This window comes from Diorhabda carinulata, chromosome X (genome assembly GCF_026250575.1).
Source record: "Diorhabda carinulata isolate Delta chromosome X, icDioCari1.1, whole genome shotgun sequence".
Lineage (NCBI taxonomy): Eukaryota > Metazoa > Arthropoda > Insecta > Coleoptera > Chrysomelidae > Diorhabda > Diorhabda carinulata.
The window spans coordinates 31,992,131-32,568,846 of NC_079472.1; the positions used below are offsets into that span (position 1 = coordinate 31,992,131).

The window sequence follows — 576,716 nt, forward strand, 5'->3', positions numbered from 1 at the left end:
TCTGTAGAAAAGGTTGACGTAACCAGTGTTCTTGCGAATAAGAGAAAGAAAGTAAATGAGCAGAATAGCATTCACAACAACATGTGATAGCAGTCTTGCTGCTCTAAGCTATTATCACTGTTTTAAAGAGCAGCGATAGCAGTTTACCGCTCTGTTCCGCGAACAGCATTACCGAACGCAACTATTATTTGTATTCTAATGTCATTTTCATGAGATGTTATCACGTAGTAATTAACTACCAATAATTGCAAAATTGACTTTGTACAATTATTTGTACTTAAAACAAAGGGTAATAAAGCAAAATAAAGAAAAACAAATAATGATAATTTTTTATTTCAACTACCAATAATTGAAGTACTGATTTCTAGGTATTCTCAAATTATTCGACTTTTTCCTTCTTTTAAAATCCTTATAATTTTTTCCATTATAAACTAAATACAACTCTGTAGTTTGGTATTCGAGATATAAAACTCTGATTGCTTGATCTATTAATTTGGCACATTGTTGAAAAATAAGTTTAAAATTTGAATTATAATTATTGAAATGAGCATCAAAATCGTTGTTATTCAAAAATTCAACTGCTATATTGATATTCAACCAATACCTACAACATAAACACAAAATACATAGAGTGTGATATTTCCTCTATATAGAAGGATTTTTAGAAGAAACTGAAAGGGAAGAAGTTTCCCGGGCTGGATTATTACCTAAAGAAACCGTTACCGCGAATAAAATATTTAGATACCAGTAAAAACAATCTACAAATCAATATTACCCTCTAATGGAATGGATTTAGTGGATATAATACATGGAGTGTGATATCTTTTCTAAATAAAAGGGTTTTTAGAGAAAAAACAAAGGGAAGAAATTCCCTGGACTGAATCATTACCAAAAGGAACCATTATAACCCAAAAAAGTATTGGGATCCCAGTAAAAACAATTACAAATGACTTGTACAGGATATCACCATTTAATTGAGCAGATTTTTGGAAGTTAGTTAGATATTTGTCTTGAAGTAATAGACGAATAGAATGAGTTTTAAAGTGTTATAATTGAACAATATCCTTACCTTTCATACGGGAAACAATGCACTTTATAATCAGATTTTATATCATCACTTTCTGTCTCCAAATTCAAAATTTCTTCCACGTTGAGTTCCTTCAACCGAAGAAAATTTTTTTGGAATTTATAATAGTTATAGTTATTATATTCTTCTTGTGCAATTTCTGCAATTACATCATCTGGAGTATCTTCCGCGATTTCATTTTTCTTCTTGGTTAGTTTCGGAACGATTTCTGTAAGAACAAGTTCTACAGGAGTGCCTATGAATGATTTTATAGCTATGTGCCTAGTTTCAAACTTTTTTAATACCCATTTATCATTCATACCACCATTTTTATATTGTATATCTTTATTTAATTTTTCTAAGTAAGGTAGCGGTCTTAGCAAGAAATCAAGACTACAGTCTTGAAAATTCTTCTCTAAAATACCTGAAAATTCAATGAAAATTAATAAAAAAAAAATTTTTTTCAATGAATAAAACTTACAATTATCAATTTCACCATCTTCTGTTCCTCTTAATAACCTAAGAATAACTTCAGTGTGTGTTGTTAAAGGATACAAACTAGATGGAAAGTGTATGTGAGGGATGGAATTATAATCTAATCTTTCTATAGTAGTTAATAAATCTTTGTATCCCTTCATATCTACAACTAACTTCCTATTTTCTGCTATATTTATATTGTGACTTTTCCTGTACTGCACGTATAAATCACTATCCATTCCCCCTTCGTTTTCTTTTATAAACGAAGGGAAATGTCTCTCGGCTAAAATCAATTTTCTGTAATTTATGAATTCCAACCATTCCATTATATCAAACATTTTCAAATGTTTCCATTTTCTGTTGGCAGCTTTTGCGTAATTTGATAAACTTATTTCTGAAATTCCATCCAATCCATACAGAAGTTTTAAAACGAATATTATAATAGACATGACTCTTCCTTCGTAATTCGGAATGATATTTTTATGCGGTTTGAATTTTGGTGGATTTTCAGCTATTATATTTTCTACTGCCACTGATATTTCAACTAAAAACAAGTTTATGTTTGGAAAATGTCCAAACCAAATAATTTTACTCCTTCCATAGGTTGAAGATACTTTTTTATCTTATAATTACTAATGAAATTTCATGTACCATTTATAATAAAAAATTTTAAGAACAAAATGCATCTTTGCTACGAAAATTTCTATGAAACACCATCCTCAACCCTATCTGGAACCAATCCAGTTAAAAAAAAGATTCTTTAGGACCTTTACCATCCTTCCCTTTCTAGCAAGAACTCTTATACTAATCCTGGAAGACACAGCAACTGGAAACAGTGTGGAGGAAGCTAATCACTTTGATTTTTGAAAAACATTTGAACACTTGAACTAACAACATTTATTTGCTGAGATTTTGGAAAATATATGAATGAGAATTAAATTTGTGAAGAACAGTTAAAAATTCCAACTCCCAAACAAGTCTTTAATCTTTTATATCAATTGAAATATCTCATTTATCCACACAATTCATTAACTTACCTGGTAGATTCATTTCTTGACAATATCTTCGACTCAAAGCAACCAAATCAGGGACACATATATATTTCTGAACATTTAAAAATTTCGCTAACCTTCCGGCAGTTTGCCTGAATATTTCGCTATTATATAAATGAGTTACAGGATTGTCTTTTATGTTTAAATTTTTATTAGAATAATCCTCAGGAAAGAGAGAAGCGTAACTATTCAAGCTCAAATGACCTTCTCTCAAATATCTCAACAAATCGCCCAATTGCATGGGGTCCTTGTTGATAAGTAGAGCGAGGTATAGAATACCATATATCTTCTTTGGAGATAAATTATGGACGCTACTTCTATGCGCATAGGAGAGTAATTTATTTATACGATGGCATTTGAGATTCATATCCAAATCTTTCTGGTGAACCTCTAAATGATCTTCCGATAATGATTTTCTCAGTTCTTTTACTACATATTTGTTAAAAACAATTTCCTCACATTCTGAAGACTTTTCAGAATTATCTTTGAGACTAGTTAAAGTTTCATTTTGTAAAGAACTACCATCTGTTTTTGATTTTATTGTATGTTCTCTGTATTCTGCTTCAGCTAAAGCTTTCTAAAATTATATAAAATTACAGCTAATTTGATAAATATACTTTAAACATATTCAGGTACCTTTTTCCTAGTTCTTTCTCTTCTGGTTGTTGACTCTGTTAAACCAGTTTGTTGGGATGAGGAAGAACTTCTTCTTCTTCTTTTTTTCTTTATTCCATATACTATATGAAGATCCCTAAATAGTTGCAAATAAAAATAAACTATTCCAAGTTAAAAGAAGATAACTTTGACCAAAAGTATGATGCTCATACATAATAAGAAAGATAATCTGGAGGAGCACAAATATATTGATTCATTTGAACTGTGGTGCTACTAGAGATTGTTTAGAATTCCCTGAACTGCAAAGAGACTTAATCAGTTAATACTTGCAGAGTTAAGTATAACCGCCAGCCTATCATCATTATACATGAAGAAAGTTGCAATATTTGGACAAGTAGTTAGAAGATGAAATGAGAATATATAAGGTTTATAATGATGGTCTGATCAAATTAAACAAGTCACAGACCAACCTCTTTACATATCGTTACACCAGATTTAAGATCGAGAAATATAGAAGATTTATTAGAAATCAAAAAACATGTTTGTCAAAGTTTCTAAAAGACGGAAAACTTGTTTAAAGTAAAGTAAAGTATCTCAAATTTTCTTTATTATACTTACTTTTTCATACGAACCAAAGGAAATTTTGGTTTTTCATCTACTTCTAAATTCAATACTTCCAATTTCTGTAAATAACGCATCCATAAACATTTTACAACGTTTTTAATAGATCTATCGACACCCAAATTAACCAATTCTTCTGTTACCATCAACATGATAACATTGTAACACTCCCAACTTGTTACATTTTTGGTTTCCTCATCCTTACTAGTTTCTGATTTAACTTTTCTTGTGGTTTTCACATTTATACGTGCATCCTCTTCTTGAAAAGCATGTTCCTTAATTTCTTGACTTTGTGTTTGGCACTCGTTACAAAAATAAAATCCAGATTCTTTCGTAAATTGTGTTCCACCACATACAACACACTCCATTATAAACACAAGTTCGTTCCTTAAGAATGTCTCGATAGCATATTCAACTTGATCTTGTTTAAATGAATGTCGGAAACACGTGTGTACTCCGTTATAAACAAACTCTTTTATAGGCCATTTTTGACGTTAGCTCTATTTGACTTTGGTGGTGATGTTAATTGTCAACACAGATCATTTACATTTAAATAGGCGGTTTGTTAATATCACATTAATTATAAAATAAATATTGAAAAAATGAAAAAAATTCTCTCTGTTTCTAAACTTGAGTGCTGCATAATTTGTAGCCTTGGTGAAAGCATACAGTTTGAAATAAATATTATGCATAGAGTGGCGTAAAATTCAATTCAACACGGATTCTCGGGAATTTTTAGTTGCATTATGGCAAAATTTACTGTACTTCCACTAAATAAGTTTAGAATTTTAAAATAAAGTGGCTTGTTTCGTCGGTATTGTGTGAATTGTTGTCATCCACTCTGATCCATTAATATTTCACTGGCGAAATGGGCGCGAAGTTATTTATAACATCCTACTACCGCTTTCAAAGAAGTGTTCGCATATTATGTTTTTTCGGGAGTTAACATAGACATAGGTCACATTCAGCGGACGAAACCGTTGTGCAGCCCTAGTGAATCATTCAGTGATACATCATAATCTACAAATTCAACACGTTTGTAGCGCTTTTAATTTGTGTTAGGTAGCGGTAGCGAAATTGTTAAATCGACCGTGTTCTGTAATCAAACGTCAAGTTGTACCCTTTCTTAGAAAAAAAAGCAATAAAAGCGACTAAAATAGCTTGTGATTTAAAAATATACCTGTCATAAAGTAACAAGACACGGAAAACAAAAAACACTTAACACGAACGTTCAACATGTTCCCGATAGGTAGTAGTATAGAGCATACCAGAGTGCTTATACTCTAAGTATGTTCTGTGGGTAGCGCTACGTCCGCTGAATCCGACCATTGTATTACTATGTCTATGGAAGTTAATCACCTTTATGTTTATACTTTGTCTATGATCATGCAAGCATCTTCATATGTTAGTGGGGGGTTAACAATTCATGACGTTCCGTTCGTGTTAAGAAGAGTAATTACATATTTTAAATTAAAATGTAATTAAACCGAGTATTTGACTGGATGGTTTATAAAGAATCTCTCTCTAAAGAAAATGACTGATAAAATTAAAAAAGATGTTGGTATTCACCCTTTAACTGACGACCCTACAGCAGCATGGAAAGTAATTTCAAAACAACAAAAACTTCTTAAATTGAACGTTAAATTACCGACGAAACCGGTTGAAAATGACAAAATTAGATTTGTTTGTATGAGTGATACACATTCCCTTATTAGGAACATTATATATGATATACCAGATGGTGATATTTTTATCCATGCTGGAGATTTCACGAAGTGTGGACAAAAAGAAGAAGTTATACAATTTAATGAATGGTTAGGTAATAATTAGATTTTTTTATAATGCAATTGTATTATTAGTTAATTTTTAAGGATCTTTACCCCATAGATATAAAATAGTGATAGCTGGTAATCATGAACTTAGTTTTGATAAAAAATTTAAGAGCGAATTTAAGTTAAATAATAGGGAAAAGCGTCATAATCATACGGAAAAAGATGAAATAAAAAATTACGGAAATACTAAAGATGATATTCTTGATTCTGTAAATACTCAAAATATTCAAGAGTATCTTACAAATTGTATTTACTTAGAAGACTGCGGTGTTGAACTTTATGGGATTAAATTGTACGGTTCACCATGGTAATGTTATTTTATTTATTCACAGTATTTTTTATTTGAAAAAAAATGGTTGTTTTAATGTATCAGATATATTCACAGGCAACCGGAATTTGGGAACTGGGCGTTTAACTTAAAGAGAGGAGAAGAGTGTCTTTCAAAATGGAAAAACATCCCCGATGATATTGATATTTTAATAACGCACACTCCTCCCTTAGGCCACGGTGATTTGGTATGTTCAGGTATTAGAGCAGGGTGTGTCGAATTATTAAATACAGTACAACAGAGGGTTCAACCTAAGTATCATGTTTTTGGACATATTCACGAAGGTGATTTATAAATAACAACTTTTTGTAACAAAATCACTGGTTTTGTTTAATAATTTTTTAGGATATGGAGTTACTTCTGATGGGAAAATTATTTATATAAATGCTTCGACATGTGATATTAATTATATACCCAAAAATTTGCCAATTGTTTTTGATGTGCCACTCAAAAAAGGCTTTGAGAAACAATAATTTTGATTAATTTATTGGTTTTTGTACTTTATTTTATAATAAATGTTTTAAACATTTTGAGAATTATATCAAAATAGTATTTTTATCCTCAGCCTCTAATAGAACTAAAGTTTGGAAAAAGTATTGGGAATATTTTTTCATAAATAAAAGAAATTGAAAACAATTATATTTATTTAGTTCACAAATCCACATTTGAATTACTTAAAATTTGAGGCCAAAAAATTACTAAACAATTTAATCTGGTCAAGGTAATGGCCATGGTAATCCTGAGAAATCTACAGGTCCCCCTAAACCAGCATCAGCTTCTAATAAGCTCATAATGACAGCCATAGCTGCTTCGTCGTTACCATCTACAGACGACGAAGGATTTACTCTCTCCGTTCTAGTATTGTCATCTTCAATCATATCTATAATACCTTCATCTGTTGCTGCTCCTAAAACTTTATCATGTACTTACACATTAAAATTGTGTGAACTAAGAAGGAATATTTCAATATTAATACCGATAACATTGTAGTGAAATGTAGAAGAAAATCAAAGATAAATAGTAAGAACCAATAATAAATGGAATGGATAAGACAAAAATCGAAGGATGTAAGGATATTTAACCAGATAAGATTTAACTTTCATTTTTTATTTCATCCTCTATCTGGTCATTCCTTTATCTTCCTTTTTCCCTCATATATCTACATACATCACAATCCTGGCTATTCGTTGTTGGTTTATTTCCATCTTCTTCTTCTTTAACCGGCGCTACCGTCCTTTGAGAACCAGGGTCTTCTCAACAATCGACTACCAATCCTTCTGTCTTAAGCTTGGTGCCTCCAACGTCGAACTCCTAGCTGGATCAAGTCTGCCTCAACGTTTTTCAAGAAAAATACAAAAAGCTTTTTTTGTAGATAATTTCAAAACAAACAATTTTTATAATGACCTCTATTGACATTCTATTCGAGAAATAGAGATATTGGCGAAAAACTGATTTTTGTGACCTTTTGACCTTTGTAACGTTTTTAGTTGGCACTATATCAATATAGATTTATCACATATTCGTAACACCGTTATAATAAAAGTATATACAGAAATTTAGCTCTAAGAATTTTTTTCAAAGATTTGAGATTTAAAGTGACTGGACTAAAATCGAAAATAACCTCAAATAAAAAGAAATACGAAAAACTGAACATGTGGTGTTAAAATAAATTGAAGAAACCTAGTAAATAAAAAATCACATTTTTTTTCATACCTGGATCGTTTGCTACACTAGATACCGACAAATTTCTTATATCATAAAATTTCGAATCCGAAAAATCCCCTATTGCATTTTGATTTTGCTCCTCTGCACTCGTAAGACTTGGTGAAACACGAGCCTACAAAGTAGTATTACAGTTGAAGGGACAAACTGTAGAATAAAATATTTAGTCACCTCTCCGGTTAAAATCGGTAAAGTAAATGAGGATTCCGGTACCGGACTGTTGCTGCAAGAAGAATCTCCCCTTCTTTGCGAATCGATTACTTGATCGGCGATTTGTCTACCTATTTTACTGACCTCTATGTGATTATTTATTAGAAGATGCATGTCTTTACCGTTCGCTAGAAACGATAAGAACATGGAAGATACAATATTTTATTATGTTAGTACAAACATAATTAAAAAAAAACATATATAAATATGTATAATCTCATTAGAAACACACTATAGGAATGTTAACGTTACACGCCGCCATTGTTAGGACAGGTTAGGGATCACTTCCCATCGTATATATATTTAGAAATTAGAAATACCTTCTGTCACAAAACACATTACCATCTTATACAACAGTGAACCGATAAAACACTTTTTAAATTACATTAAACTTTGTTAACAAATAAACTATAACAATATGACTTACATGACGTCATGCTATGGTTGTCTATTAGATAAAATGAATCTTGCCAGTGTTGCAAGAATTGAAGTATTTCTTTATATAATTAGCAAACACTCTCATGATTTAAATTTTATTCAAATTAATTAATTTGTTGGGTGAAAATAAAATTTCTTCACTTTCGTTGTGTCGGTCTCTCATCAACGTTATAAAGAAAAAAATGATCAAATAAAGTTGAAAAGAGTGACAACATTGAATGGATCTGTCATTATTGGTGTAATAATCAACTAGTTAATTAATTAATCAAACCACTGTTGCCAAAGCATTTCTTTCAAGTTGAAGGATTTTAAACAAGAACGTAAATTTGCATCATTTTAAAAGAAAAACTATAAACTTAGTAAATATTCTCATGATTTGAATTTCATTAAAATTAATTCTTTTGCTAGGTAAAATGAATATTTTGTCAAATATTTCGTTATTTCGGTCTTCCGTCTTTGTTTTAAACAAAAATAGTGGAATAAAGTTGAAAAGTCTGGCAACATTGAATTGACCTGTTAAAGCAATAACGAATACGATTCATAGAATTTATTACTAAACATTAAATTAAATTTTCGAACGTTCTCAATATATATTTTCAAATTTGCCAATGGTAAATGTGACTAGTGAAAAAATCAATGCAAATATTCAGTTTATCTTTCATAGAGTGTGTTTAAGATTATTTATACAAACAGAAAATCTAAAAAAACTAAACTAGATGAAATTACTCAAAGAATTAATTAATTGTTAATTAGTATAGAATACTTACGTTGAGTTAAAAAATCAATATTTTCTCGTATCCTATCAGTATGACTGGCACTGCTCTCTACAGTCCTAAAGTCAGTACTAACAAAAACAAAATGTTTTAAGATGTATACCACGTCAAATCTCGCAGTACATTTTTCTCCATTATATTTTATGAAAAATTCTAAATACTTTCTATTTAGTCTATTTTTAACCTAGGAGAAACATTTTTGAAAATTTTAAATACACCACTGAATATCACTAATAATCTTTATGGACTGAGAGCAATTATTGGAGAATCTAAGGAATTAACAAGAACAGCTGAGACCAATTTAAAAATGTCCGCAGTGGAGTAAGCAAATGCTTTTACCGTAAGATTATGTGTGAAAATTTATTTGCTTTGTGAAGTTATTTGTTGGTTTTTAAACTGCATTATTTCAATTTTTATGGCGAAATGCTGCTACTTTCACTGAGCGAAATTTACATTACAGTACATTTTCAAATTATTACTCTCAAATATTTTTTTATTTCAATAAAATAATAACAATAAACCACTAGCATAAAAAATACCAAAGCAAACACTGTTTACAATTCACATAAAGTATTACGATCATATGATGTCAAACTGCTGAGAAATGTACATGGTTGCCAAGTTGACTTAACTTATTTCTCCTAGTTTAAAAACAGAGTATAATATATTTTGTTGTATATATAAGTGGTTATTGTATTTTATATAAATAAATCTTAGGAAAATGAGTATATTGACCATATCTCATAAAGAACAAATCAGAAAACAATAAATTTTTGTTTATGTGCAATAAATCTGGCATCATTGCACTCGTATAATTAGCATGAAATGAAAATATGGGGGTTATTCCAAAAGTTTTATACAAGTCTTACATAAATTTATAATGTCATAAAAAATAGTGATAATATTAAAAAAGAATAAATAACTGATATTTTGATAAAAATTTTAGAGTTCATCATCAAGTTTATTAGAATAATTAATTTAAAAAAACGTACTTACAGGATGAGATTATTTTTCGATATAAAATTCTCTATTTCTTTGGTCCACGGGTTTTTGAACGCCTTCCACTCGCTCTGTATCTTAATGAAACCACCGCTTTTCGTTCTAAATCTATACACTTCAGTCGTAACAGAATTGGTACTTTGTAAAGCCACTTTATGATAATCCGCCAAAGACTGAATATCCTCGTGGTGAAAATATTCATACATCGAAGTACCTAGTAGTTCTTGAGGAAGAAATCCCAAAACCAGAGTCGACCTGAAACCATTTCGTTTACCGGAATTTTTTAACTAAACCCCGTATCTACCTTTGGTCGATGAATAAAAACTTTCCGTCTAAAGCATGTCGAGATATGAATTGAATATGTCTAATATTATGCCTTCCTTGACAGTTGGCAGCTACTGTCGATATATGTGGAAGAATTCTTCCAACGGCAACTAAACACGATAAATTACAAGTTTCCCCGTCTCCTTCTTCTTGTTCATCTAAACCAATTTTGGCTGGTGCCCACGATTTTAAGTAACCCGTACATTGAATAACGTTATATTTTTTATCTGGAATAGATTTTTTTTTGAAAACAGAAGTTAAATTATTGTATTTTAACCTGAATTGTATTTTTTCCGTCTATGGTAACCGGTAGTAGTGTCAGCTTCTTCTTTTACTTGTGAAGAAACATTACATTTCATTCTACAAAAAAATGAACGTCGAGCACCGGGGCATAAGCGGGACGCTCCTTGGGGAACGTCTGTTTTGACAGGAAGCATAGCTGGAATAGATTACCACTAGATTGTGAATTAATAATAAATTTTTTTGTCTATTTCAAAATCTTGATCGACTTGGCAACGCTGTGTAAAATTCCTACTCTAACTATGCTTGGTAACAAAGTTGAATTTAAGCTTCAGGTATATACGATTAACTGATTTATAACTGAAAAATGAAAAATTCTTAATTATGATAAATAACTATTTCAGAAATTTCTTCCACTGTTTGTCAAATTACCAATAGTTTCATATTTCCCGCAAAAAACATCTTAACCTTGAAGATATTGTCGTGGGGTGTACAATAAGTTACAGTGTTGCCAAGCTAAATAATTCGAAAGAATATCAAATATGAAATAATGAGACTGTATTCAAAAAACACAGAAATTAAAATATTTTTATATGCTAACACTGCTTCAAATATACACAAGTAGATAAAAAGCGTTGTTGTCGGATTTCTAAAACGTGAGATTGATTAATTTAGTAGCTACTATTTTCAAAGAATTGCTTTATGTTAATGAACAAAATAAAAAAGTCGTGATTTAATACAAAGTATATTACCAAATGAGAAAAAAAGTTAAAAATCACATACTTACTCTTGGCATCGATCAGTCTTTCTCTGGGGTTAATATCAGACGAAGATAACTGTTCTTTAACTTTGGCAACATCTTTTGGGTGTAAAATATCAAAAAGACTTTGGCCTAAAAGATCACCCTATAATAAAATATATCAGATTCTGCGGTCAAAAAGTGTAATATGGAAAACTAGAAAGAGAAAAGTTTGTATTTTCTTTTTCAATTGCGGTAATTACCTGCGAATAATTGAGTACTTTTGACACAGATTCTGAAACGTATAAAATTCTACCTCTATCGCACCCAACTACGAATAAAAAACCATCAGCAGCCTAAAAATTGACGGGAAAACCAATTGAAAACCCCATTATTTTGATAACTCACCTGTAAAATGATGTGTTTTAATTCTTGATCAGATAGTAGTGATGGTTTATAATGACCTTCTGTATAGGAAGGTAGGGCCCCTCTAATAGACTTCAAATGCTGCACAGCCATTCTTAAAACAGTTAGTTTATCCAATTTTCTGGACATCGCGTGACACATCGGAACCATAGAAGAGAGCTCTGTGATGTAAGTGTTCATTTTATCCCTTCTACGTTTCTCAACTTCACTGTGGTTTTGTCTACAAAAACATGTTGTACATTTCCGAATATTTATATATTGAGTACAAAAATTTCGCTTATCTTGGGTTAATTGAAAATAATGCCGTATATTCGCGGTTGATTCATGTTTTCAATTATTTAAATATAAAAATTTGAATTGGGACTTGTCAATTTTTGTTCTGTTAGAGTTTTGTTAAGTCCATCATATCCTAAAATATGGTTATAAGACTTCATTATATGCAACCCAATGTGTATCTTCAGACAACAATATATGCAACCCAATATACGAAGTGTCGTTGACAGGTTTGTGACGGTTATGTATTTTCTTACTTGATGAAAGCGTATTATTGTCTTTGAGTCTTTTTAAACTAGATGAAGGGACGTTTTATTATTTGAAATAAATCGCTTTGTATAGTTTTTTTCTTTTAAAATTCTTGCTAAATTTATATTATATATGAACAGAAATAATTAACATATGACAACATTGTAAATTCTGTCATAATACGGTTGTTTCATGGTCACGATTAGATAAATAAATAAAAGTACATCCGTGTATATAATCGTTGCATTCTTAGTTAAATCTCAATCTGTATACAAAATTAAATGAAATTATTGTTAGAAGTCAATGAACATTGATATATTTATTAAATTACATTCAAATTTAAGTACTAAAATGTAGCTATTAACGGTAGGTTTACAATTAAGAATAAAACTGAAAAATGCAATGTTTAACTGAAACCGAACGAAATTTTTTCCGTTTTTTCAATGTTTTCATGCGAAAAAATTTGTCCTTATCACATGTTTTTAAGATATAGTCCGTTATAAGTAATTCATTCCCAAGCTGATGCCTGACAGTCATTTTTTACAATATATGCGATAACATCTTGCTGACACGTGGTCAATTTTTGAAGAACAGCGAAAATATTAATTTATTTGACAACATTAATGATATTTTTGAATGATGTAAAAAGATTAGTTGAAAATAATTGTTATATTATAGATAAGAACAAACAGTAGTTCAGAAATTTTAATGTTATAATAATATGAATATTCATTATAGCCGCGCTGTTGACAGATTTCCTTGCACTCTCACAAAAATTTGTTATTGGTGTTATTTATTTCAATTAATTACTTTTAATAATTAACTAATTAAATATTTTGGATTTTTTAAATAATATGAGACATATAAAATATAATGCAGGCATAATTTCTAATGGAAATTCAGTTGTTATTGTAATTTGTAGTAAAAAAATTTTACTTTCGTTGATATAACATTGAAAAGTGATTTTAACGTTTATTGACATTTTCAATAATTAACAAACACCGTTTATTTTATTGAAATACGGTATAAATGCATCCAAGGATAAACATGAAAAGAATGCGTGGTGTTTATGGATACCGTTATTTATATCAGACGATTACAACATAATGTAATATTATGTGAAAACATTTTTTTTCAAATGTCACTATTACTGATCTAATATAAAAATAAATAACTGTAATTATTTATGGGTGTTGTTTGTAAAAGAAACATTTTATTGCTATTAGATAATCGTTAATAGATTTTGAGGAAATCGAAATAATATTGAAATTTAAATATTATAGTAATAACTTGTACTAATATTAACTAAAAACAAATTTAGTTATTTTCAATTCTTTAAATTTTAATAAAATACCTTCGTATAGTCTAAAAATGATGTTCTATGATACTGGCTATCTGTCATAGAACAATTGGATATGTTTTGTGCTATATGTACTTTGTTTACAACGTTGCCAATTGATTCAAAATGATCTATCTTTTCCCTTTCCACTTACAAACTAATTCTAGATTAATAACAAATTCACGGAAGATTCTTATTAGTGTATATGATCTTTTCACTTTCAATTTAAATAATATAAAATTGCTAGATTTGAAAGTGGTTTTACTGGGTGGGCAATTAATAAAGGCGGTCGGCTATATCTCAAGAACCAGGGCCGGATTAAGATTTATAAGGCCCCGGGGCTAAAATAATGACGGGGCCTCCTTAAGGAATTCGAAAACCCGGAAAAATTCACAAAATAATATCAATACGTCAGATTTGTAGTATCAACACATCAATAAATACAGAATGATTTCCAAATGATGGGGCTCTCTTGGACCTGGGGCCCGGGGCTATAGCCCCCCCAAGCCGCTAGCTTAATCCGGCCCAGTCAAGAACGGATTATATTACAGCTTAAGGGGAGGAAAAATTATAAAAATGGCGACGAGAAACACGAGGAAATTATTTTCAGAGTTTTAGATCCATCACTAGAGGGCGTATTAGAAAATATGAAAGTTATTCAATTAAGTGACAATTTATATACGATAATCGAAATCTTCAATAAATTCTAGGCAGTATATAAGACGTAGGGGAGAGTGGGAACCTTACTATGAAAAAATGTTTTTAGGCGATTTTTATAAATTTGATGTTGTTTGAAAGAGCTTTTGGCAAGCAATTCAAAATATATAAATTCTAAGCAAATTAATTAGTTTGTAGGGCAATGTGACTGTTAACTTATATTAGTATCAACTGTATAGTTATCATTTATGATAACCAAGTTATCAGCGTAGTATCCAACATGTACTCTGTTTACAACGTTGCCAAATGGTCCTAAAAGTTTTATTTTATTCCCTATCCTACTTACTAACAATAAACATCTGACAACAATGTATAAAAAAGTTTTTTAATAAACATATAAGCAAAACCTCGTAGCTTTATTTCTTCAAAAAACCCACAGATTACGACGTACTATGTAATGGATAATATATTTATTGAAAATTACGTAACGGATGAAGCCCTAGCGGGTTCAAGGTGGTCTGCATTTAAAACTTAACATATTATCTACTTAGATAGTGTGTATCTGTAAAAGTTCTATTCTCTAGGCCATTCGGAAATGTCATGAATGCATTTTTCCATTCACGCCTAGAAAACAGGCGCAGTGTCATTGAAGACAAGTTTAAAGTTAATGAAACAAATTGGAAAATTAGTTTTATACTTTTTCTTCAACTCAATCAATATAAATATATTTGATAATGAAGGATTCTCTATAAAGAAGATATGTTTTAATACCGAGGTCGGCAACAAATTTTCTTAAAGAGAAAAAAAATGCGGCGTCATAATGAAATATTAAAAAATTAGGAAAGGGTTTCGAAAAAACGCTCAAATTCTTCGGAGATCGGGAAGGGTGCGTGGTCGTTTTGTCCGCAGTCCTTGAGAAGGCACTACAGGACGAAATCACAGGGTTTCAGGTCACGTAACCGAGAGGGTTACTTAACGAATCCTCGTCTGCCTATCTAATCCCGCACACTTAACGCATAGTGCGACGAAGCTCCATCCTGTATAAAATGAGGGATGGATCGTTGTCCATTCGCCCACGTAAATCTTGGAGCGTTTCCAGATAACTTTGACCTGTCACGCGACCCTAAAATTCAAAATCAACCTCGTGAAGTGCATGGAAGAGACGCGGACGGTAAATTAGAAAGCGCATTCAGCATTCTCCCGATAGCTGCACTGCAAATTGGTTCGGCTGCCCAACTAACGGCCAGCGGCACTGTTTCCATATTTTCGTTAGTTATCACAGATACAAGTCGTTTAGAACGCGACGCGTCGGTAACAGAGCCCGTTTTTAAGAATTTTGAACATTTTTGAACGTTGTTGAAATTCGGTAAATCTAGTTTCGAAATCCGCGTTCGTACGCAGATACGACGTAACAAAAAACTTTCTTGTATTGGTTATTTATTTTGAAAACGCCCGTTTTATCACGACACAGACACAACTGAGTGAAACACGAAGATGCTTCGTTTGAATCTTTTTCGACAGCGTTGCCAAATTTATGAGCGTCGTGCCGATTTTTCGATAGCTTTGCCTGACTTATGCCGACCTCTATATACAGTGGTATTTTCAAATTGGAACAAATTAAATATAAATGGAAATCTTACTTTTTATTGTCGTCGTTTGATTTGATAGACTTATTATCTTCTCCGCCATCTTCCTTTCCTTCAATATCGTCGCTAAAACGTAAATGAGTTAGAAATTTGAAAATATTTGCAAAATAAATTAGAAACGGCGGATCTCTTCCATTACGTTACTCAATTTACGATTTATCAAACACATATTTTGTACATACTATCTTCTTCTATCAATAAAAATCAAATGCGATAACCTAAAGTCGATTGTCTTCTTCACAAGACTAACTACAAGTGATAGTTTTTTTTTTCAAATTGACAATAGTAATCGTAAAAAGAGACAACGATATAATTGACTTAACGTCAATCACTGATCGTTCTAAAACTTGAATTTGACGTTACCGCGTTTTGAGGTTATGTAAGCTTTATTTAATGTGTTGGTTTTAGAGAATTTTTGAATTGAACGTGTATTTATTGTTAAAAACAATTCTTTTGAGAGCTAAATTGGCTATTTATTACATTTTATAATATCTAAAACATCAATAAGATTACAATGCTTATTTTACAAGGTGTTTTCAACCGATCCAACTACATTAGTAATTTTTATTGTAACAATCTCAGTCAAAGTGAAATACCGAATCAACTTTTGATTAAATTTCGACGATTCTAATTCTCAATTAATGTTAATAATCTAATGTATATTCTAAATGTACGAATAAAATGTTATTTAAAACATTTTTTAATAAAAATTATTTATATATTCCAAGAAAATGGTTCTTCATCTACGAATTCTAGGTTAAGTTACTTTGAAGTGTTTCTGCTTGGATAGAAGTGTAATAAGTAATAATAAAAAGTTTTTTTTAAAATTGGACAAACGATTAAAGCTTAAATTATAGTTATAGACATTTTAATTTCACACAAAAATGTATTTTGGATTGATTCCCTTTCAAAGTAATCTTTACTGGAAATTAATCACCCCAGAATTTTCAAATACCACCGCAAAAAATGTATTTTTATAAATGTGACTATACTTAGACAATAGGTGATGTAGGAAAATAAATTTCAAGTAAATCTTCGAACACTAAACATGCGTAAAGTTCTAAGAAGCCTACAACATTGAACTTGGTAATTTTTTCTTAGAAATCATAACTCGAACACCTGTATAATATCAGAACTCCAACAAGTGTCCTTCTAGTTTCGAAACTTAATTATTGGGCGTTAATCGAATGGGAACGTGACTCATTATCCATCTTAGATGTTTGTTTTCAAGACTAATTGGTTGGTAGTTGTCAAAGAGGCACTAGTGGAGATTCTCCATTTCTATACATACATATTTACGTAGTCATTACGTCATGTTTGAGATCGCTTATTCGGTAATAATCTTGAGTATGTGGAGCTTCAAAAACCATGAATTAGTATTTGACCTATAGGTGGCGTTGGATAGTTCAAACTGCTTTTTATTAATTTAGTAACTTGAGATGAATAAATATTTTACATGACCACTCTGTACTTAAGCCGGCTTAGTGGTGAACAGGTGTTAATAATGATGTCAGTACTGATTAGGTAATTAATTTTTATAAAATTGATAATATTATAGTAAATGGAGAAACAAATTAATAAATATTTTAGGTTATGTCGTATTATTTTCTTTAAAATATTAAGATTTAGAATCAATTTTATTAAATTTTGAAAATGATTGTGTTCTAAAGTGAACTTTGGTATCACATGTAAAATTATAAAAACGCAAATTGACAAATTAGAGTTAGTAAAGTTATTTTAGACGTTTTTTTGGTTTTTTGTTCGATTGTATAATGATTTTTTTTTGTTCGATTGTATAATGATTTTCACAAAGTTTTATCTGTCTTTTGCTTTGTTTTTGTGACTTGATTCCCACTATTTCCAGGTCGTGTTTTCATTAACTATTGACCATAAAAAAGGTATAATTGAGGAAGTTTTAGGTAATTTAGAAAAGTAGGGCGTCAAGGCAAAAGTTTTTACTAATATTTGATTGAAATCGCAGGAAAAGCGTGAAATTGTGGACGCTACAAATTTGACAAAGGAAATAACCAACTTCGTGTTTGTTTTTATGTTCTAAAATACCCCTGAAGAAGCCGTTGGACCTTAACGTTGGTGAGGGGTCCTAGCGTACGCCCCCTTGTCCTTCGTTGCATGAGGAGGGTGATCGATGCAAAGGACAGCTCAGTGCTGATGAATGAATGGTACCTGAATCCTAATTAGTTATCGCGAACAACTCCTGCGAGAAACCTGTCGAAATTCCAAAGTCTTTGCAAGAGCAGAGACCATGACAAATCCTCCTCGTTCCTCTGGAAGCTCTGAGTAAACAACACCACGGAACTCATTACCTCCAAAGCATCGATTTCGAAGCACCATATAACTGGTGTGGAAGGAAGTCCAATCTCCAACACTCCTCTACTCAAGGCTTCCAACCTAGAGGCCTAGGTAAAGCTAAAACCCCTGGTTCTACGCCAATCGATCAACGATTTGGTGCCAAATGCCGTAAAACTGCCCTTGCTGTATAGCCCGGTGTTAACTTCGGCGAACTGCAAGCGATGATCGAATCTGCAGCTGGCTGTAGTCGAGTGGGACAACGCGATATCGGATTCACGGAAGAACAGCTACTGGGCTTCTTAAACGAGGCAACGTGGGTCATCTTGCGATTTCCATCTCGCAGCGGAACCAAGCTACGTATTTCAATAACAAAACAAAGTGATGAACATGTTTGAAACATAATGGAAGAAGAGAACAGGCTACAGAAGAAGCCAGAAGCAAAATGAAACCCACAAAATTGTGGTGATGATGGATATGATGAACAACTGTTATTATTAAAATTCCTATTAACCTTACAAGTTATTTTATATACATATTTGTATTATTTAATCAGATATGGTGTGTGGTTGATATTTCTGGCGAGATTCTTCATGGGATAGGACGACTAAGGGGACTACAGGCAATTGGGACTGATAACACCTCTTCATTCTTTGTAATCCAATATGTTATGAAGTTCCTACTTATTAAGAAACTCTTTGTAATGTTTGCTACTTACTGAAAATATGTTTTTCGTTTTCTGTTATTTGAACTTGATAAAGAGCTACTATCATCTAAAGCAGACGTCGAATTTTGATTTGACTGATATGATAAACTCGATGAGCAGGGGTCACTGAAACAACAAAAAGAAATTTTCTAAATCACATTTACTGAGGTTAAAAGCGATATTTGTATTGATTATTCAATTGTTTTTGATCAAATAATAATATCTATAAACAGAAACATAAAAGTAATGGTTTAGAACTGCTATGACCACCGGAAGAATGTAGTTATGTGTTTTATAGATCGCGAAAAAGCTTTTGACAGAGTGCAACACCATAAACTAGTTCAAATATTCAGGCGACCTGACATAGACAAGATATACGCTGTATTGAAACTAACCAGCTGTAGTTCAGAGTTGAAAACGAACTTTCGAAGGCACAGAAAATACTTGGTGTTAGGCTGAGGTCCTCTCTCCATACATGTTTAACGTTTATTAGGAAAACATCTTTCAAGAAGTCTTCGATTCACAAAAATTAGGCTTCAAAGTAAATGGCATACGGATCAACAATATACGAGATACGGACTGCACAGTTTTGCAGACTCCTGAATATAGTTGGTATACACAGTCGGCTTATGGGAATCAAATTATCAAAAATTGGAGGATAAGAACCGCAGGAAAATGAATTCAGACCACCAGAGACAGGATAAAATGGTCAGAGATGATGGTCAACATCCTTGGATAGCAGAAGAAGATGTTGAATTATTATGTGAAGCTTGAAAACTGGGAAAAGTCAGTAAATCATAAGATTAAAGAAGAAGAGGAAATAGTACAGTATTAATGATGAAATTATCGAGTCACTCATTGTGACCTAAAACGTGAATGTTTGTGCTGGTAGACAACAAGACAAAGTTCCACCGCATTTCACACGTACAGAAATTATTCAAACGAGGTTTGTTCCAATAGAAGGATTGGAAGACGTGGAACGATCCAATGGCCAGCTAGATCCCCTGATTTGATTCCTCTCGATTACTTCTTATAGAGTTATTCAAAATCTAAAGTTTATTTCAATAGGTCTAATAATAAGGCTGATTTAAAAGTTAGGATAACGGAAGAAATTAACAAAATAATTACTGAGGTCATACAAAATGTTGTACGAGAATTTTAAAATTCATTTTAAGTTTTGAATGAAGATAATGGATTGTCTGAATTACTTTTTTTCCTATATAATTGTTTTTTAATGTTTATGATTGAAATAAACAACTAAAATTTTGATTTTTTATTAGATTATTATGGGAAACAAATTTTTCAGATAATCCTCGTATAGTTAAAAAATAAAGAACTTCAACTATCTTTGAATTATGTTTTCCTAATATCTTCATCTAATCAAAATAGTAAAAATCTTCTTCCAAGTCTAAGGAAAAAGCTATTGGAGATGATTAATCGAAATTCACGATATAAAAAATAGAAATAAATAACTTTTAATGTTCATTTAATAAAACATATATAGGGTGAAGCCAAAATATAGCTATTCACAGCTAATATGAGATATAATACTCACTCTATCATACTGGGTAATTCATAATAACTGCGTTGATATGATTGCAATTCCTGTTGCACAATAACCGGTTTAAGTTCTTGCAAAGTGATAAAACTACCATCATCTTCGTCTGTTTCGTGTAAAAAACGCGAATTAGAAACTTCTCGAACTTCGAAATTTCTCGCCACCATTTCAAATTAAAAATTATCAACTATAGCGCGTTTACATAACAATATTTATATTGACACCGTGTATATATCTGTGTGACAACGTAAATACGTTAAATAAAGCGGAGTTCTTGACTAGTACGTGAGACATTGAAATGTACATTAAGTTCTTTTACGTTTGCAATTTATATCGGCAGATTAAAGCGGGTGTTGATTTTGATTTGAATTTTGCAATACGCATGTACTCGTATCTGCTTACGTTTTTTAACCATATTTTTTTGAATTGACGAATGGAAAAAGCTCGAAGGAAGCAAGAAATCTGTGTTAATTTTATTATCATTATTGAGCCACGACGAAAATACTTTTCCTAGTTCTTTTAACTCGAGCGGATTGGTTCTTTTCGTACTTCTCCGAATACCTTGATGATGATGATGTGTTACCGATTTAATGATTTCTGAATATGTTTTGAGAAATATAAATCACTTTTTGGGCAATTTTTATTATGTTTCTAGCTGTCTCAAGTATTTATTTTTATATAATTACAAGTAGCATATTTCTGATGAAAGAAAAGTGAATTAGTTTGATATATTACTGTTTATTCCCACATTTTTGTATTTGAAGTTATGAAACAGCATTATACTTTGCCCTTTTTATAGTTACATCAACTCCAGCGGCTTGTTTCTTTTCAGACTTCTTTTTTGGATCGAAAAACCGGCTTGTTTTGATGATTTACATTTCTAGTAAGTGCCGATGGAATGATTTTTGGAAAAAAATATATATTATAGTCTATTTATCGAAAAAAAAAACATATTCATGCATTATCACGTGTACAGCGCCGCGTTTCGCCCGAGATATTCACGTGCTGCTCACGCACTAATCATTGCTTTAGTTTACTATTTTAATAAATAGACTGTAGAAAATTTTTTGTAATATTAGTAACTCTATCAACTATTGTCTGTCGAAAAAAAAACGGTTTATTTGAGTAATACAAAGTGATTAGAGGCTTTTCTTTCTTTGGTTATGCTTTAATCAAAGTTTCCTTCATGTGTTTCATCGTTTTTATTAATATTTTGATAAACTCTTGAGGTAAACATTACCACTCATCTTCAATAGCCAGCTTTAGGTCTTAACGTGTTACTAGGATCTGATTTTTAGCGTTAACATTTATCATCATATACGTATCACCTTGGATTAAGGCTTTATTAGCCATTCCATATCCGGCATTGCAAGTTATACCACCTGAATATATACTCCGTGCTCTTGGGTAGGTAAACGATGACGAAACTCGGATACAGTCCATGATCTAAATAGTTGTTCTTGTCCTCAATAGATTTTTTTGTATCTATCGATTCCAAGATTATTTTGAGACTGAATCGAAAACTTCTTTGCTAGAATGTTCAATAAATTTGAACACGAACAAATTGATGTCGTGTTTGGCGATTCTCGGGGGCTTTGCATCATTAACAAGCTCCTCCCACTAGTTTACCATTAGTTACAGACATTACTAAATCGATGTTACTAGTCAAGTCAGACAAAACTGGTCAAAAGCTCAGATTTTTAAAACTGGTCAAAATTTGCGATTCTAATTTGGATTTGTAAGAAGTAGCTCATGATTTTTTACATTAAAATTATTGTTTATAAACATAAGGTTGCTTAAAAATCAAAGTTTGATCCCTTTTACGTATATAACCAATACGACCCAATATTCTTTATATCTAAATCTATCTCGGTGCTACACGCAGGCCTTTTATGCATGGAAGTGATTCCTTCCACTGTTCACAGTGTCGTAAGCTTTCTGAAAATCTAAAAAAACTGAGTAAGACAGGTCAGATTCATACCAAATTCTTCGCGTTTGACTCAGTGTGAAAATATGGTCTAAGACTGATCTTCCAGATGTGAACCCGCGTTGGTAGTTTCCGAACAAGCTTTCTCTATATGGTTAGGGCTTTCTTTGGTTCTTCTTCATATTTTTTCATTGCAGTTTCAATATCTTTGGAACACTTGCCTTACTACAGATAGATTTGAATGAGGATGTCTAGCCACGAGTTGACTCAAACCGATATTTCAACATTTCAACTCAATATATGTTTCATAGGCAGTTTTTATCTAATATCAAAACCTAACCTAACCACCGGAGTGGGTTCTGCAATATGAATGCCGTCCTCTCTTACTATCCAATGGACAATCAACTGTACAAAGCTAAAGACGACTTCCTTTTCTCTCCCAAGTCTCTGGATAACTTCCATGATGTAATGCGTTCAGGATCTTTTCAAAATATGTCGATATACCCACATTTCGAAAGATCCCAATCTTTTTAAAGTAGCCTTGGTTGTGGTCCAAGCCTCTACACCAAAGAACAAAGCAACTAAGTTGGAATATCTGAATTCACCACCACCACACCAACTCTCACAATTAGAGTGTCTGACGCGCGTTATTTCCAGTCTTTGAAGACGATAACTTGGTTAAACGAAACGAAACGAATATATTTGGTGGTATTTGAACGCTACTTAAACTCTTTCCATCCATGATATGTATGACTTGACCGTTTATCGTTAAACTCACTGGATGTTGACTTTTGCTAATAATCATATGTTTTGTTTTCTTCGTTCTTCATTTGCTACGTATATTTTTTGCATAATATTTTGCATTTCTTCATTGTTATTTGCTATATTAACTGTATCTAATGTTGTTGATTGCATCTCCGTTGATTTTGATACCATCTGCTTGTTGCTTTTCTAAATATTTCTTCGGAGTTAAGTTTGTTCAAGAAAATTTGTTTATAATAGTAAGGAAAGTTTGGTTAGGGAAATGCGGGTTATTTGAAAATGAAACTTAAGAGGTGTGTTCATTTTTTTGCACGCTATTTTATATAAAGCTGTCATTTCAAATAACAAACCTGTAACATACGCCATGTTTTGAAAAATTCGAACAATTTTCCAATGAAAATATGTCAGATGTTATAATACGCGTAATATCAACTTATTCAAATGAAATTTATTTAAAATTTTGTTATTATGTATGCACATGAAACGGCGATGTTTGTTTTTCAATTTATTGTTGGACCTAACGATTTATTGGAATTAAAGGTCGTTGATAAATATCCCATTGTTCTGTTATACATACAATTACGTCAAAAAATTACCGGAAATTCGAAGAAAATTAGATTTTTCGAAAAATTATCAAAAACTTTTTCATAAAGTGACAAAAAGCCATCTACATTATTGATAACTTGATCAAGAAAAGAAATATGAAAATAAAACGAAATATCGCACTATTTAAATACCAACCAAAGAAATAAAATTATCTTCCAACAGAAACAATTAAAAGAGTCACAATGATTATAAAAAAAATTCCAATAAACCTTTTTTTTGCTAAAACTCATGGAAAATTCTTTTTCTTTGTACCGTGTCCGTAATCGGATAGATACCAATGTTACCAACCAATTATTCGCTCCTGAAGACAACCAATGAAATCAATGAATTTGAAGTCATCTGATAGAAGGCAACCAATCAGTACAACATTATACTGAAAATAGGAAACGGCACACAAAGTTCGGCTGCATTAAGTTCCGAAGAAATAACGAAAATGGTGAAATTAACAATCAAAACAATGGAATGAAAAGGTAAAACCGGATCCGAAGAAGACAAAGATTGTTCCATCTTCAGGCAAGATCATGTCGTCGGTTTTTTGTGGTGTACGTGGAATAATTTTCATTGACTATCAACGACGAACTTACTGCAATATTTGAGCGAAGAAATTAACCCTCCCTTAAGCAATCAAATATCGGTTTCGGTCCCGTTCGACGTTAGTTCAACGGGATAGCTGGATCTGTATAGTCGTTTGGCATATAGAGGCGAGACCGAATCGGAGTTGGATTTTTTCGGGCATTCGCTTGTGAAATTTCTGAAAGGTATGTATTTTATTTGGTAAATTTTGGCACTATTTGGTACTTTATATTAGATTTTGTGTTATTTTTCTGTAAATGGCGTGAAGCTTATGCAGGAAGCATTCGTTGAGTATGAGAGGGAGGATGAAGAGGATTTTGACGACTTTCCTTCAGATTCAGACGAAGATGTCTTGGAGACAAGGCAAGATGATTCAGACACAGAACAAGGAATTTCTGATCAGGAGGATGCAACTGAAGAGGAAGGAACTGTAAACTCATTTGTAGGCAAGGACGGTAAAACGGTTCCGCCGAAAAATATTAGACGGAGGACCGAGAATATAGTAACAAGACTTCCAATTTCAAGGTTATCCACAAGATCATTAAAGCAACCTTTAGAAATATGGAAATATTTCATCAGTGATCCAATGTTGGACATTGTAGTCGAAAGCACAATAGCGCAAAATTATTCAAGAGTGAGTGATGCAAAAATCACTAGCAAAGCTGAAATTCAGACTCTGATATTGAAAGCTAATCATCTAAATACTGGGGTGGAAATTTTCCGTCTAACAATGTCTCTAAACCGCTTTTTACTGGCTGCCTTGCGTTTTGATGATAAAACCACACGACCACAAAGGAAAGAACTTGATAAACTTGCCGCAATAACAGAATATTTTGACGTATTTGTCGAGAATTGTAAAAGTGGTTACAGTATGTCAGAATATGTCACGGTCGACGAAAAGTTGGAGGATTTTCGTGGTCGATGTAGCTTCAGACAGTATATTCCATCAAAACCTAATAAATACGGAATCAAAATTTTTGCTCTTTCAGGCGCCCGGATTTATAACATCGCTAATCTCAAGGTTTATGTAGGAAAGCAACCGCCGGGACCTTTTTGATAAAAGCAATTCTCCGGGAGACATAGTTATGCGAATTTGTGAACCAATATATGGCTCAGGCCGAAATGTAACTTTAGATAATTGGTTTACCAGTCTAAATTTAGTCAACCAATTGCTAGAAAAAAAGCTGACAGTAGTGGGAACTATTAGAAAGAACAAACGCGGGATACCATCTGAATTTGCAAATCCTGTAAAACGTGCGCTGTTTGCTTTCAGGAAAGAATATACTTTAGTGTCCCATATTCCAAAAAAAAAAAAAAAATAAAAATGTTTTATTACTATCTATAGTGTCCACCATGATGATCCCATAGATGAAGAAAGTCAAAAATCTGAAATTATATTATTTTACAATCATACCAAAGGCGGTGTGGATATGGTCGACCAGTTATGCTCCAACTGCATAATTGTGCTCGAAACACACAGAGGTGGCGTTTAGTAATATTCTACTCAAGCCTAAATGTCGCAGGAATTAATTATTTTCTGATATATTGTTCAAATAATCCTTCTGTCGCAATTCGATGGAGATGGTTCGTCTATATTTACTTATATCCGATCGACGGTGCACATACGTAGATTTCTAGGAATTAGGCGGCCATAAGTCGAAATTCCAATAATCGACTAATGACAAACAATTTTTTTCCTGGAATAGTAGACTACCTGACGAACAATAGCCAACCCCACCCACTTGATTGTCGCACTTACTGTACGTGAAAGTTCTTGACGCCCTTTTCGTATATCATTTTCTTCGGTGAATATTTTATGTGTCGTGTCATATTTGCTTGTTTAAGTGATGGCTGCCAATAATACAGGTAAGCCTTTATTAAATTAATATGAAATTGTATTAAATATATTGTCAATAAATGACTTAATGAGCCGTCAATAATACTCTTTTTTAGAAATGTTTTTTCTTTATTTTTCAATTTCAATCGAAAAAAAACTTTACTTCCGCACCTTTCCGAGTTACATTTTTGAATTCATTATATAGTATAAAGTCTTAGAAAGAAAACTGCTTAAAATCAGCTGCTAGTTTTTGCTAGTTTTAAAAATAAACGAGTTTGAAATTTTTGTGACAAAAATAGGACAAAATCGGATTTTACGTTTTTGTGTTAATATTATTTTTTTATTGTTATAGGTTCACCTGGCTGCTCGGGGGTGAAAATGTTGACTCGTAAATACCTCTTCGATAAAATGAACGAGCAACATTCATGATCGATAAATGAAAAAATTAAATATTTAGAAAATTATTTACTCGTGTGTTACGGGGACACAGAAGAACATAAAAATGTGATAAAAAAGAGGTTTTCGTATTTTAAATGTGATTTGATAAAGAGGTGGTCTCGGGCGGGCGCACAGAATACTTGAAAACTTTTTGGCGGTCAATAATTGTTGGTTGGAAGGAACATTTGAGATCTCCGTAGACACGCATCAAAGGCCAGGACGACTTACAAAATCTTTTACCGAATCTAGCGAAAGAACAAAGAGAAGAAAAACTGAAGGAGTCCGCGCATCTTACGACGAAGAAGTAATTGTTCACGCGGCACAAGTAATTTTACAAACAGAAGGAAAAAGAAACGCGTCTACTGTTTTAAAAGACATTACAAATTCTTCTGCGTCTGCCAGTGATTGTAAAAACAGACATTCAAAGTCTAAATAAAGAAATAGAGCCCCTTACTCCTCTGCAAGCACTGACAATGTTTGTTGAAGCCGATTTGACCAGAAGACAGTTGCTCACATTATGAATTATTATTGAAGGCCAAAGAAGATTGCTACCCACCCAAGGAGTCATTACGAGTGACGTCTACCTGCGCTGCGCAGAAGAAAACCTACAATCTTTGTTGGATCACACTGTAACCAGATTATCCCTCTTCTTAGAAGAAGTCTTACTCACACTTGATGCCGTTGAAAGGAACTCGTTACTGTTGCAAATGGGGTTGTGACGGCTCTCAACAAGCCCAGTTTAAACAAAAACTCTCAAACGAAGATGAATCTGATGCTAATATTTTTATAAGCTCATTTGTGCCTCTACGAATTGTTTGTGGTGAGGATAAAAGTAAAATCGTGTGGCAAAATCCAACTCCATCTTCACCTAGATATTGCCGTCCAATAAGATTTAGATTCGTAAAAGAATCTACGGACATCACAAAAGAAGAAATCAATTATGTAAAGAATAGTGTAAACTCATTAAACTTTACGAAAGTTGACCTCAATGGAGAGAATTTTTTTTTCAACATAGTTTTAAAATGACTACGGTTGACGGAAAGGTCTACAATGCAGCTACAGACACCAAATCGACCAGCAGATGTTATATATGTGGAGCTACATCAAAAGATTTTAATGATTTAACAAAAAAAAAATGATGTATGCCCTGAAGCTCTTGAATTTTGCCTTTCTGTATTACATGCAAGAATCCGGATATTCGAAAGTGTGCTACATTTAGCATATAAATCGCCCGTGAAAAAATATCGCGAGAGACGAACCGAAGAAGAAAAAATTCTAGAAAAGCAGAAGAAACTTGATATTCAGCAAATATTTAGAGAGGAGACGGGTCTCTTAGTCGATATGCCAAAAAGTAACTTAAGAAACGATGGATGGAAATACCAGCAGAAGATTCTTCGAGAACCGTGAATTGGCTGCAGAAATCACTGGGATAAGTTATGACTTGATTATTAGATTAAAAGTGATATTAGAAGCCATATCAAGCGGCGGCTATAAGATTGACGTAGCAAAATATGATAAATACGCCATGGAAACTGCGAAACTATATGTTGAGTTATATGGCCGGCATCCTATGACTCCAACGATGCATAAGGTCTTAATTCATGGAGCTTCAATAATAGAAAATTCGTTGTTGTCGATAGGGCAACTTTCGGAAGAAGCTGCTGAGGCCCGCAATAAACATTTCAGGTCTTATCGCCTAAATTTTGCTCGCAAGTTTTCGATGGAAGAATGCAACTTAGATATTTATCATAGGTTACTATTAACATCCGACACATTTATTAGTTCCATGAGAAAGACCAAAAAAACCGCTTCAAAATTATTTTTGCCTGAGACAATGCAGCTATTAATTCCTGCTGAGCCAAACCGACCGATGAAAGCGGCGAAAATTTAAGTCTCCAATGTATGATTGATTATTTTTAGTGATTATCTATTTAGCTTATGTAACTTTAATATTGTATAACGAATGTAAAGATCCTTTTAATAATATAATATATTTACTTACTTATTAGAACAAAATAAACTATGTTTTATTTAATAATACATACCTGAAAGTATTACTAAAACGTAGACAGCTATCCCTCCTTGGGGAAAGCCGTAAGTATGTCGAATGTATTTTCAATATAATATTAAAAAATACTTTGAAATCAACAAATAATTTCGATTTCGATAAGTTATTCCAAACACAGAATTCTTTTTATGTAACTATTTTGTAATATAAATATCACATAAAATTATTTTGGCCGCCTAAATCCTGAAAAACTATCTATGTGCGGTGCAGCAAGTTTCGCGGCCACTAAAGCTTCGCATCAGAGAAATTTGTGGTATTAAAGATAGTCAAGAAGGAACGAGTGCAGAACCACTACCTGAAAGAGGAAGGTGCCACTTTTGCGATAGTAAAAGAAATAGAAAAACCCGCTTTAATTGTGTAAAATGTAAAAAACTCATTTCGAGAAGTTTTCGGAATGAAAATGTAAAATTAGTTGCTGTGTTTTTTCGATCATATATTTTGCACATTGTGATTCAGCTTACATTTATTTAGAATAAGTTTTCAGTTTATTCTTTACCTCTTCTATCTGTATCTGTGTTTTATTTAATAAAGAACAAACATATTTTACTATAATATAATTTTGTTTTAGTACTTCTATATAAAATAAATAGAAAAAGCTATTATATTATTCGTTGAAAAAAAAAACGGTCTATGAGACCGAAACGGGTAACCGATCCCAGATTTTCAAGCATCTAACTAAGAAGAAAATGTTGTTTCATCTTGATAATGCACCAGCTCACACATCCGTTAATGCAATGGCCAAAATTAATGAAATAAAGTTTGTTACCTCACGCACAACTTGACGAATCTTATTATAAAAAAAGTATCGAACTGAGCTGAAGAATTTTTGTGTTTTCCTTGTTGGGCCAGGTACTTTTACGACCATCCTCATCACTTTCAGCCATTTCGACAGGACTCGTTGGCAATTCACGTTTTGATATTCATGCGTAGTCTCCTTGATCTCTTCTAGTTCTGTGAGTGTTTTATTGGTTTCCTCGATTAAAATCTTTCTAACAGATAAGAAAAACTCTAATCCGAGTAGTCCTTGGTCTTCTCTATAGCTGTCTCCAATACAAAACTCAACACTTATTTAAGAAGAGAAATAACGTGCTATCTTGATTCGATTCCGAGGATCTTTTTTTTGGTTTTCATTTGTTTTTGTGTATTTTTTTTTATACTGTCGATGGTTTTTAACCTCGGGTTGTCGGGTTAGCAAAAAGAACACGAGGAAAGGGAAATTTCGATCGTACCTTGTATAACCAATAAACTTCATCCAAGGATTGATATGATAATTTTCTATGGAACGATAATTGTAGCTGTTGGAGATTTCGAATGTTTCTGACATTCATCAGTATTCCTTGCTTTTGTTTTGACGAGGGCTACATAGAAACGCATGGAATGGTTGAATTGTTAACGTCATCGTAAATTTATTAAACAGAACATTATACAATTTGTCAGATTCACGTACATTTTTGAAATGTAACTAAAAAGGTATATAATTCAATCATATTAAAATAAACTCGATTTTTAAGTGGATTAGACTAAAAATGATTTGTTTTCAACCATATTTTTCACAGATTTTGTTATTGTATTGAGTTTGTAATCGAAAAATCTCAAAATAGCAGATGTTTTAAAAGTTGTTTGATCATTTGAACCAAAAAACCATACGAAACTACGTTGCTGTTGAATTATTTAATTAAGGTTATCCACAGGAAAAATATGAAAAAAAAAATACTGTTTTTGAAAACTAAATTTAACTTTGCTTCACTTCCATTCGTTCTAACCTAACCTAACCTAACCTAACCTGAAAAAATGCTTTAAGACATGATGCAAGACAACATGCATCGAAGTGTTTGACCAAATAAGGTGACAACTTCAAAAATTTTGAGGAAAATCAACAAAGCTGTACTGGATGATCGTCGGCTAACAGACATAATAGGCATTTCAAAAATTGCGGTACATCGCATATTAACTGAAAATTTGAAAACAAGATGGTTGTCGCGTTTGCCCACAATGGAACAAAAACAGTGTCATGAAGATGTTTCCATCGAGTGTTTGGTAAAGTTTCACTGAATTTTTGGTCCGACTTAGAGCCATGGATCTATCCCTTCACACCCGAAACAAAAGAACAAACAAAACAGTGGATTGAAAAGGAAAAACCGTCTCCAAGAAAGACAAACACCGTCAATCTCCATGCAAGGTCATGGCGTCGGTTTTTTGGGTTGGCTGGTTCTGGTCGGTACCAAACGATGTTTCCAATGCTTCCAACGTTGGGTGCTGGTATGATTAGACGCATTATGTTGTTGTAGTGAGAATGTCTTACGACGAATGTTATGGAGTCGTTTTTTTTAACCCCAACATTGAAGCGAAGTTGGAACCAATACTTATTGTACAACTACAAGCATTTCTTGTCCTCTTGCATGTGAATACATTGTTCAGTATCATCCAGTTTATTGTGAAATAATTTATATCTTTCGCGTGCTATTTATCACTTTTTGTCACGTTTTCGTTAACGCAAACATTGTACGCATCGTGTAGTATCGCCTTAAGCCGAGCTGCATGCGGTTTGCCGTTGTATTGCAGCAATATCGCACTACGTATTGAAATATCGCGTCGTTTTTATAAGTAAACTAGTTTTAACTTGTTTTTTAAGAGGTTGCCATAATTTGCGTGTTCACAGCTCGTTTTTCAGTGAGAAAATCTATAAGTACTAAAATTTGATTTCAAAACATTCAAATATCCTTAAAAATATTTTCATTCGAAGTTATTGGATTATTTTGTATGATAGATATGAAAAATATTATTGATTGATGTTAAATTGGCACCAGACGTACATCGAATAGTAAAAATTTCTCAAAGCCTTCATGTTTTTAACAAATGAACCGAGTCACTGAAATTTAATCCTCTTAAAACCGACTATACAAACGTTCATTTTTTTACATATTGTTCATTAACAGGTTTAACAGATAAATAGTAACAAGTCAAAGTATAACAAAGAAAAAATGAATGTACACACAGTAACGGATTGTATTACAACTTATGAATTTTATATTATATATAATGAAATTTAGGTCCGCCACTTTTAGGAGGCACAACACTTTTTTAATTTCATAAAAATTTGTCGGATTTAAATTTTGTAATATTATAGATGCACTTCAAAGAGACGTTTACATTTAAAATGACATTTGACAACAGACAATTCGTGTTTGACTAATGTTATCATCGTATAAATATTGACATTGACATCGACATAGACATTGATTGATACCAACTTCACTCAATTGTTTTGCCTTCCCTGAAACTGTCCACTAACACTTAATTATATTATAGAAGATAGTTTTTTATAAATTTTTTCAGGCAATTTTCAAAATTTTTCTCTTGGTAAGAACCATCCTCGTACTTCAAGGAATATAATAAAAAAAAAGAATTAGCGAAATCGGTTGAACTATATTCAACTATGTACAACTATCTATATATACAGTGCTTTTCAGATAAAAGTATCCACCTTTAATAACTTTTGTAATACTGGTATTTAGAAAAAATCCAAAAACACGTAAATTTATGTTGGAAGGGGCAAGCATTATGGCTTATTTAAACTTACTGGAAAAGCCACCCCTCACCCCTAGCAGCATCCCCTTTATTTTTTTAAATTACTTTTCATATTTTTTATGTAAAATTTGGATACTCCTCTTTGAGCTGATTTCAAAAATGTATAATACTTGTAGGTTAAAGTGGTTAGTTTATGAGATAAACAATTTTTCTTTTAAGAGCACAAATTTTACTTATTATTTACTTTCACCTTATTTGCCTGTACTAAAATGGGTTGTACAACAGTTCAAACTCTTTAATCTTTTTAACTGTGCTATTTATTATGAAGTTACAATAAGTGTTCAAAATGAGTACCATTCACTTCCATACAATGGTATAATCTATTTTGAAATGCCTCTCTGACATTGCTTAATACGGCTGGATTTAATTGTCGACATTCATTTTCTATCCTCTCTCGTAAATCATCCAGATATTCTGGTTGGGTAGCATAAACTTTTGTTTTTAAATACCCCCATAAAAAGAAGTCTAGGGGTGTTAAATCCGGTGACCTAGGTGGCCACTCCATCATCTGCCCCCTTCTACCTATCCAACGAGCAGGGAATGTTTCGTTTAAAAATTGTCGGACAGGCATAGCATAGTGTGGGGGAGCTCCGTCTTGTTGAAATACCAGTAAATCTTCGGAAAGGTTATCATCATTTTCTACTATTGTTGTAATACGTGGGTCAACCCCTTCCCTGAGTAACTCAAGATATGATTCACCATTTAAATTTCCGTTGATGAAGAAAGGTCCGACAATGTGGTCACCTAGGATACCACACCAAACGTTTAACTTTTGGGGATGTTGTGTATGGAATTCACGCATAATATGTGGATCACTTTCAGCCCAATACCTACAATTATGCCTACTTACTAAGCCATTTAATGACCATGAGCATTCATCAGAAAAGCAAATATTGTTTAACAATTGTGGATTGTTATTGATAATTTGCGTCATTGATTTGCAAAACTCTAGACGACGATCAAAATCATCTTCATTCAACTCGTGCACCAACTTAACTTTGTATGGGTGGTACTTGAATTTATGTAGAACTCGGAAAACTGTAGAAGATGAAACACCGATCGCTCTACTTGTTGTACAACCCATTTTAGTACAGGCAAATAAGGTGAAAGTAAATAATAAGTAAAATTTGTGCTCTTAAAAGAAAAATTGTTTATCTCATAAACTAAGCACTTTAACCTACAAGTATTATACATTTTTGAAATCAGCTCAAAGAGGAGTATCCAAATTTTACATAAAAAATATGAAAAATAATTTAAAAAAATAAAGGGGATGCTGCTAGGGGTGAGGGGGTGGCTTTTCCAGTAAGTTTAAATAAGCCATAATGCTTGCCCCTTTCAACATAAATTGACGTGTTTCTGGATTTTTTCTAAATACCAGTATTACAAAAGTTATTAAAGGTGGATACTTTTATCTGAAAAGCACTGTATAGTAAACAATCGTGTTTTATATTTGTTTACATAAATTCCTAAGTGTATAATAACTACCTTTTAGATGTTTAACAATATTATGAACGTAATTTTGATTTCTATTAACCTCGCCCTTGCGTAGGTTCAACTTAGTTCATATTGTCTTTTTACGACCTTCGGGGTTAATATCCACCATATCGATATCTTTTTTGTCCTGAGATATCTAATATAACATTGTTTCACTTTTTCCATAAAATTGAATAATTTTCTAATGACAATAAAGCTTATTTATGCGAAACATACCCTTAGCAATTCGTCGTGATATAACCTAATAAGTGGATAGGACATGAAAGTTTATTTATTTGGCCACCCAGATTTCCAGATCTAACTTACTTAGATTTTTATTTGCGGGGCCGAATAAAAGATCTCTTTTTAAAAAATTGGAGCCTAAAATTCTGATTCTGAAGTGTCTCTCGGGGCCATTTTTGTTATAATTTTTTCCCTGCAGCTGTATAATCCTGCATACAAGGAGCGTAGACGTAATCAAATATTGAAACCATCAAAAACTAGTATACAGGATATATCTAATACTTATTTTCTCACCCTGGTATAATTTCTATTTTCCGAGTATTCAATGTCCATCAAAATATGTAATTCGAGAATCACACCTGAGGTCTGGAAAAGTAATAGAAAATATCCACCTATCGATAACGCCTTTTTACGTCTCTCTTAGCTGCATCAGATGTCCAAGCGCCTTGTTAAGATAACGAACTGTTGCCCCTGGCAACTATTTAGGTATGTATGTAATTTTGTCTTATACGACATTCGAAACTACTTTCGTTAACATTAATTAGATATTTTTGCTTATTCCGATTGATAAATATACACAGAACATTTAAAAATTATTTATTTTATAAATATTAATAACGTATTTGAATTTGAAACCAATAGAACAAATAGCAATGATAATATTTGAGGTTATAATTTTTATAATCAAATATATTCCACAGTTTTTGTGTATTTTGGAATGAAAAAATAAATCGAGAGCATATATTCAAATCAAAGATTTTTAAATGAATTGTAAGTCAGTTTGTAAATCGGGAGAATCGTGAAATAATTGTATAAATAGAATTTATCTTGCAGCATATTTTGATGTGGTTCGTGGCTGCGTTGTTTATTGCCTACCTGGTAGGTTTGGGTATGATTTCTTATACCCAATAAAGGGAACGCGGTAGTAAAAAATTGGATGACAGGTGACAGAGATTAATAACGTGTACTAGCATGGTTATAAAGAACGATTTTGTTTTATTTAATTGTTCTAAAACAGATTATATTTTTATAATCTATAATGGTCCACAACCATCATGACTATTTTCAAAAATTATATTTTTATGAATTATTCTTCATTAAAATTAACTTACTCAATATACTCATTCATAAGCATTTAACGTCGATTTTGAATAGATATTTTATTAGATACATATTTGTAGCTGAATGATTAAATTTCGAAGTTATGTTTTTCATAAAAGCTTCCACTACATTTGCAAATAATATTCTCTTTATTACTGGGGATAATTATTTTCAAAACAAAAAAATACGAGAGATGTCCGATAGTTTGACATTTGAATCAGACCGATTGAACGACTATATTGATTTCTTTCTACATAGCTCAGTAGACGGCAGTAAATGTACTAAGAAATATTATTAGAACATTTTTTGTAACCCTTATTTTTGAACTCTGCTTTTCCCAATTAAATAATAGGAAGCTTCGTGAAGTATTACCAACTTAACTTCCCTATCTATTAAGTGATAGTCGCATTTACGTCTAGTTTCTTATTTGATATATTGTTGACTATAAAAATCACTAAGAATGTCGTCATCGTCCAAGGATGGTGGAAGAGAGGTTGTACGATAACGTGGGTACGGAAGTCGAAAAAGGGAATCCACTTGTTAAAAACTATCCGAAATATAAGCATTTGATTTGTGATTAACTCTTGATTTACTCTTGTGCTTGCTTTTTATATAAAAACAATTATTAGCAATTGTAGAAATCAGTAAAACCAAGTAGAAGAAACTGCATTAAAATGAGCGTGATTGTCCACAACCTTGTAGAGTTCTGTGTTTTATGGTTGGATAACCATAATTTAACTGATTCTGTAAAAGATGAGTGACAATTGACATTCGCACCGGATTTTGTTAGTTCTGATTAAAGATCCTTAAGTTAATAAGAGAGTTTAAATAAAATATATTTATACCATATGCTTGTATATTATATATCACACGTCATATTTACGGATCACGTAAAAATTATGTAAGTAAGTGACGACAAGTTTTTGGTAACTTCAAATTACCGACGAAATTTTACCTAATAAGGAAGTGAAAAAACACCTTGTTGCCTGGGATGATGGAATATTCAATGCTTAAAAAGGGGTGTTTATCGTTTTTTTTTTCAAGGAAAAGAAAGCGGATTTACTTACCGTCAGTTTCGATTCCCAAAAATACCACACCAAACTGATTATTACAGTAAATCAACTGTACCAATACAATCTTACCATTGTATAGGCATCATTAAAAGATCCTTTGGTTCATATACACTCGGAGAGAAAATGAATACCCCAAAGATTCCTTTGAATCTATTTTCCTAACGTGGAAGCACGATTCTCCAATTTTAGAAATATTTTGCACAAATATCCACTTGGGACCGCGGAGCACGATCTTTAACTTCTACTCCACGTTCAGAATTATTTAAGGGCTCAATACTTTACAATGCAAAAAAATGCACAATCATTTGCCAGTTGAAATCAGATCTTTTTCCGAATTTCGTTGGTTGTTACTGATTTCTAAAATAAATTACTACCTATTTAAGGATTGCTGTATAGTTAATTTTCACATGTAATTTTGATATTCATTGGAGTTTTCTTGTGCATATTTTGTTTTTGTCCACAAATTGTGAACAGTTTTTTGACAATGGAGCATTTCTCTTTCTTTATGCTTCAATATGCTCCTAAGAACTTGAAGATAAGATGTAATTCTATAACCATCATTTATCCCTTCAGACAAGGTTTTCACTCAAATTGAAATAGTGTCGAAGAGAATAGAGACTCGATCTTGTACCCCATTTTATACGAATAAGAGAGATTTGAATCCTGTCTCAATTTCCCCAGATGGACGGACAAGACAACACAATTGGTAATAACGTTCCATTCAAAGTAGCATTTTCCAAAATAAAAATAATGATTACCAACCCAAATAATGAAGAAAAATTGATAAAACAAAGTTACGTTACCCTTCGAGAAAAAAAATGATGAAGGTGATTAAAAAAACAACAAATGATTTTTCCAAATAATTTTTTTTTGAAATAACATGTTTTAACAGATTGTCCAAGTTTTTTATAAAAAATAAAGAGGAAAAAATATAAATAACTATAAACAAAACATTTTTAATACTTTTAAATGCAACTGGATAATTTTTCTAGTAGTAAGTAAATGCCATAAAATGGGATATTTCGGATGAATTTTCGTTAATATTTCGTTAAATAAATAATAAAAAGTATTTTTAAAGCAATAAAAATCATTTTATACTTACAATAATAACAATAAAACACATAATTTTAATAATATTAGAAGTCTGTTTACACTATACAGGAAGTACACTACTACACAAATCAGTTATTTAAAATACACTCTCTAAAGTGTACTAACTCTAATATATAATATATTCCGAGCTTTCGAATACTTATGTGTTCATTGTCAATGAATTGATTAGTTAAGAATTGTGGTGTGATAAATTTTGTAATATTAATTAACAATTCTCAACTAATTAATTCACAGATGATGAATACATAAGTATTCGAAAGCTTGAAATATATTAGAGTTAGTACACTTTGGTGTTTAATTTTGTCACAATACGAAAACGCTCATAATCTATCTGGCAAAGATTTTTGACAGTATCATTTGAAAATTCTGGTAAAAACTTTTTATAAAACAGGTTTTATACATAATTTTCTTTTGGTAGCCATAAATTTGTTATACATTTTTTCACTTATCCCACTGACTGCGCCAGTTTTACTGTTTTTTACTAAAATTTTGTTTTTTAATAAATATTTTTAAAAATTCAAAGTTTCTAAGAAATTGATGTTAATGTAACTCAATTGATTGTTTTATTTGAAAATCTTGGTAAAAACTTTTTATAACACGGATTTTTCACATAATTTTCTTTGGTAGCCTCAAATTTCTTATATTTATTTCTCTCACTGACTGCGCCAGTTTTACTGTTTGTTTAGTTTTGTTGATACAAAAATTTTTTTCATTAAAATGTAAAAGTTATTCAATAATTATTTGAAAAAATCTATAGTTTCTAAATAACTGATGTTTTTAAGAAAATGTAACTGAATTGATTGTTTTATTTGAAAAACCCGTGAAAAAACTTTTCATAAAAAAGGTTTTTAATATAATTTTCTTTTGGCAACCTTAAATTGCGCATGAATTGTTTTTCCATTCACTTATACCACTGACTGCGCCAGTTTTTTCACTAAAATTTTGTTGATCCCAAAATATATTAATATTTTTGGTCTCTTTTGATTGAAAATTAGATTTTGAAAAGATATTTTTACCTTTCAAATCAGAAGAGACCTAAAATGAGGACGACTTATCAACAAAAACATATAAATATGTATAAGAAGTGAAAAGCTGAAGAAATATGTTGTTGTACAGATCTTGGATAAAACTAACGATACATCGAAACAATATGCTATGAAATATTCATGTCAAAAATATATATTTGTCAAAATAAAATCATAAATTAAAATATTTTCAACCGAAATATCCCGAAAACTACAAAAAATGTATACGAATAATTCAAGTTTGAGCGGATCCGTACGTTCCGGGTGGTGGTCGATAGTACTTCGGATACGCTAATAATTGTATAGAATTAAAAGCATATTTTCTGATACCGATATTCTTGAAAGCGTTTTCTCTACGGCAACCCTCGCTGAAAAAATCATTTCAAAATACCATTTATACATTTTACGATCAAAATTTTCATAACTTTTTGTACAAATCCAAAAATATTAGATATGACTCCATTAATCTGCTATAAACGAAACATTCCGGATATTTTTTATAGTAATCTGTAATTTAAGACCCAACTAAAGTTACCCCATTAAGTATTAAAGGAAAAAATAATAACAGGAGCTCCACTAGGGACTTTGGGTTTAGCAAACCCATCTAAATAAAAAGAGTTAATTGTAGACATATCATCAAGGATTCCCACAATCCTCCTTTCTAGCTATTTTGACACTACCACCCCAGTTATCTACAAAACTACAACCCCTTGATGTATAATAAGTGTTTGGTACTTTCACATCAGCTCAGACTTCCAGTGAAAAGTCATGTGTGTTGGAGAAATACATCCAAAGGTAATGACACCCAAAAAGAAGAAAAGTATGTAATCGTAACAGATACACCAAAATAAAGAAGAAAATGCAATGTAATGGGAATTAAAAAGATGAAGGTAGTGCAGAAGAAGATTACACTGAAGTACAATATGTAGACTGTTCAGAAGAATTTGATAAGTTGACATAACTTTAAGAATTATCAAGTGAACTTAAAGAAGAAGATGTTTTATGACAGATTGAAACGAAGAAGAACCAAAAGGTCTGTTAGGTGATAATAATGACATGAAAAGTGAGCTACCAAGTTTAAAAATTTGTAACAATTTTTTTATGCCATATGTTCCAGATTTAGCATCAAAAGATCCTTACAGGGTGTTGCCATAACCTAAGGTTTTAAGTACAACTAAAAGACAACAGTCGTATTATTATTTTCCAGTTAATTTCCCTGGATTTAATATTCGATGAACAAATTTATCAAGTTATTTAAGGTTTTTTTTATTATTTTGTTTTATTTTTGTTTTTATTTACATCATTAAGTTCTATTTCAACTGTTTCATGGATACCCATGTGCAGTCTCTCAATGGAACCCAGTACCGGGTAACCATGAGACACTTAACAGAGGTGCAGCTTGGAAAAAATGGAAAATGCTCATTATTTTTGAATGTTACATAATGTGAGTATGTGGAAAAATCATATAATAAGTTCATAAATTGCAAAATAAAAAAAAGGTTCTCACTGATCCCCACTTTCCTTTATAGGTGGATCCATTGGGTAGGTTATACTTTTCTGGAGCTTTCCAAAAAGTGTTTTTGAAGAAGATTCGAAATATTTTTCAAAAAATTTTTTTCTCACTTAATAGATCCCATTGACACTTTCTTTGAGTTTGGTACTGTTTCTTGTCTTTAATAAGTTCAACGGTAAAAAATAATTTGTAGAATAGAAACTAATCACTAAAACAGAATATGATATATAAAAAATTACCTCCTTAAACAATCTAAAGCTCTTTGAAATTCGTGTTCGGCCAGATGATACTCGTCTGCTAGAATCTGACATTCTTCTAGGGTAACAGACATCCCTGTCCTATCTTTGGCACTTTTACAACTGGTAAATCGTAAACCTGAAATATTAAAGATTGTTTTTCAATTAATTTGTTGTTTTATCAACATACCATTCAATTTTCTGCAAATTTGCGCTGCTAAATGAAGTATTTCGACATTTTTGGCTTTAGAACTATGTACAGATATTCGAAGATCTTCTATTATGGCACTAACAGGTCTCGATTGAACTGTACCAGTGGAAATTCTACGGGCGTTATCTAAAATCTTTAATTTCTTGTAACGCAAATAATATTCATTCAATCGCTCGAAATTGTCTATATTTGATCGTTCCTGAGCTTTAGTAGCCCCTAAAAAAATTATAAAACAACCCCTGTATAAGTTACTAAACTCCACACAAGTCACAACTCACCCAAACTTTCGGCGACGGTAGCCATTTCGTTGATCCCTATATTGAAAAATACAGGGGTCACGTGAAAAGATACAGTTTGTCTTGACGGTATGAGACTATAAAGGGAATCCGGTACAGGTAGAGATACTACTAGAGAATTTCTTGTTCCTGATACTTTCGGATTTGGATATGGTTCAGTAGCCGGACTAGGACTCCTAACTAAAATATATATATATATATATATATATATATATATATATATATATATATATATATATATATATATATATAAAATTAATAGAGTATTATAATGATCGAAATTTCAATTTAGACCCACCTAAAATGAATAGAACCGTTCTTAGGTCTTCAATAGCCACCGACATATCTCCCCACATATCAATTTCGTTACCATAATAACTCAAAAGTCCTTCGAAATGAGCTAAAGGTCCTAAACCACTCAGCATTGTCACATAATTCGGATCAGGTTTTTGACACCATAGTTTCGACATCAAAGCGGTGACAAGAGAAGTTAACTGCAACATTTATAATATTAATTAAAAAAAATTGTATAAATCATCAATTTTGGTTAGGTTAGGTACTGGTGACGTTACTTGATTGTATAATGACAAAATTATCACTAGTTCTAGATAAAACAGGATATCAGTCAATGAGGGAGTAACAGAAATAATTCGGAACCATGGATTGGACCAGCAATAGATATGGCCGGAACCATGGGTTAGACTCATTGGGTTGTACAAACCATAGATGTGGCAGGAAAAATTATAAACAACCAAACAAGAAAAAATACAAAGTAGTGATAGAGATTATTTTGTGATCCAGAAGCTCCTGAAAAACAAACTAATAACAAGAAGAATGAAATTAATAATATCTAATAAGACCAATCGTGACTTAGGCATCGAATGTTGGTTGATGACATGAAAAATTAGAAAAGTTGAAATGATTTGACAACATTCAAGAAGGGAGGTCAAGCATAAGCCTAAGAAAAACATGAATGTCAAAATATACAGCAGTAGAAAGAGAAGCAGACCCCGTATCAGATCAAGTTCACTAAGACTTACAAACAAACAAATGTGAGAAGATGGGGACCGTCGGTGAAGAACAGACTAGTTTGGAGACTAATTGTCGAGGTGTGTCTGTGGGTCCATATCTATTTGCTGCTTCTCATATATATTAATGTTATTATTTATAAAGTGGAAGTTATATAGATTCAAAGATTATTATATCATTATGTTGTTATATTCTAATGGTACGTGTTTTTTTATTGCATCGAAATGGTTTATTACAGTTTTTAACGACCTTCTCGTTTATCAACCTACAGAACACTATATTGTATAGGTAAATAAGCAACTATTGGTTAAATATGGTTTCAAAAAGTGGTAGATGAAGTGAAAAATTTGTGCTTACGGCTTGCGAGAAACAAACGTCTCTTCTGTATCGCACATTACAGAACCTCTGAGCTATTTTCGGACTTTCTTGTACTCTAAAAACCGAATGAGTGAGTCGCGCCGTTTTTAATAGACCGTCCATTGCTAAACGTAGTTTACGCATACTGGGTCTCAACTCAGCCGCCCAATCGTTGATTTTATTTATATCCAGACCGTCAGTAAATTTGTTACCTAAAAGAATAACAAATAAATATTTTTCTAATGTATATATTTTCATTAAGATAAAATGTTTTTATTTTTATTTACCGTTCTTTACAATTTTATTAACAACTTTTGTAACTGCCTCTGTTTCTTTTTCGATTATAGTGCCTCTTATGGGTTGGTCGACGATAATACTTTTTTTACTGTTTCTAAAGTTCGGTTTTAGTCTTACAGCTGGACTATTACACCTATAACATTCAAAAATTATTATACAGTAGAATCTCTTTAATCGGAATAGAATTATCAGAATATACAAAACATTTTTATTTACATATTACATCAATTAGAAAAAAAAGGCATTTATAGATTTTTATTTAGCAGATAACATTCTAGACTTAGCTGCAAAATCCTCAATTTCTTGATCTACAAAATGTCTATAGGTTAGGTTAGGTTTCTCGATCTACAAAATGACCACAGATTAGGTTAGGTTCTTGATGTACAAAATTTCCACAGGTGAGGTTAGGTTGGGTTGAGTTTTTGATCTATAAAATGTCCACAGGTGTTGAGGTTGCATTTTGCCCTATGTACTGAAATGCAATATCAAACGCGTTCTTGGCATTAGCGTGTGAAATTCGGATATGATTCTATAACTTCCTCATCGATTGCTTGGGTAACTGAAGTGACATTTGGTGGTAAGAAGTCTCCTTTCACTAATTCCTCCTCAGATAGATTATAAAACAGTAATACAACACTAATAGGGAGTGTTTTTTTCTAATTCAAGTCCTTTCCAACAGATGGACCTAATCGTCGTTAAATCAAGATTTGAATAGATTGTAAACCGGCAAAGAAGATAAATTTATTTTTTGGAATGTCCTAGGCTTTTGAGTATTGCGCTTTATTGAAGTTAAAAAATCCTCCTCAAGAGTTACATATAGAAAAATCTAGATTACTTTAAAAATTAAAAGGCTAAAGATCATATTTTGTAAACATTTGTGACAGCATTTATTTTAATATAAAATAGGAATTGTTGTAAACATCTTTTAATGATTTCATATTAATTAGTGTGATTCATTCAAAAAATTATAAAATTGTTTTGTTATTGTGCATAAAGTTTTTTAAAAATAGTTTTTCACAAGAAAAACACTTAACTGGCGCAGTCGCAGTAAGATAGCTACAGCAAACCCAAAAACCCTTAACTGGAAAGTATTCAAATTAAAACTGGAAAATATAAAATCTTACGAAGGAGATATTAACACTATTAACAATGACATAAACACCCATGTTTTGGAGTGTATTCAGGAGAAATTAATTGGAAAGGCAGAGGTCATGGTAGAAAAGAACTAAACAATGTTTTGCCGATAGATAGTAAAAAATTCAAAAATTAACATTTGATATGATTTTTTTTTCAAAATGTTGATTCTTCTGTAAATATTTACGAAAAAATTTATAAAAACTTCGTTTGTTACTTTGCGAAAAAGTTATTAATAATTATATCCAAAAAAGTGGGTTTATGGTAACATTTAAAGTCATAAAACCAAATCAGATATTCAAGTGAGGAATTTTTTCATAAATCTACTAAAAAAATAAATTTTTAAAATAAATTCATTGATATCGGAGCCAAAAAAACGATGTGTATGTAATCTATACACAAGATCTTCGTACCAGACATTGTCAAAAGCTTTATTGATGTTAAAAAATCCTTCAGTAAATCTATTCTCATTTAATCGAGTTGTTTTTGTTGTTATCAGTTCCTATATTTGTAAATATGAATTTTTTCTCAAAATCCAATTTTTTTAGGACTTTTTTTGTGATCCAGCAATATTCTTGAGTAGTATTTTTATCTAAGAGGTGAATATGAGAATTTTTTTTATTTTGAATGTTATCCCAAGCAGGTTTTCATGCTATTTTGTTATATTATAACAATAAACATCTTTCTTTTATTTTGTAAATAATGTTCTAAGGTTGGTTTTTCTTTTCCGGTAATTCTGTTTCCATTTAATCAAGCAGTTTCTGTTGTTATCAATTCTAATATTGATTATCTATTTGTGAATTTGAATTTTTTTCACAAAATTCAACTTTTTTAGGACTTCTTTTGTGATCCAGCAATATTCTTGAGTAGTATTTTTATCTAAGAGGTAAATGTGAGAATTTTTCTAAAGTTGATAATCTATTTGTGAATCTGAGTTTTTTCATAACTTTTTTCGTGATCCAGTCAAGTATTTTCATCTTGGGGTTGAATTTCATAATTTTCTCATTTCCTACTTCTAAAAAAAAAAACAAAGTAACCACTATAGTATAAAATATTCTCACCTTCCGCATAAAAATTTGACTTTGCTAACAAGACACATAACGCTAGCTTCAATATTCAACTGAGTGATATCCCAAGGTTCAGGTTCGTCAGTTGGTTTATAATAATTAGCCGATGGAGAATTACACATAATATTAGTATCGAGAAAAGTACGTCCTGTATCCCTTTCCGAAGTTACTAGTTGTATTGTACTTCCCGCACTTTCTACATCAATTGTACTACTATTTATTTCAGTAGAAGTTTCAATAGAATTCTAAAAAAAAATGTATAGTAAATAAAAGAAAATCAAAATTAGAAACTTCAATACCTCATTTTGGTTGTCTTCGCAATCTGGAAAAAGAACGAAATTAGATTCGTCTGGTGTTTGCATGTCAGAACAAAGTTTTTGAACAACTTCGCTGGTATTTAACGTTGTACAATCAGAATCGTTTTGGTTTTGTACCTGAAATGATAAATATTAAAATAATAATAAACTTTTATCGATAATTACCACCTTCCATATATCTTCATCGTTAATAGGAGTACAAGGTGTAGCAAAATCTTCCAATTCCGGACTTCTCAAATCCAACGTATTAAGTTGTTGCGTTATTCTTTTGAATGGTGATAAAACGTTGGGTCTACCTAAACTATCCAAGCTGGTATCGTCATCGCCCATGCCGGAATCTTCATTCGCTATCAATTTATATTCTTCGATGAAGTTTAATGCTTCTTCCACCAGACCTGAGTCCCATAGACTTAGTAGTATGCGAGTTTTGTTTATCATATCTTCGCATATAGGTAACATACCGTTGGTTTGTTTTTCTTTAGCCAGACGCATCAAGTTCCGCATGGCTTCTACGACTTCTTTTCGTAATTGTTTGATGGCTTGGATGGCGTCGTTCGCCATTGAAATTTTCGTAGTTATTTGACAATTTGTGCCGCTTTTTATAGGAGATTCTTTGAGTTGTTGAACTAATCTGGAAAAACATTTTTTTTTGGTAAACTTTCTAGTATTTCATATCAAGTAAAAATGTATTAAAATTAGTTTACTATTGATTAAAATTATTATTAATGATCAATATAATGTTTTTTTTTTGGATAAATATTTATATTTTGATTTATAAATTTTGAAGTAATGAAATTTTTCCCCTATTTTATGTTAAATTCTTAGAAAAAAGTCCATCAACATATTTGAAAACAAATTTTACCAAGAAACATATATTTCCATTGTTCCCTGAAATAAAACTATACTTGGCAACATAGCAAACTCTGATATTTACATTTTAGTATAATTTCTCAAATATTTCATCTATATTTATAACTGGAAAACCGAAAAAATATCAAAATATTAAAAAATATGTTTCCTATGATTTCTAAAATTATGCTAAATTTGGCAACGTGGCAAAATTTATTTTTCATCAATTTTGTACAATTGTTCAAGATAAACAAATTTCATCAAAATAATAAATATGAAAACGATATTTCCCTTTATCTCTCGAAAAACACAGATTTGGCAACATATTAATCTTCAATATTCATTTTTGGTAATTTGGAACAATTTATCACCTGTATCATGCATATGTTTAGCAAAAAAAAAGAAATTTTATTAAAATAATGAATATGAAGTTTCCATTTATCTCTGAAATAAAGCTAAATTTGGCAGCATGGCAGACATTTAAGTATTTTTTCAGTAATTATTTACTGAAAGTTTAACTATTTCATGCATATGTGTAACAGAAAAAACAAATTTCATCAAAACAGTGATAGAAAGATTTTTCTATTTATCTCTGAAATAAAGCTAAATTTGGCAACACAACAAATTTCAAATTGAGTTTTCGATCATTTTGGGATAATTGGTCACTTTTTTCATGTATATGTAAAATGGGAAAAAGAAATATCATCGAAACAATTAATATGATAAAGTTTATCTCTAAAATAAAGCTTAATTTGGCAGCATAACAAATTTAATTTAATTTAAATTGATTTCTCTGTAATTTTGGGATAATTTATCACCAGCTTCATGGATATGTAAAACAGAAGTAAACAAATTTCATCACAATAATAGATACAATAAAAGATATTTCCATCTATCTTTGAAAAAAAGCTAAATTTGGCAACAAATCAAACTTTTATATATATTTTTAAGAAATGTGGTAAAATTTTCAACTATTTTATAACTGAAGATCAATCAAAATGAAATATGAAAATTATTTAGATCCAAATTAATTATTTCTTGTACTTCCCTTAAATACTATTCGAACCTACAAAAACCTTCATCTTCGTTTATTAATAGTAGAAAAACTAACGGAGTTGCCAAGTTTCAGAACATATATTTTAATTGATTAGTGAAGCAGAAGCTGTGTCCAAAGCTCAACCGGAACAAGCTTTTCATTATTAATAAATATTTCAAAAATTAAAAATATTTACTTAATCAATCCACCATTTTTAGATTTGTGTGAATGCGCTGTAAAAGCACCTACGGTAATCCAATCATAAAAACCCGATTTGTTAAGCGTGTCGTTGTGCACCCACATCCGTTGCAAATGTAAATTAACAGGAGCAAATTCCAAAGTTCTATCGCCCTTTCTACTGCTAGCCTTGAAAAGACTTCCCTTGTGTGCTTGCAGATTTTCTTTAGCTTGAGAATACAACCGCAATAGGTGCAAGTGTCTATCTAACAGTTCTACCTGTCTAGAATGCCAAGGTTCTCTCAGTTCTCCCATACCTGCCACCTCCTGTAGGAGCTCTTTCTCCTGTTGGATCCATATATCGCTGAAAATTTCGCATAAACGCTAAACTACAGTATAATATATTCGAGATACTTACAGTACTTGTCGTGGGAAAGAAAAACTGATCCTACTTTCAGCCATATATTCGTGCACGCAAATATCTCCCCCTAAACCTGAATGAAAACGATAAGTTTGCAAATGTGGTGAAGCGAATATCAATTTTAAATCGGATTGATTGGGAAGTTTCATTTTTACACCCAATCTAGGGGGTAGAGACTGTGATCTACGATGTGCGAATGCCTTAAAATGATAAATTATGCATTAATAAAAAAAATTTTAAAAAATACACTTACCTGTTGGGGATTATGTAACGGCTTCTTACAAGGTGTATGTTCAGTACTACTATTCTTGTCTTCCCTTTCTAAAAACCAAGCATTAATTGTCAGGAATCCTACGGTACTATTAGACCTAGACATAAACGGTATACGAAGTCTTGTAGAGTCTTGTATAACGCTCAAAAGAATACAAGATGACCCTAAAGGTACTGCAGTATCAGATACTCTTTCTCTTACATCGAAAACGGTAAAACGCACTCTTGTATCTCTGGAAAGACCGTCAGATGCCCGGAAGCTCACAGTAGAAAGGAAAATGGGGTTACTACATCTCTATAAAACGAATATTGTTAATCACACATTGTAATAAAAATTAAATACTTGCCTCTATAACCTCGGTTCTGCCATATTGTACCCAGAATTTCGAAGAAGGTATATAAACATCTATGACTAGAGAAGGATTCGGTGGTCTACCATGACCATCACAGAGTAAATTATCACAAGAAAATGACGCTTCACACAATGGTATTTCAGTAACATCTATAATAAACCGATTCAATCATAGTAATTGGAAATTATTTTACTTTTACCTAGAGCATGCGTGTGCTGCATTCGCCAAGTTTGTAAATCGACTATTGGTTTATGATTTTTTCTTCTTTCTATGCACTGTCTTAGAGCGCTCAATTCAGCTCTGATACCTTCGTAACTTGCCTGTTTAATTGCATCTATCCAACTAGATCGTTCAATGTCTGATGTAGAAGCAAGAGCTTGACTAAGTCCCCCATCAAACACTAGAAGCCGAAAAAATTCTATATAAAACCAGGGGGCAAGGAAATAAAACTTTTTACCTAAGTAAAATGGAAAATATCCTTCAATCATAAATGGTGATGCAGACATTGGTGGATCTATCCTAACTTGGCACTGTTCAAGAACAATCACTCCTAATGGTTCAGACCAAGGATCACGGTTTTTGAAATAAAACAAGAGATTTCCTCGAAGTCTGCACCATCTTTCTAAACTTACTGCAAAAGATTAGTGATTCAAATAACCTGAACATTCTGTACATATTTTAATACCTTCAGTTTTTCTAAAAAATCCCTCCTGTTTTTCTCGCAAAAACAGTACTCCTTCTTTCTCAAATTTGGTTGATGGTTGTATAGCTAAAGTGACTAATTCTTGCTTATTGAAACGCATATTGGGAGATAGTTTGAAATAAAAACCCTATAACAATATAATGAGAAAAAGTGACATAATTAAATCAATATATGAAACCGAAATTATATGGAATGTGCCAAGAAGTACCTGGTTTAACAAAGAAAAAACACAAAATTTTGGAAAAAATATATTTATTTTTCAATGTAATTTCCTTTTAACTCCATACACTTTTCCCAGTAACTTTTAATAAGTTCGATTACCCTTTTTATAATAAATCTGGTATAAGAAACTAATCCTAGGGGAGTAAATCTGGCGAATAGGGTGCATGAGGTAGTAATTTAAACAACACTTTCCTGCACATGGAACAGTCTTTGTCTTCTTTGAAGCCGGTTCTCCCTTTTAAATCCATTGTTTTCATGGTTTCATTCTAGACTATTAGACACTAATTGATAGAATAATTTTTGAAAACATATTTTTTTGTTTCTGGGGGTTCACTAAGGTTGAAAGAGACTCTTGAAATGGCTTGCATTGATGGGGCACAAAAGAGACTCTTGAAATGGCTTGCATTGATGGGGCACAAAAGATACTCATACAACCACCAGATCCAAACATCCTTCCTAATTGTACCGACGAGGACCAAGGTGGGATGTTTGATAATCTGAGTAGCCGTCAACTTCAATCTCAATATGTTAATGATATTAGTTACTCATAAATATTCTATTCAGCCACTTTATTTTATAGAAATCTCAGTTATAACGGGTTATAGGTTTTAGTTTACCTTTAGTCTCTGAAGATGATAACTTGGTTATAGAAACGCACGTCAGACAGTAATTGTGAGTGTTGGTGTAGTGGTAGTGTCAACAGTGTGTTTCCAACTTATCTCATACCAGATCAACAGCAATGAAATTGAGAGGAAAATATCACACAAAAATGCCAAAATACTTAAAATTTGTAGTATATTATCAAAAAATCTGTGTCTATAATGCAATTAACAATTCAAATATTTCCCATATGATATTTATGAGATAATACGGGTCAAGGTTGTGAATTACTTATTTTAAGCATATATAATTGCCAGCATGTGAGAAACAATCTCACTATCATTATTTTAGTGGGCATAGCAATATCTACATGAATAGTATTCACAATTTATTTTTAAGTATTTGTTTTTCTTTAACATGATTCTACATTATGTGTAAATAGTTAAAAGCAAACAAAAATGTATTCAAGATTCTACAGTATGAATTTCTGACTAACACATGTTCATAAGTATTAATGTAATTTTTCCTAAATAAGTGATTTGAAGACTTATTTTAGATATACTATTGCAAATTTTACTGTTTGTCTCAATTATATTATATTTTTTTAAATTTTCTATTTATAAGGGCAATTAGATATGGAACTTTACGGCATTTTATAAGCATTACCTAAATGTTTTGCTATTTAACGGGTTTTAAGTAAACAATCTATTGGTGGTGTTCCTAAATAATAAATGGGATCTAGTTTTTAACACATATATAAATGAGTAGAATAATCACTTACTTAATTGTTCACATTCTATTGGCACTATTCACAATTTAAAACAATTATTTAATGTTTACTTTATTTTTAAAATTGTTATAACACATCCATTAAATTTGATATTTTTCGACAGTAAACAATCAGTATATTGTCAACAAAAATGTCAAAAATACGCACATATTGACATTGCCGCCATATTTTTAGATTTTCTATCGCTGTTCTACTCATACCAAATAATCGAGATAGATACCTCTTACATCTGTCTAAAAAAATGATTATTGAAATCTGTATAAGGTATTCCAAATTCCAGTTAGTTAACCTCATTTACGCAATTTTTGTTGATAATAACGTGGGTAGTAGAGTAATATATTAAAATGAATAGTATCGGAGAAGCTTGCAACGACTTAAAAAAAGAGTACGATGCATGTTTTAATACATGGTTTTCGGAACATTTTTTGAGAGGTAGTACTAACGATTCCATGTGTGCCCCCTTATTCAAAGTTTATCAACAATGCGTAAAGGTCAGTTTCTCTAATTGTTTTAAAACTGCATCAAATTATAATTCATTTATTTTTTTTCAGAAAGCAATGAAAGATCAAAAAATAGATCTCCAGGAAGTTAGTGCTGATGTATTAGGTGGAAGTAAAGAAAAGAAAATAGAAAATTCTTAATTTATTTTTATACATAATTGATGAATCTCATTCAAATACCGCATTGTGCATATACGAAGTACCAACTACATATCCACAATAAAGATGAACAAGCTATTTGTTACATTTACACTACTTTTAGAATAAGTAGCAATTGTTCAATAAGACACGAGAATTATGTCGACTGCCAGTGTCTTATATAATTGTTAACACTTCTATTGACCAAAAAATGATTTTAGTGTCAATACAAATAAAATGCAGAGTAGATCTTGTGTTTTATATATTATAAATATGTGAACCAACCTATTGTGAGAAATAAATGAAAGTTTGTATATATGGAGTATTCTTAAATTTTATAAAGAATATTCTAGACCAGGGCTTCGGAAGCTTTTTAGCTGGTGACACCCCTTTTTTAGGCAAAAATCCGCCATGTTATTCAAGCCTAGAATAACTAGTAAACTTCAACTCTTAGACCATTAAAAAATTCATAATTCAAGCATTTTTACAAATGAAGATTCTTTGTTTAAATGATTAATTAAAATAACTTCACACTAACTATGTTTCCATTTGGAGAGAAAATGAATTGTGTTGAATAGGAGATGTAGGGGACCCTTTCACATCATTTGACATGTTAACAATCAGTCTTCTGACAATCTTGTTTGATAGTGGCACTGAATATATATTATACTACCGTTTTGTATAGCATAAAAGAAACAAACTAATTAATTCCTTTTTCAATGTTTTTAGTATGGAGATGCAGTGAGTACCCTCAAAATACCGAGGCCATTTAACTGGAACCATCAAACTGTTGAAAAGGACTCTCATGCAAATTATATACTGAGCTTTACCCTCATTTATCGCAGGGTACTACAACTAATCGAAAGCTTGCAAAGTTTTCGCACCGTAAATCTGCCTCATTCAGCCATCCTCCTTCATCATTAATTTCCAGCAGGAGCTTTCCTTGTTGTGAAAGTGATCTTCAATTCTTCAAAAATCCCAACTTCAGCCAACCATCCAATTGTGGAAAATCTTTAGTTTATGTCAGTAAACTAAGTTTAATACCCCATTATTGTACTGTAAAAGTTCTGATCCCCTATAATTACTATATATCTATACTTTTGGGGGAGGTATTTATCTCTTGGGCTTATTCTGTATTTGACTCTTCTATACTTTTGGTACTTTAAGTCCCTTGTCTCCATTTTATAATCAAAATAAAAACATGAAAGTTTTTATTAAAAATTTTATTTACACTTTATTTAGTCATAATTCTTCATATTCTATCAGTTCTTCTTTAATCTTGGATTTTTTCTTCTTTTTCTTCACTTTAGGTGTATTTGGTATATTCACATCTTGTTCAGATCTACAAGATTAAAATAAATCAAATAGTCATTTGAATTAAAAAATGTAAGGCATGTAATTATACGACTTACATCAATTTACCACGAATATAAGGTAAAACCGATGCCAGATTTATATAGGTTATCTGAAATGTTACATTGTCGCCAATTTTAATAGAATTCTCTGTATTTTCTTCATCTTCTTCCATTTTGATCGGTATGGAAACGTTAAATGCTTCATACACTAGAACACCAATATGATCACGGCTTTTTCTATTTACCATACCATTCATTATTTTTCCTATTTCAGGTTTAAATATATAGAAGTTGGCTTGAATATCGAAGTGTATGAAACAAGAATCTTCATGTATAACTCCTCCATCTGTTAACAATTTTATATTTTGGTAGCCTAAAAGAATACCATTAAACCTAAAAGTGCATGGAAATCATTAAAACACATGTTGCTAATTATGTTTGGAATCTAATTAAATTAATATATGAACAAAAAACTTACGTCTTATTATATTTAGCTATTTTAGAATTCAAGAGTCCTTTAACTGATTCTGTAAAATTATTTAATTGATGTGGATATATAGCTAAATGTTGAATCGTGGTATGTACTTCTACTCCCGAGTTTTCTTGTTTAACTAATTTTTTCAACAGTTTTGTATTGAAAGTAACACGCGCATTTGATGTTTTTTGCATTTTTCTCTTTTAATACCATCAATATATATTAATATAATATAAACATATATATTAACCTAAAATCCATGAAGATATCGAACCAGGGTTCACAAAATATTGACAGATAAACATACAACTTAAGTTCTAAGCAAGGAGATATCCACAGAACTAATTCATGTCGAAGAATAATTTTTTCAAGTAGTTTTTACATGTATTGGATAAAAACGTAAATTTGAAAATTTGCTAGTGGTTCTGAGATAACAGTATTCAAATAATTTGAATATCCTACAATAATAAAATTTAAATTTGAATGTATCTTATAAATTATGTTATTTCAGTAGTTCGGATTTCAGAACCTTGGTCGACGTCAATTTAATTAGAATAAATAACATAGCTTACGATCCATTCTCAGATAACTTTCCAAGCAGTGAAAATATAAAACTTATATCAAAATTTATAAGTGCTTCAAGCATCAAATTAAAATCCTTGAATTTGGTCAGTACTTGTTGTTATACAATCTAAAATTAGGTTGGCTTTCACTTTTTTATGTAAGTTGTCAGTGGATGTATCAAGTAGGTGTGACAGCTACTATAGAATTCTGTTGTACACTAAAAATAAATTGGATATAAAATCACTACTTTTATTTTATTACTATTAATAAAATTAAACAATACTATAAGCAGGTCTACAGTGTAAATAAAACCATAAATAGATAGGAAGTTAGTAGTCACTAAAAAATAGGCCGAATAGATTTGATAGCTGTGGCCTTCCGAACGTTAAAAAGAAGAAGAGGAAATAACATAGACGAGAACAATCGAAATCTAAAATGATCTGTGGTGTATTGAATGTTTGCGGCATCTATCTTATAGACGGTTCGCGTAAATGATTCAAGGTCAAATTGATTTTCAATTCAAAACATTATATTAGTCTAAAAATCGATGTCACGTTGTTGAAAATGAAGCAAAAGTGAATAATTTAAATAATGTCTATAGTGCGTTGGTGTTGTGTTGAGATTTTTAAATCTTTATCTTCATAATAGTATATGAAATTGAAAATAATTACTTGTTTTGAGGTTGTAGTACGAAATTACATTTAAATCTGTAACGATTTTATGTGGTTTCTGAAGTTTGTAGTTGAGATTAATATCCATAGATGGCGTAGAAAAACTAAGCTCGAATTCGTACGCGCTTAATCAGTTTCAAGCGACTACCGTTAGATATTTTCTATAAATTAAGTTAGATCAAATAAAAGTAGACAGTTTTCTTTATTGATGACAGCATTATATATTTACATATCGTAGAATAATTTATTTATTGCACTAAAACGTTTATTCAATGTAAATATCTTCAACCGGATAAGCAGTCTCTATGAACTTTTGGTAGAACCTTTGGAATGCACGACTAAAACAGAAAATTATTTAACAAAAACTATTATATAGAAATACGTTATTATATATAAACAAAGCCATTTATTAACACCCACCCGACCGCTTCAGCTACAGGCCTCGTGGAGTCTTGACCTCTAAAAACGTGGCAAGCGAATCTTTGCAACGTAGGATGTTTGGTTATAAAACCTAAATAGCGATGGTCGCGGGGGTGAAATGCGCAGAATGATACGTTCTTTAACGAATAAAAGTAATCTATACACGGTTCGTTTTGCTAAAACAAAAAATTAATATTTTTAAAACAATATTTTGTAATAATTATCTGTGGAAATTATGAGACATATTAGTGTTTGATTATTACTTGGAAGAGCCTTCTTGCATCGAAATAATGATTACTTTCTTGAAATTTAAATATTTTATTATTGTATAATGAAAAATATGTTTGCTACATTACATATCATTTTCAGCGAAAACTTAGACAAATGACATATGACGTACATCAAAACTCAGATTATTCTCATTTGAGACCGGGTCCTTTAGCATGTTTTGGTCAACTCAGGTTGAAAGTGAGGTTAAGGACATGACGTTGTCAGATCTTGTCATCAAAATAAGCAAATAAGTACGCAATACTAAATTATTGAAAACAGTCATTCAACTAAAAATCGATAAATGTATAAATAAATTACGTACATTTCTTTTTCTTCTATCCACCATCCTAAGGCCCTGATCGGAGACTTCTAAAGTGCAGGGATGAAGTTCCGGTTCATTTCCTGTATTTCCAATAACCCTTCTAACAGCTTGACATACCACAGATGTGCCCTTATGGGCCAGCGTTTCCACGGACCCAATATAACCTACGAAATTACGAATTATAAATGATGGGAATTTCTAATTATACAACGTCGTTCGGGATTAACAGAATTACAAATATATTCAATTTGCAAGCTAAAAATAAGGAATTTTCTTCAACTTCTACTTTTTAGACCTTTTTCTACAAAAAGAAAAACGAAAAAAAAAGAATTTGTATAAATCATTCAGAATCGCTTTCTATTTGATGATACATGTATCTAAAATATACCATAAATTCCATTTTTTTAATCTACTTTCACGTCGGTGAATGTCTTATTGTATCTTATAGTTACATTGTAGGCGACCAGGGAGCCATTGACCAAATAGGCCTTCAGATAGGTCCGTCGTGCCTCACTTGACATTACCAAAGTCCGATGTCCTTTGAGAAGCAGATCAGGCGCGTTGGCTTGAGCAATTTGACGCTCAAAGTGTGTTGGACACTCACAGATGACGTGGTCTGCGATTTTGTCCTCATCTATGCCCCAGCGGCATTTCGGATCGTTCGTGATGCCCACGGTGTGGAGATAGCGTCCTTCGCACCTTTTTAGTTGAAGCAGTTATTTGGTGTGAGATACACAAGGTCCATTTAGGAGTGCATCATACCAGGTGACTTTATCTATCTCTGCGGAGCCTGTCTTGTAATCGCAATGTTAAGAAACGCGACAGCAACACTTTTAGCTACACCAAGGATAAGACCTATCGGTGAGTTCGTCTATCCAATTCTGGCGAGTGAATGCGCTATATCGTTGCCTTTGTTGCCCGAGTGACCGTGCACCCAAACGTACTGGATCTTGCAGCCAGCACTCACCAGATTTTGTAGGACTTTTTGGTCGTTATGGCTTCTATGACAGCTCTGCTATTAAGATTACTGTGTTCCTGTGGCGTAAATTGAGTATCGCACGTCCGCATTCCATTACAGCGAATACTTCGGCTTGGGAAACGGTAGCGTGAAAAAGTCTTGATTATTTTGAGGCTTCCTCCGCAGAAGCCTGCTTTGGTCCTCCTATAACCGTCTGTGTACCATTAATAACTGCTCCAGCTCAGTGATGTGTGCCTCCAAACCCTTATTGTTACAGGTCATATTTGTCATCTGGATACTGTCCATCGAAATGATTGCGACCAGATTTTTGCATGGCCAGTTGATCCAGTCTGTATACTATTCCCATTGCTTCGAATTGTATCGTTAGTTTCAAGGATAGGAGGTCCAGTAGGCACTAGTTGAGGCCGTACACATGGACCCTGTGATACTGAGACACGCGAGGCGATGGACTCTGTCCACTCGCACTCTTGTTATTGTTTTCTCCGTACAGGGCCATCACTCGACGGCTCCGTAAATGAGAAGAAGTTTAACCATTGAGGTATAAATCCAGTGGAGGATCCGATGCGTAACCGAAGGCCTTCTGCATGTCCAGAGGACGCAGTTGGACTTTTTTATTTTGATGTTCACGTGTTTGTATCAGAGCATTTTTGTATCCAGAGTTACTCCGAGATATTTTACGGCTCTATAGTACTCTAAAGAGGAAATCTTGGAGATTTTTATTCATTAACTCGAAATTTTTTATACAAAAGTAAAATTATTTTTCAGTGAATGTCTAACACTTACCTAAAAGATATCGCTCCCTACGGCCATGTTCACAAGAAGAATCCCAATCACTATAATCACAGTCAACAGCATATGCAGATGGGAAAATTCCCATTCTACTCGTCCTCAAGTTGACTCCTAATATTTGAATAATATTTAAAACTAATAATCATCAATTTCCAAAGTTTTTTTTTTCAAATGTGAAGTTAAGACTTGATTAAAGTGGTTAAAAATACAAAAAACGATAAATAAACAGTCAAATACGAGTGTTTTGTGGGTTATAAAAAAAGTATGAAGAGTGAGGACTTTCTACATAATGGAAATATTTTTCTAAGAAGACAGATTGAGTTACTACCCAAAAAACTGCACAAATTTAGTAAAAATTAATCTAAATAGTTTCTAGGTTATAATTTGATGACTGAAAAAGTTTGTAGTCAAGAAAATGTAAGTATGAAAAAGTGTAAAAGTTATTTTTAAAAAAATTCTTACATTTACATGTGAAATTTTTGTTAGGAAAGTAATTCATATAGTTGACAGACAGATATTTCAAAAATTTAAATCATATTTCTACTTTGAAATACAAAAAATAGTTAATCTCGCATATTTTATAAAACATTCATTTTTGAAGTACATATTTGAATATAGTAAGTCCGGATCTGTAGTAAGTCACTTCGAATTGATTGATAGATGTCACTAGTCGCCAATTACGCATACTGTACAGATCGACACCTAATTTACTTATTCTAAAGTTTATGATAACTATGTTGAATAGTGAAATTACTTATTTACCTTCACACCAAAGATCATCAGCTTCTTTCTGTACATAAATTGGATCTCCTATTTCAATTTCTATTTCATCTTCGTGCCTCGGAATGAATTTATGCAGCGCCCTATGCGTCGCTTCTAGCATATCTACATCGTTGTAAGCTACACCCCCAATTACAGAAGGTGAAATACCCAAAATTGGAGACATTGATTTCGGTCCGTCGGTTCCGCTGGGTGAATGTGCAGTGCTGTGGCCGCTATCGGCGTCCGTTAATAATCTAAAATACATATTTGTATTTATATCGATAATATTAACGAAGGTAGTATTACCTGTCCGATTCTGGCGAATCGTCCCATAAATAACCACATTTTAATACTAGGATTGAACTTGGTCCACTGTTGTTACCAGTTAGTTCATCAGCTAGGGATATATCCCTTGATAAATGCAATTGAGCGTTATTATACATTGTAACTACAGATGCTGGAACAAATAAAGGTTTTTATTTCTCCACTGAATAGTACCTATGAATTAATTTATTACAAGAATTTTCGTAAATGTGCACTACTCCCCCCTACGTTATATTAACAGAGCTGCATGCAAACACGTGATCGAATTTGAATATGGCGGTAACGGCAAACATTCTTTTAATCTTTTGAAAGTCAAAAATTATGTTTTTATTGGGAATAACAGATTATACTTCAATACAAGCTTAAGTTTCCTCATTGTATTTCATTATTCGGTGTAAAATTATCATTACATTATAAATAACAATGTTACATAAGGACAGAGAAAACTGGACGAAAAATGGCTGATAAACAGTGTTCTATATTTTGGATATATAAATACTAAATTTTGAACACCTTGAATGTATTAGAAGTTTTATTTCGTTATTCTTATGGATAATACGAGCTTCAAAATAGAAAACTAATATTTTTTATTACCCTGAAACAATATTTTTTATCTAGAAACTTCAAAATTTTCAAATATTCTAAATATTTACCTCTTTATTGTGTGTTGATTACTACTTTCAAACTATAATTAGTTAAAATAGAGGTTAATGCATTTTCCTTTTTTTTTTCATTGCATTGATAAATAATGAAAAACAGGAAGAGTTTCCTTGATAATGCAATATTTATATCACGATATTATATCCAGTAGCCAATTAAGATGGCCATTATTAAGTAAGTCATATATTAAAAACTAGATGGCGTACGCTTAAATTTTTAAATTATATTCTAAAAATAATATATAAGGCATTATAACGATATAAAACTGAAAATTAAATTATTCATGTTGCTATAGGAGTATTTATGAGGATCATGTACGCATTGTATTTCCTCAATGACCATAAAATATGTATTTGTGAATACATTCACGGGAATAAGTATTAGATTCATAAAATGATATCTAGATGGTGTTATAGTATGGTAAAACTTGCTTTTTCATACTATAATTACAGAAAATAAAAGAAAAAGTAAAAATAAATAAAAAGTATAGTGATATGAAAATAGAAATGAGTCTGTCTCACACTGACAAAATAAAAAAAATGCTAACCACACAAATTCTATTTCATCATTTCAAAACAAGATGGCGCATTGTAAACTTTTTTAATTGCTTTCACACTAATTAATGAGAATCAAATTTTTGTTTTCTTTTTTTTGAATTACCTTGAAACAAAAAAATAAGGTTACGTAGATTAAAAATAATTCTAAAGAAATAGTGCTCAATGAATTAGTCATTGAAAATAATTATTAAAGTAGATTCATGTACTCTCTCTGTTGTATATTTCCGAAACAAAACATACAGGGTGATTGATTAGTGTGATAAAGTTCAGTGGCTCTTTTGTCCTTTGAAATATTATAGCCAAATCACAATTAATTGTTAAATGATAACAAAATAAGTATTTCGGTACTTATATAAAATATAGGGTGATTCAATTGAAAAAACCGAGAAAATAATAAAAATTTTTTTCATTCAACCTATATTAGATTTAATTAATATAAAGAAATAAATAACTTTACAGGATTTTAAGTACTATTCGAATGCTTTGGCTGCAACAGATCTTCATTCTTAAATTTATCTTATATTGTACAAGGTCTTAAAATTGTTACGATTTTTATGGAAGATTGGTTTTTTAAATATCCCTTAGAACATATCACAGGGTGTTTCATTTATTTATTTACTTCGATAGATTCGTAACTGAAATGTAAAACTTACACTTTTTATTTTTTGGAATTTCCGGAAGTTTTCTACGTCTTCTTTCACCTTTCCAAGGTAGGGAAGGCGAAGCACCAATAGAAATAGCGTTTTCTTTTTTACTACCAAATGATGAGGGTCCACTATTACTTTCCAAACCATCGTTTATATCACAGTAATTGTCCAAATCGCTCTTGGAAGACGTAGGAGAGTCTTCATCGACCGTGACGTCGTGAACAAGTCTATAATAAACAATTAAAACATAAAAAATCGTATTATTATCATTTGTACGAGTTAACAGTTTTAGAAGTGTTGATTTTTGTAATAAAAAATTTTTGGATAAAAATTTCATGATCTACATCAATTAATATTTTCCCGGTATATCGTATAAAGGTCAACACAAATCCCATGATTATATATTTCGCTTGGAAATACAATTTTTCGAATGATAGTTGTCAAATTTTGAGCTAATTCTCTCAAATAGTTTGTATTCTTTTAAACAATGAAAACAGTATTTAGTTCGCAAACCCACGTAAAAGACCGAAAAAGTTTGGATTGTAAAGTATTATGATAAGACTTAACAAACATTCCAACGACCTGTCAATACTTTTCCAATATGACCTGGGACGTATCAGGCATCCCAATAACCTGGAAAAATTTTACAAATATGGCACCAGACTTATCAGACATCAAGGACCTATCGAAATCTATTTTATATGGCGTGGGACTTATTAAGCACTCTAAAGACCTGTCAATACTTTTCGAATATATCTTGGGACGTATCAGGCATCCCAATAACCCGGGAAAATCTTACTAATATGGCACCAGACTTATCAGACATCAACGATCTATCGAAATCCATTTTATATGGCGTAGGACTAGTAAAGCATTCCATATACCTGTCAATACTTTTCCAATATGACCTGGGACGTATCAGTCATCCCAATAACCTGGTAAAATTTCACAAATATGGCACCAGACTTATCAGACATCAAATACCTATCGAAATCTATTTTATATGGCGTGGGACTTATCAAGCACTCTAAAGACCTGTCAATACTTTTCCAATATGATTTGGGACGAATTAGGCATCCCAATAACCTGGGAAAATCTTACTAATATGGCACCAGACTTATCAGACATCAACGATCTATCGAAATCCATTTTATATGGCGTGGGACTAGTAAAGCATTCCATATACCTGTCAATACTTTTCCAATATGACTTGGGACGAATCAGGCATCCCAATAACCCGGGAAAATCTTACTAATATGGCACCAGACTTATCAGACATCAACGATCTATCGAAATCCATTTTATATGGCGTAGGACTAGTAAAGCATTCCATATACCTGTCAATACTTTTCCAATATGACCTGGGACGTATCAGTCATCCCAATAACCTGGTAAAATTTCACAAATATGGCACCAGACTTATCAGACATCAAATACCTATCGAAATCTATTTTATATGGCGTGGGACTTATCAAGCACTCTAAAGACCTGTCAATACTTTTCCAATATGACTTGGGACGAATTAGGCATCCCAATAACCTGGGAAAATCTTACTAATATGGCACCAGACTTATCAGACATCAACGATCTATCGAAATCCATTTTATATGGCGTGGGACTAGGAAAGCATTCCATATACCTGTCAATACTTTTCCAATATGACTTGGGACGAATCAGGCATCCCAATAACCCGGGAAAATCTTACTAATATGGCACCAGACTTATCAGACATCAACGATCTATCGAAATCCATTTTATATGGCGTGGGACTAGTAAAGCATTCCATATACCTGTCAATACTTTTCCAATATGACTTGGGACGAATCAGGCATCCCAATAACCCGGGAAAATCTTACTAATATGGCACCAGACTTCTCAGACATCAACGATCTATCGAAATCCATTTTATATGGCGTGGGACTAGTAAAGCATTCCATAGACCTGTCAATACTTTTCCAATATGACTTGGGACGAATCAGGCATCCCAATAACCCGGTAAAATCTTACTAATATGGCACCAGACTTATCAGACGTCAACGATCTATCGAAATCCATTTTATATGGCGTGGAACTTATCAAGCACTCTAAAGACCTGTCAATACTTTTCCAATATGACTTGGGACGAATCAGGCATTCCAATGACCCGGGCAAATTTTACAAATATGGCCTGGAACGTATCAGGCATTCCAACAACCTGTGAAAACTTTCCGAATATGGCATCAGACTTATCAGACATCAACGATCTATCGAAATCTATTTTATATGGCGTGGGACTAATCACGCATTCCAAAGACCTGTCAATACTTTTCCAATATTACTTGGGACGTATCAGGCGTCCCAATAACCCGGGAAAATCTTATAAATATGACCTGGGACGTATCAAGCATCCCGTGAAAATTTCGCAAATAGTTATTTCAAAAAATTATCACAAAACTGGATATAAACAGATGTTCCTACTATCTTTAAGTTTTAATCCTTTTTTCTAAAGTTATTTTATCCTAACTCTGTTTATTACGTAAATAAACATTATAATTTATCATTATTTTCATTATTGAATCCTTTTGACAAACGTGTTTCAACTGGGTTATTAAAAATTTGTGCCTCGACTGTAATTTAATGAATTTCAAGCGTAAAAAACATCCTTATTTATAGATTTACAATTAAGATCTATAGATATTTTTTATCATCTTTTGACAATTTTTAACAAACTTTTAATTTTCGTTATTTTCAAATTTCGATTATATTTCTGACAATAACTGTATAAAATCAATTTTAATTGCTATTCTGATAACACGATTGATAAAAATAACCAACGCTTTGAGGTATTATAAAAGAAATTGGACATATAGATTTATATAAACAAATAAAAGGCGAAAAACACTTTTTTTTATAAATTTGCATAAATTCCAAGCATGATAACCGTTCATTCTCAAAGATTTTAGCCCACGACTAAAATCCACAATTTTAATCATATTTTTTCATCATATTATGACCATTTCAAACAAAGTTCGTAATATAAAGTTTACTAAAATGAATATAAACACGTAAAAGATGCAAAACCCAGTAGCTACAAACTACAGACTTACTCACATATCTGCATGGGGTAACTAATAAATTTTACGTGAATATTAAGTGAAAGTTCAGTAAAATTTCAATGAAAATATAAAATATTTATTATTATTGTACTTACGAATAGAATGGTGCAGTTGTTTTAGTGTGCGATGATATTTTCTCGAAACTATGTCTAAATTCTTCGAACTCCGTGTCCGCCATGTTTATTTTCACCCCCTTACTATTGATCTAAATGAAAATACGCCGATTCAACGCGCATCTCTTCTAAACGTATTTCCATTATTACCATTTACTTTGTAGACGTAACGTCCACCATAAATATATTTGAAATAAAAACTCGGATAGGTCATAAATTGATAAAATTTGTTATAATGGAACATTATCTTGACGCCAATAAGTCATTAGAAGAGGTGGGCGACGAAAATAAAATATTTTAAATAACTCTAGGTTGCAACACAGAAAATACCGAAACAACTCAACCGATGGCCCCGAGGATACAACAAATATTTATAATTGGATATGGATTTATTGTTTTTCAAAATATTCTCCATTAAGATCAATAAACTTTTGCATGCGATTGTACCAATCGTCGAAGCATTTTTTCCATTCCGATTGAAGTACCCGCACCAACCGCTACTTTAGGTGTGAAAAAATAGAATTCATTGGGTGCCAAACAGCGGATGACACATCAATTCGATGTTTTGACTATTCAAAAACGTTTTTGTTTAAACTGATGTGTTAGAGCTCGCATTGTCGTGGTGGAGAATGATTCGTCTTCTGCGATTGGTTTCCCTGATTCTTTCGAACACTTCTGGTAAGCAAATGCTTGTGTACTATTCAGAATTGATCTTTTTACGTTATTCTAATGAAACTATGACGACGTTTTCAGTTATTCCGAAAAAACCAGACCACCAAATGGTCATGAAATATCGAGTGGAATTAATGTCCAAGTATGCCTCAAAAAATGTGTCTTTTGACGATCTTGCAATATCAGTTAACGCACAAAATCGATGTTTTCTGGCACAACAGTTGATTTTGGACGACCACCAGTGAAACAAGGTGACTCAAGATGGTGCTTCATCACTAAAAGTCGAAGCGAGTTGATCGGCACATTGCTATTGGTTTAATCCACGTCTTGACCAAGATGAATGTTTCAAGTATATGTAAACAACACGTTCACCATTAAAAATGTTAAACATCAAATCAATGTTGCCATATCTTAAGTAGCAACTCTCGTAATGAAAACAAAGAGGCTGTCATTTTGATCTTCATGTACACGAATTGTCTTCGTTTTCACAAATTGAGACTTGTTTTAAAATGTGTAAAACCAAGAAACTCTCGGTTGAAACTTGCGCATTAATTACAAGTTTTCTCGATCAGGATGGCCTCGAAAAACAAAAACCGCTAAAAATGAACGTATTGAACGTCTGGAACCAAAAGAATTTTCGATATTTCCACTGTTTCAAAAATTATCTATGGTCAAAACTGGATTTTTTATATATTTTCCAAACTATCAACTTTATAAGATTATAAATGTATTTGGCGTGTTTGTGGATAATCTCTTAACCGGTCATTTTTTCGAAAAATTCTCAAAAATGTCATTTTGAGTCAAATACATATATTTTATTTAAATCTACACACTGAGTCTGAATCCGCACCTGCTTACGTTACGTTTCCAGTCCCAATTCAAAGTCACTTCGACGTCTAAAGAGATTGGTAGAGATAGATAATTTAGAAACTGTCGTCATAACTCATTTAAGCGAAAAATCAACATAGATTTTCTCTTATATTAGAGTCATGATACAAGCGATGTAAAATCCATATTAGATTATCCGGTATCTGCACATCCCTTTCAAATTGGTCTATTGTTTTCATTTGCACTCCAAAGCTCTTCAAATACAACTTAATAACAGAAACCGTAGATGGTAGTGAGACAATAAAGTAATTTATCAACGTCTCTATACTATATATTAATGGGTATCTTTATAGATTCTTATAAATAAATATAGATCGCATGGTATTTCGTTAATAGGCTACACAGATCTTCATATCCGTCAAGTTTAGACTACTTTCTCTGGAGGATAGTCACATAACAACTTTACAAAATTTTCCCGATTAACAGAAACGAATTTCGATAAAAAAATATGCCTTGGTCCAAAAATTATGAATCAGAGAACGCTCCTGGTAAGTTGGACTAAACTACAATCACAAACACCAAAGGAATGATTCACATTTGAGGAATTCGCTTGACAATATGGAAGAGGAATTTGATATGAGTCTTCGATTTGTGATATAAACATAAAGCAATTAATATGATATTCATAAAGGGCTGGACTTTACATCAATTATTCGGGAACATACCATACGAGGTCTGGCTATTAAATAACGAGATTACGACCCTAAAGGGTGAGGTAAAAAACGAATAGTGCGTTGGGTAACTAGATATCTTGTCTATGCACGTCCCAAGACACGTTTCAGTCTCAAATCTTCTTATATATTAAAAAAATTGATGATTTCCATTCCGAGTCCGTTCAGGCGTTCTACCCAACCGATTTGCTTAATTTTTTTTTCAATGAAAGGTATTGCTGGACAGATCAGCCATCAACCATCGGATTTCATCTAATTTTCACCATTCTCAAGTTATACTCAAATGCGATTTCCCCCTGAACGTTAATTATGGGAGTTTTCTCATACACACGTTCTATCCTCAATATCTCAGGTTCTATTCAAGATAGAGACTTCGTTTTGGTTTAAAAACACTCGCTGTAACATCTTTCTTTTGAGTTTTTGAACACTTAAATCGGTTGAGTTGGAGAGAAGCTAGGCGCGGACATTCAATGTGGAGTTACGGATTTTTGTAGGTTTTTAGCAATTTTTCCACATTCAAAGATCTATATCTCAGGTTCTAATATAGCTACAGAGTTCGTTCTTTTCTATTATAATGATTTCTGATACTTATTTAATGGATTCGATGCCAGCGAAGCCGTGGGTAAAAGCTAGTTTCTCGTTAAATTGAAAAAAACTCCTACTGAGTGTTATAAATTGTTGCAAGAGGCTTATGGGGATAATTCTCTATCTCGTGACTGTTTCAACTCTGAAAACAGTTACCAAAATCAACCAAATTGTGCGTGTAGATCGTCGAATGAGCATCCGGATGTTTGCCGAGGTTGTAAACGCCGATAAAGAAACGGTTAAAAAAATGTTACACTTGACAAAAGTCTGTACGAAGTTGGTGCCAAAAAACCTGAATTCTGAGCAAAAGCTCTTGGGTCTACGGGTCTGTTCAGATTTCCTTGAAAGATTAGAAAAATATCTGGTTTGAAAAGGATCCGATTTGAGTCGATGGAGGCGGTAAACTAAAAAACTAAAGGCCATCACCAAAGAAGACTTCCAGCACTGCTTAGATCAATGGAAAAAACGTACGGAAAATGGTGTGGCGAGAGGAGGGGAGTTTATTTAAGGGGAGCATTCTAATGTAGAATAATTTTTATAATGAAACCCTTTTTCGTAACCAGTCTCGTTATTTATTATCAAATCAAACTTCCTTCTAATTATAACATTACAATCTGGAATTGTACCATCAATTCCATTTCTTTTTGAATGCCATAAGTTCGACTCTGTAGAGGATTAGAATTGTAAGTAGCTCTTATTTCTCTTTGTTTTTCAAATCGAGGACGAAAATGGTAGAAGAGTAACCGTTTCAGTTTGAGGTAATGTAATTGAAACCCATATTAATTCGCCTTGAATAAACCATGGCCTTTCTATCTCTGCACGTTTCGACATTCAACTCGATATTAACTACTCCACTTTTCCTCACTGCAAATACATCAATGGTTTTTGTTCTTTCATTTCATTGTTTATCTAGAAATAAGTAGACGATTTTTCATTGTTCTTTTTCAATATTCAGCTGTTGAGCTTTATATTTATTATGAATTATTGTTTCCAAATAAAATAACTTTAATATCGGTCAGAATACGGTCCAAGATCTTTATCAGTTAATTCATCAGTTAATTAATCAGTTAAGAGACTTAAAATCAAGAACATTTACAATCATAAACATTTCAAAAGGTCTAAGAATTAAGAAATTAAAGATAACCTTTCACAAAAGCGATAGCGATCTTGATGTTCATTATCCACATATATCTATTATGAAGGACATAATATGAATTATGAATTTGGACAACTGAGAAAAACTACAAAAAACGTCTATTTTTAAAAACATATATTGCCAAAATGGTCAATGTATTAATAAGAAAACTGGTTTATATGTAATAACTTCAGTGTAATCTACGCATATCTTTTAGATTTTGAAAAACCAGATTCTATAAAAGAGATTCAACGCCATAGACTACCAATTAACCTTACCTAAACTATGAAATTCACTCGACGACATAACCTATAAAACTAAATGTCAATCATAATCGAATCAGAACGAATTAAAATTTAATGTCTTTTATTAACCAACCAATCAATATTCAACATGATTCACAACAACCTAGCCTAATCTAACCTATAAAAATTTAACGTCATTCATAATCTAACCATTGAAAATTAGTAACGATTTCTATAACAACCATAAACAATAACCTTAATATTTCTATTAGGCGGCAATTTGAATACTGCTTTTTGAAATCGATGAATTTATATTTTTTAAATATTTGAAACAGTTAACTAAGCAATTTTTATCATTGTTATACTTTTATATTGTACTTGACACAATTTCAGACCCATACGATGATTAGATAAGTATTCGTAAGCTCGAAAATATATTTGAGTTAATACACTTTGGTGCTTAATTTTACCACAATCCTACTACGAAAACTCTCGTAATATAATTGGTAAAGACTTCGTTCCAATTTATACACAAACATATGGACAAATCGTAAAAATAAACTCCCAGGAGCCACGTAGCTCCGCTAGAGACTTCGGCGTTCGAGATTCGCTCGGAATACTAGCTCGTGTAAGACGGACCTTAACAATTTGATCTCAAAACATCTTGCATGGGTTCGTATAAGTAAGAAATAGTAGGGTAGGTAGAAGAACGTAGTTAAGTTGGTTTTTCATAAAACGTGCTACGAGGATTAAGTTAATTACAGAAAGGTGACATGGAATTCCCAAAAGAAGGCAACTGGGTTATGTATCGGGCAGTCAGGGGTCGAAGCATTATTGTCTTATTGAAAAAGGATGAAAAATGTCATGGAGGGCCACGACGTGTTCGCTACAAGTGTAGATCCAAAAATTTGGTAATTGATTTGTAAAGGCTATGGATTATGTCGATGACGTTGCAATTTTTATCCGCGAAAACAATGAAAAATAAGATGCAAACTGCCCTTAATCTCGTTTAGGAATTATGTACGTCCAGAGCTGTATTGCTCACCAAAATCTTTCATAAACTTCTCTAACATTTTTAAATTCTTTACTAGTATCTAGGAAATGAATTTTTGTTGAACTGAATTGAAGAGTGGTTGTGAATTGTCAGACATTAATGAAGCTCATAGAAAACTATTGTTTTTAACATTCTATTTTTATATCTGAGACAGAAACTGTTAAACGCTGATTCTGCCAATAAAAGAAGTTTCTTCCGAGCGTAGCCAGGAGCGTCTTTGCTTTTCTTTTATTTCTAGATATATAATTGAATAGAAGCTTCGTTACACATTGGTTAAACCACAGTTTTACCAAATATTAAGGTCTCATGGCGTCGAATTTCTTCAAAGACAAAGTCAAAATTTATAAAACTTTGTATTGAGTATAACATCATATTCTCCAGAACTCTACAGAACAGAAAAAACCCTTTCGCTGTACAGAAGATGTTAAGCAAAAAAACACCGAATTCTAAAAGTGAATCGATTAGTCTTAATACGAAATCCCGATAGGAAGAATGCAGTAATTCTGTTGAAAAATGTACAATAAGAATCCTTAGTCATGTAGAATATACAGAATAATCTTGTTACGAACTCGTCCACTGACGTAACTCGTGAAGCCGTTCCCGAAATTCTCAAAAAGGCTATTTACATGTTTTTATATACGGCGGCGACTTTTTTATAGAATCAATTTATGGGAAGGTATTTTTGTTTGTCTAAATTCTAGAATTGTATAAATAGGCGCCTGTTTATTGGTGAAAAAGTCCCAAACACATCGGGATATACAAGTTAACGGCGTGTTTAAATAAATTAGTATGTTAAAAACTAGATATGTGTTTAGTGAAAAGTCTTAGTATATAGTTTAGTGGATAGTAATTAGTTTAGTGTCTCTAGTATTAGTGTATAGATAAAGTTGAAAATAGTTTGAATAAATTAGAAAAAAAAAACGTTATAAGATAACAATAAATATTATTATAATCGACAATCCACTGTAACAGACAACATTGTTTCACAAATTATACACAATAATTGTACGTTGAACGTTAATACAAAAAGATTTATAATTATCGGTATATTTATTATACAGGGTATATCCGCCATAAGAGCCGATATAGGGCATCAAAATTTCGAAAAAAATTAATTTCTTTGCAATCATTTAATATGAAAATACCAAATTTGGTAAACTGTGTGAAACTGTGTGAAAATTCAAAGAATTTTTTATCTGGAAGTTGATTTAAAATTTCATACCATGGATAATTCAATTCTAAAGCTGGTCCTAATAAAATCTACAATTTCAGTTTCTTTAAACTAATAATCTTAAAAGTTCAATTGGTAAACTTCGGGATTATTTTGCGTTTTTCCAGTTAAGTCGATTGGACGAAGATTTATTATCAAAACATTCTTTTTGTTGAATCAGTTTGTAGATATATTTGACGAAGCCGTCCCTGTAACCACCCTTCCACAATCATCTATAAATTGTGAAACCGAAGAGGTTATCCGTAAAGTTCGGTGCCGCGTTTCCCAAAACTCGTATCATCCACAATTTTCAAAAAAGAAATTTTTCGAAAAAAAAGTATGAGTTCGGGAAAACCACTACTTGGTTTGTGGTTATACAGAAGCGGGGAAGATTGGAATTATAAGGAAGATAGCCCCATCGCCCTACAAACACAGGTTAGAAAAAAAAAGACATTAGAATATCAATTTTGATTTTTTATTCTAGTATTTTTGAAAATTCAGTAGAAATAATTTGGGTTTAATATTTTGATGCTTGTCTTATTTATTTGAGCAGTTTTTAAACAAAGGGGTGAATTTATACACACGGTGTTTCATACTTACTTAATTTGTTCATACACTGACACTTAATGCATTAATTTATTACTAAACATTCATTTAATTCATTTAAATTTACTGTTTGTTCGACACCACATCCAATTATTTATTGATTCTACGGCTGTTATAAACTCTTTTTATATACATTATCGTCATATTCTAGAATCCTATTTTCTAGAAATATAATTTTCCGTAAACAAACAACAAAGCTTTCTCAGAATGGTCGCTATAATCTATAAACAGCTTATAAAAACAATACAAAGATTTGCCGCTTTATGAAATCTGGAAATTTGTACCCGGCGCATCCACCAAACTTTCTAGATTATCTTAACATTGTAGCTGAGCTTCAAAGTTTAAATCAAAATTGTTTAGATTATAACAGAATTGATTAAATAACAAGAAATCGAAGTAACTAATTTTTTTAATTATAAAATTAGTTGAAAAATCTTCGTCTCGGTTGCAACATATTTTTGTTTTGACCCAAAATCAAAACGATTTATCGATAAAAACATATAAAAAGGTCTAAGATGTAAAAATATTATTTCATTTTGAATAAATTTTAACGATATTAATTTGGATATAAGCAAAAATATAAAAACCAAATAATTATATCAATCATTCTATTTTCAAGGATTTTATTTAATTTGTAGACCCGTCAAAGTGGCGGAGAGGAAGCAAAACCAGAAACAAAAGAAAAAGTTTCCATAATTTTCAGTTTAAAAAATCAAGTAGGTGGTTTGGTTAGAGCTCTTCAATCTTTTCAAGATTTGGGCATAAATGTTCAAAGAATAGAATCAAGACCTTCTCAAACAGATGAGAATCAAGCGGATTTCATGGTTGATATAGAATGTGAACCAAAAAAATTGGAACAAGTACGTTACATTGTTATCCTAGAAAAATGTTTTTTTATATACAGGGTGTCCCACGACGAGTTAAAACTATCTGTAAAATATTTTCAAAGATGGCCGATTTCCGGTTCTACCGGAAGTCGACTGTAACTTTGTTATTTTAAATAGAACTCCCTGTACATTAATACATTTTTGAAATCTACGTAAAATTTTTGTATATTTTTGTCTGAGAACTTTTTTCAAAAAGTTCATACTTTTTGAGTTATTAATTTTTTTGTAAAAAATTTGACCCTTATAAATTATGTTTTTACGAGGATACCCTTAAAGATATGAAAATGGTTTCTGTTCGGTTACTTTTAGCAAGGTTAGACGTATTTGAATCTATGTTGAAAAAATTTTTATTTTATACAGGGTGTGTATAAAAAGTGTCCAAAGTTTAACTTAATAAATATCAAATTTCAAATTTTTTTTAGATAGAACCCCCTGGTTTTTTCTATTTTAATTTAATTTTTAGAGATGCAAGTGTGGTCTAAGTTTTATTTATTCGTTATTAAATGGAGAACGAGCCATTTCAACGATTTTCGAAAGTATCAACAATTTATTACAAAGTCTAAAAATTTACAGAAAACATTAACATCTGAAAACGGTGAGGTTGGAGTATAGGAAAGTATACATAAATTTGCCTTATTTTTTACCCCTGAATGCATTAAAATAAAAAAACCGGGTAGTTCTATTTAAAAAAATAAAGAAATGTGATATTTATGACGTTAAACTTCGAACACTTTTGATACACACCCTGTAGAAAACGAAAGAATTTTCAGCATAGATTCGAATTCGTCTAACCTCGCTAAGAGCAACCGAATCGAAACCTTTTTCATATCTTTAAGGGTATCGTCGTAAAAAAATAATTTATAAGAGTCTGCAACGGTCAAATTTTTTACAAAAAAATTAATAACTCAAAAAGTATGAATTTTTCGAAAAAAAAAAAAATTTAGACAAAAGTTCACTACAATTTCACGTAAATTTCAAAAATGTATTAATATATAGATTGTTCTGTTTAAAATAACAAAGTTTTAGTCGATTTCCGGTAGAGCCGTTGTGGGACACCCTGTATAATATTTCCATAACATTTTGTAGTGGCAATTTTTGAATAAATTGGTCTAGTTCCCTTTTAACTCCGTACAGTACTAAAATCCTAGATCCCAATGCAATTGTAAGCATTTAAATTATAGTAATTATCAGAACTTCTCTGGGACAATATGTCCCTACAGTATTGAAAGGGTTAAAAATTTCTCACAATATATTGTCGATAAGCGTGATTAAAAGACGAAACCCACTAGCTGCACGCCACGACACGCCACTCCACACCACGTGTATGCATGTGTTTTTTCATTCAAATAAATTTAGTCAGCTCACCCCACGTGATACGATTCATTGGGTGTATATTGATTTTTTCACAGTTTTTTTTTTTATTTTATGGACCCAAAATCTTATTTTTCAAGAGTGCAAAAACGCATCGGCGCATTCTTCTAAACGTACTCAAAACTACTGAAAATTTTTCTGTTCAAAATGATAGAATAAATTGACTGTGTCGCCACGTCGAATGTTACAAATTTTTACACAACATTGTACCACGTGAATTGACGTCGCATGACGTGGCGTGGCGTGGCGTGTTGCTAGTTATTGAACTCGCATGCAGAGGTCAAATCCAACAAAGTGAGAACAAATTTTCCAAAGCTTTCGATGATATAACTGCATAAAAGTTGATGTAGATTTTTTTCAGTTGGGTAGATTATTGAAACGAGAAGTGCTGACAATGGTAATCGGAAAATACGGTAGCGAGGAAAGTGAAAATGACTTTCCTCCACCGACTCCTCTTTCAGCGACGGCCAGTTTTGGTGAGTTCGTTTTACTGTCATAAGTTAATTTTTATCGACTAGTCCTCGTCGATTCCACTTCTAGCTATCCATCTTCTAATATCGTTAGTTTTATCGGATTGCGGTTCTTTTCATTGGGATCATAGACGAGAAAAAACCTGTCGCTTTTTCAATCAGAAATCTGTACATCAAATATTTATTTAACGACTTTTTTACATTCTTTTAATGTGATTTTGACCTTTTATCATATATTCAGTTTGAAATAAAAGTAATTATTTATATCATACTTAAATCTAAAATCATTTTTCAAAATAATGACGATATTTATTGTGTCGTTTTCTCGAATAAAGCCATTACAACAAATATTTCTGTGTATATAGCTTCTGTATAACTAATTTTGTTTTTAATAGGTAATAATCATTTTATAGCGACAGCCAAAAACTAATTTTCACATATTACACGAAAATATACGATAGATAGTTTCATAATTAAAAAAAAAATCAAAATACTATTTCATAACTTGGTATTCTTCATGGTATGTTAGACTCGTAACATTTCACAAGCCGTTTAAGAAAACCTCTTCTATCTCTAACCTCTGAGAAAGATCTAACTATACAGCTCTTCCGTCAAATGCTTCTTCTTTCCCGATATTGCTCCTTTCTTCTTCTCTTCTCTTCAGAGCGAAGTTTCTTCTATATCTCAGCGGCGAACGGCCTCATTTTTCCACAATCAATCTCCGTTGACAGTATAGCTTTCTTCTTCTCTAAGTGCAACTTCCCACGAAGCATGCTGAAGTACGTTGAAAGTATTTAGCTATGGATAATACTCTTAATTCAACCAGTTCAAAGGTCATCTATACCTCATGGTGTTCTGTCGTATGGGAAGTTGTAATAAGATGTTAAAGTATACTTAGTGGTTTAATAAACCTTCTGTCATGGTCGCCACATGGTCATACCAATTAATAGCGTTACAAGTCTACTAAATATAGTGTATTATCCATAGCTAATTTAATTAATTGGGCACTAACCCAGAAGCTCAATAGCCAGCATCCATAATACTACTCAGAGGGCAACTGGGTCTTGCACATCTACATCAGGAAGGATAAGCCAAGAATCCACCCGCGGAATAAGTCAGTAGATCCATCTTCCCTTAGTCGAGACATCCCTTCACATTTGCCAACATCTTTTCTAAACTCTGTTTTGTTCAGTGCGTTCAATCTTCACTGGCGGTGAAGGAATCTTCTTTCTTCCGTTGTGATATTATTCAGTAGAAACTGGTGGATTTTGGAGTAATGACCATTAGATTTTGATGCTTTTCTTGCATCTTGAAAAGCTACTAAATAGTCTTTGACGTTGTTAATTCTACAAGCTTTACATTTGCCAACATCTTTTCTAAACTCTGTTTTGTTCAGTGCGTTCAATCTTCTCTGGCGGTGAAGGAATCTTCTTTCTTCCGCTGTGATATTATTCAGTAGAAACTGGTGGATTTTGGAGTAATGACCATTTGATTTTGATGCTTTTCTTGCGTCTTGAAAAGCTACTGAATAGTCTTTGACGTTGTTAATTCTACAAGCTTTACATTTGCCAACATCTTTTCTAAACTCTGTTTTGTTCAGTGCGTTCAATCTTCTCTGGCGGTGAAGGAATCTTCTTTCTTCCGCTGTGATATTATTCAGTAGAAACTGGTGGATTTTGGAGTAATGACCATTAGATTTTGATGCTTTTCTTGCATCTTGAAAAGCTACTGAATAGTCTTTGACGTTGTTAATTCTACAAGCTTTACATTTGCCAACATCTTTTCTAAACTCTGTTTTGCTCAGTGCGTTCAATCTTCTCTGGCGGTGAAGGAATCTTCTTTCTTCCGCTGTGATATTATTCAGTAGAAACTGGTGGATTTTGGAGTAATGACCATTTGATTTTGATGCTTTTCTTGCATCTTGAAAAGCTACTGAATAGTCTTTGACGTTGTTAATTCTACAAGCTTTACATTTGCCAACATCTTTTCTAAACTCTGTTTTGCTCAGTGCGTTCAATCTTCTCTGGCGGTGAAGGAATCTTCTTTCTTCCGCTGTGATATTATTCAGTAGAAACTGGGGGATTTTGGAGTAATGACCATTAGATTTTGATGCTTTTCTTGCATCTTGAAAAGCTACTAAATAGTATTTGACGTTGTTAATTCTACAAGCTTTACATTTGCCCACATCTTTTCTAAACTCTGTTTTGCTCAGTGCGTTTAATCTTCTCCGGCGGTGAAGGAATCGTCTTTCTTCCGCTGGGATATTATTCAGTAGAAACTGGGGGATTTTGGAGTAATGACCATTATATTTTGATGCTTTTCTTGCATCTTGAAAAGCTACTAAATAGTCTTTGACGTTGTTAATTCTACAAGCTTTACATTTGCCCACATCTTTTCTAAACTCTGTTTTGCTCAGTGCGTTTAATCTTCTCCGGCGGTGAAGGAATCGTCTTTCTTCCGCTGGGATATTATTCAGTAGAAACTGGGGGATTTTGGAGTAATGACCATTAGATTTTGATGCTTTGATGCATCTTGAAAAGCTACTAAATAGTATTTGACGTTGTTAATTCTACAAGCTTTACATTTGCCCACATCTTTTCTAAACTCTGTTTTGCTCAGTGCGTTTAATCTTCTCCGGCGGTGAAGGAATCGTCTTTCTTCCGCTGGGATATTATTCAGTAGAAACTGGGGGATTTTGGAGTAATGACCATTATATTTTGATGCTTTTCTTGCATCTTGAAAAGCTACTAAATAGTCTTTGACGTTGTTAATTCTACAAGCTTTACATTTGCCCACATCTTTTCTAAACTCTGTTTTGCTCAGTGCGTTTAATCTTCTCCGGCGGTGAAGGAATCGTCTTTCTTCCGCTGGGATATTATTCAGTAGAAACTGGGGGATTTTGGAGTAATGACCATTATATTTTGATGCTTTTCTTGCATCTTGAAAAGCTACTAAATAGTATTTGACGTTGTTAATTCTACAAGCTTTACATTTGCCCACATCTTTTCTAAACTCTGTTTTGCTCAGTGCGTTTAATCTTCTCCGGCGGTGAAGGAATCGTCTTTCTTCCGCTGGGATATTATTCAGTAGAAACTGGGGGATTTTGGAGTAATGACCATTAGATTTTGATGCTTTGATGCATCTTGAAAAGCTACTAAATAGTATTTGACGTTGTTAATTCTACAAGCTTTACATTTGCCCACATCTTTTCTAAACTCTGTTTTGCTCAGTGCGTTTAATCTTCTCCGGCGGTGAAGGAATCGTCTTTCTTCCGCTGGGATATTATTAAGTAGAAACTGGTGGATTTTGGAGTAATGACCATTAGATTTTGATGCTTTGATGCATCTTGAAAAGCTACTAAATAGTATTTGACGTTGTTAATTCTACAAGCTTTACATTTGCCAACATCTTTTCTAAACTCTGTTTTGTTCAGTGCGTTCAATCTTCTCTGGCGGTGAAGGAATCTTCTTTCTTCCGCTGTGATATTATTCAGTAGAAACTGGTGGATTTTGGAGTAATGACCATTAGATTTTGATGCTTTTCTTGCATCTTGAAAAGCTACTAAATAGTATTTGTCGTTGTTAATTCTACAAGCTGTTTTAACTTAGTTATCTACTCTTTCATTGCATATGAATCAAGAACCTTAGTTCAAATAAGATATTTGTTTAACAACAATTTTCATTATATGTTGTTTCTAAGATTTTGATGACATGCCCTGGTTTCCGAAAAATATTTCCGAGCTGGACAATGCGCAAAATGTTCTTATGTACGGGAGTGAATTGGATGCTGATCATCCCGGATTTAAAGATCCAGTATATCGAAAAAGAAGAGATTATTTTTATAAAATAGCAATGAACTATAAACAGTGAGTAATATTCCAAGTAAATAATGTAGTATTTACAATATTATTAGGGTATAATTCAACACCTTGATAATATTTAAAAAATGTCAATCAACCTGTTTTGATTTTGAAATCAAATATCTGACGTCGAATTTCTTAGTATTGATTTAACACGTTGACTGCCAAGGCACTTTCCAGAATTTTATTTAATCGCATTAAATTATACTGATTTATGTACAAAGTTAGCACTGAAAGGTGTGATTTTTTCATAATAAAAAGTTTTATTTTTTAGTTGATTCACCTCGAGGCGCTAAATTATGAGTAGTTTTGTAATTGGCTGTCAACGTTTCAACAATGTATAATAAAAAAATTTATTTATTCGATTAGACAGTATTTAGTGACCTGAACAACGAAATTTATACATTTGGTTTAATTTTAAACTGAATACAGCAAAATTAAAACAAAATGTTACCTTGGAGCACGACATCTTCCGATTTAAAAAATTGTATAGTTTAACCCTCACAGCTCCGATGACCTTGAAAATTTAGTATGTTGTAGAGATGATCAAGCTGATTAATTCGATGTGAATATATGGAGCGCGGAAATCATATCTTCACATAGTTTTTTATGTTGAAAATTGAATCAATATACTGATTACTTTCCATGTAATATTTCTCAGAAACGGTTTATCCAATCGAGATCACTCACTATCTGAGGAATTCGTGCAAAACTTTGTTTACATTTGTCAATTATATACTATTTGTATGATATATTTCCATATAAATTTGAAGCAATTCATTAGTCACAAAAGGGAAGTCAGAATGATTCCACTGTATAAATTTTTCGAGTTTATTAGCACTCGCGATGAAATTATTGACCTAACTTAACCTAACCTAACATAACATAACATAACCTTACCTAACCTAACTTAACCACACTCTATACAATTTATCTCATTTTTGATGACTTCATGTTCAATTAGAAAATTAATAATTGATTCAATTTTCAACAACCAATTTTAATGATACAAATAAATGTATATTTTCATTTAATAGCGGCGAAAGCATACCCAGGGTCAAATACACACCAGAGGAAATTAAAACATGGTAAGTAATATCTAATAAACTATGTAAACTAAACCGAAGGTCTCCTATTATAAAAAGAAATTTAGTTATTTTTGGTTTAAGAACCAATCAACTGATAGTCAAATCAGTTTTATTAATGAGACAACTTTTGTAATAATCTTTCGTCTTCCGTGGAAAATCTAACCTCAATTTGTCTTACTGGTACACAGAAAAATGAAGGGTTAGTTATAATAAGTTATAGCCATAATGCAATGACAAGAGCCTTGCCTTAAACTGCCTCTTGCGTGAATTTTGGTTTCCAAATATAATTTATACAAAGGAAAGGTTAGTTGTATTATAATCTAGCTTCCGCAATTTAATAATTCGTTCTATATTCATAACAACCTTCAATAAGTTTTAAATTCTTCATCGATCGGTTTCGAATTTTCTTGAATGTCTTAAATATACCCCAATGTGCAACTGGGGCCATTAAATCTTACCCAACAGCTGCACTAGAAGTGATTCTAAATCTCCCACCTTTCCACTTAGTTCTGGAAAACGTAGCCGAGAAAAAATCACCTAGAATATTCAGAAACATGTCTCAGGACGTTGCTTTGAGCTTTAAGAAAAACTTCACTTCGATAATAATCTGTAAAAGCAAGTGGGATACAAGAAATGAACAGAAATGCCATTAAATGATATATCTATGGATCAAAAACAGCAGACGAAACTGGAATAGGAGTGTACGGGCCCAGAACCAAACACTCTGAAAGCCTGAGCAGCGCACCAAGTATTTTTCAAGCAGAAATCTATGCAATTGAAGAACGTGTACAGTTCAATCTGGAGAGAAACTATCGCAAACAAGAGATCATCATCCTGTCCGATATTCAAGCAGCCATTAGAGCCCTAAGATTTTATTGCTCAGAAGAAGAAACCTCTATCTCGAAGTGTTAAACACTAAGAAACTCCAGAGCACTACACCTGAATGCGTATGGAATAAAAGACGTAGATCTCTGGTTATTAAAGCCATCCCAAATTCTAGACTTTTTAAAAGTATTGGAATCAGCTGTAAACACTGGGTTTCTTTGGGTCTCAGTGTATACCAGACCCCAAATCTATACATAAGTACACCCCAAACCAATTAGTATGGATTCCTAGATGCTGTGGATACATTTAATAAAGTTTTTTTAGTATATTTCAACATGCGCACCATTGATGGCCCTAAGCACTTCCTGTCTGTACTCAATTTCAAGCCAGGTACGCTGTAACATGTCGCCTGTGATTGTACTAAAAGCTTGTGTAATGCGGCGCTTCAAGTCCCCACAAGAAGAAGTCGAGGGGTGTTATGTCCGAACACCTTGATGGCCATGGAATTGGGCCATCCCGTCCAATCCATCGGTTGGGTTGAGGTGTTCCCGAACTGCTGTCAACCAGTGTGGTTGTGCACCATCCTGTTGGAAGTAAACAATCGGCTGTAATTCTTCCAACTGAAGAAGAGCAAAGTTTTGAAGCATATCCAGGTACACGTAGCCAGTAACTGTGGTTTCTATGAAGAAGAAAGCACCGATGATTTTGTTGTGCATAAGCCCCCACACCACACATTAACCTTTGGACTGTCTCTTTGGAGCTCGACTACTGCATGTGGGGTTTCAGAACCCCAAATTCGTACGTTGTGGCGGTTTATTGTAACAGACACACGGAACGTGGCCTCATCACTGAAACACACCTTTTTCAAGAAATCTTCATCATGCTCAATACGTTGTTACATGTCTACAGCAAATTCCACACGTTTTGGTCGATCTGTTGATAACAGTGCCTGCAGCAACTGTACAGACGCAGCTGTTTGTGAAGAATCCTGTGGATTGTGGTTGTAGGCATTTGGAGTTGTCTTGAAACCTGACGAATTGACTGGATTGTGCTGTAATGTTTGCCTTATTCACTCCACATTTTCTGGACTTGTGCTGGATCTTCCGGCTCCATATTTTTGCAATACTGATCCGGTGCTAATGAAGCTTGTGTGCCATGGACATATGGAGGGTCTGGATGGTGGGTCTTTTTGGAATTCTGTCTTGAAGTTTCGTTGAACCTGTGCATCTGATTTCGTCTCTATGAACCATGACACGCATTGAGCTTTCTGTTTTGGTGTCCACATCTTCACTTATAACTGTTCAATCTGTTGAAGAAAAAAACTTTATTAGTTGCAGTAATACATGCAAAAGACAGAATATAAATATCTTGTCTATGTTCGAAGTTATGAAGTTATAAAGATAATTTTGGAACACCGTGTATATTTTGTGTTAAATCTATTGGGATTTTGCGGTACTACACAACTACGTATCGGTAAATTGTTACCAGCATACAATCTTTTCTGTAGAGAATAAACTGACAAGTTCTACTCAATTAACCTCTTCAATCAATCAATTAATTTACTGCGGTAAGTCTCTAATGTAAAGTGTTTATTGAGAACTTTCAATTCGGTTAAAATCTAATTGAAAGAAAACAACTTTCGTCATTCAATTTCATTAACGAGTATTGTGAAAATTGACATTATGGTAACGTTATTTTTAGGGGAACGGTTTTTCGCGAACTTAAAATTTTATACGAAAAACACGCATGCAGGGAATATCTCGAAAATTGGCCACAGTTGGTGAAATATTGCGGTTATAGAGAAGATAATATACCGCAATTACAAGACGTTAACGTATTTTTAAAAAGAAAAACTGGTTTTTCACTACGTCCCGTTGGTGGGTATTTGAGCGCTCGAGACTTTTTAGCCGGACTAGCTTTCAGGGTTTTTCATTGTACGCAATATATAAGACACTCCACAGATCCATTTTATACCCCAGAACCGTAAGTACCACATTTATTTCCAGGAAACAATAAATTCGTATCTATATGCTTATTCTAATAATTTTTAGTGATAGTTATTATTAGTTTTATACAGATAATATGAATTCTTGTTTAAATTAAGAGCTCTTCTTTTCAAAGAAAGATAAATACTGCGGAAAACAACTGAGTTGGAATTTCTGGAACCGTTGGTGATATTCATAATGAGCACACTGTTTACCTTCAGACGATAACTTGGTTATCGAAACGCGCGTCAGACAGTGTAATCGTGAGGGGTTGTGTAAACAGTGTGTTCACTACTGAAAAAAAACAAACAAAAAGAATCTAACGAACAATGGGAATCACCAAAACTATAAGATTTACAGCGCAAGGAATTCTAGAAGTTAAAACCTAGCCCTGCAGTCTATATAATTGTTCATAAAAGTTATAGCATCAAAAGGTTAAAAAAGGAAAACCTTTCATATGAAAAGAATTTTGAATATACAACTATCCTGCAGGAAATAAGAGGTTTATTAGCTCAGAACACGTACTATATGATCCCTAAAATTGGGATGGACAATCCAACATAGAGGAAAAAGGAATTTCAAGTTTAAAAAATTGCTCAGTAACAAGAAAATAGTACAAAAATCGGTCTGAATTCAAATTGAACATTCAGAAGACGTACAGACTGAAAACTGAATGTAATATCCTTCAAGCAACAATTTACGCAATATAGAAAGCTACTAGACTGTTGAAGGAAAAAGGCGATTCTAACAAATAGCCAAACAAACTTGAAAACATTAAAAGTAGTAATTAACTAGATTCGTGACACTTAATTAGATAAGCCTTTGCTGCATACCTGGATATTATGAAGTGAAATAAGGATTAGATAAAGTGGAACAAGAGAAGAAGAAGCCGAAGACAGAGTTACTGATGGAATTGTTGAAAGATGCTACTGGTTCAACAATCAATGCCAAATATCAGAATATCAAACTTAAGTGAATAGACTGATATCTAAAGCGATTTAGCCAAAGATTAATGAGGGGGAAACAAAGAAGATGAGACTATTCCAAAGTGTGTAACGTGGAAGAAGAAAAAATCGAGCATCTGCTCTACCTTGACGCAAAAAAAGGGGAAACGATACTATAAATAAGCTAGTTGACAAAATTGGAAAATCAGTTTAAAACTATAGCTTAGCATCTATTTCACCCCAAAAATATATTATTTTAAGAAAAATAGGTTTTGTTACGTTAGTATTTTGAGTTTTTAGAAATGAATTTGAAATTGACCGCGAAAAAGGCCAAGAATGTCATGGTGTCTTGAATAACGTCACACGTCGCGAAACATCTGTGTTTGTTTATTACAGTCAATTGTGTTTTTTTAATAAATAATAAATTCCTCGTATTATAAATATTGCATAGTGCCCCAATGTGAAATTACAACGATAAAAATGCCAAACAAATTATTCATATACGTCCCAAACAATAAAGAAATACGAAGATAGTGATTCAAATCAACTAATTCCACATTTTGATGTAAGTATCAAACAAAACTTGATGTATCTATTTATAAATGTACAAAATCTACCATAATATACCACACATAACAAATAAAATGTTATGACTTAATTAAGTTAAAGTTATTGAAACTTTGTATTCGCTAACCTCAAAATCAGTTAAGTATTTTCATTCCATAGTGGATAAATGCGACTCTCTGACTGGTAACTACTAATTAAATAAGACTTTGTTTGTTGTTCACATATAAGTTTTAATACTGCGGACTTTCGATAAACAAAATTAGGTGTTCATTGCAAAAAATTTATCAAGCATAACGGCGTCAATTTTGGGCAAATTACTGCAGTTTGCTTTGTTAAATCCTGATTCCATGGCAAATTATTTCAAGATTAAATTAAAAACGAACTTTATTAATTTAACAATAATTGCTGAAAACTCTAAATAACCTGGTCACTTTATACGAAAATGACAGCTACAACATAATTCTGATTGATGTCACGTGATAAAACGCTTCATTTTATTGATTTTATTTTCCAAAAATATTATTAATTGTTTTTACTTATTTACTAATTATCATAGTTAATCAATAGAAACTTAGAAACTCAAAGCCATCCGATTTATTCTTAGTAGAAACAAGCCTATTGTCTCGAGAAAATAGTGGAATTAGACATAGAAATAGGAGAAAAGTTCTAGATTGGGAATATTTAAAAATCAATAGTAGTAGATAAATTCTATCAATAATTTCAGTTATTGTTTATATACAGGTACACTTTATGTATCATCATATATCATCATATCATAAATTTAATTTAATGAATGTTTTAATTGGATTACCCGTCATTTTATTATTGTATTAGTGCAGTTAAGGGTTGAAATGTCAAAATCTAGAAAGCACGTTAAAGCCGTACTGGGTACAATTCGCCATCTTCCTGATTTTTAAATCTAGTAACACACAAAAATGATTAAATTTCATTTTATACGGTGGAGGAAATCTCGAAAATAGGTATCTACGTTTTACCATTCACTTTTCAGATAATAAATGTGGTTTCCAAATAAAAACGATATTACAATAGTAAGAATGGGGAAAATAAAGAAAATGCCTTAAAACTTATCGTGCAGGAAATCCAAAAGAAAATAGAAGCCTCGAGATGAAAAGTACATCAACAGAATTCTTATAATTGAGCTGTCAGTGCCTAATATGATGGTTGCCTTTTAAGTTTTTTCAAAATGTGAAACAGAAACGAACAATTTCGAAACAAAGTGTTTTCGTCCTTAAGGGGCATACGCTCAAACATTTTTTCCAATTCGTAGCTGATACTATAAAAACTGGTTTTGAAAGAAACAAGAGGGATTACCAAGGAAAAGTAACAGTGCAGTCATCTACCCGATACATAAAAGAGGGGCTTAGGCATGGCAAAGGTACCACATACCGAGTGTTTACTCTAAAACAATTTACCATAGCTTAATCTACTTTTGCACATGCTCTTCAATGATTTTAAGCAAGCATATGATATAGTTGTTACACCAAAATTGTGTGGAGTAATGAAATACCTTGAAATAACAATGAAGACAAGTTATATTAATGCTACAGGAACTGTTTATGAACAGAAACAGTTAGTACTGTTAACGTTCTCTTCATATCGCAAGTGCTAGCTCCTGTAGGGTTTTTTGAATTGGAGAATCCTCCGGGGATTGCTGGCTTGAGACCAAACCTCTTTCACAGGTTCATATCCTAGGATTTATATCAGTTTGGTTATATAAAAAAACATGTACAGATACATAAAAGATATTTATTTATTTAAGTTTGTTCCCACTTTTTTATACGCCTTCTTCGTAGTTTTTTCAATCATATGGTGACAAGTTCTTTCAGCTCATCTGCATCGTTGTTGACTACCAAAAAAAGATTTTTTAGACCAGGGGTCTCCAAACTACGGCCCGAGGGCCACATACGGCCCGCTAGCGTACTTGAAAACTCCTTTTAGAGAACATATTTTTTATAGCAAATTAAATTTAGTTTACTGAAGTATTCTAATTTTATGTTGAATAATTATTAATATGACATCTACATTGATACGGTCATGGGCTAACTACTCATAACATTGTTGTAGGCTTATTGTTATTCTTTTTGTGATAAGTTGGATAAAGAAACACATAATTGTAATATGTAGTAAAGACATGTATAATATGCAGAAAATTTAACTTCAGTATATAATAACTAACAAATTATTATTAAAATGAATCCAACCAACATTTTATACATTTTAAATAAAAACATAACTTACAACAAACATAGTGAGATATGAAATACTAATGAGATTTATGTAATTGAGATTTTCCACTGACAATAGTTTGTGGTTGTGGACTGATTTTACTTCTACCAATTATTAAAAGAGATTTAAAATGCTCATCAGTTAATTTAGATCTGTAAACATTTTTTGTGTACTTCATTTTGGAGAAGGTACAAATAAGTAGTACCAAAAACAGAAAACAGCCCACGAGCAAATTTATGCAAATTATCAAATTGTGTCAGTGGAAGACTCTTATAAAATTCCAACAAAGATGAGTTTTGATATTTGTTCCTAATTATATCACTGCACTGAAGATCAATCATTTCCATTTGAAGTTCCGGGGCTAGACTTTCAATGTCAGTATCAAAAGGATTCTGAAAAATCTTAATTTGATTCGCACTGGCATCAAAGTCCGAGAAACGAGTATCAAAATTTATTTGCAAAGCACTCAAAGTTTCGATTGCAAATTCGATAAGAAACTCAGTCTCAGTGGTGTTGCTGAATATTTTACATGTTTTAAAATGTGAAAAATATTTACTTCGTAGTTGTGATTGAAACAGTATCAATTTCTTCCGGAATGTTTTGATATTAGTGTATAAATCAGGAAGATGCTGGTTTTCTCTTTGCAATCTCAAATTCAGTTCGTTCATATGTTTTGTCAAATCAACATAGAATGCTAACTTCCACAGCCATGCGTGGTTTTGTAATTCAGTAAGAGGGCGATGCTTTTCATTCAAAAAAATTTCGATCACTGCTCGAAGTTCAAAAAAACGCTGAAGGACTTTCCCACAACTAAGCTAACGTACGGCAGTATGATAAGGTAAGTCATTTTGATAAAATTAACAGTTGATAAGACTGGTTTCAGAACTTCAGACATATCCAAACATTTTCCGCATAAAGACTGTTGATGAATGATACAATGTAAGACTAATGGTTTTGAACCACCGTCATTTTCTACAGCCTTTGACACAAGAGCGACCACTCCTTTATCTTTCCCACTCGTGTTTTTGCCTCCATCAGTTGTAATACATTTCAAGCTTTTTCATCGAAGGTTCTTTTGATTAATGGCCATTTCAACTCCTTTAAAAATATCTGTACCAGTAGTTGTGCCATGAATACCATACATTCATGCACTTTGTAGCTTTTATCTACTCCTCGAATACCTGAGCAGTATCTGACACATCCGTTGACTTATCCAAGGCCAAAGAAAACCACTCAACATGTTAATTTTTGTCGAACAGTTGAGAGGATATATTTTCAGCGATGTTTTCTACCTTTCGAGCCACAGTGAATGCTGACATACTGACAGTTTTTAATAAATTTACCTTTTCAGGGCACATTTCTTCGGCTACTAGAATTATGCATTCTTTGATCATTTCTCCATCGGTGAATGGTTTTCCACGTTCTGCAATTTCAAGAGCCACACGAAAGCTGGCACGAGTTGCAGCCTCTTGTTCAGTTTTGAGTTTTGTAAATGAAGATTGCTGAGATTTCAATCCGCGCTTCATAGCTTCGAATTTTTATGTCCTTAAACTTCCTGTATATTTTGAGTAATTTTGAAAATGTTTTGTTTCATAATGACGTTTAATGTTATACTCTTTGAGAACGGCTATGCTTTCATTGCAAATCAAACATAGCGCCTTGTTACTGGACTCAATTACGAAATACTGAATGTTCCACTGACCTTTGAATTTTCTGCATTCACTATCAATTTTTCGCTTCTTTTCCATACTACTAAATCACACACAACAGCAACAATTCAAATCAAAATACTGTTACAAAGATGTCTTAAACTTAAACACGTTTTAAGGAGGTGCGCACTATTTTATTTCACAACAGTGTCATAGGAACTGACTTGTGGTTGCGCCATCAGCCTTCTTATATATTCCTATTACTGCCATCTAGAAGTGAGTGGAAGACACCAGAACTTTCTCGAACCAACGAAATTATTCTGTACGTGCTATTAGCGTCATCTGTTAGCGATAGAAGGTATTACCTATTTCCGCTTGTGTCCACCAGATGTCGTGTCACGTTACTCCTCCTACGACTAATCTAGAAATTACAGATAATGACAGGAAAATTAATAATATGCAGTGTTGCCGTTTTGCGGACTTTAGTCCGATTTGCAGCCTTTTTTAAACGTTGCGTACTTTTTCGAACTTTTTTTTTTTTTTCATCAGTGGACTATTTCACTTTTTACCACCGGCAACAATGATAATATGGTTTTGGCCCTCGGAACTTACTGGAGTAATCAGTATGGCCCTAAGACTGGAAAGTTTGGAGACCCCTGTTTTAGACGACGCCATCTGAAAGTTGTTCGTTTTGTATTCATTTACATACCGAAAGTTGCGTTTTGAGTGTTCCATGTAATAAAAGTGACAGTTCCGCACTACAAAACACTTTCGGGACGCTCTGGAGTAGACAACTTTAACTTACTTAAATATGACTGTAGCCAATTCAATGTTGACAGTTGACAGTTTCACTTCGATGATTTTTCATATCCTTAAATTTTTAATTTTCTATAATTATTTGTTTTATCCGAAGTTTTGCCCAAATTAATGAATAACAATGAATGATGATGAAAAAGAAAACATCAGCGATGAAGAGTTACTCGAATCCACGCCATCTGATGTATATAATTCTCTATTATTTATTTTCTTTCCTCAGTGTAATTGAAAAAGTTTGCGATGAGAGATGAAAGTCACCAAGAGTAAGAAAGGAAGAATGTTTAAACACGCCCGAGGCAAATTCATGATGTCACAGTATAAGATCGGGCGCAATTTCTTAACGATCTCGCAGTAAACATATTCATCGATTGTTTGTACTCTTAAGATTTGCTTAGATTTGTTTTCGTTGATTGCCGTTTAGTTTCTGGGGTGTCGTAAGATAACGAGAGCATCAGTAACCAAAGACAAGCGTCTACATCGTTCTTCATCATGCACACAGGTCCTTCATTGTGCTATACGATCCTTCTTGTAATCATTGAATCGCTAGTAGCATTTTGTCCTTTCTTATAACAACAGATCTGTTGTGTTTTTAAACACGTTGTTAATTTTCTAGAGATTGTTGTCACGAATTACTTGGTCATATGCCTTTACTTGCAAACCCAAGTTTCGCCCAATTTTCCCAAGAACTAGGATTGGCATCGTTAGGAGCTTGTCAAGAAGACATAGACAAATTAGCAACGGTAAGAATCCAAATACATCAAAGCTAATAAATTAGTGCATCATATTATATTCTTCCAGCTTTACTTCTTTACCGTTGAATTCGGTTTGGCAAAAGAGAATGACGAATTGAAAGTATACGGAGCAGGTCTTTTAAGTTCAGTAGCCGAGTTGAAACATGCGATTGAATCCAAAGATAAAGTAAAACGTTTCGATCCCGAACTTACTTGCCAGCAAGAATGTATAATCACGGATTACCAGCTTGGTTATTGGTACACCGATTCTTTCGAAGAAGCCAAAGAAAAAATGAGGTAAGAAGCATTTTCTTCTAATAATATTGAATATACAGTAGATATATATCTTTAGAACCTTCGCTGAACAAATCAAACGTCCTTTCGGCATCAGATACAACCCTTATACTCAAGCTGTGGAAGTATTGAGTAACGAGAAGAAGATCACGGCCTTGGTATCGGAACTTAGAGGGGATCTTTGTATTGTGAATAGCGCTTTAAAGAAAATAAGCGCTAGAGATTCAACGTTAGACGTTAATCGTATCGCTAACTTGTTGCAAAAGGGTTTAATCGATGAAGAGCAACCGAACGCTACTCAGAATGGAATTGGAGAACGAAAAGAATTAATCGAAAAGAAATGAACAAAGAGATACAAAATGTAAATTACTCTATATAATGTATTACAAATCGGAAAATAAAATACTTGTAGATTTCTGTTATTGATTAAGTATTATATTTATTAAGCTGAACTGCATGTTTTTACCATCACCAACGATCGTAGATGTTTTTCTAAACCTTCTTTCGAATATATCGAAATTACCGTTAATACCGAGGTGTCTTCGGTAGAAATTTTAATGTTTTTTGAAAATTAAATAACTGCGCTTAAGCTACTATTTAGTAAAGGCCCGATATTTCTAAAAACAAATTAGTTTCTAGACACGATTTGTTGATGACGTATGATGATATATTGGATCCTAAAAGTTTCAATAGCAACCATACCATTTAGAGTAACTTTATACGAAAATATTTCAACATTATAGGATGAGTGGATAAATGTCAAACGGGTTTCTTTCCTCCTTGATCGCTTTGCGCATGCTCTGAAACGTAACGTCTGCGCGGGCAGTCAAATGTCAAACGCACCAGGTAGAAACTTTGTACTTGATTTCTTTCTCAACCATCAAACAATTTGCGTTCATATTTACGTGTAAATATGTTTTGTGTTGATAGGTAAATCATTGAAGTAGGTAAGTAAAATGTGTAATATTTACATATACGTATTATATTACTTAAATAAAATATAATTTTTTATAACCTCAAAGTAGGTTATGGAGAGTAATAATAAAGAAGAACTGAAATCTGAATTATTTATTATGAAAAGTAAGAATGAAGAGGAATTGAAGACTGGATTATTTAATTGTCCTGAGTGTTATCGGACGTTCGTTAGCAAGACTAATTTAACTAGCCATTGCAATGAAGTGCATTCTAAAAAGGACATTGATTCACTTACGAATGTATGCCCACTTTGTCAGGAATGTTTTACTCGCTCTAACAATTTAATTAGGCATTTCAACACTAAGCATAAAGGAAAATTTGAGACATGTTTAGAGTAAGTTTAATCATGCAAATATTTATTTTTATCACAAATTGACAAGTTCTGCATATATCCAATAACTCGCTTATTTTAATTCATGCAAATGTTTGTAACTAATTCTTTCTGATTTATAACTAATTTTACTTGTATTTTGTAACTAAATTATTCGGATTTGTAAGTAATTTCTGTTAAATGTTATACGTTCTTTTCAATGTATTACAGATTCCTATGTACATACAAATTCAATATATAATTAATAAATACACATTTTCCAAATCTATTTTCTTTTAAATCTGGAGTTATGTGAAAATATTTAGTATTCGAATATTTTTGTATGTAAATCTTCTTTCAATGGCTATACTACTTTAATGATAATCTAGAAAAATAGTTACGTTAAGGAAAAGTTATTTGTTGGAACAATTTATACAATCTGAAATAAAAAAATAGTAATATACTCAAATATCTTTATTCAATACTTTACATTATAATCCCAAGACTAACAAAGAATATAAATCCAATTTATTGTAAGGGAATGTTGTTAATGTGTTGTAATAATAAAATAGAACAATTGGAATTAATTTTAGAAGAAAAAAAATAGTGAATAAAACAAAAGTCCATCCAAATTTTATCGAAAAAATTTTCTGAACAAATATCAATTTTTTGTGTCAACTTGTAAATGAAACAAAACTAATCACCAACTAATTCAAATACAATTTTCGGAAGTTTCTTGTAATCGAAGGATGTTATTGTTAATTAATATCAAAATCAAACAGAATAATATGCAAGAAATAGATTAGATCAAAGCTCAATTTGAACTTTTTTCGAGTAAATTTCAATTTCATGAAAATGTTTTAAAGTTTGGATGAACATTTTATTGGCATGAAATTAATCCATCAATAATAATATTCTACCAATGAACAAATACTATTTCAAAAGTACCCCCTATGATTCATTCAATAGGTAAATCATATTTGGATGGGGTCTTTGTCTTTTCTTGTGCTTCGTTAACTATTGATATTTCTTTCCAAATGAAACACGGCAAATATATGATACTTCGTTTGCTACTGCTCGTATCGGCTAAAATATCGAGTGTTTACTCATAACAGTGAGGAGGGAGCAACAAATAACCGTTCGGCGTTAATTTCCCATATAAAATACAATATATGCATTTGTCCCAAAAATAGTCATTGCACTTAATCCATAAAAGGAAGAGCAACCCAGAATATATATTTTGTAATGTTCCAAATTCAGATTAAGAGAAAATAAAAAAAGAAGGTGAGGTTGTCCGTACTTAGTGATTCGCCCTCGTAGTTTGTACAGTCCACTTTTGGTTGCCTAATAGTAGGCGATCTATGATTTCAATGCCACTGAAGAATCTCTGTAGACACTCGTGAGATGGCAGGAGAAAAAATGCGTCAAGAACGAACACGCATGTGAAGAAACATTATATTCTTTTTCTTTCATACATATCCGTATTTCATACCGTATTGTTTTGTTTCAAATAATTCACGTTAAATTGAATAAAGTATTTTGTTTCTTCAAACGTCGAATCACAAACCGTACTTTACAGAGGTGTATGTAGAAAAAAATCAGGACGTTGATAGGTCTCACAGTATTGGAAATGTGAAGCTTTAAACTTGTTCTATTTTCAACGTAAATATATGCTTATTTGAAAATTCATTCACACCAAAATAATTAGAGCATTGAGCTGAAATATAGAAAATTTTTTTTGAAGGTTTTAGATGTAAAGCAAAAAACATCAAGAGATTGGTATGCATTACAATATTAGAAACACGAGGCTTCAAATGTGTACAAATATACATAAGCATATTTAAAAATTCATTTAGACTTGTTGAGGTAAAAACAAAAAATGTCTTGAAGTTTCTAAAAAATACTCGAAATGGTTTAAACAGGGTACCAAACATGAACTGAGCCCTTTTTGTACCTCATTCGTTTTTTTTTTCTAGAAAACGAAATGTCAAAGCAAAAACCATAAAGGGAAATTACTTCTTTGCAAATAAAACAAAAAACATTTCAATTCCAAAGTATCTTTTAAATAATCATGGTAGTCAGAATCGTCCGAACTAGAGTCATCATTTAATTGAATTATGAATGCTTGTAAAGAGGGTGATAACCACATACCAATCTTCTTCTTTGATAACATGTTCAACACAGTTTTCAGCAGTTTCCTAAGAGTTTTTTGATTCTATTGTTAGTGTTGATAGTATTAAAGCACATGGTACTTTGCTACGTATATAATATAAATAAAATTGATAATGACGCCATCTGTTATCGAGAACCTGAACCGTACTTTCATTCTCAAACAAATGTTTTATCGATTATTATTCCTGAAGAATTCTATTTGGAACGAATAGAATGTAGAAAAATGTGTATAGAAAGCACTTTATGTACGATATGATAGAGAATATGTCTATTAAATGACATGTAAAAATTTATGAACTATAAAATCCACCATACTTAGAAAAATTCTTTTGCCTATTCTAAAACTCACAAATTGAAACTAATACAACCTAACTTCAAACGTATTTAATATGATATTTTGAAATAAATATTTCGGAATCTACAATCTAAGAACAAATTTTATTTCAAACAATTTTGATTCAAGTTTCTATAAATCTATTTTGATATTGATAAAATATACCGAGTTTAACAATTGAATCATAGAGGGCAACATGTGACACTGTCTAATTTGTTATACAATAAATTACGTATTTATTAATCAAATAAAATTTTCTCCTCAAATGAAGCCTTTTTAATTTGTTAATTAATGAGTTAAAAATAAACTCAATAAATACTGCTTAATAGTTTTCTGTAAGATGACATTTTGATGGACTTATTACGTTCGCAAATAGTTGTGAAGATGGCGTAGCTAACAGACTTTAGTATTCTATACATTCTAAATAATTCATTTATTCACTATTGTATCTAGTTCATAAACGTTTCTAAATTGAATTTTTATCATTCATTTTGGAAAATATTAGGTTAAATAAATAGAAATAAATCTAGTCAAGGTGATACAACAAATTCGAAGGGTGTAAAAAAAAGGACAGTAGCAGACCTCCACCCGCCAAGTTTCGTTTTTTACCTTACAAATTTCTAATGAAATCATATTGTTTCATTAAGGAAAATATTTTATGGTAGTGTGTTGGAAATCTATCCAATAAGCATCCGAAATAAACGTTAGTTCCTTTCAGGGCAATTTAATCGTAATAACATTAATCCGATTGATTAAAACGCCCTTAGGGTGATTATTTAGGTGGACCCTTTAGTTTTCGCTCTGATAAGCATCCCAGACAAAGTTTCTTACAATTGAGTCACGAACTATAATTTGCGAGACAAAACGAACACCTGATATAATGATTCAATATATAAAATCATTAGTAGATAGTTTGAGAAGAACAATTTGATTGTAAATTTTACATTTTGAAATCTTTTTCAGTAGTTGTTAGATTTTTCACCCATTTCCTAACCAGTAAAAACCATAAATATAGACTTTTTAAAAACTCCATGACTACGAATGTAATGCTTGTTTTTACTCTCTTTCGTTAGAAACCTAAAGAGATTAAGAGTTTTTAACATATCAAAGGTCTTCTTTTTGATGTAGGAAAGGAACATTTACGGTATATAAACATATAAGTATTATTCAAGAAGGCTTGTTTAGCTGGAATTTCAATTACTTTACCAAACACAGTAAAAAAAAGGAAGTTAATACCATTTACGATCATACGCACTCCTTTATACTTAATTAAACCTGTTCATTAGTTGATGAGTTTTTATTGTGTATACATCTTTTTATTCTATACTTGGTCGTTATAACTTGATTCTAATGAATAAATGATTTTTCTTTCAATTAAAATGATTTACTAACGAGATACGACTCGGATATAACCTTACATTTTATTTTAATAGAAAATAAAATGTTTATAAATACATCACGCCTAAAGATGGTTTATATATTGTCCTTATTTACAAAACAAACTGAAAAAAAAGTTACAAAATTGTGAATATACAAATAACAGCAAATAGTGGATAATAAAAAATTGACATTAAGACGAAATGATGAAATTATTACCAGCTGTTCAATAATCTCGGTCGTTCAATAAGAGATGGCGTTGTTAGGTTAGACTTTATAAACATCTGTAGTTCGGTCAATTTAATCATATTCTCGGTTCTCAGAATATTTTAGAAAACTTGGTTGTCGTAGATTAATCAATTTTTACTTTTGGAATATGTAATACCAAAATAAACTCAAGTTTCCTTGTAGTAGATCCTCCCAAAAAGTAAGTTTAGTGGGGGAATTATTGACAACAAATTATCGGACCGCTTTTTATAGATAGCAATCTTATATTTACAAAAGATTGAGGTATCAAATAATACTAGAATTTCTTCGTTCGTTTCCGAACGTTAAAAAAAAACTCCAATCTACTTATTAAAACGATATGGTACCAGCGAAATTATGTTGTGAGTATTTCTTTGAATTAATATTTTCTAATAATTAAATGAAGAATGAAGTTTATCGAATGACCCAGGACCAGACTTTATTCCACTAGGTATTTTTTTTGTCATATTCATAGTACAGTATACTCGGATTGTTCGGGAGGGTCTCAATTTGAGAACCTCATTTAAACTAGAACACATATAGTCCAGTCCTCAACGAAAAAAAATGGAATTTGGAATTAATCTTGTCTAACCCTCTTTATCGAAAATGATATATGCACGAAGTGTGTTCCCTGATTTTTATAAAAACGAAGAAATAAATTTTTCACAAGCTGAATATCGCTTGAACGAATAAAATACAGGGTTGCTACTTAAGTTTTAAGATAGACAAATAAACGGTTTTTACCGAAAAGTCGCTTTTTAATATGTTTAAGAATCTTCTATTTAAACTTTATAGCCTATCAAAAAAAAAAACGTTCTAAAGTGTAATTTCAATTTAATTACGATGACACCCATATTAGGTCATAAATATGTCATCCTGCAAAAAATTAGCTCACCAGTGAAATGGCTAATATTAATTTTGGATTTTTTAACCAATTCACCCAGTATATAGATATTTTTATAAAAAGTGTTTTGCTAAATATGTCGATGTTAACCATCAATTAAAAAAGTTAAATTTCTTTTTTAATTTTAAAAGACCGACCGTTGGAATATTAGTCATAACGATTATTTTTTTTTTGAGTTGTCAGACGTTTTGATTTGTTTCTTATGAATATTGTGTTGACGTATCAGTAACGTGATTGAAGACCTCCATCGTTTCTACTTTATTTTTTTCTTGAAAATATTGTTAAAATGATATTATATATATAAATATGGAGTAATAAATAAATCATCCACACCTGGTAATCGTTAACCGTCAAACTAATGTCCTCAAATAGCGACTTCGGGTGAACGAGAGTGTATCATCACAAACCCACTGCACCTTTCTCATAGTCATAGCACACGGCACGCGTTGCGCCCCCGCCCCTGTGCCATGCCCCCCCGTGTATATAGAGCTACTCGGCAACCGCCGCTCAGCCTGCTCTGATCGATAGTGCCTTCGTTCACTCTCTCTCTGTGACTCTGTAACTTCGCGGTAGCTACAGCGCCACAGCCTCCTCATCGCTGGATACTTAACACAGTACGAGTTAAAGAATACGCGTGTAATATTCGTATTTTTTTGGGTTAAATTGTGCCAGGAAACATCGTTTTTTGTTGCTATTTTTGAAACTAAATCTCGTTTCTAAACAGGCTGTTCGTTGGTGAAGAAGTGTCAAGGTAAGATTTTCATAATTTTTTTTTAAAAATATTTGTTTAATTCTACTCATAAAAAAAATTATATTACTAATAAAAAGACGTAATAATTCCAAATTTGAAATAATAATTGAAAATCTATTTATTTATTTTTAATATATTTTATATAAATAACAATTTTAAATGTATTTTTATAAGATAAATTTCAAATTAATCTCTTCAAAAGCAGACAATATTTCCGTTTTGAAAGTTATAAATAAACATGATAGTGTAGTGTCTTTTTTTACAAAAGTTGAATGTACATTTAATATTTTTGTCGTCCTGTTCCTGTTGAAATAAATTGAAAAGTCATTAAGAATCCTTTTTGTGTATTTTGGTAAGATGGCGGCTAAAGTTGTTAAAGTGCTAATTACCTTTTCAGTCCTGGACGATGAGGTAGTGGGATAAAGGTGAAGGAACTTTTAATTTCCTCCAAAAGGGTTGAGGGATATTCATTATTAGAAGTTAATAATTGTTTGATTAATTACAAGTTAAATCAACAGATAACGATAGAGGGTCTTATATTTTATCAATTACTACAATTTAAATATGAGCAGTAAAATCTTAAATATGACGATTTTGCAGTAATAATAATTTTTTTTATAAATCACTGCCACAATATTGTTTTATTGGGAAGAGAAGCGAATTACTTCACAATGAATATTTTTATATTTGGTAATTAAAGCATGACTTGTATCCTCATAAATCTTAAACTTTCACCATTACAACCATAAATTATAAATGAAGTTTATACTTTGAAATCTATATCTAAAGGAGGAAGGTTAAATAAAGTGGAGGCTCGGGAAAAGAGATTTAGAATGGATCACGGTGATATATATTTCTATTTTAATTAAATAAATCGATCATTTAATATGTCTACAGATTGACAGGTTATGTAATTAGTTGAGGTTATGAATCATGTATAACAAACAATGCAAAATAGTCAAAGTAGAGCGTAATTTCCACTATTTTCCGAACTTAATTAATATTAGTTCGGAATATAAACTTTGCAGACGATTTAGCAACTACGAGGATGGTCCAAAAAGTACCTAACCCAACAAAGAAAACACGAACATTTTGCAAAAAAATATATTTATTTTTCAACTCAAGTTTTATTCTCTTTTTATAATAAGAATCGTCAAGCTCTTCAAAATAGTCATTAACAGCCGATATCATCTCTTCATTGTTGGAAAATCTTTGATCACCGAGCAATTTTTTCAATTCTGGGAACAGAAAATAATCCGAGGGGACTAAATATGGCGAATAGAGTGTATATAGAAGTAGCAATTCAAACTTTAATTCATTAATTTTGGCCATTGCAATAACGGATTCCGATCCGCCATTTAAAATAAATATGAAAGACGCCGCCCGAAAAGCGCAGCGCGAATTCGTCGATTTTTTAAATTCAGGGCCGATCTAGGGAAAACTAATTGATTTTTCTTACTTTATCAGTTCTTTAATAGAATTTTCCGATTTTATACCCGACACTATTGCCAATTTGGTAAGAAAAAACAAATACTACAAAAATATTATTACTAATTTCAAACGACACGCGTCCTGCAGCCGCTAAACGAAGATCGGAGTCGTGTAAATGTGGGATCGGACACGTGTGGGAAAGGTATGAACTACACTGTTCAAACTCAGTATCATTTCACTCTTAAACACTCGTCCGATTGTATGATCGTAGTCGGATCGGAAGGATGCATGATAGGTGTGATCCGGCCTTAACAGAAACATCCGGAAGTGAAACAAGGAGTTTAACAAATGCCGAAGAAACAAAACTGGTTATATGGAAAGGAAGATATAGAGGAAAATCTTTGGGATATAAAAAAAATTAATCAAAAAAATGAAGAATCGCTATAAATCCAAATAGAATAAAATGGTTAATGCAAACTAAAAGGATGTGGAAACATAGATATATAGAAAGGATCATTGAAGAAAAGGGATGGAAAAGAAACAATCGTTGGATGCAGTACAGGGAGGGGCAAAAAACTTAATTTCTGATTTAACACTAATTAGTATTCAGATTAAATGTTGGGCTGCACGTATACGTTTTCGGAATTGTCCAAAAGCTACTTTCACCATATTTCGGAATATGTTCTATCTGGGATCTAGCAGACCAACAAATCTTCTTCTTCCAAATCATCTTTCACCAAAATGATTATCCAATCGATCAGTAACTGTGTGTGGAATGAGTAGGTCAGTCGTCGTGTTGAATGCGACCCCCTTTTGGATGAAAAGGATTTCATCATATAATAGCTGGTTCTCGACGAAATCGAAGAAAACATTTTGTTGTATGGTGATAATTTAGAAGAAGCGGATGAATTTGACATTGAAGGTAACGTTCTTGATATTATATACCTAATGGTGTTGTGGGTTAAGGACTCAAAATAAAACTGTCGAGAGTTTTTTAAAATATCAACGTTCCGATCCTTTATTTCACCTCGAGACTTCAACATTCTAGTTACTTCTGTGCCATATTTGTTGCCGATAAATTCGTAAAACCCAGATTATTTTGAGTTGAGTCCCCAATCCACAAAACCATACGAAATTTCATACTAGGAAGAACAGTAATATCAAGAAAGACATCTTCAAATGGGCTTTTCAAATCTATCGTCAACATATGGCACAGAGGTAGCTATTGAAGATTTGATAAAGTTCAAATAAGGGATCGAAACGTTGACTTTTTGAGAAAACTATTAGACAGCCCACAACACCATTCGAAATTTCACTGTGTATAACGTCGAAATTGGGATACAGAGTGTGAAGACGATGATGAAACTGAAGATGAAGAAGACAAGTATTAAGTAAATTTAGGACTTAAATTCAAAGACAAGACGAAAAATTGAGAGATTTTGGGCCAACGACATTGTAAAACTACAGTTGATCGATGATTTTGAGATATAGGGATGTAAATTTTGATTCTAAACAACGCAAATCTAAAACTTACGAGAGGCCAATTCGGCGTTAATATTCTTATTTATGCTATTTATTTTTAAACGTTTGTAAAAAATTTTGTAATCTATTATTATTATTGTTGTTGAAAGATCATTAAATAAATGAGAAATTAGACGCAATCACTTCTCGGTTGTTATTTTCAAAACTGTTTTGGTGAAATATCTGTGATAACCTCACGCTATTAATAAATATAAAAAAAACAATAACGGGAACATTATAAAAAAATAATACTAACATCGCGGGAAAATATTCAATATTTTTTTTTATAAACAACATATATCTGTAATTTGAATTTTAATTTTTAAAGGATTGGGGTAAAACGAATCATGTAAATTCCATGTTTCTATTTCAAAGGCAGTCAACCGGAAGCATAAACATAAATTTCGAAAGCAGGTAGTATGAATATGAAAATTGTGTCTCTAACTCAGAAAGTACACACAGAAAATTAAAATTAGTCAACTATTCACTAAATTATAGTTCTGCACTTTTTATACTCAGTCGAACTATGAAATAAAAAATAATTCTTAATATAAAAATAAGAAATATTATAGTACGGTAAAATTAGTTTGTGTATTTACAAAAATTCGCATCTAGGTTGAAAATTAATTTAGATTAGGAACTCAATGCTAAAAATTCCCCTGCGAACTTAAAAAACATTTTTTCCAAGATTGAATGTGTTAGAAATGATTTTTTTGCAATTAGATGTAGATTGTAGATAATAAAATTATCTGTAAACAATTTCAAAAACTTTTTTTCCTAAAAACTATCTTTCCCGAAATGTTACGAATCTTCTTTCTTCGATAATAGATGTATCGCCTATTTCTTCTTCAATATCTTCCTCATTCTGGTTCTAGATTGTCACTCCAACTCTTTCGTGGTCGACCTCTATTTTGGGGATATACCTTTTGCTTTTTTTACCAATCTGTCGTCTGTCATTCGAAAGTTTTTAAACACCCAACAAATAAAAACAATACGATCGATTTAGATATTCACATTTTGGCATTATCTGTAACAATTTTGACAAATAATCGTAGTCTATTTGGCTCCATTCAAGATGTTCCAAAGATGTGAAGTAGGACACTGCTTTTTGACTTACCCGTCCAACAACTCAAAGGGGTTAAGGTCAAGTGACTGTGACGGCGAAATAATTAATTTCAGTACGTTCTTATTTTTAAATTTTTTCAAATACTCTTCGTGCAGTTTAGAGGAATGATTGGGATCGATATAATGCTGCTTAGGCGCTACTACATTTTTGTTTTATTCTTGCTTTTCGTCTTTAATATTCTTTCTTAAAAATCTCTTCAGTTTTTACCAGGGCTACAGTCGCCTTTCCTCCACAACATCATCAAACCTCCTCTGAACCGAAAGATATCTTCTTGGTCCAAGATTTTTTCTCTATCTAGTAGCGTTTTCCCCGAGACTAGCCTGAGAATTTTCATCCCAGTGCTCTCCAAGAGAAATTTATGGCTTTGATTTTGACGTATACTTCATTAAAAGTCTGAATGTTTCTTCGTTTCTTATCTTAGGTTTTTGTTTCACCATTCTGATGAGATTCCGCGATACCATAACCGGAAGCCATGCGTGGATCTGTTTAAAAAAAATGGCGGAAGTCATTTATTTGTTTTAGTAGCGTTTTCCCCGAGACTAGCCTGAGAATTTTCATCCCAGTGCTCTCCAAGAGAAATTTCTGGCTTTGATTTTGAGGTATACTTCATTAAAAGTCTGAATGTTTCTTCGTTTCTTATCTTAGGTGTTTGTGTCACCATTCTGATGAGATCCCGCGATACCATAACCGGAAGCCAAGCGTGCATCTGTTTAAAAAAATTGCGGAAGTTATTTATTCGTTTTACTAGCGTTTTCCCCGAGACTAGCCTGAGAATTTTCATCCCAGTGCTCTCCAAGAGAAATTTCTGGCTTTGATTTTGATGTATACTTCATTAAAAGTTTGAATGTTTCTTCGTTTCTTATCTTAGGTGTTTGTGTCACCATTCTGATGAGATCCCGCGATACCATAACCGGAAGCCATGCGTGGATCTGTTTAAAAAAATGGCGGAAGTTACTTATTCGTTTTAGTAGCGTTTTCCCCGAGACTAGCCTGAGAATTTTCATCCCAGTGCTCTCCAAGAGAAATTTCTGGCTTTGATTTTGACGTATACTTCATTAAAAGTCTGAATGTTTCTTCGTTTCTTATCTTAGGTTTTTGTTTCACCATTCTGATGAGATTCCGCGATACCATAACCGGAAGCCATGCGTGGATCTGTTTAACAAAAATGGCGGAAGTCATTTATTTGTTTTAGTAGCGTTTTCCCCGACACTAGCCTGAGAATTTTCATCCCAGTGCTCTCCAAGAGAAAGTTCTGGCTTTGATTTTGATGTATACTTCGTTAAAAGTCTGAATGTTTCTTCGTTTCTTATCTTAGGTGTTTGTTTCACCATTCTGATGAGATCCCGCGATACCATAACCGGAAGCCAAGCGTGCATCTGTTTAAAAAAATTGCGGAAGTTATTTATTCGTTTTACTAGCGTTTTCCCCGAGACTAGCCTGAGAATTTTCATCCCAGTGCTCTCCAAGAGAAATTTCTGGCTTTGATTTTGATGTATACTTCATTAAAAGTTTGAATGTTTCTTCGTTTCTTATCTTAGGTGTTTGTGTCACCATTCTGATGAGATCCCGCGATACCATAACCGGAAGCCATGCGTGGATCTGTTTAAAAAAAATGGCGGAAGTCATTTATTTGTTTTAGTAGCGTTTTCCCCGAGACTAGCCTGAGAATTTTCATCCCAGTGCTCTCCAAGAGAAATTTCTGGCTTTGATGTTGACGTATACTTCATTAAAAGTCTGAATGTTTCTTCGTTTCTTATCTTAGGTGTTTGTGTCACCATTCTGATGAGATCCCGCGATACCATAACCGGAAGCCAAGCGTGCATCTGTTTAAAAAAATTGCGGAAGTTATTTATTCGTTTTACTAGCGTTTTCCCCGAGACTAGCCTGAGAATTTTCATCCCAGTGCTCTCCAAGAGAAATTTCTGGCTTTGATTTTGATGTATACTTCATTAAAAGTTTGAATGTTTCTTCGTTTCTTATCTTAGGTTTTTGTTTCACCATTCTGATGAGATTCCGCGATACCATAACCGGAAGCCATGCGTGGATCTGTTTAAAAAAAATGGCGGAAGTCATTTATTTGTTTTAGTAGCGTTTTCCCCGAGACTAGCCTGAGAATTTTCATCCCAGTGCTCTCCAAGAGAAAGTTCTGGCTTTGATTTTGACGTATACTTCATTAAAAGTCTGAATGTTTCTTCGTTTCTTATCTTAGGTGTTTGTTTCACCATTCTGATGAGATCCCGCGATACCATAACCGGAAGCCATGCGTGGATCTGTTTAAAAAAAATGGCGGAAGTCATTTATTTGTTTTAGTAGCGTTTTCCCCGAGACTAGCCTGAGAATTTTCATCCCAGTGCTCTCCAAGAGAAAGTTCTGGCTTTGATTTTGATGTATACTTCGTTAAAAGTCTGAATGTTTCTTCGTTTCTTATCTTAGGTGTTTGTTTCACCATTCTGATGAGATCCCGCGATACCATAACCGGAAGCCATGCGTGGATCTGTTTAAAAAAATGGCGGAAGTTATTTATTCGTTTTAGTAGCGTTTTCCCCGAGACTAGCCTGAGAATTTTCATCCCAGTGCTCTCCAAGAGAAATTTCTGGCTTTGATTTTGACGTATACTTCATTAAAAGTCTGAATGTTTCTTCGTTTCTTATCTTAGGTTTTTGTTTCACCATTCTGATGAGATTCCGCGATACCATAACCGGAAGCCATGCGTGGATCTGTTTAAAAAAAATGGCGGAAGTCATTTATTTGTTTTAGTAGCGTTTTCCCCGACACTAGCCTGAGAATTTTCATCCCAGTGCTCTCCAAGAGAAAGTTCTGGCTTTGATTTTGATGTATACTTCGTTAAAAGTCTGAATGTTTCTTCGTTTCTTATCTTAGGTGTTTGTGTCACCATTCTGATGAGATCCCGCGATACCATAACCGGAAGCCATGCGTGGATCTGTTTAAAAAAATGGCGGAAGTTATTTATTCGTTTTAGTAGCGTTTTCCCCGAGACTAGCCTGAGAATTTTCATCCCAGTGCTCTCCAAGAGAAATTTCTGGCTTTGATTTTGACGTATACTTCATTAAAAGTCTGAATGTTTCTTCGTTTCTTATCTTAGGTGTTTGTGTCACCATTCTGATGAGATCCCGCGATACCATAACCGGAAGCCATGCGTGGATCTGTTTAAAAAAATGGCGGAAGTTATTTATTCGTTTTAGTAGCGTTTTCCCTGAGACTAGCCTGAGAATTTTCATCCCAGTGCTCTCCAAGAGAAATTTCTGGCTTTGATTTTGATGTATACTTCGTTAAAAGTCTGAATGTTTCTTCGTTTCTTATCTTAGGTGTTTGTTTCACCATTCTGATGAGATCCCGCGATACCATAACCGGAAGCCAAGCGTGCATCTGTTTAAAAAAATGGCGGTAGTTATTTATTCGTTTTGTTTTGTATATTATTCGAGCCATTTGATAATTTCACTCGGATTGGGGTTGAGTTGCTTGCGGCGATTCCCAGAAATAATCTCGAATATTTGTCCTGAACAAAACAAACAGCAATCGTCATCTCTTCGTACGTCCCGTTATCGTAGACGATATGATGATGTTCGTTTGTTATTTCCGATTGGTTGCACTACCCTCATTCCTTGTTTACTGATAGCGTCGAATACATAAACGTGCTACAAAAAAATTTGAAAGGGTATTTGTTTCTGTGAGTGGTAAATCCGCTAATTAAATTCCGCCGTACAAATACAGAATAGTATATTGAAATACAAGTAACAGAAGGCTTTTCATTCCAGAAAGAGTTTCAAACGCCGAAGGAACGAATGCTAGAATGGTGTTTTATACTATTTTATCCGTTTAGAATTGTATTTACGTTATTTATTTATAAAAAAAAAATGTTAAAATTATACATTAGGGAAATTACACCGTTATGTATCTCGTGAAATGGTAGCACTGATTCACGTTTGACAGTTGATTTTGGAAACATTATTTGCATTTAAAATTGTGCTTGAGTCAAAAAAACTCATCCTGTAAGCAGGATGTCGATTGAATTTACACTATCAGAATTGCGGGACGTGGCTTTTATCTCTGGTCAAAAACAATTTACGTCTTTAGACAGTGGCACATAATAATTTCAATATATTAAAACATCCAGTCATTTTAAGATTATTTCTCTCCAAGACATTTCTTCAGTGTATGTTTTGTCCATATTTCAAGACTACATTTACTGTCTAAAAACTCATAATTTATTGTAAATAATATTTTAAAATTGGTATAACCTCACATATGACTGAATAATGCATCGTCCAGTCAGCTGTCAAATTAAAACTGATATTCAAGAGTACCAACCTACTACAGGAAATTACCAACAACCTAACCTAACCTTCTCGAATTGAGAAACAGAATTATAGTTAACAGAATGAATCTAGAAATGCTTGGGAACAGTGTAGATGAATGGTCTTCACATTATACACATTGTAGGATTTTATGTAAAACCGTTTTGTTTGAAATGTCAGTTGTAACGTTAAGTTAAATGTCATGAAGGATATAGAACAATAAATCACTCGGTATTTTAAAGGTTTTGGGTAGTAAATCTTCTATATGAGACTTTCCAGATGTTTGAACACTATTATTTGACACCCTCTATACGAAATTCGATATCCTTTACATTATTTCGTACGTCCTAGCATCATCGAATATCAAATATAACGCAATATCGAACTCTGCTTGCTTGTCTTCATTGTGTGGCGTTTTTGAATGTTTCTCCACATCCGGTTTTCGGTATAATATATGAAAGAATTGTATAAAAAAGAAAACGATCGATGATTTTTTTTATTGCTAACAGTTCCCGAGACTCAATGGATTGTTAACACATCTCTCTTCGCTATTTTCCAAGAAAATCTTTTAAAGAAAATCTTAAAGTAGGGTAAGGTAATTTCAATTCTCGGACAGGATATTTCGGATTCTTGAGACATACCTCGAGACGTAACACCTTTCAGCACTACATCGATTTAAAAAAAAAATGATGAATGTACACTCGAGAATAAAAAAATTGACCCAAATCGCGGTCAAAAAATCTGTACCTTTCATTCTATTTGTGATTTTTATGGTTTTATTGAATTATTTTTGTTATAAAGAGAAAATATCAAACGAAAAGGAACGAAAAATGATTATAATTAACAATTAATTCGTCTAAATAATAATTCATTCGATATTAACCTATCATTATTTATCCCCTAGCTCTAACAACAGCTTCCAATCTCTTTTTAAACGCCGTTTTAAAGTCTGATGCAGGAATTCGAGCACGAACTTTTCTCTATAGGATTTAAGTCTGGACTAGGCGCTGGCCAACCCATAGCGGCAATTTTGACGAACGTATGTGGACTAGCATGAATGAAAAATCAACTCGGAGTTTGCTTCCGATTGAAGTGGTCGAAATCCAATCCCCAGTTCGTCAGCAATATTGAAAACTAACAATCCAATATACTGGGATGTAGCCTTTATGACTAAAAATTGAAACAATCTCAATTCTTCTCGGAAAGAAACTATTACATAAGGAATACTGAATACCAAACTGGAGAGATGTACAGAGGGAGAAATGATTGATCAGAAAGAACTGCAAGTACCGGGTCAGCAGTCGAATTGCCACTTTTTTTAGAAGACAAACCCTTAGCCATTCGTCGTGACATACCCTGATAAGTAATTGGACGTGGAAGCTTATTTATTTGGCCACCCAGATATCCAGAACTAACTTTATTTGTGGAGCCGAATAAAAGATTACCCACGACAAGATATGATGTGATTGAAAGAAGACGCCAAGCAATACGAAGTATTTTAATGGCAGAAATTGAAACTTTTATGGAAAGGATGTATATTAGGATAGAACTACTTAAAATTCATATTAAACAATAAAAAAAATAACGGATGGATAGTGCACTTCAGATTTTGATAAGCTATAATAAAGATGGGATAAAATTTGACTTATGACTACCCAGAAACCAAACGGCACTCAGTGTAATGAAGGCACACATCGTCCTTAACGAATGTTATATATAATGACCTCCTGAAAATTCATTTGTAACGTTTTTTTAGGACAAAAACGGGATTTTCAGACAACGCTCCTAGCAACTTTCATCTCTTCTTATATATCTTTAATTGGTGGTCAACACTTTAACTGTGATGATGAGCTGTATGGACAGTTGTAGATTTTGGTACAATAAATATTTTTTCTGCGTATGTACACGTTTTTTTGTTATAACCAAACCGATATTCCAATATCAATTGCAGAAGACAGTTACTTATGCGAGAAAGAATCAATATTTCATAAAAACGCATCGTCAGTCCACGTGGACTCATCATCTCCACTGTTCACGTATGAAAACATCGAATCGTAAATATAAATGCATTTTTATTAGCCGGAGCCGCATATACACAATTTCTTCGAAATATTTTTGCTGGAAAGTCTACGATAAGCATTGATGTGGCTTGGTGAGATTAATTTAATTCATAAATTCCTTTAAATAAATAGAAATACGGCGTTCTTTAGACCATGGGTATCTACGCTCATGGTAGATGAAACAAAATTGTCGGAAAGGGTTTTTATAATCTGCAATTGATACTGAACGAACTATATTTTGTGGACATACCTCGTATTCTGTAAATAATGATTTTTTTTTATTTGTTTGCAACCTGTTAACATATATCATATACGTTCAATAGTCGACGAACATTAGCGAAATTCCTCAATTTAGTTATTTACAAAAACTGTTTAGGAATCTTATGAAACATACCCTTCTCTTGTCCCTCTTGTATCCGTTCGCTCCGATTAACTTCTAAAGCTCGAAAGATAGAACATGAAAGAGAATGCGATTTAGGGAATTTCAAATCATCCATACAGACACTATTGTACTCAAAATAAATCATCTAAATTTTCCGTATACACAAATGAAAATTTCCACTTTATACAATTTACTACCCGTACACTTCTGTTTGATGCTTTTTTTTATGTTTTAGCGTTTATTTATTTTTCATATTATCTCCAGACAGAACAAATACAAAAGGGATATAATTGGAATAGAAATTCCACGACAATCGGGTTGAGATCGGGCGACTGTGACGATCAAATCATTACATTAAATACAGCTGCGAAGAATGTTTGGTATAGTTATAATGCTGGACGATAAATTTCCTGCTATTCGTCCTTAATATTTTTTATAACCTTCTTTCTTCAAAATCCCTTCAATTTGTACCAGATCTTCAGTCGCCTTTCTCCAAACCATCACCAAGCGGCAGTCGTATTTCACAATCCGTACAAACACTTTTCTTTTAGATCCAAAAACCTCAAACTTTAATTCGTCATTCCAAAAGACTCTTCATGAGTCCAATTTTTATGCTCTTTACCCTCCTGCAATCTCTTAATCTTATTTTGACGTCTTGAACGTCGTCCTTCCAAAAACACCAGCTTTCCTGAACGTTTTCTGTCGCGAAAGCTCCTGATGGAAGGTGGATGTTATACTCCACGGTATGTCGAGGGAATCAACTGCAGGACGATTATATGAATTGTTAGATTACATATGGAGAGAGGAAAAGATATCAGAAGTACTAAAAAATGAACGCCTGGTTAGTAAAGCGAAATATATTTTAGAGAAAAACGAATTTGGCAAAATAGTTGCAAAACGCAGGGTATACAAGCAAAGGAGAAACTGAATAATTTCCAATCAATAAAGGAGTAAAACTATCTGGACGCTGTTCAATCTACTGCTAGATAAAATATCACAAAACATAACCCAATAAGAGGTAAAGTAAATTCCGGAACACAAATTTAGTCTTGCCACTTACCGATCGCGGCGCTAGTGTAATAAAAATGTGTCATTACTGTCAAGTGTCAATGTCAATTGTCAAGATGAATAAACATTTCTTTCAAACGCTTTCCTAATGGGAAAGAATTTTGTAAAATTCAATGCTCAACATTAAATTACCACTTACAAATTTCAATAGTAGATATTGTTATAAACTTAATTGAACCGCGCGCGAAGATTAGTTCTGCCACGTATCATCGAGGGCACTGGCATCGAAATTCCGACATGTTGTTCCACAGAATAACAACTAAATTTTCGTTTCTTGTTAGGGTATGTTTTGTGGGTAGTATTAGGAAATATAAATAAAAGAAACTTAGAAACAGCTTGGATCAAATGATAGAATACACAGACGACGTAATCCTAATTACAAAAAAGTATCTCGAAGAATTTTAGATTAAGAATAAATAAAAATTATGAGGTACCGTAAGCAGTTGAAAAAAAAAGAAGAAGAAAAATAATAAGAGATTATGAATTTGAATAAGTAGAATACTCCAAATATCTAGGAGTAACAATAATGGAGAAAGAATATTACAGATAAGGAAGCAACTAATAGAAAATACTGGCAATTTTTAATTGAGTTCCAGCAACTAAATTTCAATGTAGTAATAGTCAGAACATTAGGAAATGATTTATTTCTTCAATTTCTCGCTTCTTAGACCTTTTTTATATAGATAAATTCTCACATTATCTTGATTTTAGGTTTCCTTTAATTGAAATTTCATTTAAAAACAGATAAAATCTTGGAGTTTCAATCTACTTCGGTCTTTATCAAAATATGAAACGATTTATATGTACTTTGTCCTTAGTATGTACAGAACACAAATTTAGTTTTGCCACTTACCAATCGCGGCGCTAGTGTAATAAAAATGTGTAAGTACTGTCAAGTGTCAATGTCAATTGTCAAGATGAATAAACATTTTTCCAAACGCTTTTTTAATGCTAAATAATTTTGTTAAAAACAATGCTAAACATCAAATTACCGCTTGCTTGAAAAAAATTTTCCCGAAAGTGATTTTACAAATTTCAATAGTGTTATAAACTTCCGCCAATAACAACTAAATTTGCGTTTCTTTTTAGGGTATTTTTTGTGGGTAGTACTAAGAAATATAAACAGAAGAAACTTAAGAAACAGCGTGGATTTTAGGTTTCCTTTAATTGAAATTTCGTTTAAAAAGAGATTAAATCTTGAAATTTCGGTCTTTATAAAAATATGAAACGATTTTGTATATGTACACTGTCCTTAGTATGTACAGAATGAAGTTTGTTCTTCGTGAAGGCATATAATTTAACTAAGTAATAAATTTTTCGTGATAGTGGACAAAAAAATCCACTCTAACTAGAAGAAATATTCGTATTCTTTAAAATAACCTCACACTTCAGCTATTTAAAAATAATTAATTACTAGCCACCTCACCCCTTCCGTGTTGGTAATTAAATGATAAAGTAATTAATTATTGATGATCGAATCGGAATTTAATTACAATTTGATTAAATTTTGTAATCAATCAATGCGTGTCGGTGTGGAATATTTTGAGAGGAAAATAATTGTTGTTGAAAATGTGACATTACGGTCCAAAACATTTGGAAATTATATACGAGAGTCGTCAAAAAAGTTTGGACCAGAAGCGCATCAGAATGAATATTTTCGAGTCTCCGTTGATACAGTTTCAGTGGTTTTGCGTCGATTTATAATTATAGATGAACTCTAGATCTGCTACAACACACAACAGGCAGTTTCATCATCGGTAAAAGTGATTAATTGTGATAGTAAATGGGATTGTGTCAATTCGACTATGGTTAACAACATAAAACGGTAACGGTAAAGTATTACGCTTTATTGTTCAATAAGATAACGGGAAAAAATGCAAAGAAGTCACTGCATTTGAAAGTTTTTCCATCAGGACAACACTTCAATGATCAATATGGTTGCCATTCACAAATTGATTGACCATCCATCGTATTTACCAGATCCCGCCCTCAGCTACTTTTCATTTGAATTAAATTGAGAATATAAATATTAAATCTGGTAAATAAACACCTAAAATAAAAAAAAATGGACTTAATCACACTGGAATATGCATAATATGCATGTATTATTTAAAATCTCGATAAAACATTCCAAAATTTATTATGGAGCTTCCTTTATTACATCCAACCACTGTTTTACACCCTAGCATCCATCAGGACACAGATAGTGCATGATGGGAAGCTTGGGGCTGTTACCACATAGAGACACTATTCGGTGGTGATGTGTATAGTCCGGGAGTTAATCAACAAAGTTGATGATGAAGAAATAATTACTTCAATTAATTACTTATGACTGAGAATTTTTAGATGATAGTTATCGTGTTATTATGTATAAAAAATAACATCACTTCATCATCCATCACTGGGTGGTGAAGGCTGAAGCAAAAGTCATCAAATGAATCATCAACATACACGGAGCTGACGATTTTTCTTTGTACAAAGCAGCATCTTTATTATAATGAGACTTTTTCAAAAGTAAATATGTTTGACTTTCTATTAGAAGTATTTAAATAATAATTATTTTACTACGAGGTAGACAACCCTAAACGACAAGCTGCAGTGATTGCCTGTATGTTCGCTACCACCGAATTCCCGGACGTATGTACTTGTGCGGGTAGTTATTTTCCCCTTTACTAATTTCAAGTATATTTTGGACAGGATATGAACTTTCAAGTGTCGCTGACCCCTGGACTATTAGTAGCTGCAGATATTATGAGAATAAGCTCGTGGACTATATAATGAAAAGTTATATTGAATCTGAACTAAGAACGGTTTAAATCCACCCTTGTAAAGGGATTTTTAACGCATTAGCCCTAACCATGTTGATCCAACTGATTTATAAATGATGGTGATGATGGGCATTATAGTATTTACGAGAAAGAATTGTTGATTATTTTGAGGACGGCCTATTTTCGACGCTTTTCGCCCCTGGTGATAAATTCATATAATGTACAATACGTACAAGGTGTCTAATTTAAATCCGGTTCCATCCACCCTGTCTACAGATAAAAAGGAATTTAATGACCTCACTTTGGAGGCTTTCCCAATTTTACATATCCAATCTATTAGATAGATGGTGGAATTATGAAATATTTGATGTCGCGACGCACAACTCATCCAAGCGGAAATGTATTTATTAACTGTCTGGAAAAGCTGTGACGATGAGAATTCGATTTTCTGAAAAAGCATAGCTGTCGTTGATTCCATGAAAAATTACCCGATAAAGTTTACGTATTGAGGCTATTTTTTACTAATTTTCATGGCGGCGCCACATCGAATTAGATAAAACTACTATCAACATATTTATCTTGAATAAAAAACTTTTTAATTCTCTATACGCCGTTCTTCAAAGGAGAAAACAACTACTTTCCTGGCTAATGACTAATTCAATGACTCGCAATTGCAAGGAAACATTTGTAACTACTGACTAGTTTTGACGTTATTACGTCTCATCAGAGTGGTTTAACAAACCTCGTTCGGACTTGAGACCCGTACTGAAGGCAACGACAAAAAGCATCATGTAGTTGAACATTTCCCAGCGAACGCTAACTGGCGCCATCCTCACTTCCAACTGCGAACCATTGGTCAGGTAGAAATCTAGCGTTATATGCGATACTATAGATTCCGATGGTAAATGAGGTGTGTACAATTTTTCAAACTAAACGATTCCTACTATTCAAGCTGTGAAATAATTTCGAAAATATATTTTGCCGTTATTCAAACGAGCAAACAACTACTTTCCTGGCTTATACCTCGACGAATATTGAATTGCATCCCATCTGAAGAGCGTGATGTCAATTTGTCGATATGAACATCTCCAATGGCTCGCTGTTGCAAAGAGGGGTTTGTAACCACTAGTTTCGACGTTATTACGTCTCATCAGAGTGGTTTAACAACCCTCGTTCGGGCTTGACACCCCCCGAACGTTGTAATCTCTGTCGCAAAGAGTGGTTCTGTTTCGAAAAAAGAAATATATGTCAAATTTAACTATTTCTGAAAATATATATTGATATATAGTGAAAAAAAGATCATAAGTGTCACTATCGGCTTTTTGTAATTGTGAGACCCCAACAGGGCTTACAGTCTTTTTCTGGACTATCAGTAGATGGCTAGTAAACATTTTTTATCGCTTTATATTCAAAAACTCCCCGCAGATTGTTGAAAAAATGTGCTACGGTCCCTACGCGTGTTTAATCCGACACTGCTCACCAAACGATACTGTAACAACAAGATGGTTCACTCTGTATAATACACATGATGGATAAGTGTTTTTAAATCTGGGAAGTGGATGAGAGACGAGGATGAAAATTTCCAGATCTTATCGTTTCTCAGGAATTATACTTTGCGTTATTGTCCTGATTCGTATCCTAAAAATAAGAACATCAATTTTCAATCCATCTTTGTAAGCAAAAATGAAAAACACCTCTCTAAACGCGAAAATATTCAATCGTGTAAAACAATTAGAGATATTCAAAATAACAAGTTACCAAATGAAAGTTCTTTCTGTGTACAAAATATCATAGATTAAATTGTTTATTTTCCTGGCTTGTTTCATGGGAATTCCAAGAGTGAAAAAGACATATTTTTCTTCCTAATAAAGTTACAGAGTTTAATATTCTCAGAACGAACTCTTTGCAGCTATCTTCAGCTAAATGTTCCACCAAATTGGTAAAGTTTACACAGATTTTCACTTTTTCGCGCGGTTTGTCTTTGACTCTTTCAAAACACATTCCTCCAGAGTTAATTGGACGAGATAGCGGAGATGGTATTTCAAATATCCTAGAAAAGACTTATATAAAGTAATTGCCACATAAAGGGCGAGGGAAAGTCGAAATTAAATAAGATTAATAGTGTAAATAAGATTCCTAACTAGATTATTGTAAATTTAGAAAATTACTATTGTAATTATTCCCAATAATTGAAAATGCATATTTCTTCATTCCTATTTTCATATTTGAGATATTTGAGAATGTCTTAAGTTTATTTTCGGTTTTTAAAAACGACAATTTGATCGAAAATATGTCTATTTAAACGTCATATTGAAATTATCACAAAAAAGCAAATGTACTCAAACTTATTCAAAAATTTCCCCATTAAAACTACTCCTGTCGAAAACCAATTCCAGAGTATGCATATTTTTAGTTTTTTTTATACTCTCAATAGTATTCAATGCCTACTGCATTAGAAAAAGCCTCCAAAGTTATTGCTTTGATCAAAAATGGACTTGGTCATCGAGCTGTTGCTAGATAATTGGTTATGACCCACGCAGCGTTTCGAAGAAAGTTCCAGCGTTATGAGACGACCTGGAACAGACAGAAGGCGATTTACAACTTCTCGTGATGACCGTTTTATTGTGGCAACAACGACAGCTCCGTGAGCTGCGCGGTATGACTATTAGTCAGTGAACAATAAGACGAAGACTGTCCTGACCCCCAAAACACCTGCAAAACTTACTCCAGCTCATCGGCAAGCACAGGATCGTCTGAAATGGACGTTGAAACAATGAGGTTCTGTTCTGTTCCGAAGAAGGAGAGTGTATCGAAGACCAAGAGAGCGATTTGCAGATTTTTTGAAGAGCGGAGTGCTTAAGGAGATGGTTCCTGCATAATCGGGGAGTGCAATTTCTATAGAAGCACCAACCGACTCTGTGTTCATTCGTAGAAGCGACCGAGTTCACTAAATAAAAGGTTTAACGGATGTTGTATCGAGAAGATTTTAGCAATGCATGTGCTACCTTCCATTAGAGACGAATTTACCTCTATACATGATAATGCAAGGCCACACATCGCCATAATCGTGCAAGATTTACATTGCAGAAGACGGTTTTCGGATTATAGAGTGGCCAGCATACAATCCTGATCTAAATCCGATAGAATATTTTTCAGTTTTGTCTTTCTCAGCATATTTCTGTTGATCTGATGAATAATTTGAAAAAAGTTCACTTTTGGTTATCACATTTGATTTCTATTGATAGAAGAAGATAGTATATAGAAAATTGTAGATTGAGTCACGTGATGGAAGACTTCCACCAATCCAATGTCGTTGCTATAGTAATGATGAACTGCATCCATAATAATTTGGTTACCAGGACATCCGATGACAACAACGTATTTCACTTTCCGTTCTAGGCCGAAAAAGCTATACTTTCTTAAAGAAAAAGCGTCCGGAAAATAGATACTTTCCGGACGGTTGCCGAAAAGATATTTTCCTCTTGTCATTGGTGAAATGTATTCCACTTTTCCAATATAATCAAAACTTATGTAAACGATTGCCTTGTTATACATTCACAAAGTTTGTCTCTCGGAGAAAAAAAAAAGATTTTTCTAAAAGTATAGAAACTTGAAAATTCTGAATATTTCGTGGAATATCTGCACCCTTGTTGGAATATAAATCAATGTGTGAAATTTGAATCTAAAATGTTTTCTACTTTTCGGTGTAATGTAATTCAGGTGGAAAGTTTCGTCTGATGTATGAATTGTTTTAAAACAGCGTATCCTACAAAAGTAACGAAATTCCGAGAAATAATAAACGTTATTCTTGAGGTGATGTTTTTCAAAGGATCTTTTCCAAATATTTTCCAGAAAAAATACGAATTCTAAATAACAATTCCTTTTTTTGGTATTTCCACCACTGACTTTCAAAATAATTTTTATTGACTTGTTGAGGTAGAATCCAGATGATTAGAGCTAGATCATCAGAAACCAACAGTAGTCAGACATCGTAGTCCATAAACTGTAGTAGGATTTAATGTTCACTACATTTTCAAAAACATAATGGATCTGAAAACGATGTAGGGTTCAAATTTTCAAATGATATACATTTTGCAATTCACCGCACGTTTTTAGCTCTCATAATAGAGCTAAGATATAAATTTTCTTTTTGCAACGCACCAATCGCTTGCTTACGTCACCAGCGCCGTTCAAGTTCCGTCCGGCAAGCTACTGCAGCATCCACGCCACGTTGTTTTGTTTTACAAAATCGACGTCGAATTGTTTGCAAAGTAAATGTAAGATATTTTTTAAATTTGAACACTTGACATATCCAGCTGGGATGGGCAAACCCACCAATGGGCCCAGAACCCTTGGTGTGGCCAAAAGCGCTGTCATCACATCTCTCAACAGTCTTCTCGCAAGGCAAGCTCGGATGTACAACTGCTCCAGCTAAACATTCGTGAAATCAGACTAGTGACCAGACACTGCCATATAAGACGTCATCTCCACACCATGGACATCACGGATGATCCAGAATGCCGTTGGTGTATAAAGGAGGAGGAGGAAACTGCAGACCACGTTATCTGTGAGTGTCCTACACTCAAACGGGCGCGGTTTAAACCCCACAACCTGCCTAACGATATAAAAGTGTTCAAGCCGAAACGCCAGATCGGTTTCTCAAAGGACTTTGGTAACGTCAAGTGTGGCACGACGGGTCTATCTGAAGGCGTATGTGCTCAACGTCCTCAACTATGAATTATGAACATGTGGTAACACAAAATGAAGAGGTTCATGAATATAAAATCTTGTTTTTGCCTCATGAAAATGTCATTATATCGATCCGTCTGTTCATCTGGTTTGTCCCGCGGAATTTAACATTAATAAAATCGTTATTTGTGGTAAAATGAGTAGCCATTCAAAAGGAATCTAATCGGGGCAAGAACCCCGGAAAAAACCCTCCATTTTTATCAACGAATCAACTCTTCGTCATGGAAATAGCATTGTCACCAGTAGCATTTGACAAACGGGCCGACTTCTCTCCTACACAATCGGCGCTGATGACGTAATACCTATCTAGAACGTATCTCGGACGGTATAAAATTTATCCAGATTTCTAAGGTTTGTAAGTTTGTTAATATTAATCCTATATACTTGAAATAAACACCATTATTCTTGTAAAATTAGGTTGTACTTATTTTCGTTGAAATGAAATATACTTTTTCAAATTTCCCAAGCCCATTAAAAGATTTTTTTCGGTTATTTTCATTCTAGTACTAATATATTTTAGAAAATCATCACTTAACAAAAAATTGGCGTCACATCTATTGCGGATGTTAGCCGCCTGTTAGGGCTTTGTGGATTCATATTTTGCGGTCAATTACTCCGCTTTGAGTTTCCTTGGTTTACTTTCCACTCTTTTACAGTTTCTTGCCCGCTTCCCTCATTATCCCGTTCTACTCCTTTCTACCATCCACGACTTGTCACCAATTGCAATATCCTGCATTACTTGTTATTTCCAGCGTGCTTTAGATCGACCTCTTCGCAGTTTTATAGCTAGTTTCCACTCTGTTACTTCCTGATCGTTTCTTAGTATATGTTTAAACCATTTAAGCATTTGGAACTTTAAAACTGGCACTACATCACATCGTTCCACCTCGATCTTAATCTCGTATTCATTAGGAATCCATAATCGGTCTTGACAGGTTCCAATATTTTTAGATTTTCTTCGTTTTTCTTCGACAGACACATGGTTTCGGCTCCATATGTAATGACTAGTCCAATTCCTTTTCTGTATATTTTCAACTATGTGTTCGTACTCAACTTTTCACTCCTCGAAAACTTCACATACCTTCAGTACGCTCTGAAATCTGAAATCTTTTATTCTTTGAAATTGGAATCCTCTCAGAATGATCTTGAGTTACATATTGTAGATTACATTCGCACTAACACTAACAATCATCGACGTTTCAACAATTTCCTTGAAGAATTAAAGCTCAAAGATACAACCACGTTTGAATACAGCAGCCAACAATTTAACAATCGTAAATAACGTTGCAGTCTCCATACACAGTATCTAACTCATCTTTTTAATTCTGTTGGCGTATTGCCTTTCAAAAACAAATATTTAATGGCATTTACATGATTGCCAAGCGTCCATTGTATTTCCCAACTTATGTTGTACGTAGACTTTTAGGTTGAGGTCGGAAAACTTTTATAGAACCCTCGTATAAAATGAAAATATCAAAAAATTCGTAAGTTTTATATACAAATAATGGGTTTAATGTCGGAGCAAATTGCCGATAACCCTTCTTTATTAAAAAAATATATAAAGGGATGATAAAGGGAGGTTTCATAATAATGACATTGTTAATCGCCTCGCTTGGTATTATTAGTGACGGAAAAATCTAAAATGGACGAAGAGGATTCCCAATTTTCCGACAAAATATTATTTAACGTACCCGTTTTTATCACAAGAAGAGATATTAAGATTTTCTTCCAATTATATTTGAAATTATTAAAATTTTATAATAAACAACCATACAAAATTTAATTCTCGATTCAAATTATCTTACGAGGTTTGTCCCAAAAGTAACCAGCCTACTTCCACAAGAGATCTAATAACCAGTAAGTCTTGTATGTGCTGTATGATGATGGTCATTATTATTTTGAGGAAATATTCCGAAAATAGTGGATTGTTTCCACCATATTCATTGCTAATTACATACATATTTTCCATCCAACAACGTCTCCTTCATTTAGTCTTCTTGTTGATAATAAGGCGATTCATAATGATGAAAATGACACATTCTTAATCGGCTATTCGGTAGTACCCAACTTAATGTGCGTACGCTAATTACTTCCAGATATATCAACAGTTCTTCTAATATTGAGAAGATATATTCAAGAGGATCTACCACATGTGTTAAAAAATGTTCCAGCCATGGACAATAGACTGATCTGTCTTGGTCTCGAAATATAATCGGTCTGGTTCGAAGGGAGATGCTTTATATCAACTAGATGAAGGATTGCTATAGCGTTTTTGGAGCTGATGTTGAGATTAAAGTATAATGAAAAGTTGTGCTTCAATCTTGGCAAAACTAGCAATTAGAGATGAATACAGGAAAAAGCGAAAAGACCGAAAAAATTCGTGAAGACATTGTTTTGTTCTATCAAGATTGTACTGGATTCAATGATGACCCGAGAGGTCACACCTTAACTGAAGAAAACACAGCAATAATTAATAAAATATGAAGAGAAACAGCTACTATGAAATTTCCTTATATAAAACTAGAAGGACTATATAATTGGTCAGATATAGGTACGTCGTTTGAAGATTTGACTAATTTCTACCTAATGCATGATAGTCATCATTAGCGCAGAGTAGACGATGACGGTTCATAGTTCATTGGTATTGAAGCCGTTGAGCATATATGCCTTCAGATAAGCCCGTCGTGTCCCACAAAGTCCGATATCCTTTGAGAAACCGATCAGGCGCTTTGTCTTGAACCCTTTGATGTTTTGAAGGAAAGTTGTGGGGCTTAAACCGCTCCCGTGTGAGTGCAGGGTACTCAAAGAAAACGTGGTCCGCAGGTTAGTCTTCCTTCGTGCACCAGCGATATTCCGGATCATCCGTGATGTCCACGTTGTGAAGGTGACGTCTTAGATGGCCGTTATCGGTTATTGTCTGATTTCGCGCCTATTTAGCTGGAGCAGTTGATTGGTGAAAGATCAACGGGATCTATCTGTATAGGTATTGGCTTGTCCATCTATTTCTGTTGAGCCCGCCTTGCAAGAGGCGTGATGACAGCACTTTTGGCCACACCAAGATTGGGTTTTGGGCCTATTGGTGAGATCGCCGATCCCAGTGGCGAGTGAGTCGGCTTCGTCGTTGCCTTGTCAATGAATCAACATTGTTGACATAAAATCTCATTTTTAATAAAGCAGTTTTCGAAAGTTAGTTTTTTTTTTCATTACCAATACTTAGGATATTGTTGGTACCTTGCTATTATCAAATATAATCTGTCGATTGATGATGCTGATTCTGATCCAAACCTCTGGCTTGTGTTAAAGCATTAAACAAAGATGACTTGGTGTCTTGGTATCTAAAGTCATCCTCAGCGACTAATACCAATGGGAAAGGTGTTAATTTCTAAGCAAGATATTGTTTCATATCGCCAATTACATCTTTCGAAATGCATATCCGTTAAAATAAAAAGTAAGGTATTGATTTGATTAAGATGGTTTAGAAGATTCACCAGTATGACATTTATTTATTTCTTTTTCTATTCCAGATGAAGTGGTTGGCTCTTTGCGTGTTAGCTATAGTAGTTATAAGTTTGGCTGGAGCTGATGGAGAAGTTTGGGAGGAAGATGATCACGAAGTACTTATCAGAAGCGAAAGGGGAGCAAAGACTCGCGGTAAGCGTAAGTTACTTTCGTTTTTTTTTCTTTTATTAGTTATTTTATTATTTAGTTTAGTTTTTTCAACTTACATTAATTCTGGGATTATATAATTATTAAAAATTTATTTTTTATGCGAAAACGGTCGAAATATATGGTGAACAAACATAACCTCAAAACCTCAGTTGTTTCAGCTACAATGAGGTTCATGTTCTTAAGAAAATAATTACAATTAGAAATTGCGATTTCCAAGAATGACGGGCTAAATAGCAATAGTTTCAACGCTACTATTCCAGACGGAAATTGTTTGAAAAAATTCAGTTCAGTGTAGTTCAAAATATAAATAAAATCCGCTCCAAGTTTAAACAATCTATCTGCCCATTTCAACTCCCTTTGACGTTGGCGATCAGCATGTCAAAACTCTCTCTATCTTGAGCATCTCTTATCCCAGTCCATTCTCTAATATTCTTCAACCAAGACGCTTGTTTCCTTCATCTACGACCTTCAACTTTACTCATCATAATCAACTGGAGGACGTTAAACCGGCAACCACGCATTATGTGTCCCAAATAAGCTATTTACCTGCATTTAATGTTATCCACCAACTCACGAACTGCATTTTCTCTGTTAAGGACTGCATCGTTTGTTTGCTTAGCTGTCCATGGTATGGTAATTGATCAATTCCGTTTCTGGAATTGAAATTTTAAATTATGGTTAGAGAAGAGTGATCTCATTTTAAAAAATGTATGAGCATAAAATATATCAAACAACTTAAAATACCAAATGAATTACGAATCGATTAATATTTCGTATTAATGTATACAGTATGACCCAATTTAGTGATGTAACGTTAACTATAATGTTGTTAAAAGGCAATACAAAGATGTTTATGAGCTTTTTATTATTTTTAATAATTGAATTTAATTATTTCATTGTTATAATGAAAATGAGAGTGTTGCTATGTTGTAAAATCGACGATAACGTTAAATCTCTAAACTGGGTCATCCTGTATATATTATAATTATATTATAATAGACTCTCTTTGTATGCTCTGAGTCATTATTTCCTGTTTAGATTCTCTTCTTCATTTTTATTCTTTGTTTGTTCGTGATTGATTGAAATTTTTAAATTAACCTAACCTAACTTCTTTTCAAACAAACGTAAAACAATTACTTGTGACTTTAGTGACAATAAGTAATTAAAATAAGCAGCTTGAGCTATTACAACCAATATTAAAGGTATTGATCCCTTTGTTAAAAAGTGTTTTTTATTTGTATATGAGGTAAATATAAGTTTTTTGTTATTACTGATTCTATTATCATATTTAACACACTGTATTTATATAGTTACATCATTGATCATTTTTATATTTTGATTTCCGTCCATTTAAAATTTCCTCTGATAATGGTTTTCATAAAATAAACATGGATTTTCACTACGCTACGTTAAAAGGAAACCGTGATACAATCTCAAACAATGGGAATTTAATCCTTCAAGTTATGTGTGTTTTCCGGAAAGTTATGTTTACATTAAAAAAACGTACAAATATTTTCGCAGGTTTTATTCCAAAATATGTTTATTTTGAAGTATTTCATACTCGTTTTTGTGCCTTCGATCTCAAAGACATTTTTAACTCAGATGAAACTGGATTTTTCTGTAAATGTTTACTCGACAAAACCTTATCATTCGAAGGCGATACATTTGAAATATCAAAAAATGTCAATAATCTGCCAGAAACAAATTACATGTCCAACCATAAGGCTTGAATGAGCAATTAGCATAAGAGTATTGCTGATGTTGAACGTCAACTATAATACTAAAATTGACGAAGCTTGGAATCTAGTCATTGAAAGTATTATTGCAAAAGTTTATAAACCCCAAGCGTTTCTAAATACTGTACTACGATTGTTCACAAAAACTTCTAACCATTATACTTTAACATATGTCCAGCAGCCGTGGCTAATATGCTTTCTATTAGTTGACAATATGGTAGTTAAATTATACTGACCTTTACTTGTGTCACAGAAATGTAAAAGCATATTATTTACAATTCTGAGAAATATGAGTTTGACGCAGTTGGCGCCAAAATTAATGAGATTAATTACATTTTCTAATTGATAATTCCATGTTGATATAAATAAGTTATCAATAAGACATTTATAGAAATCTTATTTTTTCCAGCAGTCAATTGATTAATTTTATCTTTATTATGACCCAAAAAACATTAACTACGACAAACGTTGCCAGGCGTCCGAATAAAACCGAACATATGCAGTTTTTTTTGTGTCCCGCATGTTTGGCTTTTTACATTTCGCAAACGAGTGTGACCGAGCGCAAGCGACGAGAGTCGAGTGTCGGTCGTTCACGCAGGCCCAACAGATTACATGTTGACACTGTTGCCAAATTATTTTTATTATGTAACTCAAAGAGAAAAAGTTTTTCTTGTTCTATTGTTTAACTTGAAGAGAAAAAGTTTTTGATTATTTCTTTTTTCAGTTAAGAAAGTCTTATTATTTTTTTGTCGTACCGTATTAATAATAAGACAAAATCCTCAATAATGTAGAGTGTCCGGCTATTAGGTTTGGCAACCTGGCAACCCTAATCACGACTATATACCATAAAATTTAAACAAAAATGTATTTCCTCTAACCCACTAGTTTTTTATTGAACAAAACAACTACAGGGTGTTATAATTCATTACAAAAGAAAATATCTAGATTGTAGGACCCTTACAATAGCTTCGTTCGCGAGCCAATTTAGGATCGCTATAATGCTTAATTAATAACACATTAACACGGAACTGTTACTAAAATTTCAGGAGAGAGACTCACGAAATCAAATCTGAAAGTCTGGATGACTTCCGAATTGATTCGGGATCAGACCCACGAACAAAGCTAACACATTTCACTATTACAAATTCAAGTATTTCCATACGTCTCATCAGCGTATGCTCAAGACCCTTGACACTTTTTATAATGCTCTCATTCTCAATTTAACTTTCAAAGAATACATACGTTAAACAACGAGTTTAACGAATGAACAGTAGATATCCAAACAAAAAAAAATACAACTTAAAACTATTTAAACAAAAAAAAACTATTGAGTAACGCAATGCTAAGCGAAAGTTATGTTACCTCCCAGCGGCCATATTGGTATCATAAACGTCAAAGTTTTGGAATGTCCTTTTCTTAGTGCTCCTATGCCTAATTAAAATGACCAAATTTCTTAAAATTCCCATTTGAAGTAACGCAGTTTTTATGTAAACACAAGTGAGTAAATACGAGTCAATTAATCTCACCTTGTTTACATAAAAAGTAACAACTTCATGACGAATGGGGATTTGAATACATTTCAACACCTCCTTTTTATGCTAATACGTCGTGAAGTTGGCTACGGGTGCGAATTGACAGTCGGTTTAGTGTAGTAGTACATTTTCTTATAAATAATAAAAAGAAAAAAACTTTGTTAGAACACGGTGCAGTTTCATTTTAATAAAACTAAAAACAACGCCATCTCCATAAATAAGAATAAAATCCGTTTCTTGATAATAAAGTCCACCATTATATTTCTCCGCGCTGTTGCCGTGCTAAAACCTAGAATTTCTCATCGGGGAGTATTGCAACAGTTATTATATGGTGGAAGGAAAATTATGAATAATCCTATTAGGGATAGAGTTCAGAAACGGCGTTAACGTAGTAGGGGTTTCGAAAAGTAGCTCAATTTATGATGTACATCGTGCCCGAGGTAATATTTTATCTTAAAAATTAAAGAGCCCAAGGAAATTTCAACGTTGTAATGGGATTTTTATAGTCGAGCGTATATATAACAAGTTATAAGATGCAAATTAGTTCCCATACATTAATTAATAATGTAAAAATGAAAACTAACCTCACAAAAATATCACTGATATGCACCAGCTCCTTCATAAAAAGTCAATATGAAAAGAACTTTTAGGATCATAACAAAATTACAGTTGTGTAGTTTGATATAAAAAAATACGAGATCTTCAGTTTTAAAAATTTTTTTAGATCTGTTTGCGATGACGTCATCGTTATGGTGACACTAGCAATATACATCTCACTCTATATCTTTCTAGTTATTAAAACCTAAATTTGTTATTCTGCTGCATTCCCGCACTCCACACTGGTAACTTCGATCTCTTGTCAATCCAATCACAATAGAGTAAAGAGAGATAGAGAGTGGTATTTCCATATATATTATGTAATACTCCTATATGAACAGTTTCTATAAGTGGAAGGCGTTCCGACTAAGTGAAACAAATAGTTCTGTCTCTCCTCCGGGTGCTTCAGTTAGTTCTGCGCATCTTTTGCGCGCATGAAGCTTGCGCAGTATAGATGAGAAAGAGAGAATATTGTCGACACCGTATCGTAGAAACGTTTCTTCTCATAAAAACTGTCATTATCAGTATTTCATATATGATTTACGATGACGGTAAAGTAACTTAACCTAAGCTAGGATATCACAATTGAAAATCATAGAATCGTATGATGTGCTTTCAAGGTAACGGAGCCTAATCATATCCTAATCCACCAATTAGGTAACACAAAATGTTGCCATATATTAAAATGTTCTTCATATATTTAATATGTATATTAACGAGACAATGATACCCAATATTGAATAAAAAAGTAAACATATATGAATAGTATTAATTCTGAACAAATCTATTTAAACTTACTTTAAAAAATAATAGACATTTTGTTGAGATATACAAACAACGAGACTAAAATGATATGCTGAAAACTAATTCATTAAATCGTGCAACGCCGCCAGCCAAGGCGAAGTTTTTGTATCTCGAGTCGGGATTGTTGGTGTTTTTGTTTCTTTTTTTTTAGGATAGACTCGTAGAAGAACGTTTATTTTTAGAATAGAAAAACTTTCAATTTCTTTTTATATGACATACTGTTGAATATATTGTTAGAATTCTGTCCAATGATTAATTAATTTGATTCTTACTAGTTAAAAAAAAAATAAAAAACAAAACAACTAATTTGAAAAATTCAATCGATGCAATTTGAGTGAGTAAAGACGCAGGTTCGACCAAAAGAAGCAATAGAATGGTCACCATAATCGCCAGACCTAGAACTACGAGAGCTTCAGATAAAAGTTACAATAGCTGAGCGTTTACTTGGAAGATTTTGTTAAAGAATTTACTATTTGAGGTGCCGAAAGCTGCGAGTTCGATATCGCGATCCTAGGAACAAAATAAAAGCAGCGTGATTTGTTTATATTTATATAGAATATTTTTATTATTAATATTGTGTCTATAAATTATCAAAATTTTCATATTTATAGAAAATTTTTTATATTCAACGAGAAATTCGATATCAAATTGATGTATTCGAACGTCATGGTTAAAAACTGAACACAGTTCACCATATCATTTGAATAATTAATATTAGAAGGGGTTGGAATTCATTTAAATCGTTAAAACGGTTAATTGCATTAGAGCTTTATGGCTTTAATTTAACTGATACCGGTGACAACATCAAAAATTCTATTTTGTTAACGCACTGTTATTATTTTTGCATGAATGCGGACAATATAGTGGAATATATAAACCGCACTTAAAAGAATATACATGTACTGTAATTTATGTGAATATTACCCCTACAAGGTGGCGAGTGGAATTATTTTTTCTACGCCCATGTCTGTAAACGTCAACTGTCAACATTCCTTGTAAATGACATTTAACAATAACATGCACCTATGAGATCTCATAACATACATGTGCGTTTTGAGAATAAAACTTAAACTTGGTTTAATTGAATTACAATCAAATTTTTATTTACATAAGTCTTTATTTGGTCTATTTACACAAATTTAGTCAATTAAAAAGCATAAAAACTTTTAGCATTAGCGAGATATATTTAGGATTGAAAGAGTGCCCCTAAATGTAGGCAGCACATTATGCAATTTGTTTAAAAATAGGACACGTTGTCTTAAGTAGCATGTTATGAATAGACGTAGAAAAAGTATGGTACGTTACACGCTGCGCGGCTTCGTGCATCAAATTTTTCACTTTGGGCGCTACCGGCTTACAACTCGTGTAACGTGCTATACTTTTTCTACACCCATTCATAGCAGCATCGGTTATTACTTCATAATTTTCAAACGGTATACGATATCAAGTATTACCCAGAGTACCATCTCTGTGCTACAGAAAGTGTCAATCAAATTATTTAGTTAGAGAGGCGCTACTATCGCATGAGTGATAATTGACTCTTTCTAGAAATTCACAATAATTAATTAACATTCAGCATTATCTCAAAGTAGCTTTTCTTGGTTATATTTACTAAATTATTTTGTACTACGTGAATAGTTTAGATTTTATATACCAATATTTAATTAACGATTCTAGTGATTTAAAATTTTTTAACACTGCATACTTCACCCTATCTAAAATTCTACTCCCAGTAGAAAACATTTGAGAGAGGTCATTCAAATAAAACGGACGGAAGATTGAACTATCATATGATATCTCGTCCGACAGGAGCGCCATTCTGGTTAAAGTTTTGAATTATAATTTACCGTCTACAATCGGGCAGTTTTTAAGCTAAGCTCCCATATGAGAGGGTACTCCTTACCTCTACCCTCCATAAGATTGCCTGTTCGGCCAAAATAAACTGTGTTTGAATTGTCTAGCTTTTGTTAGACTTTTTACATTACGCAAACGAGCGTGGCCGAGCGCAGGCGACGAGAGTCGGTCGCTCACACAGACCGCACTCATTTTACACATTTACCCAAATGTACAGAAGTACTCAAAAGTTTTTAGAATGGAAAATTCATTTTAAACACATATTTTATCGTTCAAAGATGTTTGAGTATTTTTTCAGCGATAGAAAGCAAGACTTTTGCCTACTGAAGTGACTTCAATTCAAATTCAAAGAGAAAAACGAAAATTTTGAACTGGTGATTGCATTCAAAGAGGATATTAGAATCATGTACATTATTGCAGTAAAATATTTACGATCTTGGACAGAAAAGTTATACAAAGACAAAACAATTCACAGAGATGGCTTTAAAAGATGTTCCTGAATGGAATCAAGTTTCCGATACTATAAAGATCCTATTACAATATAACGTCAAAATTGACGATAGCAAATGTTTTGACCAACTGCAAAATCAAAGAAGTTATCGTCTTCAGACACTGAAGGTGAACTAAACTAAAACAGTTTATCTAACTAATTTATGAGAGAAGTCTACGTGAAGATAAAGAATTTGTGGATGATTATAGCTACTTCCAAGGCTGGTTAGGAAGTTATGACTGGCTCTGGCTCAAATTCCTTTTGGTGACCATCTTCATTTACACGAACAGCATCGAGGATGTCTTCATTTGAAACCTCAGCTGTTTTAGCAACTGCTTCATCGACGGTTTTATAATCTTGAAGCTTTTCAGGTTCATAAACGCTGGGAAGTTTTAGTTGTCGAATCCAAACCGCTAAAGGCAAGTTATTATTGTCATCTTCTTTTGCTGATTGGTCCTCCATCTACAAATTCCGTTTGACACTTTGGTCCATTGACTGGAGGACACTTTTGGTGTTTGCTGGTAGAAAAGAAAGTTGCATGTTTTTAAGATCGGATATTGCAAGATGTGCAGTGCAGTTATCTACCAGAAATGAACAATTTTTCCCTTAAGCTCAGAATTCCATTTTCTTCTTCGAAAATTTGACGCGATTTTGTTTTGTTAGAATCAGATGCTGATTGTGGTTGGATTGTTATATTAGTTTTCTTTTCACTGCACCAGTTTCCACTAAAACAGTGATTGTTTCCTTTGATAAATTCTTTCCAACACACTTTTCTGATTTGAATTTTAAAATTTCGTTTGGTGTCACTTTTTCCTATCTTTCTAAATTGTAGTCACAGTGGATTGGAGGGAAAGCACTGTACGTCTAAGAAATCATTCTGCTTTTCACTTTTTTCTATTGCTCTAATCAGAGACACTTCTTCTTCAGCAGTAAGCAATTTAAGTCTGTTGTTTTCACGCACAAGAAAAACAAATTTAACCACTAAATGCGGAAAGAACAACTGATGTAAACAGTCAGACCTATTCTTAAGATGGGGCCACCTTTTTTCGAAATATTTATATCTATTGTTATTATGAAGGTTGTTTTACGAATTTGATATTTATTAAAACCTCAATTCTCGTTTAATTTATTCCCTGATGAAGAATACATAGTTATTCGAGAGCTTTGAATGTATAATAACGCTTTTGTAATTCATTGCAACAATAGTCTGTTGACAAAATTTGGAAATAGATTTTTTACGTTAGTGTTTTGAGTTTTTAGAAATGAATTTTATATTGACCGCGAAAAAGGCCAAGACTGTCATGGCGTCTTGAATGACGTCACACTTCGCGACACAGCTGTGTTTGTTTATTACAGTCAATTGTGCTTTTTAATAAATAATAAATTTCTTGTATTATAAATATTGTATAGTGTCGCAATGTGAAATTACAACGATAAAAACGCCAGACAAATTATTCATACACGTTCCAAACAATAAAGAAATATGAAGAAATTGCTTTAAAATGACAAGAAGCAAGATGCTCTATCAACTAATTCCTCAAATTATTTCTGTGAAGATCATTTTGATGTAAGTATCAAACAAAATTTGATATAAAATGTTATAACTTAATTAAGTTAAAGTTATTGAAACTTTGTATTCGCTAACCTCAAAATCAGTATTTTCATTCCCCAGTGGATAAATGCGATTCCTTCTTCTTTTTTTCTTCTTCTTCACATATAAGTTTTAATACTGCGGACTTCCGATGAATAAAATTAAGTGTCAAGCATAACGGCGTCAATTTTAGTCAAATTACTGCAGTTTGCTCTGTTAAATCCTTATTCCATGGAAAATTATACCTGTCTTTCAAGATTAAACTAAAAACGAACTTTATTAATTTAACAATAATTGCTGAAAACTCGAAATAACCTGGTCACTTTATACAAAAATGACAGCTACAACATGGCGTTTCGCGAGGTGTGACGTCACGCTTTTCTGATTGATGTCACGTGATAAAACGCTTCGTTTTGTCGATTTTATTTTCCAAAATTTTGATTAGTCTCTTATTATTTTTGTAGAAAAGTTGTTTTTTTTATTTACTAATAAAATAGAATATAGAATACTCCGTATAAAAATTAATTCGTTATATTACTGAATTTATTTCGTTTTAAAATTCTGATTCATATTTTGAGAGGATCATTTACGAATACGATGATAACTAGATTTTCTTTATACTTTATCACAATTCTAAGGAAAAAAACATGAAAATTATAGCAAGAAATGAGACTGGCGGCTAGACACCGATTCATTAATTTCACATCTGGCCTTAAATTTAATCAGCGAGAATTCCCACCCACAGAAACAATTATTATAATGATGACTTCGGAGCAAGGCTGTTTTTGGATGAAGTGAATAACTTCGCTAAAACTGCATTTCCGAACAAATTACTAACCTTTCAAGAATGAACTTTTTTGTTGTTCCTTTGTTTCTTAAACGACAGACCGTCGATATTAAACTCTTTACATAAAAGAGGAATTTTACAATGCGAAAGTTCATACAAGAATTTTTAAAAGTTCTTGAATTTTTAATCTCTTCCTTCGTAGTAGTTCACGTCGAAATAAAAAATAATGCGGGTGGTCATTAAATTTTACTTAAAACTTCTTTAGTAAACAAAAGCAATATCATTATAAATAATGCGTAACAACGTTCAATAAACCATGAAAGAAATGAATTCAAGGTGAGTCTTCAGGAAACCAGTTACCTCTGATTCTGATGTTGTTTACACTGACACGCGTTTCGATAACCAAGTTATCGTCTTCAGATACTGAAGGCTTACATCTATGAACCCAGAACCCATAATTGAGTGTTGCTATTACGTCTTTCAACGGTCTGCTTGCAAGACAGGATCTGGGGAGATTGATACAGTAAGACCAGAAACATACTTTCTGTTTTTTACCAAACAACGGGCGATCCGAGTGTCACTAGTAGATGATGGAGATTCAAACAAATGCGCCTGATCAGTTTTCAAAGGACATCGACCTTTGGTAATGTCAAGTGATATCTATGTCTTCTATCCTAGTCTCCTATCGTCTTCATAGACTGAAAGTAAATTCTATCTGTAGCGGCAGCTTACCTTGAGCCAAAAAGGCCAGCTACTGACCGCGACCATGCGATTTGAGTTGATTTTTTTTCTCACGAGTCTAGTTTCTCTCTTTAACTTTATTGTTTTCGTAATTTTGTGCATGTAGAATGCAAGACATGACACTGTTCACTATATTTCTGGTGGAAATGAATTAACGCCGTAAATCTTAAATATAAATTTCGTTGCTTAAACGGTCAACGATGAGTCGAGCTCTAATTGCTACCGGAATTCCAGTAAAACTAAAAATAATCTTGATAAATATCTCTCGCGTGCTTTAGAGTGTTATTCCAGTTTGGAAGTTTGATATAACCAATGAATAAGGAGACTAATTATAGTGGAATGACTTTTAGTACTTAGTATTAACTATTCAGGGACGTAATAAGGTGAGAGACAAAGTTTGACAATATTTTGTTTTAAATTTGGCATTAATTCTACTATTAGATTCATTTCTCCTGTAGAACTACTTAAAAAAACATGACTTTTAGAAATATAACAAGTAGAATGTGATTCGCTGTGACCTGCTTTCAGAGGCGCTACTCAATTGATTATTTAATATTATGAACTCTAAACTCATTAAGTTATCGTTACTATAAATTGTCTGTGTTTAGTATTTCTGTCAGTTTTATATAATTTTATAATTATTGTATAAGAACTAATATATAAAAAAACCTGTAAAATTAATATTTGGTTCATTCAATTTGATATAACTTTAAATTATTAAATCCTCAGTTTGCTAAATAAATTGTTTTTGAAAAACAAGTTATATACAAATATATCGACCAAACTATTTACACAAAAATATGTACAAAACGTAAAATTAAACGAAAAGGGTATCTTGAACGTAGAAGGTAGAGGAATGTAGTTATGTTGATTTTTCATAAAACGTGTATCAAGTTTATAGGAGAGGAAGTTAATTGCATGCTATTAGGACATTCTTAACGTTATATATTTCGCATTTGCGGTTTTCATATCTCGTTTGCATGATTTTTCTTTCCTTAAATTATTTTTTTCGGATACAAAAACAGTCAGTTGTGGCTGGGAGTCAGATCTGGTATGTATAGAGCAGTGACGACTCGTGGTGAAAAATTTTAGTTGTTCTTCTCACTATTTCCCGTTATCGAAGTTCCAAATGTTTCATTCTTGCATTATTAGACATATAAGTAAATAGGGTTGAGATCTAGATACCATACAATAGGTGTGTGTCTCCTATATTAGCATTAATACCGTGTTAACATGGTATGTTTACCTTTCAATTCCTCCGAGCCCACTCAAATTTTGTTTCGTTATGAATAGATCAATATTCATCAAATACCCCTGGTAATATTCACCGTAAATCCCGTCATTTCATAATAGCACATCCTGATCCTTTAAATACAAAATCCCATCGGAATATCGGAATTAGTAGAGACACAATTATTATTTGGACATGATTTAAATACGTTAAATCCACATATTGTCAAAGGGGATAATTGATGTTACGGTTTAAATCAACCACATCAGCATATTGTATAAAACTACAGAATGTTCACTTAACGGACAAGACGAGATTTTCATGATATATTTCATAACCAAGTTATCGTCTTCGGAGATTAAAGACAGAAGGTAATATACTAATTTTCTTTTTCTTAAGATGCTTTATTTCATACGAACCATCACGAATCGATAATTCTCGATCTGAACTAAATATAACATCACTCAATAAGTCATCACTCAATGATATACAGATGTCAATGTCATTGTCAAATCCATATGACGTTTATGAAGTACCAACTGACAAAATTTCATGACATTACGATTGGTCAGAAAAAAGTGACAGCCATTTTGTTACGGCCGTAAAGATATCAGAATGTTTACAATTATGTACGAACATTTGATCATGAAAAAGTTTTTTTCAAAATAGTTTTCGCGTTTACTCACAGTCGATCAAAAAAACAAAGTGTCGTCACTCCGGAATCAAACGATCTATTTTTGTTTCTATTGCTGGGTATCTAAAATGGTTGAAAATTTAATAAGAATCTCCAAACGCATGCGTAAATATATTTCCCAGCTTATATTGATAAGTGCTGACATGTAGAGGTTGAGGTTGGAAACTTTTCAATCAACTTTCATTTGTATAAAATTTAATTTAATTATACTTTCAGATTAGTTATAAAATAAGATTACCTCAATGAGAAATTTGTTGTATTACCAAAATAAAATTACTATAATTAACTTAAGAACGTTGGAATGTTATTTCCTTTCAATACAATTATAACTAAAGCGAATTCTATTTGATTTGTGAGACGTTGACACGTTAAACGATTAAAATCCCTTATAGTCCGGTCAAATTAGACCAAAAAATAAGAGTGAAGCTATATGAATTCCAATCAAGCTGAAAATCAATGAAATTGTTTAAAATGTAATTAAAAATAAGTTCCTCATCATTCCATTGTGTGAAAAAAATGATATTCAATGTCAAAGGTCAAAAAAACGAGTTTTGCGCGATTTTCAGCAAAACGATGAGTTTTATCAAAAAAATACTTTGGACGAAAATTGTAGATCATAAAATTGTCTACAAAAAATGTTTTAATACTTTTTTTTCTACTAGTCATCGTTTCTGAGATATAACGATTCCAAAAATTGTAATCTTTAAAAAATGCAACTCCAACTGAAAAAACTATTTTCTTCTTAAAACCAGGAAAAGCTGAACATCAATCGAACATCTATTCATCAAAAATTTTATTTACTTTTGGAAAGTGTACTATTTTTATATAAAAATTCTCAAAAGTTTGAAAAACAAGATTTAGTTCAATGTGCTGAAGTTTTTAAAAACAATAATTCAACTCGACAAAAAGTTATTATCAACGGCACTCGCTTTCTTCTTTCTATGTATGGAGCTCCTAAAAAACTACCCTGCAGACTGGGGTTGGAGTTGGTCAACAATACGTTAGAACCCATTCAAACTTTACACCCACCACACACAATGTTTTGCAACTGCATAAGGGATGTAGTGCTGAATGTGGTTGCAAAAAGTCTGACTGTTTTGTTCTTTGGTATGTACACCTTGTCAAGGCTTTAATATTCCATACCAACAGTAGAGGATCCGTTTGATTCCAACGAGGCGACAAGAAGAAGAACAATTTGAAAATTACGACTCAGACGATTAAATTTCACAATTTTTTTTAGTTCAAATCATAATATCTCAGAAACAGTGATTTGTAGAAAAAACAGTATTAATGCGTTTTTTGTAGATAATTTTATGATCTACAATTTTTGTCCGAGGTATTTTTATGATAAAATTCACCGTTTTGCTGAAAATCGCGAAAAACTCATTTTTTTGACCTTTGATCTTGAATAACATTTTTTCCACACAAGGGAATGTTGGGGAACTTTGAAATTTTAATTATATTTTAAACAATTTTACTGATTTTCAGCTTGATGGGAATTTATGTTAACTCCGAATGTCTAAATTTACCGGACTATTAATAGTGTTTACGAGCCATCTACCGATATGACTGTTGATTCATTTTTAGGATTGAAGGGATGGTCATGAAAGCATTAGATTGTTTCCTTTCAAAGTATCTCCTAAGGGTTAAATAAACAAAAATAGAAATATAGCTAAAAGGCCATTTCATTTTGATGTTTTAAACGAAAAAAAATTATTGAAAACAAGTTTTTCTTATAAGGTTAAAAATTGAAAAAATACAAGAAAAATTTACTTCTTTACTACCACTTACTAAATGGTAGTAAAATAATGAGTAGGTTGAAAATATTTTTAGGCAAAATTCAAATATCAAATCATATATTTAATGCATTTAGACCCATAATTTGAAAGTGATTCCCTTCCAATCTTTCGTATTTTTTGCTTTTATTTCCTTGTTGAATTCCTCGCTGTTTACATCTTCATTCACTATCTTTTCGTTAGTCTTTCTTTTATCTTCATTCCTCCTTGTTTATGTCCATCATTTTTTCTGTTGTTCTAAAATCTGGTATTCTTTTGGATCTTATTCCATAATTCATCCCTCCTTTTACCCCCTCGTGTCCTCTCGAGTATTTTCCTTTCCCGTATATCCTCTGCTTTGTTAAGAATCCACGTTTCGCCTCCGCAGCTCTTTGTTGTTCTTATTATTGCTTTGTACATGAATTTATTATCGCATTGTTTACTTCCCTTCGTCATCTTTGCTTCTAGATTTCGTTCTTATTCACCGTGATCCTTGATACACATAACTTTGAACTTGTTCTAATGTCATCACTTTCTTATTCAGTTGTATTGAAACATTTCTTGTTGCTTCTTTCCTTTGTGATGTTCTCATTAACATGAGTTTAGTTTATTTTCGTTGACTCGTAGATTTACTGTCTTTGCCGTCTCTATGAAGGCTCTGCAAATTTCCTTAAGCTCGTCCTAATAGAATTAATTTTTTGCATTCGTTTTCTTAATAAGTATCACTTTTAACTTGATAACGTCATCTTTTGATGAAATTGTGAATCACCTTTGTTTCTTGAAGCGCCATCCATTAGTGAAACTTAAAAATTCCCTCTATAACATTATGGTTTAGGATAAAATTTAATTAATTTACGCAGCTTACAAGCTTTGTTTAATTAATTATCTCATGTAATTCTAGTATGCAGTTGTTGGGTAGGTATAAAATTCTTACGTTCATTAAATAGTCATTAAGCTTGGTAATATATAAGACGTTTCAAAAGCCATTACATTAATTAAATGCTCATTAACGAAAGTAGTATACAATATGTTTACTTTACACCGAGCATTACAGACAGTTTATTTAGGCTCAAAAAGATTGTTGTTGGATTTATTTTCGATATCAAAGCTTCTGTTAAAGTTTGTATCCCGAACGTACAGTTTTAATTTCGAAAAAAAAAAAGAAATTAAGAATTCTTTCAACGTGTCGATGTTAATTTATAGGTCAAAGCGACCTAAAGTCTTTATAATACTTAAAGAACAAAACGACAATAGCAACAGAAAACTTCGTGGAACAAATAAAAGTTCTCCGCGTAATTAGAGAGGTTTCCCAGAAACCAAACATTGACGAAATGTTTACCAATAGTTTACAGTTTTAGAAAATTTTCTTATCGTAAAAGATAAAACTCTTCAGACGTAGTTATAAGTAATTTATTTCTAAATTTTCTTACCTACCACACTATTTGGAATTTCCACAAATTAAATATTTGTTTTTGAAAGGCAATACGCCTACGCAAAGGGGGTAGTTAGATACGGAGACGCTGCATCAGCATTTAAGAGCAGAGATGTCAAACTCAATTCTGCAGAGAGTATTAAATTTTGAATTCGTAGGTGGGTCAGATTGAAAATGAAAAAAATAATGGTAATGGAAAAGTTATAGAAGATGGTAGGTAATTATGTTGAGTTCGAGGAACCAGATACCTGACAAGCTCATTGATGTCAGGTATCATATTCGTTGTACTAATTTTAAGAACTGATTAGAGATGTTCATTAGTAAGTCTTGGGCGATGTTTGATCTTTTCAAGACTGAAAATATCTGTTAACATAAATAGAAAAATACAGAGAATGCGTGCTGCATGCTTTTTTAATTCCGGGTAATTATCCAAACTCTAATATTGTTTATAAAATGTAAGAGCGTTTATCTCATTGAATTATTCTTTCAAAATATTGTCCGTTTGAATATCTATAAACTCAATTTGCAAATTTATCATCATCATCATTATCATTATCATTTATTGGGCATTCCATTTCATTTATAGTGAATTCTATTTAATGGGAATTCCATTTCATTTATTGGGAATTTCATTCATTGTGAATTCCATTTATTGGGAATTCCATTTCATTAATTATGAATTCCATTTCATTTATTGGGAATTCCATTTCATTTATTGTGAATTCTATTTATTGGGAATTGCATTTCATTTATAGGGCATTCCATTTCATTTATTGGGAATTCCATTTCATTTATTGGGAATTCCATTTCATTCATTGTGAATTCCATTTATTGGGAATTTCATTCCATTTATTGGGAATTCCATTTCATTCATTGTGAATTCCATTTATTGGGAATTCCATTTCATTCATTGTGAATTCCATTTATTGGGAATTCCATTTCATTCATTGTGAATTCCATTTATTGGGAATTCCATTTCATTTATTGTGAATTCCATTTCATTTATTATGAATTCCATTTCATTAATTATGAATTCCATTTCATTTATTGGGAATTCCATTTCATTTATTGTGAATTCTATTTATTTGGAATTGAATTTCATTTATAGGGCATTCCATTTCATTTATTGGGAATTCCATTTCATTTATTGGGAATTCCATTTCATTCATTGTGAATTCCATTTATTGGGAATTCCATTTCATTCATTGTGAATTCCATTTATTGGGAATTTCATTCCATTTATTGGGAATTCCATTTCATTCATTGTGAATTCCATTTATTGGGAATTCCATTCATTTATTGGGAATTCCATTTCATTTATTGGGAATTCCATTTCATTTATTATGAATTCCATTTCATTAATTATGAATTCCATTTCATTTATTGGGAATTGCATTTCATTTATAGGGCATTCCATTTCATTTATTGGGCATTCCATTTCATTTATTGGGAATTCCATTTCATTTATTGGGAATTCCATTTCATTCATTGTGAATTCCATTTATTGGGAATTCCATTTCATTTATTGTGAATTCTATTTATTGGGAATTGCATTTCATTTATAGGGCATTCCATTTCATTTATTGGGAATTCCATTTCATTTATTGGGAATTCCATTTCATTCATTGTGAATTCCATTTATTGGGAATTCCATTTCATTCATTGTGAATTCCATTTATTGGGAATTCCATTTCATTCATTGTGAATTCCATTTATTGGGAATTCCATTTCATTTATTGTGAATTCCATTTCATTTATTATGAATTCCATTTCATTAATTATGAATTCCATTTCATTTATTGGGAATTCCATTTCATTTATTGTGAATTCTATTTATTTGGAATTGAATTTCATTTATAGGGCATTCCATTTCATTTATTGGGAATTCCATTTCATTTATTGGGAATTCCATTTCATTCATTGTGAATTCCATTTATTGGGAATTCCATTTCATTTATTGGGAATTCCATTTCATTCATTGTGAATTCCATTTATTGGGAATTTCATTCCATTTATTGGGAATTCCATTTCATTCATTGTGAATTCCATTTATTGGGAATTCCATTCATTTATTGGGAATTCCATTTCATTTATTGGGAATTCCATTTCATTTATTATGAATTCCATTTCATTAATTATGAATTCCATTTCATTTATTGGGAATTGCATTTCATTTATAGGGCATTCCATTTCATTTATTGGGCATTCCATTTCATTTATTGGGAATTCCATTTCATTTATTGGGAATTCCATTTCATTCATTGTGAATTCCATTTATTGGGAATTCCATTTCATTTATTATGAATTCCATTTCATTTATTGGGAATTCCATTTCATTTATTGTGAATTCTATTTATTGGGAATTCCATTTCATTTTTTTTTTTGAAAGTCTTCAAAACGATTGTTGAATTCCGTAATCAAATTTTGTAGAAGTTGAGAATACTCATCCAATTTTTTTTGCTTGTTTGTGCCAAATGTTTTTAAATGAGGGAAATGATCCAAAGTTTGATCGTTTACCTGATTTTCCCACAGCCTCTTTTTTGTTTCAAAGGATTGAAAATATGAATACATTTGAGTGACAATCAGATTTTTACCCTGTAATTTTATATTCAGAACAGTCTGTGTTTATTAATATCTACCAAAAAGGCACAATCAATTCACCAGTCATTGTCATAATTAATGCCTTTTTCTAACATGAAAGCTTGAATAGGATTACGAAATGCAAAAAATCTTTCTAAAACTACTCTTCGACTGAGCCAACGAATTTCGGTGAAATAAGAAAATACTTTTCGTCCAAATCTTGTAAAAATTGCACGAACTGTCGATGATTTAGTCCTCTGCTCCTTATATAATTCACAATTTTAATTATAGGTTGCACTTCCTTTCTCCAAGTATCAAATACTCAATTCGTAAAGCTCATTGAAACGTCAAAACCGTTTTAAAGTAAAACAAATCGATCTCGAAGTTGTCTTTTGTACTCGCTCACACGAGTTTAGAAATTTAAAATTTCCTGAAGGGAAATATTCGAAATCTCTCGAGTAAAATGTTTTCTGTTACCGATGTATAAAAATCACATTCTAGTAGCCCGTTAGGACGTTACGCTTTTCGAATATAAACACAACGAAAATACGTTTCTTCGACTTTAAAAATGTTTTGTTAGATGTTATGGAAAAACTAAAAATAGATCTCGATCCCGTTAAGCACGTGGTAAATAAATGTCTTTCCGGAACGTTTCGAATTTTAACCTAAATTAGAAAATTCATTAACGAATATAAGAAACTAAAAATAATATACTATTATAGACTAGATTTATTGTGGTCTATAACTTAATTAGTGCGATTTTTTTCTCAAAATTTGAACGATTATTTAAGAAAAACATTATTCAAAGTATTGCCTATCCGAAGCTATAACCTTTTCCCATGTCTCTGGCAATTTGTGGATCCCATTCCAAAAGAACTGGCAGCCAAGAATGAAACAAGCCAATTTTTGATATCTTGTTCTGATGTAAACCGTTTTCCAGTGAGGGCGCTCTGCATCGACTGGAACAAATGGTAGTCAGAACGGGCAAGGTCTGGGCTATAAGACGGGTGAGGTAAAACTTCCCATCCACTATTTTCCAAATAATTCTCAAACGAAATAGCAACGTGGGGTCGAGCGTTGTTATAACGGAAAATTATTGCCTCGTGTCTGGTCGCATATTCCGGGCGTTTTTCGGGTACTGCTCCCTTCAAACGGATTAATTGTGTCCAGTAGCGTTCTCCATTGATGGTTTCACCCGGATTTAGCAGCTCATAATACAGCACACCCTTCTGATTCCACCAAATAGAGAGCATTACCTTCGCGCCATGGATATTCTGCTTTGTCGTTGAATTGGCTGGTTGGCCAAGTCTCACTTATGATTTCTTGCGCATGAGGTTGTCGTAATGGATCCATTTTTCATCACCAGTAAGAATCCGATGCACAAATGACGTTCCAGCAGCATTTCGGGCATGCAAAACCGCCTTTCGACGTCTCTCGGTTTGAGTTCATGTGGAACCCAATTTCCTTGCTTTTGAATATATCCAGCCGCTTTTAAACGTTTTGAAATGGATGCTTGTATGGTGGATGGTGCTCTTTTTGTATTTGACAACAATCTTCATCGAGTAATGCCTCCAATTATTGATCTTCAAACTTTTTTGGCTGCCCAGGACGTTCATAGTCTTCCAAGCCAAAATCACCATTTTTAAATCGTGCAAACCATTTTTGACACGTTCGCTCAGCTAGAGCATGTTCACCATAAACTTCCACCAAAATACGATGACTTTCGGCCGCATTTTTCTTGATGTTAGAGTAAAGTTATAGACCTAGACGTTAATTTCATAAAATCCTAGAGGTTGATGTTGTATGAACACGTAGAGGTCACAAACGTGATAAAAAAAATTATATTGGGAACCAAGAAGACGACCAAAAAAGACTTAAGACGTTAACGCAAGATCAATAGAATAAATTGTGAAGAAAGAAGATGATCAAGTGCCATGTGGGATAATTCAGTGCACTGAAATCGAAGAGCTTCAAAATTTCGATCGATATTTCCTAGAAATGTATTGGCTCTGTTGGCTTTTCCCAATTGACAGCTGTTAGAAGCAAAAAAATTATCCCCTTGACGCTTGTAGGATGTTTTCATGACATATGGTTATTTCATTGTTTAAAATGTCATAGTATTAGAATAAAAAGGAAGTAATTTGAGCTGGTCGAATGTAGATTTGTCATGAACAATTCATTATCAACCACGAAACTCGCAGCAACAATAATAATTACATTTTGAGGAATACATATGGGCTGGCGACAAACTAATTTCGGTTTTGTAGTATAAAATGATCTTTTGCCATATTTTCTGGTCAAAAAAACTGAACCAGGTACTACTGAAGGTCATCGTTATTAGTAAAAGTATGACAATTCAAAAAATTATACCCTTTACACCTGTAGGATGTTTTAATGTCAATTGTATATGGTTATTTCATTATTTAAAAGGTAGATTTGACGTAAACAAGTCTAAAGAGAACATTATCAACCACAAAACTCGTGGCAACAATCTTTTTTTATTGAAAATATTGAAAATTTGGCTATAAATAAGCACAGGGACAGTAAAATCATGTTTTGCCATATTTCTTTCAGTCTCATGATTCCGCGCTCGTAAATTTTCTGGTCCTTATCAGCAAAGTGCGACTGAAGGTCATCGATGATTCAAAAAATTCCGCAAACTTCGAAATAAATGGTAATCAGATGGTGCCAGATCTGGCCTGTATTAGTACAGTGAACCAAGCAAATCACCAATTTTAAATATCTTCATGGATTAGTTTGAAATTTTGACAGAAGCTCAAAAATGATGCAAGTAACAAACCTGATTTGGTACCAATGTATGCTTCTACCACAGGGGTGAATGCCACCCTTACTCGGGGGTGGAAATTTAAAATTTCAAAATAACACCGGGAATCGATAGAGAATTAAATTTTACGAAGAAAATGTAGAATGAAGTTTTTTATTTAACTCAATAATTTCTGAGTTATTCGCGATTGAAAATTTAAAAAAAACACGTTTTTCAACATTTTTTCACGAATAACTCGAAAAATTACGCATTTTCAGAAAAAAATATTTCTATCAAAATTGAAGTTTATAAAAAAACAAAGAAATTAGTCAGTTTAAATTAAATTTTTTAACTAATATTCAGCCACTTATGAGTCACTGAAAGCGAATTTTTTCTTTTACGTAAATTTATGCAGAGGTTTGAGCTCAAATAATGGAAAAACGATTTATTTTTCATAAAAAATTGTAATAAACATTTTTAAAGTACTTTTTCAGATCTTTAAAATAAGCATTTATAAAATCTTCTAGCATGAAAATTAAGCGAGTTATGACGAAAATAAGTTAAGTAACTCAACTCGAATTTGGAAAAAAAATGTCGGTAAATTTGACACCATATGGGGCAAAATTAAAATTAATCGTACCCCATGTAAAATTATCTTTGTTTAAGCCCTAATAACACGTTCCAAAAGTTTGACTAGTTTGGAACACGTATATTTTGACAAAAGTTGTTTAATATGAAATTTTTTTCTAAAAAAAAAAACGTTATTTTTTCGAAATATCTCAAAAACTATTGGATCAACGGAAGAATTTTTTTGTAACTAAAATTTAACTTTTATTTTACTGAACATTTTGCTTTTTTTTTAAACTCACCTAGCTGTAAAATATCAAAATATTAAGTCATGATAAAATACAATCAACATTCATTATATTTGAACATAACTATAGCCCATTACCGCTTTAATTCATTAGTTTTCAATTTATTGGAGTAAGGGGTGATTTTCACCACTTAAAAATAAAAAGCATACTTTGCGACCGAGTCAGGTTTGCAGAGGAGGGTAAAATGAACTCCAAAGTCCAAATTTTCAAGAAGATCAATGAAGGTCTTTAAAATTTCGAGGTTTCGGTCGATTTTAAGCTTGATGTACTATATAGGGAATTTGGCATCATTTCCCAGCCAAGCTCTAATAGTTTCCAACGAGTTTCCAAAGATGAGGCCTTGCAATTTCATGGTGGAACACTAAGAGCGCTTGTAGACGTCCGTTTTTTTCACCGGACACGGACCGTCAATAAACGGCTATCTTTGTATGCATATATTTTTTTACCGGATGGACGTTACCTGGGACTGCCGTCTTACATCCGGTAGTTAATAGTTTTGATTTGGTAGTCAGGGATTACGGACGTGTCAAATGAATAATAAGAAAAAAGAAACTCTTATTGGCCTACTATTTGTACAAAAGAAACAAAAAGAAAAACGTAAAAGGTCATCGTGGAAAGGGAAAAATATGGTGAAATAAACGGACGTCTACAAACGCTCTAAACCAAGGCTGCTCAACCTTTTGAAGAGTCGGGCCAAACTTAATTACTAAGAAAATAAAATTGATTTATTGTTTATTAGGAACAAATTGTATCTACGGTAATTTGTTTATTCAATCAATATGATTTTTGCCAGTGTTTGTCTTTTAATAATTTACTTAAGTTTGGCGACAAATCCGACGTTGACAGTAACAACAAGTCACAAATATGTTGCTCAGTTAAGGATGTGCGGTATTTATTTTTTACATAATTAAAATCTGAAAAAACCTTTTTGCATACAAATGTTGATCCAAAACTACTTAAAAACTGTAACGCCAGGTCAGTTATTGCTGGAAATACTCCTTTTGGTACCAATTTCCAAAAATCTGCAAAATCTTCTGAAGAATTTTGTGCTCGCGAAGACAATTTATTAGCGAAAAGGTTTTCCAACGTATCATGATTTTGCAGTTCAACAAGTTCTAATTGAATATTGGCAGGATAAGTAACTATTTCAGACGAACTTATTACGAAAGGATTTATAAAAATTTGTACGTTTTGTTTTTTACTCTCGAAATCTTGAAATCTCCTCTCAAATGACTGTGATAAGCATTTAATTTTAGATTGGTATTTAGAGTAATTAACAGAAACAATATTGAGCTTCTCTAAAAGGTCACATTTTGGGCTCCGACTAAGCTCATCACGTTAATGTGTGTTATCGGGGTTCGTTGTAAGATTTTGTTTTGTTTTAGAGGTATAAAAATTTTGTATGCTTTCAATTTCCCAATGGGGCGCCACTCAATTTTTTGAACCTAAATTGAGAAAGATATACAAATAGGTTGAGGTATCTTTAGGAATAAAGCTGCTTGTTGAAAATAAAATACAATGATCTATATTTGAAGTTTGAAATTACAAAAAAACCCAGGTTGAAAAAAATTACCCGCAAAACTCATGAGTTTGTTGGTTTACCGAAAATAATTTTACAGCAAAAAGAACTAATATGAGTGGATCTGACCTTTAGCAACACATAAGGCTCCCTACTTGTCAGCAGAATACAAATAGGACCATATCCGTGGAATGCGGTTAGGAATTAAAGAAGTTCATTCAGTTAATTGTCCCGGACTAGGTAGTTCCACGAGTCAAAGTTTGACTTTAAGTCCAAATTGAGGTCGTCTAAGTTTTAAACCCCAATAAAGGTCCTATGTCCAAAACTAAGTCCCTAATTAAATTAAAAAATGCAATCTGTGAAAAATTTCGCCAATTTATAGACTACTAACAAAAATAATTTATAACTAAATTTTTAAACATTTCCTGAATGCAATAAAAAAGGTTGTATATAATTTGGGGCCTAACCATAAGACAGTGATTAAAACTATTTCTGCTTTTACAAAAAAATATCTCACATTCTTCTTAACGAAGGGAATTTCTTATTAGAAGTCAATTAACAATTTTATATTCCAGAATTTTTGAAATCGGCGGAAGGCTCCTTTAGGCCGGCTAAATCCCGCTTTTCAAAAATCTCTGAAGAAATTAATCTTCACGCTAGCACGGTCGCTGACCCGAAGAACAAAGTAACTACATCTCCAATTGTCAAATTCTCAGTCGGAAATAACACGACTTCCGGAAATATAAAATTTGGGTTGACAGTCAAAATATGAATGAAGTTAGCGGCAGATTTCTTGAGCAAAATCGGGTCACATGTCATGACGACAATCTAGCCAGGTGCAACAATAGCTCAATTTCAAAAACACCAGCTAACAAATCTCTCTTCAAAACAACCTTTCAACGGACTGAACAACCAAAAAACAATATCCGAAAAATTTACAAAATACTGCACGAATAAAAAATAGTTACAGTTATACCAAGTCTGGCAAATTTCGAATAATGCTTGCGTTCTGTAGACCAAAACTTAACCTCAAATAAACCAAACATTCCATTTGTTTAAATTGAAATAATACAACAAAAAGACAAATTAAACTGTGCTAAATAACTTAAATTCCAGGAACCCCGTATGTCACCAACAAGTACATGGGTGATTCCGTTCTAACTGTGATTTTTTGTATTCAAAATTTCAAGATTTTAAAATTTAACTTTTCTAACTTTTTTATGCATATTATTCATCTATTTTACTGTAAAAATAAAACTCTAAGAGGAATTTACTACAACTTCAAAGTATCACGAGCAAGACACAAATGTCGGATTTTGAGTTCCACGGTACTGACTCATTTATCCACGGTACTGACATGGTAACTTAAGATATTAAACAACAAGTGCATCAATTTTCCTCAGTTTGATCATAAACATTAGAATTTATAAGGTAATTAGTTTAAATCATTTGTTACGACAAAAAAAATTAATAATTTATCGGTAAATTCTAGGAATGGACATGACACGGTACTGACATTCAAGTGATGTAGTATAAGTTTTCTTTAAGTGGCAAGTTATATTGTATAAAAATAATGTTTAAATATCTTAAGAATTATTCAATTAACACAAAATTTTTATTAATTGATTATTAATTAATGACTAGTACAAAAAAACAATACAGGACATTGAATATCACAGTTAGAACGGAATCACCCACATACAAAACTGCAAAAGAGATATGAAATATAATATGTAAATATTTTTACTCAAAGATAATATGACAAAATATCTTATAAAGAAAATCATTTACAAAAAGTAGTTGGTGAGCAGGGAAAACGTTACATGTCAACAAAAAATGCGTGAACCCTCAACCAGGATGTATTCTTCAGTAAATCAACTTCGAATGCTAAAGCCCCTTTCTGCTCTAAAAAATTGCGAAAACCTGTTCTCGCAAGTTGAAGAAATGTTTCAACATGCTGCTCCTTGAAAGCCATTGCTCAGCACAATACAGTTGTAACTCTCCATATTCTCTGATTTCTTCTTCAAATAATAGCCCGATTTGACGTCTGTTGAGAGCTTTTGCACGTATGTAATTTACGCAGCGTACTACTGGATCCATATTGTGCGCTGCGGGAGTTTTGAATTTGGTGCGTATTTTTAAATCACACTTGCGCGGACCACTTAAGATTCCCATGTGGCCCGCGGGCCTGGGGTTGAGCCTCCTGGCTCTAAACCTTTCCCATTTGATAATTCTGGCCGTATTTCTTTGATTTCTCTATCCAATTTCATTAATTGTTGATAGTAAACATAAGAATTGATCGTTTGGTTCTTTGGAAGCAGCTCAAGAAACTCAATACCTTTGTAATCTCACTAAACTGACAGTATGAGGTCTTTTTGTTGTTTTTCAGCTTTCGATGTGGTTTTTGCTGGTTTATAGTGTTTGCTCCATGATGATTTACTAACTATGTTACCCATTTTTCATCACCAATGACGATTCTTTTCAAGAAAGTATCGGTTCCATTTTCTTTAAGATGTATATCGCAATTTCTTTCAATTCAATCAAAATATTATTCTTTTTCTTGACAAAAACAGGAAACTACCTAATTTTCCTCTTAAACTTTTAGGAGAAAATTGTGAACAGTCGTATTTCTATTTTTAAATGCGAATCTTACTTTCAGAAGAATGCCGATACGGTAAAGGAGCATGGACGGAATGTGATCCGAAAACGAATCAACGTTCTCGTACGTTGACGCTCAAGAAGGGCAACCAGACAAGTTGCGAACCTACCAAGACGATTCAAAAGAAGTGCAAAAAAGGTAAATAGACACTTTATAATCTAAACGCAATACGAGGCCGATACGAACACTTGCTTTTCGATAAAAAATAATTTTATTTACTCGTTTCAGCTTTTTAACGTATTTATATTAAATTGAATACAATTTTCTTTATTTAAAACTAAATTAAAAAAAAAACAAGTAAAAGAAACGATACGAAAAGCTTACATTCTACTCACTCACCATCTAATAACTGCCATGTGAATACTCAGCGTCTTCAATGGCAGTTTGGCGACTCTTACTGGAGTCTGAATACTAAGCGCGTTTAGGGGCAGTTTGCTTAACCCACGAAACTTAAATCTCGACGATTCAGACCAGCATCCCACAAACTAACCTCGGATTTTAACCTGAGCGGTCCCGTGCGATTTTCGATGGTTGTTGCAGACGCTATTATTGATTTACCTCTCACAATTCAATATCGGCTTATCTGGGTTTCTTCCAGTTAAAGTCGGACAGACTGATGCAGAAATCCTTTAACGGACTTGGGGCACTTACTCTGCTCTTGGTCTTGTTTTCATTGTAGACTGCGCGGTGTACCTGGGCTGCTGGTTCCTCGAGAACTGTCTTTTATTTTCCAAAGACATATTAACACATCTACCGGCATTTCTCTTCTACAAATCCGCTGGACTTACGCGGATTCCGGTTGGGACTTACAACGGCAACCTTTGTTTGACAAAACAGCAAGAGAAAGATTCGTTGGGTAGATTTTAGATGAGATGAGGTATTTTTTATAGAGAGGAAGGTTCATTGGAATTGGCCCTGATATAGGAATTGCTCCTCTGCAGATCTGGGGTTGTGATGATAGGTTAGTGATTGCACTGCTTCAGACTGAAAAAAAAAGTAAAAAAACAGAAGACCAAACGTGTTTTTTTAACAGATTGTTTAATTTTTAAAATTTTTTTGGTTATTATTTGATAAATAGTGGGTGATAGAGAGGCGGGCGGGTATAGCTGCAGCTGCATTATTCCTTATCGTCGCTCATTTGGCTGGTGAACCGATTTCTAGGAAAATCTACTTTGTACCACCTTTTTTATTGCTGCAAGCGCTTCACTTTCCCTGCAAGTGCAGAAGGTGGAATCGCCTACGGTTCTTTGAGTTTCGGAGCGTGGGTGAGAAAACAACCCTTGTAAATAATAATTACTGGACAAAACTATAGAATTTTTGATAGCACTATGACAAGTGATAATTAAATATTAGTAAAATAGTAGAATCTGATTCGTCATCACGTGTTAACTACTCAAATTTGTTAAATGTTTCCCTTGTGTAATAGTTTATCTTTTGAATTCAAAATTTACATGAAATAGCGAAAATCCTCTTCGCATGTTATTGATCGAAATCTTCCACATCCGGAAAACTTATAAAATTCGAATTTTAATATGAATTTAATGAGCCGGAAAGTTGAGGTGGAAAAGCTACTCGCAGATCAAAACTAGATCTGAATTTTAATATTTCAATCTCAACAATGGGGTAGATCAAAGTTTGGAAAAGTTAGAACTGATCTAATTGATTTTATCTTTCGAGTATTATTGGATTTAGACTTTCTAATCTATCACAGATGTCTTTCTTAACGTTGTAAAGTTAAAGCTCACCAGAACTTTTAGGAAAGTAGCGTACAGGAAATTTCGAGATTAAGATCAGAAAGTGAGTTTGAATTTCTATTTTGAAACCGTCTTTTTTTAAGACTTAACTGTTATTTGATGTAAGAAACGGTCTTTTTTAAAAACTAACTGTCATTTTACTTTAGAAACTGATTTTTCCAAAACTTAATCGTCATTTGACTTCAAAAATTGTCTTTTCCAAAAATAAACAGACATTTGTCTTTAGGAACTGTCGTGTTCAAAATTAAATTATAATTTCTATTTTGAAACCGTCTTTTTTTAAGACTTAACTGTTATTTGATGTAAGAAACGGTCTTTTTTAAAAACTAACTGTCATTTTACTTTAGAAACTGATTTTTCCAAAAATAAACTGACATTTATCTTTAGGAACTGTCTTATTCAAAATCTAACTATCAATTTTATTCAGAAACTGTCTTTTTCTAAACTTAACTGTCATTTGATATTAGAAACTGTCTTTTTTAAAAACTAATCCTCATTTCACTTTAGAAACTGATTTTTCCAAAACCTATTCGTCATTTAACTTCGAAAACTGTCTTTTACACAAATAAACAGACATTTGTCTTTAGGAACTGTCTTGTTCAAAATTAAATTATAATTTCTATTTTGAAGCCGTCTTTTTTTAAGACTTAACTGTTATTTGATGTAAGAAACGGTCTTTTTTAAAAACTAACTGTCATTTTACTTTAGAAACTGATTTTTCCAAAACTTAATCGTCATTTGACTTCAAAAATTGTCTTTTCCAAAAATAAACAGACATTTGTCTTTAGGAACTGTCGTGTTCAAAATTAAATTATAATTTCTATTTTGAAACCGTCTTTTTTTAAGACTTAACTGTTATTTGATGTAAGAAACGGTCTTTTTTAAAAACTAACTGTCATTTTACTTTAGAAACTGATTTTTCCAAAAATAAACTGACATTTATCTTTAGGAACTGTCTTATTCAAAATCTAACTATCAATTTTATTCAGAAACTGTCTTTTTCTAAACTTAACTGTCATTTGATATTAGAAACTGTCTTTTTTAAAAACTAATCCTCATTTCACTTTAGAAACTGATTTTTCCAAAACCTATTCGTCATTTAACTTCGAAAACTGTCTTTTACACAAATAAACAGACATTTGTCTTTAGGAACTGTCTTGTTCAAAATTAAATTATAATTTCTATTTTGAAGCCGTCTTTTTTTAAGACTTAACTGTTATTTGATGTAAGAAACGGTCTTTTTTAAAAACTAACTGTCATTTTACTTTAGAAACTGATTTTTCCAAAACTTAATCGTCATTTGACTTCAAAAATTGTCTTTTCCAAAAATAAACAGACATTTGTCTTTAGGAACTGTCGTGTTCAAAATTAAATTATAATTTCTATTTTGAAACCGTCTTTTTTTAAGACTTAACTGTTATTTGATGTAAGAAACGGTCTTTTTTAAAAACTAACTGTCATTTTACTTTAGAAACTGATTTTTCCAAAAATAAACTGACATTTATCTTTAGGAACTGTCTTATTCAAAATCTAACTATCAATTTTATTCAGAAACTGTCTTTTTCTAAACTTAACTGTCATTTGATATTAGAAACTGTCTTTTTTAAAAACTAATCCTCATTTCACTTTGGAAACTGATTTTTCCAAAACCTATTCGTCATTTAACTTCGAAAACTGTCTTTTACACAAATAAACAGACATTTGTCTTTAGGAACTGTCTTGTTCAAAATTAAATTATAATTTCTATTTTGAAGCCGTCTTTTTTTAAGACTTAACTGTTATTTGATGTAAGAAACGGTCTTTTTTAAAAACTAACTGTCATTTTACTTTAGAAACTGATTTTTCCAAAACTTAATCGTCATTTGACTTCAAAAATTGTCTTTTCCAAAAATAAACAGACATTTGTCTTTAGGAACTGTCGTGTTCAAAATTAAATTATAATTTCTATTTTGAAACCGTCTTTTTTTAAGACTTAACTGTTATTTGATGTAAGAAACGGTCTTTTTTAAAAACTAACTGTCATTTTACTTTAGAAACTGATTTTTCCAAAAATAAACTGACATTTATCTTTAGGAACTGTCTTATTCAAAATCTAACTATCAATTTTATTCAGAAACTGTCTTTTTCTAAACTTAACTGTCATTTGATATTAGAAACTGTCTTTTTTAAAAACTAATCCTCATTTCACTTTAGAAACTGATTTTTCCAAAACCTATTCGTCATTTAACTTCGAAAACTGTCTTTTACACAAATAAACAGACATTTGTCTTTAGGAACTGTCTTGTTCAAAATTAAATTATAATTTCTATTTTGAAGCCGTCTTTTTTTAAGACTTAACTGTTATTTGATGTAAGAAACGGTCTTTTTTAAAAACTAACTGTCATTTTACTTTAGAAACTGATTTTTCCAAAACTTAATCGTCATTTGACTTCAAAAATTGTCTTTTCCAAAAATAAACAGACATTTGTCTTTAGGAACTGTCGTGTTCAAAATTAAATTATAATTTCTATTTTGAAACCGTCTTTTTTTAAGACTTAACTGTTATTTAATGTAAGAAACGGTCTTTTTTAAAAACTAACTGTCATTTTACTTTAGAAACTGATTTTTCCAAAAATAAACTGACATTTATCTTTAGGAACTGTCTTATTCAAAATCTAACTATCAATTTTATTCAGAAACTGTCTTTTTCTAAACTTAACTGTCATTTGATATTAGAAACTGTCTTTTTTAAAAACTAATCCTCATTTCACTTTAGAAACTGATTTTTCCAAAACCTATTCGTCATTTAACTTCGAAAACTGTCTTTTACACAAATAAACAGACATTTGTCTTTAGGAACTGTCTTGTGCAAAATTAAATTATAATTTCTATTTTAAAACCGTCTTTTTCTAAACTTAACTGTCACTTGATATTAAAAACTGTCTTTTTTAAAAACTAACCGTCATTTCACTTTAGAAACTGATTTTTCCAAAGCCTAAACGTCATTTGTCTTCAAAAACTGTCGCTTGACTTAAAAACTATATTTTTCAAAATCTAACCATATTGAAGAATGACTTTTTTGTCGAAGGTTTAATTCGTATTTTTGTGATTAATTGTCCTACTACTATGACTAATCCCTTTTCCATATTACTACGGTTGTAACTTTTTTGATGATCGTCCCTCGTAGATACTTATTTACAAATAAATCAATTTCCAAAATAATTTAATGTCTAAATTACGAGATTTCAGACACCAGATGTGTGTGATCTCTAAAAATTTTAACGATCAATTCGTTAAATTTTACCCATATTAATCTTCGCGTATTTTAATAACTCATATCCGTTTTTAAAATAATTTATTACCAGCTTTTTTCACTCCTAACATATCCCGAAAAGCCAGACATAGTTGAAAAGAATCCACAATTCCTTCGTCACGAGGGAATGACAACACAAAACTAGTCTGTGTGTAACAAATGATGATAAAAAAAGTGCACTGCTTTACTTCACATAATCTCCCATTTTCAACTGAAAGGACAGGATTGATCCATCAAGCTCTTCAACACAGAGTCGCTTCAGGTCGTTATACAATGAGGTCCTAGATTAACGAAGCTTTCTCGTTTTTATGGATGTAAATCATTTCTAAAAGTTCTCCATTTCGTGGTTTGTTAATACAGTTTTATTTTTTTTATCATATTGATGACCTTTTAGTCTATTATCTAAACACTGAGATGTCTGCCCTATGTAAACAGCGGCACAATCATTACAAAGCACTTGGTATATAATTTAGTGAAATATTTGGATAATTTATGTCCTTTGTGACTTAATTCGAAAATTATTGGAAAGGTCCTTGTACATATGGTAAGGAAAAATATTTTAATGTTTTTTTCTTAATCGATTAAAGTATCTATTTCTTGATTATGTTGTTTATCATTTTTTCCGGATAATTATTTTCTCTCAATTCAATTTTTGCTTTTTGAATAGCTAAATATCTAAATTCAGGATTTGATAGTTGGTTAGATCCTTTTTGTAATTCAGATTGTGAGAATTCGACCCTGTTTCCAGACAAAGCACAAAGTCTTTTTCGTGTCCTTTCGCTTTTTGAAGTAAGACATGATAACTGAAAGGTCGTTAGGCGTCATAATTAAACGCCAACTGTTAATTATATTGAAGAGTTAATTATGATTATTATAATTATTCTCGAAGACAGAGATGGATTAATACACTAAAGGAACAAACTTAGTAATGATTGTAGTACAATTCACAATGGCTCTCAAATGTTTATTTGAATCAACAAAAGATAAAGGAAGGATTTTGTTGAAGTTATGACACCAAGACGATGGTTTTATACATTTAATTTGATGTTTGTAATGGTTTTATATTACGAAAAATATTATAGTAGTATTTACATTGTTGTCAGATGTTCTGTTTTACTGGAGATCTAATTAATCTCATATTTTGTCGTTATTTGAATCTTGAACACTGATACAATATTGATTGGACTCGCAGCGTTATTCATTTTTATCAAAAAGATTAGTCGCGAATGGGATCTAACCAAAAAAAAAACTGTCTTAAACATACGACTTAGAAACTATCATCATTTTACAAAAATAAAAACATTTTTGTCGAAACTTCATTCTCATATTATTGTACTAATGGGGAAAAAAATCCGTAAAGAAGTTCAGAACATCACTCCAGACCTTTTTCGAGGAGTAATTGCATATTTCCGATTAATTCTTGACGATGTACCGCACCAAAAAGGAAAATTTGTCATATTATGCCATGATTTTTCCAATGTACATGTATTATATCAAAATTTAATCTAATATCCTCACCTGGTAATATCCGAGTTCTCTTTTTTCTCCCATTACTTCATTAAATATGTTTTACGGGTTTAATATTCAACGACTGCTGCTACAACCTGAACGTACTCAAAAGGGGCTGCTATAAGGATATAGTCAATAAATTAAAAAGGATACAATGATCCAACGGAAATATAAGGATAATTAAAAAGATTACTTATCTATATATCATGAAGAAATTTTTACTTTCATATAAATTAATGTTCAAATTATTTTTTTTTCCTTCTTGGGTTACTACAAGACCGTTTACAGCTTGCCCTCTAGCTCCAGAGTCTTCACGTTCTCCAATAACGTATTAGTCCAGTCATTTAAGCTTAAATTAGGTAAGAATCCGGGAATTCGATATACCCAGCTGTAGGTCTGTAAATACTTGTATATTGACACCTTAAAAGTTGTCTTAAAACCTACATGTGGTAGGGTGTACGCAACTATTAAATTTCAATGTCAAAGGTCAAAGTAATCGTTTTTTTGCAATTTTTTTGTAAATATCTCATTTCCTATGGGTTTTTTGTTATTTGTACTTATTATTAATATTGTAGAATACAAAATTCTCTACAAATTTCGTTTTAAAAAATTTTTCATACGGTGAACCGTTTTCGAGATAGAGGGCGGAGAGCGCGCGGTCACAGCATCACTTCAGGTCAAACGGTGCCTCCGATCGAAAAAGCGCCATACATAGTTGATGAACTATCGATAAATCAATGATTATAAATATTTGTCAATTTTTATTAACTATTATATTATATTTTATCATTTGGGGTGTCAATATACAAGTATTTACAGACTTACAGCTGGGTATCTTGAATTCCGAGGTGAACTTACTATAATGACTGGACTATATGTTAAACGTACATAAACAAACATTTTCGGAAAAAAATTGTAGTGCAATGTTGAAACAACGAAGTAATTGTTAACAATTCATTTATTTAGAACTTAAAAAACCATTTTCTTCAATTGCGCGTTGCATCATATTCTGGACGGTGTAATTGTCAATTTCGCGAATTTTTTGAAATGTTCTACGACGGAGCTGTTGCTCATTTTCGGATTCCCAACCCTTATCATCAATATCGCCTCTTCTATAGCGTAGTTACAAGAGGCTAGATCCGTCGAAAATATTATTTCGTCATTGGTATGAAGTGTATAGAAAAAATCAATCAATTTTGGAAAAAATCTTTCAGTATAAATATGTGCAACCATCCCAATTTGTCTTTTGCACATTCTATTTAACTGGGAATTAGTCAAAGTTTTAGGCCCACATTTTTGAAGGTCCTTCTTCAGAACGGATATCTAACTTGTACATCATAACACAAATTGAAATGACATGAAAATTTAAACATTGTAATCTCTGTTATCTATGGCAACTAGAACAAGTTATTTAGAATTGAAAGCAACGAATTTTTTTCGAAAACTTTTCTAATATACCACATCTGGGTTGACTTTACATCCTATCATATATAAACGAGGATATATTGAAAAATTCTTAGCCTACTATATAACCAAACAAAATTTCAATTTCAAAATAGTTTATTACTCAACATATTCTCCTCTTAATTGGACACATTCATTACAGCAACGTCTTTAGACCTTTAAAAAAATGTTTTTTCTTGCTCTGCAAACCAGACCTCCACAGCTTTTATTACCTCCTCGTTGGAAGAAAATTTACGACCTTTTAAACTTTTTTTCAATTAAGGAAAGAGATGATAGTCGGACGGAGTCAAATCTGGTGAATAAGGGGGTTGTTCTAATAATTCAAACCCGAAATCACGAATTTTTTACATGACAACATGAGATTTGGGTGCAGGGGCGTTGTCATACATTTGGATAGCTTTCCGCGTCTTTTCTCTTTAATTTATTTCCCGTAGATTAGTCAATAATGTCGAATAGTAATCTCCAGTTCTACCGTTATCCAAAAAATAAATCATGATTATTCCATGGCAATCCCAAAAAACTGAAGCAAGAACTTTTCCAGCAGATTTTTGGACACGAAACTTCTTAGGTCTTGGAGAACCAGAATGTCGGCATTCCATCGATTGTTGCTTTGATTCTGGATCGTAGAAATGTACCCAAGTCTCATCCATAGTAACAATTCGGTTTAAGAAGTCTTCATCGTTTTCAAATTGAGGACGCTTTTGGTCAACATTCAAACATTTGCAGCAATTTGCAAGGTGTTCGTATGAAATATTCAGTGCTTCAGATATACGTTTTAGCCCAATTCGACGGTCTGATAAAATCATGTCATGAACTGCATCGATATTTTCGAGGACTAACACAGAAACTGGCCTTCCCGTTCGGTCATCATCTTCAATGGAAAATTTACCTCTTTTGAAGCTTGCAGACCAATTTTGCACGGTCGCATACGAAGGACATTGATCACCAAGGGTATTAAGCATATCTTCGTAAATCTGCTTACTTCTTAATCCTTTTAAATACAAGTACTTGATAATGACTCGATACTCCAATTTTTCGATTTTCACAATTTCGGTGGACATCTTTTTTCTTCTAATTTATTGCGTAACTCTGGTTTACTTTTTTGACGTCAAACTTTACACTGACACTTCTAATAAATTATTGTTCGTTGCTAGGCTAACTAGATATCAATACATCCTCCTATAAAAGAAGTTAATTGGCTTAAAATGACCTGGAAACTCTTCCTCACGGAATCTGCATTCGCCATTTTTGCTAGACCCTCAGATGTGGTAATATCCAGTTAGAAAACCAATGAAAAGTTGTAGCATATTCGTATTAAGATCTAGATATTTCTTGGTTTTCTCTGAAAATATTTCAATGGTATTTCTGTCTTGTATTGTAGTTTAGCGATAGTGCTTGTTCTTATCTTGGCTTTTCAACATTTGATGGTACTAGTAAATTTCCTTTCCCAATCTTTCTTCTCTGTTTAATATCATAGTAAAAACTGTTATTTCCATTGTTCGTCATTTATTTAAGTAGTTATAAGCCCAAAAATACTCTTTCCGCGATTTTCTGCAACTTTATCTTTACGAGGAAAAAAATAAAGTTCTTCTCTCACAGAACCTGGATGGAATTTGAATTGCTTCGAGTATATAAATCTTTTTTTAACCAGTTTGTTGTGTCTCGTGTTATAAACATTTCTATTATAGAGTTTTCAGGAAAAAGATTTATCATTTGTTCGAACCATTCTTTAAAAAATCAGCATCCACGTCCTCTTGGTAATCACCGAAACGAGTTGATTCAAAAGTCAATAAATCACCCTTAACACAACCGTTTCGACTGGTGACGTGTCTATCAGTCTGCGCCCCTTTCCTATTGGTGGATTTAAACCAATTCAATTCAAAAGGAATTTTGGAAATGCGCTTTTTCCAGCTAAACCTATTTCTTTCAAAAATCTTATAATACGGCTTTATAATCTTTAATACCCAGGACTGTTGGCCTCTCTAAATATTTTTCTATTGATCTGTACAGTTTATGGTTATAAAAAAAAAAACGAAAACTATTTATTAGAATTAAGTTTGATTACTATCTGGTACATAATAATAGATTATACAGTTCTCCATCCTGCAATTTTCATTAAAAACGCTACTGATACTTGTAACCGAGAAATATGCTTACAAGTTTTGGCAACGACGCGATTTTCTTAGTTCGATAAAAGCAATTTTGATCTCATACAATTTTCATGTTGAGAGCTAGATCACATCTTATATAACCCTTAAGTGTATCTGTGTACTCAGCGACTTCTCTTATTACTTAACAGGTTATCCCTATACCTTATAGAGTATATTAGAATATTTACTTATATTTGAGTATTGCTGAGATGGGTTTTAATATTCAGAGGGTTTCTTAATGTCGTTGAGACATGCATTTACGTCTTAATGCGTATATTTTTTGACGGGGATGCTAAAGAGGTTTTGGAAAAGGTAAAACGTAACCAAAAAAACTCTTTCTTGAAGCGTGAACTTGTATATAAAATGGTTTCGAGTCATGAATGCAAAAAATATACCGAATTCGCAGAATTTCGTTAATGGTAACATTTTGATCTAAACGGTAATGTAGTTTGTAGTTTTCAATAAATAACGAAAATATTTCTCCAACTACCCCTAACTTGTTAGTTTTACATTTCGCGTAGAACGATCATCAAATCTGATACATCGCGAAAAAATTTTTGACGAATTAAAACTATCCGTTTATGGCAAAATACTGAATCATGAAATCTTGAAAATTTCTACGTTTGTGTTTTCGGATACGATCTTTTTCTGGTTCTACCGGAAGTCGACTGTAACTTTGTTATTTTAAATAGAACACCCTGTATGTTAATACATTTTTGAAATCCACGTAAAATTTTAGTACACTTTTGTCTAAAAACTTTTTTCGAAAAATGCATACTTTTTGAGTAATTAATTTTTTTGTAAAAAATTTGAACGTTGCAGACCCTTATAATTTATTTTTTTACGAGGATACCCTTAAAGATATGAAAATGGTTTCTGTTCGGTTGCATTTAGCAAGGTCAGAGGTATTTGATTCTATGTTGAAAAATTTTTCGTTTCATACAGGGTGTGTATAAAAAGTGTTCAAAGTTTAACTTCATAAATATTAAATTTCTTTATTTTTTCAAATAGAACCACCCGGTTTTTTCTAATTTTCTAATCTTCGTTATTAAATTGAGAACGAGCCATTTTAACGATTTCCGAAAATGTCATCAATTGACTAATGACAGTTAAATAAATGACATTTATTACATATTTTACTAAAAGCATACATAAAAAATGAAAAAAAAAAAACAAAAATAATTTAAAACCTCAAATATCTCGGAAACGAATAAAAGTTGGAATTGGATTTTTTGCCCCTGAATGCATTGAAATAGAAAAAAACGGGTGTTTCTATTTAAAAAAATAAAGAAATTTGATATTTATGAAGTTGAACTTTGAACACTTTTTATACACACCCTGTATAAAATGAAAAAATCTTCAACATAGATTCATATACGTGTGACCTTGCTAGAAGAAACTGAACAAAAACCATTTTCATATCTTTAAGGGCACAATCGTAAACAAATAATTTATAAGGAAGTGCAACGATCAAATTTTTTACAAAAAAATTAATAACTCAAAAACTATGAATTTTTCGAATAAAGTTTTTCGACAAAAATATACTAAAATTTTACGTAGATTTCAAAAATGTATTAATATACAGGGTGTTCTATTTAAAATAACAAAGTTACAGTCGACTTCCGGTAGAACCAGAAATCGGCCATCTTTGAAAATATTTTAGTTAAAAAGATCGTATCCGAAAACACAAACGTAGAAATTTTCATGATTTTACTATAAGTATTTTGCCATATACAGATAGTTTTAACTCGTCGTCGTCGTATACTATTTATATTTTTGACGATAATATTGAAAATATAATCGTCCAAAAACAATTCCCAGCACTTTTGTAAGCTTTTAGCACCAGGAAATTTGACGAAAATATTCTGTGGTCGCATCAGTGTTAGTTTCCAAGACGTTTTTGTCCATCGAGTACCGTTATCATCTTCTGCGTCATCAATTTCCTCATCCTCGGTATCGCCTTCTTGCTCAGTATCAGAGTCGAAAGGCCCAATTTAGACGTTATTTTCAGAATCCGTTTCTTCTACATTATGATTAGATGACAAAATGTTTTTATCAATTTCGTCCACAGCCAATCCATTGAGTTTATCAATATCGTCAGGATTATCAACGTCTTCATATTCATATTTGTACTGTTTATTGCATAAAAAATCTAAAACACACCGAAATTCTTGAGTAACGTACACACACTATGACATCCAAACAAATATATCACAAAGAGAAGATCTCCTGAATCTCCCATGGAACTTGGGGTGAGAGGAAGGAGTCCACGCGCGAAACTGCGGCGCGAACGAGGATGAAGACCTGTCGAAATGACAGGGGCTGGTAAAATGTCCTTCGCATCCATACGTGGATTTATCCTAGGGTGGATACTTAGTGGTACGGACTTTCCCACCAGAAATTAGACTATTAGTCCCAAAGCGGATACCAGACGCATTCTCTGAAGATTTGTATAGCAAAAAAACTAACCACCTTTATAAAATTCAGGCAAAGATCTCACAGAAGGTCAGTTTCTGTTGCTCTAATCGCTCAACGCTCCAGATGTAATAATTTTTGTTTAATGAACAATATTAATAATCGTAACATTTTAAATGTGCCCTTATCCAATTTTTCACGTTTCTTCGACAACGTAATGGAAAACGAGTAAATTCGATAAATTGGCATGGGGAAACTGATTTAGTTATTAAAAAATTCGATTGCGCATATAATTCCCTCAAGCAAAAATTTACACAGAGCGAAAATACAAGGGAGATAATACTCTGAAAGGTAAGAGGGTGTAAACTAGGGGTAAAAATCGAGAATTCGGGAAGTATCTGGTTGTCAAGAACGAAATTAAAAATTTCAGTACAACCTAGCGTTAAATTGAAAGGAAACTTTTCATAATACATACAATTTTAAACCGTACTTTCAAAGTAGAGACATAATAATGTTGATTTTTTATATTTCGTCTGTTACAAGTACAGTAGAGCGTCGGTTATCCGAAAGTCAATTATCCGCACGTTCTATTATCCGACTGAATGTCAACTATGGCGGAGTGTGTAGTTCGAGAACTTCTTAGTCGCCTACAGCGCACGCTCGCTTTCTTCTGCCCGCGTATCGTCTACACGGAGCGATCGGAGGTTGAAAAAAAAACGGTACTCGTAAAAGATCAATTAAATAGCGAAATCTTGTATTAGCTCAAGTACATTTATGAAAATTTTAAGAAATGTTTACATTATACTTATTAATAATATCTAAAAACAAAATTCTAAACTTTGTTATTTCCAATTTAATAGAAAAACCGCATAAAATATATTAAAATTCAAATTTCTCCCAACCTATCTCATTTTATAGTCAATATTATGTAAAAAAAGTGTAAAATCAATAACTGACGTTTTTAATTAGAACGCAATTCGGAATACTATAGCAAATAAACTTTTTTTCTTTTTAACTTTGACTTCAGTGAAATATATCATAGATAACGTTCCGTAAAACGAGATCCTGCTACGTAATTTGGCCCCGTTAAAATTCACTCAATTTAGGTATGCTTGTAGAATCCCACTTTATTGCCTCCATATATCATTTTAGACACTTGCATTTTTTTGTTTTCTTTTAAAAATCGACCAGTTTTATGTATCGGGTCGGAATTTATTGACTTATCTAATTGCTATAAAGAAATTACTTCCTCCTGGTTATTTATTATATAAGATTCTATCATTTATAAGTTGTTCACAACATACAGTGTATGGTACTAAACAATAATATACAGGTGAAATTATGAACAATGTGATTCAACAGGTCCGTACTCTTCTCGAAATTTAATTAGTTTTTCGATAAATCAGTTCAATAATGAAGGATTACGATTATTTTCTATCAAACATTATAAATGGTCTGTATTGAGAGAGTTACGAGGAATAGTTTCGACTTCACGTAAAATAACGTATTTCACAATTCAATCAAAATATTATTACTAAATAACGATTATTCCATGAAAAAAAATCCATTTATTCTTTTATAAAATACTTGACAGATTCGATAAAACTAAATCTCGTTGTTCAACTTTTGTAATTTCACCTGAGTAAACCTACCTATTCGTCAAATTAATCTGAATTAGATTTCCCGAGGGTATCAAAAATTGGACTACTGCCGTTTGGAGAATCCCTCGCGTGTTTGTTCGTCTGTTATAAATCAATTTGTAACAATGTTTGCGAAAAAATGATGTTGGCTTAGATACAGTAATTACTTTACAGTGCAGTACAAGATTTTTTCCTACCAAAGAAATAAAAAATCGGAATATAAACACATTAGGCCGTGCCGGATCTGTGCTGTGGACAGTAACGCCGGTCAAATAGTCGAAGTTGATTCGAGGCTTATCGGTTAGTTTGGGTAGTCACTACCGACTACCCGGTAGTGAGATAGATACTCTGGTTTTCAATATAAAATTATATTTGTGTTGATAGACACGTTTCAAATTTAATTAAATGTAAATTCCCATACAAAGGAACATTTCCATATAACTAGAACTACGGATTTATTCTTCAAGAAACATTTTTATTTGTTAGTTTTACATAAAACGCATCAAATGTTCGTATCTTCGAACAACTGTGTTTATATATTCTAAACAGATTATTTATCGAATTATTTTTGGGTTCGCAGCGTGTCGATACGAAAAAGGTACATGGGGTGAATGTAATGCGCAGAGCCAGATGACAAGAAATGACAAATTAAAGCCAAACAGCGATGCATCATGCGAGCAGACCAGACAAATAACGAAAAAGTGTAAAGCAAAAGGTGCCAAGCCAACGAAAGATAAGAAAGGTAAATTAAAACGAATGTAAAAATTATCATGCTTATAAACTAATTTTTAAACTATTGAATTTTAAAAAGAAATCTTCAGTCAAGTACCTCATTATTATATAATATATTCCTATGCGTAAATAATATTTTGGTTTAGTTTATCAATATAATAATATATTTGAATTATATATAAGTTTGTTTTGAATCTTCATTTTTATAGGTAATATTTTTTTCTCGTTGAAAATATTCTAATTGAAATAGTTGATAAAAAGTTTGTTAAATACTTCTTCGATTATATCTTAACCTCACAATATTTCAAATTAATTTAACAATTGAGCGCGCGTTAAGTACGACTTTTACAATGTTGCCAAGTTGGTTTGTGTTGAAAAATTTTATTTTTAAAAACTACGTATAACCTCAGATCTGTCGAACACAGATACTTGTTATCCACGTCGGTTAGTGAACCTATATCATTTCACAGTTTTATCCAGTGATTTATTTATAAAAAATATTAAAAACTGTAAACACAATTACTATGATTTATTATACACATGTGTACTAATATCGTCTCGATAAGTATTTGAAAAACATTTCTTCATACTAGTTCAAATATTTTTGTTTTTTTCAGACTTCGACATAGTTTTTAATTATGTAGAAGTTCAATACTTTTTCATTTATGTGATTGTGGTGTGTTCACTTATTTTTACGGTTACAGAATATCTTAAATTTTTAAACGTCCACGGTATTTATTGATCTTAAGCATACAACGATGAGGAATTCCTGCCCTTATATCCTTTAAATATTTCACGTGAAAAGGTATAATTTCGTAAAAATAAATAAAATATGTTATGATTATCTGAATACGGCTCTGCAAATTAGAGAGTCTTGTAATTTAGCATAAAACCCTTATATTCTCCAAATATTTTACGCGAAGAAAAATAATTAAAATGTGTGGTTTTCTGAATACGGCTCTGTACATCGAGTAGAGTTTTGTAATTCTATCTTTTCTTCAAAATTCGTTCTGTATTTGTGGAAACATAATATTAATGATGTCTTCTATACTCTGTATATTCGTCTTTACCTCTTCGCAAACCGTGAACTCGATATCGATCCTCATCCGTCATCGTTTGTATGTTTATTGGACATTTAAGCTTTAGTATTCTCACAAAATCGAATAAAAGGGTAATTTTACGCCGGGGCTTTTCTTGATTTCTCATCTAAGGATGTAATTCGATACTGGACAATCGTAACGTGACATATTAGACGATCTTTTAACAAAAGACTGGAAAAGTGACCGACAAAATGAAGGAAATTCGAAATAAATTTCTTTTAACAACAGGTTAGGTTAGGTTTTTTATATTGGAAACAAATTCACACACTTAGTTAACAATTTTGCTAGCATTATAAAATAAACTATTTCACTGATTGAATTTCACGATGAGATAATAATATGCGAAAATAAAGGAAGGCCAATGATTTCGATTTCTATAGCGCGGCGATTATAACAAATCAGCTGTAAACTGGTAATCGACTTCCAAACAAAACAGTGTTGCCAACTCAAAAATTTAAAACTAGATATGTATATATACTCGTTAGGATGTTTGTTGAAAATGATTTATTTCTTGTTCCTTATAAATATTTGGATCGTTTATTCTTTCGTTGCGTACTAATCTAATTACGTGGCGGATACTAAAGAATTCAATTCCACCAATCAACGTAAAAACGAAGCCATAAACTAGAATTATTGGTTTCTCGATTGACATTAATTAAGATTGATAGGGACGCACTTCAGTTAGAGTTAGAATCGTTTCTGCGACTTGTTGTATGCAATTTATTGAACACACGAATAAAATTAGTTTAGGAACGTTACGTGCCAACTGGCTGACATCTGATCTATTATTCATTGATGGAATAATTAGATAATAACAAAATCTTTTATTATAAATGTTTATAATATTTAATAAGGGTATCTTCTTCATCATGCACGGTCTCCGTATATCCTTCCATACATTTTTCTATGTTCTTCTGTCGTTGGCAATTACTTTTATTTCCTCAATTCTTTGGATTCTATTTAATCTATCTGGTCAATTATCTTCCTGTTTTCCTTTTTTTTTATTTTCTTATCTCATTTATTATGATATATCAATCGGAATATTTTCATTTTTTCTCCACATATTTCCCATCACTTTCTCCTTATTTCCAATCCAATCTATTATTTCCGAGTTTTTTCCATCCTTCCGGCTAGATTTTCCTCTTTTCATCTGCTTCTGCTTTCTCTTTTATTATATTTTAGGTTATTTTTTTTAATTTTCCTATTTCCGTCTTTCTTTGTCTAAAACCTTCATATATTATCTATTTTTCATCTACTATTTTCTAGTCCTTTATTATTTGCCGTACGGCATTGCTCATCAATATGTCTGTTGATGTGTTGTTTTACTTCATATTTATCACGTAGTCTGTATTTTCTATCTACTAGATTCCATTTCTTTCTAACGTACCATCTTTTTGAGAATTCCAATTTTGTTTTATCCTCGTTTTTTTTTTCTATAATAAATAACAAGGAAAATATTCTGTCAGTACATATTTTTCAACCTTATTTCAGCGCCATTTGCTATGTTAAACAACATAACTTCTAATTCATTACCATGTTTGTCTATTATTTTCTTATAATTTATTATTCTTAAGAAAGATACAATTTTGTCGAGTCCGCTACTGTATACGGTGACGCTTACGAAATAGACTAGAAGGAAAAAAACAAAACAATCGATGCTCAATGTATCGATATATTCACGGGAATATGTGATATTTATTTTAGGTTTGTTCCAATAAATAATAATTCTATTTTACATTTCAAATATACCTATAAATAATTCTTTGTTATACTTTTTAAAGCACCACTGATATAACCCTTTGTATTTCATGTATCGATTATTCGTTAATCGATTATTCAAACTGATTTACGTTAATAATAAACGTCAAAAAATGTAAACAATGTTTTGACGCTATGACATTTCAATTATTTCCAATCTTAGACTATACAATTAATAACTTTGGATATACGTGTAAGGTTATGGTCTAACTCGTACTATTGTTTAATTAACTAGTGTATACTGTTAATTAATAGTAAATTGAGTTGTTATAGCATTGATTTAAATTGAAATATTTTTGTTTCAGCTCCCCGTCGCAACAGGCAGTAAAGAATATTAGAAAATTAGGATAAATAAGTTTAAATATTACTTCATTTAGCGATTCATCAAATCTTCACGCAATATTATCAATCATAGATTCATTACAATAATTTTCTGTAGGAATCTCATGGTAATCAATATGTTCATATACATATATCAACAATATATGTATATTTATTAAAATTTTACAAATAAAGGTTATGACAAAATCAAAATATAAATATTTTTATTATTAATTATACCTTCTAATAGAAATATTGTGATAAGAGTTAAATGGAATTTTTAACGATGTATGAATAAGGTTGTTAGAAACGGCATTACCATATGAAACATTAGCAAAATTGTAAAATACATTATTCATAATACTTGTTCACCATTTTAAGCACTTTGTTTATTCAAAATCTATGAATCTCCTTTTTTTCTTGTCCTTTTACATTTCCAGGGGTGTGATGAGGTTCTAGTTCATTTTGAAATTATTTTTTCCAGTTTATTCTATCATTTATCATATTTCTTAATTTATCTGAAGTTGTTTCTAGTTTTGTCTCCGTTTTCTCTATTTTTACTATACATTGTTTTGGATACGAACAACAGGTGACATGTGGATCACAGTCCTTATCGAATCCGTCTCTTCCAATATCCTTCACCATCTTTATCAATTCCTCTGAGGTTTTTCCTTGTTTTGATTCAAGTTCTTTTATTTTTATTATATTTATTTTCCTTGGAGGCGAACAATAGGCTACTGATGAGGATCCCAGTCCATTTTGTACCCATTTCTTCTAGTATCTCCTATTTTTTCCCATCTTCCTCTATTCCTCTAAGATTTTTCCTTGTTTTGCTTCAAGTTCTTTCTTTTACTATAATTTTTTTCCTTTGAGGCAAAAAACAAGTGACTGATGAGGAACACAGTCCATTTTGTACCTAATTCTTCCAGTATCTTCTATTTCCCGAATTTCTCTAAGGATCTTTCGCGTTTCATTCCTAGTTCCTTTATTTTTACTATACATTTGCTCCTGAGACGAACTACAGGTGACTGATAAGATCCCAGTAACTTTTGAACACATTTCTTGCAGTATCTTCAATCTTTCTATCGTTTTGTCCTTAGCTTCTTTCTTTTCACCATACATTTCTTTCTTGTAGATGACCAACGGGTAAGTGATAAAGATCCCAATCTTATTTTTGCCTTTTTTTTCCAGTATATTCTATATTTTGCCGTTTTCCTCGTTTTTTATCCTATCCATTATTTTTACTATAAATTTCTTCCTTTGTTCCAGTGGTGTCTTCTACCTTGTGCCATTTTTTAAAATTCCTCTGAAGTTCTTTCTTGATTGGAGAAGAAACAACAGGTGATTGATTAGGATCCTTGGAGACGAAAAATTTGGATATGAAATGTCTTTCGAAGCAATAATTATTAAAAAACAGTTCGTCATCAAACTACCCATAAAATTTCGATTAGAATAAAATTGATATGTGTTCTGTTGCCCATATTCAACCCATAAACACAAGTTTTAATAAAGATAAGCACCATGAGAGTTGAAAAATTGACTATTAAATACCAGCACGACTTTCAAAATTTAATAAAGAAATACTATCACTCTGTTGTTATTTGAGAAACATTTCAAGAGATCTTGTGAATAAATAAATACATACTAAGCCATAAAAAAGAAGAATATGTATTTATTAAGTACCTTTAGATCAATTTCTATGAAAACTGATGGAGTTTTATTGTACACTGTCATATTAAAAATATTCCACGTGATAAACATAAATACATAGGTACAATGCACTATAAAAAAGAAGAAAAGATTTCATTGACATAAAATTGCTCTAGATAAATTTCTATGAACACTGGTACTGTGACACTGATAGAATTTTATTATCTTCTACTTTCCCATTCGTTATGAAAAATTAGAATAAGTCAATAGCAACGATTTTTACGATGGGGAAATTAGAGCTGTACAAGCGAATTTAATAGAGGCCACAATTTTATCTGTGTTTTTATATAATAAGTTTTGTATCACATTTTAACGCCGGGACAGAACAACCTTATTAATATAAATTCCATAACCTTTGTATGTAAAACATTAATTGAATAAATAGTAGAACCCTTTGGTAAAAGGCCTAAGGTCCCTAACTGCCATTGACATCTCTCATTCATGTAGTAAGTTTTTATTCCTCATTATCCTATTATAAGGTCACCCAATTCTCTCTTTATCATGTAATATCGATATTTAAAAAAAATATAAATTTAATGGAGACATTTAGAGTACTGATTACCGGAAATTTTACCAATAAAGAATTCTTACTATTATAGGTTATAAATAAAGTTTCCGAAGCTGTACAACTACTGCTTCTGAAGTACATTGAAATTGGCAACGCTTACTAATTATAAACTTTATTGAATGAACAGGGAAAACTAATTTATCATTCAATGGATTTATAATATCAGGTCCGTAGCTAGGCTAGTTTGAACCTAACTTTTATAATCAAAAAAGGATACCACAAATTTAAAACGGTTGTTCGTGGCCTCGCAAGAAGCAATGCGATAAGATAATTTATTTTATAATTTCGAGCCATGTGTTTGAATTTGTACAGTAATTCAAGATGGCGAGTTATGGTTTAGATCAAAAATGGATTTACATCTATTGAAATTTCTCAACTAGAAGCACTTAATACTATTGTTTTTTGAGATAATTCAACTGTCAATTATGTAATATCTCTTCTCATATTTGAATGAAGAAAAAGGCAATTTTATAAACTGGATTATTCACTTATTTCTCTTTTACGACTGACAGAACTGAAAGAAACAATTAGAAAAGATTAAATAAAATTCACAATAAATAAATGAGAAATACTTTATATGTATTTCTTCTCAAGTTAGACACGACATCAACAAATCGCTTATTGGTCGTCCGGTTGTAAAAGTATAGAACGCCGTTCACCTGCTGTTGATTTACCATTTTACAGGACAGGAATATGTATCTGAAATTATTGTTCAAAGTGTTTTTCCAATTAAAGTAAAATACTGCTTGTATGCAGTAGTAAAATATCTACTAACACAATCGAAGCAAATCTGACGAAACGTTTTAAGAACAAAATGTGAAGAAAGTTTAGGAATTTTAAATAAAGTTTTCAAAGAAGTTTATAATGATTTTATTTACAGATTGTTCCAATGTTGACTTTGTATAATATTCTAAAAAATTTGTACTTTCAAAAACCTTGCAGGTAATTTACTTTAATAATTAATAAAAATATTTTTTTACATATTAACGTTAGTACCTTGTGTTATCTTTAAAAGTTGTTATGCGTCGGAAAATATTATATATCAAATTACTTGATGATAAAAATAGTTTTTACTATTTGTAAATACTACAACTTTGATATTATACCAGTTTAAAAAACTTATATATTATTGTAATGTGCGGTCCTGTTCAATAATTTTGTCGATCAGGTACAGATGGCATGCACGGCCGAGCTTTTATTTACGTTATGTCTATCTTTAAAACGAATAGACTTTGGAGTTTAGACCAAACTGCACAAACCTTGTTAAACAGGTTATTGACAAAAGTATACGAAAAATTATTATAATTATTTTAGAATGAAAAATCGATTTAACATAACTAAATGATTTCAAAATCAAAAAGTAAGTACTCCATATTCAATTTACGTTTAAGATTTAAAAAATCTATAATACTTTCTATGGTAAGGACTAAAAATAACATCGAAATAATATTTAATGTACTGAACAATAAAATCTCCATTAAAATTTTGGTAAACTTAAGAAATGTATAGATGTTTGTTGTAGGATACTTGTAGTAATACTGGGAAAAATATACAGTGTGAGTTATTGAAACTTTTAACATATTTTTGTTTGAATCTTCTTGGTGGTATAAATACCTGTTTTTATATTTTTTACTTACTAATTTAAGTATATATGTGGCTGTAAAACTTAATAATATATCACTGTATTTGACACATTCGATTAAAAAATAAAAATGTTTGAAATATCATGACCGAGTTTTATTTCTTATACTACATAATTCTTTAAATTATCTTATCTAATATAAATCCTGTCAAATAACCAAATTAAATAACGTTTTTAGATCCTTCAGTTAATAGTTCTGTGATAAGATTTGACATATTAAAAAAAGAAGAATGCAAGTTAAAGTCAAGAAGCATATAACCTAAGTTTTTAAAATTAAATATGTAAAATGACTTTAATAGGAAATTTTGAAAAAGAGTCAGAAAAAAATGATAATCAACAAAAACAAACAACTTCCTTGCCGTCTGATGCCAGCCAATGGGGCTATGACCTGTATCCAAGTAGAAAATCACGAAGTGAAACAGCGCCAAGTTTCATAGACTACATGAAAGGGAAAGGCAAAGAGAATTTTGAGAAAATTAAGTGTGAAAGAAATGTTTATAAGTGTATTAAAGATAGCCCTATAGTGAAATTAATGATGGGTGCTTTAAAAGCCTCGGGATGTGGTATAGATATTAGGAGGCATATTTCATGTGAAGAATGTGCTCCTACCGTTAGCGGGGGTTATGACCCTATTATGAATCAGGTAATTTACTTCAAGTATTTAATATTTTTTATCTTATAATTAGTTCTAACTCTTAGGTAATTATATGTCAAAATACTGCTAGAAAAGAAGGTATTGTACAAGCAGTATTAACCCATGAAATGATACATATGTTTGATTATTGTAAAAACGATTTGGATTTCAAAAATCTCGAACATTTAGCTTGTACCGAAATACGAGCAGCAAATCTAGCTCATTGTAGTTTTATGTCAGCTCTTTTTGCTGGAGATGCATCTCTATTTTATGTTAAAGAAGCACATCAGAACTGCGTGAAGAACAAAGCTCTGAGTTCGGTTTTGAGCGCAAGAAATGTTTCAAAAGAGGAAGCGATGATAGCTATCAACAAAGTTTTTTCAAAATGTTATTCAGATTTAGAACCCATAGGTAGAAGAATTCGAAGAAATTCTATGGACATGCAAAAAGCTTACGAGGAAGGATATTACTATGGTTATAATTTATGAATTTGAACTGTGATCATTCTGATACCAACAGATGATTTTTGTTATTGTTAGTTGAAATAAAAATACATTTAGACAAATATATATTTTAATTACTCGCCTTATTTCCAACAATTAAAATATAGACATAGTGAATTATGACATCTTCAAAAGTGAAGATTCAATCTTTATAAATAAAAGTAGTAGTTGTATGGAACCAAAAATTGTAATTACTACTATAAAAGGTGCAAAAGTTTGGGAGTAAATGCTGAATTTCAACATATTTTTTTTTAAATCTGTCTTCAAAAACCATAACTTATGGTGTTTAAGCTTGCAAGTAATGTACATTATATTACACTAATGGTATCTTAATCGTTTCTGCCGAATAAAGTGACTTTATCTCAATTTAAACTTATTATATTCACCCAAAGTTTCTTTTGTTACAATTTATTGTAGCTGTAATTTAATCCATTTCTGAGATATGGCAGATAGTCATTAAATGGGAATCTACAAAACATACTTAAGTTCTATTCTTTAGTATACAATGGAAACAAGAACTGAAACATCAATAACTCAAAGAATGATGAGACCTAAACGTTGAGAACAATAAAGGGATTGAGCCTCTGAGATAGAATGAGAAGTTAGGATATTGGAGGAGAACCAAGAACCCAGGAGTTGATGAAATGTATAAAAGGTTGCAGAGATCTTGTCTAAAGAATGCTAGAAAATGGGATGAGGTTCAGCATCTCAAGAAAAATGCTAAATATTAGAAATTAGCAGGACAAAGTCAGTCATATTGAAGAAAAAATGTTTTTTCTTCAAGCGTATAATAATATCTATATTCTTTTACTAGTAAAATAATTAACGCCTCATTATTGTACCAGTAACAAAATAATGAGAAACAATAGCAACATTTTATTATGGGCGTTGGAGCCAAGTAATGTCATTTAATTTGATGTTTGTCAGGTTTGAAAAGTGTATTGTAAAATGTTTCAAGAGGAAGAATTGCAATGTAATATTTCTATGCTTGAAGAAAAAATAGTATATATCATTCGGAGCAAAAGATGTTTCGCCAAGTTTGCATAGCCTCGGCAGTGAAAGAATCTCAACAATAATGATAGCCTTCTACTCCTAGTAGCATAATGTATTATTTTTATAACGTAGATTGGGTAATTAGGAGGTATGTCACTAATAGTCAGAACCCAACTGAGTTTCTGTAATAGAAGAAATATATTTTTGCTATTAAAAAGTTTTTAAACTCCTATTTACAAAACCTCACCTGCAATGGAAGAAACGACATTGGATGTTCATTAAACATAGGGTCAATTCCTAATCGAAGGTAATTATTAATAATTTCTAATTTTATAAAAATGATTAATTAAACGTCAACAAAATGGTTGAATTGACATGTAAGTCGCTTTACTGTCATGTCACCCACAGAACCCAAAAGTGAGTTCTGTCTGCTATTACGACACTTTGCAGAGTGCGGTAATAATTGAAGAAAATATATTTTATTTAGATATTTATAATTTTCCCTGTGTGCCGATTAATAAAAAACTCGGTAAACTTTATATTATATTTAAAATAAAAATGTACAAGTAAGCTATAATATACATATTTATATAAAATCAGCAAAAAGCCCTGATGTCAATTATCAGGTAAAACAAATAAGCAAAAAAAGATAAATGCTAAAATGACATCATAATACCACAATATATTCGATTTTATTAAAAATACAAATCTCTTTGGCAATGTGTTATGTCTTTTTTTCCTAATAAATTCATTTTAGACTACATAAAACAGCATCAATTTGGTATACGACGTTCAAGTTCGTAAATCGCTAGATAAAAGTTAGTTCTTCACCAAACGGTATTTCTGTCTATTCGTTATGACAGCAAATGAAAATGGCAGCCTGTTTTCCACGACGAGAAATATACCGGAAAAACTAATAAGGTACACGCGTTAAAAGTTTTTACATTCTACTTAGCCCGGTGCAATAGTACCAGAACTGTATCTGTTTGGAAAACCTCCGCCAGAAGCGACCCAAAGTTCCGGAAAATCCATACCGAAAAAAAGGTACACACGTAAAACTTTTTTCATATTTTTTTCGGGACCTTAATTAAGAGCAGTAGTGCCAGAAATCGGATTAGTCGGAAAACCCTCGACAGAAGCGATTGAAAGTTCGGAAAATTCATAGGAAAAAAATCGGCCTAAGAGCCTGAGGACGCGGCTTGGAATCGGGCGCGATGTACAAAAATGAAAGGTGATTTTTCTTTAATTGGGGTAGCAATAGACGTGAAAAAAAGGTTTCGAATACTTTTGATTTGATATCTACGTCGAGATTGTTCGAATTTTTCCGAAGATGTTCCATTTCTGGCAGTTATTAGTTGAGGCCTGGAAAACAGCCTGCCAGTTTCATTTGCGGCCAGAACGAATAGCGAGAAATACCGTTTGGTGGAAAACTAACTTTTATCTAGCGGTTTACGAACTTAAACGTCGTGTACTAAATCGATGCTGTTTTATGCCCTTGGACCATTAGTACACGAAACTGCAAATATACAAATGTAATCACGAATAGAATCAGAATTTTTCACCTAGCAGCTTTGTCTCTTCTTTTTAAATGCATATTATATACAAGGTGCGGCAGTTAATTCTACATTTTTGAAATCGTTGTGGATACGTAGAAAGCATTTCATTTGCCCTGAAATAGTCACAAAAACACTGAAAGTTTGTTGTGAAAGCCGAGCGTCGTTTTTGTACTCATTTTGAAGTTAATCAACCAGCGCCTAGTGTAAATTCAATAAATTTTCGGGTGACAAACAACGATCAAACGAGATCTTTTCGAACTCCTGAGAATGTTGAACACTGTAGGAAGAATCCCGCTCTTGGAATTTCCGACAGATTTTGAGGTCAGATTCGCACCATCACCCTTACAAAATTCGAGTGGTTCGGGAATACAGTGTGAGAATGAATATTTTTAATGGGATTTTCCCGAATCGGAAGGATTTCTTGGCATTCCCGTTCACCCGACAACACACCATATGTTTTTTTTTGTATTGGCATTCTTGAAAAGTAAAGTTTACGGAGAAGAAGAACTTTTGGACCAAGAGATTTACCAACTCCTTTTAATGAAGACATTGATTGGCTGTTGGTGACATTGACAATACTGTATCGATATAAGTCGCATTAACTTCAGGTTCAAGTCTATTTGCTGTTAAGAAAAACCCAAAGAGAAAAATAGTGATCAATATGAAGTGTTTGATGATTATGATGCAGATAAAGACTTCCATCTGGATGATGTTTATTTTTTTTTTTCAGTTTGTTACCAACCGAATATTTCACTCAATTTTGTCTTTTATTCCCGAAAAATAAGACACATTAATTTTTTTTTGTCTGTACCAGATCTAATTTCACTTATTTCATCTAAATCCAGAGTGGCATTGGCTGATTTAAATGGAATTTATAACGTTTTCTATAAAAGTGCCCAAGTAACAGCAGCTTGGACTCCCAATCAATAATTTTTTTTCGTAAAAACTAGTTTTTAACTTTGTTTTTTGTGTCAGAAGATGCCCTTAGTCATATCGGTATAACTAATTTTTTTCATACATTCCGAACAGGTCAAAACAAAGTGTGTAAATGATATTTTAAATTAAATTTGATAAATTGTTGCATATCCACAGTTTCGTTGACTTAATTCAAAACGATAAACACACATCTGGATGAAAGAGTTTTATAAAAAATCTCCGATAATTTGTTTGTCTCCTATTGCACTGGACACGTGTATATGTATCTCTAATGGTGGATTTCGGTCAGGGATTCCTAAGCCCTCTTATTCGGATTCTTTCCTATCCCTACACACATGCAATTAACAGAAAATTAGTCGAAAACATAAAAAAAATCTGAGGTTTCGAACACGCACACAAAATCTATTAAGACAACAACTTAAAGAAAGTCGATAAATTTTCAATACTAATAATATTTTTATGTTTCTGTACCAAAGGTTCCTATTTTTGAGCACTAGATGGTGTAGTAGGTTTTTTGTAGTTTCTTTATAATCTTATGAACAGTTCTAACCTCAACAATTATTTATATATGCAATACTGTAGACTATACACACACACGAAAGAACCCCATTAAAAACATTCCAAAACAAACTCTGCAGAGAAATCAAAAACCCAAATAAATAACATAACATCTTATTAAGACGACCTGTGGGTCATCTCATCTGGGTTCTTTGGTCCAAACAGAACATTGGACTCAATCACTTACGATTTTCCAAGGTTCGAATGATCTTCAGACAAGTAAGTAGCTCTTCAAAGTGCTAAATTAAACAGAGGTCCAGCAAATCTTCAAACAACCACAGGCCTGGCTTGGTATTTTTTGATTTCTTGCTGTATCGGACGGAAAGGTGAACTATTGTCGCCAACTGTCCCAGTCCATATGCATTTTGACAATTGTCTTTCTTTTCCAAATATTTAGAGGTCCTGTTTCCACTAGCAGTGTCCTTTTCATGGTTTTCTAAAACTCCGGAGGCTCTTTCATGTTAAGAATGCAAATACTGATGTTCTAGGTTCCCATCTCTATTAATTGCGTCACCTTCGGCTTCATTAAGGCACTGCATCACAGTTTTAATCACCATAACATTTCCTTCTTGAAGGTCCAGTCATTATTTATGATGCAAAAAACTCATACTAACAGAAAGTTGGCGTATGGACAATAACTTAATGATTCCACGGCGTGATCGAGCCTTACGAGGTGTTGGTTTATAAATAGTTTTCAAATCTTCGCACAAATGCCACCTTCACGGTTAGGAGACCAATACAATCTTTCCAAAGCTTTTCTAACTCCTTGATGCGGTGCTTGTAGAATTATTTCTCTATTGCTTCAAAATAGGCTCCAATGTCACCAATTACTTCTTCATTTGAGCATTTTTTTTTCAGATCAGAGAATAGCTAATAGTCACTGGGGGGCCAGATCTGGACTATACCGTGGATGAGGAAGCAATTCGAAGTGTAATTGGTTGCTATCGATTTGTGAATCGATGCATTGTCTTGGTGAAACAACGGTTTTTTTGAATTCAAACGATCCAGCAGCTCTATGTTGTATTCTCTATTGACTGTTTCTTCCTTTTGGAGATAGTCGATGGACAATATTCCATGCGCATCCCAAAATACTGAAGCCATAACCTTCCCGGCTGATTTTCGTGTTTTTGAACGTGGTTCACTGTCTGCATTTCATTCAGATGATGATCGTTTCGATCAATAACAAATGGTTGGGTTAAAATTAGACCAAAAAAAGTTATTTCGTTAAAAGTTATCCAAGTTATAACTTAAAAATTAAGGTTAACTTTGAGTAACAAGTTTTTTGTTAACCAGTGTTTATCGTAATTTGTACTTAACATGGATAAATATAATAATTGTTGTCTTTCTTAGATTTCTGTACGATAAATTGCCCAAAAATAAGTGAAAAATAATTATTTATAATAGAAAATAGAATGGGAATTAAGAAAAGCTTAATTCGGCATGCATGCAGGTAATGACTAAATCCAACTTTAAATAAGCAAATAAAAACCATGCAAAAAACTTAATAATACCTTGTGTGCAGCTAAATGCGTTTATATGAAGCTTTATACAAGCTGCAGACACAAGTACTGAACTCACTGACGTTTTATTTACCAACAAATATACTTCAATAAATTTGTTTCATTTCTCAAAAATTTTATCACAGAATAAACAAAGCATAGTTATTACAATAAAAATTTTAAATAATTCATGTAAAGAAATAGTATTTCTTTAGTTTTAATACGGTTACTTTATTTATCTGTGGGTTGTGATGTCTATGATAGATCTGTCATAGATGTCATTGTCACAAGTGTCAATTTTGATTGACTAGAATAAGATAATAGAGGTTAATTAATGTAGGTCAAGAAATATTGCTTATTTAAGAAAGAGTTGAAGAAATAAACATTATCTAAATGTCGTTTCTTTGTTTTTTAGGTGAGATCTAGTTATGTAATATAAAACGGTTTATTAATATCACTTATGCGGTGCATTTGTTTATATGTTTATTTCAATTAATTTGAAAATAATTCATTTACACGTCATTTTACAAGTTGCTGTCAATTTATTAATACAATGTGCTTCAGATAAACATCACACAGACGAAATAATCAAGGAGGAAGAAGATGGAGACTTAACCTATAATAAAAACGACGATATATCAACAAGATGAAGCGATTCAGAAGATCAAAAATTACAAAGTGCCTGAAGACGATGCGATAGGAGAAGAACTGGATAGAAGATTGTAGGAGAGTTGAAGATTTAATACAATACAAAGTGATGATAGAACTGATTTTGCGAACCTGAAGCTCCTGCAAAACAAATTGATAACAAAAAGAACGAAGTTGAAAATCTATAGGGCTCCAATAAGATCAATCGTAACTTATAACAGTGAATGTTGGGAGATGACATAAGAAGACTGAGAATATTTACAAAAAATGAATTTTGAGAAGATGGGGAACGTTGGTTGAGAGCAGACCAGTTTGGAGGCGAATTGTCCAGAAAACAAGGTGGTTGGGAATAATGTACATTTCTTGAAATGATAGTTTTTCAAAAATAGAGCACTTCTTCATGTAAAGTATATACATGTCCTAGTTATGTCATGAAGATATTCAATTCTGCATTTAGACTTTTACTTTCTTCTTCTTCTCATGCCATTTCTCATTGAAGGTTGGCGACCACGTTTTTAAATGCGTCTCTGTCCCTCGCCACATGAAACAATTCTCCGACGCCGAGATTTGTCCATTCTCTTAATCTCATTCTCATTCTTTTTCCTGCCAATGCCTTTCTTTCCCTCAACTCCTGCATTATGTTTTGTAACAGTAGGTTGTTGGTGATTCTGTCAGGCCAGGGTATCTTCAGGATGCGTCTATGGAGCCACATCTCGAATACCTCAAGTTTTTTGATCATTTGATTCTTCAAGGTCCAAGTTTCCAGCAGTACTGACCACACATAACATCCCATGAATCCTATTTTGATGTGGAGGTTTAGATTTCTTTCAAGCCATTCCAATTTTTTCAACTTTTCCCATTTTTAGGATTTTTATCAATATTTCTGTAAGTGTCAGTAGAGCCAAGGACGAAATAACTACCAGCTGATGGAGAGGTACCTAGATAGGTATACAAACTGTCTTTGAAGTCTTTTCCAGAAATTTATAGCAATAATCATAATAGCAATGCCGGATAAAGAACGATTGGAGCGATTGCCCCAATCGGGTTCCTCATTTTACCATACCATCAAAATGAACAATAAAATAAAAAATTGAATTTTTGAGCAAATATCAACAGAATTTCTAAATAAAAAGCTTCGGCAAATAAAAAAAACATTATGAAGACGAAGATAAACCGATTGAAAACCCAATAAATGTATACAAGATATCACGAAGCACTAAAAGATTGATTTGAACAATTCCAAAATCATAATGAATTAATTTCGTTTCTGGGAAAATTTCAAAAACGTTCAAATGAATTAGAAATTTCTCGATGAGATTCTAAGTTAAAAGAAAATGATGTACCGAAGGTGAAAGAAGCTGATACAGACGGAAAAACAATGAGTTGAAGAAATGGAAGTTTTGAAATCTATTTTTTCCTCAGAATTTTTCGAAAATAAATCAATAACTTTGATATTTCCATCAAGTGTCAATTTGAATATTGTTTTTTAAAAAAAAATGATTGAAATGCCGCAATTCTTCACTAATCAATTCCCGGACAATGAATGTTAAGTATTGGAAAGCTCGGAAATATATTATAGTTAGTACACTTTTGCGTTTAATTTCGCCACAATCGCACTACAAATATTTAATATATAAAAAGGGCCGCGCATTTAGAAAATAATTTAGCTACTACAAATCACATATAGACTGTCTGGTCCTTCGACCATCCCGTAGATTTTTTAAAAGACGAGATATTGCGAGTATGGATGTTAGTTTAGCGGCTTCTTATGATACCACCACGCAGAAGAAGAGGATTATTGTATATGAATCAAAGAATCAAATAAAGGATACTATTGCTGATTTAAATTTTGTGTAAACGAAATTTTGAAAACGTTATTTGATCTTTCTGGAAGTCGAGAAACAACCCTCATGTTTTTTTTTATCTTATAAGCTCAGTTTATTCTGTGATAATATAGAAAATATTTGTACTGCATCAGTAGCAGCGGCGGTCTTGAAGCACAATGATAAAACCTTATCTTTGAATGATATTTTGCAAAAAATGTTCATGGTTACACCATCCCAATAATATATAAAACAATTACTGCCAAAAGTAAAAAAAAATTAGTTTTCTAATGGTGGGAGAAAAGTTTTTTCAAGGAAACTTCAGAACTTCTGGCTTAAAACGGAAAGAAAGTTAAAAAGGTTTTGTTGATATCATTATATGAAAATTATATCACATTCCACACGTGAATGAGTGGCTAAACACATTATTTTATTGGTGCGAGTTGAGTGAACTACCACTAAACTCAAAATTACACTATTTACTCCTTCAAACCAGATACGAACCACCAATCAAAAGACCAGTCAGTGTAATTTCAACTTAGATCGACCGCCCACGATGCAGCTGTTTTGAAACAAAGGTTGCAAACCAGTTGATCTTGTAACAGTTTTCCAATCAAAACAAAACTTAAGCGCACACGGATAAGACTTGTAATCAATACTTTTTCAATGTACGAGGTCTGGCTATTAAATAACGAGACTGCGAGAGAGCACCAGCGCCAAGCTCGGCCTGTGATCGTCGAAAGAGCATCCGAGACTGTAAACGTCGATAAAGAAACGGCTAAAAATATTTTACACGAGGGATTGCACATGACAAAAGTCTGTACGAAATTTGTGCCAAAAAATTTGACTCCTGACCAAAAGCTCTTGCTCTGAAAGGTTAGAAAAAAATTTGGTTTGAAAGGGGCTCGATTTGAGTCGATGGAAGCGGTAAATAAAAAATTGCTAATATCCTAAGGGCCCTCATCAAAGGAGACTTCCAGCACTGCTTCGATCAATGGAAAAAACGTATGGAAAAGTGTGTGACGAGTGGAGGGGAGTATGTTGAATGGGAGCATTCGAATGTAGAATAATTTTTATATTAAAATAATAGCTAGATCTCGTATTCAGACTCAGATGAGGAAGATATTATTGATTATTAGCAATACCGCAGACAATGCATTGGATCCATCCATACCTAGGTAAAAATGTGAACTCTAGACTGTTCGTAGCAGTGCAAGAGCTTTTTATCGAATGTTTTTGTTACCTATTCTCTTCCGGGAAGAACTTTCTTTTGCTCCCGGTATCATAGCAACGACTAGTTTATCGAAATCGAAATATTATCGCGTGAAAATACAGAATTGAAATTTGAAAAATGAACTTGGGCGATTCTAGTGATACTTAGTGAATTAGAAGAAGAAGAAATTGTGAGAAACTCGGAAGAGGAAGGACTAGCTATTTCCACTTTTCCCACAATTTTGATGTTTAGTTCTTGATGATTCATATTGAAAGAAAAACCAAAATAAACATAAGATAATCGAATGAAACAACACCTGCGACCGCGGAATTATGGTCAGGTACAACCGATTGCAAATTAGTTTCAATGGAGTCATTTCCTGTGCAGCTCGCCGCTAATATACGACGTTGCCAAACCGTTGAAAGATCAACTGGTTTGCAAACTTTGTTTCAAAACTGTTGCATCGTGGGCCTTAGTGATTCAATTTGTCATTTACCAGGCCAATATTACATTTTCAACTGTAATATATGATTATGTTTCAATGTAGAGGGATATGAAGGAAGTTTATACTTCACGTTAAAATCAATCGAGATCAGGGTCGATAATTTTTGGAATAAAAAAAAAATAATAGTAGGATGCAACCCATTGAAAAAGAACATAATAAAAATGGAAGGAAAAATAATTTTAAGGCAATCTGATGTCGAGAAAGGAAAGGGGGTGGGTTTTTAAGGGTAACAACGGTTTATCTCAATTTCTGGTAAAACTACAAGTCCTATGGAAAAAAATCAGATGGCAAAGTTGTAGGTAATAGAAAAATTTACAACTTTTGTATTAACAAATTTACACATAACCTCAAAATTTATGTGAAATATTCAATAAACCAAGTTTTTTGTTTTTTTATTTATATCTTTTACGAGAAAATGTTTTTCTTTCACGCAATTTGTTAAAAACGTATCTTTTTATGTCCCAAATACACTGAAATTTATTTGTTTCGAAATATTTATTTTTAAACAATATCGAAAAATTACCCTAATTTCCAATCGAAAATTTTCCCGTGAAAGTTTTTATTCATTGAAATCTCTACTTTCTCACGGTGTAAAAATAATACCATCACCACGGTAAATTTTCCCACAAAAGTCAAAAAAAGTCGTATCCGAAATTTTTGTTTATACAATTTTTTGTTATTTAATAAAATTCCATACTCTAATTACACGAAAAACGTGGTACTCCATGTTACATTGATAAATATAAGTAGAGTCTAAAATTTTAATAAATATCTAAAAATTGTACACGAATAAAGACAATTTTCGGATGCGGTTTTTTTTGCTTTTTCTGAGCAAACTACCATGGTGATGGTAATATTTTTTTAAACTATCAAAAAGTTAAGATTTCAACGAACAAAATCATCACATTTTGTGAAAAAAAAAAATGTTTTTTGTAGAAGATAAAAATAAAAACCAAAAAATTTGTTATTTCAATTTTTCGCAAAAACTTTGAGGTTATGTGAAAAAAGTATGAACACCAATATTGTAGATTTTTTTATTACCTACAACTTTGCTATTCAACTTTTTTTCATAGTACTTTTAGTTTTACTGTAAATCGAGATTATTCATTTTTTACCCTTAAAACCCCACCCCTTCCCCTTCACAAACTCAGATTACCCCAAAATAAATTTTCTTTTCATTTTCATTATAATCTCCTCTTATACGAATGGGTTTCATTCTACTATTATCTCTTTTTCACTTTTTATCATAATTAAAGGCCTGGTCTAATAGTCTTTATTGATTATTGGGATGGTTGGTGTCCCGACGAATGTTAATTAGTAATGGGGGAATATAGGAACGGTAAAAAAAAATATTGAACAAACCTTAGGAGCATTGTTTGATCATCGGGATAGTAAATAATGTGCACAAGAGTAAAACTACACCTAGAAACCAAAATTAATTTAAATAATCGTTTATTTCATAGATAATAATATTTTATCAGCTATGTATATATTTCTTAATTCAAAATTTTCTTCATAACATTTGTCTGCATGTACTTTATCGACATAATTAATTATACAATAGGATTTACATTCCTATAATAGTTAAATGAGAAAAACAACTTTTATTGATATTAATATTTTTTCACAGCCCCTAAACTATAAAAGGATTCATTTTTGAGTTTTTCGTGACATTTTTTAAGATAATTTAACTGAAAAATGCTTTTATTATTCTGAAATATGAGATAAGACAGTGGGTAAGTGATTGCTATTGTTACCGAAGGCATTGTTTAGTATCACTACACTACATCCAAACAAATACACTGTTTGGTCCTATTACTGGACATGAATCAGTGACCTAAGGAAGGTTTAAAATACCAAACAGTGTAATTGTAAATATTCGTGTAGTAATACTAAATAATCTGTATAATTTCTCAACTTTAGTAGTTAGATTTACTTGTACAATAAATTTCAAGAAAAATATTTTTACAGGCAACGAAAAACTCTCTACTGCCTTTTTTTCAATGAGATTTTTTATCAACAACTACCGACTAAAATATGTATATTTACAGGAAAGTTTTTGGCTGTCAGATAAAAAAAAATCAAATATACTTATAAGAAAAAAATTACTTGTCATTAAAATACGTTTTTTCAGCTTTTTCTTTAATTTGAGAAATAATAATAATAAAGCGAACTTTGGTCCCTTGCTTTATCAAGTAATTTTAAATCATATAAATGCTACATTCTGTGAACATTTATTATTCATTATAAAATTGATTAAAAACTGCATATAACAATTTTTTTTTGTAGATATGCAATCGGTATTTGATACATTTGTTCCACAGAATCGGTTAAAAATTAAGAAATTTAAATGTTCTTGGTTCTTGGTAGCAAAGGAGATAAAACCTACCTTACTTGTAACATTAATTAAAATGTAGACTTACATTTCAAGATAGTTATTCCAATAGTTTCTAATCTTTCAGTTGATAACCATAATATATGTTGTACAACAATTTCGTTCTATGTAGAAAAAATTGAATATAAGATGTGCAGATTATGAATTTACGAAAAACTAAGAAGAAACTACAAAAAATCACAAATAGTAAATTATAGATTTATATGTATTGTTCAATTGAATAAGTTGCTCTTCTTTTTTATGTAATTAAAATTACCAACTTCCTAAATTACATTATATAAATACAGGACAGGATATATAGAGGAAAGAAGAATAAACGAAGAACTTACGTAACCTTGTCACAACATAATAAAAGTATGTCGGTAAACAAGTGTAAAATTCTTTTAAATAAATCTTCCTAAAAAGTTATGAAAGGTAATTTTAATGTGACTTTTTTAATTGGCACCAAACATTTATATTTAATATTCGAGTAAAAATGTTTAAAAAGTTTAATTGACCTCGGTCTAACCTAATAAAATCATTTTATAAAAAGAGCTAATTGACTATTATTGAAAATTTTTTTCTTATAAGCATAATCCCTAAAAAGCGTTATATCTTCAATAATGTTAAAATGAATTATTGGAAAACGTTTAACGTAATTATTTTAGCTAAGCTAACCGGTAATGATAATTGTAATTTTTAATTGAGTTTTGATTTTGATTTCTATTGGGAATATTTAACTTCAGCGACCGCCACAAAGTCTAGAAAGTTTATTTATACTTAGAGAATTCCTATCCATCTGGGTTTCTCCGGATTTGTCCTTTGGAAAAAATAGAACCAACAATGAGCATACTGTTGATGCTACCACTACACCAACACTCACAATTACACTGTATGGTGAGCGTTTCCAACCAAAATTATCGTCTTCAGAGGCTGAATGTAAACTAGCTTCAGTCTTAGCAATAGACAAATGCAGAGATTTTGTTCCCATGAGGTTCATTGGTATCCTATACTGATGGATCAAAAATTAAGAAGTAGGGGCAGGAATATGTGACACAGCATCCTAGCTCGCTATTTCAATAGGTTTAGTACATTATACATATTTTCATATACGTAAGAGGCGAAGACATATACTATTCTTACATCGGCACAACTCAACTATCGAAATGCAAAAATATTTATACTATCTGAAGCACCCCTTCAAGTTCTTCGGGAATTAAATAGTTAAAAGGCAACAATAGACACTAACCAATTAGAATAGAAAAAAATCAAGAAACTAATAAGTATGTTTTCCATCACGATATGGTGAACAGAGCTAATTTTTTATAGTGCCTGGATTATAACCAAATAAGAAAAAAACGTGAGTTGAAATGAAACAGGCCGCTGATACAGATGTTTTTGATTACTTTTTGTCAAATTAATTGTTCGTCAATTTGATAATTTTTGACATAAAGATTTGATTAACAAATAAATGAAAAAAAAATGTTTATCAGTAGAAGTGAAACATGTAATAGATTTGGGACAAAATAGCCAAGAAATTTATCGGAAGAAGCTGTCTTTTATTGATAACTTTGGATCTAGAAACTTATAGTTCATTCGTAGTAATTTGCCCGATTGAAAGCAATAATAATAAGAGTGGCTTTTGAAATCTATGTACAGGGAAGATACGTTAAATAATTTAATAATTTGATGATGAAGTATGAAAATAAAAATTAGATGATTATGGTTTATGAAAATTAACTTAATTTTTATTGCTTCCACTAAATTAAAATGCATCCATGCTAAATGAATGGACTATAACATAATTACTTTAGAAATATTTACTCACAACTTTTTTGATATCGGAATTCATATCTGTTTCTAAACTTTGTGATGGCCTTTGTTAAATATTATTCACCCTTATAAATAATTATGGAACTTTGGTGGAAAAATAAAATTATTAAAACAGGGATAATCCTAATATCTAAAAGCAAATAAGATTGCCATAATATTGATACAGACAAAGTTTCGATATTGTTTTAAGTACATCATCAGTATGAATATAGTTTGCAACGAGTTCAAAATAATTTTGAATAACCAGAGAAAAATTGAACTGATAATTTATATTTTCAAATGAACAGATTTTACTTTAGAATATAAATAACTTTAACTAGTGCAAATTAGTTTCTATATACTGATTATTTACAAATGGAAGCCACGTGATGCAATACTGATGATTAGCATTCATATAAATCCACACCATAAATTTTATTATGAGAAAATAAAAGTAACCCATGATTAGTTTTGGGTAGCAAAACACATATTTTTCATTATCATGTCTAGTTAAAGTTATCCCATTTTGTTCTTTTTTAGATTAAGTTGAAAATTTTTTGATTTTAATTGTTTGAGTATCTAATATTATATTATAATCAAAATAATTCAAACAAGCCACAGACCATAATTACCTTTATAAAATATCTCCAATAACCTCACTCTTGAACATACTGTTTACATTCCCACTACACTACACTGTCTGAGCGCAATGTAATTGTGTGTGTCGGTGTAGTGATAGTTTAAACAATGTGTTCAATATGAATATCACCAACGGTTCCAAAAATTCCAACTTAACCTCACTCTTATTATTAAGACTATAAAATGATAAAAGTTCATCACAATTTCCATCATTGGAATGTTCTCGAAAACCCAACGAAAAGCCTGTTGTAGAAAGCGATTTGGCAATCTTAATTACAACTAATATTGGAAATATAAAAGGCTCGTTAACAACTATATATATGACAAGTTGGTTACTTGAAAGTTGAAGGGACAGTAATTGAAAAAGTAAAATTAAAGGGTTGGAACTAAGCTTGAATGGAGTACAGGTATGACAAGAAGTTGATATAAATAAAGTATTTTAAAAAAGTATGGTAGTGATTAGATCTCATTAGTATATGTTTGTTTGTAGTAAGAAAGGGCTTATAGCAGTTACACGAAAGTAACACAACTTGCTAAGATATTGTTCACATATTTAACATTTTTATTGGAGGAATACTGTACAAAAAGTACGATATATAAAAATATCTAAGATTCTAACAAAGAAAATTTGAAGATATTGACAGTTCACACAATTATACAGTGAGTTATAGTAATAATAATCCACTGGAAATATAATAAAAAATTGATATATAACATGAAAGAGTTTAGATGGAAAAATTAATAAAGATATATTTTTGAAATACTGAAATTCTTTAGATAAAGAAGGAATTAATGCTACACAAAGACCGTCCAATTGCTAAAGTACAAGAGAAGCCAAATGCGTTACCAAAAACTGGATCACACATTTATTCCATACTCCAACCATTGATGCAAGGAAAAGACGACCGAAGACTAAAGAGAGAAACTGGCCCGACAGACCTAAAATGAGGTGTGGAGGAGATTTTCTCACCTTGCTATAACGATTAATAAGTCATAAGGTCAAAAAATGAAGATTTTTGGCTTAGATTTAGAAAATCCGTGTTTTTCTAACATTGCGTATTCTAGAGTTGGAAAATCATCAAATTTATTTGTTTATACCCCTCAAGTATCAAACGAAAATATTGTACATCTAATGGCATTACAATAAAATAAGTTTTTGTACAATTTAATAAATACACAAGTTATAGAATTCCAACTTTAATTAAATTAATTAAAGTTCAATTTTTTATTCCCACAGCTTCTACATTTAACTTCGCTCATACTATACACATACTCACACGCTGTCCATTGGAATTTTTGAATTTAAGATGTGTGTACAGGACAACGTCTGTCGGGTCCACTAGTAATCTTATAAAAGCCAATACGAGAAGAAAAGGACAAAAGTCAAGCCTCTTGGGTTCCCAACTTATAAATATGTGCCAAAAAAATTATCAAATTTCTTCAAATTTCCCTAGTTATACGTTATGTGGGAAGTCACTAGGAATATAAAATAATTAAATACTGATATCAAAACACAGGTTCTGAAAGTACAATCAGTATAGTAAGTTTTTTAAACAATTTTATAACAAATATAATTATCAACAATATAAAGTGGGTTTAATTGTTTCTGTATATTAAAAAAAATTAAAACGAAATCTTTGCCAGCTTAGAGTTTTCGTAGTGGGATTGTGGCAAAATTAAACACCAAAGAGTACTAACTCTAATATGTTTCCGAGCTTTCGATCGTCTGGGATTGAAATTATGGTCAAATACAATATAAAAATATGTTTAAATAAAATATACCAACAATAATTAGTCATTTATTGTTATTTTACAAGAAATAACACAATCTAGAACCGCCGAATCCTAACTAATTATACTGAATTTTATTGTTTTATATTCTTTTGAAGAATTACTGAAAGATGGTTTTTTAGTCTTTTCAAAACCTAGATTGGTGGAAATACGTGTGAAGGATAGTACCGAGGACTAATTACCCGTATTCCTTTTTTTACATCTACTCTACACGGATCATCGATGCATATTCCCGATGAAAACAAGGTTAGAGGTGAGGAAATTGTGAGTATCTTTGGTAGTAAAGTTCGTGCTGAAACTAGGTACTCAGTCCTCTATATCTTCGAACCGCAGCTCAAACGGGTCACAACCACAATCCCGAACTTTTTTCTGATAGCTCTTCATTATGAGTCATTTTTTCACTTCATCAAACGCCTTGTTTTATGACTATTCAATAGATGGCGCTCGCGTCGTCCTACCGGTACCTCGTGCACCACAAGGATTGAACTTGACCATAATTTCAGTCCCAGACGATGAATGTATAAGTATTCGAAAACTCGGAATATATTAGGGGTAGTACACTTTGTTGTTTATTTGCCACGTTTCCAATACGAAAATGTTTATATAAAATTATATACAAGTTTACTAAACTAATTGATACTTAATATATAAAGAGTTTATATTTTCGCCCCCATTTTCACGATTATTTTACTTGATTTTAGCTACCAAAGCAATATAAATAAAATGATACCTGAGACAATACGAATATATTCATTGAAATTGTTAGAAAATTGCCTAAATTTTTACCAATAAAAATACCAAAAACCGCGCGCAAATACCAAAAACTATTTTAATTAGCAATAAAAGCAAAATACTAGAAATGTTGATTCATACAAAACGATGGATTTTTATTTTTTTCTTATTACTATTGTAACAGTTAATCTACATTAACCCGCCCATCTCTGATTTCAATTGTAAACTCGACAGTTTAGTTCCGAACGCGTCCTATCTAGAAACTAACCTATAATTTTTAATAAACAGTTAGATAGGCCATAGACTTTACAGAACATGAAAATGACAAATTACATGTTCTTAAATCGTTCGGAGTAATCACCCTGAATAAAAATATAAAATGATTAATAAAAAAAATCGTGCTATTGTTTCTAAAAATAAAATTTCTGTGTTTGAATATTTTTAATTTGCAATATTTTGTTATATAAATCACTGCGAAGACTTCTTCCGAAATTTAATTGAAAAACTATGCACCAAGGGTGTGATAACTTGAGGAATGTTTCTCTTAAGAAAGTGATATCATGATAAAAAACATCAACATAACTTTTTCGATGCGCATACTCTTTGAATATTTATTTTAAGGAACTATATTTGTTATCAATTTCTCTCAACTCGTCTACAACATGAATTGTAAAGCCGGTCCTGTCCGAAGATGTTAATAGAATCTAGAATTTGGTGGACGCGCCGGGTACAAATTTCCAACAAAGCAGCAAATCTTTTAATTGTTTTTATAACCTGTTTACAGTATATTCTGATTATCTTTATAAAATTCATTTCTATAATATTTTTTTTATTTGTTTACAGCAAATAAGAGTTTTTGAACATTCTGGATATTAGTTAGTCGCAGTCAGTCAGTAAATAATCTGATGTCATAGTGAACGTATCATAATAGTAAAAAGTAAACTGCGGATTCAAATTAGTAAATACAGTGGATAATTTAGTGTATAAATAAATAAATAAAGATAGACCGTGTGTATAAATTTACCCCACAGTTGAAAACAGGTTAAATTAAATAAGAAAAACATTACAACAGTGACAGGTGTGGGGTTAATTTACCTTATCTACTTACTTTATTTATTTATACACTGAACTAATCATTATTTACTGAATTATCCACTTAACTATTTACTAATTTATTTAAAATCACAATTTACTTTTTACTATTCATTATGACATCAGATTATTTACTGAGTAACTACGGTTGTTAGAGATTCGTTTATATACACTATTATCACGAATGTTCCAAATATTTAATTTGCTGTAAACAAATAAAAAAGCTTTTTTATAAATTGATTCTATAAAGATAATCATAACATACTGTAAACAAGTTATAAAAACAATACAAAGATTTATCGGTTTCTTGAAAATTTGTATCCGGCGCGTCCACCAAATTATCGTTTCTATTAACATTATAGAACATGACCAGCTTCACGATCCATTTAGTTGACGAGTTCGAAACAATATAATTGAGATGGTTCAGTACTTCAAAAAATAACCGGTAGTTTAACTACATTTTCGTTTAGTATCGATTCATCTTTCGGTATTTATCAACATTTCATTATCAACCTCTAGCCGTTTAATCAAAAGTAATAAAAACTCCACCATCAAACGAAATTAAAAAAAAAAATTCTTCGACAGATAGATAAAAAAAAAAGAATAAACCTCAACACCAAGCATGCCACCAGCACACACGCCTCCCTCAACCCGCGTCCACGTCCCCGTTGAGCAAATTGCGATTGTAAATGGCCTGTCTGTAACTGTACCTATTCACAGTGGGAGAAGGGCGATCCGGTAATGGGGGCGCCACGACGCCACCTCCCGTCTCGTCCAACAAGCAAACAGATGGTCCAATCGCGCCCGCCAGCGTTTCGTCCGCTTCGCCGATAGAGTTTTCCGCCAAACTGACCGTCAGTTCCGGATAATGCGACATCTTTGAACGCAACATCAAACTATAAGTCTTATACCGTTTCAACTGTAAATAAACAATAATTAAATAAATAATTAATATAAACGTGATCGTATCGAACCTCATAAGTTAGATAAGTTTCCTTTTCCTTATAGTTTTGTATGACTTGTGATTTTGATCCTTTTTCTGGTGGAGATTTCCGATGATCATCCAACATAGCTCCCAGTCTCATTACTCTCTCCTCATGATCCGCTAGTTGTTCTCTCTACAGAAAAAATAAAAACGATTTTCATTTTCCGAATAAAAAAAAACATCATCTAAATGGGGACGAAATCTTACCAAAGATAATTTAGTGTGACTGCATGGTAGCAACGGCCTCTGGAATTTCTTCTGAGAACCAACGGCTGCTTCCAATGGCGGCGCTGAAAAACTCGCACTCACGAAATTGATCGTGTCTATCCAAGATTGCAATTCCTTTGAATCACTATTAAAAAACATGAAGAAAAATATAAAAATTTTTGCATTAGAAATTTATTTATAGTACCTAGTTTGAAAGAGATATTCCGCTTGATCTGCAGTCTGTAATCTAAAGACGTACTGTTTTTTGGTATAATCCGAAGCCTTGGTAGCCAACGCATGATGTATCCTGATGGCGTTATGTAAATTATCCCCCATCTGATTCTTCCTGAAGCCGTTTTCGTCCTTGTGTAAATACAGCACCAGGTCTCGGAGTGTGCAATAAAACATCTTCCAGCTACGTTTGTGAAACGGTGCTAAAAAAATGCAGCAAAGGCCTTCGAAACAGCTATTTTGTATTGCAACATGCTTTGCAGGCTTAATGGGCGATTCAGTTGAGGGATTATCGATTAGAAACCGTCACTTTTCACAATATTCAAAAAAATATTTTCATATACTTTTTTACTGAACACGACTACAACAAAATTCATAATTATAGTGTCTGACGTTTCGATAAACAAATCATCATCTTCAGAGACTAATAATTTTGCGTTGGTGCAGTTGTAGATTTAGGATTTTCTCACTGCCTATGACTCATACAGAAGCAGAGTACAAATTTATTTCTGAATCATCTATTAAGCATTCTAAAAACGTATCTAATGTTATTTTTTTTTCCATTAATTTTGACTTGATTAAAAGTTTTTTGCAAAAAATAATTGTAGTCAAAGTGAATACTAATAAAGAATGAAGTGGCAGCTTGTAATGTCCCTTTCAAACTAACTGATGTACATCAGCTATCAGCAAAAGAATTTGAGCTTGTTCGACAAAAATTAATTAATTATAATTAAGGGAAAAATATGAGCAGAAGAGATCCATCCAAAGAATGCCACAATAAAAATCATTAAAAGTTCTAGCAAGATGCTGCTACTCTAGTGGACACCTCAAGAAACTTGTGGAAAAGAACAATTGCAGATTATGTGAAATAAAAAAAGAAATATTTATCCACATACTTTATGAATCCAAAGCATCAAAGAATCTTATCAAGCTGGATAGATCTTACTCAAACTGTTAGAATTCATTAAACGATCAGGAATAATCTATTAATTTCAGGGACAGTTATCGGAAACTGATTGGAGGCGAGGGCACATAGATATTAAAGGGTGTCAGTGAATCGTGACATCAACATTTATCAGTGGTTTTAATTTTTCTTCTTTATTATTATTTTTTTTGGTTTTCTTTATGTTGTCATCAATTTTCATTAGATTTTTTATTTATAAAATTTGCTACTAAGACATCTTAATACAAAAAAATGACATTTTTGTGAAGATTAGAAAAAAAAAGAAAAGCTGCGGATTTCGTTACAACATTATCTCAATGGTATAAGGTACAAGAGGATTTTTTATATACATATGAATTGAAAAAAAAATGAAAGGGATGTAGTATCCCATACCAAAAAAATGTGTCATTATTATATGGAGGCAATATTCCAGAAATTAAATCAAGAGATATAACAAACAATATCTTTTTAACATACCATTTTGATCCTTCAGATTTTTTGAGAAAAAATAAAGCTACAGAATAATTAAACAAAATAACACAATATTCACCTACCTGTATGTGAACAAAATAAGGAATACCAATAAAAAATAAATAAATATTTTAGTACGACTAACGTCCAAATTAAAGAGTATTTTTTTATTTCCATACCCCATTATTATTGGACTATGAAAAAAATTCTTGCAGGTAGAAGGAAAATTAGATATTTGAAGATAACAAGAAATCATTAAAAGGTGAAATTATGTAATTAAATTGAATTTTTTATAGGCTAAAATAAGTAGCAATTCACATAAAAGATGAAGCTATAAATATTTTTAGGTTAAGTATGGAAGCTTTTATACATATAAGAAAGATTCCATGTGGGACTTAACTAAGCATCAAGCACATAATGAGGATAATCAAACGAAATGTCTTTTCGATTCTGCTACATGACATTAAAAATTAGTTAAAAACACTCAGAGGTCCCCCCACATCATGAATCATCTAGAGTTTCATGATCATCCAGGAAAAAATTAAAGGATAGTCGTTCACCTGGGAAAACAACATACAGGTAAAACAAAATCTAGGAAAACGGTTCATATGAATGATGAACTCTTCAGATTAGGATGTGATATTGATTTGGCAAGTCAGTTCAGCAGATCGAAGGAATTATGATGGAAATGTATCGAAATGGTTAAAAAAAATTAATAGATTCAGTTAAGAAGATCTATTGAACAGTTTTCTACTGATAACTCTTGATAGTAATTATGTTTCCAAAACTGTTGTTGAAAGTTTTGTAGTTTTGAATTGGTTTAATAAAAATATTTACCCCGTTTCTATTGATCTCCCTATTTTTCCATTTGTTTATTGATTTTTGATACTAAATTAAAAATATGAAGTACCTTAATCGATGCTGACTTATAAAATGGTTCATATGAACTTCTCCGTAACATTTTTCACATCACAATTGATATTGGTTCATAAAATGGTTCATTTGAACTACTTTGAAATAAGTTTCACACCATAATTGATGTTGGTTTACAAAATGGTTCATTTGAACTACTTTGAAACACGTTTCACACCATAATTGATGTTGGTTTAGAAAATGGTTCATTTGAACTACTTCCAAACAATCTTAATATTATAGTTGATGTTGACTTACAAAATTGTTCATATGAACTACTTTCAATCAAGTTTCATACCATAATTGATATCGGCTCACAACATGGTCCATATGAACTATTTCTAAGCAAGTATATAAAAGTAAATTTAACTTTTTTCGGTTTCTCTTATACCAACCCTTTACTGATTTAAACTAATGGGAACAATTTTCTATAAAGCCATTGTGAAAACCATTGAACAAAACTCACTTCTTTTGGCGTTAGCTTCGTAACAACATTTCCTCATGACATATCCTTTCTTGTATTCAACGGCATTAGCCATAACTGGTATCTCAAGGAAAGGATTACCTCCAATGTTACCGCTATCCGTACTTCTGGGTTGAACTTGTACACTATTTCTTTCTTCGGGTTCTTCATCCCTGAATTTAGAAGTTAGGATACTATAATAGCTTCAACATAGTAAGATGAACAAGAAGACAGTTGAGACTAAAAATGTATGAACATAAAGTGAACCACACAAATAGGCCAAAAGTTCCATGTTTGATAAAGCCTAGTAGAAACTGGAAGACGGTTGAAATTGGAATTGGAAGTCTTCGAATAGTAATTTGGAAAAAGAGAATGTTTAGATCAAAAAACTGTATGAAGAGAGAATATCCTACACATATAGACCAAAGGTTCTTTGTTGGATGAAGTATTGTAGAAACTGGAAGACGGGTTGAAAGTGGAACTGAAAGTGGATGCAGTATTCAGAGTAGTAATTTGGAAAAGAGGATAGTTTAGACCAAAAAACTGTATGAAGAGGAAGTATCTTACAATATAGACCAGTTCTATGTTGGATAAAGCCTAGTAGAAACTGGAATAGGGTTGAAAGTGGATACAACCTTTATAATAAAAATATGGAAAATGAGTAAGTTTAGACCAAACAAGCCTGGTTGAACCCAGAAGGGGGTTGAAAGTGGTATCTTTACAGAAATAAGGTGGAAAACAAAGCAAAAGTAACCTAAAAACAGATTTGGATCATGAATTATCCTGCTCAATAATTCCTAGACCTAAAACAGTTGATATTTTTCTAACATTAATGGTTCAACAAAGAACTACAATTAAATTTAGATGGAAAATAGTATGAAGAGAAAGCATAAAAGAGATGTAGGGATTAAATTCTGGTTCTCTTCAACACCTGGACCTAAAAGCTTGGATTTTTTGCTAAATTGTCTTATTTAGAATTGGAAAAATGAAAAATATTTGCATAAAGACATTTAAATCAAGTTGAAAGAGGTTTGAATTCTGTAATATTTGTGGAAAAAACTGGCTACTTACAACGCCCATTCCAGAGGATAATTTTTGATCGCGTGATACAATTGTTTTAAAACATCCCTCGGGAAATTTTCGCACTCGTTTAAACCAGCTAAATTTTCTATGAATTCGTTACAAGTCATTTTCCTTCCTATATTTTGGCCGTGTATATCTGTGTTGAGCAACATAATGGCACAAGTTAAAGTGTGTACGGCATCTGGAACATCAAAAAAAAATTTATTTCTGTTTTATCAACGGGAAAATGTTGTTTTCGAACCTTGAGAATTGAAAGATCCGGGATTACAGTCTAAATATCTCTTGGAAAAATGAACAAGAACTCGTTCCCTCTCTTGAGTTTCGCCGGTGAGAGAGAATTGCTTCAGGAACTTTCTTAAAGCTATATCTAAGGTATCTTTTTCGAAGTCAAAATATTTCAGGTATTCTTCTGCCACTGCTCTACTAAAATCGTTACTGAAAAAAAATTGCTTCAAATATAATCTTGGCAAAAAAGAAGAAACATTGGTTTTTTCAAATATATAAGTATATATTTCTAAAGTTTGTGAATGTCCTTTAAAACTTTGAAATTTTGTCAATGTTCTTTTCAAATTTAGCCAATTCGAATGAAGTTTTTTGAAAATTTGGCAAAGTGACTTTAAATTTATGAAGTTTTAAGAATTTGGAGTGTTCTTTTAATATGTGGTGAAGGTACTTTCAATTCAACTGATGCCCTTAAAACTTAGTGAGTTAATCAGTTGTGGCGATTGTTTTTTTTTAATTTGGCAATGTTTTTCAATATCTGAAGTTTTAAGAATTTTAACATTTGGGATTTCGAGAAATTTGTCAAAAGATCTTTTAATATATAAAGATTTATGAATTTGGCACGTAATCATTTAAAATTTGGCCAAATATCTTTCAATATATGAAATTTTATGAATTTGGCAAAATTTTTTCAAAATTTGGCGTGAAATCTTTTAATATAAATATGGCATTTAATGAATTTGGCTTGATTCTTTAAAATTTGGCGAAATATATAAAGAGTTATGAATTTGGCGAGTATTCTTTACAATTTGGCGTAGGATCTTTTAATATATCAAATTTTATGAGCTTGGCAAGTATTTTTTCAAAAATTGGCGTGAAATATTTTAATATAAATATGGAATCTTATGAATTTGAAGAGATTCTTTTAAAATTTGACGATAATATTTGGAGCTTTATGAATTTTTACGAATGTTCTTTTAAAATTTGGCGATGTGTGGCAATATATGAGGATTTCAAAACTTGGAGAATGCTTTTTTAACAATTGATATTTTAATGTACATATTTATCAATTTGGCGAATTTTCCAATTTTAGCCTCGATTTTTTAAAATATTAGCAGAAAGATTCTGAATATATGAGATTTTCAAAATTTTGCGAGTAATTTTCCAAAAATTTCATCCAATATCTAAAGTTTTATTAATTTGGGGAATTCTTTTTCAAAATTTGATGAGTTCCCAAATTTGGTGAAGGTTCCTTTAAAATTTGGCGAAAGTTTTTCAAAGTCTTGAAATTTTTCGTGTTCATTGTGTTTGGCGAAGTTTTTTTAAAATTTTTTATACACAGGAATATCAAAATTTGAGGAAGCTTTTTGGAACGTATCAAGTTTCATGAATTTGGCGAGTTTTCCACATTTTGTGAAGGTTCCTCAAAAATTTGGCGAAAGTTCAGCATGTTTTATGATGTTTTTTAAATATATCGAAGGTTTTTTCAATATACATGTTTTTCAAAATTTTTTAGAACTGAGATTAAACTTTTTCAAAATTTGGCGAGTTTGAAGGTTCCCTTATAATTTGGCAAAAGTTTTCCAAAAGATTGAAATTTGTTGTGTTAATTGTGTTTCACTCTAGTATACAAAGGTATCAAAATTTGGCGGAAGCTTTTTCAAACTTGGTCGAATTCACTGTAGAATAAAGTTTTCTTTTTTTCAAATTTGAACGATGAGTCCTTTTATGTAATAGTAATTGATGGATTCAAGTACTAAGAAATTTAAGACCTTTAAGACCTAATAACTCAATCAAAAAAGTCATTAAAATGTTTTAGAAATAATTCTATAAACAATATTAAATAATTTAAAAAATCATTCTTAACCTAAAAAATAATTCAGAATATGTACATACTTTTTACTAAGATGTCTAGAAACGTCAGATTTCTTAAAACCATCGAGACTATACAACCTTTTCGCAAGTCTGATAGCGGAAGGCATATCGACCGCTTTAGGTGAATAGTGAAAACTATGAAGACTTTCTACATCACTTTCATCTTCCGAAGATAACGGAGACGATTTATTATTAGATATCTCCCGAAAACCGTCTTCTTCGTGTTCTAAATCTTGTAATACATCATTCGATACCTAAAATGATAAATTAACCCATCAACCATTTGTTTTATACACCACAATTCAACACTACAAAATGATAAATTAAATCTCCCGGTGGTAATACTAAAATAAACATGTCACTTGTCACAAAAAAAACACAATCACCTGATAACTATCGCTATCTTCTTTCAACGTCGACATACTATCACTCTGTCTATGTCTATCCTTATCGGGTCCTTTCACTTGTATCACAATTCGATGATCACTACCGTCCGAATTACCACTACCCATCGAATTACTGTTATGTACTCTAACATGCCTCTGTCGAGGTTCTGACACTAACAAAGTACTGTCACTATCACTATGATCACTAATTTCCATAACGCAATCTCGTAAACCGACTATATCATCGTCATGATAATCGGGACTGGAAATATTCGATACCGCTTCTGAAACACTGTAATCGCCGCCTCCCGGTAGTTGTCCCGTAGGTCCATTAGAAAGACCGTATGGAGTTCGTTTTGATCCTACAAAAAAAATTACAATTAAATAATTATTCACTCCAAAAAAATTCAATAAGTAGGTAATCACATGATTATGTCATATATATATATATATATATATATATATATATATATATATATATATATATATATATATATATATATATATATATATACCTGAAATACCTGAATGGCTGGACATCACAGAGGAAGACACTGAAGTAGGCGAAGCGGGAGATCCGGTAGAATGTAACGGACTCGAAGATGTCGGAGAAGCGTTGCTATGCGAAGAACTACTTCCGTTCGATAGCGCATGAGCGAATTTGTGTTGATCGGAAATCGGTGCATTGTAAGTCCAAACGATGCGATCGCTGTCGCTGTTACAATTCCCCGTTGCGGAATCGGGTCGTGTGTCGAGTAACGTGTTCAGAGAGCTCGTAACATCTTCGTCTGCTTCCGAATTGGCGACGCTCACGTTGTAAAGATCGTTTTGACCTTGAAGTTGGTCCTAAGTAGAAAATAAATGACGTCATAATCGAGTACGTAACTATTTTGACAACTTCATTTATAATATGTTTTGTTATTTTACTTATCATCAATTAAATCTGAAATCTAACGTGATAATTTCGTTTTGGCAACACTGTGAGAGTGAATTTTATCGTTTGAGCATCTATGATTTTTTTTCCATTTTTTTATTCACTAGATGCTTTAATAAGAATTAAGTTCAATAACAAATAGTTGCGGGTTACAATTACAATTATTTTGTGTATTATTTTATAATTAAATGTTCTTCAATACATATTTTATAGGTTATTATACAAAATTATTTATAAAGAGTCGCTTCGTTGAACAATTTTAATATTTGTGTCGTAATTGTAGCTGTATGTCAAAAGTGTGAGTGAAATCACTGCTCGTTTATTTGGGGAAATTACATTCTAAACGTTGGTAGACGTTGTACAAACAGTATTTTTGTTTTATCTTTACGGTTTCACATTATTATAACACAAAACAAAATTTTGAAAATTAATGTTTGAATGTTGAATTTTTTTTTAATTTCATCTGTCAATTTTTTTGTTTTTATAGTTGATCTGAAATTCTAGAATAGTCTTTTGTAACTGTGTAATTATATAAGCAAAGTCTTCATTATATAAAAAAGAAGAATAATCCATCTACCATATTAAAAAAAAAACAAAAATAGTAGTACTTGATACAAAGGGAGAGGTTCACTATTTTGAGGTTATGTTTGGAAAGTTTTGTTGTGATGGTTTTTCTGTGATTTTTTGTACTTACAGACACTTTTGAGCCTGCATTGGAGCTTGGTAATTTTTTAAAAACTTATTTCAAGAATTAAGTGACGGTAAGTGTGTATCTTCAAATCTATCTTGATTAATATGTTGGTGATTCATTATACTGTTAACAAAACATTTTTACAACAAAAATAAGAATAAAATTCAAAAATTATAAAAAATATGATAAAATAAGCAATTATTACAAAGTAAAAGGAACTTTTAGAACTTTAGATACCTTGAATATAATTAAAAAAAAGAAAACTCAATAAAATGGCCAACTGATATGGTGCTCTTATCAATTGCACTCATTTGGATATTTTTATGGCTTAGTGCATGTAACAGTTCCTTTATATTGAAAAAAAGTAATAATAAAAATGGTTAAAAACAGTTAGATATTGTCATATACACAATTACCAATCAAAATTTAACAAATGAGTAATGGACATGTAGATGTCTTTTTTCGAATATTTTTCTATCAAAATCTTTTTAACAACAAAATCAATTAATTAGAATACAAAGTATAATCTTCGCATTGATATTTTGAAATGCATGTTGGTAATTGATTATACTTTAAGTAAAATGGTTTTTACAACAAAAATGAGGATAAAATTTGGAAAACATCAAAAAGAATTTGAAAAAGATTAGCCTAAAAGCAATTATTTTAATTTAAAAGGAAGTTATCAACTTTGAATAACAGGAATAAATCAAAATAACAAAAATTCAAAAAATAATCAACGTATATGGTTTTTTTTATTACTTGCATACATTTTTAGTATCTTTTTGTAGTTTTTTATCAAAAAAATCATTTGAACGGTGGTTAGAAACACTTAAATCCTGTGATACTTACATTTTAATACTGAAATTTACGAAAAAATAGAAAAATAGATATATAGAAGTCTTTTTCTGAATATTTTTCTATAAAAACATTTTAAAAAACAAAACAAGCCAATTAGGACACAAAGTAACGTCTTATGACATTGAATATTTTCCATTACATGTTGGTTATTCATTATAATTCAAGTTGAATAGTTTTTAACAAAAATGAGGATAAAATTTGGAAATTATCAAGAAGTTGAAAAATATGAGCAGAAAAGCAATATTCACAATCTAAACAGAATTTATCAACGAAATTCATGCAATAGTTTATTTATAATGAATAAAGACCTTTAAAGATAGTTAAGAACAAATAGATATTGTAATACTCATATTTTGAAATTGAAATTTACTAAAAAAGTGAAAATGTAAATATAGAAATCTTTTTTTTTTAATATTTTTGAATCGAAACCTTTTTAAAAACAAAACAAACCAATAGGAACGCCTTCATAACATTGAATATATCAAAACCATGAGTTTATGATAAAAAGTATCAAACATAATTTGTAACAGTAAATGTTTTCTCAAACGGACCAATTAAAAGGACCATACTGTTACATGAACTGGGTCTTCAGTTGAGAAAGTATGATAACAACTAAAAGGATTAAAATCAGAATAATGTTGCACGATTCTATATTCCTTAAATGACTTTAAATGAATCAAAAACCATATTTTTAATTTAAAATAAATATATAAAAAATATAAAATAAATACAATATAATATAAAATAAAAATAGCCACAAGCGGGTACGGAGCTTCTTATACAGATAACTAGAGGGAAAGGATTAAGGATAATGCTAAAAAATATATCTAGGGTTTCAATATATTTTCAGTGAATTATTTTCTATTTAAATCACTGTACTATTGATTTACTTGTGATTATACTTTAACTGAAATTGATTGATGTTAAGTTTGCTTAAGGGTTCATAAATCAATTTATCTGTAAAAAAAACATTTAAAACGTTAATATACTAATACCTCTCAACAGAAACAAATCTGTCTATCAGACCTTCACCTATTTTAAACCAATTATTCATTTTATTTATACCATCATCCATCAAACCGTTTCAAATTATTTCGAACCCATATAATTCCATATTAATATTTAAACGGTAGTTGTATCCATAAAAGGATAAGTAATAGAAAGTAGAATCTATAAGTTGATGAGTAGTTTGCTCAATTAAAATATTCAATAATGATAATTAATTATATGTCGTGTCGTACGTGTAATAAGAATATTTCCAGGTTTGCGGTTATTTTTAATAACTATACCATCAAATTATATTTAAGTACTGAAATAAAGTTTCGTTATCTTCAAGAAAACTAAAAGGACTTTACCTCTGATCTACTTGTTCTTACGTAATTGTAAGAATCAACGGGAGACGGTTGATGTTGATCTCTTTTGTTGGCACTAATAGGGGAAGTAGAAGCTGAATTTGGACCAGTTTTAGTAGCGTTACGTCCCAAATCTGATTCGTTGGGACTGTTTGGTACCGAGGTATGCTGTTGATGCCTTAGATGATGGGCGTGACTATTGTGATATCTCAGATTCTCCATCTGTAACAAAATCTATCAACTTATCGATGTAATAAGAGTCTGATGAAATTAATCGGATTAGAAGATGTCAGAAAGTAGTAGTTTTTTTAGACCTCTTCACTTATTAAAGGACTTTTTATAGATATTTTTGACGTTTCAATTTAATTTCGGGCCTTATAACAATATAATATAAAGAATTGTAAAATTTTATCAAATAAAAGATCACATGAATATAAAAATTATAGTCAATTTTGGAAATAAAAATAAACGAGAGGAATAACCCATTAAGTAACATCATAAACCATACAGTTACATGGATTATTTTGAAATTTTGTGAGGTTATGATGAATATTTTAAAAAAATGTTTGTACTAGCAATTTTTCTAAAATGAAAATCAATTTTGGGAATAAAAATGAAAGAAGGGAATAACCAAATGAAGTAATATCTTAAACTAAACAGTTGGATGGATTATTTTGGAATTTTGTGAGGTTATGTTGAAGATTTTAAAAAAATATTTTTACCGGTAGTTTTTCCTTAAATAGAAATCAATTTTCGGAATAAAAATGAGAGAAGGGAATAATCAAATGAGGTTACATCTTAAACTATACATTTATATGGATTATTTTGAAATGTTGGGAGATTTTTGATAATATTTAAAAAATATTTCGCCCCCAGGGAGCCCGATATTTACTTCGTCTTCTAGAACCCCTTTGAAAATTCGTTATGAAATTGTCCAAATATATATCCTGGGAGTTTTCTAGATCGCTGATCACGAATATCTCGACGGCGATGACCTATAAGGTATCTGGTGTCCGAGATGGCTGGTTTATACGTCATTTCCTTGAGCCCTGTATAAATTCGTTGTTAAATTGACCAAATATATACTTCGTGGAGGTTTTAGATATCGCTGAATACGACAGCGATGACCTGTGAGATACCTGGTGCCCGGGTATGACTGGTACCTCATGGTAACTTCGTACTTCATAAGAAAGTGCCGAGTTATACATCGGGGACAGTTGTAAAAAACGATAATTTATCTTCCCGAAGAATAAAAATGGAAAGGTTTTATTCCCGAATCTCCCATACAACTTAGGAGAGAGGAAGGTCGCGAAACCACTACTCGAAATAGGATGAAGACCTGTCGGAATGATAGGGGATGGTGGAATGTCTTCACATCTATCTGTGTATTTATCCACGAGCGCGTTTTATAGCTTATTTTAGGCCGGTACTTCGTTCTGATAAGAGTTTCACCGATGTGCAACGTTTTTATCATTAAATTAACTGAATCTGGTTCAATTTTCGAACTTATTATTTTCAAAAATTCCTAAGTTTTGTGCCTCATTTCCCAGATTAAAGTGTGATGTGTTATTGTCAAATTTTGAATTTTACAAAGCTCTACAAACTACCTCAATGAATGAAAAAATAAAAATAAGAAAATAAAAAACGTGAAATCTTTCATTGTTAAGTGGAGTGAATTGGAAGTTAATATGTGTAGGTGATTAAATACCTTCTTCTGTTGCTTAGGTACAATGGTTGTAGTCTGCGGCATTCTCGATATATTCAAAATATGTTCACCGGTCATCATATATGCCTCGAATTTCGGTTGTCCATGTGTCTTCGATTTGTTAATGAATTCATTGGTGTATGCAGCCAATGGTTGCCATTGTAATCGTTCATTTTGTTCGCTCTCAAACGGTCGCAGTTGATCTTCTTCGTGATGGTCTTGATGAAGGAGAGGTTCTTGTTCCGCACAGCTACCATTTGTTGTTGAACCATGTCGTATCAAAGCATTTTGTGTCTATAATATAGAATTTAGACTTAAGAACAGTTCTTGAACAAAACTACATAAGATCTAAAGTATTTTCTCGAGATCAGCAGCAAATCTAGTTGATTCACTAGGATTCTACAACGAATTTAGTAAAAAAGGGGATCGATATGAAGGAACGAATTTTGTATTGGATCATTCAAAAAGGAAGAATTCTTTTCAATTTTTAAATTATTTCATTTGCCAAACAGTATGGATTGCCTATTTCGCTGGCATTCTTCAGTTTCATTGCTGTTCATCATCGAGACAAAATAGAGTAGTTCCGATACACCAATGTTTGAGATCAATATGAAATTTTTTGTGTAATTTGATTGGTATCGCCAGATTTATCACAGTAGTTCAAATGTGCCAAAAAGAAAAATTCTCTTCAAACTCTCACTTGCAATCATTTAATCCCCCAAACAGTACAAATGGCCTATAAAAAAAATCTCCTCGATCTCTAACACAACTAACAGGAACTCTCTTCAAAGCCCTCGGTTGTTAATATATTTCAGTTTTAGTGCAAAAATGCTGTTCAGCGTCAACAGAAACTCCTATACGAAATAAAGTAGTTCAAATGTACCAATGATCGTTTTCAAATTTCATTAATAAGAAGAGTTTCGCTTTCAGATGTCCTTTGAGAAGCCGATCAGGCGTTTTGACTTGAACCCTTTGATGTCATGATTCAAGCTATGAGGCTTGTCCAAGTTGTTTAAACCGTGCAGGGCCCTCACAGATGACGTGGCCCGCGGATTCATATCGACTTCCTTTTTTAGATCGTTGTACTAAACCATCCGCCTTAATTCACCGATTTTGTTCCGTGCGATTTCTATCTGTTTCCTAAGGTGAAACCTACATTGAAGTGAATAAAATTGGGGTCAGTTGAAGCTGCGAGAAAAGCTGCAAGCGTACTGCGTGAGATATTCACATTGAAAGTTACTCAGTTTCTTTATTTATCAACTGCACCTTGTATGAGACTTGTTTTATGGTAATCTAATAATGATAGTTTGGACTTTCGCATCAATTTTGAGAATAGAAAAAGTTTTAGTGTATTTTGTTTATTATAACTCAAGTCAACAACACCGACCAATCCATAGCAACGAAATATTTAATTTACGATAATATATTGAACTTTTTCTATCAATATGTCGATATAAAACTAAGTATTTGTTATTATTATAAATAAATATTGATAAAATTACCTTATGAACTGCCGGTTCTGGTTTCTTAGAATTAGAAAGTGAGGTTATGTTAGTAGTGTGAACAGCGGGTAGTTTAGAGGTTTTTTCTATATCGCAAAGATGTTTGTGGACCGTCGCTTTGATTTTTGGATCTAGAAATAATAAAATGTGTATGAAAGAATTATGAAAGATGGGAATAAGACATTATTACCTCGTTTAATTTTCAACGTAACTGGGTCTGAAGATAATCGCAGACATTTGAGAACTAAACGGGAAATATAAAAATTAAATTAATTAATTCGGTAGCGTGTTTAAAATTTCATATAGAACAGTTGCTTAGAATTTATTAACTTCATGCAATTTACCTTCTTTCGTACTAAATCGTATCACATCGGTTTCGTTAACTTTTAAAATTACATCTCCAACTTCTACCTGTAACAAGAAAAACAATAATTTTAACTAAAACACTCAATTTTCGACCTTTAAGAGCGGATTGTAGAAGGCGAACCTGCTCAAAAAAAGACGAAGAGGATTTCATTGACTTTTTTCACTTTGCGCAGCTTAGGACCGTTGTCAAGCAAGCAATATAAATTTTCTACCGATCAGGCGCTGGTTAGAACGTACTACATTTTCCTTTAATATTTTTTTATAGCCTTCTTTCTTCAAAACCCCCCCAAACTATGACCGAGACTTCGCCATATTTGATAGTCGGGATTACACATGGATCTAACATCCGTTTCTACTTTGACCTGCGTACAACCTCATCTCTTAGACCCAAAAACCTCAAACTTTGACTCATCACTCCATAAAAAACTCTCTCCCACTCTACCGTTCCAAAAAGTCCAGCTTCTCTCAGTCTCCTTTTCACTGTAGAAGTACTCAAAAGCTGATCGCTAGATTCATTGATCCAAACTGCTAACTCTGAGTCCGTGAGTCATCGATACGGACACTGGTTGGTTGTCGGGTGCACAGCCAAGTTGAACGTCAGAACGAGATGTTTCACTTCGCCCCTTTTACGTTACATTTGAACTACTGCATCAGCAAAACGACCGCATCTCACAAATACGGATAATTGACTAGTCGCCAAAGAAAAATTTAAAATTTACCTCGATTTTCATTGAAATTTGTTTTAAACAGCACATGTCACCGACAGTTAAGGATAGCAAGTAAATAAATCCGTGACTGAGAATATAAACTAACTAAAGTTTTCGTATCTGTCGTTTGACTCCTCGTTTAAACAAACTGCGCATACTTATCTAACAAAAAACCATCAATCTATACAAGTCAATCAATCAAAACTGATGTAAACCTAACCTAATTGAAGCTAGAGTAAATCTAACCGAATAATTAAACATAAACGAATTGAAGCTAACGTCAACCTAATATAATCGAAATTAAAGTATACCTAACCTAACCAAAAATCAACATAACCTAATCGGAACGAAGCTAAAGTAAACCTCTCAACCAAAAACCAACAAAAACTAATCGAAACGAAGCTAAAGTAAACCTAACCTATTCGAAGCTGAAGTAAACTTGACCTAATCGAAGCTAAAGTAAACTCAAGCTAACCATAAGATCGATCCGTTTCTTAGTCTCCTTAACAACATCAAGAGACAATTCTAAATTCGAATGCAATGAAAGTTGAATAAAGAAAATTGTTTGATAACATCATGGCGCAGTCAGTAGGATAGTCAAAAAATTATAGAACAAGAATCAACTAACCTTGAAGGATGCTGTAGATGTATGAACTAGCCGAAACACAAATTAAAACAGTAGAACAACAAATTCCGAGTAGAGGTGATGCTATCAAACAAACAAAACGTATAAAACAACTAAAGGATTAAATTCTCATATCATGGCACGAAAGGCACCACTCGAACTACTCGAGTGTACTCTTGTGGTTGCTGTTGATGCTGATGAAATGACAATAATATCGTTACTGTTTTGTTAAATTGTTTTCTAGTGCCCCAAAATCCGCTAATCGGTATTGAATCTCGATTCAAATGACTCTAGTTCACATGGGAAGAATCGATTTGATCGATCAATTATTCGTGAAAAGGGAATCGACATATAACAAATAATAATTTATTTATGTAAGAAATGCAATGTTTCACCCCACCCGAAATGTTTTTTTAACTATAAAATATACAACTATGAACATATATATGGATTAATAACTTTTTTTATTGATAAAAATAATTTCAAAAGTATTTGATGTAAATAAAAGATTTGGGCATTGAATAATGGGTTAAACAAATAAAATTGCTTCGCGTATACAATTCAATTTTATTTTTAATCATTTCGTACATAGAAAAATGGTAAAACATAAAAAACATAATAAATTATTATCGATTATAAGATTTAATTTCTTATTATTAAAACTTTTATTTGTTTTTTCAAGTCTGTAATTGGGCCACATTCATATCTTTTTCTTCAATTCCCTTTTTCTATTTAACCCGTACAAACACCTGACCCTTATTCGTTCAATAGTAAACAAACTTGGTTTTATAGTATGGGGGATTATTAAATATTTTTTTGTCCAAATGGCGAATTAATTAATAATCAGAAATATAGACATGTAGTAAACATTCTATAATAGTATAAATGAAAAAGAACATAAATACGTAATGCTGAATCAATTTCACGCGTTTTATTTTTGATCTGCGGGAAAAAGAAGAAATCATTGAGTGCTAAACAAGGACTGTTCGGCGGATGTCACATCAATTCGATGTTTTAGACTGTTCAAAAAAGTTTTCGTCGTGGTGTACAATGATTCATCTTCTCCGATTAGTTTCCCTGATGTTTATTAAACAACTAAAAGCATCTTATTTGGGACACATCCTGCGAGGACCGAGATATTCAACTCTCAAGCTCATACGGGAAAGATAGACGGAAGGAGAGGACCAGGGCGTAAACTAAATTCCTGGCTACGGAATATAAGAGACTGGTGTGGCATTCAGAGTGCGGTAACAATTTTTGGAAGATTGGAAGTTTTGAACAAGAGAACACGTACACGCTGCAAAGTGTATGGTACTTGAAGAAGAAGAAGAAGATGTTTCCAAATAATTCCGGGAAACAAATTCTGGTGTATCATTCAAAATTGACCGTTCCACTTTGCTCTAATGGGAAGATGGCGACACGAACTTATTTTTGAACAAATAACTCAAATAGCAGTCGTATGACATGTTTTGAGTTTGAATTTACGGAACAATTGTTAGCAAAAGAAAGCGGAAAAGAGGTCCAACGGCCCCAAGCTTTGATTCGCTAGTTTTTAGACACTTTCTGCTGTTCACACCCGCCTTACTCGACAGATTTAGCACTATGTGACAGGATCTTTTCGAAAATGTAAAATGTACTTTCAACACAAATACAGAGGCAGACAGAATTTACTAAAATATGATCTCCGGAATCGAAATTGTTTGGTAAATATACATCTGCTTATACAAAAAGTGTAAAACTAAATTTTAAAAGAAAAATTTTCAACAAAAGAGGGCAACTCTTTGATTCGCTAGTTTTTAGGAGCCTCCTGCTGTCCACACTCTCCTTACTCGCCACATTTAGCAACATACGGCTTTTCGAAAATGGAAAATTTACTTTTAACAAACATACAAACAAGCCTTCTAATGTAAGTACTTTGAAGGACATTAATTCAAGTTTTTTTTTGTATTATTTTACTTTGTTTGTAATTGAGAATCCCTTGTAATTACATTACCTGTAAATGCTTAGTACTAACGTTTCGCCTTATTTCTAAATTTCCCATATTTTATTAGTTTTCGTGGGGTGTGTCGCCCACCCTCATACCACGTGCACGATATGCTCGTCCAGTGCCCTCTCTCCCCTATCCTGTCTTCCTCTATGTCTGAGTGCTTGTACCGATTCCACCTGGACTTTATTAAAAATAGAAAAATTTTTTACCCACGTAACGTCGACCCGGACATGACGTCATCGTCAGAAAGAAATTGTTTGCAATTCTCAGAGGAAATAGAACAAAGAAAATAACGAAGGGTACATCTAACCAAACAAGGAAATTTCTTATTTACTTAGAAAGTATAAATAACAAATTACAAGTATTAAATTCGGAATTTTCTGTTAAATTCTTTATTGGTATTTATTATTTTTTTAATTTTTTAATCTTATATCCGTTTAAGCATCTCACCCTCTCATTGAGAATGTTAGAGATACTCTAACCTGAAAATCCCTCTTCTGCTAGAGAAACTTTGAGGTTACGAAACAGGTAAAAATCGCTGGGGGTTAGTTCTGGGAAACACGATAACTGGTGAAGTAATTCGAATTGCAAGGCCAACGGAGTGTGATCTGGTGGGAAAGCAAAGTCGATGGAACCGTTTTTGACTTTTTTGGCAAAAAATCCGTCTCATTTTGCTTGAACCAAGTCAATAATAACTAAGAAATGTCCGTTCGAACGCACTTTTGGTCCAAAATGATCAAATTCGACACCCAACGCGTGAATAGCTCACGCCTGCGTCCGCGTATATAACAAATTTGTTCTTTTAACAAACTGATAGCCCTCTTCTAAGTCTCTAACCTTAATCCTATAGTCGTACAGTATCATTTGATGGAGTTTTTTGCCGCCTGACACGCTCATCACGTTTGAGCTGCCGAAAACTTTACAACGCTAAATTATAGTGCAAAGTCTCTGTACACAGTGTCTACTCGTTCATTAACTTATGTTGATACGTGCTGATATTTTCAGGTAGGGGTTGGTAACTTTTTAAACAACACTCATAGCCTGTACAGATTCGATTTTGGACCGAAGAGACTCAATAAAACTGAAACCCGTCTACAAGTTACACATTTCTGTTGTTCTGTTCTGATGTTTTCTTGAATTTGCTCTTTTATAGTTTGTTCTTCAACTGGTTTCTAGAAATTTCTTTATCTTTATCTTGGTTGGAACCAAGGCATTATTCAGTCCCTCAAAGAGCTCAATTTCTGGAATGGGTTATCATGAAAGCACGAACCTCTGGGCCTACGTTAGCATCGTCAACAGCTGCTCTATTAAATGCTTTGAATACTGTTCTCTGGATCAATTCCGCTCGAAATAAAGCTACGATTAAGAATTGCTTCAAGAAAGCTGGATTTTTACTGCTACAACATCGGTGCAAGAGAATGAGCTTTCCCCTTCTCAAGACCCAGAGGCAATCTTCAATTAGATAACTCTCTCTAATTAAGCACAGGTTAGATACAGAAATAGATGATGTAAAAGAAGGTGTCTAAAGTAATGACGAAACTGAAAAGTTTATCGGAAATAGTTATTTGTATGCCAAGGACTGAAAGTGCTACTTTGTTGAACAAGTCCAACAAAGTAGTATTTCATCCGCGGCGTACACAACATTTTTTAGACGACGCATAAGATCCAAAACTATTTCAATTACACCGAGGAAAGAAAATAAATAATAGAGAATCATAAACATTTTATGTATTGAACAATATAATGTGTTTAATGATATTTGCAATGTCAATATTAATTTATTAATTATTTGCAAAAAGTAATGTTGATTGTTGATGGAAAAATTCCTTATAAATAACGTGTATGAATTTCCAATATTATTGTTTACCATGTTGCCATATCGTATTGAGTTAATTCTAGATATTTTATTAGAAGAATTAGGTAACGATAAATTGAAAACAAAAACATTACCAGTCAAGCAAACACAATAATTTGGAAGAAATTTAGAAAATTTGACAACATAGATAACGATATACTTAGAAGAGGTATAGATTTAATGGTAATTAAACATAAAAAAAATGATTTCATAAAAAAAACATCATTTGTAAAGGATTGTTTATTACATATTATAATACTACTAAAAAAGAAAGATTTATTTATTTAAACAATATATTGAAGAGTTTTTACAACAAACTAGCTTATACCTGCGGCTTCGCTCGCATCGAATCCATTAAATAAGTATCAGAAATCATTATAATAGAAAAGAACGAACTCTGTAGCTATATTAGATCTTTGAATGTAGAAAAATTGCCAAAACCTACAAAAATCCATAACTCCACATTGAATGTCCGCGCCTAGCTCCTCTCCAACTCAACCGATTTAAGTGTTCAAAAACTCAAAAGAAAGAAGGTGTTTCAGCAGGTGTTCTTAAACCAAAACGAACTCTGTAGCTATATTAGAACCTGAGATATAGATCTTTGAATGTAGAAAGATTGCCAAAAACCTACAAAAATCCATAACTCCACATTGAATGTCCGCGCCTAGCTCCTCTCCAACTCAACCGATTTAAGTGTTCAAAAACTCAAAAGAAAGAAGGTGTTTCAGCAGGTGTTCTTAAATCAAAACGAACTCTGTAGCTATATTAGAACCTGAGATATAGATTTTTGAATGTAGAAAAATTGCCAAAAACCTACAAAAATCCATAACTCCACATTGAATGTCCGCGCCTAGCTCCTCTCCAACTCAACCGATTTAAGTGTTCAAAAACTCAAAAGAAAGAAGGTGTTTCAGCAGGTGTTCTTAAATCAAAACGAACTCTGTAGCTATATTAGAACCTGAGATATAGATTTTTGAATGTAGAAAAATTGCCAAAAACCTACAAAAATCCATAACTCCACATTGAATGTCCGCGCCTAGCTCCTCTCCAACTCAACCGATTTAAGTGTTCAAAAACTCAAAAGAAAGAAGGTGTTTCAGCAGGTGTTCTTAAATCAAAACGAACTCTGTAGCTATATTAGAACCTGAGATATAGGAGATATAGATCTTTGAATGTAGAAAAATTGCCAAAAACCTACAAAAATCCATAACTCCACATTGAATGTCCGCGCCTAGCTCCTCTCCAACTCAACCGATTTAAGTGTTCAAAAACTCAAAAGAAAGAAGGTATTTCAGCAGGTGTTCTTAAACCAAAACGAACTCTGTAGCTATATTAGAACCTGAGATATAGATCTTTGAATGTAGAAAGATTGCCAAAAACATACAAAAATCCATAACTCCACATTGAATGTCCGCGCCTAGCTCCTCTCCAACTCAACCGATTTAAGTGTTCAAAAACTCAAAAGAAAGAAGGTATTTCAGCAGGTGTTCTTAAACCAAAACGAACTCTGTAGCTATATTAGAACCTGAGATATAGATCTTTGAATGTAGAAAGATTGCCAAAAACATACAAAAATCCATAACTCCACATTGAATGTCCGGGCCTAGCTCCTCTCCAACTCAACCGATTTAAGTGTTCAAAAACTCAAAAGAAAGAAGGTGTTTCAGCGAGTGTTTTTAAACCAAAACGAAGTCTCTATCTTGAATAGAACCTGAGATATTGAGGATAGAACGTGTGTATGTGAAAAACTCCCATAAGTAATGTACAGGGGGAAATCGCATTTGAGTATAACTTGAGAATGGTGAATATTAGATGAAATCCGATGGTTGATGGCTGATCTGTGCATCAATACCTTTCACTGAAAATAAAAAAAATTAAGCAAATCGGTTGGGTAGAACGCCTGAACGGACTCGGAATGGAAATCATCAATTTTTTTAATATATAAGATTAGTACAAAGATTATTAAAACTAAAAAACTACAAAAAAGAAGAAAATATAAAAATAACCGTTGAATAATTTTATGATTATATAATATATCCTGAAATTTTGAAAAAAGATTGCTACGAAACAATCTCTGTAGATGTGTTTGTGTCTTGGATAGAATTTGTTGATTGATTCGTATTTGTGGTGGACGAATGTATTCTGTTAGGAATTTCAATCTTGTTTGTTATTGAGTCATCTAAATAAGCTTCCGTTACGGTGGAAGAAGCCCACCCACCATGCCTTTTCAACATCTGAAGGTCTGCGCCAGTATCAGCTAAAAGGGACGCTGAGGCGCGTCTTAAACAGTCGCTTGTATAATCTTCTGGATTTTGTAATATTACGTAGTGTCTTACTAAAGGTATGAATTCCCACAAATTGGGTTGAACACTTGGTGTTATTATAGCCGAGAAAGAAATTTGAATGATTTGTGTGTGGAGGTCTCAATGTTAAGTATTTACGAAATAACAATTCGATGGGATTTATACCAAGACAAATTTTGTTTGTTACAGTAAAGATGCGTTGTTTGCCAGTTTTGGTTTTTGGTACTGTTATAATTAAAACATCATTTTTAACTTGAATATCATTCAATTTTAATTTTCTCAATTCATCCCGTTGTAATCCACCTGCCACAGCTATTATTAGACAAATTTAAAAGACAACCACTCTTCGTATAAGATTCTATTATATTTTCTATGGTTAAAGTTTTCGATTTTTTTGTTGTTTCTTCAGGAAATTGATTAGTTTTGGATATTTGTTGATGTGAACATCTTATTTTATTGCGAGAGTACTTTTAATCATCGAGAATGTAGACCTTAATGTAGAACTTTTCCAGATTTTAGATTTTTCTGAAAAATAAGCGAGCACTACATTTTCCGTTGGGTTTTTCGCCTTTTTCTGGTGACATCACTTCATAAAGAGCTCGTACTGTTTTTCGTACCTTGCACGAGATTTATGCGGCAACGAAATAAGAACGGCCGCATTGCTTTCTTCGGTGAGATCAGATGGCGTGGATTCGAGTAACTCTTCATCGCTGATTTTTTCTTTTTCATCATCACTCATTGTTATTCATTAATTCAGACAAAACAAATAATTTCAGAAAATTAAAAATTTAAGGTTATGCAAAATCATCGAAGTGAAACTGTCAACTGTCAACATTGAATTGGCTAGAGTCACATTTAAGGAAGTTAAAGTTGTGTACTCCAGAGCGTTCCGAAAGTGTTTTGCAATACGGAACTGTCACTTTTATTACATGGAACACTCAAAACGCAACTTTCGGTATGTAAATGAATACAAAACGAACAACTTTCAGATGGCGTCGTCTAAAGAATAATTTAAACAGCACAAGTAGGAAACTAATGAATTAGTCCGAGAACCGGCAATCTCAAAAGATCCGTAATGGCGGAATTTCAAAATTTTTATATAAATTACCATCCAAATTTTGAATCATTGACGGAAAATTATAAAAGTTGAAGAAATTCTGAGTCGACATGAAAATAATGAAAAATATTACGAATGAGAGGATGGAGAACATTATAATTGTGATGATGATAGTTTAGATGAATGATAATAATTATGTTCTGCTTTAGTATAAACAATTATTTATTGTATTGTCTTAAATTAATAAATTGATTACGATATTTTAATCAAATGTAATAAAAATGAACTCGAAAAAAAATTTCTTATATTTCCTTCGATTCTATTTATTCTTTTACAACATTAAATTTAAGATAAAAATAGCATTTTTTATTGTTATATGGACGCTAATTACAGAGTGAAATGATTTAATCGATGAAAATCGAGTCCGTATAGAATAAAATTGGTATGCGCGATATTTTTAGGCACGATATTATCAAAATTTACATAAAAATGAGCAAATTAAAGGAAAAAAAAGTTCTCCGGAATGATGGGAAAATTTTATCTCTCGATCACACCCTTTAAACAGGTAAGCCGGGCCCTTACGACTGGAAAAAATTGGTAATCCGATTTTTTTCATTAATTCAAAAAATTTCCTATCGAATAGACCGTTCCGTTTTTTAACGAAATCCGCAGTGACGGGAAACATTTTTGCTTTTTTTTAATAATTATTTTTTTTTCCATACTTTCAGCCAAATATATCGTCGCATTTTGTTCCTCCAATTAATTAATAAATTAATATGAAAATTTTGCAATTCCGCGATCACGGATCTTAAGAGATTGCCGGCTCCCGGACTAAATAGTTCTGGTATAAAAACAACAATGAGATTTTGCAAATTCGAAACAGCGTCATAAATTGCACCCTACCCTAACGACATTTTCATTTATTCACGGCGTAACATGTCGTTTGTTGCGGTAATCGATTAAAAACTGTGAAAAAATTGTATTTTTGTTTAAACGCATGCCGTGGCACGTACAACTTTAAATTATTATTTGATAAAAATGTTTGCTACCACCCGAGTTTCGAGATAGAGAAATAAAAACAAACATTTATAATTGGATGTGGATTTATTGTTTTTCAAAATATTCTCCATTGATTTGGACGCATCAACCGCTTCTTCAAATATAAGAAAAAATCATAGTGTTCCAAACAAGAACTGTACGGTGGATTTGTGTTTTTGTCAAACACTTCTGGCAAACAAATGCTGGTGTACCATTCAGAATTCATCTTTCTACGTTACTCTAATGAAACTGTGACGACGTTTCCAATTATTCCGACATTGCTGTTGGTTTCATCCGCGTCTAAAGTCATAGAAAAACATCGAAACGAAAATTTTGGGGTTTTGCCCCAAATGCGCTGGTGGCAACCAAATTAGATTCAACCTCCCCGACTAGAATTGTTTGTGAGGTCCCGATAACCTGACAAGGATGACTCTTATCAGGATTTTTCCAGTAATGATTCCTTGCAAGGACACAAACAGGAAATCCTGAAAAAAATTTGTTTATTTTTACTAGAATCAACCTAGTGTGGACCTTTTCATTTTTCTTTTCAATAAGGTAATCCTGAGAGTTTCCATTGTTGATATATTCACATCAGCGTTGCCATATCTCGAAACTTGAGTAGCAACCCTCGTATAAAGAGGAAGTAATAGAAATTTGACTATGACTTTGAGGTACAATAAAGAACGAAGACGTAAAATTATAAATGAGTTACCGAAACTCGTATTTCAACAAAACATGGCGTGATAATTAAAGGTGTCGCTATTTTAAATGTTACAAGTAATAAAAAATTTACAATTAGAATATCGCATGCGGCGTAATAAGTTGTTTATCCCTTCATTAATTAAGCAAACAACGAAAAAAAGCGTGTCAACGTAAACCAAATTTTCCTTTACACATTTTATGTGTTTATGCTAATTATTTATTAGTAGCAATTTTCTTATTAAACAAGTCGCATTTCAAACGGACAGACAATAATAAATCTTTGTCTTTTACGGGCGACGAATAAATTTATACTTTTATACAATGTCGGTTTAATTGAATTTTGGACAGCCTATATTATTAGTCGTTTCGATTAAAGATAAATTTATATTAAAGAGGATTTAAATGAAATTCTATTCATTGTTCTCCTGTTTCCGAACGATTTAGTCCTTTAAATTCATTATGAAATTAAAAACAATATACGAGGGTTGCCTTACAAGTTTTTACAGTCGAACACTAGGTGGCGTTAACGAGTTGTTTACGAATTTAGAAATAAAACAATTTTTTCGTTTCTGTTTCACTTTAAGCTTGCAAAAAAGAAATTATTGGGAAATTATAGTATTAAGGAGCTTGGCTCACTGAATTCCCGTATAAGGACTAACAAAGAAGTTTTCTAAATAAACAAAATCGCGAGACATTTTTTCAGACAATGTGTTTGTAGTTGGCGCATTTCGCTACAAATGTAATAAACCACGAAAATGCCCCAAATCATCTGATGGGGATGTAACGCAAAACCCTAATGAGGTTCTGATTAGATTTACCTCATTTGGTCCTGATCAGAAGTATCTTATAAAATTTTTATCAGGATTTTTCCACTAAGGATTCTCGCATGGACACAAACGGGAAAGCCTGAAGAAAAATTATTTTATTTTCACTAGGATTGACCTAATTTGATCCTAGTGTGGACCTAGCCATTTGATCCTGGGAGGTTTCTTATGTGGACATGATCAGGATGATGGAAAATTAATTTATTTTCAATAGGGTTATCCTGATACGCCTCAAGCTTGAACCTTGTCATGTTTGCCCCAATAACCCTGCGGTTATTTCGAAAAGTAAACTTAAAAGGCAACCCTTGTATAAAAAAGAATGATCTGATAAATTGATCATATTATAACCGAAACTACTAAAAGTATCTATCTATTATTATCATGAAATTTTGACATTTAGACTATAACCAATAACTAAGAAAGGATTTTTAGATTTTTCATCCCTAAAGAGTATTTAAAATCCGTCATTTTTAAGGTTAGGACCTTCCAATTTGTATTTAAGCTTAGTTTAATGAACCTCGAGATGAAACAAAACTGAAAGTTTAGCCTATTGCTAAACTTGAGATCCTAACTTATGAGGGTAGTCCAACGAGTACTCGGCATACAACCGTTATGAAAAATACGTTTTCTCGAGATCTACAAAGTGAAAATCTGTGGCGGCGATGACCTCATCGTTAGACTCAAATTTCTTTTCAAGCTTGGAAATAAAAGGGAGTTGCGGGGGAAAATATGGCCTAATTTGGTCTTTGCGTCGGATCGATCGAGTAATCCGGTATAACACAGTCCCAGAAAACGACGACTATCACTTTTTCAGTCGATAGAACAGACTTTGGTCAACCGATTAAACTGTTTCTGGGTCTCTTGTGTGTACCAGTGGATCCATGTTTCATAAACTATCACAGAATGACGCAGAAACTTCTTCAAACACTACTCTGAAGTATCAAAGAGGTTTTATTGGGGAAATATCCAGATTTAGTTAACTGAAAGCGAGTTCTCTTACAACAAGACAATTCTAAACCACATACTGCGAAAGAATTTGGTGATATTCAACTCGTACCACATTTTGTCCGGATTTTGCACCGACAGATTACTATTTATTGAGATCCATGTCGGAATTCTTGCGTGGGAAAAATTTGAAGCCAAAGAATGATTTTACCAAGGTCTCAAAGATGATAGACTATATATTTCTGGTTCATGTTTTTTCTTTTCAAAAACAATCAATCGATAAACGATATAAAGGAGAAATCGCAGCAGTTCTACTTACTATACTTATATTATTATATTTTTTTTGGACGTCCTTGTGGTACATTTCACGATTGATACTATGAAACGTTTCTATGAATAAATCAAATTATTTTACGCTCGTAAGTTTAATTAAAGTTTATATTTTGCTTTAATGATGTTTTTTTCCGAAATAAATGCATCAGATGCAAATATTGGCACTTTTCCAATACATTTCCTAATAAATCGCATACATTACAATGTACGAGGACCCCTCAATAATTCGGTAGTTTTTTTTTTAAATAAAACACATGTTTTTGTATAAAAAGTTATTCTCATTTGAACTCTATACGCTTTTTCCAAAAATTTCTTGTTGGATAATGGGATATATTTGGGTTTCGGATGTTCTGGTCTGATCTAGAAATGTCTAGAGCTCCACAATGATCTAGGAATTGTTTGTAGAAATTTCTATATTGTAAAAATTGTAGTTTTTACATTTCCGCAAGCACGTTTTTTAGGTGAAAATGTGTACACTAGAGGTCAAAAGTTTATGTGATACACAACAAATAAAAATAATACGATCGATATTGATATTTCGTTAGATTACGGGGTGAGCAATAACTTTTGACCGATACTTTCTCTTCAGGGACACTTTTCCTCCTTATTTTTCCAAAAACCAACAGTTTTCTTCATTCGATTATTAAAACTAATTCTAAATCACATTTGATCAATCGAAAGTCGATATCTGGAAAACCCTTTCTTCAAAACGTTACAGAATTTCCCGTTTTTATATTTAATTGGTGTCTAAGGTTTATCCGAAGTTAAGCCTGTAATTGATCTAGCTAATTTCGAATATATGTATATTATCATAATTCGAAAATTATCGATTAGAAAAGACCGTGACCGATTGAAACCCCGTAGAAGGGTTGTTATTTAAAAGCCATCAAAGCAAAAGAAAGACTCGAGAACGGGGCTCGTGTTTGTTGTTCGATGAATCACAGCAAGATCGCTAAGGGAGATTATAATGACCTCGTGAACCTTTAAATATAGTTTTAAAGTTGTTCGTTTACGGCATAAGAAAATGATCTCGTTCGTTAAAATTATTAGAGATGGAATTTGATTAGCAATTGGTATTACTTTAACGTTACTTTCTTTCAATATGTCACTTAAAGAAATTAGAAGATTTATTGATGATTCTGTATTATAAATTCGCACAAATTTCCATTAATTTTCAGTAATCTATATTGATATTTACCCCTACTCGTTTATTAAACTATAAAATAACCTAAAGTATTCAAAACGTTGATAACAGAAAGAGAAATAACTTTTATACCCTATATTAGCGAAATAACATTGTTAACAACTGTTACGAGCTTACATAGACCGTGGAGCTGGTCCTGTTCCATTATTTTATAATAGAATACTGCGGGTGCAATTCCCTAAAGGACAATTTACATTGTTTTTAATATATATAAAGCGGAAATTTCTTTATATTGTTTTTATAACCTGTTTACAATATGTCGTGGTAATTTCTATAAAGTGAATTTCTAAAAATGTCTTTTTATTTGTTTACGGCAAATTAGATATTTCGAACATTCTTGATATGATTACAGTGTATATAAACAGCAGTAGTCAGTCAGTAAATAATCTGATGTCATTCCGAACACATCGGGACAAGTTCATTTAAATAAATTAGTAAATTAATAATTGGAGATAAGTGTTTAGTAATAAGTTTCATTGCATAATGACTAGTTTATTGAAGATTAGTGTGTAAATGAATTAAGTAAGTAAGATACATAGTGTGTATGAATTAATCCCAACGTTAATAAATTAGTATACTACCGAAACCTATTTACAGAAAGTAGACACGAGTTTATAGGAATGGAAAACGTAAATACCGGAAATCAGCGGAAAAATCTCATCCAACCAACTCCGTAAAACAGTAAAATCACTTAAAAATGGGAAAACGAGAAGAATAAGTCAAATACGAATCGCAAAAACTATTACGAATAATGAAAAACCTGTTCTAGAAGAAAAGGAGAAAATATATTGTAAAAGGAAATCGCAAATTATGTGAAAACTATCATGGGATATGTGTCATGGGAAGAATATATTGAAGAATACTTGAAGCAGGATTGAAGAACGAATACATGGAAAAATAAGGAAAGAACAGGCAGGATTCAAAGCAGGAAGGTCAATATTTTATTTTATTTTCGTCTTTAGTTACTTGTATTTTTGTTTCTTAGTTTTTTACAAGCTTTTTACATGATTTCGCGTTCATAAAATTTCCGGTCCTTATCAACAAAAAACTGAATCAGGTGCTATTGAAGGTCATCGTCATTTGTGAAAGTTTGACCATTCAATGAATTGTGCAAACTTCGAAATAACTGGTAATCAAATGGTGCCAGATCAGGGTTGTATGAGGGATGTGGCATCCCTTTACAACCAAGATCCAATAATTTCCCACAAGTTGCCAAAGATGCGTGAGGCCTCGCATTGTCTTAAACCTTCCCGATTTGACAATTCTGGCAGTTTTTCTTTGCTTGCTTTAGCCAGTTTCATTAATTGTTGATAGTAAACATCAGAATTGATCGTTTGGTTCCTTGGCAGCAGCTCAAAAAACACAAAACCTTTCTAACTCCACTAAACTAACAGCATAAGGTTTTTTTTGACATTCCAGCAGTAATCAACCATAACATTTTTATTCCACCTACCTTGGTACCGTTTTTCCATTTCTTTCATGTCTTAATGGAATGATGGAAATGTATTGTCACGCTCATGTGGCATCGAAGATTTTATAATTGCGTTTTTGGCTACTAGGTTTTTGTACTCGGGATTTTTATCCGGAAAACTGCTCACAACTTTTTTCAAAATTTGCGTCTTCTATCAAAATTGTGTTCCACGAATATTCCCGTCCCGTCCCGCGGTCACAAAAGGATCAATCAATGGTTCATGCAGGATGTTTTTCATTCCAAGTACAAAATTATGTCGTTTAGGCCACAATTTTTATATTTTCCGCGAGCTCTACTATTCTATACGCATAAGAAGCTCAACGTAGCTGTTGACCTAGCAGAAAACATATCATTTTGAAATCGTCACACACACAGCTATTGGCGTTCCTCATATTTAATGGTGCCCACTACATTTTCATATGTTTCCTTCAAGTGAACGGAAAGGACAATTGGAATGGATTAACTGCCATCATGTAGAAGATCTCCTTTCAAACTTCTTTGAGAGGAATCAATAGAAAGCCTTCATTCAGACGTTTCGGAAGCGATTCCAAAATATTTCATTAGATCAGGAATATCAGTACTGAAGACCATTGATTTTGTTTCTTCAGAGAAACGTAGTAAATCTCGTTCTTTAAAGCGATACCATAAAAAGAATGTACCAGGGGTTAAGAGATTTTTTGATCCCAGTTTTGAGCCTAGAACTTCTTATTTCTTTTGGACTTTTAGGTTTGAATCTCCAAGCAAATCATTAAATTCTGCTTGGGAAACAGCTGAAGTTCATTGCGTTTTGGCTTCACTTTTTAGTGGCCGTGACTGAATCCTTAAGATAGAATTTATCGATTTGTGAGTTAACCAGACGTGGCATAAGAAAACGAATTGCATTTTCCTTTCGTCATTGTTTTTAGCGTTTATTTTTAATGCTGTTTCGAAAATTAGTGCAAACTTTTAGGTTTATTCAAAGGTTGTTTCTTGTACGTCTAAATGACTGTGCTAATTATTTATTATTTGGAAAAGTGGTTAATGACAATACTATTAACTAGTTTGGTGATCAAAATATGGAAAGGTCATAAATGATCACACGTAAAATAATTATCATTATCAATAACGCGATAACATAAATGACATCTAATACCTTTTATCAGTATAAAAAATTATCGTGCTGATTGCACTATATTGTGACTTAACCCCTCTACGTTTACGGTTATATCGATTTATTTATGATGGGAATCAACTTTCGTATTTATTACAAAAGTTAACATATCAATTATATCGAGTTCGGCGTTGAATTAATACGAGGGTGGGGCTAAATATTTCGAAATGCAAAAAACAATTATTTTGATGAAAATTATTTTATTTATATTCAAACTAATCATCAAAAATACAGTTTAGCCATCTCAAATTATGCAGAATGTCCCTTTCTAAAAACTCTCAAATTTCATTTGATCCAGTCCGATCCATGAGTTCGTAGGCCAACATACGAGGGTTGCTACATATGTTTTGATATATGGCGACATTGATGTGAATATGTCAAATTTGACATTGCCATCTTAGAGTTTGACATTTTTAATGGTGAGCATACTTAGAACGAGTTGTCATACGAATGCTATTTGAGATGTTTACAGATTCTTGAAATATTCACCTTGGAATTGAATCAAATCACGAACATTTTCGTGTGATGATTTTCTATAGCTTTCCACGTGGATTAACTCAGATTTTTGATGATAAAGCACCATCTCGAGGCACCGTATTTCGCTGGTTTTCCGAATTGAATCGTAGTCCCGCTTCGCTACAGGATGAATTTTGTCAGTGGCGGGAAAAATCGACTGTTGAGGCATACATTCAATATTGCGTCAACATTTGGCTGTCAAAACATTTGTTCGAGTTGGATACCGTTGAAACATTTTCCAAAACAGCTTTGTTATAAAAGGTTTTCCAATAAGAGGTGTTATTTTGAACAGCCCGCTATTTCGGTAAATGTCACTTTTGAAACTGTCATTTTTGACATTTGACAAGTAGAAACTACGCCATTAATGAAAATGGAACAATACACGCTTCAACAACGCATTGAAATTATTAAAATTCACTATAAAAATGGTGAAAGTTTGGCAGAGACGGTTCGTAAAACTAAAACATTTTTGGGTCGACGTGAAGCACCTTCTCGGACCGCAATACAGAAATTGGTGGAAAAATTTGACCTGTTGGGACAAGTTAGTGATGTGAAGAATAAACCCCGTGCACGTCGCTCAAGAACAACTGAGAATATTGCTGCTGTAGCCCAAAGTGTTGAAGAAAACCCAGGGTTTGTCCATTCGTCGTCGTTCTTTGGAATTAGCCATTCCACAAACGTCATTACACTGTATTTTGCATAAAGACTTGGGTCTTAGGCCTATAAAGTTCAGTTAACACAAGAACTCAAGCCGGCCGATCATCAACAACGTTGTGTCTTTGCTGATTGGGTCCTTGAAATGCATGAAAATGATCCGGAATTTCATCGAAAAATCATCTTAACTGATGAGGCCCATTTCCACCTTGGGGGTTACTTCAATAATCAAAATTGTCGAATCTGGGGCTCGGAAAACCCAAGAGTTATTATTGAAAATCCTCTCCATCCTCAAAGCGTGACTGTTTGGTGCGGTTTATGGTCTGGCGGTGTCATTGGACCTTACTTTTTCGAAAATGAGGCCGGAGCAACAGTTACGGTGAATGGATTGCGCTATCGAGAGATGATTAATGATTTTTTATGGCCGGAATTGGATGGTATTGATTTGGACAACGTTTACTTTCAACAAGACGGCGCTACGTGCCACACAAACAACGAAATCATCGATATTTTACGGGAAAAATTTCCGGACCGTGTTATCTCACAATTGGCCACCGAGATCTTGTGATTCATCACCTTGCGACTTTTTCCTTTGGGGCCACGTGAAAGATAAGGTCTACGCCAACAGTCCAGCATCGATTCAAGACCTCAAAGATGGAATTCGTGAGGCTATCGAGGACATAGGGCAGCCGCTTTGCAATTTGGTTACGGAACATTTCATGAAAAGGATATGGTCCTGTAAGCGCAGTCGTGGCGGCCATTTGGCTGATGTTGTGTTCCATTATTAACGGCATACCTTCCTCTTTATAATGAAATAAACATCCGATCATTCATCTCAAAAAATGGCATTTTTCTTTGAATATCAAAATAACACCTCTTATTGGAAAAACCCTTAGTTCGAGCTCTACTTTGATGAAAAGGTGTTGAAGCTTGTTGAGACCTAGATAAAAATTTTTGCGAACTCTATTTACTATGTAAGGCCAAGAACTCATGGACCGCACTTCGTACATAGTAATCACAAAGTGAAATCCATCAAACAACCCAACTCAGTCCTGCAGCGAATACCATCTCTTAAACAAAACCATAACACATAAAAATTCCCGCGAAATTGTTTTTAAATCGTGTCACTTTAAGAAGTGTAAACAGCCAGGCGTGTTAACTGCAGGTGTCATATTATTTTTTAATAATACCAGGCCTCATAATGCTAAAGAATCATCTCCACTCAACCCTGATCTGGTACATAGTGACTATTTGCTGTTTCCAAAGTTGAAAGTGCACTTATGCACACAAGTAATATGAAAATAACCGTCGAAATTTGATATTGGAGTGGTGAAATTTTTACTTCTCCAATAGACGCAATTCCCAACAACCCCATTGCATTTTTATTTAAATTTATTTCAAGTACAATCATAACGTATAATCATATTTAGTTTCTATGTTGTTGGAGTTTGGTTTGAAGCACCAGTTCGGTTAACAAGCTACGTCAACGGTCGGTAGACGAATCGATACAAGAATTGTGAAGAAATTCAGGTCATTACTTCAGTGATTCAATGATTACAACTAAGTTAAAACTAAAAGGTTTTAGGCAGTGTCTATATTACCGATGTATAAAAGAATAATCATGGAATTATATTCAATTGAAATTTTTACTTCTCAGACGTTTTTATGTTTTTCGTGATAAATTGTCTTGATTTTAGGTCACTTTTTTATGAAAATCGGTTTGTAATAACTTGTTAAAATTGACGTTTCGACTTCTTGTCTATTTTGAAGCGCGCTGTTGCTTTAAACGTGCATACATCATTATTTCGAATTTTACACAAAGATTTGAGGTTACAGCCTCACAAAATTTAGTTGTTGATAATGATGATGATGCTGGTCAGAGGCTTCCCTTCGAAAACCTGATGACTGAGCAAAATTTCCGCTGTTGGAGTACAATCAATCCAAAAGACAGATACTAGAAACCCCTACACTAATTAAATAAATAAAAAATGTTTAAACCCTCGAGAAAATTTACAAAGTTTTGAATGTAAACCTTGGAATTAATGTAGGTATAGAATTTTCAGATTTAAATCATTCTAAATATGCTCCAGTTATTGGAGCATATTTGGGCTTATTTTGAGCATATTTCGACCATTTTCTAGTGCATATATAAGCGCATCATTCAACCCTAAACGATAGAAGATCTCTATTTGTTATAGACCATGTAGTTCCAACGATTAAACCACTCACAAATACTTGAGTCCGATAATCGTACACTGACATCCACTTGCAACGATAAATTATAGGTTTAAGTGAAAGTTTGTCCAATTTTCACGTAAAATTTCCATACAGAACATCGTTTTGTTTTTATACGTAACATTTTTCCAACATTTATGCAAAGGAAAGGAAGAACAACGGTTAAACTGATTTATTTACAGTTGCTACCGTCAGTATCGATTGCTAATAGCAATATTTCAAAACTGTTTTTATAGGTCCAGCCATTACGGCTCTGACGTCTTCCACTTTTTATAACATCTAGACAAGGTGATAAAAGTATTCCAGAATGATTTTATTACATTTTTTTTTAACAAAAAGTAGGTGGTAATTGGAAAAACTGACGACATCGGCGTGAAATACGAGAATAAAAACAAAGTAAAAGTTATTTGGGATCGAAAATAGACTGGGAATTTCTGGTGACTCTGGAGACGGTAACAAACCATGACAGTTACTGAGTAATTAAAGATAAAAGCTACGTGCAGCGTGTCGAAAATGAGAAAAAAATTGTTAATTAATTAAAAATAATTATAATTACTTTCGATTACTTAAAACCTTTAAAAGCAAACTAGTGTCCGATCAATTGACAAAAAAGGTGATTGTATGTCAACAACGTTGTAACATATTCATCCAAATTCAAGAGTGTAGATAATGTTCTTATTTATATAAATAGTGTTCAAACACAAAACGTCTTAGATGAATTTATACACACGTTGTACCTTACGTAATTTATTTATACTCTACGATTGCTAGAGCTCGGTTTTATATATTAAAATTACTTCTACAGCCTCTGAATCATCGAGATATCGAGACTGCCGAAAACAAACAAAAAAATTTCTTTGAAATATCTCTATAGAAGCAACCAACACATCAGCACGTCATTTTTAAAAATCTTGTTATTGTTATTTCCACGGATTGTGTAGTTTTCTAACTATCCACTGAGGCTCAATAATACGAAAAACATTTACATTTGGAGGTTACATTAATACGTCACTATGTATCCTAATCAGGCAATCTAAGCTGATCTACGTCAAAATGGCGGCCGCAGGGTAAACAATCGATTTTGTCGTATGAACCTGTGTAAGGCAAACTTAGATCTAGAGGCGAAGTTTCATTAGATAAAAAGATTTTTAGCCAGAATCCTACTCATTTTCCAAAAGTTTCCTAAACACAACACTGCACAGTTGAAGAAAAAAACCGACAAAGCCACGTTTCCGGGAAAAAATTCCGCATCTCTTTAAGATGCAATTCCGCAATAAAAATGGAAATAATTAGGTCTAAAATCCAACGACTAAGAGTATAAACCAGACGAAAACTTCCAGCAATAGCATTTGTTTACCCCACGGCGGCCATTTTTAAATGGTATCAGTTGATTTTGACAATTCGTTAGACTATTCAATTTAAGGTTTCAGTTCCTTTTTTATCTTAATGATATATCTTCTGTTTTTAATGTTTCTTATGCATTTTTTTAAATAATCAAGTTAGTTCTTACAAATCCTCTTTTTTATTCATTTATGCAATGATTCGTTGATAAAAATGTGTCTTCATTTTCATATAATACACTAGTAACTACTATAATAAGTAGGTGAATATATCGACAAATGGAATGAATGAAACGAAATACATTTTGTGAATTTTCATTATCCTGGATTTAGATACGGTCCTGTTCTTACCTGTATTTTTATTTCTACACATAATCTAGCTGTAACGTATCATCACCTTCTCTCCTTTCTCGAGTTTTATTGAGTCATTTAAAATGGCACCTGCTCAAGTTTGCGAAAAGCTCTAGTGGTTTTCGACACGCGAAAACCTGATACAATTTATGCTTACATCGAAAAAGGGGAATATTTTATGAAAGAAAATGTCATGTTAATATTTATATTATGAGTTTAGAAAACTTTTATGTGAAATATAGAATCTATGAGTAGAAGAAACAAAAAAAAACATTTGATATTGTACTGAATCAAATCAAGAAAAACCTATAGCGTTCCTTTTGCATGAAATCTCAGATTTTTTGAACTCATTTAAGTGTATTACATCACTCGATAAGTCTCGTGAATGACACACAGATGGCGCTGCCAGTACCAAATCTATAATGACGTTTATGAAGCACCAGCTTTCAAAAGATTGTGTATAAAATTTCATGACATTTCGACTATTCAGAACAAAGTGACAGCCATCTAAGTGAAGCTACAATGTTATTTTTAAAACAATTTCATGTGTTAATTAATCATTGTTTCTGGATGAAAAAACATGGTCGTCCAATTGATTACTATAGGTTACTATAGAAAACAAAAAAATTCCACAAATATAGTCACTGTATCAGTTATAATCTTATGACGCCCTCTAACAATAGAAAAATAAACAAATGTGAGGTTATAAGTGAATTTACTTGCATTGGTGGTGTACCAATTCGTTTATTTCTCTTTCAGTTATTTATTTAAGTTAGGTTAGTTCAAAATAGGTTATTAATGTAATCCTCACGAAAAAAGTATATGGGGACTTGAAACGATTAATCTAAAAAAAAGGGGGAAATAAATTAGATAAAAATAGAACTTGTAAATTAAATATGTGCAATTTAATACAACCTAACCCAACTTATGCTAACAATATGTTAAAAAATCAAATCATTTAATGATTTTTAAAGTTCGAAATGCACATTTACCGTGGCTAGATCGACTCTTAGAGGCATTAGAATGATTTTAGTGAAAACCGCATGTCGCTACGACCGAAATTACATTTTCGGTAATAATTTACGTTACCCTACACATGTTTTCAATGCTAACAAGATTTTTATTTTATTTTTTAGATCTTTTCATAATGTTTTCACAAAACGGTTAATCTTTCATGATCTTATTTCAGAACAAGAAAGATCAACTTTTAATTATCAATTATAAATAAAACTCATTCATTAATTAATTCTTTTGAACAAAAATGCAATAAACAATGATTCAACTTTTCAAATAACTTATTTTACATGAGAAAATAATAAACTTTTTACTAAACTAATTCTGTTATGTCTCAGTGTACCTAAACAAAAACAAAATCAGACAGAGCTTAGCAAATGCTTTTAATCAAAGTTGATATAGAAAAACAAATGAAGAAATAAAGAGATGTCCTTCCAACGCAACTGACACCATATAAAAAAAACTAGAGAAAGTCAATAAATTCATCACCAACATACATTTTTCTGAGCTAATGCAATTAGAAAAAGAAATCCGATATATCGAATTTCAAGAGTTGAATTAGAAGAAGAATTATGACGTTTTTCAATTTACGCTCAACTGTAACTGGAGAAATTTTAAATTATTACCAAATCACTATTTCATTTAAATTGCACTTTCGAAAATATCATTTTAGTAATTCAAATAACTAATATTGTATCACAAGCCATTAATTTGTAATTAAAAACCAAACTATACTTATAAAATAATTTATTCATATTTATTTATAATTAGATGATTGAAAAGTACATATTCTCTTAATCACTGACTGCTACTGATTTACCAAATCGTTATTATAGAAATAAACCACCATAAAATTTAAGAGTAATGATTAAACTTTCACACAAGTTGCTCCAGTTTGTTATTTACAGATAATAAATCTAAATTTTTTTAAGAATGGTTTACGGCATTTTAAATATTTAAATAATTCAGTTATCTGTAAATACTTGATACTTCATAATCAGATACTGATTAAAATGTTGACAGAAACCAAGGCAAATTCAATTAAAAACAGTAAATATTCTAAATTTAAAATAACTAACCTCAATAAACACTATCTCAATAAAAGCGATAAGAAATTGCTTCGTACAAAATTAACAGATTATCATTTCACTACACACCATCAATATACATCTGCAGAAAATCTTGACGTGTCAAATTTGAAGATTCTTAACAATAAAAACAAATACTTCGGAATACTTGCAGATACCAGGTAAACAACTCAAAGTATCCAATAAGATAATAGATAGATAGTATTGTAAAATGTCTATAATTGAAGTAATAAATAAGTTACGAGGTTTGTCTACCTGTCGTATCATAATATATAACTTTAATAACATAATTAACCTTTTAAGTATATATTTCACCCAGTTAAGAACAAGTTAAAATCCTTGAAAACGAAAAGTATTGCAAATCGAAAGATAAAGAAGGTTAAAACTGCATTCCTATTTGCCTTTTTTGCCTTGTACCACAACTGTTTCCATCCTTTTCCAACCCGCCCTAATTTCAAGCTTAATACCCGATTTTTTCAGAAAAAATTGAACGTTCAACAATAATTACCTCATTATAGTATTCCAACTGAAGTATTATAATTCTTCGGTAATAAAAATGATTCAAACAGCAAAACTACGTTGACTTACCTCACCACTTTCAGCGGCTGGAGAATCGTCGAGTATATTGTAAATAATAGGTGGTAAACCAGGTTCTCCTAATAAAGAAAACCCAAACCCGGTATTTTCACTCCGATTTAAAACTACGTGTAATTCTTCAGCCATATTCGGCTATCATTGATTTTGTTGTTCATTAAAAACACAACACACTCCACTGATACTATGATTTAGTTGTCGCGACATAACCTCCCCTTTAACTGAATGATTATAGAAGATCGCCTTTAGGCGGCGGCACCTACCAGATCACCATATTTTACCTGCGCATTGAACCAATAGCATGGGAAAGATAAGAGAGTTAGAATAAACAGAGACGGACCATCTCCTGCAGATTTTCATGCCAGTATGTTGTTTTTAATTTTATTTACATAGGACAAACAACGCAATCTTCAGACAATAGATTAAAATGTCATGAATGTAACAAAAAAACATTAAAATTGAATTGTTTTATATTAAGTAGTTTTATTTTGATATTTATGTATCAATGTTAGTAAAGAAAATTTTGGAAAATTTAAAAAAAATTGAATAAAACATCTTCATGAATGAATGAAAATAGATTGAATAAAAAAAATTTACTAATGAATTTTAGTAAAAACCCACAATTATTCACAAGTGAAAAACATAACTATACTGTTTTTTAATCGCCACGTCACAGTATATACATGGGTTCATGTTTTAGACCAACGAAATTTTATAGTTCTTCTTTTTTACTTTTGATTCTCTCCGAAAAGTTTTGTGTTACAAAATTCTTCTTCTATAATTTGTCGATAGCTATGTGTTACAGAAAGAGGCCAATATATTAATATAACCTCTAACGCAATCATAGATGTCAGAAAGGAATTTGATTATTCGTTTTTTTTTCGAGTAGATGCATATTACATTTTAGTAACAGTAGGTATGTTTACTTCGTGTAATATCATAGATTATGGCTGAAGAGTTATTTAAAAGCATTTAAATATGTACTTAACTTTGAGAAGAATATTAAGATTCTATCTATAAGATCGTACGGTTATACTTTAGAAGGAACAAAACATCCCTCGAATTATTGTATTCTATAGATATTCGGTGACGAAAATTTCTATGGTGTCAGATGATGTATTCACATGGACAAAGCGTCTAGAACGATTGAAGAGCTTCTCTTTCTGTTGATGTTTTTTCTACGATGTGTTTGTATGTATCGTGAGATTATCTTTTTTTATGTTTATTTTATAATGTATTCACATCATTTCTTTCCTTTTGTGCCTTTTCTTTCATGTTTTTAATGATCAAATCACTTAAAACTAGTGTAGGACTTTCTTTTAATAACTTTTACGTGACGTATTTTAGTGTCTAGAAATACTTTGAGATATCTTCTTACTTCTACACCTTTTTTATTGAAGACTAAAACACCTGAAAGATTGTAGGACTTCTTATTCCATCAATACCCTTTTTCTATAATGTTTAATGATCCTAGAAAGACTGTAGAAGTTTTCACCTTTTCTGTGATATTTTTAATGTCTAGAGAGGTTTTAGGATTTCCCATTCCTTCAACACTTTTTCTATAATTTTTGTAATTATCAACACAATTAGAAAGACTGTAGGATTTCTCCTTCCTTTAACACTTTTTGTATGCTGTATTTTATTAAACACACCTAGACAGACTGTAGGGCTTCACTTCTTTTTCACACCCTTTCTATGATGTTTTGTAATTAACAATACATTAGAAAGACTGTAGGACTTCTTCCTACTTCAACATATTTTCTATGTTTAATGAACTTAGAAAGCTAAAACTTCTCTTTAATACCTTTTCTGTGAAGTTTTTAATGTTTCGAAAGACTGTAGGGCTTCATTTCTATTTTATACCTTCCTATAATGTTTTTTAATGATTATCAAAACACCTATAAAGACTGTTGGATTTTCTTCCAATGTTTTTTTTTTTATAATTATGTGTAGACACATTTTCTTCTATGATGTTTGTTAGACAATACACTTGATCTTGAGTCAAAAGGCTTCATGTAAAATAATTTTGCTGGTATAGATAGGAAATTGACTTATCGTTTATTGAATGTGCAGTTTTCCTTGAAATCATATATCTTAGATAGGGCCAAGCAAACGACGTATTTTTATATATAAATTTATTAAAAAAACTTACATAACAACTTATCTTAAAAAAAAAGAAAACAATTCAATTATTAGTACCATCTTGTACTATTTCATCATTTTTATCATTATCGGTAACATCACAAGTTTTTACTTCCTCAATTTGAGATTCTTCATTATTAACACCAGGATTTTCAACATTCATTTTTTTTATATTATCCTGATCATTAATTATTTCAGCTGCTTTAAGAAGGGCATCTACAGCTGTATCTCCCATACTTGAAGTGTGATCTAAAAATACAAAGTTGAATCTAAAAGTTGCCAAATTAGGAAAATAAAAATACCTACCAGTAGCCATGATTTGTTCAGTAAAATTGGACTTTTCATCTACTGAATTAATTCCTTTGTTGACAGTATTTTCTGTAACAATATCATTTTCTGTGATATCCATAGGTTCTTCTATGGTATTATTAGTTTCTTCAACTGCAGCATTATTTTCCTCACCTTTAACAACATTCTTACTGACATCTTCTTCATTCACTACCAAACCGTCCTCTTTAGTATCAACTCCATCATTTATTCCTAAATCATCCTCTTTAGTATCGACTTTATCATCAATTATTTCTGTTGATAATTCCATTTTATTGTTTCTATCACTTTCCAATGACTTATCAACTTCTAGAGTTTTTGAAAAGTTCAAATTAATTGTGGAACTATTATTGGACACATCTTCAGAAACATCCTGTACACTTTCTTCGAATAACATAGTAGGTAGAGATTCCATTTTCGGTATGTCCGGTGGAATACTATAATCTATAAATTCTGTTTTAATGTTGTCAGTTAGATGGGTAGGTGGTTGAAAGTTCATATGATTATCAACAGTTTCATCAGCATCCGATTCCGAATCTTTCTAAAATAAACAAAACCAAACCTCATTTGAGTTTCAAAATGATCAAGTGTTTAGACTTTATGTAAAATTTGTGTAACATTCAGGTCTTCCAAATGCTGTCAACAATGTAACAGTAACACATGTACAGTTTTCACAGTACAAGGTCCTTCCAGTAATCATAAAGATATAAAATGGAGTTTAATACTATTGTAGTCTATACTTATCAGCACCATGTTTTATTATAAATGCCTCTATACCAGACATGTTTTCTCAATGCAGAACTTCCATTAGCGTAGCCAGGTCTTGCTCATGTTGGGACAAGAAGGCAAATTAACCTACACTTATTTTAGTATTAATTTGCAAGGATTCTCAATAAAATTTGATAATATGTTCTTTATAAATAAATCTCTTGAATCTATCACGTTCTTTCATTGATAACCTTAACCAAGTTTTTATTCTGCTCAAGGTACCAAAAGACCTTTCGTTAGTGCACTTGTACAGGGTTGTGTTAAAATCTGTAAATAAAACTCAATCTTCCTCAATTAATTTGCTAAATTTCCTGCAATTTGGTACTTAACAGACTCTGTATATAACAGCTATTTGCAGGCCTTGGCCAAGAATGCACCACCTTCTCTGGCTATGACATGAGAACTTCAATATTTGGTACTATTTCTAGTTTTTTATGCTCTTCCTATAATAGCACCATAAAGTGAGATTAGTAAGACTAGAGCCTTGTAAACTACCATTTTAGTCTAAAATTTTATACCTCAGCATTTCCAAACATAGCAATAAAAATTTTTAAGCATAATATTGCATTGGATGTGTGAGTAGATATATCTGGTGATGGCTATTTTCATTTCTTTGATTTCCTATGTAACTGAAATGAATTTGATCCCTAACATGCATTTACTCACCCTAACATGACAGTAAGATCTTAATGGGGGCATTTCAAGATGGAGAGGGCAAGTTGCATCTTCAAAAATAGCAGCAATGGAAGTGGGACATTCAACATCAGCTGTTACTTTCCCACAAGCACGGAATAGAACCTGATGTGGATCCTGTAAAATAAAAACTATGAATTATAACTTATAATTTAATATAAAAATGTTATAACCTCTAATATGTGTTTTTGGCAATGTTTAGTCAATGGTAAAGATCTTTCGCCACATTTTACTCCTCCTTCAGTAAATATACATTTTGAATGAACCTGTGTTTTTGAATTACCTTCCGAAGACTAAAATAATGAAAATCAAAATCTATTTCAACAATATTTATTAATAAAATACCTTCATTCTAAGATCCCTTAATCGTTTACTTAGAATGGCATCCGTACCGTGGCATTTTTGATAATTGTTTAGCGCTTTCAATTTTCTATACAACCTCTGTTCTTTCGGGTTATCTCTAATTTGATTGTAAATGTTACCTGTAATTATATTGTCGCAATATTTCACTTTGGATAGTTAATTCTGATACTCACAACACGTCTCCTTCTCACGTTTCAATGCATGAAGATACTTTCTCCTCTTTTTAGTCAATAAATATTGTAAATGACGATATTGTTCAATATATAAAGATTGTAGCCTTATTAATTTATCCCTGGTCATAAGGGTAACCTCTTCAGCTGTATAAACATTTGCGTGTCTAAAAGTTTATATACAACATTTAGTACAACCACAACAACACTCACAATTCCACTTTCTTGTTCTTCAAACCATAAAAAGTCTAAAGAACTAAATAATGTAATTGAGTGTTGAGCAGGTGCGATTTCAATTGAGGGGTCATGGTCAAAGCTTTAGTACAGATTGATCTAAGTGCCGATATTAAAGGAATACACTTAGCAATTACCCAGGGCGTCATAGGGCTGAAAAGTCATTATAGAATAAAATAAGGTGGTATAAGGCATGCAAAGGTGATAACATACACAAAAATATAGCTTCTTTTGTTCTGATTTCACCCATTTGTGGATAATATGCAAATAAGAAAAGAAAATGCGCTGAAAAACATGCTAGTGTTTTATAAAAGTAAAATTTATCTTAAAATATAAACTAGAGAAAACAAAGTTTCGAATATTTTAATTTTATTTCCAAACAAAAAACTGTTTTTTGCTACAACCACTGTTCTTTTTTCATAAACTGTAAGCTGTTAAATAACAATTGATATGCCATAAAAATAGACATCTCGACGAAAAAAAATAAGCACTAAAACAACATAAAAATAAAAAAAAATCAATAAAATTGTTCACCAAATACAGAAGTGTTTTTTTTTGAAAAATGGGAAAATATCGAAATATTCATTATCTATAATTGAGAAAATTATTGCTCATTATGTGCAAGTAATTATGTACTTTCACCAAATTTTCTTTAAATTGAATCACTAAAATAAAAAACAAAAAAATCGGTTTTTCTTAATTTTCTTGCAAACTTTGAGATTATGTAGAAAAATATATACAATCAAAATTTTATATTTTCTTATTACCTACAAGTTTTGTATGGAACACTTTTTTCTAGGAGATCTCGTTTCCAGAAATTCCAACTGAAAATAAAATAAAAGATGCCAAACAAAATTGTTATGACTTACTTTAAAACATCATCATTATCAGAATCTATACTTTCATCATCAGAGCTATCAGCTTGGGCATCTTGCCAAACAGAGGAAAATGTTGAAGCTTCTATGTCACTTTCTGATTCACTACATACATCGAGTACCTGGTTACATTTATCATTGTACACGGCGTTAGCATCGAAATCAACTGAAATAAAAAAATTATACTAGTTACAACTTTTAAATTCATAACTTACCAAATGGGTCTAAGAATTTGGCTGATTTTAATTCAGAATCTGGTGTTAGTCGATCTCCATCGTCGGAATGTTGTGTACTGGAAGAGTTACTCCTATTTCTTGGTTTTTTTACATAATGAGACAAAGAATGTAGTAAAACTTCAGCAGTACGTGGTAAAGGATGTTTTGCATTTTGTCTATTTCTCGCTAGTGTAGCTTTTAAAGCGTGTTCGTTACAGTACCTAAAATACAATTATATACAATAATTTAAAATCATTAATCTTGAAATTTACCCATAATCTTTTTTATCACTTCTAGGAGCAGGTAGGTTGCATCTTTTTCCATTACTGCTATAAATAAATGAGCACTGTTTGAATGGTGCATTTTTATCTTGTAAAATATGTTTGGAGCAATATTTATATCCATCAATACAAAGTTGTGTACACTCGTATGGCTGATATGTACACTGCTTTTTATTTTTGAATTCATTTTCGAGCTCTACTCTAAGAGCCGTTTCTTCCATTTCTGATTGAACACTTGAGTCATATTCGTTTTGATGCATTACTTTTCGCTTTAACATACAAATACACGTATTTCTCAAAATAAATACAAGACATTTGCCTAATGTTTAATTTTAAAATGACTTCTATTACGTCATCTATATCATTTCTTTAATATAATTTGATAATCATAATGTACCTATTTTCTTGGTAAACACTACAGAATTATTTAAGATTAAATTGGCACATCAGTTATATACACTACATGTGCTCTTTTATGGTTCAGATCACAGAACATGTTCTGTGGTTCTCGCTCAGTTGGTTTGGCGAAGTCTATGATCACACACTCGTGCAGCCTTGCGAGGAACTCATTGATTCGAGCTTCGTATCACTTCGAATCCTTTGACTCTGGCCAAAACCAACAATTATCAAAAGTTGAGCGAGGCGAGAAAAAGTAACTTTGATCAACTTTGCGAGCAGTGTAGTGGACGCTTCATAAATTCGAGACTAATCATATAATTGTACAGTTAATATTAAAGATAGAGAAAGAGAAATATGCGAGATTGTTCAAGTGGTCCTGAATTGCTGATAGAAGGAGAACAAATATCCGTTTATCCGTCAAACACGCAAAACACAAATCATAGTCATTTGTTGCTAGGTCTAGGTTATAATGAAGAATATGAACTATCCACAAATATATATATATATATATATATATATATATATATATATATATATATATATATATATATATATAAGAACTTGTTATACACAGAGGATCCGAGTAAAATCCGCAATAGCCCGAAATCAGTAATACATTACCATAGAGCTAATATTAGAAATAGAGAAAGCATTTGTTCAAGTGGATCCAAACTGTTGCTAGAGTAAGAAAGAACATTAGTATATCACTCTAACTGCTCTATTCTGATTGGATTGCCATGACTTCGAAGTTTTGAATGGGAAGTATGACAAAGAAATCAGAAGCGAGAAGAGGCAGATGCTTCTTCTAATAGTACAATTCAAGCTTAAACCATTAATTGCTCTACTTCGTAGGCCAGAATTGAATAGACACTTTTATGTCAGTTGTCACTCGTGCGAAAATATGATCTAGCTATCTCTAGGCAAAACAATAATCCGCTTATATTGTTGTTTGAACAAACACTTATATGGAATTTTTAGTTTAATGTTTAACTTAAGCTTAAGCTATCTTCAGACCTCCGAACCAAACCGAATTTTGTCGCTAAACGCCATCTATAAAACGCGGTATCTGTAGTTTAAACTGACGTTTGAGGTTTAAACTTTACTTGTAAAATTGCGCCTAAATTGTATAAATGCTTACTGGAGACGATTCTGAACTAGTCCTCACTAATGTTAGAACAAACCTTATGAAATATATTATTTGTTCTGTGCCAATAGTGAGAAAATCTTAAAAAACTGTGTTTAACCAATTGTGTATTCTGTGGTTTAGTTTTCATATTTCTTAATGGCATTTAATAGTGTTTTCAATCTTATCAGAGCTATAATATAGAGAGGTTAATAAATAATTCAAAAATTTTTTTTATTTTGGAAAATACCAGCGAAAATTTTCCAAAATGCCGAGAATAATGATCAAAGGAGGTGTATGGCGGAACACAGAGGTAAATATATACGTATACTTAAAATTCATTACTTAAAATAAATATGTATGATAGTAGTTTACTAATTAATAATTTTTAGGATGAAATTCTTAAAGCAGCTGTAATGAAATATGGAAAAAACCAGTGGTCCAGAATAGCCTCCTTACTTCATAGAAAATCTGCAAAGCAATGTAAAGCTCGTTGGTTCGAATGGTTAGATCCTAGTATTAAGAAAACTGAATGGTCTAGAGAGGAAGATGAAAAATTGTTACATTTGGCAAAACTTATGCCCACGCAATGGAGGACAATTGCTCCCATTATTGGCAGAACAGCAGCCCAATGTTTGGAAAGATATGAATATTTGCTGTAAGTTCTAGATTAGATTCGTTCACAATTTAAACTAATAAATAACCTTTAGTGATCAAGCTCAAAAGAAAGAAGAAGGAGAAGATGCCGTGGATGATCCCAGAAAGTTGAAACCGGGTGAAATTGATCCCAATCCAGAAACCAAACCAGCCAGACCTGATCCAAAAGATATGGATGAAGATGAGTTGGAGATGTTGTCAGAAGCAAGAGCCAGGTTAGCCAATACACAAGGCAAAAAAGCTAAGCGTAAGGTAATTCTATTTAAAAATAAATTATTTTCACTTTTGTAACTGCAAATGACATAATTAGATAATTTAACCTTTTTGCACAACCACTACCATATTCTCTTGCAAGATTAATGCATGGTCCTGGGCAATGTTGGCCAATTATTTTGTTTTATTTTCTTTAAAATAAAACCAGCTGGTTCCCAAAATGAATGGAATGATTAATTATGGAAAGTGAACGTGTAATACCCAATCAACTCCATAGAAACATAGTAATCTCAATCAGCTCAGAGAGTAGAGCTGCCATATAAGCTATAACTGTGTACTATAATCTTGTGCTGGAGTCTGAGAAATTCCTACAAGAATCAATGCGTGATGACTGTAAAATCCAGCTTGTTTGGGTACACGGTCAATCATTTATCAAAAGCAACATTGAAGTAGACTCGTCAACTCTACCAAGGGTCTACAGAGATAGATAGAGACACCTGGAATGAGACAATCATTGATAGGCCTTCAGTTTCTCTTATTAAACAACTAATTTACTTAAATAGGGGGCAAAATAGTGGCAAAGCTCCTTCATTCCAGAAGTATCGGTGATCTGTTGTCTCACTCAAGCCACACCATAGAATCTTGTCTTTACCAAGAGGTTTATTTAACCCATTAACAGAGTTAAATAAATAGTCAAAGACTGCTAGCAATTCTGAGTTCGTTTTTTTGTTTTATTATCAATGACATTTTGTGAATCTGTGAATAGTTAACAATGAAATGCTTCTCTCAACAATATGAATGAATTACACTATTATAAATTATTTATCTGTCGAGGCTCGTGAGAAGCAATTAGAAGAAGCCCGTCGTTTAGCGGCCTTACAAAAAAGAAGAGAACTAAGAGCTGCTGGTATAGAGGTAGCGTCTCGCAGAAAGAAAAAGCGTGGTGTGGATTACAACGCCGAAATACCGTTCGAAAAGAGACCTGCTATTGGATTTTATAATACAGCTGACGAAGTCTTGGATCCAATGGCTCCAGATTTTTCAAAAATGAGGCAGCAGCATTTAGATGGTGAATTAAGAAGTGAACAAGAGGAGGTATGTACAAAAAATTATACTTTATTATATAATATTTATTTTTATCAAACTCAATGTTTTATGTTATTGAAAAAAATCATGAATATTAGGTAACTATTAATTTGAATATTGAATAGAAAATCACAAAAAATTGTTGGTTACCTGAGCCGACTTCAATTAGCCATTGGTTTAACCAGTTTTTGTTGTGAATCTGTAGTATATTTGAGTATTTATTTTAGAGAGAACGTAAAAAAGACAAACAAAAACTAAAACAACGTAAAGAAAATGACATTCCTCAAGCAATGTTACAAAATCAAGAACCGGCTAAAAAGAGATCAAAACTAGTGTTGCCGGAACCACAAATTTCAGATCAAGAAATGCACCAGGTAGTGAAATTAGGGAAAGCTAGTGAAGCTGCTAAAGAAATAGCCACTGATAGTGGTGTAGAAACTACTGATACCCTTTTGAATGATTATACATTTACACCGCAAGGGTCTGCTACACCTAGAACACCGGCACCTCAAACTGATAGGTAGAAGAAAGTTATTTATATGATTGAACAATCTCATACATTTTTTTTTTAGAATTCTACAAGAGGCCCAAAATATGATGGCACTTACTCACGTAGATACACCTCTTAAAGGTGGTCTGAATACTCCCCTACACAATTCTGACTTTAGTGGAGTTATGCCTCAAGTACAAGCTATAAGTACCCCGAATACAGTACTTGCCACACCGTTTAGGTCTACTAGAAGCGATGGAAGTGTTACACCAGGTAGTACAGTAGGTTTTATGACCCCAAGAAGTGGTGCTGTGGTACCCGTTGGAAAAACTCCAGGGGTAACGACTCCATCTGTTAGAGATAAACTAAATATTAATCCGGAAGAAGGTATCAGTATGATTGAGCGATATTTCTAGAATTATTTTAGATTTTGTAATTTTTTAGGTATTGATATAGGAAGTACACCAGCTGAACATAGAATACATCAAATGTCGATAAAAGATCAGTTGAAGATAAGTTTGAGTAGTTTACCACAACCTAAAAACGATTACGAAATAGTAGTACCAGAAAATGAAGAACAAGAGGAACCAGAACAAGCACAAGCACAAATAGTAAGTTTTTTTTTGTTGTAAATCTATTTTTATTTCAATATTATCTTTAGGTTGAAGATCAAGCGGATATAGATGCCAGAAAACAAGAAGAACTCAGAATTAAAGCGGCTAAAGAATTAGCGATGCGTTCGCAAGTAATTCAACGAGAATTGCCCAGACCTCAGGATGTAAACATGACAGTTCTACGTCCACCACACGAAAGTTATTCATTAACCGATCTGCAAAAAGCAGAAGAACTGATAAAATGTGAAATGGTGACAATGTTACAATACGACAATTTGAAAAACCCAGTTCCTACACAAAGTAAAAGATCTAACATGTCACAAGCTCAACAATTGGCATTTTTGGAACAACATCCATATGAAAATTATAGGAAAGAAGATCTAGAAGCTGCTAAACATATTTTAAAAAAGGAAATGGACGTTGTCAAAAATGGTATGAATCACGGAGAGTTGTCTCTCGAAGTGTACACTCAGGTAAATCTCTTAAAAAGATTGAATTTATTAGAAATGATTGTACACTGTATTTTTTAGGTTTGGGAGGAATGTTTGAGCCAAGTACTATTCCTTCCCAATCAGACAAGGTACACACGTGCTAATTTGGCCAGCAAAAAAGATAGATTAGAATCTGCCGAAAAAAGGTTAGAACAAAATAGATCCCATATGTCTAAAGAAGCTAAAAGGGCCGCCAAAATGGAGAAAAAACTCAAGATATTGACGGGGGGGTATCAATCCAGGGCTCAAGCACTTATCAAACAATTACAAGATTTGTACGAGAACATTGATACAGCAACATTGGAATTGAATACTTTCAAATTCTTAGAGGAACAAGAAAAGAGTGCTCTACCGAGAAGAATACAGGTGAGATATTTTAAAAACACTGGCCAACAATTAAAAAGTCCATTCTTGCCTTTTCCTTGTTCATTATATCAGATAGCAGAGTAGCCCTACTAGTACTTGACTTTTGAGCCAAATCTAGGATAAGACTGCATCAAATTTTTAAATTCAATAAGAGCAATCAATTAAGTGGGTACCTGACCACACTGGAGTACACGCCAATGAACAAGTGGATCATCTGGTGAAAAAATGCGGGAGATTCCTTTCATAAGACCACAACCTTCTATAGGAATACGAAAAAGCCTTCATATCATGGTAATTAAACAGTAGGAAAATGAAACGAAATCAGAATAAGACCCCTGGTCTGAAACAATCTAAGAGATTCTTTTTCTGTTCTATTAGTTTGTATCAAAAGACTTTTTCATTGAACAAGACGAGATAAGGAGGGTTACTGATATATTTACTGGACACCATCTGGTGAACTACCATCTGAAGAATATTGGAAAAACTCCATACAGCTCTAGTCGTTTTTGTAAGGAACCATCAAATACCTCCTTTGTGAATGCGAGACTGTTCATAGACTATGGTATTAAAATTCAAGTTTTTCAAACCAGAAGAAGTAAGTCACATGGACCGCGGGGCAGGTAGCTCACTTTGCAGAGTCATTGCTACTTGACTGGTGAACAGTTCGGGTTGCAAAACAGATCAATAGATCAAAGTGTTACGACCTTACTCCCCTGTTCACCTAAAAAATTTGTATTTAGTTCTTCTTTTAAAGATACAAGGGACATGCTATACATAATGTGTATATTTGGATTGATGAAAAGTTGATTTTTGGTGTTAACTACTTAACTTTGTACTTTTAGTCCCTCACCGAAGACGTAAATAGGCAGATGGAACGAGAGAAAGTACTCCAGAAAAAATACGCTGAATTACAATTTGAAATCAAACAATTGAAAGATAAATATCAAACAGACCAAGGAGGTGCATCCTTGGAAATTTCTAGTGGTAATGCAAACGAAGTTTCATCCACGACTAATGGAGAAGTTGCCATGGAAGTTCAAGAAAGTAACGCATGAAATGTAATTAATATTTAAAGACGTTACTGTAAGTTTAAAGGTGTACAATATTAAATATTTAAAAGGAAACTATATTGTTTATATTTATTAATAAAATTTGTACAAAAAGTTTTAGGTATAAAGATTAAAATTTGTAATACAATAAATAATATTTCTCTTAGATCAAATTACTAATTCAGTCAAATTTCCCCAACAAAAACCAGATTTTAATTTAACTGGAAAAGGAACTGAAAGATCGACGCATGTTTCCATATTTTTCTTAACGATTTTCGCTACTTTTCTCAAATATTTTGTGGGAACCTCATATATTAGTTCATCATGAAGGTGAAGCACCAAATTCGGTTTACTTTTCGCTTTATGAAATACTTCTCTAAGGTCCAAATCTATTTTTAACATCGCTTTTTTTACTATATCGGCAGCTGAACCTTGAATTATTGTATTTACAGCTTGACGTTCCGCTTGTCCTAAAAAAACACTGTACAGATTTACATTTTGAACATACTTTAATTGGTACTCAAACGGTTTGGTTAGTCTTTTCATCTCTTATAGGTAGGTGTTTAATACCTTCCGATAAAGTTAAGAGAAATTTATTTTCTTGAACTATTTACTTCTAAGATCTTTTTATATACATTTCGTGTGATTTTAGGTTTATATTGATTCTTTTGAACTAATTTCTAGGCAGGTCTATTTATTTATTTGTTTTTTTTAATTTTCAAAAACTTGGGGTATATAAAGAAGTTGGTGTACCACAATTAGTTTAGTTTATAATAAATAGTAATCGATGAACAGACCTAAATAGAATGTAATCGAAGAAATCAACCCACAAATGGAAAGAAAAAAAAGTACTTTACCTTTGCTAATTTGATCTTTGTCATTTATTTTAGGCAAATATCTTCTTCTCCCATTAACGGTTTCCACAAATTCATTCTCTTTACATTTTTCTACTACATTTTTAATAAAATTCTTTATACCAGGATAAGTATTTTTGAAAGTTTCCATAAAATCGACCGCCTCATTTTCGTTTATACCCAATTGTTCAGCTAAAGACCTACAACCCATTCCATATATAATTCCATAACATAAATGTTTGGTGTCCTGTCTTATGGCATCAGTCACCTATAAACAATACTTTTCAGCTACACTGCGCTTATACTTAGAAAATATTTGTGTATAAAATTCTGATTTTTAATGTTCCGCTTCGTGGATCCATTCTAAGGAAGGGTACTTTCAAATTGTGGTCGTTATTTACCCCGAAGGTTATAAAAAATCAATATGAATTAAGTTGAACTGACGCGAGGACAAGGTTAATTGAAAACAAAATATTTTTTAAACATTTACAAGTTAGTTTAAGAATTTTTGTAAACAAACAATATGTGTAATTAAACAAAGCAAAATAATACACAAAAAACAAGCTAAATTGTATTTATTACCTCTTCTTCAGTAATTCGGTTCCATTTAGCAGCGATAGATTTAAAAACGTCTCCAGGTTCTTTCATAATCTTACACAACAATTTATCTTGTGAAAAATGTGTCAAAATCCTCAACTCTAATTGACAATAATCGGCAGACAACAAAATATATTTATCGGGTGCATCAAAAGCTTCTCTACAATTTATACTAACACTCTCGTTGGTTAAACAATTATTAACATCGAAATTTCTTGTTATATTTTGTAAATTAGGTTCGTGCATACTTATTCGCCCTGTGGAACTGTGTGTTATGTAACAACCGTATATACGATCGTTTTTAATTACTTTAATTAAAGGATATATAGTTTTTGTTATAATGGAATGTAATTTTCGCCATTGCAATACTAAATCCGATACAGGGTGTTGATTCTTTTCAAGGATTTGTTTTTTGGTACTAGTTTTTCTTCCACGAAATGTACCTGAAATAAAAAGATGTTAAAAATGTTTATATAAAAACAAATAGTTATTTACCTATAATTTTGGCAACATCGGAGGAGGATACGAAATTGAATTTACGACCAGCCAATGAAAAAGCTTTTTTTTCAATGTTATTTTTTTGAGTTTTAATGACATTCAACAGAGTTGTCAATACGGTTTTATCTACATGCATACCATATAATTCTATATTAGCTAAACATACAATTATACTAGTTTCGATATCTGAAATTGGAGAATTAATTGAATAAATTTTTTATAAACCATCTTCTGATCAAAGTCCAATTCTTATCAAATAATACATAGTAGAAGAAATACTGACAAGATTACGCAACAAATATACCAAGTTCCTCATTAAATGAAACCAGGCAGCAACAATACCAATTAAGGTAATTATCTAGATTAGGTTACACCCCTTCGATTTCGTTGAAATTTTAGTAGAAAATTACGCTGAACAAGAGTATAAATGTTTATAGGGTGCAAAAACCATCGCTTCAGGTTTTTTTTTCGTCGAAGGATCAAATAATAATAACCTAACCTAAAAATTGTAATAATAATAACTTAAATCTATCCTAAAACTTGTAATAGTTTTAAGGTTATGTTATTATTATTTGATTCTACAAACAAAAAAATACTAACCTAACCTAAAAGTTTTATTAATTTTAGCTTTTTACGTTTAAAGAATCAAATAACATTAATAACATAACCTAAGAATTATTACAATTTTTAGGTTACGTTTTTCGTTTAAAGAAACAAATCATAATATGAACCTTACATAAAAATTATTACAATTTTTAGGATAGGTTAAGTTATTATCTGATCCTTCAAACGAAAACCTAAAACCTAAAAATTGTAATAATTTTTTGGTTATGTTAGGCAAAAAACACAAGCTTTTGCTGACAAGGCAAAGTTGAATAAAGCAACTTCAGAACCGAAAACCCTACTCAATAATATTAAAAATAATGAAATACAGTATCTCAGGAAATTAACCACAAAAGAAACAGCCAGGAAAAAGACAATATCTTGGCCAAATACTTTGAATAAATCTTCAAGACTAACCCCTTAGAAAACAGTTTCAAAATTGAGACCAAAGTCAAAGATTTACTCCATATTAACCAGAACTTCCCCTAATCTTCCGAATATAACCTACTTTGTGCCAAAAATTCTAATGGAACTAACAAATGAAGGGATGAAGTCCCTAACACAACTTTACAGTATTGATAACAGGTTATTTCACAATTTTATGGAAGGTAGTCCAAATTATACTAATCCCTAAACCAAAGAAACCTACTAAAGAGACTACATCTTACAATCCAAATAACCTATTACCTGTTATGTCTAGAAAAATTACTGATTGAGAAAATAGAACCAGCAGAACTAATACCTAACCACCAATTTAGTTTCATGTCCCCATAGAACAAGTCCAAAAAAGGGTACCAATCTTTTGAAGATAAAAAATACTGTTCAGATGTCGACGAGATCTACTATACAAAATTAAGGAAAACCTCCCTCACAATCTTTTCCTAATTCTACCTGCAAGTCAAAATCCAAGACCAATTATGTCAGGTGTTCCACAAGGAAGTCTACTTGGCAGGTAGTTTTATCTTATGTACACAGCTGATATTCCACCACCTACAACGAACTACCACGATATATACAGATGATACTGATGCTCTAGCATCTCACCAGGACCCGGTTATTGCCTCCCACATATTGCAAACTTTAACCTCCCTCCTAGGGTTGTTAAGAAAATCAAATAAATTATTCGTACCATAAGCTTCGATATATTTAGAATTTTCTTCCAGCAAAATATTTTTTAATATATTTATTAAATGCCATGTTATAACTGATTCCAGAGACGCTCTAATTTTGGCTGAAACTGAACTGTATATATCCATACCCACACTTCCAAGACCTATACATCCGCCTGATAATTGAGCTAGTTCTGCGCTTTCAGGACAATATTTTACTGCCTAAAAATAATTTTTTTAATACATTAACAGGATACGTATAAGTTCTGGTCCTTCGAACCGGGTATTAACTAAGAGCAGGACCAGGTAGTGTAACAGTGTAATAGTAATAAACATAAATTCTAAAGGGAGAACGTATTTGATTCTAAGAGAATTCTAAAAATTGTGATAAAAAATTCAAAATAACTATACTGAACCTTATGAAATAATAAAAAAATATTTTGATGTAAAAATATATATTTGTAGAAGAATTTTGTTATTTTGTTGAATATATTCGAAAATGGGATATTCCATATGTAGTTTAAATGTAATAATGGCCCCCCTAGGTGAAAACTTATGGTACTTCCCTTCTAATATATTTAAATTATGATCTTCTGACCTTAAAGTTGGTTCTGATTAATTTCATCAATAACATGCACATAAATAGCAACACTGGAACCATGAGAAGGACTGTACAAGCTCTAGAAGCAATCCCAAACCTGCAGTCTATGGTATTATTTACAAAAAATTGATAAAAAAATATTTAAAGACAAAAAAGTTATAGATATGTAAGTATATTAGGATACCATGAACACCGCTTTCTTTCTACGATGCTGGGAATACCTTTTAGAAAGTTCAGAATGTGTGATGGCTATAACAGTCCTCGTCTTCTATTTCATAAGGTTCCAAGTGTAGTACTTTGGAGTTCTTAGTGTCTCCGAAAGAATGTGGATAGAAGTTTCGTCCTCTGCACAGCAGAATTTGCACGCTGCAGGTGTCCATTGAAGCGATAGTGCCCCGACAGTACTCCTCCTTAGTATTCAGCGGATATTCTCTGGTTATAGTTTCCCAGGAAAGTCTCGGCCCCTGTAGATTGTTCCAGTAGGTTTTACTCCTATCTACATTAACTTTCAATGCTTTTTATATTGTTCTGTAGCTGATACCGCAGAAGGGTTTAGGTCCTATGAAGGGTTTGTCTACACCCCTACTTTAGATAATTCGTTTTCCTCCAATTTGGTTTGTTATGGACATACATCTATACTATGCAGCAAGAAGATAGGATAGAAGGACTTCAAGGAAAGGATAAAAATAAATAAGAGAAGAATGGGATCATAAATAATAAATAAATCTGAATCTTTACAGATGGTTGGATAATTAGAAATTAATTTTATGTATTCAAAGGAATTAAACATCCGGAAGTAATACAAACCAAAAACTGAATGTAATATCCTTCGATAGCAATTTATCCAATAGATAAGACTGAAAGACTGTTAAAAGAATGTAGATAACCACAAAATTACATAGAAAACAACGAAAATGGAAGTTATAATGAGCTGCCTCTTGGATTGGTAACCTTTGTAGGGGGCTTGGACACTATGAAGAAAAAAAAAGAAGAACGATAGAAGAGAATACTTAATACTTAGATAATTAATAAAATAAGAAAGGCGATTAATGAATAGTACTTGGAGTATTTTAGTCACACAATTTTTAAAATTAGTTTTACTTTGAAACTTCTTGGTTCGAAATTGAGGATAGTAAAAGTTTTTTTTTTCAACTACAGTGTCGAGTATCATACAGTAATTGTAATTACCATCGCTTTTAAATTCATTTCTTTTCCATCAGGATCCAACATCCAATGAGCTATTTTAGGATCATCTATTTTACAAAAAAAATTTATACCGCAACATTTTTTCAAAAATTTAATTTGTTCTTTGGCATCGAACATCTTCACCCTCACATCTGGATTTCCAAAAATCGATTTCAACAACTTGATAATTTTCTGATGTATTTTTATATTTTCAAAAGAAAGGTAATACACTATATTGTTTTCCCAACAAATTGAAAATCCTTCTAGTTTTCTACCATCAGCTTGAAAGATGTGTTTTGCTCCTTCGGTAGTAGCACTAAAAAAATCTTTTTATTAATAAAAAATTCTACATTTAAATTTAGAAGTGTAATCACAGTTGAGTTTTAAAAGCGTTTATCCCAATCACAGGTTTATTTTCTACCATTTTGCTACAAGCAACAGAAAACGAAAAAAATTTCTGCAATTTAAATTCTGCGATGAAAATTTCTAGTACAGAAAATTCCTGACAGACATTAACTATTTCCATTCTACTAAAATCCGCGCTGAGCTGGTCTTCCAATTTATTTATTATGTAAGAGTTGTCGATATAATCTAAAATAGAAAAAAAAACACAATAAGGAAAAAAACAAATTAATTTTTAAGAAACTATTCATCCACATAAAATTTTTCTAAATTAAACTCTTGTCCCCATTTCCTTATAACCTTTTAGAACGCTCAAATACACTCTAGAATAATCTTTAACTGCATAATTATATAAGCAAAGATCAAATTATAGGGGAAATGAGGATAACCTAACTTGAAGCTTGTTTTTCAAGATGTTTTATGACCCTAAAGGTCCTCACCTGTCTACTTATCTCATCGGTGATAGAATTGTAAGACCCTCAGTCTACCTATTCCACTTTTTATTATAATCATGACTTATTCTCTAGTTCAAGAAGGCCTCACTGTGACGAACCAAAAGGTCGTTAAAAACTAATAAGGTTGATTGTAAGGCACGATTAAACAAAAACGTGTAATTCGAGTCGATTAAAAGTCACGTCCCGTTAGAAAGGCGACGCTAATATATAACAAACCTTGAGACTTCACATCACTGTTTCAAGTATATAAAAATATTTTGGACAAAAAATAGAAGCAGAGATACATCCTCTTTGGAAACTAACAAAGATAATAAATGAAGTTTTCAGTATCCTAGCCATTTAATAAATCCTAGTCATAAATAAATATTCACAGTACTCTTGGTACCCTTTTATTTGTTAAACAATTCAGATCGCCAACTGTTATAGTCGTTAAGATTAAAATCGAATCTTTTTGAAAAAGTGAATTATTTCATTTGAAACTTAACTCAATACAACTAACAAAATGTCTAAAATTGCTCTGATTGGGGGCACAATTAATCTCAAAGTTACAAAATAATTTAACCTCGCTCAAATTAAATCCATGGTGTTGAGGACTCAAAATAAAATTGTTCAAGAGTTTTTCTAAAATGGCATCATTTCGGTCTTTTATTTGATCTTTATCAAGGCTAAAATTGTATGGTACATTATAACTACTATGAAGTAATGGGCACGAATAAAGTTATAAAAATATGATGCACAAGAAGAAATTAATAAAAAAAATTGTGTTATACCATCATCATCATTTTCTTGGCATTTAAATTTGATTTTTTTACTGACAACACCAAATTCGCCACTACTATGTTTACGTTTTTGTGACAATAAACAAGTTTCCTTTTCGTTATCTTTTAAAAACTTCTCGTTCTCTATAATTGTACCGTGCTCATCTTCCTTAACATCTTTTCCATTAACATTACCATTGAATAATTTTTCTTCATCAGAATTATTTTCTGATAAATATAAAGTGAAACTTTCCTCGAAAAGACTTTGATCCGATTCAACTTTGTCATTATTCTGCAAAGTTCTACTTTCTATTAAATTCGTATGGTTGTTTTCGGAAAGCGTTTCTGAAAAATCGGATAAAGATATTTGTTGCAGAAGAGCGTTTACGTCATTCTCAGCATCTTTAGAACTCGATTCGGTCTTAACATCCGACACTGTTGAGGTTATGTCACTTTTAGGAGTCACTGTATTATCAGTAGAACGATTTGCAATCGTCGTAGTTATATCAGAAAGCTTCGACGGGGATCCTTCTAATACAGTATTAATATTTAATTTTGATGATACTAATGGGTTAAAAGAGGAATTTTTAAATGTCATTTGAAGACATTTCCTCGGTGAATCTACTGCAATACTTTTTATATAATTTTCTTCACTAATAGTATTGATAATTTTTTTGGGGGAATCAATGGTGAACCTTTCTAATTTTTTTGTAATCCTTTCTTCGTTATTTTCATCTATTTTAGTGGAATCTATACTCGAGATACTCGAAGTATCAGATATACTGGAAAATACGGACGAATCTTCTGAAAAAAAACTTTCACTATTTCTTTTATCAATCTCATTATCATTATCAACATTTTTCACGTTTGTTTCATTTTTATCTGTTTTGTTTTCGTCTTCTATTTCGCTTTTTACTTCTTTATCTTTCCACTGGGCATCTACTAAACCCATTTCTATTTTCAAATATTTTCTAGCGTCCTTTACAAATATCTCTGCGGCTTCCCTTTCAGTTAAACCTTCTTTTCCTACTATCCACACGTTCTTGTATTTATTTCTCTGTCTTTTATCGTATTCAGTTTCTCCTTCTCTTTCCTTTTCGCTTTCAAATGGCACTATTCTGTGTAAGATATTTTCTATTGATGATATTTCCGAATTTGCTAATTGGATTATTGTTTCTATACCACTATTGTAAAGCGCTCTTGCCATTTTACCATTCAGAACTGGGAGGTGCATCAGGTCCAAAAGATCTCTGAAAAATAATTAAATTTAACCATGGAAATTTTTTCTATATAAAAATTATTCAGATCTAACAAACTTACCTACTTACACCGAACTGCATTCTTTCTTGAAATTGTGATATGAGCAATTCCATGTTGCTCCAACCCAACTGTTTACTGAATGCGGTAACCATTCCTGCAAAACTTGACGAAGATTGTTGTAAAGATTGCAGCATACCTAGAATATTATAAGATTTTTAACACCAATCAATACTCGGTCTACCTTTCATACTTGCCTCGGTTGCAATTGAACTTTTGACATACCCAACTTAAAGGCTTCTCGTTAACTAAATCTTGTAAGGCTAATGCTATGAAAAATCTTTTGTGGACCAACAATTTGTGATACAGTTTTGCAGTGTTTGTTTGAATTATGCCCCTAGTTGCGTTTACAATATACGATTCCCTGATACCCACCAACTTTCCAACCTACAAAGTTTCATTCAGAAATTCTTTAGCAATCACAATAATTTTTGTCCAAGAAGTATTGTTTTTCAACAATTCTCGGATAATCAATGAAATAAATTGTTTTAAGCAATTCATGCTGCTGACAAAAATTAATTTGTAAATTGACAACTTGGAGAATTTGATTTAAGACCCAAAGTATCTGCAACTAAACCTCCATTTAACTCCACCACATTTACTGGCTACTGGACAACTTAGAGACTTCATTTTAAAGCTCGGAGTACTTAAAACTCGACCTCCATTACCCCCAACACATTTTATAGCTACTAGATAACTTAGAAAAGTTGATCTAAGGGCTCAAGAGTGCCTGCAACACATTTACATTTGCTAGATATCATTTATTGGAGAGACCACTAAATTTTAGAATTTTGATAAATAGTGGTTAGAAATATTAAAAAATACTACCTCCAGCTGTATACCTGTTTCATATTTGTTGGCAATTTTTCCCAAAGATCCAAATATAACATCCAATCCATATTTCCCCAAGAATAGCAGGCACTGTAGGGAGTAACAAGGTAAATTAAATGGAGTTCAGTTTCAAGTACAAGACATTGTCGAGCTTTTTCCAATTCAGTGAAAAGGGAGAGACCATCATCAGGAGACATCGAAGAGGACAAACAAGCTTTCCCTATAAGATGTAACATAAATTTTTTTTAATATTTTAATCAATACCAACAAATAAATTAATTAAAGATAATAAACAAAAGTACAAGAACAAAAAATTTTAATATAAATCTGAAAAAAGTTATTCAAATAATAATAATAAATATTATTTATTCAATTTATTTACCTAATGAAGTAGAAACATATAATTGACTTCCATCTTCTTTTTCTTGCAATCTAATAAACTCGTTCATTTGCAAAAACATTACAGCTTCCTCAATAGGATTATTCAATTCGTGTAAACAATCATCCTCGACGGCAAGCAATGTGCTTTCAGTAAATATTTTAACATCTTCAGGAGTAGTAGCAACTCCACTAGCTATCACTTCTAAAATGGCTCTCTTCAGCTTTCCCTCACTTTCAAGACAACTTTTGACAGGAGGTAATACAGCAGACATTAAATCTTTCACTATTTTAAAATCTTTCTTTTGACATATGAGAAAACTTTCACCCATTGTGTCTTTTCCCATACGACCAGCTCTACCAATCATTTGTCTATACACCAAAGAATCTACAATAAATATAATGATAGCTTGAATACACTTTCTGCGGTCATGGTTTGTTTTACCTATAGGTTTTCCATGAAATATTGGTGTCCTTATTATAACCCTCCTAGCTGGTAGATTAACACCGGATGATAAAGTTGAAGTGGCTACTAATACTCTCAATGCTCCATTTCGAAAAGCCCCTTCTATTATATCTCTTTCATCCATAGTAAGACCTGCGTGATGGAAAGCTACACCAAAAGATACAGTTTTGTGTAGAATATCATCCAAGCCAACTGGACAATATTTGAGCTGCTCCAACAGTTCCATAATGAGATTGGTATCAAGTTGATGGCGCAATAGTTGTCCCCAATCTGATTGAGAGCTACCTGAGACATTCAAGTTGAATTATAATACCAATATACATTATCTAGTGCTTATTACCTATTTTGAAAAATCCAGTTGCAATCTGCTGTGCCAAATTTTCACACCAATTTTTCGTGGGACAAAATATAAGGACAGAGCAAGATTCTTTGATAGTCTCGAGGCAAAGCTGAAGTATATTATCACAGTCAGTTTTCAATTCTGGTAAAATACTTAAAGACCTTATTAGTTTCATATTAATATCATAAATTTCCCCACAAACATGTGCTTGTTCTTTTAAAGGTACTGGTCGGAAGTCAGTAGTGAATAATTCAGCATCCAGCCACTTGGAAATTTGTTTAAGATTGGGAAGAGTCGCAGACATTCCTATTATTTGTATACTAAGATTTTCTTTAATAGATATGTATCTGCAAGTATATAGAAAATAATATGATTAATTTGCTAAAAGATATCAATATTTCGTCATGTCACTAAAGTTAGCAAAGCAATATGAGCAGCCAAAAAAACAAAAAGCATAAAATTAAGTGCTATATTACAAAATTTTGCAAATGTGCAAAATAAATAATGGAGTTAAGAAGGCCACATGAGAATAAGAAAAATTGATGAAACTTATGAAAAAAAATTTAATTGGAGGCTCTATAATTACCTCAATTTTGTTAATAACAGTTCCAAAAGATAGCCTCTACTAGAATCCCCAAGTAGGTGTATCTCATCTATGAGTACAGCTCCTACTTCCTTCAATTTCCTCTCCTCCAATAATCTGTTTATCAAACTATTAGCTTTTTCTATGGTGCATATAGCAAACTGTACAGAATTATATCCTCCCGGTGGATTGTAAGATCCCATAAATCCATCTACCCGAATTCCACTACTTTCAAACAAGTCTTGAAAATAGTACATTTTTTCTCTAACTATTGATACGAATGGTAAAATGAAAATAACTCTTTTCTTTTGTTCAAATATCATTTTTGCGGCCAATATTTCTGCTACTAACGTTTTGCCGGCTGACGTAGGTGCTGAATATATCAAATTGCTACCATTTAAAATATTTCCTTGGCTAAGACATTCTACTTGCCATTGGAACATTGTAGTTAAATTTCTAGATTTATATTTCTCCAATACAGCTTCCGGCAAGCCCCATGAAGCCAATTCATTTAACTGATGGGAATTAGGATTATTTGGAATATAATCAGCAACTGTAGGAGTGATATCATTATGTGTTTTATTCACAACATTTTCTTTATCACAGTGGATTTGATGAGAAGCTGTTACATTTTTTTCTAATATTCCATTATTATTTTTGGTTTGCTGTTCTGTTACATTATTTGATACATTCTTTTCCTCCAACAATGATAACTGTGACAGAAAAATAGAATCATCCAATAATATTTCTGTCTCATTTTTATTTTGTTTAGAACTTTCTTTTGAAACCGAAACTTTTGGAGAAATATCTGTGAATTTAGCTGAAAAATTACTATTCTGAGTAAAATTGAAATTTTCAAAAGTATCATTCATAAATAAGTCATTATTCATTGTATCAGACATAAAATAACTTAATATCAATTGCAGTTGAATTTTAAATTCGTTCATTTGACGTTCGCGTCTTCTTTTCTTAATCTTTGCTGTACACTTTATATAAAAAACTACATTATACGTTATAATAGTATAAAATCAATATATAACGTTACTTAACGTTTTTTATGATCATAGGTTACTAAAACAATAGTAATTACTAAAACGGGTACATTATTATTATGAACTATAATTATTATTCAAAAAAATTAAAATCAGTTGTATAAATATTTACGATTATGACCAAAAAAAGAAGATAATTATGTCATTATTGTCAAAGTCTATCAAGTTCAACAACCTTATCTGTAATCAGTGACACCAATAGATAAACTGAAAATATATTTGGAATTTTGCAAAAATACTATATGAATTCTAGTTTTATTGTTTTGTAAACAAAAAGACATTAACTTGAGAGTACAGTTGTGTGCATTTAATCTCTACTTTCTCCTAAAAACCTTGAAATCGACTTTCGGAATAATACCGTTATGGGACATTGAGGCACTCTCTCTCTCATTCGTGGAACCATGTTAGTCAAGTCTATATCTAAACGCTTGTGTTTGTCCGCAAAAAATGTGGTATTATAAACAATTACATTAAAGTGTATCTTTTAAAATAAGTGTTAATAATTACCTTGTTACGGGATAAATTCTAAATATCCTAAATCTTAGTTATTTTAAATGAATTTATTATAGTTAGTTCGAATATTGTTCAGCATGGTTGGTTGACCATCGAGTAGTGGATAACATCAATTTTTGCGATTTTGTGTATGTACGAATTCAAGTAATTAAAACTATATTATTATTATCAAAAAATACCCTAATTTATACAGCAACAAATATACTTTATTTAGAGGTAACATACTTCAATATACGGTTTGTAAGTTTCACAAAAACTGCAAATAATCGCACACCACAAACACATTGGAAAACCCCAAATCTCAGTGACGCAATTAATAACCTCCATTTCTTTTTGTGATAAAAGTGCTCGTCTTATATTCACTCATTTTGATTTAAAGAAATTTGTGTTACTTTTTTGAGTGAATTATTATTTTTGAGTCACGTTAGTTAATAGTTATTTTGATGGACTTTAGTTCTAAAAGTTGTAACGCCACCAGCGTTAAAAAAATCGTTGTAACTTGTAAATGGCTAACCCGACGAACCCAAGCGATAGGTGGTATTTTACAAAGGAACAGTTAGAAAATACGCCATCAAGAAAATGTGGCTTCGATGCACACAAAGAGCTTTCCAACCGACAGCAAGCTGCAAACTTCATTCAGGATATGGGACAGAGATTGAAAGTGTATCCTTTTTAAAACACGGTTTGATTATTACTTTACTTAACTTACAATTTTCATAAGCTTTTGGGTAATATTTATTAGTAGTCATTGGGAAATTACATATCCTGTAATGTTTATATTTGAAATATTTCATAAAGACTTTTATACTAAGAAGAATTAATATATCCACTTAATTTTGGAATACATTAGTATCATTTTAGTAAATTTATTTTATAATCATCTAATAACTTTAACTATACTCCAGATTTTTATACTAGCTGATCAAATTCTTGATAATATTTACTAGAATTTGTTTTGGATTCAGATAAACAACTATATACAAAGTATTAGTAACAGTTCAACAAACTATGTGCACTTGTAGTAAATTTCCATAATCTTGTTATTTGTGATAAAAATTAGTCATCAAATAAATAAATAAACAAAATATTATTGAAAGTACCTGAGCATTTAATTATGCACGTATTGTAATTTCATTTGAATCGAACTCAAAATCTTCTGAAAATGTAAATTATATTTAGATTTTCTTTCAGCTTTGGAATGTGCCATTAGATAAACATAAATTGGCATCATTTTCAGAATAACTACTCTATGGGATATTATTTGGTTTTGAATATTAAAAAAATCATTTTTATCAATTCAGCTGCTGCATTTTATCTTCAATCTTACTCTGTTGAGATCTATCTTGAAATTTTACTTTTATGACTTTTACAAGCTACTTCTTTTAGTACTTGTACAAATTGTAAATAATAAATATTGAATAAATAGTATGTAAACAATGTTTTATGTTCTTTACTTTTTTTGATCTTTTATTTTTTTCTAATACTTCTCTCCAAGCCATTTCGTAAAGTGAAATAGTAGAATTCATAATTTATGATTTGTACAAGATAGTTTTTTTTTGGAGAGAGTTCTAATTTTTGTCCTCAAATCTCAATATATTCATTTTTCAAATGTTTCTTACTTTGATCAATGTTTTTTAAAAAAACTTAACTAGTAAACCCTAGAAAATAAAATAGATGTTAGGAATTGAAACTTTATCTCATTAATTAAAAGAAATAATAGAATTAACAGAAAAAATGTCATTCTAGTTCATCCGTGATATGTACTTGAATTACGTGGGAATTTTATTTGAGGAATGATAATTTTCTTCCACATTTACACAAAATCTTGAGTAAATAATCGATTTTTCTAAATTTTTTTGGAAAATTTGAGTTTTATGACTTAAAAAAATAACAAGATAGAGCAGAAGATATTTATTTACTAATTAATATTAGCAATTGCCCTGTAAAAGAAATCAAACTATTTTATTATAATTTATATCAATTACTTTTCAAGTATTGTTTTATTTATTAAATTTTATAAAGTCTTGTGGAAAAGTTCTTTGGTGTTTGTGGAAATTGGAATTTCTGTCTTCAATATAATGTCTGCAATTAAATGAATAATTATGATGTTTGCTTAAGCTCATTAATCAACTTTCATGTGGATTGCTCCCAACAAAATTTATTAAAACTTTCATTGTGAGTCTAATTTAACTTGACATATCATTTTGCAATGAAACCTGAAACAAAAATTTGATAATTAAAGATATTTTTAATAAATAGCTTAATAGCAATTCTCCACAATGGAACTTCAGTGTATCACATCATTCAGTCTTTTTCATTTATTTGAAAATACCTATTATACCATGGTTGAATAAAAGTTTGTTTATGTGAGATATTTCAAAAATTTTTTTTGTTCCCATATCTTTTCTATGATTTTATCGCATTTTGTGAAAATAAAATTCAATTGGAAAATATATGGATATTAGTAAAAAAAACGAACTAAAATTTGATTTACCACAATATTTTGAATTTATTATTACAAAAATTTTTATAAATGATTTTTTAACTTACCTTGAAACTAGAATATTTTAATATATGGCAGATAGGAAATTATAAATAAATTATAAGAAGTTCCTTGATATAACACTCATTTCAACTTCTGAATTATATATTACGAGTAACACTTTTTGAATTAATGAACCAACCAACTAGTTTTCCAAGTAATGAGTAATAACTGATAACAGAAAATAAGCTTGAGTTGTAAAACATATTAGCCTAATAATATATTGGCAGTGACGTACTATATCATCTATTCATATCACTTTATATAAAAAGCCGGATATTTTTTTAAGGATAGAAAAAACAATTTTTAATTTAAGAGTTTCTAAACATTAGAAACAAATTTAAAATTGATTGCTTCCTCCATTTTTATTGAATATGTCTTGACTTTGCTCAGTTTTGTACACTTCTTGTTAAATAATATCTGCAAAAGTTGAAATTACAGTAAAATTAAAAGTTAAACTTGAAGGTTATAAATAATAAACTTGATTGATTTTCAATAGTTACTTCCAAAATGTGTTTGTTAATAAGTAAATTATCATTTTTCTTGATAAATAATATTTGCAAAAGTTTGGATTACAGTAAAGAAGCGTCGGATTTAGGGAGAGTTTTGCGGGGGTTAATTTTTTGCGAATTACAGCAATTCATTCCTTTTACTAAATTTCAACACGAATTGATTAATAATACAAATAATTTATTGATACCTTTGGATATGCTTAATTTGATCGTTGAATCAAATATGCTCTTGATGATATCTATAGTGAATTGTGAAGCAGAAAAAAATGTATATTGATTGTTGTGCATTGAAACTTAGTTGTTGTAGAATATGAATTTCGATGATATAATTGAAAATTTTGCCACAACTAAATCGAAAAACAAGTTTATTAAATAAAAATTTTATGTAGCTCATAAAATTAGATTTGAATTTATTTCTACTTATAATTTATATTTAATTTGAATCTACTCTATTACATTTAAAAGCGTTTGAGCTGATTTTGATTTCTTTAAGTGGGTCGATTTTAGTCACTCTACTAAACCTAAAGGTTATAAATAATAAAAATCATTCATTTTTCATAGTTACCTACCCCTAAATATATTGATAAGTAATTTATTCTTTTTGATACTTACGCTCATAATGTGTTTGTTAACACTTTAAGCCCCGGTGTGGACCATAGGCCCGCAACTGAACTTTCCCCACAGTCCAGAGCGGTCCTATGGACTGCACAATTCCAAATCTTCTCTACGGTTCAAGGGACCTTATTTAAATGTATTTTTCAGTTTGGTTGGACCGTCCTGGGTCCTTAAAACATTACTCTACACTCTATTTGATTTTTTTTACCTTGTAAAACAAAATATAAATAATATATTCTTGTTACTTTGATTTTGTATAATATTTTTGAAAACATTTCACACATTTTTGTACACTTTACATAAAAGCATAAATCATCGTTGAAAGGATAAAAAAACTAACTAAATTTTGTTTTTCCATACAAGTCGGATGTACTTTTGAATAAATCTAATGAAAATATTTATTTCGAATAAAAAGTGAAAAATACGATGTTTTTATGTAGGACTCCTCTGGACCCTTGGGAAAGTATTTTTTCTATTTCTATCACCTCCTTCGTTTGTCACTGTCACTCTCAAGTATTCAAACTCCAAAATATTTAACATATTTAGTTGTGGCACATTTGATTTTAACTTCTACGTATTTGCTGCAAAAAATATTGGGAGCGAAAATTATTTCTGAAGAGATCGAATAAACAGTAGGTCAAAAACAAAAAAGATTTTGTGCTTTCATTTTCATTAGATTGAAATAATAATAAATCATGGAAAAGCTAAAATTTAGTATTCTATTATTTTTTTCGTACGTCCAGTATTTTCGGAGATATTTTGAAGTAAAGGGCAAAAAATATGAAATAGCAAAAAAATTCGTTTGCATTTCAAACTCAAATTTTTCTAAAATTGCGCATTTTAAATTGTTCAAACTTCTCGAGAAGGGTGAGGATCTATTTTTGTTAGGGGCTTGTTTTTACTGATATTTTCGTAGAAAATAGTTGGAACCGATTTTATTTTGATCATATTTTCATGTTAGACTTTTTATTTTAAAGTTCCAAGTATATACTTTAAAAAAGATTCCGTGAATTTTTCTCGCAAAATGCAAAGTTTTCCCCTTATTTGGTTTTGAATCTTTTAAATTATACATTTAACGAAAAAACTAACCATTAACATGCCGTATCTCGGTTCGTGTTGATCGTAGAAAAAATATAAAAAAATGATTTTGTTTGTTTTTTTAAAAGCTACAATTTTGCTTTCTACAGTTTTTTTGATAAAAATAAATTGTTCGAGTTAATCGGAAAAAAGTTTTCGAAAAGGGTTTTAGCATATGGTGGGATGTTATAGAAAATGATCCTTAGGCTGTTCCCTACTTTCTGTGAACAATTCAAGTAAATCCATTTCCTCGACTTTCAACTTCTAAAGCGCTGAATTTGGTTGTCCCCACACCCATATATTGTTGTATATCAGTACAATTTTAATAGTTTGTAAGGACGATATTTTCTCAAAAATTTCCTCAACATTATACATATAGATCTCAACTATGTATCAACACAGCCATAGTGTACATGCACCGGTTCTACGTTTTCCATTCTTTCACACACTTCCCTTGGCATCAAATGGCGGCTGCAGCTTTATTTTTAGCAGCAAAAGTAGAAGAACAACCAAGGAAATTGGAATATGTTATCCGTGTAGCAAATATTTGTAAAAATAGCAGAGATACAACTATTGATATTAATTCAGAAAGGTAACTATTATTTAAAATTATATCAAAAGGTAATGTAGGTACATTGACCCAACAAACCTCAACCTGAATGTTTCATTTGCTTTTATTTCTTCATTTTGAACTCAATCTGAATGTTTCATCTGCTATCATTTCTTTAATTATTATATTTTGAACTCATCTATTTCTTTTTGTTTTTAGTTTCTTTGTATCGAGTTGAGTAAAGACAAATCAAATTCTGAAACGACCAGCAATTTTTTTTGGATATTTGATTATACTATTTTGTAGGTACATTGCCCAGTCTCAAGATTTGGTGTTTAATGAGAACGTGTTGCTTCAAACTTTGGGATTCGATGTGGCCATAGATCATCCTCATACCCACGTGGTAAGGTGCTGTCATTTAGTGAGAGCTAGTAAGGATCTAGCTCAAACTTCGTATTTTATGGCTAGTAATAGGTAAGTATATTCAAATAAAATTGGAAATTTGGAAAAAAATGCTTTTTATCTATTATAAATTTTTGATACTTATTAAAAATGAAAGGCGGCGATGAAATATTAAATAGGACAAAGGATATTGAATAAATATTATTAAAAAATTGTTTAAATGATTTCAAATAAACTCACTTGTTGTTTAATTATAATTTTTCCATTGTTACAATAAATGGCATATTCTATTCGAAATAGATAAAAGGCAATACTTGATTGTTTCCTTTTTAAAATTGATGAAAAAATTTCATTTTAGCTTACATTTAACAACAATGTGTATACAGTACAAACCAACAGTAGTAGCTTGTTTTTGCATCCTGGTTGCTTGCAAATGGTCTAATTGGGAGATCCCGTTGTCTTACGAAAAAAAAGAATGGTATTCCTACGTGGATCCCTCTGTAACAGCTGAGCTGTTACAACAATTAACCGAAGAATTTTTAGTGATATTTGAAAAGTGTCCTTCAAGGCTAAAGGAGAAAATTATGGCCATAGCCGATAATGTTAGTCACATTCCTTCGCACCATATTATCTCGCCTTTTGTAAGAAAATTTCTCATATATATTATACATAATTAATAACTGACAACTGTGGGAACGTATCGTCACTGAATTATAAAAAGGTGATTCCAGAAAAAGTTGAGGAGAGACGAAAAATGACGTAAAGTATCTTGTCCCCTTTTCGCAACCTTGTTTGAAGGAGAACATCTTGAAAAGTGTCATAATATGTTTTCAAAATTATAAAAGAGGAGAAGTTAAACGAAAAATAAAAAAAATAAAATGAACAAAAAAATATTCTTTTAATTAAAACATTAAATTTACGAACAAACAGTATTTTTGATTTAGAAATTGAGTTTTATTCAGTTTCTTCTTCTTCGATAACAGTATCTTCCTCATCAGTATCATCTACCATCTGATAAGAGAGAAACGTTCCAATTATTCCTTATAAACAATACTTTGACTGAGAAATTGAGTTTAATTAAGTTTTTTTTCCCGGTAACAGTTTCTTCCTCAACTGGATCATTTATCATCTGAGGAGAGTCAAACACTCCAAGTATTCCTTATAAATAATATTTTTGATTTACAAATTGATTTTGATTCAGTTTTTTCTTCTCCGATAATAGTTTCTTCGTCATTAATATCATGTACTATTTGAGAGGAGTGGAATATTCCATATAAAAAATATTTTTGACTCAGAAATTGAGTTTCTTCTTTCCCAATAACAGTTTTTTCCTCATCTGTATCATCCAATCGATCAACTATCTGATAAAAGTGAAATATTCCTTATGATATTGATGGAATTATCATTTTTTCACAAAATTCTGTTGATCTTTGTATTTAGAGTCGATTCGTGAGCAATTTTTCACTACTGTCAAAGTTTGTGTACCAGAAATAAATGTTTTTCAACTCCCTTGTAAAATTTAATTCCCCTTATATTAGACCATGAAATTTTGTCGTCCCCGACGAATCTTCAAGTGTGTTCTGAATAAATCGCCAATTTTCAAAACCATTATATTACAATTTAACCACAATCAGTGGGTTCGGTTTAGTTCTTACCAGAGAAATTACTATTTATTGATTTTTTATGAATGTTCCTATAGTCAATAAAAACTTGAGCTCAATGGAGCTGATCTTTGATAAACTTTGATGAATTTATTCTGTCATGGATCGTTGTCATTGTACAGTTTGGCACCTTTCTTTAACTTCATTGTTGATTTACTCCAACCACTCGCTTGCATCTGATTAAATTTCAATTGCGCCTTTCCATCAAATTCTCCCCATACCTACGAATATTTCGATTTTCATAAACCATTAAAGAACAAGAAGGCATAATTGCGAGAAAGATCCAATAATGTGCATCACAATGTGGAGTAGACAAAACTTTTTGATGTTTGAGATCAGCTACAATAATGTGTGGGTTCTATTTGGTCGCTTCTACATCTGTCCTGTATGTATCTGTTCATCAAAAACAAAAAAGGGCGCAGGGGGGCTCTTTGCCCCTTTTTGTAACCAACATATCTAATAAAAACCAGGAAAAGGGGGACAAATGGTTTCTTTGACTCCTTTTTGTACAGTTTGTAGTTACCCCCTTTTTACAGGGTGTAAATGACCTTTATTCAACCAAATTTATCGATAAAAATATTATTTGGCATTGCAATTCAAGGACGATATAGATTCATGCGATTTTAAATTTTTCTTACTATATAACAACACGTTCCGATGTTGCCAGTTTTATAAGATTTTCGAAAGGGATGCGAAAATTTAGGTATATAATTTTATAGGATGATCCTAAGAAGAAGCATCAACCAGAGGAAGGGAAAGACGGACATTCCCACAGATCTTCTGGTTAGTTATAATTTTATTACAATTTTTTCCAAATTCCATACTGTTCATATTTATTTAATAATCAATAGGGTTTTTTATTACCAAATAGATCAAGTTAGTATTAACATCAAAGTTGAAATTTGATTTTTATCAATTTTGTAAATTTTTTTGTTCTTTAGGTTCCGATAATGACCCTCATAAGCACAGATCATCGCGACCACACGAAATGGGTACCACTAGCAGTAGTAGTAGTACTGGTAACAGTACCCAGCATCATAGAGAAAGAGACAGGGAGAGGGAACGTCGCGAAAGACAACAACAACAACAAAAAGCTATTGTGGGAAGCGGTAGTAGTAGTAGCAGCAATTCCGCAGGTGGTAACAGCAGTAGTATGAAGTCTTCTTCTCATCATAGCAGCAGCAGTAGTGGTCATCATAGACCAGAACGACCGCCTATGGATCCGAAAATGAAACCACCATCGCGACCTCATTCCATGCCCTATCCGCAACCCAAGGATATTCTAAGAGAAGCAGCAACGAGAGATTCGCCGTTCGGATTAGCTAGAGATTCTAATAGAGATTACACCAAGGAACCTCATCTGGCACGTTCCGATAACAAAGATCCTAACAAACGCGATTACCAGTATAAAAATAATAATCAAAATCCGGATATGAACAATACAAATTCGTACAGCGACGCAAGATTGAACTATTCGTCGGAAAAACAAAGACTCGATTCTAATGGTAGATCTAGAGTAGATCCAAATAAATTAACTTCGAATACGTCTCGTAATAGACAAGACGAATCGAAATCTCATTTAGAAAATATTAAGAAACATTTAAGTGCGGCACCTCAGGATAAAAATAGTAGTTATCTTAATAAACCGATTGCCGGTAACGAAATACCGAAATCCGTCCCGAAGACTAACGTAACCCCAGTTAATTCTAATAACAATGTGAAAGTGACTAATACGAACAGTGGTACTTATGCTCCGCCTATTAATAGCGATATCAAACCGAAAATTGAACCGATCGTTGTTAAAGAAGAGGTACCGACACCTCACGTCATTAAAAGACCGAGTTTGTTTTCCCCCGAAAAAACTCCTCCGCAAAAATACAGTGTTCCTAATAATACCGCGACCGATAATATTATGTCGTTCGTTTCACCTCTAACGTCTCCGGTGGCTATCAAACGGGAGAGAAATTATTCCAGTAGTTCGGAACCAGAGTTAAGGCCGGTTATGAAGAAAATTGATCAAGTTGAAGGGTTCGAAACTTTGATGCGCGATAACACGATAGGAATTGATAAAGATAGACAAACGCCCGATCACATAAATAAAATTATTGAAGATAACAACGCCGTCAATGTTCAGGATATTAAACAACAAATCGAGAGTAACGGCGACGATAGTACCGCTAATAATTCTAGGTGAGTTTTTGAAAATTCTTAAATTTATGTTCATTAATTCAAATTTTTGGGTCTTGTTTTCCAATGCTGAATTATTTTCTTTCTCAGATCTTCTATTACTTCTTTTTACCATATTTTCTTTGGTCTGTACATTTTTATTCTTCGTATTTTTCTATGTTTGTCATTTTTTGTTCTAAAATGCCTGCATTCTCTGCATGTGAAGTGATTTATGTTCATTAATTCAAATTTTTGGTTTTTGTTTTCCAATGCTGAATTATTTTATCTCTTAGGTCTTCTATTACTTCTTTTTACCACATTTTCTTTGGTCTGTACATTTTTGTTCTTCGTGCTTTTCTATGTTTGTCATTTTTATTTGGATTTCATCATTTTCAGCTCTGCTTCTTCAAATATATTTCTATTATTTCCCTTTTCTTTACTCTCAGTATATTTCTGAGTATTTTTCTTTTTCATAAATTCAATTTCTTTAATCAGGTTCCCTTATCGGTCTTGTTTTCTAGAGATCTTATTTTGCCTTCCTAAAAATATATTTTTAATGTAGTAATTTAGTATTGGACTTGTTGTAAATTTAATACTTTTGTCCTTTACTTCTAGTGTGGTGTTGTAATTTTTAATAATTCCATTTTATTTTTGTTTTTAATGGTGATATTTTTCTATAGCTTATTCCCTTATTTTTTATTGTATATTTAATATCTGTGCCTCTGCTTCGTTAAGTATCCGTATTTTGTTTCCATTGTTCTTTTCCTTTGTGGTATTGTCGTTTTTATAAATCCATTTTTTTTCTTAATGATATTTTTCTACAGTTATGTCCGTTGCAGTCACAAGATCCCCCAATTTCTTGTTTCCATTATCTTTGACTCTGCTCTGTTAAGTATCCCTATTTCGTTCCCATTGGTCAAGTTTCTACTTCTTATATAGCTTTGGACTTGTTTTAAATTAATTACCTTTTGTCTTTTCCGATATGAAAATTCCAACATGATTCCTTTGTGGTATTGCTATTTTCATATATTTAGTTAATGTTTGTTTTCGATAATGATATTTTCCCTTAACTACTCCCATTTTGATTTGCAAGATCTTCCAATTGCTTCTTTCCATTACCTTTATTCAACATCCTTCGAAGATATTATCAGTTTATTTATGTTTTCGTAGATTGATCCAAATTCCATCACTTTTTGCTTTTTATCATCTTTTCTGTGCATCAACAACTTCTTGTCGATTCTGAACTTTTACATCAACTCTTTTTAGATATTCTGCACCCTATTACCACCATTTATGTCTATTAATATTTTGTATTGACCCATTTTATTTTTCAATGGTTTTATTGTTTTTATTTTTTAGGTTACCATCACTTCCACAGCCAACAGTTAATGGTTTGGTATCTACTGATCCAACCGTCATTAGTAACTTGTTGAAAGAAGCTTCTACGGTTTCTCATCTACCACCAGTTATAAAAACCGAAATTGTAACAGAAGCGCAAACTGACAAAAACCATTATCATCATAAAAGTAAAAAGAAGAATAAAGATAAACACAAACACAAAGATAAAAATAGAGAGGACAAGGAAAAGAAAAAGAAGCATAAAGATAAAGAACGCGAGAAACATAGACACAGAGAAAAAGTACCGGAAGTTACGCCGACTCCAGCTATCGAACCATTAGTTTTGAAAATCCAGAAAGATAAAATAATTAGGGATTCACCTTCCCAAGGACTGAAAATCAAAATACCGAAGAATAAGATAAATACCGAAAATATTTCAGAATTATCTCATAACGCAGCACCTATAGTCGCCCCTATTACGGAGGGCATCAAATTGAAGATTCCTAAAGACAAGCTCAACAATTGCCCCAATTTGGACAGTAGCATGTCGAGGAAAAGAGAGCGGGATAGAAAGGTAAATAATTTATTGTATAAAAGTTTGTAATGATGGAATTTTTTTTCATTTGATTAAAAAAATTTTGTATGACAATGCCTCGAACAAAAAATTTTGCATCAAGACACTTCACATCAATCCACAATTCACAAATAAGTCTTCCACTGTTACTAAAGTGAAGAGCTACTGCAAGTAGTGGACAAAATTCTCACTAGACTTGGCAGCGCTAGATTTACAATTCTAGGTTACAAGGATAATCTATTAGTGGTAGTAAGGGACAAACATGAAGGCATAATCTCTACCTTGATGTCAACGGCCCTAAACACAATTAAAAACTGGGTTGATGAACAGTAACTCTCTTTCAACCCCAAATAAAAGCGCATCTCTGTCCTTAATGAGACTGTCCAATGAAATAAGAGTCAATCTGGATGAAACACTCACTAGATAAGATAATTTCCAAGTCAGTCTGGGTATATGGACTTGTGGAAAACATGAGGACTAAAGTTTGAGATGGTATACTGCAGCGCTTGTTTGGTGGTCGAAAACTGAACAAATAACAGGTCAGGAAAAAACTGTGGACAAGTTTTGAAGATAGATCTGTCTGGGTATTATAGGAGCAATATCACCCTGCCTCCCCTTCAATTTAAAGTGAAAAAAGAGGCATCCAGACAGGTAACTACAAGCCAGGAAATATGACAGGTCACCAAAGACTTTTTGAATCGATACAGCTTAGAATCAGTGACAAACCAATGAACCAAATGCACAGCATGATGGACAAAGGTGTTCCATTCGAAGTGGTAGTCGATGACTGCCAATCATCGGTTAATAAAAATCTTCAGTAGGCACGAAATGTATCTCTCTGATACAAAGGGGGTTCAAAGGAGCAGGATTGGGCATTTGTAAATCCAAATGGAAGCTCTTCATACTACTAGGAAAATCTATTTTTCAAGTTGACTTGCTAGCAATAAAAAAATGTGCTCAAGATTGTCTGTCTAGGAACTTCTCCAAAAAGCGCATTCAAATTCTATCAGCTAGATATGGAGTGCATGTCCAAACTAGTGTGGAAGTTCAAACAAATTTTAGAGTACTCGCTAACAAAAAGAAAGTAACCCTATCAAGGTAAACCTGACAATGAGGAAGCGGGCAGCCTTGGCACAAAAAGAGGAGAAAAGGCCTACAGTGGGTTAATGAGATGACATCAATAACGAATTGAATGGTTGGCTAAAGAATCACTGGAGAAGTTCCAGACCTAAAACAGTCCCAAAGATCCATAACTATATCAGCTGAAGAACTTCTCACGATGACCAGGAACGACATCAAACTGGTGGTCACTGTCTTGTCCTGTCCATTTCACTAATAAGTACGTTGAAAGAGTAGTACTAACATCTTAGGAAATGAGATATAGAACAATGAGATGTCTAGTCTTTTACTATAGATGCAAAGTGGCTGTAAACTCCCCAAACAACGATTTTATTTTTGTCATAAGTCAAAAGTAAGGGAAAAATTTTTCTAATCATTTGTTAAAATATTTTGACTTTGAATTAATTCCCAAAAAGTGTTTTATTTTTTTATAATTCTTTTTATTAATAGATAGTTTTCTTTTGTGAATTTCCAATTTACAATGAATCTGAGTCATATTGAAGTCGTATTCATTATTTTTCTCTCTATTGATACATTTTTTTCAGGACCGGATTTCTCCGGATGGTCCTCCGGCGAAAGTGTCAAAATCCAGTATTAAAGAAGCAAAAACGAACGGAAAATACTCCAATAATAATAAGGTAAGCCCACCTAACGTAGTTAACAACAATCAAATTGTTCAACAACAGATGAATCAACAAAATATTGTAATTAACCAGCAACAGGAGTCGACTAATAACTACCAAAAAATGTTTTCGACACCACCCCCACCGCCGCCACCACCACTACCACCTATTCCATTACAAAATCCGGCACATACACAGATGTATTATTACGATCGAATGCCGCCTCTACCAATGCCCAATTTGAATGTACCACCTCCCTCTTATAATATGTATAATTATTACAATCAGAATTATATGTATCAAGGGGCCGGGATGTATAATCACCCCCCTATGATGCACGGGCCCCCGTTAATGCATAATAATAATTCAATCCCTCCGTTACCGATGGACGCGCCGCCACAACTACCTCCGCCACCACCTGAATAAGGGAAAACTTTCTTTGGAAAGGGGCGAAGAAATGTTAGTAACATACAAGCTGTTTAAGAGGGATGATTTAATTATGATTTTTTGGTATAAATTTGGTTGATTGATTTAATCAAATTTCTTTTATATCGCTCTGTCAATAAAAAATCAAGTGGGGTTGATGACGTTTCTGAGAAATTTAAAATATATTTTTGTTTACAAATTTCGAACTTATTTTGTTTTTTGTACTCTCTTTATTTTCCCAATCAAAAATCTTTTTCTTATAGAAAAAATTGAATATAGAATCATCCATATGGTTCAGAATTCAAACTATTGTCATACTACTGCTACTAAACATGATTCATCTTGCATTTACTAGCGATCATTAGATTTAAATTTTTTTTTCAATTATTAATAATTTTTTTACTCACATTGTTGTTACCTGGGTTTTATCTGTAAACTTTCATTTATCTTTGTTCTTTTATACTTTCACTTAGTAGTTATACCAAATTTTTAGTCTCATTAGGTCATTTTGATCTAGAATATTTCGATGTTAAAATAAATGGTGTATCCGTCTTCATACTTTTGGGTATATTTGTTGAATTCTTTTTGCTACATTGAGGTCCCATATACATATTTGCAAAGTTTTTGAAAGTTAGTAGTTCATCGGATAACGTCCATTGAGCATCCCAGTAACTCTTCTTAACTCAATGACAAGATCTTTTGAAGTCAGTTGGTAAAATGAGAAATAAATCTCTTTAGGTCGTCTTGAAGGAGTAGCTAGAGCATCTCAAACTTAAAATAGATAGTGTATCCTGTCTTCGTATTTTTGGGTATATTGATTGAGTTCTTTTTGCTATATTGAGGTCCCTATGTATTTCAAATATAATATGGAGCATCCAGAATACTACGAAGTCATTTTTTGATATTTTGAAAGGGTGCTATGTTTATTAATCTTGCCAGCCTCTGAGATGTAGTCTGTATGCCCAAATCTGTTTATAGGGATGGATTACTCTCCTTGTTATAGTTTTTTTGTCGGTCCTAGCTTTGTTTGTCAGCTTTATTCTCCATCATTTTTGGTTTCTGCATTTCGCTTTCCAGTCTACTATTTCTAGGATTGTGGTATCTTCTTCGATTTGGTTTTTCCAGGTAATTCACTATATTTGTCTACATCTTCCAATTAATGTGATATTTTTCTTTCCAATTTGGAAAAATGTAATTAAATGACTTATTGTCTACTTTAGACTCTTCCTTTTCTTGATCTTCTCTTTTTCTTTTACTTTTTTTACTGTTGGATATTTTTATCAGAAAAAAAATTTGTGGGAAATTTGATGATTGTTATGAAACATTTCTTCCTATGCTTTGCCCCTTTCTTCACTTAATTTAGAATATAGTAGAAAATTCAATTTAGTTTTTTTAACTATTAAATAAATGAATATAAAATCGGGTTTATTACATATAATGTAAAAACTAGATAAAAAAATTAAAAAATTTCTTATATTAAGAATATAGAAAAAAAATTATATTTACTTTAAAAAAGTATACTAGAATATTCTAAGTCCGTTAGTACTAATTTTCTTTTAACCCCTTAACTATTCAGCGATAATATAGGATGAGTTATAATTTAAACCGATATTTGTTTGTAAAAAAAGACATTTTAAAAAATTTATACGATTATTGTTCTTTGTTATGGGGTTGCAGCATTTTTTTAAATCTTCATTTATAAAATGTTAACCACCCTATTATATTTAATTTTATTGTTAGGGGTAGCTCTAATGTAGGTTCAAATGTCTTAACTAATATATATTCTCCTTTACCATATAACTTATAAATATACATCATCCTGTATTAAATTTGAATATGATTTCAATTTCGAAATAATCTTGACTGAATTTTCGGTAATTTAAGGGATATTTTTTTAATTATATGAAATAAAACCTCGCTCCGACAATATTCCTTTCTTTGCGGTCCAATAAAATGAAGATTCGTATAATTCGAAAATCCTGTTTCTAGCTTACATTTAAAGGATTTACTATTAAAAAATGATTTAATTGGATGTGGGGACATTATATAGATAAACAGTTTGTTATTTATATATAAAAAAAATCACAAAATGTAGAGATTTCCTTTCAAATTTAAATTAATTTTGACATTCTTGCAATTAAAACAAAGGTATTTGTAGCTCGAAAATTAATAATGTATATAAAAAAATAAATGAGAATTGTTTTGTTTTTAATCATATCTACAAAGTCTAACAACTAACCTCAAAATTATATAGATTTTAGTTTTATTTGAAAATTTTGTATCATTAATTTTTTTTCTTTTGAGGAAATATTGGAAAGAAAAATTAGTTAAAAAATGTTTAAGTGATATAAAACATTTTATTAAGATTTCTCAACCTCTACATATTATTATTAAGATTTTTTCTTACATATCTTTTTATTTTTGAGATATTTTTCGAGAAATAAAATGTTTTCTGTATGGTTTTAATTATTTTCAATCCCCAAATGACTTTATTTTTCAACTAAAAATCCTTTAAATATATGTGGAAATGAATTTTATTAAAAAATTTTATTGGACTACCGTAAGCATGATTCCAATTGCTACTGTAGCATCTAACTATACTAACACATTATCAATATTTTTAACTTTTATTACTAATTACTTGATGAACATCACACTTTGTGTCAGTTTTTTATATTAAAAAATCAAATACAAACTTTTAAGGTTACCTGAGCATTTTAAAACAATTTTCTGTAGCTCAGTTTGTCATTTTCATCGTACCATTAAAAACTTGGAAGCTAGGACTGTTTATTAACTACCCCAAGTTTTTTATTTCAATTTTTTGGTTTAATAAACAAAATAAAATTCATCATTGACAGTTTGTTTATGTTATTAATGCAGTACTATACTATATTTCGGTACCAATATGCAAACAGATATTGTTACATCGTTTATTCATTTGAGGTTCTCTTAGCATTTTATAACAATTTGCTTAGCTTGGTTTGTTATTTTCATTGTATCTTTAGATACTTAGAAGTTAGGAATGTTTATTAGCCACCCCAAGTTTTTTTTTGGATTTTTGAAGCTCTGTATTACCAAAAATTGATTTATATTTACACTGAGAAAAATATCTTTCATATTTATTATATTATAATACAATTTGTGATGTTCACTGGCGATTGATAATAATAATAATAGTTCCCTCACTTATTTCTCTAATCGCATGTACCACTAACTTTCCCTTTAAATATTAGTATGTAAAGTTGTGCCACATCGTACATTTTTAAATATCCTTAGATAAGTAAAGTATTTATTAATTTTTTTTAAAATTTATATCATTAGATTATTAGTTATTTGCTAATTGTTATTTTTTTTGGTAGTTTATTATTATTATATAAATATATTTACTGTTGATTTTTTAAAAATTTGTAGACGGTAATAATAAAAATAGAAAAACTTGTATTTCACAATATCGACGTTGTTCTGGAAATAGTCACTAAGTCCAAAAAGTCACTTTGCAGTGATACAGTTGTAAGGTTTAGAGTAAATTAAGCAACGCTGTAGATGAATTATTAGGCACTACCACAACTACATGTAGTACTTAGTGAGTTTTTTCAGTCTGTAGATTCGTTAATTTCAGATAGAGTGGTGAGAATATATGAAATTTCTTAAAATTGGAGTCAGTGACTTTTCTTGAGATCAATAACCACTTAGACTAATCTGTTGATGACGATTAAACCTGAAGGGGTGTATCAGTTGGTACTGTATGTACTAAAACAGATAGAAATCCTTGGAGGAGTTCCAAAAATTCACAATCCAATAAATCTTGAGTAACTACTAGTTGATTTATTCAATTTTTAATATGTGAAATATAATTTTTTAATTCTTTATTTTCTTATAGACCATTTTCACCACTGATTCGATAGGTATACAATTAGGAATAATTTTACACATGTTTGCATGCTGTTGTTCCATTTTGTATTTTTTTTTTGTTAGCATGGTATATTTTTTCGAGTGTGATGCAATTGAAAGAGTAGTAATGTAAAAACATTTTGAGATATGTGTAAATATTGTTGTCAATTTATTTATTATTATTTTTTTTAAATAAATGTTTACGAAAATTCAAATTTTTATTTGCGAACACCAAATATCTCAAATTGTGAACCTGTAATGTAGTTAGAATAATCAAGGTAAGCAATTATTATATTTTATTTAACAATAAAATCAAAGTATGATATGGAAAATTACAATTTTTTTGTTAGTATATACAAAGTGATAGATAAATATAAAAAGTATTTTCCGGAGACCAAATTTGAAAACTGGGTCATTTACTTTCTTAAATCGTTTCATTTTTACAAATTGAATACTTTAGTTTATTATAAGGGGGTTCACAAGATTCCAGTAGCCTGGAATAAATAGTAAAAAATTTGTTACTATTTTAGTACTTTTTTATATATAAATAAATAAAAGTAGGTTTCGATTAGTTATACACATGATTGTTTAGATTAGATTAGATGTGCTAGAGTCTAAAGGCTGTGAATCTACCTCACTAACACTTTGACTTATTGATCTATAGTCTACCCTGGACTGTTCATCAGACTTTGTGAAGTGAAATGAATGTTTAGTTGACTTAGTACTTGAGCAAGTAGGCCTTTTAGTCAGTAGTTTTTTCAAGTAAATAGAAGGTTTTTCGATTGGTTATAGACATGATAGCTCAGTTCATTTGACTATTGAAGTTTTAGTTTCGATTAGCAACAATTCATTGAAATGTCATTTCATCATCCACATACAAGAACCGAGTAAACTCAATGATTTAGTACTTGAGCAAGTAGGGCTTTTGTCAGTAGTTTTGTCAAGTAAATAAAAGTAGGTTTTGTTTTTCTATGAGTAGATCAACTATTTGAAAAATTGTAGAAAAGAAGTAAAAAAAAAGGGGGAATTATTTTATTTATTGATTTGAGTACTTGTTTCAGTTACACCGGAATCGTGTGAATCCCCTTTATGACCAGAATGAGTTGTTATGAGCTGAATCTAATAATTGATTTAAAGCCTAAATATAATGAATAATAAAATAATGGTTGGAAATCAAATTTCCCTATATATAAAGCTACTTAATATCGAAATATGATTAAAATTTTATAAATGAAAATGAAATTTATGTTTGCAGATGTGATAATGTTAAATTTAAGTCACTTGCTTGAATTTTCAGCACCGAATCAGCTTCAGCTACACTATAAAATTGCAAAGCTAGTTATTTTCAACGGAACCATAGTTTTATATCAACACATGCCATTTATTTATACATTATGAATATTTAGTTGAATTTTTTTAAATGGGGGTTAAAAATTTATCTAATGGGGTTGAAACGTTCAAAAAAGGATTGCTAATTATATGTGGTGGTGGTTTCCCGAATTTATATTATATCGTTACCGTTTTGTTTTATGTTGTGATGTAAGATGCTTTGAATTTTTGTAAAGAACAGGTCCGGACTGGGTGAGGCATATAAAAAAGGTGATGGATGTTTTACATCTAAACTTGTGTCGAAAATGAGGAAAAGTGTTTTTTCTCTTAAATTGGTTGGTTTAGTAACAAAAAAGTTGAGTTTTTACTTAACAAATGTCATTTTATTTAAACTTTTGATAAAAAAATAAATACAAAACGACTATTAGTTGAGGGTAGGTCACTGCTTTCGTTTTGAGGTTATATTTCGATTGTTCAAGGTAGTATTTTTTATATTGACGTCGATTAACTGATTTAAGTACGTAAAAATATTTTTTTGTGTATTTTAAATAAATAAGTCATAGATTTTAATTAATATTGTCTAATGGAAATTAATGATTTCCAACTTTCTTATAATTCATTTGTTTTCAATTTCGTTTTCTTTTTTATCACAATAACTTTAAATCAATATAAACAGCATTTTTACAACATAATATTGATTAATTAATTCTTTGATCAATTATAGTCGAATTTTTTTACATGTTTCATTATTTAATTATGTAGGATTCATTGACGGTTTCCAAATTAATTAAAATTTATTTGATGCCAATATACAAAGTACTAAAGATGAGTATCGAAAATAGTTAAATGACGTTTCGGAGCGGTAATTTGGGTATTAGGTTCGTCGGGACGCTCCAGTCCGGGCCTGAGCAGACGGATGTCGTATTAAGGAGATTTGGTGCTTTACAGGTGGTGCAATCAGGTGAAGGCGCAACGTCACTATCGATACACAGGTTGGCCGAATCTAAGTATACACACAAGAGTTCCACGTCCTAGATAAGTGACTTACATACATACATGATGTTCCTTTTTTTATCGGGAACACCCTGTATACGAAGTAGAATTACAGAATCTGGGTGTCAAATATTGTGGTTCCTCACGATTTGGAGAAAATAGTTGGAGAATCGTGTTGATTAAGGACTACAACAATTTCTGACTATTTTCTGATACAATTTTTGTTTAAGTTTTTTTTTTTTTTAGTTACAACGTAGGTTTAGAGACTGATTTTTTTTCCTATTTGACAAGCGACGGACGAATTTATATCTTGCTTCAACAAATTATAAAAAAAAATTACATAAATTTTTATTCCTGAAAAAGTTATACAATCGTTCTTTTTATTTAAAATGATTATTTTATTTAAGCCATTTTAATTTATTTTTATACAAAAAATTATTTTTTATAGTCCATTTGTTTAGCGAAGCGAAAGCAATAACGATATGGTGTTACAGGGTGGTTATAACATTTACACTTTTATATAGTTTTATGGTATATTTTTTTATGTGTAATTTTTGTATTTACTATATATATATATATATATATATATATATATATATATATATAATCTGTTTCTTTTTTTACTTTATAGAGTGTAGGGGTGTTAATTTCACTATTTAGATAATTCCTTTAAAAAAGTTTGCAGTTCTTTTCATTTTCCTCATAATTTTTCGCTTCAACCCGTGATTTTTCCTTTTTTATGAATTTCCTTTCGTAGTGTCCCATGTTGCTAGGGGTTTTCCTTTTTCCTGACATTTTCCTTTCCCATATTTTCTTAACTGGCACTGTGTTATCCATTATTTGTAGGTGGCCCCCACCAAACTAGTTGTCTCCTTTAGGTTTAACGTTTAAATCTTTTTTATGTGCGATTTTCTGAGTATATCTCTGCTGTAACACTTTTGCTTTTTGTATTTTTCTGTAAATATCAAAGATTCACAGCCATATGCTAGAATTTCCTTTGGAGATTTCTTTTCTTGTTCCCTCTATTCTATAGTTGAGCTCTAAATCCAGTCTTCTTGTTTTTTCTATCATAATTCCTATGTATTGAAAGCTACTAACTTGTTCTTTAAGTTTCTTTTCAAATCTAATTTCAATTTTTTCTTTTACATTTTCCACGACCATAACTTTAGTTTTCTTTTTGTTTATTTTCATTCCGTTTTCTTTGAATATTTGTTTCCAGTTGTTTAAATTTTCTTGTAGATCCTTCTGATTATCTGCTATGATTATCATATCATCTGCATATTTAGTTGTCGAAATCCAATATGAAGAGGTTTAGTTTTTCTTTTTTGTACTTCTAAATTATTCATCCATGAAACCTGAGGATAATAATGGACTCAGACTGTCTCCTTGTCGCACTCCTTCATGTGTTGTGAACGTCTTTGATTTCATGTTTCTTTATACGGGCAATTAGTGATTAGTGGGACTATATCGAAAGCTTTTTCCATATCTAAGAATGTATAATGATTTGGATTTTGCTATTATTCTATAAATGATTTCTTTTGTAGTGAACTCATGATTTTCTGCTTTTCCGGAATTCACTTTGCATCCTTTCCAAAGTTGGTTCTATTTTAGCTCACAGCTCTTTTAGTTTGCACTGGTCATATCAAACCCATTATTTTCTTGAGACTTAAGAAATATGTATTTAGATGAGAATAATAATTTGAAAATATTATACTTATATATATATATATATATACAAATTAAAAAAAAATGAGGTTATAGTTTATGAAGATTAAACTTATTTTTATTACTTTCAATCAAGTAAAATGACTTCTTTCGCTAAAATATATTTTATTTACTAAGATCCTTCAAGTTTGGATTGATTTTTAATGATTAAATTGGTTTACGGTTCACCTAGTAAGTCGGTTTATGTATTTTTGGTAATATCGAAAAGAAAAATTCCTGGATATCAGTTAGAGGATTTTTTGGACCCTACGACTTAAAAATTATGACTGGCAATACCTAACCTAACCAAAAATCGAATAATTTAAAATTATTTTTCACTTTAATATCTTTATTTTTGTAAAAATCTTTTTTTAACAATATTGAAACGTCTACAAAGGTGATAAGTTCAATAACCAATTATTTTTTTAATCGAAATTTATATTTTTAGTTATTTTTAAACCCACTTTATTTCCGAAAAAATATTTTTCAAACCTATTTTTAATGTTTTTTGAAAAATAAATAACTACAACGTTTCGTATGTGATCAAATATGGCATATCAATTGAAATTTGTAAAAAGCAATGATACAGGATGTATCCGAAGAAATTATACTGATGGCATATTTCTTTTTTTATATTTCGATTACATTTTTTCAATGGATTAATCTTTTTAGAGGCATTTACTATTAACTGCAATAAATTTACTACTATTTTGAAAATCTTAAGTGAGATGTCACATATTCTCACTATTTCCCGAATTCCCGTGGGATTTAGTGAGGTTACGTTTGAAACTTTGATTATATCATTATATTTTGGAAAATTATTGTTCATAATTTGTTTCAGTGGGAATTTTTGACTTATTTACAAGATCCTTTCAAATTTCTTCTTTTTTCAACTTGTCATTAGTTATTTTCAGCCCTTGGTGACATGTCGTGTAATTTATCTTTATCCTATCCCTCTTCCATTAATCTTAAGGGAAATTTTACATAATCAACCTATTTACCCAATCCTCCAATTGATCCCACGTGGGATTTAGTGAGGTTATGTTTGAAACCTATTTTTTTATGCACATTTCCTTTTAAAGGAGCAGACTGCAATAAATTCACTTTCCGTTATTATTTACAATTTGTTTCAGTGTAGATTTATCAAATTTTTTTCTATTCCCTTTTCAACTTGCCATTAGTTCTTTTCACCATCTAGTGACACGTCTTCTAATTGCGTTGAGTAATATCCTTCAAAGTAGTCAACAGTTTGAATTAAACAGTTTTTCCATTTTTTGAGGCAGTCCTGTAAAGTACTTTTCCATCGTATTAATTTCAACAGTCTCTTCGTTATCTAACTAGCCTCCTTGAGGGACATTTTTAATCTACAAAAGAGCTAAAAGGTAGTTACATCGGGACTGTGTAGAGGCTGGCGAAGCTGTACGACTATCGTATGAGATTTTTTTCATCATTTTTTAAAATCTCTTCTCACCCCATGGTGACATATAGTGTAATTTATATTTACCCCATCTCTCTGCTCCTAATTTTAAGTCAAAGATCACACATTCACACAATTTTTCGAATTCTCCCATTGACCACACGTAGGGTTTTGTGAGGTTATGTTTGAAACCTATTTTTTTGAGTCACATCATCAATAATTTAATTTTCAGTTATTATTTACAATTTGTTTCAGTGTGGATTTATTGATTTTTTTCGATCTCCTCCATTTATTTATCTCCCCATCTCCCTCCCCCTAAACCTGAGAAAAATTTTTCGAAATTTCTATTTTTAGTATTGGATTTATTTAATACAATAAAAATTGCGTTATTTTCATCATAACTAGTATTTAGATATTCTGATATTTTCATTTATTCCCCCCTTTGACCCCACTCGGGTTTTAACGAGTTTAGATTTAAAAACTACTTAGTTCCATTTACAATTAAGGGGACTGCAATAATTTCACTATCAATTATTTTTTGAATTTATTACAAGATCTTTTCAAATTTATTTTTTTTTAAACTTATCACTAGTTTTTCAGTTAAATTATATACAGGATAACCTTAAACTATGACTTCAGGATTTATAGTATTAGAGCTACTTCTATCGAAGAGTATTTAGAGCTCGCTGTCCAGTTCCAAAGTCTTTATGTATTCTAGTATCTGGGTATCTGGTATCGACTGAAATATATTGAATTTATAATTGTTATAATTTTAAAATATGAAAAACCAGTCAGAAATTTGTCATTTGATTAATTCATTTGTTAAATAATAAGAACGAATGTATAACTAGGATGAAGTAAGCTTTAAGACCGTTCGCTGTCAACTTTGTATATATAAAAATCGGCTGTAAATTTTTTTCTCTAGTAAATATTAGCAAAAAAATGTATAAATAAAATAAAAACGAACTATATTGGAAGAAAGCATAGTTAAACTTGATTTCTGTAGTTGTTCTTCGGCCAAGTAAAGCAGTGTTTTTTTTTATTTATTTTTTTTTATTAAATAGAATACTTTGCTTAAGATTCATATAAGGTAGCCCAATAGCGTGGCTTGACTGAAAATCCCTTTCGCTATAGATAATACTAAAAAAATCTTTAAAAGGTATAAAAAGGACCCCGTAATTCAATACAACTACTAATCATGCTGCATGACTTTTTTATTGTTTTATATAAATGCACCTTTGTGATAACGACTGTTAGGATAGTTTTTTTTTATTAAACATTTGCAATTCCTATCCGAGATATTTCATATCAATTTTTCTTCAATTAACTTATTTTTAGAAAAGTGTTTTTAAAATATTAATTTCAATCGAATTAAATATATTTGTCAGAAAATATTTGTATATAGAAACTGAAAATCGAAGAGAAATGATATTTTTAACAACAACTAGAATTTAATTCAATTTATATTGTTATTATTTTATTTTTGAAACTATTTCTTACATATTAGAAAAAAAAATATTTTTTTGTCGTGTATACAAATGCTTTCTAATTATTTAAAATTTCATAGTATATAAGTTTTATTCGTAAATTTATATTTATTTTAAATAAAAATTGCACATACCTTTTTGTATTATTTATATAAGTGGAGATGATAGTTTTTGTCACATTATTGGGCAGTCCGGTATATACTAATACGGGTATTTATTTATTAATGAATTTCAGATCATTATCATTTTTTTCCTTTTTTTTTTATTGATTTCGTTCTAATGACATCGAATGCGTTGTTATATTTAGATGATGCCAACTTGACATGTTGCTTTGTTGGTCTTATATCGACAACATTTAATTATTGTGTTTAATTTTGAAAATGGTAGAATTTGAAATGAACTTAAACGAGAAAATAATTCCTAATTTTTTATAAAACAAAATGTTGTACAAAAATTAATAAAATGATTACAAAAATTATTGAGTTTTAATTGTATCAGTTTGAATTGGAACCTGAATTACCAAATTAAATAAATGTACTCATATTTTTAAAGAATTTCCAAACAAAAAAATATAAAAAAAAACAGATACGAGGTTTGTCCCAAAAGTACCAAATCTACATTCATTGGAGTGATTCTTCTTCATTCGATAAGTGACATCCTTCGAAGTAGTTAACCTATTAAAGTACAAGTTTCCAACTCGTGAAATAATCCCAAATATTAGTTTTCCATCAGAATATCTCATTGTCATCCAGCCGGTGTTTTTGAGTGACAATTTTAATTTGGGAGAGCTAAAAGCTGAAAGTAGCTATAGCGGGTTTGTATAGCTTCTAGTGAATCTGAGGTGTTTTTGATCATTTTTTTCAACTTCTTCTTACCCCATTGTTGTGGGATCAGCAAATCACATGTAAACGCTTCAAAATTAGTTTTTTTAATCATTTTTAAAAGAGATAAAAATTGACGTTCCGACTAATTTTAAGTCTAAATTAAAATATTTTGATAAAGACTCAAAAGACTTTTCACTTCTTAGATCTTTTCGTACGATTTTCCGTGATAATTTGTCTTCAGTTTAGGTTTCTTTTCCATTAAAATCAGTTGTAAGTCATGTAAAAATTTTTACATGTTATTTTAAATTTAAAATAAAAAAAGACCTAAAATCATTTAAATTATCAGCAAAAACATACAAAAAGGTCTAAGAAAAGTAAAAAGTTGAAGAAAATTATATTGGCATTGATGAAATAATCCTATTATTGGACGTATATGGAAATGAAACAAAACAAATCATGAAAAATTACGAAAACATCCAAAGAACCATTTAACTATCACTATATTAATACCGCCTGGTTTTTTGAACTCTGGATATGAATTTATGGAAACCTCAGTATCAACTAGTATTGTTGTATGTATATTCATTGTTTTCAATGGATATTTCCAACTTCTTCTATTTACTATCTCGATCCTTTCACAGAATGTTTGGAAATATTGATACTATTAAAATCAGTTATAATACATTACATATGATGTATTTTTAAATGCAAGTAGTGGTGAAATATTTGAATAATTACAAATTTCAGCTGTTAAACTTATACTTAGACAGATACAAATGATATCAAATTTAAATTGAGGTTAATTTTCAAATTTAATAACTTTTTTCATAATCTTTCAAAAATTGTTTGTATCTTTTAAGAGCAGTTACAAATTCTACCATATTATTTGAGGGCAATCTGTCTTTTGGATGCTTTTCGACTTCCCTTTTTTTAATACAACAAAAATGATGGGAGTATATTTTTAAATTTGTTCGTATTGATTGCGAATTTCTAACAATTAGTTTTTTATTTTCGCCTTTTTTATCTGTAAGTATAAAATAGTTGAGGGAGATTTATTATTTATGAATATACCTCTAAATGACTTTGTAGATATGTATTAACAAACAATAAACTATACCTTCCTACTTATATGTAATTATGACAAATTATAGTGTATCATTCTAACATTTTTAACAAATCATCATCGATTATCAAATAACCTTTATAAGCATTGATGGTATAATGATGGTCATCAAAGAGCGAAAATTTATTCATTTTGTAAAACTATAATGGAATTACAAACTTAGATAAGAAGCCCATCATTAAGAATCGTACAGAGTTGTACATAATATAATAAGCGAAGAAAATTGCACTAAAATTAAATACATAGATGGATTTTTTGTTTCAAAGTTTTATTTGCCTTTCCTTTTCAGTTCTGCCATAATACCTTGAAGATTTGGCATTAAGTTTTACTTCGCATATGGGAATTAACCTATCAGGTTTCTTTTTAAAAAATTTCCTGAAACATTCCTTTTGCGTCTCATCGTCATATCTTGTCAATTTTGTAGAATGTAATCTGGGAAGTATTTGTCAAAAACTTTGTTTCCTGGATAGCATCTTTTCTGGACATTCCTCGGCTACAAAGTCGACTAAAAACAGTTGTAATCACTTTTTGACCATCTGTTGACATATATTTTGAATTATTCAGATTCATTATTTTCTCAGTAACATTTGATTTAGTATCTATAATTTTAAATGATTCACTGATTCTGAAAATTAAATTTAATGCCAACCTGGACAAATTGTTTACTATTCAGTTCTTAGTGGAAGGTCCCTTATTTCTTTTCATGAAGATTTTCGCTATTTGATGACGGGCATCACAATATGCTTTAAAAGAAGCTTTAAGGAACTAACAACCAAATAATATTCAAATTTAAACATTAATTTCGATATAAAATGATCTTTACGAATATAAAAAGTTTCTTTTTATATTCGTTCTAAACTAAATATTCAAGTGAAGACACTTCCAAAGTTATCTATAATCATTTTAAAAGTCCTGGCTTGTACGTTATAAAAGACATATAATAACTCAAATTATTAAAATGTTTTTTTATTAAGAAATACATTATACACACTTTGCATAATTTTCAATAAACCGCTTTATTTTATATTATGTCGAAAACAAGTATCAATCTAGTAGAAATCTTGTAAGAACACGCTAAGAAAGGTAAAATGTACTTTATAAGATAACAAACAACTAATTGTTTAATAATGAAATACTAAACACACTTTTTACACTAACACTCACAATTACACTGTTTGACGCGCGTTTACCTTCAGTCTATGAAGACGATAACTTGGCTATCGAAACGCGCACCAGACAGTGTAATTGCGAGTGTACTCAATATGAGTATCACCAACGGTTCCAGAAATTCCATCTTAGTAATGATAAAATGTTACTTTTTTCTAACCTCTCAAATACAGTTAATTCGATACTTGTATCTAATAAATATCAGATTATCATACTATAGATTAAAAAATTTCTTTAATGGGGATTCCGTTAACTCATTGAAATAAAATACTTCCAACGCCCTTGAAGTCGTTGCTTTATTCGTGTTTCAGATTAGTTTGTTATTTATTTGCACTATTTTGAGGTCTTTCTTCCGTTTTACTTTACAGCGTTGCCGATTTTAGTAGATAACTTACCTAGGTATACTTCCAAAACGAATGTCTCAAATTAAATATTATATAAGGTGTCTCAAAAGAAAGCTCATATTTAAAAAAAATAGGAAAAGTAAGAAGTTTATTGCAAAAATGTTTGATGCATATTAAAATACATTGCTTGGAAATTTGTTAGCGTAAACTTTAGATTTGATATAACTTCACAGAAAAAAATTCATAGGTGTTAAATCGGGACAGCATGTAGGCCAACTTATGTCACCTCTCCTAGAGGTTTAAAGCAACATTACAGGTCAGGCTCGTCACGAACATACCGAGTAACACTGTCTACATTTTCGACCTACATTGGACGCTTGGATTTGGCTCCTTCAAACTCCTCGATCCTTTTTTCAATCAGTCTAGAGCATGGCGCAACAATTAAATGATGAATAGGCAAAGGTGAATTTTTTTTGAGACACCTTGTACATCTATTGAATGTTGCCTTATTCAAACTAGATAGATTTTTTCAATCAATATCGGAAGTAATAAAATTTTGTAGAAAAATTTTCATTATAGCCCAAGTTCTAAAAATTGTAATTGCCTGCCATAGCCTTGTTGATAAAAAAGATAAATAGAATTAGTATCTAATAAACTAGAAGTTCAAATAAATTTCACCATTGGCAATGTCGCCCAATACCAAGTTAAAGAAATCTGGCTATTCAAAACATCCTCAACAGATGGCGGGATTCCAAAACTCAAATAAGCGTCACATAAAAATACAGGACCGGTGTATATCTAGAGAATTTTCAATCTAAGCAATTACTTTGAACACTAATAGTTTTGACTGGAAATGGCTTCAATTAAATCTTGAATATTTTCGTTATTTAACAAAATTTTACTAAAAAAATCATCATAACGTTGTCAACTTTTCACTTATTGTATTTAGCAAAATTTTAATTACATAAAATGAAGTAAAAAGATCAAATAACCTCAATTTTTATACAAGATATTTTGATATATAGTTTTTATTTACAACTGTGATTCATATATTACATATTTTCAATATTGGGCAGTGTTGTTGATATTTTTATTTCATTTTTTGGGGAATTGAAAAATTATACAAAAAACTCAGTGATTGCTACATCAGATAAAATTTCACTAATAGGATATTCTTGTATGATTTAATTAATCATCGAGGTTTGTTTTAATCTGTCCATATTAGGATATTAAAAACGATATTTAAATCATTAGATTTCATAGAAAATTAAAAGAAACTGTATTATATTAATAATGTAAGAATAAATTGTACATCTTGATGTTTTTGTAAATATATTCAAAGCGAGTTCCTAGTTTTAAGCCAAAATAGTGACTAACACGACGAAATTAGAAATATTTTATTTAAAAATTTTAGTAATCATATGAGTTTTAAAAATAATGGTCTCTTGGGACTTTAGGACATTTCATTTGATGATTATAGGATTTTTCTTAATGGTTAGTTAATAAATTGGTTAACTTAAATATTCTTGACTATCTTTCTAAATGGGTACAATATTGAGAAAGTAGATGATGTGATAGTTAAATCTTGTTGTGTATATACAGGGTATATACCATAATATTTTTCTTGAAATTGATATTCTGGAGTTTTCCGAGGAGTTTCAGTTGGAATATTTTCATCTACCACTTCCGTTTATATTGATAATTTTTTACTCAACTCTTTTTTTTGCATTTGAAGATTTATCAAAAAAATGAAATAACTGAAATCTTGTACCGTTTCCATTTAAAAATAACGTGTTTCATCCAAAAACTAATTAAAAATCAAGGTTAGAATCTATTTCCTACCTAAACGGAAGTTGTAGATAACTACAATGAACATCTCGGAAAACCCTCGTATACAAATTTCAAAAAAATACAACACGTGATCGTCATTTATGATACTCTGTAAAGTAAGTATAAACACATTGAAATATTGAATGTATTATCAGTAACATCTATTTGAATGTTTAAAAATATTCTAGAATTTATTTTCAATGAGTTACAAGGAATTTCTTAACAAAGTAACGGAACGGATCAGGTCAATTATTATTTGACAAATATACAGTACAACTTATTTAACTGAAAATAAATTTCTAGGAATTTTCTCAACCAACACCCAAAGATGAAATATGTAATTTTCCATTAATCCAAAGTAATTATTGTGAAAATGTTTTTATTCGAATTTGTTATAAATTGATGTATATGACTATTACATAGACATAAAGTGAATCTGATTCGTCCATAAACGTCGACAAAAGTCAAATTCATTTCCGTCGTCGTTTGGTATTGTACAATGTGTTGCATATTTCATCCAATTTAATCTTTGAAAATAGCGTGAACGGACAGGTAAATAAATTTGCCACAAAATGAAAAAACTCATCGACAACTTTATAATATAAAGAAAATTTCTACAAACATTAATAATTCAATTTTAATAGACTACAGGAGTGGACGTCACACACCGCCATTGCTAGGTCAGGTCGTGTTGCCGATCGTGTATACGATTTTTTCATATTTTCGTAAAAAAATACCTTCTGGCACAAAACACATTACCATCTTATACAACAGTAAACTATTTGAACACTTTTTAAATAACTTAAAAGAACACACACTACCACGCAAACTTTGTTTGGAAAGTGAACCATAACAATGACGCCCGTGACATCACGGTCTGATTGTCTATTTAAATTTTGTGAACCAACATTTTCAGTTGGGAGTGAATTGTGGTATATAATAGTTTGTGACTCGTGTTGTGATTTTGTAGAGCCTAACCTACGTTAATATTTTCAATTATTAAAAAAGAAACTATCTAATATTAACGCATTTGGTTAATAAATAACGTAAAGATTAAAATCGTGAGTTTCTCGTTCAAAAACTTTTACTTTTATCCTTTTCGCCATTAACATAAATTTTTTTTTTCAATTTGTGGTATAAAAATCCAGAGACCATACATTATCTACAATCATTGATATTTAATTAGGTAGGGTAATATAGCTATGAAAATTTAGGATTAAAAATAACATTAACTACAGATTTACATCTATATATCTGAGTATATAACAAAAATATGTCTGAATAAATACGATCATGTTTATTTTTACTAATATGGTAGATATTGAATTAAAAGTTTCCAATGTCTAAATGTGTCTTTTAATGCAAATTGATTCAATAAATGAATATTTTCATTATACTGGAAATACTGTGACTTCGTGTCTATTTTAAGGGTTCTTGGGATAATTTGCTGTATCATTTGCATATATGTATATAAAAAATTAAATGATATTGCCTTTATTGAGTAGATTAAACAGTTTTTAAGCAAACAAATGGATCATTTACATCAGGCCTATAATTCAAAATATCACTGAAAATTTGATGGATTCTATGGTTCTATTTTTAAAATTTTGTTGGTTGAGATTCAACCTTTAGTTGAAGCCGAGTTTACGCATTATGAACATTAGATAGAGGTCGATTGGATGGTTTACGGTCGATTGGTTCAACCTTAACGAAAGTTAAGTTCACGTGGAAACTTCCAACAAAACTAGACTTGACTGACACACTCCTGTGCAAATGTCAGTTCACTCGGGTTTGATTGGTTAAAATTGAACTCTCAGTGCAGCCAACGCAAATTTTTCAGCAGAAAGCTCAGGTTGCCCAACGGATGTTTGCAAATGCATTTAATACCGGATGTTAATCATCGGTAAAATTTCGACGGGCGGTTGATTAACGTCAGGTCGAGCAAAACTTTCATCAATACTGACAGTTAGTGTAGCTCGGTTGTAGTTTCCACCCACTGTTTTGTTTTCAATGAAATCAGTTATTTCAAGTCAACACTTTTCATCAATCATTTACCATTTTGTTTATATAGAATATAGATTATTTAAAAATCTATTTTGTAAACAAAATTAATTATTTATTTTATAAAGTTGATTTGCCCGATGGATTTCTATCGCCTTTTAATTTACTAATAATGTACTGCATTACTATAGGAAAATCTGTTTCATTTTATTTGTTGTTGTTATGAAAACCTTAATTTTCTTAATAAAACTTTTAAAATATCAAGATCGGTGTTATATTTACAATCCCAACCTATTTGACTACAAAGTTTGTACAAAAATGATACTACAGTCCGATATAGAAAACAAGGATCTTTCCAAATTTGCAATTATGTCGAAAAAGTACTTTCTTCCCACATTGGTACGGATTTATAACAGAATTAAATAAAAATTCGTTTCGATTATAAAGACTACATTTATTTTCACACCACAAAATTAAAAGTGCTCTTCTATAACTAAAACAAATTATAATTGTAATTAATATAATAATTTAATTATCCTCCATCTTTGTATCGGTTTCTTCCGATTTTACTTCCTTCGTTTCTTCCGCCTTTACTTTCACTTCTTCACTTTTAGTTTCCTGTACTTCCACATTAGAAGTCTTATCTTTCTCCTTTTCTTTTTCTCTATCCTTTTCGTCTTTTTTACAGTGTACATGTTCTCGGTCCTTTTCCCATCGCGACTTTTCGACCTCCTGTTTTTTATCTCTGTCGTCTCTGTCTTTCTTGTCTTCTTTGTGCGATGTACTTCTTAATACTGGTTCAATAGTATCTTTGATATCGATCAACGCTTGATGGTACAGTTTAGAATGAGACTGTAAATAATATAGCATTAAATATGGGTAACTTGAACAGTCATTCTTTATACATCAGATAGGCATTCGACAAAATTTAGCTTTCAAAGCTACTAAATAAAATAGAAACTAATGAATGTGAACAGAAAAAGTTGATTGATTAGTAATAGTGTTCCACAAGGAACTATTTATTTAATAAATATGTTCAATGATACTTATAGAAAGTACTGTCAAAAAGTATATATAATATTCACACTACTGAGGGACCTGTACAATATTTGAATTTGATAATTGAGTAAGAAGATTTTTTCGAATCAAGTGAATAATATGAATTTCAAAAATACTAAAACAAGAAAGACGAAGAATTGAATAGGAAGTAGAACCGAAAATCTGATAGATAATAGCACCTAAAGCCAAAAGTGTGGTTTATAGATTAGTAAATTAGTCCAGAATGGTAAAAGCATCATGGTACATGCTAAATCACATTTTATTAACCACATGGCTTAATGTGTAGAAAGACAAAATCCAATGAAACAAAAAATACAACATCCAAAGCCAAAAGGACGGTTTTTGGTATGGTAAATTAATCAGTCCGAAATGTCAAAAGCACCATGCTAAATCAAACTTTATTAACAGCATGATTTCATATTCAGAACGACCAAATTCAAGGAAAATACCATAAGTAGTAGAGTAGAACAAATTAACCCACACATGTTATAATCTCCAACGAATTTTATATAAAGGGTGTTTAGGTTATAAAAAATCTGTTGAACTTACTGTAACTTTGCTTAAAACATCTTCCGAAGTGCGAAGTTTGTCTCTATAATCTCTCACCTCCGAATTGAGATGTTTGATTGTTGAATTAGATTTGTGATATTTATCTGAAAGCTTTTGATTTTCATTTTTAATTTCCGTAAGACGGACTTCGGTTTCAATTCTTGCTTGTTCACTGCGTTCTAATTGCTCTAGAAGTTTACCGACGTCGACTATCGAGCCTCTGAATTTTACAAAACCTTCAACAATACAAAATTAAATTATAAAAGAATAATATTATTGGGCATACAGAAGGGCCTTCGGTTATACATGGGATCTTTCATCTAAGATCTTCTGGTGGATTTATACCTCAACGGTCAAACCTGTTCTCAAAGGGGCCCTGCGTACAGAAAACTGCAGGCTGGATAAACTGGCCATGCAAAAATCTGGACACAGGACACAGTTGAATACCCAATAATTTCGATGGGCAGCGACCAGGGACTCTCGAGTCCGCTATATTGAATAATGGAACCACCTGGTACAAATACGGCTCCAGGAGGAGGCTTCTGCGGAGGACACCCCCCAATAAGCGAATATTTTTCATACTACCGTCTTCCAAGACAAGGTATTCGCTGTGATGGAAAGCGGACGCGCGATTCTCAATCGACGCCACAGGAAGACAGAAACTGCTCAGATAACAGAGCTGCCAACAAGCCATAATGGCCGAAATAGTGGGCTTTAGGCTAGTGCTGAAGTGCAAGAGAGTTCTACAGAATCTTGTGACTTGTGGCTGCAAGATCCAGTTCGTTTGGTTGCCCAATCACTCGGGCAACAAAGACTGAGATCGGGGAACTTACCGATGGGATCAGAGTCAATTCTTGGTGTGGCTGAAAATGTTGCTATCGCCTCTCTCAACGGTCTACTCGCTTGGCGGACTCGGTAGAGATCAATAGAGACGACACACGTGAGACAAATAACTGCTCGGTGTAAACAGGCGCAAAATCGGACTAGTGACCGAAATTCTAACCGGACACTGCCATCCAAGACGCCATGGGCATTATGGACGATCTGGCGAACCGTTGGTGCATGGAAGAGGATCATGTCATCTGTGAGTGCCCTGCATTCATATGAAAACGGTTTAAACACTTGGGCAAGCCTCACAACTTGCATAATGACATCAAAAGGTTCAAGCCGAAGCGTCTGATCGGATCGGTATTTGGTAACGTCAAGTGAAGCACGTCGGGCTTATCTGAAGGCCCCTTGACCGCCCACAATTAACTATAAACTATGAAGAATAATAATTAACCTTACCGTCTGCAGAAGTTGGTGGAGATTTGCCGGGTTGATCTTTAACAGATTTGGTTTTTTGATCGTTTATAAAAATTGGCAACAGGTTTCTGTTACCCAAAGCAACTTGCGATAAGCAAATTTCCTTGAGAGGTTCTTCTTGTGCTTCTTCTTCTCCGTCTTTAGCTTTGTCGGTTAATTTTCTGTAGTGTAACGAATCTCTTACAATAACTTTGCTTATTAGCTTTTTAATTTGGGCTCTGGATTGTTTCAATCCCAAAGTATACAATAAATCTTCCATATCTTTATCGAAAATATATCCGCACTGGGTTTGATCGAAATAAACAAAAGATAAAAGTAAATGTTTATCTTTAGTATATAATTTAATTTTATCTTTTTTCTTTTTTTCTCGTTCTCTTTTTTTATCGCTTTTTTCGCTTTCGTCGTCGGTTTCCTGTTTCTTTTTCTCTCCATTAGGTTTCTTTTCCTTATCGGGTTTTTTATCATCATCTTTTCCTTCTTCAACATTGTCTTTTTTTTCAGTAGACTCTTTGTTGATTTCAGTATTATTTGATTCGTCTGTAGGTTCACTATCCATTTTTTCACCTTCGCCTTCGTTTTTATCTTTCTTCTCTTCTTTTTTTTCTTCCTTTTTTTCTGGTAGTCTGTAGAGAGATTTATATATGTTGAATCCAAAATCTCTGCTCAACATTTCATTAAATAGTTCTGCAAATAAGGACACTTCGAAGGAATGTTCCTTCGAATCCTCAGGTCTATAGTCCAGGAGAAGAGATAATGACATGGTAGTACAGTCAAATTTGCCTGATTTTGCAGTTTTTGACGGATGGATTATAATGTGTGGTTGTTCAGGTAGAGTGTACCTTTTTTCAAGCAAAGCCTTTTCCTTTTCGTCCATTTTCTTCTCTTCGGGCTGTATGGAAAAGAAAATAAATTTTTATGCTTAAATTAAAAATAGTATAAATGATATAATGAAATTGTTTACCTCCTTTTTGATTTCTGTAACTACTGGTTCCGGTTCAGTTTCAACTTCTTTTTCTTTAACTTCTTTATCATTGTCTTCGTTCTTTTCGGCTTCTGCTTTTAAAGCTTTAGTCAATTTAGCCACTAGTTGTGACTTTAAACCTTTGGAATTGATATTCCTGGCTTTCAATTCATTTCTCAAATCGTTAACGACCATAGACTTTGGATCTAATTGAGAATAATGAGTTGGTTCTATTTTATCCAGTGATTCTTCTTCCTAAAGGAATGTTGAGAAACCGATATTAGAAAACGTCCAGAGTTTCATTACAGTAAAATCATTCATACTACCATTCGTATCTTTTCCAAAGCTATTTTGTTATTACTCAAACATCCTCATACTATGGCCATTTTCAGGCCTCTGCTCGGCGTTCACCTAGCATTGTACTTGTCGACATTTTGTGCGTCTAGGTTTGGTTTCACGTGAGATACCATATCAATTTATTAAAAAAAAAATATTTTTATTTTCAAAATTTAAGAAACACTTTAACCGATAACAAATAACCAGCTCAACACGAATTGACTAAACCGCGACGTCACAAAATAAGCCACCAAAAATACATATAATTAAGAAATTAAAAAGGAACGTTTCTGGTGCCTTTTCATCAGCTGTTGATGACATGTCATCACTGGCCTCAGCAGTCGCAGCAGAATTAGCAGCAGCAACACCAGTAGAAGAAGTATCACCGGCAGACGTTGTTTCACATTGGTTCACAATTCTCTCAAACTGCTTCCTGTAGGCGTTGTGGAGACCTTCCCACTCCAACCTGGTTGGTAAGCAACTCCAAACGTCTGGTAGAAAGATCACGACGGTTTCGACACGGGCAGGAATGGTCTTCCCCTTGTGGGTAGACTCGCTCCGACGGTAATACAGTTCCAAGAAACGGTACCTAGTGGAACATACAGTGTCAACAATAGTTATTGTTTATTTCATCCCCTTTTACCAAAACACAAAAAAAATATATATATCATCGCACACCGTTTGAAATATTTTCATTCCTTTATAGGGTTTGATAGAAAAAAAATTAAGTATTAGGAAACTTTAACTAATATTATGCTATATATTTTGAAAGAAAAATTAAATTTGATTACACTACAAGTATATACATAAGTATATTGTAACCAAATATATACAAAATTGATACTTTTATTTATTGAAATTTAAAATTATATTTTTATTCATTTATTAGTTTATTAAAAATATATTCAATATTGGTAAATAGGTTATTGAAAATCTTCAACCATCTAAATTACAATTTACAAGTATGAGTTTCAATAGAATATACAATGGGATCAAATTTCAAAAAGCTGGCCAAAAGTAGAAAAAAAAATCAGTTAGACTAAAGTTGGAAACTGGAACATCTACTGGAGAGAACGCAAGAGAAATAAAGTAAAACTATTGGGGGGAAAAATTCACATGGACAAAAATATGTATCGTAGAAGAGTACAAGGAATGCTAAGAAGAAACAAGTTCTAAATCGAAATGAAAGAAACTATAAAAATTAAATGAAATTACACCAGAGCTACTTTAAAAATCCATATAAGAAAGAGCAACAAAAAGGGGACAAAAAACGCACCCACTCTTGAAGCCTTCACAAAAACTATGTGGAAATAAATCATAGAAACCAATATGGGAAGAGCAACAAGGCTTCCAAAAGAACAGATTCGCAATCATCGCAATATTCATTATCAAACAGAAAAATCTCTAGAATACTATAACAGACAGACAATGGAAGAAAATAGACTTGTTAAGAACGTAAAAATACCCAGAAGGAAGAAGAAATAAACGATAGCGAGAATGCTGGACGCCAAAGAAGACAGTATCCTATTAATATAGTCATCCACGTTAGAAAGAAGAAGAAATTGGCTAAAGTGATTGCTAGAGAAATAGAATCAAACAATAATAGGACACCAACTGGTCACTCACCCTTAGAATGCAGAAAGCAGTGACTGTGGGTTTTGAGGAGAGAAAAATTTAGTTTTTAATAAAAAAATGGAATTGTCAGCTAAAAGTTAATATAATATTATATGATTAATTCAGTTATTATTTTATTCATACAATAAAAAAAAAAAATGACAAAAAATCCGAGCCTAATATTAAGTAATCTAGCCTCAAGGCTTTAAGCCACTATAGAATTTTCTAAAAATCATTTTTTTTATTTTGAATGGTCCCTTAGGATCTCAAAAATTATGTCCCAAAAGATTATGACCGGAAGAAACCTTAATCGTGTTTTTCTCAATAGCTTAGACAATTATTTATCAACTAAATGACTTTTGAATATATTTTAAAAATTATATAAAATTTTTTCTTTATCTCGCATAGTTTATTTGTTATTAGCAATTATCTGACGATTTTTTAAACAAGTTTTTCAATATCCACTTTATAAACGCGCCATTTAGCAAAAAATCAATAACTCACAAAAACCCTACATAAACACTTTAAAAGAAGTTATTAGAGATAATGGAAAAAATTATGATTAAATAAAATTGCTGGAGCTGCTCTTCCAGCCCTAAACAGTAAAAAAAGGAGAGGCCATCCCAAAAAAGCTGCACAAGCACAATTTTGAAAAAAATATTTAAAATGAAATCACATTTATGTGATCTCGATTCCTTTTGTAATATTTCTGAAAAGAAATACTCAAAAACTCTATTTCTTCGACTTACCATCTTAATTGATTTTTTTTAACAATGTATATATAAATAAAGTTTGTTAATTAAACACTTAAATAGACTTTTTCTAGACTTTTTTTCTAAATTTTTGTAAATTTGACATTAAATTCGTAACTAGCGACCTTGCAAGGGATATGTTACTTCATTGCTTTTTAAAGTGTAGGCTGAAATGCAAGGGGTGGTTATTAGGGGGTAAATTTTTGTAAATTTGACATTGAATTCGTAATCAACGACCTCAAAAACCCCAGGTGAGAGATTTCAGATCGGTAATTTGAACTCTTTAGTTTTGATCAGCTTTTTTAGATTTCGCCCCACTATACCAATAGAATCCCACTCCATTTTACCCAAGTGTAATGTAAGAGTGAGGATGCCTCTTTAGCTTTGGTTTGAAGTAAAAGCAACCCACGAAATGTTAAACAGATGAAATGATTAAAATCAAAACAAAAATTCAGAAAACGTCTAAGGATTTCTCTACATTCCCCAAAAATTACAATTTATAAAGCTCATTTCGGATTAAAGCAAATTTAAAAAGAAATAAAAATTCGGAAATTATAAAAAATCAATTCCCACAATTAACAAAACCCAATAAAGTTGAATTATCATTTAATACGGCTCTATTCAAACTTATACTATTGAGAGATATAATTGAGTAGGATGAAGATTCCTTAAAATAGTTTCCAATATTGAATACAGGAAATATGTAAGTAGCTAGTGTCAAAAATAAAAGCAATCTGTTATGAAAATTCAGATATAATACAACATTAACCGAACACAAAATAAGCAAACAATAAACATTCTCAAATCATGCTTACCATTGTGTACAATTAGAAAGATCAATTCCTATTAAAGATTTACACGTCCTTATTGCTGTCCTGATTAAAACACTCGGATCCTTCTCAGGATTTTCTCCATCCAAAGAAGGACTCCAAGCACCACCGATTGCCATTGTTTCATTCTTTCCTCTCAGGCCTACTAAAAAATTGATCAGCCTCGTTGGATGTACATAATCTTTATCATCTACATCCTTATTTTCTGCAAGAGCACAACATTTTTGATACATTTCTTCTAATCCAGGAGTGCTCATTAACATTATTTTAGCAGAAAATAGATAATCAGAGTCTGTTACTTCTGTAACTGGATTTTCTGTCACTGATTCGACGTCTTTGCTCATTACGTGGAATGAACAAGGTTTATTAATTGCAAATGGTTTATCAGCAGGGAAGGACTCTACCCATTTGATATTTGTGTAGAAAAAGTCAGAAGGAATGTACATATTCTTATATCTTCTTTTCAATTCAAGAACATCACCACTATCCCTTTGAATTAAAAAATAATTTGAAAAAACCCATAAAAAAATAGAAATTCTATGATATATACTTACAGATCTAAATTAATTTTAGGAACCTGAACCATGTATCTTGGAATAATCCTAGCCCTTCTTCTCATTCCTTTCGGTGATCTAGATCTTGATTTAGTTCTTTTTCTTATAGGCGACCTCCTTTCCTCTTTTTCTTTTTCTCTTATCCTATCTTCCCTTCTTCTCTTACGCTCTATCTCATCATCGTCTCTATCCCTTTCTCGCGATCTTTCCCTACCTTTTCCATCTCTCCTTCTTCCACTTCTTCCATCTGACTGGTTCATGGAATAATTGTTACCAAAATTTTTTGAGTGTCTTGAATGTGAGCCACCTGAAAGAACTTGGATACGGCTTGCATTCCACTTAAACGGCATATTAGGAGTATATTGCGCTTCTACAAGAACGCGATCCCCTACTAAAGGATGTGATCCTTTTGCACAAACATTCATTTGAAACATGACTTCTTCGTCAACTAAACCAAAGTTGTCATGCATCTGAGTAACTTTTCCAGTGAAAACTCTTTGTTTTCCTGAACCCGAATTGTTTTGATTATTTTGTATTGGGACATTCGTCTGAAAAGCAGTCGGATTTAAACCTCTTGCATTTGGATACGTAACTTGCTGAAATATAGGGTTATTTGCTATTTGGGAATTTAACGAAGCTGCAGCGTTGATAGCACTATTAGCCATTTGCTGAAGTCCCAATCCTATATTTTGTTGTTGGAGACCCATAGCATTTTGAAAAACTTGTTGGTTACCTGGAAATTGAACCATATTACCCAAACCAGCTTGGTTCATCAATTGTGGTTGTAGGGTGTTCTGATTCATTAAGTTTGAGGAATTATTTGATCTTCCCCAAGCCTTATTATTAAAGGCCATATTATTATTCATATTTCGCATTGGGCAAACACAAATTGCAAAACCAAAAACAAAAAATTCTTGTAATGTCAAATTGTCTCCAACCACTTCCGCTTTAAATTTGATATTTTACTTGACATATCACAGTAGTGTTCCGATATTTTAGAAAATGTTATAAGTATCAAACATGAAAAAACATTAGACCACCAAAAGTTTATATTATATGAATCATTTCAAAATATCTATTCGTCATGAAAGAATATTCACCATTTTTTATGTAATTTTCCTGTATTAATTCACAAATATATCGTCACCTTTATTAATAATGTTGTAAACATATTATGCGATTTTTCAAAGATGTTATCTTACTTTTATTATAACTTGGAAATTTTCAATTTGAACTTAATAAGTAGTATATTCTAATTGGAATCGTGGAACATACTACAAGCATTTTGATCAGATAAATTTGAATTACGTAACTTCCGCTTATGTGAGAGAAATTAGAGTTTTATTTTTAATTATCACATTTTTTATTTTATTTATCGGAGGGAATATGCTACAAGCATTATTCTATATTTAAATACTATATAAAAATCAAGAGTGGTATTTTTAAAATACAATACTCAAAATTTAAACTCTAGTGTCGTCACTTCCGTTAAAGATGGCTTTCTCTGTCTGTTCCCGTCTAGCCGGTTTACAAAGCGCATTCGCCGGTAGAGGTGTGAGTTCGCACTTTGTGAATTTTGCTGGCATTAACTTGATCAGAAACTGTTGCAACAAAATGGGTTTACCAAGGGTTTTCTTCGACATGACTGCTGATGGCCAACCTGTTGGAAGGATTGTTATGGAGGTAAGAACAGAGCACGTTTTATAAAATTAGAAATAATCGTTATCGCCTACCATGACCATGCCAACTTGCAAGTCACTAAACGTTGGGATTAATAAATTTTTGACGTTTATTGTTGCCTTAAATGTTTAACAATAATTACATTTTAATAATTCATTCAATGAAATATATTAAAGTTGAGCTTCGCGAAGATTTTCATTAAATTCTTGGTAGGTGGGTAATATGGAAGGCGTTTTTCTTCATGGCGTCTTGTCATTACTCATTTTGGCATATATTATAGTATCATTTTATCAACTACTGCTAATTTAATACAGTAAAATGTTCAAGTCGATAATTTTATGATTAATCGCCTAGCTTTTTTTCTATTTGATTGTTAGTATTAAATTTCTTAATTAGGTATGAATCAAATTTTTAAAGATTTCACCAAGCCGGTATTTGCATAAATTTATGGCAATGATATTTACTTATCTGCTATTTATGTTCACATCACATGGAATTTAAATGAATGTACTGATACGATTTTATATGGTCCAGGTGATTACTGCCATGGAAATTTCCAACGACCATGAATTTGATCTTGCTAACAAATCGTAATATTTAGACAATTATCTATTTAAAATCGCCTTTTTGCTTTTTTAACGCTTTTTTTTTCATTTGTTTCCTAATTAAATTATTTTTATACATGTATATGTATAACAGATGAAATGTAGGCACTTATATTTTTAAAATAGTATAGACTTTTCTTATTTCATTACAAAGTATGGTTATTTTATGATATCAACTGTGATATTCTGTTTTTATTTATATGGTAATTTTTAATCTTTATGTGATTCCACGTGGATTCACCACTACTTAATATATTAATTTTATATATAGGAAAGTAGATACTTCTACCGAGTCGCGTCCTCTAGGACGCTATAGAATTGGCGCTTCTCATTCCAAACTTTGTAAATTTCAAAATCTAAGTAAATAATATTTTTTTAAGCTACTTATCAATTTGGAAGATTACTTATTTAAAAGTTAATATTACTCCACAAAAAATTTAGCTCCTTAACATTATATTGATTAAGATATTGCTTATCCACTTTCAATTTAAAGTTCAAATATTTTAATTCTATTGATATAACCTCACTTCTAGTTGCATAGTTTGAATTTATGATATGAAGCTATAAAAATGGCGCAATTTGGGATGAGTTGTAATTAACATTTAATGTTTAGGGAAAATTTTCGATTTCAATTTTCATAAAATATATTCTTTTTAATATCTATGTAATTTTGTTAAGAAATATTTTCCTGATTTATTTTTATATTGCAACATATGTTTCCTGTAATTTCAATATTCATCCATCCACTCTGTTTAGAGTTTTATAGTGTTTTATTTCAAATAAGTTTCGTTATAAACAATTATTTATTTGGTTCTAGCTTATCTGTATTAATATATGTTAATAATAGATTTGATAAGTTAAAACTAGTGATTATTTCTCATTATTTTTATTATAATTTCATTTTATTTTGACCTACAACTTTTCCCTTTTAAAATTTAAATGCAATCTAATAATAATTTGGATTTTTCAAGAATTTTAATATCCATGGAAATGGAATATTTTTAATATTCAGTACTTCAAATTTTTTCCCCCATATTTCTGTATCTGCCTGGTTTAGGATCGTAATAAGAAAAACACGTTAGTTTAGCGTGTTTGAGGTCGTAGAATCCATTTATCGACGTTCTAGATGTCTGAAATTAATAATTACGGTTTTACCAATAATTGGATTGTTTAACTATAAGTTCTGCTTTTTGAACTGAACTATTTTTAGGAGATGGGGGCTTTGCTGGAGAGGGGAAAGTAATTCTTGTTCAAGTTTTTAATTGTTTAACTGTTTCTTGAAGTTGTTAAACAAACAGAGAAATGGATTAAATTTCTGGTTAGTTTAGGTTACTTTTTTAATATAATCCACTGTCATCTTATATATTAAAAAAATTGATGATTTCCATTCACAGTCCGTTCAGGGGTTCTACCCAACCGATTTGCTAAATTTTTTTTTCAATGAAAGGTATTGATGCACAGATCAGCCATCAACAATCGGATTTCATCTAATTTTCACCATTCTCAAGTTATACTCAAATGCGATTTTCCCCTGTACATTACTTATGGGAGTTCTTCTATTCTTCTATTCAAGATAGATCTATATCTCAGGTTCTAATATAGCTACAGAGTTCGTTCTTTTCTATTATAATGATTTCTGATACTTATTTAATGAATTCGATGCGAGCGAAGCCGCGGGTAAAAGCTAGTTTTTTGTAATTCATATATTCAGTTTAAAAATTAAAACCGATAAATAGATTCTGCGACTTCGAAAATGTAAAATTAGCGTGTTTCATTACGATTTAAAGCTGGAAAGTATTTTCATTTTTTCATAGTAAATTCCAAATTTGTATTGAACATTTGAAACGGAATTTGTATAATAATTATGATTAAATAGCTCATTAACATTTTTGTCTCACAAAATCCACAAATCCTCTTCTATTATTTGTCATAGCCTACAAATTTTACATTTCCATATAAACTAGAGGTCATAATAGTGTTACTCATAACTATTTTTATGAAAAACTTTGTAGTGGTAATTGCCTTGGAAACAATTTGAATGGAATAAAAATAATTTATGAATCATGTGCAATAAATTGATTTATATGGTATGTTTTCTATATTAATGAAAATATTTTTATCATACCAGCTAAACATAGCCATATATTTGAAAAAAAAAATCTCATTTTATATCAGCGTGGTTTGAACAGACATTTATAATACAGAATTATTCTAAGAGGATATTCTAAAAAAGATTTTTTTCTGCTTAAAAATCGATTCTATTATGCATTCTAATGAATTGATTATTCATTTAAAATTTAGGTTAGTAAATGCTTGTTAATTCAAGCATTTTCGAAATATCGATCATTTAATTAATTGGTTCTTATGGATTTTTCAATTATATATTATTAAATATATCATTTGGGGGAGTGACATTCCGTTTATATAATGAATATTAAAATTAGGGTGCTCAAGGACATGATCCAAAGTTGAATAACATTAATTGAAGTAGTTTAACTTGTCCCTAGATTAAATACTACCTAGACACACACCTTTCATATAACAATTATTTGGGTATTCAATGGGACTTAGCATTTAGCATGTGTTGTGAATATCTTCAATGCATTGCAAATTCAATTCTTTGAAAGATGTTTAAATTTGGGGAATATAATAAAAAATGAAATATTTGCAAGATTAGATAGATATGAGTGCTGTAACTGCAAAATACAGGAGCTAAAGATATACTTTATTGGATAATGAAGCAAATCCCTGTTAATGGAAGTCTTTTAATCCATAAATTTGGTCATAATAATCTACGAAGTGTACTTATTTACAATGTTCATTTGGGTTCCATTTTTCCGTATAAATCAAGGAAAACGAAATCTGTTACAGTTAAGAAATGATGTAGTCCCTAAAACAGCCGAAAACTTCCGTGCCTTGTGTACTGGCGAAAAAGGTTTTGGATACAAAGGATCCACCTTCCACCGTGTCATTCCAAACTTCATGTGCCAAGGTGGAGATTTCACCAACCATAACGGTACCGGAGGCAAATCAATTTACGGCAACAAATTCGCCGACGAAAACTTCACACTAAAACACACCGGTAATTTTTTTATTAGATCAAGTTTGAATTAGAATTTTACAAATTTTTTGTTGTTATTAGGTCCCGGAGTAATGTCCATGGCTAATGCCGGACCTGATACCAACGGCTCCCAGTTCTTTATCACTACTGTTAAGACATCTTGGTTGGATAACAGACATGTCGTTTTTGGAACAGTAGTCGAAGGTATGGATGTTGTCAAGAAAATTGAAGCTATGGGCTCTCAATCTGGTAAAACATCCAAGAAAATCACTGTAGCTGACTGTGGTCAATTGTAAATTATGTAATTTTTTTAATGTTTCCTAGAATAAAATATCTTAAGTGGTTATGAAAGTTTTAACATTCAAATATTTCTAGTAGGTAATTATTTTACATCCCCTCGTAAAACATAAGTTTTACGAGGGATCCTCCTCCAATAACAGGTAATGTTTTTATATTTTTTTTAGTTTGAAAAGTTAACAAGCAGCGAGTTAATTTTTGAATTGTTGAATTTATTTGATTAATTGCAGGAACAACTTTTTGGTATGGAAAAATAACTCTCTTTGAGACCAAATGAAATTAGTAGAAATATCAGATGCCTTTAAAAAAATTTAGTTGCTTTTTGACCTAGGAAATTAATTAAATCGGATTTGATGTGAATTTTTAATACGGTATCTCAAATATCGACTATTTTATCACCGAAAAAAATTAATAAAACCCATAGAGGGCAATTTTTAATGAAATACTAGGATCATATGTTCCCATGTCATTTGACATCAATATTCAAGATGTAGCATTGAAAGATTTTTATGGCTTAGTAAATAGAACTAAAACTATCTCTAGTTCGATTCTATGGTGGAAATAATTTCCTTATTCAATTAAAAAATTATTTCCTAGTGAAAATACTCTTACCATTAACAATTTTGGTTCTAAATGTGTTCTGAAAATAATATTTCGATAATCCCTCGTAGGGGTAGGAGTTTACAAATTTAGATGCACTAAAATATAATATGAATAATTTCTTTCGTGCTTAACTAACTCTCGCATTTACTATAACGATTGCCCTAATTTCATAACCATTTAAGAACAATATTTTGACACTCGTTAAGCACTCTTAACATAGCTTCCTTGTAAAGTTTCCATGATTTATCTAGTAGAAAATCCTAGTGACTAGAAAAAAATTTTATGTTGCTGAACAAAGTACCGTAATTTCCTAATAAACGCAACAAATTATGAATAAATAATGGGTGAGTGATTAAAAAAATAAGTATTCCGATAGATCATCTTAAAAGAGTGTCAATAAATAGGATACACCCAATTTAAATGCTGTTAACGTTCCCTTGGAAGTAAGTTCAAATTTTGGTGTACCGTCTTGAAAAAACTAAATAGATTATTAATGATCTGATGATGATTTATTCGTTAATAATAATAATAATGCCATTAGATTTAGGATTATTACTTGTGCATTTAAAATATTTTTAATTTTTTGGTGTTGATCATCGTAAACGTATAACTGACTTATTAAAAAAAATCGCAGTCGGTTTGTATTAGAGTCTAAATGTTTTTTACCAGAAATGTAAGAGGAATGAAATAAATCATAACCAGCTTTTTTGTTTTATTTCCAATTTTAATAAAATTCTTATATAAAGGTTCTTTTTGTATTGGATCAGCCTCAGCAGCTAGTATTTTTTTTAACATTAGTGCTTTTAATGATAATAGAGCTTAAAAGGGTTTACTCGAGCTCCATAAAGATTTATTAGATTACAAAGAATGATTAGGAAGATTAAAATTCCTCTTATTACGATTTCCGTTAAAATACACTGCTCAAAATTGGGTTTTAAGTCAATTTTGTGAAACTTTGAATATGATTCTTTGAAGCAAGTTAATCAAAACTACCTCGGAAATATCTGAAGTACTTCCTTGGAGGAAGGGAATTGATTTTGACCAATTGTTTTGAAACTTTGCACAATGATAGTTCAAATCAAGCCTATCAAAACTTTTATTAGGCACAAAACCTCACAATAACCTTCGAAGTCCAAGAGACGGGGCTCTGGACAGTTTCTTTGAAGTTTGGTACATTGACAGTTCAAAGAAAGTTGATTCAAAGTCTCAATGGGTACAAAACCCCAAAACTACCCTTGAAGAGTCTTCATAAGAGTAGGGTTTCAGCAAGTCTTTCTGAAACTTGACACAATGAAAGTTCAAGCAGCTGATAAAAGTCTCAACGAGCACAAAACTCCCCCTGAAGAGTCTTAGAGTACCATAAGAGGATGGGTTTCGGTGAGTTTTTCTGAAACTTGACACAATGATAGTTCAAAACAGGCTTATTGAAAGTCTGAATTGGCACGATATCCCCAAACTACCTCCAAAGAATCCAAGAGAAGAGTCCAATGGTACCATACGAGGATGGAGTTTAGCCAATTTTTCTGAAGCTTGACACAATGATAGTTTGAAGCAAGCTGATTTAAAGTGTCACCGGGTAGTTAAAGGAGTGGGCGAGTTGCATAAGTAGCTTCACGAACATTAATCAATTAAGACAAGCTGAAACAGTCTCTGCCATTAAAGGCAAGGTTGACAGTTCCGGACACTTTACATAATGTGTAGCAGTCAAGTCAATTGAGGCAAGATTAAATAGTCCCGGCGACTTATTTCAAGGTTGAACAGTTCCGGATACTTAAGAAAGGCCAATCTACGAGTATTCGTACATTTTCTATGTAATTAAGGATTTTTGATCAATAAGTCACGTTGATTTTATGACGAGCATACTGCAGCTTCTTCGAAGATCTCTCGCCACCAGCTTTACATATACAGTAATAACTCAATATTCTTTCATATTCGACTTGTACCTCTTCAGTTTCTTCTCCATAAATTATCCACAGCTGATGTTTAGTCCTCGCGTTGTCACGTGATCAGTATTTGAAGTACATCCATTAATTTTTACTGAATGATCATATACCTACGGTAAAAAGTAGGAAGAATAAAATACGATTTATTTTATAATTTTTATTGAAACACTGTTAAAACATTCACTAATTGATAGGGATACAAACAAATCGTGAGGCAGACTTGTTACTATACGTTACAACATCAACGATATCCGTTTAAGAATTAAAACGAAACAAAAAATAATCACCTTATTATAGTTTTTTTACCATAAAAATATACATACACATATTTTAGAATGCAGCTTTCAAGAAATGTTTAATATTTAACAAAAATAATTTTATAAATTTTAGGGATTGTCGATAAAAGTTTTGTCTTTCACTATTTTCCTCCCTGTTGATAAGGCAATATAAGAAAACAGCTGATCTACGTCAGAATGACGGCCGTGGGGTAAACGATCAACTATAGCTTTAGGTGGAGTTGATACTTTTTTCATTAGATGAGGAGAGCTTTGGTCAGAATCCTGCTCTTTTTTCAATATGCTTGCTTTGCGCAATACTGCACATTCAAAAAATAAAATCACGTTTTCCACGGCGTCCATTTTTAAATGAGCATTGGTTGATTTGACAATTTCTTAGATTTCTTATATTAAATCAATTTTTATTTTGAGACAACCATTCACTCAATCGCCACGGGTCACAACATTTCGAACAACGACGACGAAATTAAAAATAATCTATCTAATCATTTTCCTAGACTTTGTTTCTAGAATTTGACCTTTCCTCGCGGTTACAATTTTTGGCTTATTTCATTCATTCATGTGATTTAGTTTTTATTATCATTATTTTTTCAAGTTTCCAGAAACATTTTAAGCGATTTTATTGTGTCAGTTAATAATGCATTGATAAGCTTTTCTGTCAGTCCCTATAACATTTAATATTCCCCGCGCATGCTCATTCAATGAACTTAATTCCTTTTCCATTTATAACTTTACTAAAGAAAACGCATTCGCATACCTTTCCTTAACCTCAACGTGAAGTTAAGAGATATAATTATTTAAACTGACGTTCCTAATTAAATGGGAGAATTATAGTGAGAAACTCATACATTTTAATCGTTTTTTTTTTCTAAACACTAACACACCGTTCAATTAACTATTTACAAACATTTACTTTACATAAACTTTGACCAGCAAAGTTTCTTTTCTCACTAACATTAATTGAATCTACTAGAATACTATTTTGTAAAAGCGACATGTATGAAGTTTCTTTGTAATATACAACAGTACCCTGAACAGTGGTAGTGATTAAATGAATTAACACCATATTGTACTGGTGTCAAAAATTTTGTCTCTAATTTTCACAGCAAACAAACAACATCTCAACATCATTAGAACCGCTCGAAGAGTCCAAATGTGATTAAAAAATTACGCACGACTTATTGTTGTAATAATAATAATAGTTCTTTTGATATTTTAATTTACATTTTTCGTTACTATATTAATAATAACAGTTATTGTACGTTCACTTAGCTGTATTTCAATGTTGTGAACAAACACGAATACCATTTTAAATAAAACGTCTATACATAATTATTTTTCCCAAATTTTGTAAGGTATAACGAATCTATCATTTGGGGCCACGCCAACCCTGCCTATTTTGAATTCCTAGAGGGAATGTGATAGAGAGAAGTGGATGAACCACTAGACATCAAGGGCATTTGCATTTTATTGGTCAAAACTTTTTTTCAATGTTTTTAGTAAATGAAGTCTATTGAATGAATTCTCTAAGCCTGAAGCTTTCATAAATTATAACAATTACATTTGTTGATTGATTTATCTAAAATTTTGATCCAATTCCAGTATAAGATTTAAGCCCAATCACAAACAGCTAAGACAAAAGCAACCACTACCCCTTTCACGCTTTGTCGCTTTTGACTGTGAAATTTGCCGCAGTCTTTGAAACTGTTCCATAGATTTCGAAATAAGTCATCAATTTATGACATCATTGCAGGGATACTGGTGTAAATTTCGGAATACAAGCTTTATTTTTGAAGCTTTACCTGTCACTTTAATGCATGTGTATTGCTGATTAGTTGAAATTTTTTTAATTATTCTAACAAATCAGGTTAATTGATTAATTATCATCAAGGTTTAGTAAATATTGAGATTCAATTGAATTGAAACTACTTTAAGTACACAGTCTTTGTTGAGCTATAAAATACATCAATTAAAATACCCGAATCCCGAAAATTCTTTGGAGTAATCACGAACTCTATGAGTGATATTTGTATTTTTATTCTCTATTCAATATATGAAGAAAAAGTCTAAACTAATCGTGGCTTATTGTGGTTGATATGTTCTTTGTAAATCAGATAATATAGAGAAATTGAACGAAAAGTTTCTAAACGAGGCTCTAATATATTCAATTTATTTAACCAATTTTTTATGTTAATTTTTGTCCAATAATCCTTTCAATGTTTTAATAATAATAGAAGACGAAATGATAGTATATACAAAGTATCTACAGATACAGAATATCAAAGGCCTGTTTTATAACGTTCCCAAAACAGAAAACTAGCAACTCATATAGAAATATACTTACAATTACAGTGTAATCGAGATAGAAAACCTATTGAGAAATAATATTAAATAAAATAACTAATAACATTACATCACATGTCACTTACACAAGGTGTGATCACAAAATCTTACAGTGAGTGAATTTTTACAGCAGCAATAGTCAAATTGATAGTAATTGAAAATTATTATTATATTATATTTACCATATACCATATTATATTTCTTGTAACATAACGCTAAAATTATTTTTTTTTAAGAACGAACACAAATAGTTCATTTGTATTTTCTATTGATGTGTTGATACACTGATGAAACCTATGTTACATCGACACTGTGGCTACACTCTACACTGTTTGGATCACAAAGTTATTGAAAAGTGCGTTTGTCAGTGTAGTTGTGGAGGTCGAAGTAAATAGTATGTATCAGTATTATTATCATTTTATTTTATTTATTTATTAATATTAATGCTTTAATGTTTCATCGTGGATATTTTACAAAATGTATTTGTAACATGTATCAACAATATATATTTAATAGTTGCCGATAAAACAGAAAAAGAAACTAACCTGTTTTTATATCTGTCAAGTTGATAAAACTATTATCATAAAATTAAACGTTGATTATTAAAACAAGCTATTTTAAAAAAATCATTTTTCGTTTAATACTATAAGTACAATTTACTCTAGTTCCTCATTATAAAATTAAAGTAGTTACCCTGTATATTGATAATTAACATTATTTCAAAGACAAATTTGAACTGCCGTAATCATATGATTTGTTCATTGTTATGAATGGCCATCACCTATTTTAAAGAAGATTTACGACTTAACGTGTTAGGTTAATTTTTTATTTTCAGTTTATCACCCTAGATGGGCCTGTCATAGACATCCGTACAAAGATTTGATTTCCAAGATAGATGATAAATAGAGGTCACTATTTATGTACTTTAGTTTTATTTTCGCCGTATTAGTAACATGTTCTATTCAAGAAATTTTTAAAATTAATTTATCATATCAATGTTAAAAATATTTATTATTATAATAATACAAATTTTTTAAGTAATATTTATCATTTTCAAAGTTCTTTTGCTTTTGGAGACAATTTACCAGAAGATATTCGAGTTTTCCACATTTTTTGAGCAAAAAAGAAAATATGAATATGGTATTAATTACCGTTGCCCCTTCAAACCCCTAGATGGCGTAAATTTGGCCAGAATAAATAATATTGTCGTGAGCCATCTAAAAATATGTTATCTGAGGTGTTAATTTGATATTAAATGTTATTTGTTTTTTATAACAAGTATTCTCATTGACGTTAAAATTATTTTGATCAATTTCTACCTATATCAGTATCGAGATTTCACTTTTCATTAATTTTTAATCTTCAACTTTTTTCTTATAAGTTTTAGTATGATATTAATCAAATTCTTCAGAACATCTAAAGTAATAAAACTAATTTACATTTATACAGCTCAACTGTACTCATCTGGCAACACCGCAATATATTTTACTGCTACAAATCCATCATATATGACAAAATGTATTCTTTTTCCCATAAAACTTTTTCTACTATTTCCTAAAAAGTAACACCTATTAAAATACTGATTGTACTCCAAATTAGAGGTAAGACACATTTATATTGTTAACATTTTCTTCTCAACTACAACGACTATTTACGATTACTAGTCAATAGAATACGGTGTTTTAACAATTAAACCCGTAATCAACAAGAATGAAAGAATTCAATAACATAGCATCATCAAAGCGTTCAGTTTACTATGAAAATATAAGTATATGCACATCTCTTTTGTTGTATAAATATGATGAAGAATTTAAATTTGAAATAATTGGAATACTTTCTAAAATCGATTGAAGATGACACTACCAGTCAAAAAGTGTCCATTTTCAACTATTTATTCATGTTTTCATATATAATAGCAAGAGCTGGATCACAAATAGTTTTAAAGATAGTGCAGACGGTTTCATAAATAAATTTTCAAACATTGTGCTGTTATTTTAAAGTTTTAAAGCGAATTTATTTTCTGTCAATTTCCAAAATTCGCTGTAGATGGCACTGCAAATAAAAAAGGAGAACAATCTTTCAGCGTTTTAAGAATTGATTCCAAAGACTAGTAGAGATGTCACTACAAGTCTAAAAAATATTAAAAATTTGTTTTCCTACTTTTTGTGGTATTTCTACACCAGAATGTGTGGACTGTGTCCAAATTTTATTGATAATAATATATAAATTAACGATCTTTGTACTAATACACCGTATTCTCAGATAATTTTATAGTTAATATATTTGAATGATATTTTTGGGTATAGTTCCGAAAACATGATTCTTTGGAGTTTGCTGGAATTTTTGAGAAAGCTTGTTATTGATTAGAGACGATAATTTCTAAAAGGATGCAGTCTATAGCAAAATTTTTACATATCTTTTAAAATATTGACTTTAGAGAAAAAAGATTTGTAACAAAAATAAAGTTCTTGAAAAGCTCTACAAGAAAGGTCGTATACATTTGTCACGTAAATTTATTTTTTTGGATGTTGTGACCTTAAATATTTCGGTAGGAATCGAACACAAGCATTGGCAAAAATTTCAGAAACATGGGGGGAGGGTACACCTTTTCGAAACTATTTCCAAATTTGAAAATAGAACGATCCTCATACAAAATTTTATTTCAAATCCGACTGCAAAAATTTAGTTACCTACTTTACATAATAATTATACGAGGTGTGGCTATTGAGTAACTAATCTAGCGCTGCTACAAAAAAAGTACGCTTACGCATAAGGTTTGGAACTGAGAACTGAAATTTATTGAAAAAATTATTGAATGAAATTTTTGAGTGGTTTGAGCGGTTTTAAGATGGCCGAGAAGATGTTGAATATGATTCGGGTCACCTTTCCACGTCAAAAACGGAGGAAAATATCGAAAAAGTCTGTCTGTCAAGAGCTTTCTAGCCAAGTAAAACATCTCAGAGCTAGACCACCCACCTTATTCCCCAGATCTTGTACCGAGCAGCTTCTACCTATTTCCCAAGGTCAAATCTTCATTTTAGGGAGCTAGTTCAAGTCTAATGAAGCCGTGAAAGAAGAAGCAGCGCGTGTCCTAGAGGAACTGACTGAAAAAGATTTTCTGCTCTGTTTCGAACAATGGGGCTATGTAGGGATAGATATAAATAATTATAAATAATATCAAAATTGATTATTTTATATCAGCAGTCTCGTTATTTAATAGCCACACCTTGTATGTCTAAGAAATAAGCAAAAATTTCTGTCGAATTTGCTACTGGTTAATACAAAACTATATCAGAGTTGAAAATTATACTTTTTTACTAACCTTGAAGGATAAATCATTATTTAGTTATATCATGTTACATTAGATGAGACATGCCTATTATAAAACATTTATTATTTTGATGAATCATTTAAAAGCATGGCTTTCGATACCTACACCGTATGCAACACTGAATACTAAGTAAGTGACGTAACTAAATTAGGAAATGGGTATACGTCAACTAAATTCTGAAATATTTTGTTTCGTTTGTGTTTGTATGATGTTCAAATAGCGGACTAAACCGGTTCAATGTGGTACAATAGAAATTAAATCCTAATTGTAATGAATATATAGAATAACAATATATAATATTGAATTTTTCCTATAGACGCCTGTAAAATGACTACTAATTGTAACAATAACAAGTGTCGAGGATTTTTGATTTACTCTCTAAAGCAAGAAATCAAATCAAATCAAATGAATCCAAGAATTTTAGCTAAAAAACCATGCCAACGTGGAAAAAATCGTATCATCGCGAAAGCTTTAGGGTTTGTTCAGAATTTTATGCTATTTCAGAAAATCACAAAATTAGAAAAAAATCGCATGATATAATTTTTGTCTAGAGTTGTCATAACTTGATTTTCAGGCAATTTCCTTCGAAAATCACGGTTATCATCAGTGGGTGCTTTAAGATTAGGTAGTTGGCATTACAGAACCAAGATGGACGACTGCGGGGGCGTTTCCGACCCGAGAAATGACAGTTACTGTCAACATTTTTAAAAATTGTGCTGTTTTGAGTTTACTGGCCAAAAGACAACATATTTCTCTCTGGTCTTCTGCATTGAGTGAGTTGTATACAACTTGAGAGTACGTCGCATGAGTATTTATGACTAGTGCTGTCAACCTTGTTCAATGCCTTTGATCTATGTTGATATTGTACGTTCACTGAAACAAAAAAGTGACATAAGCGGGGAGGGAGACAGGGTTAAGAGAGAGACCTACATAACATGTCACAGTTGACATATATGTCACGTCAGTCACTTGTTACGACGTGTATGTTATTTTGTTATCCTTCGTGCTAAATGATTAACGTATGTCGCTTACTCTGCATCGAGGTCAACGCTCCATCTCATCGTGTAGTGGAAGGAAAAGGGAGAACGGCGCTAAACAAGGGTAGCGGAGAAAGTACGGGTAGGTGGCACGTGACTCCGAGTACAAGTGTTTACATGTCTGTCATGTTTCGTTTGTGTTTTTACTGTTATTGCATTTATGGATGGTTGCATTTTGTTGTTGGAAGGGATACCTCCTCCACCTTCTGTTTAATTGATTTATGTAGGTTTGAGTTAATATTTAATCTCTAATAACGATTATTGCTTACTTCAACCCACTGCCACGCACTAAGCGCGACACTGTCACGAGTTTTCTTCGAGTCTCTTGGAATCATTTGTAAAGCAGTTTCATTGTTTAAATTCCATCTATAAAGTGTTTTATATGTACCCGGCGATCACGAAGAAAAAAATTTTTTTTTGACAGCATTATATACGTTCCTGTAGCACCGGAAGTCGTCCATTTTGGTTCTGTAATGCCAACTACCTGATCTAAATAATAAAGTTCTTAATAAACCCTGTAAGAGTATATGAATTCAAATGAAATAATATGACAATTAAAATGTCAAGATAATATTTTTAATCTTAATTTATTCCAATTGCGAGGTTTGTTTTTCAAGTTTGCACAATTGAACAATAGGTGGCGTGAATGATTTGTGACACCAATTTATGAACATTGACGTTTGTTATTCCGAAGCTAGTAGCAATGTAGAAATTTAATTGATAAGTTGTTGATAGTGAAGTAAATGTCTAAATAAATCAAGTTTGTTCCAAAATGGAAATCACCCGTGAAGATTTACGGGTTTCACTTTTTGTAAGAACCTATATTAATAGAAATAACTGTTTTAATTGATAAAAGTGCGACTGTAGAAAAATTAAGTTTGTTTCTCGACTATAAAGTGAAATAGTCGGTAAAGATCGTCGCGTGACAACATTTTTTTCTCAAACAACAATCTACTCTTAAGTGTTTTAAATTTGAAAAGGATTTAATGTTTTTGAGTACTTCAACATTGGGCCGCGAAACATACAAATCGAAGCAAACTGAACGATGTAATAATTCAGATCGTTCCACAATCGGAGTTTGTTTTTATATGAAAAGTAGCTAATTAATTTAAACTTTGTTAGACAGACATTAATTCCTCATCTAATGTTTATATGGTCCAAAACTTACTATTTTGAGTTTATTTAACAAACAAATCTTTTAACGTTGAGCAGATGGAAGAATCGCAAGCTTCAGTTGACGATGATTCTTCATCTCCTTTATTAAACCAACTTTTTGCAGTCTTCATCATCCCGCTATTTTTTTCCCCGACAGTTTTAGTCGGAGACATGTTAGTGGAACTTCCTGGAGGATCCGAAGGGGAAGCCTTTCGTAAAAATACTTCAATAGCGCTACCGAGTGCCTGTGGGTCAACAAGAGATCCACTACGTTCGTCCCACAATAATTTGTTTGGCTCTTTTTCGATAACAGTCTTCTTCTCCTTCTTTTCTTTAATACTTGCAGGCTTATCATCAGTCTTTGTAATAGGCTGGTGCCTTTTCACGAACCAGTTGGATGGGGCTGTTTTGCTTATTGGATCATCGTTGAGTATAGAAATATCGAAACTATTCGATCTAGACGATCTCAATTGACTCCTCTTCTGTTGAGCAACATTCGTCCTCTCTGGCGGCTTCTCCTGGTTGATTTCAGTGGCAGAAGTGGAAAGAGAAGACAAAATATTTATCAAATCATTATTAGAACATACAATGCCAGTATTCTTACTTTGTTTGAAAGAGGTCTCAGCTATAGGACTCGGAGGAAGCTCAGATGCTCTGCGCTTGTTCAAACTAGGTATAGTAGTGAGAGTAGTGCCGACAAAATCTGAAAATCGCCTTCCAGAATTAGTATATCGTTGAACGTTACCGGAATCGTCAAGAGGTTGTACTTCGCAGACTTTTTCGTTACTAGTACCCCACATCTTCATTCTTACTTTACGAGCTTGTACTATATCGTCCATTATATCCAATTGGAGGTTATGTATACTTCCTCTAGGTTCTGTTGAAGGCGGACATGCTATAGATTCTCTTCTATTCGGTAAAACTCTTCCGGCAAACGCTTGACTCGGAAAAGCTGCTACAGATTCGCGTCTATTTCTTCCGAACAACGTAGTAGGTACTCTCGAAATGGTAACAACCGAATGTCTCCTACCACCAGGACTAGGTTGTGGTGCCGTCGATAAAGTAGCTAAAAATTCCACTTGATTTGGTCCTGGACCTACGGTTTCTCCCCTCTCTGACAATCTACGTACTTGACTGGCTGTGATTCCAGAACATTGCGGTGTTGGTAACGAATGTTTTCTTATTTCTCTCGCGTACGGCGATAAGAGATAAGGATTTAAAGAATATTCGTCTTCCGAATTTTGTCTGGAATCTTCTTTTTTCTCTTCTTCGTATTCATCATCTTCTACGACGATCAGGGGCTCTGAGGTTTGCGTTCGAAGGATCGAAGATCTTCGCATTCTTCAAATGATCTGAAAATAAAAGAGAAAACGACGAATTTAGTTACTGTAAATTTGTTACATAACAAAAGGATCATGTTTTTTGGGGATCTTAACCCTTTCACTCCCAATGGGTCATATACGTCCCGCCACATATTCAAAAATTACTAGAGGGAAATTGAGACGTGCTAAACTGAATCGAATAAGTCCCGCTGGTAGTTTACAACCGTATATGATTATTCGAGTGATTTGTCGCTGTAATTATTTTCAAATAATGTCCAGGTAAGAAATATAGTATATCCAGAAATAAAATCGCCACCTGTTAGCTACAAACTCCATTCAGTTGGTCACTAGAAAATGATAAATTTGTTGTGGGTACACATACGTCTCATTGGTTATGTTTTTTGGGATCTTTTTGTCCCATTGGTAATTTTGAGTTTATTTTTTGCAGAAAAAGAAAACTGAATCAGGCTGAATTACAGTATATGGTTGAACATTCGTCTAATATTGAGGACCTTTATGAAGATAGCGGTTCAAAATTTGAACCTGATGAGTCAGAAGATTATGGGGAGTCGGATGTGTTTACAGAATTTCCAGGAGCAAATCATCTTGGTTCTTCTGCTGAGAATTCAGGAGGAGAATCTGAAAATAATGAAGAACTAGAGTTAGTTCAGTGAAGTAGAAACTGCCTCCCCACTTGTTTCTTCGGACATTTGGAAGAAACTACACACGCAATTCACTCCAAGGAGGAATGTCGTTAGTGCTAAACAGCTGATCTGAACAGCGGATCAACTGAGCTTGATGTATTTCTCAAGATGTTTCCAAGAAATCTTTTTTTATGGATTGCACAACAAACCAATGAAAGATTGAATATAGTCAATAAAGATAAAAAGCAAAAGGCTGTTCTAACCGATCAGCACGAGATAATGATTGTACTGGGATGCTACTTCATTATGTCTTTCAATAGGTTTCCAACATTCCAACATTATTGGTCTACTAATTCTCCAATGGGAAACACTGCAATTAAACAGGCCATATCCAGAAATAGGTTTCAACTTTTGTCCTCGAGGATGTATTTCAACCATCCTGAAAAAAACAAGTGCGCCACTAAACTGTACTACATTGAACCAGCGGTTGATTGTTTGAAAGAAAGATTTCAAAAAGCAAGGAGTGAGAGCACTTTCCAAAGTATTGATGAAGCTATGGCTAAGTTCAAGGACAGGAGTTCTCTGAAACAGTATCTCCTTTTGAAACCTACAAAGCGAGGAATAAAAATATGGGAACGCTGCGATTCCAAAACAGGCTGCTACACATATGATATCAATATTTATTGTGGAAAGGATGCCAACAGAGGTACCGAATCCACTCTTGGAGAATCAGTTGTCACGTAGCTTTCGTCTTCAATAAGAGATCCAGAGGTTAGTTTATGTTTTGATCGTTTTTTCACGTCGACGAAACTAATAAATAACTCTCCATTTGCTTGTGTTGGCACAGTGATTGGCAATCGCAGAAACATGCCTAAATTCGAAAAAAAGAAAAGAAACAGGGGCGAAGCTGAATTTGTCCATAATCAATTTGGTACTACAAATCGTCATGGAAATGATATGACCTTTGTGAACAGAAAAGAAAAAGATGGCAATAAAAAGGAAATTCCTAGTCCTGAAATTGTGGCCCATCACAATAGGTTCATGGGAGGTATTAATCTTTCTGACCAGTTGATTGGTATTTATGACATGTTTCGTAAGTCTTTGAAGTGGTGGAAAAAAGTTTTTTACCGTTTGCTTATGACCAGTGCATGGATTATTTGGAGAGAAACACAAAATGCACACACACATGCGGAGTCAATATGCCAGGGTTGTTAGAAAATGCCAATACGGCAGACCATCAAAATCATCAGGGTTATTGAATGTTGGGGATCATCTTCCAAATGAAGGACCAACTCGTAGGAGATGTCGCAGTTGTGCAACAAATAAGAGAGAAAAATGCACAAGAACCAGCTGCAGCTTGCAATGTTCCTCTGTGCAAAAATTTGTTGTGAATAAAATTATAATGAATACCATTGGTTTAAATATGTCCCGTACAAAGTTTCCACTGGGATCTATGTGTCCCACTACCCCCTAGCTACCCCCTTGAAATAAAAAATAAATTTTTCCATATCATTTTAGTATTGAATACCCATTAAGATGTTGACTACCATAATTACTCGCAAAAAAACAATTGGGAGCGAAAGGGTTAAAACATTTTTCAACGAAACTACGAAACAACAAGAAGGTCTAATTTGGGGACGTACAAGCCTTGAATGGTAGTCGGAAATATCAAACAATCTTCTTTCTCATCAGCCAAGTGATTTGAGGTGTTTGGACTCTTCTTGAGATCGAATAATCATTACTACGGAATTTCTAATCGACTGTATCTGATCAACCAACAATTACGTTTATTTCAAATGAAATAAACTGCCAAGAAGCTTGCAATCTGTTAAAATCTCTTGTTTTGTGCTAATGAAAAGAGATTGATTACTGCTTACAAACTGTAAGTGCTTCAAATAAGTTGTAAAAACTCTTGGGCGTCTTTATATCTCAGAAACATATGAAAATGTGCAAGAAGTTGACAATTTTACGATCTACGAGCCCAGAGAAGAACTTAATATTTCGTATGGGCGGGAAAGAGATTTGAAAATTGAGCCAACAACTTTTTTATTTTGATTCCGGAAATTTTGAGTCTCCTGGTGGTTATGTTAGGTTAGGTTAGGGTAGGTAAGGTTAGGTGTGAAGCGATGCTCGCTAAGAGCGGTACCACACGCGTCGGTGGAGAAGACGGTGGGTTTTTAAGCTGGTAGGCGTCCGGTTACCGGACAAATCCAGCACACTTGGGAGACTTTCCCAGGGGTCTTTCGAAGATTTTCCCACCCACACCAAAAAAAAGGTTATGGTAGGTTATGTTAGGTTATGTTTACCTAACCTAATCTTTAGTCTTATTGATCAGATTTAGTACCATGCTACTTCTGTTTCTTTTTAAAAATTATCAAAGTATTAAAATGGAAACGTAGTATCATGAAGGTTATGTCGAAGCAGATGAAAACCATTACGGAAGAAGCCTTTGTAAATTTCGTTGTCATTTGGTTTTTTGAGCATAAAAAATTTTGAAAAACAACAATTTTAGAATATGTTTCAATTTGTTTTCGAGATGGATTCAAGAGAAAAGCTACAATAATTGAAAAAAATTGAAACTTCTCATAGTTTTATGAGTTTGATTGCAAAAAAAACGAATTTCAAATATAAACTTTCATAAATATCTCTGACATCGTGAAACATATTTATTTATTAAAAAAAATTGAGTAATTATTTTTTTTTGGTATGTTACAGACTAAAATATACAGAGGGTATCGGTTTTTATATCCAACGCCTCAATTTAAACATGTAATAACTTAGTAAGACTAAATCGTAATTCTATAAAGTTGTTTTAGTCGTTTCAATAGTGGAGATTTGACGGTTGAAGATCATTCGCGCTCAGGTAGTCCACCTGCACGGGATATTTAAGTTACAAGGGAAGCAGTAGAAAACTAAACTATTACCAACACTAGCTTGGACCTTCTAAAGATACCATACAACCTCGATTTGAGTGAAATGTCGAGTAATCATTGCAGATCGAGCTATCAATGTCGAGGTATATAGTGGATGAGAATGTATGAGGTTTTATTGGAGAAATATCCACATTTAGTTAACCGAAAGAGGGTTCTCTTACAAGAAGATAATTCTAAACCACATACTGCGAAAGTTATGCTAAATACGATCGAAGTACTTGATGGTATTCAACTCGTACCCCATCCAGCATTTAGTCCGGTCCTTGCATCATCAGATTACTATTCATTTAGCCCAAATCCCAAAGATTGGTCTCAAAGACCTTGCAAAACATTGGATCAAAACTATGGAATACTATAGCGTGTACTTGGAATATTACAGTTTCTTTTTGTATGAATATTGGCAAAACTCTTTATGAAACACCCTCTATATTTCATTAGAAAAAGAAAAAAATCACTCTCATTTCAAAAATCGTTACGAAATATATCATAAGTCTTGAAATTATTTCAAAGGTATCGTCAATTTATCTTTTCTTTATTACGTTTATAATTAACTTGAGAATCTAGCCTGAACTATAGAAAAAAAAAAACGATATCCTCTTATAGCTTTTTTACGATTTGGTGGTATCGGCTAATAGATGATAAATTATTAAAATACTCACCCAGCACCAACCTTTCATGCTGGCGCTGTTATTTTATAGACGACGTAATTTATGTTCTCATCCCTCTCGACTTTACGAATCTGATAGAGAAAAAAATGGTAGTGACTAATGATCCACAAGACCGAAAGATAAACATTACGTATTAGTACAATATCTAAATTTTATTTATTAAAAAAAAAAAAAATAGAAAAACAAAACAATGGTCGTTATTGGCTCAAATCAGTGGTACCATAATATACAACAGGAGTGTCCAACTTGCAAGGCCCCAAGGGCCAAAACTAAAACCTTTGATGTGGTTGCGGGCCATATAATAATTTTCTTAAAGTAATAACAAAATAATGTAAGGTATAAAAATAATTAAAACAAAAAAAGAATATTATTTCTTTTATTGCTCATCGAGTACGTTTTTGTAAATGAATGGAAAATTTATACATATTTTTTTTGAGAGCAAAGAGAAACATTACAATAATAATAAAAAGTTATATCTAATGTGAAGATTGTGGTCGATCGGCTTCATCCATCAATGAGGAAATGTCCACCTCCAGTTCAGTTGTAGACAGTCTCATGAGATGACGTAAGGAAGAAACGGTGAGCTTGCTTCTGTTGTGGTTTTTAATGTCCTTCATGGAGGAAAAGGCACTTTCACATGTGTATGTGTTTCCGAACATTGATGTAATCTTCAGTCCAAAATCTCGCAGATTTGGAAATTTCTCTTTAGATAGTAATTTGAAAACTTCAGGTCCCCTTTCTTGTTTGGTGATTAGAAACATGTCGGCTTGAAAGTCACATAACTCAATTTGTAAGTCGGGTGGTTGATCTTCAATTATTGCTCCAAAAGGATTATTATAAAGCAGTAAACTGCTTTTGAGACTTTCGATTTCTTCAAATCTTGTATTGAATTCATCATTAACTTGTTGAATTTATGAACTGCAGCATGAAAACTCTATATTTTCCTTACTATTGAATTCTTCTGCTAGTTGCAGACAGCTAGGGAAGAATGTCAGGTTGTTCTTTTCCAAAGCATGTTTAAACACGCTCAGCTTATTCCGAAATCCGTTTATTTTTCCGATTAAATCTGAAACCGTCTGGTTTCTTCCTTGAAGATTCAAGTATAAACTGTTAAGATGATTAGTCAGATCTGTTAAAAAAGCTAACTGTCTTAAGAACTCTGGATCCTTAAGCTTTCTTTCCAGTTCAGTTGTGGCCGATGAAACGTATTCATTGAGGAATGCAGGGATTTCCTTCCTTATGGCAAAAAACCGTTCCATGCACTTTTCTGCACTCAGCCACCTTACATGGTTGTACATTATCAAGTCTCCATACTCAGTCTCTGTTTCCACTAAAAACTGACTAAGTTGCCTGTGTAAAAGGGATCGATTTCTATTATTTATAATCTTACTCGCGGTTTGAAAAACTTGATTTTGCTTGACTGATTTTCCACATAAAGCTCCCTGATGTATAATACAATGGATTGCAGGACAAGTAACACCATTCTCTCGAAGCAGATCCACTAATCCAGTTTTTTTACCTGTCATTGATGGGGCCCCGTCTGTTGCTACATTTATCGAAACCTCCAATTCTATCAACTGATTTCTTTACAGCCTCTTAGATGTCTTTTCCTTTAGTCGTTCCATAAAGAGGGCAGATATCAAATAACTCCTCTTTACTGGTAAAATCGTCAAAAGTAGTACGCACAAATATTAGGAGCTGACTAACATCTGATTGATCAGTGCTTTCATCCAGACAAAGGAGAAATATGAACTTTTTTAACTAGGCTAAGCATAGACTTTTCTACTTGCTCACCCATAGCAACTATCCTTCTTTGTATGGTTTGATGTGAAAGTGGCACTGATTGAAATTTCTCCGCCATTTTAGAATCTTCAAAAGCTTTGTCCATTTCAACGGCACACTTTTTAATTAAATTACCATCAGTAAAAGGTTTTTTTGCCTTTGCTAGCTCAAGCGAGACGGCATAAGATGCATGCAAAGAATGCGTTTGAGAGTGTGATATTTTACTAAATATACCAGTTTGCCTGTTTAAGCTTTTTCTTTAAATCTACAACTAGCGCGCGTCGACTTTCATTTGTATACGTAGCATACTTCTTTTCATGAGTTGTTGTGTAATGTCTTCTCACTGAAATAACGTTCTTGCAAACTAAACACTGCAACTTTCAATTATGGTTAGCAATCAAGTAATCACTCTTCCAACTTTCTTTTGTAACTCCTATTCTCACAGTCAACTTTACGTTTTACTGATTTTCCACTCATTATTTTATTGTATTGGAAGGAATTAAAACAAAGAATGAATACAATAACAGTTAATTGTTTACTCGCGACTTAACAGACTACGTGTCAACAGCACATTGGCGCGATGGCGGCTAGCGGCGGACGGTCTCAGTAGGCATCAGGGCAATGGTGGGAGGTGTCGCCTGCGTGTACTGTGATGCGCAGTGTTGAGTGCAGGTCTCTTAGTGGTGGAGGAAGGATGTTACACGTCCGCGATGCAGCGCGTGGGCAGCGCTTGTGATATAAAAACAGGTTTGAGAGACCGTAATATTTAATTTTTTTTTCAGAATGCCCTAATTCAAAATATATTACTAAAATGTGTTCCGTATTTAGTCCCAACTTCACGTTTACATTGTATATTTTTCTAATAAAAAGTTTCCATAATTATTTATTACTTATATTATTAATTATTTTTTTGGTGCTGAGTGCGGTCCTGTTACCTTCTCGGCTTTGACGTTTTCAACCCTGATCACGTACACTATGCGTGAATATGTTCAAATTGATTGTATATATGAAAATATATTTTTTTCGAAGATAAAATATTCAAACTTAAAGACATATTGCACGTTCTTATCCCGTTTTTGTTCAAAATTAGTTTTGTGTCAGGAGATTAAATTTAATTCTGTTCAATTAATTCTGCTGGAGATGTTGACTTCAACAAGCTTTTGTTAGCTTTTAAAAGAAGTCGAAAGTGAACTTACAGCTCTTGAATTTGGACAAAGATGATTATTTTATTTTACTGCATTAGATTTTTATCTATTGTGTTATTAATAAAACTTACCTTATGAAAAAAACAATAGGTTTCAGCTAAACTTAGAAATTACAGGACCGGCTTTGGAAAAATCAATCTATTTGTAAATTGATTCTAAGTTTAGCTAATACCAGTTGAATGCTTGATATTAAGTCATGAGAAAAATTAACAAATCGAATGTAAACAATAAAGCCATAAAATGTATGATGAATTTCACAAATCACTCTCTAATTTACTAAAAAAGAGGAGTTGACACATGACATTCTCCCTCTATATGTGGTAAAAGTTTCTCATGCCTCACCCAGTATTATAAATATCAGAAATATTATTATTTGTTATTGAAGGTATTCTGAAACATCTTTATTCATATTAAACGTGATATGATTTTCAAAATTATCCTAAATTCACGCGTCAAGTAATATTTTATGAGAATGTTTCCACTGGGAACCAAGACCACTAAAAACCATACAAAGCCCCTTGTTTTGAGGTTAATGTTGCTTAATGTGTTGGTTTAGTAAAAATACCTCTAGAGATAATTATTTCCTATTTAGCCACGTATAAGTTTTTAAAACAAAAAGTATATTTAAGAAGTTTTTACTGAATAAACACACAAAATAAAACAGGATAGATATCGGACATCGACGGACATTTTATTCATTTGTGAGTTTATTTGACCGTTTTTTTTTCAACCTCCGATCGCTCTTTGCAGACGTTACACGGACAGAAGGAAGTGGGCATGCGCTATAAGCTCTCGCACTACACATTCCGCCATTGTTGACATTCAGGCGTCAGTCGGCGTTGTGTGACAGCCACGTAAACATGTCTGCCATTATTGATGTTTCCGCCTAGTGTGAATTGCGAAGTGTGTATGGGGAAAACTTCATGAGTGATGGTGTTGTGCATGAATGGTACGAAAGCTTAAAAAATGTGCGTGATGAAGGGGACCAAGGACGCAAATCTGTCGTTTTAGATGACCTGGTTCAACGAATTGACAGAATGATTAAGGAAAACCGCAGATTCACCATTACGGCTTTGTCTATGGAATTTCCAGAAGTTTAAAGGTCTGTTTTGTACTCGTATAATTTGACCTCTCAATTATAATAATCATTTCTAAGGTCAGATATCTGGACATATCCTTCTCGTTAGTATAGCAATGCCGCAGTTAGCTTAAAGTGCGAGCAAATCTAATAAAGATGAGACTGAAAACATCTCCAGGTGAGACATCCGCCGAGGTCTTGTTCTATAGTGATCCGAAGCTAAAGTGGACTTGGCGCTTACATGCAATCAAGTCTTGTGACGATACGGCTGGAACTTAACCTAATCTCCAGGTCAGAAATCTGTTAAGATTTTGTTCTTTAGTGAACCGAAACTGAAGTGGACAAGGTGCAAGCAAATCCAGTGATGATGCGACTGAAAACGTCTCCAGGTGAGACATCTGCCAAGTTCTTGATCCATGGAGAGCCAAAGTGGACTTGGCGCTTACATTCAAAGAAGTCTAGTGAATATGCGACTGAAAACATCTCCAGGTCAGAAATCTACTCAAGTCTTGTTCCGTAATGATCGACAACATGAGTGAACTTGTTGCTTACATGCAAGCAAGCTTTCGAACGATCGAGTTAGAGGGGTATTCAGTTTAGAGATCTGCAGAGGTTTATCAGCAGTTTAAAAGAATATTGACCAGGTGAAGTGTATCCTCTGGTATCGGAGGCCGAGCTGGAAGCGAATGACTACAGTGGATTGAAGATGGGATGATTGTATAGTTATTGGAGGAGGAAAGATTCTAGGTTATTCTCTGTTGCCTATTTCTTCTAAGGAGAAGTTGAAAGTTGAAGAAAAACTTTCGAATTTCTAGTATTTATAAATATTGATTTCAGGAATGAACACGTCGAGCCTGAGTATGTGGTTGAAACGTGAGTTGAATATAATAGTTTCGCATTGAATTATTTACCATAAAAGATATTTTTAACCTCATACCAATCTAACAATTTGAACACGTTCCAGTGTCACAAACAAATCCATTATATAAATGTCAATTATATGTACATATAGTTAATACTGTCAGACCACTTTAAGAGCATACGTTTAAGAGAGTTTATTATTAAATCTGGAGAGCAAACACAAATATTTGATTACATTTCCCATTTTGATGAAGTGATGCGATTTATACGCGAAAATGTTTGTTTGAATACGTGGTAAGGGGAAACCATTGGAAGATTAAATTGAACAGAAATTCTACGTAGGACTACAAGTATTTACAGAAATAAAGGGCCGTACTCATAAAATGAGAATATATCTTTGAAAGTATATCGAGTTTCGTTTCTTTCTCATTTAGTTATCGCTTTTTCCGTTTTCTCCCATCTCTATTCTTTTAACTTTAACCAAGTTACCAAGAAGTTTTTTGTGTCAACCGATATCGTCGTGACGAACCCATTGTAATAGGAGTCATATAATATAATTTAGACGAAAAGCACGCTTAAGTTAGTTAAGAAGTTGCTTAGAAGACGTGAACATTGACCGTTGTAAGATATTGTGTGAATCCCAAAGGCGTACGGTTTCCCGAAAAGATGTTGAAGTCTTGAAAGACGTTAAGACGTCGGATAGCTTAAATCTCAGACTTGGCATGTGGATGAACCATTGTTTTATTTAGTTAGGTTAAATAATACCCTAGACAACAAGAATAAATTATAGTCAGGAAGTTCGGAGAGAGATTTGGTAAAGTACTAGTTGCGAAAGGCTTTTTAGAGAACCAAACGTTTAAAAATTATGAACTGAAATAATTTCTTTATCACAAAACCGCAAACACACACACACTACTTTAAAAATAGTATAGCAAAAAAAGCAGACGATAGTACAGTTAATTTTTAAACGTTAATCGCAAAAAAGGATATCTGGCATTTAGAAGTTATTTTAAGTAGTAAAGTAAAGTAAAACAAAAAAAGTTGATAAATTGTTGCAATTGAACGTATTAGTTCATTTAAGAAAATCGACAAAAGCAATAATATAAGAGGAGTCGGTCTTGTCAAACGTCAAAAACGATGTATGAAACGGTATACGTTGCACGTCAAAAAAATAGTCACGTAATACATAACACAGCGTAAACGACGCATTAAACGTAAAAAACAACACAAAAAATGTCCAAAATCACCCATCAAACGTCAAAAACGACGTGTTAAACGTCAAAAAAGTCATAAACCACGCATTAAACGTAAAAAACAACACACAAAACATCAAAAACCACGCATTAAAGGTCAAAAACGACAGACAAAACGCCAAAAACCACACATTGAACGTCAAAAAACGTCTAAAACGACGCGTTAAACGTCAAAAAACGTCGAAAACAACACACAAAACGTCAAAAACCACGCTTTAAAGGTCAAAAACGACAGACAAAACGCCAAAAACCACACATTGAACGTCAAAAAACGTCTAAAACGACGCGTTAAACGTCAAAAAACGTCGAAAACAACACACAAAACGTCAAAAACCACGCTTTAAAGGTCAAAAACGACAGACAAAACGTCCAAAAACCACGCATTAAACATCAAAAAACGCCTAAAACGACGTATTAAACGTCAAAAACAACACACAAAACGTCAAAAACCATGCATTAAAGGTCAAAAACGACAGACAAAACGTCCAAAAACCACGCATTAAACATCAAATAACGCCTAAAACGACGCATTAAACGTCAAAAAACGTCAAAAACAACACAAACAAACGTCAAAAACCACGCATTAAAGGTCAAAAACGACAGACAAAACGTCCAAAAACCACGCATTAAACATCAAAAAACGCCTAAAACGACGTATTAAACGTCAAAAACAACACACAAAACGTCAAAAACCATGCATTAAAGGTCAAAAACGACAGACAAAACGTCCAAAAACCACGCATTAAACATCAAATAACGCCTAAAACGACGCATTAAACGTCAAAAAACGTCAAAAACAACACAAACAAACGTCAAAAACCACGCATTAAAGGTCAAAAACGACAGACAAAACGTCCAAAAACAACGCATTAAACATCAAAAAACGCCTAAAACGACGCATTAAACGTCAAAAACAACACACAAAACGTCAAAAACCACGCATTAAAGGTCAAAAGCGACAGACAAAACGTCCAAAAACCACGCATTAAACGTCAAAAAACGTCTAAAACGATGCGTTAAACGTCAAAAAACGTCAAAAACAACACACAAAACGTCAAAAACCACGCATTAAAAGTCAAAAACGACAGACAAAACGTCAAAAACACACATTGATCGTCAAAAAACGTCAAAAACGACACATTAAAAGTAAAAAACAACACACAAAATGTCAAATGAAGGATGAAGAAATGAAATGACTTGAAGAAACCTGGAGATGAAAAAATCATACTGTTGGGATTGGAGAGAAGGTTATGGAAGGCGACAGTAATCTTACAAGAATCATAGGTAATGCAAATTGATAATGAGGATGGATTTACTCAGCATATAGCGAGTGAAGCTTCTATTACGTAAGAAAAGAATAAATTAATCATAAAACCCCCAATACAGTAGTGTCAAGATTGTCAAATCCCTATTGCCAACAAGACAATTACTAAGCATAAGGTTTGACAACCAAAGAGCTTCAACGGATGGTTCTTTTAGAACAGTATAGAATAAATTGAATTTAAAGAGAAAACTATGGAAAAAAAGTTGGAGAGGATGAAGCGGAAGGAATCAACAGCAAATACAACATATTGACAATATATGTATGTGTGTGATAAAATAAAAATTTAACTGCTTGCAATATTAAATAATTATTATGGTATCGATGAACACAAAATGAAATGAGATGAACCTGATTTCTTTGACAGTCGTTTTTTTATATCTGGCACAATGTTGAATAATTTAACAAAAAAATTACTAAAAAGTCACTACAAACTACGCAGTCGCGGTATCATCTTATTAATGTTCTAATTTAGCGGTGACACCGCTTTAAATATGATAGTCACAACAGTCTCCCATGCTTATCAAGACGTTATATAGTCTTTCAAGTAAGAAGGCGCTTTGCCAGGGTGGCTGGAACGCCTGACGTTAGTAGTGGGCCCTGCAATTGGAACCTCTGGTGTTGGAGTCCGACTCAGGCCAGAACTTGGTCTCCTCCGTTGAGTACGGTCAGAATATGGATCATGAATAGGTTGAAAGTCATGTAGGTTTGGAGGAGAATGAGCAATCGAGGTAGGTTGCAAATCATCTTCCTCTGGTTCAGGGGCAAAATGAACCTTCTTCTTTGGAATTTCTGAACGGCGAAGCTGGTCAATATGACGCTTTATCTCCGCTTGTTGATCGTCGAGATGAATGATGTAGTGAAGTCTTGCAAGCTTCTTGAGAATAGTACCAAGTTTCCATTGATTAGAGTTGTAAAGTGAAGCTCTGCTGGAGATTTTCCACAAGCCAGTAGAGTGGACAAGATCTGGCGGACTTTTACATACATGGGGTCTGGATCGCCAGCCATGGTTTTTAATCGATGCTTAAAAGTTTGAACATTACGTTCAGTCAAACCGTTCGTGGTTGGATGACCCGACGTAATGAGTTTTTGAAAAATCTCACTCTGGGAACAAAATCGCTTAAATTCTTCACTCACAAAATTCTCATTTTACTTCTTGTTCGACAACTGCATCATTATTATTGCCATATTTTTCTGGTACTTCTTCAGGTGCTTCATAATGTCTTTCGAAGCATTATACAGAAGATTAACTCAAACAAGAATAATTTATGAATATTGCCGGCATATGAAGATGGATTATCAATGTGCAGATTCTGCTTTAGACCCACAGTTCATTTTTTTGTGTTAATGAGAGACCACGTCGAGCTGAGCTGGCTTTAGAAGAAATAGAAAGTTAAGGTTTTACCCAGATCGTTGCATCTGAAACCTATAGAGATCGATTCTAAAAAACCATTGACGATCAAAAATTATACTGAAACTTGGAGATCTTTTACAACTTTGAGCAGAAATAGCATAAAATTTATTGGACAACTAAATTGAAAGAGTGCTAAGAAGATGTCCTGCTGCAGGCTGCCGATCCTTATCCTAGTGCTTTTTTTGTAGGATTTTTCGTGTTCTGACTATATTTTTTTGCCGGAGGGGATACCCTCATGGATTTGCTGCCACCTTGATCGGGTAGAGTAGGACTCTTACTAAGGCAGATTAATCCGCTTTTTTTTTTTTATTTTTCATGAAACTGTCTTAATCCTCTCTGTTGAAGCCACGGATAAACTTTTAAACTAAAATCTAAACCAGCGAAACGTTCATAATCTCTCTTCTTTGTGATATAATTAATTATAATTGAATGGAGAGTATATGCGTTAGTTACATTGAACCAAATACGCCCAGTAACAAAATTAATTTCGCCTAATATTGCGGGATATTAAATTTCGAATGCCAATAAATTGTAATACAATCATTAGTACAGGTAAAATTAGATTAAACCCAAAATTAAATTAGGCGCTTTTTTAGATTCTCAGAGGTTTTCGGTTACTGAATAAGCCTCGAAATGTTGGAACAAGAATTACTCGAAAACTAAAAAAAATTCGAAAAAAACTGTCGTAACAAAAAATATAGAGCACGAAATTTTCTACAAAAAAGTCTTGAGTCACTATTTTTAAATAAATTTCCCTTAACGTTGAAAGCGCTAGTATCCGCTCGCGAATTCCCACCAGTGCGAATTCAAGCCAACTTCCAGACGCACTTCGAAAATGTTCTTACTCTTGGAAAACTACTTCATTTTCAAAAAATCAAAATGCATCGTTATGATTAAGATCTCTATTTTCTACTCGGGTAAGCTACACTTGTAGTTTCAATGGATATATTTCATCACCCGCCATACAAATAAGCAAATCCCACGAGAAATTTGTCGCGTTCGTGTTATTATCAATATTTTCATATATATAACACACATTAACTACTTCTTGGTTTCAAATAGAAAACTCTAGTAGTATCTTTGTATTTGGTTCATTATTATTTTAGTTTCGGCCACTTTTTGTCGAATTCTACGTAGCTTTCGAGTTATTCGTTATTCAAAATATTTTTGAGCGTCCAAACCCATTTTATAATTCAAATTTTGAGGTTAGGAAAAAATTCAAACCTTTTTTGTACAGAATGTTGTGCTCCAAATTTTTTGTCCCGGCATTTTGTGTCGAAATAGTTTTCTTGTTATTCACGATTCAAAATATTTTTGAGTGTATAAACTCGTTTCAAGGTGAAAATTTTGAGGCTAGGAACAAATACCTAGGATACTTTTTTGTAGAAAATTTTGTATTATACATTTTTTGTTTTTTGATCCAGCATTTTTTTCGAATTTCTCGTAATTTTCGAGTTAATCACGATTCAAAATATTTTTGAGTTTATAAACTCGTTTCAAGGTAAAAATTTTGAGGCTAGGAACACATACCTAGGATACATTTTTGTAGAAAATGTTGTATTATACATTTTTTGTTTTTTGATCCAGCATTTTTTTCGAATTTCTCGTAATTTTCGAGTTAATCACGATTCAAAATATTTTTGAGTGTATAAACTCGTTTCAAGGTAAAAATTTTGAGGCTAGGAACAAATACCTAGGATACTTTTTTGTAGAAAATTTTGTACTCTACATTTCTTGTTACGATGGCTTTTTTCGAATTTTTCATAGTTTTCGAGTTATTCACGATTCAAAATATTTTTGAGTGTATAAACTCGTTTCAAGGTAAAAATTTTGAGGCTAGGAACACATACCTAGGATACATTTTTGTAGAAAATGTTGTATTATACATTTTTTGTTTTTTGATCCAGCATTTTTTTCGAATTTCTCGTAATTTTCGAGTTAATCACTATTCAAAATATTTTTGAGTTTATAAACTCGTTTCAAGGTAAAAATTTTGAGGCTAGGAACACATACCTAGGATACATTTTTGTAGAAAATGTTGTATTATACATTTTTTGTTTTTTGATCCAGCATTTTTTTCGAATTTCTCGTAATTTTCGAGTTAATCACGATTCAAAATATTTTTGAGTGTATAAACTCGTTTCAAGGTAAAAATTTTGAGGCTAGGAACAAATACCTAGGATACATTTTTGTAGAAAATGTATTATACATTTTTTGTTTTTTGATCCAGCATTTTTTTCGAATTTCTCGTAATTTTCGAGTTAATCACTATTCAAAATATTTTTGAGTTTATAAACTCGTTTCAAGGTAAAAATTTTGAGGCTAGGAACACATACCTAGGATACATTTTTGTAGAAAATGTTGTATTATACATTTTTTGTTTTTTGATCCAGCATTTTTTTCGAATTTCTCGTAATTTTCGAGTTAATCACGATTCAAAATATTTTTGAGTGTATAAACTCGTTTCAAGATAAAAATTTTGAGGCTAGGAACAAATACCTAGGATACTTTTTTGTAGAAAATTTTGTATTATACATTTTTTGTTTTTTGATCCAGCATTTTTTTCGAATTTCTCGTAATTTTCGAGTTAATCACGATTCAAAATATTTTTGAGTTTATAAACTCGTTTCAAGGTAAAAATTTTGAGGCTAGGAACACATACCTAGGATACATTTTTGTAGAAAATGTTGTATTATACATTTTTTGTTTTTTGATCCAGCATTTTTTTCGAATTTCTCGTAATTTTCGAGTTAATCACGATTCAAAATATTTTTGAGTGTATAAACTCGTTTCAAGGTAAAAATTTTGAGGCTAGGAACAAATACCTAGGATACTTTTTTGTAGAAAATTTTGTACTCTACATTTCTTGTTACGATGGCTTTTTTCGAATTTTTCATAGTTTTCGAGTTATTCACGATTCAAAATATTTTTGAGTGTATAAACTCGTTTCAAGGTAAAAATTTTGAGGCTAGGAACACATACCTAGGATACATTTTTGTAGAAAATGTTGTATTATACATTTTTTGTTTTTTGATCCAGCATTTTTTTCGAATTTCTCGTAATTTTCGAGTTAATCACGATTCAAAATATTTTTGAGTGTATAAACTCGTTTCAAGGTAAAAATTTTGAGGCTAGGAACAAATACCTAGGATACTTTTTTGTAGAAAATTTTGTACTCTACATTTCTTGTTACGATGGCTTTTTTCGAATTTTTCATAGTTTTCGAGTTATTCACGATTCAAAATATTTTTGAGTGTATAAACTCGTTTCAAGGTAAAAATTTTGAGGCTAGGAACAAATACCTAGGATACATTTTTGTAGAAAATGTTGTATTATACATTTTTTGTTTTTTGATCCAGCATTTTTTTCGAATTTCTCGTAATTTTCGAGTTATTCACGATGCAAAATATTTTTGAGTGTATAAACCCGTTTCAAGATAAAAATTTTGAGGTTAGTAACAAATACCTAGGATACATTTGTTTAGAAAATGTTGTATTATACATTTTTTGTTTTTTGATCCAGCATTTTTTTCGAATTTCTCGTAATTTTCGAGTTATTCACGATTCAAAATATTTTTGAGTGTATAAACCCGTTTCAAGGTAAAAATTTTGAGGTTAGGAACAAATACCTAGGATACATTTTTGTAGAAAATGTTGTATTATACATTTTATGTTTTTTGTCCAGCATTTTTTTCGAATTTCTCGTAATTTTCGAGTTATTCACGATTCAAAATATTTTTGAGTGTATAAACCCGTTTCAAGATAAAAATTTTGAGGTTAGTAACAAATACCTAGGATACATTTGTGTAGAAAATGTTGTATTATACATTTTTTGTTTTTTGATCCAGCATTTTTTTCGAATTTCTCACAGTTTTCGAGTTATTCGCGTTTCAAAATTTCTTTGAGTTTCAAGTTGCAAAATTTCGAAAATCCGTACCTCTCAGAATCTAGAAAATCAAAACCGCCCAATTTAATTTAAGGTTTTAGCTCAAAACCGCCTAATTTACCTTTATTACATAATAGCAGGAAAACTAGATAATTTAATGAAAACTATAGGAATTTTCCTCTTAAACAGCCTCAATTTACTTTCGTATTTTTTTTTGTTAGCACCATGGGTTATAATTATTTTTATCACTTCTTTATACATGGTGTTCCAGGACTACCAGGATGCGAAAAATTCGGGAGAAGGGAATAAGATAATATGAAAATGATTCTATGACAAAAATTTTTCTCACACGGCCCTTTGTTTCTGAGTTATAGGCCTTTGAAGTTGCGAAATCAGAACTTATATCTCAGTATAGTTTCTAAATTATATACTCGAACATCCTGGAATTGATTTTTTTTTCTATTTTTTCTTAGGGAGCGACCTAAATACTCACAACTTGAACTTAAAACTTTCGACAAAAAATTGACGTAATGAAGTCAAATTGAAGTTAAAAGGTTTAGAAAATGGAATTAGTGCTCTAAATTTTTGAGATATTTTTAGCAGGGTCTACTTTCAAGAGACCCTTCCGAAATATCTGAAATGGAAATTAACCACTCTCATTTCACGTTGTTGACTGAAACGCTATCAAGGTTGAAAATCTTTTTTTATATTACATCGATTCTGCAATAGAAATAAATCAGAAACAATCGGAAATTGATGTGCAATAACTTAGAAGAAAATAAAAAGCCAACAAAAGCTTCAGAAACATAGTTTCTTAAATGCATAGAGGAATCAGAATAATCTATTTTATGTCCGGAATTAAAAAAAAAATGGAATACTTAGATGATTGTATATATTTTAATAAACAAGAAAACTACAAACTATATCACAAAATGATGATGGATGGGATAAAATCTTATATGATTAAATCTCTATTCGCTAAAGTTCATTTTGTATTCTATCTAATTTGGCATCCTATTAATCAAAACTCGATTTCAGGAATATTTTGGGGTTAATTGTACATTCCTAAAGATTATAGGTGCTATCAAATATTTGGAAGTATATTTTTTTGTATTTTATCCAGTTAACAAAAATCTATTCAAAGAGTTCTATCCATTTACTGACTTTTGATGGAAATTCAACAATGTACAAGATACTAAAATATACATTATCAGCTCGTTACTTTTTGTATATCCCTCGTATTTACAACGATGCTAAGACTGATAAATGAGATGGGAAAGATCACTGGATATAGTTATTTTGTCAAAAGTTGTAACTCAGAAAATTAATTTCGTCTTTTTATTCACTAAATATAAATCCGTTCAACGTGGAATTTATTTGACAGGATTTTATTTATCACGATGAAAAATAAAATTCAATTATCTTTTTTTATATATATATTTTTCTCATATTTCTATGTCCTAGGCTTTCCAGAACGGAACGCGTTTAAATTATATTCATTCTACCGAAAATGCGCTTTAACAAAGCAATGTATAGAATTGGCTTGTGAAGGATGGGACTGATGCTTGTAAAAGCCATTTAGGACGTGGCACGGTTTGCAAAACCGGATTTAGAAATTCGAGGTATGTACTAGAAAGCGTTTGTTGACATTTTTCACATGAGGCTATTTAATTTATCTACCACTAGCACGTAATCCGAATTAATTACTAAGAGAATACTAGTAATGATAGTTCTTATTATATCAATTTCATCTTAAGCTCTATTTATTATCGAAGTTCACCAAATGGCACTGAACATCTGTGGACTTAAAGTTAGAGAGAAAGAAGAAGCTAGGCCCAGAATAATAAGCAATAAGCGTTTAATATGAATAGATAGATAACTTGTAGAGATTTATTTCAACAAGTAACCTCTTTTAAATCAATCTTAGTTTTATTATAGAGCTTTTGTTTTGTTTTTTTTTTGTTTCTTTATGTCATAATAGCATAGGTACGAACCTAGAAGCGTGAGCTCTATCATCACAAGAAACGATAACAAAAAACAGATAGTTAAAGCAAAAAAGATGAAATAGTAAACGTACCAAGCAAAAAAAAACGTTTACGAAGTAAAAAAGTTGATATTACATCAAACAGAAGATATAAGAGGAATTTGGGGACAAGTTACATTGTAGAAAAAACCAGAAACTCTTCTATAGAGTACTGAAAGGTCTTAGAAGTGACGAAAACGTAAATAATCAAGAACTAGGCAGGGGAAGTACTAGTTAATAAAGTAGATATAATGGTGTGCTAGAGAGATTATTTTGAAGAATTGCTCGGCGCAGAAAATGAAAAAAACGATGAAACGGAACAGCTGCGAAGAGAAGAAGATGTAAAAAATTAAGGAGATAAAACCTCCGATGATTGGGAAGACAACGGAAGAAGTAAAATCACGGATGATGGACCATTGGAGATTTACTGTTTGAAATTTTTAATGGAAAATAAAGATTTCCTCTGACGATTGGGAAATTGATAGTTTTATTTCCAACGTGGTCACCACATTATCATCTGCAAAGCAGAAGAGTTGCCCTTGGCTATCCAGGGTTAGTAAGCTATTTGATAAATAATATTTTCTCTAAACTGTGCCTTTTGGAAGTAACAATTTTTTAGTGCTATCATTCAAATAGGACTATAGACACGGAGATGCTCTCCGTGGATATTCGCTTGAGAAATCCAAATTGTTCATCAGAAATCATATTGAATATTTCCAAAAAGTCGGTTAGTCTATTAGCGGTATTTCAAGGTCTCATTTTTCCACCCTTGTTATATATTTTAGAGACGATTGCCAACTTGAACTCAGCAGGGAATCAGAATTTAGCAATTTGACTTAGAATTCGTAATTTAGTCCAATGATCACAACTCCTGATCCACGAAAATTAGTTATGACGCTGATTTTATGGATTTAGGTAGTTCTCAGAGTGCTTTATCGATGCAGTGAAAGTAAACATCAAAATGTTGGCCGCTAAGCGATATATATTTTTTTAAAATTTTCAAAATTCGGAATTTTGCAAAATAACTCGAAATCTATGCCAAATTTCGAAAAACGTGAAGAGATCAAAAATGTAGTTTAAAGAATTTTCTACAAAAAAAGTTCCCTGTGATTTTTCCCTAAGAGCTGTCATTTCTTTGTAAAATGCGGGGACGCATCTTACTAAAAAGTTTTCGCGCCACGTACAGTCTGAGGGAAATAACTTCCCCGTCTGAAAAAGAAACTGCTGTATCTCCTCGAAAACTCAACATTTCGGTACGAAAGAAAGTACATTTTACTCTTTAGAGTCTCTACTTTTCAACTGCATCTGCAAAAAAAAAACAGGATTGTAAAATTTTCTTGGAAAACAGCACGAACGGGATTTTTTTTTGTTGGTTATCTGAGTGAATTTAAAACACATATGTCTGCGACTCTGCTACACCCAGCAGCTAACCATCGCTTGAGGTCGTCAACTGGACGATTATCTTTAAAATGAGACCAATTATACCTTTGAACTCACTCTATGACAGGAAAAAAAAACTTATTTTTACTAATGTTAGATTTTTTCTTAATTGACAAGTTTGATTACTTTTTTATAAGTTGTTGAATACCAGCCATTTTCGGTTTATAATCAAAAATTTGGAAACTCGCCAAGAGCTCCAAAACGACGTTTTTTTCTTAAATCTTTTTGCGATTTTCGAGGTTTTAACGCATCATACGGGGAGGAAACGAAAGCTTACGTGATAGAAAATCGGATGAGCACAGTCACCCTGTATATAGATATCCATTACAAAAAAGAAGGGAGAGTTTCTTCAATACATCAGCCGAAGATTCGACGGATATAGAGGGCGCAGTCGGAGCAAAACAGACGGCAAAAGACATTTTATTAGTGCACCGTGTAAAGTTTTAACTTTAATTGTTAAAAGAAAATTGTGAAAAAAACATAGTGTTTCGTTTTTAGTACGTAAAGTGTCGTGAATGCCTGCATCAAAATACACTTGATTAGTGAAATGTTGAATTGTTTTTATTGTTTTGATCGCGTCTTTAAGGATTATCCCTGTCCCACACTTAAGTTCAGAGTACTTACAACAATCACGATTTTCAAAGAGAATTTCTGGCATTTTAGAATTTTTTGTAGGTTAGGAAAAATCATATTTGAGCTTCTTCGAAAGTAATTTCCTGCTCGGCATTTTTTTTCAGAAATTTACCTCTAAATTTCAAGTCTTTTTTGAATTATCCGCAAAAAGTGCACTGTTGAACAAATCTAGTAACATGAAATTCACTTTTTATAAGAGTAATTTTGAGATTAGGAAAAAATTACAGGAAACCTTTTTTGTAGGAAATTTTTTGAACTACATTTTTGATCCTTTTACTTTTTTCGAAATTCGGCATAGAATGCGAGTTATTAGCAAAATTCGAAATTTTTAAAATTTAAACAAAAATATATCGCTTAGGGGCCAAAAATGTTTATGTTGATTTTTACTATGAACTACCTAAATCCAGAAAATCAGCGACATAATTTTCGTGGATTTTGACTCTAATTGGGCTGCACTCACTGAACTAAATTTTAAGATAGTTTTTCGAAATATTCTCCTATTCTAATTTATTTGTATTTGCTATCTCTTGGGGTTAGACTAATTCAAGATTTTTTTTGATAAATCATGGACGTTGAAACCAGTGTGAAATAAAGTTGATAAATAAGGACCATTGGGAAATGTGAGTTCAGGAATTGAACATTATTTTCATGAGACATCTCTGACCAAGCAAACAAAAATAATATCAGTAAATAATTAACATTTGGGATTGGGATGTTTATTAAAAATACCTTATGGTATATATATGGGATTTATTTTATTAATGCTTGGTAGAATACTAATACTTTCCTGTACTGATTTTGTAGTATGGAAAAGGAAGATGGTGGCGAGAAAATGGCTCAATACGATGGAGTATTAGAATTTTATCAAATATAAAAAAAATAAACTTTGTGTTTTAATTTTGATTTTAACTTCAATCAAGTTGATTTCAATATTCCAAACTATATTTATTCGGCTTATTAGAAAGATAAATTCTGATTCTTGATAATGAAAGTTATTTCCGTATAACAAAATGTACATGTCGATATTTAAAAACCGCATTGAATTAAACAGAATTTGAAAAATAATTTCTTATTTCTTAGATGTTTTGGTATGTTTATGCTTATAAATGTTCTTGGTTTTAGGTTTAAATTTTTTTTTCCTATTTTGATCCACATTTTTGATCCCTTCACTTGTTTCGAAATTCGGCATAGAATCCGAATTATTTGCAAAATTCGAAATTTTAAAAATTTAAACAAAAATATATCGCTTAGCGGCCAAAATTTTGATGTTAACATTTAATATATAGATCGGAACTTTCTAAATCAGCGACATAATTAATTTTAGTGGGTTTTGGCTCTAATTGGGCTGTATTCACTAGACTAAATTTTAGGACAGTTTTTCGAAATATTCTCCTATTCTAATTTATTTGTATTTGCTATCTGTTAGGGTTAGACCAATTAAAGGCAAAAGGTATAGATTTATAAGGAGACTATGATCCGAAATATAAATTATTATGAACAAGAAATGTCTGGTAAGATAATAATACAATCAGGTTATCACTAAAGCAATTTCAGTTTAAATACAACAAAAATAATAGTACAACCCTCGTATTCAATTTTTTTTAAGTTAATGAATGATAAAAAAGAAACGAAATCGATTTCGGGAAAGATTATGCGGTTATTCTACAAATAATGACAATTTATTAAAAAATATATATTTTCATATTAGATTTCTATTTTAGTGGAATTTTTACCATTTAAACTTCCAAACTCACCCTTTTTTTAGTCCTTGGTATTTAAAAACATCACAAAAACACCTCAGCCAACTTCACAGTGTTCATATAACTAATTTGAGGAGAATATTTCACTCATAGACATAATTATTTTTGAAACGCGAATAGTAACAGGTGAATAAGTTAAGCACGAAACTTCCAGGGAGTTGTGTAACGGCCGAAACTCGCGATAACACTGGCTTAGGCAGGCTGTGATAGCCAGGAGCAGGATAGTGTAGCAAAATCGGAGGGAATCTTTTTCCGCAGATCATCAACTGACGTGTACGCTCATATGCAGTTAGATTTCATAAATGCGAGCCTATTATATAATTCATTGAAAATTATTTATTACCACAATACATTTTTTATCAAAAACACATCAATTTTCAAAGAAAAAATTGAAGATTCCAAAATTTTTGTCGAATATATATATAAATCGTTAAATGTAAATTTTTTTATATATAAATATTCTTATTAAATTAATAAAAGATATATTAATGAAAAATAAGACAAAATTGAAGAGTACACATATATAACTAATCCTTAAGTAGACATGGGTGTAAAGGACAGGTTATTCTATGGTATCAATCGTGCCGAGGGATGACTGGTACCTGAGCTCTAATCAGGTATCTCCTCCGGCAAACCTGGCGAAATTCTAAGAGTTCTGCAAGATTATGTACCATGAAAAATTCTCCTCTTCCCCCCGAGGGTTCTGAATAAATAGAAACTACGTAATCCAGTAACCACAAACCATCGGTTTCTACTGATATCGAAGCTCTGAGCGACGGTTTTGACAAGGTCTGGCTGCAACATAAGGAGAAGAAAAAAAAGAAGAAAGACCCAGGCTGACGATGGTAGACGAAACAAAATTAATCCGAAAGATATTTTATATTTAATTTATGTCATTTTATGTCATAAAAGAGATCGATCGTTAGCTGATAGAGCTATCAAACTATCAGATCCTTGATTTAGATGTCTAACTATTCGAAGAGCAAAAACTGCATTAAAAAATACAAATATATTATAATCTAAAAGGTGCACGGTGCTAATTGTGAGTCACACCTTAACGTCAAGTTTTTTGTCCAACTTAATTTGATATTTCTTTGTTTCAGTGTTTGACAAATTCAACCATGTAGAGGTAAACAATTGAGCAGCGCGTTTCGTGCACTTCGTGATTTTTTTAGTCAACATAATCGACCAAATGTGTCCACAATCGGGAGAATTGTGCGCAAATTTCGGCAAACGGGGGCTGTAGGAAACGTGAAAACACCTGTGCATGCTCGCCCCGTTCGTTGGGGGGGAAAACGCGATAGTTTGGGGCAGAAGAGACGTCAACCTCGACTCGTCGTCGTGCCCGACGATTAAACATCTCACGAACATCACCGATGCGAATTTTGAATAAAGATTTGAATTTACACGCTTACAAGGTTCAATTAATTCTGAAGCTGAAGCCTGCTGACCATTTCAAGCGTCGTCAATCCGTCGAATGGTTGGTTGAACAGACAGAAGTGAATGGTGACTTTACAGGCACACTTTCACCTCAGTGGATTCGTTAACAAGCAGAATTGCGACATTTGGGCGAATGAGACTCCACGAGTGGTTATTGAAAAGTCGATGAATCTGCAAAGAGTGATTGTTTGGTGCGGTTTATGGGCTGGCGGCGTCATCGAAAATAAGGTTGGCCAAGCAGTTACCGTTAATGGTGTTCGCTATCGCGAGATGATAACGGACTTCTTGTAGCCAGAAACTGAGGATATGGACCGGGACGGTTTGTGGTTCCAACAGGATGGTGCCACTTGCCAAACACCCAACGGATCAATGGCTCTTTTGCGCGTGAAATTCAATGGTCGTGTTATCTCGTGGCGATGTTAATTGGCCGCAACGATCATGTGATTTGACACCGTCGGACTTCTTTCTTTGGGGATATTTGAAAGAAAAAGTGTATGTCTATAGGCCAAGAACAATTTAAGAGCTAAAGGATGAGGTAATTCGGCACATTAACGACATTGAACCTCAATTATGTTTCAAAGTTATTGAAAATATGGACCATCGGATAGAGGTATGCCACCGGAGCCGTGGCGGGCATTTGACCGATATTTTGTTTCATACATTATTGTCATATATCCTTCTATCATTATAAAAAATATTGAGCTAATTCTCTTAAAACTTTCTGTTTTATTTACAATTAATATCGTGCATTTTGGTTGGACCATCCTTTATTAAGCAACAAAAAAGAAACTAACTATAAAAATTTTTTCCTTATCTTATGTACAAGAATTTTATTATCATTATCGAAACATTATCGAAAAATTTCACTAAACTAAAAACACCCACGGAAAAAAGAAGGAAAATTATATGTTGAGTAACTTTTAATGATTTCAACATTGTTTACAAAGAAAATTCTTGAAACGCAGTCAAAAACAAGAAAAAAGACAATTTTTAGAACTGGTACAAATATATAAGGATAAGAAAGCTGTCAATAATAATAAAAATTTCAGTATAATTTATAATTTTTTTATAATAAATTATATTTTTCTCTTCATAGACTAATCTTGTTTAGCTCTATTATCTCAAAGATTATTCTTATTATGAATTAATTGTTTAAAGATTTATTACAAAATTACAAAGTAACTCGAGCGGATAGTTTATATATAAGCAGCAACACGCCACGCCTCGCCACTTATCCCCACCCCTCGAATGTGTATGCATATGTTTTTCCATTCAATTAAAATGTCTGCGTACATCTACGTCATCCCACGTGGGACGATTCAAAATTCTCAGATGTAACCGACACGTGTCAAGATAAGACAAAATTGTGTAAATAATTGTTTTTTTCTCTTATTGTGTAAAACAACAGCTGCAGCAGCAATTCTAGGTCCTAGACGAACTACTAGTGATATTCATAACGTACTCAAAGCTATTGAAAATTTTACTGTTCAAAATTATAGAATAAAATGAGCGTATCGTCATGTGGCATGTTATAAATGTGTACATAACAATGTACCACGTGAATCGACATAGCGGGGCGTGGTGTGGCGTGCTGTTAGTGGTTTTCGACCTTTATCAACTATAAAATTCGCGGAACAAACAAAAAGTTTAATTTTGTAAACTAGTATTATCTGGTAACAGGTACGATCCAGTTGAAATTAATATTCCTGTTTTATAAGCTGCAATCACGTGAAATATGGGTTTGTAATTCTGTTTTGTTTATTCATATCGATGGAAAATTTTTTTCGTTATTATTTCTAAATTATGTTCAACCGTTTTGATATTGAAGCTTCGTTTTAATCCTCTTCTCTTATGTGTGGACTCTACACGTTCTGTTCTGTTTTAAACCTTCATATTTTTGAAAATAACATCATATTACGAGGTTTGCCTATTAAATAACGATAATATATTCCCACACACCTTTCCATACGTTGTTTCCATTGATCGAAGCAGTGCTGGAAGTCTTTTTTAATGAGTGCCTTCAGGAGCTCTGCCGTTTTTTGCTTTACCGCTTCCATCGACTCAAATCGGGTCCCTTTCAAAGCAGATCCTTTTTTTTAACCTTTCAGAGCAAGAGCTTTTTGGGCACCAACTTCGCACAGACTTTTGTCATGTGTAATCCCTCGTGTAAAATATTTTTAGCCGTTTCTTTATCGGCGTTCACAAGATATTTAGATACCCAACGCACCACGTATTTTATCCCACTCGTGTAGGGCGCCCTCTAGGCGAGCAGTCTCGTTATTTATCAGCCAGACTTCGTATGTAGTCAGCAACAGCTAAAATTTCATTGTAAACAAAAGCAGTCGAATTTTTCAATGTTTTAGCTATAATAAAAGGCATTAATATTATAGTTTTAGTGTATCAAGGTAAAATAATAACGAAACTAACAGAGTTAAGTTTAATAATAATGAATATTTAATTCAAATTACTTAAGCCTATTTCAATCATCAACGTATGTCTTAAATAGTTATTTGTATGACAAGGACTGAAAGTGCAACTTTTTTGGACGTGACTGAAAATTGCGAGACGAGCGAAGTAGTATTTCAACCGCGGTGTACACATTTTTTAGACGACGCATAAGATACAAAAATTTTTCAATTACACCGAGGAAAGAAAATAAATAATAGACAATTATAAACATTAGGTGGCGTAGATTCGAGTAACTCTTCATCGCTGATGTTTTCTTTTTCATCATCACTCATTGTTATTCATTAATTTAGACAAAACTTCGGATAAAACAAATAATTTCAGAAAATTAAAAATTTAAGGTTATGCAAAATTATCGAAATGAAACTGTCAACTGTCAACATTGAAGTGGCTAGAGTCACATTTAAGTATGTAAGTTAAAGTTGTGTACTCCAGAGCGTTCCGAAAGTGTTTTGTAGTACGGAACTGTCACTTTTATTACATGGAACACTCAAAACGCAACTTTCGGTATGTAAATGAATACAGAACGAACAACTTTCAGATGGCGTTGTATAAAATATTTTTTTAGACAAAAACAATGCGCTGACATTTTACATTTAACCTAATTTACTAAGTACTTTACCGTCCCAAGTAATCCCAAGAACTATACGTTTGTGGTTACTAACTATTGAACTGAGTTAAAACTGTCACTTTTCATACAAGTTCAAAAGACTTGGTGCGTTAGAGCCTGCGGAGTGGGACTTGATTATCGAGAATTTCCTATATTCAGTATTCAGTTTTATACTCTATGCAGGCAACCATCAATACTTTGCCTGCAGCCGGTTTGAGTATTTGTATACTAACACCTTATTTTTAATATTTAGTTGTTAGCTTAGTTTTAATTCCTATGTTTATATATATATATATATATATATATATATATATATATATATATATATATATATATATATATATACTCAAGTTTCGTATCCAGATGTAGTCCTAGATATTTAACTGTTTGGATAATCTCATCTTTCAGTTCAACTGAGAGATTATCTTCTTATAGTTATTGATTTTTCCTTATTGAATTCAATACGTTAGTCTACATATCTATTTTCTTAAATGAATCTCTAACAGCTAGTATTTCAGTGACACAAGAGGTACAGTAACTTCCCTGTTTTAATCAGTCGAAACTCTGAATCTTGCTTAACTCGCCACGCCACGCCACGTTTCATTATATGTGCATATGTTTTTCCATTTAATTAAACTGTCTTCGTACACACTGCATGATCAGAGGCTAAAGTCCGCGTCCGCGATTACTTTTCAACAGTTACTTAATCGAAGTTAATATTTCATGGTCTCAAAATTATGTTAATATTGAAATATATCTATTATTTCATTGTTTTATTGAACTTTACCTTTTTTTTTAAAACTTGTTTCGACGAAAATTACGAAAATTTAAGTACCAATATATATCTTCAATCTATTTTCGTACCATAAGCGTTTTTACACGTGCTATGTTTGTTACATTAAAAAGAAAGGCACGCTAATTTAGACTTATTGCATATGCAGTGTCTAGCAAGGCCGTTAGTGCAATAACACTTTTTGCACGAATTGCCTACAATATTTTTTCTACGTTCGTGAAAAAAAAATTCTAGAACTGGAGATTTGCATTATTCAAATCATATTAGTAGTGAACGCGAATGTTTGAGGCGTTTAAACTCATAAATTTTGTATCAAAACTATTACGACATACGTTATTCTTGCTGCCGAATACCCTATCCTCTTCTTGTCTTTCAGTATTACGTATTAAAATGTTTAATTCTTATAATAATTCAATGAAATTTCATCGAATCATCTGAACATAATGAGGAATGGAATTTTGGATAGTTTATTTGGTTGCGAGAATTTGAAACACAGTTTTTGTCATCCGCTTTCAATCTGGAAAGGAAAATGCGGATGAGACATGCGCTAGTAACCCCAATATGGCGGTTGTCTCCCCGACGTGTATTATAAAATGATAATCAAATAAAATTCCAGTGACTTTTCGTGAAAATATTATGTGAAATTTGGTATAATCATAATTATAATGAAGTGTTTGTACTATCAACATTCGACCATAGTGTGGTTAGGTATACTGACCTTTATTTCTACATGTAAGTACAATTTTTATGTGTTAATTGTCATTTAGATTTATACAGGGTTTATATTAAACAATTGAAAATTCTTAATTATTGGTTATTCACTTTTTATCACAGTATTTAAGACATTTTCTTTTAATATGATTTAACTTCGAAAATCTTTAAATCTTCCCCAGAAAGAGGAGAATTTCAACTTTATCAGAGCTCGAAATAAGAAAAGAAAGAGTGGCAATTAGGTATCAGACAACGTCATCGGAAGTTTTTAATTCGAATTTATATAAACACCCAAAATATATCTGATATCCTTATCAGATTTTGCAAAATTCATAAATTTATTCTATTTTCCTTAGCGTTAGAAAAAGATAGTGAGCGAACTACGTAAACGCGCAGTCCATGATTTAAGAAATCGAGATGCAACCATCAACACATCTGTGCATATTCGCAATCATCAAACTATAAAGTAAAAAATAATTATTGTTATGAGAATAAAGAAAAATTATGAGAGAATTATAAAATGACATTTTCAAACTAACACTCTGAGAGTCCTAAATATCGATATCACCATTTTGTGCCAATTAGGTGAATGAGAAAATTGAGTATAAAAGAAAAGCACGTTCCAGATCCAGTTCCGGTCGATCCGGAATAGGAATTGAAACCTAGTTCTATTGGTAGAGCTATGACGTGAATTATGTATGCACTCTTTGAAAAGACGAAAAAATAACTTGAGAAACTTCCAAAACTGGGTCAAATTGATGCAGCATTTGAAGACGAAAATTGCCCGGCTGAATCACGGAGTGCAATTCTTGAAAACCTGTTATGACAATAAATCCACCTGCTATATTTGAGCTGCTTAACAAAATTTTTTGCAAATGGTGCAAGGAAGCAGGGTTACAGTGCTCTTTACTTTGCGGCCAATGTATTTGGCGAGGTTGTCTTAGAGCTTAACTATATCAGAGTGAAATCAATGAAATCAGTACTTTCCACCCCGAAATCCTGGAAGAACTGAAGATAAGAAAGCAGAGGAACGCAAAAATTGTTTTGGTTCACCATGTGGCTGCAAATAAGCAGGATTACAATGCTCTTTATCTTACGGCCAATGTATTTGGCGAGGTCGTCTTAGAGCTTAATTATATCAGAGTGAAATCAATGAAATCAGTACTTTCCACCCCGAAATCCTGGGAGAACTGAAGATAAGAAAGCAGAGGAACGTAAAAATTGTTTTGGTTCACCATGTGGCTGCAAATAAGCAGGATTACAATGCTCTTTATCTTACGGCCAATGTATTTGGCGAGGTCGTCTTAGAGCTTAACTATATCAGAGTGAAATCAATGAAATCAGTACTTTCCACCCCGAAATCCTGGGAGAACTGGAGATAAGAAAGCAGAGGAACGCAAAAATTGTTTTGGTCACCATGTGGCTGCAAATAAGCAGGATTACAATGCTCTTTATCTTACGGCCAATGTATTTGGCGAGGTCGTCTTAGAGCTTAACTATATCAGAGTGAAATCAATGAAATCAGTACTTTCCACCCCGAAATCCTGGGAGAACTGAAGATAAGAAAGCAGAGGAACGCAAAAATTGTTGTGGTTCACTATGTGGGTGCAAATAAGCAGGATTACAATGCTCTTTACCTTACGGGCAATGTATATGGCGAGATTGTCTTAGAGCTTAACTATATCAGAGTGAAATCAATGAAATCAGTACTTTCCACCCCGAAATCCTGGGAGAACTGAAGGTAAGGAAGCAGAGAATCGCAAAAATTGTTGTGGTTCACTATGTGGGTGCAAAGAAACAGGGTTACAGTGCTCTTTAGCTTGCAGGCTAAAGTAAACCACACGAGTGGGTGTAATTATAAATAGATTCTTAATAATTCGGAAAAATAATGATTTATAACTTTATAATTAATAGAAAATGCAAATTTTTGCAAATATGTCTGTATTAATAATTCATAAACTATATTCATCGTGTTTTTAATCGGTACCATTGAAATTGAATTCGAATAAATCTCCAAATAGCTGGCGTTCTGTTCTCTATCTCGAAAATGGTTTAAGATATGTAAAAAAAATTAAAGCATAAGTTGCATGGAATTTAAAAATTTCAAAATATATTTTTTGACCTTCTTACGATAAGCTTTGATGTTTTGAGTTTTTTGTTGTCAAAATAAAAGATTATAGATGGAATAATTTGCCAGGTCTAATGTGAGACCCATCTAGAAACACTATCAATCATCTTATAGGTCCTGAACAGGACATCAGACTCAAATCTATTGGTATTACAAAACGTAAAGTTTACTCCATCAAAGTTTTTATAACATTGACATTAATTTTCTCATCGGGAATTTGATTCTTATGCCAAGAATTCTTTTTTCGATTTTGCTCGATTATTGCTAAAAGCGTGTTCATTAGTTTTTTGTTTAAACTATAATTTATATCATTTTCCATTTCTTTTTATAATTTCTATCTTCAATCAGCTATTTATTATTCGTGAATTCGATAACCTCATTATTAACATCCCCTTAGTTCACTATTTCTCTCTTCTTAATTCCACGAATATTGAATTAACGCACAATCCTATTGAAAACTAGAAAAACAAACGGAAATGATGGGGCAGATGAACGAATCGGGAAATTTTATTGTTGATTACACACTAATTTTTCTATTTTCATCACTGCCTCCATCTCCTTCTATAATACTCGATTTGCTATGTTTATCTTCGTTCGGTTTTCTACAGACATCAAAGTTAACCCAGAGAGAAAGAGAGAGAGAAAGGATTCCTCCCTTCGGTTGCCATGGTTACATCGAGTATTGATTTTGCGTCAGCCGTGTCGCTATATCGGAATTGTATTCAACAAGTTCTTTTTTTTTTTCAAAAAATATATATCAATGAATGTTTTCGTAATGGAAATCAAATTTGAGTAATTATTTCCGATTAGTTATTTTTTCCAATATATAAAATCAAAGTTAGAGCTTTCAGAAGGAATTAATACTGTTGTTTATTGTATTATCAATTCCATATAAAACATATCCTCGCAAAAAGTCTAATACACTTTGAAATAGACTATTTATAATAAATATAGAAGAAATGGGCTAGAACAGTGTTTCCCAACGTGAGACCCACGCCTCCCAGGGGGGCAATCTGATTTTTAAAGGGGGCAATTCCAAAATGGAGTCGAGACGAGTTTAAGCCTTCTGCTCCGAATCATTTTAGAGAGAGATAAAAAATTGTAACAATTTGTATACAAAAGTTTGTAAAAACTAAAATGTTTTAATTAATGTTAAAGTTGAATTAGTTAAAATGCTCTCAAATTATTGCGGAATGCGGGAAAAGATAATATCGGTTTGATTCAAATTCGCAAGTGATTGTGCATTTTTTTACATTGTAAAGTATTGAGCCTTTAACTAATTCTAAACGTAGGTAGGTAAGGATCGTGATCCGCGGGGATAGTCGTGCAACGAAATTGAAGAAGCGTTCTTACGAATTATGCAAACGGATTGAAAGATGATTAAGGAAGGAATATTCTGAATTTTTATCTTTTCAAGTAGTCCTGGAAGGGAGTCTTGCTGTTTAGTCCGAATAAATATCTAACAGCTCTCTTTTATAGTTTAAAGATTCGCTTGAGTTGCACCACACGTTCCCCAGAAGGGAAGGGCATATCGGAAATGAGACTTAATAAGGACATAAAAAAATGTTAAGGACTTGGTTAAGTTCTTTGAGGCATAATAAACTGTTAAGGAGGTGGATAAATTATATTCTTTGGGGCATAATAAACTATTAAGGACTTGGATAAGTTCAGTTCCTTGGAGTATAATAAACTGTTAAGTAGGTGGATAAATTCGGCTCTTATAATAAGCTATTAAGGACTTGGTTAAGTTCAGTTCCTTGGAGTATAATAAACTGTTAAGGACTTTGATAAGTTCTTTGAGGCATAATAAACTGTTAAGGAGGTGGATAAATTATATTCTTTGGGGCATAATAAACTATTAAGGACTTGGATAAGTTCAGTTCCTTGGAGCATAATAAACTGTTAAGGACTTTGATAAGTTCGGTTCCTTGGGGCATAATAAACTGTTAAGGAGGTGGATAAATTATATTCTTTGGGGCATAATAAACTATTAAGGACTTGGATAAGTTCAGTTCCTTGGAGCATAATAAACTGTTAAGGACTTTGATAAGTTCGGTTCCTTGGGGCATAATAAACTGTTAAGGATTTGGTTAAGTTCAGTTCTTTGAGGCATAATAAACTGTTAAGTAGGTGGATAAATTCGGCTCTTATAATAAGCTATTAAGGACTTGGATAAGTTCAGTTCCTTGGAGCATAATAAACTGTTAAGGACTTTGATAAGTTCTTTGAGGCATAATAAACTGTTAAGGAGGTGGATAAATTATATTCTTTGGGGCATAATAAACTATTAAGGACTTGGATAAGTTCAGTTCCTTGGAGTATAATAAACTGTTAAGTAGGTGGATAAATTCGGCTCTTATAATAAGCTATTAAGGACTTGGTTAAGTTCAGTTCCTTGGAGCATAATAAACTGTTAAGGACTTTGATAAGTTCTTTGAGGCATAATAAACTGTTAAGGAGGTGGATAAATTATATTCTTTGGGGCATAATAAACTATTAAGGACTTGGATAAGTTCAGTTCCTTGGAGCATAATAAACTGTTAAGGACTTTGATAAGTTCGGTTCCTTGGGGCATAATAAACTGTTAAGGATTTGGTTAAGTTCAGTTCTTTGAGGCATAATAAACTGTTAAGTAGGTGGATAAATTCGGCTCTTATAATAAGCTATTAAGGACTTGGATAAGTTCAGTTCCTTGGAGCATAATAAACTGTTAAGGACTTTGATAAGTTCTTTGAGGCATAATAAACTGTTAAGGAGGTGGATAAATTATATTCTTTGGGGCATAATAAACTATTAAGGACTTGGATAAGTTCAGTTCCTTGGAGCATAATAAACTGTTAAGGACTTTGATAAGTTCGGTTCCTTGGGGCATAATAAACTGTTAAGGATTTGGTTAAGTTCAGTTCTTTGAGGCATAATAAACTGTTAAGTAGGTGGATAAATTCGGCTCTTATAATAAGCTATTAAGGACTTGGATAAGTTCAGTTCCTTGGAGCATAATAAACTGTTAAGGACTTTGATAAGTTCTTTGAGGCATAATAAACTGTTAAGGAGGTGGATAAATTATATTCTTTGCGGCATAATAAACTATTAAGGACTTGGATAAGTTCAGTTCCTTGGAGTATAATAAACTGTTAAGTAGGTGGATAAATTCGGCTCTTATAATAAGCTATTAAGGACTTGGTTAAGTTCAGTTCCTTGGAGCATAATAAACTGTTAAGGACTTTGATAAGTTCTTTGAGGCATAATAAACTGTTAAGGAGGTGGATAAATTATATTCTTTGGGGCATAATAAACTATTAAGGACTTGGATAAGTTCAGTTCCTTGGAGCATAATAAACTGTTAAGGACTTTGATAAGTTCGGTTCCTTGGGGCATAATAAACTGTTAAGGATTTGGTTAAGTTCAGTTCTTTGAGGCATAATAAACTGTTAAGTAGGTGGATAAATTCGGCTCTTATAATAAGCTATTAAGGACTTGGATAAGTTCAGTTCCTTGGAGCATAATAAACTGTTAAGGACTTTGATAAGTTCTTTGAGGCATAATAAACTGTTAAGGAGGTGGATAAATTATATTCTTTGGGGCATAATAAACTATTAAGGACTTGGATAAGTTCAGTTCCTTGGAGCATAATAAACTGTTAAGGACTTTGATAAGTTCGGTTCCTTGGGGCATAATAAACTGTTAAGGATTTGGTTAAGTTCAGTTCTTTGAGGCATAATAAACTGTTAAGTAGGTGGATAAATTCGGCTCTTATAATAAGCTATTAAGGACTTGGATAAGTTCAGTTCCTTGGAGCATAATAAACTGTTAAGGACTTTGATAAGTTCTTTGAGGCATAATAAACTGTTAAGGAGGTGGATAAATTATATTCTTTGGGGCATAATAAACTATTAAGGACTTGGATAAGTTCAGTTCCTTGGAGTATAATAAACTGTTAAGTAGGTGGATAAATTCGGCTCTTATAATAAGCTATTAAGGACTTGGTTAAGTTCAGTTCCTTGGAGCATAATAAACTGTTAAGGACTTTGATAAGTTCTTTGAGGCATAATAAACTGTTAAGGAGGTGGATAAATTATATTCTTTGGGGCATAATAAACTATTAAGGACTTGGATAAGTTCAGTTCCTTGGAGCATAATAAACTGTTAAGGACTTTGATAAGTTCGGTTCCTTGGGGCATAATAAACTGTTAAGGAGGTGGATAAATTCGGTTCTTTGGGGTATAATAAACTATTAAAGACTTGGATATGTTCAGTTCCTTGGGGCATAACTGTTAAGGAAGTAGATAAGTTCAGTTTTTTGGAAAGCAATCCCTAAGAATTTTACAGATTCAACGACGTCAATGGTGGCAAAAAATGTTTTAAGTTTTAGAAACTGAACCTAGGGGCATTCTATATTCTATTGGCTTGTAAGAAGACATCGTTGTATTAACACTTACAATCTGACTGCTGTTGGTAATTTATGAATTAACCATGCGAGAGGTGTTCTCCTGAAACCGTAGTACTGCAATTTATTGATTAAAATATGATTTACGCAATCGAAAGCCTTAAAAAAATCACAAAAAGTTGTTGCAGTGAAGGTTGTTGTTGGTTAGGTTGATGGTTGTTTAAGCTGGAGTAGACAGAAACGATGAAAGCCTCTGTTCGACTAATCTTTCTATGATCTTAGATAACGTGGAAAGGTGTGCAATTGGGCGATAATTCGATGTTTGATTTTTATCTCCTCCTTTATGCAAAGGTATAATTATAGCCGTCGCGTCCCCAGCGAAACAACTTGACACAATTTCTAATTGTTGAAAATTTCAAACAATAATACTACTGATTGTATCGGCAGAGGTTTTTTCCTGAAACTGTGACAAAGAAAACTGAACTTTGATTATCCTGAATACGAATAAAAAAATCTATCTTGATTGAAAATCACCCTTATTTAGTTATTTGTGTTTTGTTTTGTAGTTATTTACAAGCTTTTTGTCTACAAATCGTAATCTATTTCTTAACAATAAAGCATTTCTCTCACTTGAAACTTTTAAATCAATTTTAATGAGTTGAGAGGTAGATTTTTTTTGAATTACTATGCCAATTGAAAGAGTAGAAAATTCTGCATAAGAAATGATGTATTTGGTTTGCATTTTTATTTCCGAGACTCACGAATTTTTCGCGTTAAATCCATGTGTATAAGTAATGTCTTAAACCTTCATTTCTTCTCCGACAGAAAGAAAATTATTAGGTAAGGGTAGATTTTACCGAAGACCAATTCACCCTCGGGATAAATTTTTCAATTTTCTGTTTTGGGGCGTCAATTACTACTTTGCAGAATCTCAGCAAACTTTTTCGCGATTTCGAGTGTTATCATCGACTGGACTAAGAGTGGAATTCTACTGCACTATAATCACTAATAACTCATATAATTAATTAGATGATAAAAACGATTGGATTGCTGCTCAATCTACTACCTTTGTCGCAAAATACTACTAACTAGGAACTTCGTTTACGAAATTATCAAATTTGTTACGAGGTCTAGATTTTTCAAAGTTATAAAACCTGTTTCCCATTGGTCATTGTTTGAATGACTTCTCATTTATTTTTAGGCGAGAATGTGAGTGAGATGCACCACAGAACTAAAGGAGCTACAGAAAAACAACACGACCTCTGGTGTTACAGATGCGATACAATGTTAGATGGAGAAAGATGTTTAGATGTTGAAGGAAATAATAATTCTTATTTGCATCATAAATGTACCAGAGAACAAAAAAAATGTCAGGTATAACTACTCAAAAGATAAGTTTGATATTACGATGTTTTTGTCTTACTGCTCTTAGCTCATGGTTAGATTCAACAAACAGTTTGTTTGTTAGGGCTGCTACTTAAGCTTTGAGATAGACAAATAAAATTAAGATTAAGATCAATATACTTTTGCATGCCTTTGAACCAATCGTAGAAGCATTTTTTCCATTCCGATTGAGTTACATCCAAACCATGTGATTTTAATGCTTCTTCTGGTGTAGAAAAACTTATTTTTGATCTGTGTGAACTAGGAGAAATCATTGGTGCCAAATAATAATGATCAATTCGTGGTTTTGGCTGTCCAATAACGTTTCTGTTTGAACTGATGTGACAGCTCCCATTGTCGTGGCGGAGAATGATTCGTCTTCTGCGATTGGTTCCCCTGATTCTTTCGAATATTCCTGGCAAGCAAACGCTTATGTACCAATCAGAATTAACCTGTTCTACGTTGGTCTAATGGAACGATGTCCATTTATATAAATACCGATCTTATAGAGGTGTTTTGAAGCACCGGGATCGAATCTTTTCAACATGTCTTTGCACTAAACAAGCTTTTTAGAGCGATTGTCATATTATGCGGTATCCAACGCGAATGTTCATGCAATATTGAATGTATACGAGTGGAACTAATGCCTAAGAATACCTAAATCTCACGGTATGTCACATGACGATCAGTTTACGCACAGCATCGATGTTTTCTAGTATAACAGCAGACTTTGGATGACCTTGATGAAATTCATCCTCTGCGACCACGATGCTTCATCACCAAAAGTCGAAGCAAGTTGATCGGCATACTGTTATTTATTTAAATCATAGAAAATCATACTTCGAAAATAATACCGATTCAATTCCATTTTTAGACCAAGATGAATGTTTCAAGTATCTGTAAACTACTCAATAGCACTCGTTTGACATCTAGTTTACCATTAAATCATCAAACTTTATGATGACGATATCAGATTTGACATATTCATATCAGTGCTGCCATATCTCAAAACTTAAGTAACTAGCAGTCTTCGTATCGATTACGGCGTACCAATATTATTATTTTTTTATCGCACCCTATATAATTCCAACAAATATCAAATTGTGATATTCAAGTAATGAAAAATCTATCGGAAGACGCAAAAAGAAATTCCATATCTCTCATAGTTTCGAAATTACATATTTTTTTTACGTGTGAATGTCAAAAAATTTGGATTGGTTGTCTGAAAAGTTTCCGATCGAACAAAGAATCAAGATATTTTTTGCTTTTTAATTTTCAAATCTATACACTCTTTTTCAACGACGCTATAACTTTTGTAAGCCTTTCAATAAATAGTTTACTTTCTAATCATAATAAACGTTTTAGTTTGCGACAATTCGTCGTTTGATAAAAAAACTCTCTGCAAGTGAAACTTTGAGGTTAGGAAACAGGAAAACCACGATAAGTGGTGAACCAATCGTGAGGGATCCAGGTTTCATCTACAGTTATGAATCTCGCTAAAAACAACTTATTTTGCTTAAACCGCATTAATAAGACCCGAAAAATAATCTAAATTGAATTGCGCTTTAGTTTAAACTGGCACCCAACGCGCAGATATGTCTCTTTAACCTCAACACCATTTCATAAACTTTTTGATAATATCACAGTTTTCGGCCGGTCCGAATACTCGCCACGTTTGAATTTAGATGTACATAATTTAACACAGTGTCTAATTTACAAGGGTTGTACTCTTTCAACCTTCGATAGCAGAGTTTAATTGCCAGGATTGCAGGAGGTGATTGGTGTGCTTAGTAGGCGACTGCGCATCTTCCCTTTAACTGGCGATTCCGCTACGTCATTTCCCGTTGAATTGCAGTCACATTAACATGGCCGTCGCCTTTGATTATTCCGCCAAGTGTGAATTGCGAGCTGTTATTCGTTTCTTGTAATCAGTAACAGTGCAGCGAAAATTAATCGAGGAATGAGTTGAGTGTATCGAGATACTTTCATTAGTGATGGTGTTGTTCGTGTCGAAAATTTAAAGATGGAAGAATTAATGTACATGATTAATGAGGTTATGAACGTAAGTCTGTCTCTACAGACGACTTTGTTCAGCGAGTTGACCAAGGCTTACTACAAGTGAATTATTGATGCAATTTCTAGAAGTTTTAACTGAACAGCTGCGCTACATTAAAGTTTGTGCTCACTGGATCGCATAGATGTTGATTCACAGCCACAAAAGTTCGCTGGATGGGTCCAGCCATGGAGTTTCATGACCGTTTCAATGCTTGTTGGCACTTGTGAAGTTTATGCAGTTTGAAACAACAATTAAAGCAGTTTCTTATTGTTTTCCGTCTTTTACCAATAGCTAATCGAAGCAAATGAAGAGATTTGCTAACTTCTGGAATTGTTCTGATCTACGACAAAGCTGTCTTCACAGTTCTCTTGTGCAGCAATTTGAGTGGGATATTTTCGAACACCTATACAGTCCGGGACTATCGGCGAGTGATTTTCATCTTTTCTCTGAGCTGAAGTAGTGGATTGGAGGGCGGCGCTTCTAAACTGACGTGGAGATCAAAGAAACTGTCACAACTCACTTCCAATCATTGGAGGTTACATTTTATGAAGAGGGTATCACAAAGTTTGTTGTACAAATATAAAAAATGCCTTAATCATCAAGGTGATTATGTACACAAATTAATTTACTTTTGGTAAATTCAGAAAATAATCTCGTATATAGATAATTTAGGGTATACATCTTCAGGTTGATGGCGGAAATTTTTTAGACAACACCAGTGAATGCTTGAAAGATATTATGTAGTAAAATTTAGTCCACCAAGACGACAAATTACGGAAATCGTTTATTTGTTACAGGTCCGTAGAATATCGATGTCGACAAGTACAGACGAAATAACGGGCGAACCAAAACTTTGGTTACTACAAAGGAACTGCACCGAAAGTTGCGAACCTGGTTGTATAATAATTGGTGAACGTACTAAACTTCACTCCTGTATAACATGTTGCGACGAGTATAATTACTGCAACGCCGGCGGCGGGGCTTCACCGAATCGTCACATATCTTGTGCAGTTCTAGTTACAAGTTTCGCTATTTTACGAATCGTATTCGGTTTAATGAGATGCAATACTACTTTCTGTAGATAACAGAAAATTACTTTAATTTAACGTTAATGTTTCAAGCGAATTGTTTACATACCTACGGCGTGGGTAATTTGAGTCACTACGGACAGTATTTTTTGAGAATTATCGATTTTGAAAAAAATCGACTTTATTTGTAACTTTCGTTTTATCTATGAGGACGATATTATGGTTTTAAAGGAAATCGTGTCAAATTTCTTCATAAATAACCCTCATCATAACCACAACATTATAAAAAAGACAAAATTTTAGGTTAGAAACTTATTAAGACTCAATCCGTTGTGCGCAAGCGTTGCGAAAGTAGTAGAAGCTTCATCCCCCGGAAGCAGCATTTTTCTATCTCACTTATTCAAACTCGATCCGTTGTGCGCAAGCGTTGCGAAAGTAGTAGGGAAATGTAGTGGGATGAGCTTCAGACTCGATCCGTTGTGCGCAAGCGTTGTGATGGTAGTAGAAGGTTCATTCCTCGGAAGCAGCATTCTTCTATCTCATTTGTTCAGACTCGATCCGTTGTGCGCAAACGTTGAGAAAGTAGTAGGGAAATGTTGTGAGAGGAGCTTCAGACTCCATTCGTTGTGCGCAAGCGTTGTGATGGTAGTAGGCAACTGTAGGGGAAGAGGCTCCATCCTCCGGAAGCAGCATTCTTCTATCTCACTTATTCAGACTCGATCCGTTGTGCGAAAACGTTGCGAAAGTAGTAGGAAGTGTAGTGGGAGAAGCTTCATACCTCGGTTGTTAATATCCATTATAATAACCATTTTTTGGTCAAATCACGCACGGGTAATTTGTTTTATTTATTATTATATATTACTATATATTATTGTAAATAAAAAAAATGTATAGAATTGCGCTTGTGAGCATGCTCCATTTGAGAGCATGCGCATGGTCTAAATGACGTATGTAAATATGTCCGCACCGTTGGGAAGTATTAAATATACGGTCGAATGTTCCGATAAGTTTATTTTTGAAGTCGAATTAATCAAAAATAATTGTTTATTTACCAAATTTGTGCCAAGAGACTGAACTTGTTCCAGATCATCTAATCTTAATTGTAGATATCGTTTTCAATAAAATGAACTACATATTTTTTTTTACATTGATGAGTAATATTTAACCGAAAGTTGTTTTAAAACGAAACATACATATTCATATAATCTGTTACTATTAAGTGCGGTTCGCATTCCATTTAAATTGGAAATTTACGATCGGGTTAAGTTATGTACAAATACGTTTCCATAAATGGGAAATGGAAGCTTATTATTATTTTGTTTTAGTCCAGTCATTTTAGGTAGATTTAGGCAAGAATTTCGGAAAATCGAGATACTCAGCTATAAAATCGTTCAAACTCATTCATTTGATATCCTAAAACTCCTCTTAATACTCACATATAATTCGATGTGAGCAACTTTAAAAATTAGAGCTCAAAAGTCGAAAAAATCGATTTTTTGCAAATAATTCGTTTCCTATGGGTTTTGCGCTATTTGTGTTTATTATCAATATTGTAGGTCATTGAATTCTCTACAACTTTTGTTATAAAAATTTGTTCATACGGTGAATCGTTTCTGAGATAAAGGGCCGAGCGCGCGCGGCTAGAGTCCCGTTTGAAATCTAGTAGTCCCGATCAAAATTATTACTTATATATACTTATAAATAATACTTATTTTTAAATAAATAAAAAATAGCAGGAAAGAAAGAAAAATGTTAATATTTATTATAAAATGTAATTCGATACATTTGTGATTGTTAAAATTAAAAAAAAAACAAAAAATAATTACAAGGACAATGAGTTCTAATTTCAATTTTCTTCTTCTTCTTCATCGTCGTCGTGATCCCGCTGAACTGGATAGTTTTTTTCTTCAAATGCTACTGCAAGTTCATGCAAATTATTATTATTTTAATCGGGACTACTAGATGATTTTAAACGGGATTCTAACCGCGCGCGCTCTGCCTTCTATCTCAGAAACGATTCACAGTATGAAAAAATTTTTGTAACTAAAGTTGTAGAGAATTCAATGATCTACAATATTGATAATGAACACAAATAGCGTAAAACCCATAGGAAACGAGTTATTTGCAAAAAATATGCAAATCAAGTTTAAACGAATTTATTCCTAGGTGAAGTACCTTAAATGACTGGACTATTATCGTGCCCCAATTTTAATATGTGTAAAGTCTTAAATATACATTTTTGATCTATTGTATGTGTTTTATTTCAATACGAAATGAACCTTCTGTTATAATTAAACCAGGTACTAAGAGTAAAAGCTGGAAATTTAAAACTCAAACACACAATTTCCACTAATAGTCCAGGCAATCTGATATTAAAACCAATAGTAACGATTTTTGGCAAATAAATAGTTTTTGAAAAGTACTTCGAAAAAAAAATTGTTCTGCCAGCGCGCGACTATGGAAAATTGGGAAAACCACCGGAAAAATTCTAAAAATTGGTATTTCGTTAATAACGTGGAAGGTAATGAAAATTACAATATGATGTATAGAAACTAGTATTTAGAGCGTGAAAATTCTCATAATAAAGATACCTATATTTTTGTGGCAGAGGCAGAGGCAGATTCTGAAATACGCTATATGCTTTTCCATTAAATAAAAGTGTACAACTTTAATTTTTGAGGAAAATGGGAAAACGCGTCACATTCGAAAAAAATGACATTTGAACGCCATCTTCGTGTGGCGGTACTTCCAATCCTAATTGAGGTACTTTCGGATTCAAATGAGAGGAAAAACTTGGATCCCACTATTTGATTCCACCACGATGATGCCCTACCACATCTCAGATTGCTGAACCAGAAGGTTATTTGGAAGACACGATTAACCAAAAACGTGTAATTCGAGTCGATTAAAAGACACGTCACGTTAGAAAGGCGACGATAATACATTCACTTAAGTAATGTCCATGTATAAATATACAAATACAGACATTCTTAATCATACGTGTACTACGTTAACCGACATGTTTACGGTGGACAGTGATTTTAAAGATACGATTTTATCATGTTCCCACGGATTAAAGGCCCCTCACCTTCAATCATTACACAAATTATGTTCGAAAACTAGTTTAAAGGAAGGTGGATTGGATGACGCGGATCTATGGAGACGCCACCTAGGTTAGCTGATCCTACTACTTTGATTTTATTCTGTGAGAACATCGAAAAAGTCGATCAGATAATGTAGAAGACATTATGAAACTAATAAGAGATGGAATGACACGTATAAATCACAAGAATAAAGCGAGACAGTCGACGATAGGGCTCGGTTGGCGACGATATCGACGAGAAAACCTTCTTCTTCTTCTTCTTCTTACATTAAGACTTGGTCTTGTATTTTCATCAAGTGTTTGCCAGGAGTAGTTGGGATGCTGAGGACCAGCTTTCATACCACCTTACAGGTGGTCCTCCAGGAGGTCGAGTTGGGTCTGGTTTCTTTTCCTTTGTAATTTTTGCTAACCGTTCATTTGAGAAAACCTCAGAGATCAAAAACTAGATAATTTTCGAGGCCCAAGAAGAAATTTATGAAGTACTGATTTGAATCGAGCAGCGTTTCAATGCGATTGCAGTACTGATTATTGAGTTCGCATTGGGCCAATGGATGTTGCCTGCAAATATTATTGCGCATTGAAGTTTTCCGCGGAAAAGTCAGGATTGCGCTGCCTTAGTGGGAAAATAAACTATGTAACGCATAATGAGCCATTCCATTAATTGCTCCATGGCGAAACACTCGAAGAAAGAAAAATAATCTGTGGTTTTTAAGAGGTATTGGATTTGATTTTGAAAAACACCATAAAAAATTTGAAAAAATTGATGAAATATTTATTGGCATCGATAGAACGATCAGTTTGAAGATGATTTCATACAAATAGTGGCCTCGGCTCCGCTTTAGCTAGCCCATGCTCAAGGTCCAATTTTGGCACACTCTCTCAAACATATCGGCCGGGATTTCACGAATAAATGCTTCAATATTGACTTCCAATGCGCCAATCGTTGCTGGTTTAACCCTGTGAACATTAGATTCAAGAAATAGTCCAAAGGCGTTAAATCATACGATCTAAGCGGCCAATTGACGGGCCCCAAACGTGAGATGAACAGTTCACCGAAAGCGGTTCTCAATTTGGCCATTGTTTCTCGTACCGTGTGGCATATGGCACCGTCTTGTTAAAACCACATGTGAGGTATGTCAATCGTCAATCAGCACATGGTAGCGCTCGCCATTCACACTAACGTTCCGGTTATCGTCGCTTTTGAACAAGTACGGCCCATAATCCACACCAAATAGTGTTTGCGTGTTAGTGGTTTAATGTCCAATATTGTAAACTGGGTTCCAAATTTACCAAACTGCCCATAAATTGGAAGCACGATGCACTCTTTTAACCGAGCATGAATTTTGATAGTAAAATTCAAGTTGTTCGTTAATAAGTCGATTCATGATTAAATTATAGACCAAACTGAACGAGTTTGACAATGACACATGACACTATTCACGCGTGATCTGTCAAAAAAATCTCTCTAGAATGGTTGTTTCTAGATTGAGGCAGATATTCTTGAAGAACGAGAATTCAATCCGACATTCGAGGTACTTATTTATTTGGTTTAATACTAAGAGTTGATTCCATTTTAATAAGGCTTAAACATACATAAACCAACCAAAACTGTACAGCGGAACGCGTTTGGTGTAATTTATACGACGATACTCGAAGGTAAACAAATTCTCATTCCGAGAATACTGATGATTCCTCAACCGATTGGTCGTTTGGTTTTCGAACCAATAATATTCTGTGGATGTAAAGCGTACACTCCTAATTGCTGAGAACGGCGAGGTGTTGATTCATTTAGATCTTCTTGATGACTTCTTGTACAGCTTCCTCGAAGTTCTCTTTTTGACGTCTTATCAGTAAATGTAGCACACAAACTATTTATTGTTATTTGAATTAGCTTCTTCTTATCTGAAGTACGATTATATACGTTATGGAGTTATCAGTTTGATAATATAATCCCCACTTTACTTAACCTCTTATTTAAGTGGATATAAATAGTTTTCTTGGAGCTGTCTTAATCGTATAAGCGGTTTCAGAGAGTTTCATTCTTATTTTGGACACCCGCTATGTGTTGGACGACGAATTCATTTAATATCTTTAATTATAAGTAATAAAACGCTTGTTTACTCAATATAAAACGATGCTCCTCTATTAGTTACACAATTACAATCAATTAAGAGACTAGATTGACCAGACCAAACAATGTCGTGTTTTGGAGAGAATTAGGTTTATGTGTTTTCATTTATATAATCAGAATATGTTTTGCTGTGTTTTTGTTGCTTCGTTAATAGTTTGCGCGTTCGAATTTTGTGGTGCCAATTTGGATTTAACTTACGCAGAAGATGTACACAGCGTCTTTCCTCGAATGGAGGTTAAACGAATCAAAAGATCTCTTGAAGACGTAGATGTAAAGGTGAGGTCAATATTACGCTTTCGTATATCCAAGAAAAAGCTACAGAATTAATTCAATTCAATTCAAACTAAAAAAAAAATTAAATTATTGACAACGTACTTCCGACCGGATACGAAGAAAAGTCGTAAACACTACACGGGACGAAAGTTGAAATCTTTGTTCCATCATGACGCGCAGGGCCGAACTAGTGGGTAAACTACGTGAGCACGCAGTCTCAGGTTTACAGAACGAGATGCAACCATCAACGTATCCGTATATATTTGTTTCTGTGTCTGTATATATAGTTTAAAAACATTGATATACACGCTTTTAGATTTTAATTTTATTTTTATGTCGAGAATTAAATTTTACGTCGATTATTATTACTAAAAGCATGTTTTTTAGTGTTTTTAAATTACAGTTATTGAAATTCTATCATATGTCTGTGTTGTCGACAAACAATTTAAAACGAACAGTTGGGACAGTCCCCTAGAGTACATTATAGGAAACGTGCTTGTTCTCGATGGGTATTTCAGTGACGACTTGGATTTCTATTGAGAGACATTGCAATTACAAGGATTTGGAACGTCAATAGAATGTTTTAATTTTGATTTTGAACATCTCAATCTTCAATTTGATGTTTGTTCCTAATTGAATGTAACCCATCATATACTGGTGGAAAAATTTCAATAGGAGATTTCTTACTAATGGATTGAGGAATATTTTGAGTTAAAGAAAAGGAAAAAAAGAAACAGACAAGTTATAATCTTCAAAAAGGGGAAGATTATGGCTTCGGCATCAATAGCGATAACTATATATAGAGTTGTTGGATTGTTTGATTATAAAAACCAAGAAAAAAAACCTTTGTTTCGCCAAGACAATGCATGGATTCACAAATCGATGGCAACGATGGTTGAATTGGAAGACTTACACTTCGAATTGTTTACTCATCCTCCGTATAGTCCAGATCAGGATTCCAGTGACTACTGGCTAACGAAAAAGCAATTGCTGAAATTGAAGCAAAAGACAAATAATTCTACAAGCACGACATCAAGAAGTTAGAGAAGCGTTTGAATGATTGTATTGCTCTTGGAGCAGATTACACCGATGAATAATAGATTTTTGACAAAAAGATGTGTCGTTCTTAGTCACACGACTTATTTAACGATGTTAATTATTCTTTTAATTGATAATTTGTATAATTTATCTATCCCCGGTAAGAAACTTAACTCAAATGAAGAAGCAATTGCTGAAATTAAAGTTTCTTTTGAAGCAAAAGACAAATAATTCTACAAGCACGACATCAAGAAGTTAGAGAAGGGTTTGAATGATTGTATTGCTCTTGGAGCAGATTACACCGATGAATAAAAGATTTTTGACAAAAAGATGTGTCGTTCTTAGTCACACGACTTAGTTAACGATGTTAATTATTCTTTTAATTGATAATTTGTATAATTTATCTATCCCCGGTAAGAAACTTAACTCAAATGAAGAAGCAATTGCTGAAATTAAAGTTTCTTTTGAAGCAAAAGACAAATAATTCTACAAGCACGACATCAAGAAGTTAGAGAAGGGTTTGAATGATTGTATTGCTCTTGGAGCAGATTACACCGATGAATAAAAGATTTTTGACAAAAAGATGTGTCGTTCTTAGTCACACGACTTAGTTAACGATGTTAATTATTCTTTTAATTGATAATTTGTATAATTTATCTATCCCCGGTAAGAAACTTAACTCAAATGAAGAAGCAATTGCTGAAATTGAAGCTTATTTTGAAGCAAAAGACAAATAATTCTACAAGCACGACATCAAGAAGTTAGAGAAGCGTTTGAATGATTGTATTGCTCTTGGAGCAGATTACACCGATGAATAATAGATTTTTGACAAAAAGATGTGTCGTTCTTAGTCACACGACTTATTTAACGATGTTAATTATTCTTTTAATTGATAATTTGTATAATTTATCTATCCCCGGTAAGAAACTTAACTCAAATGAAGAAGCAATTGCTGAAATTAAAGTTTCTTTTGAAGCAAAAGACAAATAATTCTACAAGCACGACATCAAGAAGTTAGAGAAGGGTTTGAATGATTGTATTGCTCTTGGAGCAGATTACACCGATGAATAATAGATTTTTGACAAAAAGATGTGTCGTTCTTAGTCACACGACTTATTTAACGATGTTAATTATTCTTTTAATTGATAATTTGTATAATTTATCTATCCCCGGTAAGAAACTTAACTCAAATGAAGAAGCAATTGCTAAAATTGAAGCTTATTTTGAAGCAAAAGACAAATAATTCTACAAGCACGACATCAAGAAGTTAGAGAAGGGTTTGAATGATTGTATTGCTCTTAGAGCAGATTACACCGATGAATAATAGATTTTTGACAAAAAGATGTGTCGTTCTTAGTCACACAACTTATTTAACGATGTTAATTATTCTTTTAATTGATAATTTGTATAATTTATCTATCCCCGGTAAGAAACTTAACTCAAATGAAGAAGCAATTGCTGAAATTAAAGTTTCTTTTGAAGCAAAAGACAAATAATTCTACAAGCACGACATCAAGAAGTTAGAGAAGGGTTTGAATGATTGTATTGCTCTTAGAGCAGATTACACCGATGAATAATAGATTTTTGACAAAAAGATGTGTCGTTCTTAGTCACACGACTTATTTAACGATGTTAATTATTCTTTTAATTGATAATTTGTATAATTTATCTATCCCCGGTAAGAAACTTATCTCAAATGAAGAAGCAATTGCTGAAATTAAAGTTTCTTTTGAAGCAAAAGACAAATAATTCTACAAGCACGACATCAAGAAGTTAGAGAAGGGTTTGAATGATTGTATTGCTCTTAGAGCAGATTACACCGATGAATAATAGATTTTTGACAAAAAGATGTGTCGTTCTTAGTCACACGACTTATTTAACGATGTTAATTATTCTTTTAATTGATAATTTGTATAATTTATCTATCCCCGGTAAGAAACTTAACTCAAATGAAGAAGCAATTGCTGAAATTAAAGTTTCTTTTGAAGCAAAAGACAAATAATTCTACAAGCACGACATCAAGAAGTTAGAAAAGCGTTTGAATGATTGTATTGCTCTTGGAGCAGATTACACCGACGAAAAATAGATTTTTTACAAAAAGATGTGTCGTTCGTAGTCACACGACTTAGTTAATGATGTTAATTGTTCTTTTAATTGATTATTTCTACCATATATCTAGGAAAATCATGCATGTACAAGCTTCAAAAATAATCTTTTTACATATTTTTGTCATATGTAATAAACATTTCATCATTTGTGTCAAAAATGACTAGTTTAATTAAATTACAAGAAATTCATAAATCATCCCTGTTTAACAGTACTAATTCCATTTTTTTAAGTTTAATTTAATTGTATATTTAATTGAAACGATGCAGGTGGTGAAACTAGGAGATTGGTCGCTGGAGCTTGAATCACAAGGTAATTTAGTCCTCGCCCCAGGACTCAAAACAGAGTGGTATAAATTTAACAATGTGCCTATCTTGGAGGAACCCAAGAAATGTAATTATCATATGGGGGTCGTGAAGGGAATGAAAGGATCATCTAAGGCGGCTGTAACTGTTTGCAATACCCTCTTCAGAGGTTATTTTGAGGTTGGAAATGTTGTTAATTTTTTCGAACCACTCGATGAGAAGACAGGAGAGCATGTTTTGTACAAGAGGTAAGTTGATTTACCTGAAGAGTTATCTATGAGTATAATGTGTTATTTACTTTTTGTATCACTAATATCAACAATTTTATGGTGATACGCATATGTATTTAAGCAAAACTCACATTCACAAACGCTCCCCTACAACTAATCGGTGGATATTTAATTTGACCGGCGACACGATTGACATCGATGACGATCTAGAAGAGTACGAAGAGGAGGAAAATCAACAAGATATTGAAACAACAAGCGAGAATTTTTTCGAAATAAATAACATGACAATTGTAGATGTAGACGATTCAGATGATGGTAATTTTTCTGCGTTTCCATTTACACATCCAGAAGGAGCGTGGCATCAACTAGGTGATGATGGAGAAGAAGATAATGGATATTTTTATGATAATGAATGGACGCCAAGTTTAATACAAGGTTAGTAGTAGTTTTTGCCGTGGACATAAAGGATAAAGACGTCGATTTGAATAATTATAACCCTACTTGATATTTTCAGTTATTTTTCCGACCTCAACTTGAAGATGTCGGTATTTATCAATATATTTGCGCAGGCGTTAAGAGATTATCGCTGTAATTACAGCAAAAATTTAAATTTTTGAAAAGGAAAACTACAACATCATTTAGAACGGTTAGAAAATTTAGATGATCAATGAAAAAAAGGCTTGAAAGGAGACCATTTTGAAAAATGAAAAATATGGAACTAACTATAAAATCGTGTATATAAGACGGTGTTTCAGTGTCTACAAATCCAATTAATGGAGACGCCTGCAAACTTCCCAGCGTGTTGGCACCTATGTGGCTGAAATTTTGCGCCAACCGAAACGTTAATGAATTTGCTAATTACTACGTACGCTGACATCCAATTTTCCAGCCATATCGCGTACAGTACTGCGTTGGATTTCTAAAATAACTTTTTCTACAGCGCTGACGCTGTTACCAAGTTTGCCAGCAATTCTCAATTTTTTCAGACAGCGGAACACCATTCATGCTTTTGAGTCTTGGAAAGACACTCATCCCCGAATTGGTCTAGTAATTTCCATTGAATTAAAGCGGATTTTACATTATCTTTGATCAAAAATAGAGTAATTATGCGTTGCACAGCATACACTGTTTATTCCTTCTCGCTTATAACTATAAGTACACTAAAAAGTGAGGTTAGGTAATCGTATGAGACCAGTCTAATATCCATTGCTGCCACTTTTTAAACACTAAATTTTTCGCGCGTTTATTCAAAAATTCGGTTTGTAGAATCCTCGTATTTACCTGTCTGTGATTTCCACTTTTTTCCTGACAATAAATTTTTCTTTTTCTTTTATTACAGTTTATCGTTCCGACCAACTTTATCAAATACACAAGTTGGAAATGAAACTTTTTGTCGATATATTGCCTTTTCGAGAGAATAGCTGAAACCCAACTAAATCTTCTTATTTAATTTACTATTATTCTGTTTGTGAAATGTTAGTCAGTATGTCGATAAATCTCTCTGATGTTTTATTACGAAAACAGCAAAACTTTGCCGTTCATTTATTGGTAAACTTATGAATTCAACATTGCCGTTAAAAATAACATCAATAATTTTGTATTAGAGAAGGTGTCAGTGTTTATATTGGAAAATTCTTACGCTGATAAGACTAGTTTCTAATTCTATGTAAAATAGAACGACACAGCGTTGGTTTGATTGTTTTAATATCGGAGATTTGACGCTTGACGATCGTTTGTACTCAGGTCGTCCACATGCGTGGGATATTGAGGTTAGGGTGTGTTCATCTGCAAAGCTGGTTGCCGGAAAGTGCTCACAATCTATCCATGCTTCTAGTTTACAGATAAAGCCTGTTGGATGCAGTTGGATAGTTGACAAATAGTACTTGGTTGATTCAGGAGATACAATTTCTCTAATGAGGTATTTAGGATAAGCGAGTTAAACTTTAATTCTAATAGAACGTGTGTTCGAAAGTGCTGGAAAGAGATATTCATTCAAAAGAAAAATGAAGGTGAAATTTTGCAAATAACTCGGACTTTATGCCGACTTTCGAAATAATTGAGGGGATCAAAAATGTAGTCCAAAAAATTTCCTACAAAAAATGTGCCCTGTAATTTTTTCCTAATCTCAAAATTACTCTTACAAAAAGCGAATTTCTTGTTACTAGTTTTTTTGCAACATTGCATTTTCTGCAGATTACTCAAAAAAGACTTGAAATTTAGAGGTATATTTATGAAAGATAATGCCGAGCAGGAAATTACCTTCGAAGAAGCTCAAATATGATATTCCTAACCTACAAAAAAACTCGAAAATGCCAGAAATCCTCTTTTAAAATCTTGATTGTTGTAAGTTCTCTAAAATTAAGTATGGGACAAGGATAATCCATAAAAACTATTCTTGTGAGAACTTTATTTATAAAAAATAGAGAAAATATTGAAAATCGAATATAAGAAATCAATTGCAATCTAGTAGATTTCATCATCACTCTGGAGCATTTCTTCCAAGAGGAATTCCGTGCTCGTTAGGGTGTGTCTTCACTGTCTTCTCCTGCAGGACTGATTTCACCGTCAAAAAATTCTTCCCCCAACTCAGCAGGAATCAGATTCGTGCATGAATTTTGTGAACACGACTCGCACAGGCTTCTAAATAGCAGTTCAGCCTTCTTACAAGTAAACAACTTACTACAACATTTTAGGCAATCATTATTAAAATCTCTGACGGCGCTGGTGGTTGCTTTAGGGGACAAAATGTTTCGAAACTCCCATCCCCATTTTACTGGATCTAAGCTGATATAGGAGAGCCATTCTTGAACCTGGAAATACACTCTTAAGCAATGCAATTTGGCTACATCTGATGTTGGAGGAAGAGACTCTAGATTGACCACATTTCTCTTAACAACATCCTTTAAAAAACACGCATATCTATACAAATCGAGGCGCATTATATAAAGCAAAAATTTCATTCACTCCATTTTCAGCTATACACTCTTCTGTACTGTCAAACCTTCGAAACGCTTCAAGAGCTTCTCTGAAATTAGATTCAACTTTTAATTTTTCGAACGTCTTAAACGATTTTGATGAAATTTTGGTTTTATTGCCCCAAACCCTGAATGAACTTCGATAATGGTCGAAATCGAGGAATTTGAAATTGGCGTGGAAGTTATGAAGGTTTATCTATGTTTGAATCTTTATTAAGGTCCATCGTTTTGTCTATGGCTATTCTAATATTTCGAATGGCTATAACTCCGGTATTTTTCAAGATAATTTGAAACATTTCAAATGAACGTGTAAAATATAAAGTTTCCAAAATCTCTAGAACAAACAACAAGACGATCTTCCGGATATATAGGCCGGTTCCATCAATTCCTTGTTAACAATAACTCCATTTTCTCTAGAATAAAGTTGAAACTACACCTAAACAAAGTTAATTTCATCTAAACCAACTGACGACATCTCGTTAACAGCAGCTTAAACTTGTCTTCAGCTTTGTACATGAAAAGAGCTTGTTACCAGCTCTGTACGTGAACGCACCCTTCCAAGGGATGAATCAGTAGCAAATCCACCTAGTACCAGTACTATCTGGGACTTTCTGAAGATACCATACATCGCCATTTAAAATCTTCAGCTAAGATCTATGTGTTACAAGAATTGACCGAGACTCAGAGGCAAGAGCATTGAACGGCTGAAAGTCCTAATAGGAATAATGAGGCAAGATCAGTACAAAGAAGCATTCCGAAATCGGTTAGTTTCGCAGCTTAGAGGATGGTTTCTGAATTCACTTTCGTGATCACAGCTTCTAGAAAAAATTATTCATGTGTATAATCTTACAATATTGACTTTTACTTACATTATTTTCGAATTTTCTTCAAAACTCAATAAACCGAAACGGTAATTAATATTTTACATGCAATCTTGCAGTGCGTCTAATAATTTAGCCAGGAACTTTTAGAAAAACCTCATTTTCGTCTTACATTAAATGAAAAAATTCCATTTTGAAATAAATTTCAGTAAGAAAGTCCCCGAGCGGTTCCATTTTATCGCCCAGATGGATGGAAATTGCTGTCGCCGTTGACCATACTCTAATTTCGTTCCATGGACGTGAAATGGTAGAAGAATATGTTTTATCTCTATTGAATATAGTGAGTATGATAGTTTTTATTTGGTAATTTCTATCTTCATATTGCTAGCTTGAAAGAACATTTGCCGTGGTAGTATCGGTTAGGTTAAATTCTATGTTTAAAGCTTTTAGTCAACTCTGGATCACCTATAAGTCGAACTGCTGTCTTCTGTATTGAGTCGAGCATCTAGGACTAACTCCAAATGTGCAAGCGATATTCCAAACATGGACGAATCACCGACTTGTAAAGGACTAGAAACTGTTTCGGAGTATATACCTTGTGGTCTTAAAGAGAGCTCCAAGTTTTGTGAAGCTGCCATGGCTAAATTGACCATTGCTTTCAACCTCAACAGTTGATGATTCTGTGAGCAATGTACAAATGTTTCGTTTACACAAAATGTGTAAGAAGAAGAACCGCTAGGTGGGAATTCGATCGAGGAGGATATTGACACGAACCCGCAACCATCATCTCGCTTTTTGTTATGATGCTGCTCAGTGTCGATTCGAAAAATCGAGTTTATTATAACAGATTTGTAATAAGTCGGTTAAAGTTAACCTCAATATTTCGATTTTTATTTGTTTTTAAATACTACATGGTTGTAAATAGTTTATTCCTTTTCAAGTCACGTTGCAATATTGGACAATCTTTATATCTGTAATAATATAGATTCCTTTCGCATATCATTATTTCAAACGATGTTTATCATTCTAGGCAATTGTTTGTAGTGTGTAGTAATTAAAAAATACGGGAATGAACGTTAACATGACTGTATTTTTTTGTGAACATGATTATCGTCGTGAGTAAATTCAATTAAAAAGTTTCAACACAAAATTACAAGGAGCTTTCGTTCCAGTGGTTAATACCTTCGGTTCATTTGTTCTCATAGAATATCCCAGTTCATTTATAAATATAATTATTTAATACGTGCTCAAACAACAGGATTCCTCTGCTATTCCTTTTTGTGCGGTAATCCTGGTTTTGTTCATTACATGCTTTTATTTACTTCATTCCAATCTTGTAGATACAGACAAGAATATAAATTCGATAAAACGAATGTGTTGTTTGAATTTTTGGATAATTATATTCGTATTTACCAATGTAAAATTATATTAAAAGTCAAATAGTTCTTGAAAGAATCGATTTTAACAATAAACACACGTTCAATTCAAAACCTCGCTGAAAACAACACAGTAAACAAAGCTTACGTCAAAGTCAACTTTTAGTTCTGTCAGTTATACACGTTACGTGATTAATACTAAAAAATAGAAATGTGTTTAAATTGATGTTAACTTTATTGTAATAACTCGTAAACAGATTGAAGAATTTCAAAAGGTCCGTCGATATTTTTCCATCTCAAAATATTCAACCAAAATTTACAAGAAACTCCTGCGGTAATTTTCTGAGTATTAATATATTATTAATATAAAATTACAAGTATAATCTGACACATGATTGATGTAATTTTGAAAATTCTACAGATTCACAAATTGTACAAAATTATAAACACTATTTACCACTGATAAATTGAAACGTCAATTTTTTATCAATGTTTCAACAATTATTAATAAAAAAAAACTAATTTTAAAACAGAAGAGATCTAAAATCGAGAACATTTAGAAGCTTCAATAAATTAAGAATTGCTATTATCCCGTCTCACGGTTTTTTAGATATTATGAAATGTCAAAAGTTAAGCTTACAAGTTGATGATTTGTTATATTCGTATTTACTAATGTAAAATTGAATAACAAGTCAAATAGTTCATAGAAGAATTGATTTTACAAATAAACACACATTCAATCCAAAACCAATAACAACACAGTAAACAAAGCTCACGTCAAATTCAACTTTTAGTACTGAAAATTATACACGTTACGTGACTAATACTAAAAAATAGAAATGTTCTTAAATGTATGTAACTTTATTGTAATAACTCGTAAACAGATAAAAGTACTTCAAAAGGCCCGTCAATGTTTTTTCCTTCTCAAAATATTCAAGAGAATTTATAATAAACTCATTTTCTGGATATATCGGTTGGTTAATATAAAATTACAAGCATAATCTGACACATGATTGATGTAATTTTGAAAATTCTACAAATTCACAAATTGTACAAAATTGAAACATCAATTTCTTATTAATACTTCAAAAATTATTAATAAAAAAACTAATTTTAAAACAAAAAAGACCTAAAATCAACAACATTTAGAACCATCAATAAAATAAAAATTGCTATTATCCCGTCTCACGGTTTTTTAGATATTATGAAATGTCAAACACAACTTTCAGTAACTGTCAGTTATTCATGTTACGTCAATTATATCGTTGTCTCTTTTTACATTTTCTACTGTCAATTTAAAAAAAAACTATTACGTATGTTTTTAGTCGGTCTTGTGACGAAATGTCCTTAAATCGATTTTATGTTGTTATGTTTGATTTCTATTGACAGAAGAAGATAGTACGTAGAAAATATGTATTGGATAAATCGTAGATGGATCGTTTCTTCTTTATTTGTTTTATTTATCAGAACTTTATTAGGTGAGTGCTATATATCAAGATCCATCGTTGGAATCAAACATGAAATTGGTGGTAACCAAACTACTTATGTACGAACATAAAAAATATCGACATAGAGTCATTAAATCGGGAAACGCGAAAAAGTCTTTAGAAAACGTCAACTCTTGGAATAAAGCTCTACATGCTTCTCTACGACCTGGCGAGCCGGTACACGATGTCGCCATTTGGTTAACCAGATCTGACATTGGCGGACCGTCCGGATATGCGCCTGTTGGTGGAGTTTGTGACCCTAAAAGAAGTTGCGCACTCAATAGAGACGAAGGTCTAACTAGCGCGTTTATAATCGCTCATGAAACTGCGCACATGTAAGTTAATTAAACATTATAATGAATGCTTAAATATTCAGTAGAAGATGTCAAAGTTGTTTTATTTCTGCACTGGTTAGACGACAAACTTTGAAACAGTCAAAAATTCAGTCCATTCAGAAGGAAACTTTTATTTGTTACAGTTTGGGCTTGAGTCATGATGGAGATGAAAAAAATGACAATGACTGTTCTGATGATATTCTGGATGGAAGTATAATGGCTCCGATGGTTTCTGCTACTTTCAATAAATTTTATTGGTCCGAATGTTCCAGACGAGAATTTAAAAAAGCTAGAAGGTGAAATAATTTTTTTTATATAATTCTATATTGATTCAAGTAAACTTTCATTCTAAATCCGTTAAAGTACAAAATTTGTCGTTAAATTTCCTGTAATTAACGTCTGCGGCATTTACATTGTTGTCAGATCTTTAGTTTTACTGAGCATCTAAATGAAAGTTATTGTATTAAATGGATATGACAAAATCCCAATGAAAAGTTATATATACTTAATTGTAATATTTAAGTAAGTTTTATGTAATATCTTGAGGATATCAAAAACTAAAAATGTAACGCCATAATATGGGAAATGTTCTAAAAATTCAAAATTTATAAAAAACGAACGAGCCATTTTAAAGACTATTGAGGTTTTTTCTCTTTTTCTATAGAACTCAAGGGTGGATCCAGGGTCTTGACAAAGGGGGGTCATTAGTATTAGGACGAGTCTTCCCCCCAAAACATGGCATTTTAAGTCTTTTACCCACAAAATATAAGTTAATTACGTTATTTTCGACAGCATAATGATGAATTTTACGCAATTTTTACTTTAATCCTCAATTCCTCACCGACTTTGAAACAAAAAACCAAGTTAATTAATCAGGGTTTAGGGGGGGAGTCATATAGTCTTCCCAGTCTCTCCAATCTTTTACCACTCCATTTATTTATCGTACTGTTTGTTAGTTACCTCTTGTGCTACTTGTCCTAAGTTGGAATTTCTGGAACCGTTGGCGATATTAATACTGAAGACACTGTTTACACTACCACTACACCAACACTCACAATTACACTGTTATCGTCTTCAGAGACTTGATTTACCTCTTTTATACCAAATTTTCTCATCAATAAACCTTCTTCCGCGAAAATTAATTCCAGCGGACAAATCTCCTTGGCGGGAATCCTTGACTACGAAAGTCAGTCTTCATTTCCTTGAATATCGTTTAATTTACTTTCCACTTGTTCCAGATAAGTTTGTCTGCGCTTTTTTTATTTCTTTTGGTCTTATTTTGTTTATATATCTAAATATCAATTATTTCTTCTTTCTTATCCTATTTATTCTCGTTTCCTTGCTATTTTTCTTAGTTGTTTCATCCTTGCTGCTATCAGTCTACTCCCTGTTTTGTTCATTACCTATATTGACTATCGTTTGTCCCCTACGCATTCATTTTTCCTTCAATTTCTCATCAATTTATTTCATTATTTTCGTCTCTACGATTCTCATTCCCTTCTGCAGTTTTTTTCCTTTTCTATTGTTTACTCCAAATATTTGATCATTTCTGCTTATATGTTGGTACCTCCACAAGCTTTTCTTATTTTCATTTTCCTTATTTGCACCAAGGACTTGATGATTTCTACTTTTATGTTGTCACCTCCACAAGCTTTTCCTATTTTGATTTTTCCTATTGTTTTTTCCTCGACAACAACATATGTTAGTAATTTTCACAATCGAAAAAGGTTGCATAAGATTTTAATACTAATTCTCCATCCGTTCAATCATTTTATTTTTAATTAATGAAATTCAATAAAGTAGTTGAAACTATATTTATAGTAAGTGGTTATGTCTGTTGAATTCTCCTATCGAAAGCCTGGGAGAAATTCCATTAAACGCTACACTCCAAGCTTCATTTACCATGGATCAACAGTGCAGGATGGAGTTCGGGGAAGGGTGAGTAGTTTGTTTTCATTACATAATTTATTTCGCTTTTGATATTTTTTTATAGCGAACTTTAGGTAGTAAGGGAATATTTAATAATATTCTACTTCCAATATTAAATATTAAAAGCTTTGTACTTCAGTTAAATGCGGATTGTTTGATGTAGTAGATAAATATGTTGAAAAATTCATATTTTGGAATAAATACAGTGGAGTGGAAAACTCGAGAACCAATAATTAGGAAAGAATAACAAGCTCCTTATTAATTATAAGCCAAAAATGTTTTGACTCCATTAGCTAATTAATTACTTTAATCAACGATTGATTGAAGTGATTCTAAAATGTATTCTCGGAGTCTATTTTATCTTGGAATGAGTTGTTGAACGATTAATATTGGAGAAGACCAAAAGCTCAAAGGATCAAAATTTTGCCAACATATACTGCGAAAGCTGGAGAACGACCCCGATTTATCCAATTTTATAATATGGACCGTCGTATTCAATAGAACAAAAGAAAAATTGAATTTGATCAAATTCTGACTAACCACACATTAGGAAAATATTTAGGAAAATATGTCTCAAACTTAGGGAGTTACTTTTTCTTCACGAAGAAGTCATCATATCATACGTAGTACTGTTTTTGGGTTGTTCGGCCGTCTGTTATCTTGAATTATCATCAAAAAGATCTACCGGAACCTGGTGCAGACACACGCACGTGTGACAAAGTTCACGAATGGGTGTTAAACAGGACATTCCACCACCTACTGTCATTCTGACTAGTTTTTATCGTGTTTAACGAGTAGTCATCTCAATCCCTTCTAGTTCTGGAAGGTTTTTTCTTCTTGTTAATGATTCAAACCAGTGGCTAATGTGTGTGTGTTTCGCCGCCTCGGGTAAACCCTTTCTAAGGTTATTTAGCAAGATAAAATCAAATCCGAGTGGTCCTTCGTCTTTCTTACAGTTATATATGTAGTTATTCTCGATGTATAACTAAGCATTTGTTTATAAAGTGGTTGTCTGAGCTTGTATTTATAAAAGACTCGGGTAGGTCCAACTGTTCATAGACGATGCCGATTGTCTTTCTTCAGACTTGCACGATCATTGTCGAATGTCTTTCTTCGATGTAGAATGATGTTGATATTCCTTTATGCGCCCTCTGTTACCGATGGGACGTAGAAGACTTTGTATAGTTTCGAAACATTATTTTTGTTCTAACATTAGTCATTTAGATGTTTGGATCTAGTAGGTTAAGCTTCATAATCCACATTTCCTTATGGAGCTAGTTCAACTACTCTCTACGTTGTTCAGGTATATTATGGCTTCCATTTCCTGGGTCTCGTCATCTGGAAGGGATCTTCCTTTTGGAAATACCTTGAGGTACCCTCAGAAAAAGTTTTTTGGTTGTACGAGTTTTCAATACTCTACTGACGGTCCAGATCTCGCTCACTCAGACATTTAACTATTTGTACCTTTGAGGGAACTTTCGTAAGGACGTTGATTTACCGTAAATATGGACTTGGTAAAGTGCAAATGTGTCTTTAGGATCAATAGAAAAGACATACTGAAGCTTGTAGTAAAATTAAACGCGGGTGAATTTATAGTACACACCCGGTATATTATACTTATCGTTTTACATTTTTAGATAATTCTTCTTAACAGATTTTTAATATAACGTCGATAAATATTTTTTTAGGGTTTTTTTTATGATGTAATTAGATCATTAAAGTGAAAACTGAAAGAGAATTTTTTATAGTAAAAATTTGGATTTTTCATATAATTGAATGTAATAAAATTTTGAAAAGATGAGATGATATGCAATTGTCTTATTTTTAATTAAATTATTCAAGGTACAAAATGTGCACAGCTTTCGAAATTATAGAACCATGTTCTCATTTATGGTGTGGTCACGAAAAAACACCCCTAGTTTGTAAAACTAAGAAAGGACCACCATTAGAAGGCACTGAATGCGGGTTTGGTAAAGTAAGTTTATATTTATATTTATCTTCATTATAATTTTATACGAAGAATTCGAAAAAACAAATGACTGTATATCAATATTTAAGAACCTTCATAGTTTGTTTATCCAAAATTATTTTTATTGTTACGGAAAATCACTTTCACACATTTTTTGTTGCTATTCCTAAATAAACATTCGCCCATTCAATCAATTCCACCAAGTTTGGTTATAAATAAAAGTTTTTTCTTTAAATTTGAAATTTGCTAGATATAAAAAATGCAAGAAAAAGTCGCAAACAGTAAGAACATTAATAAAGAAATAATAAAATATCATAAAAAACAATGTTTAATAAACTACTCTTCCACTAGAGTTACATGAAAAAACTGTACAAGGCCAAATTATTTGTGAAATATTTAACTAGCATGTCGGTGAAATTTTTTGGAAGTGACCAAGCTTGTTTTACGTGTTTGTCAAACAATGTATATATTTGACGTACTTGATTGACGTCTGAGTTTGTGTTTTCTCTCAGTTTTTTTTACACCTACGAAGAACTGACTGAGCCTGAAACTGAACAGAAAACTGATGCAATCATCCGTTGTCACAAAGTAGTATTTCAGCCGCGGCGTACACAACATTTTTTAGACGACGCATAAGATCCAAAACTTTTTCAATTCTACTGAGGAAAGAAAATCAATAATGGAGAATCATAAACATTTTATTTATTGAACAATATAATCTACTTTGCAATGTCAATATTAATTATTTGCAAAAAGTAATGTTGATTATTAATATTTATAGGATTGGATGCAGATGGAATATGAATATCTCTACTAGATGTTGATGGAATCTCTGTAGATGTGTTTGTGTGTTGTGATTTGTTGATTGATTCGTATTTGTAGTGGAAGAAAGTATTCCGTTAGCAATTTCAAATTTGTTTGTTATTAAGTCATCTATATAAGCATTAAGGTTATCCAAAATCATCGAACTGAAACTGTCAACTGTCAACTGTCAACCTAGAGTCACATTTAAGGAAGTTAAAGTTGTGTACTCCAGAACGCAACTTTCGGTATGTAAATGAATACAGAACGAACAACTTTTAGATGGCGTCGTCTAAAAAAGATATTTGACTCGTCGTTCGTCTAGCCGACGACACATTGAATTGATTTTCAGTTTCGTTGGAATACCATGAACTGTCAATTTGCAATTGCCGGACAAAAAGATAGAGAAAATCGTCATTGAGTCATTGACAAATAAGCTATATATAATTGATTTGTTTGCATGCACTCTAATGGATAGTTTTTTAGGACCAGTGTACAACCAAGATGATTAATATATATTAATATATAAAAATACACAAAACAATTTCTTTTACACATCTAGCGTTGCAGAAAAAATGACCTTGGTTCCAATTTTTGGAACCGTTATTGTATAGACAACGAAATATCATGAACAAATGGGAAATACATCATTTTTACTACCATCGGATCTTCGTCAATAGCGGTTAGTCTATTACTATATTCCATACTACGAAAAGAAGTAGAAAAAGGGAAAAAATTGTTTGAAATGTATCTGGTCTATAACATTAGAAAATTCCCAGGGGCTAACAAAGACATTACAACACGGAATCGATACAAAATTGAAAATAGAAGCAGTTTGGATGAAAAGGAAGCCGCTTAAATTCGATACAAGAGAGGCATTTTGCTGAAAACGATAGTCCGAAAATCAATAACCGATTACGAGAGTATTATTTAAATTTATATAGGAAGAGAGTTAAAATTCATTTAGATGTAAAGAAAAATTTTTAAAAACAAAATTAACCGTTGTTAACTAAACCAATTTCAGAAGCATTCGGTCATGAACTCAAAGCTGTTTTCAGTTTTATATCATCTAAAATATATTATACTTATAATATCTTGGAAAGCCACGAAATTAGAAAAGCTTGAGCTGGCCACACTGCATATACTCGATTTGCCATATACCTCAAAAGATTGAGGCAACTCTTGGTGTTAAATCGACAATATTTTTACGTTTTTTGCGTTAAAAAACTCATTACCTCATTCGCTAAACGTATCTTTAAAGGTGATGAAGATCAATATACAGTTCCAGCAAACTGATACATTATAAAATATTCATCTTCAGCTCAGGTTTGTACTTCTCCAAAGAAAGAAGTAGGATGTTCATGAGCCACGTCTGCTTGTCGAGTAGATCTTAGGTAGGGAGAGATTTTCTAGCTTACTGACAGCTGACCTCTCTGGTATTTCTCAGACCATCTGGTCTCGGAGCCTTGATAAATTATAGGAGCTGATTACCTGCGGGCTGGAGACTGTTGCAATTAAGTTTCTAATTTTCGGTTTGCTTGAGTAATCGAATGTAATAACAATCGTTTTTTGCTATCAGTGGGGCACTTACCTCCCTGCCCATCATGTTTTTTATTAAATTCGTGACGATACTAGATTTTTATTAAATTGAAATCATTTATCTTTTTAATAATTTTCAGTGGTGTGTGAACGGCTACTGCGAAGATTTTGCGAAAAGAGTCGAGAGGATTCCGATTGTTTTGAACCCGCAAGATGGTCAATGGGGTGATTGGGGTCCTTGGGGACCGTGTACTAGAAGCTGTGACACAGGCGTGCAATTCAGAGCAAGAAAATGTGATAATCCACCGTAAGAAACGCAATTATCTGTTTTTCTTTTGATATATATTTTTTGCAGCGTCTCGCTTCTTATTATATTTGATTCGAGATAGTTAGTTGTTGGAAATTGGTGATACTAGAGGATAGACAGTGTCGCGCATTTCGTTTTATTTTCTAATGAACGGTTATTAATAATATTGACGAATCTTCAACATTAGCTTTGCTCGTGGTAAAGGTTCTGAACATGTTCTATTATCAGATTTATACGCAGGACCGCGGAGAGACTTTTGGTGGCCAATTGAAATTGAAACTTTTTCTTTCTATACATTTTGTTTAGGTCATCGCCTTTCTGGAAGGTTTTTGAACTGTTATTTATCATATACACCTGGACACATTTTTCTCCCATTAGAGATACTCTTCCCTCTTTTTACACTCCATCCCTCCATACGTATGTGATGATAAAATCGTGAGCTAATTCGACATCATATTATAGCACTTTTGCTTTTAATTCTGTATATACATGGAGGGTGTCCCACGACGAGTTAAAACTATCTGTATATGGCAAAATACTTATAGTAAAATCTTTGTTATTTTGAATGGAACACCCTGTATATTGATACATTTTTTAAATTTACGTAAAATTTTAGTATACTTTTGTCAAAGAACTTTTTTCGAAAAATGCATACTCTTTGAGTTATTAATATTTTTGTAAAAAATTTGACCGTTGCAGACCCTTATAAATTATTTTTTTACGCGAATACCCTCAAAGATATGAAAATAATTTCCACTCGGTTACTTTCAGCAAGGTTGGACGTATTTGAATGTATGAAAAAAATTTTTCATTCTATACACGGTGTGTATAAAAAATGTTCAAAGTTTAACTTCATAGATATCAAATTTCTTTATTTTTTAAAATAGAGCCACTCGATTTTTTCTATTTTAATGCATCTAGGGGTGAAAAATAAGGTAAATTCATGTATACGTTCCTATACCTAAACCTTACCGTTATCCAGATATTAAATGTTTTATGTAAATTTGCTTCTCCTGCATCTCTAAAATTTTACAGAAAACATTTAATATCTGAATAATGGTAAGGTTTAGGTATAGAAAAGTATACATAAAGTTCCCTCATTTTTCACCCCTGAATGCATTAACATAGAAAAAACCTGGTGGTTCTATTTAAAAAAATAGAGAAATTTGATATTTATGAAATTAAACTTTGAGCACTTTTTATACACACCCTGTATAAAATAAAAAATTTTTCAGCAAAGATTCAAATACGTCTGACCTTGCTAAAAGCAACCGAATATAAACCATTCTCATATCTTTAAGGGTATCCTCGTAAAAAAATAATTTATAAGGGTCTGCAACGGTCAAATATTTTACGAAAAAATTAATAACTTAATAAGTATACTTTTTTCTAAAAAAGGTTAAATACAAAAGTATACTAAAATTTTACGTAGATTTAAAATATGTGTTAATATACAGGGTGCTCTATATAAAATAACAAAGTTACAGTCTACTTCCGGTTCGGCCACCTTCGAAAATATTTTAGTTAAAAAGATCGTATCCGAAAACCCAAACGTAGAAATTTTCATGATTTCAATAAAAGTATTTTACCATATACATATAGTTTTAATAGTTAATAACTGTCTAAGTATAACGTATCAATATGCCCAGCTCTAACAAAGAGACTCTAATTTAGATTTAATCAAAGCTGAGGCTATTATAATTTTTTATATATAAATCCAACCGCAGGGTGTCAACTAATGACAATTAAGAAAGCGTTGTAAAAGTTTCACGAGAATTCTTAACGGTTAAATAAATGAGAAAAGTTTTTAAGTACACAAAAATACCGTCACGTAATATTTTTAGGTTATGATAGATATTTTTCATAGCCTATCGTAATAACGTTTGTTTTTTCTCCGAGACAACGAAGGTATTTTTCGTTGCGTTCGTTAATGACAACAAAAATGAGAAAAGTTTTTATTATCTTCCCAACAACGAAGATGTATTTATTTGAAATTTCTTTTGTTTGACATTCGACGACTTTGCATCTTGTAATGAATTAATATCAGAAGTGTGGTAAATGAAAATAAATTGGTATAAAAGGATATTTATGTTACAAATGCTAGTTTCCGCAAACAACATATATGTAATACTCCCATATGGACAGTTCTTATGGGAAAAAACGTTTCTACGTTAGTATTTATTTTCTCTCTCATTAGAGACAGCTTATATATACTGCGCATGCTTCATGCGCGCAAACGATGCGCAGAACTAACTGATGCACTCGGAGAAGAGAGAGAACGAAACACTATTTGTTTCACTTAGTCGGAACAGCTTATAGAAACTGTCTATATAGGAATATTACATATATGGTAAACAATCGTACAGGAACGTACTTAGGGCGAACTATTCATGATTTATATAATAAAATCGGATTGTTTTGAACTGGATTCAGTAACAAATTAATTTAATAGCGAAAGTTATAATAAATTCTAAGTGAATAGTCTGCAATTCCCAGAAATCGGTAAATATCAGTCGAAATATTTTTTTACAGGCCATCGTTTGGTGGGAAAGTTTGCGAAGGGGATTCAGAAGAATGGCGTCTGTGTAAAATCACCGAATGTGGGTCGCAGATTTACGTCGACCTAAGAGCTCAACAATGTAAACATTTGCCGAAAATTTTTAATTTAGTCGCTGATAATATCACATGGTTACCTTACGAAAGTGACGAAAGTGAGTAATTCTGTCAAAAATACGTTTATGAAGAAAATACTGATAAATATACGAGGAGCGTTTTTTTTTCAACCTCCGATAGGCTATAAATAAAAGTCAAATTCATATAAGTTACTTTTCGACATAATCACCGAAAATATTGAGACATTTTTTATATCTGTGCACAAGATTTTCAATACCCTTTTCAAAATTTGTCCCTAATGAGTACAAAACAGACCTTGAAACTTCTGGAAATTCCGTAGACAAAGCAGTAATGGTGAATCTGCGGTTTTCTTTAACCATTATGTTAATTGGTTGAACCAGATCATCTGAAACGACAGATTTGCGTCATGTATATCTTTTAAATTTTAAACACCATTGATGCACAACACCATCACTCATAAGCACAATTCATTTTCCGATGGATTTCTGCCGCAGTATGGCCTTCAGCCTGTAGAAAACGAATCATATTCCGCAATTGACACATTCAATAATGGCAGACATGTTTACGTGGCTGTAGCACAACGCCGACTGACGCCTGAATGTCAACAATGGCGGAGTGTGTAGTGCGAGAGCTTCGCAGTTGCCTACAGCGCACGCTCGCTTTCTTCTGTCCGCGTAGCGTCTGCACGGAGCGATCGGAGGTTGAAAAAAAAAGCGGTCCTCGCACAAATTGAAATTAGAGATATTATGGTAGTATATACATTAATGTCGTATGTCTCGTACCGCAAGCGTCTATGTAAAACCTACTTCAATACGTTTTCTAGTTTGCGACAAAGTAAAATAGGATTTTCTGTCGGAAAACTGCTTAAAACCTTGCCTCTAATGATCACGCATTGGTGCAGGGTATTTAGTTAACTTTAAGCTGTAAAATCGCGAAGTAGTTCCAATTTATGTCGTACTGAAGACGTATTCCTAGCCCTCGAAGCTCATATAAAATATGGAAAACGAATTTTTCTTTTAGTTACATTGGATTGTTAGATTAGGTAAGGTTAGGTTGAATTCATAGTAGTATTTTAGGCGTCCAGAGACCGTTAAACATATAGGCCAACTTGAAATTACAAACAAACGATGTTCTTAGGCACACTGTGAGGCTTGCTCAAGTTAATCCTTCTCTAAATGCACCAGTTGCACTGCGGATCGTTCGTGATGCCCGGCTGCAAGTCCAGGTACCAGTCGAATTTAGATCCTGTTTAAGTGTACCAGTTGTTTAACAAGAGAGATAGGAGGTACATCTTGTTTGTTTCATGCCAGTTGTCTCCATCCATTTTCGCAGAGCCTACATTTGGAGCAGACTTTGATGATCCCAATCTTAAGACCAATTCATGAAGGAGTTTCTTACATTCACAAGCCTAGAGCTAGACCTGGAGTTATATGAAATAAACGATAGTTCTTATTCTAAAACAGACGTCAATACTTCTTATTAATATATGTTATATCAATTTCTAGATGCTAAAAAATGCAAGTTTATATGCTTGAATGCCGATAAAAGAGAAATTTATTTCACTGATGAAAATTTGGTAGATGGATCTCTTTGCTCTTATGAAAATAACGATAATATATGTGTCCAGGTAATCAGTTTTAACACCATATTATAGATATTAGACAATTAAAACTATTAGAGATTTCATATTTCACATTATTTTTGAAGCTTTTGGGCTAGCCTAGATTTATTATATCAACGATTCGACTAATTTTTATAGTACGATTTTTATTCAGCCTCCAAATAGTCTTCAGTTTCAGCGATAACCTATTCATCGGAGCAAAATTTCAGTCCAGCGAACATCCTTTTGAGGTTTGAAAACAAGAAAAAGTCGATGGTGGCCAGATCTGGAGAATGTGGTAGATGCGAAAGCAATTCCACGCTCAATTTATACAATTGCGGTTACAGAGAAGCTTCTTGATTTTTATAAACGATAAAGGGGCTTTCTCGATTCGGATCCTTATTTCTAAACAGTCATTCTCGGAGAAGTCAACATTTATAGCCCGGTAGTCACATCTCTTAACTCTTTCCAGTATTTCGTCTCCCATAGTCATTCATGATATATTTGGTGTCAGCCTATATTATTGACTAACTTTGGCAACATTATTCAGCATATTTTGTAGATCATACATGTTTTCCGCAGATTGTTTAGTGGACATCATTTACAAAAAAGTCTGGACTTAATGCGAATAAACCAGACAACTTTTGCATTTTTCCAAGATTTGGAGTCGGTTTATCTCTTGCAGTTCACTCGGCCGACTGTACGCTGTGAAATGCTGTAGCCATGTCTTTATCTATTTCGATCAAATTCACTTTTTCATTATCCAACATTAATTTGTGGAATGTTATGATGATTTACTCGGTAACTTCTTCATTGCGGTTTCTACTGCGTCTATGGTCCTCGGTGCTGACTTTTTGAAACTTAGCCAACCATTTTATAACGGTTCATTTTCCTGGAACCAAGCTCGGATAATGGCCAAGCCTTTTTATCCTTTTCAAGTATTTCTAACCCGCGTGCTGAATTAACTCAAATAGTCCGAAATACATTTCGGAAAAAATTGCCCTTATACGAGGGTTTTTAGATAAGTTTCCGAACTAACGACATAACAAGTTACCAAAAGTGTCGATTTGAAAACATTGACATTTATCAATTCATAATCGACTTGCGTTATCATAATAACACTGAGAAATTGATTTATTTATAATAGCTAGGTTATAGATTATTTTTAACTTGTTATTGAGTGGGATAGGGTCATTATTACATTGTCTGGAAAGCTTCTATATAATTTTTTGTAAAATAATCATATATATTTCGATTTTGAACCTTTCACAATTCCCCCGTATTATTAAATGTATTTTCATTCGATTTCCTCGTAGTTTTAATAATAACAAACATTTATTGAGAATATTTCAAGGTTAAAATCTATTTCCGTCCCTTCGATTTAACCCTTTACCGTAAAACGAACGCGTGTCATTGATTTTCAATTATCACTATATTCCGAATAAGGACTCTGTCGGTATCGAGATGCCCTAAAATACTACCCTACATAAGAGACGTCGCTAACGTTCATCATAACCTCGTATAAGTTAGAAAGATTAATGATGTGAGAGATTTGACATAGCGAATGCGCCGGTGACGGCTGGTATAATAATCTCGTTAAAATTTTGCAGTAGCGTGTATCAGTTGGATTTTTGCGCTACCCAACATTTTCAGCATTTATTAAACAGAATGTAGTACGAGATTAATAAATACATTTCAAAAAGCAAGCTGATAAAAACATATGGAACGTGGTTACTATAAAGAATGAGTTAATTGACTCGAAAACCCTGCAACTTTGAACATGAAACCAAGCGGGAGATCCGAACCGTATCAAACCGGTTATATCTACATAGAGGTAGTGCGCAGATATAACCTTGAATGAAAAAATCAAGTATTTCAAGATTTCGGATCATTATCTCCAAAGAAAAAAAAGGAAAACACAGACGTTTTTCTAGATTATAGTGTTGAATTGAGTACACCAACTTTAGGAAGTTGATAGAAAGGCAAGACAACCATTTCCAATTCAGAGGCTTAGGTTCAGTTGAACAAAATGGTGGGTATGTCGAAGATTCAGCTACTTCAGTGGCAGAAGTCACCTCTGGTCCTATGTGCCCCAAAATCAATCAGTCCTTTATGCCTTAAAGATAGTAGTTACAAAAAAAAACCACGTGACTAGTTTATAATGAAATATTATCAATTATATACGAAACTAATCTTATAAAATGTAGTTCAATCACAAAATTCATATTGAAGATTTGTATAAAGATAATTTAATGATTTTTTTTTCAAATTTACTTTCAAAAACAATATTTTTCTCACTGTTTATTCAATTAACAAAGACACGGGCGTTCGCTGTCACTCGATCTGTACATTGTTGCCACATTATTCACCAATCCATGTTGATAAGTTTTGAAATGATTTAAAGCAAAAGACCTCTCTGACCGACGGTCCCCCGTGTCCCTCTTTCCTCTACTCTGAAATTCATTTGAATACTACTAGAAAATGAGCTGCTGATATTAAAAGAAACGTTAAAAAAAGCCAAGAGATTCGGAAAATCAAGCTTTGGAAAGTTATAAGTAGTATAGCATGGGTTGTAAAATCCCCAACTTCGTCTTTGCAATAGGAGAAAAATAAAAAAAAACACTGAAGAAAGAAAGTGCATCAGGGAATTCAATTCTCACTGCTATCACTGATGATTTCAGAAATATGATTTGCAAGACAGTATCAACTGCTCTAATTTATACCACTGTTGCTAAAGTTAAAAAGTAAATAGATTTTTTGATGAGAATACCAATTTCTGAAATTAAGATATATAAAAATGAAGTGCGCCATTGCCATTTTCAACTAACCCCGAGATTAACCATTATAATCCGGAGAGAAATTGATTTCAGGGAGTGTGCCACGTAGTCGGTTGTGATGGGATCCTCCACTCTCCATTACGAAGAGATAGATGTGGTGTTTGCGGCGGAGACAATTCAGATTGTATTGAGATGAAGAGGTTCGATAGAAGACGTCTTAAAAAAGGTAGAAGCGAATTTTATACGCTCACAATTTGACGTACAGCGCTTATACAATCGTATTTCTTCATAATTTTTATCGAAAAAGAATTTAAACTTCGTTTTTTTTTTTCTATATATATATAGAATCAAGTAGAATATCCGTATTTCCGGAACAAGCTCGCGAGCTGAAAACAGAAATCAATATAACGAAGTATCATTCAGATAATCCCGTAATGGCTGTAATTCTAAAAAATAGAAAAAGAAAAAGTTATTCAGTCATATCTCCAGACTCAGTGGTGCGCAATAAAATTTTTGAAGGTGCTAGGTTTCACTATCAACGAGTCAATAATAGATATACAATTTGGGCTAAAGGACCTATACATTCGGAAATGGTTGTGCTGGTAAGTACATTATACGAGTGCATTCTTACAACTGTGCATTTATTTCTCAAATTGTCATGAATTTTGAATTGTTGCTGTTAGTTTGACGTCAAACTAGCATTGATGTCGGTTTTTTTGGTGGGATCGAATTGAGCAGCAAAATAATAGTAGCTAACAATAGCAATAATTTTTGCTGACAATCGACTTTAATTCAGACTTTAATGGACATTTTGGTCTACATTAGACATCTTAGTTGACGTCAGTCTACATAGAGATAAAAAAAACATCAATCGAAACCAATTGACAATCGACATCAATTGTCGTCTATCGATACGTCAATAAACATCGAAAAACACCAATCAACAACAATTTATAATCAATTTATATCAATTGACTTTTGACAATAACATCAATGTACTTTAATTAATATCAACCGATAACAATTGACAACGAACGTTAATCCACTTTAATGGACGTCAATCGACATCAATCGACATCAATTGACGTCTATCAACAACATTCGACTTCAATAGACATCGAAAGGCAGCTATTAACATTAACTTACAAATCGATGTATGTTGAGATCAATCAACATCAAATGACAATCGATATCAATCGACTTCAATTGACATCAATCGACATCATTTGTCAATGAACATCAATTCACTTTAATGGACGTCAATCGATATCGATTGACAATGTATGTCAATTGATTTCAATCGAAACATTAATTATCAGTTAATTGAAGTCACTTACATCAATAGACATCAGTCAAAATCAATTGACAATCGATATCAATCGACTTCAATTGACATCAATCGCCATAATTTGTCAATGAACATCAATTCACTTTAATGGACGTCAATCGACATCAATTGACAATGTATGTCAATCGAAACATTAGTTGTCAGTTAATTGAAGTCACTCAACGTCAATAGACATCAGTCAATATCAATTGACGTCTATCGATAATAGTTGACGTCAATAGTTATCGAAAGACATCAATTAACAACAATTTATACTCGCTATATGTTGATATTAATTCACTTCAATAGACGTCAATCGACAACATCGAAATCAATTGACGTCTATCAACAACATTCGACTTCAATAGACATCGAAAGGCAGCTATTAACATTAACTTAAAAATCGATGTATGTTGAGATCAATCAACATCAAAAAACAATCGATATTAATCGACTTCAATCGACATTAATCGACATCATGTGTCAATGAACATCGATTCACTTTAATGGACGTCAATCGACATCAAATGACAATGTATGTCAATCGATTTCAATCGAAACATTTGATATTAGTTAATTGAAGTCAATCAACGTCATTAGACGTCAATAGACATCAGTCAACATCAATTGGCAATCGATTTCAATCGCTTTCAGTAGTTACCTACAAGCAGCGAATAATATTTACCATTTCGAAATTCATGGACCCGCAAAAAAGAGGATCTAAATATTTTTTTAACTAAGTTAAACAGTTTGGTTTTTTAGCATGGAGTAGCCTACGACCATGATGCAGTTTAATAACTAATATTTCTTACGAAATCTTTAAAAATCATTTTTCAGATAGTAGTAGATAAATCAGACCTTCGTTTGGGTATTAACATTTCCTATTCAACAGAATATTCCATTTATAAAGATTATTTGTTGCCTTCTTCACGTTTCGTGTGGATTCTTGGAGGCTGGGGTCCATGTTCTGTTAGTTGCGAAGGAGGTAGAAGACAAAGAACAGCTGCTTGTTTCGATAACAACAATAACAAAATTGTTAAAAGGACGCATTGTTCATTATTTCAGAAACCGAAGCTGGACATCGAAAGATGTAATACATTCAGGTAAAACACTATTTTTTTAAAGAATTTGAAGAAACCCAACCTGAGATATAATCTTTATATCTATTGATTGAATTAATATTTTGAGGTTATTATTCAAAATATAACGTTTTTGGGTACAAAATGTGAGTATTCGACTCACAAGCGTAGTTTTTGTCTTATGTGTAACCCTTTGTATATTTATGAAATGGGCACGACCCACAAGATTATGTTAACGATACAACCAACAACTTAGAAAACTGTTTCATTTTATATAAGTTAGGGTATGAAGAAAACAAGTGGGTCGCGATCGCGGCTGTGCAATGGATAGTTGCAGTTGCACGTGTTTGATGACATAATTGGTCGCGGATATAAACTAAGAATTACGTCGAAATAGTTCGAAAATCTGATTGTCTCTGGTTTAGTTGTAGTTTTAAATGGGTACCAGGAGAATGGGAGCCTTGTACTACGTCTTGTGGTATTCTAGGAGTGCAACATAGAGAAATCTATTGCCTGCCAAGTTCTGTACTAGAATCTACAAATAGTACAATAAAAAATCCATGGAGATTCATGGTGAATCCAAATAGATGTGACGGGGACGCTAAGCCGTCTAGTTTAAAATTTTGTAACAGGAAACCTTGTTTATCTTTTTGGACATTTGGAAATTGGACTCAGGTAAATTATATTGATCATCTTCATATGCTTCATATTAATATTTTCACTTGACATTTTTCATGTTTAGTGACTCATTTAGTAGTAAAAAATCTAATATTTCTTATGGAGAATCTTGTTTTCAACTAACTTTTATTTGTTTATTCATTCAACAATCCACCAAAAACACTGCGTCGTCGCCATCTTCATGGCGGTTCAAAAAGTTTCGATCAGGATCGGCACGCCGGACCCGCTAGGAAGCTTCTAACTATTCGACTGCCATATAATGAAATTGCTGTATTCATATATCACTAACCGCTCCATTAGTGCCAAATTCGTTTTCTTATCTTAACACCCTTATTGGAGTTCCACAAGGCTCCATACTAGCCCCCCTTATATACTTTATCTATACTCCAGCGCCTCGTACAATTGAAATTGATACCACACATGGAGGATGACTCTCCGCAGAGAAGCCGTCGATTGTGAGTAAGACTGTTTCATCAAGGCACTTAGTGAAAAGGTCGGACGAACCATCTGTTCTTTAATCGAATATAGAGCAAGCACATACTGCATCTTAATTTTTTCAAAAATCTTTCGTCTTACGAACAGCTAATTCTCAAGTACTGTCAATGTTGGCACAACATCCAATTCAAGCCGTCTAAATGACCTCTAGGCCCGATACGTTCTTCGTACCGTCAAATCAAATAATTTCTTTGCCAAAAACACCCTTGTTATCCCTAGATCACTATTAGACGACGATTTCCTTCAAAGCCGAAGAGGAAACATCCATGAAAACTGTCTTGCTTTCCTTGACATTTCCTCCATTGCCATTAGGTGAAAACCTTTTGCAAATCTCACCTCGTTGATCCTCGGTGATTATAGGTTTACTGCGGGTTTCCTGTAACCTGATTTACTGGTTCACAAGCCAGATAGAAGATGATATTCTATTCATTGTACTAAAGTGAATTCTACCATCTTAAATCTATCACAACTCCGGTTCTACAGCAGCCTTTCTCTCTTTCTGAAGACATCAAATTAAAATATGGCGGATGCAGAAAATCAGACTATGTTTGCAAAACATGTAAAAGAACAGATTCACGTAAAAAATGTTCATGTAGCTTTTTATGAGCTTTTTTCTGTGGTTTTGAAAAACTTCTTTTTTTTAAAACTGTATTCCGTTGGGCAGAATCTAAAAATCTATAATACAACGTTTTGATTAATAATCGAAACCAACAGAACATATTATCTAATTAAGTCTGATAATTACTTTGAAGATGATATGCAGGCTTGGATCGTATCGCTTCTAATATCAATTTTCGTCTAATTATAATCAAGATTTATTAATTGAATGTTGTGATTCGACTAAAACGACCTGATTGTAAAATAATATTTATTGATGCAAAACAGCTCTAATTAGTACAAAAGGCAGTCTAAGAAAAGTACGTCATAATGGTGGTCGTGGGGTAAACATTTGATTTTCTCTGATAGCTTTTTTTATTTTTTCCGGTAGTAGTATTTTTTGGTTTTATAGTGTTAAGATGATACGTAGATTTGTTTCAATGAAACTAGTCCGGACCCGTGCTGCTCCGCAGCAGTGACTATGTGGATAATTATAGCTTCGTCATAAAATCAATCAATATTTATGTTGTCAAAAGTATACAAAAAGTATCGAGACACGGTCAAAAAATCAGCCATCATTTCTACATTGTTCATAATACAATAGACTATGTAATTTCACAATACTTCCTTCCAAACAACATTGGCTGTGCGTCGACCCTTTGGTTTAATCTCTACCTTGACATTTTTGAACGATTTCCCACGTGATAGGGCTACATACAACTCTGTAGCTACATTAGAACCTGAGATATAGATCTTTGAATGTAGAAAAATTGCCAAAAACCTACAAAAATCCATAACACCACATTGAATGTCCGCGCCTAGCTCCTCTCCAACTCAACCGATTTAAGTGTTCAAAAACTCAAAAAGGTGTTTCGGCGAGTGTTCTTAAACCAAAACGAATTCTCTATCTTGAATAGAACCTGAGATATTGAGGATAGAAAGTGTGTATGTGAAAAGCTCCCATAATTAATGTACAGGGGGAAATCGCATTTGAGTATAACTTGAGAATGGTGAAAATTAGATGGAATCCGATGGTTGATGGCTGATCTGTGCATCAATACCTTTCATTGAGAAAAAAAAATTAAGCAAATCGGTTGGGTAGAACGCCTGAACGGTCTCGGAATAGAAATCATCAATTTTTTTAATATATAACATTAATAAAGCTGAAATTTAGTACTTTGACAGTTTTTTCAGTTAGTTTGCAAGTAAGCTTTCAAGCAATTTACAAAATTTTGAACACTTATTTATTTTGTACTATTACGAGACATAAATTTCCACTATTGTATTCAAATTGATCAAACAATACTGAGTACTGTTTAAGGCTGCAACTCAAAGATTCGGGTGGAGTTTTCATTAGATAAAAAGAGCTTGATCCAGAATCCTGATCGTTTCCCACAAGTTTCCACAAACCATATAGAAACTTACGGCGAAAGAATTTGCTTACACCACGGCGGCCATTTTTGCATCTGCATCAAACTAATTTTGACAATCCGTCTAACATATGTATAAATGCTCACAAAATAAAAATTGTTTTTCTGGACAGTATTATCAACATTAAATCCCTAATTTAATAGGCATTATACACAAAAGAAGTCATGGAAGATAAATATCTATGGAATATTCTACATATAGGTGAAACCAGGGTTGCCAACAGAAATCTGGGACACGCACAGCATTTCTCAAGCTTCCATCTTGTTTAAAATTAGACAAGTGCAACTCATCTCTGAATTTAAAGTTATGAGAACTTCGGCTCTTATCAAATCCACGCTGCAATGATTTCTGCATTCCATTTTCATCTGAGAAAATATCCGACATAGGAGTTAGAAGGAATGATACAACGGTTTTTAGCGCATCTAAATTCGCTTCTTTGACACAAGCGAAAATCTTGCCATATTTCTTCTGAATTGTCAAAGTTGACGCTTGTTTTCTTCAGAAAAAATTGATTTAACCCGCTAGGGTTGGCTAATGAGAAGAACGCCATTTCGATTTAGTCCGAAGGCAGATAAGGCGGGCCACTGGACAAGCGATCGTAAATCGGGACTCTCCCAGGAAATCCGGTACTGTTGGCAACCATTGGTGAAGCGTCTTCTTACTTTTTGTCACCTATCCAGAAAAATAAATATCTATTATAGTAAAATGTCATGAATATTAAAAATTTTCAGTGTTCTTCAACGTGCGGTAGCGGTTTTAAAACCAGATCCTCCTATTGCTTCCCGCCGCCGGACGAAACGTTCTTTACTTGTGGCGATTCACCTCCGCCACAACGACAACGTTGTTTGGGCACTAACGATAGATTTTCGAAACAATCGTGTAAAAAGCAAAATAAATTCACATGCCAACAAGACGAATCAGAATTTTGTAAATTTGATCTTTTACAAAAGTATTGTCAAATTAAGGGATTTAGAAGAATTTGTTGTAAAGCGTGTAGTAATAATTCAACTATGTCTATTTAAATATATAATTTCAAATAAATTGCAGCTTTTTTATTATTCCTCCTTTGTAAAAATAGCAGCGTAGGTTTTTGCCGCATTAAACTCAATCAAATTGCTTCTACCTCATTCCAGAATGTTTTTAACATCAAGTTTTAATGGTTGGTGCGGTTTATGTGAAGGACGACACCTGAGTGCTATAGTTAAGTAATCCAAAATAACTTTACTTATTTATTATTATGAACTCTAATCTCATAAGTTTTCGTTACTATAAATTGTCTGTGTTTAGTATTACTGTCAGATTTATAGATTCAACTTCAACCCCATTAAGGTATCATCTTCAATTATTTATTTTATTAATGTGATTATAATGAACCAATGAAATACATTTATCTAAGCCTGTAAAACTAATACTGGGTTTATTCAATTTGATATTCGTCAAGCACGCCATTCAGATTGATGTAACCACATGTAACTTTAAATTATTAAATCCTCAGTTTGCAATTGTTTTGAAAAAGCAAGTTGGTGGATTGAGGCGGACCTATAGATCGGGGATGAAGTTTTGTCGTGTAGATCATGTACAGTATGTATGTATGTAGATGTACAGAAGAAAGAGAGATGCCTTCCTGGGGAAAACCAGCGTTGAGATCAAACCTATCCTAAGTGCGTCCATCGTTAGCGACCTACTAATCCAGTCGAAACCGTACGATCTCAATATATTTAGAAGGTTTTCATGCCAAACCCTGTCGAAAGCCTTCGATATATCCAATCGATATGACTCTGGATTCTTCATAATTCTCTATAGTTTCAGTCCATACGTTGGTGACATAGACCAGAAGGTCCCCGGTTGATCTATGTTTACAGAAGAGGCATTGATGGTCGCCGATGATGTTAGCAAACTAAAGATATCTCAAGATTTGCTGATTAACGACTTTCTCCATGTCCTTGGCAATAGCTGGGAATAGAGCAATCGGACGGAAGTTATAGGGAACCGTTTTTTTTTTGGTATGTGGGAACTCGAGCAGGGAACAAACCTTTTTTTTGGGTGAAATAATTATGGATTTTTAACCTTGAAAATCGATTTACTACAGACTTTATTTTAGTTGAGGAATTTAGTTTTTAGCGCTGTCCCCCACCCACAGAAGAAAAAAAATTGTTATATTGGATACATACAAAATCCTGCACCCATTTGTAACTTAGTAAATTCGAGTATAAAACACACAAACACTGAAAAAAACTAACTAAAACGAGTTCAGATGAAAGTCGTCAATACCTCGAGACAATAATTGCCAACAGTACATTGTCTTTCATGTTTTGATCTGAACTGGAGTAGGAAAACCCTGCGTGGTAATGTGCAAAGAATTTACTAAACGGCGCCCCGGTCTTAACGTTCGTGCTGCCACGATAAGGACGCAAATATGACCGTTAATGACATTCAAATATTTAAAAAGATTTTGAGCATTACGATTTTTACAAACTATTTGTTTTTGAGCATTTGTTTATTATGTTTGACCACGCGTTGTGTATTGCATAATTTACATTTTGAGGTTAACTCCTAGTAAATGAGTAACTACGAGTTAGCTATTCGTAACCTAGTCCATCTAAATTTAATTAAATAATTTTTACTGCGTACAAGTTTGATTGGGATATTTACCACTCGTTTTGTCACAGCTTTTGCACTTTTTATTAGTGTAGTAAGTTTATCTTTGTTCACTATCTTTTGCACTGTTTACTCGCCGTTTCACTAATCACTGTTTGTCGAGGGTTGTGATTAGCTTCTTAGTTTCCTTGGAGACCAGTATGAGAAGGTGCGCCAAGTATTTCCACACAATTATTTTTATTTTGTTCCAACTATGAGAATTAGACTCCAATTTGGAGTGTTATTGATTGTGTGGGATTATTACTGTTAAAAATATTAAATGATTTTAGCAAAATTTTGGATATTCAAGGGATCTCTTCCATATTTACATTGGTTTCATATGAATTTCTATACTCAGCCACAGAGTGGTGAGTACAGAAATAAAAAAATTATCTCTGAAGATGATAACTTGATTATCGATATCGCGTCAGATAGTGTTGGTGTAGCGGTAGAGTAGACACTAAAAAATTTAGAAGAATAAAAACATCATTGTGACTTGTTTATTTCTATTTATGGAAGTAAAAGGTCTATGTAAAGAGTTTAAACTATAAAATGTGTCCTGAAAACGAAAAATATTATATTTCAAGAGCTTTCCACAATTTTATATAATTAGGTTAAACTGTCAAATGTGCCCTTCTGAAAACGAAACTTTATATAGTTCAAGAACTTTCCACAATAGCGCTCGCAAGCGACAATCTAAAAAGGAAATTATTTATCAAAGTAGTATAGGATAGTATAGGGAACGAGAGGTGAATAAAAAACGTATTAAAACGAGAATTATCAAAATTATTGTATCATTTATCATACATTGTTATTACGTAAACTAAAAGGGTAAAGATACAAAAATTACGACATATAAACTACCGCTTTCTTATATAGTAGCGACATCTTGTAGTTTCGCAATTGTACGAACACTTTTCATACACAGAAATTTCTCTTTACGTCTACCATCCATAATTCTGTTTAAATGTCATTTACTCGACGATAGATGGAGCAGCTATGTAACTTTGTAAATTTATTTCGAATAGTCATATTATCAGTTTTATAAACTATATCGGCTTTATTATACAATAAATAAGATCTAATATTAATAATCATTGTCATTTATAGGAATCTTTATATAATGAACTACACTGTAAAATTTTTTGTAATATTACCATTGTTTTGCGAAACATATGATTGCTAAAATTACTAATCGGTGTGTGTAAATTCAAATTATAATACAATTTGAGTGATTTTCTTAGACAATTCAGTAAATTTACTGAGACTAAGTGTAATTTTACGATTTCTTCTTCTCTCATGGAAAGTAGTTATAATAAACTGCTTATTATTTTTCAATAACAATGTTTGAGGATTATAAAAAAATTATAGTAAAATTACAAAAAATCTGATAGAAACATTTGATAGATGGTGTTAACTACATCGTTTGCATTTATGCTTGAGTCTAAAACAATTAAGCCTCTTATTTTTCAACCTATTTGGGGAGTTTTTGATTTAGAAGAAATCGAGAATTTTATTAAAGAATAAAACTAGGAAAAATTACAAATATATCATAATAAAAAATAAATAGCTTGTCAGAAACAGGTTATTGAAAGTAAACAAAAAATATATTACGTCAATTAAATTGAGTGTTTTAAAGTTACAACACTGTAGAGTAAATTTTCCGAGTATCCTTATGATAAATCTTTGATTGAAATATAGTAAAATTACTAATCCAATTTTCTTAGTACCGCTTATAAAATGTTTTGTAATTTTCTTAATGTCAATCGAATTACTTTGTTTAGTAAATTTACTAAATTGCTGTACGTTAAAACTTCCTACACATTTTTGGTAAGATTATCAGAGAAATTTTTAACGGTGTAACTTATTGATAACCTTCTTGGACAAACGTAGCTGTTGTAGCTCTTCTTTTATCATATAATAAGTCACCGCCCAAATTCCAACCATATCGTTGATTCAAATAAATGCAAGTTTTTCTATAACTATTCTTAACTTCTCCTCTAACCTACAATGGAATAAATTAGTGCGGAATAATGATCGATGATATTGACAGCGACATCTTTCGTTGGGAGGCGAAAGCTTCTTTTATTAGAAATCTATATTTTAGTCTTTTAATATCTAAGATATAAAACCTTGTTTTTGTATCTATGAAATTGAAATGGACTATTTGTCTTCGAAAATAAAACTTTATCTGACACAATATAAATTTACTTTATTTGCTTATTTATTCTCTCTAAACTGAAACTAATTAAATTTTTATTTGACTATCGACTTGACTAAATAAATAATTCTAATTTTATCATAGTAAAAACGACATTTGATCTTGTGAAATATCTGTTGCTGTAAACTATTATCTTTTATTTATAAGTATTGTAATATATTATTATTGAAACAGGGATTTATTGTGCTGCCTACCGAAAACGAAAACTCCTCGATCTTTATCAAAAGTAAACTTAATTTTTTTGCTTTAGAGCTTGTTAAATAAATTGATTGTAAAATTTTTATACGAACTACATTATGTGGATTTAATTTTACGATAATTTATGGAAGGCGTATGACGAGTAAATAGACTGGAATTTCCGAAGGTTGGTTATTATAAGTCAGAAAAACTGAAAATTATGGTACTTAGCAAAAGATACGAATTTTGTATGAAATGAAACAAAAAGTGAACTCAAAACAATTGATGTACGAGGATGGTGTCAGAAAAAGTTCCTGGTCCGACAAAGAAAACACAAAAATGTTTTTAGCGATGTTCAATAAGTTCAATATTTTTTTTATAATAAGTATCCTGAAGCTCCTTAAACTAGCCATTAACTGCGGACATCATTGTTTGAAAATCTTTGACCACTGAGCCATTTTTCTGGTCTGGAGACAGGAAATAATCCGAGGGGGCTAAATCTAGCGAATAGGGTGCACGAGGTAGCAATTCAAACTTTAATTCACTAATTTTGGAGCTGGTGCATCGTCTTGATGAAACAACACTTTCTTCTTAGCTAAATGCGCCCGTTTTTGCTTAATTTCTTCGATCAAATGTTGCAATACGTTTGCATAATACTTGCCGTTAATAGTCAATGAAAATTAACCCACGCGCACTTCATAAAACCGACGCCACGACCTTACCTGCAGATGGAACGATCTTGGACTTCTTATGGAGTTGTTTTTCAATTTTCAGTCCATTTCAGCTTTATTTCTGTGAAATATCGCCAAACACTCCAACTTCTAACCAATTTTTTCCATGTTTACAAATTCACTGAAAACGTTCACTATTGATAGTTGCTAAACAAATACTAAACAACGGGGGTCTTCGATTGAAACATAGCAGCTACCGCCATCTCCAGGTCATGCACGGGTACTTCTGGAACCATCCTCGAAACTGGGGAATACCAGTGAAAACCAGTCGAAATACCAAAGTAAAATTGTAAATTTTTGGAAACTGCTTGAAGCAGAAAGACCAAGAAAGTGCTACTAACAAGCAGAAAACACCAGAGATTCTGATAAGTTCAAAATTATTTTTTCTCACCTCATTGTTTGCGTAACAGAAAATAATTGATACGATAATTCCTTGTAATCCTTCCATAGCGTATCTTGCATAATCATAAATGTCTTCGGCAGTACAGGAGTCGTCGTATACGATTTTTTTTGCTGTAACAATTATGTGCAGTCCAAATAAAGGTATCAGAAAGACTGTAGCTCTAAAAGCTGCCCTGGAAATTTCAAAAACTTCAAATACTTTCAGAGTAAATTTGGTATGGATGTGGAGACAAAAAATCCGTACAAACTGTTTGTTTTAATATAATTATCTGCATTTTATGAAACAATGGTTACTACACTATAATTACACACATTTTATATAACTGAATTAGAACCCAATCGGATCGTTTTTTTGATATTCCACTCTGCAAAAGCTCCCACAACGTCCTTTGCTTAATGAGCAGTTGCCATAACTTGCCAAAACACAAAATTACCTTTAAGATGTTTGTTCTTTATAAACTGAATTAATTTAGATCTAATAAAATCTTTTTCGTATGTTTTGGCGGTTACAGAATTTCCAAAAGAACAAATGTATGCCGAGGAACTACCACGAGTAGATATCGCCAATCATATCAACACTTTCGAGTTGAATTTTTTGTGTATTTTGAAAGGTTTTAATATTTGTTCCATTTGTTGCTTATTTGAGTGCCGATTTTCTTGATTTTTGAACTACATACCTTTCAATTAGAATGTTGCTTACATATTTCTTATTGATCTTCAATTTTCTGTCCGAATTTCTTTCACAGTGAGCCGATTTAACCAAAACTTCTCTTTCCTTCTTTGGTCTTTTTTTGCTTTTATATCTGATCCTTTCTTTCAATCGAAATATCTGTCTCAACACGCCAACAGTTATCGTAAATCGTTTGTCTGGCCAGCTATAAAATTTGCCACCTTGGCAAGTTGGTAAATACATGATTTTATTCAAATCTATTTGTTAAAGAACGTTGATACTAAAAAGTCAGTCAAGCAAACACAGTCTCCCCACCTCTCCATGCTAATTCTACCGCGCTAAGTGATAGAATTTATTATTTTTGTTATTTCTACTGAACTTAATGCAGCTCACTTATTAGGCTCCACATGGTTTTGACCATAGTTTCTTCAAACTCTGAACCATCTTTTTTTCTCACGTTGACAACCCAATCCTTTCCTTCCTTCCTTTCCACTGGAGCAAAAAAAATCCTTTTAGATTTTCCATACTTCTACATAACTGACGTAATGTACTTCGGACAATTTACAACTGCCAAATTACGAGAAATAATTAATAGCAACGTCTTTTTTACTTGCTAATTTGTCTAGAAATGTATGGATTTTTTGTCCCTTTTCCCTTAATTCCCGTGGTAGCTACGTTGGTTATTGCGGGAACAACACCAACCACCTTTCTAAAGAAGTTATATCTGGAATTCTAGGTCCAGGAAGGAATAGCTGCGAGATTTGATTAATTCAATACCTACTTTGTTTGTTTGGTGGTACTACCGTGTTTCAATTTCATCACCATCACTCTAATAATATCTGCCAGCATTAATGTATTAATGATTAATATTGCAATTCTGAAACCGTCCACAGTCCATTGAATACCTTGAAGATCCGCCATCCAACAATTTTCTGCATTTTCTACTGCCATAGCTATTGCCCAACAGATACTAAACGTGAAGGTCAATACTGGAAACAAATAATTTAATGAGCAAATTCTTGTAATTGCAAAATGAATTCACTGAACCGAAAGTGACATAAATTAAGATGGTTTTTCAAAAACTATAAAAAAAAAAGATGTTTTTTTTTTCAAAATTATCGCGTTTCAAACGTATTATAAATACTCAATCAATACTCAATACAAAATTTAATTACAGCTATTCTATAAGATTAACGATTGCGGTTTATTCAGTTTTATTTTTTGTCTTAGTTATTAAAGCACAGAAAGCGTACTGGGTTCTGTTTTTCCAGCACTACAATAGATCAAATGGTTCAAATTTTTTGATTCTTCTCACTATCCCACGTAGGTCAGTTCAGCTTCCACGTTCTCTTGGTTTCGAAGACGTTCACCATGGTTATGTCGTTAATTGTTAAGATGTCCGACTGAGTCGAATGCTACTTTTAGGAACACATCACAAATTTTCTTGTTTTCTAATGCTTTTTCTAATTGACTAGGTAACTAAAGTAGTTAAAACAAACGTTTTTTGTTAATAATTATAAGTGTCGTGGCTTTGTTGGAAAGACTATAAGGAAGAACAGGATTGAAGAACAAATACATGGAAAAATAAGATAAGGTATTGAAAACCTGCAGGTGGAGTATATATTAACTAATGAAGAGTGAGTTTTATGGCTTGACCAGAATGGACAGACAGCATCCTCAGTGCTCTTGATTCTTGATGGAAAGTCAAACCAAAAACATAGAGTTGATAGATTTAACAAAACATTTTGGAACAAAACTGTGATCATCACCTCATTTCAAATTATCTGCACTCCATGTCAAATGACGTTTTTGGAGTTTTTTTATTTAATAGACATTTTATTTTTGGTTTTTGTTACATTTGATTATTTTCATTATTAAAGTTCAATCATTTGGCAATAATTTTATGTATTTTCCATTGAGTTATCCCGTTTCCCCTTAAATTTACACTCAAGAAACAAACTAGTATTACAAATATGTTCCAGTTCCTCTACGTCTAGAATTTATCGATCTAAAGAAGGCTTATGATATAGTGTAAAGAACAGAAATATGCATAAAAGAGCTAGAGCGTTTAGCTTTTCTTCACTTAAAATCGGTAACGAATAGTTCTTTACTTGTTTTAAACATGAAAAGCTGGTGATATTCATAATGAACACATTGTTTTCACTACCACTACACTATCACTCACAATTACACTGTTTGACGCGAGTTTACTACCCTCAGTCTCTGAAGACGATAACTTGATTATCGAAACGCGCGCCAGACAGTGTAATTGCGAATATGCTGGTACAGACACAGCAAAAGAAAGTGTTCTATCAAAGTTTGGATAAATTTTTACTACATTCTGCTTTCACAGGGACAAAAACTAATGATTTATAATTAGGTTTTCACAATTTTTTCCTTTAGAATCGATGGTTTCAACTCACTGAATTTGCCGTCTCTTGAAATCTTTAGCTCTAGGATACAGCTTACTCAGCCTACTGGTAAATCCATCACTGATTCGTAGAGCTTAAGTAACGATTCAAATAGAAATGGAATTTCTTAGAAATAACATTATTTTTAAAAATCTATCGAACAATTTTACAAATAATTACCAATTGAAAGTTTTTGATCTGTTTCAATGAAATAAGTTGAGTATAATTCAATTTTATTACCAAAGAAAATATAAACTGTCTAATTTGAACGTATAAACAATTCAAATTTTATTTTCTGGAATGATTCGCAGAATAACGGATAACGAATCATGTCAGCAATAAATTTGAAATAAGTAAACGACGTTTCGTGCCATCAAAACGTTATTCAAATAAATTTACTAAGCAGTTAACAAAGCAAATTGTCACTAAAGAGTTCAAAGAGTTATTATATTCATCGGTATTTTTGGAATGTATGTTTTCTTTTCGAAAGTATCTTGCAGAGACAAAAAGTTAATATTGGAATAAACGCAATGATTTTCTTACAATACAAAGATCGACATAACCAATTAGTAATAAGAGAAAAAATGCATTTATTAGAAGAAATTACAAAACGATTAAATCTTCAAATTGATGCCAATCTTGATCAATGCATTTATAGCAACGTTTCTCAATGGACAGGCAAGTCCGCCGAAGCATGTCAAGGTCGGGAGGGTGCGTATTTATTTTGCAAAAACGCGATCCTTCAGAAGGCCCCACAGGAAGAAATCACATGGTGTCAGGTCACATGACCGCGCGGCGAAGCTATGAAATATGGGATATTTGCGAGTGCTGGATCCTTATCCATTTGCCTACGTACTTCGAGCATTTCCAGATAACTTTGGCTCGTCACGCGGTTAAGCCGATTGACCGTACCGTTCAGCACAAAGGTTGCTTCATCAGACCTCAAAATGCAATGCTGGAACTGCAGACCTCAATCGAAGTACCATTCACAAAATTCCAATCAGATTAGTTCGGCTGCTCAACTAATGTCAGCGCCAATTTTCTCGTTAGTGGTATAGATACGACCAGAACGCGGTGCGTCGGCAACAGAGCCCGTTTTTAAGAATTCCTGTTACGTATTTCACATTATTGAACGATTTGGTAGCGGCGAGTTCGGAAATTGTTGTTGAAATTCGGTAAACGTAGTTTCGTAATCTTCATTTATACACAGATAAGACGTAACAAAAGAAAACTCTTTTTTGAAGCGGTAAAATTCTGTTATTTGTTCTGAAAACGTGTCTACAGGAACTTGTATCGATTCTTCATTCTGAAAACGCGTCTACAGGATGACACAAATATAACTGTCTGAAGTTCGATCATGCTTCGTTTCAATCTTTTCCGGTATGTCAGCTTAAGAATTCGCTTCAACGTGAAATTAACTTCAAACATATATTTTCCATAGATAAGATTCTGTCCTGTTCAATTCCTGAGCTCCTCTTGAGTCGCTGAGCTCCAGCTCCCTTATCATATTATGGTGGTCTGTATCTAGTCTGTCTAGTGATTTCCGTATGTTTGGTTTCTGGATTTTTGCCCATTCCTTTTCTGGGATTCGGTCTAAATTATTTCTCCTTACACGTTTACGTTTTCCAACGCATCTCACCATATCCTCAATTCGTAATTTTTCTCTAACATCCCGACTTGCCAAACTATTTCTGCGGTTCACTCCTCTAATTCTTCTAAACATTTTCATCACCGTTATTGTCATTTTTCTTTTTGTTTTAAATGTTTCGGATCCATTGTATTCAATTGCAGGTGGTGGATTGCGTCAATTGCTTTCCAACATATTGATCAACATCTATTATAGTGAAAATATCTGGTGATAGAGTCCTTATTACAAAAAACATCCAAGATCTACAGAAAAACTTCGACATCTGGATTTATATACTAAAGTAGTTTGGGATCAGAAATATACGAACAGAACAACATCAGTGTCATCTAGCAATGCTGAAATTTGGGAGGATCAGAAGCGACCATCAAATATGTGTACAACAACTTAGTCTCTACGACTATGGAAGGTAGGGGTTTTTGAAGTCGATGGACCGTTGAATTTCATGTACCTTGGTGTTGTAACTTGCTCGGTGATTCGCTCATCGGTCGCGGATGGAACATCTTTGTGGAGGTCAGCCGTCTAACCTTCTTTTGCAGTTTCATCTGCAACTTCATTCCAGTGTAAGACAATATCCAAATTAAAGTAAAACCTTGCAAGAGGATCAATAATCCGATTACTTAATGTAAATTGGCTACAATAAAATCTACCTCGACCTCAGATTTAGATAAATAAGTATACAGAATTTTATTATAGTGGGTGGAATTGAAACTATTCAGAAATCGTTGTTTTAGTATATCGCACTTTGAAAATACGTTTAGAGATGTATTAAATTTTGATTGTTGCTTTCTCCAAGGAGGATAGGATGAGATATGAATGGGGTTGTTTCAGATATGTTGATATTGGTTATGAGTGCTGATAGAATTGCTGGCGATTCCCTTCAGAATTACTGGTGTCAGATCAACGGAGAATAAACTAAATTATCAGATTGTACTGAAACTTTTGCACAGTATGACATGACAAGTATCCATAGGGGAGGTTCATTGGATTCACGATTGATGCTTCCAGAAGGACTAGAATTGAAATCTCCATGGCTCCGTGCTAGATCTTGATGCTTTACTGAAGTTATTGAATTTTGATTTGGCGGCTGAGAAGTGATAAACAGTTAAAAGGTATTCCTGACTAAGTTTATTTACCGCTTCCGCAGAGATCTGAATAGGAGGGTTACCTGAAGAGCAAATCATATCATGGTTATTATGAAGAGAGTTGGATTTATCCTTGGGGTATGCCATTATCTAGTTAGTGTTTAGAGGAGAAAATCAAAAACCAATATTGACTTAGTGTCGTTCTGTCGAAGGTAGCTGCGATTTCCAATAAAAATCAGTTAAAAGGAGTAGGGTTTCTGGTGACTGAAGTGTTAACACCCCAGATCGCTAAACTGTTTGAAACAACTCGACGGTACTTTAAAAATTCGTGCTGAACATCGAAGAACCTGGGAAGGGCACTTCTACGTACTTAACTAGTAGAATCGGATTGATAGGGTTTATTCAATTTAAGTCCAGTGAATAGTAGCTCAGTGCTAATTCAAATAGTTTCTATATTGTTTATTATACTGGAATCTGTATATTTTATCGAAAGTTATTTAATTCTTATGATACTTTCCTCGCTTGATGATCTGGTAAATTTATTCTATAAGTAAAACAAATGTCATTTTCCATCTTTTTTATTGTTTTTTTCTTATTAAAACCTTTAGAAATTCAATAGCATACATATTATTTTAAAGCAACGTTTTATTTTTGTTATGCTATGTTATTTTGTATGATAATCATCTATTAATTTAATTAATTATACCATTTAATGATTGTTAAGATTTGACAGCTTGACATTGACGCGTGTACAAAAATTTGTGCGAACGCTCTCTAGTAGAGAGGCCAAGAACTCATGTACCATTAAATATTTTTTAGTACCTACTCTTCATACTCTTAGTACTTTATAACTGATGAAGATGTATTTCCAATACGCAGGTTTTTAATAATTTGATTATGAAGTTATTCGTCAATATTCAATTTGGTTTTTATCGAGTTGCCATTGGTTGTGACCTGTAATTTTTATATACTTTGACTGTTGTAAACTACTTTGGACCAATCGGCTAATCGTGGTCGATCTATTGGAGTTATTAGTAATTTCTTTTCCTTTGTATTCAAGCTAATCGTTTCGATAAACGATTCTGTCTAATTTTGAATCGTACTGGATCTCTGACATAAATTTTCACAAATAATTTTACAAAACAAACGTTGCTATCGTTGTTTTCTATTGAAAATTTATTTCAGTACATTGGCAATTCTTGCTGAATACAGAACCACTGACAATTACACTGTTTGAAGGTCTCTGAAGGTGTTAACTTGGTAATCGAAACGAGTTTGTAATGCATTGTAATTGTGAGTGTTGGTGAATGTTTTTAGTATAAATAAAATGTCTTACCTGCTAATGTTATATAAATATAAGCTCTTCTTGTTTCTGTTGCGAATGCTCTCACAATAACTTTATGTAAATAAAAAGCGTCCAAAAACATACAACCATAAATCGAATTGATGGCAGAGGTTTCTAGAAATGCCAATATCCTACACCCGACGCCGTTTTCTTCCATTCTATGATGGCTTAATGGTGAAGATTTCAAAGCATCCAGAATTATCAACTCTTTAGACATAATCGTCAGCACATTTCTTATAACGATTGCAATCAATAAATTTCTGTGAAGGATAACTCGAATTGTTCTTCGTAGTTTTTCGAATATTAAAAATATTATAATTGCCGGAATACAGAATCCGATACAGATGCTCAAAAATATCACGTGGAATTTGTACCTTTTCGTATATACAGGAGCCATAGCACAAGTTGTATAATCTGTTTGCTGGACCCATTCAACTGTTTGTGTTGTTTCGTTCCAGATACATTTTTTTTCACTTTCTACTACAAAGAGAATCGTGTCAGAGAAAATGATTAGAAAGCATAGATAAAGAGAAACAATTAATCACACTAGTCGACAGAAATAAAAATAGTTTAGTAAATAAGTAGTTCTTGGACGCTGCATTCGCTATAATACAGTTTATGCAATAAAATATCTCACGATCAAGCCCTTGATCTCCTATTTGTAGAATCGAAGAAAGTATATGACAGTGTACCATTGAATTGATGCAACAACTCTTGAACAGCCAGACTTGACTACTTCTATACCGACAGATGTACAAGGATATTCATCCAGAACTAACCAAGCAACAGAAGTTCACACATTTTACGAAGATGGTCCCAGATATACCTTGCCTGACTTCCAGATGGCAGTTTTTGCTTGAAAAATATCCACACTGTCTCGCGGGGCGCCCTCTATACGCTTTCGACGAAAATCTTGAAGAGCCGAAGCAAAAAGAATGTTAGTAATCACACTCTCGCTTTATTCTATTCACGTTCTTTGACTCGCGGAGCAACAGGGAGGCGGGACAAGCGAAAACAAGAGGATCCTACTGGAGAGTCTGTATCGGACATATACACATATCATACCATTATTTCAAAATGAACGATCTACTTACAAATACAGACGCCCTCTGGTGATTGATAGGCTTGGCTACTACAAGGTAACTTAGCAGTTGTATTTACTGGAGTCCTTGGGAAACACGACCACGCGTCCCATATCACTGGGCAATGTGTTGAACCTACAAAATATATTAAAATGACGAATCTTACAAATTCAACGTTGTTACGTTGGTGAGTACAAGAATGTCTATTATTGAGATTGATAAAGACATCGATAGCATTTTGTACAGGTAGTCTGATTTACAAAAATACACAATTGAAGTGAATATTACTTTCATTCTAATTTTTGCATCCAAAAATATTCAGCAATTGCTTTTTCATTTCTTTATGTATAAGTAGCAGTGCCGGCTGGCTGTGACTTCAGTTCCGATTGTTACACTCCAAAGAGACGCATAACGTCGAAACTAGTCAGTGGTTTCGACTCTCTCCTTGTAATTGCTGGCCATTAGGGATGCCAATTTCAGCGGGTTGTGAATGACATCACGTTCTTTGGAGAAGGTGTAAGACAGTATTCTTCGTCGTGGTATTAGCCAGGAAAGTAGTTGTTTCCTCATTCGAGGAACGGGAAGAACAACATTTCTAATTAAGAAATTCGAAATAATACGTGTAAACAGATATTATGGTTTTTAATTGCTGAGCATGCCTCATATATCACCTAATAATTTGATTCACACTTAACTTCTACATATTGAACACAGCCCACGCCCACGATTTGTATTCAAATCCCCATTAGTATGCAAGATGACAGCGAGCCAGCAGCTTCTCGATCTGGAGTCTGAATCTGAGGTTGACAAAAGATTTATTATGTTGCAATTACCAACAAAAATAAAAGAAAAAAGAAGTAAAACAAATAAGTATTAGCGAAGAAGAGTGAGTTACGGAGAGTTCAAGTTATCTGGTGAAATTCCAGAAAATATGTTCAAGGAGGCGTTTCGGTTAAACAGAAGGCAGTTTAGTGAAGTTCATAAATTAATTGAATAGGATATTACTGGTCAAGAGTGCAATGCAAAAAAGTATGTAAATGTTATTAATGGAATGTAAACATTAATTTAATACTACTATGTTGAAGTATTACAAATAAAATCAATTACCAACAGTAAAATTTAATTCTTTTGCTATGTTCTCCCACAAATCATCCTTCAGTTTTGCTCTCATATAATCTTCAAGAGTAGAATCATAGAGTAAAGGAAAAGTTTTCACAATTTCGATTAATTATTCCATTTTTGAGTCAAAAGAAAAACTGTTTGGTAATGGATGGTTTATTTGAAAGTAGCTACCCACGAAACTGTGTTGCAAGTACAACTCGGTACCACGCGAACCAGGTTGGGTCGGAGCTGGCCGTGGGATGGGTTTAATATGCACCATTTGAAACAACGTTCTACAAAATAATCCACGCGTGTGCTACGCGTGGGCTGTGCGCGGGCTGGGTTTTCAATTTGCCTAATGGTTCGCAGTTGAAAATGAAGATGACACCAGAAGGCGTCTACGGCGGAATGTTTAACTACATAAATCAAGTAGCAGCGCCGACATGACATCTTTATCTATTCATGATTCCCATTAGACTTGAATTTGTTTTGCTTTTTAGTAACTGTAAAATTAGGTCAATGAACAAAGTTTATGTTTAACATATCTGATTTTGATTAATATAAAATCTTCACCATTAATTTCAATTTTCCTCTAATATTCACTTCAATTGTTGAGCAGTGTATTTTATTCGCAAATAAATTAGTTTTATACTTGAAGTTTCAGCTTGGACAAATATTTAAGTACGAAAAAAATATACGATTTGAAAATTAAAAATAAAAGCTTACTATAGATAATATTTTCATTGTTCATAACATTATTACAACAATCTTCGGCTTCTTGGCAGCAAGATAAATAATTCGTAAACATGTCGTCGTTCTTAAACGATTGCTTTATGTACTCAGCATCTTGTTGGATTTTATAATTGAAAGATGCGGTTATGTTGGGTCCAACCTACAATATACATAATATACAATATAGTTTATCAAAATTTTCTCCCGCTATTTACTCGTAAGTTCAAATTTTCTCTTTTATCAATAAATTAGACAAATTTATTTAAATATTCATTGAAAGCATATAATTAACAAGAAACTGGGACATAAGTTTTGAGAAAAAATTGGAATTTTAACTTCTTTAGTTGCTAGTTTCGTTATATCGATAAACGCTAATTTTATTGTTCTTAAAATGTTATACAAACTTGAAATTCCCAATAGTATCCATATATAGATCAGTTGAACTGTTGCCCAAGATTAAAATTGTAAATTTCTTCGACGATCAAATTGAGGAAAGACTTAAAATCTAGTATCGAAATAGTCGATTTGTAATGTCCCCTCTAGAGTATTTTACAAGAAAATATCGTTGGTTTTGTCTTTAATATTTAGCAATTGAAAAGAAGAATTTTGATCCAAATTACTTGCAATTGAAGACAGAAGTTATATAAGGATGATCTTAAATATTTTGAGATACAAGAAAGCCACTTTTAAACAAAATGATTTCAATTATATTCAAAATAATCACCACCTACGACAAATCACGTTTGTAACCGAAGCTACCACAATATAAAAGCTCGAAGCCTGTAATATCTTGGAATACTATCAAAATATTGTCTTGAAACAGTTAACTGCCCGCAAGACGATCAAATAAATTGATAATCGTGATCGACAATCGGTTTCATTGATGCATTAATTGATCGTGTTGCAACTGAAGCCCAATTGACGTTCCAATTGATCGTTTTTGAATTAGCGGCCAGTTGTTTGACAACTACAATAAAGGATATTCCGTTGGATCCCGTGGAGTCCGAAAACATCCCCGATAAAAACTTTGTATAGGATAATGTCCAATTTCTGGTTGAGAAAGATTGATATCTTCCAAATCTATACTAGATGCTAGATATCTTAATGTTATAGAAAGTATCTGGCTAGTACGGTTTACAAAACGCATTATAGTATCTTGTTTTCCGAGACCTGGCGGCCTAGACCAGAGTGTCTTTCTCTACTTTTTTATTTTGGCTTTTTTTTTTGGTTGTATACCGTTGTTTTCTTAGAACTTATGTCTCAAGTCATGTTATGTATTTAGAAATATTTTGATTATACTTACCAGAGCCATTGGGATCTTTATGGTTTCATTATTGAAAATTATTTCATTTGAAACTATTTCGTATCTTTTAAGTAATCTTGCACTATTGGTATAGTTATAGCAATAGTACCCTGCGAAGTAGTTCCATAATTGTTGATAAATGTACTGCTGACGCAATAAACAATATTTTTGTTGTTCCTGGATAAAAATAAAAAAATAATTTCGATATTGCTACACCAATATCCAATGTTTTTTTGCAAATATTGGGACAATCTACAGGGGCTGAGACCACATTATCTAGAATTTTGAAACACAAAGAACTCCTGAAATAGAAATCGAAGATCTCCGACAATTGAAGCCATCCCACATTCCAGACTTCTTAAAATGAGTAGGATTGATAGAAACGTTGGGTTCTTCAATATTGCAGCAAGGAAGGGAGACACAATAGATCATTTGGGTTGTGGTGTATACAAGACCCCAAATCCAAACATACTACATCCTCTAAAATATCCGCAATACTTCAAATATTCTCTATAATTAAAGTGATGAGAATAGGAGTTTGGTAGCCGATTCTGATGAGTTGCTCAATATAACTGTTGAGCCAAATAACTTTCATTCTTTACACAACTCAAAACCTATGCAGGTGAATTGAGGCGGTATCAGATATTGATGGAATAATGATTTGTGCATAGAACTATTGAATAATAGGGTGATTATCAATCTCAGTGGTCGACCAAATTAGGTGACGACTCAAGAAAGGTTAAAGAAAATCCACGAAGCGATGGATTATCGTCGACTGAAAGTGCGCGAGCTAGCAGATATAGTAGGCATTTCAAAAAGTGTGGTACATCGCATATTAAGTGAAAATTTGGATTTGGATAATTTGGATAAAACGTACGTCCATCAATTCAGACCCGAAACGAAACAATAGACTGGCTCCAAAGGAGTCAAAGACCGTTCCATCTGCAGAAAAGATTATTGATTCGGGTTTTTGGGATACGCGTGGGATAATTTTCATTGACTGTTTTGAAAAAGGAAGAACTATTAATAGCAAGTATTAAGCAACGTTTAAGCAAAAAAATTAAGCAAAAACGGCCGCATTTGACTTATAAGAAAGTGTTGTTTCATCAAGACAATGCACCAGCTCATCCATCCGTTATTGCACTGACAAAAATTAATGAATTAGAGTTTGAATTGATATCTTATACACCCTATTCGACAGATTTAGCCCTCTCGGATTATTTTCGTTTCTCAGATTAAAAAAATGGTCAAAGATTTTCCAACAATGAAGAGGTGATGTCAATTAATGGCTATTTTGAAAATCTTGAAGATTCTAATTGAAAATCAACGCCTAATTTGCTTGCTAAACTGTCTAAAATTTTGTCCCCACACCTTTATTCCAACGCACAGTGAAAGATTAAAAAAATAGTGACAGAATTGGACTGTATAGAAAATAAAATCAAGTGACAGAGTTTATTGTTTCATTGTGTGTGTTTTTTTATAATATTGAGCTGGATAAGAAATAATTAATGAATTAGAGTTTGAATTGATATCTTATACACCCTATTCGACAGATTTAGCCCTCTCGGATTATTTTCGTTTCTCAGATTAAAAAAATGGTCAAAAATTTTCCAACAATGAAGAGGTGATGTCAATTAATGGCTATTTTGAAAATCTTGAAGATTCTAATTGAAAATCAACGCCTAATTTGCTTGCTAAACTGTCTAAAATTTTGTCCCCACACCTTTATTCCAACGCACAGTGAAAGATTAAAAAAATAGTGACAGAATTGGACTGTATAGAAAATAAAATCAAGTGACAGAGTTTATTGTTTCATTGTGTGTGTTTTTTTATAATATTGAGCTGGATAAGAAATAATTAATGAATTAGAGTTTGAATTGATATCTTATACACCCTATTCGACAGATTTAGCCCTCTCGGATTATTTTCGTTTCTCAGATTAAAAAAATGGTCAAAGATTTTCCAACAATGAAGAGGTGATGTCAGTTAATGGCTATTTTGAAAATCTTGAAGATTCTAATTGAAAATCAACGCCTAATTTGCTTGCTAAACTGTCTAAAATTTTGTCCCCACACCTTTATTCCAACGCACAGTGAAAGATTAAAAAAATAGTGACAGAATTGGACTGTATAGAAAATAAAATCAAGTGACAGAGTTTATTGTTTCATTGTGTGTGTTTTTTTTATAATATTGAGCTGGATAAGAAATAATTAATGAATTAGAGTTTGAATTGATATCTTATACACCCTATTCGACAGATTTAGCCCTCTCGGATTATTTTCGTTTCTCAGATTAAAAAAATGGTCAAAGATTTTCCAACAATGAAGAGGTGATGTCAGTTAATGGCTATTTTGAAAATCTTGAAGATTCTAATTGAAAATCAACGCCTAATTTGCTTGCTAAACTGTCTAAAATTTTGTCCCCACACCCTTATTCCAACGCACAGTAAAAGATTAATATTGGGTGGCTTGTTCCAAAAATCTTACTTTCTAAATTAGTTTTACTATATTAGATCATAATCAGAATTTTCTAATCTAATCTATAATAAAATATTTCATTTATACATTCGATTAATTTTAATATAGTGTAATAAATACAAATCTAATAACTGATAAATCTTATTAATTATACAAAAATGAGAAAGTCTCAAATAATATCATCCAATTTTACGAGGATCTAATCTCAGATTTATATAAAAATATTACAAGGGTGATTATGACAGCAATAAATAAAATTTAATTACCTGTTTACTGTTTACGATAATTATTCCACAAAAAATCAACGAGAACCGCATTAACCAATACATAATCTCACAAAATTTTTCTATACAAAAAACCGTTCGGCACTTATCTACAAGCACATATTTACTGATTAGTGAAATCTTAGTATCAATACTTTTTTTTCTCTAGTATCCGATTAGACAACGTTCGTTTAGATAAAGAAAATCTCAGTAGGTAATCAGAAAATTTTATAGATCGCTAGTCGTCGCACGACTTTATTAGATGAGAAACGTTGAGCTTGAGATCTGACTCTATTTTTAATTTCAAGTTAAATACATCATAAACGCGCTATAGAAGAAACTAGAATATTTGACATGATGTTAATTACTACTTTTTGTACTGATTTTTCGAAATATACGTAAAGTATCAACTGAAGAACAAGAAAAATTTACCAACGAAAAATTATGGAGAGATGTTGGAAGAAATTGTGTTTGAGACACAAGAAATGTCAATCAAGAAAATTTGATAAAATTGTCCACAACTCCATGTTTATAAATAGCGTAAAATAAAAAGAACTCGCGAGAAATTATTATTACTGTTTACTTGTCAGAATCAGTGAATCATTTGAAAGTATAGATAAACAACAACATTACACCAAAAAAAAATAAATAAAAGTTTTATTATTAATAAAGTATGTGGTAACCGTGGCTTCAAGATCAACTATCAAGTTGATTTGCAAATTCGGTATACGTCTCACCAAATCTTAGCACAAAAAGAGGCAAAACAGTTAAGAAAAGCCGGCAACATCTATCAACTGATGCTCGTTGAGTGAGTTAAACTGATTTTTATCGATTTTGTCGTCCAGAAGAGACGCTATTTATGAAAAAATGTTTTTGACGAATACTTCTCAGACTACAAAGCAAGGTGTAACAATGAGACGTAAAAGGGAATCAAACCTGATAGGCGAATCAATCAAGAATTCGATTAAACTCTAGTTTTGTTGCTAAATCGTCCTCTATCTATCTATAATCTAAAAGTGTTCAAATCAAAGTAAATTCGAAGAAATTTGTGGGTATATTGTTCTTCACATTCGCTGGTATGTTTTATTCTTACATCTTTTCAACGTTGCTTTCTATATAAAGCTCACACTAAACTCCATTTATCTTTATCAATTTCCTTTTGTTTTAAGCAAATTTTATTTAATAGTTTTTGTGTAAATTCGTATTTTTTGCTTATTTGTGGAACAGAACTAATAGAATTCAGTTTATGCATATATTAGAGCTTAGAGTCCTTTTTTATTCCAATCTGTTCAACCTACTCGTTACTTCTTTAATAATTTTCGCAATTCGAGAGCTGCCAGGTAGGGAGTTCTGATGTGATTTTCATGTTCTAATTTGAAGAAACTCAAATCAACACGATTTACGGTTCCACAGAGTTTTAAATTACTTGATCAAATGAATTTAAAATAAAATCGAACTGGAATACATGAAGTAAAATAAAAGTCAAGTTGACAGCACTGAATGTCACATGGTTTTAGATATAAAACAGTAGATAAAAGGCAAATACTCCTCGATTCTACAGTCCAGTCACGTAACCACTTTTCCGGAGCGTCCAATTCCTCTTTTTCCGTCTACTCTTCTTCTATACATTTTCTTCTTTGCTTCTTCTTCATTTCTCAACGACGAGGAACAACTGATGATAATAAAACTATAATGAAAAGATGGAGGATTATCTACAATACCATTAAACTGGTGGTATTATCATGAAAGATTGAAATCTTATGGTTTAAAATAATCTGTAATAAGATATGTCAAAGATTCATTGCACGTTACTGTAATAAATAAAAAAAAAATTGTTTAACAACCAGGAGCTGTATATTTATATTATTATTTGGTATACACTTATGCTATGTTGTTTTTGTTTAGACGGAATATACCTGGGAAAGAGTAAATACATAAAAATCTTTGATGTAACTAATATTCATATGGTTTTTAACATTTATCTCATAATTTCAAATTACATCTTGCGTAAGTTGGTCCAGTTCGAAATAGTTAAGAGCTTCCTAATTATAGTAACTAGTAAGATAAAAAGACAATTTTAGATTTTATGGAAAATTTGTTTGTAAACGAAAATGACTGAAGTCTTAAATTTTTTAGTTAAACACAACACAGAAAGATATGTGTATAAGAATTCATACGTGTAATTTGTGTTGTCTATATTATAACCCTTTTTAAGGTTATTATATAAGTTACGGTTTTCTCTATTTATATGAAATAATAATACTTTTAAAAGCTACGCTGACTCTTTATTAACCTTAATTTTGAGTTTTTTCAAATGTTATTAACTGATATTAATTACTTATATTTATTTGCAAACTTTCTAAAATATTAAATGACACATGAATTATGATTTTGTTAAGAATTCATACGTGTAATTTGTGTTGTCTATATTATAACTTTTTCAAGGTTATTGTAAAGTTATGGTTTTCACTATTTATATGAAATATTAATACTTTTAAAAGCTACGCTGACTCTTTATTAATCTTAGGTTTGAGTTTTTTTAAATGTCATTAACTGATATTCATTACTTATATTTATATATTCTTAACCTCTTTAAAATGTTTAATGGCACATCAATTAAGATTTTGTTAAGAATTGTTTGATTTTGATAATAGAAAGTTTGAAAAAAGTTCATAAGCATTGTTTAAAGGTAAGATATATAATGATATACCGGGGAAAGTTTTAAAGAACTGCTTATACTATCCATAAAAGTAACAAATTTCAATATTTAACTTGATCTGTTGAAATTGAAGTTTCGTCAAAGATCACGTGCAACTGGAAGCATTAAGATCAATGATAGCTTTTGAAAACCATTTTAGTGACAGATATATTGGCAAATAGTGAAAAAATATTATTAGAAACACTTTAAGTATAAGAAAGTAGTGTTCGAAAATTCATTTTAACAGATTTATATCGTTATGGATGAAACTTCTTTTTCTATGGCGATCTTCATTACAAATATCAGTGAAATTTTGATTTGTCATATTTGCCACATTAAATGTTTTTTTGCGAATCTACTAATATTTAAATAATCAAAACTATAATTTGTTATTAATAAGTTTCTAGCCAAGCAAGGCCGGACATTCAAATATGAAAATTTAAATCGATAAAAGTCGTTTCAGCTATTCTGGGACATACTATATATAATTTACATAAGGTTTTTTATTTGTGCGTAAAAGGAATATTATTCACTCCGTAATTAAAAAAAAATTCTTCAATAATTTATCACTACCATGAAACTATCCGGTTTTGTCGTTAGTTGTTGTACTTGACTTTTATCCAGATAATAAGAATTATCGGATATTATAAATAAATAATAATTTATCAGAAACGCATTTGCAATAAAATACTAAACAGAAATTCAAAATTTCCATCCATGTTTTCAAAATATTCTTTATACAACAAATAAATCTAACAGCAACTTCAAAATTTCTCAAAAAAGCGAATTAGCATAAAAAAATATTCATTACTCATTATTTTATAAAGGATGTCTCATGAAACAAATATTTAGGTACATGAAATTGTCGCACTACATTTTCAACTTCTGCTATAGATTCAAATTGTTTCCGATTTAAGAATTTCGACATGGATCTGATGATGCTAGGTCCGGTCTAAATGCTGGATGTGGTAGAAGTTTAATACCAACAAATTATTTAATCTTATTCCACATAACTTTATTAGTATGCGGTTTAGTATTGTCTAGTCGGTAAAGAACCCGCTTTCGTTTGATTAAACCTGAATATTTCTCTGATAAGATGATTTCGAAGTACCCTAAATCTTCATAATTCCACTAGACACACAAAAATATTTTCCGCTCAAATCGACGTCTATTTGCGAAGAGTTATGGGAATTGTCCTTTGTGCAACCACTCATTGTCTATGTTCGGATTTTTTAGATAAAAACAAAAACCAAAACGTCGTCAAAAATACGCAGTTCCATCTGTCCACTTACCCACCAGATTTTTATACATGAAATTGGCTGTAAAAAATGTACCAAAAAGAAAACATCGTAGTTGACATTTAAAAAGCCACAACAAATAAGATAAATCCAGTTGTCAAGTCATTCGATATTCTTTGTTCTTTTCAGAATCATTAAGAATTGGTTCGTTAGTTTAAAATCTGTGTGGGAATTAATATTTAATTGTTTCTAGAGTCTACTAACTAGAATATTTTTAACAATGATTGCTTTGATTACATATTAACCAAAATATTTTAAACAATTGTTTTCCGACTATTCGAAAGTGTGCCGTTGCTATTGCAAATTTCTCAGCTTTCAACATGTTCCAATGTCGATTTCAATATTCTATAAATAGAACAATAAATAAATTTTTTAACATGTCTACAAATTGTTCCGTATTATGAAATATACGGTGTGGAACAGTCAAACCTACAAAGTAATAATGATTGTTTCTTAACAATGTAAGAGAAACCAAAAAAAAACAATGATGTCAATGTGGGAGATGTTCGAGGTGCTCGCCGCGAACGTCTTTGCAATATGTTAAATTGTCTTCTAACGTTACTCAAGATCTCAGGCGTAAACCATATTATATTCTTTTAGTTATGTATATTGTTACGTTCAATTTAACCTACAATCACTGACTATGAATTATAAACGGAAAATCATTTTTTGTATTCTTTTTAATTCATATCGCTTAAATGGTTTATGCTTCCTTTTTTAAGATCAGTTAAATATGAAATAGGGGTTCATAAATACAAATAAACGTCTCCCAAGTGTTTTTTCCAACAAGTCTTCATCTATTTATTAACAAATTTATTCCATTTGCTGGTTTTAAACCACACGTATTCTCATTAATAAATGGTTTCTTATGTTTCGAACAAATTTCAGTTTCATCATAGATCGTTTTAGTCATTTCAATAATAGTTTAGAGCAGGGGTCTCCAAACTCTCCTGTCTTAGGGCCATGCTGATTACTCCAGTAAGTTCCGAGGGCCAAAACCATATTATCGTTGTTGCCGGTGGTAAAAAGTGAAATAGTCCACTGATGAAAAAGTACGCAACGTTTAAAAAAGTCTGCAAATCGGACTAAAGTCCGCAAAACGGCAACACTGCTTACTATTAATTTTACTGTCATTATCGGTAATTTCTAGATTAGTCGTAGAGTACGAGCCATGAGGAGTACCGTGACACGACATCTGGTGGACACAAGCGGAAATAGGTAGTACCTTCTATCGCTAACAGTACAGAATAATCTCGTTGGTTCAAGAAAGTTCTGGTGTCTTCCACTCACTTCTAGATGGCAGTAATTAGAATATATAAGAAGGCTAGTGACGCAACCACAAGTCAGTTCCTATGACAGTGTTGTGAAATAAAATAATGCGCATCTCCTTAAAACGTGTTTGTGCGTGTTTAAGTTTAAGACATCTTTGCAACAGTATTTTGATTTGAATTGTTGCTTTTGTGTGTGATTTAGTAGTATGGAAAAGAAGCGAATAATTGATAGTGAATGCAGAAAATTCAAAGATCAGTGGAACATTCAGTATTTCGTAATTGAGTCTAGTAACAAGGTGCTATGTTTGATTTGCTATGAAAGCATAACTGTTCTCAAAGAGTATAACATTAAAAGTCATTATGAAACAAAACATTTTCAAAATTACTCAAAGGAAGTTTGCGGATAGAAAAATTCGAAGCTATGAAGTGCGGATTGAAATCGCAGCAATCTTCATTTACAAAACTCAAAACTGAACAAGAGGCTGCAACTCGTGCCATGCTTTCGTGTGGCTCTTGAAATTGCAAAACGTGGAAAACCATTCACCGATGGAGATATTATCAAAGATTGCATTATTCTAGTAGCCGAAATGTGCCCTGAAAAGGTAAATTTATTAAAAACTGTCAGTATGTCAGCATTCACTGTGGCTCGAAGGATAGAAAACATCGCTGAAAATATATCCTCTCAACTGTTCGACAAAAATGAACATGTTGAGTGGTTTTCTTTGGCCTTGGATAAGTCAACGGATGTGTCAGATACTGCTCAGGTATTCGAGGAGTAGATAAAAGCTACAAAGTGCATGAATGTATGGTATTCATGGCACAACTACTGGTACAGATATTTTTAAAGGAGTTGAAATGGCCATTAATCAAAAGAACCTTTTATGGAATAACTTGAAATGTATTACAACTAATGGAGGCAAAAACATGGGTGGGAAAGATGAAGGAGTGGTCGCTCTTGTGTCAAAGGCTGTAGAAAATGACGGTGGTTCAAAACCATTAGTCTTACATCGTATCATTCATCAACAGTCTTTGTTAGATATATATAGATAATATTTAGATATGTCTGAAGTTCTGAAACCAGTCATATCAACTGTTAGTTTTATCAAAATGACTTACCTTATCATACTGCCGTACGTTGGCTTAGTTGTGGGAAAGTCCTTCGAGCAGTGTTCGAAATTTTTTTGAATGAAAAGCATCGCCCTCTTACTGAATTACAAAACAACGCATGGCTGTGGGAGTTAGCATTCTATGTTGATTTGACAAAACATGTGAATGAACTGAATTTGAGATTGCAAGGAGAAAACCAGCATCTTCCTGATTTATACACTAATATCAAAACATTCCGGAAGAAATTGATACTGTTTCAATCACAACTACGAAGTAAATGTTTCTGACATTTTAAAACATGTGAAATATTCAGCAACACCACTGAGACTGAGTTTCTTATCGATTTTGCAATCGAAACTTTGAGTGCTTTGCAAATAAATTTTGATACTCGTTTCTCGGACTTTGATGCCATTGCGAATCAAATTAAGATTTTTCAGAATCCTTTTGATACTTACATTGAAACTCTAGCCCCGGAACTTCAAATGGAAATAATTGATCTACAGTGCAGTGATATAATTAGGAACAAATATCAAAACTCATCTTTGTTGGAATTTTATAAGAGTCTTCCACTGACACAATTTGATAATTTGCATAAATTTGCTCGTGGGCTGTTTTCTGTTTTTGATACTACTTATTTGGGTGAGAAGACCTTCTCCAAAATGAAGTACACAAAAAATGTTTACATTAACTGATAAACATCTTAAACCTCTTTTAATAATTGGTACAAGTAAAATTAGTCCACAACCACAAACTTTTGTCAGTGGTAAATCTCAATTACATAAATCTCATTAGTATTTCATGTGTCATTATGCTTGTTATATGCTGTGTTTCTTTATCCAACTTATCACAAAAACAATAACAATAAGCCTACAACAATGTTATTAGTAGTTAGCCCATGACCGAATCAATGTAGATGTCATATTAATAATTATTCAACATAAAATTAGAATACTTCAGTAAACTAAATTTAATTTGCTATAAAAAATATGTTCTCTAAAAGGAGTTTTCGAGTACGCTAGCTCTCCGCGGGCCGGACAAAATCTGTCCGCGGGCCGGATATGGCCCTCGGGTCGTAGTTTGGAGACCCCTGGTTTAGAGGAAAGAAATCTTGGAATTCTCAATTTATGAGCTACTTACATATAATATTATAATTTCAATCAATATTTTAAAAAATTTAAATATTCTTAGGATTTTTCTAAAGCGATTTGTCATTGAATTATAATAGTTCAAGGTGTTATGGTAAATACAAGATGCAATCATTTTTAAATAGTAATTAAAGTCAATTATTCGACTGAAACGATATATATTGATTTTTTGAAAACATGGAAAACGTATTAACACTTACTGTTTACTATAAGTGAAAATAGTTTTCCATGTTCATCATTTGTAACTTCAACAATCGTGATTAATCACATGAAGTAAGTCTCGTATTAATATTTAAGTTCATCAAGTGAATACGTAATTTGATCTAATTTTAGTAAAAAAAGTTTTGGGGGAGCGTTTATGTCGATCAAACATTTATTGAACGTTTAGAGCAAAAGCAAAACACGTTGTATTTTCAGTGTTGAATAAAAAATCAATCAATCTATGTACCAGAAAGTAAGCCTGATCATTCTGATACAATCGAAAGTATCGGAATCTATCTGCATGTAACAGCATTTTTTTTTAATAAATTAAAGTTTATTTTTGTTTCCAATTACTATAGCTGTTTGACATGGAGTAATCCGCGGTTCTGGGTTTGAATTTAAAATTCGACATTGATTGGTAATCGTTCTTAATTCATACTTAGTCGGAAAATACGAGTTGGAGTCGTTTATGACTAGCAAAATCCATTCCTTTGGTCTTAACATGTATTATTTCGAAAGGACATGGTGTGGGACATAAATAGAAAATATACCTTTAGGTATATAAGGCCCCATTCATCTTCAAGAAGAGTTAAGCTTAGTTCATCGATAGTTGTTTTCTAGTTCTAACCCTTAGAAATATGTACAGTTTTGCCAATAAGGACTCGTATGCATCTGCAAGCTCCATAAAGGCCGAGTTGCCGAAGCCCACTGGTTGTTGAAGATGATCGAGGATGGTTCAGAAGATTCCAGATTCCAATCAAGATAGAGAGAAATCAGTCACAGATGAGTGACGTTCTTATAACTGCTCTGTGTCTTGGGAAGGAGTAAACACTCAAAAAAATTAAAGTTTCGTGGCAACCAATGCGTGAATACTTCCGTAAGTGTAATTTGAGAAAAGAAATATTCCCCGACCATGTAATTGAGTACTGATGGCGATTAGTTTCAAGACTATATAGAGTTATAAGAATTGTAGACTTGTATAAATTGTAAGATTGTAAATAAAAGGTTTGGTGGTGTCAGTTAAGGTTAGATTATGCTCGTTAAAGTTGTCGTTTTAAATTCTTTCAGTTATTTCAAGAAATTTATTTTCAAATTAATCATTTATGCGATTTTTTATTTGCAATTATAGCTGTAGATTCACTTTTTTATACCTCCGCTTCTTTCCATTTCCGCACTGAATGGTTGCATATTTTGGGGTCTCATCTCTAGCCTAATCTACACTACCATTCAAAAGTTTTTGCCCGCCCTATAGTTTGCGTCTTACACAACAAATAAAAACGATCGATTTTGATATTTATATAAAATCATATATAGATAAGAATATAGTAATAATAAAAATACAATCTTTAATTGATTCGGTGCACAATTTTAGCATTTTCTGAATGAGTTTCGACAAATAATCGTCGTCTATTAGGTTGAAGATGTGAAATGGAAGTAGGACACTGTATTCTGACTTTAATATTTAATTTGTTAAATCAATCGCGTTGAAGACGGGCTATTGTGATAATCAAATCATTACTCTCAGTAAAATCTTCCTTTCCAGTTCTTCTTAAATACTCTTTACATAGCTTTGAGGAATGCTTGAATCGTTATCACGCCGAAAGATATATTTTCAACCGATCAGACGCTACATTTTCCTTTAATATTTTTTATAACCTAATTTCTTCAAAATCCCTTAAATTTGTACCCAGTCTCGATTCATCTCCTAGTCCCCGTCGTATTTCACAGTTAAAATCATTATCAACATGGATCTATAATAAGTTTTTTTGGTAATTACTTAGTTTACGTTGCATACGCCCGATTTACTTGATATTTTAGTATGTTATACAGTTTTTTATATTGAAAAAGAAAATTTGCATAAGTTGAGCACGGAAAAAATTCCTTCACGTAGTTTTTATGGTTTAAACATTGGAAAATGTGTAAATACTTGATGTTGAAGAGGATTAGGGGCGCGGGGGGGTCTGTTAAAAATGTAGACTATCTTTTAGCACCCGTCCCCCCAACCCCAATCCAGTCCAACATTAAATACGACTAATGTATTAACACAAATCAATTTCTAACAATAATCCTTCATTTACACTTACAAATAATCATCAATAATTATCAATCAGTCGTGACATTTCTTCAACTAATGCTTCAATTCTATTTGAATATAAATAATATCCTTTAAATAGAAATAGAAGTTCTTCCATAACGAGGTATGTTATCACGAATATCTCGCCAAGTCGCTCAATATTTTGAGTATGAGCCTAACCTAACCTAACCTAACCTAACCTAACCTAAACATAACCTAACCTAACCTAACCTATCTAAATTTTCAACCTCAAAAAAGTATGTGATATCTTCTTTTTTAGCATAAAAAATTTTATAACATACCAAAATTTTAAGGAAATCGGGCGTATGGAATCAAAACTAAATAATTACCCGTTTTTTCTTTGACTTGCGCACAAACACTCCAAAAACTTCAACCTCATCACTCGATAAAACTCTCTTCATGTAACCAATATTTATATTTTTCAAGCCCACTTAATTTGATATCTTAAAAAGGTTTCTTCATTGCAACCCTTCCAAAAAATCCAGCCATTAGAAATTTGTTGAGATGTATTATTTTGAAATTTGTACAACTCATCCACATCCATCACCAAAATGACGCAGAAGTCTTAATAAAATGTTTAATAATTAAAACACATTTCATTTATAAGTAAATAAATCAATATTTACAAAAAAATGTTGTAATATATTGGACCCAGAGTTCCAAAACTTTGAACCTACAGAAAATGTATAGTTTTAGGTGTGACCTTCAAAAGTAACTAATAAAATTAACAATAAAAATTTTATAAATGAAATAAAAAATATATGGCAAATTAAAATAAAAAAAACCGGTTGTTACACATAGCATCATTGTTGTTGTTTGGGATTAAACCTTCGCGAATGTTAACATCTTGATGACTCCCATAAGATACTTCCATAAAACTATTATTTGAGGGTCAGATACTTATTTTTCTTCATATGATGTTCTGACTCGGGCAAGCATCATAAGAGTATAGCAAAAAATACTAACTAGTGTCTAAACTATTATTTATTTTCTTGAAAATCTTCTAATAGAAATTTCTAACATTTTTTTCAATCTACGAAAGTGAAGTGAGTTTTTTAAAAAAGTAAGTATCATCAAATAAAGACTAAAAGTCCATTTTTGTATAGTTTCTGATGCATTGAATTTTTTTTTCGACTATTTTATTTATTATCTATAAAAAAATTTTTTATATTTTAATTTTATAATATAGTATATACGTGAAAGTGCCATTAAAAAAACTAGTGGGAAAGGGAATTCACGTGTGTGTGTTTATTACTTTTGAGATATTTTTTCCACAATCCATAGCGCAATAAAATTTTTGTAAATTAACAAATTTTCAAATTAAAAATTCATTTTATATCACTCACACACTTGATATTTGCAAAATGAAAGATGGGTGTTTGGTAATTTATAGTTGGCGGTTTTTCTTTAGCATATTCCAGATTTCTGATTCCACCGAATCCATAAAGCACGTCAGCGACGATTCGTACACTGCACGCAAAATTTTATTAGCAACTTTTGTTTTCTAACGATTCATCTATATGACTTTTTGACATTGTAGCTTACAAATTACAATTTATAATTGAATAAACAAGATATATTTTTTGATGTTTACAATATTCATATTAATATTAATAAAATGCTGATAGTTGTTTACATAATTTGATCTTTATGCGCCTTAATTTTTAGAAAGTTCTGGCATTTTCTTTCGCGTAACTCCTCCGTCCCAAAGAATGGAAAATACCGGAGGTATGTTTCATGTCCTCTCCTGTTCTTTCTTCAAATTCATATTATTCTTTCCTTATTTCCTTACTTCTCTGGTTTCTCAAAAATCTTCAGTGTTCTGAAGTCCTGTAGAAACGCAGGTATTCGCACTACTGTATTGAGATATTTAGTCGTAAAATTCGCGACCGCACGTTTCGTACTGTGACTGCGCCAGTTGAAGATTTTTATATTTGTTGTTACCATCTTTAATCTATCTGGATTATCTTTTTTTATATTTAGTTTTTTAAAAGTAAACAATAAATTGTCTAAATTGTTCATAAAAATTTTAAACTTTAAATGTTAAAAAATTATCCTTTCCTTACTCAACGGATTGATAAGAGAAGAGTAAAAAAAGGAAAAATTATAAAAAATAGGTATTTTTTCTTTTAATAAACTTATTATAAAAGAAGATAATCCTGATAGATTAAAGATGGCAACGGCAAATTCTAAAAATCTTTAACTGGCGCAGTCACAGTAGGATACGTGCGGTCGCGAATTTTACTGACTGCGCCAGTTGAGGATTTTACTTTTCAAATTCTTTTGTAAAATAACTTTATTGTTACAAAAATTACAATTTATAATTTTATAAGCGAATGATGTTGATTATTTCATAATAGAATTAACAAGAGACATTATTTTGATGTTTACAGTATTCATATTTATACTAATAAAATGCTGATAGTTGTTTACGTAATTTGATCCTTATGCGCCTCAATTTTTAGAAATTTCTGGCATTTTCTTTCGCGAAACGTGAGCGCCACTTTTGTAAATAAATGTTGATTCACAAATAATTTGATGCATTGGTTCAGATGTTAAACTTATCGATTTTTCTGGTATGGAAGCATTGGACCTGCGCTTTAGTAGTTCATATGAATGCTGTTTAGCTTCGAGTAATATGATTAGTTTGATTTTCTTACAAAATTCTTGGACAAAAAAACACATTTTCGGGAAAAGAACGAATCAGTTTCCTGACTAGTGACTTCTTCGTGGAGAAATAAGCTTAAGAGTGTGTCTAAATAAAATATGACACGTCATCGATAATGATTTCAAAATCTTCAGCAGACGAAAATTCATTGTCACTGATTTTTATTCTTCTCCTGATATTTGGTTTGCGATTTTGTTTATTTTTGAACCACATCCTGTTCCTTTAGAATGTTTTTACATATCTCTTATCGATTTTGAATTCACGCAAAGTGACTTCCAGTTCTCTATGAACCGCTTCTTTCTCTTTTTTTGCTTATCTGTCTGATCCTCTCGATCCTGATCGAAATACCTGTCATACCTGTCATACAACATGTCAACAGATCGTAAATCGTTGGTCTAGCTATTCCCATTCTTATTTTCCATATTTGAAACTAAACTTCTAATCGAAAAATAATCAATCAACGCTTTCAACACTTTACTTGCTAATCCATCTAAAAATGTAGAGATTTTTTGTCCTCACACCCTTAGTTCGTAATTTTGTATACTGGCTCTAAATGTATTCAAACGTTGGCGTATAAGCTTGATTTACGATGGGCGTGAATCACAGTACTTATTATTTATTATTCAATATTTCACCACCACATATAGACATTATTTAAACACGTTTTTTATGTTCTTCAACAGATTTTGATATGCACGAAACATGAAAATTCTAATTTACAAGATTCACGCATTAAGTTTAATATTATCGATGCTAATAACAATGACTCATTCTCAAAATACGACTAGTTTGGATGCCATATTTGGAGGTCTATTGCGGACATTTTTACTAAAAGCTGGTCATAAGGTTCGCCAACAAACTGATTCTGATTTTAATAGAGCAATATTAGAAAAACAACAGGTACGTGAAAATTTAAAACCATATTAATATTAAAGCTTAACGAAGATGGTTCCAGGACTACCTGGCGTGACATAGAGATGGTGATAATTGCTTAAAAAATACCACTATATTAGAAAGTATATAATCTATACAGCATATATTTAGAATTTGAAGACGCCACGCTGTTTAGTATTTGGCAGTCATCAATAGTGAACGTTGAAAGAAATTTATCATCGTTATGTCATACAATACTTTTATTTGAAAGGCATTAGCTCTACCAATATGAAATGAACTAGATTTTACTCTGGGCGAGACTGTTCCTTCATTATCAACTGTAAAATAATGGGTAGAAGAGTTTACATGAGGCCGTACGACCAGCATCGCAGTGGTCGATCAAATTAGGTGACGACTCCAGAATTGTTGAAGATGATAGTCGACTGAAAGTTCGTGAGCTAGCTTCGTTTACATCAAGTGTGTCACAGATATAAAGTTATAGTTTCATAACTATGGATAAAACTTGGGTCCATCACTTGACACCCGAAACAAAAGAAGAATCAAAACAATGGACTGAAAAGGTAGAATCGGTTCCAAAAAAGGCAAAGATCCTTCCATCAGCAGGCAAGGTCGTGGTGTCGGTTTTTTGGAGTGCGCGTGGGGTAATTTTCATTGACTATGCACTAGCTCACACATCCGTTAATGAAATAACCAAAATTAATGAATTATATGCACCCTATTCACCAAATTTAGCCCTCCCGGATTATTTTTTGTTTTCAGACTTAAAAAAAATGGCCTGGTGTTCAAATATTTTTTCAACAATGACGAAGTTAATAACTTGACAATTTTTATTCTAAAAAGGATATAGAACTTATGTTTTCTTCCAAAATTTTTGTGTTTTCTTTGTTGGGCCAGGTACTTCTGGAACCATCCTCGTAGTGATACATGCTGTTTCCAAAAGTACAACAAAATTTTATCCTGTTCTAGTTTATGAGTTTCAGCTATATAGTCCAGTCAAATTAGTCCTTAAAATAGAAGTAAGGTTACGAAAATTCCCATAGAGCTAAAAATTGGTATGAATGTTCACAATACTATTATAAAGGAATTGTGAAAAGTCCCCATCAATCCCCCTAGTGCAAAAAATTTTATTGATGGTGAAAGTTTGAAAAAATAGATTTTTCGCGTTTTTCAGCTAAACGGTGATTTTTACAGCAAAAATATATCAGACAAAAATTGTAGATCATCAGATTCTCTACAAAAAATGTATCCACCTTTTTTTCATAAGTATCGCCATTTCCGTGTTATAGCGGTTGAAAGAATTAAAAAAAATATATTTTATTCATATCCATACCAATTTTTAGCTCTATGGGAATTTTTGTAATCTTCAATGTCTTATTTGACTGGACTAATGTTTATATAAAAAAAACAGTAAAAAACTTGAATGAATTTGTTTTTATTCGCATCAACCGCGTAGGGTTATTAGCGAGTACTTCAAGGTTCAATAAATTTGGGATCACAATCTAGATTTTGTTAATTTGTTTACGGTGTTTCAGGTAATTCATAAATAGCTTCTCCAATGAATGTGGTAGTTGATTCTTCTTTGTTTCGTTGTCACATATTTTTAATAGTCAATTAAAAGGTGTTAACTTACAACAGCATATTTCGCACATTGGTTTGTAATTTGTGACTTGAGAAAGTTAAGTTGATATTGAGACTTTTCCTCTAATGTCAGAATATGTGCTTTCCATGTTAATTTTTGATCGAGTATAATTCCTAAGGTTGGAGTTGAGATCTTCTTGTGGAACATATCGATTTCGTTTGTAGATGTGTAGACATTTGAAATCGGCTCTCCCTGCTCTTCGCTTATATCTCCTAAATTTTCTCGAAACCCCTTTAAGTAACTAAGGAGGAAATCAAGTTTTAGGCTCATATTGGACGCCATATTTTTTAATTGTAACAAAAAGTCTTCTACAAATTCAATATAGTTTTTAGATATTCTATTCCCGAGAAAATTCTGCAATTCTGAGACGAAAGCTGTCCAAGCTTTTAGTTCTAAATCAATTATAGAATTTCTAAATTGAGTATCTTTCGAATGTAGGCTAAATTATTTCCCGTCTTTATCTAATCATTTACAAAATTGTTTCATGATGTTCACTTTTATATGTAATGGTGAAATTTGTCATTTTTCTCTCCAGGTTCCATATTTTTTCTCAATCTCTAGTTTTTTCTTATCCAATGCTTTTGATAAAACTTTAAAACAAAATAACTCGAGATATTCGAAAAATTTCGAAGCATGATTTGATACAGACTCAAATTTTCAAAGATTTATGATATAACTAATGAAATTAACAATAAATATGAAATTATTACTAAATTTTAGAGAGCAGCGAAGAAACTTAAAGCTGCTGATCCATTTCCCTGTCAATTAGAAAATATTAAATTGAGAAGTGATACTGTACCTTCAAGTGTTCATAAATTACGTCCTGGTGACATCGACATAATAGCAGGAATGGGAGATAGCTTAAGTGCAGGCACTGGTATATCCACCATTTCTGTTATTGAAGAATTGATAATTCCGCAAAGAGGAAGAGCCTGGTCAGCAGGTAAATACCTAACCTAACTACTCTAAAAGAAAATTTATACCAAAACACTTTTATCATCAGCTTTGTATATTTTTTTGGTACTGCACTCCCACAATATCATTAAGACCTCATATAATATAATAAATAATGTGTCATTTTCCATTATTATAGAGGTTGTCTCAATTTAAAGATGTAACTTCTTGAAACTAGTCTCTAAATCTATGAAGAGCTTATTTGAATTTCTTTTTTTAAACATTTTTTCTTTGTCTATTGCGAGTGAGATCAATTTGAAATTCGTCTATTGTTGAGAATTTACTAAAAACAAAAGTTCAACGCATCCGTGGCAACAAAGAAAATGTACGTGAAATTAAATGAGAACAAACAGCACAGCGTTGGATCAATCATTCAAAAATTAGCGATTTGACGCTTGAAAGTCGTTTGCGAAATTGAGGTTACAAGGGAAGCAAAAGAAAATCAACTTATTACCAGCTATGACCGATCATTGAGCTCCCTTGGATCTTCGAAATATACCACACATCACCATTAAGAATCATTAGGTTTAATCTGTAGAAGTTGTCAAGTAGAGGTTCGCAAAAAGCTCTTTACCTGGATTTTTCTTGATGGATAATCAGTTGTTAGACCAAAGACAATTACAAAAATGTATCGCAAAGAAAACTTTGTTGCATCTTGTGGATTTATGTACTTGGAAATCATTCCAGATGGTCTAGATATCAACGCCGAGGTATATAATAAAAAGCCGATTTGAACGTTTGAGTTTTCAACAAACATTTCTTTTCATGAATGTTCCATAGTGTTGAAAATGAAAATAACGTCTCAATATAAAGTTTTTGTCCAATTTGTCGCTTATTATACATACCTTTCCATGCTCCCATCTATGGCAAATTAAAAGAAATTCGGTGATCAATACATAGTGGAATTTTCAAATAAATATTGAGGTTATGAGCGCAAAGAGTACAAAAATTTGAATGTCTGCATAAGTTTCTCACCGGTTTCAAAGTTACACTTTTCACGTGATTTTTTACTAATATCAACGATTTGATGATGATATGTACCAAAAAAAAAACCAATATTTTCACCCCTAGAGCTGATAAAATCATTAACGACGAGATTTAATATATGAAGACCGAAAATGGCCATGTTTGATTCATTCTCGTAGCCCTGGTCCCGTTTAACTTTGAGCTGCAGTCTAGGTAACGACTTATGAAATATTGCACAGATCTTCTCCAGTGGTATTTTTTACTGGAAAAAATCCTCTAGAGTATATACCTCCCCATCAGTAATCACTTAATCACAAACTACTAGCTTTTACCCGCGGCTTCGCTCGCATCCAATCCATTAAATAGAAATCATTATAATAGAAAAGAACAAACTCTGTAGCTATATTAAAACCTGAGATATAGATCTCTGAATGTAGAAAAATTGCCAAAAACCTACAAAAATCCATAACTCCACATTGAATGTCCGCGCCTAGCTCCTCTCCAACTCAACCGATTTAAGTGTTCAAAAACTCAAAAGAAAGAAAGTGCTTTAGCGAGTGTTCTTAAACCAAAACGAACTCTGTAGCTACATTAGAACCTGAGATATAGATCTTTGAATGTAGAAAAATTGCCAAAAACCTACAAAAATCCATAACACCACATTGAATGTCCGCGCCTAGCTCCTCTCCAACTCAACCGATTTAAGTGTTCAAAAACTCAAAAGAAAGAAGGTATTTTAGCGAGTGTTCTTAAACTAAAACGAACTCTGTAGCTACATTAGAACCTGAGATATAGATCTCTGAATGTAGAAAAATTACCAACAACCTACAAAAATCCATAACTCCACATTGAATGTCCGCGCCTAGCTCCTATCCAACTCAACCGATTTAAGTGTTCAAAAACTCAAAAGAAAGAAGGTTCTTAAACCAAAACGAAGTCTATATCTTGAATAGAACCTGAGATATTGAGGATAGAACGTGTGTATGTGAAAAGCTCCCATAGGTAATGTACAGGGGGAAATCGCATTTGAGTATAACTTGAGAATGGTGAAAATTAGATGAAATTCGATGGTTGATGGCTGATCTGTGCATCAATACGTTTCATTGAAAAAAAAAATCAAGCAAATCGGTTGGGTAGAACGCCTGAACGGACTCGGAATGGAAATCATCAATTTTTTTAATATATAAGATGGTTTCGAACAAATAATTATTTTGATTTTTCACGAATTAAGATTCAGCATATCGGGATCCTTCTAAGATCAGGTCTGAATATAATTGAATAAATCCCAGTCCGGTTTATTTTTCGTCTCAATCGACAATATTTGATATTTTTAGGAGGTGAGAAAACCTGGAGATCTTACTTGACTCTTCCCAATATTTTAAAAGTATTCAATCCCAAGTTGTTCGGTTTTGCTCTAAAAGCTTCTCAGAGCATCGAATGGGAATCACAGTTTAATGTTGCTGAAAATGGCGCCATATCCAATGATATGCCATATATGGTTAAGGAATTAGTGAAGAGAATCAAGCAAGATCCTAGAGTAGATTTAGAAAATCATTGGAAAGTAAGTACGTACAGGGTGATTCTAAATTCATGCGATAAAATTCAGGAGGTTTTTGCTTTTATAGAACTTTAGTAAAGCTAGAAACTTGATATTCTGTAATTTTCATACACTCGCAAAGGACTAACTACGGACATTCATTAAATATTCCTGTTACCTTATAGAGGGGTGAAATTAGCAACCCTTACTTTATATCATATGAAAACTTTTTATCAAAATGAAGTTTTATGAAATTATAACTTGAAATTATTGTTTTTTTAAATATATTTTGTATTCTTTTTACGCCAAACCCATAGTTGCACAGCTGCAAACACCATAATTTATAATTTTTTTAATAAATTGAGTGTAATACCATTGATAATAATGCTGTAAATGACCAGCTCCGTCCTTTGCAAATGCAGAAAAATTATGGAATATCAAGTTTATAGCTTTACTCAAATTTTAGAAAAAAAATTGAAACTCAATTTTGCTCACCACCTTTTAAGGTGATATCTTGGAAAGGGAAGGCCTGGGGAAATATTTGAATATCATAATTTAAACTCATATATTATAAACTAGTAAACATTTTTTAGCTTAGGTTAGGTTAGGTTATATTCCATATAATTGTTAATTTTTCCATGTACTTTCCGAAAAAAAATTACAAAACTTTTAAGTACAGTTAAGTACCGGGTGGGAAACTGAGAACGTCCTCGAGAAACACGTGGAAATTATATTCAGAAGCTTGGGTTCACCACTAGAAAGAGTATTTGAAAATATGACATTAAAAAAGCGAAATTTTTCAGAAATTACCCAATTAAGTGGTACTTTATATAAGATAATCGAATTATTTAACGCATTTTTTATTTTTAGTGTATCTCTTCAAATAAAACGTGGTGGAAAGTGGTAACTTTTTATGAAAAAATGTTTTTGTTTAATATATTTTGGATATTGTGATTAATAAATGTGTAATTAGCCAGAATTTTACGTCTGGTAGGCTGACGAAGTGAGTTGTGTTAAGCTTTTTTTCATTATTTAAAAATTATATATTTGTTTGCTAGTGAATCAAATCATAAAATATAAGCAAAAATCTACGTATTTCTCAAACAACAGCATAGGAAGTAAGGACGTGGAAGTTTATTTATTCGACCACCCAGATCTCCAGACCCAACTTGCTTAGATTTTCATTTGAGGAACCGAATAAATGGACGTCATTTTGAACCTCTAGGGCGCCACTTATCGTTACATGGTTTATTATGAGAGCACTTTTGTTTCAATTGTTTTCCCTGCAGCTATAATCATCCGTTTCTGAGATATGGTAAACAGCCGTCCTTAGTTACAGATCAGGTGCAGACAAATTTATGGTTTTTGGATTTTTCATTGGCCAAAAAGTGTAGAAATTTTGGTTTCTGACCTTAATTCTCATCTTAATCTTAGGAAATCTTATTTCAAACATCAATTTTTCGATTTTTCATTATCCTTTCTGAATATTGAACGATTCGTCGGGATTTTAAAAAAAAATCCAATCAAATCCTTCTCTTACGAATTTCGTCACAAATACTCTCAACGTTCTTAACGCCCCATGGTATATTAGCAATAAAACGCTTCACAGTAACTTAAAAACTATCCATAGTAAAAGAGAAAATACGCACAAATATTCAAATTTCGAATTTAAAACACGGTCAACGAAAACTTTTGATTTTTATTACTTTTTTGTGGTTTAATACTTCCCTGATATTTATTTAGTACGATATTAGATTCTAGATGCTTGATAATAAATTTTTATTGGGCAGTTATCAACTATTTATCCACTCGCACTGATTTTTAATACTAAGAAACTATTATTACGCTGAAGTGTCGAAAACTATAAACACTGCAAACCTCAGTAACTTATCAATTACCCTGCTCTTGAGAATTAATTTGTAGACAGCCATTTCTTCTTCTTCTTCTTCTTCTTCTTATTTTAAGACTATGTCTTGTGTTTTCAAAGAGGCAGCCTAAGTTGTGACTCCGAGGACCAGCTTTCATACCAGCGCTTTGGGGGTTTTCCAGGCGGTCTACTTGTATTGGGTCTCTCTTCCTTAGCGATTTTCGTCAGTCGATCGTCGTCCATTCTATTGACACGATCTCTCCATGCTCTTCTTCTAGTTCTGGCCCATCTCACTATATCCGGAACGTCACACATTCTCCTAATTTCATTGCTCCTTATTCTGTCTTTTAGTGTTTTCCCTGTGATTGAGCGTAATGTCTTTATCTCGGTAATTCTGAGAATCCGCTTAGTAGTTGCAGTCTCCGCCCTCGTTTCTATGGCGTATGTCATTACTGATCTGACATATTTATATATCCGTGTTCTGCTTTCGATACTTAAAAATTTATTACTCCATATCACGGTTCTAAGGAATCCCGATATCCTAGATGCTGCTGTTGTTTGCGTTTTGAGTTCTTGTTTCAAGTTTCTATTGCTCGTGATGTTAACCCCTAAATATTTAAAAGACATAACCTGCTCTACACTTTTATAATAAATTGCCAGTTTGCATCTTCTTGGTTCTCTCGCTATTGTCAAGGATTGTGTTTTTTGTGTCGATATGATCATATTGAATTTTCCTGCAACTGTTTCAAATCTGTGTAGCAGTTTTTGCAGATTATCCTCATCTGCGGATATCACAACCGCGTCATCAGCGTAACAAATTATCTTAAACTCATGTTTTCCCATTCTGTATCCTCTGCCTGCCGTTTTGACTTCTTTTATGATTTCGTCCATTATAATGTTGAAGAGTATTGGGCTGAGACTATCTCCTTGTCTGATCCCTGTTTATACTGGCATTTTACTGGAGAGTTCGTCGTTTACTCGTACATATTTCGTACTATTTCCGTTGTTCATGTCCCGAATGATGTCTATTGTCCTTTAGTTTACGCCTCGTTCTTTTAGTAGCTCAATGACGTCATGTAATCTAACTCTGTCAAATGCTTTTGTTAAGTCTATGAAGCACATAAACGCAGTTTTATTGTACTCTATGGCCTTTTCAGCCATTTAAGGGCAAAAAATAATTTTTAAAGTTCAAAAAACCACAGACAAATGAAACAACCCATCAGCTGATCGCATTTATCCATCGGTCTACCAGGATAGAAACCATCATATACGATTACGACATTAGTTTCTGAACATTCAGATCATGATCGGGTTATCTCGATCATGGTTTCTGAAAAGTCCCTTTAATTACTTCTTGTCAACGTTTAGGAAATTTGATTTCAGTTAGACCACTGTCGTGGTCACAATAAATGCAAAATTATTCGGAAAATAGTTTTAATAATAGAATTATTTCTTCAAATGGTGCGATCTATTGGCTTCTCAGATCACCAGATTAATCTTAAGTTTTTTTTTCTTTGAGCTTATTCAAAACAAAATTTTTATCTGATACTATAGTCTTTAATGAATTGTAGGAAAAAATCTTCAACCAACTATCTCTGTAGGAAACATTAGAATATCATTTAAATGAAAGAGATATATTATTTAAACTGAGCTTTTCTTTATCCTTACGATTACTTTTAAAGTTTTTCCATTTTTTGCATCAAGTAGCTATTATCGAAAAGTACCCGGTTATTAAAATGAAGAAGTCAACGAATCACTACCAGTACGCAGAAGATTAAAGAGGAAAAAACAATCTGATTTATTAGACCAACGGAGAGTTGTCAGTGGACAAACTTCTCCTTCAAATCATCTTCTAAACTCATATTTTACCTATCGCTTGCTAAAAAAAAGAATAAATTTCTTTTTTACTTAAAAAGCAATTGAAATATTTTGATATATGAATGGTTTATAACTTTTATTAATTAAATGAACATATAAATGTTGTTAAAAAAATATAAATTCTTCCAACTTTTCATTTAGACGTATTTATATGGTTTTTTGATAAATCATCTTTGATTTCAGGTAGGATGAAGACCGAAATAGGTCAGAACATCAATTTTTACCCGATTATTCTATATAATTTTCTCAATAATCAACACAATTTATCAATAAAAAATATTTACTTTGCTTTTCAAACAGTTAAATAATAAATATCCTCCTACTTATAGATTTTTAGAAAATACACCATAGATTATATTTCTTGAATGACTGGACTAATATTCTACAAGAAGTTATTTAAATTTACCAGTTTTTTTATTTATTTCTCGCATTACAATGAACATTTTATCACTTCGTAGTGTGACCACGCATTTTTTTTTTCAAATAGTATGTAAATTTTTAAAATATTCAACCTTCGAATCGAAACCCGCTAAAAAATATATTCCGCGATTGAAATAATATGTAAATTATTTCACCTTGTATTTTTTTCCTTATTATCGACAAGATACTTTATAATCATACTAATTTCATTCATTAGCTAAACAAAAATCATGGCGTATCTAGAATAAAACTAAGGAAGAAATTAATTTTATTGTTTTTGTTTCTCTTGTAGATGGTGACGATAATGATAGGCGACAATGACTTTTGCTCAGAGATTTGTCTACTCCGTAACAGCTACGATTCGTTAAAAAAACACAAAGAAGACTTACTAATAGTTCTTAGATATCTAAGGGATAATTTACCAAGGACTATAGTTAATTTAGTACCAGCACCAAGTAATGTAGTCGAAATTCATATCAACCTTGAAAATAAGCTTCTGCTTTTGAGACGTTTGTTTTGTATTTTTAATTTGTAAATTTGTTTCTGTTTTGAAAGCTTAGTTTCAAGGCTCCAATATATAAGTATTTGTCTCGTAAATTTAGAGGTAGAAAAGCAACAATTGTTTTATTGGATTGTCAGACATCGTCGCGAGAAGTCAATCAAATCCAAACCCTACCGTTTCTGTTTGAAAACGCGTTTCTCAATATGCGGATCACCACGCAGCACGTGTAGCATATACGAGTCGTGTCTCTCGTGTCACGATACCTGACACGTGCTATACGTATCACAGTTTGCGCCTTGCTTAAGTCTACCCTGTTTATAGCATTCAATCATCCTATTTCTTCTCAAATTCATTTAAATTGTTTTTATTGTTGTAATTAAGAACTGCAGGTTAGGTATAAGGACTACGTCTATCTCATTTTAAAACAACAAAAAACTATTTTGAAAATTAATTCTTATTAAAATGATCATTCACCACAAAGATGTTTTAAAACGTCTTAGTTTGCGCTAGAAAGATCAAAATCAGCTGATTTTAGTTTCAATTTGACATACCGTTGAAGTGGTGTATGAGTATCTTAAGCTCTTTAATCCATTTGTTTTTTTAGAAGTGTTATAAGTTTCATTTATTGCAGATCTCACATAAAAGAAAAAATTTCGAATATCAGAAATTAGACTGGATATTAAAATAATAATAAACTTTGTTAAATATTGAATGAGTATCGTAGCTTTTAGCTAGACAACCTTATTAACGCCATTGTTTATTGTGTTGCCTATACATTGGAAATATACTCTGTTCTTTATTTCATTGGACTTTTCTAAAACTTAGAATATTCAATGATTTGAACATTCTTATTAATGCTATTGTTTATTATGTTGCCTACAAACTGGAAGTATGAAATGTACCAAAAGTACAAATCTAAATTTCACTAAATCACTAGGTATTAGAATAATAATTATGAATCTTCCTAAATATTTAACTATTGCTTCCTTCAAATAGGCAACCTGTTAACGAAACTGCTTAATGTGTTGTAATGTTCAAGATTTATATATTAATAATATATTTGAAAGAAATATTCTTTTATAGGATTGGATGTACTGTTTGAAATGAAGAACCTCCCTTTAAAATGTTATATTGTTCAAAATACGGTTTGTTCGTGCATTAGAGGTTTATTGTACAAAAATATGAGGAAAATAATGAGCGACATTATGAAAAAATGGCAGCAGGTAGATCTCGAAGTTAGCAATTTACCAGAATTTGATTTAGAAGATTTTACTGTGATAGGTCATACTTATACGTTAAACTACTCGTTCCCTAGGACTCCACAAGGGAAACCTGATTATACTTTCCTAGCGCCTGATTGTTTCCATTTTTCGGAAAAATCACAAGCAAGGTGTAAGTACATTTTTAGAAAGTTAGGTTTATGAACACAATACCCACAATTGAGTGAAATCGATGCAAAAAAATGATGTATTAGATAGGGGAAAAATGCCCATTAAATTAAAGAAATAGAATAAAAAAGCAATTTGCAAATTTGGTTGTGATTTGGTTAAGTCTCCATCTGAAGATACCAGGGATGAAACTGTTTCAGCAGTTCCAGGGTGCACCGATGATGCTCCTTCGTATTTTATTTTGTTATCGTTGCATAATAATGTGTCTCTTACTAACAAAACCCAACAGTTGTATAACATAACTCCAAATAGGTCTCAATATTTACTTGTATAGAAGCAGTTTATTGTAAAATCTCACATCGAGAGTCATACTAAGATATTTTGTTGTATTATTAAAAGTAATATTAATAATTTTTCATTCTGATAGGAAACGCTATCTCTTGGTCCAGCTGCTAATTTGGTCAATGGATGCTTGTAAGTTTTCAGCAGCTTCTTCGTGAGTATTCCCCACGCCCATAACTGTCCTACCTTGATTTTTTCTAGATCAGAATACAATTCATCTCTCTTTGATCCGAAATATCTCTCTGATAAGTGAGACTTTAGAATTTGGGAATATTGTCTTGGCAGAATCATTTCCAATTTGTGGAGTAATCTTTTGTGTAATACTTTATCAAAGGACTTGCCTGGTTTGGGCTTATGATCTTATATAAATTTTAGCATATCCTGAACTTCTTTGGCATTCTTCTTACAATTGCAATGTCAAAAAACAGGTTTTTTGATCACACATTATAACATGAGCTTGTTATTACAAAAATACAATTGAGAGTCTCAAAAAAAACATTAGGGGAAGAGGCAATGGAAAGTTTGATTAAGAGAATAAAAGATATTTGTAGAAAGACTAATGTATATAAAATGAAAATTAAACCTAATAAATATATTTTTCAGTTGCAAACGATTTGTGGAATTCGCTATTGGAACCTGTAGGTAACAAGAGCACAGATGGTACTCCAACATTTTCAAAATTTAATTGTCCTTCTGAAGAACATCCTTATATTTACACAAAGCATAATAGTCAATTGCCTCATTCATTCCAAAGTGTGGAGAAGACCTTTGAACTACCCAATTAGAACATTTATACAAATTATAAATAAATAGTTCTCATAATGAATTGCTTCTCCTATTAGCCTTCCATACAACTTCTGTTAATGTCCTGCAAGCAGTAAATTTTTTTGTCTAAAGCATGGGAAGATGTGACACCCACAACTATACAGCAAGGTTTTAGATATGCAAGTTTGTATCAATTCTAAGAGTTGTGGAAAGGTGGAAACAGAACCAGACTTTCCAGTAATTGAGTGGTTTAAAATGATAGGAAACTTCAAGGAAAATTCTCAAACTTATATTGGATTAAACAACCGCCTGATTACAACGGCAACGGTAAATTTCCTTCTTCAGAACTCATCCTCATATTGCTGGAGGAATTTTGAAAATATGACAAAAATGTATCAGCAGGGCTTCTCCTAAAACTGGTAATATTTCGAAGGTGAAAAATGTAGAAGCTGAATTAATGGAAAAGTACTTATTTTATTACCAAGACGAATCAATTTCCTAAGATATAAATGATATATAACAAATTCTTAGTGCAGCTAAAGATGTCGATCAAAAAGAACAGTAATAGCGTTTATAAATAAATATTGTTTTTATGTATATAACTACTAACATTAGTCTGAAATAAAGTTTTTTTGTATAATTCTGTTTTGTCTTTTCTTCATTTAACTCATTAGTGACGTCACTAAATAGTAAACACTCGACGTAGTCCGACTAAAATCATTGTATGATTAATTTTATTTAGTTAGAAAATATTTATCTAAAGTTAAAGAAGTAAATATAACAATTTTTATATACATCAAAGTGATTTTCATAAATATAAATTGTAAGTTGTAGTCCCTCGATATCTACCAGAAAGTTGTAATCGCTCTGTTCGTTCCATTTTTGCTCTAGGCACGTGAATAATTTTTCAAGTGATTTTATTAAGAAATTATTACATTGAAGCATTATACATACTTTATAACAGATAATCGAATAAAACCGTTAATTTTTTACAGCTTACTATGTATTGTCGTCAGTGCACCGCCATATTGGTAATGAGCGTTTCAGCGGGAAGTTTGAACCGAAAATTTAAAAACTTGGCTCAATCCTTATCTTTCAACGTTTAATAAGAGAATAATGGACAAAAAAGGAAGGAGATTATGGAATCGTGTTATCAAAACTATATAGATATTATAATAGGAACTTCTTCATTTGCAAATGTCAATGTAACATATATTATATGAGTGAACTTTTATGAAACATATGGATTTCAATTTAAAAATTTTAGATGTTATATTTCCAAATATACTAAATCTTTTAACTGGTAAGAGGGCTGTAGAGTTGCTTCGAATCTCTGAACACAGTAGACAAGGGCAATCAAATTACCGATGACATGGTGAAGTTTACAGCCATTCAATCGCTGGCAGGACTCGAACCTGCCCTTGTAGATAAGAGAAGAAAACAAAGTTATATATCCAGTCATACGGCATCAGAGTGGACGGCAGATAAGTAGCAACTACCCTTTCACACACGAAATAAAATTCTAGGAAACGCCCTAGTGAGAAATTCCTTTTTCCAAACCAGCGACGTATCTCACAAAGGTGACTGCGAAAGGATTACCTAGACAACAATAAATGACATGACCTCCTCATGGTTAATAATAATAATAATAATATAATTCTATGAGAATCAGTATCAAAACTTTTTTATATACCATATTTTCACTTATTAACATAAATCGTAATCGTAATATTTGACACTACTTTAAGATGATTTGAGTCCTGCAAAATGGGTAGTCCTGCTCATAATATATAAAAATGTTTGGAGAGAAGTCAAATTATGTTTAATATTGTTTTTGATATGTATTTTCTTTTATTTTTCACCTATTTTTTATGTTTCGAATTTATCTTTCATACAATTATAAGAATCTATTTTTAAAAAAAGACTTAACGGTTATTATATATAATTTTCAATAAATCACGGCTTAGAAATTCTTATTTTTATACTCTCCCGGGTAATACTGTTCGTTTTTGATATAAATAACTATAATTCTCAAAGAAATACTTTCTTACTGCGATACGCTACTGATTATACGAAATTCGGATTTCTGTCTTAACTCATAATTATTCTAAGCGCGATTCCAATAAATATGTGGTCCTCAACCCTTCAGTGAAAGTATTTATTTATTTTCAATTCAATAAAATTGCTCAACACCAAATGTCGGGTATAATTCAAACACATTTAAACTGCAAATAAAGGAGTATCTTTACAAAAACGTCGTTTGGACCATAACTATGAAATTATTCTACTCTTTCGTTCCAAATATCCCAGCCACTGTATTCATTTAGATTTTAAAAAGTCTTTTGCTTCGTAAGGCTTAATCAACTCTAAAATACCTCTCCAATTTCTCTCAAAAAGACTTCCATTATTAGTGAACTTTTCAAATTGAAGAAGAATTTCAGCTGTTTGAATACTTAGGTAGGGAGCTTACCAACAGTTGTAACAAGAGGGAAAAAGTTTTAAACATAACATTGAGTACATCGAACGTGAAAGAACGGGAAAAAAAACTAGAGGGTATCGAATGAGCCGTTTCTCTCTGATCATAGAATAATCGTGTTCCACTGAGCCAGAAATCAGTAGGAATCCAAGAAAAACCGATTTGGAAACATATAAAATCAATATACACGGCAATCACTTTCCGGAAAGTGGAAATCCAGCCTCAGATACAAAAGGAAAGAGCATAGGAAAACTGAGAGAGAAACTGCAGGAATTGCAAAACAAGTGAACGAATAACATGGGATTTAAACATTGTTCAACCGTTCAAGTTGCCAGAAGGGGATGATCAAACGACCAAGCAAAGTAAAAAGAGGAATTTGATGAAAGGAGGTAACGAGGAATGATGATAAATTGTAAGGCGTTGAGAAAAGAAAAGAAATGAATAACGTAAGATACTTAGAAGTTGTGGAAAATGACGAGAAATGCAGAAAAAGAAAATGTTGCCAATCAAATGGAAGGTATTACGAGAAATGATGAAGATGTTACGGAAAATGACAAGAAATGTTGTGAATTACGAAATAAAAACTAACGAAAAATGACGGGAATCGATTATTAACTTTATTAATTAGAAATTATAAATAGCGTAAGATAACAAGAACTAAAGGGAGTTTGTGAAAACAGTTTATTGTCATGTTTTACATTCCTCGTCTTTACAATCTATGGAGGAACTTGTCTTTCTTTATTAACAGTTCCATTTCCCTAATCCCTTTATTCTCTTTAAATCTTGTTACATCTCATTCAATAATCTTTTTCTGGAGTGCTTTAATCCTCTTTTACCTTCTATTCTTTCTTTATCGATTATCTTTGTTGCTCTTTCTCAAATCATTCGCTAGAAACAGCAACAATAACAAATAATGAACTATTAATAAGAAATTGATAAAATTACCAAAATAAGAAACTCACGTAAAATGATAGGAAATAAGGAAAACATGAGAAAATACTGATAAATTCATATTGACAAAACTAAGAAAAGATATATATATATATATATATATATATATATATATATATATAAAAAATCAATATGAATAAATACTTTGAAAGCATACAAATAATATGATTAACTTTATTTTTTTTAGTAATATAAGTTTTTATGTATTGATTAAGTATTTCTCGCAGTTTTTTCACGTTAATTTCTGTTTAATGAACCAAACGTATCGTAAGTAATTACCCCTTCCTCGAGTTAATTGTAGTTTTTCAAATATTTTTCTCACGAATGTTGATGGAGGCTCAACCAATTTCATATGTTCGTTCAAATTGGTACGCGTTACGCCAATGTGTGTAGAAGTGCGTGATGTAGCTTAGTTTATATTTATTACAGGTACGTATTGAATTATCATTTTCTAAATAACTTAAATAACGAAAACAACTTATTATATTATTTCAAATAAAAAAAAATTCATTAATTAATTTAGTAGGTAAAAGATATGATCTAAGTTTTTAGACGGTTTTTGTTTATAAATAATCTTGCTCTGACAGAACTAAACAGCTGTCAGATCCTCAATTTAGATGCATAGATATTAAAAATGTTGATAAAAGATGCGTTTATCTATGTACTAAATATATGCTCAAAATAAGCACAAAAATTAAAAAAATGTACAATCTCTATAGAACTAAATCAGTAAAAGATTTTTGATAAATACCATTGATAAATATCAATGTACGGCATAAATTAAATTTGTTAATTTTACACTTTCGCGGTCCCCTCGTTTTTTGGCTCTAGAAAATCGAAAAATCATCCGATTTCGATAAATTTTTTTTAAATCTTCGTTTTCACGGCGAATTTATAAAAAAAATATGGGAAACATCTCACCTGGAGATTTTATACGTTTTACAAAACATCAAACGCAGTTCATATATTTTTTTAATCTACTCAAAAAAACGAACTTTTTGGAAAAAAATTGAAAAATGATTGTTTGTTTATTCATTTTTTATCTTAATTAAAGATTTTTTATGGTATTCTGGCTTTAAATGTTTTCATAAAACTCTCTAGAAAATCGAGAAATTATCCAATTTCGAAGAATTTTTTTAAGCACGTTCTTTTTTACGGCGAACTTATGTGAAAAAATGGGAAATATCTCACTTGAAGATTTTATATGGTTTTATGACTTTTAGTGTGGTCATAAAGGCACTGAAATCAATATAAGTTTATTTATTCCCATATTTTTTTCGTAAATCCGCATTAAAAACTATGATTTAAAAAAAAATTCATCGAAATCCGATGATTTTTTGATTTTGTTAAAAAACGGGTACCGCGAAAGTATAAAATTCGCATTTATAGGTTATGTTCGTGACGTTATGACATGAAGATTAAATTTATTGGTTTTGTACACCATTTAGTTGTATAACAACAAGAAAATTAATTTAACTATTCTGTTTAATGTAGCTTTTTTATAAGAATTTTTTGTTTGGCTTATATTTCCATTTTTTTTACACAAAAATCATCTACATAACAAAAAAATAATGGAATAAACATGTTAAGTTTGCTTAAGACAGTTTCCTCAAGATTTTTCGATACTTTATATGCTATAACATTTCCTATATATTTCGATGAATTTTATTTTAAAATCTTCGTTTTTATGGCGGATTTATGAAAAAAAAAATATGAGAAATATCTCACCTGGAGATTTCTAATAGTTTCATGACTTTAAATGTGCACTTCTTCGCATATAATCGTTCATAACTTTTTTACAAAGCATAAAACGCAGTTCATATACTTGTTTTTTTGTTAATCTACACAAAAAACCGCACATTTTGGAAAAAAAATTGGAAAATGTTTTTTTATTCATTTTTTATCTCTAACATTCAACCTCAGTAAGATACCGTTTTTTAATAGTGAAAATTTTCAATATTTCAAAGTTAACTTTTAACATTGTATACTTAATTACAATAAGTGATTTTAATAATGTTTTTGTTCATATAATTTCAATAATTACTTAATAAAAAACGTACAAAGATTATATGTGAGAAAAGGTCAATTTTAAGAGAAATTTTTATTTTTATTTTTAATTTTAATTTATTTATTTTAATTGTAAAAACATGATAAATCAACATTTTTCTATAATTTTTTTCCAATTTGTTCGTTTTTTGTGTAGATTATGAAAAAAAAATATAAAAACTTCATTAAATTATTTGAAAAAAAATTATCAACAATTATACGTGAATGAGTGCATTTTCATGAACATTTAAAGCACTGAAACCAATATAAGTTTTTATTTTTTTTTCCCATAATGTTTTCGTACATGATTTTTTTCGATTTTTCGATTTTCTAGAGCGAAAAAACAAGGGGACCGCGAAAATATAAAATTACCTAACTCCCACCAAAATCGGTAGTTTCGTACACAATAAAATAAATGTATTAATCTTCTACAATCGTCTTTTAACTGCATTGAAGTTTATGTAACGTATTCCCAGCACCATCTTTAGGTGTAAATAGTAAAATCGGGCAGAAACATGGCAAACGACTGGAAAAATAAAATTACCGCCCCCATACTTAAAATGGTTATTTTTTAAACGAGATTTTCACGTTTTAGAGGTCTAATCAGCATTTTATTTTTTGTCTATTGTAAAAGGGCGCAAGTTCAAAAGAGTTTCTTTTAAAAAAAATCCACTTCCTCTATGGATTCTGTTGTTTGATTTCTGCACTTTCGCTTATTATCTGCAGTCAGCTGTTACTGCTCATCGTTGTCTTTATCACCTGATCTAAACATTAAAACGATGTGGAAGTTATTGTACATCCAAAAACACCTTGACGTTATGCCATTTTATAGAGACAATTAACTTTACTGGAGGTGTTATTTTAGTGGTAAAACCAATCAGAAAACTCAAATATTCGTATTATACAGAACTCACCAAAGCATCTAAATCTTTACAAAGAAGCGGGGGCTCCCATGATTAACATAGAAGAAGAATTGAATGGAAATATATCTAATAAAAAACTCATAGGGGAAATACAAACGCAAAACATTCAGTTTCTGGGGAACCAGTGAAAATTTGGCCTATTGTAGAGATCTGAACTAAAGAAAAAGTTATATGATCTGCCTATTTGGCATACAACGCTTCTCAAATCAAAATACAATGATTGAAGTGAAAGCAAAGCTAACCGAATATCGAGTACACTTCCATCAATGTTAATAGGATCAATATCATGAGAGAATTTGGAAAATACATGCCCAATGCCCATATTATGAAAAAGGTGAAAGGTTTTACTGATTGCCATAGCCCTCTTGTTGTTTGCGAGCTCCTAAAATATAAAAAAGGCTTCAAGGACATTTTATTCCATTCATATGCTTCCAAAGCATATATTAATTTTTTATTTCAACTATTTTATGTTCTTTCTAACAGTTTTTGAAGTATATCGAAGTAAAAACAACTTCACTAACATCTTTTTCACGTTCTCCGCCATTTCGGTTCGAATTTGACCTAGACCGCATCAAAGACACCGACCCGAGCTTTCACTTATGCTGATCATTATTCTGGACCATTACTCACTTCTTACTTCTTATATTTCTTGGTAAAACCTTCAATTGATGATTATTTTTACCAAGGTTGTAGGTACAAAATGAAAGTTGTAAAAGTATATTTTATTATATAATCTTAATTGACAAACTTTGACCGAATTTGAGCAATTTTTCCAATCATATTTTTTTCTGGGTTAATAGATGGATTGTCTTGTTATATTAGGCAATTTTATTGATTTAATAATCATTATAATTTTCTGTCTATTCATAAAATACGGAGTATGAACTTTAGCATTAGTTAAAATCGCACTTAAACCATAAAACGAGGTGTTTATTATTTCATTAAAAACAAAGTAAAAAACCAAATATCGTGAAAATCTTCAAAGTACTGCTCTTGATTAACTATTTTTCCTGCTATTAATCACGTGATTCTTAGCATACCAAGCCGTCTAAATAAATAATTTTGTTCTTCTTATTTTCAATTTTTAATATTTACTTTATTCCAAACATTATTAAACAAAAAAATTGACATTAGTATAGTCCCAGAAGTACCTGGTCTGACTTAGAGATGGCAGCGGTTTCTTGAAAACTACCACTACCTTAGAATTTGTAAACTTGTAAAAAATGGTTATCGTTTGTAATACAATATTTTTATTTGTAAACAATATAAAAGCTCCACTAGATTCACAGTAAAATATTGGATAACAGAATTTAAACAAGGTCGTACCAAATGAAGTGACGACTCCTGAAATGTTGAAGATAATCCATGAAGAGGTATTGCAGGAAAGTGTGTGAGCTAGCAGACATATTGAGCACTTCAAAAAATGCGGTATTAACTGATTATTTGGACATGAGAAAGCTGTGCGCAAGATTGGTGCTCACAATGGAACAAAAACAACTTCGTGAAGATGTTTCATAACAATAGATAAAACGTGGGTGTATCACTTTACAACCCAAACAAAAAATAATCAAAACAAAGGACTGAAAAGAGAGAACCGGCTCCATAGAAAGCAAAAACTGTTCCATCTGCTGGCAAGGTATGGCGTCGTTTTTTTTGGGATGCGCGTGGGATAATTTTCATTGACTATCTTGAAAAAGGAAAAATTATCAACGGCGAGTATTATGCGAACTTCTTGCAACGTTTCAGTGAAGAAATCAAGCAAAACCTGCTGCATTTGACTAAGAAAAAAGTGTTGTTTCATTACGACAATGCACCAGCTCACACATCCATGGCCAAAATTAATGAATTAAGTTTTGAATCGCAACCTCATGCACCCTATTTACCAGATTCAGCCCCCTAGGATTATTTTCTGTTCCCAGACGTGTTTTCTTTGTTGGACCAAGTACTTCTGGGATTTAAGGATATGTATGAATACAGATCTTTTCATTTTAGATTTCGGATAAATTCCAAAAAACTATTCTGAATATTTTTCGCCGCATTTACCAGCAATACGAAAAATGCCATCTAGAATACTCAAAACGCCACTTCTAGTTATACTATTCACTGTGATATTTATTAAAACTGCTTATAACCAAAGAGGAGATGATGTGAAGACATTTCAAAGGATAATTAAGGATACAGCAACGGTGAGTATTTTACATAGAATTATTTCTACTACTTTTTTCATTTTATGGAAATTTGAAGATCTTCACCAGTAAGTACGAGTAAAAAGCTTTTCGGTTTGTCAACAGTCACGGTCTGGAGGTGGAGCTAATTAAAACAAAACAATCACTGAGCCTAGAAACTGGACCTTGTTCCTAAACAGCTACATAAGGTCCTACTTAACATAAAAGTCGTTGGTTATTACGAAGGTTGTCCATGAAATAACGTTCCCGAGGAGCTAAGGACGCCAGGAACGCTGTTAGGCGGGATTTGGCAAAGATTTTGTGTAGCTTGGCTCTTATCTTGGTAGCCACGAAACATGGAGCTTCTATTCGATTCTCACGCCATTCGATTCTCACTCTGTGATTCGTTTTGTGTGTGCAAAAAAACTTCTTTTGATGAACAATCATTTCCAACTGTATGGGAAAAAGTGTAGGAGTGTGCAACTTCAAAGAGAGACGTCAAATATATCCATGATTGGTCATCGCTTTCGGAAGAAATAATTACGAAAGTGGAAGACGCAATGCTGACAGATCGAAGGGTGTCGGCTCGGAACTTCAGCGAGATGAGCCCTGATGTTAGCATGTTTCTGAATTCACAACAATCAATGTATTATTCAATGCTTCAAGCTTTTCATTATGAAAACTCGTTGGGAACCTTTTTTATTGAACAAGCCTCGTACCCACGCACTTTGTATTCGTCACTCATAATAAGTTGCGTCTTCAAAAGAAAGTTGATAAACAATAGAATTCATGTCTATACATATTAAGTAAGTTATTGGAATTAATAAATGAATACGGTCAAACAATCTTTGATTCAATCAGGTATTAAATTTAAAAAACCATACCTTTGTGGTTTGAAACTGCTTTCGCAAGAATTGCATTAGTGACCATAGCCCAGAATTAATAACATGATTACGTTTTAACAAATATTATTGTTAAATATTATATTAATTAAATAATAAGTGAAAAAATACAGAGTCTGCTTGATTAAAAGTGATCAGGAATCATTTTTGGGTTTGTATGAAAAATTTGCGGCCAGTTTTATGTAATAAACAATATTTATACGAGGGTTGCTACTTAAGTTTTGAGATATGGCACTACTGATATGAATATGTCAGTGAACAGTCAGTGAACAGATGCTTTATTATACATAGTTTCAAGAGAGTTTTCTCTTTCAGAAACTCATGTCCTTTTTATAATTCATCATGCAACCAGCTCCTCTAATATCTGTGCTTGAAATTTATATTCTATTTCAGGGTAAACACGGAAATTTTGTTATCAAGTACCCTCAGAGAAAAAGTAGTTTAAGAGTTCAACCGTATTTTCCAAAATCGATCCCGTTTCCTTGTGTCAATATAACTGAAAACGGTTTCGGGCGTTCCCCGACCGTACCTACAAGCATTCATAAACTTAGACCTGGTGATATTGATATCATAGGAGCGTTGGGCGATTCACTGGTAGCTGGTAATGGAGCTTTGGAGGAATATGCATTTGGTACTATAATTGAGCATAGAGGTGTCTCTTGGTGTGCAGGTATTTCAAATATAATTTATAAAACTATATAATAATTTAAAACTCTACGGATGTTGGCCTGTGATTTATTTTTGAACCAATTCCAAAGAATTAAATTATTTTACTATTGATATTTATCATAAATACAAGAACATAGGTTTTTTATAAATCAAAAGTGATTCTAGAATTTAAAAAAAAATAGTTTACTTGTTGTTTTGCAATTATTAAAAATAATTTTTCGGCGTTTCTGGAAAACCTATTCTTCGTTGCTAAATTATCTTTATTTTAAATAATTTCTAATTGAAAATCAGTTTTCAAATCAGGTAAAATGAAGATAATTTGAAAAATATATAACATTTAGATTTACGACGACATAATCATAGACAACACACCATAAACGACAGCTGACACACACGACATCTAACGGGTGGGATATCACAGCATACATGATCGTAGACATCATAAAACAGTTGACATATGGCGAAAACGACATTTGACTCAATACACGACAGTTGATCAATGGCGGAAACACTAGATGACACAAAACACATGACAGTTGAAGGATGGCGGAAACGACAGATAACATAAAACACACGACAGTTAACAGACATGTTCATAGACATCATGGAACAGTTTAGAGATAGCGAAAACGATAGGTGACACAAAACACACGACATACACATACAGGATCGTAAGCCTCATGAAACATTCGACAGAATGGTGGCAACGGCAGACGACATAGAACACACACGACAGTTGACAGACATGATCATAGATATCATAGAACAGTTGGCAGATGGCGAAAATGACAGATGACTAAAAACACACGACATTTGACATACATCATGGAAAAGTTGACACAAAACACACGACAGTTGACATACACGATCGTAGGCCTCATAGAACTGTCGACAGAATAGCGGTAACGGTAGACGACATAGAACACACACGACAGTTCACAAACATGATCATAGACATCATTGAACAGTTGGCAGAAGACGGAAATGACAGATGATTGAGAAATCACGACAGTTGACAGATGTCATCCAATATAGCAGACATGGTGGGTGACGTCACTTCCATTGACGCAGACATCCAAAATGGCATACACCCCGCACTACTAATGATGTACTTGCGCTCCAGAGCGTATATAAATGATCTATTAACAAAAATGTGTGAAAGGATGTAAGAAATTTATCACATTTTTTCGATTTTTTTTATACGGGAATTATCTTATGACAATACGTTAATTCTGGACCTTGTTATGAACCAAATAAAAAACAACAGATCTTTAGAAAACGTGCAGTGGACGATATGTGAGAGAATGACATGTTTCTTCCTTATTTTAATCGCTTGTTTCGATTCAAAAATCAAAAATTTTTAAATATTTCACTCTAACATAAAACCCATTCATAATTTTGTCGCTTATTACCCCAGATGCAAGCGAGCAAAATAAAAGAAGTTATAAGAAATAACTACGAGGGTTGTCTTTTTTTGAGTCTGTACAGTTTTTCTAACGATTCTCCTACCCTTTTCAACCCTTTCATCTTATAGTTGCTGTGTTTCTATTCAAAAACAAAAGAAATTCCAGCATAGACCGGCAAATATGACAAAAATTAGTGTCTTCAATTCTGAGCGCAATGCAAAAACAGCATCGAGTAGAATGTGTCTACCATATAGCCCTGTTCTGTCCCCGTCCGACTATTTTTTGTTCGCAAAACTGAAAGCCAAAATAAGTTGTAGATTTAACAGAGACGTTGTGTGAACATGCACCATATTATTATAGTAGCATAGAAGTTTTTTCAGACGTTCTGAAAAGTATGTTAAAATGAAGGGAGAATATGTTGAAAAAATAATCAGTTTCATTTATTCATGGCTTTTCTTTCTTTGCTAGGTTAAGTTGGAGTGCACTAAGTATTTTGAGGTTAAGATTGGAAACTTCTCAAACAAGCTTCGTAGATGAGTTTCCAGTGAAATAAAAACATTAAGAAGTCTGATAATATATACTAAATAAAAACAATATTAACAAAAATGTGATATATATTTTGTAACCAGGAAAATTTGGAGTATTAATAATTGGGAAATGGCTACAGAAATCCAATAAGTACATCATCGAAAATATCCTTATAACCACATTTAGTTAAGCCGATTTTCAAATCTATTTAATAAATGTCAAAAGTCAGTTGAATTTACAATCTTTATTATTTAATAGCGAGTTAAAATGTCTAATTTTATGTATAACACTGTGTTCAACTGTTCGATTCTCTGAAGATTGATTACATACTTTGCAGCTCTTCCTTTGATACAAATCTTTTTCTTTAAACATATTCTGATTATCGCGACTGTTTCTCGAACAACTAGGAGGAGAACGACGTCTAGAAGATTTCTTCGAAGAAGCTTTAGGAGTTATACAATTCTTTACTTTGCTCGGAAATTTTTTAATCCGACTTGCAGAACGTCTCGGACCGACTTTAGATACTGGACATACTTTCAGAAAAAGTGGAGGACAATCTGAAAACTCGTCTTCTGGAGAAGTTACAGGTTTTGAAGGTTCAAATATCTTTTTTTTAGAAAAGTTCATGGCATTACATTCGTTTTTAAGCGGGCAGTAAGATGAAGCACCTTTGCTGTCGCAGCTATCGGGACATGGTTCAGTTAATAAGCTCGGATGAGGAAACTGCGGAATATCTCTACAATTCCTATTTGTCTTTTTTGGAGGATTATTGTTGTATGTACAAAGTTTCGAAAATCTAGACGATTCTGTAACCGCACGATTTCGATCATTTCCTGTATCATTCATACGAGGTTGGTAAGAAAGCGAAACGTTTTCGTTTCCATATCTATTGGATTTATTGTTGTACTTTGAACATAATTTATTAATATTTGGTTGTCTGGATTGGTTAGTTGAATAATCGTTCGTATTACAAATACATTCGTCTACAGGTTGTTTACATTTACAACATTTTAAGTTTTTGGTTTTAAATTTAGAGTTTCCTTTTTCCATATTGGATAAACAATTTGAATAATTTTGTACATCTTCTGTATCTCGTTGACAACTACATTTTGGTACCGATTGTTTATAATCTGAGTCTTTTTTAAATTGGCATACACACTTTTCGATAGGTCGTTTGCAATAACAACATACGTAGTTTGGTTTTGTTTCTAATTGTTTAGATTCGTTGTAATTTCCACAATCCAGATCACTTACGCTTTCGTTATTTTCTGCTTTACATTTACATTCTTCAAGAGGTCTATTACATTCCGAACATTTGTATTTGGAAACATTATTCATCTTTGGATATTCTCGGTTTTTATTATTATTGCATACACAATATTGAATTGATCTATTGCATTTGGAACATACGTAAAGTTTTGATTCGTTATTTTCATCAGAAGCCCCATCTTCTTGACATTTATTATTATTTTCCAAAACTGCACTTGGAATATCGCTTAAAGAGCATTTACATTCCAACAATGGTACGTTACAATTTGTGCATTTGTATTTCGTGAACGCTGGTTTTGAATAAGATTTGTTATTTGTGTCGGAATAATTTTTATCGACGCATTTTGAACAAATCTGATTTCCTATTTCTGATTCAGCCATGTTATTAGAACTATTTTCAAATCCAAACGAGGTACATGTACAATCTTGTATCGGTTTCTTACAGCACAAACATCTATATTTTTGTTTTACAACTGATTGATTGTCGTTTTTTGAAGAATAAGACATCGTTTCTCTTCCATTCGCTTTTGGGCATTGATTCGATTGTTCAGCATTCTTACTATCACACACACATTCTTGTAATGCATCAATAAGTAGATTTTTAGAGAAAGGATTATCTTCTTGCTCTTTTTCTAGGCAATTACAATATTTTTGTGCTTTATTCGATATTTTTTGGTACGTAGGTACTTTTTCTGGTGAATCTGTTTCACAATTACATTCTGGAATTGGTTGATTACATTCCGAACACTTATACTTTGTGTAAATTGGCGGTTCGAATGAAGTCGGTTTGCAGGTACATTCTTGAAGTAGTTTTTTGCAATCGATACATTTAGCTGGACCCTGTTTTGGACAAACCGATTTTTTTCGATATTTTTGCAACTGTTCGCGACAAGTTTTACAATCGCAATTAATTTGTTCATCGAATTGGTCGTTTTGTGATTTGCACATACAAGTTTTATTATTGTCACCCGGGAAAGTTTGTGGTGTCCTCGATTGTGTATATGTGGCGCATTTACCGAAACACTCATTTAAATTAGCTTGTGAATTTTCGTCAATACTATCTTCACTAGATTCATCGGTGTCGCTTTGATGACAGGTACATTCTTCAATCGGTTTATTACAAACGGGACATAAATATTTCGGTTTATCGTTCCACGAGGGTAATACGGCGTCTTCATTACATTTACATTCTTGTACAGGTTCGTTGCAAATTGAGCATTTGGGGGAGATTTGCTTTTGATCTGAACTGCTAGAGCTTTCCTCTTCATCGGATATATTAGGTTTACATTTACAATCGATAATAGGTTTTCGGCAAATGGTGCATTTGTATTTTCCAAATAAAGAATTCGATGTATTCTGATTATTTTCTAGAACCTTATCAGGTTGTTGAAATCGATTCGACCAACATGAAGGAATTTGTTTGTTATCCATAGTTTCCCTCTTCTCAGTTGATTTGTTAGAGCTAAAAAGAAAGTAAATTATATTATAACCTGCTCAAAAAGTTAGCCAAAAAACATTTCTATTGTGTACTATAAATATTCTTATGACAAAAATTAAGGAAAGAATTTTTTTAGTGATTTAATCTGATAACTTTTTTATTATTAATATTACGAAAAAACCTTATTCCTGTTAAACTAAGTACTACGTACTCTGAAATCTGAACTAAAATCATCAGACGATAAATTATTTTCGTAGTATACGAGGTTTGCAAAAAAATATGAATTTTACTGAGAAGTTTGACTAACAATATAAAAATAAGTTTCAAAACAATATTTTCTTTGTATAGAATAGACCAACTGAAAAACTTAGTGAAAGAAGCTAGTGCTGAGTCGTAGGAGGAGTTTGGAGAAGACATGGAGGAAAATTGTATCACATACAACGAACCAAAAGGAACCAACACACTGATGGAACGAGGAAACAAAAATTGAGATAAAAGAGAAGAATGATTATGGAAGAGATACCTCAGTTAAACAAGAATGATGGAGATTATGAAATATACAAAAAAACAGAGGGAAAAATTGGAAAACTTGATAAAAGAAGCTAATAGTGAGTCGTGGGAGGAGTTTGGAGAAGACATGGAGGAAAACTGTGTCACATACAACGAACCAAAAGAAATCAACACACTGATGGAATGAGGAAACAAAAATTGAGATAGAAGAGAAGAATGATTATGGAAGAGATACCTCAGTTAAACAAGAATGATGGAGGTTATGAAATATACAAAAAACAGTGAGAAAAATTGGAAAACTTGGTAAAAGAAGCTAATGGTGAGTCGTGGGAGGAGTTTGGAGAAGACATGGAGGAAAACTGTGTCGCATACAATGAACCAAAAGAAACCAACACACTGATGGAATGAGGAAACAAAAATTGAGATAAAAGAGAGGAAAGGTTATTGAAGAGATACATCAGTCAAACAAGAATGATAGAGATTGTGAAATATACAAAAAACAGAGAGAAAAATTAAAAAACTTGGTAAAAGAAGCTAATGGTGAGTCGTGGGAGGAGTTTGGAGAAGACATGGAGGAAAACTGTGTCGCATACAATGAACCAAAAGAAATCAACACACTGATGGAATGAGGAAACAAAAATTGAGATAAAAGAGAAGAATGATTATGGAAGAGATACCTCAGTTAAACAAGAATGATGGAGGTTATGAAATATACAAAAAACAGTGAGAAAAATTGGAAAACTTGGTAAAAGAAGCTAATGGTGAGTCGTGGGAGGAGTTTGGAGAAGACATGGAGGAAAACTGTGTCGCATACAATGAACCAAAAGAAATCAACACACTGATGGAATGAGGAAACAAAAATTGAGATAAAAGAGAAGAATGATTATTGAAGAGATACATCAGTCAAACAAGAATGATGGAGGTTATGAAATATACAAAAAACAGTGAGAAAAATTGGAAAACTTGGTAAAAGAAGCTAATGGTGAGTCGTGGGAGGAGTTTGGAGAAGACATGGAGGAAAACTGTGTCGCATACAATGAACCAAAAGAAACCAACACACTGATGGAATGAGGAAACAAAAATTGAGATAATAGAAAAAAAAGATTATGGAAGAGATACATCAGTTAAACAAGAACGATGGAGATACGAAATATACAAAAAAACAGATAGGAAAAGTCGTGGGAGGAGTTTGGAGAAGACTTGAAAGAAACTGTATCAGATACTAAGATCATCAAAAAAAAAAGAAAAATTCAATAAGCAACTAACAAGGGAACATATAGAAGCAGAAATAATCGAAGAACAATCAGAAAAAGAAGATCAGTGCAATACGAGAAGACTCAAGATCGGAAATAAAAAAGAACGAGGTAATGAAGACGAAATAAAAACTAAAAATACAGTAAGCACCGAGATTAATGCTAAAATACTTAATAAGTGTATGGAATAAAGTATTACTGAAGCAAAAAATACATTCCAGAGGATCGGAAATAGCAATAATAGTATCCATGTATCCATCCCCAAAAATTATAGAAGGATATCGCTACTTTGTTCTAGATACAAGCTCTTTGAACGAATCATTGAAGATGGACAAAGATAGGAGGTAGACAACACATTAAATAATACACAGGTAGCATTTAGATCCAATATATTAACTTCATATTGGATATTCACTATGAAACAAATAACAGAAAAAGCAACAGACACAGAGAATTGGATTTATATTGCAGCAGTTGATATAGAAAAAGACTTCGACAGTATAAACAGAAAAAAATGTAGAATATAAAAGTTAATTAACAACTTATAACCATAGTTAAGAATATATTTATAAGAAAACGAAGAATGTAGTATGAGCTAGCCGGATCAGTACTACTACCAATTCCGATCCATAGTTGCTAATCCTTGGTGCTAGTCCCAATAGTTTGGAATGGAAGAGAACAGAATGGTTAAGGTGATGTGGAAAACAAAAACAAAATAAAAGAGGTAAACCCATTAGGAAATGGAATACAGAAATAGAAAACAACCTGAAAAAAAAAGGGAACTGATGGATTGAATTGAGGAAATGAAAAGAAGGAATGAACAATTAGAAATAATACGATATTTGAGTAGTTGAAAGTTGAGTAAACTTCAATCCGACTCCTGATGTTTAAGAAACGATTTGAAATCGATTAAATTGGAACATAACGTGTATATTTTTAATATACCATAAGCGTCATTTTTCTTGCAAAGCGTATACAAAGTAATGAATAACATTGCTGGCAAAATTATAACTATTTCATCCCCTGCGACTTCTCACGAATGCTACTAACTAAACGATTGCTGAAGGTCGTCCGTCTTTACCAAATTGAAATAGTTTGGAAATATTTTTTTTCCTAATATCGCCCCAACTTTTATTTAAAAAATTTGGTATTGCAATTGTCACTGGAAGGGAAGTAATGTTATTATATATCATTTTATAATCCACTGTATAGCGGCAAACTTTCTAAACATGATACGATTAACAAGAAAAAACCACTTATATAGATATACAACGTTATTCTCTTTTAAATAGTACAAACCTACAAAAAAAATAAAGAATAACCTTGTACATTAAATATTTATTCAAACATTTCATTATATTATAGCCGTTAAATGTGTTAAAAAACCAGAAAAATGTGATGAAATCATATACAAGGTGAAAACTTGGGAACGTTACACCTACATACATCATAATTATTTTTAAAAGTTTGCGCTGAATTACATTTACCCTCTAGCAAGAGCAGACGCAACCACTGAAATTTTTAATAGATAAAGAGGTTGGTTTTTACCTAATTTGAATGCCCGATCAACTGGGATTTGTCTCTGATGATGAAAAGATGATGGGTATGGGTACACATAATCGGGCACACAATCAACTGCTCCATTTAAACAGGTACGAAAATTGACCAGCGTTTTTGACCGGACGCCATCTTCAAACTAAAGGTAACACTGTGGTGGTGGTGCATAGAGAAGAAAGAAGCTAAAGACCACGTCATTGGTAATTCTCCAGCTCTCACACGTGCAAAGAACAACACTTGGACAAGACTTACTGTTTACCTAGGGTAATCAGAAAATCTATGTGCGCCTACTGGTTTAACTATAAACTGTAAAGGGTTTGGTTGTTTAACTACCTTTCCAAAAACACCACATTTCTACGAGGTTTTGAGTCATTTCAAAAGTTTACACGTTTATGGGCACTTATGGGAATGTAGAAGACTAATTTTTATACATGAAAACTCCCTTGAAAACAAGTTTTTATACATATGCGCATTTTTGAATGGATCGGAAATATATTACGTTCTTGAATTGACACCCTGTATGTAATACACCCATATTGCTAGTCGATATAGGAAGCAAAACTTGCAGACATATACCGTGTGAGTATATAATTGTGATTCCAGCTATGGAAAGTATATGGATTGTCCTTCTAAACTCTTATAAACAATCAAATAAAAATAATTACATAAATTAACTTTTGTATTAGAATTTAATCTCCCATTTCAAGGGTAGAGCTTTCTCTTCCAAGTACTAGCAATATAAGAATATCAGTTATATATGAATGAAACACGCTATTGCAGAATAATATATTTATCGCAATTGTACTTGCGCAACCCAAATGTGGACATCGTTACTTAAATTTTTTAATTCTCATAATAATTGTACATTTGTGGAAAAGTATTATGAATTTTTAGTTTATTTATAAACTATTTGAAAATTACAACCATCGAATATCGATAATTCCATCCAGTGAATTGATAAACACTTATAAACATATTTTTGGTAGTCAAATGAACAAAACATGTAGGTGATTATGATGTGATTGTTTACAAGTAATATGACACATTTTTTAGTGGAAATGAATCACTTAATCACGAGAAACGATCGAAATGTACTAGATCAACGTAAACAAATGAAAATGTATCAAAAGTGGATGAAAATGATCGTCAAAATATCCGATTGGAATATTGGAACGTTTCCATATGCAAAAACAAATAGACAACTTTCTTATTCTATTTTGGTTGCTGAAATATTCCTGTCTTTCGTCATCCGTCTTACTCACCAGATTTAATAGAATGCTACTTCTGGATTTTCCCGAAAACAAATATTAAAACCGAAACGTTTTGACATCATTCCTGGTATTGACATATTCTGACTTTTATTGTTACATTGTTACACGGACATATTCCTCAAACGATTTTCCAAGGAAACAGTAAGATATTCAAGCTACAAATCATCTGATGTTGAGGATCTAAAATCTTCCTCTGACGTGTACGAACCTTTTCCAAGTTTTCAATGGAAACAGTAGAATATTTTAGCTAAAATTCTTTCGCTGGACTAATAAGATGTTGGAGCTATAAATCTGATGGTGAAGATGAAGAACCCTCTTCTGGTGTGTAAGAACCTTATCCACGTTCCCCACTGAAACAGTGAGATGATGCAGCTAGAAATCTTCTGATTGTAAAGATGTAAAATCCTCTTTTGCATGTAAGAAACTTTTTCACGTTTTCTACTAGAACATTAAGATTTTGCAGCTACAAATCTTCTGATAGTTACGATGTAGAATCTTCTTCTGAGATATACTTATCTTCTCCAATTTCCCCACTGAAACAGTGAGATGATGCAGCTAGAAATCTTCTGATTGTAAAGATGTAAAATCCTCTTTTGCATGTAAGAAACTTTTTCACGTTTTCTACTAGAACATTAAGATTTTGCAGCTACAAATCTTCTGATAGTTACGATGTAGAATCTTCTTCTGAGATATACTTATCTTCTCCAATTTCCCCACTGAAACAGTGAGATGATGCAGCTAGAAATCTTCTGATTGTAAAGATGTAAAATCCTCTTTTGCATGTAAGAAACTTTTTCACGTTTTCTACTAGAACATTAAGATTTTGCAGCTACAAATCTTCTGATAGTTACGATGTAGAATCTTCTTCTGAGATATACTTATCTTCTCCAATTTCCCCACTGAAACAGTGAGATGATGCAGCTAGAAATCTTCTGATTGTAAAGATGTAAAATCCTCTTTTGGCATGCAAGAAACTTTTCCACGTTTTCCATTGAAACATTAAGATGTTGCAGCCACAAATAGATGATGATGATGATGTAAAATCATCTTCTGGCATGCAAGAGCCTTATTCAAGGTCTCCATGGAAACACTGAGAGAGAGAGAGAGGTTCTGTGTGATTGGATGAAGATATCATTCATTTGGAGGAAGTAATTTATTAGGTTAGGCCCTGATATAGGAAATATTCCTCTGCAAGGCTGATGTTGTGGTGGATCTTAGAGTGATATGTACTGCAGTAGACTGAAAGACAAAGAAAAAAAATGAAAAAGAATAGGTAAACCAGTTCATCAGTCTACAGGAAACTGTAGAAAACTTGACATTGAGATTTTATAGCTACGAATCTTCTGTTGGTAAAAATATAAAATTCTCTTCTGATATTTAAAGGTAAATGTATTTTTCAAATGATACATGTGATACAAAAAAGCACTAGACACTAAATATTGGCGTCAACATTTGAGTTGCACTTTAAAAATATTTGTAAGTGCAACATTTATAAATTAGAATAATTCGACTACTGATTACGAATGTCTTGTATAGTTGGACCACATATTTGTTTCTTAATTTGATAAGTTGAATAGGCAAACGCTAGTTTCGTTTTTTTTTTCACTTAGTTATCGTTTTTCGTTATCTCCCATCTCTATTCTTTTAACTAAATACCCAGTGTAGCGCCAGCCGGCAACAACGCGGCGAATATAATGATAAGACTGAAAGCGCGAGATTCGGTTGCTTAAAAGACGTAAACACCTATGTTTTAAGATATTCTGTAACCAAGAAAGACGTATTTTATCTAAAGACGTAAAGACGACGGATCACTTAAATCTAAAACCACCTACATGTGTGGATAAACCCAACGACTGTTTTATTCTTAATAATAACCTAGACCATGTGAACTAAATAAGAACCATCCATATATTCTTTTGTAAGTCACAACAAATAAACAAAAACTCCATTTACACATGTTGCACTTGCAAAAAAAATACTTTTCTTCTTACTTACTAACCAACAACATTTCGATTTTGAGCTTGGTTTAGGACTATTTGATTGTTCTTGCCCAAGTTTCGAGGAATCCATCTTATCTTTTGAAGATACTGTATGATATTTCTTCGAACACCTAGCTGTACATTTGGATGATAAATCTGTAGATTTAGGTTTGAGAGGTGTTGAAGATTTAGAAGATATACATTTTGTTTTGATAGGTAATTCTTTCGGAAGATTCTGTTTATTGCGGCAGATTTTTCGTGCATTATTAGGAGATCTTTTAGAGCTACAAACTTTTTGAGGAGAATCTCCTGAATACTTGGCCTTGGAAGATTGTGATAAATAGAAATAACATGGCTTTTCTTCTGACGATTTAAGAGAACAAACAGGAGAGATATTTTGGTTCTTGTAATTTAAACATAATTTTGATCGTAGCATGGAAATATGATGAGGTGATCGACAAACAGATTTAACGAACAATGGAGCCAACTTTGGGCATATAAGAAATGATCCGGATTGTATTGGCTTCGATTTTGGGGTATTGATGCCACTTGCACGACAATTGAGGAAAGTTGAGCGTTTAATTGACGGTCTAGTATCTCTTAGTACATTTTTATCATTCACACAATTACATGTCGGGTCATTTTTATCGATTTTTTTGGAATAGTTTTGAGAATTTGTAGATTTCGATTGAGGATTTTTGGAGCAAGGCGTTGTACAGTCTGTGGCACAAACGAAAATAGGAATGTCTGATTCATCGAGAGCAGATACGTTGGAACTTGTTGAAGAACATTTACAAGCGCTGCTCGATATTTGTTTAGCTTCGGTAGATTCCGAAGAAAATATAGGATATGTCGGACTTTCAGAAGGACAAATTGTTGGGGTATCATTACAGAAACAACAGCTGCAGTTTGATTCATTACTGGAAAGTTTAGTAGACTCTACGGGAACGATTGGTTCAGTATTTTCTGTGGGATCTTCATTCGCGTCAATTTCAGTTTGAGGATGATTTGAATCATTCATGTCATCTAGTGGTTCTTCCACAGGCTCTTCTACTAGTACTTCTACTGATTCTTCAACTGGTTCTTCTAATGATTTTTCTGCTGGTTCTTCTACTGGTTCTTCTACTGGGTCTTCTACTGGTTCTTCCAGTTCTTCTACTGGGTCTTCTATTGGTTCTTCCAGTTGTTCTTCTGTGCCTTCCTTAAGTTCAATGGGTAGTTCTTTTGGAACGGTAGACGTATTAGCAGATGTAGTATTTATTTCTTCGAAAAATACTTCTGAAATCATTGGTAGCGTTGGTTGTATTTCTAAACATTTGTTTGAACATATCGGAGGGTTAAGTAATTTTGAACAATCATTGGAGCGGATCGAGAAAACGGAAGTTTTAAGAGGTACAGATGTTTCATTTTTGACAGATCTTCTCGATTGAGTCATTGAAAAATTAGACAATCTTTGAGGAGTCGGAGAATTATCTTTATTTGTAGTTGTAGGTGCAGATTTCGGAGACACTTTTGGTGACAAAACAAAATTTTTCGGGCATTTGAATGAAAAAATTGAATCGACTACACACGGTTGGACAGTAGATAGAACTGGAGGAAATATTGGGCCTTTAGATTGGGATTGTCCTATAGATTTAGAAGTAGTTGGAAGTGTGTTTGGTGTTGTTATATCTTCGAAAGTAGTTAAAACTGGTTGAAGTAACGGTTGGCTTCGTTTGTCTGGATAGTTCGATACGTTTTTTCCGTCTTCTTGCGCTTGGTTATCTTTGCAATTACAACAGCTGCAATCGGAACCACTGCCCTCTATTGATAATAAATAGTATTAAATACTGCGCATACAAACGTCATATATTTGTTAATATTTCCTAATCGATTATATATTTCAGTTACCTTTAAGGGTGTTCGTATAATTTTCTTTAGCTACACTACCGCTCAAAAGTTCTGGCCCCCTCTATATTTTGCGTGATACACAACAAATGAAATCACTCCATAAAACTCTTACCACTTTTCATACATTCAATTTTTATACTTTTTAGCTCACTACAACCTCTTAATTTTGTTTTAATTGCTTAGAAGAGGCTTTCTCGATCTACTTTTCACTGTACAAGTACTCAAAGGCATACTCTTAAATTCAATGATCCGAGCTACTACTTCTGGGCTCGTCAGTCGTCGACCACGTTTAAAAGTTATAAGTCTTCACGAGAAGAAAAACGATTCGTATAAGAACTTGACAAAAAGATGTCTCGGTCTAACAAGTATAAATCACATCATGTTCTCACGTCTGGGACTAAACTACAATCATAAACAACGAAAAAATAATTGACACTAAGAAAACGTGTCCTATTTTTAAAGAAATTGCATAATGTGCTGCCTACATTTAGGGGCATTACTCTTAATCAATCCTAAATATATCTCGCTAATGTTAAAAGTTTTTATGTTTTTTAATTGACTAAATTTGTGTAAATAGACCAAATAAAGTCTTACGCAAATAAAATTTTTTTTAATTAAACCAAGAAGTTTATTTGTTTTCTCAAAACGCACGTTTACGTTATGAGATTTCATTACGTGCATGTTATTGTTAAATGTCATTTACACGGAATGTTGACAGTTGACGTTTATAGACATGGGCGTAGAAAAAATGTATTATTTAGATATTAATTGAATTGATTAGAGGTGGGAAAAACTTTTGACGGGTAGTGTAGATTCAAATCTTCGGCTGGCTAGATTTGACCAATAAATAAACTTGAAGCTACAAAAATACTATTATATATGATATCTGAAAAATTCATCTCAATATCGTATCTGAATAAACATGTATTCAAGGTCAGATGTCATGAAAATTTGTTTTCTCGCGGTTTTCAGTCAAATGGTAGATTTCATCAAAAATAACTTCATACAAAAATTGTAGATAATAGAATTACCTATCAAATCGTCCAAATACTTGTTTTCTATGTGTTACCGTGTCTGAGATATAACGTTTCAAAAATTCAGGAAAAAAAGATTTTTCCTTATATATATATGAATGTGATTGAAATACAAAATGTGCAATTTTAAGGATGTAAAAAAGTATAATTAAATATAAAAAACAAGATTTTATTAAATATTCTGTAATCAGTTAAGTAGTAGTTTTGTTTGGCTGAAAAACGTGTAAATATTTATTTTCGTGACCTTTAACCTTGAATACACATTTTCCAAGTACTTAAGGAATAAATGGAAACTTTTCAGATTCTTATATAACAGTTTTCTTTGCATTTTTACCAATTTTTAAATCTTCTCGAATTTTTTAATCCTTTCATTTTTAAAGTGACAAGTTTTTCGTTTGTCGCGATTTAAATTTGAAGAAAATTTTTAGCTCCAATAAAAGTGGAGAAAATGATGTCTTTATGTTCATAAATAATACTAACTTTACATATTTTTATGATAATTTCAGTTCTACTTTATAAAAAAATCCCATTAACTAATTTGCACCCCTTAAAAAAGTAAGGAAAATAAGAAAAAAAACTGCTATCGGAAAACGTATACTAAATATAGAAAAAAGTGATTTTTCAAGGGCGGATCAACGAAAAAATTACTCATGAATCGATTTGTTTTCATTTGAACCTTTCAGGTAAAGTACAAGAAACGTAAAAGTCACGTGCGTTATAAAAACTTATAATTCTTATAGAAAAAAATTATATTGTAATGATAAAAACCTTAGTACCACCTAAAAAGATTTAGCTGCACGAAAAAGGGTTTTATTATAAAAATTGCTCGACATTCGAATGCTCCCCATCAATATACTCCCCTCCACTCGCCACACACCTTTCCATACGTTTTTTCCATTGATCGAAGCGGTGCTGGAAGTCTCCTTTGGTAATGTGTCTTTGGGAACTCTGCCGACCCGTTGACGCAAGAGCTTTTGGTCAGGAGTCAGATTTTTTGGCACCAGCTTCGACTTTTGTCATGTATAATTCCTCGTGTAAAATTTTTCTAACCGTTTCTTTATCGGCGTTTATAACCTCGGCAATCATCCGGATGTTCATTCGTGGGTGCTGGTCATCTTCAGTGCTAAAGCACTCACACCAATCAAAAATACGCGCACGAGATAGATAATGGTCCCCATAAGCCTCTTGCAACAATTTACAGCACTTAGTCGGAGGTTTTTTTCAATTTAACAAGAAATTTGAGATTGATACGTTGAGAAAAAAACACGTTCGTTTCAAACCGCTACTACACAAATATTATAATAGTGATGGAAACATGTTTTGGGACGTCCATAGATAAGATATTTAGATACCCAACTCACTACTCGTTTTTACCTCACCCGTCTAGGGCGCCCTCTATGCGCGTAGTCTCGTTATTTAATAACCAGACCTCGTACACCGAAGAGGATATTTTATGTAGATTAATATTTTCTCTATAGCTGATTCGCCCTTATAAAATCACTTTTTAGGGGCGCAAATAGATAATTTGATGGTACAAATTAATTTTGGGAAGTGCATGTATATATTTTCTGATACTACGAATAAAAACGAAGTTAATCACGTGTGATTTGTCTATAATCTTTATTGTGTTAAGATCTTTCCGATTGTAGCAGAAACCGCGTAGAATTCAAGAAACAAGGTCTATAGATCTCAATGAATAATATAATTGGACAACAGACAAACGATGGAAGCAGTCTTTTAACTTTATTTTTACCTACCTGCTTGGTTAGACTGCGACTCAATTGTGGATTCTTTAAAAAAAGGAGTTGGCTCGCCGGGCGTAATATTGGATTTATTTTTTGAAAAAACTCCTCTGAAGCACACAATCCACTTTTTTTTGCTTTCGTCTGTTTTCGATAAAGAGCTACAAATAAGCATTAACAATAATATTTTAAACCACGCCTATGTAAGTTTATGATCAATTGAAATTATTTTATTATCGTGTGGTTTTTTCTAAAATACGCGATTTTTTCAAAAAATATTTTTCACAACTTCATTCGCCTTCCTATTAATGAAAATTTTAAATCATTAACATTATTATTCTAAAACTTGTTTTCCTAATTTACCAATGTATGTAATTTTAGTTTTCTTTTGTCAGCAATGTTACCTATTAAAATTATTTGGTACTTGCGATTTGGATTTGGGACATTCTAAATCGCAAATAGAACAATTACTTGCATTTCGGTTAAATTCGTTAATACTCCAATCACTTGCTAATGCTCCAGGACATGATTCTTCGCAACGTTGCGGCGATTCTGATTTGGGCATTCTGTTTATACTGAAAATAGTAAAAATACAATTCAACTACACGTTATATTGATATCGAAAATCATTCGATAAATTTTTATAGGTGATATACATATATAATTATAGCTGGCTTACCTGAAACATATTACATTTTAATACGGTTGCGTATTAATTCGATTTTCCTTTTACAGGCACATAAATTTTGTAAATGACAAAATGTTGATATAATTTGACAGTTAATCGTGTAAACAAAGACCATACAGTAGGAAGAGAAGTCATTTTTTATTGAACTTTTTATTTTCACAATACTCAAATGTCAGCCAATCCTTTCATAATATAATATATAATTAAATTACTATATTATAGTTCGCCTTTTCAAAAATATTCTGTTCAATCATTCGACTATTGATTAAAACAAAAAAAAACATTTCGAACACATATAAACATTCAAATTATTAACAGCAAATGAAGTTGAGATTTCTTTATTTGATTTTATTTTTATAATGTAATATAAGTTGCCTACGATTTCGTTTGTAATCCTGGTTGCCTGCATCTAAACTTTGAGAGTTAAAATTAAAATTAAAACAATTTATTTCAGAATTATCGAAATATTAAATCACAGTCTAAATATTTTAAGGACGTTTCATTTAGATAACTTAAGATCTAATAAATCGTTAACTACCAGTTTATGACACTAATAAAAAATCAAATTGGCGGATATGACGCAAATGTCTTTACGTTAGCAAAGCACACGATATACATACACCGGTATGCATATGTATTTCTCGCACAATGTGGCGCCATTTTCAAATCAATCAATCCAAATGTCAAATATAATGTATGGTGTATAGTTATAAATTTTCATTTTGATTCCATAAGTAATAATTTCACGTTCTAAAGGCCGCGTGTGGTTTACAAGGAATATAATTTATTCTACGAATAAAAGACTATTTAAGATATGATGAGCAAAACTATGAAATTAATCAATTTAATGATATTGTTTCTGATATATTTTCGAAATGAATAGAACACGCGCTAAAATGAATAACACATAAATAAGATGTAGGTTTAGCCAATCAAAGCTTGTGGAACGATCGTTGAACTGCTGCGGCAGCAGCTAAATACTTTTATGGCTCTCTCAACCGCTCGATAGGGATGAACTTAAACATTCCACAAGCTTTGATTGGCTAAACCTTATTGTTAATTTACGATAATCTATGCGTTATAGACATGTGATTGTTTGGTGATTTTTTTTTCGCTTAATGCAGTGATATAACTCGCATGCGAACGTTTTGAAAGACCCTGTATAGATAGACGAGTAAAATGTACCTGCCTGTAAGGGAGTTTGGTTTAAACAGGATACTAGACGTGAACTGGGCCCTTTTTGTATCCCATTCGCCTATTAGAACTGGAAATGGAAAATTTATTTACTCTAGTTAATTCAGCAATTCCTATTATGATTGCATTATCAGATTGATGATTTTTTTTTTAAATATTCGAATATATTTAAAATAACTTCTTACTACACTGTCCAATTTCAGAGTCTTCATTCAATCATATTTTTATTTATTTAAAGTTATTTATGAATGAAATAAATCTCACGAAACCACGCTACTGCTTATCGCAGACTGTGTGGCAGGAATATTTCGAAGAAATTGTGTATATACGCCTTCCGATAGCTTATGCCTGATAGAAATGCATTTATGTTTACGATTCGATGTTTTCGTTGGTAAACAGTGGAGATTAATAATTTTTGATCATTCCAAACTACGGTTTTACATAGATATATGTTTATAAAAAAACTAATTTCAATTTGAACAAGAAGTTAATTACTTTAACGATATATTTTTATCATAATAACATTCAAACAATTTTTAACATCAAATTTTAATAATCAAATTGTGTTTTATTGATCTAAAAAATTCATTGGACCTTGCAGAATTTACTGGTAGGACCAGTTTTGTTTTCTGACAGAAATAATTTGAAAAATTCGATACGTACTTGATTTTACCACCTTTGGAGCTTCCAAAGCTGACGGCGGAATTATCATGGTGGATATTAGAATACCAACATAATTAAATAAATAAGATATGATAAAAATCGATACATCATCATCAAGAGCAGGAATTATGAATATTGTAATTGTTTTTTTGACACTCCTGTACTTTTCTGATATAAATCTTGTTTTGTACGTAGTTAAATCATAAAAAATTGTCTGCCATAACTCGTGTGTACAATTTAATAAATAGGAATTCAAAATTTGATTGTTTCCACCCACTATGGTCTCCCCCTGCCGTTTTTATGAAGTTGGTAGTTCTAAAAAACCCTTTAGAAGTCATTATCAACATAATCGTTTTTAGAATAAAATGAAACTACCATGAAATTACGGAAATAATTTAATAAATATCTTGCTTTTGAAATATCGTTTTTTTAATAAAAAAAATTGTTGATCAAGTTATTTATTTTGAAAAACTTAGGAGTCGTCTATTAAAGAACATTCTGCTTGATCATCATCTAAACATATAGAACTATCACAAGACAAAACTAAAGAACAGCATTGTTTAGTTTGGAAAGTACCATCTTCAAAATGATCATCATCTTCATATTCGTTCGATGCAATATTTTCTTCATCACATTTACAAAAACTATCGACTAATTCTACTGAAGATCTATTTTCAGTGCTCTCCTTTATTTTATTGAATAATTGTTTCAAAAAGGAACCTTTCTTTCCTTTTCCTTTAACCGGTTTGATTCTTTTTCTTAAACAGAAAGGTACATCATCAATTAATGTACTAGGCGACGGGCGAAATTCTTCATCTGCGTCGCTTGTTTCATATTCATCATCAGATTCGAATTCATTATCTGTTTCATAATTTCCAGTTTTATCAGAGACATATTTTGTATTGTTTCTCTCATCAAAACTAGAATCACTTTCGTTAGAATGTAGTAGAAACTTTCCTCCTTTTTGATAGCCCAACTTATGGTTTTGTTTTGAATATTTCGATTTCCTCAACCGCTCTTCGCTATCAGAACTACATTCACAATAATCTTCCCCATTATTTTCTTTGAAATATTCTTTTTGTTTCGAATATTTTGGTTCTCTTAATTGTTCTTCACTTTCACTACAATTACAAAAACTTTCATCGTTTAGTGAATTATTATCCTTTGATGAACGTCTTCTATTATTTTTCTCTTGTTTATCTAATTTAGTTTCATCTGCATGAGTATTCATTTTTTCTAAGCTATCTGATGGTAGAGATTTATCACAGGTGCAATAATTTAGTTTTATTTTGCTCAAAACAATTGGGGATTTATGTTTGCGAGATCTATTCAAATTATTTTTCTTGTTTAAAGTCGAATTATCATCAAAATTATTGCGTTTTTTTAATTTACTGCAGGGCACAAAGTGAACCTCTTGTTTAATGTCCTCATTTTTCTTTCTAGCACCAGGGGGTCTTAAAACACCTGAAAATTAATTATAGCTGTTCAATGTTCTAACATTTATTGAAGTTATCACCTTTCCTAACTCTCCCTATAGTCTACAACTGAATAGTTCCTTGTAAATTATAAAAAAATGATTTCCAGACCAACCAACGACTATTTATAGAAGATGTGGGAACAAAAAAAGATCATAGTACAGGTATATTAGGATTAAACTCGAAATTATGTTGGAATAAGTCTAGCAACTTTGAAACTAGAATAACCCGAAAACGGAGAGGAATTCGAAAAAAACTACCCGAACAAAAACTGTAGAGCACAAAATTTTCTACAAAAAATGTCTGAAATCATTTTTTCGTTGGAGTCACTATTTCTGAGTGAATTCCCCCCGGACGCCGAAAACCGGAGCATCCTCTCGCAAATTCCCGCCAGTGCGATTTCAAGCGAATTTACGTTCCAAGCGCACATGGAAACTGCTCTAACTCTTCGAAAATTTGTCGTTCGTATCATTATCAATATTAACATCAACTACTTCTTGGTTTCAAATGAACTAATTTTAAAAAACGCGATCTAGAATACTATCTTCATTCTCGGTTGATTATTATTTCAATTTTCAATTACTCATTTTGAAGGTTAGAATCTCAGCTTCAAGTTTATACAAAAACATTCGCAGGATGATGTATCGTCATTCTTACAATTTTGAAAATGCATAGAAAGTTCAAAATGTCCCGTTTTTACGTATATATGTGTTTAAATATCCAAAAGTAAATTTATTCGAGAATTTTAAAATTTATTTGTGAAAGCACGTTACACCGAATCGATTGAGAGTCGTGACGTTGTATTCAGATATTTGGCTTAAGCTTGCCATCTGCAGACATGATCACAAACTACGCGCGTGCGGAGAAGACGTGTTTTTCACATAAATAAGCAGGATTTTTGACCGAAACCAGTGCCTAATTTGGGATTGATGTGTAAGTTGCACCTTTTTTTTTTAATTCTACGTAGTTATTCGCGATTCAAAATATTTTTGAGCGTTCAAACCCATTTTATAATGAAAATTTTGAGGTTAGGAAAAAATTGAAACCTTTTATATACAGAAAGTTGTGCTCCGTATTTAATACCCAGGCAGTTTGTGTCGAAATCCACGTAATTTTCGAGTTATTCGCGATTCAAAATATTTTTGAGCGTTCAAACCCATTTTATAATGAAAATTTTGAGGTTAGGAAAAAATTGAAACCTTTTATATACAGAATGTTGTGCTCCGTATTTAATACCCCGGCAGTTTGTGTCGAAATCCTCGTAATTTTCGAGTTATTCGCGATTCAAAATATTTTTGAGCGTTCAAACCCATTTTATAATGAAAATTTTGAGGTTAGGAAAAAATTGAAACCTTTTATATACAGAATGTTGTGCTCCGTATTTAATACCCAGGCAGTTTGTGTCGAAATTCTCGTAATTTTCGAGTTATTCGCGATTCAAAATATTTTTGAGCGTTCAAACCCATTTTATAATGAAAATTTTGAGGTTAGGAAAAAATTGAAACCTTTTATATACAGAATGTTGTGCTCCGTATTTAATACCCCGGCAGTTTGTGTCGAAATCCTCGTAATTTTCGAGTTATTCGCGATTCAAAATATTTTTTAGTGTATAAACCCATTTTATGATGAAAATTTTGAGTTTAAGAAAAAGTTGAAACCTTTTATATACAGAATGTTGTGCTCCGTATTTAATACCCCGGCAGTTTGTGTCGAAATCCTCGTAATTTTCGAGTTATTCGCGATTCAAAATATTTTTTAGTGTATAAATCCATTTTATGATGAAAATTTTGAGGTTAGGAAAAAATTGAAACCTTTTATATACAGAATGTTGTGCTCCGTATTTAATACCCAGGCAGTTTGTGTCGAAATTCTCGTAATTTTCGAGTTATTCGCGATTCAAAATATTTTTGAGCGTTCAAACCCATTTTATAATGAAAATTTTGAGGTTAGGAAAAAATTGAAACCTTTTATATACAGAAAGTTGTGCTCCGTATTTAATACCCAGGCAGTTTGTGTCGAAATCCTCGTAATTTTCGAGTTATTCGCGATTCAAAATATTTTTGAGCGTTCAAACCATTTTATAATGAAAATTTTGAGGTTAGGAAAAAATTGAAACCTTTTATATACAGAAAGTTCTGCGTTGTGCTCCGTATTTAATACCCCGGCATTTTGTGTCGAAATCCTCGTAATTTTCGAGTTATTCGCGATTCAAAATATTTTTTAGTGTATAAACCCATTTTATGATGAAAATTTTGAGTTTAAGAAAAAGTTGAAACCTTTTATATACAGAATGTTGTGCTCCGTATTTAATACCCCGGCAGTTTGTGTCGAAATCCTCGTAATTTTCGAGTTATTCGCGATTCAAAATATTTTTGAGCGTTCAAACCCATTTTATAATGAAAATTTTGAGGTTAGGAAAAAATTGAAACCTTTTATATACAGAATGTTGTGCTCCGTATTTAATACCCAGGCAGTTTGTGTCGAAATCCTCGTAATTTTCGAGTTATTCGCGATTCAAAATATTTTTGAGCGTTCAAACCCATTTTATAATGAAAATTTTGAGGTTAGGAAAAAATTGAAACCTTTTATATACAGAATGTTGTGCTCCGTATTTAATACCCCGGCAGTTTGTGTCGAAATCCTCGTAATTTTCGAGTTATTCGCGATTCAAAATATTTTTGAGCGTTCAAACCCATTTTATAATGAAAATTTTGAGGTTAGGAAAAAATTGAAACCTTTTATATACAGAATGTTGTGCTCCGTATTTAATACCCCGGCAGTTTGTGTCGAAATCCTCGTAATTTTCGAGTTATTCGCGATTCAAAATATTTTTTAGTGTATAAATCCATTTTATGATGAAAATTTTGAGGTTAGGAAAAAATTGAAACCTTTTATATACAGAAAGTTGTGCTCCGTATTTAATACCCAGGCAGTTTGTGTCGAAATCCTCGTAATTTTCGAGTTATTCGCGATTCAAAATATTTTTGAGCGTTCAAACCATTTTATAATGAAAATTTTGAGGTTAGGAAAAAATTGAAACCTTTTATATACAGAAAGTTCTGCGTTGTGCTCCGTATTTAATACCCCGGCATTTTGTGTCGAAATCCTCGTAATTTTCGAGTTATTCGCGATTCAAAATATTTTTTAGTGTATAAACCCATTTTATGATGAAAATTTTGAGTTTAAGAAAAAGTTGAAACCTTTTATATACAGAATGTTGTGCTCCGTATTTAATACCCCGGCAGTTTGTGTCGAAATCCTCGTAATTTTCGAGTTATTCGCGATTCAAAATATTTTTGAGCGTTCAAACCCATTTTATGATGAAAATTTTGAGGTTAGGAAAAAATTGAAACCTTTTATATACAGAATGTTGTGCTTCGTATTTAATACCCCGGCATTTTGTGTCGAAATCCTCGTAATTTTCGAGTTATTCGCGATTCAAAATATTTTTGAGCGTTCAAACCCATTTTATAATAAAAATTTTGAGGTAAGGAAAAAATTGAAACCTTTTATATACAGAAAGTTGTGCTCCGTATTTAATACCCAGGCAGTTTGTGTCGAAATTCTCGTAATTTTCGAGTTATTCGCGATTCAAAATATTTTTGAGCGTTCAAACCCATTTTATAATGAAAATTTTGAGGTTAGGAAAAAATTGAAACCTTTTATATACAGAAAGTTGTGCTCCGTATTTAATACCCAGGCAGTTTGTGTCGAAATTCTCGTAATTTTCGAGTTATTCGCGATTCAAAATATTTTTGAGCGTTCAAACCATTTTATAATGAAAATTTTGAGGTTAGGAAAAAATTGAAACCTTTTATATACAGAAAGTTCTGCGTTGTGCTCCGTATTTAATACCCCGGCATTTTGTGTCGAAATCCTCGTAATTTTCGAGTTATTCGCGATTCAAAAAATTTTTTTATTGTATAAACCCATTTTACGATGAAAATTTTGAAGTTTGGAAAAAATGCTTACAGACTAATGTGTAGAGAATTTTGTGCTGTACATTTTTTGTTCCAGCACTTTTTTTCGAATTCCTTGTAGTTTTAGAGTAATTCGCAAAATATTTTTGACTATATAAACCCATTTTTAAGGTAAAAATTTTAAGGTTATGAACAAATACCTGGAATACTTTTTTGTAGAGAATTTTATATTCTACATTTTTTTAACTCCTCATACTTTTCGAGTTGTTCGGGTTTCAAATTTTTTTTGAGTTTCAAGTCACAAAATTTCGAAAACCCGAGCCCGTAATTTCGTTAAGAATTACTAGACTTATTCTATATCCCAAAACCATCCAGAATCTACAAAATGAAAACCACACGATTCGGTTTAAGGTTTTAGCTCAGAATCGCCTAATTTGCCTGTACTATCATGTACATACACGTTTTAGTACCATAAACGCCAAAGTAGTTTAGTACATAATAAGACTGTAATGCAATATAACAGAACAAAAGAAGATATAGAAATATTGAATCGATGAAAGCATATTTTATTCTAATATCTAATGAAAGTCTAACAAAAACCTAGTTTGCAAATACTGAATGTCTTTAATAGCTAATTGATAGTCTCACAACTACAATTTAATACACTTTCTTTGGTATCGTATAGATTTAATGTTTCAGTTTTTATATATTTCGTTTTACTCCTTTTAAAATCAATCACTATTTTACAAACTGGTGTAGGGCATTTAGATATTCCTATTTTCTCAGAACTATATGTATACAAGTTTTCATATTCAACTTTCGTCATATCATGTAATATAATTTCGTTATTTTTTGTGGGCTCAGTACAATCGCATTCAATTTTTTCGCAGGTACATACATTTTGCAGTGGAAATTGTGGTTCTGAATCGTCCTCTAGATATGATGGTTTTTCAATTCTGCTATCTTCTAAACTGCATTTTCCTTTATCAAGTTTTTTGTTATAAATACATTGTACAGATGAATTTGTATCCCCGCAATCACTATTACAACCACAACTAGAATCAAAAGGTTTGTGAACTGTGCTGAAGGACTCAGTACACTCATATCCATTTTTTGTACAGGTACATACATCTTGCGATGAAAGTTGTGCTTTGGAATCTTCCTCTTCAATTGATGGTCTTTCAATGATAGTATCTTTTATACTGAAATTTCCTTCATCAAGTTTTCTATTATAGATACATTGTTCAGATGAATTTTTATCTCCGCAATTACTACAACAACAACTAGAATCAAAAGGTTTGTGAACTGTGCTGAAGGACTCAGTACACTCATATCCATTTTTTGTACAGGTACATACATCTTGCGATGAAAGTTGTGCTTTCGAATCTTCCTCTTGAATTGATGGTCTTTCAATGATAGTATCTTCTATACTGAAATTTCCTTCATCAAGTTTTCTATTATAGATACATTGTTCAGATGAATTTTTATCTCCGCAATTACTACAACAACAACTAGAATCAAAAGGTTTGTGAACTGTGCCGAAGGACTCAGTACACTCATATCCATTTTTTGTACAGGTACATACATCTTGCGATGAAAGTTGTGCTTTCGAATCTTCCTCTTGAATTGATGGCCTTTCAATGATAGTATCTTCTATACTGAAATTTCCTTCATCAAGTTTTCTATTATAGATACATTGTTCAGATGAATTTTTATCTCCGCAATTACTACAGCTACAAGTGGAGTCAAAAGGTTTATGTACAGTGGTTGAATCAACAATTTTGCAACTGATACATTTTAAACCTTTTTCAATAGTCTTCGAAGGAGCTTCTTCAAACATTTCCGGTTCAAACTTTGAGGCTGCTTCAGTGTTTGGGGTCATTACAGATTGTGATGAAACGGACTTTGTATTGAAACAAACAGTTTGTACAAATCTATCTCGACATCCAGTAATTTCAATATTACCTATAACGTTTTTGATTGGTTTCCCAGTAGATTTTGCGTTTCTTTTAGTTTGTTTCCGTTTCAAAGATTCTAAATGAGGTATAATAACTGGTTTATTGTTTTCTGCTCTTTCATGAGTTTGTTCATGGGAGGGTCTTAAATTTGAATTATGACAGAGCATTTTGAAATATGGATTAACATATTTAAGACATACACTATTAGGTCTTAGACACATATATCGTCTGTACATCATTCTAATATTACCATAATATTTACAAACAGGATTTTTATGACAAGTACACAGATAGCGAAAGTCTTGACTTGGTATTTGATTGGATTCTGGATGTACAGCATTAACTAGATGATTGTTAGACATTGCATCTGCATTAGAACATGATGAACTTCTAATATGTTTATTTTCGACTTTTCTTGTTGATAAAGAAATGGGTTTTCTAGATACATGTTCACAAATATGCTTTCTAGAAGATTTCTGTTTGCTGGAAAACTTCGCTTGATTTATATGACATTCATACTTCAAACTCTCTTCAGATTTACAAATGCACTTTTCGGGAACATGTTTTTTGGAAGATATGCGATTTGTAACCCTCTCAAACTTGGGATTATATAGCGAAGAACATTTTAAATCAGATTCAGCGCAAGGAACGAATTGAATGGTTTCCGTTGTAGATATTTCACATTTCGAACAAGCTGTTGGGTTATTTAATGTTGATGTACCTCTCCTAGCAATTCTGCCGTTTTTATCTTCACATATACAATCATCAACGGGTTTATTTCCTCTAAAAATAAATGTTTCGTTATATGTTTGTGGAAACAGTTCAATCACAAGATTTGACGAATATAGAGGCAAAGAAAATTTTTCAAATGACTGAATTATATTAATGAACATTGGTTTAGATCATATGTTTATTTATTCATTATATTTCACATGAAAAACTTATACACCCATACCTCGCTTTGACGATAGAAAACGTTCAGGGTTGTTTCAAAAAACCACACATAAAAATTGGACGCATGAAGATTGGGAGACAGTTTGATGAAGCGATAAGTCAAAAGCTTTAGGTCTAAAAGAAGAGTAGTTGTGAGCAGGTCAAAAGAACAACGGGTGCTAGATCCATGTGTAATCTCAACTGTAAAACTCGGCGGATGATCGGTGATGTTTTTAAGGAAACTGGAGACCTGGTGGACGAATTTTGAAATATTAATTTATCTCCTGAGAACGATTCCAAGCATTCTGCGAAGCAGTGCAAAGAGTATTTGAAATAATTGGAAAGAAAGAATATACTGGAAAATAATGATTTGGCCGTCACAGTCGCCCGACCTCAATCTGAGTGAGTTACTGTGTGTCAAATTGGACAGAGAAGTCATAAATCAATGAAAACGACGATTATTTATCGAAATTGTCACAGAGAATGTCAAAATTGTGCATCAATGAATCAAAAATTAAAATATATAGCAATTACAGATTGTATTTTTATTATTAATATATCCTTATTTATATATCGGTCGGATGGCAAAAACTTTTGTCCGGTAATGTATGCAAATTAAATGCATTATCAAGTATTTCGATGTGACATATTCAGCGGATTCATCGATATTTCCATTCTTTAAATTTTCGAATAGTTTTTTCACGACATAAGACAGTTTCTTTGGCGTGATAATCTCGAAACATGTAAAGGTGCAACAAATCACAAATTAGTTTTAATTTTTTCTTTTTTAAATAATTTCAACAATTCCACATCGATACCACCCAGTTTAGTTCTTAGCGTGACTGATTTTCGGCTTCTCTTTTGATATAGAAAAGATTCTGCTTCGAAATTGCCGCTACTGGCATATTGTTCACGCTTTCGCGCATCGAAGATTACGTCATCGTACCAAAGTTATCGTGGTCGGCCTCTATATCGAAATTGAAAAAATATTTTTTACCGTTATAGTGAAACAAAATAAAAAACGTGTCTTAATTGAAAAGGGTCGTCATAGCGTATAAAGAGCGGCCCTATAGCGAGGTTTGGATGTATTCACTACATTTGATAACTCCAACATAACCTCTCTATGTTTATTTTTATTATTAATCAGATCAAAAAAAAGAAATATGCTGTATGAAAGACAATTTAACATGCTTTAATATGAGTATTAGTTTATTGGCAAAGCTTATCGTTTATATGCGTGGCATATGGTAGCTTAAAAACTGTCCGCTTATAGACGGAAAATTATAATTCAAAATTTGACCAGAATGGCGCTCCTGTCGGACGAGATATCATATGATCGTTCAGTTCAGTCTTCCGTCCGTCTTATTTGAATATACAGTGTTAAAAAATTTTAAATGACTAGAGTCGTCGCTTTATTTAAAATTTACACTCATGCGATAGTAGCGTCTCCCTAACGTAAAGGATTTGATGGATCTCTATATCCAGAGATGGTAGTCCTTACCTCTGCCCTCCATAATTGTATCAACAACATCGTCACCTTAATGCCGTACAAGTGCAACGACATCTACGTGTGGTGCGAGGAGTGACTATCATTCAGTGGACAGTAAAACGAAAACTGCACGAAAATAACCTGATCTCTAAAACACCAGCGATTGGTCCAAAACTGTCTCCAGCTCATCGGTAAAAACGCCTGAGTTTTGCACGGGTCATCTGGATTGAGAGCGGTTTACAGATCGCTGTTTTGATGAGTGTTTACTGAAGAAGAGATTTTAGCAATTCGTTTGGTACCTTACATCAACTACATTGGAGACGAATTTACCTTTTTGAATGAGAATGCAAGGTGGCAAACCGCCAGAATCGTCCAAAATTGCTTAGAGAAGTCGGTTTTCGGGCTATGGAGTGGCCAGGCCAGACCAAGAAGAAAAATTCGATATAAACTTCCAACCCCAAAGTGATTAGAACTATGCCTAATTGAATGATGGGGGAGAGATTAATACATGAGGTGGTATTAAGAAATTAAGTGCTCAGTTTCAAATTGTCAATAACCCTATTTACGTTAATAATAAAAAAGTTTAATTTACTGAGTGCATTAATTTCACTATGTTACTCGAAATAAGTTTTCATAAACTTATACTCACATTTGAGCATATCAAATTGTCTTTCAAACGGCATATTTTTTTGATCTGATGATTAATTTAAAAAATTATATATAGTTAAAGTCAAAAGTTTACAGTTGGCCGATTTGTAAGCACGCAAGTTTATATCACTTTTTTTGGGACAATCTGTAAATTGTATTGACTCTATAATACGTTAATCAAATGTTGAGATGTCAGTATACTTGTAAATTAACTTACCCGGGACGTAAATCGTCACTTGAAGTTGATATAGTTGAATAATCTAGTGTTAAAGTTAAGCTTAGACTACCGACACTTTTACTTTCTTTTAATATATTTCGGTCCGATTTTTGACAACATTGATCCATAGTATATTCTGTAGAACGAAGAGAATGGATAGGTACTTATAAGTGAATATACCGTAACTACTTACTTTGTTGAAATAAACAAGGAATGCAAGTACCACAGATTCGACAACCACCCTTACATACTGGTAACTGTTGATAATTGTTGCAAGGGGGTTCGGATGATGGTCTACATTTAAAAGAGACAGCACGATATTGCCCTGAGTTGAAACAAAAAATTCTGATAACTAAGAATCGTTGCCTAGTTAGTACCATTCGATTACTTACGGAAATTTATACAATTTCTTCTACGCCATAACAGATCCATTTGTCGCTTACAAGTTTGGCAACAGCAATTTGGTAGTGGACCATAATACGACCAACAGGTATCATCTTGCAGGCCGTTTCGTTTCAAAACTTGTGCTGTACAAGTCTCACAACCGAATATACATTTTGATATATCAGTACTACCACAATTGTGATAGCATTTACTAGACATTTTTCGAAGACTTATCGTTCAAGGTAGATCATAATGAAATTATTGGTAATTAGACCTGAGTTTTGATTTTGGTACTAATGCTCAATATTTCCCACTAAAATTTCAGTGTACATGAAAATGTAGCAAAATCAACCAAATCTGTGCCAATATGAAGAAAGTAAGGGCTTCAATTACACTCTTCATTGTACATTCATTGGATAAAAACGTATAATTACTTTCATGACATATGTGGACGAAAGTAAAGAAAAAACTACAAGTAAAAAGAGGTCATAAACCCAGTAAAATACAGTCATTTATGTAATAGAGCTTCCCAAACACGTCATACACAACTAAACAAATCCAATCTCACAATATCCCTATACAATGGTAGGTAGTTAATGGTAAATATTGTCTAAACTATAAAATAAAGTCAAAAAACTTTGTTTCTAAAAACCCTGTATACAAAAAGTAAGTAGAAAGTAGTTGCCGTGAGCTAATTAATGGTTAAAAAAATCCTTAAAAACCTAATTAACGGAAAAAAGCAATGTGGAATCGAAAAATGCAATATAAGGCAACAATTTTTTGAATATTTCTACTAATATCGTACAATTTAAAACACTTAAGTATAATTTAACTATTTCTAATAATAATTCTCAATCTTACCTATTCTTTTTATATTGTAAATCAAATGTTTCGGCCACGTTCATAATGTTGCGCTCCTCTTTTTATCACAAAAATTTTGCTATTACAAGAATTTAGAAATTGATTTTGAAATTGTATTTTATTTCTTCATTTCAAAATAGTACCTGTCATGTCATTAGAACAGATATATACAAAACAGACATTACCAACTTAAAAAGTATTAATTGAAAGATAAATCCATCAATTTAAGGAAATTTTATTTTGTATTTAAATTTAAGAAATACTATCAATACAGTATTATTATATTTCGCTCCATAGGTCTACACAAAATACTTGAGTGTATGTTGTGTTGTCTATATTTCAATATATTCAAGTTATATAAAATGAAGTAGATTGATAAATAAGATTGTTAACCCTGTGAGCCTACACAAAATACTTTAATGTGTGCTGAATTAACTACATTCCAGTATACTTTGGTTATAAAATGAGATAATTAGTTGATAGAATCGATCTCCTGTTATATCTACATAAAATACTTCAATGTATGCTATGTTATCTACATTCCAGTATTCTCGAGTTATTAAATGATTTAGATTGGTAAAAATAATTTTTCGCTCTTTATGCCTATACACAATACTCTAGTATTCTCTTAGTTATCTATATTTTAGTATACCTCAGTTGTGTAACATGAGGTTAATATATAGAATTTTTCACCGTTCATGCCAGTGATATGTAGGGGAGAATAAGCGTATTCATAAGCGAACGTACTAGTGCTATCATCTTGATTTTAGCTTCGGCGGCAAATTTGAAAATACTAATCTAGACTTTAGACGTTACTTCTAAACTTGCACGAAAATTGTGATACTTTTAAACAATATTTAAAAAAACACTTTAAAATAGAGAAAATTAGTGAACTTGTAAATATTTACAGACCTTTAAGGCCGTACACCAAGAAAACTTTTTTTAGAAATGTGTTATAATTCCGGACTATGCTTCTCACAAAGTGGAGTCGTCGTTTTAACTTTAATAACTTAAAATTTACCAGTATGTGCAAATTAGTGATGCTAGATTTTTAAGAAAATAGTTTTTACACAACTAAAAGTATCTCAATGTACAACGAATGCAAGGAATCAGCGGTAAAAACAAATACAGTAGCGTTGTCAATTGATTCATAATCTCTAATTCTACATAAAATTATAAACATTATATATTGGTATTATTTATCTACACAACACACTTTTTGACAACCCTCATTTCGACGTAACTTCGTCATGCCTACACACAATACGTCGATGTATGCTGTGTAATCTACATTCCAGTATACTTTAGTTACAAAATCAAAAATTAATCGCCTATTACGCCTACACAAAATACTTTGATGTTATTGTCTATGTTCATTCAAAATTTCTAATAGAAATTATGGATGTTTTGATTTATTAAAACAATAAATTACGTTGAATTGATATTTTTATTCAATATTCAGTTTCGATGTTTGTTTTACTACATTTACAACTTAGTTTCTTCGAAGTTATTTTCTTCCGTTTTGATTTTTTAGTGTTTCGAGCTTTAAAAATGTCTGTTTCGTCGTCATTAATCTGAGTGCAACAGATAACTCTTTCCGTAGCATCTTGGCATGCTTGAACAATTCCCAAATCGAAATCAGGGCTTGGGGCTAATTCCGAAAACCATTTCGTCATCGGTTCGCTGTCACAAGCGAATTGTTTCCCGTAGTTTCCATTTTTAGATTTCTTTTTCCGAGGTTTAGCTTGAAGCACTTCATCTTCAATAAGAGAGTGTCCGATACATTTTTTGACGGTGCTCGCGGTTTTTACGGTCGAATCTTTGTCTGGAGGACATTTGCAACGTTTTTTGTTGGATGATTTAACAGATTTTGGTTTTTTAGGGGGATTACAAGGATCAATGATTTCTTCTGTTGATTTTTGGCAGCATAAGTTACGTTGGATTTCTTCGAGGCAATTTTCGGAGAACATGCCTTCTTTACATTGTGACTCGATGTTTTTTTGAATACTACTTTTACAAAATATGTTCGTAAAATTTGGCATAGGCCAAGAAAGTAATTCATTTAAATACCACGGTTCTGTATCTGTATTGTATAGACAATCGTTTTCTCCAACTACTTTATCTGAATTTTGAAAACATTCAATACATAAATATCGATCATTGGTACTTTGTTGTAAGTCAGTGTTTTTGCGATTTCTTGATTTCTTAGTTTTCTTTTTGGTTTTACGCATTTTTTTGTTGGTTTCTTGTTGTACACATCTCAACATTTTTTTTGTTTCTATATGATACTAAAAGTTTCTTCTAGAGAAAAATAACTGAAACAAATTAAAAACTTCAATTTATTTAAATAAAATGTCCTGTTATCTAACTTATTCCAAAACGACGGTCTGTTTTGAATTCACATCTTTCTAATAATTTTCTTCAGTATTTTCTAATAAGGTATGTAGAAAAAATTACGTAATACCTCGATGAAGTTTTTTAGTAAATGGCATCATGGATGAACTCCTAAACTAATAAACATTTCAAATTCGAAAACACATAATTTAGTGGAATGACATGTTGAAAAATGTGTGTGACAATGTCAAATTGACGTTTACTCTTAACAAGAAACCAACACACTTTTTTTTTAAAACGGTACGTAGAATGACGCGTTTTAGACGTTCATATATGCCAAAGATAATTTAACTTGTAATAACGCATACAATTATCGTGCTTGTACGCTTTCTTGACGTCGAAGTTAACCAACTTTTTACTTTAGACGCGTTGATCGTCGCTAAAAGTCTAAAACATAACCTCACTTTTCTCTCTGAATGGAATACTGATGGAATTTCTACGTGCTCATGAGTGCTTATACAACACACAGTCGACTGAATACAAAAAACTAAAATTTGGCAGAATATAGGGAATGATTTTCTCATTTGGAAATTCTATGACAGTAACTTTATAACGTGAAGAAAATATAAGTAGCTTCTTAAGTTTCAAAAAAATGAAAAACGAATCCAAAACAAATTAAAGGAAGGAATATATCAAGTGGAAAGATTGAGAAATTATTAACTAGACTTTTTGAAAGCTTTCATAGGATGGCTTTAATGTGTGAAGTAGACCGTCCTCTTCTTTGTGGAAGTTTTCTTGACCCTTAACCGGGTTGTTGTTTCCGAAAAGTCCTATAACAATTTCAAACTATCAACCGATTATATGTCAAAAGTCAATAGCACGAAGCGCAATTTTAATGACAGCCACAGTAACGTGGCTGCAAAATACGTGGAAGTTGTTACGTCACTTGTTGAAAACGATTAGAAGAATTTGTAATTGTGCAACTTTTTGGTTAATTGTATTTTCAAATTTATATATTGTCAAAATATATCAATAGTTAAATGTTTCATATGTTGAATTAGTCACTTTGATAAAATATTGCTACTATACAACTGAAATATATTTTTTTATAAAATTGAACCTGTATTTAGAACAATCATAAAAAGCAGAATAAAATATAGGTATAAACTTGAAATAAACTTGAAAATCATAATGAAATCATACAAAAATATCTAATACAATTAAATTTGTGTGTCTGTATACTATTGGATAGTTCAAGAAATTTCTTTCTTATTATAAATAAGTGTGGTTTTATATTTATGTCAGAAACGACCGAACAATCGATAAAAACCGTACCATTCCTATGTTCTTGTCTGTCGGCTTTCAACAGATGACGTCACACATATATCGCACGAGTTAGCGGCAACCTATTCTCTACCAACCTTGGACAGAATCAATGGACGGTTATGACTATGATTAAATATTGACCTCTATTATTAAAAGTTGTAAAGGATATTGTGATATAAATAAGTAAACAACTGGATTTAAGGAAGAGATATAATCTTGTGCACTATCATATAGAAATAATGTACTTAATAATGAATATTTAAACAAAATTATCATATAAAAAGAGCAAATGGTTGACGCTGGTAGAGATCCCTACCGTATAGGCAACTAGCATTTCATGTTCAACCATAAAATTAAAACAACCATAGACATAGTAATTCTACACTGCTTGGTATAAATAATGATTGGTGGAACGAGATAAATAGAGAGATATTAAATTCGAGCACCAAGCCGCGTCTTCTTAAAGATAAAAACTAAGGAAATATATTTATTTTAGTAAAGAAAATACTAAACAAATATTTATTTTTCATGTTTTTTTAGACATATATGCACTCAATAATTTATTCAATCCTGCTTTCTGTTTGCGTTTTATCCGTGACGTTTTTTTCTTAATGCAAACATAACAGTTACCACAAGATTTTTTACAAACATATTTCTTCCGTTTTTTTATATTCTTGTTTTTCTTTTTTTTACCAACATCTCTAGTATTAATTTTTGTTAGGAATTTTTTCGGAGTAGTGGGGATAATGGTGTGGTGATTGTACCACGAATTACAACTCTGTATAAACATTTTCGGAACGTACTTATCGTTAAAATTCTGTATAATATCTTGAGCTGTATCCTTCAAATTGTTTTTGTTAAAACCACATCCTGTTTTAGATTCATATAATTTCTTTTCCAAAATTTCGTTGAGGGACTTCTTGTTTTTCGTCCAAGGAAAACTTTTAGTGTATGATGCGAATCTGTCTAAATGAATTGAAGAAATAAACTGACTCGCTACAGAATTTCGGGTATTAGAACCTCTAATGAAACTTATATTTATTTGACTTAGAGAAATACCAGCCATTTTTATGTTTGGATAGTTTTCCACCAAAGCAGTTCAGTATTGTTTCATTTGCATGATTTTCCGGAAGGTATTTTATCAAATTTGTGAAAATATACCTTTGTAAGATTTCAATTTTACACCAACAGGTTAGTATCTCTTCAGAATTAACGGTTTGTCATTTTATTTGTAGTAAAATATGTTATGCAGATCTGTAACTTGAGATTTGATGATTTATAGACTTGAATGACTTATGATGTCACGTTGACACTTGGTTTTATACAGAAAAATACATTGATACAATTTTTTTTTATTTTTTATCATCTACTAAATGAATTTTCATAAATAAAACAACTTATTTATATTTTTTACGGTTGGTTAAAAATAAAGAAAGCAAATTTCTGCTATTGATAGGCTACATTGTGGTTTGTTCTCTTGTAATTGGCAACTTTTCTGGTGGAAAAGTGTTAATAAAATAACACCTAGTGTGATCAATGAGTTCTTAACCTAACATATAATGTTTATTCTACATACTTCTCAGAACTTCTGACTAAAGCTTCTATGTCAGTATAACAAAATGTTTAATAAAATCGTACCTTGCAGTTTCAAAATATTGTAGCGGTCACTTTTTCCTGACCCTTCCTTTTTTTGGCACAGGCTTTTCTTTCCAATGCCATCCATGGAATCTCTTTTGGTCTTTGTTTGTCCTGACGGTAAAAGTCTTAAACTCATTTTTATCATATTAAAATGTTCATGTAGGATCTTTAGAACACGAGTTTTGGAAATTCAATATCTTTAGTTTTTAGATTATGGTCACTCAAAACAACTTCTTCCACTAATTTAATGCTTTCTGGAGTAATCACCGTCACCGTCCTATGGGTCATCTTCTAATGATTCTTGTCCCCAGCGAAACAACAAAATGGTGGACACAAGTCAACTAAACAGCTTCCATTCTGTTTTTAATTTGTGTTGTTGTAAATCCTTCATTAGCTTCTTCTATCTTGACTGAGGTGTCATTAGAGTCTACTATGATGAAATGGATCTAAGCAGCAAGTTAAAATGTTGCGTAAAGCTTGTTGACACTCGTCACTGACGAACTCAAAAACTGTATTAAGTATATTCAACATAATCTGCAGCTTGTTTATGGAAATTTAATTTCTAAATTGCATTTATTAAAACTGTAAAAAGAAATCATATCATACATTTTTTTTAGGTGGTGAAGGGACGTGGAGGGAATTTCTAACCCTTCCAAACATTCTAAAGGAATTCAATCCTAACCTTAAAGGTTTCTCTTTAGGCGAAGGAGAATTTTTAAGTTCAAACTCGAAGCTAAACGTAGCTTTTCCTGTGGCTGCCGATGCCGATGCTTTACGGCAAGCAAAAATTCTAGTCAAAAAAATTCGAGATAATCCCGATATGGATATAAATAACAATTGGAAGATGGTGACTATATTTTTCGGTGCGAACGATCTTTGTTCTGCTCAGTGTTATGACAAAGAAGCTGCGACAGCTGCTAGTCATGTTAGGAAGTTAGAGAGAGCCTTGGATTACTTACAAAATAATTTACCAAGAACTTTTGTTAACTTGATACCTGTATTAGGTAAGTAATATAAAATCACTTAAGGTGGCTATTGGCAATTGTTTAAACGGAGACGGCTTGGGCAGTTTTTCAAATAACAAGAATTTTTGAGGATATCAACTCAAATAAGAAAGAAGAGCAGTGTCTAGCCACGGTATATTTAGTAGCTGAGAGATAATCCGATTCAACTCTAAATCACATCAGTTGATTATTCGTGCAATGATTAGACAACTTTTACATAATTTTTCGTGTCTTAGTTGTCTCAAATTTGTTCTAAACGATACTTTTGTGTTTCTTAAAATGTCGATTTAAAGATGTTTCAGTTAGTCTGAGAATAAAGAGAACGCTGAGCTGCAGATTTCTTCACAGGCTGTTTTGTGAATGCTTCCATCGTGGTGGAGACGAATTTAATGTGATAACGTCTCTAACGAAAGCTTATCAACAAGCTGAAGAAGTCTTAGTAAGCATATCGACTTATATATTCTAGGTTAACAAAAATAATTTATTTATATAAAAATTACAGGAGCTTTTTTTGTAATTGATACCGATTTTTCAGATATCTAGTGGAAAGTACGACAAAAAATCGGATTTCACAGTAGTATTGCAGCCTTTTATGAAACTTTTCAATGCTCCTGAAGATCCTAGTCATCGATTTGATGAAGTTATTGATATTTCGTATATCACTCATGATTGTTTTCACTTTTCTCAAAAAGGACATGCTTTAGGTAATGCATACATAATATAAAGTCAAGAAAATACGAAAAAATAAATCTTCTGATAGTTTTCATATTGGTAATGTGCCAAATTAAGCACCAAAGTGTACTAACTTTAATATATTGTGAGATTTCGAAAAACGTATTCATCGTCTGGGAAATAATTAGCCGAATCTTAACTAATTAGTTTCCAGACGGTGAATGTATAAGTATTTGAAAGCTAGGAATATATTGAAGTTAGTACACTTTGGTGAAATCGCTCATAATCGAGCTGGCGAAGATTTCGTTATATTTTGATGACATGGAAAATTGATTTCTTCTCTTGCTTTGATGATGATTTCCATGGAACAAAATTTCTAGTAGAAGCGATTTTTTGTTTTTCAGCTGCCAATATGTTATGGAATAATCTTTTAGAACCAGTTGGTAATAAGAGTTCAAAGAAGCTAGAATATATTTTACAAAAATTCAGGTGTCCACAAATTAAGGCGCCATACATTTTTACGAAATTAAATTCAAAAAATTTTTTAGAAACTGGACGACAATAAAACTTTTCTTACAAAATTTTTGTTTGATTTATTAAAAAATTTTAAAAATTAACATACTTACACGAGCTCTAAAAAATTTAGTTATTTTTATCCCTTTTCTAGAGCATCTGTGATATGAATTGTCATTTTTAATTTTTTTAATTAGCCCTTCATGGGACACGAACCCTTCTGTGGCATCAGCTACAAAACAATGGAAAAAACACTGGTAAAGAAGGTAAATGAGATCACAACCAATTATTGGGATAACCTATAGGGGCTGAGACATGCAAAGCCCCTTCTAGGAAACTACAACCAGAGAAGATCTGCTTAATAATAACAGGAGTCCTGTCGAGGCATTATCACCTCAATGGACACCTGGAAACGTTAAACATAGCAGATAATGTAGCGTGCAGATTCTATTGTACAGAGAACGAAACTCTATCCACAAACAATTGATCTACGTCGAAATGACGGCCGTAGGGTAAACAATAGAGTTTGTCGTGTTACAATTTCTTGATGTTTTTGGCAGACGTTTCTTTATTATTGATTTTTAGTTTACTCTTTCAGGAAAATTGATACAATATAAACTGGGTATTTATGCAGTATTTTTTAGTCTTTCAAGCAAATTCATTCCCGTCGACTGTTTGGTAATGTATAAATCCTACATATAACTTCACAAACCACACAGTAAAAGCATTTGTTTACCCTACGACGGACATTTTAAATGGTCACCAGCTGTTTTTGACAATGCTAATTTTTTATCTTATTATGCAATGAAAAAACTGATAAAGACTATTATGATACGAAGAAGAATCATAAAATCCTTAATAATTGTTCTTTGTTATTGACTTTTCTAGGTCGGAATATCAGTGTGTCAAATTCATTTCCGTCAACTGTTTTGTAATGTATACATCCAACAAATAACTTCACAAACCACACAGTAAAAGCATTTGTTTACCCTACGACGGACATTTTAAATGGTCACCAGCTGTTTTTGACAATGCTAATTTTTTATCTTATTATGCAATGAAAAAACTGATAAAGACTATTATGATACGAAGAAGAATCATAAAATCCTTAATAATTGTTCTTTGTTATTGACTTTTCTAGGTCGGAATATCAGTGTGTCAAATTCATTTCCGTCAACTGTTTTGTAATGTATACATCCAACAAATAACTTCACAAACCACACAGTAAAAGCATTTATTTACCCTACGACGGACATTTTAAATGGTCACCAGCTGTTTTTGACAATGCTAATTTTTTATCTTATTATGCAATGAAAAAACTGATAAAGACTATTATGATACGAAGAAGAATCATAAAATCCTTAATAATTGTTCTTTGTTATTGACTTTTCCAGGTCGGAATATCAGTGTGTCAAATTCATTTCCGTCAACTGTTTTGTAATGTATACATCCAACAAATAACTTCACAAACCACACAGTAAAAGCATTTATTTACCCTACGACGGCTTTTTTTATATAGTCACCGCTGATTTTGACAATGTCAATTCTTTATCTTATTATGCAATTCAAAACTCATCAAGAATATTATGATACGAAGAAGAATCATAAAATCATTAATGATTGTTCTTTGTTATTGACTTTTCTAGGTCGGAATGTCAGTGTGTCAAATTCATTTGCGTCGACTCTATAAATTCTTAGCAGAAACGGAAATGTGCAAAAAAAAGATGAATGTAATTTTATTTTCAACTGCCAAAAAAGAAACTCATCAAGAACATTAAAGTATGAGAATGAATCATAAAATCATTAATAATACAAGTTAAACGAAGTTTATTTTCCTAAATTTGAATATAACATGTTTACAATTTTAAATAATAGTTGGTCTATTCAGATTTTCTTGAAGACTAACGACCAAATTTTTTTCCATGTATTTGGCATTTCTGGTTATTTGATTATTTTTATTCAATAAAGTTAGTAGCAGCACCATCTAGCGTAGATGTAGATTACTATTGAACAATGTAAAAGAAATCTTTATAATTATGACAAAACGTTTTTGGTTCGTGTTATAAATTTTAATAGCTGCCATCTATTATGAAGTAGGTAAAGCATTGCCATAAAAGATTACCGTTAAGCGTTAAATGTGAAATTCAAATAATAAACGGTTTTCTATTTACAAATTATAATTTTTCTCATAATTATAAAAGGATTAAATTTATAATCCACATTATTGAATTCCATACTGAATAATCAACTAGAAAAAAGATTTATGTATGAATATAACAAAATAATATGAGTAAAAACTCAAAATTTGAGGTTAGATTTTTAATATGTTTTATTGATGGAAGCGGGAGAAATTAGTATAAAACATGAATTAAAATAATAATTTTATTATTAACTAATGAATATACAACAAATTATGTTGCTTTTTAAAGGTATCTTGAATCAAAAATACACTGTCCTTCTCCATCTTTAGGTCACTATGCTTTTTCCTTATACAAAAAAGCGACGAAAGATTTGGACTAAACCAGATTCTGTAACAAAAGAAATATAAAATTAATATTTCAATTTTAACAAATAACATGCAAAGTGATTCAATTTTCAAGTTAAAGTTATCAAAAATTCCATCTATTAGAATAATTAACTTGAATGCATATTTATCATCACTTTGATGTAGAGTTAGTTAATTATCAATAACATCCAGATAATTAACTAACAACTAGGAAGCTTTTAATGACAATGTATTTTGTGGAGTTTGAATTGATTCGTGATTGATTTGATAAAATTAAATTATAATAATTTTTTTAAAAAGTTTATAGGTTTAATAATATTTTATCGCGAATAATTCTAATTTAGTTAAATATTCAATATTTTCAGAAAAATGTAATAAAAAAATTGATTACTAAGGCAACTCACACCTAATTGTATTTTATTTTATCTTTTATTAGTATTAGTATTATAAGTATTAAATGTTTTTATCTATTATTCATAAAATAATTAGAAAATAATGTATATGGAAATATATTTTTTAAAAATTCGCATAAAAAGGTTAAAAACATCCTTTAAATAAATGTATATAAATGAAGATATTTTGGGTTATCAATAAGGCTTACCTTGATCAATATTCCATTTTGTCTAATAAAACCTTTCCAAACTTTTTTAGAAAAAATAATGGATAGTTATCACTTATTCCCATTTTTAATTTTCCTCACTAATTCGATAGATTTATTTGAAATTTCTTTGGTTTTTTCTTCTAAACGATTTTAAATTCCATGAATGTCCCGTTGAATGTAGAAAACTTTTCGAACTAGTCGATCCTTTGGAAGAATTCGACCAAACAGACGTTTCGGAATTATTTCTGCTCATTTTTTCTTTTCCAAAAACGATATTATCGATAACTTGACGGATTTGGCTGTGGGTACGAGTGAATGGATTCGTATGCATCTTGAAAATTCACTATCACTGCAAAACTTGCCGGTTTTTGTTAACTATAAGCGCGTGCTATCAGCTCGAATGAATTTCTATTTATGAGCGACTGGTTGATATCCTCGGCAATTTATAGGTTGTGTTGTTGGAAATATTTACGTATATTTTTGGGTTAAAGATGTGGAATAATTATTAATACCAGTTCCGTCGAGGTTCCTAATTGTTATAGTAAACGTAGATGGTGTTTTTCTAAATTTTCTAATACAATCTGATGAAATTATTGACGCAAGAAATGGTTTAGATGAAATAAACAAGTTAAAACATTACGTTTGATAATAATTAATGAAATAATGGGGATTTTTTTATGTAGCAAATTACAATACTAGTATTGAATTTTAACATGAAGAAACATTGTTTACTGAGGGTGCTTTGTGACTATAACCCCACATTTCTTTACATCACAAATTAGCTATTCGTAGTAGCTACAATTGGACAACAATAAAAAAATCGTTGATTTTTGACAAAGGCACACATAAAGGTAGCTATAAAACAAAATCTACTTGTTTAGTATTTTAATCATGACTTTTTTTAGTTCAATATTTATGTGTAATAGAAAATATTAGTTGTGTACATTTTTCTAAGCGTTAACATAACTTTAAACTTATGTCATTAATCGTTTACGATCGCCGACAACTATTAAGGACTTTTGTCGTCTCGAAAGAAAAGGGGATGACAAAAAATTTTCTTAACCTAACCTAGAGATATTACAAAACGTATAGAAGGAATATGAGGGTGCTGAATAAAGGAATTTGCGAAGTTTTTTGTGTCATAAAAAATCTAAATATAGGCACAAAATATCAGTACCTGAAAATACGTGGTTAAGTTAGGTTAAGGTAATTTTATAATTTCGCGATCCCTTCGTTTTTTTGGCTCTAGAAAATAGAAAAATCATCCGATTTCGATGAATTTTTTTTAAAATCTTCGTTCTCACGGCGGATTTATGAGAAAAAATATGGGAAATATCTCACCTGGGGATTTCATATAGTTTTATGACTTTAAATGTTATCATAAACGCATTTCTTCGCATATAATCGTTCATAACTTTTTTACAAAGCATCAAACGCAGTTCATATACTTGTTTTTTGTTAATCTACACAAAAAAAACGAAAGTTAACTTTTAATATTGTATACTTTATTACAATCAGTTATTTCAAGAATGTTTTTGTTCATATAACTTCAATAATTACTTAATAAAAATTGTAAAAACGATTATATGTGGGAAAAGGTCAATTTTAAGAGATATTGTTATTATTTTTGATTGTAAAAACATGATAAATCAACATTTTATTATAATTTTTTTTCAATTTGCTCGTTTTTTTGTGTATATTATGAAAAAAATATAAAAACTTCATTAAATTATTTTAAATAAAAGTTATCAACAATTATACTTGAATGAGTGCATTTTCATGAACATTTAAAGCCCTGAATGTGATATAAGTTTTCATTTTCTTTTACTTTAAATTTTTTTCGTAAATCCGCTGTAAAAACGAAAAAAAAATCATCGAAATGGGATTTTCTAGGGCGAAAGTATGAAATTACCTAGGTTGGGAGAATATTTTTTCATTCCCTTTTCCTTGCGAAGCTTCAAAAATCCTTTTAGATACAATTACCTAGTGTGTGATAGAGGAAACATTCGAAACCACCCGTGAGTTCCCGTTTTTGGAATTCCACCCACAAATACGAATAATAATCCAATTTGAGTAGTTGTAACTTGTCGATTAACTACAGAAATACATTTTAATGATACAAAATAAAACATAAAACCGATCCAGTGGCCATTACGATTTCATATCTTCAAATATTTCATCAAACAGATCAGTTCCTTTATGCCTTTGCCTCTACAAAAACTCGCATAACTAGAAATTCAACATGTCCTTGATTGTCAAGCACTCTTTGTTGTTCAGTCCACTTGGTTAGGTTAGGTTAAGAATCAAGTATTTATTTAGTTCTAACCATATTTCTTTCCGTAAATCTATTTCACTAGATCAGCTAAAACCGGTTGCTTTAAGCAAGTTGGGCTTCTAGTTAAGTTATGAAATCATCATAAACAAACTTAAAACATAATATCTATAGAAAAGAAGAAAAAGAAGAAGAAATGCGGGGTTAGAGTGCAAAAAACACTTATAGAGGATAAAAATTAATTCCGCAGAGATTCTTAACCTATTTTTAGTATGTTAATGGTTTATCTTTAAAGTTTTGGTGTTAATAGACCTTTATTTAGTTGTGTAATATATATTTAGGTGTCTAAATAATTATTATAGGATAGTTATTAGCAATTTTTCAACACGTATAAAGATTTTACAGTGGACTTAAATACACAGAGCCGTATTGAGACTTCGAAAAGCTTAGCTTAATCCACATTTTCAGATGCAAGAATTATTGGACTTTTTTTTTTAAATTTCCCAGAAGAATTCGATGTAATTATTGACGCAATAAATGGTTTAGAAGAAATAAACAAATTAAAATTTTACGTTTAATAATAATTAATGAAATAATGGGATAACCTACAAACATTTTTTTGTATTATTGGTTTCTCTTTATAGTTAGTATTTTTATTTCTTTTCTTCATCTCCAGCTCGGGCTTCCTTTCATATTTTTGTAATTTGATGCTTGATATTTCTCTTGATATCTTCCCATGACGAGCCAAATTGTCTTAGTTGTCTTCAATTTTGGTTTAAATTGGCTTTAATTTCAAATTTCCCCCTATATCATTTCTATAATTTATATTTCCCTGTTTAGGTATTTCCTTTTTGGTTAGAAACTGTTTCTTAATTGCGATGAATAATCTTCCAACTGCTCCAGTTCTCTCGTGTATCTCGTGATTCTTCTAAATTAATCTCCCTCTTAACTTCTGATCATCATCATCATCGTATTATTAAATTTTGTTTTAATGTCTTCCATCTTTCAGTATCTTACATTATATTGTTTTATTTGTCTTCTTGTTTATTTTATTCTTTCATCCAAAACTATAGTAAACCATAATTGGCGTAGTACACATCCTTGTTTTAATTCTTTTGTCGTTTCGAACCTCTTTGATATATCTTCCATATCTTTGACATATTTTTTAACCCAGTCAGCCTTTTAGTTTTTCTATTGTCATTTGTCATATTGTCATGTCATTTCTACTGACACTGTCGAATTGTTTCTAAAGACCCGGTGTACTCCATGTGAATTGTTTTTTCTATTTCTTCTCTTAGTCTGTTTTCTATTATTCCCGTGTATGTATTTGTTACGTTTCTTGTAACGTAAATTTTGTATTCCCATTTCTGTCACATTTAACATATCTGTCATTGGTCTATTCTTGTGGCCTCTTCTAGTTTTTCTTTCTACTAGTTAGGTTTCTACTACTCCATTTTGCTTTTAGTAGATCTTTAAAATATTGTCCGCACAATTTTATGATATCATTTTCACTTGTTTTTACATATTCTTTTTCGTTTTTACTAGTAAATTTTTATTATTTTGTTTTTCTAATGGCTTCGAAGAATAGTTTTTCTTTGTAGGTGTTTGTCATTTCTCGCCATGACATTAATGTATATAAAACGCATGTGAGGATGATAATGACCACCGATGAACACCAGGTTAGAATTTCACCCGTTCATTTTTAGGACTCCATTGAACGTGATCAGGATTAATTTCCGAACAATCAAATCGTGATTTGTTCAATTTTATCTTTAGTTTTGGCCGTTTGGCGTTCGTAGAAACTTTGTAGCAAATGGGAAGAACCGATCAATCATTGGAGTTGTAGTATGCGAATTTTGATATGTATAGATATTCAAAGATAAAGATGAAAGTAAAAGGATTCGGTAGAAAAAGAAAATCATCGAAAAAAATTATTGATTAGTTACTTTCTTCTGAATTAAATTAAGTTCCTTTGTAGTAGGTGTCATAATGTTTATGTAGGACAAACATAACATTATTTGGAAAAAGATTAAAGAACATCAATATAATGGAAAATATAACTCATATTAGGAATACAAAACATCAAGAATTTCAAAAACGAGAAAATAATAAAACACGTTTCTAATAGATACATATAGACGTAAATAAAAAAAATAAATAAAACTATTTAGTAATAAAACATTTTTTTAAAGAATTATTCAGCACCGTAAAAACCAGTGACGTAAGCGATAACAAAAGAAGTTTCTACTGTGAATTTTAGGGAAAAATTTTTTAAAGATGAACAAGCATTATATTTGGATCCATTGCAAATAAATAGAAACGTCCCATCCCGATATTTTATAAAAAATAAATTCGTTATTGAATCTGATCTTTTATTACTGTTGCATAACTTTTATATATACGAGGGTAATTCGAAATTAGTGTATAAAAAAGAAAAGGAAATTTTTGGGACAGTTGCGATACATTTTTGAACATATTTTTGTATTAGTTAGATATACGAGGGTTGTTCAAATAAAACAAACGCTCTGATACATTTATTTATTATCGAAAATATTTGTTAATTCCCCACTCATTTTTGCGGCCTCTCTTGAAGCTTTTTGATGCCGGTATCGAGACAACTCGGACATCCATGTGCGCACCTCTACCTTGTTGCGCCGTTGTTGAATTATTGACCTCCGAGGGCTTCTTTCAGTGATCCAAACAAGTCCTAGTAACAGGATAATAATTCCTGAGTGTAAGGAGGATGTTCTAGTACCTCCCACCCAAATTCTGATATAGTATTGAGCGCAGTATGAGTGGACGCGTTATCCTGGTCTAATACTCCGTTTCGAGCTAGTGTAACTTGTGTTTTCAGAAGGTTAGAGAGAGGTGCAGCATTTATGGAACGTCGTGTGCTTAGTGAGTGAACGTACAGCACTCCCCGTCGGTTCCAGAATACAGTACACATAATCTTACCCGCGGAACTTTGTTGTCTTTGCTTTCACTGGCGCTCCTTCCTGTGTACCCAGTTTTGCCTCCAATTTATACGGTTTGAAAAATCATCGCGACGATATTGAAGATGTTCGTGGATGATAGACTCTATTAATACTAATGTCGAGCTCTAGAACCGTTAATGATATTCATAATGCACACACTGTTTACACTACACCGACATTCACAGTTATAATGATTGACACGCGTTTCGATAAAGTTATCGTCTTTAAAGACTGAAGTTAAGGCCTGTACTACCTCACCGGCTCGTGTTACGGCTTGATCGCATTGAACACTTTTATAGAGCATTCAATATTGAATAAAAAACGTTCATGGTCGAAGCGATGCTTTGCCCCTCGGTCTAGAACATAATATTAATATTAAGGGCCGTGGGAGTTTTTTTTTATTACTTAGATGGGATAGAAAAAAAAATAGTTGTAAAAAAGCTTCCTTATATTTATACAGTTATTTCATTGGAATTCGACTCTCAATTTGTTAAAAAATCCTTAACTATAATTATATGAATTCTTAGTTCATTTGGATTAAATTCTCAGTACAATTGACTTTGTACTTTGTTTTGACACATGATTAGAAGAAACTAATTATATGTATTAACATTTAGAATAGATTATTATTTAATTGAATTTCTATCGGTTTCTATAAGAATAATTCTACTCACTAATTTTAATGGAAGCGTGTTAATAGATAAAAAAGTAATATAGAAATAATTAGTTATCTTAAGTATATTTTGTGTTAATTGAACGAATTAACATATTTATCTAAAACAAATTAGACTAACGATTGCGATAGTTTAATTATGCCCGAAAACAATAAAACAAATAATTTATTATCATTCATGCGTCTGAAACGGTCTGCTCCAGGCTTGTTCTGGTGGTAAAGCCGGTATAACACCTGTGGTCGTAGTGAGCATCCAACGTTGTCCATGAAAAGTAGCTCGCTCGAATCTAATCCAGCTGGAATCAACACTTGTTGTACACACCTCTTATCCCCTTGCGTGTAAATACCACGTGTTTTGTATGAAAACCCAAAATTGCCAGGATCAGAACAGAATTTATATCTGTTGTATACCGTTCATCACTTTTATACCACGTTTTCTTTTCTATAAGTAAGTTTAGATAAGGTTCCGGCTTTCGTTCAATGTTTAACCAACGTTGGAAGGTGATTGCTGGCGAAAACGTATTTTGTAGTTGCAGCTCTACATCAAGTCTTCCTTCCAATGATCAACCGATATGGTAGAACGCGAATTTTGGCGCAAAATCTAGACGCATCATGTAGTACCAGCTTGAGAAAATCCTGTTGAGGTGCCCGGTCGCTCGGGGAAATCCACCAGAAATCATACTTCTGCTTTTACCACTGAACAGCTGCTCCATCTCCATATTATGGGCATCACGGACGAATGCTGATGCGTGGAGGAGAAAGAAATATAATTAACACGTTCGCCAATCAAGTAAATTTTTCAAATTTACTTTATTGGTCTTTGGTATCATGTTAGGTTATAAACGCCTTCGAAATATCCATTCGAATTTCCCTTTTTTAACCTAGAAACTTTCTAACAAGGAAGAAAAAACCCGTTCTTCCGTATAATTCCGCTAAATCATTAAATCATTTCGTATAAATTGATGGTTATTTACATCGACAGACAGTAAATTAACATGAATATGACGTAAAACGCATTAGCATCTCATGTTTATTTATTACAAAAAAAAAACATACCTCTAGATGTATTATTTACGATACTGAAAATATTTATTAATCAATTAAAACAAATTTTTTAACAATGTAGCTGGACTTAATGGTCAAGGTGACTGTAAAGATAAAATTCTATGTAGTTTTTATAGAATACAATAAATAATTCATGACGTAGGTAAAAATAGAAGAAAGTAATGGAAATATCACCAAGTTGAAGAAAAGAAAGCTTTACGTATTATTGTGAATATTATGATAAAATTATAATTAAAAAATACTATTTCTTTTACTTACAAGTGCATATTCACCTGCAAAAACGCGCCACGCACCCCAAACAATCAATTTTGCGCGCGGTCTAAACAACCTGCAACTAAGCATTTTGCGCGGAGCGTTACGGGGTTCACTGCGTTCTCACCAGTAATTGTTGGGTTTGTCGATATGTAGGCATCTGATATGACGAGAATATAATACGTTTAGTAGGTCCTAGATTAACCAAGATCGATGCGGTTTTTCGAAAGGCAATTTTTGTCCAAGGAATACAAAGCTTGGTTCTTACACCGCGTTTTTTAGCCACTGGGGACGTTTTTAAACTGATTTACTTTGTTGTAATATGTCTCATTTGTCGAATCCCTTTAAATGGGCTGCCTTTAACTAACACTTTTCTCTGATCCACTCAATTAAGCACAGTTAAAAACGACAAACCTCCGAAAATGTTTTGCGCTTTCTGTTCGGCGCAACGTACTGTCTAGACGAATTTGATAGAGTACGCATGGCGCGGTTTGGTTCGTTCGAAGTGTTTTGCTGTGAAAACACCCTAACCATTGAACCATATAGACCAGTTAATTCTAGGAAACCAGATTTGAGTATTAAATCAGTGAACTTCTCAAAAATTAATAACCTTCATACTTTCAAGTACTTTAAAGTAGGATTTGTTAATAACTGGGCAAGTAAAAAGGTAGCGGACTACATTATTATCAGTGTTCATTTAAATTCTGTTTCTTTTAGTAATGACAACTATAAGCAGACGATAGAAACTAAATTTACAGAGGTTTCTACTTCAGCAAGATGCATATTCATAGTACATAGTTCATAGTAGCATTGTGGACAGCCAAGAAGCCGTTGATCACATAGGCTTGAAGCTTGAAGCCTTTGATGTCATTAGACAGCTGCGAGGCTTGCTCAAGTGCTTAAGCCGCGCTCGTATGAGTGCTGGGTACTCACAGATGACGTAGTCAGTAATTTCATCCTCCTCCATATACCAGCGGCACTCCGGATATCACGTGATGCCCATGGTGTGGCGACTTGGATGACATGTCCGGTTAAGAGGCTGGTCACTAGACAGATTTCGCACCTATTTAGTTATAGCAGTTGTTTGGTGCGAGGCCCACAAGATCCATCTATGTGTGACTTTGGTTGTCTCAAGATTTATATTTCGAAAAATTTATACAAAGAAGCAACTTCTAGAGGTTTTAGAAACAAAAATAATAGCTAAATAATATACTGTAGAGGAGATGGCCAAGTAGGATGGCCACACTGTCTCCAGATAACCTTCATACTACTGCATTTCAAATTACATCGAATTAATATAGTCCTAACTAGAAAACAGACAAGATCTAATAACACTACGCTCAAAAATTCCGTTGTGGAACTAATAATGAAAAAATGTTCAAACATTAGCACCGAGAACTGAAGAAATGCCATAAATCATGTAAAAAGGATTGAAAACCAATATATAGAACATGTAGCAGTTTTAAATAAACTTGTAATTGATTTAAGCGACTTTAAGTACTGTAGTATATATATTATAAACAAAAACCACAAGGGTAAAACTTGTATTTAATTTTACTGAAATTATATTCGCTTGTACATGGTTTTACAAAATGAGAATATCTGTGATAACATCGATAATTGATGACCAGAAGTATACAAAGATCAAAATCAGCTGATTTTGACATTTGACATTTATTACTTTTCTGTTTTTCGAAATTAAATCACAGATAAGGTATTTTCATAAAGGATTAAGATAACGTCAAATTTTTGCTCCAAACTATCATCGTTTGGAAGGATTTGTAATTACATCAAAAGCAGTACTAAATTTAAATAATTTACAAAGCAGATAATTTAAATTCGTGCTTTAACTATAATACACAAAAGTTAAATTATGTTGAAATTACTGAATATAACTAAAGATACAGAATATTTATTATACAGTTTGTGAATGAAATAATAGTTTATAAAATAAAATTGTTTATGTAATAATAGTTTAGATAAAGATTTTTATTGTTTTAGTCATGCATTCCTATTCTTTTTGCATTTAAATTTTCAAATGGAGAAGAAACCATTTTTGATTCTACTAATATAATTTTAGAGTTGTTTTCAATACTTGTAAAAGAATTAAAAACCATTTTCTAATCATTTCATTCAATTTTTCGGCATAAGCAGCAGTCTAAGTTTTAAGAAAAACCAAAAGATTATTTCTATATCACGTCTTTTTTCAAAATGTCTCCTGATGATTTGATTTGCATTATCAAACAAGCAATTTATAAAATGATTTTCATATTTGAAATTATCTTCCTTTCAATCAGTGATATAATAATGCAAATATAAGTTTTTTTTTAATAAAAGTTAGTTTTGAATCAACTGTCAGCTGTCGCTCGAAGATCTTCAACCGAAACAATCGATATTATTATTATCGTGGTACTGTGGCAATCAAACGCCAAAGTCTATTTTTCAATGTTTTCGGACAGAGCTTAAGTTTCACCGAGACATTGATAATCCAATGAAAGCATCTTGCTTCTCTTTTTTCTGTACATTGTGAGATGTGGTAGCTCAAACTCCGTAAAACCGGACCAGAGTTAACCAGAAACTTGGATAGCTTAGAGCATAGAAGAAAGATCGCTGACCTGTCTTTTACCGATGCTACCACGACAGATGCTCTTCCGAGCGCTGTCCAACATTATACCACCTAGAGCAGGATCTACAAGAGCTAGTCAAAGCGCAGACGCGGTTCATGAACTCTTTCCTTTGGAGAACTGCAAGTGTGTAGAAACAGCTACCAAGGCACGTCTTTCCGGAAAAGTACAACCTACAGAAGTTCAAAATAAATCTCTTGTGCTTGTTTTTATATAAAAAGTAATTTCTAAATTTATTATCGACGAAACCGCAGCGTGGAAATGTGATTGCTGAACGCCGACTGACAGGCGACAGTTTTTAACTATGCTTTGTATAAAGAGAAATTTTTATTTGTCGCATTCTTTTAAACAGATTTGTTAGGATTTTCTAAATGTCAATAGAATAATGAAAATAAAATCAATTGAGTCTACACACATACAATTCATTGACCTCATGAATAAATATTTATCATCTATTGATTATTATTTGACCGTCAAACTGGTTTATTATGAGCTCGTGGAATTTAATGGTGAATCTTGAATCTTGAAAAAATTTTCTACGTATTAATTACTTAAAAAATTGTTATTATACGTTTCCTAGGAATTCCCAACGCAACATACGAAAACAGTTCCTTTTTCAATTAGATTTAAATGAATTTATAATTTGTTTTAATTAAAATACTCATAAAACCAGTTATACTGGTATCAGACTACGTAGGAGAATGATCTTGAAAATATACCACGAGCTGCAATTAAGAATTGTTAGAAATATTGGACTAAACTTTAATTTGAACTTTAATTATTATTATGGTGAAAATAATAGTTTCGTTTTCACGTTTAAAGCATTGATAAACAAAGGAATATAATAAATAATAGCTTTAAAAAGCTAAAACAACACGCTTTATTAGAAAACTAAAAAGTTGGTAATAAAAAAATAAGCGAAAAAATCGATATTCGTAATGACAAAATTTTGAAAGTAAACTTGCAAATATGTAATGTAGGATAAATTCGTTAATAAATAAATGAATCAGTTTTGGGAAAAACGTTGATTTGTATTTAAAAAAATATGTCGTGTGACATTGGCCATGGTACCAACTTTCTGTACCTACATCATTTATTTTTTGGACAACAAACTTAGAACCGATTTCAAGAGAATAACCTGGTCATTATTGATAATTTATCTTGGAATTTACACACAATGTTTCTTAATTTATTTAAACACACCGTTTACTTGTCTATTTACTGACTTTCTCGCGAGATAATTTCGAGATCGATTTCTCGATAATTCGATTCTAGAAAGTAAACAAATAAAAAGGCCATCTAAACAAATCGCTGCTGTAAATAAGTTATAAAAAACAATATCAAAGGTTTCCGCTTCATTTTTGTAACCGGCGCGTCCACAACATTTTCAATTCTATTGAAATAATCAATTTCACGAACCATGTCGTCGACGAGTTCGTAACAATTCAAAAAATACAACATTTTAAACAACTACGACTCCACTAATTACGTAGTTAGTTATCTATAATTTGTTAATTGTTGGATTTGTTATTTGATGTTTTATTTATTGAGTTATTCTCATTGTAAGTAATATTAGTTTGAAGTTTAGATAACGCCATCTAGCGGCAATAAAAAGATTACTATGAGAACAGTTTAAATTACTGCAGGTAGGCCAATGTAAGAACTTTCCAGACAGAAAATTAATTTCCAGACGTTTGAAGAGAAATACGAGTTTCTAGTCGTCAACACATTTCGTAAAATATTTCGGGACAGAAAAAAGATAACGACAAGCGGTTTTCGCTATTTTGATGTTAATTGGAGTTTAATTTTGTAATAGATACTTGAACTTTTATGCTTTTATCCAAATTTTTCCAGAGAAATCCCAAAGTGGTCATAAAAATCAGATAAGCAGAACCGGACAGGTATTTTTTCATCACAAAGTTCCCACTTTCCCCCATCTCTTATTTGAAGATATAGTCTGAAAATTGTGAAATGAAAATTGCCCAGAAGTTGTTATAAAATTAGATTATCGCATTTAAAGTGATACTTAATTTAGCCCTTTAGTTGTTGACCATCTAAAATACTGAAAAAAACGCGTTTTTCGGGGCCATTTATGTTATAATTTGGTTTTCCCTGGAGCTATAATATAAACCGACCGAAAGTACACTTTTTTAAATTATACAAGATGTTCACAATGATTTTCTTATGTTTGTGGATAATTGGGTATAACTTCTTATATACCTTGTATAATATATACAATCTCATACCATTTAAGCCGTGAAATGAGGATGATATTAGACTTTGAATGAAATAAAACTCAATATATTTGAAAAAACAGTAATTTAATGATAGGTTCTTACAGAAAACTTTGTATCTGCGAATTATTTATGAAAAATAAAATTTAAAAAATAATTTATCACATATTAGTTAAATAAACATACATAATGATATTTTCCATTAGCTCGTTAACAAGATACCTTATGTTGGACTAACGTCAAGAGAATTTCCTGGAAAAACCATAAGTATTTAGTGGAAAATGCCCAATTAATGTCATTATAAAATTTAATTATTAAATTTGAAACAATTAACGTGTGCTGAATTAAAAAATAACAATTCAAAGAGATAGTTGCATAGCAATCATTATTTAAAAAGTCAAATATTAAATTGTTGATATATTGTATAGTTTTTATGGTTTCTCTTTCCAAAAAATGAATTAAAATAGCAATGAAAATATATAATAAAATCTCTACGTCACAAAAAAATTGTGGAAATTGCAAAACTAATATCTATCAATTTGTCTATCGAAAAATCAAGGAAACACTACAAACATATAAGACTTTTTTTGAAAATATTCTATTTTACAATACGCCGAAATAATATATGGGAGGTCCTATGACGATATTATCTTTGAGGACTCTAATAAAGTCGTCAGTCAGTTGCGTCAAAAAAATTTCGAATAAAAACGCGGTGTGGTGTGCGTTCCTTGATAACAATACACCGCTTGGCTTTCTATAAATGAATGTGGCTTTACAGAGATTGAACACCCACCATATAGCCCAGATCTGGCTTCGTCCGACTATTTTTTATTCGCAAAGCTGAAAGACGACTTAAGTTGTAGAATATTCAACTTAACAAGCAGGCTGTGTTGGAAAATTTCGACTTTAAAAAAACATAGAGATAGACAAGAATAAATATTTATAATTGGAAATGACTTTATTATTTTTCAAAATATTCTCCATTAAAATCAAACACGTTTGCATGCATTTCAACCAATTCCATTCCGATTGAGGTAACTAAAGGTATAAAAACGTTGACCTTGTAAAATATTTTTGATCTACGGGAATTAGAAAAAATCATTGGGAGCCAAACAAGGACTGTACCGCGGATGATCCATCGATTCGATGTTTTGACTGTTCAATAACGTTTTGTTTAAACTGATGTGTGACAGCTCGCATTGTCGTGGTGGAGATTCGTCTTTTGCGATTGGTTTAATTGATTTTTTAGGCAAACAAATGCTGGTGTACCATTGACAATTGATCGTTATACGTTGCTCAACTGGCCGGGCACATAATGAGAAGTAAACCAATTGAAACGATCGAAAGAATAACGCAATGGATCCCATTGTTGTCAAGGAGAAGGGGCAGGCCGAGAAAAACTTAAAGAGGAGGACATAAGAGCAGTCAATATAGCTGGAGAGCAAAATGCCGGAGCCGAAAAGAATGGAAAATAATAACAAAAGCAGTCAAAACAAACGACAAAGTATATAGAGAATAAAAATTGGAAAACTAGGAGTAATCCACCTCAAACAAAAAGTTTTAATGTACCAAAAGCGGTAGTCATAATCCACATGGGATTGTAAGAGTTGATAATGATAATGATGATGATGGAACGGAAGCGACGTCTCCAATTATTCCGAAATAACAGACGACCATTTGATTTGAAGTACTTCGTATGCGAACAAATTTTGTTGGATTTGGTTCTTCTAAACAACTCATATAGTTAATTGTAGTTTAGTTTCGTATTAATATGTATATATATCCATGATTCGTCGCCTGTCAAGATCCTGTAGAAGTACCGCGATTAATTTTTTTCAATATGTCTTTGCACCAATCGTCATGAGCTTTTTTTGTTGAGCGATTGTTAAATTACGCGGTATCTAACGCAAAATTTCTGACAGCCAAACGGTAATGCAATATTGAATGTATGCGACAATCTCAAGATATGTCAAATGACGATTTAGCAATTTCAGCAAATTTTGGACGACCTCAACGAAATTCATCCTGTAGCGAAGTGCGTACACTGTTCAAATAGCACAAGTCTTGGGTACGTTCACCATTAAAAATGTCAAAATTCACATGAAAATTGCTATATATCTCAAAACCTAAATATCAGCCCTCGTATTTCACAGTTCTTTTTTCTAATTTATGACTTTTCTTTCTATGTTGAGCTAACAACTTTTGAACTGCCCTACGTTCTAGAAACTTGTACTTTTGTGATATGGAGGGCGAATATATTTGAAAAACTACTAGATTTTCAAAAAGAGTTAACAAAAAATAATAAATCTGTGATATTGAAATTAAAATTCCATACGCATTAACACAAACAAGATTTGTATCGTTAAATAGGTTTTTTTTTTGAAAGAGGTGTAGCTTATCATAGTCGCATGGTTATTGGTCGTAATGATGTCATATAATCGTTTCAAAGATAAGTAGAAGGGAGGGGACATTCGAACAAATAAGATATTTCTATTTTTTCCATATCTAACTTTATTTGTAATTTATTAACGCCCAACGTCTCACTGGAAGGTGAATTTATCTAACTGTGATTCAGGTATCTGACGTTTTTGGTTAACTTTTTAATTACAATGGAACTTTTCAATTACTATTTACAATTTCGGATTTTCTTTATCACATTTTGCAGTCCCTCACACTTCAGGATCTCTCATTTATTTTTGTAAAATAACAACCGTTTTTTTCCGCCTTTTTTAATCTTAAGTATAATTATCTTGAGTTGTTTATATACGAGGTCTGGCTATTAAATAACGAGACTGTACGCCTAGAGGGCGCCCTAGACGGGTGGGGTGAAAAACGAGTAGTGCGCTGGGTATCTAAATATATCTTGTCCAAAAGCACGTCAAAAAAGACGTTTTCGTCACAAACTAGCTAACCAACTTTATTTTTAAAAACTTTATTATTACAAAAAAAAAACAATTTACAATTTTTAAAGTGAATAAACCTAATTAATTTCACTATTGAATTAACTAATATTCATTAAATAAACTAGATTCACTGAAAAGTGTTCACAACAATCATATTTTTATATTAAAATAAATGCTTACAAAATATGTTATTTTGCGTATTAATTTTTAGAATATTCTAGATTTCTCTTGTTGTAACTCGAACGTGTTTTACGTTAAATTGAAAAAAACTCCGACTGAGTGCTAAAAATTGTTGCAAGAGGACTATGGAGACAATTTTCTATCTCATACACTTGTTTTTAAGTGGTTTAAGCGCTTTAGTGAGAACAAATCAAAATTTAAGGCAACCAGACGTACCATTTGTCAGTTTTGGCAACACTGCGAGAACGAGTTAGTAAAAAACGCCCCGATTTTACGCCGTACTAACCTGATTTGGCACCGTGCGATTTTTTTTTGTTTCTGAAGAAAAAATCTGCTTTGAAATGGGCCCGATTTGAGTCGATGGAAACAGTAAAGCAATAAACGGTAGAGTTCCTAAAGGATTTTGCACCAGGACAACGCACCTGCCTACAACGCGCTACCTGTGATGCAATATTTGGCCAGTAAGCACACTCCAGTGTTCGAACACACGCCGTACTCACCAGATTTGGCACCGTGCGATTTTTTTTTGTTTCCTAAGATAAAATCTGCTTTGAAAAGTACCCGATTTGAGTCGATGGAATCAGTAAAGCAAAAAAACGACAGAGCTCACCAAAGAAGACTTCCAGCACTGCTTCGATCAAAGGAAAAAAACGTATGGAAAAGTGTGTGGCAAGGAGAGGAGAGTATATTGATGGGAAACATTCAACATTAACAATAATTTTTATAATAAAACCCTTTTTTCGTAACCAGTCTCGTTATTTAATAGCCAGACCTCGTAATTGACATAATTAATAATATTCAGTGCATGAAGATTAGAATATGAAATTTTTTGTTTCCAATCGTTAAATAACAATTTAAAGTATTTTTAGAACCCGGAATATTTATTCAATAATACGACATCATTTGTATATCTCTTTATATCTTATATTGATAGTTTTCCAGTTTATGTTCTAAATATCTATCTAAAGCGAGGTCGGGGTAACATTTCATCAACGTTGCCAGACTTATAATAAATATATCATTATATTTCCGTGTTAATAAAATACTGCACTGCACTGTGTTTCGTAACATTTTGATATGATAAAAATACTGTTAACCAAAATAGCGTAAAAACGCGTTTTCAAATACCCAATTTTCAAAAAGTTTCCGACGAGGGACTTTGCTGTGTATAATTCGTATCCCCCATACCCCACGGTCCTTCCCAGATTTTATCCGAGGGCCGCAAATGTGCCCAATCCGAGCCTGGATAGTTTTTCATTTTCAAAAGTTACCTAAAACGACTTTATGTATATAATAAGTTCATTTCCATTTTGCACACCGTTCACTTACAACAACTTAAAATTGCTTTCGGTAGTCAAAATTGAAAATTGCCAACTAACTAACTAATTGCTTAAACTAACGGATTAAATTACTAGTTGAAAGACGCTTAAACGCTGGTTTATGCAGAAAATTAACAGTAAATTTAAATTATAATTAAACTAAGAGTTTGCCAACTTTTAACTTCTTAGTTCAATTCTTTAATTTTGTGAGGTTATGACCACAGAATACGTTAGGTCAGTCTGTAATTGTTGGTATTGTTTTGTTTACAACATACTTTGATTCTTTGTTTGCCGCCATTTATTTATTATTTATAATTAGCTTTAATTTACTACAAAAACCAAAAAATTACCATTAAAAAAGTTTAGTTCAAGGTTAATTTTAATTCAATTCGAGTTTTGGCTGCTTTAGTCAATTATTAATTGCCACTGATTTCGCAATAACGAACGTCAATATTCACAAATACAGTACATTAACGCCACCTATCGTTCGATTGTAGAAACTATCGTGACATACGTAAAATTCTAATGTTTTTGGTCAGTCCAAGTCAAATTTAATCCCATAGAAATAATAAAATCGGGACAGTGATAAAATTTACGCCAGGGACGTAAGAAAGAATGTGAAAAATTGATTAGAAAAAGTACATTTAAATTAAAATTAAACTCAGAGTTTTGCCAACTTTTAACTTCTTAATTCAATTCTTTAATTTTGTGAGGTTATTAGGTCAGTCTGTAATTGTTGGTATTGTTTTGTTTACAACATCCTCGTTCTTTGATTCTTTGATCGCCGCCATTTATTTATTATTTATAATTAACTTTAATTTAATACAAAAACCAAAAAATTACCATTAAAAAAGTTTAGTTCAAGGTTAATTTTAATTCAATTCGAGTTTTGGCTGCTTTAGTCAATTATTAATTGCCACTGATTTCGCAATAACGAACGTCAATATTCACAAATACAGTACATTAACGCCACCTATTGTTCGATTGTAGAAACTATCGTGACATACGTAAAATTCTAATGTTTTTGGTCAGTCCGAGTCAAATTTAATCCCATAGATACAATAAAATCGGGACAGTGATAAAATTTACGTCAGGAGCGAGAAGGGATGAGAAAATTTGATTCAAAAATTCCATCTAAACAGACAAACTAAGAAATTTCAATGTTAAATGAACTATGGTAAAAAATCGCATGTCACAAACCATCTTGGTAATTTTATACTTTAGCGGTTCTAGAAAATCTAAAAATCATCCGATTTCGATGATTTTTTTTTAAAATCATAGTTTTTACGGCGAATTAACGAAAAATATTATGGGAATAAAAAACAATGAAAACTTATATTAGATTCAGGGCTTTAAATGTTCATGAAAATGCACTTCGAATTCGCCGAAGATTTTAGGTAAAAAAATCACCGAAATTGGATTTTCTAGAGTTAATTAAAAAACGAGGAGATCGCGAATGTATAAAATTACGACCATCTTATTTTGGCAAATAACTTGTTTGATGATCACTGCTCCCAGATATTTTTTTTTAATTTGCATAAACTTACAATTTATCTCAAACGTTTATTTATTGATACAAATTAACACCACTTTTTCTGTGGTTATTTTCCTACTCCACTATCATTATTCAACATAGTTTCATATATTATAACAGTTACTCATTTAAATATTAACAACAATAATATTGTTTTGAAGGACTTTAACTTTAATTCTAAAAATAATTTTCGTTTAATTCATTACTGCGGAATAATTTGTTTTATTCAATGCTAAGAAACTGGTTATTCTTATAATCAATAACGCAGCACGACCTTTTTCCTCAAAAAAATATAAATACTTGTTTCTAAATAATCGGTCGATACGGTTTTTCGCAAGGACAAGGTCAGTCTCGGTATAGATTGAACTCTCGTCCTAAAATATCTTTTCTTCGATATTATTGAGAAGTTAGTTCTGATTTAAAGTAGTTTTAACACAAAATATTTCAGAATCAGTATTTTTATTGAAAATTGAAAAAAATTCATTAGGTCTTAAACTATGTCACGTATTTTTCTAAAAGTTCTACGCAATAATTTTCGGCTTGCTATGCTCTATCATAAACTTTACGAGATAAAAGTGCCCAAATATCTTCAATTGGACACAACTGTTTGAAATTAGAGATGTTATCTTGTTTTGTAACAAAAAAAATCCTTACAGGAATGGTCCCAGAAGTACCTGGCCCACAAATTTTGAAGAAAAATATATTTTTCCCAGAGATGTACAATAAGAATCGTCAAACTTCTCAAAATAGTCATCACCTCTTCATTGTTGGAAAACTTTTGACCACCAAGCCATTTTTCAAGTCCTGGAACAGAAAATAATCCGCGGGGACTAAATCTGGCGAATAGGGTACATGAAGTACCAATTCAAATTTTAATTCATTAATTTTGGCCATTACAATAACGGATGTGTGAGGTGGTAGATTGTCTTGATGAAAAAACATTTTCTTCTTAGCCAAATTGATTGATGTCTTCGCTCAAACGTTGCAAGAAGTTCGTATAATAATCGCTGTTGATAGTTTTTCCGTTTTCAAGATATTCAATGAAAATTATTCCACGTGCATCCCAAAAAACTGACCATGACTTTGCCTGCAGATGGAACGATCTTTGCCTTATTTGGAGAAGGTTCTCCGTTTCCATTCTATTGCTTGAATTGTTCTTTTGTAGCGGGCGTGAAGTGCAAACATTGCCAAACACTCGATGGAAACATCTCACGACACTGTTTTTGTTCTATTGTGAGAAAACGTGGTACACATCTTGCGCACAGCTGTCTCATGTTCAAATCTTCAGTAATATGCGATGTATCACACTTTTTGAAATGTTTACTATGTCTGCTAACTCGCGCACTTTCAGTCGACCATTATCAAATACCTCTTTATGGACTTTCTTCAACATTTCTGGAGTCAGCACCTAATTTGGTCGACCACTGCGATGCTGGTCTTCGACCTCGTTTAAACTCTGTTACACAATATTTTACTGTGAATCTAGTGGAGCTTTTATTTGGTTGGGCTAAGGCTTTTCAAATAAAAGTATTGTATCACACATCGATGACCAGTTTTATCCTGGCTACTAAAGAAATACCAAATAACGTGACGTCTTCAAACTTGAAACACATGCTTTATAGATTGTCCTTGTATAATGGCAGGATGCTAAGTCCTGCCAAAACGGTTATCCCCCTTACTTCACCCAGATAAGGTCTGAATATTCCTCTTGTCAAAATAGCACCACAGACCAGAACTTTTTTTCAGCGAGTTTAGATTTTTTTCTATATTTCACATTGTTAGGGCACTTTTTTGTATTGTCCGTACAAAACCCAGCGCTTTTTCATTGATTTCCGAATTGGCAAATGTGAAGTATATTTCATCGTCTATAATAATGACTCTCCTTCGCAAAATGTATCCGCCTTGGTTAACGACAGCATCCGGTAACCGTGCTAATGGGTTTGGGGTATATTTAGAACACTTTTTCGGAATTTTCGACCACTTCTAGCTCATTTTTGCAATATGGTGCTTTTTGTAGTATGGCGCTAATTCTCCTACGGAAACCACTTGGGTGAACATTCTTGGTTTTTCACTTTTTGGGAAGCTCAACATGGTATTCTTTCTTCAAGTTCTACTAAGCTCCTAAATATTTTGTCAAAACTATTGCGACATACAGTATTATAATTTTCACTTTTTTATAAACAAAATTTCTATCTAGGATGATAGGTAGTATACAGGGTGTCCCACGACGAGTTAAAACTATCTGCATATGATAAAATACTTATAGTAAAATCATGAAAATTTCTACATTTGGGTTTTTTTAACTAAAATATTTCCAAAGACTGTCGATTTCCAGTTCTACCGGAAATCGACTAAATTTGTTATTTTAAACAGAACACCCTGTATATTAATACATTTTTGAAATTTACGTAAAATTTTTGTATACTTTTATCTGAAAACTTTTCTCGAAAAATACATATTTTTTTGAGTTATTAATTTTTTTGTAAAAAAATTGACCATCGCAGCCTCTTATAAATTATTTCTTTAGGAGAATACCCTTAAAGATATGAAAATGGTTTCTATTCGATTGCTTTTAGCAAACTCACACGTATATGAATCTATGTTGATAAATTTCTCATTTTATACAGGGTGTGTATAAAAAGTGTTCAAAGTTTAACGTCATAAATATCAAATTTCTTTATTTTTTTTTTTTATATAGAACCACCTGGTTTTTTCTATTTTAATGCATTCAGAGGTAAAAAATAATGCAAATTCATTTATACTTTCCTATACCTAAAACTTACCGTTATCCAGATATTTAATGTTTCCTGTAAATGTTTAGAGATGCAGATGTGGTCTAGATTTTATATTGACCATTTGTTAATCTACACAGAAAATATTTAATATCTGTATAACGATAAGGTTTAGGTATAGGGAAGTATACATAAATTTGCCTTATTTTTACCCCTGAATGCATTTAAATAGAAAAAACCGGGTGGTTCTATTTAAAAAAATAGAGAAATTTGATATTTATGAAATTAAATTTCGAGCACTTTTTATTCACACCCTGTATAAAATCAAAAATTTATCAACATAGATTCATATACGTGTGACTTTGTTAAAAGCAACCGAACAGAAACCATTTTCATATCTTTAAGGGTATCGTCGTAAAAACATAATTTATAAGGGTCAAATTTTTTACAAAAAAATTAATAACTCAAAAAGTATGCATTTTTCGAAAAAAAGTTCTTAGACAAAAATATACTGAAATTCTACGGAGATTTCAAAAATGTATTAATATATAGGGTGTTCCATTTAAAATAACAAAGTTACAGTCGGTAGAACCGGAAGTCGACCATTTTTGAAATTATTTCAGTTGAAAATATTGTATCCGAAAACCCAAACGTCGAAATTTTCATGATTTTACAATAAGTATTTTGCCATATACTCGGCGTTGAATGAATTGAGTTGAGAAACAATGAAATTTCAGCTATGTAAGTTAATAATAAAATTTTTTATAGCGAAATTCCTTTTTTATATTTGATCGCCCTTATAAAACTTACCTGCTAGAAGTTCGTGTTAGATTAGGAGATGTATTTGTGTTCTTATCATTTGTCGTAACGCTATTATTTCTTTCTTGCAGTATACGATAATGGTAATATCGGAACAAATGGTAAACTGTGTAGTTACCATGAATTACAGCTATTTCTGGTGGCGTTCTTCCACTAGCATCACGGACAGTCAAATCACTGTCTACATTCAACGTAAGAATATAATTTACCAAAGGAAGATAAGAACTTATCGCGACGTAATGTAGACAATTGCGTTTTTCTATCGGATGAACTTGATGAATATCCATTCCTCTGTCTACTAGTATTTTGAAAATATGAAGTCTCTTAAGAGTGTTACAGCACAATGCACATTCTGAAAAAACATGCTATTTTTATCACGCGCCATTTATATTATTTTATATATGAAAAGTACGTTCCACATTATCAAGTAATGAACAAACTGTTTGACGTTCCAACAACAAAATAAACTTTTGGAACACATGGATCCGCGTCTACCTAAACAAACTTTAGAATACGGAGTTCATCAAAGTTCGGAGTATGATCAGAGTATCCTGATGGAACAAACCTAATAGAGAGTGACGTTTCATCATTGTTGCCACTTCAGTAACTAAAATAGACGTAAAACAGCTCTGAAGCAAACGTAATACCATAGAATTACTTCGCTCATAAAAGCTAATTCTGCGATTCATTAACCAAATTTAAAATAAACTACTTTTATTTGATTCCGCTATCAAATGTGACAGTTTAAGTCACTTTTTGACATTAGGAAACGTCATGTTTTTCATAACCTTCATATATGAGTTATGAAAAGTAGTTTTGTAGACACTGTTCAAATTTAAAAGAATAATTTATTAATTACAGTAAAAACTGTTAATTATTCCATTATTTAAACTGACAATCAACTCATTATTTTATTTCAATAGTATTTTATGATTTATAAACATTGGAAACAACATATTAAAGACGCAGGTTATTCAAGTAAATCTATTAACTGAGTGAATATTCTTTAGAAACTCTTGTCTATTTAATTCCATTTGAAGCTGTGATATTTACATGAATTTTCTAGACGGGTGGGGTAAAAAACGAGTAGTGCGTTGGGTATCTAGATATCTTATCTATTGACATCCCAAAACATGTTTCCGTCACTATTATAGTATTTGAGCAGTAGCGTTTTGAAACGAACGTTATTTTTTCTCTTGTGTGACGAAAAACAAATTTCTCGTTAAATTGAAAAAAACTCCGACCGATGCTATAAATTGTTGCAAGAGGTCTATGGGGACAATTCTCTATCTCGTGCGCGTGTTTTTGAACGGTGTAAGCGCTTTAGTGATGGCCGAGAGAGCTTTGAAGATGACCAGCGCCCAGGTCACCCTAGGACTGTTTTAACACCGGAAACAGTGACAAAAATCAACTAAATTGTGCGTGCAGATCATCGAGGAGCATCCGGAAGATTGCTGAGGTTATGAACACCGATAAAGTAACAGTCAGAAAAATTTTACATGACAAAAGTCTGTGCGAAGCTGGTGCCAAGAAATCAGACTCTTGACCAAAAACACGTCAACGGGTCTGCTCAGATTTCCTTGAAAGGTTATGCTTCGGAACGGACCCGATGGAAGCGGTAAAGCAAAAAACAGCAGAGCTCCTAAAGGCCTCACTAAAGCAACTTTGAAGCATTCTAATGTAGAATAATTTTTATAATAAAACCCTTTTTCGTAAGCAGTTTCGTTATTTAATAGCCAGACCTCGTAGCCTTCGGTTACACTGTTGGATTTCCATCCTCCGTATTGTTTTATTGTCATGTGCATGTCATCTGACTCATGTGGACGATTCTGACTCATGATTTTGAATTTGGTAATGTCTTAACCGAATACGAATTTTATGAAAATGATACTTAACCCCTGATAGGAAAATTTTGATTTTTAATGGAACTGGTGTTTGGTGACTGATTGCAAATGATGGTTCTCTTTCTGATGAACCTTTTTCAGTTGAAATTGATTCATGTTCTGGCTGTTTAAGTGAGATCAGTAGCTATACACATATCGTTAGTGAAAACGTAGGGATAAACAGTAAATATTCCAGTTTTTTCAAAATTGGATATTGCTGTCCTTAAGAAGGCTTTTCTGCTTTTTTGTCGAATTGTGACGATTCTACTAGATTTTTTCGTAGGAATATTTCAACCTCATTGCTGAAGAATAGAGGAACCATGAAAGAAACACGTGTAATGTTTGCATGTGATGAGTAAAATGCGGCGGGATCCTTGGTTGAACTACTTTTGGAAGAGATCCAGTTGCATCCAACCAAACGAAAAGTAAAGTTGCACTAGTTGCCTCTAAGACCATTCCGCGTCCCATTTTACCAATACATCAACATGTAAACAAACAATGACTGCAAGTTTTCGATAAAAGAATATAACCTTAAAATTTCATACGTTAAGTGGTCGTTTATGTTTCAGCAGTTGGTGGAAAAAATCTCGCCGTCATCTGATTTACCATGAAGACAAGAAGCTTAGTTAGTATATTTAAATTTTTATAAAAATTTGACGTTGTATCATTCGCGATGTTGGTCAAACTACTGTTGATTTCTCATACACTTAAAGGATGTATTGCATAATAGATGGAGTTGTGTGTAATTGAAAATAATTGAGGTATCCCGTTTCGTATTTTAGGTAGACTTCTTCTACATGATGTTCAAGTGCAGTATACTTTATGAATAGCTTACCTAGAAGTAACGGAAATTCCTTGGTACCGTGTTTATGTGCTCCTTTTTTCAAAATATATTTAGCGATAGGTAATGACGGATAATCTATCACAGAAATACTTAGAGGGGTACTATCAAATACGTTTCTTACGTTAACGATAGCTCCATGCTGGACCAAATCGAAAACAATCCCCATATTACTTCTGGCACAAGCGAAATGTAATGGTCTATTTCCGTCATCCGAATACGAGTTAGGATTAGCTCCATATCTCAGTAATAGTTGAACAACTTCCCTACAATTAACTATACAAGTTGTCTCTATAAATATATTTGAACGATTTTCAGTAAAGATTGAACACAAGTTACCGCACTTTGGAATTATCTTGTGTTCAAGTTTGTTTCGAATTAAACTTACAAATACAAGCTTTCATTAATGGAGTAAGTCCCGTATTGTTTTTTCTGTTGATATCCACTTTTGGAGATGTTAATAGATATTTCAAAACCGGCATATCGCATTTTTCTGCGGCTAAATGCAAAGCTGTGTCACCATCTTCAATATCAACATTAACATCTACACCAAGATTTAAACAAGCCTTTAAAAAAATCAAGTTACTCTGCTGAACAGCTTCTATAAATGTTTTTTTAAGATGTTGTTTAATACGTTTCCAACCTAAAATATTAGACAAATAAATGAAAGTTTGAATCAAGTAAGTTTATAGTTGCAAGTGCCAACATAACTTCACATTAATATCTTGTGATAAAATAATGGTTTAATTTTTTAACCAGGGTTGAAATATTTTATAATATTCTAAAGACCGATTCATAAACTTGACACGTGACAATCACATCCGTTTGCGTTTGTCACGTGATATTGCCTAATGCTCCCAATAGAAAAACTCTTTGTTATTTTCCATAATATCGTCCATAAATAGCGAATTACAAACAGACATACAAAAAGAATAACAAAATTTTTAGGTTAACAACGTCAAGTTTTTATTTACAGGTTGAACAGACGACAAACGGCAAACGGAAAGTCAAGTTTACGAATCGGCCTTAAAGCACAGTCAATTGATTGATATTTAACTATATCCACTTTTGTTTATATACTTCGACGGTACCATATCATGATCAATCAAGTCCATATTTTGATTATAAAATTTAATAAGGGCAAGTTTTTTGGAACTAACTAATTTCCTGATAAGGTTTATTCCATTTTTAACAGCGTTAGCTGTTTTTATAAGGACTAATCGAAGGACCTAAATAAAAATATATATAATCTGACCTTTAACTCCAATACGCATATCCGTAGGACTCGATTCTGAGGTTAGAGCTGTTGAATTGAATGTAGAAGCAATTGTACCCATTTTACATTTTATAATATTCTCAAAACTGAAACCTGATTTGTCACTGTGACATATTGTCATTGTTTTCAGAATAAAACTGATTTTCCATACTTGAAACTAGGAATATCAATTTTATAATTTCACATAGTTATAATTGAAAAACCATTTTCAGCTAAATACAACTTATAAGAGCCATTTTTGTAATTGAATTAGATTTTAAAAAGCCATTTTATGCTGGAACAAGTCAACAACAAATTTTGACCAAACTAAACCGAAACAAGCCAATTTTTGAAACAAATTCAACTCATAAAAGTCAAATATCAACCAATTCGAACATAGAAAATCATTTTTTGGCCAAATTACTCTTAGCGGAACCAAATTTTGACCAAATTAAACTGAAACATATTAAACTCATAACGTCAAACGTTAACCGATTTAAAAATAGAATCAGTTGATTGTCAAATTACTCTGTTTGAGGTCAATTTTGACCAAATTCATCAAGTAAATTTTAAAACAAATTGGACTCATAAACGTCAAATATTAACCAAACTAAACAGAATCATTTTATGATCAAATTAATCTCAATGAAGCCAAGTTTTTACCAAATTAAACTGAAACAAGTCAATTTTTGAAACAAATTCAACTCATAAAAGTCAAATATCAACCAATTCGAACATAGAAAATCAATTTTTGGCCAAATTACTTTCAGTGAAGCCAAATTTTGACCAAATTAAACTGAAACACTAAACACTAAACTAAACACAAATTGAACAAGACGATTTTTGAACCAAATTAAACTCATAACGTTAAACGTTTGCCATATAAAACATAGAATCATTTTATGATCAATTTAATCAGAATGAAGCCAAATTATTACAAAATTAAACTGAAAAAAGCCAATTTTTGAAACAAATTCAACTCATAAAAGTCAAATATCAACCAATTCGAACATAGAAAATCAATTTTTGGCCAAATTACTTTCAGTGAAGCCAAATTTTGACCAAATTAAACTGAAACACTAAACTAAACACAAATTAAACAAGACGATTTTTGAACCAAATTAAACTCATAACGTTAAACGTTTGCCATATAAAACATAGAATCATTTTATGATCAATTTAATCAGAATGAAGCCAAATTATTACAAAATTAAACTGAAAAAAGCCAATTTTTGAAACAAATTCAACTCATAAAAGTCAAATATCAACCAATTCGAACATAGAAAATCAATTTTTGGCCAAATTACTTTCAGTGAAGCCAAATTTTGACCAAATTAAACTGAAACACTAAACTAAACACAAATTAAACAAGACGATTTTTGAACCAAATTAAACTCATAACGTTAAACGTTTGCCATATAAAACATAGAATCATTTTATGATCAAATTAATCTGAATGAAGCCAAATTATGACCAAATTAAACTGAAACACTAAACACTAAACTAAACACAAATTAAACAAGACGATTTTTGAACCAAATTAAACTCATAACGTTAAACGTTTGCCATATAAAACATAGAATCATTTTATGATCAAATTAATCTGAATGAAGCCAAATTATGACCAAATTAAACTGAAATAAGAAGATTTTTGAAATAAATTAAACTCATAACGTCAAAAAACGTTAACATAATTCAACATAGAATCATTTTTATGATTTTTATGATCGGAATGAAGCCAAGTTTTGACCAAATTAAACTGAAACAAGCCAATTTTTGAAACAAATTCAACTCATAAAACTAAACAGACTCATTTTATGATCAAATTAATCTGAATGAAGCCAAATTATTACCAAATTAAACTGAAACAAGCCAATTTTTGAAACAAATTCAACTCATAAAAGTCAAATATCAACCAATTCGAACATAGAATCCAATTTATGGCCAAATTACTCTTAGTGAAGCCAAATTTTGACCAAATTAAACTGAAACAAGACGATTTTTGAACCAAATTAAACTCATAACGTTAAACGTTTGCCATATAAAACATAGAATCATTTTATGATCAATTTAATTAGAATGAAGCCAAATTATGACCAAATTAATCTGAAAGAAGACGATTTTTTGAACCAAATTAAACTCATAACGTCAAAAAACGTTAACCAAATAAAATATATAATCATTTTATTGTTAAATTACTTTGAATAAGATCAAATTTTGACCACGGCTAAATAATTGAATGAAAAATCACTCTCACTTTTTTTCACAATGTTCTGCAAATGCATAAAGCTCTATTCGTTTTTCTAGTGCTTTCCCCCTATTTATTTATCCTTATTGATCCCTATTTAACAATATTCATCCTGAATGAGCCCCCAAAAAGTAGAAATTTCTTGGTTGTGTATTGTTTTAGCGAGGCACACGAAAAACTCTTCATCGATGTAGAATATAAAAAAATTAAACTGATCACAAGTGATTACAATAAATAATAAAGAAACGTGATAATGGTAGTGAAAATATTGAGAAATGTAATACGTCATCGTTATTTTTACGTGAAAAGCGCTGGAAATCGTCTTCGTTCACGTAATCTTCATTGTTTTGCAGATCATCACCGACTGATCACGCCCTCTAGCTGATCGATGGCTATTCGATGAAAACTCGACGCAATATGACACTTGTAATACATTGTTCGTATTGGTACTGTAAGATTGGTTCAATCCCACATAGGTTTTCCAAAAATTAATACACAAAAAAATCTATTATCATTTTATTTTAACACTTTTAAAATCACAATTAACGTTAATTTAAAGATACATCAGACTATTTGAACGAGATATCACAAAAAAATCAGACTAGATGAGATTTGACTAACGAACAATTCAGATAATCTTCTTTGGTAAAAGCGTACAACTGTTCGTAGGATGATTTATTCAATCCAGTGTAAATAGGGTTGTAATTATAAATTAAAACGCCTTTTTCAATATCTTCGTTATCGAAACAATTCGTATTCTTCCTACATTCGTCGACAAAAAAATTCGCGAAATATTGAGACGCTCTAACAGCTATACTCGAATGAGGTATACCGGAATTTTTGGAAAATTCAAAAATATTTTTTTCCGGATGAAACTGCAGACCGTAAAACGGATACCGTTTATGTTCCATGGATGATATAAAAGTTAGATTATTAGAATCCCTATTTGTGGATAGAATTCTCCAATCATCGAGTATTTCATATTTTTTTAATACATCTTCAGTCAGACCGTATTTGTGTAAATTATACGTAACATTATGGGCTTCCAGTATTTCTAATATCTTGTTCGGTATATCTGAGAAGAGTTTACTGTTTCTAAAACCTAAAAAAATGCGCTAATGCAACACTGGACATATCGAAAGCTTTTTACAGAGTTTGGCATGCCAGCCTTCTAAATAAATTAAGATCGTACGGTTTGTCGTCTTCACTTATCGATTGGATTAGTAGCTTCTTATAAAAAACTGATCCATGCAAGTTGCTATCGATGGATATACCTCAAAAGAGTTTGAGGTCCGCCCCAGGGATGCGTCTTGTCACCTACTCTCTTTCCCCTGTACATCAACGATGTCCTCGATAATCCTGATCCATAGCTTTACCGATGATAGCACAATGATGTCAAAATTCAAATCAATCGGGCAAATATACCGGACTAACACCCAAATCATCATCAATACCGATCTTAGAAACATTCTGACACTTCAGCTGAGGATTTGGTCCTGCCTGGACATTGAATATCACCAGAAAATCGCTTGTTGGGTTTTGAAATAGGGAGCAATATGTCCTGGCATAGTCACGTGGTCGATTTAGCCAAGGCAGCTTTACAAAACTTGGAGTCCTCTTTAAGATCAAAAAACTATATACCACACAACAACTTCTAATCCTCTACAACAGCAAGATTTGTCCATTTTTAGAGTATTGCTCGTATATTTGGAACTCGGCTTCCAAGCATATCCTGAGGATGCTCGACTCAATAGAAAAGAAAGCAATTCGACTCATAGTTGACTCAGAGTTGATCAGAAACTTGGACAGCTTAGAGGATAGAAGAAAAGTCGCTGTTTTCCCCATACTACCACGGCTACCGAGCTGTCCAACATAATCCTATCTAGAGCAGGATCTACAAGAGCTAATCGATGCTGCTCATGAACACTGAGATCACCTGGAGATGCCCAGAATGTCAATTTATCGGAACTCCTCCCTTTGAACAATTGTAAACCTGTGGAATCAGCTACCAAGACACCCTACAACCTACAGATGCTCAAAATCTATATCCACAGACATCTCCACACAGCCGGCACCACTAGATATTAATAGGATTTACCCTCTTGTTTTTTTTTTACTCACCTGTTATAAAATTCAATGGTACGGCGACTTTTTTCAATTTTCTCTCTGTTCTAATATCTTTTCCTAGTTGTGAGTAAATTAGAGCTTGCATTCCTAAACATATACCCCAGATAGGGTAGTAAATATCGTCATTATTCGCTTGTACGGCTAAATTGTATATATGCCGGGCGGCAGTACCATAACCAGAAGATTCATTAAAATAAGTACCGCCACCAGGAAATAGTATTCTGAAACGAAACTGAATTTGAATTTTTGATGAATTCAAACGAAAATTTTCGAAGCACCTACTACACCAATTAAAAACGTAAATAGATACCGGGTGGGCAACTAAGAACTTATCTCAGAAACGGAGGACGTATTTGAAAAAATGAAATTAAAAAAAAAAACAAAATATTCTAGAATTCACCTTACTAACTGGCGCTTCATATACGATAATCGAAATGCTCAACCACTTTTGCATATTCCCATACAGGAAGCCCCAGAGTTGACAAAGGAGCCAAGCTACTTAACTCAGCTTCGGTAATACCAATGGTATCCCAGCCTTGGCCATTTATTGTCAACCCAGGCTCGGAACAAGGTTGATTGACCCAGCCTTGACCATACCAATGATTACCCAAGCTTGGGCAAAGCCTGGATATCCCAGCCTTGGCTATTCATTGACAAACCAGTCTTGGGCCAAGGTTGAGCCAATCCTAGTTAACCAAGACGTGGTAATTCATTGGGGACCCAAGCTTCGGCTGTTAGTGTTAGTGGTACAGACTGAAGCAATCTACAAGCGTTCAATAATCATAATTTGCAGATTTGGAGTTAGTGAATATTTTTATTTAACTAATTAACTGTTATTATTATGTTGTAAATTTCAGTAAAAGTAAGATTAAAAATAAAACTTTATGTTTGCTTATTTTTAAAATCAAAAAAATCATATTGAATACAAAATTAAAAAAGATAAAAAGAAAAGCTATAAATAAGTCTTGTTATTCCTGTCCTGGCAGTTAAGGTTGACCCAGCCCTGGCATTTAAGCATGGCCCAGTCTTGGTGACCAAGCTTAGCCCATCGTTATCACTCCAGAGTTTTACCAAAACTGGGCTAAGCCTGGCTTACAAGCTTGGCCCAGAGTTCTACATAGTTGGGGCAAGCCTGGGCCAAACTTGGGCCCTTGGAACTTTCCTCTATGGGTTATTCATTTCACTAAGTTTTAGTCCATCTATTCAAATATGAAGTGAAACTAAAATATCTGTGAGTCCGGTTCTGCTTGGGCGATTTTCATGAACTTGATGTTGTTGGAAAGAGCTTTTGTTACCAAAACAAAATATATTGATTCTAGCCAATTTAACGTGAGCTAAATCAATATTAAAATAGAACTAACCGCGTGTATACTTTTTTTCTGTCCCAAGATATATGAAGAAATGAAATTTTTCTTCAAACTTTTATTAGGCTGGTTCGCCCAAACGAAAATTAAAAATTTGGAAGAAGATGGAAATATATTGACACGTGGTTTTCTCTAGTGGCAATAAGACACCAAATGGAATCAACTTCATATAAAAATAAAATAAAATTAAGATGATTTAACGTAAATGTTGAAAAGAATGTTTTGTTTGGATTTTCAAAAATATTCAACTTACCCGTTTGTATATTTCACAATTCGTGCATAGTAATCACGAGATTGCCCTTTCCTAAAACGTGACTAACATATACGAGGCTGATTATAACCTCAAACTTAAACTAAGTACACAATTAAAAAAAGAAGAAGCAGAAGTAGGTAAAGTTGTACAAACGACATAAAAGAATGATGTAAAACATAGAAAATAGAAGTAAACATTAAAAGAACGAGCCCCCGAGTCTACCGGTACATAAAAATCAACGAAATCCAAAGCACAAAAAAGATCAAATACCTGGGCGTAACGCTGGACCGAGGTTTCGCGAACACGTGAAAAACACTGTGACAAAGTTATAAACAAGCGAGAACAAAAATATAATACCTACCGATTATGACCTATGCCTCGGGAACACACATACGAAGAGAAAAGAAAAAACTACAGGCCCGATAACTAAATTGGAATTTCTGGAACCGTTGGTGAATTATACTGTCTGACACGCGTTTCGATAACCAAATTATCGTCTTCAGAGACTAAAGATAAAATCAACTCAGTGTATTCAGTACAGGTGCAATAGTCATTACGCTGAGACAGGCTTTGAACAACAAGAAACGAGGAATTATACGGAGCAACGGGATAAGTATTAGACATCATGGACGACAGGGAAGAAAAGCTATTCGAAGAGCTTAAAACACGTCCTAAAGAAGAATTAAGGGAACTCATCAAGTACATCAGAGAGAATTATAGGTAATACGCGATACCGAGAAGACAACTGGATTAGGTTAATGAAAAAATTATCAAAAATACAAAAAAACACAAAAAATAAAAAAAAGAATCCAAGATCCTAGGTGCTCCGGTCAACCCACAAGACCTCTATACGATTAGATCTTTTTTTGACACCCACCGACACGGTAACCCCGCATTTCATAAACAAGTACCGAGTTTATCCAGGGATAGATGCTTAACGGAACGGGCTTTCTCACGCGCGTGAAGAAGAAGAAGGTCAAGTTGTAGAAAAGGAAGTAGGCCAACTCTTAACAAAAAGAGAAGACTTCCTGAATCTCTCGTAAAACTTAGAGGACAGGAAGGGGTCTACGCGGAAAAATGCGACGCATCCATCCGTGGATTTATCCAGGAGTGGATGCTTAGCGGGACGGGCTTTCTCATGCTCGTAAAGAAGAAGATGGTCAAGTTGTATAAAACGAAATAGACCTATTTAAGTAGCTGTCACTTTAAAACAAATACTGCTGATGGGCGACACACATATTTTACTTCTGTTTAAACTTTAAATACGTGAGGCCGAGAAGACAAATGAATTTATAGGTTAAGTTAGGTTAATAAAAAAAATACCAAGATCCTAGATTTTCTGTGTCAATCTACAAGATGACACTCCTCGACACGGTAACTCCGCACTTCATAAACAAGTGTCGAGTTATATATAGGGGAAAGTTTTGATGAAGGCGAAGGACCACTCGAATTAGATATTTTCTGGCTGAAGAAGGTAGGGAAGGTTTTACCCTAGACAGCGAAAACAGGCAAACACATTACGACGTCCAGACAACCAAGAAGACAGAAGTGTATAGCCAACAAGCTAGCTCTGAACAAAAAGAAAAAATATCCCGAATCTCCCATAGAACTTACAGGAGAGGAAGGTGTCTACGCGCGAAACAGCGACGCGAACGGTGTCCTGTCGGAGTGGTTGAATGTCTTTCTTTACATCCATCCGTGGATTTATCCAGGGTTAGATGCTTAGCGGGGCGGGCTTTCTCACGCACGCAAAGAAGAAGAAGAAGAAGGTTAAGTAATAGAAATGTGAATGTTTTGCAGTGTTACTAATAAAGTTAGTAATTTAGATATTGAAATGAGTGATTATTTGATGTACATTATTTTACATTAATCCCGTTATCCCAGAGGATACACCACAATAACCAATTTACATATATTTGAAATTTATTTTTTGGAAAATAATAAATTGCCTTGTTGTAGTCCTAAGTTTGATAGTTAGGGTTTTTCGGAGACCATATTTTTTAAATGTTTACTCTATTTTATACTCTTACTACCAAAGCAATAAAAGAAATCTAGATTAAAGAATAGAAATAAAAATATTACATCAAACGTTTACGTCTTAATAAAAGCTATGTGATACATTCGAGAAAAACTTACCAAACAGGAATCACTCTTGCTCCAGCACTTTCCAAAAATTTTACATAGGAAGCGGCTATAAAACTATCATATAAGTCATTATGTAAATACTTTGAAACTATGTAAGTTTCTTGTGATAAAATTCCTACTATTGGAGTATCTGAAGCAAAATTTTTGGATATTAACAAATAAAATATTAATAATATAAACATAGTAATGTAAAAATTGAGATTAGAACTAATATTTAAGAATAATTGCTAATCAATTTCAAACTGAAATGAATGATAATTTATAAACAAACCTATTTTACCACTAATCTTAATTAAATATTATTATTTAGATAAAAGTCGTAGAAATATTCATGGTATAATCAAATGAAATTAATCAAAATTAAATAAATATCGAAATATTATTATTTTAAATAAATTGATAAGAATTTAAAGTTAATTAAGAAACTTTACGTGCTCAAGTTAAAAAAATAATACTTAGTACATAAATTATGTGTAGCGCCATCTAGACAAATATTCATATCACTATTACATAGAAACCTTCGTGTAAATTATTTTAGATAATAAATTAATTAATTCGTGTAATAATTCATAAATCAGGGTTTTAATTTTTTTAACCACTAGTTTCTTGCTAGATTTTTTTTATTTGCATAGACTCGAAATTATATACATTACACAACACAAAAAGTATAAACTATCCCAACATTCACAATTGTGCATTACTTACCCATTTCTCTTTATATAAGTTATTAATAGACTAACTAAATATAATTAGTCAAAGATATCTAAATTTAATAGAAACTCTGAATATATTCATCGTTTATTTATTAGTTAATTATTGAAATTCAAAAGCAGGACAGAAATCGATAGTTGGATGCCATTTTTTAACTGTTTTTCGATCATATATGAAAATCAGTTATAATAGGATATTTCATTAGAAATTTGAATATTAAAATATATATTTTATTATATTTAAACTTCATTTATTGTTGTTTAACTGGAAAATTTATTGTTACGGCTTCTGCTTCTTTTTTCTATCACATGGCACTTTTTTCACACGCCCATCAGACACGCAATATATTCCGTATATTGTGGTTCCATTCTGTTCTATTCCACGAAATCTCAATAAAAATTTAGCCTAAAATTATTAGAAAAATTAGATTTAATACTCCCAACTTATAGATATATCGTGCTGGTACCTATTCTTCCCATGAGCAGTTGACTTCCGAAACAGAAGTTTTATACAATATTGACATTGACAGATAAATTGCAGAAGAGTCTGGTTATGTTGTGAAGTTAAACATTGAGAAGAAATTTAATGTTTTGGGTTAAAATGAGTATATTCAATATAACTTACAATTAAAGATTATAGAAAAGACATTAGGCTGTTATAAAAATTTTATTAACAATGCAGAATAATAATAGAGAACGTGAAACGAATCATTCAAGCTCTTCTAGTCATCCTCATTCTACTGTAATGAATATGAGGGATAAAGAAAGATATATTGAGGATTTTAACTTTCCTTACTGCGATTTAACTTTTAAATACGAAAAAGTTGCCAAAATAGGTCAAGGAACATTCGGGTTAGTACCTCAAACTTTACTACTGATAAAATGTCTCTTCTTTAACAGACCCGTGATAAGTGCTTAATTTTAGGGAAGTATTTAAAGCTAGAGATAAAAGTAACCCTAAGAAATTTGTAGCTATGAAGAAAGTTCTAATGGATAACGAAAAAGAGGGGGTAAACATTGAAAAAAAAATGAAAACATTCCCTATTTTATCTTAATTTTGTTTTATTTTTAGTTTCCTATTACTGCTTTACGTGAAATAAGAATCCTTCAGCTTCTTAAACATGAAAATGTTGTAAATCTCATAGAAATCTGCCGAACTCAAGCATCACAGCACAATAGATATAGATCAACATTTTACTTAGTTTTTGATTTCTGCGAACATGATTTAGCTGGTTTATTATCAAATGTTAATGTTAAATTCAGTTTAGGTGAGATTAAAAAAGTAGTTCAGCAACTATTAAATGGACTTTACTATATCCATAGCAATAAAATACTCCATAGGGACATGAAAGCAGCTAATGTGTTAATAACCAAAAATGGGGTTTTAAAATTAGCTGATTTTGGGTTAGCAAGGGCTTTTAGTACTAATAAAAATGGCATGCCAAATAGGTGAGTAACATATTTTTTTATAAAAAAGTTTTATAAATTTTGAAAAGAAAAAGGAACAAACAATTATTTTAAGCTTATTCAAATAATACATTCTTAGATTTGTCACAGCATTGTACTCTGGCCCTAAACATTAAGTAACTTTGTAACTAATCCATGTTGGTACAGTACATCTAGGCCTTCTGACACACCTACTTCAAATTACCAAAGCTAATCAGGCACTTTTGATGTTATTAGGTAAGCTGCAAGGTCTCTCCAAGTATTTGAACCGCTCCCATGTAAGTGTGGGACACTCACGAATGATGTAGTTTCTACCTCTTCCATTCACAGCGGCACTATGGGTCGTCTGTGATGCCCATAGTGTGGAGGTGGTGTTTAGAAGAGTGTCCAGTTAAAATTCCAGTCACTAGTTGAATTCCTTACTTATTTAAATGGAGAAGTTGTTTGGTAAGATAGGCAGTAGACCCATCTATGTTTGTCTTAGCAGAAAGTTCGTCTATAGCGCTATCTTGAAAGTTTTTTTCTTTGTCCAAATTTACAGGTTTAATAAAGCATAAAATTTTATTACTAAATAATCTTTTGCTAATTTGAGATTTTATCAGCAAAATATATTTGAAGTATTTCAATACGAAAACTTCATTTCTAACCTTTTCTATGATGGGGCCAGTGAAGCTTTGCATATTTTGTCCTATTTTAGTAATTCTAGAATTTTTCTTGTTTGTGGATCGTCATTAAAGTCGGATGCAAGATTTTCAGCATTTGACTGTTGCAACTGACTAAAATAGGTCAATAAACTCGTTCTAATGGATTTCAGAAACTATCAATAAAATAATACTAACAATGAATAGACTATATTCAATGGAAACGTGTTTTCTATCAAAATTTCACACATTTCCATTATATTCTCATCAAATTAACTTTGTGTTTCTTGTAATAAAAAATATTTTGATATGTTCAATCATTGCCAATTCCTAGATTAATATTTTGACTTAATTATTAAATGAGAAGCACTATCGCTAGAATTAATAATATTCAATTAATAAGCAAAATTAATCAATTACCCCAAGTACTGAACACACTATTTACATTACCACTACACCAACACTCACTCCATTATTCTATTTCAGGTTTACAAATCGTGTTGTAACACTATGGTATAGACCACCGGAGTTGCTTCTAGGAGAAAGAAATTATGGTCCTCCTGTAGATCTCTGGGGAGCTGGTTGTATAATGGCCGAAATGTGGACTCGATCCCCTATTATGCAAGGAAATAGCGAACAACAGCAACTAACACTAATTTCACAACTTTGTGGTTCAATAACTCCGCTAGTTTGGCCCGGAGTTGAGAATTTAGAGTTGTATAAAAAAATGGAACTACCACAGAAACAAAAGAGGAAAGTAAGTAAATTTTTTAATGTATTCCATAGTCTCTTTTTGAAGATATTTTTATAATTTTGGAGTGATTTGTCTATTTTCAATTCTATTATATACAAAATTTCATTTTTCACTTGTTTTGTATTAAATATTCTTCAGGTAAAAGAGCGTCTCACTCCTTACCTAAAAGATCCGTATGCTTGTGATCTTTTGGACAAACTCCTGGTGTTAGATCCATCTAAGAGAGCCGATTCAGACACTGCCCTTAATCATGACTTTTTCTGGACTGATCCAATGCCCTGTGATTTAGGTAAAATGTTGGCGAATCATACACAGAGTATGTTTGAATTTTTAGCACCACCAAGGAGGGCTACACAGATGAGACATCATTCAATGCCAAGGCCCACCAGTTCTGCTGTGCAAGACAGCGGCTATCAAGACAGAGTTTTTTAATAACCCAATAAATTTATTCGTGAAAGCGGATAATTATATAACAATGATTGCATATTCGAATTGATCAATGATTTTTTTCCTGGTAAATACATTTGAATTAATTTTATGTTTAGTTGTATATAAGGTCTTCTGAAACGATTTATATTATTGAGCTCTTCCGAAATGCAGAAATTTAGTTGATCATATAATTTTCCACCATCATAATCCAATAGAAGGTTCATTTCTCCTTCTGATGCCGACATGTTATACACTTTAGTAAATAAGTCGAAACAACATACCCAATTATAGAGGTACAAATTTAAAAAAGACTAAAAACCAAATTACATTTAACTAGATGTAAAAAGTACCATGATTTTTTATAAAAAAAAAGTGAGTCTTAATAATAGACTTTTATGGGTCCCATTTAACCAGATTTCACTGTATTTTTATAAATAATTCATTTCTAATGATTTATGTGCAATTTTATTTTGCTGTATTCATTTGTATGTTTACAAGTCTTCATTATGTATCAGTACTTATCAAATTTTCTGCCTTGTATTTATTAGAACGATTCAATTATTGTAGAATATAAATAATTGATATTTTTACAATAATTTTTGTACATATTTTTTCTTAATGTAAATCACATTTTTCGGTAAAATTACTGATAGAAAAAGTGATATTGTCAAAAATTGTTGATATTTAAACTACAAGAAAATAAATTCGTTTTTATAAAAACTACCATTTATCATTCAGTATACAAGATGGTAAATTAATCCATGTAGTTATGGTGAGTACATGGATTTAGTGGCATCAATAAAAACTGGCGCGTCGATAAATTAAATTAGAGGGTGTGAACATCTACTTGTATGAAAATTTGATTGGTGTAGCTTAGACCAAAAAAATCCTTCAGAAATAACTGGCCAAGGCTCCATCACCCATAAAGTAATCAGCTAACTTATTTCTGTTCTCTACAATAGCCACTATGGTGTTTTAGAGGTAATTTTATCAAAACAACTACAAATTTGAAAAAACTGTATTTTGATTAGAATTTTAACTAAAAAAGTAACAAATTAGTATCTCTTCTTGGTGGACGTTTTAACTTTGAACCGCGACGTATGTCTCGCTTTAAACCTAGCAGTATCTTTCAGTTTAAATCTGTACTGATTACTGTTAGTTTCCCTAAATTGTTGCCAAGGATGTGCGTTTTCAGATTCGTCTATTTCAACTTCTGTTATCCATTTTTTATATCGAATTTTGAAATTAACAACATCTTTTATGAATGATGATGTAAGTGGCTACAACATATATATTTAAATTTTAATAATATAAAAACAATTTTAATTTGATTATTTTATAAAAATATTTGAAACAGTTCTCCCCATTAAACTCTTTCACCATAAAATCCCCATTATCATGATGAGAAAAGTGAATTTCTTCTTTAGGTTTGGTTCCTCACTTATTAACTTTCGGTTTGTAGAATCGCCCAACTCAAAATAACCATCTATAAAGTTATGAAATGGGAAATAACGGACAGTTACCATTTTTAGATAGTGAGTAGGAATAATAATAGGTTAGAATTTGACATAAGATGGCCAGTCTCCATTTCCTGGTACATCGGTTAATCCACTTACAATTGAGAGATACAATAAGGAAAAGTTCTTCATTGAGGATGTAGCTGTACTCAACGGTTATGATAAAATAATTGTAAATAGGTTAATCAATCGTCGTAGGTTTAATAAATATCTATGTGAAACCTTTTTTTTCAAACCCAAAATAAAAAACAAAGAAAATTTGCTCTGATACCCTTTCAATCTTCTTTATACAAAAGGATTGGAAGGAATATTTAGCAGAGTGGGTTTTAAATTGGTTTATAAATCCAACAATACATTAAAACATTTGTTGGGCAATCCTAAGGATAAAATACAAAATTTGAGAGGTATATTTGAAATTAGTTGTGATGATTTTGACTGGAAGTATATTGGGCAGACTAAGAGATCCGTTATTGTTCGGTTTAAAGAGCACATAGCTCATTTGAAATAAGGACGGACCGAAAAATCGAGTGTCATGACATAAATATTAAATTGTTAAAAAATATATCCAATAATAAATTGTTGGATTAAATAGGGACAAAGAGCCAATTCCTTACAGCCCACTCTATAGTTTAGTAGTCAAGGAATGAATGTGAAGATTCCCGCTGGAATTAATTTTCTTTCGCGGGGAAATATCGAAATGACGTTACGTATTATGGTTGTCAGCAAGTCGGTCATGTCCAAATCGGGGTCAAAATAAACAAAATACCGGTGACAAAAAGTTTGGATTTCGTTGCGCACTAGGTACAAGGGAGCCATCTTTATACTACAGGTTCTCATCCAGAGAGGCGGAGATATGAACATGTACACCTGTGCTTCGTCGATTTCTCCAAGGCTTTCGATAACGTCAAACACGAAAAATTTATCGAGGTTCTTAGAAACACTAACAATGACGGAAAACTCAGCAGAGAAATTAGGGAAGTGCGACAAAGGAAAAAAAAAGAAAATCATCTTTACAGTAAAAAAAAGAAACTGGAGTATTTTGACCACATACTAAGACACGTCTTTTGCAGTTGATTGTCCTAGGCATGGATAGTCGTGTGTAGTACGAGGGGACTAGGGAGAAGACTGCATTCATGGTTGCACAACCTACATCAGTGGTTTGGAGTGTCATCTGTTGATCTGTTTAGAAACGAAGTAAACAAGATAAGAATACCCTTGTTAATAGGTAACGGATAAGGCAATGAGAGAAGAAGAAGACGGATTAAGATGCGACAAAAATCATTCAATTCGAAAAAGCCTCGGGAAACTGAATAAGGAAGTTAAAATTGACTTGAATATTACCTATTTCAATCATTTACCTTATCTTTTCTCATATATTTAATTCGTTTTCTAAATATCTCCAAGGTTTCTATAAACTTTTTGTTAGGTGAAATATTTTCAGTTACACATAATTCCATAACATGTATTACGTAATTAAAATTCAAATGATGACAAGCTTGACTCAACATGGCCCCCAGTATTTCGATATTTAAACTGAAATGAGAAAATTTTGTAAAAACATCATAGAAAAATTATCGATAAACTTACGTATAACAGGCTTCTTTCATATTCGACACAAGTTCTATGCATTCGTTTTTATTTCGACATCCTAGAGCTAAAACTCCGTAAGTTATTAAATCTGGTCTATAATGAGCTTTATCAATTAATTTTAATACTTCCTGAAATTATAAAATACGAAATTATTTTTTTTATTACTATAAAACTACCTACCTTTGCGTTCTCGTAATCAAATCTCATACTTCTCTTCTTTATTAACATATTATAAAAATCAATATCGGGTTTGACACCTTCTTTTTTCATAATGTTCAGTAACTCTTTTTCTGATGCTAGAGAACTCGGTATACAGTCTAATAATTGGGTGAATGTCTTTATATCCGGTTTACATTCGCGGCTTTTCATATTTTCTAAAAATTCTTTACATCCCCCTATAAGTAAGAGGCGATGTTCGGGCTGCGTTATTTCCGATAAACTTATTATATTTCCTAAATGTGGTACGGTAGCGAGCAGATTCGGTCTCGAATTTAAAGTATCTAAACTTGATTCTATATTCGAACCTGTTCGATCGATGTTACAATCGATTTTATCCGATTCGATACTCGAATCATCGGAAGAAGCACCTGGAATTTAAATGTGTAATCAAGATACATGACATGTTTGCAATTCAAAAAACGACCAAAACTCATATTATTTTCACTTGTGAACTCGTAGCTTCAATAAAATGAGACTGAACTGAGATTTTAGCAGCAATCTGCACAAGCTTGAGACCGTGTGCTTCAGTAAGTTTTATAAACTCAAATTGAAAGTGAGGTTGAAGACATCCTAATAAGTATTCACAATAATGATGTTCACTGCCACGATATTTCCCGTTCCACTTAATCCAAAGCGTTATAATCGTAAACCCAAGTGGAATGGTTAGGTTAGGTTTGTTTACAAATAACGCTTCAACAATATGGCCAACGGCCAGTTGTCGTGTCTGACGGTTAGATGGCGATCGCGTCACACAAAAAATACATCCCGCACGACTCGTGAACCCCAAGAATTACGAGGCTTTTTGAGCGTAGAGACAAATAGTAAGAAACGGCAAAACGGAAAAAATAAAGCGAAAGCTTTAAGAGGTTATGTTATAATTTGTAAGTTTTTGAATTTGTTAGTGGATTGCTGATTTACATTAAAGTAAAATATTTAGTGTCACATCACAAGAATACTTCAAAATTACTTTTAATATCGAAAATCCTTCTAATCCTTCGATCCACCTCTTGACAAGGATCGTCATGAGTACACACAAATTTAAAAAATTCTTGATTCAAAAGTTGAAAATATGCTTCAATTTGTACACATTCTTGTTTTGATATTTATTGATTCCAATTATATTAAACAGAATTCTCAATTAATGAAGTAATAATCAATTTAATTGAGGAATTCTATACAAATATTTTTATGCTACATAAAATACTTTGTATTCCTGCTCTAAAAAAATGTATTTCTTACCGTTTGTATCGATGGATTTAATATCAGAAGCTTCTAATAATTTATCCTGTTTACATATAGTATCAATAACATTTTTAGTAACATCAGTATCCCCTAAACCACAGTCCCTAACACATCTTAACAATAAATTATAAGTGTAAATACTTGGCTTTATATTTTTATCGATAAGCTTTCTCCAAATAAGCAAGGCATGTCTGAACCCTGCTTCCTTATCTGCTATACAAGCTTGCAATAAGAAATTTATTGAATCATCTTTAACAGGTATTCCTAAAAATTAAAATCAAATATTCAGTTGTTATTTTTAATATATTTATAGAATTACCTTTTGTAATCATTTCGTCTACAAGAGAAAAAGCCATTGAATGATCACCACATCTTCCAAAAGCTTTAATCATGGCATTATAATTTGTGTCATTTGGTTGGTAACCTTTTTCAATCATAATATTGCGTAAATGTGTAGCTCTAGTTAACCCATCGGTTGTGGGCCAAGGACTATTAGCGCAAGCATTAAAAAGAGCTGTATAAGTCCCTCCTGTGACTTTTAATCCACGTTTTTTCATATCGTTATAAAGCATAAAAGCTTTTTTTGTATAACCAACTCTTCCACATGCACCTGATATAATATTGAGAATAATAAAACAAATTAATTATAACTGATACATACCTAAAAGTAAGTTGTAAATGTAGTTTTCTGGTTTAACTCTATCCTGTTTTAACATCCGAACTTCAACGACATCGATTGCTTCCTTAATTTTCCTTTTGCTTATCAAATCTTTAATTATATCTGCATATTTCTTTGTACTTAGTCTCTGTGAAGGTAATGGTTGTTCGGTAAAATGCTTTTCTTCTTTAATATCGTCCTCAGTAAGATCTGTTTCTGATTCAAAATTTCCAAATTTATCCGGATCCGCTTTTAATCTCACTAAAAATTGTTGCTCACTCAAAGTACTGGGTTGTTTTTCTGCTATGAGATTAGATTTTTCTGATTTTTTACTTAAAACTGTAGATTGAACATTTTTTACAACACAGGTATGCACCGAATTTTTTATTACAACATTGTCGAAAGTATAGGAGTTTCTAAAACACCTGATAATAATAGGTCTCAACATTATTTTAACTATATCATGTGGATATTATCAACAAAAACATAACCTGTAGAGAATCTTTGAAAAGTGAAGGAATTGAGGTTATAGTGTGGTTAATCAGATCACGATTTGAATGTGAAATAATCTAGATCCAGTTCACTATCGTTCGCAAAGTGAACGTAGTAATATAAATAATAATAAAATACTTTCTGCTATAGTATTAATACTAACACACGAATGTTTCCACTGAAAACGAATCGCGATGTTTAAAAACTGATAAAAATTTCGTTCTGGGTTAGGATCTGCAATCATTTGATTGAGCCATCTAACGAATTGTCAAAATCAACTTATACCTAGCTAAAAATGGCTGCCGTGGGGTAAGTAAAGGCCGTTGTCTGTTTCTTCGTGATTTGTAAAGTTATTTAGACCTTATTATTTCCAGTTTTATTGCAAAATGACTTCTTATAGAGTTTCTACTTAATGAAAATTCTCTACCGGAAACATGACTTTGTACATTTACTGCTTACCCACTTAAAACACAATGTAGTCGAAAAAAAAAACAAAATCATATTTCCGGGAGGAAATTACACTTTTTATCAAGTAGTAACTCTTTGACGATGACTTTTGCGATAAAACTGGAAATATTAAGATCTTAAATTCAACAAATAACTTCACAAACCACACAGCAAATTAGGATAAAAACCTCTATTTTCCCTAAGGGGGCCATTTTTAAATGGGCATCAGATGATTTTGACAAATCATTATGTAGCTTAACGAAATAGTTTTTGGCGAATGTTTCCATTAACATTATGCTTTAACAGATCATCCCACGCCACATTAATCTTGGCTATCGATGTCGTAGACATCGAAATAACATTCAGAATATACTATTTGGATACTCAGTAACTGACAACCAATATTATCGAGTCCATAATTGACAGTTATTAAATCACGGTATTTTTCACGACCGACCAGATGTGTTTTTACGGAATTTGTTCCCATCTCTAGTATTTTCAATTAAAAAATTATTTGATCCATGTAAAAAGGGGTGAGGAATGCAAAAACAAAATGTTGAATGTTTTATTAAAAATTTTAAAGTCATTTACAAGTGTAAAATTCAAAGTTTCAATTGATGAAGTTTCCTGTTGATATCTTCAAATTTCAAAATTTTTCTGATGAAGAAATCTCCATATCTATGTGCCACTTTGGTGTCAGCAATATGGATCATGTTGTTGTCAATATAAAAATCAAGCTATAAAAAAATTGTTAATTATAAACAAATATGTACATGAAAAATTTGCTCTTCGATTAACTATGAACTAACTGAACCTCACCTCAGATCCACTTTGGAATTTCCCTTCCAAACCGGAAGCCCCTTTAGACCATACAACATTCTTCATTTTATGCTTGAAACATAGTAAATGTATAAGTAACGTTTCAATTTCCTTATCCAAGTCCCTAGTTGTCTCATTATTTCTACTGTTTTGTGCCATAAAAGTAGCTAATTTACTTAAAGGTAGAGTCGTGTACAATTTCAAATAACTTCTTATGGTAGGCAACATTTTTTGTTGGGCAACTTCGTCCATAAACACCGCAGTTTGATGATGGATAGCCTCTTTAGAATAATCACCAGAAATAGAATCTATTGGAGGTGGATAAGGAGATAAAAATTTGGGACAAGCAAAAACGAAGCTGTTTTCAAATTCCTGCAAATCTCCATATTGCATTTTGTACATTTTTTCGTGATAACTTTTTTCTCTTAAAGTCTGCTGGATGGATTCATCGACACATTGAGGATGTAATACCAAGCAAATAGCCAATAGGTGATACATCTGATCAGTTTGCTTGTTAATTTGATCGTGCTGATAGGTTTTAGATGCAAAAAGTTGTTTGGTACGTTGAATGTACAAAAGAATAGAAGAAAATGTTCTGATCGCATCAGAATATCGCCGCATCATCATGTAAGCAAATCCAACATAATAAGATGTTGATATTTGACAAGCTGGTATGTGAGCATATTGAGACTTCTTATGCACTTCAATGTTCTCCAAAACTTTGATAGCTTGATAGTAGTCGCCTAATAAAGAGTGAAGTCGTAATAGACCTACTAAAGAGAAATACCCCAACATTTTATATAGAGAATGACTACCAAATTCACCAGAAACTGAATCTGGATCACCACCACTAGCGTACACTTCCAGCTGCTGTTTTATATTACTCTTATCAACCAAAGAATGTAAAACGTTCAGAACGCAAAGTACATTCCAAACTTTATTATTGGAATTTAGAGTCTCCAGCTCCAATTGTTTTTTATTTTGCAAACGAGCTCTGTATTGCGCAAACGATTGAAATTGATATACAAATTCGTCGATCAGTTCCCATAGCCACAAATCGGGTAATTCAAGTGGTACTGGTTCTTCAGCACTAAGAATGTAGTTGAAAAGATCACAATAATTATAAAAGGAATTAAACCTTTGTTCCAAAGTTGGACCTCCTTGAATGCGAGCGTAAATGTGACGGAAGTATAGTTCTTTGTATAATATCATAAATACCTGAAACAAAGACAATTCAACTATAAAGATATATCAATCCAATCAAATTCACTAATTAAAAAAATATATATAATTTGAATGGACCCTTGGTATGATCAGATCAAATATCTACATAGAGACCTTCCTAGTGAAAAGAAATTTTCCATAGAGTAGGCTTTGCAAAAATTCTAACTTCAAAGTTTTTTACTTCATTTAAATTAAACTAAATAATTAAAACTAAACTAAATAATTTGATATTTTTTCTAATGATATTCTTTTAGAGTTAATTGTATTTTTTATTATTTCATTAACTATCTGTCTGGGATATCTTTGTACATCATTGAATAGATATATTGTTATGATTATTAAACAAAATGGATCTTGAAAATTCCATTAAAAACATTTCATTTAGTACTAATTTCAAAATACTTCAGTTCAAAATTAAATATAATGATACATTGTTGAGATTTTTTGGAAGAAGTTTTTTCTACTCAAATTACTATCAATCTTTGGATAACTAGTTTCAAACAATTTGGTCTCTTACAAGTATGAAATTATTTGAAGAACATTTTTTAATTTGTGTATACTTCCTAAAATAATTGAAGCTATTCATGTAATCTCAATAAACAATTTATTATAGTGAACATGTTCATGTTTTTGTTTCAACATCTTCTATATAGCATTATCCTTTTTATTCATCTTTGTTCCAATGTTTATCCATTATTTTATATTTTCCATTTAGTAATACCAGTTTTTACTTCAATTTTCTTGAGGTCTGATTTGTTATTTTCACATTAATTTCCATTATATTTCTTCAATAGTGTGGATAGAACAATAGAAGATAAAAGATAAGAGATATTGAAACGTTATTTTATAGCATCTATCTACCAACTTTTTTCCATTTTTCTATTTATTTTCCATTAAGGGTTTACAGCTTCTATTTTCATTTCTTTCAAGTCTAATTTCAGTTGTTCTTTCCATCTTAAATTCTGAGTAAAAGTACAGCAGAATGTGACTATGTCAAAAACTAGAATGGTCCTCAGTTTTTATTACTAGAAATCTTGTTTATTTATATCTTATATCAGTGCTTATGCAAAGAAAGTAGCACTAACGGAGATTATTTTTGCTTAATATTGCAAAAATCCTCTCCAATTCTCAGACAATCAACTCCAAATTCAAGTAAAAAGTTAGTGCACAGCAGAATAAGTGCTGTGATTATGTCAAAAAATAGAATGTTCTGTAGATTTGATTACTAGAAATTTTGTTTATTCATCTTATATATCAGTGGTTATACAATGAAAGTGGCACTAATGGAAAATATTTTCCCTCAATTCCACTTTTTTGTATTGCTGATTTCTATTCATATTTACCCCTCAATCTATAGTGATATCTCAAACTTTTTTATCACGTTATAACACGATTATTAAAATATATATAGCCAAAATTCAAGTCTTTTTAGTTCTAATCAAAAATTAAATCAAAGAATTAACTGATAATCAACTGAATGTAAATAAAAATTGATTTTTTTCCTGTGGAAAAGAAAATAGGTTAAACACATTATTGATCTGTATAAATATAATAAATTCATAAACTCTTTATATTATATCAAGTTTAGTATCACCATTAACTCTGTTGTTGAAATATGGAATACAGAAATCAACTTAAAGTTAAAACTGAAGGGATGGCACAAAGACTGAAAGATGAATTATCTAGTAGACAAAATAAAATTAAAGAAAAACTACATGATGAATTATCAAACAGACAGAATCAGATAAAGGAAAAATTTCAAGATTTGGCAGGTAATATATGGATATTATTAAAATTTTTAATACTCACTGGATCACTATCGATAATAGCAATAACTTCTGACTCCTCAGGCCAGGGTCTCTTTTCAAAATAGTCTTCTGTAAGTTTTGGCCAAGTGTGCTCATAAAGAGTTTGTAGCTCGAAAACGAAACATTCGTTAATATTATAACGAAAGTATACCAAGAAGTTTTTCACAGTTTCTGGCATTTTAAAGTGCTGTCTACTGTATTCATCCAAAGCCGGATCTCCTGTATGAGATGATCCATCTTCGTATGTAAAATCTTGATACCCCTAAAGTTTTTATTTATTATGAAGTAATAGAACGATTAACATTTTCATTAAACTTCACTATCAAATGTTATTGTTTTATTATTACTAAGTGCACTAATCACTCGAGTTTTGTATATCAATGTCATTTTTAACAATGCTAAATTTGAAATATTGTGGTATTTTTGAAAAATTTTTGATATGAATAAAGTCAAGAAAAAATAACGATATGGGATTAGTACCTGCAAAGCATGTAGGTAAGATATTTTTTTCTTTACATATATTTGAATTTAAATAAAATTAGTTACCTGTTCATAATCCTCATCTCTGTATCCTTTTGACATGATTAAATCGTATCAACCCCTAAAAAATACTAAATTGATAAACCCTATGCGTGGATATTAATATTTGTGAAAAAAAGGAAAAAGGTTATGTCAATGTTAGTGAATGGACTTGAAAACGAAGAAGATATACGACAGCACCCATGAATTAACATTACACATATTACAAATCGTTATATAATTAATTTGTTTTATGATTATTTGATTAATTCGCTTATTAGTTTCCATTTGATTTCTATTACGATTTTAATTTACAAATAATGTGGCCAAGTTAATAGTGGCTGAAATATTACCCAGTACTTTCGTTTTATCTATGCATTTTTAGTTTAGATTTCCAATTAGACTATGTTCCATTTCACTGTTTGCATAATACTTAAATAAGATTGTTTAAAAAACCCCCACTGAATCATTCAAATTGTAGTATTTATTTATCAAAAAAATCGGAAATTTGATAATAAATTTTATTTTGACCTTAGATTATCAGTATTATGTTTTATTATCATTTAAATTGAAATATTTCCGTCGCTGTGTTATTATAAAAAGGATTCCATTAATGATGTTGACAACCTTGTAATTAGAAATAATGTTTGCTTCAGGAATAAATGGTAACTGATAAATACTTTTTTCATACATATGTAAAATAGATATTTATTTATTATATTATAGAAAATAAAGAACAAGACAAATTTATGTGAAGAAGTACATTTGATAATATCTTTAAATAAATCAATGTTTTCGGTATTCGTATTAAATTTTTTTTACTAACTTTTAATTCAATGCTAGGATTTAATTTAAAAAGTCTAGTGACTCATTTTTTTTTTCAGTTTTGAGAAATTTCCTAAGCTTTGAACCCCAACCAAATAAAGTAATTGAAACAAGACCTGATTTATTTACATCTAGGGGAATCCATTGCAGAGAAGATGGTTTGGTGTTATATACACCTGCAATTAATGAAAAAGACAAAGGGATAAAATCACATTATGAAATTGTGCTCCATAGACCGACTACCGAAACATTACATCAGATTTTCAGGTATATATTCCAGGGTTCATCACTCGCAACTTATAGGTATTGACTTTTATTTATTTCTAAACAGCTGAGGCTTTTTATGCATAGCTACAATGCAAAAATCATGGACTAGGTATTTATATTACTTAATGATCTTGTCCGTGTTAAGTATTTTTGCTTTTTGATGTGTTTAGGTTGCCAACGCTGTACTAAATCTGTATCTTGTACAAAATTCAACCAGCTTAAGCTTGAAATATGTTGATAAAAAAGTTGTAAATAGATTAATGGATATGAAGATGGGCATTTATCAACTATTAAAGAAAATGGTACTTAATAATATTAGGGAAATGTATTCATAGAATTTTTTAGAAACAATTTAATTTCTTAATAAAAATCTGTTACATTTATATTTTTTGATAATTTTAAATTACTGACCATTAACTTACATGTTACTGTGATCTCATAGGGAGTTAAAAATCAAATTTAGGATGAATTTTAAATTTGGTTGTTTTGGTTTTAGGGGGCTAAAAATAAAATGTAGGGTGGTTTTGACTTTAAAATTTGGTTATTTGTTTCGTATGGGGCTAAAGGTACAATTTAAGATGGAATTTGACTTTTAAATTTGGTTGTTCTGATCTTAGGTGGGTATAAATAAAGATCATGCTGTAAATAAAATTTAAAGTTTAAAGTTTAACCTTTAAATTTGGTTGTTCTGATATTGGAAGTTTTTTTTTCAAATTTGTGTATAGCTTTATACACCAAATTTTATTAAGATCATTAAATGTGAGTGTATAATTGAAATAAGTAGTTGAGAAATGCTCAAATACTCTAAGCTCTCATTAAATACTAACTGCTGTTTTTAGTTTATTCCGAACACCTAACTTAGAATTGGCAGAAACAAGATTTTTAATTTACAAGGACAAATTACCCCTATTTATAGAAGTAGCCAAGGAAGTAAGCTTTTTATTGTATTGTTTTATGCATTTAACATTTCTTTTATAATTTAGTTATATTTGTTCGATATATATATTTAGATATTTTTTATTTTAGATGTGTAACATTCACAGTCTACAAAAAATCTGCGATGTTCTTCAGGAACATCCAGGCTGGACTTTAGCCCATCTAGCTGCATACTTTGCTCTCTATGATTCTTTTAACGACGCAAAAATAAGCGGTTTTTTAAATAGTACCGATGATGAAACTGGTATGTCACCATTGCAGGTTGCCATCACAACTCAAAACATCAAAACTATCCAACTAATGGTAGCTGCAAACGCTTCTTTAGAACACTTGGACTACGAATTAAACTCAGTTTTCCACTATGCTGCCAGTACTACAAAAGAAATTGTTTCAGTAAGTAGAATTATTTTAACGACAAAATCATACTAATGAATAAAATTTCAGGCATTAGCTCAAAGCACACCGTTACGTTGCCTAAACGGTCGTAATAAAAAGGGATTCACTCCTTTACACTTAGCATGTCTAGCAGATAAACCGGAATGTGTGAAAGCTTTGCTTTTAGCAGGAGCTGATGTTAATATAACTGCTACTAAAGGTGAAAATCAATATGAGGATACAGTAGAACCTGGTTATGTCGCACATTACGTTCAAAGTAACCCAAATACTTTTTATAACAAAGATATGAAGAACGGAGGCACACCACTACATTGGGCTAGTTCTAGACAAGTCATAGAGGCGTTGATTGATGTTAATTGCCATATTGACGCGTTGAATTTCGAAAATAAAACAGCTCTACATATTATGGTTGAAAGAAATCGGTAAGACTAGTTTTTATAACCAAAAAAATAATGCAGCCGCAGTTGTATCCGCCGCCCCCCATTTTAATAAAAAATAAACAGAAAAAATATATCCCCAAACCGAGAAGAACCGTTTTTATTTACTCCAAAGCTCCCTTTTCGTTTTCTTCTTGTCAATGGTCGTTCGCTTCACTACACGCACGACCCCACGCAACCTCCACAACTCCAGCCCTGCAGAGGAGCAACTCCTATATCGGGGCCAACTTCAACTGTTAAATCAATAAAAAGAGGACCACACCGGAAAAGCGAAAATGATTTTATTTGAAGAATAGGTTAGGTTATGTCAAAATCAAGGTCATCGGAGGGTTGTAACTTATATCGAAGAATTTTTCCTTTATCCTACCAAAAAATCCAACTTATCTCTATCTATCTCTCTCATTTCTCACTGTTTTATGGAAGTATGGCTAGTTGCCCATTACTAAGAAGCTAGACAATACAGGGAAGATTCAGGAGAAACTGGCCAAAAGACCTAAAATAAGGTGTGGAGGAGATCTTCTCACGGGAGAAGTCTCATTATAACCTATAAAATTGTAAATTCTGATATTTTTAAATAAACATATAAAAATTTGTAGTTTGGATTGTGTAGTTGCGTTATTAAGTAAACAAGCCAACGCTAATTTGGGCGATAAAGATGGTAACAGACCGTTACATTTAGCTGTTAAAACAAACAATTTAGCAATACTTCAAGCTCTCATTATATTCGGAGTTGAATTAGATCTACTTAATAACAAAGGAGAAACAGCGAGACATTTAATTACACCAGGTGAGCAATTACGAATTTTTTTCGTTTATAAATTATTACAAAAAAAACTACCCTTTATATATTTTGTAGAAAACGAAGCAAAGATTTTATATTATTTATCAGCTGTTGGTGCTAGAAGGTGCGTAAAAGAAATGGCAGGTTGTACCGAGGGTTGTCATGCTAATGGTACTTATGAAGGTGTTGCTCCACCAAAGGTTAGTATAATATAACCCTATCCCAGCAGATGTTTAAAAAATCCTAGAGGGAATTTATATTAGTATATTAAGTACCAATGGGATGTATATGTCCAATCCACAGTTTTTTTTTTAACCAGCACGCTGACAACTAAGCATTCTTAACAATAAACTACCAATCATTTCTGTTCTGAGCATGGTTAGTAAATGGATCAAGTTCGCCTTAACGTCCTCGAACCAGTGAATGCACGGTCTTCCTCTCAGTCGCCGTCTTCCAGGGTATTGATTAGAAAGCGTCCTCTCTACGTGTCCCGGCTGCCTCAGACGCGCCCTCCAGATGAACACCACCAAATCTGCTTATACATCTGCTTCAGCTCAGCATTCCTCCGGATCCTCCACCCACTGTTCAAAATCTGTTCACTAGTCCATGTTTCATATCCTTATGTGACTACGGGACGGATTATTGTCTTTTAAATTGTGAGCTTTGACCTTAGTGAGATCCCCCTAAACATGAACGCTCTTTGGACTGCTGAAAATAGTCTATTCCCCGCTGTAACTTTTGTTGTCTTCAGTTATCAAGGCCTCAAGATATTTGAATTGATGGCACACAGGGATGCGATGTTCTCTGACTTGAAACGTGGTTTGCGAGGTCGACGCAAGCTTGTGTTACCGAGACCTTCACTTTGCCAGAGGCGTTCCTCATTGTCATTCTAACCATACGCACCAGCTTCTTTGGGAAGCTAAACCCCACCAGATCCTAATACAGTTGGTTTCTGAGGATACTGTCGTACGCCTGGTGGAAGTCAATGAAGAGGTGGTGAAGATGGTACTCTTAGATTTTCTTTAGGATCTGACGGATCGTAAATATGTGATAAACAGCAAACGATTCGGGTTTAAACCGCTCTGATTACTCACCTACTTTTTTCTCCATGTACTCTACCAGCTTTTGGTTTAAGCAGCAGGTAAATATTTTGTAGGCTGTACACAGCAAAGTGATTCCACTGTAATTTGAACAGATCATTTTATCTCCTTTATTGTAGATAGGGTAGTTTCCTGGAATGTTCCACTCATTTGGTAACATTTCAGTGTTTCAAATTAGGAATGTCATCTACCCCAGGGGACTTGTTGTGTTTCAGCTTTTTGATACTGCGAAGGATTTCCTCTCTTATCTGAGGGTCTATTTGATCACTGCTCTGGTCGTCTTTAATGCTAACGGTTACTTCAGTTGAGATGGGGGTGCCTGATTCAACAACTCCTGGAAGCAGCTGGTATATCATTGAGCTTTCTTTTGAGGGTCAGTTATAAGATTTTCGTCGGGGTTATTACCATAAGGTGACTTGAGGATTGTATACTGCCTTCATTTTTTTTAGTTAGTCATAAATACAAGGTAGAACAAATATGTCCAGGGTTTCCAAAAGACCTAAATAAACCAATTGGTACTGAAAGGGATAAACCATAGGTTCATACATCTAACATTATTATTTTTAGGTTAATGGTGCGACAAACAGGGATGTATTGAACGCAATGTTATCGGTCGCAGGTATGGAAGTGGCAACTAAAAAACATAAAAACAGTTTTCCAAAAAATGGTAGATTACTGTGTTTGGATGGCGGTGGTATCAGAGGATTAATTCTGATACAAATGTTATTAGAACTCGAGAGGGTTTTGGAAAGGCCTATTAAAAATTGTTTTGATTGGATAGCGGGAACTAGTACTGGAGGTATTTTAGCGTTAGGTACATGATTTTTAAATTATTTTATGAGACAGTATTTAATTTATTTTTAATTTCATTTAGCGATCGCTACTGGAAAAACGATGAAAGAATGTCTCTGTCTCTATTTCCTTTTGAAAGAACAAGTTTTTGTTGGCATTCGACCGTATTCAAGTGAATGTCTTGAGAATATATTGAAAGATACTTTCGGTACTGATACCGTTATGTCCAGTATTAAACACCCCAGAGTTATGGTAACTGGAGTTTTAGCTGATAGGAAACCAGTGGAATTACACCTGTTCAGGTATTTTTTTTTCTAGTTTTAGTCATAGTTTAGAAATTTTATACCGAATTATACAAACAATTCATGTGATTTTATTTAGGATTAGTAAAAATGTTTATATAGGGTTTGTATAGGGCAAATATTAGAAAACGGTAAAAAATGGGACCATGACTCACATCCAATATCTTTAAAAGTCTAAGGAAAAGAGAAGACTATGTATACAATTTACTTAAACAAGTCCTAATAATATTTTAGAAGTGGCTCATGATTCTTTTTATGAATTATCATGTTTTTTAGGAGTTACACCAGTCCTAATGATATTTTAGAAGTAACTCATGATTCTCGTTATGAATTACCAGATCCACCAGATAAACAACTCATATGGGAAGTGGGTAGAGCCACTGGGGCGGCTCCTACATACTTTAGGTATGTTTCAAAAAAATTTTTCTTCTATTCCAATATCACCTTCTATATTGATACTTATTACCAATATAGAGCCATCAAAATTCACTAATTATTTTATTTTAAAACAATAATCACTAAAAACTATATACATGAAACAGATTCCTACTTTTTTGGATGTACAGTAGCTAATTATTTTTTTTACTATGAAATATACAAATAAATCGTTTTTAGAGCATTTGGACGGTTCTTAGATGGTGGACTGATCTCTAACAATCCAACTTTGGACGCTCTATCTGAAATTCACGAACATACCTTGGCTTTAAAAGCGAAAAGAAGAGAAAGCGAGGCTTGTCCAGTAAACGTAGTTGTTAGTCTCGGTACCGGTCTGATTCCGGTAACACAAGTCAAAAGTATTGATGTATATAAACCAGACAGTATTTGGAATAGTGCTAAATTAATGATAGGTATATCGTTTCTTGGATCGTTACTTGTGGATCAGGTAAAAAAATTATTTTCTCACATTTTTTTTTTAATTAATTTATTAATGATTTATATTTTAGGCAACTGCAAGTGACGGTCGAGTAGTAGACAGAGCTAGAGCTTGGTGCTCTTCAATCGGTGTTCCATATTTTAGATTTTCTCCGCAAATGTCCGAAGAAATTTGTATGGATGAGAAAGGGGATGAGAAACTAGTCAGAATGCTTTGGGAGACTAAAGCGTACATGTATGAAAATTTGAGCGTAGTTAGAGAACTGGCTGATATTTTAAATAGAGGTTAAATTAGTACAATTATATTGCTTAGTAAAAAGTTATCTCTATTAACATAATATATTCCATGATGTCTTATTTTGGTTACATGTTTCTCTTAAAAATCTGTTTTTGTCTTCACTGGTAGCTAAATATTTCTTTTTGCCTTACCAATTAGTTAGGTTAGGTTTGAGTCTTAGTCTTCTCTAAATATCCTCACCAACTAACACTACAGCTCGGCATGAGCCTTGGACTTTTTGTAAATTCGCCTCCAAATTGATCTTTTCTTTCCCATCTTCTAACATTCATTATTTGTAAGTTTTTGTAAAACCGATCAGTCTATCTGATACGCCTCTAATTCTACTGCGTTATATTTTGGCATTCTTGACTATATTATGACAATAGTTACCATTCCTAAACATTATTTTTTGTGATATTTCTACAAAGTATCATAACACATGTTCCCATTTTGTTATTTAATGTCCTTGAACAGTACACTGCACACAAGATTTGTATGTTTAGTAAATCTTCAAATCACTGGTATATTTTCTACCTTAACAATTTACAGTAGTCTAATATTGTCGTTACTCACCTCCAATTACATTAGTACATTAATTACAAGTCACTGTCAACAACTCGGTGTATATAATGTTACAGATACAATGATATACAATGTTTTCATAGAGTCAAGGTAGAGGTAGGTATAGAGTAGAGGTATTCTTGAGAAAATTTTATTAATTAAAACTATAATTTTTATAAATTGTCATATTTAAGGGGTAATACAATAAAAAATGGCATAATTCGACTCATAAATGATTAATGGCAGTATTGGACACACCATGCAAGACACAATACAAAATAAGATCTTGAACGAGTGGAAAAGTTGGAAAACACGCATTTTTAAAAATTTATTTCCCAAAAGCTATTTACCTCCACAATTTAAGATTTAGTATATAGATTCCTTACCTCATGGATTATTTGCCATAAAAAGATGAATATCCAATTCGATGGTCCATAATTTCAATTTTAGCCCCTCAATTTAAAGAAATATGAACATACATGTGTAAAAGTGTACATTGGAGTGAGAGAAATTGATCGAGAATGGTCGAAACATACATATTTGCATTGGTTTTAATAATTGTTAAATCCTGTTTCAGAAGTTGATTGACAACTTTTGCTTGTGCTTGAAAATACCCCTTTCTGATTTAGGGCAAACAATATCATATGTATTTTATACATTATTTTGTGCAGAGTACTGTATTGGTACTTTTCATTCCTAGTCATTGATGTTACACGAAATATATAGATTATAAATATATTATCATTGTTATTAATTTATTATTTAATAAATTGTTTTCATTGTAAATATGAATTTTTATTCGAACAAATATAACCTTTCCTCTTTTCAGGTACTCAGTCATACATAAATGACAATGTTTTCATAGTATGACAGAAGTTTTACACCGGTGACGCGTTGTTATTTTTTCCGGTACATAATCCGATATTTTGTTGCTAAACAGTCTTTATTTTAAGTCTAGTCTGAATAAAAAAAGTTTTTAAAACAGTTAAATACCGGAATACATCTGTTAAATCATGATAATCACTTCTCCGTGACAAATAATATTTAATTAATGTGAACTCTTTTATAACTAGTTATACAACAACGATATATATGACAAAGTCTGTTGAAGATTATAGAAGTGATAAACGATTATATTGAACAGTTATTATTGTCTCTCTATAGGTTTGTTCTTGGTAGCTGCATTGACAGAGCTAGTTCAGGAAGTGTACACTAAAGCGTTCTTTGTAGCAGAACCAGTGCTGGTATCTCTGTTCTTAGTAGCAGCGCAAGAGAACTAGTTCACGCAGTTCACTTTACTGCTTGCATTGGGTTTAGAGTCGGTTCAGCCAGTGGAAAATGTATAATTTGGAAACGGTCGCACTACATCTTCGTTATCGGATGAATGTAAAATATCAAAAAGTACTAAATAGTTTTCCATTATTGTCAATACTATAAGGCATGAATCGCATCAAATAATCTCAAATACACCAATCAACAAATACTCCATAGCTCTCTGCAATACTCTATACTATATCGTTCTTTGTATTCGATGGAACTAATTCTATACACTCATGAACTGGTCTGCACTGGTCCAGTTCATTACAGTTCCAGTGCAGCTACCAAGAACAAAATTCATGTCAACAACAAAAAATATATTTTGTCTTCACTAGTGTTTTTGTAGCACAACAAGAAATGAGGTAGAATTTTCTAAATGGTAAATATGTCCAAATTTGAAATCTGAAAAACGACATAATATGTCAAAAGAAAAAAATCGGACAGAATTATCTGATTTTCAACAAAAATAAATCTTACAACACCGAAAACCGATGTTATACGGCAGCCAATGCTTAGAACGTGATTTCTCTAATAGACGCGCTATGATTTCTCTTACAATTTTGATAGTTAGGATGAAATTCATGCTTAACACCAAAAGAACTGAAAACGGATCCAACTTCGTTACATAAAGATTTCTACACCCTGTTTTTAAATTACAAGATTGATTTGAATTCAAGTTGGCAATTCTGTAGATTCCTGATTGGTTAAATCGTAGTCGGTTTCACACAGCACTTTTGACATATATTGACAGTTGTGTAAATTGTAAACAATAGTGTACATTTTGTTTTTTGGCGTTCATGTTATTGTTTTAATAAAATATAAAAACAGTTATTGTCATGACTTATTTGAAAATTAGCTTCGATACATAGGTATCTAATCTTGCTATGCTGATCTCAATTTTCGAAAAATAAACATTCTCTGCTCTCTGAATAATACAATTTTTGTCTGAGTTTCTTCCTAGTTTAAAAAAGGGAATTTAACAACTTGACAAAATGAGCTGATACTCATTTTAAAATAGCCGCCGTGTGGTAAGCAAATGTTTTTACCGTAAGCTTCTGTGTGTAAATTAATTTGCTTTGTGAAGTTATTAGTTGATTTTAGTCCTCATTATTATCAGTTTCACTGTGAAAGGCCTTGTCAATATGAAACTCAAGAGTACACTGAGAGATGTGATTTGTTTTAAATAAATAAGAAATTAAGACATGAAAGATTTTTATTAACATAATATTAAGAATAGATAACAATTTAAGTGTATTAGTGCCTTTTGTACTACACTACTTGTTAGTACCTTGGGTAAATATTTCACACATTGTTCATTTTCTTGCGAAGGGATATTCTGGTTGTTGATCAATGCTGAAAAAAAAACAAATATAATAAAATGTTGATAAAAAATTTCCAATCACATCACGTTATCATATTTTCCATCCATAAACCACCTCAAGATCAAACTCTACCTTCAGTTTAGAGCTCTAGATGACCCTGGCAGCGTAAATATAATATATATTTTTTGAATTCACTTCTCAAAATTCCATTATTTGTATGATAATTTACTTTGCAAAGTAATATGCAACTATTCCAAGCAAAAGCAAATTTATTACTTATTAAATTCGTCCATCTACAAGGTTTGAATTTGCTAATATTTTTTGGCAGCGGGAAATTAGCAGTCGAAGCTTAAAATTTCTAGATGGCGCCAATTTGGTAGGAAAAAAACGTTCGTGAACAATCTTAATATACGTAGTCTGTGGTTCGATCGAATTATCATGAGAAATCATTTTAAATCACTTGAGATCACATCAATGACATTACGTCACTACGTCATTAACGAATATTGGGCCATAAAAACCAAACAGATATATAGAAATGCCCAGTGGGAAATTATCCATTCTTTATGTTCAAATATGAGTAAGAAAACTTGTATCATTGGATACAATGAAGAAGTTTTAAAACAGGTAAATACAAAATAAACAATTGAAAGTATGATTGATATACAGAGTGAGCAAATTAAGTTGTTTCGAAACTGGTGTGCAAGTACAAATTATTGTTATGTGAAAGTATAGTTATAAGGTAAAATTACTTTGAATAAATTAGAAAGTGAATGTGAAAAAAATTTCAAGCTTTTATTAACAAACGTATAAACCTTAAAAATGTTTTGTTAACAAAATTATATTAAATGTAGTAGAACAAAAACAAAAAATTGGAAAAGTTAGTTACAAAATTTACATCGGGACATGAGGAGACATCAATTTTTAAGGAATGATAAAAATTTTATTGATACTATAGATTTGTTTCTATTCAACATTATCAACTTACTTTGGAAAGATTCTCCAGTCACAAATTCTGACTTGTTCTCCCACATTGAGTTCTTCGATTTTCTTCATGTCTTCATCGTCCAATTCGAAATCATATAAATCGAAGTTGCTTTTCAATCTAGAAGGAGTGACGCTCTTTGGTATCACAACAATATTTTTTTGTAATAAGAACCTCAAAGCGACTTGAGCATTACTTTTGTTATGTTTTTGTGCAATCTCTGAGATTACTGGATCTGTGAGGACATTCACTAAATCTTGTCTTTCCCTAAAATAACCAAAATTAATGCTTTCAAATGTTCTAAAGATTTAGAAGAATAAACATATCAAAAGGTCAAAAGAAATAAGAAATTGAGAAATAACCAAAATTTAGGGATTATTCAAAAGTAATTGAGAATATAGAAATAAAACAGAATCGTTAAACTTACTCATATCAAAAATGGTTTTTTTATAAAGGTTATTTGGTGAAACATTAAAACAATGTAAATGCCCAAATGAAACTGGAAAAGTTGGAAAGAGAAAATTCCCATCCAAAATTTAATATCAAGCTCACTCCTATGTTATATAAGCGCGTTTTTGCAAAAAATAACTTTGCCAATGTCCAAGAGATTTATAAAATGCCAACGTTTCGATCTTTTATTTGATCTTTATCAAGGTTAAACTTGTTTATCTACGTCAACGTTTGAGTTATATTCCACCATATATTTTGAGCCTTGATAAAGATCGAAACGTTGGCATTTAAAAAAACTCTTGGACAGTTTTATTTTGAGTCCTCAACCATTCGAAATTACATATTTAGGATTTTCAATTATAGGTTATGACTTTAATCAAACCATTTAATCCACTGTAATGTTTACAGTCTAGCATAAAACACATCACCGTCTCATACAACAGAAAATAATTTTAAAAAAACACTCACTACCTTACAAACTTTGGTGAACTATGAAGTATGATAATAATATGAGGAGTGTAACGCTTCCGTTGACTATTATAATTGTAGTGGTAGAGTGAATAGAGTTTTGTTCTTAGTAACTGCACTGGCAGAACTAGTTCAGGACGTGTTCACTAAAGTGTTCTTTGTAGCAGAACCAGCGCTAGTATCAGTGCAAGAGAACTAGTTCACTCAGTTCACTGTACTGCTTGCACTGGGTCTAGAGTCAGTTCAGCCAGTGTAATCTGGAAACGGTGGCACTACATGCTTCATAGCTCCAGTTCAGTACAGTTCCAGTGCAGCTACCAAAAACAAACCTCAGTTTGATCGGTATTCCAAGTAATGACAAAAAAAACTAAATTCGATGTTCTACTGAAAAGCGTGTGTTTTTCTCGATTTGTACTCACTCAACTCCAACTTTTTTCAAGAATTTGTTGTAACCGGGATTTCCAAGCGGAGAATAAGCCGTAACGACTAATCCGTTTTGGTGACAGAAATCAACTAATTCGGGTTGTTGTAAGAATACGTGTAATTCAACTTGAAGGCAGGCTGGTTTAATACGAGCAAATTTTAATAATCTGTCTATTTGATCGATGTTGAAGTTTGAAACTCCTATTGTTTTCGCCCGACCTTCGTCCACTTGTTTTTCCATATTCTAAAAATATATTTTAATCAAACCACACACACACAAAGAGAGTTGTAATAAAAAATGATGTTAAGTTTAGATTTGCTGATATTTTGTGACAGCTTTGAATTGGTAGTTGAGGCTTAAAATACCAAGATGGCGCCATTTTAGTAACGTTGCCGTGAACAATCTCAATATATGTGGTCTGTGGTTCCATCAAATTATTTATTCTTTATGTTGAAATATGAAGGTTGACATTTGCAAATAAATAGGAGTACGGAACAAAATAAAATGATTTAGATGAAAGAAACTGTCAAATAATGTACAAAATAAACAACTGAAAGTATGATATACAGAGAGTAGTGAATAAAGTTGTTTCAAGAAGACACGAGTGCGTAACGAACAAATCAATACGCTATGAAAATGGTATTTTATAACAAAATTATATCAAATGCAGAACAAAAACAAGATACGAATATCAAGACTTACATTTTATGAGTTGTTGCATCTAATACAAACTTATCAGATATTTGGCAACTGGGTGTTTTTTAATGGACATGCATTTTCAACAATACAAAAAATAGTTCGGGCGAAATGTAAAGCTATTATTAATTATTATTTTTTGATAAATTTGCTAGCCGTTTGTGACTCCAACTACAAGTATATATTTATTGATGTGGGTTCCTGCGTGAAAAATTTGCGTAGCGCGTTCGCGGCGTGATCGTCGCGCGCCCGCTCCGCTTTGAAGAAGCTTGCAATCCGCTAGTATGTTAAGGCACTAAGAGATGTAATAAAAAAAAGTTTTTGAGGGTTTTAAAAACATGTTTCAGAACTACCACCTTCTGATTGGATAAAGTGGTTCAATCGCTGTCTATTAGTATTCTCAATCACGATTTTTTACACAAGATATAATTACATATTGCATATTTAATTGTACATACATACCTTCCATACACCTTCGTGGTCCTCACTTTCGTATTCAGCGGAAGTTTCAGATTTGCCAACTGGAAAATGGATCAAATACAAATCGACGTAATCCAATTGAAGCTTTTCCAAAGAACTTTCCAAATATTTCTGAACTCTATCGCGATGTATACCCTGTATAGGTAATTTAGTAACTATAAACAAATCTTCTCTGTTCAGTTTTCCGGAGGAAAACCATTCTTGTAGGACTTTACCGATTAAGTGTTCGTTTTCGTAAGCGGCAGCAGTGTCGATGTGCCGGTAACCAATTTCTAAAGCCGTATTTAAAGCGGTTTCAAGTTCAGCTTCATCTTTAGCCTGTTAAATTAAAAAAAAATCAAATAAATTGATATCAATGTACTGCTTATTGAATATTGAGACAATGAAAAATCGAAGCATTTCAGCAAGGAATAAACTCTTTTCACTACTGCTAATACTGACTAATATGAACACCGATGTAATATATGAATAATGATTTTTTCTACGCCAATGTCCGTTAATGTCAACTGTCAACATTCCTTTCAGAATCTTGAGTGACAGGTGACAGTAAAGTGTATGTTCATTATTGCAACCTAATGCTTAATTCAACTATCATGGTTTATATATGATAAACGTAGCATTATATATAAACAGATAATATTTCATTAATTTCAACCAAATACATCACACAATAATTGCTTTTTTCTACGCCCATGTCTGTAAACTTCAAAAATCGCACTGTCAACATTCCTTGTAAATGACATTTAATAATAACATGCACGTAATTAGATCTCATAACATACACTTACATTTTGAGAAGAAAACTTAAACTACTTGGTTTAAGTAAATTACAATAAAATTTTTATTAACGTAAGACTTTATTTAGTCTATTATTAACTAAATACAAATTTAGTTAATTAAAAAACATAAAAACTTTTAGCATTAGCGAGATATATTTAGGATTGAAAGAGTGATGCCCCTAAATGTAGGCAGCACATTATGCAATTTCTTTAAAAATAGGACACGTTTTCTTAAGTTGGATGCATGAATGCGCGGCTTCGTGCATAAAATTTTTCACTTCTTGCGTAATGGGTTACTTACAACCCTTGTTACATAATATACTATTATTTTTTGTTTATTTGTTTATACTAATGAAGTGAATTCGCTTATAGACGTTACAAGCTGAATTCGCTACCATGTGTTTAGAGGTTATAAAAATGGTTCCTACGTTGAAATGAAAACGCAACATTAACCATAGCTGAAAAGTGTGTCATATTGGACAATTTGAAAGATGGAGTCCTTGGAATTATATTAATTATAAAAGGAGCTGTTTTTTCAAGTTTTAGCACAAAAAAAAATATAATTAAAGAAGCGAAATGCTGAGTTCACGTATTGTCGTCTCTCGTGAAAAAATCGTTTTTTATCGCTTTAAAAGTACCCTTGTACGTCATAGAAAAGTATGTGACACAATTTTCGAAGACAAACAGTTTTGGTCTCCGAACTGCATTTCAGTTTATTGTCGCTTTCACTTTATTATCCTGAAATGGTTCCCAAACATTAGACAAATGAAGAGATGATACTGAAGGCTATTGTATGAGAACATGCCTAACGGCTGCGCTAGCAGTGATTCTAAATCTCCTACATCTCCTTACCATATTAGAAAGAGTAGCAGAGAAACTTAACCAGAATGTTCAAAAAAGGGGTTACCAGGGATAAATCGAAACCTTCCTCGAATGGTGATCGAGTCTTGGACATGCTTCAGGATGAAATAGCGACTTTCAGACAAACTTTATCTCAGAACTTGGCTATAAAAGTAAATCGAATCAAAATAACAAAAGATATATGACCAGGAACGTTGATGGTACACGGACGGCACCAAAAAAGCAGGCAGAACTGAAATTGGAGTGTACAGGACCAGAACCAAACGCACTTGGGTTATACATCGAGTATTATTCAAGCAGAAATATATGCAATTGAAAATTTTGTTCAGTTATCGCAAACTGAAGATCCAAACTGGTATGGGAATGCTGAACAAACAAATAATGCTGAATAAGATAGACACTAAGAATAAAGTTAAACTCCAATAGATTCTATGATACTCTGAAATGAAGTAACAGACAGTTTTGCCACAATAAGGGCGTATAAACCCTTCGTAAGACCTGAATAGATAATAGGATAAAATATAGCACGCTAGAAAATGAGGTAGGTAGGAAAAAAGAGGTTTCTACCTCATTCACAACATTCTCTTGAATAAACAAAGACACTCTTAAACACGTTAAGCCCCTATCAAAATTGATAAATATTCTCCAGGGCCAAAACTATTTTTTTTGTATTTTTACACTCCATATAGGGTGTGGACCAAAGGAAAAATAATAAAAAGAGTGTGCAAAAGAAGCTGAAGAAACATGGAATTAAACTGTTATTTGGTACAGAAATAGTGAATGCAATTACTGATTCCTAAATCAGTGTAGCCATAAAGTTACTGACGAAAGAAAATACGATCAAGAGACGCCAAAACAAAAAAAAAACCGTTGCCTAGTGAAGAAAGAAGGTCCAAGTCACAAGGTACGAAAACATTGTGAAAGGGTACGGTAAAAAAATCATGAAAAATAAAAACAAATAGACCAAGTGTAAGGTAATGATTTAAGGATCCAGGACGGTTCATTTAAATACTGTCCCTTGAGCCGTGGAGAAGATTCGAAATAAAATTACGTCGTGAGGTCCATAGGACCGCTCTGGAATCTAAGGAAAGTGCAAGTACGAGCTTATGGACCGCATCGGGGCTGAACGTGTTAAAAGTATTTATATTGTACGTAAGCAGAATTTTTCTGCAATCTGTGATAAAGCAATCGTAGGCATGTTTAAAATCCACACACGCTATGAAAGAAAAAACAATCAAAAATCCAAATTTCAGTATGTGGTAACAAATATTACATCGCTAAATATGTATTGGTCTCATTTATTGATTGATTCAATCATTTAGATGATAATAATACACTCGAAACTGACGAAATCAATATTTTGAAGTAGCTTATGTAACATAATTGTTTTTTGGTGACCGAAAAATTGAAATATCATTAAATAAATACTACATTATCTTCTTACCAATCAAGTAAATTAAAAATAATGGTTTTTAATTGAACCAACTTTGCTAAAGTGAGTTGAAATAAAATTATTCAAGATATCTATCTATACAGTATGGTGCAAATGAAAGGAATAAATTCGTTTTTTTCGTAAGCCGGCGACTTTTATTTTTTTTTAAACAGGCTATTCGTAAAGATACCTTTTTATTTTTGAAGACATCTATATGAGCGTGATGACGTCTTCGCTAACAACATTCTTCGCAACTTAACACTTGGACATTATTAACTTTCTGTCAAATGATTGATAGAATGGAAATTCTAATAATGATTGGTTGTGGAGATAAATCACGTACGCAGAAAGAAGTATGTACGTTATTTGATAATAAATACCCCAAGCGAGAACCAATTTCACAATCCACTATAAGCAAAATTGAGAAGAAATTCAGAGGAACGGGTCATGTCAAAGACCTCCCCAAAGGTAGTAGAAAATAAATATCAGAAAACAAACAACTAGATGTTCTGTTAGCCTTTCAAGATAATCCCCATACCAGTTCACGGCAAGTAGCATTAGATAATGACATGGACCATTCAACAGTTCTTAGAAAGCTAAAGAAGGAAAAGTGGCATCCCTACAAAGTAAGTGTAGTACGGAAGATGATAGACGAATTGAGTTTTGTGAAATTTTTATGGAACAAAATAACAAAGATCCGATGTTTTTAAAAAAGGTTCTTTTCTACTAAACGGTCACGTCAATCGTCAAACTTATCGGTACTGAGCTACAGAAAATCCACACTGGATGCAAGAGTACCGTACTCAATACCCAGAGAAAGTTAATGTTTGGGCGGGAATAATAGATCATAGGATTATTGGGCCATACTTTTTCGAACCTTAACAGGTTCTTGATATTTAGAATTCCTTCAAAGCCTCTTGCTACCTGAATGGAACTGGCTGTTTTTAAACAGAAATGATTTATGGCTGCAGCAAGATGGTGCGCCTCCACACTAAGCTGTATTGGTGCGCAAGTATTTGAACAACGACTTTCCAAATCGGTGGATACGTCGAAAAGGAACAATAGAATAGCCGCCTACGTCACCTGATTTGACTCCTCTTGATTTCTTTTTATAGAGATACTTGAAAAGTAAAATTTACCAAAATAGACCACAAAATATCAATGGACTCGGACGGATACGTATTGAGATTGCATAAATAACTCCGGAAGTTATAGAGAAGGTTCGAGAAGAGTTCGCGGCACGTCTTTCTCATTGTATTTTAGCTGAAGGTAAACAATTTAGCACAAACAACGAAGGCAGCATTAATATCAGGATACCATAGAGATTTAATTTGGCGAAATAAATACATGAGCACAAAATGTAAAATTAGAATATATAAAACTTACTTATGCAATAGAAACTAGAGCGGAGAACACAACCACTAAACGGCTCCTAAGAACAACAGAAATGGGCACTCTGAGTTGAATAACAGGAAATACGTTACTCGATCGGAAGAAAAATGAAGAAATAAGGGACATGTGCGATAATCAGGATGTAGTGAGATGGGCAAGGAGCCGCAGAAGAGAATGGAGAGACCATGTTGACAGAACGCCAAATGAACGGTTAGCAAAAATTGCAAAGGAAAAGAAACCAGACACAACTCGACCTCCTGGACGACCACCTATAAGGTGGTATGAAAGCTGGTCCTCAGCATCCCAACTACTCCTGGCAAACCCTTGATGAAAATACAGGACCGAGTCCTAACGTAAGAAGAAGAAACCTAAATTAAGAGCACCTAATTTAAGTTTCGTTGTATGTAATGAGTAATACATATTAAATATTTATTGCAATAATAAAATTTTATTAATTTTTTAAACAAATACAAAATTCAATTACTGTACATATTGATATGGCTGAATGGGTATTTAAAAGACCTTTAGCGATGACATTCATCACGCTCGCATAGATGACGTCAAAAATAAAAAGCCCGTTTCAAAATAAAAATCGACGGGTTTCGGGATTTTTCCTTAAAGTCGCCGGTTCACGAAATAACGAATTTATTCCTTTCATTTGCACCATACTGTATATGTTAACCTTGTAAACAATAATCTGCTTGATGAATCAATCTTATTGTCCACACATGTGTAATATTACATGATTTTCAAATTACGGAAGCACGATTAGTTATATAATATTATGAAACTCAAGGACGTTATTCTACGATCACAAATTCGATCCTTTCACAGGATTCTTTATTCAAAAAACAAATTTATCCAAGATAATCATACCTTTTTTCCAATCCTGTTTAATACAATTTAAAAAATACATGAAGATAGCAAGACTAGGGACAAAGTGGGCAAAAAGACACATGTCTAAAGAAAGAATAAGAGAGAGTTCAAAAAGGGTATCGAAAGTATATGCAAGCACAAATACTAAATTGGGCAAGATCCTTCTTGAGAAGGAAACCTACAGAAATGATAAGGATGATTAGATAATGATACTTCTATGGCCAAGAGGCAGATGCAGACCAAGAAATACCAGGAGAAACCAAATTGAAGAAGATACCAGAATCCTAGAAATAATAGATTGGAAAGCAATTTGCATAAAAAAAAATGGAGAATAGAGCTGATTAACGAAGCCAGGATCAACAAAACAGTGTTACAAAAAAAACAAGGATAGTAATCCACCCCTATAAAGGCGCACAAAGCGCTAGCCATAATCCAAGATATTGAACACATTTCAAAAGGAAAACAATTGTTTTTGGCCCGTATTGAACAAGAATTTGTATAAAAAACGAAGTATATAGAAAAGATACACACCAAAGTCGTGTTATAAGTGAAAAGCAGAAAATTTGTGTTGAAACAGATTATTTCTCATCAAAAGGTAAAACGAAAAGCTGCGTATCTATTTCAAATTTCGATTACTCAGTTACTTGGACGAGAAATTTTATTCTACATCAAATGAATAGTAGAACAGAGGACATTTCGTTAACTACGATCGGGTTAACCACATCACGATCTGGATGTTCGGAAACTAACCCGGATCACGTTCACTGTTGTTCGGAAACTGATTGAGTTGTCCCTCTCTACTCTGGTTTACATCGTTTACTCTCGCAGAATAATGATTTTTTAGAAAACTCGAAGTTTTTTAGTTTCTCGAAACAGTAAAGAAAAAACTATATAGAAATTAAGAAAAAACGTATAAGAACGGAAAACTGCAACTGCAATTTGTTACGGCAGTTCTCAGAAAAATACTATTTCTGTATATGGATATGCTTCCTTTAAATCCTTTTCCTTAAAAATATTGTAGTTGTCTCGAACTCATCTGCAAGATCAATTCGCTCAACAATTGGTGGCATATTGGGAAGAAGATATTAACCCTAAAATGGTCACATCAATGATTTGAGATTCATTTTGTAACCGATTTTTGTAGTTTATTTTTTCGATCGGCACGTAAAAATGGTAATTTTTGGGACAACTCCCGCTTTAACTCAATTATTTATGTTCTGATTATTTTCAAGATTTTTTGCGTTTTTCAATTTCATTTTAATCTGTGGATTTTAAATTAGAATTATGTCCAAGAATTTTATATTACGAACAAAAAATACAAGTCGAAATTGTATTGGGAAACTTTGGATACACAAACAAACAACGAAACAGTGAAAAAATGTTAGAAAGTAAATTTTTCACTTTTTGTTGATAATTGAAATGCAATAGGTTTCGAAAACATGAATTGGAATTGTTTTTTGAAAAAGTTTTGTTACTTATTACTGGGAAAATCGGAGAAGTAGCAATTAGGTGTAAAGGGCCGGATTAAACAAGGGGCTTGGGGGACTATACCCCCGGGCCCCAAGTCCAAGAGAGCCCTATCATTTGGAAAACATTCTGTATTTTTTGATATGTTGATACCACAAATCTAACGTATTGATATTATTTTTTCAATTTTTCCGAGTTTTCGAATTTCTTAAAGCGGTCCTGTCATTATTTTAGCTCCGGGCCTTATAAATCATAAGCCGGCCCTGTTGGTGTATGATCTGAGGTTTCAGTGGAAACCATTTAAAATTGATGTTTCCAAAACTAGAACTAGATCATTCTAATTCACCAAAATGTCATTTATTTCATATAAATCCATCTTAATTTGTCTTAAAACTCATGGTTGAGACTAATTTAATATTTATTCACTTTATACAAAAAGAATGGCTAGAAAATGTGAAGTAACAAAACCATTGTGAGTGTTAACAGCAAAACCATTATAATTGCCGCCATCTGGAGAAAATAGTTCGAAACTGTAAAATTCCTATGTAGTCAAATCTAATGAGTTTTTACCAGAACAATTTTTTTGGTGGAATTTCATGGATTTTTATTTGACGAGTACAGCTCGGTCCACAAACCTAACTGTGTTATTAGGTCTGTGGCTCTGTCAAATGGTCGGAACGTTCTTAGAAATTTCAAATTATATAATGTATTGTGTTTTGCCTACATTTATCAAATCAACATAATTATTTTAAATTAAATTAATGTGTCTGATTATTATAACGTTTAAATAATATCTGAAGGCAATTCGAAAATTAACATTTTAAATTTTTTTATATCGACTTTTTGTATAAAAATTGTATTACAGTAATACGGCTATGGTATAGGTTAGATTATTTAGTACAAGACGTAGACAATAATTCCTTGATAATATTGCAAAAATGTATCAGGTACTTACCTACCGACAATCAATTAATGCACGAGATTATTTCTAACTAATATTAAAAAATTGTGATTAATATAGATACTCACTTCCCAAGTACCCAAACCTACAGTTGGCATATTTAAATCTCCACATTTCACTGTTTTAGCCATTTTATTTTAAAATATGTCACAAATAATTACAGTAATACTTTACAGGCGAATGCGTTTAGAGAATTGGATAGAAAACTGATATAAACAAAATATATAGAACTAGTTTGCGCCGTCTATCAGCGTCGATTAGTGGGGCGATGTACACCAGGATGTGGGAATAGAGGGGACACGAATGTTGATCATACACTAAGAAAAAGATTTCGAAAAAGAATTTGTGTAAATTCGATTACGAAATAAAATATATTTTGTTGTTTTATACGACATATTAATAGACAGAACATGCTCATTTTTTCCAAAGTTGAGCCTTAATACTCTTCTTTCAAATAATATAATTTGATTTTAATAATCAAATGATTCAGGTATTTATATTTCTCAGTTAATGTTGAGAATATTATTCCTAATGACAATATAATGGTGTGATGACTATGTACTATTTTTTGTATATCTAAATTTAATCATCAACTTATTCTTTAAAACGTCTGAGTATTTACAAAAATTGATAGTTTTTGTTAATTATATGTTTGAAATAAACTGAAGAATATTCAGATTGACACAACGTCACCGGGATTTTCGATTCGCTTTCTTAAAAACGTGAATTCGATTAATCAAACATCGATTCCAATTCATGCTCTCCTATTTTTTTTGACAATTCAATTATCGAAAAAAAAAATAAAAATATTTCTGATTCATTTTTTATGAATTAAGAATTGATTTCGATTCATTTATACATAATTCAATTAAAAATGTTTTCAATTCTTCTCAAAGACTCGATTACAAACAAAATAAAAGGAATCGATTCTTTTGGAATCATTATAGGAATCCGAAGGAATTTAGAATTGTACAAAATAGTTTTGACGTTACTCCTTTTCGATGTTTTATCATTTTTGCGGCTGTAATGTGATTAGACCTTCAGTGTTGAGAACCGGAAACAAGGTCAAGGGTAGACACCACGCGAAAATAAGACAAGCCTTTAGCAGTGGCTTGATTAGTGAGGTTATATGTGAAGTTACATTAAACCAGCTTTTCTGCGGTAATATAACTATAATTTTGCTTCGGTCTCGAGCCATTTAGTTTACTACGTACTAAAGAAAGTACGAAATAAATTGTTTTAATAATTCTTTTAGGTTATATTTCTTTAGATTTAAATGCTTCAGTTCAGCTACAATTACTACATTCGTGCCAAATATTTTGTGTATACCAGCGCCATTTGGGAAGGTTTTTGAACCGTTATTTCCTCACTCCACCCTCCATAAATTGCTTACCACATGCGTAGGTTTTTGGGTTTCCTCTTTATTACTTTCAGAAGGTATACAATTCAACAATTTTTAAAGAACTCGTCCGTATATCTCAACATCAATTAATTTCCAAAGCTAAAAAGCTTTTATGTGTGTAAAAATATCAAATTTTATGATTATCCAAGTATTTCTTTTCAAATGTGACCTAAATTATACCATAATAGCTTCTTATTGATTGATTAAACCGTGGATACAAACATCGTATGTGTATATAATTGACCTTAATATAAAATATTCACAGGAATATTATGTTTTTAATAATCCACTATTCTTATATTATGAATCACCCACCTTTGAAAAGATTTTTTGCTTCGTAATGTATTGCAATTTTAATAAAATTGTTCATTAAATTTGTATGGATATTACGTAAGTTTCAATTCACCTTTTCCAGTGGATATCTCATAAAATGAATAACTTGTCAATAAACAAATATTTGCGTGTTATTACGACTTCCTTGTGTTTCAAAGTATTAATTTTTGTTAACAATACAAATCAAACAAGGCCGTCACCTGTATATTTTGTAGATACAGTAAAATTTACATCCTTCTGAATACATCTATGATGGTCTGCGTTTGCATTGATCGAACTACTCGACCGAGACCTTGATCATTTTTATATTCTCTATTGACATTTATAAAATAAAATCAAAATTCAATCTATAATTATTTTGTTTAAAACAAGTCGATGAAAAAAAACTTTGTCACACGATACGATCGTATTTAATTACAGGAAAGCATTTAATATCATGTTCAATGATATTATTTTATATTTAAATAAATTGACATTATCGACAACAGATTATATCTATAGAATAACTATGAATTATTTTAAGGAAAAGTAAATATATTTCAACGGAAAATACTAGATTTGATATTTAATTTGATTTTAAGACAATCTGAATATTTTACAACTGTTTGTGGCACACATTTATTTCATAGATAATTATTTTCTGTAGCTGAATGTAAATATAAGAATGACGGATCTTAACCGCAATAAAATAAAAACATTTCGTATGTTTGGATTCAAACACACTTACAACTATAACTTCACACATGGCGGTAAAAAAAATTAATACAAATCTAACCTTAAAAATAGAAAGAAGATTTGTAAAAAACATCACGGCTGTTCCATAGTTTTAAGTTATGTGCATTTTTAGTTATTTAGTTTTGGTCCTGTCAAAAAAAGAAGAAGGAGGATAGTGATAAAAAATATGGTAGCTTGTGTACTAAAATAAAACTACTAGTAAATAAATATAGTTTTAATAAAACATATAAAAATAAGAAATTAAACAATAAATAATAACGAAACAACGGCATGAAGGTCTACATTTACCGTTAAGTGCCTTCCGTTGATCGCACTTACCCACTTACATACTAGAGTATAAAGGATCATAACTGGCTTACAATCCGAATATTCAGATCATGATCGGGTTAACCAGATCATAGTTCCCGAAAAGTTCTTTTACATGTTCTTCGTGAAAATGACATTCACATTACTATTACTTAAGATTATAAAGATTTTATCAATTGAATTTAAAGTTTATATATTTATCAATCATATAGGTGTTGAGAAAGAGAAAAGTTTATAAAAACGAATAAGATGTATTTGATTTCTGAACTTATCATATTATAGTATGAGATGGTGTTTAAAACAAGAAGAAGGCCGGTTACCTATCTTAAAATGTAATGGATTTGGTTACGCAAAAAGTATTCTCATTTGTGGACAAAAAAGAAAATTCAAAAATGAAGATAATGAACGTGATTCTGAGTGTACAAGATTAGGCAAAAAATCAAAACATGCAATAAATAAAGATATTAATCATTTTTATAAAGTGTATATTTATTCTCCATCGAAATCTTCATTTTCTTGTAGCAAGATGATGATAATGAAGATGATCATAATCTGCTCTTCAACAACCAACTTCTCCTGGAAATTAAGTAGGTAGATAAAGATGTAACATAATCTAACGTCTTGTTCAACAATTTACATTGCCGTGCGGAAATTAATCACCATAGATCCTCGATATTGTTAGATAAAATTTGATGAATTATATTATCTTTTTATTTCTAAAATTAGCCAGTAATATTTACCTACAAATTAGTTGTTTACATGACATGATATTCAATCAAGGCCAATAATTTGTCAGTAAAAAAAGTGTAGTAATTAATTCATACTCATAAAATAATTTTCTTACTGCTAATTGATAGAAAATTTCATAATAAAAAAAGATTTTTCATACTAAAAAAAATTAAGAAGCAATAATGGTAAAGAAATTGAATTATAAAAAGAAATCGTTACAGTACTATTATATAAATTGTTGGGAATAAAGGGTGGGTTTGGTGAACAATAATAATAAACAAAAAGAATAACAAAACTAGATTGAATATCAGAAAAGATTATAATGGTAGAAATGTGTTCGTTTTCCATCCTTTTTTGTGCTAAAGGGGTTATAGTTTCTACTCGTTTTTGTTAAGTTCAGCAACCTATTCATCCTTCACGCATTCACTACCAGCCACATATTCAGCTTCAGTTGTGCTCAATCTCACAATTGGTTGCTTGCGACTCATCCATGTAATGGCAGCTCTACCACAAGTAGTAACAAATCTGGATATTGAGCGTCGTGTCTCAGTCATAATTGGAATTAGTGCAGCACTTTAACTCCAAGGCTACACATCCACAGAGCACCAGACTATAGTGTGAAGTCCCCTTCAAGTATTTAAAGAACCTTTTTATAGCTTATCAAACAGATTCCTTTGGACGATCCAACAACTCTGAAACTGTACTAACAGCATATGATAAGTCAGGACGAGTAGTCATAGTCAGATAGAGCAGGCTTCCAACAGCTTGACTATAGGGTACACTCTTCTCCAATGGTGGTGTATTCTTGTCTCTAGTCCTTTTTTCAATTGGTGTCTTTATAGGATTTGAATCTATCATGTTGAACCTCCTTAAGATGATTTTGGTACAAGAATATGGAACAATAGATACAGAAATGTTTCAGTGAAATCAATATTCAAAGGGTAAGTCCATTGTTGTTGTCTTGTGTTTGACCAAGTACGAGGTAAGTTGCTCCAACAATTTTCTGCATTGGAGTAGTGTTAGGAGTAAACAGTGTATCTTGTTCAAGTCTTTTCATAATGGTAGTGTCGTCAATAACCTCTTTTGAGCTCTAGTGATTTATCTTTTTATGGCACGTTTATATATCTGTACTAGATTATAACCACTTTTTGAACAAGAAACGTAGAAACTGTACTATATTTGTTGCAAGATTTTCAGAAATAGAAATTCCTTCAAATTAAACAAACAGGCAAAACAAACAACAATTTATTGATTCAATCCCACAGTATATTTTATAATAGTAATAAACACCAAGCATTTATCTTCTGAAAGGATATTCAGGATGTTCTACAAATCTGAAACAATAAAATTGATAAGATCATAATAAAATGGAAGTAATAATTTATTTATTACACAAATTACATAAAAGTTGTTGAAAGCAAGCTAGAAAATATTTCGTGATCATAAGCTAAAATAAAATTGCTCTTACTTTGTTCCGTAATCCATACGGAAAATTCTTCCATCTTCACCTTTATCTAGAGATTCCAAAGCCTTTAAATCTTCAGGTTCAAGTTTGAAATCCAAAATATTGAAATTTTCCTTCAATCTATCAGGTTTTACACTTTTCGGAATAACTACAATATCATTTTGAGTAATGTAACGAAGAATTATTTGACCAGTAGTTTTCCCATATTTTTTTGCTATTTCAGTTATCAATGGGTCTCCAAGAATATTTGGCACTGTGATATCTCTAAAATGGCATAACAAGAAAATAAAAGCCATTTATAGAAATTTATAGATTTCCCCAATGGGAACTTTAATATAAATTTTACAAATAGTTACCTTCCCATTTTTTTCATGAATGCGGGAGTACCTGGCGAACCGAGCGAAGAATAAGATACTACTACGATATTATTTTTTTTACAATATTCGCGCAATTCTTTTTGTTGGTTATAAACTTGAAGTTCCACTTGAGTATTAGCTGGTCTAATGCGGCAGTTCTTTATTATCCTATCGATTTGATGAATTGCAAAATTTGAAACACCAATTGTTCTCGTTCTACCAGCATCAACTTGTTCTTCCATTTTCTACAAAAAACAATATATTTAAAAAAATAATTATTGAGTTTACGAATCATTTTCAAATAATTTGAGGTTAGGTTTTATGAAACTAAACTGAGAACCATCGAACTACAAGGTCATTTATAACAAAAATATTCAGTTAAAAGTGTAATTTCATGTTGATTGTTTTGTAGCGTCAAATGAGGTCATGTAGTACAATTTTGACAGGAGAGTCATCTTGATGCAACGTCAAATCTAAAAACTGTTTAGATTTAAATAGGGTATTATAACAAAAAACTCAATCTTTATTATCAGCTGTTCTGAAAAGTGCAATGAACTAAGAGGTCACAGAAACGAAACACACAGCTTTGTGAAACTGTACGTACTCGTTAAGAATAATGTCTTCAAACATAGTGGAACGTGGAGTTGTTCACCAAGTTGACTATTTCACGACTGGGCGATGACGATTCCATTGTCTGTCTTCTCTTTAATGATGTTCAGCTTCAACCAATCACTAGTCATACTCTTGGAAAGCTTGTCGTCATCACTCAACCTTCTCTTGGTAGCAGCTAGGATTTTCTCAACAAGCTCACGGAAGGTCTAACAACATCTTATTCCATGGCAACTTCAACCTGTATCTGCCGTTGACGAACCCCCACTGTATTCTTGAAATTAATGCTCGTTAAGAGTGTTAAGATTTTTCTCTTGTTTTCAACCGGATCACGAATGTATGTGGTCTCTAACTTCCAAGGTCACTTTCATCCATGTTCAAGATGCCGGCCATTGTATATATCATAGCGTGTCCAGAGTTCACAGTCCCGCGCTTTTTCATATTTTGCAGATTGACGCATTAATTCAAGATGGTGGTTCGGTCGAAATTATACCGCGTGACCTCATTTGACCTCGTTCACCATAGAAAAATAAATAGAAATAATCTTCATGTTATTGATAAGGATAAAGTCATTTATTCACGAAATTTCAACTGGTTTTGATTAATCCAAGTGAGTTATATCGAAAATAATAAATTATATATATAATTATATATATATAAATAAATAATAATTAAAGAAAAATGTCGAATACTTACTTTCCAAACTGCAAGATGATCAGTAGGCTGCGGTTCTGTAGGTTTTCCATCTCCAACAGACTTTAAATATATCGGAAAATGAATTAGATACAGATCAACGTAATCCAATTGAAGTTTTTCTAAAGACTGTTTCAATTGTGACTCTACTTCGTCTGCATGGATATGAGTATGAGGTAGTTTCGTCGTGATAAATAAATCTTCTCTTTTAAGTTTACCTGATGTTAACCATTTCTTCAATACCTTGCCGATTACATGTTCGTTTTTATATATAGCAGCAGTGTCAATATGACGGTAACCGATTTCCAACGCTGCATCAAGAGCTTTTACCAATTCTTCTTCATCTGTACTCTATAAAGTGTTGTGAAATTTGCTTAACCACAAATAATATTTATTATATTTCCGTTATTGTTAGTAATAACGGGTGTAAATGATATAAATACAAAATAAATTAAATACCTGCCACGTTCCTAATCCGACTATCGGAATTTTTACATCACCTATCATTGTCAACGACATATTCACGTTATTTGTTTGACACCTTTAGCAATATAGAAATTATAACAGTATATAAATTCCGTTTTATACTATTGCGCAATCGATAAGGTTAAATACAAATACCGATAATAAAAGTAGAGAATAGAATTTAAATACTTGATATTTGTACTTCATTAATGTTACACGTTTAACCGTAGATTAGATAAATACACTGACACACCAATTACTTGGGAAGATAAAACTAATAATTAAATAAAAAAAGTTGTTCCATTCTATGTTAGAGATGTGCACTTACATTTAAATCTGGAGTTCATTTTTTAAAGTACGTTATATTCATCGAAAATGGTACTATGGAAAAAAAACTTATAGAAAACTATACACAAATTGAGGTTTCCCCCTTTGGGGTTTGGGCTTCATGAGCTTTAAAATTGCGCGTTAAACTGTAGAACTGAGGTTATTTAGGCATTTATTTTGAATTTATTTAGATATATATTTTTGTTTTAAAATTGAATCACAATCGGGCTGCTTAAAATATTAAAGAATTTTCCTTTTGGAAATATTCGGATTTAATGCTCATAGTATTCTAACCTAAAACTCACCTGTCAATATATCACAAATCTAAACCACGATTCGAACCACAAAGCACTAATTGAAAAACAAGTAAATCTAACCTCAAACTTTTTAATTCTAGTTTAATTAATCTGTCAAATAAGCTAAGCTGAGTTTTTTCTGTAAAAGTGCAATTTCATGTTGACGCTCGACGCTGTCTTAGAGCGTCAAATGAGGTAACGTGGTATAATTAATTAATTCAAATACAAATATAAAATCTATTAACCTATAAACATAAATTTTGACGCTGCATTGATTTAAGATAACGCAGTAGTCAAAATTGCACCACGTGACCATATTTGGTGTTATAAGCCAGTGTCGAGCGTCAACAAGAAATTGCACCCTAAAACAAAGGTTGAATAAGAAATGGAATTAAATAAACTACACTCTAATATGTTCGAATTATCTAAGATTTCACGCAAAAAGAACGCTACTAATGCTTCAATTGTATTGGAAATTTTGTATTCAATTAATAAAACATATTTTATTTTGGAAACGTCAACAAATAAACAAATAATGTTTTAAAATTTGACACTTGATACAAAATTCATAGAGGTTTGTTCCAACTGATTCTAATGTGACAAGTTAATGAACTCAAGGCCACGGGTTCCATGTGCAATTAATTGAAAAGCAATTGTTGTGTGATATATTTGGTTGAAATTATTTATCCTACGCTTATCATATATAAACCATGATATTTGAATTAAGCTTTATGTTGCAATAATGAACATACACTTTACTGTCACCTATCACTTAAGATTCTGAAAGTAAAAACACTTGTAAATAGTCATGATAAAATGTTTTATTAGAAGACAACTAAACCATTTACAGCATATGAATGATAAACATAAAAAAAGTAGTTTGAGTTTTAGTGAAAGAGAAACATAAACTCGCGTTATAAAAGGGGAATACGGTTAGGTGGTTTGTAATTCTTTTTGTCTGGTAAATTTCAAATGCTTTTCAACATTCCTGATTATTTTCTTAGTATCTTAAACATTGTAATTTTAATTACCAATTTTGTAGGGTAATGTATCCAATTAATTCAATATTCTTTTGTACTTTTTACTGTAACTAATTTCTTATTATTTGGAAAATAGGAGTTGTAGAAGTGCAGATATATATTTTAACCTCAAAACAAACGTTTTAGTATATTTGTTGCTGCTAATGGTCGTTACATATTTCAAAATGTTTCCTAGACACGTTTTTTTTTAATTTTCTACTTAGGATTAGGGTAGAAACAGAAATAATATGGAAAATTGTGATTTGATCATAGAGTTAATATTGAAGATAGGGTGAGTGGTATATAAGAGAAATTGTACTGCTGGATGAGAGAGAAAGAGTTTCGGTATATTACTTATTCATCTATATGTACTAGCTTCTGATTTGTTTGTTTTTACTACCACTTAAAACTTCAATGTTATAGCGATCCAATTACAATAGAGCAAAGAAAGATACGAGAGTGGTATACCAATGTTTTTTCTTTCTTTAATAGTAGTTCAGATCTACTCTCTATTTTTAATACATATTACTAATTAATTAATTTTATTTATTTTTTCTTTGGGTTTCAAGCTAAAGAATTCTAATACAATTTTAATAATAAATTACAAACCGGTGAGCTTATTTGCTCATTCAGTATTTAACTAGGGATTAATTAAAAGAGATATAAATAAAACTGCATGTTTTTTAATAGCGTTTATTTAATAAAATATTAAAACCTAGGATTTTTTCAGTTTATCTTTCTTAGATGCACAACATATTCTTTTAAACAACTTAAATACTATATACACAGACATTATAAATACAAAATTCCAAAATAGAATAACATCTATTAAATAATATTGGTACCAAGGTAAATTTGTTCCGTATACTCTCAAATGAGAAACTTGTTTGTATTTGGCCACATACTCGATCCAGTAAATTGCCAAATCTAATGGTGGTATCGGTCTGTCGCGGAGTATTTCTGATCTTCTTTTCACATTTTCTGAGTATCTACAAAGAAATGGAATACTTGTTATGATCTGATCATCAAAGATAACGGAAAACCCATTGGAAGAAATTGTAAATGGTGAAATGTTGGTAAATGGTTATATAAATAGAAGAAAGGAGATAGATAATCAGATATATTAGTCAGATATTCAACATTGTTGCCATTTTAGAACTTAGAGAGTTAACAAACTAAAAAAAAGAGAGAAGCTCCAACGTTATTTCCTGATTTTGATAACCACTGCCTGACGCTCATTTCGATAACCAAGTTGTCGTCTTCAGAGACTGTAAACTTTTAAACAGTATATCTTCAGTCTCTGAAGACGATAACGAAACACATGTTAGATAATGTGATTGTGAGTGTTGGTGTAAACAGTGTAAACAACGGTACCACAATTTCGAACTAAGTTACACAACTACCAATAATTAGAAGGTAATTTCTCTGGGTACATTAGCAATAATTTCTCTTATACTTTGGACATTCAGATATTAGTGCACACCGCGACCCAAAGGATCTATTACGTCCTCCTTTTTTGCTGAGACACTGGGAATTTCAGTGTTTAGAGCTGATCTATTAGTTCCTAGTCCATAAATAAAGTCGACTATTTCGACTACCATAATAACCATACGACGATAAAAAAGGGAAATAATTCTTAGAACAAGGTGAAGAATCAAATAAAATCACTTAATACCGACCCATCAGTCTACTACCAATACAAAATACATCGAGCCTTAGAACTTAGAAGTTTTTTTTAAATTGTCCTGGTTGTGCTGATTTAAGAATGAAGAAGTATAAATCAATAATTGAACAGTAATTGTAAGGAATATTCTCTTTTTATGAATCGGTTAAACGTAAGTGCCTCGAGACTTTCATAGCAAAAACTTGTGTCAAACGGACATTTTGTCCTATTATGTATTATGTGGTTTCCAGTGTTGGTTATCGAAAGGCGCTTCAGACAGTGTAACTGTGAGTGTTGGTGTAGTGGTGGTGTAAACAGTGTGTTCAGTATGAATATCGCCAACTTGAAAAGTTATGACGATATAAAGGCAAGATTTTGGATGACTTTCCAAAAAACTGAAAAAAATCTAAAATACCGTGACACTTAGAACACTGGATATATCATGGAATGTACTTATAGACTTTAAATAACGTTTTTTGATACTTACTTAGGATTATTTAATATGTCAATGACGGCATTTCGGAATGTATCTTCACTAAGATCAGTAATCGATAATCCTAAACCAATTCCTAATGATTCAGCTTTCGCTGCGTTGATTTTTTGATCACCTAATACGGGCAAAGCCAAAATTGGAATACCTACGTATACTGTCTCCGTTAAACTCAGAAGACCAGCGTGGGTGATGAAAAGTTTCACATTTGGATGAGCTAGAGGATTATAACAATTGATTATTCATTAAATTCACTCCAAGAAAATATTTTCGTATTTACCCGGTATACAATAAGAAAAAAAATTCTAATTTGGCGTTTTCGAGGTCGCGAAATCAATTTATGGATTTCTGGACCTGGATCCGTTCCTATGTTTGTTTAACAATATCAAAAGACAGTACCCAATTCAAATGCAAATAAAAATTGTACAAAATTCTTGTTATATATGACAAGTGGTGATTACATCTCCCTCCCTTAGATATAAGAGGGGATCTGACTAAGTCAGTCAAGTAGACCAGTCTTAGTTCGACCGTTAGAAGGATACATCAATAAACAAATTATAAACTAACTACAATCCTTCTCATTTTAATAAATCCGTCCTTCGAATACAAGCAACAGAAGCAACAGAATACAGAAACAAAAGCGCGAAAAACAATTATTTTCCACTTTTTTCTCAGTATACGTCTTTCCCCTGTTTAGCCAAACCAACGTCTCCAAAAAATAAACCCTCAAAATTAACATTTTAGTTAATTCCATAAATCTAGTTCAAAAAAGGCGAACTGAAAGTCATTGGAAGTTCCGCCATTTAGAAGCTCGATAAATGGATTTTATGACCTTGAAAACACTAAACTAATGAGTTTTAAGTATGATCCTGAACCGGAATTATAGCTCAATCCATTTTTGTTAAGAAATTGTTAAAAATAGTTTGTAATTTGTCGATTTCCATTTTGAAAATTATGTACTTGACAATTTTTTAATTATGTGAATTCTAATATATTTTATAGTATCAAAAAGTTATGACTATTACTACCACTTGTACCATTCCATTACTATCAGTCTTATACTTTTGCCTCTTTTCGTTTTCTTGGTGTTTAAATAGTTTATTTACGTTCTAGAGTTTCCATAATTCTATTTTTCTGATTCATAGAGTTAATGTTCAAAATAGTAAGTGGAATTGTACTAGAGAAAGAAGGCGTATCGGTCTTTTTCTACTCGCCATTAAATTCGATACTTCTTTTTTGCCGTTCCCCCTACTTCCAAATTCGACGTTACGGCAATCCAATGAAAATAGATGACAGAGAAATAGAGGAGATAATATTTTTCTCTTTATTAACAGGTAGTGAACAAGCTCCCATACATCGGTCTCTCTATCTTTAATATTTATTCTATGTTCTGATGTGCTTCTGTCTAAATGTTGACATATGAAAGAATAACTTAACCTAACTTTCACGAATGTAACAGGACTTTCCAAATGTGATTATCCAGGTCATTAGTATATTTTTTTCGGACGTGGTCGTGATGGTATGTGGCATTTTTCAATTTTTATACTAATTAATGTATAAAGTGCCCTGTACTGCTATTTGTTTACGTTCTAATTTCAATTATTTTCGTTAAATATAGGTTAAGTACTATTTTTTTTCATTTAATGGAAATAAATTATTTTGAAATACATTTTGACGTGATAATTATTACTGGATATATTTCCGAGTTATAATCCAATCTTAAAGTGATTAAAAGGAGTCATGGCCACTTGGATAATAAATTTATTATCACGGAGATAACAAATTCCGTTTCACATTCATTTATAGTGCTTGAAAATGGATGTTTATCTATAATTTTCATTTTTTTAAACACACAGAACAACTGTGTCTTTTTAAATAAATTGGGATGATCTTTATCAAACAAAATTTTTTGAAAAATGCTTAGAAGTTGTTTAAACACAGTCTAGATTAAACAAATACAGATAAACTTCGAAAAATTAGTCAATGTTTTTCATTTTCTACCATTTGTAATATTTACTTACATGAAATGTAAATATTTCAATTAAATATGCACACAAACAGTATAAATATTTAGATTTAATGTCTGGTGATCAAATAATTTTTAGCTTTTTGTAAAAATTTGTCAATTATCTGTTCTAATTATTCTTTTTTGAATAATTAAATTAAAATTAGGTCTCACCAGAACGAAGTTAAAATTTTAATATTTAAAAAACTCTTACGGTATATTGACAACGTTGCAAGACTTTAAAAGTAATATGAAGGTCAGGGAAATGTGGTAAAAGGAGGTTATGTTGATATTTAATATTAGACTGATATGTGAATCGTTTCACAAATGGAAAAATAGATCAATTTCAATTAACACCTGGTCCGTTTTTCATCTACATCATAAAACCACCCCTTGAGGAACCTTAAAACATTAAAAGGAATTTCGTGCAATACATAATTTTGAACCTGGATTCCTTCTTCTTTTCTTATTTTGAATGATTTTCTTTTTGAAAACAAGGTTAGTATCAGATTTCTTTTTATGCTGCAATGAAAAAATTTGATTTACCTAAAAGTTCCTGCTGAGGAAACCATTTTCCTAATATTATATTATCAGATTTGTTTGGCCATTCCTCTGCGTCCCATTTACAAAAAACAGTCTGTTTAAGAGAACTGAGCACCTTTATAATGGCTTCTTTCACGTCTTTCTTCATTTGTGATGGTTTCAAATGAGATCCAAGACTGAAGTACACCACACCTAATTACAATTTATATCTTTAAGAAAATAGAAACAAAACAAATCTTACAAGTAATTTATAAGAGGAATATTTTTAAAAATTTCATATAACTCTAAATATATTTGGTTTTTGATTGTTATTTATAAACATTTTGCAGAGATGTGACATTTTAAAAATAACAGTATTTGAAATGCAAAATACAAAATACCTATTTCCATTTTGTATTTAAATACTTTTTTTAGAAAAGCATTTTATATTTTATTTGAAATACCTTTTAGGACATATTTTGTATTTGCAAAATACTTTTTGCTAAGTTTTGTAAACATCGAAGAATTAATAATTAATGTGTTACAATCTTCAATTAAAATCTTGTTACAATAAAAGAGCACTGTAAATAAAACACTATGTAACTTGGTCTGATCAGCTTCGTTTATTATCGACTCTTTTCGTATGAATTCGGGATTATTCGGTCACCTTACCGTGCGGTGAGTTTTCGTTAGGTTGCCAAATGTGTTGAACCGAACGAACGAATTATCTCTTTTTACACTTTTAATAAAGTTATCTTGCTTTCCGATAAAATAATAACGAAACCAAAAAAGTGAACCAAATAATTATTGAACTGTTTCGAGTTTGTTTGCAAGTTGATCATAAATTCGGTTAACCTGTAACCTAACCTAACCTACTGAATAAATTACTTGGTAACTATCTTTTCAGTGAATTAAATTTGAAAACATGTAAGTACACAAAATTAATAATTATATCTCATGTTATTTTTAATTAGCTACCCGCTACCCACCAAACCCAATTTATAAACAATTACCTATGTTTTCATATTAAAACAAACAACGATTGTTAAATACTTTAATTAATACATTGATTTATCTATACCTGCAAAATGCATACATGTTATTTTTATGCTTAATCCCCATGATATTTTCTATTTTGTTTCAGGGATGATAATATTTCTCTACCATTGATATTAAAGTATTGTTTTAAAGATATAAAAAAGGATGCTGGAAGTGAGAATAATAATATATCGGCTGTTTGCAAGAAATGCTCTAAAACATTAAAAGGAAGTCTAATTTCAACTACAAATTTTTTAAATCATATAAAAGTGAGTAACATGTTAATTTTATTTCCTAATCAAACTTGATATTTTTTCATTTGTTACAATTACATAGACAATAGGTGTATATAAATAAACAAACTGCAATAGCTGATTCTAGTTGTGTATGTGTGAATGTATAATGATATTACTTTTTTTTCAGAGAAAAGGTCATGGTGATCTATTGACAGAGTATGAAAATTTAAAATCCCAAACCAAAACCTCCAAAAAGAAAAAATGTGGCACACACACTGATGAAAATAGTGCAAGTACTTCGAAAAAACTGATACAAAGCACTCTTCCAACTACTTTGCCAGTGTCAATTAATTTAGACAAGTTGGTTATAGATTTTATAATTGATACAATGTCACCAATATCTATTGTCGAAAATAAATCATTTAGGACTCTAATTGAAGGTGCTCAAAAACTACAAAACCCACCAAAATTTATGTGCCGTCGCACATGTAACAAGAGAATTGCTGATATGTGCGCAGAATATAAGGAAAATCTAAAAATAAAATTAAAACCCGTTGATTATGTGTGTACGACAGCAGATGTTTGGTCATCATCAAGGAGAAGTTACCTAGGTATGACTGTTTATTGGATTGATCCTCACACATTTGAGAGAAATAGTTTTACTCTTGCTTGTAGAAGATTTAAAGGAACTCATACCTTTGACAAAGTGGCCGAACTGATCATTGACATACACACAGAGTATCATTTGAGGGTACCAAAAATAACAAAAACTGTAACTGATAATGGCTCAAATATGTTAAAAGCATTTAAAATTTATGGAAAATCTGAATTGGGAATGGACGCTACTGATGGAATTTTTTTTTCATCATCTGACATAGAAAACATTTCAGTAAATAAAAATGATGACGACCATAATAATAATAATGAACATGACGACGATGATGATGAGACATTTCTCTTAAAAGAATTTCCTGAATCTCAAAAACCTGAAGAAACATATCAACTGCCTAACCATGAAAGATGTACCACCCACACATTGCATTTAATTACCTCTCGAGATATTATTCAGGCAAGATCTCAAAATATTTCATATAAAAAGCTGCATGATGCAGCTATGGCTAAATGCCAAGCAATTTGGAATTTGTGTTCAAGGTCCCCCAAAGCGTCTGAAATATATTGCGAAACTACCGGGAAATCTCCGACAAGTCCATGTCCAACAAGATGGAATTCATATTATAACTGTATTATGGATCTTTTAAAAGTTCAGGAAACTTTAAATGAAACCTTAAAAAAACTAGGATTGTCGGTTTTTAAAGAAATTGAATTGCAGTTTCTAATTGAATGTACCAACTGTACAAAACCCATAGCAGAAGCTATCAAAAGCTTAGAGGGAGATAAAGAAACATTTTATGGATGCCTGCTACCTGAGTTAATAAGAATACAAAAAATCTTGCATTCATTACAAATGGACAATCCCATATACTGTGGAGTACTGATAGAGACAATAAAAAAAGCTTAGAAAAGAGGTTTGGAAAATTTCATGATTTGAAGGATCCTAAAGCTAAAGATGCAATTTTGGCATCGGTGTCATATCCTTTTTTTAAATTAAAATGGGTGCCAAAAGGAAATAGAGAACATATAAAGGAATTGTTCCTTGCAGAAGTGAGAAAACTTAAAAATGATCATAAAGATCTAAATAATACATCCCAATCATCACACAAGAAAGAAAAAAATGAATCCTACTACATGTTCTATGATGATTCGGATTCCTCACTAGCTAGTGATAGTGCAAATGCAAACACCACTATTGACCTGGAATCATTGCAATATTTGAAGGATAATGATGTCAGCCTGCAATCATTAAATAAATATCCTACAGTAAAGATGTTATTCTTGAAATATAATACCTGCTTGCCTAGTTCTGCGCCAGTAGAGAGGCTTTTTTCTTATGGTGGCATGATTATGAGACCACACAGGAGAAAGATGAGCGACAGTGTATTTGAGCAAATTATTTTATTATAATCTGTTAAATAAATTTAATTTAAGTAAGTTATCAAAGTAAATTTACCAGCCTGTTAGCTGGCTAAAATAAATAAACTTTTCAACAAAATAAAGATAATTTAAAACTAAAAGTATTTTATTTTAATAAAGCATTTTGTAAATACGTATTTTGCATTTAGTATTTAAAATATAAAATGAAAAACTATTTTGTATTTTGTATTTGAAATAACAAAATACAAAAAGTATTTGCATTTTGCATTTAAATACATTTTATAACCTATTTTGCACATCTCTGACATTTTGTGCAAATAAGTATATTGATAAGATATACAAGTGAGTAAAACATTACTTCTTATAAATTTTCTATTGCTAACTCCACACGAAACATAACTAATTTTTTCGTCTTCTCCTACAAAATATAGTACATATATGGACTTCTATACTAATGAAATTCGAACACTAGACGGCGCCAGTTGCAGACAACATGGTTGAACAATGAGGTTATAAATTGTTCTATTATATTGGGTTTAAAAATACTTACCACTTTTAGCATTATCAAGAATCTTCTGCAAATCCTGTGGTAGCTTTCCTCCAGGTGAGATATGGAACCCTCCAATATCGATGAGATTAGGCACTTTTGGCGTGGCGGCGTTCACACTTTCATGACTATTAGAAAGAACGAGGGCAACATTTTTATGAAGTTCGTGAATATCAGGACAATTAGGAAAAAATTCTTTAACCAATTTACTTTGAACTGGATAAACGTTCAATTCAAAATTAAGTTTCGATAGTAATTCTAAAAGCGCATTTTCTGTTCTTTGCATAAAAGTCATGTTCTCGGCAAAAGTGACAAATGTATTGGGTACGTAAGATGGCGGAGTTGGATTACCAACTACGTTCGATATCCAAGCAGCCGCACCGATAGAACCGAGTAGAATAACTGGAGCGTTAAAATGACATCCGAAAGCGATTAATGCGTCTGTCATTAAGGATTCCACTAACACAACGTCAAATTTCTCTTTCGATTTCATGAGTTTTTGTACTTCTGGATCCACGAATGCGTTTCTCATACAAGCGTCATCTAGGAAGTTCATAGCTGCGAGGTTCATGAAGGAGCTGGAACTGGCCATGTCTAGTATATTGAATCCTGATGTTTTTTCAGATTCCTCTAGAGAAAAAAATGAAATCGGTACAAAAATGGTTATCAAGTTTTAATAATCACTTGAATTCAAAATTATTCAACTGGAATTAAATCTATTATAAAACTGAGCACATGGAAAAAGAACATTATGTATGGACCTCGTATAATCATTTGACCTTAACTTGTCTACATATATTTTTATATGGTCAAGGTCAAAATCATCAAGAAAACAATATGAAAAAAGGTAATGTAATTATCATTATATTTATATTTTTGGAATCATTGAATATGATTTTTAACTATATAATTTAAACCCATGAAAATGATTATCACTTTATTAATAAATCAAAAGAGTTACAATTTATATAACAAGAATAGTTTTTTGTAAATATACAATTTATATAAAATTATATCAACTACGATGTTTAAAAAATATAAATAAAGATTTTTTAATAATAACTTACCGAATTTTTTGCCACAATTCTCGATCGGAATGAACCTGAGACTTCCCTTTCCTTCGGGAATTTTGTCTGTAAAAGTAGTGATCATTGTAATGTCATGTCCAGCTTTGACTAACCCTTTAGCTAAAGCATATCCAAGAATAAAGTGACTCTTTGAGGGTAACGAAAACACCATTAAAATCTTCGACCCCTGGACCGAGTAGATTGAGGTTAAAACAACTGCTATAAATAACATACGCATCGTTGTTCGATGATACAGACTGACTGAATCAACTATTAAGTAGGGCATTAGTTTCAGCGTTAATTTTACTGAACGTTTAGTTTAGGCCAGTACATTGAAACTTAAAATTTATTACGATATAAAATTTGCCGAATACATATACAAAATATTTGTATTTTGTTTTGTTTATATTAACAAAAGTGTAGTATAATTTAATTTGGAAGAAATCTTAGATTGTCAACAACAGGTGTTGTATAAACAAAAACTTCTAGATTATATTGAATAACTACAACTTATAACACATAGGTTAATTTTCATTATGAAAGAGTGGTTTTAAATAGTATAATTTATTTTGAACTGAAAACTGGTTGCAATACTAATTTTGATATTACTTTCCTTTATACTAATTTCGGATTATTCATTATTGTTTTAGTTATTGACTTTTCAGTTGTTGCAATACTTTTGCTGCAATGATTATACGAGGGTTGCCACTTTAGTTTTGAGATAGAAAAATAAAAACAAATATTTTTTGAGTTTTTAAGAATATTCTCCATTAACATCAATACAAATTTGACATGCATTTGAGTCAATTGTCCATTCCAATTGAGGTACCTCTAAAACATGTGATTTGACGCATCAACCGTTTCCTCAGGTGTAGGGTCTCGCAATTTATTTCTAATCTGCGGGAATAAGGACAGCATTGTGGATTACTCATTAATTCGATGTTTTGACTGTTCAAAAACGTTTTTGTTTTGACTGTTCAAAAACGTTTTTGTTTGAACTGAATATAGTAAATAAATGTTATAATATACAAAATAATACACGGATTTTCAAAGTTTCAAAAACAGTTTCAGTTTGGTTGGAAACTCACCCACATATTTTCCTATCAATCATTCTAATGTGTTCAAAATATTTAGATGAGTTAATTATTTATTTTAGCACGTGTCTTTTTCATATAAAGCGAAGTATCTAGTTATTTGCCAAAATATGATTCGCCCAAAAAAATAAATAAAAATTGACTGTGTAGCAAGTGAATTTTTGCTATTTAATTTAGTGTGATTGTCGAAGAAAAAAAATTAGTTAACATGGAAAATGTTTTTAAATATAACCTTTATCCAAACAGAACTTACAAACTTTTTTTATTATTTTATACTTCTGTCACTTGACAACAAACATTCAAAACTTAAAAGTTACTAATAAAACATCGGTATTATAGATTATCTGAGAGAACTACTTGTATGCAACCATTAATACACGTTATGATATTCAGCTCTCTTATATCATGGAAATGAGATTTCTTGTAAACAATAGATAGCCTTAAGAACGCGAAGTTTAACTAGAGCTAGTTCAAGTAAACATAAACTACTGGTCCTATTCCTTGGGTATATCAATGGATGTCGTCGACATTTTAAACGGTGGAAACGGCAAAGTATGAGAATAACAAGTTAATTTATCTATGTTAAATATTAATTCTATTCGCACTATATGTCATGTGTCAAAATTTTAAATGCATTCACATGATTTGGTATCTCCGATTATTATCTGGTATAAATTTAATAACAAATGTTTTAGTGGAAAGGTATTTTAGTGAAATGAAGAGGTTGGAGAGGATGTAGATTATTTTTTGGATAGAATTTAATGAAATTAAAGATTTATTTTTTATTTATTGTTTCAATAACTTACAATTATAATCATTTTATAAATTAATGTAATCATTTTTATTTTAACACGTGGATAGTTTTAAAATGTTGTATTTTATTTGGGGGTACAAAATTTCAACAATTATCCCAAAAACTATTCGGTATAAACATGAAAAAATATTAGAAAAAGTCTTAAAAAAATGTATAGATTGAAAATTTCTAATAAAATGTTTCGAATCACTTTCTATTTATTTCGAGTAAATTTAAATTTTGTAATTAAGAGAGTTTAATATTGAAAAATAGTAAAAAAAATGTAAATAGTAAAATTTTCTACTTTTAATGTCTTGAATCATATATAAAGCGCTTTATATCGACAGTCGAACGCTGCTGAAAACGCCCAGAGAAACGAAAACAAAATCGTTGTTAAATGGCGAATATTGTCATTTTGGACTTGTTAACGCTTTAAAATTAAAGTTATTGTCAGTGCCTAATATTTCTCAGTACAGCATTATCAACATTTCATTTAATGTAGATGGACTGCCCATTTATAGAAATGGTCAGAAACATGATCTCTGGCCCATTTTAGCACTTGTAAAAAATTTTAAGAGTGAGCCGTTTGTTGTTGGTTCTTTTTTAGGAAGTGGCAAACCAAATTTATTGTCAGCGTTTTTAGAAGATTTTTTAATTGAGTTATCGAACTTACTTACCACGGGCATTGAAATTAATAATAATATCCATGAAGTAAAAGTTCACAGCTTTGTTTGCGATGCTCCTGCGCGCGCATATCTGAAATGTGTGAAGACCCATTCAGGGTATAGTTCCTGTGAAAGGTGCGACAACTCTGGAGAACACCTGGGACGTGTCATTTTCAAAAATTTACCTTTTAACAAGAGAGACAACGAATCTTTTCGGACTAAAATTGATGTATCTCATCATCATGGAGAATCTCCTCTAATAGCTCTTCCTATAGATTTGATCTATGTCTTTTCTTTAGACTATATGCACCTAGTTTGTCTAGGTGTAATGAAAAAACTTTTGCGTATTTGGACAGGACGCGCAAGCCGAGCCAAAATGAGCTCTACTGCATTTCAAAATGTATCTGAAAAAATTGTTTTTCTCAGTAAATGTATTCCAGTAGAATTCAATCGGAAAGGGCGCAGTTTGTCTCAGTTGGCAGATTGGAAAGCAACGGAATTTCGAACATTTTTACTGTATATTGGGCCAGTTGCTTTGTATGGAAATGTCGATTTGGCAATATATGAGCATTTTTTGCTATTTCATTGTTCAATTATGATACTTATTTCTAAACGCCATATTGAAAAATTCGGAGTTCCATTTGCGCGCCAACTTTTGCATTTATTCGTAACGCACAGTGAAAAGATCTACGGATTAGAGTTCTTAGTTTACAATGTACATTCCTTATTACATTTGGCAGATGACGTTGAAAATTTCGGGCCACTAGACAATTCGTCAGCATTTCCATTTGAAAATTATCTCCACCATTTAAAATCGTTAGTTCAGTCTCCGAATAAACCGTTACAACAGATTAATAGACGCTTAAAAGAAATTGAAATGACAGTGTACGAAAAACATGACTCTACTTCACCTGATGATGAACACTTCTGTAAATGTGAATTGTCCCATTTCTTAGGACCAACGCCAAATTTCTCTTGCAAGCAGTATAAAAAGCTTCATTATAAAGATTTTATTTTTTCTATTGCATCATATTCAGAAGCAAATTGTTTTTGTCTTACCTTAGAAGGACTGGTTTTCAAAATAGAAAATATAGTAGTGGATAATAATGGAGCAGTTTTTATATTAGGTAGGAGGTTTCAGGATTACCGTTCATTTTACAAATACCCTGTCGACTCAAAAGAATTCTATGTTTATCGCATCCAAAATTTATCAGAGTATATCGAGTTATTGCACTGCCACAAAGTTTTTTCGAAATGTATTGTTTTTCCTTTCAAGCAGGAATGGTTGTCATTTTCATTATTGCATCATTAGTAATTCCTTATTTCAACTTTTATGTTCTATAAGTGTAATAGTATGTAGTTTTTTAAGATTTTGTAATAAACTGGTATTAATTTGAACGCATTTTTTTATATTTTTGATCCTACTTATACGTCATTTGTCAAAAGTAAGTACGTCATTTTGACGTCTCACCAGCCGGACTAGGTACGTCATTAGTTGACGTCTGTAGGATGTGACATTAACCCGTCATAATCACGTCATTTTAGACGTCCCCATTGGTCGCCAATGGCCTATAATTGACGTCATAGTAACGACACTGTGCTGCTTGGGGCCTAATCTTAGAAATACATTCCATTCATTAAGTTGTATAAAGATTATTCACAAAAAATATTTTTTTATCTTAGAATAATAGACTACTTATAAAACTTGTTTTTTGTTAAAAAATTTTTAATTTAATGACAAAAAATTCAATTTTTAATAATTTTTTTCAATAATCTTCGGACCTGAGCTATAAATTTGAATGATATATTACAAATATGTAGAAAACGACTAAACACAATATGAAACGTCAACCCCTTCATCTTTTGTTCAAGATTTCTTCCAAATCTTCCTATGCTTTAAAAATATTTATTTTGCCATAGTATTAGCAGTTTCTGATCAAAATTAACTTATTAATTGATTTTTTAGAAACAGTACACTTCTAAATAAAGGATGAGGACATTTCCAAACATCTCCTAGTATTTTTGTAAGGAAACTCTGGATGATGGATAATTCTAAAATAAAAAATAATCTGAATTTAATAATTTCCCATGTTTTAAAATTATAAACAGAATTAGTACTATCGATCATTTACCAGTTAAGTAAAAGAAAAATCGAATTCATCAAAATATCTTCTTTTCTAGTAATCTTTGTGCCCTTTTGAATATATTGGGGTGCTAGAGTTTTAGTTTCCAGTATTCTTTTATCCATTTCCATTCTTTATTTGCTATTGTATTTGTTTTTCCCTTTCTTGTACCACTTTTTCTAAATAAAATTTTCCTGGATCTTCCTTTCCGTATTTTCTTATATCTTTCTGCTTCTGTAACTCTTCCTATTAGTCTTAATGCTGTTCTTCTCTTTATGTGTTCAGCTTAAACAGTATAGTTTGAATTTTGAACTTTTCTTTATATATTGTTCCATATTTTTTTCGTATTTCTGTCAAAATAGTTTATGGGTATCCAAATGTTGTCTTTTCATTAGTACATCGTCCTCAAGTCCACTTTTTGGTTTACTACCATTCTTTTGTATTTTCAAATATTTACTCAGGTCATTATTCATGTATATATTTTTTCATCCATTTTATTAAACGTATTTGCCAGGTTTCTGTAGCCAACTATTAGATCAATAGCTGGAGTAATCCTCTTGGACATTTCCGACATTAGACAAGCCTACGATCAGATAACAGATGGTACGAAGGTGAATTGGAGATTTGAAGGTACATGTCGAGAGAATGGAGGAGGGTCAGTTCGCGAAACATGCATTCAAAGAGAAGCCAATTACTAGAAAATCAACGGGTAGACCAGAACGAATCTGATTGCTTTACCCACATTTCAATTCAACTTTCTTTATCATCTTCTGTCTATTTGAATATTCTTTTGTACGTTTTCATATATTATCTTCATCTCTATTATTTTCAACGAGATTTATTTCTTGCTTATACCTCCCAATATAATTTTTTTGTTTATAGTAACCGGTAACATGCTACTACGTACTAGTATCAATAGATAGCTAAGTGAAAACTGATAAAAACAAGTTCTCCTATCAAGATTTTTATAACAAAAGAAATATTTTTCTAAACTCACTTAGGTGTAATATGTGTCCAAAAAAATAATATTCCATCCTCCCCCTTATCCAAACTTTCCAAGGCTTTCAAATCCTCGATGTCCAGTTTGAAATCAAAAATATTGAAGTTTTCTATCAATCTCTCAGGCTTAACGCTTTTGGGGATAACAACAACGTTTTTTTGTGTTACATATCTTAGTGCAATTTGAGCTGTACTTTTTTTATATTTTTGAGCCAATTTTGTAACAATTGGATCTGCAAGGATGTTGGGTATGTTGAAATGTTCTCTAAAAAATCAATAAATTCACTGAAATTTTAATATTTTTACATTTTCGTGCAAATCAAAGTCTTATTTTTACGAGATCATTTGATCATATGATCCTAACTTTATCCAATTTATTGCACTAGGTAGGCAATTAAGAACGGCCGTCGGCCATATCTCAGGTAGGGTGTACCGTAGCATATATAGATATTAGCTTTCTGCACAATATAGGTACATTATTTTAGTCAAGGTTTGGGTTATGTTTAGCTAGGTTCTTCTCTACAATATCAATGAAAAAACTCATAGTTATTAAAAATTGCGAGTTTATTGGTTGTTACAAAACAAAAGAGTTACATATGGTGTTAAACCTAACTAAAGAGTGGCTTTGGATGTTGAAGCGTGGCACTGCATGTCCTCGGCATACTTTTCATAAGATGGTACGTAACCACTGAGTGCTAATCGCAAGCATGATGACATATGATCGTCAGATAGTCGATTGCGATATTTTGACTTAATTATCTTCATTTCAGAAAATGCAGACTCGCACAAGTAAGTTGACCCAAACAATGCCGTCAGTTGAAGGGCGATTTGCCTTAGATTCGGATATTTATCTTCAGATATAAAACACCAGAAATTTGTATAATCTGCACCGACTCATTTTCAACAGAACATGAGTTCATATTAAACTGACTTGCTATTTCAGTAACTAATTCCTCAATGTTTTTACATGAAAAAGGATAACTCATAAATGATGCTATATTTTCCAATTTACTGCAATCATAAAAACGCATTTCGAATTGTTCCAAAATATTTGATAATTCAGCCTCATACGTATCATAATTAAAATGAGGAATCTTTGCTTTCAAAGACGGAAAATGTTTCAGATCCTATCTTTTCAGTTGATCTATCATAAGTTGCAATTTACTTTTGAATGCGTTTACTGCGCTAATCATCTCAATAGTAGTTTTTCCTTTACCTTGAAGCTCCAAGTTAACGATGTTTAAGTGCATTGTGATGTCAGTCAAAAATGCCAAATCAGTCAGCCATTTTTCGTTTTTCAAAATCTGAGTGTCATCACCTCTTTCGTCTAGAAAAGCTGTTATTTCGGGCAATAATTCTTGAAACCTTTGTAGGAACTTTCCGCGACTCAACCACCTGACGTCTGTGTGAAGAACTGAATCAGTGTGTTCAGCTGATTCCCTATCTTCCAACTGCAACTGAAAGAGCCGCCGTTGCAAGCTCCGTGTTTAAAACTTTGGAACACAAAACTTGTTGATGTATAATGCAATGGAATGAAAAAAATGAAGGGAATTCTTCATTAGCTCGACACAATGCCACAAAACCGTTTTTGTTTCCAGTCATTGCTGGTGCTCCATCGGTTGTAATGCACACTAATTTATATATTGGTAGCTCGAAGTTTTTCACAAAATTAAAGAAAACTTCATATATATCTTCGCCACGGTTCTTCCCCTTCAGAGGAATGATTGTCAAAAATTCTTCCTTCGCCGACATGTCATTGAATACCATCCGAATAAAAATACACAGCTGGGCAGTGTCTGTCATATCGGTGAATTCGTCGAACTGTAAAGAAAAGTATGTACATTCCATGATATCATGTTTTAGTTTATCTGCGATGTCCTGATATGACTCATGACTTCAATACTCCTTGTGACAGTCGAACGAGATAACTGAAGTTCTCTAATAGCAGACATGATTTCTGTTTTATTTTTAAAATCTCCAAATAAAGTCTCACCCGCATCAATAAATGCTTCCTTCACCACCGATCCATCTTCGAATGGTTTCTTGTGTTTCGCCAATATATGAGATATTTTAAATGACGCGATCATAGCAGCTTTTGGTTGTTTGGCTGGCCTTGTGAACATGGTTTGTTCTTTTTTCAAACAAGATGTAAAATCACTTACTTTTCGTTTTCTTAATTAACTCTGTGGCGGAAAATCCTTTTGATTGTTTTTATGAACCGTTTTATGATGCCTCTCTAAGTTACCACGCTTAGGTATTGCAACTGACGCACGACAAATAACACAAATGAACTTATCCTTCACCATACAAAAGAAAAATTCTTCCTCCCAATCCTTATTAAAATGATACGTTTTAGATTTCTTCGCTGCACTCATTTTCCACTATTTAATAATAAACTTTGTATCGACTTAGTATCGCTATCAAGTTATAATTCAAAATGACTCCAATTCATGCAGGCGCAACATTTATATCGGCGTGAAAAAATGTCTCGAATGTTCCCGTCAAACGCGCCGCCCGAAACTAGACAGTACAGTCTAGTCTAGAAACAACGCGGCTTTTCTTTGACAAGTGCCGCGCGTTCCTTTGATAAAGCCGCCTTTTGCCGCAAGCAGTGTTATTTTATTACGTAATACATTTTTGTAGTTTAGTTACCTACCTACTCATTAAAAATTTTTTTCTTCTCGAGATCTACTCCAAAAGCACTCGCGATCGACCGGTTGAGCACCCCTGTTATAGACCTTTCGAACAAGATCAATTTTAGGAGAATCGGCTAAGTAGAACCGAACTCACAGGCATTTTTTTATAACAAGGTTCCCCACCGTTTATATAAAGATATAGACTAAAGCTTGTGGAATGGAAAATTCGCAGAATTTCGAAATTTACCCAATTAAATGCAAACAAGGTTCTCTAAGTTTTGTTTTGATCCCTCTGACTCAGTCAGAAATATCAACTTCAATAGACTACGACATGATAAAGTTAGAAGTGAAAGGTAACGTACTGCTTCAATGCTATCATAGTTTGACCACTGAAAACGAATATTGATTCCTATATGATAATATAAAACGTAAAAGATGGTGGACTTCTCCAAATGAACCCCCTCGATGTACTACGAAAAGTAGTTTGTACTCCAAAAAGACACTTCTGTGTATATTGGTGAATTATTCATTTCCAAGTGCTGAAACCCGAGCAAATAGTTATTGCAGATATTAATTAAGGAATTGTTATTAGAGGTAGGTACTGGCTTATCCATCGTACTCGCATGACATTGCATCCTCGGATTTCCATTTTTTTCGATCTCTATAACATTCTGCTAGTGAAAAAACAAATGTATGATGACACAAAATATCCAAGTATTGTACACAAATAGCGGAATGTCATTACTAAAATTGATAATAAGAAAAAAATAATTCAATCAAGGAAGCGACATAACTTTCCGATCTCCTTTTGTATTCAACGCACGAAATTCAAGTAATAACACGGGGTTATGTAACTTTGAAATCTCGATCAAGGTTGCCACGGATATATACTTTCCGAAAAGCTTCTACAGCCTTACGACATTTGACGAAGTCGGTCATAATTTAAAGTAGTTCAAACAATAAAAGATGATGGTCTAAGTCACTATTACTTCTGGAAGAATTAAATTGTGATAGAAGTTTCTACTACGTTCTAGAATTATATATACATTAGCTCACAGAAGAGCAGTAAGTCAACATTATAGATACACAGCAAACGATACAAGCAATCTGGGCGGTGAAAAAAGTGAGATACAAAACGAAGTGATATATACTAAAATGTTAGTAGTGTTGTGTTGGATGACAAAATTCTTAGGAGTAAGGTCAAAGAGGAATGTGGACGAAGCGATTGATACCACGTGTGCAATCTTGGATACAAAGGCAACATGGCGAAGCTGAGCAATTTCTAATCAGACATGGATATTTTGCGCGCCATTTTCACACGATGGCCAAGAGGCAGTCATCCAAATGCAATTTGGTGCAAATGAGAGCAATTAAAGCCACACATTGGCGAAATTCGGCAGACATTATCGTGTTGATGAGAATAGAACCGCTGGAATCTGGTTTCTCAATCATTGAAGGAGTTCTGCGCATCAAGGAAATCATCCGAATGCCCCTACTGCAATATGGTGCAACTGAGAGCAATTAAAGCCACACATTGGCGAAATTCGGCAGACATTATCGTGTTGATGTTAATAGAACCGCTGGAATCTGGTTTCTCAATCATTGAAGGAGTTCTGCGCACCAAGGAAATTATCCGAATGCCCCTAGTGCGATGTGGTGCAACTGAGAGCAATTAAAGCCACACATTGGCGAAATT

The 576,716-nt window shown here is 32.1% G+C and overlaps 37 protein-coding genes and 2 long non-coding RNA genes across 78 annotated transcripts in view; 15 read left to right on the top strand and 24 right to left on the bottom strand.

The window, feature by feature from the left end:
- Window positions 1–317: 317 nt before the first annotated feature.
- On the bottom strand, window positions 318–4,305 carry LOC130902545 (TATA box-binding protein-associated factor RNA polymerase I subunit B). The gene is made up of 6 exons (XM_057814765.1): window positions 3,829–4,305; window positions 3,232–3,346; window positions 2,581–3,172; window positions 1,548–2,087; window positions 1,070–1,490; window positions 318–604 (listed from the first exon to the last, which is right to left on the bottom strand). The coding sequence occupies exons 1-6, from the start codon at window positions 4,197–4,199 to the stop codon at window positions 340–342; spliced, it is 2,304 nt and encodes a 767-aa protein (XP_057670748.1). The 5' UTR covers window positions 4,200–4,305; the 3' UTR covers window positions 318–339.
- Window positions 4,306–5,231: 926 nt separating this feature from the next.
- LOC130902548 (UPF0046 protein C25E10.12) lies at window positions 5,232–6,538 on the top strand. The gene is made up of 4 exons (XM_057814769.1): window positions 5,232–5,650; window positions 5,703–5,970; window positions 6,049–6,275; window positions 6,337–6,538. The coding sequence occupies exons 1-4, from the start codon at window positions 5,365–5,367 to the stop codon at window positions 6,462–6,464; spliced, it is 909 nt and encodes a 302-aa protein (XP_057670752.1). The 5' UTR covers window positions 5,232–5,364; the 3' UTR covers window positions 6,465–6,538.
- Window positions 6,539–6,617: 79 nt separating this feature from the next.
- Window positions 6,618–20,904, bottom strand: LOC130901763 (protein cycle). 3 transcript variants are annotated; one of them, XM_057813347.1, is made up of 13 exons: window positions 20,595–20,904; window positions 19,052–19,165; window positions 16,021–16,092; window positions 11,845–12,082; window positions 11,700–11,792; window positions 11,485–11,602; window positions 10,735–10,896; window positions 10,438–10,684; window positions 10,131–10,388; window positions 9,129–9,205; window positions 7,885–8,051; window positions 7,705–7,828; window positions 6,618–6,898 (listed from the first exon to the last, which is right to left on the bottom strand). In XM_057813347.1, exons 1-13 carry the CDS (start codon window positions 20,762–20,764, stop codon window positions 6,708–6,710), a joined length of 2,031 nt encoding a protein of 676 aa, XP_057669330.1. In that variant the 5' UTR covers window positions 20,765–20,904; the 3' UTR covers window positions 6,618–6,707. The 3 variants fall into 3 exon arrangements, with proteins under 3 accessions (XP_057669330.1, XP_057669329.1, XP_057669331.1); XM_057813346.1 differs by having other exon boundaries at window positions 6,618–6,904; XM_057813348.1 differs by lacking the exons at window positions 6,618–6,898; window positions 7,705–7,828; window positions 7,885–8,051; window positions 9,129–9,205 and having other exon boundaries at window positions 10,127–10,388; window positions 20,595–20,901.
- A 17,658-nt stretch (window positions 20,905–38,562) lies between these two features.
- Window positions 38,563–50,494, bottom strand: LOC130901559 (inositol polyphosphate-4-phosphatase type I A). 2 transcript variants are annotated; one of them, XM_057813030.1, is made up of 18 exons: window positions 50,294–50,494; window positions 48,673–48,817; window positions 48,445–48,618; window positions 48,187–48,387; window positions 47,982–48,136; window positions 47,618–47,929; window positions 47,362–47,564; window positions 46,963–47,307; window positions 45,050–45,512; window positions 44,864–44,998; window positions 44,559–44,809; window positions 42,354–42,496; window positions 42,067–42,278; window positions 40,979–41,174; window positions 40,663–40,860; window positions 40,364–40,600; window positions 40,177–40,312; window positions 38,563–38,792 (listed from the first exon to the last, which is right to left on the bottom strand). In XM_057813030.1, exons 2-18 carry the CDS (start codon window positions 48,788–48,790, stop codon window positions 38,660–38,662), a joined length of 3,612 nt encoding a protein of 1,203 aa, XP_057669013.1. In that variant the 5' UTR covers window positions 48,791–48,817; window positions 50,294–50,494; the 3' UTR covers window positions 38,563–38,659. The 2 variants fall into 2 exon arrangements, with proteins under 2 accessions (XP_057669013.1, XP_057669014.1); XM_057813031.1 differs by lacking the exon at window positions 50,294–50,494 and adding an exon at window positions 49,530–49,741.
- Window positions 50,495–50,521: 27 nt separating this feature from the next.
- Window positions 50,522–51,256, top strand: LOC130900804 (TP53-regulated inhibitor of apoptosis 1-like). Its single transcript, XM_057811682.1, has 2 exons — window positions 50,522–50,793; window positions 50,854–51,256. Exons 1-2 carry the CDS (start codon window positions 50,647–50,649, stop codon window positions 50,941–50,943), a joined length of 237 nt encoding a protein of 78 aa, XP_057667665.1. The 5' UTR covers window positions 50,522–50,646; the 3' UTR covers window positions 50,944–51,256.
- A 48-nt stretch (window positions 51,257–51,304) lies between these two features.
- Window positions 51,305–53,053, bottom strand: LOC130900803 (DNA-directed RNA polymerase I subunit RPA43). The gene is made up of 3 exons (XM_057811681.1): window positions 52,774–53,053; window positions 52,353–52,688; window positions 51,305–52,282 (listed from the first exon to the last, which is right to left on the bottom strand). Exons 1-3 carry the CDS (start codon window positions 52,962–52,964, stop codon window positions 52,183–52,185), a joined length of 627 nt encoding a protein of 208 aa, XP_057667664.1. The 5' UTR covers window positions 52,965–53,053; the 3' UTR covers window positions 51,305–52,182.
- A 952-nt stretch (window positions 53,054–54,005) lies between these two features.
- On the bottom strand, window positions 54,006–63,031 carry LOC130900805 (JNK-interacting protein 1). The gene is made up of 8 exons (XM_057811683.1): window positions 62,926–63,031; window positions 59,742–59,962; window positions 57,854–58,004; window positions 57,548–57,801; window positions 56,780–56,896; window positions 55,018–55,181; window positions 54,426–54,601; window positions 54,006–54,343 (listed from the first exon to the last, which is right to left on the bottom strand). Exons 1-8 carry the CDS (start codon window positions 63,006–63,008, stop codon window positions 54,271–54,273), a joined length of 1,239 nt encoding a protein of 412 aa, XP_057667666.1. The 5' UTR covers window positions 63,009–63,031; the 3' UTR covers window positions 54,006–54,270.
- Window positions 63,032–69,672: 6,641 nt separating this feature from the next.
- On the top strand, window positions 69,673–88,168 carry LOC130901861 (tryptophan 5-hydroxylase 1). The gene is made up of 9 exons (XM_057813498.1): window positions 69,673–69,838; window positions 70,648–70,869; window positions 72,629–72,743; window positions 76,437–76,602; window positions 77,634–77,684; window positions 80,211–80,492; window positions 87,331–87,457; window positions 87,516–87,745; window positions 87,801–88,168. Exons 1-9 carry the CDS (start codon window positions 69,743–69,745, stop codon window positions 88,084–88,086), a joined length of 1,575 nt encoding a protein of 524 aa, XP_057669481.1. The 5' UTR covers window positions 69,673–69,742; the 3' UTR covers window positions 88,087–88,168.
- A 6,108-nt stretch (window positions 88,169–94,276) lies between these two features.
- On the top strand, window positions 94,277–165,702 carry LOC130902207 (pleiotrophin-like). Of its 4 annotated transcripts, none has more exons than XM_057814140.1 (5): window positions 94,277–94,811; window positions 117,757–117,889; window positions 143,563–143,700; window positions 158,367–158,528; window positions 161,682–165,702. In XM_057814140.1, the coding sequence occupies exons 2-5, from the start codon at window positions 117,757–117,759 to the stop codon at window positions 161,702–161,704; spliced, it is 456 nt and encodes a 151-aa protein (XP_057670123.1). In that variant the 5' UTR covers window positions 94,277–94,811; the 3' UTR covers window positions 161,705–165,702. The 4 variants fall into 4 exon arrangements, with proteins under 4 accessions (XP_057670123.1, XP_057670124.1, XP_057670126.1 ...); XM_057814141.1 differs by having other exon boundaries at window positions 94,504–94,811; window positions 143,566–143,700; XM_057814143.1 differs by having other exon boundaries at window positions 94,504–94,811; window positions 117,757–117,883.
- A 201-nt stretch (window positions 165,703–165,903) lies between these two features.
- Window positions 165,904–166,816, top strand: LOC130902206 (mitochondrial inner membrane protease ATP23 homolog). The gene is made up of 2 exons (XM_057814139.1): window positions 165,904–166,260; window positions 166,317–166,816. The coding sequence occupies exons 1-2, from the start codon at window positions 165,904–165,906 to the stop codon at window positions 166,737–166,739; spliced, it is 780 nt and encodes a 259-aa protein (XP_057670122.1). The 3' UTR covers window positions 166,740–166,816.
- Window positions 166,817–168,277: 1,461 nt separating this feature from the next.
- LOC130902205 (PH and SEC7 domain-containing protein) lies at window positions 168,278–224,436 on the bottom strand. 20 transcript variants are annotated; one of them, XM_057814129.1, is made up of 18 exons: window positions 224,099–224,433; window positions 200,090–200,156; window positions 199,936–199,989; window positions 199,746–199,876; window positions 198,247–198,537; window positions 196,542–196,760; window positions 193,228–193,549; window positions 192,704–193,065; window positions 192,339–192,571; window positions 190,462–190,655; window positions 190,209–190,401; window positions 189,141–189,310; window positions 186,323–186,551; window positions 186,118–186,262; window positions 185,900–186,043; window positions 185,636–185,844; window positions 177,848–177,907; window positions 168,278–170,566 (listed from the first exon to the last, which is right to left on the bottom strand). In XM_057814129.1, the coding sequence occupies exons 1-18, from the start codon at window positions 224,231–224,233 to the stop codon at window positions 170,545–170,547; spliced, it is 3,180 nt and encodes a 1,059-aa protein (XP_057670112.1). In that variant the 5' UTR covers window positions 224,234–224,433; the 3' UTR covers window positions 168,278–170,544. The 20 variants fall into 20 exon arrangements, with proteins under 20 accessions (XP_057670112.1, XP_057670113.1, XP_057670119.1 ...); XM_057814124.1 differs by having other exon boundaries at window positions 168,284–170,566; window positions 186,323–186,572; window positions 193,219–193,549; window positions 196,542–196,772; window positions 224,099–224,435; XM_057814127.1 differs by having other exon boundaries at window positions 168,284–170,566; window positions 186,323–186,572.
- Window positions 224,437–225,946: 1,510 nt separating this feature from the next.
- LOC130901378 (KAT8 regulatory NSL complex subunit 2) lies at window positions 225,947–230,673 on the bottom strand. 2 transcript variants are annotated; one of them, XM_057812743.1, is made up of 10 exons: window positions 230,164–230,639; window positions 229,892–230,112; window positions 229,671–229,842; window positions 228,571–228,734; window positions 228,380–228,516; window positions 228,208–228,327; window positions 228,008–228,151; window positions 226,709–227,114; window positions 226,553–226,624; window positions 225,947–226,495 (listed from the first exon to the last, which is right to left on the bottom strand). In XM_057812743.1, exons 1-10 carry the CDS (start codon window positions 230,448–230,450, stop codon window positions 226,290–226,292), a joined length of 1,929 nt encoding a protein of 642 aa, XP_057668726.1. In that variant the 5' UTR covers window positions 230,451–230,639; the 3' UTR covers window positions 225,947–226,289. The 2 variants fall into 2 exon arrangements, with proteins under 2 accessions (XP_057668726.1, XP_057668725.1); XM_057812742.1 differs by having other exon boundaries at window positions 225,951–226,495; window positions 226,553–227,114; window positions 230,164–230,673.
- Window positions 230,674–231,672: 999 nt separating this feature from the next.
- Window positions 231,673–236,735, top strand: LOC130902382 (cell division cycle 5-like protein). Its single transcript, XM_057814487.1, has 10 exons — window positions 231,673–232,007; window positions 232,087–232,352; window positions 232,405–232,603; window positions 233,399–233,659; window positions 233,878–234,170; window positions 234,223–234,527; window positions 234,585–234,751; window positions 234,802–235,227; window positions 235,285–235,611; window positions 236,454–236,735. The coding sequence occupies exons 1-10, from the start codon at window positions 231,963–231,965 to the stop codon at window positions 236,664–236,666; spliced, it is 2,502 nt and encodes an 833-aa protein (XP_057670470.1). The 5' UTR covers window positions 231,673–231,962; the 3' UTR covers window positions 236,667–236,735.
- LOC130902379 (DNA polymerase theta) lies at window positions 236,724–249,511 on the bottom strand. 4 transcript variants are annotated; one of them, XM_057814483.1, is made up of 16 exons: window positions 249,197–249,511; window positions 247,641–248,457; window positions 247,055–247,401; window positions 246,694–246,999; window positions 246,253–246,636; window positions 245,882–246,090; window positions 245,237–245,426; window positions 245,043–245,178; window positions 243,735–244,972; window positions 242,482–242,698; window positions 242,111–242,423; window positions 240,342–240,543; window positions 238,607–238,795; window positions 238,097–238,554; window positions 237,518–237,782; window positions 236,742–237,130 (listed from the first exon to the last, which is right to left on the bottom strand). In XM_057814483.1, the coding sequence occupies exons 2-16, from the start codon at window positions 248,078–248,080 to the stop codon at window positions 236,829–236,831; spliced, it is 5,196 nt and encodes a 1,731-aa protein (XP_057670466.1). In that variant the 5' UTR covers window positions 248,081–248,457; window positions 249,197–249,511; the 3' UTR covers window positions 236,742–236,828. The 4 variants fall into 4 exon arrangements, 3 of the variants coding, with proteins under 3 accessions (XP_057670465.1, XP_057670466.1, XP_057670467.1); XM_057814482.1 differs by lacking the exon at window positions 249,197–249,511 and having other exon boundaries at window positions 236,724–237,130; window positions 247,641–248,540; XM_057814484.1 differs by lacking the exons at window positions 236,742–237,130; window positions 249,197–249,511 and having other exon boundaries at window positions 237,512–237,714; window positions 247,641–248,540.
- LOC130902381 (cyclin-T) lies at window positions 248,878–281,181 on the top strand. Of its 2 annotated transcripts, XM_057814486.1 has the most exons (9): window positions 248,920–249,865; window positions 254,328–254,540; window positions 254,805–254,972; window positions 255,259–255,541; window positions 257,281–257,344; window positions 257,503–258,751; window positions 260,087–260,639; window positions 262,304–262,396; window positions 268,976–281,181. In XM_057814486.1, the coding sequence occupies exons 1-9, from the start codon at window positions 249,708–249,710 to the stop codon at window positions 269,060–269,062; spliced, it is 2,868 nt and encodes a 955-aa protein (XP_057670469.1). In that variant the 5' UTR covers window positions 248,920–249,707; the 3' UTR covers window positions 269,063–281,181. The 2 variants fall into 2 exon arrangements, with proteins under 2 accessions (XP_057670468.1, XP_057670469.1); XM_057814485.1 differs by lacking the exon at window positions 268,976–281,181 and having other exon boundaries at window positions 248,878–249,865; window positions 262,304–266,907.
- On the bottom strand, window positions 251,163–251,891 carry LOC130902383 (uncharacterized). The gene is made up of 2 exons (XR_009060386.1): window positions 251,753–251,891; window positions 251,163–251,418 (listed from the first exon to the last, which is right to left on the bottom strand). It is a non-coding gene; the product is annotated as an uncharacterized LOC130902383 (long non-coding RNA).
- Window positions 281,182–281,370: 189 nt separating the features above from the next.
- Window positions 281,371–289,827, bottom strand: LOC130901426 (cell division cycle and apoptosis regulator protein 1-like). The gene is made up of 7 exons (XM_057812818.1): window positions 288,878–289,827; window positions 288,309–288,812; window positions 285,425–285,716; window positions 284,792–285,046; window positions 283,813–284,719; window positions 282,526–282,761; window positions 281,371–281,769 (listed from the first exon to the last, which is right to left on the bottom strand). Exons 1-7 carry the CDS (start codon window positions 289,750–289,752, stop codon window positions 281,446–281,448), a joined length of 3,393 nt encoding a protein of 1,130 aa, XP_057668801.1. The 5' UTR covers window positions 289,753–289,827; the 3' UTR covers window positions 281,371–281,445.
- A 333-nt stretch (window positions 289,828–290,160) lies between these two features.
- Window positions 290,161–295,826, top strand: LOC130901556 (peptidyl-prolyl cis-trans isomerase). The gene is made up of 3 exons (XM_057813027.1): window positions 290,161–290,560; window positions 294,034–294,244; window positions 294,305–295,826. Exons 1-3 carry the CDS (start codon window positions 290,372–290,374, stop codon window positions 294,517–294,519), a joined length of 615 nt encoding a protein of 204 aa, XP_057669010.1. The 5' UTR covers window positions 290,161–290,371; the 3' UTR covers window positions 294,520–295,826.
- Window positions 295,827–299,556: 3,730 nt separating this feature from the next.
- Window positions 299,557–329,639, bottom strand: LOC130901554 (uncharacterized). Of its 2 annotated transcripts, XR_009060295.1 has the most exons (3): window positions 329,445–329,639; window positions 304,964–306,580; window positions 299,557–304,910 (listed from the first exon to the last, which is right to left on the bottom strand). XR_009060295.1 is itself a non-coding variant. In XM_057813026.1 (2 exons), exon 2 carries the CDS (start codon window positions 306,566–306,568, stop codon window positions 305,252–305,254), a length of 1,317 nt encoding a protein of 438 aa, XP_057669009.1. In that variant the 5' UTR covers window positions 306,569–306,580; window positions 329,445–329,639; the 3' UTR covers window positions 299,557–305,251. The 2 variants fall into 2 exon arrangements, 1 of the variants encoding a protein (XP_057669009.1); XM_057813026.1 differs by having other exon boundaries at window positions 299,557–306,580.
- A 5,693-nt stretch (window positions 329,640–335,332) lies between these two features.
- Window positions 335,333–348,685, top strand: LOC130901360 (uncharacterized). Its single transcript, XM_057812685.1, has 3 exons — window positions 335,333–335,491; window positions 343,187–343,359; window positions 346,222–348,685. The coding sequence occupies exons 1-3, from the start codon at window positions 335,425–335,427 to the stop codon at window positions 346,507–346,509; spliced, it is 528 nt and encodes a 175-aa protein (XP_057668668.1). The 5' UTR covers window positions 335,333–335,424; the 3' UTR covers window positions 346,510–348,685.
- Window positions 348,686–351,702: 3,017 nt separating this feature from the next.
- LOC130901361 (A disintegrin and metalloproteinase with thrombospondin motifs 2-like) lies at window positions 351,703–382,836 on the top strand. Its single transcript, XM_057812686.1, has 16 exons — window positions 351,703–351,962; window positions 355,373–355,656; window positions 355,760–356,073; window positions 359,644–359,774; window positions 362,289–362,632; window positions 362,776–362,928; window positions 364,454–364,570; window positions 366,404–366,536; window positions 369,011–369,177; window positions 371,710–371,888; window positions 373,317–373,438; window positions 376,282–376,414; window positions 376,534–376,790; window positions 378,353–378,618; window positions 379,020–379,269; window positions 382,527–382,836. Exons 1-16 carry the CDS (start codon window positions 351,780–351,782, stop codon window positions 382,815–382,817), a joined length of 3,324 nt encoding a protein of 1,107 aa, XP_057668669.1. The 5' UTR covers window positions 351,703–351,779; the 3' UTR covers window positions 382,818–382,836.
- A 2,361-nt stretch (window positions 382,837–385,197) lies between these two features.
- Window positions 385,198–403,642, bottom strand: LOC130900769 (corticotropin-releasing factor receptor 1-like). Its single transcript, XM_057811635.1, has 9 exons — window positions 403,624–403,642; window positions 402,081–402,187; window positions 399,338–399,514; window positions 398,029–398,194; window positions 396,214–396,336; window positions 395,111–395,599; window positions 389,415–389,622; window positions 387,953–388,136; window positions 385,198–386,437 (listed from the first exon to the last, which is right to left on the bottom strand). Exons 2-9 carry the CDS (start codon window positions 402,141–402,143, stop codon window positions 386,297–386,299), a joined length of 1,551 nt encoding a protein of 516 aa, XP_057667618.1. The 5' UTR covers window positions 402,144–402,187; window positions 403,624–403,642; the 3' UTR covers window positions 385,198–386,296.
- Window positions 403,643–404,585: 943 nt separating this feature from the next.
- Window positions 404,586–428,352, top strand: LOC130901830 (phospholipase B1, membrane-associated-like). Of its 3 annotated transcripts, none has more exons than XM_057813455.1 (7): window positions 404,586–404,766; window positions 415,244–415,460; window positions 417,814–418,036; window positions 420,348–420,574; window positions 425,008–425,170; window positions 426,301–426,609; window positions 427,551–428,352. In XM_057813455.1, exons 2-7 carry the CDS (start codon window positions 415,263–415,265, stop codon window positions 427,730–427,732), a joined length of 1,302 nt encoding a protein of 433 aa, XP_057669438.1. In that variant the 5' UTR covers window positions 404,586–404,766; window positions 415,244–415,262; the 3' UTR covers window positions 427,733–428,352. The 3 variants fall into 3 exon arrangements, with proteins under 3 accessions (XP_057669438.1, XP_057669437.1, XP_057669436.1); XM_057813454.1 differs by lacking the exon at window positions 404,586–404,766 and adding an exon at window positions 409,783–409,869; XM_057813453.1 differs by lacking the exon at window positions 404,586–404,766 and adding an exon at window positions 412,715–412,955.
- Window positions 428,353–431,470: 3,118 nt separating this feature from the next.
- Window positions 431,471–475,706, top strand: LOC130901523 (phospholipase B1, membrane-associated-like). Its single transcript, XM_057812972.1, has 7 exons — window positions 431,471–431,568; window positions 436,101–436,294; window positions 437,569–437,845; window positions 474,067–474,453; window positions 474,747–474,892; window positions 474,989–475,157; window positions 475,530–475,706. Exons 2-7 carry the CDS (start codon window positions 436,166–436,168, stop codon window positions 475,688–475,690), a joined length of 1,269 nt encoding a protein of 422 aa, XP_057668955.1. The 5' UTR covers window positions 431,471–431,568; window positions 436,101–436,165; the 3' UTR covers window positions 475,691–475,706.
- Window positions 439,813–454,519, bottom strand: LOC130901521 (uncharacterized). Its single transcript, XM_057812966.1, has 5 exons — window positions 454,401–454,519; window positions 454,126–454,296; window positions 453,737–453,882; window positions 449,076–450,858; window positions 439,813–442,509 (listed from the first exon to the last, which is right to left on the bottom strand). The coding sequence occupies exons 2-5, from the start codon at window positions 454,284–454,286 to the stop codon at window positions 440,004–440,006; spliced, it is 4,596 nt and encodes a 1,531-aa protein (XP_057668949.1). The 5' UTR covers window positions 454,287–454,296; window positions 454,401–454,519; the 3' UTR covers window positions 439,813–440,003.
- Window positions 456,709–468,327, bottom strand: LOC130901522 (uncharacterized). 4 transcript variants are annotated; one of them, XM_057812971.1, is made up of 6 exons: window positions 468,152–468,310; window positions 467,299–467,603; window positions 467,100–467,231; window positions 466,907–467,042; window positions 464,341–464,402; window positions 456,709–457,730 (listed from the first exon to the last, which is right to left on the bottom strand). In XM_057812971.1, exons 2-6 carry the CDS (start codon window positions 467,507–467,509, stop codon window positions 456,739–456,741), a joined length of 1,533 nt encoding a protein of 510 aa, XP_057668954.1. In that variant the 5' UTR covers window positions 467,510–467,603; window positions 468,152–468,310; the 3' UTR covers window positions 456,709–456,738. The 4 variants fall into 4 exon arrangements, with proteins under 4 accessions (XP_057668954.1, XP_057668951.1, XP_057668952.1 ...); XM_057812968.1 differs by lacking the exon at window positions 456,709–457,730 and having other exon boundaries at window positions 462,207–464,402; window positions 468,152–468,327; XM_057812969.1 differs by lacking the exon at window positions 456,709–457,730 and having other exon boundaries at window positions 462,207–464,402; window positions 467,299–467,759.
- Window positions 469,580–470,746, bottom strand: LOC130901524 (uncharacterized). The gene is made up of 2 exons (XM_057812973.1): window positions 470,616–470,746; window positions 469,580–470,466 (listed from the first exon to the last, which is right to left on the bottom strand). Exon 2 carries the CDS (start codon window positions 470,416–470,418, stop codon window positions 469,603–469,605), a length of 816 nt encoding a protein of 271 aa, XP_057668956.1. The 5' UTR covers window positions 470,419–470,466; window positions 470,616–470,746; the 3' UTR covers window positions 469,580–469,602.
- Window positions 475,707–478,006: 2,300 nt separating the features above from the next.
- LOC130900849 (uncharacterized) lies at window positions 478,007–479,150 on the bottom strand. The gene is made up of 2 exons (XR_009060225.1): window positions 478,746–479,150; window positions 478,007–478,166 (listed from the first exon to the last, which is right to left on the bottom strand). It is a non-coding gene; the product is annotated as an uncharacterized LOC130900849 (long non-coding RNA).
- Window positions 479,151–490,910: 11,760 nt separating this feature from the next.
- Window positions 490,911–504,621, bottom strand: LOC130900850 (putative ankyrin repeat protein RF_0381). Its single transcript, XM_057811756.1, has 5 exons — window positions 504,307–504,621; window positions 503,440–503,694; window positions 503,046–503,327; window positions 500,319–500,679; window positions 490,911–491,092 (listed from the first exon to the last, which is right to left on the bottom strand). The coding sequence occupies exons 1-5, from the start codon at window positions 504,446–504,448 to the stop codon at window positions 491,080–491,082; spliced, it is 1,053 nt and encodes a 350-aa protein (XP_057667739.1). The 5' UTR covers window positions 504,449–504,621; the 3' UTR covers window positions 490,911–491,079.
- Window positions 504,622–507,042: 2,421 nt separating this feature from the next.
- LOC130900851 (gamma-glutamyl hydrolase-like) lies at window positions 507,043–513,441 on the bottom strand. 3 transcript variants are annotated; one of them, XM_057811758.1, is made up of 5 exons: window positions 513,149–513,441; window positions 512,435–512,573; window positions 510,299–510,349; window positions 508,676–508,902; window positions 507,043–507,656 (listed from the first exon to the last, which is right to left on the bottom strand). In XM_057811758.1, exons 1-5 carry the CDS (start codon window positions 513,150–513,152, stop codon window positions 507,151–507,153), a joined length of 927 nt encoding a protein of 308 aa, XP_057667741.1. In that variant the 5' UTR covers window positions 513,153–513,441; the 3' UTR covers window positions 507,043–507,150. The 3 variants fall into 3 exon arrangements, with proteins under 3 accessions (XP_057667741.1, XP_057667740.1, XP_057667742.1); XM_057811757.1 differs by lacking the exon at window positions 513,149–513,441 and having other exon boundaries at window positions 512,435–512,743; XM_057811759.1 differs by lacking the exons at window positions 510,299–510,349; window positions 512,435–512,573; window positions 513,149–513,441 and adding an exon at window positions 509,082–509,569 and having other exon boundaries at window positions 508,676–508,913.
- A 221-nt stretch (window positions 513,442–513,662) lies between these two features.
- Window positions 513,663–517,143, top strand: LOC130900853 (cyclin-dependent kinase 9). Its single transcript, XM_057811762.1, has 5 exons — window positions 513,663–514,005; window positions 514,079–514,163; window positions 514,226–514,602; window positions 515,727–515,997; window positions 516,133–517,143. The coding sequence occupies exons 1-5, from the start codon at window positions 513,830–513,832 to the stop codon at window positions 516,424–516,426; spliced, it is 1,203 nt and encodes a 400-aa protein (XP_057667745.1). The 5' UTR covers window positions 513,663–513,829; the 3' UTR covers window positions 516,427–517,143.
- A 284-nt stretch (window positions 517,144–517,427) lies between these two features.
- Window positions 517,428–522,400, bottom strand: LOC130900852 (pentatricopeptide repeat-containing protein 1, mitochondrial). The gene is made up of 7 exons (XM_057811761.1): window positions 521,653–522,400; window positions 521,311–521,601; window positions 520,989–521,255; window positions 519,711–520,117; window positions 519,528–519,658; window positions 519,299–519,473; window positions 517,428–517,703 (listed from the first exon to the last, which is right to left on the bottom strand). The coding sequence occupies exons 1-7, from the start codon at window positions 522,095–522,097 to the stop codon at window positions 517,479–517,481; spliced, it is 1,941 nt and encodes a 646-aa protein (XP_057667744.1). The 5' UTR covers window positions 522,098–522,400; the 3' UTR covers window positions 517,428–517,478.
- A 739-nt stretch (window positions 522,401–523,139) lies between these two features.
- On the bottom strand, window positions 523,140–527,183 carry LOC130900839 (eukaryotic translation initiation factor 3 subunit L). Its single transcript, XM_057811739.1, has 4 exons — window positions 526,986–527,183; window positions 526,441–526,701; window positions 523,408–524,625; window positions 523,140–523,325 (listed from the first exon to the last, which is right to left on the bottom strand). The coding sequence occupies exons 1-4, from the start codon at window positions 527,019–527,021 to the stop codon at window positions 523,191–523,193; spliced, it is 1,650 nt and encodes a 549-aa protein (XP_057667722.1). The 5' UTR covers window positions 527,022–527,183; the 3' UTR covers window positions 523,140–523,190.
- Window positions 526,794–535,291, top strand: LOC130900838 (85/88 kDa calcium-independent phospholipase A2). 2 transcript variants are annotated; one of them, XM_057811737.1, is made up of 12 exons: window positions 526,794–526,934; window positions 527,843–528,050; window positions 528,890–528,980; window positions 529,077–529,379; window positions 529,431–529,804; window positions 530,416–530,606; window positions 530,676–530,800; window positions 532,268–532,514; window positions 532,575–532,794; window positions 533,071–533,199; window positions 533,410–533,677; window positions 533,739–535,291. In XM_057811737.1, exons 1-12 carry the CDS (start codon window positions 526,907–526,909, stop codon window positions 533,955–533,957), a joined length of 2,403 nt encoding a protein of 800 aa, XP_057667720.1. In that variant the 5' UTR covers window positions 526,794–526,906; the 3' UTR covers window positions 533,958–535,291. The 2 variants fall into 2 exon arrangements, with proteins under 2 accessions (XP_057667720.1, XP_057667721.1); XM_057811738.1 differs by lacking the exon at window positions 526,794–526,934 and adding an exon at window positions 527,372–527,623.
- Window positions 535,292–537,017: 1,726 nt separating this feature from the next.
- On the bottom strand, window positions 537,018–548,716 carry LOC130901247 (aldose reductase-related protein 2-like). The gene is made up of 5 exons (XM_057812461.1): window positions 548,484–548,716; window positions 540,630–540,965; window positions 539,467–539,714; window positions 538,133–538,396; window positions 537,018–537,175 (listed from the first exon to the last, which is right to left on the bottom strand). The coding sequence occupies exons 1-5, from the start codon at window positions 548,544–548,546 to the stop codon at window positions 537,136–537,138; spliced, it is 951 nt and encodes a 316-aa protein (XP_057668444.1). The 5' UTR covers window positions 548,547–548,716; the 3' UTR covers window positions 537,018–537,135.
- A 4,433-nt stretch (window positions 548,717–553,149) lies between these two features.
- On the bottom strand, window positions 553,150–556,148 carry LOC130901249 (uncharacterized). The gene is made up of 5 exons (XM_057812462.1): window positions 555,503–556,148; window positions 555,047–555,394; window positions 553,742–553,986; window positions 553,389–553,649; window positions 553,150–553,254 (listed from the first exon to the last, which is right to left on the bottom strand). Exons 1-5 carry the CDS (start codon window positions 555,560–555,562, stop codon window positions 553,218–553,220), a joined length of 951 nt encoding a protein of 316 aa, XP_057668445.1. The 5' UTR covers window positions 555,563–556,148; the 3' UTR covers window positions 553,150–553,217.
- Window positions 556,149–557,826: 1,678 nt separating this feature from the next.
- On the bottom strand, window positions 557,827–568,076 carry LOC130901050 (UDP-glycosyltransferase UGT5-like). Its single transcript, XM_057812126.1, has 5 exons — window positions 566,711–568,076; window positions 565,647–566,273; window positions 561,855–562,043; window positions 559,301–559,520; window positions 557,827–558,139 (listed from the first exon to the last, which is right to left on the bottom strand). The coding sequence occupies exons 1-5, from the start codon at window positions 566,994–566,996 to the stop codon at window positions 557,866–557,868; spliced, it is 1,596 nt and encodes a 531-aa protein (XP_057668109.1). The 5' UTR covers window positions 566,997–568,076; the 3' UTR covers window positions 557,827–557,865.
- LOC130901051 (uncharacterized) lies at window positions 562,527–565,236 on the top strand. The gene is made up of 3 exons (XM_057812128.1): window positions 562,527–562,757; window positions 562,975–563,137; window positions 563,292–565,236. Coding segments are annotated over exons 1-3 (1,497 nt in total). The 5' UTR covers window positions 562,527–562,755; the 3' UTR covers window positions 564,624–565,236.
- A 2,230-nt stretch (window positions 568,077–570,306) lies between the features above and the next one.
- The window catches only part of LOC130901052 (rho crystallin-like), an 8,870-nt gene continuing 2,460 nt past the window's right edge, over window positions 570,307–576,716 (bottom strand). Inside the window, exons 3-4 of the mRNA XM_057812129.1 lie at window positions 572,383–572,649; window positions 570,307–571,314 (exon numbers count right to left, since the gene is read on the bottom strand). Of these exons, the coding sequence (XP_057668112.1) occupies window positions 571,242–571,314; window positions 572,383–572,649 (340 nt within the window). The 3' untranslated portion in view covers window positions 570,307–571,241. The remainder of the gene's footprint in view (window positions 571,315–572,382; window positions 572,650–576,716) is intronic.

Coding starts and splice junctions, on each gene's coding strand:
- LOC130902545 (XM_057814765.1), bottom strand. CDS start 4,199: ATGGAGTGTGTTGTATGTGGTGGAACACAATTTACGAAAGAATCTGGA. Junction 3,347..3,828: donor CCTTTGGTTCGTATGAAAAA/GTAAGTATAATA, acceptor GCAACTATTTAG/GGATCTTCATATAGTATATG. Junction 3,173..3,231: donor GAGAAAGAACTAGGAAAAAG/GTACCTGAATAT, acceptor ATATAATTTTAG/AAAGCTTTAGCTGAAGCAGA.
- LOC130902548 (XM_057814769.1), top strand. CDS start 5,365: ATGACTGATAAAATTAAAAAAGATGTTGGTATTCACCCTTTAACTGAC. Junction 5,651..5,702: donor ACAATTTAATGAATGGTTAG/GTAATAATTAGA, acceptor TTAATTTTTAAG/GATCTTTACCCCATAGATAT. Junction 5,971..6,048: donor AAATTGTACGGTTCACCATG/GTAATGTTATTT, acceptor ATATATTCACAG/GCAACCGGAATTTGGGAACT.
- LOC130901763 (XM_057813346.1), bottom strand. CDS start 20,764: ATGGTGGCGAGAAATTTCGAAGTTCGAGAAGTTTCTAATTCGCGTTTT. Junction 16,093..19,051: donor AAACGAAAAACATATTTTCA/GTAAGTAGCAAA, acceptor TTTACGTTTTAG/CGACGATATTGAAGGAAAGG. Junction 10,685..10,734: donor ACGGAAAAAATACAATTCAG/GTTAAAATACAA, acceptor AATCTATTCCAG/ATAAAAAATATAACGTTATT.
- LOC130901559 (XM_057813030.1), bottom strand. CDS start 48,790: ATGCGTTTCAATAAGCAAGAATTAGTCACTTTAGCTATACAACCATCA. Junction 47,308..47,361: donor TCTTTCCCACGACAAGTACT/GTAAGTATCTCG, acceptor CGAAATTTTCAG/CGATATATGGATCCAACAGG. Junction 42,279..42,353: donor TAATAAAATTGTAAAGAACG/GTAAATAAAAAT, acceptor TTATTCTTTTAG/GTAACAAATTTACTGACGGT.
- LOC130900804 (XM_057811682.1), top strand. CDS start 50,647: ATGAATAGTATCGGAGAAGCTTGCAACGACTTAAAAAAAGAGTACGAT. Junction 50,794..50,853: donor TTTATCAACAATGCGTAAAG/GTCAGTTTCTCT, acceptor ATTTTTTTTCAG/AAAGCAATGAAAGATCAAAA.
- LOC130900803 (XM_057811681.1), bottom strand. CDS start 52,964: ATGCAAAAAACATCAAATGCGCGTGTTACTTTCAATACAAAACTGTTG. Junction 52,689..52,773: donor ATAGCTAAATATAATAAGAC/GTAAGTTTTTTG, acceptor ATGCACTTTTAG/GTTTAATGGTATTCTTTTAG. Junction 52,283..52,352: donor TATATTCGTGGTAAATTGAT/GTAAGTCGTATA, acceptor TTAATCTTGTAG/ATCTGAACAAGATGTGAATA.
- LOC130900805 (XM_057811683.1), bottom strand. CDS start 63,008: ATGGCGGACACGGAGTTCGAAGAATTTAGACATAGTTTCGAGAAAATA. Junction 57,802..57,853: donor GATTCGCCAGAATCGGACAG/GTAATACTACCT, acceptor TATGTATTTTAG/ATTATTAACGGACGCCGATA. Junction 54,602..55,017: donor TGGATAGAAGAAAAAGAAAT/GTACGTAATTTA, acceptor TTTTTGTTTTAG/CAAAACGAACCGTGTATAGA.
- LOC130901861 (XM_057813498.1), top strand. CDS start 69,743: ATGAGTTCGGGAAAACCACTACTTGGTTTGTGGTTATACAGAAGCGGG. Junction 69,839..70,647: donor CCATCGCCCTACAAACACAG/GTTAGAAAAAAA, acceptor TTTAATTTGTAG/ACCCGTCAAAGTGGCGGAGA. Junction 80,493..87,330: donor CCATTTTATACCCCAGAACC/GTAAGTACCACA, acceptor TTAATTTTCTAG/AGATTGTTGTCACGAATTAC.
- LOC130902207 (XM_057814140.1), top strand. CDS start 117,757: ATGAAGTGGTTGGCTCTTTGCGTGTTAGCTATAGTAGTTATAAGTTTG. Junction 117,890..143,562: donor AGCAAAGACTCGCGGTAAGC/GTAAGTTACTTT, acceptor TCTTACTTTCAG/AAGAATGCCGATACGGTAAA. Junction 143,701..158,366: donor TCAAAAGAAGTGCAAAAAAG/GTAAATAGACAC, acceptor TTGGGTTCGCAG/CGTGTCGATACGAAAAAGGT.
- LOC130902206 (XM_057814139.1), top strand. CDS start 165,904: ATGACTTTAATAGGAAATTTTGAAAAAGAGTCAGAAAAAAATGATAAT. Junction 166,261..166,316: donor ATGACCCTATTATGAATCAG/GTAATTTACTTC, acceptor TCTAACTCTTAG/GTAATTATATGTCAAAATAC.
- LOC130902205 (XM_057814117.1), bottom strand. CDS start 224,233: ATGGCTGAAGAATTACACGTAGTTTTAAATCGGAGTGAAAATACCGGG. Junction 193,066..193,218: donor CAGCCATTCAGGTATTTCAG/GTATATATATAT, acceptor TTTTTTTTGTAG/GATCAAAACGAACTCCATAC. Junction 189,311..190,208: donor TATCCTCTGGAATGGGCGTT/GTAAGTAGCCAG, acceptor TTCTAAATTCAG/GGATGAAGAACCCGAAGAAA.
- LOC130901378 (XM_057812742.1), bottom strand. CDS start 230,450: ATGTTAAAGCGAAAAGTAATGCATCAAAACGAATATGACTCAAGTGTT. Junction 228,735..229,670: donor GATAATGATGATGTTTTAAA/GTAAGTCATAAC, acceptor ATAAACTTTTAG/ACACGCAAATGTTTATACAG. Junction 228,328..228,379: donor TAAGGGATCTTAGAATGAAG/GTATTTTATTAA, acceptor TCATTATTTTAG/TCTTCGGAAGGTAATTCAAA.
- LOC130902382 (XM_057814487.1), top strand. CDS start 231,963: ATGCCGAGAATAATGATCAAAGGAGGTGTATGGCGGAACACAGAG. Junction 234,171..234,222: donor CCGGCACCTCAAACTGATAG/GTAGAAGAAAGT, acceptor TTTTTTTTTTAG/AATTCTACAAGAGGCCCAAA. Junction 235,612..236,453: donor CTCTACCGAGAAGAATACAG/GTGAGATATTTT, acceptor TTGTACTTTTAG/TCCCTCACCGAAGACGTAAA.
- LOC130902379 (XM_057814482.1), bottom strand. CDS start 248,539: ATGTCTGATACAATGAATAATGACTTATTTATGAATGATACTTTTGAA. Junction 246,091..246,252: donor ATATGTTTCTACTTCATTAG/GTAAATAAATTG, acceptor TACATCTTATAG/GGAAAGCTTGTTTGTCCTCT. Junction 242,699..243,734: donor CCAAGAAAATGATGATGATG/GTATAACACAAT, acceptor TTTCTATTTTAG/ATTATATCGACAACTCTTAC.
- LOC130902381 (XM_057814485.1), top strand. CDS start 249,708: ATGGCTAACCCGACGAACCCAAGCGATAGGTGGTATTTTACAAAGGAA. Junction 249,866..254,327: donor ATGGGACAGAGATTGAAAGT/GTATCCTTTTTA, acceptor TTATACATATAG/ATCTCAACTATGTATCAACA. Junction 254,973..255,258: donor TATTTTATGGCTAGTAATAG/GTAAGTATATTC, acceptor ATTTCATTTTAG/CTTACATTTAACAACAATGT.
- LOC130901426 (XM_057812818.1), bottom strand. CDS start 289,752: ATGCGAAATATGAATAATAATATGGCCTTTAATAATAAGGCTTGGGGA. Junction 285,717..288,308: donor CTTTCTAATTGTACACAATG/GTAAGCATGATT, acceptor ATGTTCCACTAG/GTACCGTTTCTTGGAACTGT. Junction 281,770..282,525: donor ATGTTTTAAGCAAAGTTACA/GTAAGTTCAACA, acceptor TATTATTTACAG/TCTCATTCTAAACTGTACCA.
- LOC130901556 (XM_057813027.1), top strand. CDS start 290,372: ATGGCTTTCTCTGTCTGTTCCCGTCTAGCCGGTTTACAAAGCGCATTC. Junction 290,561..294,033: donor TTGGAAGGATTGTTATGGAG/GTAAGAACAGAG, acceptor AATCTGTTACAG/TTAAGAAATGATGTAGTCCC. Junction 294,245..294,304: donor CTTCACACTAAAACACACCG/GTAATTTTTTTA, acceptor TGTTGTTATTAG/GTCCCGGAGTAATGTCCATG.
- LOC130901554 (XM_057813026.1), bottom strand. CDS start 306,568: ATGCGAAGATCTTCGATCCTTCGAACGCAAACCTCAGAGCCCCTGATC.
- LOC130901360 (XM_057812685.1), top strand. CDS start 335,425: ATGAAGTGTTTGTACTATCAACATTCGACCATAGTGTGGTTAGGTATA. Junction 335,492..343,186: donor ACTGACCTTTATTTCTACAT/GTAAGTACAATT, acceptor ATTTATTTTTAG/GCGAGAATGTGAGTGAGATG. Junction 343,360..346,221: donor GAGAACAAAAAAAATGTCAG/GTATAACTACTC, acceptor TATTTGTTACAG/GTCCGTAGAATATCGATGTC.
- LOC130901361 (XM_057812686.1), top strand. CDS start 351,780: ATGTGTTTTCATTTATATAATCAGAATATGTTTTGCTGTGTTTTTGTT. Junction 355,657..355,759: donor GAGCATGTTTTGTACAAGAG/GTAAGTTGATTT, acceptor TATGTATTTAAG/CAAAACTCACATTCACAAAC. Junction 376,791..378,352: donor ATTCGGAAATGGTTGTGCTG/GTAAGTACATTA, acceptor ATCATTTTTCAG/ATAGTAGTAGATAAATCAGA.
- LOC130900769 (XM_057811635.1), bottom strand. CDS start 402,143: ATGTATTGGTTAATGCGGTTCTCGTTGATTTTTTGTGGAATAATTATC. Junction 398,195..399,337: donor TAAAGATCCCAATGGCTCTG/GTAAGTATAATC, acceptor TGTATATTGTAG/GTTGGACCCAACATAACCGC. Junction 386,438..387,952: donor TCTGTTACGCAAACAATGAG/GTGAGAAAAAAT, acceptor ATTCCATTGTAG/GTTAGAGGAGAAGTTAAGAA.
- LOC130901830 (XM_057813455.1), top strand. CDS start 415,263: ATGAAAATTCTAATTTACAAGATTCACGCATTAAGTTTAATATTATCG. Junction 415,461..417,813: donor CAATATTAGAAAAACAACAG/GTACGTGAAAAT, acceptor ACTAAATTTTAG/AGAGCAGCGAAGAAACTTAA. Junction 418,037..420,347: donor AGGAAGAGCCTGGTCAGCAG/GTAAATACCTAA, acceptor TGATATTTTTAG/GAGGTGAGAAAACCTGGAGA.
- LOC130901523 (XM_057812972.1), top strand. CDS start 436,166: ATGCCATCTAGAATACTCAAAACGCCACTTCTAGTTATACTATTCACT. Junction 437,846..474,066: donor AGGTGTCTCTTGGTGTGCAG/GTATTTCAAATA, acceptor CATTTTTTTTAG/GTGGTGAAGGGACGTGGAGG. Junction 474,893..474,988: donor AACAAGCTGAAGAAGTCTTA/GTAAGCATATCG, acceptor CCGATTTTTCAG/ATATCTAGTGGAAAGTACGA.
- LOC130901521 (XM_057812966.1), bottom strand. CDS start 454,286: ATGCCCAAATCAGAATCGCCGCAACGTTGCGAAGAATCATGTCCTGGA. Junction 453,883..454,125: donor GTACCAAATAATTTTAATAG/GTAACATTGCTG, acceptor GCTTATTTGTAG/CTCTTTATCGAAAACAGACG. Junction 442,510..449,075: donor TCAAAATCGAAATGTTGTTG/GTTAGTAAGTAA, acceptor CTTTCTTTTTAG/CTCTAACAAATCAACTGAGA.
- LOC130901522 (XM_057812968.1), bottom strand. CDS start 467,509: ATGTCTAGTAAATGCTATCACAATTGTGGTAGTACTGATATATCAAAA. Junction 467,232..467,298: donor AAGAAATTGTATAAATTTCC/GTAAGTAATCGA, acceptor GTTTCAACTCAG/GGCAATATCGTGCTGTCTCT. Junction 467,043..467,099: donor TCCTTGTTTATTTCAACAAA/GTAAGTAGTTAC, acceptor TTCGTTCTACAG/AATATACTATGGATCAATGT.
- LOC130901524 (XM_057812973.1), bottom strand. CDS start 470,418: ATGTTGAGATGTGTACAACAAGAAACCAACAAAAAAATGCGTAAAACC.
- LOC130900850 (XM_057811756.1), bottom strand. CDS start 504,448: ATGACAATATGTCACAGTGACAAATCAGGTTTCAGTTTTGAGAATATT. Junction 503,328..503,439: donor ATTAATGAAAGCTTGTATTT/GTAAGTTTAATT, acceptor CAACTTGTATAG/TTAATTGTAGGGAAGTTGTT. Junction 500,680..503,045: donor GGAATTTCCGTTACTTCTAG/GTAAGCTATTCA, acceptor ATGTTTTTTCAG/AATGTGCATTGTGCTGTAAC.
- LOC130900851 (XM_057811757.1), bottom strand. CDS start 512,625: ATGTTTATATTATTAATATTTTATTTGTTAATATCCAAAAATTTTGCT. Junction 510,350..512,434: donor GCAAGAGTGATTCCTGTTTG/GTAAGTTTTTCT, acceptor GTCACGTTTTAG/GAAAGGGCAATCTCGTGATT. Junction 508,903..510,298: donor ATTGTGAAATATACAAACGG/GTAAGTTGAATA, acceptor GTTTCGTTTCAG/AATACTATTTCCTGGTGGCG.
- LOC130900853 (XM_057811762.1), top strand. CDS start 513,830: ATGCAGAATAATAATAGAGAACGTGAAACGAATCATTCAAGCTCTTCT. Junction 514,006..514,078: donor ATAGGTCAAGGAACATTCGG/GTTAGTACCTCA, acceptor GCTTAATTTTAG/GGAAGTATTTAAAGCTAGAG. Junction 514,603..515,726: donor AAAAATGGCATGCCAAATAG/GTGAGTAACATA, acceptor ATTCTATTTCAG/GTTTACAAATCGTGTTGTAA.
- LOC130900852 (XM_057811761.1), bottom strand. CDS start 522,097: ATGTTGAGACCTATTATTATCAGGTGTTTTAGAAACTCCTATACTTTC. Junction 519,474..519,527: donor ATGAAAGAAGCCTGTTATAC/GTAAGTTTATCG, acceptor TTCTCATTTCAG/TTTAAATATCGAAATACTGG. Junction 517,704..519,298: donor AATATATGAGAAAAGATAAG/GTAAATGATTGA, acceptor TATATGTTGTAG/CCACTTACATCATCATTCAT.
- LOC130900838 (XM_057811737.1), top strand. CDS start 526,907: ATGGGATTAGTACCTGCAAAGCATGTAG. Junction 528,981..529,076: donor TTATAGAAGTAGCCAAGGAA/GTAAGCTTTTTA, acceptor TTTTTATTTTAG/ATGTGTAACATTCACAGTCT. Junction 530,607..530,675: donor GAGACATTTAATTACACCAG/GTGAGCAATTAC, acceptor TATATTTTGTAG/AAAACGAAGCAAAGATTTTA.
- LOC130900839 (XM_057811739.1), bottom strand. CDS start 527,021: ATGTCAAAAGGATACAGAGATGAGGATTATGAACAG. Junction 526,702..526,985: donor GAGATGAGGATTATGAACAG/GTAACTAATTTT, acceptor TAAAAACTTTAG/GGGTATCAAGATTTTACATA. Junction 524,626..526,440: donor CTATTATCGATAGTGATCCA/GTGAGTATTAAA, acceptor TCTTTGTTTCAG/GTATTTATGATATTATACAA.
- LOC130901247 (XM_057812461.1), bottom strand. CDS start 548,546: ATGGCTAAAACAGTGAAATGTGGAGATTTAAATATGCCAACTGTAGGT. Junction 538,397..539,466: donor TTGAAAAAAGTTGGAGTTGA/GTGAGTACAAAT, acceptor TGGTTATTTTAG/GGAAAGACAAGATTTAGTGA. Junction 537,176..538,132: donor GACTGGAGAATCTTTCCAAA/GTAAGTTGATAA, acceptor TTTTTTTTTCAG/CATTGATCAACAACCAGAAT.
- LOC130901249 (XM_057812462.1), bottom strand. CDS start 555,562: ATGTCGTTGACAATGATAGGTGATGTAAAAATTCCGATAGTCGGATTA. Junction 553,650..553,741: donor TTCATGAAAAAAATGGGAAG/GTAACTATTTGT, acceptor ATGCCATTTTAG/AGATATCACAGTGCCAAATA. Junction 553,255..553,388: donor CGTATGGATTACGGAACAAA/GTAAGAGCAATT, acceptor TTATTGTTTCAG/ATTTGTAGAACATCCTGAAT.
- LOC130901051 (XM_057812128.1), top strand. Junction 563,138..563,291: donor ATTTTTTAAATCATATAAAA/GTGAGTAACATG, acceptor CTTTTTTTTCAG/AGAAAAGGTCATGGTGATCT.
- LOC130901050 (XM_057812126.1), bottom strand. CDS start 566,996: ATGCCCTACTTAATAGTTGATTCAGTCAGTCTGTATCATCGAACAACG. Junction 562,044..565,646: donor TCTTGATAATGCTAAAAGTG/GTAAGTATTTTT, acceptor AATTGTAATTAG/GTGTGGTGTACTTCAGTCTT. Junction 558,140..559,300: donor GACATATTAAATAATCCTAA/GTAAGTATCAAA, acceptor ATTTCTTTGTAG/ATACTCAGAAAATGTGAAAA.